Source organism: Lissotriton vulgaris, chromosome 9 (assembly GCF_964263255.1).
Source record: "Lissotriton vulgaris chromosome 9, aLisVul1.2, whole genome shotgun sequence".
Taxonomy (NCBI): Eukaryota; Metazoa; Chordata; class Amphibia; order Caudata; family Salamandridae; genus Lissotriton; species Lissotriton vulgaris.
In genome coordinates this window covers 1,140,532,817-1,140,979,974 of record NC_141697.1, presented here as the reverse complement: position 1 = coordinate 1,140,979,974, position 447,158 = coordinate 1,140,532,817, and the positions used below count along the sequence as shown (strand labels likewise).

At 44.2% G+C, this 447,158-nt stretch overlaps 1 protein-coding gene and 1 pseudogene across 5 annotated transcripts; both read right to left on the bottom strand.

The window, feature by feature from the left end:
- Positions 1–42,710: 42,710 nt before the first annotated feature.
- On the bottom strand, positions 42,711–333,666 carry PFKFB4 (6-phosphofructo-2-kinase/fructose-2,6-biphosphatase 4). Of its 5 annotated transcripts, none has more exons than XM_086939178.1 (14): positions 333,319–333,603; positions 149,866–149,982; positions 149,179–149,275; positions 138,955–139,021; positions 132,463–132,537; positions 129,588–129,644; positions 112,737–112,858; positions 104,026–104,233; positions 90,234–90,380; positions 72,176–72,280; positions 69,284–69,413; positions 60,632–60,694; positions 57,062–57,126; positions 42,711–44,934 (listed from the first exon to the last, which is right to left on the bottom strand). In XM_086939178.1, exons 1-14 carry the CDS (start codon positions 333,371–333,373, stop codon positions 44,875–44,877), a joined length of 1,368 nt encoding a protein of 455 aa, XP_086795304.1. In that variant the 5' UTR covers positions 333,374–333,603; the 3' UTR covers positions 42,711–44,874. The 5 variants fall into 5 exon arrangements, with proteins under 5 accessions (XP_086795304.1, XP_086795302.1, XP_086795306.1 ...); XM_086939176.1 differs by lacking the exon at positions 333,319–333,603 and adding an exon at positions 190,417–190,642 and having other exon boundaries at positions 43,142–44,934; XM_086939180.1 differs by lacking the exon at positions 333,319–333,603 and adding an exon at positions 222,207–222,288 and having other exon boundaries at positions 44,737–44,934.
- On the bottom strand, positions 80,754–81,249 carry LOC147692924 (TLE family member 5 pseudogene; annotated as a pseudogene).
- Positions 333,667–447,158: the final 113,492 nt, after the last annotated feature.

Here is a 447,158-nt window from a genome sequence, read left to right as displayed (position 1 = left end):
CGTTTTCCTCCGTACGCTGCAAAATAAACCAGCATGACCAAAGCTAGTAGGTCTGGCTTTAAAGTGCTGATGCTTTGAAAAGACAGGTCTGTTGAAATGCACAAAGGCTATTTGCGCTGTTTCATGCCACATGGAACTAGAATCGCGGGGAATGAAAAGCAGGATACAGGCATTGATGGCATAAAAAGAGTCAGGTTGCACAAAGTTGAGGTTCAAATATTCTGTGAAGTTGTGCAAACATGTTTACGTGCATTAGAGCAAAATGCCAATTCTCGACCCGGCACGTCCATAAGGATGCCTAACAATGTATGGGTTCCTGTTTGCAGGAATAGGTCTAGAAGTTTTGCCTGCACTGTTCCTATTGACTCCGAACCAAGGCTGATTTTCATATGGTTTGTCCTGGCTGTGCCAGTGCAGTGAGCAAATAAGATGGACTGGCATGCTCTCTGACTAAAGCCAGGGACAGAGATTCATTCAAGCATCTTACTCACGACTTTTTTCTTTTTCTCGCTGGTTATGGCTGTGGTTACTGTTGTTGTCCTTTCCTTCCTGAGCTGGGATGGTGCAGTGAGCTAAAAAACGGTGATGGATCAAGCCCTGATCTTTGGACTGGGTAAGAGTGGTCTGCTTAATTTAGACACTCTGTTCATCACCACCCCCTTTTCTGAATCATTTTTGTCCACCATAAGCGTGGAAGGGTATACTCAGATGTGAGTCCCTAGCTCATTGCACCATCAGGATTCAAGCAAGCCGGGCCGAAGACGGCTGAAATGCCAGAAACCGGTCCCCAGTAGCTTGTTTCCTTCCCAGTATAAGAATTGGCTTGGTAGTTTGGTCTGCCCTGTTCCCATGATGCACTGGGCCAGGGTCAGACTAATTTGCATATAGCCAAGTTCTGAGCTGGGATGGTGCAGTGAGCTAAAAAACGGTGATGGATCAAGCCCTGATCTTTGGACTGGGTAAGAGTGGTCTGCTTAATTCAGACACTCTGTTCATCACCACCCCCTTTTCTGAATCATCGTCCTTTCCTTCCTGGCAGCTGTCCATAGAGGCATTGTCCCTGCTGTGGTGGCAGGTGTTGCTGAGGCTGCTCCTGGTATTCTAACTGTGGTTAGAGTTGTAGCCATTTCTGTTGTCACTCCCTTGCCGCAGCTATTTTTGCTGTTTTGTTTGTCCCTGTCATGGAGTCACCTAGGGTGACTTCCATGGTCCACCTCAATGCTTCTCTTTCTTGAATGGATACATCTCATTCTGTAAGAAAGGATTGTATGGGTACTGCTTCTGAAACACTTGGCAAGACAAGCATCAGTTATCCTCGCCCTTTGTTATAGATTTCAAATGACATTGACATCCTTCCCTACAACCACAATCTTGAGTTAGCCATTTTGTCCAGCTGAGTTAATTGAGTTTTAGAATTTCTCAATTTATTTTTCGCAGATCCAGTCAATTTTATGTATCCAATGCATTTCTGTCTCTTGGCTACGCTTCTTCAGGTAAGCACTAAATACGCTTCTATACAAAGATGAGTGTTTCAGTTTCAGCACAAAATACTATCAGTCAATACAAACAACCAGACTTTACAGTTCATACATTATAAAGCGTGCTTAACCTGTCTGACTTGATCAGCCAGCCGAGCACCAGGCTATCCCCAACCAATATTACTACTTAGAATCCTCCATATTACCCTTTGGAGCCTGGGATTGTCCTGTGGAGTCTGGGTTGACCTCGAGCACCTCTGCTGGCCAAGCATTGGCACTCCCCAGCCAATCGCACCAGGACAAACACACCCTAATTAATGTCTGAAAAGATGTATTAAGCAAAACAAATCACACGTTCACTCGGCTTGGATGACCCCTAGCAAACACAAATTGAGAATGCGCTGTGAGCAAAGGTAAAATACACAATTTTATGATCTGTTAACAGTTCTGCAATGGGGAACACATGATGGATTCAGTCAAAGTCCGTGTACAAGTGTTTGAAAACTGAGACCATGAGAAAGGAAACAAGCATTTGCAATGCAATAGGTCTCGCATTAGGAAAGTTTGAGCTATTGGCATTGTAAATTACAATTTTTTTATTTATGTGTTGGTTATGAAAATAGATACATTAATAGCATTGCCATTTAGAATGTCAATAGCTTAAACTTTCGCAAATCAGTCGAGTCAGTGAGTGAGAATGAGTGGGCGAGTCAACCAGTGAGTGAGTGAGAGTGGGTGAGTTGGTCAGTGAGAGTCTGGAAAGTGAGTCAGTGAGTGAGTCAGTGAGTGGGAGAGTCAGTGAGTGGGAGAGTCAGTCAGTGAGAGTCTGTTAGTGACAGTGAGTGAGTGAGAGAGTGGGAGAGTCTGTCAGTGTGAGTGAGAGTCAGTGTGAGTGAGAGTCAGTGTGAGTGAGAGTCAGTGTGAGTGAGAGTCAGTGTGAGTGAGAGAGTCAGTGTGAGTGAGAGAGTCAGTGTGAGTGAGAGAGTCAGTGTGAGTGAGAGAGTCAGTGTGAGTGAGAGAGTCAGTGTGAGTGAGAGAGTCAGTGTGAGTAAGTGAGAGTTAGTGTGAGTGAGAGTGTCAGTGAGAGAGTCTGCCAGAGTGAGATAGTTAGTGCGAGTGAGTCAGCCATTAATGAAGGCATTTGCAGGTAGGGTGCAGGTAGGGTGAGTACTCTAAAGCTCAACTTTAAATTTATAAATCCGGATGGGAATTTAATTAAATATTTTACCATTTGTTTTTTGCTTGATTAATGCTTATTTCTTTATTTGTGCACGTTGTTTTGTGGTTGAAATCATCACAATTGAGACAGTCAGGGTCTCACGTTTTCTGTAAAGGCTCTGGATACTATTAAAGATTCAGTGGTGGTTCAGAACAGTCAAAAGGTTTAGAACCGCAGGTCCAGTTATGAAGTCATTGTTCGTGGTAGCTCAATTACAATTTTGTTTATTGTGGGTATGCAGTTGGGAGTATAAGCAATGTGGGCAATTTGTAGAAAGTAAAGAGAGAAGGATTGCCAGATGCTAATCCATGAGAGGTGTTGGTAAGCTGCACGTAGTGAAACTGCACCATAAAAAAACAAGCTGCCGTATTTTATAAATCCCCATCATTTTACCAACATTTGAAGGATGAACAACCCAGTGGGCATGCTTGTATATGAGCCTGTTCCTTGCACCTTACATGTTTAAATTAAAACTTCTGCTTGCAAGAGTAATTAAATCAAGAGGCACTTGCATATGTGCATTAAACAAATTAAAGCTGAAAAGAAGAGGCCGTAAAAAGCATAGCAGTGTCCAGTGAAATACGCATCAATTATAAAAACAAATCCATCTCTACTGTTACTTACAATTACAATATGCAATAATACCCTGTATATAGAGTCTTGAAGAGCTCCCAGAGAATAACCCCTTGGAACCATTGTTACTTATGGAGGAACACAAGGTAACGCATGTTTCCAGCTCATTAATATGCCACATGCCTGTCACGTTTGCTGTGCTCTGCTGTGCCTGGGAAGGGGCCTTGGGTCTCTCACGGACAAAGAGTGGGTGGAGGCGTGAGCCTTACCATGACACTTGGCAATCTTGACATGGTTCCGACTCACTCAGCTGAAATACATTCATAGAACATACCCACAAGACAAAATGTGCAAAAAGCAGGTAATTGCTTCCCTCACCTGCTTCCATGTACAACACAAGAGGGAGGATTACTGAACAGCGTACTGGGATGCATTAAGATAGAGCTGTACTGGAGACAGGTGCTTTCGTGCCTCGGGGCAGTTTTAGGGTGTAATGTGCCTCAGGATTCAAAGCCTGTTCTGTTGCACATCACTACAAACCTCAAAGAAAACCAGAGCACGATGATGTTACTTAGGCTGTACTTGACAGTGGCTAAGAGACATAGCTTGCAGATGGAGAGACATCGAACCTCCTCCGTTAAGGAATGGCATTGGGGTCTCGGCTGGTGTGTGAGCAGAGAGAACCAGTATATGAGGCAAGAGGCTGTCCCCCAAAATATGTAAAAATCTTGAAGCGATAAGCAGACTAACAGGGAATCACTATCACATCAGGAGAGTCACAAGCCAGAACACTAGAAATGGAAATCCGTATGCATAAGGGATGACTGCACCTGATCGGATTCAAATCGAATGAAAAGTTCACATCAAGCTTGTCTCCAATTATCGTTTGTAGAATAGATAACACAGCTCTTCCTGAAGGCTATATTAGCAAGCTCTCGACATTGCTGTAAATGCGTGGTGAAAACGAGGCCTGACACGCAAATAGGATTTCCGGCCGGGAGAAAGGAGAGGCGTGACACGCACGAACTGTCCGGAAGGGGCGGAGAAACAACGGAGCGGGCTGCGGAGTTTGATCGGCCGAAATAAGGACAATAGGCAAGAGATTATTGAGAGAGAGTTAGTTAGAAGTGAAAGGGAATGTCAGGTCCCAGCGGGTGGTGGAGAGTCCGGCACCTAGGGTTCGCCTTAAGACTAAAACGGGTTCCAATTACAACCTTTCAGTTGGTCTTTGGAGACAACTTGTAGCGCAATCCAGATGTACAGAGACATTTCCTGATTGTGCCACTGACTAGTTGCGTTTACGCTCTAGTCTTCCGTGGCGGCCATTTTGTGCGCTCGAGCCTTTCGCTCTGCGCACTTCAACGGTCTAATTCCTGTGATTAAGACGCTTCTGTGTTAGCGCGTCTTTTCGTAGTACTTTCAGTCAGCCTTTTAAAGCAAAAACTTCCTCGTACCTCAGCTGTCACTAGCGCTAGTCTACCCAGACTGTGTAGCGCATTTTCGTTCCTGTTCCTGACTCGTACCCTCAGCAGTTGCGCTGTATCTCGCCTCCGCTCCTGGTAGGACTTCTCCTCGTTCTGTCAAAGTCTACTAGAGTGCGGTAAGAGGTCGGCGCTTTTCACGTTTTGAAGCCTATTGTTCCTATGAACTTTCCTAGCGAGTGTTCCTTACACTTCACCTCAGCAGTTGAAGTCAATTCCGTTTTCACCAATAAGCTCTTGAATTCCAATGGCAAACTACCTGTGAAAGACTTTTGAACCACAGTAGAGAAAGACTTGTTATACCTGTGAGAAATTACATATTCCTAGTGAGCTAGAGATTCCTTGTGGAGAATTCCATCGGCTTAGACCTTCATCCTTCCTGCACCTTTGATGACAGCAAGTATAGTAGTGTATAGTCTGATATGCATATTGATATACAGTATTATACCAACTGAGAATAGCAGCAGTGGTTTTCTTCAAGATCTATAGAACTCAATTTCGGGACTGGATTAAAAGACTACTCATCTGAACTTCCTAGTCTCAGTCCAACATTAAAAATCTACATAGAGAGAAGCTAATGTCCACACTCATTCAGGTACTTGAAAGTAGAGAACTAAAGTGAGAGTAGGAGAAGGTGCCAGCATTAGTGGGGAACTGTAGTAATGTTTTGCTTACTTTTACAGGAGACGATCTTCCTGAACGAAGAGTAGGAGATATATGTGTGGCAGTCTCTCTGTTCGTTATCCACTTCCCCTTTCCCTTTCATTCCTGGGCTCAGAGTTCTCTGGGTGCAGGGGTGTAGGGGAGTTGGGAGTTAATCATCCATAGCAAGAACCTTCTGGTCATCTGCTTCCACGGAGTCAAAAGGAACTCAGGTACGCTCTCTGACAGATTGAAGTGCCTAGAACATTTCTCTCCGTCTGGGCAGCATGGCAGAAGGTTTAGATGTGAAGGCGTTGGCAACTATTCTAGAGGATTTGCAAAAGCAGCTTAGTGAAACCAGGGAAGAGGTTAGGAAGTCCAATCAGGAGGCTAGTTACCTCAGGCAGCGGGTAGAAGAACTTTCTGTGAGTCCCAGTCCAAATTTTGGAGGGCTTAAGGCTCCTACCTTTGCTCCTACCTCTTCATCATCATCTGCGTTAACTACGCAAGTTGTCCATGCTATGTCCCCTACCATTCCTTTGGCCCCACCTGAAAGATTTCAAGGGGATCCGCATAAGGCTCAAATTTTTTTGACCCAGTGTTCCCTGCATTTCCTCTGCAAGCCCATATTATTTAAAGAGGATCAGTCCAAAGTGGCGTTTGTGCTGTCCTATCTCACTGGAGATGCTGCAGCGTGGTCATTGCCTCTGGTCTCCTCTAATGATCCAGTGTTGTATAAATTTGAAGACTTCAAGGCCGAGTTTCTTCGAATCTTTGATCGTCGTACTATTTCTCAGACCACAGATAACGAGCTTTTGGATCTGAAACAAGGGAACAGAGAACTAGTTGCTTATTTGGCACAATACAATAAGCTAATTGTGGAAACGAATTGGCCAGCAGAAAAAAGAGCAGCAATTTTCTATAGAGGCCTTCGAGATGAGTTAAAGGATGGGTTGTCCCAAATTCCTAGAAGACCTACTGATGTCTCAGAGTTAATCGACTTGGTCCTCCAAATTGATCAAAGGCAAGCTGAACGTCGGAGTGAGAAACTAAGAGATGTCAAGCCCTTTCCACCACGTTTTGATCGAGTTCGTTCTGAGCCTGTTAAGAATAGTGAAGTTCATTCCAGTGAGGAACCCATGCAGATTGGAGCGGTTCGTGGCCCTTTGTCTCAGGAGGAGAGAGAAAAGCGGCGCTTAGGAAAATTATGCATGTATTGTGGTCAGCCAGGTCACTTTGTCAAAGAATGCCCGAAGAAACCAAAGACCAATTCATGGGTAAAAGACCAGCTCCACCAGTAGACGGAGTTGCACTGGTGGGAGCAGCCCCTGAGACAACTCCCAAGACTCAGACTCAGCTACTAGCAAATGAAGGTCAGGCTGTGGCTCCACATTTGCTCTTGTCTTGTACAGTATGGTTCAGTAAGGGTCGGAAGGAAGAGGTGTCCATAATGTTGGATTCCGGAGCCACAGGAAATTTTTGTGATCTTCAATTTGCCAAAATGGTGGGAATCCAGTTTGAGAAGAAACTTAAGCCAGAACCAGTGCGAGCAGTGGATGGAACTGAGTTATCATCAGGCCCAATAGTTTTTGACACTGAGGTTATTACCGTCATTGGTCCAGAGGAACATCGGAGTTTAGTTAGTTTTGACCTCATTGATGCCCCACAGTTTCAAATGATTTTGGGGCTTCCCTGGCTCTCGGAGCATAACCCAAGGATAGATTGGGCAAAACGTACAGTTGAAATGACCTCTGAATATTGTACCGAACATTGTTTTCATGCTTCGACAGAGGTCTCACCGACAACTATGTCTGCTCATCTGGCAAATCAAATGCCCATGGTTTGTGTGGTGGAAGCTCCAGAAATTCCTGAAGTCTATCTTGACCTGAAGGAGGTCTTCAACGAAAAAGAAGCCAAAAAATTACCGCCCCATCGGGAATATGATTGTTGTATCGAATTGGAACCTGGTGCCACGTTACCTTGTAGCCACATTTATGCACTTTCGGAACCAGAAAACCAGCATCTTAAAGAATATATTGAACAAAATTTGGAGAGTGGTTTCATTCGACCCTCTCAGTCGCCAGTTTCTTCCCCCCTCTTTTTTATTCCTAAGAAGGATGGAACCCTGAGAACCTGCATAGACTATCGTGCGTTAAACTTGGTCACCAAAAAGAACCGATATCCTCTGCCTCTCATTTCGGAACTCCTAGATCAAGTTAAGAGTGCGAGAATCTACACCAAACTGGATTTGAGAGGAGCGTATCATTTGGTGCGAATGGCAGAGGGGGAAGAATGGAAGACGGCCTTTCGCACACGATTGGGTCTGTTCGAGTATCAGGTCATGCCTTTTGGGTTATGCAACGCTCCAGCAGCCTTCCAGCATTTTGTAAATGACCTTTTAAGAGAGTTTTTGGATCGTTTTGCCGTTGTCTATATAGATGACATCCTCATTTTTTCAAACAACATGGAAGAACATGTTCAACACGTTCGTGTCATTTTAGAGCGCCTGCTTAAGAATCAGCTGTATGTGAAATTGGAGAAATGTGTGTTTCATTCGACCAAGGTGGAATTTTTAGGTTTTATACTTTCCCCCGAAGGTGTCAACATGGATCATTCAAAACTGGAAGCCATCAGGTCCTGGCCTGCCCCCCGCTCCATCAAGGAAATACAGAGTTTTTTGGGATTCGCCAATTTTTAACGGCGATTCATTCAGAACTTCTCTGAAAAAGTCAGACCAATTACTCGGCTCCTAAAGAAAGAAGAGCGTTTTGTCTGGGGAAAAGATCCTGAAGAGGCTTTTCAACAGTTAAAGGAAGCCATTGTATCTGCACCAATTTTGCAACACCCCGATTTGAAAGAACCTTTTTTTGTGGAAGCTGACTCTTCCAATTTTGCAATTGGAGGCATTCTATCTCAATGACAGAAAAAGACGGGACAATTACATCCTGTAGCCTATCATTCTAGGAAGCTTACAGCTGCTGAAATAAATTATCCCATTTCTGACAAAGAACTTTTGGCTGTCAAAGAAGCTTTTAAGGTTTGGAGGCATTATCTGCTCGGAGCTCAACATGTCATCACAGTGTTCACTGATCATCGCAATTTGCAGTTCTTAAAGTCTGTCAGAACACTCTCCCCTCGTCAGTTGAGATGGTCCCTTTTCTTCGCAGACTACGACTTTGTTTTGACCTACAAACCTGGATCGGCTAATGGAAAAGCTGACGCCCTTTCTCGGCTGAGTTTGGGAGATGTGACGGACAAGAAGGAAGAAGGCTACATCATTCCTCAGAATAAGATTGTAGCAGCCATAGTAGAGGATGAGTTAGAAAAGCGGGTTCGGGAAGCCTTCCAAGGAAAAGAATTCACTGATTGGGTTTCCGAAGGTCCAGAAAGAGAACTAAGAGATGGGAAGCCATACTTTCAAGGGAAACTATTTGTTCCCGTTGAAGAATTACAGTCGTTAATCATTCAGCAGTTTCATGATCATCCATTGGCTGGTCATAAAGGAGCAGTCAAGACTTTGGAACTGGTGAAGAGGATGTATTTTTGGCCAGGCATGGAAGCACAGGTTAGGCAGCACATCGCCACTTGTGAACAGTGTATAAAAGGGAAGAGTTCTAGACAGCCTCCCCAAGGGTTACTTAGGCCTTTGGCCGTAGCACCCTCTCCTTGGCATACCATTTCCATGGATTTTATTGTAGATCTACCCTCTAGTCAGGGCTATTCAGTAATTTGGGTGGTGGTTGACCAATTCACAAAGATGAGTCACTTTGTTCCTTTAAAGAGTCTTCCGACAGCTTCTCAATTAGCAGACCTGTTGATTCGACATATTGTGCGGCTGCACGGAATCCCTAAGATTGTGATCTCTGATCGAGAATCCCAGTTTGTCTCTCGATTTTGGAGATCTTTCTTGAGAGATTTGGGGGTGGATTCTCGTCTGTCCACCAGCTTCCATCCTGAGACGGATGGACAGACGGAGAGGGTGAACCAAGATTTGGAGCAGTACCTTCGCTTGTATTTGATGGATCAAGAGGGAGAATGGCCCTCTCTATTGAGTACTGCGGAGTTTGCTTACAATAATTCAGTCCATTCTGCCACGGGTTTCTCTCCATTTTTCCTTAATTCAGGTAGACATCCGAATTTGTTAGTGGGTAGAGTGGAAGTAGACGTCCCGGCAGCAGAAGAGGTAATCCAAGATTTACATAAGGCCTTTCAGTCAGCATCGGAAAATCTTGTTAAGGCAAAACAGAACTATAAGACGCAAGCAGACAAGAAGCGAAGGGAGAGTTCAGAATTTGAGGCAGGGGATTTGGTGTGGGTTTCTACTCGCTATATGCGGTTGAAGGGGAACAGAAAATTTCAGCCTAGGTATGTGGGTCCCTATCCAGTGGTGGACATGGTCAATCCTGTTAGTGTTAGGTTGGCTCTTCCCAAATCTATGAAAATTCATCCCACTTTCCATGTTGCCTTGATCAAACGTAATCCTCCAAACTTTCAACGTTCACATCCCCCTGCTCCAGTGCAAGTCCAATCTGCAGAGGAGTTTGAGGTTAAGAGAATTTTGGACTCCAAATTGAGAAGAAACACTTTGTTCTATCTAGTAGATTGGAAGGGTTTCGGTCCTGAAGATCGATCATGGGAACCAAGCAAGAATGTTCACGCCCCGCGACTGGTAGCTGAGTTTCACAAGACATATCCTCAAAAGCCTAGAGAGGGGGCTTTGGTGGGGGGTACTGTCAGGTCCCAGCGGGTGGTGGAGAGTCCGGCACCTAGGGTTCGCCTTAAGACTAAAACGGGTTCCAATTACAACCTTTCAGTTGGTCTTTGGAGACAACTTGTAGCGCAATCCAGATGTACAGAGACATTTCCTGATTGTGCCACTGACTAGTTGCGTTTACGCTCTAGTCTTCCGTGGCGGCCATTTTGTGCGCTCCGGCCTTTCGCTCTGCGCACTTCAACGGTCTAATTCCTGTGATTAAGACGCTTCTGTGTTAGCGCGTCTTTTCGTAGTACTTTCAGTCAGTCTTTTAAGGCAAAAACTTCCTCGTACCTCAGCAGTCACTAGCGCTAGTCTACCCAGACTGTGTAGCGCATTTTCGTTCCTGTTCCTGACTCGTACCCTCAGCAGTTGCGCTGTATCTCGCCTCCGCTCCTGGTAGGACTTCTCCTCGTTCTGTCAAAGTCTACTAGAGTGCGGTAAGAGGTCGGCGCTTTTCACGTTTTGAAGCCTATTGTTCCTATGAACTTTCCTAGCGAGTGTTCCTTACACTTCACCTCAGCAGTTGAAGTCAATTCCGTTTTCACCAATAAGCTCTTGAATTCCAATGGCAAACTACCTGTGAAAGACTTTTGAACCACAGTAGAGAAAGACTTGTTATACCTGTGAGAAATTACATATTCCTAGTGAGCTAGAGATTCCTTGTGGAGAATTCCATCGGCTTAGACCTTCATCCTTCCTGCACCTTTGATGACAGCAAGTATAGTAGTGTATAGTCTGATATGCATATTGATATACAGTATTATACCAACTGAGAATAGCAGCAGTGGTTTTCTTCAAGATCTATAGAACTCAATTTCGGGACTGGATTAAAAGACTACTCATCTGAACTTCCTAGTCTCAGTCCAACATTAAAAATCTACATAGAGAGAAGCTAATGTCCACACTCATTCAGGTACTTGAAAGTAGCGAACTAAAGTGAGAGTAGGAGAAGGTGCCAGCATTAGTGGGGAACTGTAGTAATGTTTTGCTTACTTTTACAGGAGACGATCTTCCTGAACGAAGAGTAGGAGATATATGTGTGGCAGTCTCTCTGTTCGTTATCCACTTCCCCTTTCCCTTTCATTCCTGGGCTCAGAGTTCTCTGGGTGCAGGTGTGTAGGGGAGTTGGGAGTTAATCATCCATAGCAAGAACCTTCTGGTCATCTGCTTCCACGGAGTCAAAAGGAACTCAGGTACGCTCTCTGACAGGGAAGCACAGTAACAACAGTGTACATATCTTACAAGTACTGTGTCCATTGGAAGCATACGGAGCAGTGGGCACTAACTGTATACGGAATGCATAATGCAACAAGAAGAGCACGGTGAGTGGGGGGGTGGAGCGCGTGTGTGGGTGTAAATGTGTGTGTGTGTGCGTGTGTGTGGCTGTGTGTCTGTTAGCCGTGGGTGTATGTATGTGTGTGTGCGCGCATGCGTGAGTGTGGCTGTGTGTGATTGAGAGAGGCTGTGAATGGGAGGCAGGGGATGTGCACGGCGCCGTGCGCGCCCTCGAGGACAAATCTGAGACAGCAGAGGCGCGTGGCTCAACGCTGTCTCAGATTCCCTCGAAAGCGAAGACAATAGGTCTTGCGCTGACGCTCGACCTAAAAAGCAACCTTAAAATAGAAACAAGAATGTACACGTTTCTGCTGAGCAAGCTAATCTACACCTTCAATTCTGAAAGAAAGAGGCTAAAAACGTCAGACAGCCACTTCCTTAGCATGTTCAGGACTACATGGATGAAGTAAGTTACAATCATTTAAAATTATTTCACACAAGTGTATTTTAGTTTCTTGTTTGTGCGTGGTTAAGTTATACATAAACACAGCTGAAGTCTCAGAATTGGTTTACTGGTTTCCTCTTGAATTATTTGGTGGTCGGGCTTTCCGTTTACTTGAGTTATGTTGCCACCATGCCCATCGCATAATTATCTTATTTAATAATGATGTTTTTTTATTTCTATTGACGATTTCTTTGAAAAATGAAGGTAAAGGGCCCCATGCATCAACCTAAAAACCGGTCGCAAATGCGCAGATTAGCAGAATCTGCCCCTGTGCGACGGGTATTTTTGCTTTTGGGATGCATCATCCAAAATGCAAAAATCGCAATTTATGGATTCGCAAAATTTGCAATTACTTAATTTGCGATTGCATTTAGGGAATCGCAAATTGCGATCCCTTAACTGCAAATGCAAATGTCAGCTATTTCACAAATATGAATCGCAAATTACCGTCAATCTAAAGTTGATGGTAATTTGTGATTGGGGCATGTGTGGGCGCAACATGTGGATAAAATTGTAATTTCAGGGGTGCAACAGGGTGTCCTTTTGGGTACTCACAAATTGCACATGCATTCCCATTCAGAGGCCCATAAGAAGGAATGGGAATCAGTTCCTTAATTGCGACTTGCGAAATGTGTCGGAATAGCACATTTGTGTGCTATTCCTACATGCATAGGCAATAGAAAATCTTTACTTGCGATTCCCTAAATGTGACAAATTGGACCCACATGGAAAACTTTGATATCATTTTCGAAAGGGATACACCTCACCTGACCTCAAAATGGCACCCGCCAGGGACATATCACCATAGAGAGAGGATGACCCTGCTTTTGGGTCCTGCCGTACCATCTGAAAAGAGCCATAACAGAGAATCAGTACTCACATTGGCAAATCCAGCTTCAGAGTCACCGGGATCTACAGATTCCTATAATCAGCGCATCCCTTTACCCCTTCTACAGTGAATGCCTTTCTCTACCACCCTGACTCCCGAAAATGGCCCCTTAAGTATGCCCTTATCCAAAGCACTCCTACTCCACTTGGGGATAGATCCAGCATTTTTGCCCTATAGTCTCGGAGACCCTTCTGAGAGAGTCCACAGTGACAAGAGAGTCGCACATAGTGAAGGACTGGGATTGAGCCCCTTACCACTGGGAACCATCTCCTACCCTGCCGGACGTCGGACACTGTGTTCACGCTGGGTTTCCTACTCCCTCCCCTACCTCTTCCCTTCTTCATTCTTCTGAGTGTGCCCATGACCAAAGCTCTCCTCTCCCCTTGTTGGGGAGGGATCCAGCATCTATGCCCTGGAGTCTCAGCAACCCCGCTTAGAGAGTCCACCGCGACAAGGGATTCACACTTAATGGAGGTCTTGGATTGATCCCTTTTACCAGGAGGAACCATTTCCCACCGAGCCGGACATCAGACAGTTACTTCCTCGTCTCCACACTTTCTCCTACCCCCTTCCCCACCTCTTCCTTCCTTCATTCGTTGCCTACCTCCCCTATTCCTTCCCTCTCTCCCCTGAATTTCCCTCCCCCTGCCTGCTTTGTTAATCTTTTTACCAATGCTCCCCTTAATCTCCCCCCCTTACCCATTTACATTACCCCCTTACCCTTTTTCGCGTCATGAACCAACTGATGTAACTTGAAATTGATGTACCTTCTGTAACAACATGTAACTTGTAACCTATATAACTCTCCTCATGTAAAGGGCTCTGATACCTCTGGGTCTAACCAACGCTATATAAAACTCAAGTAACTAAAGAATCACTATTGTCTATTTTGATGCATGTGCACCAAAATGACTTACCTTTAATGGCCGGCCGCCACCTCTCCTCCGTCTTCTTCACCTTCCTTCTTCCTGCAGACACGGCTGGCAGCTGGAAGCACCCGAGCACACAGGCTCTCCTGGGTGAATCCCAACACTGCAATGCAGCATTGTGGTTGGTCTGAGCACCGTGGTTCGGCGCTCAGATGGGGACAGAGAGGCTGTGCATGTTCCTTACCAGGCTGTGTAATGTAGCCTGGTGGGGAACAAGCAAAGTACGCATGAACTGTTTGGCCGGCCCAGGAGTTAGTTGCACTTAGGGAGTGCAAACCACTCCTCCCCTGCTCTGGCAACCCCTGCCTGCCACTGATTGCAATAGGAAAAGTAAACTGATAATAATGATACGTTATTACAATTTTATTTTTCCTTTTGATCAGTGAGGCAATGCTCCTCCGCCTTAGCGGAGGAGCCGCTACTGCACACTTCTAGGTCCAGTAGACATGGGGACTTCGCTATTCTAGCCACTGGTGAAATTTTACATTTCATAACGTTGTTAGGTAGTGCTTGTGATTATGTGGTAAGTAACCCCGCACACTGTGGGGTACATACGCGACTTGTATATTCCAACTGGGTCAAGCAAAGACTGTGCCATTGTTCCAGGAACCAGCTACCAAAGTTTCCGTTCTTCTGTAATATCCTCTCTCTATTGGCCCTTAGGCCAACCAACCAGATATTTACCAGCAGATGCTGCATCCAGTTGTAATGGCCTCCAGGCTCTCAGATGGCACTCCCCACTATGGTCAAACTTAACTTTAAAAATAGAAAAATCGCCCTTTGTGATTAGTGTAGATGTAGGTTGATTGTTCCACTTGACCTGTCTGCGGGCTATTACCAGCTGTGGGAGTGAATCCCTAGATCAGAGCTTCCTCACCTGTGGTTCGCAACACCTACACAGGCAGACACAACTGTTTAGAATATTAAATATTATATGCAAACAATGCATACATAAAAACACAAATTTCCAATGTTTGGATAATGGAAAAAGAAATGTAAGGCTAAAACTTAAGTTGATGTTCTTATCTTGATTTATGGGAGCAGCGCAAGTAGGACAAACAGAATCGAGTATGGACGAAGGGTAGTCTCAATTGAAGCATTGGTAGGCAGCAAAAAAAATAGCATACATTAGACGTAAAAAAGGCAACCAAGTAATATGTTAGAGTCTAGCATATCACGTCATCATATAGAAATTAAACTAAGGTTCATATTTACCAACATTTCATGCAATGCAGTGCAGCAAGGGAAGTTACTGTGTTGTGTGAAAGGGGGAGAACAGAACTGCACCTTGTTTTCAAATATCTGGTGCAGTCCTGCTCTCTCCTAGTGCTGGCTCACTTGTGGCTGCCAAGTGTCCACAAAGGCATCCTTTCGTCATGTTACAAGGGTGCCTGCATTGTGGTCAAGATAGTTTTTGTGCAAGAAGGGATACATTCCTGTGCAAAAACTGTCCATGCAGCACACGTACAAAGAGGAAAAAACGATGAGAAATAAAGCTATTTCTCCTTGTTAGGCCAGCTTCATGTAGGCGCATCATTGTGGCACAAACCCCTGTTTACAAGTTTTTGTAAATATGGGTTTCTTTACAGTACGTGGGTGAATGCACAGGAATGCACCATCATGTAAAGCCTACCTAACAAGGCAGTGCTATGAGGCGTTACTTTTTTTTTTTAACAAGAAAGCAATGTAAATCCGTATTTGCGTGGTTTTGTAAATCCCAAAGTAAATTTATTTTGCATCAGGACAGCATCAAAAAATGTACAAACCTGATGCAATGTCTTACTACATCTGGGCTTAAATTTTTAAAATCTTCAACCTTCCTATTAATGTTAGGGGTTTTTATAAAGCGCACTGTTACGCTGGGGGTCCTGGCGCTAGCTCCAAAAAACAGAACAGAGCCAAAAGGGCCTAGTAAATTAAGTTTTAAATTATTTGCATTTTTTGGTGAATTAAATGAAATATTTTGTACTTAGTGTAATTGTTTGATGTGTACGTGTTTTAGTTTTTTTGTTTAGGTCCCAATTGTAGGCATTGCTTAGGTTGAAGTGGGGTGTCCATGGCTTCCAGTAGTGTTTTATTTCAGGTCCTCAGAAGTCAAAAGAACAAGAACGATTGGCTGGGTCCCTCTGTATCTCAGACCTTGTTGTAATTATATATACGGACATTGAAATGGGTCCATATTGGGCCATATATTCATGTCCTTAACTTTTCGGGCAATACTATTGATCGATTCTCAGAGAAGAATGTAAAAACTGTTTAGGCAATCAATGACAGCGATTATAATTCACGTTTTACTTGGTCTTGAATTTCCGAATAGTGTTAGCTATTTCCAGGATGTGTGTTTCTTCTATTTATTTTCTCCATCTAGCTTATTACTCTTATAGAGTGCTTGTCAGCGGGCCAAACAAGGGGGCATATTACCAAGCAATAGTGATAATTATCGCTATTGCTTGGTTAGAGAAAAAAATTTACCGCTGAGCTGCGGCGATTTTTATCGCAGATAAACCTTGGTATTACCAAGGTTTATCGCAAATGCGATAAAATTTGGCCGCAATGCATGAATATCGCTGAAAAGTCCATGATATTCATGCATTACCGAGCTAATGCTCTTAGCCATGTTATCCACCTCCTTTTGGATAACATGGCTAAGAACTGCTCAGGGCAGGTGTTAGCTTTTGGAGATATTCGCGCTTAGTGCGAATATCTCCAAAAGTTGGTAATAGGAGATAGCGATGTTAGTGACTGTTTCCAGTCGCTAACATCTTGGCAGGCCCACTTTGCATGTCATTAGTGATAAATATCACTGACATGCAAAGTGGGGCCCAAGATGGTCGCTATCTCCTACTAGCTGTCGCTAACTGGTGTTAGCGACAGCTAGGTAATAGGGAGATGCTTTCTTGGCTTTTAAAGCCGAAAAAGCGGAGATAAACCCCCTTGATAATATGCCCCAAGGTGTTCAGAATACATGGTCATCAAAGCTATGTCCTCTCTGCAGAGCACACAGAACAATTAGGATTTTGTACAAATGTGTGTGAAGGTTGTACAGTTGTCAAAATACTGACGAGGCAAAAGAAAATGTGTTTGGGGGTGTGGTGAATTGAGGGAGATGTGAGGAGGTCGCTCCTGGTGCGGACTGATCCTACACCCAATCTTCTAAAAAGGCATCAGCTCAGATCCAGCTAATTACAGAATGATTGCCTTGCTAGATATCGAGGCTAAAACATTCACCAGCGCTATACTACAGGTCTTGGAAAGCTGGATCAGGAACAGGAATATTCTGCCATTCTTCCAGTTCGGTTTCAGAGAAGGAGCATCAACCATTGGCAACATTCAGGCATTGGCTTATCTGGTGGACGAGGCCTCTCAACCAGCAACCTTCGATCTTCGCATGCTTTCTTGACTACACTTCAGCATTTGAAGTGCTCCCACGTATCCGTCGGTCGCAGCACGCCCCTTTCCATAGCAAGTTAGGAATGAACCCTCTGATGAAGCATGCCACCAAGGCGTAATCCTGATGGGTGAGGGTTACTTAAAAGGAAAAACCTTTTCCTTCCAACGACAAGGTTAACATTCATTGCTATTCTCCTAGGAGTGATTCCTTCTGGTTATTAAAAAAAGTATATAGGAAGACCTCAAGCCAGCCATATCTGAACGGTGCTCTGAGGAAGGGAACACTAAAACACATTGTCTATGCAAGACTAATGGCTCTACCAAAAGAGCTCCATGCAAGCTGGAAGTTACACACAGCGCAGGTCCATGTAGTCTATACCATCTAAGCGAAGGAACCTTGGAACATCTAATATGCATCTTCCCAGCGCCTCTGAATGGACGTCACACTTTATTAAGACAAGTCATTTTAGCACATGGTTTGTGCATATGTATTGAAGCCAAAGAGGTGCCCTATTACTTGGGACTCCGGTAGATATGGCAACATTTTGGAAATATATTGGTTATGAAGGGATGTATGACGTTACAATGCAGGCTATTACAACGCCTGCCTTTACAACGCGGTTTTTACATCGCATAACTTTACAACGCATAGCGCTTAGAGGTGCTGGATAGTGAAAAGTTTAATTTTCTATTCCAACTCCAGTCCCCGTGGACACTAGGGAAGGTGTTGGATAGAAAATTAAACTTATTCCCTATCCTAGAGCGCCCCCAGCGCAATGCGTTGTAATGGTTTGCGTTGTAATGACCGCGTTGTAATGGTAGTGCGTTGTAAAAGTTTTGTTGTAAAGGTTGTTCACCGTTATGAAGCTACTGCTGAAAGGTCTTCCTGCAGTACCTGCAGTGGCACAGCCTTAATATCAACTGCACTACAGCAGCAAGTATCATTCCACACTATGCATCCTGCAGACGTCTGTACCCCCACTTCTCTGGTATCTGTAACACTGCTCCACCAGCCAGCACTTTCCTTCTGGGGCACGTCCCGCATGTAGCTCATGGGCATAAGAAACTTGCCCAGGGCTAGTTACTCTTTGGGCATGTGGCTTTTTGGGCAGAAGAATAAGCGTGCAAAGAGTCGCTTATTTACACAATAGGAATAATATGCTGCTAGTATTGAATGACTTATCTTTTTAAATTCAAGTCAAGTCAAGTCAAAAATTTGTAAAGCGCACTACATACCCAGAGGGTTTCAAGGCGCTAAGGAGGGGGGGGAGGATTACTTGTCAAATATCCACGTTTTAAGTTGTTTTCTGAATGCTAGGTGGTTCTGGGTAAGGCGAAGGTAAGCGGGGAGTGAGTTCCATGTTTTAGCAGCCAGGTATGAAAAGGATCTGCCTCCCATGGTGGTCTTGTTGATGCGAGGTACAGTGGCGAGGGCTTGGCTGGAAGAACGTAGTTGGCGTGAGGGGGTGTAGAAGGATAGTCGTGAGTTGAGGCAATCTGGTCCGATGTCGTAGAGTGATTTGTGTGCGTGGGTAAGCAGTCGGAAAGTGATCCTCTTATTGACGGGTAGCCAGTGGAGGTCTTTAAGGTGACCAGAGATGTGTTCGTTGCGTGGGATGTCTAATATGATCCTGGCTGAGGCGTTTTGGATTCGTTGGAGTTTCTTCTGGAGTTTTGCAGTAGTACCTGCGTAGAGGGTGTTTCCGTAGTCCAGTCGGCTCGTGACAAGAGCGTGGGTGACTGTTTTCCTTGTTTCGGCGGGGATCCAGCGAAATGTTTTTCTGAGCATGCGAAGAATGTTGAAGCAGGAAGAGGATACGGCGTTGACTTGTCTGTTCATTGAGAGTGAAGAGTCCAGGATGACGCCTAGGTTCCGTGCGTGGTCTGTCGGGATGGGTGCTTTTCCGAGGGCTTCCGGCCACCAGGAGTCGTCCCATGCAGAGGGGGAAGTACCTAAGATGAGGACTTCTGTTTTGTCTGAGTTCAGTTTCAGACGGCTTTGTTTCATCCATTCGGCACCTTCTTTCATTCCTTCGTGTAGGTTAGTTTTGGCGGTGTTGGGGTCATTGGTGAGAGAAAGGATCAGTTGAGTGTCGTCCGCGTAAGAGATGATGTTGAGGTTGTGTTGGCGTGCGATGGTCGCGAGGGGGCTCATGTATACGTTGAAGAGGGTGGGACTGAGTGAGGATCTTTGTGGTACGCCGCAGATGACTTCAGAGGCCTCGGACTTGAATGGTGGAAGGCGGACTCTCTGGGTTCTTCCGGTGAGGAACGAGGTGATCTATTCAAGTGCTTTTCCTTGGATTCCGATGTTGTTGAGGCGTTGTAAAAGGGTGTTGTGGCAGACTGTGTCGAATGCTGCAGAGAGGTCGAGGAGGATGAGGGCGACTGTGTCTCCATTGTCCAGTAGAGTTCGAATGTCGTCTGTTGCTGCGATGAGGGCGGTCTCCGTGCTGTGTTTTGCTCGGAAGCCTGATTGTGAGGGGTCGAGGGATTTGTTGGCTTCGAGGAAGGTAGCGAGCTGGTTGTTGACAGCTTTCTCGATGACTTTGGCCGGGAATGGAAGAAGCGAGATGGGGCAGTAATTTTTGAGTTCGGTGGGGTCCGCTGTTGGTTTTTTCAGAAGGGCGGTGAGTTCAGCGTGTTTCCAGTCTTCCGGGAAGGTGGCGGAGTTGAAGGAGCAGTTGATGACGTCTCGGAGGTGCGGTGCTATGACGGAGTCTGCTTTATTGAAGATGTGGTGAGGGCATGGGTCTGTGGGGGATCCTGAGTGGATGGAGTTCATCAGGCGGATGGTGTCCTCAGTGGAGATTGGGTTCCAGTCGTTAAGGGTGTTCACGGGGGGAAGATGATCAGCAGATGGTAGGGTGGGTTGGTTTCCGGGTTGGTTGTCGAAGCTGTTGTGGATGTCTGCAATCTTGTTGTGGAAAAATGAGGCTAGTGAGTCGCAGAGGGTTTGAGAGGGGGTGATGTCGTTGGAGTTGGCTGAGGGATTGGAAAATTCCTTGATGATGTTGAAAAGTTCCTTGCTGTTGTGGGCGTTGTTGTCAAGTCGATCCTTGAATGCTGTTTTCTTGGCTTTTCGGATCAGTTGGTGGTGTATGCGGGTGGCGTTTTTGAAGGCGTCCTTGGTGCTAGTGGTTGGGGCTTTTTTCCAGGCCTTTTCAAGGGAGCGGCAGAGTTTCTTGGACTTCTTGAGATCATCGTTGAACCATGATGCCTTCTTGCTGCCAGGTTTGCTTTGACGTTTTTTCAGTGGTGCTAAGGTGTCGGCGGTGTTTGATAACCATATGGTGAGGTTGGTGGCGGCTTCGTTAGCGTTAGAAGAGAGGGCTGGGGAGTTTCGGAGGAGCGATGCAGAGATTTGGTCCGTGGTGATTTTGTTCCAGTTTCTTTGCAGGGTAGGTTGGAGGTGGATGTTGGGTTTTGGTTTGTTGTAGGTGAAGTAAACGCAGCTGTGGTCAGTCCAGAGGAGGTCCGTGGTGTGGCTGAAGGAGACATGATTGCTGGATGTGAAGATGGGGTCGAGTGTGTGACCTGCGATGTGGGTGGGGGAAGTGACTAGTTGTTTAAGTCCGAGGTTGGCGAGGTTGTCCACGAGGGTGGCGGTGTACCTAAATGCTGATTAATTTGTCCGACGCCTCTGACAAAAGATTAAGCGTGCGGAGCATGACTTATTTGCACAATATGAATATGCTGCTAGTATTGAATGTTTTTTTCTTTTTTAAGTATTTTTAGCACTTGTACTGCTTAAATGCCGATTAATTTGTTAGACGCCTATGACAGGGGATTAAGCCCTCATCAAATGACTTGTTTGATCAATATGAATCTGCTGTTAGAACTGAATGGATTTTCTTTTTAAATTATTCTTCACACTTTTATGGCCTTATTGTTAATTATGGTGACTATGCCACCTTAAGCTCATTGTCTGTGTGTGAATAATTTGTAACACTTTTAATTAATTGAACAAACAAACTAATTACATACTTATATAGGAGGTGCATTTAGGAAAAAGCGAAAAGAAGGTGCTGAATAGGAAAGAAATAAAGTTTAAGATATGCAGATAGATGAAAAGTGGAGAAAAAAGGCCTTACATGTCTAAGATAGTGTAAACACAACAGGAGGGACTGAGAGATTCCGAAGACCACTTCTCCTTCCACAGTCCTCTATATTGTTTAAATTCACTAGTCTCACAATTTTAGAATTGAAATTTCAATATACAAAATCGTTGTTGTTAATCATTTATCTTAAACACCGAACAACCACTGACAAAGCCAATAGCCCTTGCTGGTTTCAGGTGAGTGTCAGTTGTGTTATATATCTGGAAGCAGTAACACAAAGCTCAGAGAGGAACCAAAATACTGGTCGGTGGCACACTATGGGAATCACAGAAATGTAGTTAGCGTGTTTAAGCCTCGTTCTTAATTACATAGGGCACGCCCCTTTTAGAGACCGCCTACTTTTAAAATCCCACTTAAATGTGTGTGTGAAGCGATGGGGGAATGTGTGGTCATGGCCATGATGGAGCACGTCCCCTTGTGCTCGACCCACTAGTTGGTTGGGTGCTCCAGATGTCTGCTGTATCCTAAACACGTTATTGCGCAGGAAATGGAAGAACACAGAACGCTCTCCAGTTGTGTGAAAGTATAGCTCTTATGTGACGATACCTCTGACGAAGGGAAGATGGCTTCCCGAAATGCATTGGGCCTTTTTTTTTTTTTATAAATAAAAACGTAACAAGTGGAATTATTTGGTGCCCTTGTCGTTTATTTGAAGAATATGGCATGGTTATGGAATGAATAAAATGATGAAGAGGACGTGGAATATAAGGAATATGGAGAAAAAGAATAAGGAGTAAAAATGAAGATAAAATGGATAATTTGATTGATTTTATTCATTCTGTTACTAAAAAATGGCTGTGCAGTTTGATTAGAACCTCATCCGGCTCCAAACGTGTTAGTTGATTCTGCAGCGCAGTTGGGCGGATTGCGGAGCAAACTTGCACGCCCCTATGGTACAGGATTAGGTAAACAGAAAAGCATGGAGTACATTGGTGTGCATTTTACCACCTCTAGTATCCTAAACAGGAGCACATACTGGTATACTCACAGTGCTGTCAGTCAGCCAAGGGTGTCCTCACACAAGCAACTGGATCAATTTATTAACATTTTCAACTACATGTGCTAAACCATTGCCTTAACATTGCCAGAGAGTCATCAAACACCTGAGTAACGCACACGTGTGTCACTGAACTCCCCACAGCTCACCAGAGCATAAGCGCTGGAAGTAGGTGTGCTGGGGCTGCTTCAGAACCCTCAAAACGAACATGGCTTTAAATATTGGTTTTATATTGTCACAATTGCTATTTATTCGAATACAGAAGTCAAATGTCAGTCTAATTCTTATGGCAAATTGCATGAGGAATGGTGTTTACTGTTCTTTTTCTCACTGCAAAGTTAGAGGATTTTATAAAGCAAACTATCCGACTATGTTGCAGGGACACAGGGAATGTGAAAGGAAAGGCTGTAGGATGTAAGTTTTTTTTCAATAACTTTTAACACACACCATTTAAATGGTCCGATGGGCCTACAAAATCTGTTAAATAAATTTGTTAGTGTTTTGTATAGACTTGGGTCTGGAACTCAACACGGCTAAACTAAGCTTATGGTCCTTGGCAAGAGTGCTACTAAAAGCTGCACTGTTAAGGCTGGAACAGACAGATTAGATAGGGTGTATAGCTTTGATTATTTGGGTGTGACCCTGTCTGATAAATTTAAGTGGGTGCCCCAAATAAATAAAGGATCGCTTTACTATCTCATAGATGAAAGGCTATACTTCGTTTTCAAAAGAAACATAGACACCAGGGCCGGCTCTAGGCTCATAGCGGCCCTGGGCAGGATGCGTAGGTAGGGGCCCCCAAAAGAGGGGGACCGGGTGGGGCGGAGCACGGAGGCCAGTGAAGTGGGCGGGGGGGCAGTGTGTTTGGAAGTTGAACAGAGCCGGAGGCCACCAAATCCCCACCAGGGGCCGCCACGCAAATATGTATCCATCCTCAGAGGATTATTATATTAAGGATATATATTGGCGTAGCGGCCCCTGGGGTTTGGCGGCCCTGTGCATGTGCACAGCTTGCACATGCCTAAGGCCGCCCCTGTATACACATTCCGTCTCTCGTTCCCTGGAAGCCTATTGTGCCAAGGCCGAAAGTGCTGCTTGTACGGTGCAGAAGTTTGGGGTTAAACTGATACCAACAAGCTTACTGTAGGCTAAAATAGTTTTATTGGAACATTGATCTCTGTACCAAGAAGCACCCTCTTCATTCCGCTTGATTTGATTTAGGTATGAAACTAGTATCTGACTTGGCTTAATTGAACCAGAAGTTCTTTTGGATTCGAATGTGGATGGCCCCTGAGTTATCAGAATGCAGAGACTCCTTGAGAGATATAAGGGATCTGGATCATGCCATGGAGGTTCCTTGGTTAAGATTTATTCATGGATGGTGCAAGACTCTGGGGTTGCTCAAGTTATGGAATTCACCTGAATTAATCTGTAAGGTAGACAAACTGGTCATAAAAATCGACCTAATAGGCTTGTGTGTGAAGAGCTAACGTCTAGAGGCACTGTGGGGCCATTGACCGAGCAGTTTTTGGCATTCAAACCAACTTCAGCCTTTGAAGATGATATGGATAGTATTACAACCCCCCCCCTCCTACCCCCCCCCTGGCTAGGAGTTTGCATAGAAGATTTCGATTAGGCTGTCTGTACTTAATCTCATTCAGCAACAATTGGAGCAAGACCATGCTTCAGTTATTTCTCAAGCTTGTGGTATGGACCCTGAGACCATAAAATATAATAGGACTTCTTTACAAGTATCTTGCGCTGCCAGTGCATCACTTTTAACATTGGGAAAAGTGATGTACCTGTGGCGCATGGGGCTTGTAAATAAGCCACATTATGGTTTGATTGCCCTGATTACCTTGGCACGTGCAGCAGATGGCTCCAACGGATCTATTTCACTATGGGCCAATTTATTGCATAGAAGAAAATTCTGATGACTGATATAACCGGTCCTCTTGTATTTTCTGTGAGATGGTTTCTGTTTAATGTCTGGATGAAGCGAGAAAAGATGTTGAAACAATTTTTATCTGTATCAGTATGATATAGAGTAAGCTTCTCCTACTGATATAATTAATTATATCATTTGTGCTGTTCCCTTCAATTAATGTCGAGGGTGAAGTATAAGCACTTAAGTCAATCAATCATTGGTTGAATGTGTTTACGATAGCACTTTGTATTATGTCAAACTGCTTGATATGATTTTAGCAGGGTCTTGTGAGATTAGAGGATTACGCACTAAATTGGTCACAAATGAATTGTTCATGTACTGTACATTTTGGGGGTTATTTACAAGTCCCTCGCACCGCCGGTGCCTCACTTTTAACCCCTTGTCTGCTGATGACGGATCCGCTCCGTCATCATCTGCGGTGGCGCTGTGCTGATGACGGAGCGGTTCCGTCATGGCCCGCTCGTAGCGCCTGCGCGGCGCGAATTCCGCGCCTGCGCTGAGCGTTCCATTGAGCGGGGCGGGCCATGACAGAACCGCTCCGTCATAAGCACAGCGCCACCGACGCTCGTGACGGAGCGGTTCTGTCACCAGCATGCGGCCGCCGCGTGGCCGCCCCGCCCCCTTAGCACTGCGGCGGAATAGCCGCCGCAGTGAAGGGGTTAATATGGGAAAAAGTGACATACCGCCGGCGTAAGTGCTTGTAAATACGCTCCTTAGTATTTGGGGATTATTTTTAGTGATAAAGACAACGGGGTGCAGCAGGAATCCTGTGTTTTATTATTTAACTACATTTGTTCTCATTGCACTGATAATTTTGGAGCACTGTGTTCATGCCCATGATTAGTGGGATTACTTGTATATTCAGTGACCTATATCAACTGAGAGATCTATTTTAACTAAGATGTTGGCAGTAAGGGAATTTTACTGTTTTTTTTAAATATATTTTATGTATGAAGTTTTATGTTTTTATTTGTTTTATGGAAATTGTATACATTTGATGGTCAAGAAACCAAGTATTCTTGAAACTGTACAAATATATCAAAAATCATCAGCAGTTAGGAAAGCACAAATCTTATTCTGTACATATTTCTGAAGTGTGATGTAATCAAACGTGTAATGAGATTAAAGCAAACCAAGACACTTTACTTGGTGGTACGTAAATGATAAATATGCGCTGAAACTCAGTTACCACACAATATTTTGTACACTATATAGTTTTAATGTAAAACTTCATATCATTGTGACTGCGCTACCACACCATGCTTTATAGTAATGTATTTGTGACATTATGTTCTAAAATGCCCAACAGGCTACATACCACACCCTTACCACTCACCCGCTGAAGAGGCGTGACTCATTTGCTATATTCGTTCTTTGCACGACGCTTGGGTTTTTCACAACCCCTATGACTTTGGTGACGTAACATTGATGCCAGCACCCCTGCCACAACTGTGCCAGCACCACTGCATCCAAGTGTCTTCAATTTACCAGTGTGTTCTGGAGTAAGATACAAATGTGGGTGGGCAAGTTGAGGGGGTCAGTTTTGGTCTGCAAGACCTATCGCCAGTGGAGTCCAATTCCTCTATTTTTATCGATCATGGGGCATATTTATGAAATAGTGGTGCTGCACAGGAAGTCACCTTGATGTGTTGCATCACTGGGAAAAGGCGGGAATGTGCTGTATTTAAGACATAGGACGCATTCCTGATTTCCCCCCTTGGATTGGCACACAATGGGTTGCCTAGCGCTGACACAGGCACCCTTTGCCTGCGTTGCAGGCAGGATTGTTTTTGTGCAGGCAGGAAAACCTTCCTGCAATAAAGAATCCTGAGGGGCTTATTCCTCTTTCTACGTGTGCTGCAGGGTGCTTTGTGTGGCTTCAAACACTTGACTTAAGGTTTGCGTTGCTCTAGAGCAGAGGTCTTCAAACGTTTGGATGCCGGGACCCCTGTCAACATTTTCAAGCGTAAGGACCCCCTCCTGACAAAAATTTCTAAACCTCTAGGTTATGAGGAAGATAAGGACCAAATTATGCAACAGGCTTGACTAATTTGTGTGAGTAGAAAATGTAAATAATGTTTTGTGATGCTGCCTATTTTGGGGTAGTATTGCTTTATTATTTAGAATTTTTTTAAACACAGTAATACTAAGGAAAGATTTCACCCCATCAGTACCAGTTTATAACCAAAGTACAGCAATTAACATCAGAAAGATGTCTAGTCCACCTCTGTGAAGGGCCTCCCAATCCGCAGGAATACGCGATGCCACATTAGAAGCTCACCTGGCCATGGCCGGGAGCAGCAAGGGTGCATTCAAACCGTGGCGGTCTTGTGCAGAGTTAAGCAGTTTACCCATGCCCCTTTCCTCTCACCCCCTTCCTTCCATCCCTCTCTTCTCTCCTCTCCCAACCATGGATCCCTTTCTCACATTGCAGGCAGATGGTTAATAGTCCCAGGACACCTTTTGGTAGCGCACTACAAATGTAAATAATAGGCAGAAGCAGGGGATCCACTAGACCCGAACTTCGGGGAGGGGGGGGTTAATACTCCCAGCCAGGGCTTGTCCAAGCACTGGTCGCACACGGTGCAACAGTCTTTCCACCTTCTCCATGAATTCCCTCACTACCACTCACCAACAATACACCTCATCTCTCTATAGCACCTGTCTGACAAACATTTCATATTTTTATAACGCTACTCATAGTTTACGCACACTCAGTTCTGTGATGTGCATGGTACGTCTTCTTTGTACCAGGCACTTTAACCTTCTGCACTGTGTGGGTGACAAGAGTGCCCATGTGACTGCACGGTGAGCAATGCAACAGTGTGAGAGTAGGGTTAAAGGAGCGACTGCAGGGTGAGTGAGGTGACCATATGAAGTTGGGTTCGGCTGTAAGTGCAGAGGTGGACGAATTAGTGCATGGTTAGTGATGGCCTTGTTTGAGTGAGCTACAGATTGAGCAGTAAGGGGGGGGGACAGGTGAGTGAAGTGTCACATGAGTGCAGGGTGAGGTACAGAGTGAACAATGCAAGTGAATTTTTAATGCAGAGTGATCACTGTGAGAGCAGGGTGAGCGGGTGAATGTTGTTAGTGCATGGTGATCAGTGGGAGTGCAGAGTGAGTGGGTGAATGTTGTGAGTGCATGGCGAAAAGTGTGAGTCCACTGTGATCAGTGTGAGTGGATTGTGATCACTGTGAGTGCAGGGTGAGCGGGTGAATGGTGTGAGTGCATGGTGATTGGTGTGAGTGCATGGTGATTGGTGTGAGTGCATGGTGATCAGTGTGAGTGCATGGTGATCAGTGTGAGTGCATGGTGATCAGTGTGAGTGCATGGTGATCAGTGTGAGTGCATGGTGATCAGTGTGATTGCATGGTGATCAGTGTGAGTGCATGGTGATCAGTGTGAGTGCAGGGTGATCGCTATGATTGCATGGTGATCAGTGTGAGTGCATGGTGATCAGTGTGAGTGCATTGTGCAAACTATTGCTATAATGGCATTAATCAGGGTTCGAGGGTGGAGGAAATAAATAATGTGCTGATCCTGCAACAAACTTCCATTCTTATGATTAGGGTTACCAGTTCATTATTTTGATGGCCCAGAAATAAGCAGTCACCTAAAGCTGTATTTTTAGCACTTATCTGGGAATATTTAGAACAGCATATATAAATAGAAAGCACTTTTAATTGTGTTCTAGGGCTGCCTCAATGATCCGTGACTAATAATTAAAGAGAATAAAGACAGAAAAGTCACATAACTAATTAATACATACTTTTTTTTATTTATAACTCAATTTAGTGTCAAGAGCAGGTCCCTGCAGGATCTTTAAACACATAGCAGGCATCTTTCTTTTGGCAACCCAACTTTATATTTCTTTTCATTAAATGCATTCTCACACTACAGCAGTAAGTGTAAAAATACAAATGTAAGGAATAGGCAGAGTGGGGGCCCAGGGGGTACTGCAACCATAAAAAAAAACTAAGCTTTGGTAATCAGTTAACAAAGGCATGTAAATATGCTAATGGTCTTTAAAGACCTGTGAAAAACTCGACCTGAGATAAGACTCCAGACACTGCCCAGCCGAGCCCCCAGGAGCACAAGATGCACTGCAGCAGCCTGGGCTGAGAGACAGGATGGGGGAGGAGGGGGCTGAAGCCCTGGAGGCCAGGGCAGAAGCGACACTGTGAAGGAGCGACCCACTTTGCATCGCTCCACGGCCCCCCTGGGGGTCGCGCCCTACAGTTTTAAGACCCCTGCTCTAGAGGGACGCAAACCAGGTCAAAAGTATGGCCACAACTATCTGGGCATTGGCAGATAACCCTAAGAAAGTTGTCATTGAATTGTCAGAAAATGTGGCGCGCCACACCCTCGGTGGATAAATTGAGAAAGGGAGACCTGGTGTGTTGAAAGAACTTTAGAATAACGAGTGCGCCCTCTAGCGGCATTTGGTCCGTCTTTTATAAAACAATGCTGAACTTCATGTCACATAAAAATCTTCAGATGCCCACGGGTATGAATTTAGAACACACAACTCAGATATCCTACATGAATACCCAACAACTTATAAAAGACACACATGATCATCGACGGTAATGAAACCATGCATTTCAAGACTAAAACACATACAAGACGTTTTGGGTAAAATACAAAAAGATGTGTTATGCCTAAACCCCGTCTTATCTTTGGCATGATTAGAAAATGTAATCTTGTCGCTGCCTTCTCATTACAAGTTATTTATTTCACTGATTTACCACAGATGAAGTGGCAATTATCGAAGAAGCTCTGACTGCAACAGATCATTTTACATAAGGAGAGGCGTGAGTGCACAAGGTACAGAAGCTGCAGCTTGGAGTAATTTACTCTTATTCACGTTCTCACCCAGCTCTTTCATAGCTCAGTCTGCAAATGCATTAATTTACTCCATTCAAATTGTGTTGAACCTCGTGGCCGCACGTTCCTATTCCGTGGGGCCAGTTAGCCCTTCATCTGTCATTGGTCGATAAAACTAGTACCTTTGAGTTGGGTAACAAAGATCCTATTCTGCGCCACGAAAAAATCGCCTCAATATTAATAACAGATTTTTTTTAAACCAGTGATGCTACCTTAGTTAACAGCATGAGCGGAGTGGCTTGCAATGCAGTTTCGGATGCCCTCTGGCAGAGTAACCAATACACAAGTTACTATCAAACGGTGAATGTTTAATGACAGATCAAATCCTACAGGTGCATTTTTGACCAATGCAGTCACTTGTGAATCACTAGTCTGTTTTTTCCTGTATTAAACCCCTGCGATCACCCAATAGTGTAGCAATCATGCCGTGGGCAGGGGCGTGGCTAATAAATGTATTATTTTGTAAAAATTTAGGTAAAGGAGCTTTCAGTTGGTCTGGTAGGGTGTCTTTCGGATTTCACCTTGGATTTTTTAAAAAACACACACTTACTCCTCTGTTTTTCAAGGTCTTAAAACACAGTATTTTGTAAAAGACCCATGTTTCAAGTGCCCCTCACAATACCACTGTTTTCCCTTTCCACTGGGCCTTAATCCCCGCTCATGAGCTGCTTCTCATATAATGATTAACATGATATGCCAGCGTTAGTGTCAGAAAATCCGAAGCTCACACCTTCTCAGTCTTACTGACCTCAAGCCACACCCCTGGCCGCGGGCGCCAAGGCAAGTTAGGATAGGAAAATGAGCCCTTCTCACTTTCAGTGATAAAAAATGTCTTAGTCCTGGTGCAGTGTGCCATCTCGAACTCCTGGGGCACGGTGCCACTGCGCCTGCTGCCCTATTAATATCTGGGCCCTGCAATCGCTATGATCAAGCTTCTGATGAGAGTCAACATGCCGAGCCTATCTCTAAGAGGCTCGGGTCCTGAAATGACCACAGCTATCCACCCCTACTTGAGGTGTTGAAGGTGTGTTGTTTTTAGTTATAGGTCAAGGGAGGTCAAAGGCACAACTTTTAGCCCCATAGTTGGCCGCAAAGTTCTTGTATTAACCAGTGAGTTGGGTCCTAAAAATGCTGGCAGTTGCATCTGAGTGCTTAGCTTAGTTTCGAACAAGATTTTCTTGATCATTTGCCCACTAATTACTCGGATTGTTTCTTTCCTTGGGCTCGGGTCCCATAGAAAGCAAGACTGGAATTGCCACGTCCCTCTGGATAAACAGACCGCTCTACGCTTGAGAACTATAAACCTGCTGCATTGCCTGAATAAAAGTACTGAGGGGCATATTACCAACAAGTAGCGATATTTATCGCTAAATAGGCTTAGCGAAGTTTTTTTTTTTTATCGCTGCCTATCGCTGGATATGTTAGCGGAGAAAACATGCTATTAGCAACGTTTTTCTCCATTGTGCTAAAATATCCAGCGATAGCGGCGAAATGCGTGAATATCGCTGAGAATATAGCGATATTTACACATTAGCGACGAAATGCTTTTAGCCATGTTATCCACCTCCCATTGGATAATATGACTAAGAACTGGTCTGGCCAGGTGTTAGTATTTGGAAATATTCGCGCTTAGCGCGAATATTTCCAATGCTACGCGTGCCTTGCATAGACGGTAGGGACGTTAGCGACTGCTTTGAGTCGCTAACTGGTTGGGTACGCCCACTTTGCATGTCATTAGCGATAAACATAGCTGACATGCAAAGCGGGCCCCAAACCGCTGGCTATCGCCTAAAAGCTGTTGCTAACATCAGTTAGCGACAGCTTGCTAATAGGGCGATAGAATTAACGCCGCTTGGCGACCCAAAACGGCAGCTAAATTTGGGAATATGCCCCTGAGTGCATTGTGTTTAAACCACTTTCCTAATACTTAAAACTTCATAACATCCTTGATTCCTGGTAACTTGGCTCTTATCCTAGGCTACAATCAAATCACTCTGGCTCTAGACTAAAACAGGATGATTTGTGACAAGTGTGACTGCCGTGCTTGTTTTGCTACATGTGCCTGCGGTCTTCGATGCGTTTGACCACACCAAAACATCTTGGACAGATCAGTATGAAAGGTTCCAGTTTAAATAATTTATTGCAGTTGATGACCATGAAAACAGCACAGAATAAGAAACACATTGGGGGATATTCAAAAGGAAGTGGCGGAGAGAAGCGATAGGCTTCTTGGCTTAACGCCTCTCTCCGCCACTTCAGAAAACCAAGGCTGCACCGTATTCACAAGGATATGGTGCAGCCTTGCTTTTCCCCCTGCAATGGCGCTAGGATTCACAATTTAGCGCCAACGCAAGCATGCTTGCACCAGAGTGCAAGGGTGTCTGCAAGCAGAGAGGTTTGTTTATGTACAGGAAGGTGTCCCTTCCTGCACATAAACACAAACGCCAATTAAGACCAGGGTTTTCCTGGTCTTAAGTTTGGCGTTCGCTCCTATTTATGCTGCCCTTGTGAACAGTGGTAGTGTAAATATCAATGGGTGTTGCAGTGGAACGTCCACCACAACACCCACTGCACGCCCCTTTCATGCTAAACACAGCGTAAAAGGGGAATTATCTACAAGGCAGGGTTAAGCCACATTGAAGCCTTTTCATAAATAGACTAGCCTATTTTTGCAGGTCTATTTTAGGAAAGTAGGCATATACTTTAATATCTTTCACATAATCTCTCCACCCCCTACCACTCACTTTCTCTGCACATCACACATAGCTTGACTCCATAACAACAAGTGCTCCTGCATATTCCGTAGGTCGTAGCACGCCTCGCCCCGTAGAGGGACAGGAAGACCCCCATGATGAAGTATGGGATTCATAGTGTGTGAGGGGTATTTTAAAAACATAGTGCTTTTTCCTTGTCAACCACAAGGATCAGCAATGTACACTGTATTTCTATCTCACTATATACCTAAAAATAAAAAATAAAAATTTATAGAATCCTATTGATTGAAAGATCATTGTGTGTCCCAGAAATTTTGGGGGGATTATAGTAGTGGTAAGATAACTCTGGTGGTTAATGTAGTTCTGGAAGAGTTCTGTGTTTTGTCCAATCAGTTTTGACTCAAAGTGGCATAAAGTGTTAATGTACCTGCTGCAGATTACAGATTAGTATGTTATGTAAATAGGTAATGAGCTACTACTGCTTTTGAAACTGAGAGCATTTTGTTGCTTTCAGTTCCTAAATTGCAATCCTACTAATATAGCACAGCGATCAGTTTGCCAGCATCCGGGAGCTGCATGCAAACTTTTTAAGTCATTGGTTCAGATCCTAATTGGTTTTTTTTCTCAGTGTTGTTAATTTAAGATTACTAAGGACTTCTCTGGGAATTATTAAAGTTTTGTTGATATAGACAACCCCAATCACAGCGTTATGTTTTACATCCTGACTTTGGGTTACTCCTGACTGTTCACTCCTAACATAGCAGGTCTACAAGTATGGATAACGTGATTACCACACCTTATAACCCTCATTTTCTTAAGTAACATTTCCTGTACATTGATGTACCCACTTGTATTATTTACTGTGTCTGTGTGTGATGTAAAGCACTCTAACAACCTACACTGGGATGAGTAGCACTATAAAAGTATTAAATAAACAAATGTGAGGTGCTATTTAAATCATTATTTGTGTAATTATTGACATACCTAGATACATTTTGCATTCTTACAATGCATGCACATCCCTTACATACTGGGGTTGAACAAAGTAAAAAACCTGCCTCCAAGTCATAGCTTCTCTACAGAACTTGTGAAGTGATAAGCTGTGTGCTTTTGCTTCCTTCCATTGCATTGGCATCTATGTGTTAGGCACAAGATAGCTCCCAGCATAGGGGATCAAAAGAAGACCCCATGGCTCTTTAAATCAGGCCTTTGTTTTTGCTCAGCTGGATGTTAAAATAAGAAAACCTCTCGCTGCCTGAAGGTTACTGAACCAAAAAGAATGCAGACAACATGCAGGTGCAGCTGAATTGTGTTCCGTGTGGCACAAGGACACATTCGGCATAATTCCCTTGGCCAGTTCCACCCCAAATCTAGCCCACAAATATTTGCCTGTAATTGATCCAGTACGCCCACATACTTTACAGAACGCCCACATACTTTACAGAACTGATGCTATATGAATGGTTATTATTACTGTATAAACACATAGATGGGTTTCTACTGGTGCATCGCCTCCGGTTCCTTGCTTGACTTGTGTCAGCCATTTTCATTTTGTTCCTCATTTAATTCTGTCAGTCTTATCTATGTGATTGCTTAGTGTGTTAAGTCAGTTGTTGCAGAGATCTTGTGTAATATGTAGGTTACAAGTCACAAAATAGCAACACAGCTGTATAGCGTTTGCACCGTCTGTAAAAAGCTGCACACAACTTAGGGTTTCATCATTCTAAGGGTGGTAAAGTTTATTGTCTTATGTGGAATCAACATTTTTTTATTAAGGACTATAATACCATCTGTTTGCAAAGTGATGCCATGGTTCAGCCAATTAAAAACATATTGTAGACTCTTTGTGATCTACAGGTCACAACTTACTCTGAGATGAAACCGGTGTTTCTGTTAACATGTAAAAAGTATAAAGGTGGCACTCCTACTTACAATGCTTAGAAACTCAAAAAGTGAGTGTGTTAATGTCCCCACTGAGGGGTTTGAAACCAATGTGAATAGTAAAGGCGTTGATAGAGACAGAAAGAGTTTTGTTGATCAGGGTCTCTCTAAGCCAACTGCTTTCAGAGTCTCAATTTCTGCTTTCATTTGTGCCAGCTCAGCCAAGAGTGCCTTCAGAGAGCAACGCTGTGGCAGTACTCATGTGCTGCTAGTTGGGAAGTATATGCTGCAGCACTAATCATTTGATTGGGAACCAGTAATCCTTATTTGAGGATTTCTGCAAAGTATGCCAGCTTGTCTATTAGGAGATGTTCAACAAACTGCTGCATGGATTCCCACAAGCCATGTGATACCTGCCTAAAAGGACGATTGCACTCACCATTTTAATCGTGGTTGCTGCTGTACTGCAAACCTTCTGAACCACGGAGTCTAACCTCTGAATCTCTTTATCAGGAGGAACTGTTCAAGTGGGAGTAGTGGCATGGTGTTTCTTTGCTGCTACTACAATGACAAAGTCTGGTGTTGGGTCAGTATGGAAAAAGGCAGGAATCTGCTCCAGAAGGTGGTATCTTTTTTTTTTTAAAGTCTGGGCAGAGTTGGCTTAACAGAGGCTGGTGTCAAGAAGAGGTCCATAGCGTGTTTTAAAGGTTCTGGCCATAGTGGCAGCAAAGGTCTTGATGTTGACCTATGTTGAAGGGTTTCTAAGATTATTGGTGTTGGAATTGGCATTGCAATATTTTGTTTTGAATCTCCCTCACCAGGACATTTTGGAAATTGGTGAAATCATCCACCGGTGAAATGCTTGGTGGTGGGGAGTCTGAATGAGTTGGAGAGTATCATCCTGTAGCAGTGGATGATGTCTCCGTAGTATGTCCCGTGTCTGCATTTGAGACAGTCATGAATGGTGTTGATGACCATAGCACTTGGATGATGGAGATGAGCGCCTTGAGCTGTGACTGAAGTGCCTAGAATGATGGCGAGATTTAGACCGAGATCAGGGCCTCGGTGTGGAGACTGGCACCGGGGGAGGAGGTGGAGATGACGCTGACAGAGGAGAACATGCAGCGTCCCTTGGAGAGTATGTTCTTTAATACTCCGAATCTGGAGAGGAATAAATACGTCTCCTCTTCCTTCTTGCCTCTTGTAGTCTTGAGGATGCAGAGGGTTCTCAATGTCAACCGGCCTGGACCTGCTTCTCGATGGTGATCGTAGTCTGCCTCTCAGCATTAGTATGGACCTCGATATCTATCTTCGGCAGCACCTTGACATCGATCGGGATCTCGACAGCAAGCGTCATGGTGGCCCCAGAGTTGGTCTCCTCAATGTCGAAAAAGGTCTATACGTCAATGGTATGGTTATGAACATCAACACCTGTAGTGCTAGAGGTACTTTTGTGGTCTGACACCACGTGATGACCTTTAACCACCATTATTTTTCTCGACATTGGTTTGATATTTTATCCTACCCTAAATGTACGACGTCCTGCATATGCCTTGTTTTACTTAAAGGTTTCCTTCTTGTAATCTTGCAGTCTTACAGCGTAGAACAGCCTTGCCAAGAACAGAATGTGTTGGATGTGCATTGGAAAGCATGAGAGAGAGGTATGGAGTGTACTTTTTGGTCTCAAAGTGCATTGTTATGAGCAGTGGTGTACAAATGTGTACTGTGTTGTACATTCAGAGGTGAAGTATGGGATGCTATAGGCAGTGGGATACAAATGTGCATTGTGTTGTACATTGGGAAGAATTATGAAGTTCTTACTATTGGCTTTGATATGGCTTCATGTCATCCTGAATTCTGACTCTGTCTTGCTTGAGCTTTTCTGTGCGCACGGGGAGAAGGCCCGCAAGGTGTTTGGGTTATCACGTTCAAGGATCGTTTTTGTGAGAGATTGTTTTATGTACCCTGGAAGGCTTTCGTGAGCTTCGTTAAGATAAAGGCTGGAACATGCGAGAATGTAGAGGGAACGTGGGAACTCCTTCCTGCCATGGAATGCTCGCCTGGAAGCTGGCCAGTTCAAAGTAAGTTTCCTAGGCAAAGAGGTTAAGACTCTTGAACCTTCTAGTGTGTGAGACTTGAGACTATAAAGCTCAGGGTTGTTGACAGCCAAGGTTGGGAGCTTACGTACGTAGTAGACGTACTGTTGTAAGACTAACGGAACCAGAGTCCCAGTCAAGAGTCCATGCCCAGCTGTGAACAAGGCCCCCAGCTTGAGTTGGCAAGGATGTCGAGTGAACGATTGGTTGAGGTGATTTGTTTTTGATTATTGCCTTTGTGATGTGTGGCCAGTGCTTTCTGATCATTTGAGGTGATTTATTTCGGACTAGTGCCATTGTGATGTGTGGTTTCAGTGGCTGTGGTCATTTGATTCGCTCACACATCACAAAGGAAACACCTCAGAGTACACATACAAAGTAACTATTTGATGGGTTCAGTGTATATATCTTTCTGATTATTCTGTTGAGGACGTCCAGTATATTTGCCTGTGTCTTATCTCATATTATTTGCTGTTTGTTTATTCATTAGTATTATTCATGAATTTAACTGTTGCATTTACCAGGTGAATTATTATTGCTTGCATATAAATACATCTCTATGTGTATTTCAATGTGATGCATTTGGCATCTGGGAAAGCCTTTCTGTTAGAGAGCATTGCATAAATAAACCCCACGCCTTATTCTAAAAAGAGACTCTGCATTTTGTAAAGTAAACCCCTTTTTTAGGTATTGTTGTGTTTTAAGTTTTGCTTCACCATGTTTAGGCCATTGTGTGGGAGATTCTGTATTATCTGAAAGGCGTAGCAATAGAACACTCCTTGACCTGACGCCGACCTGCGGTGCTTCCTCGACATCGACCCAAGGATAGACTGCGAACAGGACGGTGCTGTAAATCTCCTCAACATCGATCTTCTTGATGTCGACCAGGAGCGATGGTGTTTTTCTGCGGTTTTCTTCCTAGTACGCCCTCCATAGACAGAGGACAGTCCTGGTAGAGGTTTGGCCCTCTCCTCGCCCTGAGGCCCCACCTTCAGACTGCCAACAGAAAAATGCGAAGTCCAACTTGACCTAAATTGCTTTCTATATATGCCTAGCAAGTACTTAAGGTTTTGTCCCCAAACAGAATTATACTCAATGTGCAAATTCATTTATCAAACATAATTTATTCTTCCATCTTATTTTTTAATCATATTTGATATCACCATTGGACTCATCAACAATTGATTTCAGCTACTTTTGACAAGTTTGTTCCGGAAATTACTTTTGATGAAATCTATTACAACAAAAGTATTGGACACATTACCTGCATTAAAATCAAAGATACCCCCACACATCAATCCACTCACTCTTACACACATCCAGAATCACCACCTATCATGCTCTACATTCACATCCAGGCCCAGCCACTCTACACATACACAGCACAAAATACAACCGAAAGACGGCTTTGATTGTTTAGCCGCTGTAGTGTTGCGAGCTAGGATCACTCTTCAAAACGGTCAACGCTCACGTTTTGATGTGTGCAATGATTTCGTCCAATCACCTCCTTCAAGACCACACAACAACCCAGAAGCTTCAAAGGGTTGCCAAGGGGAGAATGCTGTATCAGTCAATATTTTGGCACAACCCCAACGCAAAATCTAATTTGTTAAATATTATAATGTGCTCAAATGTACTCATGATAGATCTGCTAAACATATGTGAGGTCTTAAGATCTGATGTCACTTCCTGCGAGGTGGTAGGTTGTGATGCCACTTCCTGCGATACCCCATGCGATGTCATATGCTGTGATGCCATACTCATTCCGCTTAACTTGGCGAGTCTTCTTCCCCACCCCCACATCTTTTTTTAGGACTTGAGCCCTGAGTGGCCTCAGGAAGCACTTTATGTTACCTCAGGTACATGTGAATGTGTCCTGAAGCATCACAAACACTAATATCGCTGGTCCTCTCGGTTTGTATAATGGACACAGGCAATAGTAGCAATAACTACCTAACAAAATGAATGTGTCAATCTAATGAAACTGGTGCTCCGATACCCAATGTCTTCAGGTCAAATTCGCGAAAATTAAAAAAAAAAAATAGTCAAGAAAGTCACGTGCTCAATGTATTACTTCATGTGCTATATTATCTCACATTCTGTGCCTTTGGACAAACTATGTGGACCGTACATTGCTGGTAAACACACAACTCACTACCAATAACCTGACATCCACCGATGTGAACTATACGTTTAGGGAAAGGTCTACTGACAGAAAACAGTCCGGCTCTGTAGGATCGATTGAACATCTTTGTTTTTTTTATTGACAAATGAGCCTCTTTATATCTGCTTAAGCTATAGACTACACCGTAATAACAGTTTACATCAGTGGCTTCTTTGAAAATTCCAATCTTCACATTTCACCATTCCTGGTTAAGAAAATTATTTAAAAATGTACTTAATAAAATATATATACACAAAGAAATGCAAATTATGCTTGCAGTATCTCATACATTTGGGTCATACTGACAATTCTGAAGGAAAGCAGACAAAATATACATAAAATGTGACATGCTAGGTCAGCATGATTCCTATAAATCTGACGTAGATTTGTTTCTTCATTTTCACGAGCATTCCATAATTCACGTGAATGCCGACTTTCTTTTTCATATTACATTATGTACATTGTTTTTTTAATTATGGGATCAACACTGCTACTGAAATGGCCAACAAATATGGACTGCAATAATCTCTATATGCACTTAATATCTAGCTACGGAATTCCCTGAAGAGCCAAGAATGCAGCCCGAAGAGTAAATTAATAAAGAACTAGAATAAATGAGAAATTAGATTTGCTGTGGTTCCTAAAATAGCAGACCTCTTTTGATAGGTTGATATGAAGTGCATGTAAATATTACTGCAGTTGCTATTAATGTCGTCGACATTTGCACAGTGGACATACTATATAAATTATGCCCTAGACAGACATTCTGAACCGGACTGACATTTGAGATTACCTTTGATTACGGAGAATACCTTTAAAAATATTTGCACTTATACAGTAAAATAGATCACTTAATTCTTCAAATAAATTGTACTTTCACTTTTGCAGATGAGTAATAAAAACACAAAAAACGTTTACAAAAATCGTTAGATACAGGAGTGTCAAAGCCAACAGATTGGTACCTATAAAAAATGTAGCAGAAAGCAAGCTGGTAGAATGACTCGCCACTAAAGCTTTTTAACTCAGTCCCCTTTTCAACATATCGGATAGACTGTGGGACAGACTGGGTGGCTTTTAGTCTCCAGTGGACTAGGTTGGAGTGCTTAGGAGTACAGAGAGCATAAATGCTCAACAAGCAGCATAGCAAGCGTGACCTTAAGTGACGATGAAAACCACAGATAAGCCTTTAAGGCCCCCATTCAGAAATATTGGAGTGCAACTAAATTTAAACTCGATGGACCAGGATTTGTGGGCATTCGCAGATGGAGTTCAGTATTGAGAAACCTGGAAGTACAGGAACCTTTTACATTACTTGGAGTGTTAGAAGTGGAAATGGAGGTGTGACAGGTAAGAGAGGAGAGTGTTGTAACCTTCATGGCATTCTTACAAATATGTAGATTTGGAAGTATTCATAAACATTTTACACGCCTTCTCTCACTCTAGAAACATATAAATAAAACTACTCATGCAAGAGAAGGAAGCAGCAACTTATCTAGAGGGGAAATTGAAGATCGCTCCTCCAAAGGTCATGGGGGTGTAGGGGAAAATAATTTTACCCTGTGAAAAGCAAGAAATAGTTGCTTGTGCTAACACACATATCTGCAAGACTCAATACTATGGACTATCAACCCTCCGGACAATTACATTTAGTGGATAAGGGTTATACATGGAAACCTAATTTCCAAACATACTCATGTTTTCTTGAGAATAACCGTAAAATGTTACTATAAGTATATAAGCAACTTAAAGGGGGGGGGGGGGGGGTGGAGGGAAGTCTACGAATATGAAATTCAGAGTTTACACAAAATGTTTTTGGATTAGGCTCTATAAACTTTTATAGGGAACAGTAGTTTTCAGAGATATGGTAGGGGTCTTTAAAAATAAGATACTTGCAATGCAGAGCCAATCACTCCTTTCATGCCCAACTTGCAATCCAACACTGTTGACGGATGCTACACAGTGTTCGGCCAGCCTGCCAAGAGGCCCCTCGATTCAAGGGCTTGGAGAAAGCATTGGCAAGTAAACAATATACTGTGCAACAGGCTGGCCATAGAACACAAAACAGCACTCCAAAGGAAGTGCTACAGGTATATTAGGCAGAATGACTGACATAACTACAGACTTGTCTGTGAGAAATCAACATGGTCTGTGGCCTGACTGATGTTCACCGGTCAAATAATGTGACATTGGTCACAACTTCACAAATTACATACTTTCATTAACAGACTAACAACTGCAAGACAGATGATGGGTTGCAAGTAACAGAACGTTATGGCTTTAATGAAACATGGAATGGTACCCACAGTTCTAAAAAAATCTAAAGAAAGACTAGTTTAAATCATGATAGCAGGAGTTTTTTTACAGATGTTTAGTGGGTCCTTATGCCCGATGGAGTTTTAATGGTGTCTTAATAAACCGTCTATATTGCACGTGGGAGAAAGCATTACAACAGTATGCATTTAATGCCATAAGAACAAAAATATAACTGAAATATAGTAGTACAAGTTTCCTGTGGTGGTCACAGAATGGAGTGTTTCAATTCGTAATGCCAACTAGGGTGCCTCGAAAGAAAAGGCATTAGCATAGCCAGATGCACATAGTTACTACTATCGATATTTGCATAAATATGCATACTAGAAATGTAAAAGGATTAGAATATATAAAGTGCTATTCAGTTTTTGTGGGACCTAGTAAGGTGGGCTAAGGTATTCTAGCTCCATCTGGCAGGAACGTATATAGTTGAATCTCTCAATCCACTTTCACAACCAGTCACAATTTGAATGATTTGCATCTTAGTGTGATGAAAAGTCATTGCCAGCAATAAAATGTAGCAGTCAACTGCTTGCTAATGCCCTGCCACTAGTAATCAATGCCGGATAATGTGGAGGCATGGAAACAAATAGAAGCTAAAAAAAAGACCACAAAAAAGGCCTTAACTCTACAATATGCATAATGTCCAAGGTGAAAAATGTACATTAGAAATGCAGTCACAATTGCTGCAACTTTTTTTGTCACTCATATTACTCTTGCCGTGGCCTCTGCGATGTGGAAACAGAATGGCGGTCAGAAAAATGGAAGCTGGCCAGCACCCTAGAAGCCGGATATTTAGTTCCACTGCACCTCTTTAAAGGGTCAACTAAGACACATTCAAGCTGTTGAAAAATACAACCTGTGATGTTCTTTTCAGCTGTGCTCTCCGTAGGCAAACTGAAAGAATAACAAGCAGCACAGACCCCATCAAGAAATCTAATAGTAATGCCAGAAGCGATAAACTGGTATTCCCACATTTTGTGCCAAAAAGGGCCATTTGCCAGAAATGCAGCAATCTTTGCTTGTCACCAGTAAGTATTGTGCAATAATAATAATAGACAGCTCCTATAGGAATTCAACTGCATAGAGGTATCCCAAGTTCAAGTTAATCCGATTTGACAAATATTGCATTCTAGGAACGATGAATTAAGTGTTAAAATCCACCTTCTAAAGCTATGAAGGATCAAAAGGAAAAGATGCAAGGCATCCCAGCCAAAGTTTAAATTCTCTTTTGACAATATGTTTTGGTTGGATTTTTAGCCAAATATACTTAAGAGGGAAAGTAAGTAACAAAGTGTAAACCTCTCAGTTCACAATTCAAAATGTTATTTGCGTTTATTGGTGCCCTTGGAAGCATACACTGATCCAGGCCCAACAGAACTGAAGAGCACCGAGACAGGAATCGGACTTAACATGTTGAAAGGCAAAGAAAGGCCTTGCATTTTTTATTAACGTTACAGCAGAGGCATCTGCATTTCACTTGGTAGAGACATGCTCGAACTGATTGAGATGCCAGGCCTGAGAAACATTACTCTACACCATACAGGTGAGTTAATAAATATTTAGGTGGTCAGCCAGGAGGTTTGCGATTTTGTATTAACCGTTCAATGATCACGATAAGCTGCCAACGAACATGTGGTGTGGACCACTGCCGCGTCAGAGCATAATTCTTTCTTCACAGAAAATGCCTGCTTCTACTGCAGTTTGTATAAAATGTTACAATCATTATGAGCCAGTCTCTAGAGTGACCACAACATGTGATCTACAATAGCACATACTGCAAACCTTAGAAAAAACCCTCTAGGTCTGTGGTGGGCTTCATCTAAAGATAGAGTAAATATCTCAGGCAGATGTACATTTTCTTCCTAATCCAACAATCAAGATGCACATTTTGATAAATAAGAAACAAGTAACACTGAGAATCCTTTACTTGATTAATTTAAGACTGTGCTAGGCTACCATCCACAGATATATCTTGCAATGACAACCAAAGTATCAAGTCAGGTTAAATTACAAAAAACTGATTTTAGAATGTGATGTTGCGAAACAGACCAAGTGAAGGAGTTGCAATAGTGGGCGGATTAACTTCCTTTTTGAGGGGGTGCCAGCAGACCTCTTCAAAAATATATTATAAGAAAAAATATATATATATATTAGATCTAGTATTTATCCGCCACCTATGTTAAAAGAGTACTGAAGGTGGCTAGGAGGAACCTATGGGCATTCTTTACTGCAGGGTTACACTCATATCTGAAGTAATGCGGATGAACATAACTCAAAGTTCAATGGCACATATAATGAGCGGACGGAATCTGCTGGAAACTATTAGCTAATAATTTGCGGTCATTCTTGGCCATGTAAAGAGAGAAACATGCCACCCCCAAAGCAAGCTCCCTAGATGCACCTGAAATGGAATGTCCTGCACAGAAATAAATGCTGCTTGGTGCTTCGGAGGGTGCAGATAGGAAAGAATGCCTCCTGAAACTCACGAAAGAGAAAGGGAAGAAAGTGAATGCCTGAGGAAGGGAGTATAAGATTTTAGTTATAACATCTTGATTATGCTAAACGTGTTCCACTACAAGAAAATGGGAGAAGGTTTTGACCAGAGCTAACTGGAATGCACTTGTGAGAATTAGATTTTAAATGGCTCTGGCTCAAAATAAAATATGTGTTCCCAAACAGATTTAGAGCAAAATGTTCTCTGAGACTGGGAGTGGATGTTCAGAATGAAGGAGGAGTGTATGTCCCCTCTCACAGATCAGGCAATACACTTGAGGGCTGGTAAAGAGACAGGCCAGATAGGCTTTAAGATCGAAAAATATTTTATGATGTTAGGAGCAACAGACCTGTTTTCCAAGAGTTCATTCTGAAGTTGATTCAGGGACTGGGACTTGTTTTCAAGATAAAAGAAGAGACAGGAGTACATTTTGTAAAGGTAAAGAGTTGTGGTAAGCAGAACTATCAGTAAAGCACAAAGAATAATATAATGGTGGAGGCCTATTGTCTTCATCAGAAGAATTGTAAATCTTTACACATCACGTAGGTATCACATTTGCCAGGGCTCAGAAATGGAAATAAAACCCTAAAAGTCTACTGAGCTCAAAGCACTTCTGTAACCAACTGTGCAATGAAGACATTATCGGATGCAGTAGATGTTTCAAAAGTCAACTTCATAACTCCAGGCAGTCGCTGAATGAGGTAACCCCAACCTTCTGAAATCTGACATTAGGCTACGAGTGCCCAATGTTTTACATGCTGCCGAGGTCACCGAGGTAAGATTTAGAAATGTTTCCTGTTGCGAGTCAGCGGACTTCTGGAATGGTAAACTATTCAGAAAACAATAGTTTGTCACTATAGTACAAGCAAGAATTCAAAGTTTTGCCAGTACAATGGCTTTCGTTGCCACATACAAATACAATGTCCAGGTGCATGTAGACATGTCTAAGTCCTTGAAAACCATCATCCGAGGACAAGTAGGCACCCTTCAGACACGGCTTGAATCATTTAAGTAATTCCATGTACAAAAAGGCCTTAATCACATGGCACTGATTGCTGAAAATGACTTGCAATTCACTGAAGCAGATTTAAAGGTACCACCTTCGGCATGTACAATGATAAAAAAAAAGTAAAGTTTAAAAAATGATTCCATGAAAATTGTTGGCAGACAAGGACTGTGACCATCCAGTAGGGAAAATCGCAATGATATCCATTCATTGTTACGACCTACAGATGGGTGTCTAGATGTGGTGCAAAACATCAAAAGCTTTGCAGGAAGCTCCCGCCAAGTTACATCTTTTACCAAGAGCAATCCCAACATGAATTATAAGAAAGGAGTGCAGAACACCTAAATAAATTAGATTCAATGAAGCAAGCAACCCTTTACAGAAAGGTGCATGGAAATCACAATGCCTACAATAAAAAGAATCCCACATCGCAAAACAGTCAATTTAAGTTTCATGGCATCACTTGACATTAGAAAGGGATGTACAGCCAGGGTTGTCTGACTGGGGTTTAAAAAAATAAATGAGTTTAAAAACTCCTTTAGATTGCTTGGAGGCAGTGTTTTTAAAAGTCATATTACGGCACCAAGTCCTAAAAGATAATTATACAATCGACATTTATCATTTATAGGGATCACTTAGGTGGTAGAAGCTACACTGAATATTAAGGCATAAATAAACAGACACAGGCAAGTTAGTTTGCCTGCGTATAGCTCTAACACCTCGTTTAACATTTGTTTCCATGGGTTTTTGTATCCGGCGGATTCAGCTTAGCAGCATTCCCTTTGATTCATAGGTACCAAGCAAAACATTCACAAACATGTGTCCTCCCCAGAACGGATAATGTACATTCGGAAACATTTCAGCAGATCCAAGGTTCATAAAAATATATATACTGTTAAAAATCAAACTTGCACATTCCACTATTACTGCCAGTCTCAGGCGATCCAGGATATCAAGTAATACAAATAATTTTTCTAAACTCCGTATCAGGAACGTTGAGTATTTGTGCATCGGAGTTTCTCGGCTGTTAACGCCACATCCCAGTTCGTGCACCTGAGCAATATATTCTGCAGTAGTACAGTCCAAGCAAATGAGTTTGCTGGTAAACCTTGTTTTCACAAATGATTTGGTACGGTCTGCAAAGCCTCTTCTGTGGAACGGTGAACGTCCACATTCTAAAGTAAAATGAAAAAAAATCAATTTGGTTAATAAAATCCAATCGCACGAAGAAGCCCTTTAAGAGGTAGGGGCATGAATAACAACCAACTTTAAGCATAAAAGTAAGCAGGTAACTTCAGCATAATCAACACCACGTTTAATCGAACAAGCATGTATGTAGAGGTAGCAGGAGAAAAGAATATGGAACATTAACCAAGATTAAGACACTCAGCTCGCCATACTTTGTTGGTCACAAACTTCAGTTCACGTATGAAGCAAGATTCCATCGAACCAATTTTATGCCCACCAAAGGTGATTGCCTGTATGACTTTCACCAATTAGAACGTTCTCTACACACAGTCATGCCTTCCTTTGAACTGTCACCTACAAGATTCTGTCTCCAACCTCCCATTTGTACTATCTTCCTCAGGATTATGTCAAGTCGCTTTGTTTCTTTCACAATAAATTGCAAAATGGAGATCTATTAATGACAGTGAAACCAAAAGTTTCCAGGGTAAACAGTATTGTGACCACATGGACAAGTGGCTTAGCATTTAGTGATGTTGACGTTTCTATCAAAAATACGAGCCAGGAACACCATTATATACATGCAACAGATGTGCTTTCATTTTCAGGGGACTAATGAAATGCTGATATTTTAAAACAACCACCACTCACCCAAAAGCAATCCAATGGCGCACAAGGTGGGGGGTGCCATCTTAGTCAGAAGGACGGAAGAGGGCAGTACTCAGTCACACTTCCCAACCATTACTGCAGCGTACTGCAGTGGGAAAGCCAAGAGGTCTGGCTTTACTGTGCTGAGCACGCAAATAGCATCCTGTATGCATTAACACATAAAAGTAGGATCTGCCGGCTTTGCCAATACTTGGTTACTTTACATTAGTTTGTGTGAATCCAACTAAGCATTATTGGATAGTACAAGTGCACTAAGCTTCCATTACATAAGAACCGATGATTTTTGCTTAAATCCCACCCAGGTTTAGTTATTAATGCCAACAGTGCAAAGTGTTGGGTGAAAGACCTGGTCTTTGGATATGTTCGGCAGGGGGAGGCCCCCAACAGTGTTGAATGCAAGACTGGTCAGAAGCCAGACCCTGCGGCTCACACCATTGAGGGCTGGCCACCCACAGAAAGTTTGGTGCCAGGTCTGGCTAGAAGCCAGGTGCGGAGGCCAACCTCCACTGAACACAGAAGAAGGATGGGCACAGTGGGGGATGCTCACCTGCGGTTACGTTAAGCACAGGGCCTGGCCAGAGGCCATGCTCTACAGCCACTGCGCATGGGCAAGGACAGGGCACACCAATACCTCGAATCAGACGGGCTTTTGGGAAACGCACCTGCGTGCTGAGCAGGCAAAGCCCTTGACGGATCTACAGCGGCTTTCTTCACCACCCCTGAACTTTATCTCTACTGATGAGGGATATAAATCCCGAAGCCCGGGCCATGTCTCGGGTCTAGAGATTACTGAAGCTTCAAGAACTGATTTGCACCATCCAAGGTGATACACTTTGAACTTTCCGGTTTCTTTGCTACTCGCACTACCACTCCCAGAATGCTGAGGGGCGATCCGGTGGAGAGGCTAGCGGTGTGCGCCCATCTTGCGTTCTAATATTTTATAGACTATTTCTGAAAAAGAAAAAAAGCCTAGCAATTTCTATAGTCTCTGCTTCGAGTTTCCTGTTCATACTATAGATCTTTACAGAATATCCTTGGGAGATTTATGATGCAGGTATTGATCTGACAAGCAGCAAAGATTGGGGCTTTTGGGTCACCCCAGCAGCAAATGAAATGTCAGATAATAGAACTGTATTGCACTTCACTGACAAAATGTCCATGTAACACTTATCTAAAGACAGGTGCTTTTTTTTTAATTTGAGCTCAAACATTTGAATCCTGCACAAATTCAACAAATACCATGGAAAGGGAAACAAAATGCCCTTTAGATAGACTGACTGGCAATAACTCCCCGACATACCCACCACAGAACATGCTCTGATGTTTAAAAAGTGTAAACTGTACTGCAATAAAGATTAGGAATAAATATTTAAACTGGTTTGCAATTCTTAGACTAGATTTGATTCAACAATTTTTGCTGTAAAGGTAATTTGTTTAAAATGGATTTATTTTTCCTTTCGTATGAAGAATTAATTTTAGAAATTAAGTTTTGGGATTGCAGCGTGTATTTTGGAGTGATTGGAATGATTGTTTTTAGCAATATCGTAAAATTGCACCTCGTGGTTCATGGCAGATGAGAAGACAGGAGTCACAGGTGATGAGGTACTGTCAGAAGGGCTTCTGCAGAAGGTCTGGATATGTCTACATTCTGTGTAACAAACAACAAGTTTCTTACCTGTTTACACGTTCAGATTACAAATAAAGCTCCCCACAGATGGCAATCACCTGAGCTGTTCTTTCAGTTTCCTGGACGTCAAATTCTTTTTTTCATTAAAAAAAAAAAGGCTAAGTGTACCATCTTCGCATAGACATGCTATCCCAAGCACAGCTACATAAATATATATATATATATATATATATATATATATATATATATATAAAAAAATATTGTTATTTGTGGGCATACTGCACACAAATCTGCACAGTTCAAACTATGTAAAGGTAATAAATTAAACTCCTAGTAAGAGAATATGAAACAAAGGTAAATAAGCTTAACTGAACACAAGCTAGAACACTGACATATTCACCTGGGATGTGACAATAAATCTTTAACCACATGGCTGCTGGGCGTTTTCCCCCCCCTGTGCTGGAAAATGCTAATTTAGTGGCACCATGACGAGCTCAGCTCGTCATCAGCACACGACACCCGTGGGTGATGACGAGCTGAGCTCGTCATCAGCATCGAAAGGGTTAAGAATGAGTGTCTTTCCATGATTTTCGTTGGGTACTCAATGTCGGTGGTAAACTCACTTTTAATGGTCAGCTAAACTTGGTACAAAAGTGTACGAGCGAGTGCCATTCCTCTAGAGGAGTATCACCTGGATGACTGATGACAAATTCATGAGATTTCATATAAAGGCTACTGTATCATAGTTCACTTTCCGACATCTGGGCGCATAAAGAATGTCTGAGAAGTGCCTCGGAATTAGGGATATATCTGGTATAAGTATCATGCAAGTTTGTGCATTTTCTTATCTTTGAGTAACTATGAGCTTAACCGAATGCAATACAGTTTTGATATCAGATTTCATATTTAACATGCCAGATACCATGAACCTGGATCCAACTTGTAAAGCCCTTCAAACATTTAATGTCACAAGAAGCCTTTACTTTCTAAAAGCTTATCTAAGCTGGGAATAGAAACCTAGGATCTGTCCACAGGAAACCGGAGCATAATCCACCCGAAAGTGGTTATGAGCTGGAAAACACAAATATATGGATACTGGGAGCACATAAAGACTATCCTGGTCCACTCAGTCTCTTCAAAAAATGTAGCGTATGCTCGTGTTCTTTCAAAACTACTCAAGAGTAATATATCAGACAATTCTCTGTAGCAGTGACTTCTAACCACAGCAATAGTGAAAAAGGTTAAAGGTAAGGCCCACCATTTTACTTCTTTTTATGCCCAGCCACCAAACCCCGGACAACTTACTGAGGGTCTCCGCAGCTTTATGGAAACAGCTCTATGATATTTCAAACAGGTCTACATAAGAAGAACGTAAAATGTTAATATGTGACCTTGCACTGCTGTTGGCTCTAGTAGTTCGCAGGAGTTCTAGGGATTACATGTGTAGAAAAAGTAGCATACATTTTCCTATAAAGACTGGGAGACCTTTACTCGCTAAAGTATTCTCTATGGTTTGCAGTGGAGGCAACACGTCACCTTTAACAGGAGTGTTCAAAGCGAACGGAAATAAAGGACTAGAAATAAAGGGACATTCATAAAGGAAGGATGGCTCTCAGTTTGTAGTCACTGATATATGGGTGAGTAAGGGTGCGAAAACAACATATCAGAGAAATATACATGAAGGATGCAAGTCTTCAGATGCATACCAAAAAATAAAATGTAAGTAAGATGGTTGGTGCAGGTTCCAAAGATATTCATAACCCCAACGGCTGTGTCGCACTAAAAACCTCGACTCAGTTATGACCTACAATTTACTCTAATGTTCATAAACAAAGGTATTCCAATTAATTCCTGTGCAGGTGAATATGAATATGGTACAAATTAGGCCACCTTAGCTTCAAAAATAAGTCCAAGGACCCTGAAAGGACACATTAGATGGTGCAGATCCGGAGTACAACAAGACAATAATTCAAATACAGAATGTAGGAAACATGCATTAAAATATAGTAAAAACATCTGTGCATTTGATCAACAAATTGGCTAAAATATATGAATGACACATGTGGTTCAACAATACATTTGTTCTGACCCCTTGAATTTGGTAACAAACTAACATCTAATCTTTAAATTTTAACATGAATGGTTTACTCCTGATATTTTAGATAACATATAGCAAGGAAGACTGCAAAAGTGTATACTGGCCCCTGTGCTCTTCGTTCTCTAGATAAAAGATCACACCAGGACCTCTAACTCACTGAATGCCTTCCAGCATTAACTTGCTGTTGCCAATCAGATCCTGCCCTCGCAGAGAACACCTCGATTATGGATAAAACTGGTGTGAAACTTTGGCTAGCTTTAAAATGTTAAAAGAGCTACCATTATAGGAGTTCTCTATACACAAATCCAAAACAAGTACTGATTCCCTCTAAAGCAAAGACAAGGGAAAAGTTCCTTACTGGGGAAAAATGTGATGTATATTAGGAATAGAATTGCCAAGACCATTGGTTTAATAAACACGTAAAATGGGTCGATCACTATAATGTGCTGAAGTTAAGGTAGTTGTAGTCTTTGTGGCACTAGAGAAAAATACCCTGAACAGAAGTGATGGAATTTTCAAAGATTGGTCAACGGATATGATGTCAAAGTGCCAGGCTAATAATGTATGCTTTATCCCACTAAAGAAATATAACAAAAGTATAGGTCCTTTAGCAGCATGATGACTAGATCTAACAAAGCCTTCTAGAAGGCTCAATTGAATAGCTAGGCTTTCCTGGCAGGTGCGACTGTCTGAAGCTGAAAAAATCTACATCTAGTGGACAACCAGCTGTGGTCTTTGGTAGCCAAATATGTTATATGTAATGAAAGAGATGGAGATAGAACATGCAGGAAGATTTGATATGGCGCACACCTACTTCTGTACATATATTATTGGCCACATGTTCATAATTTCACTCAAGGATTCCATGGCGGATGAATGCCATGAATGTGGGGGGGACTAGCTATACCACTGGTCCTCACAAAGGAGCACTAATGTTCCAAAATAGAATAACAACAATGCCTGCACACCAAATGGTAGTATTTGAAAAAGTCAACAGAAAGTTTAAATTCAATTAGTCCATTTGGGCATACTTCATTTTATTCAAAGCTGGAATTAAAAAAGAAGAACTGCATTGCAGGAAGTTCATACACTGGTGAGGCATATTGTCATATGAATGGGCAGGATTAATTTTGATATTTGTATGATTTTCCTAGCCTTTGTGAAGTCACATGGTTATCGCTTGACAGACTAAACGTGCATTTGCTTGGCTGGGGTTTCTCCTTGGCGGTGATTAAAAGTCATTAGATGGTCCTATAGTCGTTTAGCAGAGAGTTTGTAACAAAATTAGTCCAAGCTCTATTTTAGTCATGGTCAATATGTCTGTCTAGGTCAGTGGGAGAAAGATGTGACAGGAAAGTTGAGATAGAGGTTGATGCTATGACCACTCCATGTGAAGGTATTTCCTGTTATTGAGAGGACTATAATTGTATCAAGGGTTGGTCCCGAGACTAATTGACGGAGATGAAGAGTTTGAAGATTAGACATGAGCGATGAAGTATGAAGCAACTTCTGCTTGTTTTAACCAGGGGCTGAGGTCACTGAGCATTCCTATGTTTTGGGGGTCAATGATAATGTTTGAGATGAAATCTAAAAGGGCATCTGGAAAGGCATTGCTGTAAGGGGGTGGTCAGGAGATTAGCAGGATGAAGGCAGAGAAGGTTGAATCTGAAGAACCTGTGGGACACCCCCGCGCCGCACGGCCACCAGCTGCTGCGTGTGCCCCTTGCCTGCCCTCTGCCTCGCTGCCTGCCTCGTTTGCCGGCTGCCGGCTGCCTCCGCTGCTGTTGTTTTTGCCTTGTTTTTTTCTGTAATTTGTGCCTGTTTTTTATTTTTTCATTGTGCCTGTGTTTTGGTTGTCCTTCCTTGTTGTCCGCCTACTTCGCCGCCCTTCGCTCTCCCTTCCCGCCACCGCCGCTTTTCCCCGCCCCTTTTTCTATTCTGTACCCTCCCCGCTCCCGCCTCCCAGCTGCTCCGCCCACCCGCGCACTTGGCCTTAAATGGTGACCGTGCGACGCAGGTGAGTGTGACCCACCTGTGGGACACCCCCGCGCCGCACGGCCACCAGCTGCTGCGTGTGCCCCTTGCCTGCCCTCTGCCTCGCTGCCTGCCTCGTTTGCCGGCTGCCGGCTGCCTCCGCTGCTGTTGTTTTTGCCTTGTTTTTTTCTGTAATTTGTGCCTGTTTTTTATTTTTTCATTGTGCCTGTGTTTTGGTTTTCCTTCCTTGTTGTCCGCCTACCTCGCCGCCCTCCGCTCTCCCTTCCCGCCACCGCCGCTTTTCCCCGCCCCTTTTTCTATTCTGTACCCTCCCCGCTCCCGCCTCCCAGCTGCTCCGCCCACCCGCGCACTTGGCCTTAAATGGCGACCGTGCAACGCAGGCGAGTGTGACCCACCTGTGGGATACCCCCGCGCCGCACGGCCACCAGCTGCTGCGTGTGCCCCTTGCCTGCCCTCTGCCTCGCTGCCTGCCTCGTTTGCCGGCTGCCGGCTGCCTCCGCTGCTGTTGTTTTTGCCTTGTTTTTTTCTGTAATTTGTGCCTGTTTTTTATTTTTTCATTGTGCCTGTGTTTTGGTTTTCCTTCCTTGTTGTCCGCCTACCTCGCCGCCCTCCGCTCTCCCTTCCCGCCACCGCCGCTTTTCCCCGCCCCTTTTTCTATTCTGTACCCTCCCCGCTCCCGCCTCCCAGCTGCTCCGCCCACCCGCGCACTTCGCCTTAAATGGCGACCGTGCGAACGCGCAGCGGTCACGCGCAGCGGGTGCGCCGTTTGTGCGCCGAAGGCGCGCCAAGGGTAAGCCCGTCTACGCCCGTCCGCGCCTGGACCGCGCCCAGTGCCAGGACCCCTGGCCCACGAGGACCCCGACCGACCCGCCTGACGTACTCCGCCGCCACCCTCACCGCTCTCAACACCGGCCGACTCCCAGAATGCCATCAAGCCACTCCACGACGTACCCACGGACCTTTCAGCTGCCACGCCTGCAAGTTCACCTGCATCCGGACCAGCCTCGCACCAGCACCCGCCAAGTCGAACACCAGCAGCACCCCCACCTCAAGTGCATCCTGCTCAACACCCGCTCCGTCCACAGACACGCCATCGAACTCTGGAACCTTATAGACGCCACAGCCCCTGACGTTGCCTTCCTCACGGAGACCTGGATGAACGCCTCTTCAGCTCCCGACATCGCCATCGCTATCCCAGAGGGCTACAAGATCGTCCGGAGGGACCGAAACGCCAACCAGATGGGAGGAGGCATCGCCATCATCCACAGGAACACCATCCGTCTCACGACCAGCACCGACAACACCCTGACCAGCGCCGAACACCTGCATTTCCAGATCCACACCAACCCGAACACCACCCTCAGAGGCACCCTGATCTACCGACCCCCTGGACCACGCACACAATTCAGCGAGGACATCGCCGACTTCGTCAGCCCGCATGCCCTCCCCTCCGCTGACTACATCCTCCTGGGAGACCTCAACTTCCACCTGGAGAACAACAACGACCGCAACACCAGCACCCTGCTCGACAACCTCGCCAACCTTGGACTCAAGCAACTGGTGTCCACCCCCACCCACCTCGCCGGACACACACTCGACGCAGTCTTCTCTTCCAGCACAGGCATCGACTTCAGCCACGCCACAGAGCTTCAATGGACGGACCACAGCTGCGTCCACTTCACCTTCAAGAGAACGACGACCCACCAACACCAGCAGCAGGCCGCCCGCAGAAGCTGGAACAAGATCACAGCAGACCAGCTCGCCACCTCCCTGAGCCAGCACCCTCCTGCCAGCTCAGCGAACCCCAGCCAGGCCGCCGACAACCTCACAAAGTGGATCAGCAACTGCGCGGACGAACTCGCCCCACTGAGGACCCCGCCTAGCAGACCCGGCAGCAAGAAGGCCCCATGGTTCACCGACGAACTCAAGAGCTCCAAGAAGAACTGCCGAGCCCTCGAGAAAGTCTGGAGAAGGGAACCGACACCGGACAACAGGACCTCCTTCAAACTTGCCACCCGGAAACACCACCAGCCGATCCGCGCCGCCAAGAAAACAGCATTCAAGGACCGGTTGGACAACAACGCACACAACTGCAAGGAACTCTTCAACATCGTGAAAGAGCTTTCCAACCCCAGCGCAGGAAACAACGACATCACCCCATCACAAGACCTCTGCAACTCCCTCGCTTCATACTTCCACAACAAGATCGCGGACATACACAACAGCTTCAACAACCAACCAACGCACACCATGACCGAACAACCACCCCCACCACCACCCTCCACGCCTGGACCCCGATCAGCACCGAAGACACCATCCGCACGATGAACTCCATCCACTCCGGATCACCGACCGACCCCTGCCCTCACCACGTCTTCAACAAGGCCGACGCTGTCATCGCACCCCACCTGCGAGACATCATCAACACATCCTTCGACACCACCATCTTACCTGAGAGCTGGAAACACGCCGAACTCAGCGCTCTACTCAAGAAACCAACAGCGGACCCCACCGACCTCAAGAATTACCGCCCCATCTCGCTCCTCCCGTTTCCAGCCAAAGTCATCGAGAAGACCGTCAACAAGCAGATGGCCGCCTTCCCCGAGACGAACGGATCCCTCGACCCCTCACAGTCCGGCTTCCGAGCCAATCACAGCACCGAGACCGCCCTCATCGCCGCCACCGATGACATCCGAGCCCTGATGGACAATGGAGAAACAGCGGCCCTCATCCTCCTAGACCTCTCCGCGGCATTCGACACGGTCTGCCACCGCACCCTAGTACGGCGCCTCAGCAACATCGGAATCCAGGATAAGGCGCTGGAATGGATCATCTCCTTCCTCGACGGAAGAACACAGAGAGTCCGCCTACCACCGTACAAGTCAGAGGCCTCCGAAGTCATCTGCGGCGTCCCTCAAGGATCATCTCTGAGCCCCACCCTCTTCAACGTCTACATGAGCCCCCTCGCGGCCATCGTACGCAAACACAACCTCAGCATAATCTCCTACGCCGACGACACCCAGCTGATCCTCTCCCTGACCAACGACCCCGCCGCCGCCAGAGCCAACCTGCACGAAGGGATGAAAGAGGTAGCCGAGTGGATGACGACCAGCCGCCTGAAACTGAACTCGGACAAGACGGAGGTCCTCATCCTGGGCTCCTCACCCTCCGCCTGGGACGACTCCTGGTGGCCTCCCGCCCTGGGCACCGCACCCAAACCGACAGACCATGCACGCAACCTGGGCTTCATCCTGGACTCCTCCCTCTCCATGACCAGGCAAGTCAACAACGTCTCCTCGGCGTGCTTCAACATCCTACGCATGCTACGGAAGATCTTCTGGTGGATCCCCACCGAGACCAGGAAGACCGTCACCCAGGCCCTCGTCACCAGCCGACTGGACTACGGCAACGCCCTCTACGCCGGTACCACCGCCAAGCTCCAGAAGAGACTCCAGCGGATCCAGAACGCCTCAGCCAGACTCATCCTCGACATCCCACGAACCAGCCACATCTCCGGACATCTGAGAGACCTTCACTGGCTCCCCGTCAACAAAAGAATCACCTTCCGCCTCCTCACCCACGCACACAAAGCCCTACACGACCAAGGCCCGAGCTACCTCAACAGCCGAGTCAACTTCTACGCTCCCAAACGCCACCTCCGATCAGCCAACCACGCCCTCGCCGCTGTCCCCCACATCCGAAGAGCGACTACAGGAGGAAGGTCCTTCTCCTACCTGGCCGCCAAGACCTGGAACTCCCTCCCTCCCGACCTGCGCCTGACCCAAGACCACCTCTCCTTCAGGAAGAAGCTAAAGACCTGGCTGTTCGAGCAGTAGCGCCCCCCCCCCCCCCTCCCAGCGCCTTGAGACCCTACGGGTATGTAGCGCGCTTTATAAGTGTCACTGATTGAAGAACAATCCACCTGTAATGACTTCAGCGATTAAGAGGAGGACTGTTATTGGAGTCTAATAGTAGAGTGGATCACATATGGGAACTGTATTCTTGCTTGAGGATTCCCCTCCCTCATTAAAGTGCAGGAAAAGTGTTTCTGAGAGCAGTCTAATATTAATATTAACCAGTGAATATGACGGCGATAGCGAGCAGTCTATTCAGTGGACCTCTTGGGAATTTTGGTGAAAATATTATACAGGTCCTCCTTTTTGAAGTCTTGCCCGTACAAAGAGTATGCAGTCAGTTTTACCTGTGATTCATCTATTGAGTGTTCCGTCTAAGGTGGTGACTGATGGAGGGGGTGGGAGAATAGGGTAATTATTCTAAGGGGAACAACAGTTGAACTTGCGTAGTCAGGCCGATATTGAAGTGAGAGGTAGGGTGCTCGATCAAACAGACGACTGTAAACAGGACTTCACTGGCCAGAAAGGGGGTAGCAGGTGAAAGACTGGTAGTGTCTCTTCCCTGTGAGGTAGAAAAGATAAAGGAGGTTAATTTAGGCAAGAATTGGACAGTTATAATTAAAGGGTTGGTAGAAATATATTGCCCGTTTGAGCATTAAGATTTGTTCCCCCTGAGTAAGGCAACAATATCCACGGGCGGGGTGATGCCCTTGAACTGGTGGGTTGGTCAAAGAGGTGGGGATGAGTAAGTGAAGGTTGAGAAAATATAGAGAACATGGCGAACAATTATGTAGACGGTAGGATAAGAGAATATAGGATATTGTGTCTTCCTCCTAGGAGTTGGCTGCCTGCTTCACAAAAAAGCCACATGTCTCATTGCATCTAAAACAATGTGCAGAGTGCTTGAAAATCCAATTATAACAAAACCAAACAAAACTGTGTTCCATTGGCTAGATTTTTGAATTATGGCTTTAAAAAAATAGTGTGCTCTTTGTTTCTCTTATTTATTAGAGGTTTTCCATTGTGTGGTGAAATGGATGATTAAAGGTAAAAGTATAGGTGCTATGTAAAAAATAAAAAAAATGCTATAGAGACAATGAGCAAACCATTGTACCACAATGTGGGTAATATGCGGTATGTAACCAATCTACAAAGCTGTTAAAACCGTGACAATAGGATGACCTACTATAAACAATGCACAGAACAAGGTTGAATAATGACATTTTACAGTATGCAGACTTTCCAAGTTGAAATAATTTGCCCCCAAACAAGGAGCCTCAGGGTGCGTGGGGATGTTGAAATAGCAGATATTCCTTCAGAGTCTTTTACTTCTTGATGGACGCGATTCCAAGAAACAAATCAGTGTTTTCTAGTCTTTTATGCAGAATATACTGAGGCTGTTAGAACAGAGTGGATAAGCTCTGGCTTGTGTTATCGATTATGGATTATGGTGAGGAATTTTAACACTCATACATGGACACCTAAAGTGCATTTTACTCAAGGTTCAGTAGCTATTTGGGAGCCCTACTAAAGGAAAGAAACACCTTTTGAAAAACAAGGTTTCTGGCTTTGGACTGATTTAACCTATGATCACATTGTCAAGAAACGTTTTGGAGTAATAATGTGGATTGGAAAACGGTGTCTACCCCAGAAAGTTGTAAACAGACTGCATGTCTGCCTTTCAAGCACTCTTCACAATGACTTTTAGTGTCTGAGCTTACCCTCAGTGTAAAGGTGCAAATCAGGCTGCATGAAACAGGTTGCATGAGCTTTTCATAACATTTGAGGTTGCATGAGCTTTTCATAAAATTTCATGATTACCAAACATCAGGTCCCATATCTCTTATTTTTGTAAAGAAAAATTCATGACCTACCTCAGGCCTATTTCGGTGTGTGTTCACCGCTTCAATATTCAGATTGACGACATCCACTTTACAACCTAGAAACACAATTTCAGTTAACAATTGGTCAGTAACACAGAATAAGAACACACCTAAATGTAAACTTTAAGGATATGTGAAAAAAGTGTAAAAGGAGTGTGACCAGTGAGTCAAATGTAAAGGCACATTCTGAACGTATGCACAATTCAGCAGATTGTGGGAACAAAAAAGATGAGCAATGTGGTCACAAATGGCGACTAAGGCAACAATTACAAATTATTCACCTAATACCTATTAAATTTGTTTTGCAAAGAGTAGGGGATAGTGGTTTATGTAGATGGAATAACTACCTTTGTTTAGCATCGAAACTCTGAAAATGGAAATATAATCTGCAATTAAATCATCAAACAGGTATAGTTAGGCTGTCCTGTTTTCAGTTTCTATTTTTGGTAAATTCTGGTGGGGTTTTTTCAGTGTTTTCAATATCTTAAAAAACAGTTGTTATCAGTGGTTACACACTTTCACGCCACTAAAAACAACAGAAAAAGTGTTTTTCCGGTGTTTATAGAACGTTTTGCTTTTATCATTGCTTGCTTTCTGCACTGAAAAAACATGGTATATAGACAGTGTAGGTATAGTGTATATGACGTCCAAAGAGATTTTTGCAAATTAATCTTATTGCAGTACACCATACAATACTTCTTCAGTCAGTCTTTGGTCATGTGCGCTCGTGCGTTCCTTCCCATGTAAACTTCTGTGAAAAGGCCCTCTCAGCATTCATAGTCCCTTGGGCTGAGAACCGTTAGCTAAGGGACACAGTTGGGATGACTCTTTCTTTGAAGCCACATAAAGCACGAAATGATAAATATCTGTGTTTTAGTTCCTGGGCATAAGAAAACAGTGCACCAGAATGGACTAAAAAGTCAATAGCATCCCTCATTAACTCTGAAGATTGTAAAGATGCTTTCAGCATACCATCTAACAAGTGGCAAGGATCTCCTACAGGGAATCATTTCAGCTCGAGTATCAATTTTGACAGGTAATCACACGCATTTTTTATATACGTAGCTGAATCACTACAAATACAAACAATATCACTCCAATCTTTGTTGAACTTGGAAAGAACCTTTTTTTGCAGAGCATAACAAGTGACTCTGCGTTCCATGCTTTCCAAAAGTCTAGTGTCACGTGTTCACCACTATCCCAGATGCTTGGTAATATATATACTAGTCACTATACCTTGCCTTTAAAGCCTGAGGTGTTGGGAATTCACCTACTATCAATACTGACCCACTAGAAACTATGGTCTGATGTATTAAGGGTTTTTACCCATTCTCTGTGACACATATTAGGAATTTTTTTTATGAAACTAGCCATTTTACCTATTAGTGAAAGAATCAAATGCAGCCAAAGTATCAAATGTGAGTTTGATATGTCCAGATTCTCTACAGTTTATAAAATAATTAAACTGAACCTAAAACGTGAAACTAAACCCTGCATCTTTAGACCAAAGGTCATAAAACTGAAAAAAGTAAAAGGAAGAAGAAACAATATTTTAGTGGCATCCCTAAAGAACAAAACTCAAGCAGAATAATGTTAGCCAGTCTTTCTTACTGCCTACTGCTAGCTTGTAATACAAAGTTACATTTTATTGACCCCTTCAGTAAGAACAAAAGGACTCTTTCACTTTCTTTTTCCTTTCTTTGAATGGCATTTAGTTTGTGGTTGTGCAGGTGTTTTTTCAGTGTTTATATGTTTTCACCAGTGAGGGCTATTTTTCTTTCAGTGGGGTTTTATCAGTTATTATAGGTTTAAACCTAAAACCCCACAGCCTAGGTATAGTGTACAAACTAAATTCACAGGAAATGTTACTTCTGGCTGCTGTGGCACTTTATCACCACTGGGGTTGAATTACTGCAGTAGTGGTGCAAAGTATGTACAGTGAGCCCATGCAAGTGAGCCCATGTAAAGGGTGTGTATATGTACAGCTCATACCAGTGGGAGCCTGCATACTTATCCTACCCCCCTACCCCTCCCTCCCTCCCTCCAGGACATAGTTCGGCCTCATGTGATTGACTGTTCTGATTCAAAAGATCTAAGTTGGTGATTAAAATGACAAGGGAGGGGTGGTTACCTACAAGTGGTGTCAGCCGATTAAAGAAATGGGATGGACATAGTGCACTGAAAGTGAGGGTCAGGCTTTAGTACACATGGAAGAGGGAGACATCGGGAGCAGACTCTTATACCCACCTAATATATGCTGCCAAAGACAATGGAATAGCCAGCCACAGACCGGCAGTCTGGCATTACCTGTTCACAAGCCCCCAGAAGTAGTGTGAATATGTATCATGTACAGAGTTATTTTTGCATGCTCTGTGCATGCACTTATAAGTAACTCCCTCTGCCAGGTACACAGAACAGTTCAATAAAGTGGCGTGTTCCTCCATAAAGGAAGTCCCTCTGCTTCCCAACTACCATTGCCTTCCCAGAGTGCTTGCAAACAGCCAGTACACACATCACTTAGGCAAGGGTTTAGGGGGCTTGTAGGCAGGTGAACAAGACCAACATCCCCACTGCCATGTAATATACAATAAGGAAGCAGTGTTGATGCATGTAGGCTGCCTCGGTTGGCATCCTGATGCTCAAACATTTTCTTAGACGGATGGAAATTTCCAACTCTCTATCTAGGCTCTCTGGGTACGAGAAAGTCTATCAATAAGGCTCCAGTGCATGCATCGTCATTAAACAGCCTAACTGTAGCTTCGCTGTTCCTCTCCTTTAACCTACTTCTCCCGTTTGTTCAAGGTTAATCCGTGAACACTGGGATTCTTAGGAAATGTGGCCACAGTTGACTGGGCACAAATTCTATAATCCACTTTATTATACAGAGCAGCTATAAAGAGCATAATGAGAAAGATTCCAGCAGACAGAGGATTACACTAGAAATTTAACAATTCTCGCCATAGTGTTCAGCTGAAACTATGTGTATTTAGGTCCGATAGAGCCAGTATCATACCTGGAGCAACGACCCCTTAGAAGGGAAATCTAACGCCACTAAACCCAGAGTGTTCAATGGATGCAGTCTTAATGTGGTTTTCATCTAGCTTATTAGTTATCGTCCTCTCACAAACCAGGGGAATACGTAAAATGGTATTGCTAACCAAAATACTTGAAAAATGAGTAAATGAAGACCAAAAGTTTCTTGGGACTGCCTTAATGTCTCCTTTGACTAGCTCTTGTATCATTTCTACCAAAGGGAAAAGAGAAGTACGTTGCTCACCCGATTGCTATATCAGTCCCAGTAACTGATTGTAAATTCCATATCAGCCATAGTTGTGAGTGATTAAGAGGAGATCAATTACTTATAAGCAAAAACAGAAAATATGAACAAGCAGAAACCTTAAAATTGCACATTATTTTGCTTGGGTGGTAAAAGAAGGCATATACAGTAAGAGAGAAGTTGGGCTTGGCACTGTGTTCCATCTACGAGGTCATGTCTGCTAAAAACAATGCACAAATAAATGCAACATACACTGAATGCTTGGTTAAACACATCATACTCACCATAAGCCACAGGAGTGAGTTGTAGGACGGTGTGAAGTGGGCACTTCAGGTAAGGCAGCTCCTCTAGAAAATTGCAAAAGAAATGTACATTATTTCTGTACACAGGAGAATAGAACATTATTCTGATAGAAGGAATTCTATATCACCCTGTAACCCCATCCATTATTTGTGTTTCCCCCATTCCATCACCCTGACCTCTCACAATGTCTCCCCTGTCAGTGACTCCCTGACAATAGTTCAAGTGCATTTTTCAAAGACCCACATCCAAGGAAATGGTGGCTCGGAGGGGGAGTTGGCTAGGGAGGAGTTAAGGGTTTGCTGGGAGCTGAAGACTTGTGAATGGAGACAGTCTCTGGGACAGTGGGTATTTGGGTTATGATGGCAGACCACTAGGACAAGGACACGAGGTCACGGAGGCAAAGACCCTATGTGTGCTCTATAAAGTCATCAACCTAGTAACTTGCACACTAATCTGGTTGCCCCTGCTGGCTGCCCACAGCACCCCTAACAAATGCCGGCAGGAGCCGTCCTATTTCCTTAAAATAGGCTGTCACGATGGCAACAAAGAGCACCCACGACCTACTAATTCATTGGGGGTGCAGGGGGAGCCCCTATACCCTTGCTGCCTCAACCGGCTCCCCAGCAAGCACCTACTGTGGTACTGGCGGGAGCCGGCACTCTTTAACTTTGCTCCCACCTGGGAAAACGCAGCATTCTGCACACCCTCTTTCTGAAAATGTAAATACTGGCCACTGTGGAAGACTCCCCAGGGCTTTGCAAGGCTCGGGGCGGGTCGCACACCCCGCTCACCATAATCTATAAATCGGCCCTGGGGGATGTGGTCCCCCAAAGCATTTGCAAGGCTCTGGGAGGATTGGGCGCACACCATCCGCCCCAAACAAACAGCTGACTCCCCTGGGGGCTAATTTAAAAAAAGGGCGATTGGCCACCATTTAAAAAGGTTTTTCGCCCTGCCCGGGGCAGCGAAGCCAGTCCATATGGGACCAACCCACCAGGCCCTATAATGGGTTTTTATACTTTTTTCACATCAGATTACTAAAAGGGCTGCTGTGATATCTTTGTTGGTGCGAGGGCATCCAATCAGATCTTATCATAAGATCGGTCTGCTTTGCAGATCCTCCTGCAGTGTGAAATATTTATATTTACGGATTTATACCAAATAACAACAAGCATTTGCAATGCAATAGGTCTCGCATTATTTAAGTTTGAGCTATTGGTGTTGCATTATTTTTAGCAATGCCAATAGCTCAAACTTTAATAATGCGAGACCTATTGCATTGCAAATGCTTGTTAAATATATGAAATGACCGTAGCCAATTATAACGTAATTTTATCCTTTGGTGTTTTCAGTGACAAACATATGCAGTGCCAAAGCAAATGTTCACAAATATGCGAGCACAACATATACACGTAAAGATGTGCAATTAGATGTGTACAAATACATAGAAATAAATGCACACATATGTATAGGAGTAAATGTGTGCGTGTGTAAGTGAAGGTCCTAAAGCATTCTGAAGATTATGGATGCCGGGGCGACCAACTGCTGAAATTAGAAAACCTGAAAGCGGACATGCATTGACATTTACTGTAACGAGGTCAGCCAATTGCCAGGCCCACTATTGCATTACATAATTCAACAGCCTCGGGCTCCCTTCATCGAGCGACCCTGCACTGAACCCATCGCTGGGGTTACATGAGGCTGGCAGTCTGATCTGACTTCAAAGCGCCATATTTCGATCCTACACTGCTCCAGGAAGGACTTCTGAAGCAAAACGTTGCCAAAGAGTTGATTTCAGGGAGGAAACCTCTCAATAACACAGCAAACAGATCTTTGCCGAGGTTTTAATTTTGTCTGCAACATATATGATGCTTTTCCAGATTGGCAGGCCACATTGTCACAGAATGATAAGACTAATGAAACTTTAGGAAAGCTTCTCAAGCAATCCCATCCATAACAAATCACGTATAGTTAGTAAAAAGTTCTGAATTCGGACTTCTCCAAATGAAAAGCAGTACAATGAGTATCTCCAGAATAAGCGACTCCGAAACAATGGTACATTTACAGACGAGATGCCCCCTAGCGTGCCTGGGTCACAGGGCTCCTCACTAGCCCAAGAGCATGAGCTACTCAGCGGCGGGTTCCAAGGCACAGGCCCTTATATCTGTGCACGATGAAAGAGCAGAGGCGTGTCGAGAACTGAATGTTAGGGGGACTGGTGGGGCCACCCACAACCTGCAATCACGAAGATGGGGTGTATATGTGTAATATATACACAAAATAACTGATGTAAACATTTAAATAGACTGAATTTAACATTACTATGGTTCATCCCGCATCCCGCAAGAATGTGTCACTGATAGTCATTAAAATGTCACCCATAATTACATCGAAATGATGAAAATGTCACACATAGTGATTTGAAACCTTGGCAGCTATGTTTGTTGTATATATCGTGGCAACTACAGGGAGAGCAGGTTTGTGTCGCTGCGTTTTTGAACCTGTTTTCGAACCTGTTAACTGATTGCTCCCCCCGCTCCTGGTTACCTGCTGCCACTGGGCCTTGTTTTCGTTTCTCCTCTGGCGGGGGCCACCTCCATGTGGGCGTCATGTTGTGGTCTGCTGAATGAAGTCATGGGGACCGGAGGAGCCGTCCGAGGCCAGCAGGCCGGGTTTGGAGGTGGCGCAGGGCCCTTCAGATTTGCACCAAACGCCGAGTTGAATAAATACAACTACAAGTCAAAACGAAACCTAAGAGCCGCACGTGTGAGCTTCTACCGTAGACAGCTCACGTCGCGAGGCTCTTAGGTTTCGGTTTCCAAGGCGCATGGCAGTGAAGCGGGTGCTCAGAGACGGACGACAAAAAAAATAACCTGCCTGTTTATCAGCGCCGCGCGCTGGTATGCAGACTCCCCTGCATTCCACAGAGGCGCGCAACGCGATCCGATCCTTTCCTGCCATGCTGTGGACACAAGACCTGGCCGCGCGCACAACGTTATCCTGTGGGGAAACGCTGCGTGCGGCCAGGTCTGGTCTCCCTTCGCCGTCTCAGACTGCTGAGACGACGACTATAGTTCTCGCTTGCGAGAACGCGCTTTCAGCGCGTTCGTCGTAGGCGAGATCTAAAAAGCACGCCTTCTGGGCCAAGATCTAGCTTTCTGCCACATTTGATGCAATTCCGTTCAGCAGCTTTTGGGACCGCCCTTTTTCTCGGTCCCTGCCTAACGGAACACCCCAAAACTTTCCAGGAAGGAGCAGAGTTGGATGAGACTTGTTTTGGAAAGTATCATGAAAAAAAAGTGAGTGTGTGTGAGTGCCTTTGTGTGTTATCCAGTTGTATTTATTACCTCTCAAATTTGCCTGTACTTCTAACCTTTCTTTGTAAAGTGAAGGACCCAATGTTCCCTTAATATATTATGTACAAGCTTTAAGGTCATTGAGATCCTGCACTCTATAATAAATACAAATCTAAACAAGCATTAGCAAAGCCAATAGGTTTTGCCTATGCGAAATCTACTGCCATTGTCAATATTTTACATGTTGAACAGAAGTTGGTCTGTTGAACAGTAGTTGGTCTGTTGAGCTACATGGCTTAAAGTAAAAATAAAAAATGAAAATACAAAACAAAATTTAAAAAAAGCACTATGGGTGAGCGTCAAAGGCGAAGCCATCTTGGGTGGGCAAATAGCGTTCACACTCCTGAGGGGCTGCAGTCTGATCAGGTAGACAGGCTGGAGACAGGGATTGAGAGGGGAGACCAGTGCCCAAACCAGTTTTCCCTATGGGTGTGTAGCTCACAGGTAGCCACACCTCTAAGGTGGGCTACCTAGCGCCTAACATCCGAGGAGGGTCCAAACATCTTGAGAGTGGGCAGAATAGTGCAGGTCTGGGATTGCCAGATGCCACACATAGCCGGAAAGCAGTCACCACGAGGGAGGGGACCTGGTAGCCCATTGGCTAGTGACTGCATCAACCCCCTCGGGGAACTTTTTGGGAATAAATATGGCACCCTAACCCTCAGATCACGTCGGAACAAGGACCAAAGAAAGACTGCCCTGATGCCCCCTGGACTGCACAAAGAGAGAATGCACAGTCTGCTGGACTGCACCTGCTGCACCTTGGGATAGCAGAGGGAAGACTATGTCTGTGGCTTCGGGAAAAGTCGTTCCCCAGCCCCAAACCAGAGAAGTGGCTCCAAGGATCAGTCGGCTGACCTCGTGGATCCAGGGTCACTGAAGCTGGAGTAGCCCATTTCGTCAAGTTAGGAGAATCATCACTAACTGCTGCTGGGCGCCCAAAGAGACCCATCGTCGACGGCCAACAGTTGCACCCCAGTCAGCTGCACTCTGTGAGTGCCATTGGAGTCCAAATTGGCACCCAAGAAGGACACCAGCTCCCACCAAAGGATATCGCTGGGACCGCTGTGGACAAAGACTGGTAGTTGAGCTGCTGCTGGCCTTCTTTGGTCTCAAAGAGGCCTTCAAGGGACCCTGACCTTTGTGGCCAAAGTCACACCACCTTACCCGTGGACCGAGGAATAACCGCAAAGACACCCGTAAACAACAGCCCCCAGAGCATCCTTGAGCATCTTCAACTCCTGCATCTGCAGCATCAGGACCACTCCATTCAAGTCCACAACGGTTGTGCTGTAAAGTCTGAAACTGCACTGCAACACACTTGTGGCCAGGCAGCTGTCCACATCTACCTCATTGCCCCCAGACTTTCTCCCTGTCGGATTTGGTCGACTAAGCCAGGCCAGATTAGCTGAACCAACTTTCACAAACTTTTCTAAAGTTTACAAACGTTAATGTTACTTATGCTGGTTTGCGGTTGAATTAAACATTAAGCCTTCTTTAAAAGTCTTCATCTGTACATATTTTTTTACATGTAAACTAATGCTGCAGAGGCGAAGATGAAGAATTGTGTGGGAGTTGCAGTGATCTGCTAAGAATCTTAAATGGACTAGCTGGTAACTAAACACTGCATGGCCGTCAAACAATCTATACTCCAACACACAAATCGGGATCTAGATAGTGTTTCTCAACACAAAGTTGTTTTCCACCAGGATATATGCACGGACCTGGATAGTGCATGTTCAAGGAAGTCACCCTTTCCAGGGAGGCATACCTTTTCACCGTTTACAACTGTTCCTCGCTGTTTTAATATATGTCTGCAAAGGACAATGTTTTAAAATAAAAAAAAATAAAAAGCAATGGGACAAGCAACAGCGTGAAAGGGGAAGGTATGGGGCAACAGGTGGGAGAGGGTGGAAACCCCATAACTTTTTTCATCAATTAAAAAGTAATTAGAGATGAACACGTTATTGACCCAAACAGGAGGAGACACCCTGTTTCTGTGGTTAAGTCGGAATAGCAGCATTGTTATTTATCCGAAAACAGTACCTGCAGAAGCATGCAGCCAGTGGAAGGACACTAGCCCTTGGAAGCAGTAATTGGTCCAGGCTCCGCGGCACAACGACGGAGGCAAAGAGGAGGTGCTGACCAGTGAGGAAACTACAGTGACGTGGGAGCCAGACAATGGCAAGTAAAGGTAAATAATGGGTGGGTTCTAAGCCCAGTTTCAGATTTTTTCTTTTTTTAAATGCAAGAGATTTCGAAAGTGCTGTGCATGCAAAACCTAAAAAGGCAGAAAGTGCTCTCCTGAGGCTGGGGTCTGGACTGTACTTGCTAACAGACTGGAGGCATTGCAAAGCAGAGGTCCATCTGTGTCTAACCATCGATGCAAGGGGCTACTTCCCAAGGCGGGTCAGACAGGCAGCCATTGACATGGAAAAGATCCAAAAACGATGTCCAAAGTGCAAGGAGGACTGACATTGTGATTAATATACTATTTATGGTTGTCAGTCAACCAATCACTATGTATCTTCGGTCTCTCCTGTCATCCCCGAAGCTCAATGGTTCCCCGCCTCTGCATTACTGCTCAGACACAAAAAGGAACCTCGGTTTTAGACACACAAAAACACATCTCGTACTTTTTAAAATCTCCTGCCTAAAACAATGCTCTCGTCTGCTACCTTTTCAGAGAGATTATGGTGTACGGTCTGCATTGGAACATACTTGTTTTAACCCCACCACTATTCTTTCAAGAATGCGGGCATTCTATTAACCTAGGGTTCAGAATTGCACAAAAATGACCTAGGACGACGCCTTTTTTGGGTAAATTTCACTTTTGTGATATCAGAAACACAGAAAACAATTTTATTCTTGCAGTTAATGTAGTTGAGGGTTTCGTCAAAATAAACAAGGAGCGTTTGCTTAGTCCTAAAAATATTTGATAAATGTTATATTTTGAGTGAAAAATATATATATTTTTTCTCTGCTCTACATTAGTAATAAATGCAAAGCTTGCTCCATGGTACCCAGGTACAATCTGCTGCAGTACCAGTCATTTTCATAAAACCTATTGTCGCATGAAGTTGAGATCAGGTACTAACACCCGTGAAAAGTGACTAGTAATCAAAACAATACCCAATACTAGTAGATGTCGAGGTGACATGAAGTAAAAGACAGCCACTGATAAATGCTGGCTTGAATTTATTGCTTTACGTTTACATTTTCTAATACTTCCGCAGCTAATCTGCAGGTGGCGCCAAAGTACAAATAATTCTAGTGGCCGACAGCAGGGCAAGAGCTGAAAAGTTGGCAACCACATCCTAATTTTCAATGCATTCAAAGCATGAACAGCGGATATTGGTTTATAATGGAAATGTAGTTTATTGAAACATCAGCGTAAGTGAAATTTACGCGATGCAGAGGTTTTACAGTGAAGTTAGATATCGTAAAAGCGATGGCAAGCCAGGTAATTGGAACACAACAAGAGAGATAAGGGGCTCAGTGCCATTGGCTGCTATTGTGGACATCAGGTGCGCATCAACTTTCAGATTGCTTCTTCAACTCAGAATTCATCTCTCTGGATGAGGAGCAGTTTTGAAAGACACGTGAACCTTTGAAGCTCCAATGTGGGTGGGTTTAAATTTCAGATGAAACATTTATGTGGTACTTTTTAAATACCAAAGTAGATAGAATGATGTTTTTTGCTTCTTTTAATTATTGAGCAAGTGGAACAAGAATAAACAAGCACTGGCGTTGCCAATAGGTTTCGCATTTGGAAAGTTGGAGCTATTGGTTTTGTAAATGACATTTTATATTTATATATCGTTATTGGCATTGACAATAACAATATATAAATATAAAATGTCATTTGCAAAACCAATAGCTCCAACTTTCCAAATGCGAAACCTATTGGCAACGCCAGTGCTTGTTCATGGTTAAAGTGAATCGCATTGGCTTCGAAGCGCCTCTGTAGCCGTGGTGAACGGGTAGCATTTGCTACGAGTGGTTTTAGTTAGTCTTTTCTGGCACGTTATTGCGCTTTCTCGTCCATGTAAAGGCAAATGGCCTCGCAATGCTGGCAAATGGCCGGAGGGAAGCCGGATGGGGGCGGGAGAGCCTGCTGGGGGGGGGCGGGAATGCAAGCGAGGGGAGGAGAAGTGTGGCAGGCGGATTAGGGAGATGCGCGTGCTTGTGTGGTCACGTGACCCGCTTTTGTGGTCACGTGACTCACATGTACTGTGAAAAAACCGCAGTGGTTTGACGAGTCGATGGAGCACTTGAATTCTCGCCTATTACATTCGCAAGCGAATGATAATAGGCGAAACCTAAAAACAGCCTAGAATCATAACAGAGGGTGTAGGAACCGAAGAATAGAGATCAGAGCACGACTTATTTCATCAAAATACTGCACCAATGACGATGACAAATCCAGTTACATTGAGTGGGTCGCTGGGTCAGGATGGCCAGAGAGGAGAATTGGGAATCCTTCTCCTACACCCAGGCCTGGGTGAGGAAATGAAATGTTGCCCTTTAAAAACATACTCACAATGAGATCCTATTCTGGGGCCCAGGAATCATCACTCATCTAAACCCTCCAGGAAATAAAGGAGAGGACAGTGAGGTCACAAACTGGAGTCCAAAAACATGGGATTTGGACCAGAGTATCCACCCACATGGACTGAGGAGGGTAGATGTCTTAAGAGGTGGACTTCATAGGTACCGATGCCTATGTGCATTTCTTCTAATGTCTCATACAACAGGAGAACTGTGGATTGATCCTTGTGATCAGGAAACTACCTCCTAGAATGTTTTCACTACAGGCCCCAAGCAAATGACTTTTTTTTTCTTGGGATTTTTATATGGTGCAAACTCGACCCAAAGGTATCAGAGCATGTTTGCGACTGAAAAAAAAGGTAATGGTATGTACAAATACAATTTTGCGAGTCACTGACTCGCAAAATAGCATTTACAACCCGCTATTAGGAATGGGCGTCCCTTCCTAATAGCGAATCACAATGCATTGTGCAATTGTTTTGCGACCGCATTAGCAGCAGCAAAACTCAGTTTACCACCTACCCCAGCAGGCCACCATCCCTGGGAGTCCGAGCCATTCCAAATGGGGTCGCAAATTGTGCTTGCCTAATTAATATTCAAGAGGCATGCAACTTGCGACCCACGTTAGGAATCGCAAACAGTGTCTGAGACACTGTTATACATCCCAATTTACGAGTCAAACATGAGTACCACAGACATTACCCCCTGAAACATTCAGATACTTACCCGCCGGCTTGTCCAGAAAGTAGGCGAGCAGACATCGCATTACAGCCTGGTGGCAAATAACCAGCACGTTCTCCTGGCGCTCCAGCTCCATGATCACTGGCTCTAATCTCTGCACAAGATCTTCGTAGGACTGAAAGAAAGAACAAGGAGGAGTCAGAAGGCAACGAAAAGCGGCAAGTCCCTTTCTGGTTAGTCATACGGTGAACAAGTACTTTTTCATGCAGCCGGATCATGAATACGGACACTGATGATCTTATCGAAGTGTTTGAGCTCAATTTAATGGTTTATTTCACTTGTGAAAACATCACAACAGCTGTTCAGGCGATTTAAGTGAACTGAACTTCTACACGAATCAGTTAAATGACTGTATACATAGGATGGTTATCAAAAAATTATTGCTGCACGTCTACACAGCTGTAGACACTTTCGAAAGGTCACTTGCCCATCATAGTAACAGGAAAACAACAAGATGACCAAGACCAGGGCCCTTTCATAGGCTTCTACCCGTTAGTGGAGGCTGGTGTCAAATGGTATTTGTACAGAACCACACTACAAACTTGAACAGGCACCCCGAGATCAGGAGCTGCTCAGCACCCCATATGAATATTGTTAGAAGCTGTGAGGACACAAATGCAGACTAGGGTTTTAAAAGATTTGGTAAACCAATCGCTATGATAACAAGAAAGGAACAGACCATCAGGCCATCAGCTTTTTCAGTGCACTATACTCGTGCGTCCCAAAAGCCAGTCAGCCAATAGAGAAGGATCCTGTGCCTACACACACAGGGTGGGGCAGATGGTGTGAGACCTTCAATACAGTAAATCACTGTCCATTTGGAGCAGCAGGGTGACTGCCTAAGCCCCTGGGCCATCAGCCCCACCATATAGTTGTGCAGTCCCTAACAGAGAAGATCATAGTTTGGGGAAGGAAAGAGTTCAAAGTGGGAGGTGGAACTGGAGTGCCATGGCAGCAGACATAAGTTTGGGATCTGAGAGAAGAGGAAAAGAGCATTAAATAAAAAAATAAAAAGAGTGTGTGCTTGGTGGAAGCTGGAGACCATTTCTAATAGAAACCCCGGCATCTGATGGTCCTCCGTGCACAGAATACTAATTTCTAGTATGCTGGTGCCCATCCTAGGCACAATGGAAGATGTCCTTGATATGTTGTGGAAGACTGCATGTAAGAGCTACTGTTACTGAGTGCCTACACTCACCAGTGACTGAAGAGGCACTTTCACTTATAAGCCAGACCTATGGGTATTGCCAATGCTTCTTACAAGTGACCTAAACCCCAGATCTTCCAAAAAGACCGGTAATCACGGGGTGTATATGGTTAATTTGTAAAGCTACTCTGAAGGAAATATAATCAAAGCAATATTCCTTTAAACAAGAGAAAGAGCCCTGGTAATAAATACTAAACCCATATACCTAGATTATTTTCATATGTGCAAAACTCATGATCCTGCACCTATCGCAGGTAACGTTAATCCACATGAAACCATTAAGGCTATCGCACTCAGTTATAGTTGTAGAAAAGGGAAGCAGACAATCGGTTATCAGAAGGAGACCTTGAGATGGTCGGATAGCCAACTAGCAATAAAGACTTACATAGAAAAGTAGCATACGGACGGACTATGGAGGCGACACAATAGAAAGACAAGGCACCACTGGAACCACTAGGGGGTGTCATGGAACCCACCTGGGAAAATAGCACTTAAAGTTCTAAGGCCGGTGTGGGAGGCTACTGCATTGACTTGGCTGGTAGGGGCGTAATGCATTTCTGACAGCTGCTTTTGGGAAAGTAATACAAAACATTATAGATATGTTTAAGATTACGGATTGAAAGATGAAGCGAACTGCTAGCCCTAGAAAGGTGGGGAGTTTGGACATCTATTGATAGCTAGTGGTATGGGAGAGGGGGTGACCGCTATCCTTCCGGTGATAGATGTTATGGGTTTTATTTAACATAAAGATAAATGATAGAAAAAAGCCCAGAAGGCTCGGGAGTGGAGGGAACCACTTGTGTTGACAACTGCTTGGTGAAATAGTAAATAAAAGGCTAGACCTGATTTCCAGCTTACGCAAGTGGGGTGGAGCATGGTGAATGGGAAGCAAAAGAAAGTTACCTTACAATGCAATTTATGCTTGCCCTCCAATCCAAGTATTCCCAGTACTCAAGGGATACACAATGTGTTACATAGGCAGAAAGGTTATATAGATGTATACAATTAAAAAAAAAATCCTTCAAGGGAAGGGGACTCAATTACCCAAAAAGATACGGGTGCACTAATAAATGAAGAGGCGGAGGGAAAAAATTGTTATTATAGGAAACACGCTTATTAAAAACAACCTGCACACATATCTCAAATGTTACTTTTCTTGTACTCTAACAGAGGTGCAGGTGACGAATGTTAGACATTAAACAATCCCCTTTACGATTAAAGGCAAGCTTTCACATGAAGAGAAGGTGCATCTGCGGAGATGCGGCCTGATTTTGCCCGTCTAGATGAATTGAAGATCATGTGCAGATTTCAGATGCTATTCATGATTTTCAGTGCAGGCGCACCGGATATCTCTTAATAGAATGAACACCAGGACTGACGTAGATAAAGTCTTTTAAATAAAGCCATGTTATTAGGACTAACTAATCCAGTTATGGCAGATACATTGAGGTGTTTTCCCTCAATCAATTTAAAGCTCCTTAAGACCCCTCAACGGCTTTGGTGCTAGGCTTTTCAAACGAACACAATATTGGCAAAGAACTACAAATAATATTACTATATAAAAGATTTCTTGCTGCCTCCTGAAAGAACATAAACGTTGCATGCAATGAAGGCAACATTTTTGACACAATAGGAAAAAATATCAGAGGTACGCTGATAAAAACACTAACCTCTCCTTTTGGATACCGGTATCTGTATTTGTCTTGATCTCTCAATGCAAATTCCAGTGGAAAGTTTTCCTGAATCTCTTCATATCGCATTTCCTCACATACACCCTAAGGGGAGAAAAACATTCCAAAGAGATTTTTTATCAACTGCAGTGCATTCTCAGGTTTCAGGCCAGGAATTCCTCATTCTAAATTCGGTGCAAACCTCATGAAATCATTTGAAAAAAGAAGAACGTCATTATTTATTCACAATAACTTTACAAACTAATAACAACAAATCCTATACGTATTCTAGAGCGGTCGTATAATTAAATATCTGAATGATAAACGAATGGAATATGAAACAGATGAGCGAGGCTTAGACTGCAATGCTAGGCCTCGTCAGGAAACCAGATGGTCACTTTTTCTAAATGACTATTAGCTACTTCCAAACGATCACCAAATCAACATACTATTGCAAATACAAGAACTGATTTCCTGCAAGTCAATATAAACAAATTCTGGTTCAGGCAACACTTTCAGCTGAAGAGTCACGATATATTGCAGTGTCAGTCACTGGCAAGGGACACCCCTACAATTAGTAGAATTAAGAAAAAGATACAAGAGATGTACTGAATGCAGATTTTGTGGATTACAATGATCTAATTTAAGGCTACGGCCTGCAGACATTGCCAGTTACCTTTATTACCACTGACTTCTGAAAGCATCATAATAAATACGAACACGCCATTCTCATGAATAAACTAGCAAAGCTACCGTAACAATTCTTCAGAATACCTCACTCACGCACCCTCACAATACCACAACCACCTGAATGACTCCCTCTCAAAGTATTAAAGAAAGGCAGCTATGAACCCCTTCCTCAAGAAAACCATTGCTCCTCTATGGCGTTATTGAGAAGCTGGCCAATCACAAACCTAGGACCCCAAAGCGACTAGACTAGTTTGGAGGCTCATGAACACCATATCCAGCCAACGGTTGATCATTAGGCTTTAAAATGATGAAATCGCAGATGCAGCGCCTTCTGTCATCAGGAACATCCTCATCACTTTCGAACATGGCTAATGGGCATCAGGAGTCCTTGGCTCACTGGAGCCTACAACACTGAGGACTATGACAAATCAATACAATTAAAAGACAGGGCGAGCAAGCACCTTGGGCTTCTGATATTTTGCAGACGTCGACAATAATTAACTGATCCTTCAGTGATACTACGATGGTACCATATTTAAGAATCAATTTAGGGGACATATACGTTTGGTTCCGGCTGGATGTGTGCAAATTCTTCAGGACTCAATTTGTTTGAGACAGAATATTTATCTTTGAAAAATCTTCTTGCAGCTTATTGGTGGGGACGTAAGCTGGGTAGACTTTCACTACTCACACACGACAGTTATTTGAGTAACCATTTTGACTGCCTGAATCATTCACAGATCATACCATTAGGCTGCAACTCGTTTTTTTATGTTCATTGTAGTGAGAAAAACCATCCATTTGTTACAGTGTCATCAACGGAAAACAGTTGTCCAGTAATGACTGGACTACTGAAATTCCTTGTTCTTGGAATTTCCTCTTACTACAGTTCCAACACAATCAGAATGTACAGCTTGCCTAGCTTTAGGACTTAGCTACTACGGGAGGGACAGATACAGAGACACACACCACCCCAGCCCAAAAGATCTGAATGCAGAACGGGTGACCAAAATGGGACAAGAAATATCTAACGTTATATGAAGTTTTACAAGCATGAACACATACATTTGTTCATGAGGCTTCTTCTTTCTAGTCATTCGAAAAAATAAAGAAAAAACTATTTGAAAGAGAAAAAAGGACAGGAAAATGGTGTTAATCTTGCTTGAGTAGAAACACTTAGTAATCAAAGAACAACGTAGGCAAGCGTGATGACGAACTTGAAAAGAGCCCATATGGCGATGCTGGAAAAATGCCCTGTGGGGTGGAAGGGCGATTAAAAGTCGCCCAAACTGCAATGGGCTTTGCAATCCTTTCACTTTGTGTGCTTTTCTGGGGTGAATCTCGAGGCGCGCGGGGACAGGTCAAAGCAATGAAATGAGAACGGCATAAACAGACCGCAGCTTTCAACACATCCAATATTGGTGAAGTCCAGCAAGCAGTATTGAGAGTCAAAAATCTCTGGCATTGATAAGCAATTGCTTTTTATTCAGGGCGTGCCGCTGCTCAAGGGCACAAAAGCCCCCAGTAACACAGGAGCTCAAGAAAGAAGTCTAAAGGTGGAGCCACACACTCAACGCAAGGGTCATGCGTTTGATCATGCGGTTCAAGCTGTATCCATATTACACTGTATTTAGAAACTAGACTCGGATGGTGAGGAAATATCTTGCCTAACATTCTAGGACACGAACAAAGAGGAAGACACTGCGTAAGAGTGGAGCTCAAGCATAGGGCGTCTGTGTGCTAGCAGCATTACAGGCCTGCCCAGCAGTGCACAATAGAGGGAGCAGGAAAATGTAAAAAGAATGAAACTAGGTCAGGGGCAAGCCTGGCTGGAGCCCAGCAGCAGTCTCTGCTTCCTGCTGCACCAGCTTTGTAGCTCTTAAAGGCGCAGTAGACAATACAATACAAATAACAAGCATTGACATGGCCAATAGGTCTCACCTTTGGGTCCCTATAAGGGTTTAGCCATGATGCACATTACACTGGGTGCTGTGCCGCCAGGGATTGAAGGGCTATACAAATACTACGCACTGGGACATGAAGTGTGAATCAGAAATACATTCTTGCCTCAGGAAACATTTATGGACACATTTCAAGGCTTTTTACAGCACAGACAGATTGACAAGTGCCTCAATACAAGTCAACAGCACTATAACATGTGTTTCAACTGCAGCACTACAGTATTGAACAGCCTATGAAAACAAGCATTTACAATGCAATGGTTTCGCCTTTGGAAAAGTTAGAGCTATTGGCATTGCTCATGACATTTTTTTTTTTTTTTACTTATAAATAAATGGCATTGTTATTTACATTGCAATAGGTCTCACATTTGTTGGAGTTGGAGCTACTGGCATTGTAAATGGCAATGTTTTTTATTCATGCTTTTTTGTTTGCAGTGGAGTGATTTTTTTTTAAGTGCACACTATACCATATTATAAGCTTTTATAGCAACTACACAGTAAAGCTATAGCTATTTTAACGTAAAAGGGTGTAAATGGATGAATACAAATACAAAAAAAAGAATCTTAAACTGTATGGTGGAATGTATAGCAGGTGACAGAGACTACCGATCACAACATACGTACTTTAAGTGATTGTGGGTACCATATGTAACGAGATGCATCCATAAGATTTGAACACTTTTAAGAGGCACAGTCAAGTATTTTGGAAAAACGGCAAAGAGAAGAGCAGCAGTTAAAGCGATATAGAAATAAAGAAGAAAGAAGAAACTGTGTAGAAAATAAGAAAGAAATATCTTAATCTCGCATATATTAGCATCAGCCCTAATAAATCATCCAAGCTCCCTCTTCATTGATCTGGCCTGTTGAATTTGGGACTTTTAAGCTGCAGGGAGTGCCACTGTCCTGGGAAAAAGTGGCTTTGATACTTGATGTTAGGCTGGAACATATTGAACAGGAGAGCAACAATAAGAGAAACCACAGGAAAGCACATGCAGCAGGTATTATCCACGACCAATGCAATACAAAGAGGAATCAAATGCTTTCTTAAAAAGAACCCGGAGCTCACCCTTTACATGACGTCTACCTCGTGTGTATCGTTAAGAAGAGATGCTAACAATATGATGTTTGGATAGTCAAGTCCAAGGATAACTAGCCTCCACCAGGGCTTTATAATTTAGGCTCCATGTGATCGCCCTCCTCAAACTATTAATGGGTCTGCATCCTATGGAGAAGTGTCTTTGCAATTGCTTACTGTATACTGGTATCAGCAAGAGCAAGACACAAGCATACCCTTCATGCTCAAAGTCTGCCTTGGGGCCAGCAATGATGAAAACGATGCGTTTAATCCCATGGCACCTGGTCATCAGGAGGTTCGGGCTCTCTCTCTCAAGCAGCAGCACATTTTGTTAGTTCTTCTATTGTCCGGGCATCTGGTGTATATGTTGCACTTTATAAAATCACTAACATAAGAGAAATGATCATGAGTTCTTGAGTTCTATGTAAATGTTAGGGCCTTGTCATATTCCTACAATATGGCCTGCAGGATGACTGGGCAAATGTAAATGCCCAAGTCTTATGTTAAAGAGTTGAAAAGAAAAAACTTGACGCCTAAAGCTGTGTCATTTGGTAGACATGTGTGTATCTAGTAGACAGAAATGCTCATAGGCACATGTATAAATGTAAGCGGCATGCATCCAACATTCCTAAGAGCGATCGATTCAGTAGTCTCACATCAATAGTACTTTTCTAATCTTGCAGCGGAACAGATCCTCGCCTTTTGCAAAGCTGCTGCTCAAGGTAGAGAACGCATCTATTGCCTGGGTTGCAACGCTGCCAACTCGGAGTTAGAACTAGATCACTGCCCCTAACCAGGGCGCACGGAGGACAAATACAAGGTTATAACTATTGCCACGTGGTTAAAATCAATAAAACCGCCATCCTTTCACTGAGCGGCTGCTTTGGAACAAGAACAAACATTATGTTCTTGCTACTGAACACAAACAAAATGTAGCCGAGTAATTTCATGCAAGAGGCTTAAGAAATGTGCTTGTATGGAGCATAAGCCCGCAGTTTGGGTGGATCTGTAAACAATGCAGAGTGCCTTGAAGGCCTTTGGCCATTAGGAGTTAGAGAAGCGCTTGAAGGACTGGTGTGAATCATTCCAATGCACCAGGAGCTGGCCTGCATCCAAAGGCCAGATCCTTTGCAGTTGTCAGAGCTGGGAGGGGGTGCTGCTCCCTGGAGACCATTTGCATCGACACAACAAGGGTGATGGTGGGCTATAACTTGTCAGAAACTTAAGGAAGGGATAACCTATCAAACAATAGATGCCACTTAGAAAGACTTTTTTGGGGTTTTATTCACTTCAGAGATCAGGGAAAGACTGGAGTCCATAATTACTCCCAGATTTCGTACTTAAGTTCATACTGATGGCAGTGGGTCAAACCCCTGATGCCAGGTTATTTTTGGTTTGTAATTCTCCTGTTCTCTAGTGGTTGGGATGCACGTTTTGGAGGAGTTAAGTTGGTCTGAATCCACCGACTGACAGCTCGGAGGAAATGGTCAGGCCCCGAGAAGTCCATATCCACCCTATGTCACCATCTGAATTATGCATGCGTCCTTGCAGCAGGTACCGTTGAAGAACTCCGTGAGGTCCAGTCGGTTGTGAACTAGAGATTTGGGAGAACTGGTGATATGATTGAATCTTGAAATATGTCAGAGCTGAAAAGAGCCAAGGAAACAGGGGGACGACGGTGGCCCTGCTGAGCGGGCAGGAGGAGAACCAATAGCCACTGGTCTCAATAGTACGGTCTGGTGGTGCACTCTGCTAATGATGCTGGGCACGTGCACCAATAATGCAGCCACTCCATCTCTGCCCACTGACATTCAATCCCGACGGATTCAGTGCCTCAGAACATACCACACTGCTGTTCAATATTCTACTCAGAGCCACACAAACCAACCGTCAAATAACGCCCTCGAGCTACAACAAGGTACCCGAGGTAGAACAAAGGTACCCGAGCTAGAACAAAGTCACAGCTCTGTGATAAGACCACGCACTGCAACGCACACACCGGAGGGCGATGAGCCCTGAGCCAGGCACACCTGCCACAAGCCAGTGAGCTAAAACAATCACCACCCCGTGAAGGGTACTTATTGTCGAACAAACCTAATTGTGTGTGAGAAAAAGTCCCCGCCCCAAGCTGCAGGAATCACAGACGTCACGTAGAAGAAGGCAAAGTCGCGCAGACCTAGCCCTCAGCTGAACAAGCAGGCCCGGTGCGCGCTGCAGGGGCCAACGCACCGGGCACTCTAAATGGCTTTTCTCGCCCCATCTTCGATGGGCGTGCATAACAAGAGCCCGCCCCTGCTTCCACACATCCTTTTGTACCAGGGGAAACCCCGTTTGCCTCCACCCTCGCCCCTAGTGAAGTTACTCGGGCTGCTGGAGACTCCCCTCTCCAGGGCCAAACCTCAGTTCTCGAAGCCCCAGTCAGGTACACCTGGAGGGAGTTGGCAGCTCCCCACCCTCCCTACACGTATTCGTTCCATTGACTGCACCTCTTAATTTGCGAACGAGGTATGCAGTCGGCCATTCTGACCCAACCACCTATCGGGTCTTCCGCGTGCCCTCTGGCTCTTTTGTGATGACCGCTTCCCTCCCAATTCTACATTATAATAGAAGCCCCTCCCTCGCCCCCAGCACCGGGGCCTTCACGGGCAAACATCTGGATGGCTCTAAACAAAGAGGGGCGCAAGAGGTGGAGACATGGCCGGAAGTCATCAAATACCACAGCAGGGAACTCAAACACCACCCTGGCCATCAGAAGAGCACACACAAGCACACCACTCGTCACCCAGAGCTTCTGGCAACGCCCCAAATCTACTCAAGTACCGACGGTCACTCCAGTCCATGCACATAGTTAACTCCAGAGGGAGAGACGCACGTTCCCACCCCAGGTTCGTACCAAAGGTGCCATGGGCCTTAATGCAAGCAAGGGAAGTGGACCGTGTGTCCCAAGTTTGCATGCAAAAACAGCTATATCTGGGCCGAAATATATAGTTCGTGTATTGTGCGCCTTGGAGCAAGGAAAGAAATGGGCCCCTGGCTAGGGTGACCAGATTTTTAAAGCCAAAAACCGGGACATTTTCCAAAAATAGGTAGTTTACACTTTTACTTCAACCTGGGCACACAGTGACAGTGCCCCTTAGCAGAAAATTACAGAAGAGGCAGTAAGAACACACATAAAATGCAATTTGTAAAGCCAGTAGCAGGCCTGTTAATTAAATTACTTTTTTATAACAGCTGCTAACCATCCCTGCTTTGCAAAACAAAAATATACCTCCCACTTCAGCCGACCCTCTCTACAAACTGGGACTGAACTTAATTTCTTGAAATCTGCCAGGACAGCTGGCGAAAAAAACGGGACTGTCCGAGCAAATCCGGGACGCCTGGTGGTCAGCCTACCCATGGCTGCAGTCTGGGTTATAACATGGGAGCAGTAACCGGGGTTCAGTGGGTCTCTGGGACCCCTGGTAGGTACGGCACCCGTGGAAGGTACGCCCCCGTGTCTGGGCTGTAATGGGCCCTCTTGGCGTTCGCCGGTGCCACTGCACCTACTGTACTACCGATACATTCCTTCCAACTCTACAATAAGTGTGAGAGCGTTGAAAGGGGGCGGGGTGTAGTATTCTAAAAAGGCAATGATTTGGATTGGAACATTGAGAAACAGGACACAAACAACTTGTAGCACGCAGACTCCCGCGCCCTCCGAGAACGGGCGGTGCGGCCAGCAGATGCCCCATGGACAGGCAATGTTGAGGCAGAGAACAAAACAACTCACAGCCCAGGAAACACGCAGAGGTAATGCGTGACAGGCGGGAGCGCCACAACTAACCACCCCCCACGAACAGTACCTACACATAAGATGCCTTGCTCTCATAACCTGCCCCCTCGCACAGGTGGGTCTTACCCAAAGCTCTTCCCGGAACCAGGCTTATTTCCTTCTTCCAACACCTGCCCCAGTGTCTGTACTCGCACTGTCTCCTAAACGACGCAGACGTTTGCGGGGGATAGTGGGACCTAATTCCCGGTGATTCGCCTTGCCTGTACTTATCCCACATACCCAACGAGGCAGACTTTTCGTTCCACAAAACCTGTGCTTCCGGTTCTAGTGCTCACCCCCTCCACTACTTACCCCTATTTAGTGCATCATTCCGGGTTCAACCCATACCGCACCCCCCAAAAAAGTGCATACAACTCACCGTTCGCACAGCTGTGATTTGTTAAAAGCGCTTCCATCAGATCCCCTCGCGCTTCACTCTGACGGTGACTTATCTTTTTTTTTTGGGGGGAGGGTGTCCAGGACACGGGGGGGGGGGGAGGCGGGAGAGGACGAGGGGGCGGGAGGGAGGCGGGAAACGTGCACAGGACAGCGAGGGGAGGGGGGAGGGGGGACGGCGGGAGGAGGGAGTGACACGCAACTGGGTATTTGTATTCAGCAACCCCGGCACCCGACTGTGTCCCGCCCCCTTCACTTCTTTTTTTATTTATTTGACTCGAGCTTTGAACCCCAGCCTTGCAAGAAATCCACTTTTTCCCCAGCTAGATGGAAATCCTTCCCAGTTCAAAGCCTCATTCCTGCTTTCAGACCACTAACCCCTGCCTGCTGCGCTTCCTGCATTAGGGTCATTGGCGTAGTTGAAAATGGCAGCTGCAAGCCGCTGCGGATATGCCGTACCCACAATATCATGTGCCAGTCCAGAGAGACAGGATTGCTGATGCAACAACCAAACAGGTAAACATCAAGCAATAAGAGCGTCAGGTGTGTTCGAGAGCTACCCCTGCATCTCTTGTTGCAGCTGTGAGAATCGGTCATGTTCCCCGCCGGCCCATCAGCCCTTCCATACCCCGCCTGCACACTTCATTAGAGCAAAGGTGTTCCTATAGGCATCTCACGTACACGGATGATGGAGTTCAACTCGGGCGCAGTCACTTGCTTGGCTCGTTCAATGGCTCCCAAAACCTGCTGCTGGTGCTCTTGTGAAAGGTATGGCAACACCTGTGCGCAGATTCCATTTAATCGCTTAACGATTTCAGCCTGCTTGTGCATTTCAATGTTTAGCCCGTAGGACATCTCATAGTACATAACATAGTGACGCTGCATTTCGGACTTCTCGCTGGCCAGTTTATCACACTCCAACTTCAAGCTGTGATATTGTGCTTGGAGAAGTTGGAACTCATCTTTTATCCGGTCGCAGGAGTCGGAGGTGGTGAACTTCAGCTGCTGTGGCAGGTGAGACGAGCCCGAGTGCCGGCTTTGTGGAAACATCATGTCCGTCGGGCGGTGTCCGGGAGGGGGGTCGGCGTCTCCCCGCGGCTCCCCTGGCGCTCTCCCCGGCTGGCCTCGCTCGCTGTCCCCCGCCTCCACCTCTCACTGCGGCGCAGCAGCTCCCGTAATGGCGGCAAGGAGTATTACAAGTAGGCAACGGGTACCAGGGAGTACACCACAGTACTGTAAAAACCAAAGTGAATTCCAAAGAACGGAGGATTGTCTCAGTATTGCAGAGTACGAGAAAGTATCGCTAGAGTACCAGAGGTTCGGGCCGCGGAGTGTCTCGGCAGTATCACAGAGTGCACGCATGGCGAGTAATGCCGCCGTGCAAGCAGAGCGCCACTAAGGACCAGGAAGTAGCGCTGACTGGCACGAGGCACCATGCAGGAGCGCAGTTAGAACCGCGCCGATCTCATGCTCACTGAAGCCGAGGCAGAGAGCTTCGGCGCTCACTCATTCTGCGCGACGCCTTCCTTCTCCCCCCCACTCGATTCTTCCTGTACCTGGAGTACCAGAGGGAGGGACACAAGGCAGGACAGCGTGAGGACACGGGGGGGGCGGGAGAGGACACGGGGGCGGGCGGGAGAGGACGAGGGGGGCAGGAAAGGACACGGACGTCGGGAGGGAGGCGGGAAACGTGGGGACGGCGGGAGGAGGGACACAAGGCAGGACAGCAGCAAGCACGGCCCGGCCGGACCAGACTCGGGGGCGTTCCCGGCGTCGCGTGACGTCGCCAAAGCCAAAGAATCTCGGGAACGCCCCCGTGTCTGGTCCGGCATTGATGGACAGGCCCCTCGTCCAATGGCTAGGCTCCATTTATGGAGCTAGCCAATGGGACGGGGGGCGTGTTCCATAGTGCTTACTGTACTCAATAGATTTCTCTGGAGGAGGAGCCTAACGGCTCCGCCCCCCAGCGAAACCTAAAAAGCAGTTAAGTACGTTCCAATGGTGGAGACGTCACACCCCTCCTCCCCCAGGCCGCTATTCACCAGACACCATTCAAAACACTGCTCACATCATCCATTTACCAGCAAGCCCCCGGCCCCGCCCTCTGTCCCAGCCCCCTTGGTATAGGAGCACTGAACATAGCAACAACAACAAAACGTTCCCATTTGTCAGGTTGAGGGGAAAAAATTAAGAACTGGGATGGCGTAGGCATCACTTAATATCTACACACCTAAAAGCAAAAAACGAACCTGATTTTGTGTAATGTAACTGGCACTTTTGTAAATCGCTTCAATACCTTTGGGTCAGTCGAGGTCATGCTCTATAAAAATGCCCTAAAAAATGTATCCGTCCTTATGTAATGTAATAAGCGCTCATGTAAAGCGCTCCAATAGCTTCGGGTTGCTCAAGTTCACATTATATAATAAACACCTAGAGGGATCCAAAACCTTTTAAATGAATTTGATAAAGCCTGCAAAGAGAGGGGTTTAGAACTGAACTGCTCCACAACTAAAGATAGGACTTTTAATCCCTATAAATCCCATAAGGGTAAACTCATGCTGGGCACGCAAACCCTTGAGCAGGTCAAGTCTTTCGATTATCTGGGAGTACATATCAGCGATAGGTTGGTATGGACACCACAAATAGAAAAGAGCACACTGACCCTCCAACATGCAGACTGTGCAATAGTTCGAAGGGCCAGGGCATCTCCCTACCGGCCAATTTCGCCTGTTTTAGAACTGCACAGGGCAAAAGGTCTAGGAGCAGCCTTTTATGGGGCAGAGTTATGGGGGTTGGAAGATCTATTGGACTTAACTCTTGCCGAAAATAAATTTATTAGAGCTATCCTGACCTTGCCCGTGAACACTCCCCTCTTGCTGTTAAGACTTGATCTTGGTTTAAAACCTATAGACCACTTTGCTATCCTTGGGGCACTATTGTTCTGTATTAGGGTATGGACAACGATACACAGGTCCCGGTGAAGGAGGCACTGGGCGAGCTGATTGCTCTTCACAAACAAAGATGTCGCATTAAGTAGTTCAACAAGATCAAGGAGTGGTTTTTAAAACTAGGGTTGGGGTGTATCTGGGAGGAGCCAGGATCCATTACAAAATCAATGGTTCCCCTTCTTAAAAAAAGGTACTGGGAGTTTATAGACTCGCAAAGTTTAGAATGCCAATGGCACCTTAACCGCAAACTTTTTAAATTATGAAGGAGTGTTTGGTTATGAAATGTTTCTGGACGACATCGAACCCCCCCAGGCAAGGGCCCTGTATTTTCAATTTAGATATGGAGCTCTCCCCTTAAATACAAGAGGAAGTACCTGGGGAAACGTGTTTGTTACACCATGGTGCCTTATGTGTCACTGTTTTTCTGAGACCCTTGATCATTTCCTCTTTTGTTGTCACTCCTATGTTGACCATAGGAAAGCCTGGATAACTCCAGTCTGCCGCTTATTATCTTTTATTCGTCCCAGTGAAGCCATACGTATTTTTAGATAAGATACCACAATGTGCCTGTGTTTGCTATTTCGAGATTTCTGCTTTTTGCCTGGGGGAAGAGGTCAAAAATTATTAAAACTGCCTCTGAGAATTTGACCTGCTAACACATCCTAATCTGGCCTCAGTGTATGAACTTACGTATTTGACATTCATATTGGGAGATGTGAAAGTTGTTTTATCACATTATTACAAAAAAAATATATAAATATTGTATTGCAATTTTATGAACCTGTTTTAGCCAGGAGGTATAGACAAGTTGAATTAGCCTATCGAGGTACTGTCATTATGAAACATCGTATTGACGCCAAATGCTCTCAACATGTGCTGCCTTTCTGATAGAAAGTCTATTTTACACAGGAAGATTTTTAAAAACTGCTTGAATGCAGATTGTGCTGCCGAAAAAGGCGTACAAGCTCCCACTTCATTGTCTCTTAGTTCAACCAAAAAAAGTCTATCCGGTATAGTCTGAGAACAAAACACACGCTGTGCAATTATTAGTAAAACAAATGTTTCCAAATGTGCACGAAAATATGCACTATTAAGGCAGGCTCCATGAACTTATATCACTTCCCTGTGGCTCCGGGTTGCACATACGGTGCACATTTCCAACTACAATACCAGTCTCCGGGTAATCGCTGCTGCCCAGAGTGGGACTACATCTCCCATAATCCCCTCAGGCGGCTGTATGTGTCAAAGTTTCATCAGGAGCCCATACGAAACATTCAAATTGTCACAGCTTCGCAAACTGATGCGGTAATTACCGGAACATTGTCCCGAATAGGGCTCAAAGATGAAGATGCAATATATATATATATGTGTGTGTGTGTCACAGTCCCTGGGGAGCAGCGGTAATTGTGCTTTGAAAGCAGAGCTCTGAGAGGAAGAGGATGACAGGAAAAGGCAGGGGAATGGACATGCAGTAACATGGGAGGAGACGGGAGGGATGAATGGTGATCCCATTTAACAGGTATAGGGGAAATAATGAATAAACAGGGGCGGTGTTAGCATCATTTAATCTCAGCTCACCTAAAAACCAAAGAATGTGCCTGACCTTGTGTAATGTAACTGGCGCCTTTGTAAAGCGCTTTAATATCATTGGGTCAGTCGAGTTTGTGCTCTATAAAAATACCCCCAAAAATTCATCTGACATTGTGTAATGTGAATGCGCTCATTTAAAGCACTGCAACACCTTGGGGTCGCTCGAGTTCACAGAGAAAATACAACTGAAGTTGCCCAAGCCTCGTCCTAAACTGTGCTGCAAGTTTGGGCTGCTGAATGTCTGCTGACCGAGACTCGTTAAAGCAACTAGCAGTGAAGCTGGATGGGTTTGGGGGAAATACTCACTCTTTGTAGCCAGAGAAAATTAAAGAGGCAATTTTGAAAAAAGCATCTGACCATAAAAGGGATGGGGAGTTTAAGTGACAGACGCCGAAGCAGAACCACCTAGGACGGGCAAACAGTTATAGGAGCAGGAATCAAAGAAAAAAATTGTCCCCCAAACGAACATAAACACCAATGCTTATCAATGCGTAATGTTAACAGTAATTGGACGGTGCTCTGCAGGAGTAAACCAAACATAAAAAAGAGGGACAAAGAGGAAGGATTAACCACTAGCAAGCAAGCATTTTTGAATTGGAATCGAAGGGATGAATAAAAATGAAATGGAAGGGCTGTCAGCCCACAGAGTGAATACAGCATGTGTCGAAGAGAAAGCGCATGCCCTACAAAGGCTCGACCTAAAAAGAGAGATGACGTCCAGCATTTAAGCCTCTCCCAACTGGGGTAGTTTAGGGCAAAGGAGGAGGAGAAACGTCAACATATACTTTTAAGGAAACAATTTCAGGGCAACTAGTACATTTTGGTTATGGGAAAAAGCATTACAACAGGGCATGAAGCTTGTGTCTCAATAATAAACCAAAGATTACTGTAAAGACTGGATAATTCTTTCTCCCAAACCTGGGGTAAATAAACAATAGTAAAGCTAGAGTGGTTCGAGAAAATTATATATGGAAAAGAATAATACATTTGAAATCAAAAATACATGCAAATTAATAATACGGAAACGTCACAAATAAAGAAATCGGGAAAATAAAATCTTAAAAGGGGTCTTCAACACAAAAGTTATTACAAAAATATATTCTTTACTACAATAACAAAATATGGAAAGACAATTCAAAACCATGGTGCTCACATAAGAACACAAAAACATAATTCATAACAATTTACAGTGCAAGACAAAAAACAATGACAAAAACGAGACAATTTCGATGCAAAAATGCGTCCAATCAAATAACAGGAATAGAAAATAGCAGTCAATGTTTTCTTATAACTGTAAGCGAAGAGTGGGCGTTGAGGGCGTTTTGACCTATATTATTCTAAGGTCATCATCAGGACAAATACGTATTAAGGGAGCATCCAAAGAAAGGAATCTAAAATGAAGTAAAAATCTATTAACATGCGGGTACCACAACCACAAGCTGCAGCCTCAATGAATGGGAGTATAACACAATGCAAGAGGTATCATGCAAAAAAGTCCAAATAAAAAACAACCAGAGTGGTATATTACAGAATCAGCCATCATGAGATAAATCCAAAGTGAAGAGTTTAAATTCACTAAGGAGTATCTATTTTCAAACTTTTTGTACGTAGCACTTTTCGATCACTTGATAAAGAATGTTTGTTTGCGCACGTCATTGTCAAAGTTCCTTGTTGAGGGTAGAGTGCCTGCAAACTTCAGCTAGACTGCAGGTTTCAAGGCTTGGTCGTGGAATCTGAGAAATGTGAGCAGCTTACAGTTCATTTGGGGGATCTGTTGGTCCTGGTCCTTTCAATATGTCAGCTCTACAGCACCTTATTACTCTATCAATTAAAGCTTTTCTTAATAGCATGGCTCGTACTGACTGTAGTTACGAGCAGATCCACAAATATGAGGGCTTCTTTTTTACTGCCACAGAGCCTTTAGATATCCAGCTTGGTTGGTCCGCTACTGATGAAAACTTTCCAAAGCGGAGTGCCATCAACTGTGGAAGTTGAAAAACTTTTTTGTATGTGGTCGCTAACAGCTTATTCAGTAGATTCCCCTCTTTGCCGTGTAGAGTGATGCTTGCATATGATATTGTTGGTAGCATTTTTTACAATTATTGCTGAGAGCAATGGTTTATAGAAAGGGCCCTCGATTTTTTTTGCCGGGGATATAATAGCAAAGGTTAATACGCTGGTTTGCCGGAACATGTACTTTTTTGTTTTTGGTTGATTCTGCCTGTTATCAACGTAGAACCCAAGGTATTTATAACAGGTTACTTTCTCCAGGGGTTTCCCGTCTACCCAGATGTTAAATTTTGGGCTCGTACGATTACTGATGGTCATTGTTTTGGTTTTAGAGTGTTAAATTCTAATTTGTTAATGATTATCAATTCCAGCATTCCTGTAGGTGGCCTTCGGAGGCCTACCTTCGGTGAAGTTATTAGAACCAAATCCTCTGCCTAAGAAAGATGCAATAGAGGTAGCTCCCACAGCTTTGGTGGTTGTGAATTGATCGCGTTAAGCCTTTAGGACAAGTCAAACAAAGAAAATTGATAAGATGCAGGGCCAGAATGCATCCTTGATTCAGGCCCTTATTAGTGTTAACTTTTCTCGAGAATTTGGAACAGTCGCCTAGTTTCACTCTTAGCCAAGTTTCAGAGTAGAATAGCATTACGCCTCCTGATATTCTTTCAGGCATATTCCACAGTCTGAGTTTGTTCCATAAAATATGCCGATCCACACTGTCGAAGGCAGCATTTAAATCTATGAAACTAAGGGGCAGTTTTTGTTTTTTTGCTCATATTTGTATTTGGCTAATAAGCCCATAATTAGGGCAAAACCGATCCTGTGTTGCTTGTGTTCCGTTTCAGGGAGGACCTTGCTTGTCAGTTCGGGCTGGACTGTTCCCAAGAGGAACAGGGTCAAGACAGATATCCATGTGGCTGGGTCCAAAACGAGGTAGCATGGTGAGCAAAAAAGAGCAATGGGTTGGCGTGCTACTCCGAGCTATATAGTCAGTGGTTAGACTTAATGCAATCAGTCTCCCATAACCTTTTGAGTGTTTCATGTGATGGTACTGGAACCATACAGTGCAGCATGGCTATACATCTCTGTATAGATTTCCGTTAACATGACATAGCTATTAAAGAATCAGGATCCACAGGTTATCTACTGCTATTGTGAAATATGGGTCCGTAGATTATTTAATATACGGTTGATCCTTAGTTTCACAGCTCTTGCATTAGCGGGATTTAAAAACATCCCCTAACTGTACTGCAATACTTTTGTAACATTTGTAACAACCAACTTCTCTTCTGCACAGGACATCGTGTTTGAATGAGGAAACACAGCCTTCCGGTTCTTCTTCAAACTGTAGACCATAAACTGCAGCTCCTTTCGCGATCAGAATTATAAACTGCACTATCATCTAATGGTGACTGGTGTAACTGTATTGCTATATTGTGTCCTCTTCTTGAATATCCTGCTGTGTGTTCATTATAATGCAGAATAAAAATGTACATTTGTATCATTTTGTTATCGAGGTGTTTCATAATGCAGTCCTACCTTTATGTTTTCTCTTAAGGACTATGTATTCTCCCTTGGACATTTAATAGCCTCTGAATGTGGCAGCAATGACTTCTCAGGCTGGATGGGTTTCTACAGTTTGTCTTTCAATTTTGATGTAGATAACGATTGCACCCTTTTCAACCTTGATAATTTCTTAGATTATTTATGTTTTCAAAGTCAGTCTTTTTGACGGACTGGGATGCATTTGTCTTATGGCCGGACAGTCTTCCTTTTTACTTGTTTTTTTGCTGCATTTTCAAAAGTTCAATATTACAAGACTACGTCTCCATTAACTCTGAATCACCATGTTATTCTCCCTAAACCAATTTAGGTGTCGCAATATCATTATCTTCCGAAAAATCAATTTGGATAATGGATGGGTATTTCTTAATATTTATGAAGTCTCCTTTACCCTCCAGTTTCCATCTTAGCACAGCATGCCAGAAATATCTTTTCTCCATGTTTCAAAGGCAGATTTCTGTTGGCAATCCGTTCAAAATTTAAAGACCATACTCACTATTACAAAATAGAGTTCAACAGACTCCCTGCAAACTACCGCCCAACAAACTTCAACAGGGCTAAGGCACAATAAAAATCTGTTTTTCACAACGTTTTTTCGTCTTTCTTCGCGTAGCCTAATTTCTCCCGATTTCAATTGACATAAAGCCGTCTCCAATACTTTCTTTTTCTTCTGCAATGCACCAAAAAATCACTCCGAACCAACCAGCAGAAAAAAAGAATCTAAAATGAAAGGCACATAATGTGGCATTAAGGGGCCTTACAGTTGATGCCAGAGTGAAATGGCCTTAATCAAGGCCCAAAGTAAAATCTTTAGAGATACATTTTCGGGCCCAACTACAAGATGGCAGATTAATGCAGAGGGTGTGAATGCAGAAAAGGTTAATGCTGGAAAATTCCAGAAGCTTCCTTCATCCTCCCATGCCTAATCCTGAATAAACTATCTATGACAGATTTTCTGACCTAAACCTAGATTGAATGGAGAAAGAGCTGCAACATTCAAGATGAGACTTTGGCTGCCAACCATGCATTTTCTTATTACCATGCCTAGCATGTGAAGACCAGTAATGGGTTGAAGATGACAAAGACCCAAGGATCAAAATTGGTTTTAACAGGGGGCTTTCAATAAGATGAAATTATACTGTCCCAATAACAAACCATAGGCAATGAAGCATGCATTGACCATATGAAGACAAATTTCTTGGAGGAGAAAGGAACTAATGAAAATTGGCAGATTGGGAAGCTGTGCTTGAGAGACGGTTGAAGCAAACAATGCAAGCCCAGTTTTAAGGAGCCAACTTTAGAACAGATGAAGAAAAGAAAAAAATAGTGCCACAAGTGCAGAGGACAGGAAATTACTAGAATTTAGATTTATATCTTCAGTTGAAAACTGTTCATAAAAAGCAAATCGGTTTAAAGACACAAATGGAACCTGCAATTAAACTGGGATCGGGTCAATTTCTTAATGACGGATGGCAATTAAGGCTTTGTAGGGTTAACATAGGGCTCATGTTTAGGCAAATTGAAGTGTATGGTTGTCATTACTATTGTTGGCATAAATGTCGACCTTCAGATAATAAATTCTATCAACAAAGACTGTTAATATAGAGGACTTCACAAACTGAAATATTTGCTGAAGCTTTAATACCACATGCTATTATGACCTAACCTCGTTCTAGTTATTCTTCTGAAGTCCAAGTCTGCCTTAATATGAAAGTGACCTGCACATTGCACACGTCCAGTATGCGCTAATAAATTCTGTCTCACAACAATGGTATCAACAGATTGTAAGCACGTCCAGGTGTACACGGATATCTGTACAGCAACAGAGTATATAGCCTTTCGATACAAGCAGATTTTTCTTCCACTGGCCTAAAAGTATGTTTACAAATACAACTCATGCTGTCACTAATCACATCCCAGAAAATACTGATCATTAGTACTTTTGTTTTTAAGGTGAAAAGGTTATAGTTCAACTGATAATAATTCGGAAACATATCACATTGTATTGACATACCGCATCAATTTCATTTAAGACCTTCCACTGCTCATAAGGTACTCCCAACGCCTCTGCAGTCTGAATTGTCCTTTTCATCTGGCTGGTCCACACCTTCAGATCTTTGATGCTCTGCTCATTAATAAACTTGGCTAAACGTTTTCCAAACTAAAAAGAAAGAAAAGGCTGAACATTAGGGTCACTCTCCTGTGATGATGTACATATTAGTTTCCTCACACACTTTAAAGCTTGGTTAGCGATTTTCCGAAAGCTTTTCATTAGAATAAAAGTAAACTTCAGTACCAAGATTTATTTTTCTTTTACAAGCTTTTCAGCTTAATCCAATTCTGTTCACACCATGAACACAGACACTGCTTGCTTTCATGATCTACAGTCTTTTCTAACATCACATACACAAAAGCATTATTATGCTAAATGAAGGGCTGCATTGTCTGTATCAAGCAACAAGCATGTTAAAACTCAAGATAAAAATATGCCAGCCTTTCGGAAAGGCTGGACTGCATCCTTGGACTATATTTCGAATACTAGCCCAATAATATGATAGACAAGGCTGGGCCTCCTCAAGGAGGATCAGGTTAGCGGTCAGGAGCAAGGATGAATGATAGGCAGGGGTAAAAAAAAAATAGTTTTTTAAAAGAATACACGCTCCAGGAATAACAAGCATTTGCAATGCAATAGGTCTCGCATTAGGAAAGTTTGAGCTATTGGTCTTGTAAATGACAATTTTTTTTATTTCATGTGTTGATTTTGAAAATAGCTAAATTAATAGCTTTGTCATTTACAATGCCAATAGTTATAACTTTCACAAATGTGACACCTATAGCATTTGTAATGCAACATGTTTTGTATTTACGTGACTTAGCGGTATTAATATTACAAATTACAATGGCTTTTAATTTTTTTAAATAATTAATACTTAAATAAAAGATTTTAATTTATAATGGCAATAGCTTAAACTTTTGTAAATAACTTTTGTGAAGATTATGTTCAGTGTATTTTATTGTGACGAAAATCCAAGAACAGTAGTGAAATATTAACATCTTTTTTGTGACATTTGTAATAAAGATTGAAACATTGAGAGAACATATTTGAACCAGTTGTTGTTGAATGGTTGCACAGATTGATGCTGGGGTGGAAATGTACTATAAAAACACGCTCAGAGCATGCCATAATATAACACTTTGTGATGTGCTGTAGTGTAGGTGTGCTGCGTGTCTGCTTGCGGTTGCATGTGTGTGTTGCAGCATAGATAAACAGCAACCGTTGCTGTTTATCTATGGAATCATATGTCTGTATTTTGTGTTTTCTCGGTTTGTGTCTCCGTTTGTCTGTGCGTGAATGCTTTTGTGCACGTTATGTCAATTGTTACATGTATCTGTCTGTCTTTGCTTTATTTTTTTTATATCTGTACATGTCTGAATTAGCTCATATGTGCGTGAGTGCTTGTGCGGTCATATATGTAACAGTAATGAATGTAACTGCATGAACGTGTGGGTTTGTGCTTGTGTGTGTGCGTATTGGGGTAACTGTGCATGGTGTGAGTTGCATGTTAGCATCTGTATGACTGTATGTATTTATAATTGCCTTTGTGTGACAAGTCGTTGTGTGTGCATGCATTTTACTTGTCTGTGTGTGTCGGTGAATTTGTCGTGGGCGCTGTTTTTATTTCATTTTATAGTCTCAAGCAGTACTGGCTCGAGGGGACTGCTATTTGCTAGTCCCGTAAGCTGAGCAGAAAGGGTGCAGTTTAGGCATGCAGGGTCAATTAGTTCGATTGAAGGAAACCCAGCCTACAGCTCCCACAATGCAACTTGTTGTTACATGAAAATATTGCCCAGGAGCATTGCGTGTCGGTGATATGGAGTCTTCTAGGGTTCTTTCATGATGTAAGGGTTCAGCCTGTGAAAACTAGTTGCACTGTACCCTCATTGAAACTTTGCTTGCGCCTGCCTCAGAGTGACATGCCTGCCTTTCCTCCTTGTGACATTAGTGATGACTCCACAAGTAACCAAAGGCAGTGTTCTAGCATTGGGATTTTCTCTGGCAAATCATTTTTTCAGCGGAGTAAACGAAGTTACTACAAACTACAACTCCCAGAATCCATTAGTTTATCAAATGAAACCCGGGACTGGAACAGTGGCCCCCTTTGTGAGGCGGAGTCCTCTGGTAGGCTTACTTTCCGAAGGATTGTATCTCCATGTCGTCAGGAGGCCCCCCAAAAGCCTCGGAGATCCGCTATCTCGAAGCAAGAGGCCCCTGTGCCTCGTGAGTCTGTGAATATGGAAGAATTCACCATGGCGACCCCCACACCTCCCCGAGTATCCGGACAGGCACAGTTCATCACCAGGTTTTTTAGGAGCTCGAGCGCCCCGGGAAGACCTCAGACGGGCGCAACGAAGACGAACTCCCAAAATAAATGTTTTAGTTGTTTCCTAAAGAACAAAAGTGTGGGTGTCCCTGGTGGAATGGGACTGTGACCTCTAGGATGGGGAAGTGGTTCTCTCTGGAGTGACACTCCTTTCTTCAATCTGCACTGCCGCTGAAATCACTTTGTTTCATTGGTTTAGCAGAACCGAATTGTGATGCTGAACAAGGAAACGTAGAAAGTACAGAATGTATGAGGAAATGCACAACGTGAAATACAAGACTGACGCGAACAAACCGTTACAAAGGAGTTTGTCACGAGAACCCTTTGTGCCGGTCTGACTCCGGTCACAACACACTTGCGCCTTTCTTCCTCTGACCGTCGCGGTTGCGACGGCGCTTTTTATGGGATCTTAGTGGACAACGATCCAGCTGTTACAATTTGTAAGAATAATTGAGGGCCAACGTGGTTTATGGTCCCGTAACGCCTCCTCTGGTTTCTGGGGACTAGTATGAAATAACAGGCTGAGGGCGACTGCTTTCTGCACGAATTCTGAACCCCGTAAATCAATACAGGACTTTTAACATAACAAGAAAGCAGCCCGGGCTGGGCGGAAGTCAGGCAGCCCTCCTCGAGACAGAGGCGGGCCTGACCAAAAGCAGGAAGTCGAGCGCGACCGGAGCTTCCCAGGAGGCAGGCTGCAATGGCTGGCGCAAGGCTCCGGAGCAGAGAGAGGAGAGCCCTGCGGGCAGCCTGCTTCCACCCAGGAAGCCAAGGAGCGGAGTGCCAGTGTCCCTGTGCCCATTGACGCCGGAGTGAGCAGCCCCTGGAGCGGGACCTAGCTGGGCACGTTGTCTCCCCGGAAGAGTCCTGCGGTGGAGAAATCCTGGTGAGTGGGGCTCCGTGCTTGCGTTTCTGGGGGCAGGAGGTACTCGGGGCATGTTGAGGGCTGCAGGGGCCATGGTATTTGGAGTCCCCAGTGTGGGACTCCCAACGATAGTGCCGGCATCTCTCCAGAGCCCACGAGGCTGCCCAGGGGCACTGGCTCGAAAGTGAAACTGACGACGCACACGCAGCAAGTAGCTAGAAGCGCACTCCCGCGGTGAAATCTGGAAACGAAAAGTGCGTGGCACACTGCTGTCCACTTTCCTAAATACGGGTAACATTAGTTGTCGAGCTGACCGCATTCATGCTTTCGCATGAATGCCACGTCAGCTCTACCTAAAAACTAAAAACAGCTAACAATTCTAACTAAAGGCATTTACTTCTTGATTAAGGTAGTGGAAAAGCTTGCATTATGTATGGGTAATGTTTGGCCCTACTCTCCACTGTCACTGCACAGATGAGAATCAGAAGTAGATGAGCCTACTAATGGAAAAATCACCTTTGCTGCGTTTTAATTCAAATCTCAATACTATTTGTGAGATGGCACAACTAACCACTCAGTTTCAATCAGACTTCCCTGTTTTATGTACCAAAGCCTTAACCAATAGGTCGAAGTCTTTGACCCCTTGCATCCTGCCGCAATTCTGCGCCTGTGCGGCAAAATCACGAGTGGGCGGGTTTATGACGGTCCCCAGCCGTCATCAGCAAACGAGCGCCGTAGTGCAAGACAGATGGGGGCCGCCATCAGCATGCAAGGGGTTAAAGACACAGAAGAAATAGTGGGACAAATCCTTAACGGAACGATGGAGATTATGACTATTTTTAATTAAGTTAACTGATAAGTTATTCGAGTAATATCACTTCATACCTCCTCCTTGTCAGTTGGGATTGTAGGCGGATGTTCCAAAACAGCTTCGCCCATTAAGAAAAAAACATAACAGACACCAGGTAACCAACACACATGGACTGAGCCAGAGCCTTTTAATATTATGAACATACTATTCTTAACGCTGTGGGGCTTGAACGGCTCTTAAACACAAAACCTGTAATTAATAACAAAATAATTTATAAAATGTGCAGGACAGTGTCCTGAGCTTTTCCTATGTGGCGGCCCAGCGCATCAGTTGCAATTGACACTAAAAAGAGAACATTGGCTGATGAAGGCTCTCTTGCAAAGGTTTGAAAGGAATAGACTAAAAAGGTCCAAAAATCAAAAGGTCCCGTGACCTGACAGAAGGAGATAGAAGATCAATGCTTCCCATGAGACTTGTGAAAAGGAGTGTAATGCCCCATAGCCACCACATACACCCCTAGATGTCCAGGTAGCCACCAGCTGATGTTTTTAAGTAGATACTGCCAGTCCAAAGAAAAATCATGTCTCAAGACGCTCAAAGAGATCACCGATTTAGGACATCAAATCTTATCAGAATATGAAGGATCATTATTGTATCCATGACCTTTAATTATATTCCAACTTTGGAATACTAAAGCAACCTAACTTCAGACTATAACATAGGTAGAAGAGGACTTCTTGCAGCGAAAGTGATTTTAAACTGAACTTTTGAAAAGATTACCAAATTAAGGTTTTTCCAGGATATCTTTCAAAGGAAAACATAAAATCGGATATAGTGTTCAATATAAATATTACTTTAGGAACACAATATACCCATTTGAAGACAGAATATATCTTGCCTGCATCAGAGGAAATATCAGAAGTAGAAAACCCTGAAAGGGTGCCCTGAGAACTACTCAAGCTTCTCAAATTTGACGTGCTCAAAAATCAATAGCTTGATTTTAAAGATAGCAAAACTCTGAATTGCTTCTTGTGGTCACAGTGAAACAGTGAAAAGAGTTCACTACAAGCTACACATGTTCCAACTGCCCATCGGCACAGGCACAGATGTATGCAACAGTAATACCTCAGCCTCAACTCCAAAGAAACAGACTTAAGATTGACGGGGTGCATTTTTTATACTATTAATGTCCAGAGAAGTTTCTGATTTCTGTTCTTGATTTCTTGATTTACTTTTACTTGTGTGCCTACTTGTGTGCCTAACTTTATAACTATGCTGAATTTCTCTCAGCAAAATTCTCTATGGACAATGGCACTAAGCAAGCATTTATAATAAGCAGAACCATTTTATTGAATATAAATAGGTTTAACATATTCTGGAAAACCTAATGATTTTTATACACGTGGCAAAATTAAACTCCAAACTGTGTTGCAAAGCGTTACACAAAACCTTTGCAAAATCAGCAAAACAAAATAAAAAAAACATCGTAAAATCACATTGTGGCTGTCTCCAGAAAGTGAATATTCTTTAACGTTCCACCAACTATTTTCATAGCCATAAATCATACTTTGGAATGATGTACTATTTCAACTTAAGCATTACTTTAACCATCTAAAACTTAAAGAAATTTAGCAGTGCTGATAAATTCACTTATAAAAACAGGGGCGTTACAAAAGATATAAACATTTTACAAATAATATAACCAATAGTTTGAGTTCAATTTAGTAAATAAAAATATAAAAGTAATGTATATATTCTGCTCAATTCGAAAAGTTAAGTATCACAAGGGACTGGGGTCCAATTAGGTTTGGTGGAAGAGTGTGAATAGCTTTGTTAAACTAGAAGAAACAACTGCTGCTTGAAGCAGATAACGTGGGAAGCACGGCTTTGAGTGGCGCTTAATGTGTCCGCTACTTATTCATATTCGTCTTATCAGTTAAAAGCTACTGTGACAACTTTGATGGGTTCACTTTAGATGTACCTTCTTTTAACTATTTACCTCAAATCACCGAGCGTTACCAATACCTCATTAATGTGAAAAACCAAAAGAGAACACCAACTTGACGACCCACAACTGGTGATTCTCGAACTTCCACGACAATATGAAAACACTTATAGAGAAATAAACACAGATCAGATATCGAATCCCAGGACCAGAGTACAAAATGTAAAATCAAAATCAAAAATTCTTACAGTTTCCAAATTTGTATGAATAGTAAGAACAATTTATTTGACGAAAAAAACATGGGAAAGGAATTAACTATAAAATACATCAAGTGGCAGTGTGTTTTGCCTACTGTGACCCAGACAAAGAAGAGTGGTAGAAGTCATAACACACAAAAAGTCGACAAAAGAAAGTAAAGGCGGCCAAGTCCAGAAGTGAGGCGTGAAAAGAGGGGCAAGGGTTTATGAAAAAAAAAGAGAAAGTGGGAGGGGTGAGCCACAACTCTAGGAGCTGTAGTGATAGGAGCCACAGAAAGAAAGAAGCACTAAAAATGGTGGTGAGTGGGCAGAGCATTAACGGTGAAGTCAAAAAACGTAGGAGAGGTGAACAGAAACATAGGGGTGGGGAGGCAGGGGAGTGGGAAGAACAAAAACGTGTGGCCAAGTAGCTTTGACCAGGAATGGCTTTCATCAGGTAGGGTTTGTCAGCCTGGAAATTCAAATTCAAAGGCAAAGATTATGAGGAAATTGCTTACATGGAAAGGAGTTGTCAGAACCGGTTCCTCAGATGTATTTCCTGAAAATCACATAAAACCATGCTAACACCTCTGGGTTTGATATTCCACTTTAAGAGATCCAGAAATTGATGTAATCTTAGAAGATTGCACTTAATGAAGATATCACTTTTCAAAGTGATGGACCAAATCTTGTGATGACTTAACTTTTCTATTAGATGACAACCCTGGTTCTGGATTTCATAATTATTGCTGTTCTTGCATGAGGACAGAAGAGAGTACATCAAAGAAATACTTGGGGAAAATCAAATAAGGTTAAATATCAGTAGAGTCTCATCACAAGTATGTAAATATATTATTTTTTAAATGTCAAAATGCAACCAGGTTGCATCAATGTACTAATGTGCAACATAAACAGTCGCCCAATGCGTCTTAGCACCCGTCTGGAAGAGGAACTAAATAAAAGACTGTGCACTGATTTTTGAGCTTTCCATTTCCGTTCTACAAGACCGTTGAACCAAGAGTCATGAACGTTTTAATAAACAAATGAAAGTGCAATTATCACACGGCTGGCGTTAAGGGAATACATTGTGATATTTCCACAGAAAAGTTTGCATTCATTATACAAGTCATAATTGGAGAATCTGTCCTTTGGTGCAATGTCATACTCCACAATGCTGTTGACGGTCATGTTAGCCTTTAATTTTGAAACAAAACCAAAACACAGAATAGTTAGATGCATTTTATTTCTCTGTAGTGTGGTCTACATGCAATAACTATCAGAATTGGCACTGCATGTAACCAAAGTTGAATAAATTGAACCCACTCTATTTCCCCTTCCTGTAACCCAGGTAGGCAGCAACAAGCCAACTTCATTCTAGTCTGAACACACACAACTTTATTCATTCAATATGTAAGCTATTGAGTGCAAAGGGCAAGTGAACATCTGACACTTGTTACAACTCAGGTTTCAAATGATCCCTCTGATGAGAATTTACGACTGGCACGTTGCAGGATTGCACGCTTCCATTATCTTAATGACTTAATGATGAGATAAGCAGCATTCATAGCAGAGCTGAGCAGCCATTTCACGCCTAGTCGTGTAACTTGCCTTTCAAGGTGCATCAAGAATTTGGAGACTCCTGGACTCATTGGTTTTCCAATGTTTAAAGGTTAGGTCTTGGCCACTCACAGACTTCCTACTGGTACAGTATAACAAAATGGTGGGCATGCCCGCGTATTTTTATTTAATTGTCTTCATTGTAGGTGATTTCCGAAGTTACTTCCATTATTTCAAATTTATACTTCGGTTTCTAGATACCTACTTGTTGGCTGGCAAATTTCTGTGAAGGGCGTTTCTTTTTTAGTGAAGTAAGAAAATGATGGCTACCTGTCAACAAGAGAATCACTTTCAAGCTTCTCACGCACACCTACCAAGTCCTCCACAACACCAGACATGCATACCTCAACCACTGCCTCTACTTCTACACCCCCACCAAACATCTCCACTCCGCCCAACTGGTTCTGCCACCGTCCAACGGATCCACAAGACCGCGGCTGGAGGAAGATTCTTCTCCTACCTCTCTGCGAAGACCTGGAACTCCCTGCCTCCTGCACCTCAGACAATTACCACTGCAGCCAAAATTCAGGAAGGACCTCAAGACCTGGCTCTTTTACTGACCCACAGACCCTGAGCCTCCTACCTCTCCCCAGCACCATTAGACCATCACAGGTGAGTAGTCGCACTTTATAAGGTCTTGATTGATTGATTGAGGATTGAGACTGATCTGCATATGGCTGGGTCCCTACTGAGGTGGCATGGTTTGCTAAATAATAATGGATTAATATGTGGCACTAAGTGATAACCAGTAGCTGTGATGAACTCAAGCATTTCGTCAATCACTTTTTTGTATTCTACAGTATGTCACCCTAAGTGAGCCAGCTATACTCAGATGTGGGTCCTGTGCACATGATGCCACTGGAAACAAGCTATATGTTGCTGATGAGCCCTAATGAGGGCAAAACCGGTCCTGCGTTGCTTGTGTTCTGGTTCGGCTAGGACCTGGCCTGGCAGTTTCGGAAGGACTGCTTCAACTGGAGGAGGGTCACAACTGATTTGAACATGGCCGGTTGCAAACTCAGTTGGAATGGTTGTAATTATCATTTGGATGCAGCCCAAGTGATGACCAGTGGCGGAGATTAATTCAAGCATTTCATCCATAACTTTTTTGTGTACTACAGTGTTTTTGCAACACAAACTATTTAACTATCTGTTAACCCATTCTATCTTGCATTTGAAAATGGTTAGGGTTAAATCATTTTAAGCTATATACACAGACGAGCTAAATAATCTTATTGCGTGGCCTCCTGGCATCACACAGGTTCCTGCAACACTCCTGCTTCACCACACCATTAGAGGAAAGGAAAAAACTGGGTGAAAAACACCCCAAACACTACAGCCTTCTTTGACTAACTTCCACAATGCTTAAGCAGAACTGAAGGCAAATTGTTCCGGTTTTTAAAAAGCCTATGTTTTTAATATAAAATGCAGGTTTTTAAAAAGCCTATGTTTTTAATATAAAATGCAGTTTTTAATTAGCTACCTGTCCATACCTAATGTCCTGCTTGTATTGTGCACATTTCTTGTAGTACATAATGTTAGCACAAGTTTATTTTAAGAGCAGCCTTCACAAACTATAGTAACAGGATAATACGTTGTCCCAGGCAGAGCTTAATGTCACTATATGTTTTCCTTTTTTATGTACTTTCTACTAATCCTTCATAAAGTTGCACAGTCTTAATCATAGTCAGAAGATGAAAATGAAAGCAGTTACACAAATGACAATACACCATGTGACAGACCAGAAGCCAAGTCCACAATCATTAACCAAAACACAACAAAGCGGCACAGCAATGACCCTGTTTACATGTTCTTCATTTCTATATCTAAACTGCTGCCACTACGTTTTGGAAAAAGCCTCAAAACTTCGACAGCAGCTGTGCTTTTCTCAAAACAAATATTACCGTATTTTCCTGTTTGGCGAGCGATTACTTTGTTATGCTCGTGTGCTGACTACTTGATATTTTAAAACTCCCGTTTTTGTATTTTATTTAATATTTCATTTAGGAGCGTTTCACCTTGTTTTTAAATTCCCTGTGCTCACACTTGCATATTAAATTGGTCCCCTCACTGCTACTTTGGCGGCCCGGTCCCTCGCGCTTTCGATTTTCGGAGCGCCATCTTGGGTAGGTGCAGGAAATGCAGGGCACTCCCGCGCTCTAGCAGTCAGGAGGACTGGCTAGAGCTCTACTTAAACCGAGCGCGATGACGCGCAGCATGTGCGCGCAGCGTGATTGCCGCAGCCACGCCGGAGTCACGCCAGAGTCCAGCCCGTCTGCGCCCGTCCGCGCTGAGGCCGGGCTGGACGGCTGGACCTCTGGTCAGAATAAGGTAGGCGCCTATGCATTGAAATATTCTTTACAGGATGTACTGCGGCTTAAGCCCATACCTGCCCCATGCTTTCATCGGTACAGACCTGAAGACTTTTCTACACGTCTTGGCTGTGCTTGCTTTCAGAGAGATGCGGATGACCCTAAACTCTCTCTCCCTCCTGCTCCTCCGGAGTCCTGCCCTTCCTTGGCACTTAAAAGGCCGAGCGAAACCTGTCTTCTCCTTAATGCTCGCTCGCTCATTAAGAATAACATTGTTTTTAAGGAGCTTGTTTTAGACAAGAAACCATCCTGGGTTTTTATCACGGAGACCTGGGCGAAAGACTCTTCAGGCCCTGATCTTGTCGAAGCGGTCCCGGAGGGCTACTGCTTAACTCGACATGACAGAATAGGCCGTGTTGGTGGTGGCCTGGCTATTTTGTATCAGGACAGATTCCACTGCCATACTATACCTCTCTCTGACCCTAAGGATGTGTTTCAAGTTTTATATTTTCCCCTATCTGACTCTGCCAACCCTGCATTTAATGGGATCTTGGTCTATCGCCCCCCCGGCCCAAGAGCAGGTTTTGGGCTGAAACTAATGCAGGTTCTGGAACCCTACTTTGGCCGACAAAATATCACTATTCTAGGTGACTTCAATTTTCACCTAGAGTTACTGGAGGCTCATGACACTATTTCCTTGTTGGAAGTAATGTCAGCCTGTGGACTCACCCAACTGGTGAATGGTCCCACCCATCGAGCGGGGCACACGCTCGATGGAATCTTTTCTAATGATCAAAGGCTGACAGTTACCAACCCTTTCCATCTTTCGTGGTCGACCATCTGGCCGTTCCCTTCAATATGACCTATCTGACGCGGGACTCTGCTAGAAGGGTCTCGAGTACTATGGAAGTGCGAAGGAATTTTAAAAAGATCAGGGAAGATTCTTTCCATCCGTGGACATCTAGTCTGTCCATTACTCGGGAGATGGACGCTTTCACAGCGGTCTCTAAATATGAAAATACCATCTCGGAGGCCCTAGAGGAGCTGGCTCCAGCTAGGTCTTGTTACTCTGCTAGGAAAAAACCTTCAGCTCCCTGGTTCTCAGAACAACTAAGGCTTCGTAGACAGGAAGTAAGGAGGCAGGAACGCTTATGGCACTCTAGCTGGGTCCCTAAGGATAGAGAAGCTCATAAGGTCCTGCTTAAAAACTATAAATTGGAAGTGATTAAGACCAAGCAAGAATATTTTACGGCCCTCACTTCCTCACTTTCATCTCCTAGAGAACTTTTTAGGATTGTCGACTCCCTTACCTCCCTCCAGACCCCTGACCCTGTGGTTGCCTCACAGGAATTGTGTAACAAGATAGCTGCCTTCTTTCAGTCTAAGATCGCGGACATTTACACTGCCCTGGAGGCTCAAAGACCCTTTACCGCCGTGCCCTTGGTGCCTGCTCTTTTTGAGCCGGATGATGTTGAACCATCTCGACCTCAGGATCTGGAATCCTTTCCCCCTCTCTCTTGTCAGGATCTTGAGATCCTGCTCAACAAAACCAAATCTGGCTCTCCGCTAAAGATCCTCAAGCAGTGCAGAGAATCCATCCTTCCCCCACTGGTTGACATCATGAACAGGGTGATGAAGGAAGGCATTTTTCCCCAGCAGTGGAAGAATGCTGTAGTAAAACCTCTGCTCAAGAAGCCCTCTCTGGACCCTGGGGTATTAAAAAACTTTCGCCCCATTTCACTGCTCCCGGCTCCCGCGAAGATGTTAGAAGCCCATTTGAACAAACATCTGGCTGCATTCGTGGAGAGCTCAGGCTGTTTGGATCTTTCCCAGCATGGATTCAGGAGGGAACATAGCACCGAGTCTGCCCTCACCATAATGCTGGATAATATCCGCACCAGGGTTGATGAGGGACAGACCTCCCTCCTGATCCTTCTAGATCTCACAGCTGCCTTCGACACCCTACCCCCCTCGGTGTTAACATCTCGACTGAGGGAGATTGGGGTTCGCGGGTCAGCCCTGGGACTCCTTTCCTCTTTTCTCGATCATAGAGAGCAAAGGGTCACGCTGGGACCGTTTCTATCTCCATCCCTGTCTGTGCAATGTGGGGTCCCTCAAGGGTCAGCGCTTAGTCCTACCCTTTTTAATATCTATGTGACCCCCCTTGCCAGACTTATTAGATCTTTTGGGATGGAGGTAGTTTCCTATGCGGACGACACCCAGATCTTAGTCTCTCTCTCCCAATCAGTTACGTCGACTGCCACCAATTTTAGATCTTGTATGGAGGCAGTCGGCCAGTGGATGATTCACAATTCACTAAAACTGAATGGGGAGAAGACGGAGGTGATGGTATTCGGAGGAAAGGAAAAGATCTGGTCTGCTGAGTGGTGGCCAAACTCGCTGGGCGTATGTTCTGATCCTACCTCCTCAGCAAAAAATCTGGGGGTTATGATCGACCCCACCCTTAGTATGTGCCAACAGGTCAACAGGACTGTATCGACCTGTTGGGGGATTATCCACATTCTAAGGAAAATCAGGCACTATTTGTCACTCCAGGCAAGAAAGCAACTTGCCGTCGCACTTCTGGGCTCCCGGCTGGACTATTGCAATGCGCTGTATGCAGGACTGAATAAGAGTCAGCTACAGCGCTTGCAGGTGGTCCAGAATGCGGCAGCGAGATTTGTTCTTGAACTACCTCAACGTGCCTCTGCGACCGAAGCCCGGAAGCAGCTCCACTGGCTCCCCGTTGGGGACCGTATCCTTTTTAAATCCATGTGTATGGTGTACAAAGCCTTAGCTAAAACTAGCCCTACAGGCGTTGGATCGATCCTGTCTCAGTATAACCCTGGCAGGAATCTTCGTTCCACTCATAAACTTCTTCTTTCTGTGCCTCGTGTTAGGAAAACAAGATGGGGAGGCAAGGCCTTTTCTAACCTGGCCCCTCAATGGTGGAATGCTCTCCCTTTGGAAGTAAGGTCCCGCCCCACTCTACAAGCTTTTAGATCTGCTTTAAAGACCCACCTTTTTACACGTGCATACCTTTAGTGGTGCTCTGCAATCTTTTTGATCTGTTTTGATAGGCGCCTTGACACCTTCGGGTTTAGTTTGCGCGATACAAATTGCTTAATAAATAAATAAATACCGTATATACTTTAAACATTCTCATGAAAGATTACACTTTAGCAAGCAAATCATGTCTTTGGTCTCTAAGCCCAATAAGTCATTTCTTCTTTTCCAAGAGTGCTATCACAGGAGCTGTTAGAGTTTTAACTACCATGGCCACTTCTAGACATACATAATTACATGATCTAATTTAAAAAATTCAGACCAATTTACAGTCACCAAATTCTGTCGATTTTAGATCACTTTCAACATCTTGAAATTCTGAACCAATGCTCTCGAAAATTAGTGATATTAAATATATGCCAAAATTAACTATTGAAGTTTCAATCAATTTTTCATAATATAAAGCAGATTTGAAGACAGAAAATGAAATTGTTTAAAGTGAGAGTTAACATCGAAAGTCATGTTGGATGCAGAAATAATACTGTTTTAAGGAGTTGATATCCACAATATAAGGAGACCTGCTTTGAAGTATAAAAACATAATAATGGCCTTTACCACAGAAGCTCTCATACCTCTTTTCCTCGTTGCGACAAACCAGAATCCCCTCCTATTTTGCCTTTTATATTTAATTCACTTTCTCCATGGCGACAGAGGTAGATTGAACGTGGAGCTACGTGAATATTCATGAGGTAGTACACAATACGACTCTGAACATGGTCCATAACTCTGTTCACAAGGTAGCGTCTTCCAACATCCATGATCTTAATATAAGATAGAGACCTTTCACAATTGGAGAAAGCAAAATATTAGTTTTTGCCTCCTTGTTGCTTCAATTAAGTTCATGCCATTTATGAGGTACTTTCACAGCAATATCGGATTTAAAATATCCATTTAGGATAGTGTTTGAAATCAATTTTACATACATCATTTACAGTTTCATAAATCACCATATTAATCATAATAAGTGAAAATGTGGACTAACAATTTGAAAATGTGGACTAACAATTTGAAATTAACACAAATACTTGGCAATTAAGGTTAAGAACTAAACCACACAAACATCCCACATGCCGGTCCTTCCCACACAATTGACCACAGTTAATAAAGCACAACAGTTTTCAATGATTAGATTATGGGGACCTTGCTCTGGCACGGAGCAATTCTAGGATTTAAAAATATGTTTTTACGTGATGATTTATATGGACTTCAATAGCTCTTCCCTGTTACGGGGCAGAATACAGTAAATGTTATTTATATACACTAATCACCAGCAACACTTACTATGCGACTGGTTAATCTTCACCTCTTTAAAAGATATGCATGGATTCTGTGTTCACAATCCATTAACAGTACGATGAGATCTCAGCTCTTGGAGAATGCAAGATTGAAAGGACATACAGCTAAGGAGCATGATATACATGGATACCGAAAATAACTATTGCGGAGCATTGCATACTGCAACGTCTTGAGGTCTTGGTCATCGAAAAGTTGGCTGAGGAACTTGGAAAGCAGCAAAGCTTTAAGCCAGAATGATGTTTAAATGTGCACCACTTTATTAAGAACCAGAAATATGCACCCAAGGATGGTGCACAGTACTCATACGAAGTACCCACATGTATTGCAACTCCTGTGTGTAAAACAAGAAGAAGTAGAATATCCAGCATGTCCAAATAGGATGAACACTTAACTGTCTTCTTAATTATGGTCGTCAAACCTAGGTGGGGTCAAATGATATCCCCAGCCTGACCACTAATGGGGATGCTGGGAAATCTAGCTCGGTCATCTCCCTGTTTTTAATATCACAAAAGAGCAGCAATCACCTGGTGGAACAAATGGGAGTAGACCGCCAAAGGCACAGATGGTGACCAGTACAATGCATAAGAAAGTGACTAAAGACAGACAAGGCAAGGAATGCCAAGCAGAGTACAGGCTGTTATATTGAGTTTCCTGACAAAACAGGATTGGCCATCCAAAATGGCAGCTCAAAAAAGCCTTTGAAGAGAGTCCACATCTTTATATGGTGTTTTAATCACACTTATTTTGTTAAGTGCTCCAATGATAATAAAGGCTGATTGGTGGCGTCCTTACTGAGGTTAATTTATCTTCCTTAATTAGGTTAATTAATTATATGCCACTGAATTAGTAAGTTATAAAATAAGTATGGTTAAGTGGAGATTTGTCATTGTGTGAGGTTTTTATGATGGGAAGAAACGCGGAACCTATAATTGCTTGCGCCAATGAGACAGAGCAAAGTGTGGTGACAGTGGTTAAACACTTGCCTCAGTTCGCCAAGAGAATAAGTGAGAGGGAAGAGACTGCAGTCAGGAAGACTTCCCATAGTTGAACTTCTTTGCAAACTTTAACATTTTAGAAAAACTGCATCTAAGCCAAAGCTTTATAGCACAAGTGTTGCAGGAAAAATACTTCACATTGTTAAGAGGTGGGGGGCCTTTTGGTGATGGCTGGAGACAAGCACTGGCAAAGCCAATAGATCTTGCCTATGTGAGAGGTGTTGGAGATGTGTTTTAGCCATGTTGTATACCAGTGTGCCTGCTGTTCAGCATGGCTATAAGTCAGTGGCTTTGGGTGGAAAGGGGTAGATTTCAGGGCGGGGAAAAGGGAATGAATGGTGTACATGCGTTAGGGGTAGGGAATACAGTTTGGATTTGGAAGCTGAGGAGGGGCTGCAATGGGAGTCTGTTTTAGGGCTCAGGGCTGGGGAAGGGGCGGTTTTAGGGCTAAGGGCATGAGATGCCCAGTGTCGGTTTTAGGGCTAGAGAAGGGGAGGATAAGAGTGGATAGATGGGATGCTGTGTTTGATTGCTTAGGGCTAGAGAAGGGTTGGTTTAGGGAAGCGGGCTTGACAGGGGCTGCAGCAGGGGAGCAGTTTTAGGGCTCGGGCTAGAAGGAGAATAGGAGTGGAGTGGAGAAGTGATGGTTGGTGTGTTTGAGGGCTGTGGGTTGAAAGAGGGTTGGAATGAATATGTTTGGAGTTGGACTGGACGAAAACACACGGATTATAGATTGGGGTAGAGTGAGGCAGGCTGAACTGGAGTAGATTGAGGTAGTTTGGAGTGGAGTCAAATGGGGTAGATTGGAGTGGAGTGGGGTAGATTGGACTCGAGTAGGCTGATGTGGGGTAGATTGGTCTGGTAGATTGTGGTGGGGTAGAATAAATTGTGGTAAACTGGGGTGGAGTGGGGGTAGATTGGAGTAGGGTGGTAGACCAGGGTGGATTTGGGTACATTGGAGTGGGCTGTAGTGTATACTGGGGCAGTCTGAAGTGGAATGGGGTGGATTGGGGAAACGTGGAGTGGAGTGGTGCATATTGGAGCGGAGTGGGGTGCAGTGGATTCGAGAGGAGTGGGCTAAACTAGAGTGGAGTGAGGTAGATTGGAGTGGGGAAGAATGGGTGCATTAGAGTGAGGTATATTAGAACTGAGTGGGATAGACTGGATTGGGATAGATTGGAGCAGAGTAGTTTGGGGTGGAGTGGGTTAGGGGAGATTAGGATGAGGTGGGGTAGATTGGAGTGGGATAGATTGGGTAGAGTGGGTTAGACTGGAGTAGGGCAGACTAGCGATAGATTTGAGTGGGGTGTGGTAGACTTCAGTGAAGCAGGGTAGATTGGGGTAGCGTGGAGTGTGGTTGAATGGGATAGAATGGAATGGGGTAGATGGGATTGGAGAGGTGGAATGGGTGGATAGGGATAGATTGTGGCATATTGGAGTGGGGTAGATAGGAGAGCGGCAGATTGTGGTAGATTGGAATACAGTTAAGTGGAGTAGAATGGAGTATAGTTGAGATGGAGAGAGGGGTAGATTGGAGGAGGAGTGGGGTGGATTAGAGTGGGGTAGATTGGGATACATTGCAGTGGTGTAGACTGTAGTAGAGTAGATTAGGGTGTGGTAGAGTAGGGATAGTTGTAGTGGAATTGCGTTGAGTAGGGTAGATTGGGTGGATTGGAGAGGTGTAGATTGTGGTATACTAGAGTGGGGTATATTGCAGAGGGGTAGAGTAGACGGCAGTGGAGTAGGGTGCAGTTGGGTAGATTGGAGTGGGGAATTAGAATGGAGTGGGGCAGACTGAGGTAGATCCGAGTGGGGTAGATTGGAGGGAAGTGGGGTAGATTGGAGGGAAGTGGGGTTGAGTGGAGTGGGGTAGATTGGAGGGAAGTGGGGTGGATTGGAGGGAAATGGGGTGGAGTGAGGTAGAGTGGAGTGAGGTAGGGTAGAGTGGGGTTAGGGTAGAGTGGGGTTAGGGTAGAGTGAGGTAGGGCAGAGTGAGGTAGGGCAGAGTGAGGTAGGGCAGAGTGAGGTAGGGCAGAGTGAGGTAGGGCAGAGTGAGGTAGGGCAGAGTGAGGTAGGGCAGAGTGAGGTAGGGCAGAGTGAGGTAGGGCAGAGTGAGGTAGGGCAGAGTGAGGTAGGGCAGAGTGAGGTAGGGCAGAGTGAGGTAGGGCAGAGTGAGGTAGGGCAGAGTGAGGTAGGGCAGAGTGAGGTAGATTTGGGTGGGTCGGTTGGATTGGGGTAGATTCGAGCGGGGTGAATTGGAGTGGGATGGATTGGGTTGAATTGAGTGGGGTAGATTGGGGTGGGGTAGACTGGATCGGTGTGGACTGGGGTAGTTTGGAGTTGGTAGCATGGAGTAGATTGGGGTGGAGTGTGGTAGATTGGGTGGAGTGGATTGTGGTAGATTGGGTAAGGTGGAGTGGAGTGTGGTGGCGTAGATTAGAGTGAGGTGGAGCAGGGCTGGGGTAGATTTGAGTGGGGTGGATTAGGGTATATTGGGTTAGATTGGATTCAAATGGAGTGGGGTGGAGTGGAGTACATTGGAGTAGAGTAAGGTAGAGTGGAATGGGTAGATTGGAGTGGATTTGGTAGATGGAGTGGATTAGAATGGAGTGAGTGGGATAGATTAGGGCTGGCTGGAGTATGGTAGAATGGATTGGAGTAGACTCGGCTGAGTGGGGTAGAGTGAAGTGGGGTAAAGTGGGGCATATGGGAGTTGACTGGGGTAAGTGGTGTGGGTGTGAAGGGGAGTAGAGTGGGGGGGGTAGAGAGGCGGGTTGTATTATGGAATTAGTGCCGTAGGGTAGAATGGCTTGGCATGTCGTAGAGTGGAGGGGTGTAGAATGGAGTGGCATAGCATAGGGTGGGGTAGACTGGTGTAGAATTGAGTGGTGTAAAGTGGAGTGACGTAGTGTGAAGTGTGCATGGTGTGGTAATACACTGCCATTACGATTATATTTGCACCAACATGCAGTTTTACTGCCCACAAACGATAATGTGGGGAAATGTCATCAGCTAGTGTACTGATCTGTTTGATCGTATTCGAATATTTGTTTCCACCACACTTCAGAATTACAAAAAAATGATTTATTTGTACTTTCCCAATTCTGCTATATTCTGAAACATCACCACCGTTCATTTATGTTGTGTGCTAGAAAAGATACCATCCTACTCCCGCTCCTCCTACAGGGGTACACAGCAGGATTGCCACTTACATTCCCTCACTCTGAAGTCAGAGAAAGAAAAGTAAACACCGACCTTTCTCTGTGAATGTACAGCAAATGTGACAAGATGAGAATACGATTTAAATACCTATTTACAGAAAAGAGAAAGGGAGTACTCGGAAGGATACAGTTAACAAGGATGCTCACAGGAGGGATTAACTCAAGCTGAACAGTCAAAAGAAAGTAAAGCCAGCAAATAGAAAGCAAGGAACTGTGAGTTACAGACCACTAAGCTAATGGTAGGCAATGGGCAAAATGCATTCCAGGGGAAGCTTTCAGAATGCCCACAATAAGTCGCTAGCAAACAAGACAGCCGCACTGTCTGCTCGGCTTCAACCTCATAAAACAAGCATTGGCAATGACAATGGGTCTTGCCTATAAGAAATTTAATTATTGGCTTTGCCAATTTTTGTTAACCGGATCGCACAGCAGAGCAGCAGCTGTCCAACACAGCTGAATGTAAAGAGGAATGTTGGAGTCAACACTTGCCATGTCATAGTACTTTTATATTTTTTATTTAAGGGATTAGATTTTGTATTAGTCAGACCTATTGGCTTCGCCAGTGCTCGACACTTGAAATGCAGCGAGCTAAGCACCTACTCAGCAGCGTGTAGGTCTTATGGTTTACTCTGCCGTTCATCCTTCTGAGGCCAACATGAATACAATGAATTTGGGTGTGAATCTTGCAACTCATCTACAATGCAAGCATTCGAAAGATCAAAGGGCTGATCAAGCCTTTTTCACCTCTGAGGTCGAGTAAGCGAGTACACTTAGAATGGAGTCATATTGGCAGCATGTACTTATCAAGCATACCAATGGAAAGGCTGCTGCAATGCACGCTGTGAAACACATTATTTTCGTGCATTAAAACTTTAGATCTCGCGCCCACCATGCAGCTATCATCATGCTTGCTCTTGGATGAGGCTGGTGCTGTCGAGGTTTGAGGCCCAAGTGGAGTCTCTTTTTAGGCCCCTGTGCTTCATTGTTTTCTCTAATTGCTGCTCTGAGTTATAAAGAAAGCAGCGATTTGTTTTGTTAATCGATCAGTAAGTCTGGAGAGGTGCAAAGCTTCGGGAATGCCTGCATAATGACCGCTTTGGATAATCCATGGACTATCATGGGGAAATAATTAAAACCGATGTGAAAAGGAGGAGCCATGTTCCCACGCATACCTGCATAATGCAGGCAGTTTTAGCTGTCGCGATGCAGTATTTATCCCATTATTGCTGATAATACACTAAAAAGTAAACCAACTATTTACTGTGAAATGAAGTTGCAATGTTCTAGAGTCACTGCCAGTGCCTGGCACAGCTGTGATACTCCAACAGCTGATAGCGAAAGCACAACACATGCTTCAAAGATGTGGGAGGGGGAAGAAACCGTGCCTCAATCACGTCGGGAGCAGCAGACGGACACGGATATATTTGCATTTATCTGTGCTTGGTCCGTGCTCCACAGCAAGCATCGGAAGTGACGTTTTGAATGGACTACGCCAATTAGGGACCCTGCTAGAAGAGTGACGTTGCATCACACAAACGGTAAGCATTGGGCAGCCTCCAAGCCCGTTTTGTAAAGAATCGTCTCACAAGCGAGGCGGATGCGCTAGCGCATACTCGACCCTAAAAAGAATTTGGTTTTTGGTAAAAGTATAGCAAAATGGTGCATTGTTCACATTCTTCAGCCCCTCTTGCAAATGCTTCCAGGTCATGGGAAGCTTTGTTTCATACCTACTTTACTAATTTAAAGGTACAATAAAACAAAGCTTTATGAACCTCTGATGGCAGAAACCCAGCAACACACAGAGGCAGCTTGGCACGTAGGGTTGAAACGTGAACTTTGAACCGAAGTCTGCCTTGTTCATGAAAGGCCAGGGAACTGTAAACAAGGACAACATTAACAACTTCCAAAGTTAAACACATGGCGGGACTGTTGCTGACAGGGAGGCTGACCTTTGAAGCAGAAGGTTATAAACGCAAAGGCTTGGCCCTGCAGGCTCACTGGGATAGCATTACTGCCGCCAGATCGGTCACTGGCGAAACCCGAGCCCAGAAGCGTAGTGATGCTGCTGCCAAGGAAGCTATAGATCTGAGCATGGTGTGCGAAAGAGCAGGGTGTTATAAGCTGGTGGGGTGGGGGGGGGGGATGGGGGAGGGGTGGGGGGGGGGATGGGGGAGGCGGGGTGGACTGACATAATTACTGGACCATATGCTTGACATTAAGAAGTGTTGTACTATGCTGTCAAGATTGTGCTACAGTGTAAATCCACATTTTTTTTGCGTTTTCCATACATATGTGCACAGTCTCCCCAGGGTCTTTATCAAGCCCCCGAGATGGTGGATCCCCACAAGTGATTCAACAGTTTTACAAAGTGGATGTTAGAGTAGGGATGTAGCTATCAAAGTTGCAATGGCACTAGGGTTCTGTGGTTTAGGGTGCCAAGTGGACTGCAGTCATGGCAGTGTCTTACTTTCCAACTTGGATGTGCGTTACCAATTTTCCTAGGACAAATTGCTCTATAGCTACATAGCTAACATTTTCGGCAGTCAGTGCGCCTTGGTGTGTTGTATGTCTAGGGCTTAAAAAACCTGGACTTGGCCAGCCTCAGATATCAAATGCAACATGGAATGACTGAGCTTGGGAACCAAGGAGACATCACAGTAGCCCACATTTCCAAGAACATGTAATGCAAGTAAGCGAGATTTAAAAACATGACACCATTCAAGTCCTGGCCTCTCAAGATGGTAAACCCCCCCCCTCCCCCCCCCCCAGACTGTTACAGAAGCTGATTTTAAAATTCGTGGTTGGGCATGGCTCAATAAAAAGCATTAGCCAGGGAACAACAACGTTTGTGGCTAAGGTTTCCTATTAGAGTTCATTCTCCACACTCCTTTGACCAATTCAGATCCCAGAACACATGAAAAATATGCAACTATCTCCCCAAAGGAGTATTTTACAAGTACATGGATGCAATTCACACTACCAAAGTGCTGCAGAAACGCTTTCACTACAAAATGAATTGAAGTATTCTGTTCAAATGCTTTGTTTATTCTTGACCCCAATTAAAAGAATACGGTTAACAAATATGATAACCGTGTTACTAGTGGTGGAGGGCTCTATCATACTCTAAACATTTTTGGGGGACCCTAGCCCCACCAAATATTTGGCCACAACACTGATAGTGAACTGACCAGGATATTTTAACCTGTTTGCGTTTATCTGCGTATTCTTTCAGTATAAAATTATATTGAATGTCTCCTGAGAGACTAAGCCCCCACCCCACCTTGCCGTATGAAACAAGTACTTTTAGGACTTCTCTTTCACTTCTGTATAAAGAAGTAGGCATGGACTAAGGGGACATTTCTCTAAAGGGACACACAGGATATATACAGGTACACAGTATCAAATTATCTCCTGTACAACCTATATGGCTTGAGTCCAGAGGATTGCATCTTACATTACATTGGCCAGAAAGAAAAAAGCAGATTCGGCAAACAAAGAAATACTGGAAAAAACATCAGTGGCGGATAAGATGACTGCAGGACACAAACTGGGCAACATGGTTCATGAATACAGTGTGAGAAAGGCAAGAGTCCGTGTACACAGATTGAGGGGGAAAGTGTCATTTCAATTGCAAACAGGAGATCCACAGAAGAGAATGACAAATTATTTTCGGGTGGCAGACCCATTTCAGCCCATCAGTATCAAACCTCCCCCACCCAGATCATGGCTTGTCCTCATTCTAGCTGCCACCACTCTTCCTGCGACACTTACTTATCCAAGGTTTCACTGATGGTTTCATAAGAGTTCTTGTAGCATTCGATTCTTTTCATGAAGTCTTCTGAGGCTTCATCATTACTGCAATCAGCATAGTCTGGACTGCTTAGCTTCACTTGCTATAGGAAACGTAAATAAGGTTAGTGATCCACACGCTGCAGAATATGTGCGTAACTAAATGTGAAATGGCTGTGCATCTGATGAAAATCGGTGGGCACGCTTAGTGAGCAGCACACCTGCAATGCTGCAGACGCAGGCTGCCAAGAGCATCACAGGACTCGAGACAATTTCCTACAGCGGACGCCACCACGCAGAGGGTGAAACACACAATACAAATCCAAACCTATGGTAAATATCTCATGCTCCAACTGTTTAAATAAATACGTCTGATTGTGCGCATTCGTACCATACCAATTATATTATAATGCATGGAATTCATATGCAATTTGAGTCACCTGTCAGAACAAGCATTTGCAATGCAATAGGTCTCGCATTAGGAAAGTTTGAGCTATTGGTCTTGTAAATGACACATTTTTTATTTAGGTGTTGGTTTTGAAAATAGCGAAATTAATAGCTTTGCCATTTGCAATGCCAATACTTTTATCATTTGCAAATGTGACACCTATAGCATTTGTAATGCAACATGTTTTGTATTTATGTGACTTAGATGTATTGATATTACAAATACCAATGGCTTTTAATTTTTCTAAATAATTAATACTTAAATAAAAGTTATTGTAATTTATAATGGCAATAGCTTAAACTTTTGTAAATAACTTTTGTGAAGATTATGTTCAGTGTATTTTATTGTAACGAAAATCCAAGAACAGAAGTGAAATATTAACATCTTTTTATGACATTTGTAATTAAGCTTGAAACATTGAGAGAAAATATTTGAACCAGTTGTTGTTGAATGGTTGCACAGATTGATGCTGTGTTGGCGCTCAGGGATGTTGTAGTGGCGACGAGTGATGCCGTGGTGGCGCATAGTGATGTTGTGGTGCCCCTGAGTGATGTTGTGGTGCCCCTGAGTGATGTTGTGGTGCCCCTGAGTGATGCTGTGGTACCCCTAAGTGATGCAATGGTGATGCAATAGATAGAGTGAGTGTGATAGATAGCTAGAGGGAGGGGGAAAGATAGCTAGAGGGAGGGCGATAGATGTAATGTAATGTAATGTAAAAATCACTTATATAGCGCAAAAACTGTCACCCTACGGGTATCCTGGCGCTTTTAGAAATGGTGATGGTCAGCACGTTACCAGCCCGTAATAGGCAGTGAAAGAACTAGTTTTCCATCCTAGGAAACAACCAGGTTTTCAGATACTTTCTGAAACAGGTCCATGAACTGGCCTGTCTGATGGTCTGGGGCAGCTAGAGGGAGGGCGAAAGATAATTAGAGTGAGGGCGAAAGATAGATAGCGTGAGGGCGATAGGTAGATAGCGTGAGGGCGATAGATAGAGTGAGGGCGATAGATAGATGTGTGTGGTTGTGTGTGTGGTTGTGTGTGTGGTTGTGTGTGTGGTTGGCTGTGCGTGTGGCTGAGCGTGTGGCTGAGCGTGTGGCTGAGCGTGTGGCTGAGCGTGTGGCTGAGCGTGTGGCTGAGCGTGTGGCTGAGCGTGTGGCTGTGCGTGTGGCTGTGCGTGTGGCTGAGCGTGTGGCTGAGCGTGTGGCTGAGCGTGTGGCTGAGCGTGTGGCTGAGCGTGTGGTTGAGCGTGTGGTTGAGCGTGTGGTTGAGCGTGTGGTTGAGCGTGTGGTTTTGCGTGTAGTGATGTTTGTGTGTGGGGTGATGTTTGTGTGTGGGGTGATGTTTGTGTGTGGGGTGATGTTTGTGTGTGGGGTGATGTTTGTGTGGGGTGATGTTTGTGTGGTTGTGTATGTGTGGTTGTGTGTGTGTGGTTGTGTGTGTTTGCGTGGTTGTGTGTGCAGTTGTATGTGTGTGTGCGTGGTTGTATGTATGTGTGTGTGCGGTTACAGAAGGATGTATGTGGAAGAGAGCAGCAGATCAGCACAGCAGAAGAGAACAGGGAGTTAAAGAAGGAGGCGGGTGGAAGAGATTAGCAGATCGGTACAGGAGAAGAGAACAGAACAGGGAGCTAGCGAGGGAGGCGGTGGAAGAGAGCAGCAGATCAGTACGGAAGAATAGAAGAGAACGGGGAATTAGAGAAGGAGGTGGGTGGAAGAGAGCAGCAGATCAGCACAGCAAAAGAGAACAGGGAGTTAAAGAAGGAGGTGGGCTGGAAGAGAGCAGCAGATCAGCACGGTAAAAGAGAAGAGAACAGGGAGTTAGAGAAGGAGGCACGGTGGAAGAGAGGAACAGATCAGCACAGCAGAAGAGAACAGGGAGTTAAAGAAGGAGGTGGGGTGGAAGAGAGCAGCAGATCAGCACAGGAGAAGAGAAGAGAACAAGGAGTTAGAGAAGGAGGTGGGTGGAAGAGAGGAACAGATCAGCACAGCAGAAGAGAACTGGGAGTTAAAGAAGGAGGTGGGGTGGAAGAGAGCAGCAGATCAGCACAGGAGAAGAGAAGAGAACAGGGAGTAAGAGAAGGAGGCGGGTGGAAGAGAGTAGGAGATCAGCACAGGAGAAGAGAAGAGAACAGGGAGTTAAAGAAGGATGTGGGGTGGAAGAGAGCAGCAGATCGGCACAGGAGAAGAGAACAGGGAGTTAAAGAAGGAGGCAGGTGGAAGAGACAGAAGATTAGCACAGGAGAAAAGAACAGAGTTAAAGAAGGAGGCGGGGTGGAAGTGAACAGCAGATCAGCATGGGAGAAGAGAACAGGGAGTTAGAGAAGCAGGTGGTGGAAGGAAACACAGATCAGCACAGGAGAAAAGAACAGAGTTCAAGAAGGAGGCAGGGTGGAAGAGAGTAGCAGATCAGCACAGGTGAAGAGAACATGGATATAAAGAAGAAGGCGGGTGGAAGAGAGCAGCAGATCAGCTTGGGAGAAGAGAACAAGGAGTTGGAGAGGGAGGTGGGTGGAAGAGAGCAGCATAACAGCGCAGCAGAAGAGAACATAGAGTTAAAGAAGGAGGCGGGTGGAAGAGAGCAGCAGATCAGCACAGGTGAAGAGAACAGGGAGTTAAAGAAGGAGGCGGGTTGGAAGAGAGCAGCAGATCAGCACAGGAGGAGAAGAGAACAGGGAGTTAGAGAAGGAGGCAGGGTAGGAGAGCGCAGCAGATCAGCACAGGTGAAGAGAACATGGATATAAAGAAGGAGGTGGGGTGGAAGAGAGCAGCAGTTCAGCACAGGAGAAGAGAACAGGGAGTTAAGGAAGGAAGCGGGTGGAAGAGAACAACATTTTAGCACAGGAGAAGAGAACAGGGAGTTAGAGAAGGAGGCGGGGTGAAAGAGAACAGCAGATCAGCACAGGAGAAGAGAAGCGAACAGGGAGTTAAAGAAGGAGCTGGGGTGGACGAGAGAAGCAGATCAGCACAGGAGAAGATAACAGGGAGTTACAGAAGGAGGCGGGTAGAAGAGAACAGCAGATCAGCACAGGAGAAGAGACCAGGGAGTTAAAGAAGGAGGTGGGGTGGATGAGAGCAGCAGATCAGCACAGGAGAAGAGAACATGGAGTTAAAGAAGGAGGCGGCGTGGAAGAGAGCAGCAGATCAGCAAAAGAGAACAGAGAGTTAAAGAAGGAGGCGGTGGAAGAGAACAGCAGATCAGCAAAAGAGAACAGAGAGTTAAAGAAGGAGGCGGTGGAAGAGAACAGCAGATCAGCACAGGAGAAGAGAAGAGAACAGGGAGTTAGAGAAGGAGGTGGGTGGAAGAGAGGGAGGGCGATAGATAGATAGAGGGAGGGTGGGCGATAGAGTGAGGGCGATAGATAGAGGGAGGGCGATAGATAGAGGGAGGGCGATAGATAGGAGGGCGATAGATAGAGGGAGGGAGGGGGATAGATAGAGGGAGGGGGATAGATAGAAGGAGGGCTATCGATATAGAGGGAGGGCGATAGATAGAGTGAGGGAGGGCGATAGATAAGAGTGAGGGAGGGCGAGTAAAGAGATCACGGACAACGGGTGGGGGGCGGGAGTAAAGACAGCAGGGACAATGGGAGGGAGGCAGGAGTGAAGAGATCACGGACAACGGGTGGGGGGCGGGAGTAAAGACAGCAGGGACAATGGGAGGGAGGCAGGAGTAAAGAGATCACGGACAACGGGTGGGGGGCGGGAGTAAAGACAGCAGGGACAATGGGAGGGAGGCAAAAGTAAAGAGATCACGGACAACGGGTGGGGGGCGGGAGTAAAGACAGCAGGGACAAGGGGAGGAAGGCAGGAGTAAAGAGATCAGGGACATCGGGAGGGAGGCAGGAGTAAAGAGATCACGGACAACGGGTGGGGGCGGGAGTAAAGACAGCAGGGACAATGGGAGGGAATCAGGAGTAAAGAGATCATGGACAACGGGTGGGGGGCGGGGGTAAAGACAGCAGGGACAATGGGAGGGAGGCAGGAGTAAAGAGATCACGGACAACGGGTGGGGGGCGGGAGTAAAGACAGCAGGGACAATGGGAGGGAGGCAGGAGTAAAGAGATCACGGACAACGGGTGGGGGCCGGAGTAAAGACAGCAGGGACAATGGGAGGGAGGCAGGAGTAAAGAGATCACGGACAACGGATGGGGGCGGGAGTGAAGAGATCACGGACAACGGGTGGGGACGGGAGTAAAGACAGCAGGGACAATGGGAGGGAGGCAGGAGTAAAGAGATCTCGGACAACGGGTGGGGGGCGGGAGTAAAGACAGCAGGGACAATGTGAGGGAGGCAAAAGTAAAGAGATCACGGACAACGGGTGGGGGGCGGGAGTGAAGAGATCACGGACAACGGGTGGGGGGGCGGGAGTAAATAGGGCACGGACAACGGGTGGGGGTCAAGACTGATTTGCATAATGCTGGGTCTGAACTGAGGTGGCATGGGGAGCACAAGAACAATGGATTTAATCCAGATCTGTGACTGGGGGTCAATGTATGAATCATTCAGCATTCCATTCATCATTCAGGTTATAAATGGTCAGCAAAGTTAGTAAAGGTTCGTGCATGAGCAGCATGGAAGTAGAGATAAGTATGCTTCATACATGTTCAGAGCAGATGAATGTCAGCAGGTCATACATGGGCTGTTACTCCTGGTTCATACGTGGTCTGGCTTGGAAGCTCGTGGGTTACACATTGTATGGCATGGATGTCCATGGTTTATACATGGTACGACATACATAGCAATCATTTATACTTACTTATAAGCGGTGTCAATTATCCATACGCAGTCACTATGGCTGTTTATGTCTCATGTGGGACCAGCAGAGATGTCCTTGTGTGATACGCAATCAGCAGTGACGTACATTGTCTATACATGATAAGTGGGGATGATTGTCTGCAGATTATAAACCGCCATGAAGGTCACGCTGGGTTGATGCACACTGGGCGTGGACGTATATGATGTAGACATTGTAAATTTGGTTATCCATGGTTTAGGAACGCTTACATTGATGTATATGTATTGTTTATACTTAAGGAGCGTAGAGGTTTATGGTTTATTAATGGTCATACCCAGGTCCGGTAGCTCAGTGGACTAATGCGTCCCCTCCAGGAGTCTGTGTTTGGGCCAATGGCCAAAGGTCCACTCAACCTTTCATCCTTACAAGAATGATAAAATGAGTACCACTGAGTTGGATAACAAACGCACCTGTTATTTAGTGCCAAGATGTCCCAGGGGATGAATGCGTGATTGATAAATGTAGGATATGCTATGGTATGTTATGGCATGTTATGTCATGTAATGTTATGATATGTTATGTCATGTAATGTTATGATATGTTATGTCATGTAATGTTATGATATGTTATGATATGTTATGATATGTTATGATATGTTATGATATGTTATGATATGTTATGATATGTTATGATATGTTATGATATGTTATGATATGTTATGATATGTTATGTTCTCATGGAGGGAGGTGGTTTATATAGACTTTCAATTAATTTCAACACTTTATATACTTTATACAATGTCAGCCTGGACGCCTGTCACTTACCTTTGTTGGTCCCGCCCATTTCAGCTGGAGGCTCAGCTCACACTCTGTATTTCCTGTCTGTGCTAACATGCCATTCACATGACCTTCACATGAGCAAGGGTCCTTCCTGTCCTCTCCCTCCATCAGCACTGGCAGTGACAGTACCAGGTGCCACTGTTGTATTTGCAGCCCCGTCCCAGGGTCATGCTGCAGACCACGTGACGTGCACGGGCAACGGGCGGGAGTAAAGAGATCACGGACAACGGGTGGGGGGCGGGAGTAAATAGGGCACGGACAACGGGTGGGGGCGGGAGTAAATAGGGCACGGACAACGGGTGGGGGCGGTAGTAAAGACAGCAGGGACAATGGGAGGGAGGCGGGAGTAAAGAGATCACGGACAACGGGTGGGGGGCGGGAGTAAAGAGATCACGGACAACGGGCGGGGGAAGGAAGTAAAGAGATCACGGACAACGGGTGGGGGGCGGAAGTAAAGACAGCAGGGACAATGGGAGGGAGGCGGGAGTAAAGAGATCACGGACAACGGGAGGGGGGGAGGAAATAAAGAGATCACGGACAACGGGTGGGGGGCGGGAGTAAAGACAGCAGGGACAATGGGAGGGAGGCGGGAGTGAAGAGATCACGGACAACGGGCGGGAGTAAAGAGATAACGGACAAGGGGGGGGAGGGAGTAAAGAGATCACGGACAAGGGGGAGGGAGTAAAGAGATCACGGACAAGGGGGAGGGAGTAAAGAGATCACGGACAAGGGGGGGAGCGAGTAAATAGGGCACGGACAACGTCGCATGGAAAACAAACGGAAGAGAAAGCACGCCTGTTCCTCTGGGAAAGGTGTTGTTGCAGCAGGCCTAGGCAAACACACCGCTCATCCACCAAGGCCTGGAAGACATTGGGGCCGAGGTGACAAGAGAAGGGGTCAGAAAAAACACAGAGCTCCTACTGCTCCAGCAACATGAAGGAAACAACGGTAGCCGTGGGCTGTAACGGAGCCCCTAAAAACACAACTAACCACCCTAATACCCATCATCGCTCAGTGCCTGCCTTCCCAGTGCGGCCCTGCTGAAGGGAGGGAGCGAGCGAAGGATAATGTTGTGATCGTGCAAGCATGCGCCTCAGCTGTACGGGCGCACACTCAGTCACGCTGTGCGTGGTTCCGTGTACCGTGAGCGTGCACATTGGACGTCTAGGAAACTCGTCATCTGCGAAGCCAGCGGAAGATTTGCAGGTGCGTGATCATGGAGAACCCCGCCTGCTGCCAAGCCTGAGCCGCTGACACACACCTGAGGAGGAAAGACTGGCCTGGAGAGCAGCGGGGGAGTCCTGAGTCAGCCCGGTGAGTAGGGGGGACGTGTTTTTTGGTGCATCAGGCTAGCGAGACAGAGATGGGCACTTGGAGTGTATGGATGTGCGTGTGTGACTGTGTGTGTGTGAGCAGGTTGGGGGTTGCGCCTGTGTGTGTGAGAGTGTGTGTGCTTGCGTGTGTGTGGTTGTGCGCGCGCACGTGACTGAGAGAGGCATGGCTGGCAATCTGGAGATGTGCACAGCTCCAGGGGGCGGGGCATGCGCGTCAACGCTGTGAAATCGCCGCGCGTGCCCCTGTCTACGTCCCTTGAGAGCCGACTTAATAACAATAGGTCTCGAACGAGACCTAAAAAGTGCAGAAAACATGCAGGACAACGAAATCTACTTGTGTGTCAGAGTGATGATTTTCTTTCGAGATATGTGTTAGAAAATAAGTGCAACAGCTCATGCTAAAAAAACTACCAGAAGCAGAAGGCCTTCATATAAATGAACTGAATTTCCAATAAGGAACTATACTCTATTTAGCCAGTTCTATGAAATGTGTTTCGCTGGGGTTCATAGAGGCTGCACATTCATCTCTTAGCTTCTAGTAGCAGCAGCATTCAAACCAGGACGTCACTGGTCCCAGATAGAGCCTGGCAAAAGTAGAAGGCTCTAAATGGGAGTTGCTGGGCGAGTCACATAGTGCATGAATGCCCTCTGGAAAACTGGAGGTGGGGAAGGGGTAAACGCAGAAAGTAGTGGGCAATGCTTTGGGGGAAATTTAACTTGAGCGAACATCAGAAGGTTCAATTATAAGTGGAATTGACCATTAATGAAAAAAAAATCGAATTTTCCAGAGTATGCAGACTTTTACTTTGATTAATCATGAGCCTCATCTGACCAGATCTGAAGGTCTCCCATTACTAAAATTCTACTGGACTGGCTGTCCTGGAACACAGGATGATTTGCTGATTCATCTGTAAATTAGCCATCAGGATCCATTATTATTATTATTATTATTATTGAGTTTTGTATCGCGCCTGGTTACCCTTGGGCATCCCCGCGCTCTTCCAGAGAGAAACACCATAACAAAGGACAGAGGCATTAGGCAGGGAACAGGTGGGTCTTTAAAAGTTTGCGGAAACGTAAGGTACTTGTTTCAGAGCGCAGGAATAACGGAAGGGAGTTCCACAAAGTTGCAACGTTTATGGAAAATCTTCTGCCGCCAGTCCTGGCCCTCCTTACTCTCGCAACTTGCAGCAGATGTTGGTGATCCGAACGCATGGTACGAGGGGCCTTGTAGGGTTGAACCATCTCCCGTAGGATAGGTGGCCCTTCCCCTGCAGAATTTTGTGGGCCATGCAGAGTGCTTTAAAATTCACCCTCTCTCTGACAGGAAGCCAGTGAAGCGCCTTAAGCGCCGGGCGAGCAGATTGACGCCTGGGAAGATCCGTCAATAGCCTGACAGCAGCATTTTGTACTTGCTGCAGTTTGTTTAGGGTTGTTTCTGGGATCCAGAAGCTAGAAACAATACCCAGCAGCAGAGGTGTTAGGACCCCACTAACACATGAAAGTGTCACGTTCCAAACTACTCAACTATTCTACCTTTTCCATACCCAACAGGAAATCTGAGTCAGAAGGAGTACTCTTCCTCAAATATACTCATTGTTTGTAAAGGTGAAGATATATACCTTTTAAGTACATTCCACAAGCAGGCCTCTGTTGCCTTGGCGAAATAGGACTCTAACTGCCAAAACACTAGGATTGAGCTTGGATATCTTGAGGAATTAAGGTTATGGGAAAACATGTAATGTTGCTGAAATTTCCACCTCAACTGAAACGCATCCCCAAAAGCTCCCCTCAATGGTTACTGAAGGCACAGAGCATTTTCACAGAAGGCCAAATCAGGAGTTGCTCACCAGAAGAGGAAGATGTCTTACACGACCACTGGCAGGATTTGCCAGTTGTGAACAGCAAAATAACACTGACTCAGGTTATCTGCTCTAACATTCAGGGGAAAATTCACAACACAAGAGAGCAAGTTTGAATGCATGCTGAAGGCGCGTTAAAAAAGGCATCTGACATTACTGGAGTTATAAATAGGAAGCCATCGTCCAATACCAGCGGATTGATCGCTTTGAAGTTTCCGGATCCAATCTGACACACAGGATAATTCTACAAGTGTGGAATATGCAGGTAGCAGTATCCGGATCCAGTCTGACACACAGGATAATTCTGCAAGTGTGGAATATGCAGGTAGCAGTATCCATCAGAATACTCCTGTAGGTTGATTTAAGGTGCGATTGAAAATATCACAAAACAATGGCTAAGGGTTCCTGACCAACGAATTTATTGATTGATGGCGGGATAAACTTAAGCCATTTTCTGTGGTATAGTACATCATGTACGGGGCAAGCAGTATTACATACCAAACTAAAATGAACATCACACAACATGTTAGGCCTCTAGTCTTTATGATAGACCGTTGCAATCTATTAAAAAAATACAAACTTAGGCCACCCACTGCTCTCCCAAAATATTATCTCCTTCCAATCCTAGGTTCCTAGTCAAACTGTTGGGGACTCAGAATCCTTTACACTTTACAGATACAAAAGGCTATTTGCTTTCACTTTCAAACAGCATGTAACACAGTAGACTAGCCATTGCCTGGATATCGCTTTTGCACCAATCGCAGAGCAATCAATATGCAGGTCCATCGCCTGCAGATTATTCTGAAGCCACTCTACATTTGTGATGAAGCCGTTGGACCATCGGGTGTATAAAACTGTGCTAGACTGATTGCCGCCAGGGCTGGTAAGCAGTGCCATAAGCAACAACACTGCATGGGAGAAATGGGCTTCGGCATACTTTTGGAATTACTGCACTGAGCAGCTTTTAACATCAAACACAGGCCAATGCGAGCCACTACCATACACTCTAAGACACAATCATGCAGATATCACTTTGTCAAGCCACACTGTCCCCCACCTCGATTAGAGATTCAATATTCCTGGAAGGGCTGCACTCCTACGTGCTGCCCGTTGACCAGGCCATTGTGCTATAGCTTGTGAGCTCTTTCGTCAACCAAGTAACAAGGAAATAACGTGGAAATACTTGGATTTAGCTTTTCGCAGCTTTCAAGCAGAGGTTTTCACTGCTCTAACCACTAAATAAGATTTTGGTGGATTTATTCAGTATGACAAATATGGGGATTCCAGGAGGATATTCCTACTGAATAGTGAGAAATAAAAAATGTTTTTACTGTGAGATATATGTTACCTCACAGCACTTGAAACTGATTGTTTTTGCTGCAACATGAGTCTATAACAAATATGCTTTTTTACCTGTCTGCCAAATCAAATAAGATGCATTCACACTAAACGTTACTTTATTTTGAATTTATATATGCCCGGGTTTAATTTATAAAATTGTGATGACTGGTTTTCGCTCTTTGTAAAAGGTTTTGGGTTAAACCAAGCAGCCAGAAAAGTGAGAGGCTTGATAATTAAGTAACTGATGACCCCAAAACCATCACGATGAATTATACTTAAGCTCTAATCCTCTGTCAAATTCTGACGCCCATGATAGCCGTCTCTCCGGATTACATGCATACATGAGCATAGCATGGAATGCTGACCTAGTTTGCTTAAAAAGTCTACAAATCTGTTCCTTCAAACATTCTAAGACTAATGTGTAACTAACAACATACTAACTCACAAAAAAGTAAACAGAAAAAAATATTTAAGAAATTCTTCCCATGTAATTTTTTAATTTTATTAGAATGTCAGAAATTCTAGAGGGAGAGCCTTATGTTAAGAGGAAGCATTGCTCTTAAACACGTTTTAATTTCTTTTTTTTTTTTTATTGGTCATCTTCAAAAAGTGAATAGTTAGTCCCCAAACGAAAATGTATACTAAATGATGAACCTCAAATAATAAACTCCGTTTTTAGTAATGGCCACACAACAGTGGCTCCATGTTATTTCTAAAAAAATAAATAAGAAGTATATATTATATATATATATATATATATATATATATATATATATATATATATATATATATATATATATATATATATATATATTATTTATTAACCCATCACCCAGAGGAGGACATAATGAAAAAATACTACGCCGCAAGGAATCAAAACATATCCTTGGTTTCAGAACCATGACCCCATTAGGGTTAAATCAATCGGAGGAACTTTACATACACCTTTAAATGAACATAATTGACTTCCGTAATAACTTCCGCCTGCCATGAACTAAATAATTAACGTAGATTTGTCCCAATTTTATTTTTTCACTCCCCCACCAGTTTTCACCTTTGTTTGAAGCTCACTTGGGCAAGTACCTATAGACTAGCCATGAATAATGACATGCCAAAATGCCCACTGGAGGGCTATACTCAAATTGCTGATTAATTAACTAAAATGTTGAATCATGAATTATATGTACATGTGGAAATGCCCACTGGAGGGCTATACCTTGGTTGTTTAGTGATGTATCAACATGTCTAATGGTAAATCTCGCCCACTGGAGGGCAGTACTCCCCAAGCAAAAAGCGGTTACAGAACCAACAGTGGCTAATGGAGGATTAGTAACATCTAATTTACTCCAACACATGGCCAGTCACTGAGCACCCCAAATATATTACTAATCCCTCACATGTAATTACCCATATAAGTATTACACCACATCATAGGGCTAAACTACAAGTCCCAGAATCCCGAGCATGTGGGTCATGTAACATGTGACAAGGGGGCGGGTGTAATCATGTTGTTTGTTGGTTCTTTAAAACTGTTGAGCGATGCACAGTACACTGACCGTGAGCAAGACAGCGGACGCTGTCGAAACGCGTTGGTTTCTATATTGTTTTACAACCCCCGATGGATTAATGGATTAAATGAAAAATAACACTCCAGAACGCCTATAGCCTGTTTCTTTCTGCGACTCCATCTTCCCCTTGCTGGGGAAACCTGATATATATATATATATATATATATATACACCCTCGTAGGAGACCACACAAGAGGGGTTTGCAGCACATGTACCACCGGTAGCAGCCTTGCAGCCTGTTACATAAAATTCCCTTCTGCTGCCATACGCGTTTCAAGCGTCTCTGCGCCCTTGTTCACTGGCTGACAAACGGAGAAACAGTGGCTTGATTTCATGCACGTGTTTTATTGAAATGTTCAAGTCCCGCCCATGCAGGTTGTGACAAAGCATTCTGGTACTTGCTGTTTATATTGTCATCACTCGATCGTGCAAACCCAAGTGGAGGTCACTGCTGCTCCATTAAAATATTTCCTTAGTAGGTGGAAACAAATGTAAAGCACTACTCCGCTCCCAATATTTGCCGGTGGCTCAGGCCCCCCTCATTCTCATCACCGCTCGAAGTTCATGAACAGCTGAGATCCGCCAAAGTCCAGCGGCAGGGCACTCCAGTGGCCGGACTAGCCACAATACTTAAGAAAAAAAGGTTGCCCTCGTAGGAGACCACACAAGAGGGGTTTGCAGCACATGTACCACCGGTAGCAGCCTTGCACGATCGAGTGATGACAATATAAACAGCAAGTACCAGAATGCTTTGTCACAACCTGCATGGGCGGGACTTGAACATTTCAATAAAACACGTGCATGAAATCAAGCCACTGTTTCTCCGTTTGTCAGCCAGTGAACAAGGGCGCAGAGACGCTTGAAACGCGTATGGCAGCAGAAGGGAATTTTATGTAACAGGCTGCAAGGCTGCTACCGGTGGTACATGTGCTGCAAACCCCTCTTGTGTGGTCTCCTACGAGGGCAACCTTTTTTTCTTAAATATATATATATATATATATACACACACATACATATACACACACACACATATATATATATATATCACATTTTTGCGTATACATTGTTGCTCTTCTTTGAGAGTTCAGTCTTACACCAAAAGAAATATACATTTTATTCATTTGCATAGTACTAACACCAAACAAATCAACGAAAAATAATTTGAAGTAAACCATCAAGATTACATTTTGTGCTGACTTTACTGGTCTGGAATTAAATTAAGTGCATTTGCACTTTTAATCCTGGATTCATTAGATGTCATGTACTTAAACTGCAGAAGCTGGAGGATTGTCTGGATAACACCGGATAACCAAACCCACCAGTCTAAAGAGGCAGGTTATTAATTTAGGTCTTCCAAATATAAAAAGCTCTTGCCCTAATCCAATTTTTCTGTATTTCTTCCAGTATTTGAGGCCGAATACCATTTGCTTCCCAACTGGAAATACAGTTCGCTGGGTAAAAGTAGATTGATTATTCTTCTGCTGTGGTGGTAAAAAAACTCAGAACGCCCATGTAATGTTTGGCCCCTGGTCCTTCACTAGCACAGATAGTAGCACACTCTTGTTTCTTTTAGTTGTGCATAATGTCCTTAACCCATCAGCCACTGCAATAAAAACTAGTACAGCAATATGAAATATATATTTTGGAAGCAATACCACATAAACTAGCGTGCCGGATACTATTTTTTAGAATTTGTTTTATTGATTTTCACAGCGATTATCCAGTCATTGTAGAGCCATACATAAACACATTGGTACATGGCCTAGTTGCATATGTTGACATTCAGGTTAAAATAGTACATATTCACATTGCAATAGGTCAGTGAGATACCCTACTTGACATTGCATAAAGTCGTAAATCATTGAATGAGTCTCTCATATCAGTTCATTGCAGGTAATAAACATTTTTGCCTACATCAGAAGACCAGCATAACAGGTCATGAGTAATCAAATCTAACATGACCTATCACATCTATTCCATACAAAACAAAACTTACCCAACCCTCCCTCCCCCCACAAGCTCGGCAACAAGTGGCCATACGAGCATTTTCACATGTCTAAATCTGAAACAAGAGTGTATCTTGGTTCCACAGACTGTCCTAGGTGTACTGTGTATTCCTGCAACAATAGGTAATAGAACCCACTGACTCTGTAAGGAGCTTATGTGTCCTATTGTCATTGGTCCGTGACCTCAACAGATGGTGTCAAAACTCCCTAGTAGGATAATAAATCTATCGCTGCATATTCTTCCATGATTGCATTCCAGCTCAGCGATATTGGTGTTTTCCTTTGGCCTCTATACTCCTCTCTCTTTAGTTCAGCTCCCTCCGCCCTACCCCATCTCATCACCTCCGCATGCCAATCCTGCAGGGACGGAGCCCTAGCGGCTTTCCACCGTGTGGTTATTGCTCTTTTAGCTAGGAGGAGCGCAAGATTAGCGAATCGACAAATGGGATTACCCTTCGTCCCATGGGGCCATAGTCCCAATATACAGTATTCTAGTGTGTTGTTATGACGCACCGGGGCTATATCCGTCAGTATTTTGCATACTGTCTTCCAGTAGTGCCCCAGTCTAGGGCAGTCCCATGCCCTGCGTTGGGTGCGTAGCAGCGCGGACAGGCATCACTTGCTCCCGAAAACATAGCACACAATCTGCGTGGGGTTAAATAAGCTCTGTGAAGTAACATTAGTAGAATACATTTGAATTTAGGGTTACGAGATTTGGGGTGCCCTAGTACAGTATCCCATTCCTGATCTGTAAATGCATGGCCCACGTCCTCCTCCCAATTGTCGCGTAGTGGTCGCAATGAATTTGCCATTTCAGTCCGAATCACGCGAGTCAACCATTTTGTCAGGCGTTCCCCATTTCCCATCAGGTATTGCATGGTAAGAAGCGTGTTCGTGGTTGGTTCAGTACCCTCCGGTGACCATGTAGTGCATATTTATCTGGATATATGTGCATTTAATAGGAACAGTGTATCGGGTGCACCATGTAAGCGTACAAACGTGGCAGGTGTCATTAATACGAGCAAAAACAACAGGTGATGGACAGAATGCAGAACAATGTCATACATTCACACCAGTACAGGAATCTGGGCCTAAATCCATCGTTTTTTTGCTCACCATGCCTTTCCAGTTTGAACCCAGCCATATGCAAATCAGTCTTGACCCTGTGCCCCATGGGAACAGTCCAGCCCGAACTGCCAAGCCAGGTCCTCCCTGGACTGGAAACAAGCATCCAAGGACCGGTTTCGGGCTTTCAGCCCTCATCAGCCTGGATAGCTTGATTCCAGTGGCATGGAGAGCACGGGACTCACGTCTGAGCATACATGTGTCATTAATACACCTTCAGAAAAGAACTCTCCTACCGTGGCAATGCCTGCATCAGTCCATGCCTGGAAAGCACGGGTAGTGACCAGCCCCGTTAGTGTGGGGATACCTAGAAGCGGAATAGTGGGAGCATACGGTGGTGTCCGCCTAGTGTTCTTCACTACGCTCCTCCAGTAAGTAATGGCTATCTGTAGCAGGTGGGGTGTCAATGCCGGTAGGCAGGCCTGAGGCAGAAAGAGCTTGTGGATGACCCCTTTGTCCCTATCCAGCAGAGACATATCCAACTCGTGTAGATTACATCCTGCAAGCCAATATGCCAGCCATTGCAGTTGGCTGGCATAGCAATATGCACGCAAGTCTGGTACCTCCATCCCCCTTGCTTCGTGGGTAACTGTAATTTTGCCAGTCCAATACGTCTGCGCCCAGTGTTCCAGACTAGCCCCACCAGTATAGAGTTCAATACTTTAAAAATTCTCGAGGGTACAAGTATAGGTAGATTGGTAAAACAATAAAGCAGCCTTGGCAGCAACACCATTTCACTGATGGGTACTCGGCCTGCCACCGATGGGGGCAGCGAGACCCAGAAGTGGATCTGAGATTTGAGAGCAGTAATCGCAGGCGTTAAGTTGCCATCCAGGAGATCCGTGGCATCATGATAGATCTGTATTCCGAGGTATTTAAAGGTATCGGGCGCTACGTAGACGTTCCAGGGGCCGAATGTAAATGGACCACTCCTCTTAGAATTATCGAAGAAATAGGCATACGACTTGGCAGCATTAATAGCCAGGCCCGAAAGTTCTTGGAAGGACGTAAAGATCGAAGACATTGGATGTGGGTCCGCATCCATGTCTTTAACATAAAGAATGAGATCATCTGCGTATGCTGAAACAGTGCGAGTTGCACGACCTCGTGTTATCCCCTTACAACTTCCAAATGAACGAAGCCTGTGCAGAAGCGGTTCCAGTGCTAGTATAAACAACAGCGACAAGGGGCATCCCTGTCGGGTACCAGCGGGCTGGATACTAAATATGTGATTTCTCAAACATATAAGGAGTTATTTATTTTTATTATCATTATTTCTTACCAAGACAATTGGAATGCAAACATTTATCATCCATAACCGTTTGGAACAGAAATACTCTCACAGGTTGACGTTGAGCACTGCTATCTGAAAGTATAAACAATGCTAATTTACCTTTCCTCACAAAAAGACTAATTAAACTGTGATCTCCAGGGTAGCTTTAACACCTACTGGCAGGCCTAAAGCTTTTCTCCATTCCTCTGAACAAAAATTAAAGCAGGTATTTCAGTGTGAACAAAGCACGTTCATGAAAGAAGGAAAAAAATTGTAACAATCAGCAAAATTTTTACTCACCACAATATTTGCAGTAATGACTTCTGGGTCAACACATATAGACTCAACGAAGAACGTCTGCAATAAAAGAAAATGCACGTTGAGAAAATACAAGTCCACCAGATTGCCAGCAAGGAGCAAATACAGATTCCAACAAATAATCCCTGATTTCCGAATACCGTGCACTGCAGTCATTTTTAATAAGATTAGCAACTGACTGAACTTAATACGGTGTGTCAATCATGATGGGATTACTGCATTAAAATATACCCCTCTTATGCTTGGTGGAGAAGAGGTTTCCTTCATCCAAATCCTTGGTGGCGATGTGCAAGTGAGATGCAGCAATTATATCACATTGTAAGCAAATACAGCCGCAGGCGGTGGTCAGCCGCACCCTTAATACCATGCTAAGGCTCACGCTCTTCCAGACAGTTCAACATCACCTAATTCGTTGGTGGAATGTGGCGCAGGTTGGGTCATATAGGGCTTAACATAGAAATGGATGTGCAGAAAGCTGGTCTAATTCTACCACCCTAGTACCAACCCGCAAAAGATTTACCAACCTCGACAAAGTTTTAAAATCTCTCCCAACCCCACTCTTGCCAAAGCAGTGGTGTGGTGTGGGGCAAGACTGATGTAGAGCTACTGGAACACAACATAGCATGCAATTGTAAAGCACAAGTTAAACTCTTGAGTAATCTTGGCAGACATTGGTTATCCAACTTAATGGTATTCAGGAGAAAAGGCTGGGTCTGGAATTTCAACCTGTGACCATGAGCTCAAACACATTAGTGGAGTAAGTAGAGTAGAAGCATTAGTCCATCGAGCTAATAGGTTCAGCATAAATTCAGAAGCAGGGAGTATACGGTCACACTTTCAACAGCCTACAAAAATTCACCCTCCTGCACTGTGTAAATTCATCCAACAGCAGTGACCTGGCCAGCACACACAAATGTGACCACTACTCAAAAAAGTAAAATCAAGCAACTTGAAATAATTTAAATATGGTTTTGAAAAACATCTCAGCCTATACGTTGCAACTTCGTCTTCAGTAAAAAGCTGCTGAAATATTTATTTAAAAATGAAATAAAATTCAGTTGTTAAAGCACACTCAGAAAATCTGGACACTTGCACAAGACACCTGGACACTTGCACAAGACACCTTTTATGATTTAGAGAACCAACCAAAGCTCTCGATCTTAAACTCAACCTCACACAAACAGAATAACTAACTGCACCCCCACTAGCACCATCCCATTACAAGCCTACTCAAAAGAAAAACCTATTCTCAACACCTCTCCAATCATCGCAGACTCAGCAAATTCTCTAGGCTTGATGGTGGATGAACATCTCAACCTACAGTACCAAATCAATACCTTTCGAAAGGAGCTAAACTCGAACGCAATCTGCTCCCAGTATTCAGCTTATAGATTTAACATCAATTTTTGACCACAAGCAATGTATACCTTGTTCTAGAAACTGGCGAAAACTATTTCTTTTGTAGTCTTCCTCTAATCACTTTAATTTGCTTTTGGCACTCACCCATGCCACAGACCCACAGTCCATTTCAAAACAAACACTAAATAATCTCTAAATCCCACGCCGGAAGAAAGGGTAGAGGGGCAGAAGAGGTAAATTTGTGCAGCCTGCTATGAATGAGGTCATGTAATAATAACCTGTACTAAGAAACAGGCCAAGCCAATGATGACAAGTCGTGCTTGCAGTTGAATGAGTGTAGGTGGCAGGCACTTGTAGGCCTTGAGATCTTGTGCCCAACACCCAAGATCTCCTGCCGCATTACCAACGCCAAGAGGGAACTAGTAGGGAGGCAAAGCTGGTTGCATCTCTCAATTCTCTGCAGTCCCATCAATGTTGCATCCTGTCAGCAAGAGCAGAGTAGTAGAGGCCAACCAGAACAGCTCTAAACCCACCCTGGGCGGCCCGCCCTTCTCCAGCTGCCATGGACTGTCCCTTTATTTATAGAGGAGGTGCAACTTTTAACATTTAAAGTATATTTTGGATTATATCACTTTAGCATATTAGATTATATCACTAAACTGAGTGGCCTTTATTACAGTTAGTCAACCACACACCCCTTTCTGCCCTGACGATTTAAAAATTGACTCAAAAGGAAAATCAGTTTTCTGCCGCCAATATAAGCATTTATTATAGATCGATCAACATTACAGTCTATTAAACGATGTACAAGATAGTTTTGTACAGTGTGCACCTTAACTGAATTATTTCCAGGTGCTCTCATGTAATGATCATGGAAAAGATGGCACAGTGAAGAAAATAAATTGTCTAGGGTCACCCAGTTTGAACAAACTGGGAGGTAGGGACTGAAACTAGGTTTTCTAATCATACATCGTGCAATTCAGCCACTGGAATGTGCAAGTCAGCCACTGGATGGGTATCACATTCCCTTGATTCCCCAGTGACTATCTCATTGGAGACTTCAGAGTAGAGCCAGTTGTCTTCTGAATCCTACAAAAGGCCTGTTTTGATGTTATACATGGAATCCTGCAAAGATGTTTTTATACAGTGCTCATCCTAAACTGAAGTACTTCAAGGTGCGCTCAGGTGTTTTGATCATAGAAAGCGAGGCACAACGAAGAAAAGTAATTGCCCAGGGTCACACTGTTCCATGAAGCTGAAAAGCCAGGACTGAAACCAGGTTCATTCTAGGACAGAGTACCACAAAAGCCTCTGACTGGCCTGTCTATAATGGGAAAAGGAGTTTTAACATGACGGTTTCCTGCAATGCAGAGCTACTGGGAAAACTAACAACTCATTTATTGTATACAGGCTCAATAGAGAATTTTTTTCACTAAGGTAACTTTATTTAAAGTGAATGATCTATTTAGTTGGTCACTAATAATACATTACCGCTTACCTTAAATCCATGCTGGTCTGCAAATTTAAGAATAGTTTCTCTCCTTTCCCTGGTTGTGTTTGTTGCATCAAAAACCTGGATAACAATAACCAGCATAAATAAAAATCACCCATTTAAACACATCACGCAACAATTGACAGGTTTCAAAGTCAAAGAAAGTTTAAGATTAACTACTCATAAGATTGCACATGAAAACTAGCACAAAAAGAAAATACTCAAAAGATACTGCACTGTAATGGCAGAGACCAAAAAGAGACAACACCTCTTGGTCCCTGCAAAACTATTGTTATTTATACAGGTTATGTTTTGCTGCACTCACCAAAGGATGTTTTGCAGCATTATATAAAAACCAGGATTATATGAAGAACTTTTAACACTCAAAACAGACCACCACAACAGTCACATAATAGACAGACAAGGGTTATTATTAATACAGGGAAACGACCTGAACAACGATTTCTAAACAACGAGTGGTCTTAACAACGATTCATAAACAAAGACCTCGGACTGAACCACGACCTCCTTAACACATACTTCATTAAACAACGAGTGGCCTTAACAACGACTCCAAATTTAAAAACAAACATTTTTTCATTTTTTTAAATTACACTTCAAATGTAAACTATTTAAATAAACATATATTGATATTTTTTATAAAATGCAGACTAATTTGGTCAGTTTTAATTAATACAATCTCTAATGAGCTGTACGAAAATGAAGAAAGAAACATTACTTATTTGCAATCCTAATTCTCCATCGTGACAATATTTACTGAATTCATGATCTCTGAATGGCCCTTCTCATTAGCAAGATCTTAAAACACTTCATAAGAGACCTCATTTGTATTAACAAGTGTGCACATGCCTATCTAAAGGCACCCTAAAAAAACAGACAACCCGATTTTCCCCATGCCAAAGACTCTCTAGTACTATGATGTATCTTTGTTAGAAAGCAAGATAGAAAATTAATGGCCAGATCTGCACTCGCCTGTAAGTTCATAACATAGAATTTTGCCTTTGGATTCAGTTTAGATCCACTTATCCTAAAAGGCACATTTGTACAGCTCCACGCAGGTCATTTTAGAGAGGTAAAGGCCGCCCACAACTTAACTTTGTATTGGCCAACAAGCCACTCTGAGCTCAGAAAGCATTGCCAGGTCACGAATTTAGCAAATATTCCCATGATGGAAAATTAGGACTACAAGTGAACTGAATGTCAATCTCACCATGAGCCTTAAACTAGAGCTAAAAGTCACACTATGAGAGGAATGAGGACAAAACGGGCATCATCATTACTGCTTAGTTATGCCTAAAAGGTTGTGCAGCAGTGCTTGACCAACATGGGTATCTGTTCTGAAATCAAAATCCGGGGAAACATTGTTCTGCTAAACTACTGGCAAATTGGAGGGTGGTTCATGCGCACATCTTGGTGAATGTATTATTTCTGAGAAAGGGTTTGGAGAGTGGCCTTCCTGCAGGTGAAAAGCATCCTATGTCTACCCAAGTGAAGGAAGTTTGCTTTCTGATGAAAAAGTATTCCGGAGAAGCTCATTCAATAAGCTACTGACTGGATGCAACCATCCTGTATGGCTCCACCTTAAGAATTGATTACATTCGCACAGGTCCTTTGAATTTCTTTTGAAGAAAGTTTGATGCATTTTTAACACAACCACTATGAATGGCTCATTAGGGCAACATTCTCACTGGCCCTGTATCTAGAACTATAATCCCTATATTACCAGAGAGGCCCAGGCTTTCTCATGAAGAGGGAGCAGAGGAGCAGGTAAACTTTAAGACCTTCCTGATTGAACTTAATCACTAATGAAATGAAAACAAGACTAACAAGACTCTTCCAAAGGCTGTAATGGTCACTAGGTGAACCTAAACAAGAAGAAAAGGACGATTGGACTGAGCCAAGTGCAAGAGATAAGGTAATCTAGTCTTCTCCTTCACATCACTGGCCTATGAGCCAATACAATTTGGCTTTCATTTTCATAGATAATTTTCTAAACATTGTGTCTTCCTGTTCTTCATTCGTATCTAATCATGCGGTTGTCTGAATCATCATACAGGCATGTCAGTGCTGGTTTGTACTCTTTTCAGCCTGATGTGTCCAACTTCAAGCTCGTGCACAATTCTGCAGCACAATGTCCACACAAGAGATGTCAAGTTATTGTCACCCACTAACACTTCTTGGGTGAAAAGGTGCCCACATACATGACCACACCACTTTGGAAATAAACAACTGGGTAAATCGAACGCAGCCAATAAAATCCAGAATTGGTAGGAAACCTGTAGTCAACAGGCACCACGGAATTAACAACACTCACCATATGGCAAGCATACTGGGGAAAAAAAATCACAAAATTGTCATAGTCTTAAGTGGCCACATACCTAGTGGACCTAGAGACCATGGGTCACCCATATGGCATGGACATTGGTCATATGTGTAGAAAATATGCCATGGAACTTTAGCGAGTGACGCAGATAAAGTCTACAGGATATTTTGAGTGCAGATCATGTCACATACTACCAGTCTTGGAGTGTAATTGGCTGTACTGTGAAATCTTATGAAATTTGTTTTTTAACAAACTAGCACATGATGCTAGTGTGTGAACATACTGTTCTGTGCTGGTGCATCTATTAAAATACTGCCCCTAAATAACAATGGTAGGAAATCACATTCATCTCCAGAGGCTTTCATGCAACTGTTTTGCACTGTACTCTGCATCACAATCAACTTCCTTGTCGGGAGGTACAGTGGTAATAGCAGATACATAGCTGCCTCTGTTCGCTGCACGATGCACACAATACAAAGAAGCACATTTCATACACATACCAGAAATTATAATCTCTTCAACTTTTTTTTAACTTTGGAATCTTTCCTAACAGAATGGCAAAGTTGAACCAGCTCATCGAGTGAAGCAAACCTGTTCTGAAAAAGAGCATTGTGTCATATCATGGAGGAAGAAGGATGTCAATTTCAAATGGTCTACGCCCTTTTGTTCTCACTGGGATCCTGGCCAGGAGTGAAAACTTAAAGGTCATATCAGTTCTGTAACATGTACCTTTAACAGTGCTTTCTTTTTCAAGTTAAAGTATATGACAAAAGCACATGAATTTTACTGATCAAATAAACATTTCTGCTTTTTTGTGCTATCTGTAAGTATGCACTACCCCTATTGCTGCAAACGAAAAATCTCAACATGAAGGCACTAAACAAATACTTTTCTTAGTTTCTCTTCACTCATACATTGAAAGTAAATGTGGGTACGCCTAGTGCAATTTGAACAGAGTCTAGAATAAATATGAGTAATCAGTCTGTTCACCAGTGATGCCAGCTACCCTCGTAGTTCGAAAAGCAACTAATTTCAGGACGCGATTAGGTACATGCTCTGTTTTTGAAGCATAATAGCAGCATTTTATTACATAAATATTAAAGCAATTTAATTCATACAAGTACTTCTCCAAGGTATTTCAAACCATCAAATTATTATTTTTGGGATTGTAGAACCTGATGCAGACTGCTAAATTTAGGTCGGATGGCGGTAAACTACACTGTTTATCTGAAACATTTCACAAGAAGCCACTTCTTTCCAAACAAACTGAAGATTGAATGACTGGAATAATAATACAAACTAACGCACTGCAGAAAGATAGCGTCCTCGCCAACAGTGCAGTTGTGCAAAAAAGAAAAATCTGTCGTCCCCGTATCCAGAAGGAGTGAGAAGGCCAAAAAACGTCAAAACAAGGATTGAGACATAGCTGGTTTCATAGCACCTGGATGAGAGACCGACATCACTGATTAATAGCCGACCAATTTCATGATAGATGTTGAAACAATGTTGCATATGGTGGAAGGCTGAAGGAGGAAGTGGCTTGGTGTTCTTTTTCAATCTAAACTGCATGGAGTTATTTCTTTTAGTACGCATTTTTGTTACATTACGCTACACTATGTATCTTTCAATGGCAGATTGAATGAACACAAAGGGTCTGATGATAACTTTGGCGGTGTGGGAGCAGGTCCACCACACCGCTGCTGCACTGTTCACACACTGCCAAAGTCATATGACCACCGCCCACCACATTACGAGATTACTCGTGTCTAGCGGGTGTTTCTTTGGCGGGGCCTCTGAAGAGGGACACCGCAATGGGAGTGGCAAAGGCAGTTCCTGCATGGCATGGACTCTGCTGCAGTCCATGGCCTGCAGGAACTGGGGAGCATGCACACATGAGGGCACGATATGCACCTCCCCTGCATGCTCCCCCATGCACAGGGCAAAGAGTTTTCAAACCGCATGCAGTTCCATGGAGTAAGAACCTCCATGAGACCGCTGGCGGTGACTAAAGTGACACGCTTGGCAGTGCCGCAGGTCATACAAAGTATATTGAGAGCATCAGACCGTTGTGCCACAGCCATGGAGCTCTGATTCCTGGCGGTTGCAGCTGTGCCATGGTGGTCCGACCGCCCAAGTTGTAATCCGCCACACTGCCAACACAGTGAATTTGGTGGTCCTCAGACCGCCAAACTCGTAATTAGGCCCAAAGTGTTTACGGACTGCTGTTGCAATACATTATTTATACAAACACAAAAACTGGATTTTCTTTTACAGATTGGTGCTTTTATATTGATGATGTAGAGCTCTTATGTATGTTTTTGCACCATTATGATTTCTTAAATCTAGGGATTAGTAAACAAGGGCAAAATAGCCCTCATGCTACCGCCTGATACTACAGACAGGTCACTGGAATTATGTGAATTTACAGCTGTGGCATTTTCCGCACAATAGACAGATTAGCCACAATCCATCATCTGCTGCACAATCAGCAGATTTTAACAGAAAAATATTGGTTCTACCTCTGTTATAAAAAAAAAAGCTGCAACTGGTGCTGCTGTGCAGTAGGAGGCCGACCGCAAATTTGACCGCCCATCTTTTTGTCACTTATTTTCAATGTGGGTGTTAAATTGCCAATAATGAAGCTAAACCTTTGCCAAAGAAATTATACTATAACGAAATGTGCCACATTATTTGTCTTTTGTTTTCGAATTATTTAGTCAACTCTGATGCATAGTTTGTCCTTCACTGGTCACATAATTCCAGTGGCCTTGACAATAGGTAATGGAGGTTAAATGATTGCGATCTAACACATTTCAGTGGGCATTTTAACAAATAATTGTCCACCATTCAAGCTATACATCGGCAATGCCAACTACTAAAAGAGTGAATATCAATTACCTCAATTATGTGGATGTTATTCATTCTATTAAACATTCTCCATGGGAGTTGTAGAGACTTAGAAAACGCCTTTGGAATATTAGGTTTAGAAATGGTAACACCATGTTCAGATACCTAATGCACTTGCTATACAATTTCCGGTGACAGCCTGTGTGCAATGACCTCATAAGAGGTACCCAGAGATGAGCCAAGCTGCATTGGTCATGGGTGAATTGTGTAATCACATAAGACGCAGTTGTACAAAGCATGTCTTTGGTACTAGTTAGTCCCTTCAACATTCTATTGCATGTTCTAATAGTATTTAGACATTCGCCTACAAGCTGGGATTCCATTGTTGGTCATTGAACAAAATGAACCGTCTCAATATGGAAATGTAAAATCAACATGTACAGAAATAGTTAGTGATGATTCGATGCCACCATATGAAGTATTAGATGGCAAACCTTCATGCTAGTGCACGTGGAAACCCTCAGCTGGCAAGATATGTGGGGAAATGAAAACAAATCAGAAGGCTGGATTCTTGCATCACTGAAAGACCTGGTTCCCAGATTTATATCATCATAGAGCACAATAAGTAGAGCATATGTTGAACCACAATCAAACTCTCAATGCCAACATTACCATTGCAAAAAAAAAAAAAAAAGATTTACATTGACAGGAAACAATGCTTTCTCATATGACTGAATGTCAATAGAGAACAAGCAAGAAAGAAATTGGCAAATTCAATACGTCTGGCATTGGCCGACAGCCTTTTAGTATTTTCACTGCTTGTGTTATGGTTTTTGAAAAAAGCTATAGTTTGGGGAGCGGTTTAGCTAAAAGTATTTTTGGTTTGAAAAAGCATGTCGCTATAGTAGACTATGCCTCTGAAAAGAACTACTTTGTATGCGGCCCTGTGAAAGAGCAGAATGCCATCACTCACAGCGAGGCTAGCCAATGGCTAAGGTAGGCTTGACCCACTGACTATTGCTGCATGCCATAGTGGGTTGAAGAAAAATGTGAATGACCACAATAGATCAATGGATGAAGAGGGTTGACTGAAAGGCGCAATAAGAGTGCTATAGTATAATTTTAATACAATTGAATGATGTTGGCTAACGCCAGACCTAAAAGCTAATGAAGAACAATTTCACAATGGAGGTATGTGAATTTAACAAACAATTGTTTGGATATATACTCTTAAAAAGTTAAAAACAAGTGTTAAATCAAACTTTTAAAAACTACAGGTACATGAATAAACAAACAAAAAAACATACCGCCACTTGTCCACCTTCGTCACTGAGGTATCGTCTGACATCATCCAGAGCTTGTAAGGCACACTGTCTTCAGAGGGGAAAAAAACAACATGGCTAGCACATGAAATCTTGACAGTCATAGCAACAAACTTTTCTAAATACATTTGTGGGGTCTTGTTGGCAACACACACAAACCTCTAATGTACAGGAATGAATGTTTATTTAAACATTGAAATAATTGCTAGTGTGGGTGGTAGAGCACATTTAGATTGAAACATTTAGTCGAAACCCACTCTCCCTTTATTCACATTTGCTATATACAAGACTTTTGATAAAACAAAACCAGAATGAGTCCTGGTTGGCTGCTGGGGGCGGTTTGGGCACCATGCATCATTAAAAAAACAAGCACTAACACACACCTACAAAATGAGGCAGGCACTTTTTTCTTCTTATTTACCGATCCAGGTTGGATAGATAATTAGGTTTTCTTTATTTTAAGTTATCACAAAAGTAGCAATGTGAAATGCAGGAGCCCACAAGTGTGAGCACAACATGGGAGAGTGGTGAGGGGAAAAGCACATAGGACAAGGGCAAAAGAGTGTAACATGGAGACCGGGCAGGGGGTGGGAGGGAAGAGCAGTACATAAGGAACACTGTAGGAAAAAACATGCACTTTCGTGGGCAGCTTCAAAAACAAGCATCTGCAATGCAATAGGTCTTGCATTTGCGAGAGTTGGAGCTATTGGTGTTGTAAATGATAATGTCTTTTACCCATGTGCTTTTTCTTTTGAGTGTTGTGGATGTTTGTAGTGTGCAGTGGAATTATGACAGTTGGAGTAGAGTAGTTAGTTGTGGAATTGTGTGGGGTGGTATTGTGTGGTGTAATTGTGTATTGGAATTATGTGGCATGGTGAATAGATGGGGTTGAGAGCTGCGGAAAATAGATAGAAAGGAAGATAGAGAGGGATAGGTAGTTTGTGCACAAAGAGGTGAATGAACTCCAGGCAGAGGAGCAGAAAACGTGTGTGAGAAAGAAGTGGACAGCAAGCCATAGACGTATAAAAACTGAGCGTTTGTTTATGCAGAAGACACCTGAAGAAGGAGGAGGAGAGAGTGGGTTTGAGGGATGGAAGCTTTGAAAAGGTATTGTGCTCGAAGACCTGAAGTGAACAATATGAAAGAGGTGTGAAGAGTGCATGAGAGAGAGGGGTGAGATATGGTATGAGAGAGAGAGAGAGAGAGAGAGATATAGACAAGTGGGTGGGGCACCCAGGGGGTGGGGGTGTGTGAAAGCTAGAGGTGGATAATGTACAGTGTGAGGAGGGATAGGAAGTTAGCATGTGTGAGCAGATATTATAGATAGGAGATAAGGAGTGTGAGGGAGGGATGAGAGGGGCAGTGGGATTGAGGGATGAGAGGGGCAGTGAGATTGAGGGATGGGAGGGGTAGTGGGATGAGACAGGCAGTGGGATTGGGGGATGAGAGGTGGTAGTGGGAGTGTGAGGCAGGGAAGAGAATGGTAGTTGGTGTGTTGTGGATAGATGATAGGATTAGTGGAGGTGTGAGAGAGATGGATTAGATTGGATTTTCTTGTTGTTGAATTACGTGGCGTGCAATCGTGTGGAGTGGATGTCTAAGTAAATTTTTTATTTACGGCTCAATACATTTCCCATACGGCTATATATGAACCATTTAGCAAATGCAAAAAAGTTCCTGGTAGTATCAAATTGTTGCATGGATTTCTATTTAAATTAATAATTTATGGATGAAAACATTTGTTTATGTTCCAAACGAACCAAGATGGTACACTATTACAAATTGTCAACATGGTGCAGAATTGCATTAAAGACCAGGGTCATTGGAATTGTGCAGCATGGACAACAAAAAATTGGTGCAATGTTAAATAAATTATGCATACAAAAAAGGTGATTATTCACCTTCTATCGACAAATAATTACTTCAACACCGCTGCATTGTTTTGGTGTTCAAGTTGCATAATTACAATACCCTTGGCCTTTAATGCAAATTTGCACCATAAACAATAACCATATATTAGTACCACATTAAAACTCGTATGTAACAAACAACATAGCTTTCTCTTTTCAATTTAATTTAGTTCAGAAACAGTGTCATTTTTATTGAGAACGGAGCATCGAGGCACATTGTTTTTTAAATTAGTTTCACAGAGCCTGTTGGCACATTGTTTTAGTAAATTGTTTAAGTCTGCTACAATGTAATTACATTTAAGGTCATATTGTTGGTTAGAAATTATAGCTTTGTTCATTTTGGAAATGGGTTAATTAGGTGATTAAATGCGCAAAAAAAAAAGGAGATCTGATTTATAAGTATGTATTTGCGTTTTCAAAAGTGCGTTACTGGCATGTAAAACACGCATGGTTGAAAAACGATGAAACCATTAATTTAAATAAGGGCTGCCTTTCATCGAGCACTAAACCACACACATAACCTGATTTTAAGTAACAGCGCAAAATGGAAAGAAACAACTGAGACAATGTAGAGGCGAAAAGCTAATTCTCCAAGCAATATATCACACGCTGAATTTTGAACATAAATAATCATAATCACCCCAAAATAATTACATAAAGCACTTTATAGAACAAAAATAGCTCATTAGGAATAAGGCCTGTTGTAACTTTCATTAATGCCACAAAAACGTCAAATGTGGCTTGCTATCTGAAAGAAATAACTTGCCATCTTGGGAACTAGATTCCAGCCTCTGTGGGAAGCACCCCAGCCGGGGTGGTCACACAATGTTTATGTGCCAAGAAATCCCATATGGTAGGGTTAGCACTGATAACTATCTTAACAGTTATGGTAATGTGCTCCTTTATAGCATAGCCTTTTCCTTTCACACCAAAATGACAAAACTATTCAACTTTCTTCCAGCATTGAAAACTCGTGGTCGCACCCATACCGTTATATACAAGAATCTTGAGCCCCATTGCTCCATCAACGTCACTAGACTTGCCTCTCGTGTTAATGACAGATGATTTAACACGATAATGTGCACTGCCTCTGAACAAACGTTTTTAATAAGTTCAATAGATGTGTTGTGCATTTCAGAGCAATTTCTTACAGACAAACGCTAAGCCTGCAGTCCTGTCCTTTAGCCTGGGTACACAAAAACAATGTACAGGTGATAAGTGTGAGGAATGCAAAGGGTGGCGGAGCCCTTTTGTACCTGAAACAGGGAGAATCCTTCAAGCACTCCTCGAAATCACTAGTCCCCTTCATGCTGGGTGAGGGCAGGAATAACGAGGCAGCAGCAAGAATAGGGGAGCTAAGCACAGCAGTTGAAGTCGGTCACACTTCAGCCTTCTTTACCACTGTCCAGCTCTCAGCCCTCTGCATTTCGACCACTTCTGAATATGGTCTGAATATGGTCCCCGCTGGGAGACACTCCAGGCTCCCAGACACGCATATAGACAACAAACATCAATACTAGAGTCGGAGCGTCATAGACACAGAAGAAAGGAGTAGTTTGTCGTCCTCGGCAGGGTTCCACTCAACCTTACCTACTGCTACGGAGCCCAAAGCAACCTGAGCTGCTTAACGTAAATTACCTTTATGAATATGGGGTGGGGAAAAGTAATGTTTAGCGCTGAGTCGTATGATATAGTTATATTTTAACGAAACGCAAAGAACACTTTCAAATATGTAATTTGTCTGGCCTATTGTACCGTTTACATTGAAGAAACACGGCCACGTTTGAAAATGGCTGCCAAGGTAGTCCTGCAGAGTGGCAGAACATAAGCAATACGTTGAACGTAAGCAACTTAAGGTACCAAGTTAAAATGCTGGTTTTACAAGACCCTAAGCAATGATTAAGTAAAGCCAATTTTTGACTAAATTATGTGAAAAGAATGTTTGTCCTAATACTAAATATTAGTTTACACAATGGTATAATGCAAAAAGTATACATATGGACACTCCTTTTGTTATCATATCTCTTTTACTACATGACAGTTGTCATAAAAACAAAAATGTTAAATGGAAATACATGACGATCCTCACAGAAACAAAATGAGGAATACTCAACAATCCTTAGTTGATCGCAAGGTCACGAGTGGAGGGAAAGAAAACAAGCACAATGCCATCTACAGGGTAGCCCAAAACCAAACTAATATACTACCAAAGAAAAAGCCCAACTCACGGTAGACATCAAAAATTGCAAAATGCAAAAAAAAAATACAACTAAGGAGCCAGGAGGCATGCGCTGGAGGCAGCACTAACATAACTATGGCATTAAGAGGAGGTGGGAGGGAGAAATACGGTAGGTAAATCTAAGCAGCTATGGTGCCAAAGCTGAACCTATTTAGAAAAGGGGGTGGTGATGAACAGAGTGTCTGAGTTAAACAGACCACTCTTACCCAGTCCAAAGATCAGGGCTTGATCCATCACCGTTATTTATCTCACTGCCCCATCCCAGCTCAGAACCTGGCTATATGCAAATCAGTCTGTCCCTGGCCCACTGCATCATGGGAACAGGGCAGACTAAACTACCAAGCCAATTCTTCACCAGAAAGGAGACAAGCTACCGGGGACCGGTTTCTGGCATTTCAGCCTTCTTCGGCCCGGCTTGCTTGAATCCTGATGGAGCAGTGAGAAAGGGACTCATGTCTGAGTATACCCTGCCACACCTATAGTGGCCAAAAACGATTTAGAAAAGGGGGTGGTGATGAACAGAGTGTCTGAGTTAAACAGACCGCTCTTACCCAGTCCAAAGATCAGGGCTTGATCCATCACCGTTATTTATCTCACTGCCCCATCCCAGCTCAGAACCTGGCTATATGCAAATCAGTCTGTCCCTGGCCCAGTGCATCATGGGAACAGGGCAGACTAAACTACCAAGCCAATTCTTCACCAGAAAGGAGACAAGCTACCGGGGACCGGTTTCTGGCATTTCAGCCTTCTTCGGCCCGGCTTGCTTGAATCCTGATGGAGCAGTGAGAAAGGGACTCATGTCTGAGTATACCCTGCCACACCTATAGTGGCCAAAAACGATTTAGAAAAGGGGGTGGTGATGAACAGAGTGTCTGAGTTAAACAGACCGCTCTTACCCAGTACAAAGATCAGGGCTTGATCCATCACCGTTATTTATCTCACTGCCCCATCCCAGCTCAGAACCTGGCTATATGCAAATCAGTCTGTCCCTGGCCCAGTGCATCATGGGAACAGGGCAGACTAAACTACCAAGCCAATTCTTCACCAGAAAGGAGACAAGCTACCGGGGACCGGTTTCTGGCATTTCAGCCTTCTTCGGCCCGGCTTGCTTGAATCCTGATGGAGCAGTGAGAAAGGGACTCATGTCTGAGTATACCCTGCCACACCTATAGTGGCCAAAAACGATTTAGAAAAGGGGGTGGTGATGAACAGAGTGTCTGAGTTAAACAGACCACTCTTACCCAGTCCAAAGATCAGGGCTTGATCCATCACCGTTATTTATCTCACTGCCCCATCCCAGCTCAGAACCTGGCTATATGCAAATCAGTCTGTCCCTGGCCCAGTGCATCATGGGAACAGGGCAGACTAAACTACCAAGCCAATTCTTCACCAGAAAGGAGACAAGCTACCGGGGACCGGTTTCTGGCATTTCAGCCTTCTTCGGCCCGGCTTGCTTGAATCCTGATGGAGCAGTGAGAAAGGGACTCATGTCTGAGTATACCCTGCCACATCTGAAACTGGGATGGTGCAGTGAGCTAAAAAACGGTGTTGGTTCTAGCCCTGATCTTTTGACTGGGTGAGAGCTTTCTGCTTAATTCAGAGACTCTGTCCCTCACCACCCCTTTTTGTAAATAAAGCTGAACCTAGGCAAACAGTAAAAGAGCAGGAAACCAAGAAAAAAAAATCCAGAGAACTAATAAAGAACCATAGTGTAATGAGACAGTACTTAGTCCCGGCTGCTGTGAGGAAAAGAAGGGAACAATGAGGGACAAAGAGGCAGGACTTACCATTGACATAGACAAACGAAAAGCAAAGGCAAACAATGGGTGGAGTTGGAACTCCACAAATCAAATACAACAGGATGCTAAGGGACAGCGCAAGCGCTGTCTAGGCTCGACCTAAAAAGTAGTGCTTCAAAAGTGAGCAGTGGGTGGACACAAGTAATGCATCCATGCTCTAAGGCAGGGATACTCAAAGTACAGCCCAGGGGCGCATGCGGCCCGCCTGACCTTTAACTCCGGCCCCCTGGTGAACAGCAGCACTGGGCTGCTTGCTGTTCACTTGACAGAGCAGGGACATTCAGAAAACTGTGAAAGAAATGGGTTTCCTTTATTTACTCGTTAATTAAAGTAACGGAAAAGAAGGTGTCCTGGACAGCTGATCTTTAGGAACACCTTCAGTTTTAAAGACATCTTGCACTAAACATGTAAAACCATGATAAACTCTGCAAACTTCAAAAAAGTGTATTTTATTAGCATGCATGAGCGTTGCTTTAACTTTAATTCTCAGTGCATGCCAATAGAGGGTTGGTGGCAGACAGGTGTCCCGGGTAGGCTCAGTTTGTTGTCTACACCAGGCTTTGCTTTCGATTTCCCCCCTACGTCCACCTTTCCTCCCTCCGACCATTGCCCGCTGGCATCTGTGCAGCCCTTGGGCATGCCACAGACAGTACTTTGTGGCCCCCAGGGAAAGGCTTGTGAGTACCCATCCTCAACGGGATAGACAAACAAATAGAGGACGTAAAGCCCATACAAGCCAAAGAAGAAAATCAAAGAAATGAGAGCGACAATAAAGCCAGCCAACAGTAAGCAATGGGTAAGCTCTAAGCCCACTAAGTTAACAATAGGTCTTTTCGCCACAAGTCAGCTTGCCCTGGGAGGCAAGACGTAAAACCATAGAAATTAACTGGAAAAAACCTGTTAAAGATTAGTCTTGGCTCAGTAAATTCAAACCCGAAAAACTCCTGAAATTCACTATATCGTGTCTGGCCCTACGCTGTGCACAATGAGTTCTTTACCCACGTTTTTGTAAAAACAATGTTCCCCTATATTGTTAACAAAAAAGCAACTTCCATGAAAATCTCTATATTGCACACAAAATTGTGCCATTTTTGAAAACACAATCTGGTTTTGTTTCTCTTTCTTCCCTCGAATTTCTTTTGGTCAGCACTGTCGGTGCCAACACAAGGAGATGACATTTGGTTCAACCACCACAACAGGGAATTTTCATTTCTTAGATTGGACACTATATGTATTTTTCTAAGGCCCTCCTAGCAATAAGTTACGGTCAGTCAGATTTCATGGGAGAGCATTCCTATCGCTGTTGAGGCCCAGCGTGGCCCTCTTTTTGACTATTTATTCTTGATAGCAAGTGAGAGCAAACCAGGACAGGGGAAATAAACTTTAGACTGGAGCTCCTGTCCCTTTACAAATATCTGGATTACTTGAACAACCATTTATGTAGCAATGAACAGTAGACTGCCCAATTGATATAAAAAGAATAAAGAAGCCCACAGCGAATAATCTGACAAGAGATGGCAGTATATTTTCCTGTCTATAGTTAAAGGACCCCTTTTCGCCCTCAGAGTCAATTATTTGAGCGCTAAAATGTTCTTGAGTGGTTAAGGTTAAAACCTGTAGATGAGTGTAGTGCAACATCTGTGGTGACAAGCAATTCTGCGCTCCTTCTCTTGGGGGAGTCAGTGGACTGGTAGCACCAGTGACCCTTTGAGGCTGCTGGAAGGGGATAGACAAAATGAGACAGCGGCGCCCGTGGATGAACCAGGGTCCTGGTATGCCAGTGCTGCACTGAAAGCGGGAGGACTACATCAGGGAAACTAATCACTGGATCACAAGCAGTGCCCACAAGATAGTTTTGGGGGCTCAGCCAGAACTGTATCTTCATGCCTTACACACCCAGACTGATATCCAGCACGGCACCATAACTGCAAGCTGCATAAGCTGCATAAGACCCTACTACCCATGTTACACTTGAAAGTGGGGATAGTTTGGGCCCACAAGTCAGAGCCATTTATGCTAAACCGAAAATATAAACGCCTTTTTCAACCCAAACTTGCATTGAAAATTAGAGGCTTCAGAAGGCAGAAGAAAGATCAGAGACCGAGACAGAATTAATAAGTTCAAGCACACTGTTTTGATGTCTCTCAATACACTCCCTTGCCACTTTTGAGCAGAAACGGAATAAAACAGTGTCAGTGATAAGTGCTGAGTAGGGAAAGATGGAGGGCGTATCCAATAGTGTGGTGCATCTCGAACAAGCATGTCTTGCGAAGCTATAACAGCCATGTGAATTACTGAACAATGTGAAGACCGGATCCCAGTTGACAGCACTGCACTGCAGATTCCTGGGTTGGTACCTGGGGAGTCTTTGACTCACGTTGTCGGGGAGATTTTCAAAGGACTGTTGGAGGAAGACACACTCCAAGTAGTGTGCAAGGCCTACATCCCCCACCCCCCATTCCCCACCAAGAAATATAATGAAACCTCAAGAATAGGGGAACACCAATGGTAGTCCTGGAAAATCTTGAAAGTCACGAGGCCACATTAAAGACCGCGGTCTAAGACGATTAACAGCTGCATCTCTTTCCCGAGTCCCCATTTAGGAAATGAGAACCAGTCGAGATTCAAAAGCCACTGTTGTCCAGAGGATTAGAGTCATAAATGGATGTCCAACCTTACTGAAAGTGCTTTGCAAAGGAAATAGATATTTTTTGTAGTGGGACAATGATAGATTGTTTCTTTAGAGCCTAAACGGGGATGTAAGGTGAAAACAGGAAAATCTAGTTATGTAAGTTGAAAGTGTCTGGCGGTCCGACCTTGGGGTGGTGCTGGGGGGGAGTGGGAGGGGGAGAGGGATAGGAGGGGGAGAGGGATAGGTGGGGGAGAGGGATAGGGGGGGAGGGATAGGGGGAGGCGGAGGTCAACAGGGTCTAGTTTTTTTATATATCATTTTTGGGAGGGGATATGTTCTCAGTGGAAAGAAGATTCGGTAATTATTTATTAAAATTTTTTTTGTCTTTCTTTGTTCTCCTCGGTTTAACCATAGGCCCTCATCGGGCTCTTGATGATTGCAAAATCTGCTTGGAGCTCATATTAATGCTTTGAAGTGGTGGTAGTTTAATCTGATCTGGGGCAACTGGGGTTCAGCCCTTTCTATCATGATTTTGATACATTTTTGAAATAGAATTATTGAAACAACCTGTGGAAGGTTCTGCTTCAATTAAAGGACAAAATTATGGGAGCAGTTAGTGCAAATGATATTATCTTTTCAGGAAACAGTCTGATAAAAACATTATTTTTTCCCTTTTTAACTGGAAGAAGATAGCGGACCTAACAGAGACCCTCATTCTGTGGACCATGGATATGGTAGCCCTCATTTTGCATTTATTTTTAGCTACTGCCTCCAAAAACTTCTTAATTTAAACTATCTGCGCCTATTTACAATTAAGCCTTAAACAATAAACTGCACATGGCTCATCTCTAGGTAACATTTTGGATACACGTTAGCCAATGAAATTAAGAGTTTCACATTCTCCTTGCCCTATTAGGAGCATTGGTTTTAACTGTGGAAAATGTTCTCATTAGACAGGTCGATAACTGTATATAAAATTACACTGACCAAAACACTGGGTGTTCTATTGAAACAAAGCTGCATAGGACGAGCAGGTCATACTCCTTAGGGAGTGTGACTTCATGTTAGCTAGTCCTACCTCAACTTGCATAAGGTACCAGCAGGATGCATGGCTACACAAGGATACGGGTTAGGGCTTTTACATGTTATTCTAATGTATTACTCACAAAGACTGGCTACGACCCATCTGTCCCAAATCCCCACCCTGCCTCAAAGTATTCGGATATATGCTTTTAACATTATTAACACAGATATATATATATATATATATATATATATATATATATATATATATATATATATATATATATATATACACACATACACACACAAATAAATATACATACATACACACTACCACACACAGACAAATAAAATCAAGGTGCATTCCACACAGCTGGAATGTTTTAATGTAAAGATCTATTTGAAAACTACTGCACCCTAAGCTAAGTTAGACCTGCCAGTAAATAATACTGCATAAATATTGTATTGGTCATCTTTTAACATCAATTTCCTAAAAAACCATTACCCTATTCATCAATTTATTATATCCTATGATTCCATAATTTTACTATTCCGCAAATGCAAGACCCATATAAAACCCGAACTGCTAAAACACAATGCACTTACTTCCGGACTTTCAAGCCCTCTTCGTTATCGGGAAGGAAGAATTCAAAGGATTTGAACGTTTTGACAAACTCACGTCGATACTGGCCAACATTAAATGCTATGAAGAAAAAAGTACCAATTACTAGCAAACAAGTGAGCCCGTCTTTTTATATGAATATATCATCCATCTAATGCAATATATATATATATATATATATATATATATATATATATATATATATATATATATATATATACATACACAAATATATATATATATATATATTATTAAAAGGGAGAGACAATAATCCCTCAAATACACTGCAATACAAGGTCTGACATCAGCAGTGAAAGAATACATGCCACCCAATCAAAAAGTGTTGAGACCTAAATACTCCTGGGCAGGACAAACAAGAATAGGAAGCAAAGGCACTGAATCGCAGGGAAGTGAGGTAGACAATAAAACCATCCAATCTTGGATAAACAGCTGACCCAAAGCCCACTCTCAATGTTATTGTTCACAAGGGGTCTCTGACAATAGAAAGCTACATCAGTCTGTAAGGGACACGTAATAAATAGGAAAGGTTGTGGACGAGGATCCAGATAACATATTCTGCAATTTCACTGGCGGAGAGGTTGGTTCTGGGACAGAAGGAAATGGAAATACATAATTGAAACTGGTGCTGGGAAGAGTTGCAAAGTGCTTACCTTTGGTAGGTACTCCAATCCAATTTAGATAGCGTGTTAATTTTTTGGAGATGTAGGTTTTTCCTCTGGCAGGAAGACCTACCATGACAATTAGAGTAGGGCAATTGGTCATGCATACTGAAAAAGAAAAAAACATGGAATTAATACTTAAGCTGAACAACTGCTGTAGCAGCGAAACTTACAAATAACGAAAAAGGCATGACAACAAGCGAAGCTGTAAAAGAAATAAGTGCGACTGTTAAACCACTTCTTTATAATTGTACAAAAAATGAGCCAAGAACAAACAGTGGCCAAACTACGCCATTAAAATACATGGCAACCAACTAATAGCATTTATTTTTTATTTTGTCTTGCAAAATCAGCATGTCACTTTATGCAGATGTTTTGTGAAAGTCTGCATGCCGGCAATCTACACTGCTGAACAGAAAATTGGAATAAAAGCTGATAAATGGCTGTTGTAACTCAGTGGAATAGAGGTGTTATCCTCCATGCAGATATCATCTGCTGCTGCCCAGTGGCAGCATCGTCAGTAAAAATAATCAATTAGAACAACTATATTTTAAGAGTCGTTTAGAAATGCCAGAAGATTCGAATGTTCTGGACCCCTACCAGAGGACAGCAGTTGTGTTGGGCACTAAAGTCCCACAGTTCGGCCCTCATTAAATTTGTTCTCCGAGAAATCGTTAACGTTTCGGTTGGGATGTAACGGAGAAGATGATTCTACCACGAACGTATTGAGATGCTTTGCAGCAATCCCGTTAAATTCAGGTGCATGATGTAGCGTGTACTCAATTTGATAATTAAATCCACTTTGGTACAGTGAATGTCTTACAGAATGGTTTCATGTGAAAATCTATAAACAGACTGAGACTAGTCAAGGACGCAAAGCTTTGAAGACTTTGCAAACAGTTGGTGAACTTTTTTAGTAGGCTCATGGAAAAAGAATTTAGCTGTACCAATATCAGGCCTCTTCTCAATTCTACTCAGTGTGCAATTTGTAGAATCGGGAAGATGTTTTTCAACAAATGGATAGATGCTGCTCTGTTTCCTTCAGGACAACATGATTTCGAATCAAAAGTGGGTTTTGCTTCAAAAATTACTCACAGGTTCTTTTCTTCACTTTTCGGGAAAAGCAAACTAAGTCACTCGAGGCCATATTATGATTAGACACCTTGCACTGAAAACAATAGCTTGACCAAATTTATTACGATTTCTCCGAGTTAATGTATGAACTTTAAACAGAAGCCGGGAACAGACAGATGCGATTCCCTGCTCGCGGTTTCTAACCTGTTCGGCCTAAAATTCAAGGATTAACGCAGTAATTCCAAATTATTCGTTTGAACTTTAGATACCTGGCAAGGCACAAAACAAGACCATGATATGGCCTCATGCCTGTGGGCAAAAAGAATGAATAGTCTTCGGGGGAAGGGGGACTCGATATTACATCACAGATACCAAAGACCATGATCATAGACATGAGACAGCAGTGCATATTCTAGAGGACATAACATACTTCCAAAAGAACAACGCCTATAAAATCCAACACACATGATAAACAAGGAATGCAACAAGCAACTACAGAGCCTCCCCGTGATTTAAACATCCTTGAAGTAAAGCTTGTGACCTATAGCCTTCCCATGACAACCAAAAATGTATCCACATGATCCACCAAAATCCCAAATTTGAATCATGAACATGGTGTAACACATGCAAACCTTAGCCGCCCAATGTTTAAATACAACCAAGATGTGAAGCTACAACCCCAAGCCTGTCCACGATAGCCATCAATAAAGTGAGACGCATGTGACCACAAAATCTGTTCACAACGTAGAATTACATTGACATACACACTTAACAAAAAAATCCATGCTGCTTATAAGCTTGCACATAACTTAAGACTAAACTCCACCACTTGATGAAAAAGGATTGGCACAGCTAGTAGATCCTGCCTATGGTTGAGCTACTGACTTTGCTAATGAGGTGGGGAAGGAAAATGGGAGGGCAGGTGAGTGGAGGCAACAGAATCGCTATGAAATACCCATCGCTGGCCACTTTTTCTGGCATTGCAGGTGGGAGGAAAAATAAGTAGAGACACCGAGGGAGGGGCAGAGAATATGTGGTAGTTGGGAGTAAACAACACTGCTGGGGTTTAATAAGCAACATGGCCTGGGGGTGGGTTTGAGGGGAATAAACAACCCAGCCAGGCGATGGTAGGGTGCATAAGCAACGTGACCGGGGTTGGGGGAATAAGCAACACGGCCACGGGGGAGAGTACTGGATGGGTGGGAGGGGGAAAATAGAATCCCAGCCAGAAAGGGGTGGGAGGGGGGGGGTGGGAGGAGGAATAAGCAACACAGTTTTGGGAGGGGGAATAAGCTACACATCTAGGGGAATAAGCAACACTGCTGGTGGGGGCTGGTGAATATGGAGCTCTGCAGCGGTGGTGAGTCGGGGTATATGAGGGGGAATAAGCAACGTGGCCATGGGGGAATAAGCAAAATGGCTGAGGCGGGGTTGTAGAGGAATAAGCAATATGGTTGAGTGGCAGATAATAAACAACGTGGTCATGGGTGGAGTGGTAGGGAAATAAGCAACACCGCTGGGGAATAAGCAATGGTTTAGATGGGGATTAAGCAGCGTGGTGGGGGGTGGGGGGAGTTGGGACGAATTAACACTGCTGTGTGGGGATCAAAAAACAACACAGCCGAGATTGGGGCATGGTGTGGGGATGCAGGTTTTTGGGGTTTGGCAGGGGTTAGGAAAATCGAATAAACAACACAGCTATGGGAGGGGTAACACGCAGCCAGGTTTGGGAGGGGTAAAAAACAAAAAAAAGAAAGATCCTGCGAGGGGGGGTTTATAAAAAAACAAAATGGCATTGGGGTCGAACAACAAAGCCGGAGAGGGGCACTGAATAAACAACAGAGAGAATAATAAACAATATGCCTGAAGGGTGAGGTGGGACGGTGCAAGAGGAATAAACAAAATCATCAAGTGTCAATTTGTGTAGATTAAAGTTCTAGGAATCTATTCACTTCCAGCAGCATACTTTTTTGACATTAGTACGCACAGTCATCAATCCAATGCGTAACAACAGCTCAGTTACTTTAAAAGACATTTCTAAAATGGATGCTGTAGCTGCAATTCACAATCATTTCCAGATGTCCATGTACAAGGACATGCAGCAACATTTCTCAATTTCCCCAAAGAGACTTCATTTGATGCTAGTGGTACACAGTAAGTCGTTTAGGAATCCTGTTTTCACACAGAACATTCTGTGGGCAGGAGGGTAAGACATGTTGGCCAGACATACTAGCCAGCTGGGATCCAGCTGCAGATATTTGCAGTCACACATTTGAATCAACGTTGATAAAGTTGGCTGGATAATAGAGCACATTCTTAAAGTTATAAGACATGATTTAGTCTGGATGCGAGTTATGTCAATGGTCAGAATTATAATCACTCTACTACTACAAAAACATGTGGGTAGGTGAAAACAAAAAAAAAAAGGGACTGGTTAAATCACTTTATAAATAATTTCCAGGCCAGTCGTGGCTCTTAAAGTCACTTTTGAGCTGACAGTTATGTGGCAACCCTCAAGAAGATTCCTGGCAGCTCACCAAGTAAAAATCGACTTTTTTTCTTCTAATTACTCAAATGTTTATGTAATGAAAAGTTACATGTGTTTAACCTGCTCGCTGCTTCTGTAGGCCAACGGCCATCGCGAGCACTACCTCCGCAGTGCTGCGCTCGTCCGTTGGCCGACGCGGCCCTGCCCGCTTAATTGAACGCTCCGCACCGGCGAGGAATGTTCGAAGCAGCAAACTGGTTCATAATCAGTTATTTTACAACCTTTTGGAGATGCATTTGTACTGAAAGAGCAACAAAAGTTAATACCTTAATATAGCGATTCTCTTTTAAGATCACCTGAGTTCCAAAATATGGATATACTTTCATAAACTAACCTACAGTACATTATATAAATGTAGGGGTGCCGCCGTCTTAGATAAAACAGAGGACCCTGTCAAATTAAATTAGGTGAGGGATTGAGAACACAGATGGGATCTAACAAGCTGTTGTAACTCTACGCATGGTTAAGCCCCTATTAAAGTGAGTTTAATAACAAATGATCCTTTCTTCGCATACCATCAGCCCTACTGCAATGATCTTCAGCGTATAACCTGGGTGCACATATGGTCACAACCAGCCAACTTACATTCTTGAAGACATTTGAAACCCACCTTTTCTAGCAGCTCCTACATAACATAAGGCCCCCACCGCTTAATCATGCGCAAGACAGCCACGATGGAACCATCAACTTCGACTTTCTTCCACCCACTATAAACTGAATTCCACGGATTCAGGAGTTTTTCCAATGTGTTACCAAATAAGCAGCACAATAAAATGACATTTGTGATTTATAGAAACACATGGCAAAAATCAAGAACTGGCAAAGCCAATAGTTATGGCATTGACTGACAACCATTTGGCTTTCCCTTACGCTTTCCAATCCTTATTTTGTTTGTGAATGCTTTTTGTATGAAGGAACATATTGTAAGAAAAGTCCATAATATTTTTTTAAGTAAAGCCCGCTTTGCACCAGTACTCCCAGGCACTGATGGGACTACTTATTGTGCATTGAGCAAGAGCAGAATACAGTCAGATAAGCCAGTGGCTGAAATGGGCATGTGACTTGTGCTTTATGCTGTAGTTGGTGGATATACAATAAAAATTACACTTCAGCTGGTCGATGGATGAAAATAACTAGTTGAAAGGCTATGCAAGTATGCATAGTACATTTTTATTAAAACCAAGAGGGTTGGGTACAGCAGATCTAAAAAGGGTAAAATACTAAGTAAATGTGTACCTTTCTTTTTCAAGACACTTAAACAAAGCCAACCTTCCACAGCCCTGCTTTTCGTAAGACGGCCTGGTCTGGGTGTACTGACTACCTTCTCCACAGGCCACTTTTATCTCACTTCCCTCCTCAACATCCTTTCACTCAGGCACTCCACTGCGACATACATGTGGCACTGCAAATACCACTCCACGTGATTTTACGTAATGGTGAACCAGATCTCTTATGATTACATTTAGGTTAAAGTTAATGATATAAAGAAAGGTAGGAACGGATAGGAAGACTAAAAAATAAACTTGTGGCATGGTTTTTAGCAGATTCCATTTGTTAAAAACACATTTTAATATCTGTTGAAAGATCCAGGTTTGTCAAATCCGATGCAATGTGATGCAAATGATATAGCAACATTCCAAAAAGTGTGTTTAATGTTACCAAGCTAGGAGGCTGAATGTGCTGCCAGTCGTCGTGCACGTTCATGGAAATGGTGCACAACACGTCGTCGCCGTGAACATGCTGCAGTAAAAGCTCTAATTTGTACATCCATACATTTTACTGTAAAGTTCAAGTTCAGAAATGTATATAGCGCACTACTCACCCATAGGGTCTCAAGGCGCTTGTGGGAGGGGGTGCATTATTTATCGAATAGCCAGGTTTTAAGTTCCTTTCTGAAGGAGATGTGGTTTTGATTAAGGCGGAGGTGAGTGGGGAGTGAGTTCCAGGTCTTGGCAGCGAGGAAGGAGAAGGATCTGCCACCCATGGTGGATTTTCGGATGCGCGGGACTGCGGCGAGGGCTTGATTGGACGATCTTAGTTGGCGGGTGGGTTTGTAGAAGGACAGTCGTGTGTTGAGGCATTCGGGTCCTTGATTGTAGAGGGCCTTGTGTGCGTGGGTGAGAAGGCGGAATGTAATTCTTTTGTTGACGGGAAGCCAGTGGAGGTCTTTTAGGTGTCTGGTGATGTGATCTTGGCGAGGGATGTCTAATATGAGTCTCGCTGATGCGATTTGGATGCGTTGGAGTTTTTTCTGTAATTTTGCTGTGATTCCAGCGTAGAGTGTGTTACCATAATCCAGTCGACTCGTGACCAGTGCGTGGGCGACAGTCTTTCTTGTCTCGAGGGGGATCCAGCGGAAGATCTTTTTGAGAATGCGGAGTACGTTGAAGCAGGAGGATGAGACTGCGTTGACTTGTCTGGACATCGAGAGAGAGGAGTCTAGGATGAAGCCAAGGTTACGTGCATGGTCTGTGGGTGTGGGTGCTGTGCCCAGAGCGGAAGGCCACCAAGAGTCGCCCCAAGCAGCGGGGGAAGATCCTAGGATGAGCACCTCCGTTTTGTCTGAGTTGAGTTTTAGACGGCTATGTTTCATCCATTCGGCTACTTCTTGCATGCCTTCGTGAAGGTTGGTTTTGGCGGTGTTAGGGTCTTTGGTGAGGGAAAGGATCAGCTGGGTGTCGTCAGCGTAGGAGATGATGTTGAGGTTGTGTTGTCGCGCGATGGATGCGAGGGGACTTATGTAAACGTTGAAGAGGGTGGGACTGAGTGAGGATCCTTGTGGGACTCGCAGATGACTTCGGTGGCCTCTGATTTGAAAAGGGGGAGTCGGACTCTCTGGGTTCTCCCGGCGAGGAACGAGATGATCCAATCCAAGGCTTTTCCTTGTATTCCAACGTTGCTGAGGCGTTGTATGAGGGTGCTATGACAGACTGTGTCGAAGGCGGCTGAGAGGTCGAGTAGGATGAGGGCAGCTGTTTCTCCGTTGTCCAGTAGTGTTCGGATGTCATCTGTCACTGCAATGAGGGCGGTTTCGGTGCTGTGTTTGGCTCGAAAGCCGGACTGTGAGGGGTCGAGGGAGTTGTTGGATTCAAGGAAGGCGGCGATCTGGCTATTGACGGCTTTCTCAATGACTTTGGCTGGGAAAGGGAGGAGGCAATTGGGGCGGTAGTTCTTAAGTTCAGAGGGGTCAGCTGTAGGCTTCTTCAGGAGGGCAGTGATTACGGCGTGTTTCCAGCTTTCTGGGAAGGTAGCAGAGTTGAAGGAGCAGTTGAGGACATCACGGAGATGGGGTGCGATGATGGAGTCTGCTTTGTTGAAGATGTGGTGGGGACAGGGGTCGGTTGGCGAACCTGAATGGATGGAGTTCATTAGGCGGATGGTGTCTTCACAGTGGTGATTGGGTTCCAGGTGTTAAGGTTGTTAAAGAGCGGTTTGGTTTTGGAAGTGGGGGGGGGTGGGCTGTTCTTTCGAAATGTTCTTAAAGCTGTTATGTATGTCGGCAATTTTGTTGTAGAAGAAAGAGGATAATGAGTCGCAGAGGTCTTGGGAGGGAGTAATGTCGTTTGAGGCTGGGGTGGGGTTGGTAAATTCTTTGACGATGTTGAATAGTTCTTTGCTGTTATGGGCGTTGTTGTTTAGTCGATCCTTGAATGCTGATTTCTTGGTGGCTCGGATCAATTGGTGGTGTTAGCAGGTGGCTGCCTTGAAGGTGGTTAGGTTGTCAGTGGTTGGGTTTTTTCTCCATGTTTTTTTTAGAGTACGGCATAGTTTCTTGGAATTCTTAAGGTCATCGTTGAACCAGGGGGGCCTTTTTGCTGCCTTGTTTGATCTGGTGGTTTCTTAGGGGTGCTAATTTGTCAGCGCTGTGAGTGATCCATTGTTTGAGTTTGGTGGCAGCTTCGTTTGGGTCTGATGAGAGGGCTGGAGGGTTTTGGTTGAGCGATGCGATTAGTTGGTCGGTGGTGATTTTGTTCCAGTTTCTTCGAGGAATAGGTTGTGGGGGGTTGTGAGTTGTGGTAGTTTTGTAGCTGAAGTGAACACAGCTGTGGTCCGTCCAATGGAGAGCTGTGGTATGATTGAAGGAGATGTGTTTGCTGGAGGTGAAGATAGGGTCGAGCGTGTGTCCGGCTAAGTGGGTGGGGGTGTCAACAAGTTGTTTGAGTCCGAGATTGGCCAGATTATCCAGAAGGGTGGTGGTGTTGCAGTCGTTTTTCTTTTCCAGGTGGAAGTTGAAGTCTCCCAGTAGGATGTAGTTCTCGGAGGGGAGGGCATGTGGGCTGATGAAGTCAGTGATGTCTTCGCAGAATTGTTTACAGGTTCCTGGTGGTCTGTAGATGAGGGTGCCTCTAAGTGTGGTCCTGGGGTCGGTGTGGATCTGGAAGTGAAGGTGTTCGGCGGTTGCAAGGTAGTCGTGGAAGCTGGTCGTGATTCTGATGGTGTTCTTATGAACGATGGCGATGCCGCCTCCTGTTTGGGTGGTACGGTCTTTTCGGATGATCTTGTACGCGTCCGGGATAGCTATGGCGATGTCGGGTGCTGATGATGCGTTCATCCAGGTTTCTGTAAGGAAGGCGATGTCCGGTGACGCAGTGTCGAGTAGATCCCAGAGTTCTGTGGCGTGTTTGTGGATCGAGCAGGTGTTTAGCAGGATGCATTTCAGGTGGTTAGAATCGGAGCTGTGTTTGGAGGTCGTGGATGTGGTGTGTGTCTTGATGCAGGCGAACTTGCAGGAGTGGCAGGCGAAGGGACCGTGGGCACGTCCTGGGGTAGCTTCGTAGCATTGTGGTGTGCGTCCGGGGTGAAGGGCTAAGAGGGTGGCGGCGTCATACGTTATGCGGGAGGGGTGCGGTTTGCGGGGGACAGGGGGTCTGGCGCTGGGCGTGGTCCAGGCGCGGACGGGCCTAGACGGGCTTACCTTTGGCACACCTTCGGCGCGCATGGGGCGCGACCGCTGCGCGTGGACGCTGCGCGCAAAGGCATCTGTCATAAAAGGAGAGTGGAGGGGGCGGAGCGAGGGGGGGCGCTGGGAGGCGGGAGCGGGGGGGATGGGCTGGAGGCACAACACAAAATGGCAGCAGACAACAACAACAGGCAAATAGGACGAGATTGGGGCACGATGCGCAATGAGCGCTACAGCAGCTGAGAAGGGACAAATATAAGCAGGCAAATAAATTCTGAGTCAGTGCGAGCAAAGCGCAGGGACGATTTTGGCAGCAGTGCTAGCGCTACGATACCAAGAGGCACTAATTAAGCAGGCAAAATAATTCTGAAAGCGCTACGATATCAAGAGGCACAAATTAAGCAGGCAAATAAATTCTGAGTCAGTGCGAGCAAAGCACAGGGACGATTTTGTCCGCAGTACTAGCACTACGATACCAAGAGGCAGGGAGGCAGGGAGGCAGGGAGGAGCGACCGCGTCTGCAGGAGTCAGGCTGGTCACAGGGCTTCTCCAGACGGGACGTTCCTGGTAGCCAGTGGGTGGGATGGGCCGCTGGGAGGCGGGAGCGGGGAGGATGGGCTGGAGGCACAACACAAAATGGCAGCAGACAACATCAACAGGCAAATAGGACGAGATTGGGGCAAAATGCGCAATGAGCGCTACAGCAGCTGGGCAGGTACAAATATAAGCAGGCTATATGACATGGGTGGATTATAATTGGAGACTTTTAGTTTCAGCAGAAGTGCTGTTATGGGAGACAGGTGAGAACCCAATGGTTACCATATTTCTGTGACGCATGTACAACAACAAAAAATGAAACATTACATTTAATCGTTGCATATGCACACTGATCCTACACATACAAGGAGGACTGCACATTGCCTTCTGATGATTTACTTTTCTGTATACTCACCAAGTCATTTGCATCTTACAATACAATTGCAAACCAATGTTTTGAGGTTTCAGACCTTAGAAGGTCCTCTCTGCTTAAATGTTTTGGTTTAAATCTTTTTATTGATTTTCATTTTAACAACATTCCCAAGTAAATGGGAAGAGCAGTGGGTATGTTGCACATGAATACAGCAAGGTAGGTCGGCATTTGTCATATAATAAGAGGGATATACGAGCAGAGGTAACAAATAAGGCTTATATTGACATTTCTAGAAAATACATTACTCATTCATTGTACATTTGCCTGGTTACAGCTGACTATCAGTAAACAAAATCACAAAAATGTCTGCCCCTTCATGGTGTAAAAATGGCTCATGAAGAGTCCATATATTGGATAGAAGCAAACACTAAGCTCACTGCAGCCAAAAGTCGGACACCAAAAACAGTAGACATAGAGTTGATAACAACCAAACTAGTTTTTTATTTAAATAGTTGTAATTTTTATTCTTATTTTCTCATCTCTTTGTTTTCTCGAGTGATTCATCATAATTCATTTACCAATAAATATAATATTTCAGAACAAAATACCCTACTTTTCTGCTTCGCATTTAATCTTCAGGGGGCCCCCTTTTTTCTTGATTAGTATTACAGCTGACTATCAGCCGCAAAGCCAGGAATGGTGATTTCTTGCTATTTAATGGCGTTGCAGTGCATCAAAGTGTTAAGAAATCAAGCATTGGAAATGCAATAGGTCTCGCATTAGAAAAGTTGGAGCTATTGGTCTTGTAATGACAATTATTTTATTTATGTGTTGGTTTTTAAAATAGCTAAATTGATAGCTTTGTCATTTACAATGCCAATAGTTATAACTTTCGCGAATGTGACACCTATAGCATTTGTAATGCAACATGTTTTGTATTTACGTGACTTAGATGTATTGATATTACAAATAACAATGGCTTTTAATTTTTTCAAATAATTAATACTTAAATAAAAGTGATTGTAATTTATAATGGCAATAGCTTAAACTTTTGAAAATAACGTGTGTATTTTATTGTGATGAAAATTCAAGAACAGAAGTGAAATATTAACATTTTTTTGTGACATTTGTAATAAAGCTTGAAACATTGAGAGAACATATTTGAATGAGTGATGCCGTGGTGGTGCTGAATGATGCTGTATGCTATGCTAGGTTTTGTTTTGCTACCCTATGCTTTGATTTGTTATGCTATGCTGTGTTTTGTTAGGCTATGCTGTGTTTTGCTAGGCGATGGTTTGTTATGCGATACTATGTTTTGTTACGCTGTGCTATATTTAGTTGTGTTTTATTATGCTATGCTGTGCTTTGCTATGCTATGTTTTGTTGTGGTTTGCTATGTTTTGTTATGTTTTGCTATACTAGGTTTAGTTTTGCCATCCTATGCTTTGTTTTGTTATGCTATGCTATGTTTTGTTATGCTATGCTGGTGAGGGTGGGTGAGGGTGTGAGGGGGTGCGAGGGTGCGAGGGTGAGGGGGTGCGAGTGAGGGGGTGCGAGTGAGGGGGTGCGAGTGAGGGGGTGCGAGTGAGGGGGTGCGAGTGAGGGGGTGCGAGTGAGGGGTTGTGAGGGTGACAGCACAAATCTGCAGTATTTTTGTGGCGGGCACATTTTTTTGCCCACCTCAAAAATACAGTGTATTCAGAGGTTTTCGGCTGCAAATGTTGCTTTTTTGGGTCGTGGGATTTGCCACCCAAAGTCGCAAAATCCTGGGGGGGTCTGATTACATTAAACAGATGACAAAAATGCAATTAATTTAGATAGGTATATATATACATACACATACACACAAACACTGACATTCGGTTTTAGTCAGTTGCAAAATACACACAGCGCAAGTAACTTTGTATTTGAATATTCCACACGTTATATTTAGAAGATTATATTAGTATGGGAATGTATTTTATCAGCAATGTGCTCATTTACCTTAACTTTGCGCAACAATTATTTACTGATCAAGAACAGCCTTATCCAGTCACCTCTAGTTTAAGTCAGGGGTGTGAAGTAGTTCCCTTGGGGTTTCTCTCTGCAGATTGCCCAGCTCTCGTCACTGGCCCTAAGTGAATAATTAACGGAGTGCAAAATACGTTCATGGCAAGAATCACAAAGCGAACAAGATTTGGCTGGGAGCAAGAGTTGTTTAAGAAGGGCTAGGGAGAGGACTTCAAAACAGAATAAGGATTATTCTGAAGTACGTAAGGTGCATTCATTGGCCTTACCACCAGCAATATTCGGATTCGGTAGCCTGTTACAACTGAACAGGTGTTGCTTATTATCTCCCAGAAAATTCTTTTTTTTTAAACTCTTGAGAGTTGGGAACGTCATAGGCTAGATAACTCGGGTGGGTGGAATTACCAGTTTTAAAATATCCCTTTATTCCATAGCTGCTTGAATGGGTGGAGTAAGATACGTTGTGATCATTTTTTTTCTCGTTTACCCGTTGGGTAAAGTGACTGATTTATTCTCAGTACTACAGTCCCTACCCTAGGATCTTTTGAGATTTTTGCTTTTGTTTTTTAAAGTCTCATCCGCTCTACCGACCTCACACTCAATCGATCGTCGAGGGTGAGTGAGGGCCGTGGGGTGTAGTTACATTCCTACGCTTAACATGGAGTTGGAAAATGGAAATGTAATTAGTTTCATTGGCATGTACAGGCGTGAAAGGGAACCCAACTGCCGAAAAAAATGCGGCTGCACATTTCTGAGAGTCAGCCCTTTGGCGATTGAAGTGCAGACTGACAATTACTGGAGGCAAAAATGCCGTTCTGTTACCAAAATTCTGTTTCCACGAAAACATGTGTTGTGGCCCAACTGTACAACCACTAACAGCCACCTGCGAACGCTTCTCACTATATTCCACACCGCATTTTATATAAAAGGGGTTCACTGGCCCAAAAATAACAGTTCAACATAACAAACTGCAACGGGCGTCATTTTCCACGTGAACAGTCACAATCTAACTTCTTTTTCTACAGGCGACAGTCTCCAAACAACAGGTACGCTGTTCTAAAGGACAAATATCTTAGATGTTTTAAATGTGACCTTATTTTTAAAAAGCAGCCGCACAGGTGAAATAGGCGTTTACCCCAACGTATCCTCCACATAAACACAGCAGCATTGATCATTTTAGGAATTCAACGAACAAAGGACACGCACTGGGGGAGGGGACAGTGAAGTGAACTCCTCAACAGCTATCTGTGGGCGGGTACTTTGATTTAACACAATTACTGTTAGAAGGCAGGGCTGCTCACTTGTTATTCTAACTGCTCTGGGCACCAAATGTTGAAATGGAGGCCCGTGTAACCCAGGAGAGCTCCCTCCCTTCTCGTGCTAGTTTCACAAGCTAAAAGCATGACAAGGCCAGCTCCCTCGCCCTATCCACCCATCTGAAATGATGCACTACAAGCCTGGCAATGCAGGGACTGCACGGCCATGCGAGTCTTTCTTTCCTTTCTACAGGGCTGACGCCAGACATAAACACTTGACATGCTCTTCGGTCATAAACAAAGCACCTGCACTTTCAGGTCCAGACTTGCTAATATTCGGTGAACAAAAAACACAAAAGGTTGCATTATCAGAGATCAAACGCACAATTAGAGCCGTGAATGGTTTACAGGAAATACCACCACGTGACCTCAGGCCGGATGCTGCCGTCACAGTGAGTCACGTGGCACTGGATTCACCTTAGAGACGACGACTGCGTGGCTTGTGGCCAAGATGACATCATGGGAACTAAATGACAACATATACGAGTGACCTTTAATCTGTGGGACGGGCGTAACCGCACTAACAAACATATCAATTTAGTGTTGCAGGTCACTAAGTTTACAAGCAGCTGTGAGTCATGCACTTCAAGGTACTGTGTAGCTTACACGGGGTTCTTTGTAATTCCCTTCCATTTCAGAGAGCTGGATTTCACCGTGTAACAGGTTTGATCGGCAGCTTCACAAACTGTTCCAATAAAACTATAAAACGGTCGATTTGCCGGGAAAAAAATGCCCAGAACCCGTTTGTCTGGTACAACCATTATCACAAAAGAGCGGCATTAAGCAGCTCACGAGGAACAGTGCTTTAAGTGGGATGGAAAGGGTTGGGGGCCGGAGGGTGAGTTGGGAGACATTATGAAGAAATATGATGCCCAATAACAACCCTAAAGATTGTGTTTAATTCTGAACGTCTTGGCAGCTACGGGAAAGAGAGAAAACAGCAGTAGGACGTGTAGGGCTAAAAACAAATTCACGAGGGGGGACACGCAACAACGACAGTGAGCCCCCAGGATGTACACAAAAGGCCCGAGAGGCTAGGAATGTTTATGGCTTCAGTAGAGCAGGGGCGGCAGAAGGGGGAGGACAAAAGCGACACGGCGGGCAGGGGAGGGGGCGGAGCGGGGAGAGGAGAGGGTGTGAAAGCAGCAGGGGCCTGGAGTGCGGCTGAGGGAACAGACGGCGATTTGGTGATGTGCACGCGCATTTTAGGTCAATGCGCTTGCGCATAGACCTAAAAGCCACGGGCACAGCACCAAATCGCCCAGTTAGTTTAACTCTGGTTAAAGCCCTATATCCTCGCAAGCTCGATGCGTGCGCATCGAATAGCGAGACCTAAAAAGGACTCAAAGTATTGCGAAATAACAATACGATACCCAACTTTGCTCACCCCGGGTCTCCACCACCCTTCATCGGTCTCTGCGAGAATAGTGAAGTAAGACAATATCACTGTGCACAATTCCCATTAATGCCCTCTCTACCTTCATATCCTGCTATATGGACAAGCATTTGATGCAGCTACACACAATAAAATGTACATACCCCAAAAGAGAAGATTAAACAACCTTCTTGAGTGAGCCACTCCGCCCACCCTCTAAGCAGCATTCATTGAGTGGAGGGATTTAGGAGAAAGAATATCTTTTGGCATAAAGTAATTAGAGAGCTGTGTAAAGACTATATGCACACACCTAAGCACGAACATTTGAGAGGGACAACATTCTGGTAACCACTATGCATGCACAGTTCCTGTACAGACATGTCCAGATTCAAAAACTGGTCCCATCGATAGAAGTACGAGAAAAGGAGAGAGGTGGAACGGGAGGACCAGGACACAAGCACAACTCCTTGTTGCTTATTTCTGGCCTGGCCCTCCTTGCAGCAGAAGGGAGAAGGAGCACTCTAAACACCTCAATATCCATTGACTCCCATGAGCATTTGTGTTTAGTGACTGAAGCCTGGACAGATATTAATATGTACAGGCCTGATATGGCCGTCAAGCATGTGGATGCACTGAATTAAAGGTAAGAAGTGAACTTGCGTATCCATTGTTAAACCTGGCGGAGCACGCGGGACCTGTAATGGTGAAGGGGACATTTTTGTACCGGATCAGGTCTGTGCGTCATTTGTAAGGAAATGGAAAGGGGTGGTGCTGCAGGCGCACACCTGAACACATACCTTTCTGACTAAGGAATGCAGATAGATACGCACCTGACAACATACCGACCCTGCTGCCCTCGAACCTAAGCATACCTTTTGCATGCGAGGTATTTAAGGGGAGTAACTTTGCTACTACAGTGCATTTTAAGCATTAGCAGTTATTTTTCCCTTAATCAGTCAGAGTGTCCAAACCATATCTTTGTGTGATAACAAAAAAGTCCTTTTAAAGAGAGATATTAACAGTATATCAAAGACGCAGTGTACCATTCAGCGTGCAGATGCTAAAATTAGATGCACTGAGTATTGCAATACCTAAACGAACATTATAATGTCATGCTGAATAGGCAGAATCACCTGCAAAATTACCCGTGACAGTGGCAGAAAATGCAAAAGCCTGCTTTGTTCCCTTCTGAATGAACAAGGTGGAACATTAAATGAACGAAACCCAAGGCCAGCTAGCAAGGGCAATGCAGTGAAATCTGCGCATTTCTGAGCTTTCAGCAGACTCTCTGCTTCGGGCCATGAAACGTCATTACTGAGCAGCGCCATCTCAGTGACTTAAACAGGAGACAAACTGAGGTAGCTCAGGCGCGTGAAAGTGTACCCAGGCAAACCTTTAAAAACGACAATCAATTTGCTACAATACAACTTCTATGAATATACTAAAGATCTGACATACTACTTACTCACCGCTTCAAACCATATCTGAACAAGTTACTTCTCTATTCCTTTCACACGCTTACCCCACTCTTCTGTTCCCACCTTCCTGCCACTTTAGAAGATGATAAACTCTGTACCAATCAGTATACTATTATGACACCCTACCAAACTGTTTTTTCCCCCTCAATGTTGTACTGTAAGGAGATCTAGTTCTCTAAAGTCTACCACCTGTCTTTGGGTGCAGCACCACAATAGAAATACAAAAAGATGAATAAACATGAACAGACATGGCATGGCTGTAAACTAGTTGCAAAAATAAGACTGCAACCTAATCTGGTCTGCTCCATCTTTACCAGTCTATGAGACACTATACCACAAAGACTGTGGCCCATCTTCAAAATCTCTGAGCTAGAGGACCTTCGGTTTAATTGCGGCGCAGACTGCTCAGGCTCCACCGTGATCAAACCCCTCTAATGGCCCTACGGAGGAAGGCCATCGGAGGCAGACATCTAATTTCGCCAGTCTAATTTCGATGGGTGAAACTAGGTCAGTTATCACTTCCCATCACCACCAGAAAAACCCTGGCAGTAAGGGGCAGTGAAAATTGCTGGATGCTTACCAATACTCCCAACGGCGAGGGGACCATTTTCTTTTATATGTTCAAAAGAAAATCCCACTATGGGATTTTTTTATGAGAAAAAGAAAAGAAAACAACTTTGTGCACAGCTCCGCCATGTTAGAGCCATGCACCAAACTGTAAACAGCTTTGACAGGAACCACCGTGACGGCAGCTCCGCCAATGGTTTGGAAATGACAGCCACCTTGGCTGTCATTTCTAATTCGCCAAGTGGCACAAATAAATCCGGCCCATGGTCTCTAACCTCCTCTCAAGCACTACTGTTATTTCAGTATTTAGCCAGGTTTGATTATAAAAGCAGTTTGAGATAATTTACATCACTGCTCAAGGGAAGCTGTAACACACATTCATCATCATTTTCATGAAAGCAAGTTGGAATATTACTCCTGAGCCATCCCAATTCCAATCCAGTTCATGACGTTGAATTCTAGAAATACTTTGAGCAGAAATGCGGCTTCATATTCTGTATCAATCACTCAGTAATAATCAGTTGAAGAATAATTGATGTGCCCGATCTCTCAGCAATATTGACTACTCGGTCAACCAATGGGTGTATCGGGCAGTGGAAGCGGGGGGGGGGGGGGGATACACTGAAGCAGTACATCACCCACTGATCAAAGATTGACTTTAGAATGAACAGCCATTGACATGCCTCTCTTTCCAACATCCCAATTTTAGAAGTTGTCAGGCTCGTTATGATGTGTTACTGTGTGCTGTACCCCCAACTCTGTGTAAAGGTTGGTGTTCGAGGGTACTAACCTGTGAGTAGGTATGTTTGGACGGGAAGTCCATATGCAGCAGTCGGTGTCCATGGCTGCTTGTACATCAGCGTGCTTGGATGTCGCCTGGTGTTTAAGTCTAGATCTATTTTGGTCGGGGTGTGCACAGGTGCATGTGGCAGCCTGTGAGCATGAGCCTTTGTATATGACGGAGCAGGGTTTTGCGAAAATAAAAGCCTGCTCGGATTGAACCCTCCATAACATTCATTAACAGTGTGCTGTGAAACTTTTATAAATTAATGGTAAAATAAGGGGAAATGCTTTTGCGCATGTGTGAACTAATGCGTAAACGAATGCATGAAAACTAGGACGCCAGTGCTTTGATAAGAAAACTAATGCTGTTTTAGTGCACGATTAATAATATATTGCTAGACATAACAAGGATTGTGCATGGGTTAGCACAATGCTGGGATGAGGTGCAATGAAATTACATTACATGAAAATAATATTGTTGTGTGTTTGTTTTCTGTAGAAAAAGCAAGCATGGGCCTACTCTTCTGCATGCTGGTTTGGGGAGAACATTTGGTGGAAAAATAATCAAAATGACCAAAGAGGCTTTTGAAATGGGAAGAGAGAACGCAAAGCTTCTGAATAATAACCTTTATGGTGTGCTGTATGACTGCCAAGCTACGGAAAAGAAATGTTGATAAACAAATGGAAGTGCGTAACTTCCTCATGAGATGGCAGAGGCAAACAAAGGAAGCGCAGAAAAGAAATGTTGATAAACAAATGGAAGTGCGTAACTGCCTCATGAGATGGCAGAGGCAAACAAAGGAAGCGCAGAGATTTAAAACATGTAATGAACTGAAGGAAAAATGAACTAGGATTGTGTTCAAAATGGTTTCCTTGGGAGGATCTTTCATAACGCTGAAAGTTTAAGACAAAAGAACATTGAATAAAATAGTTATGCTGAGAGTGGTGTGACAGAACACTCCCATCCTTAGCCAATGAGAGATGGAGTTTATTCTCATATTGAAACAAATGTGGGTTGTACATTTGGGTTTTAGGGTATAATTGAGGTGCCCAGTGGGCATGGGGTGTTGGTGTAGGTGTTGGTCAGCTAGCGGGAGATCATCGCTTAGCTGTTTCCAGAGAGAGGCCTACTGTTTCCTGACTTCATCTTTGACACTCGTCTCTTCTTGAGGGGCCTTGCTGCCCTTTGGCCAGTGGATCGATTTCCCGGTTTCTGACTTGGGTTAGTATAGATAATATTCTGAATTTGCCAAATCATTTGCAAATGCATTTTGTGTCTGGAACTTTTCTCATCTCGCCCATCCACTCCATCAATGCATTGTTTATTTGAAATGGATTTGTTTCTGTGCATTGCTAATGTTTTCTCTCTGTGATATTCAATGGTTTGCATTTGTGTGACTGTACTTGATGAGCATTTTCATTTCACTATATTTACGTTAAACTAAAATAAAATACAGATTGAGTTTGTTATTATTTAGTAGTATTAATAAGTACATATTCTTGCTATCAACTTCAACACTAAACAGGTTATTCACCACAGTTATATACATATTGAATGGAGAATATGCAGGTTCTATTGTCTATTTGGAAAGTTGGATATTAACCCACATCACACTGACACCCAGCGTGAAGGGATTACTTGGGTGAAGTAAATGGGCCTTTGTTTGTGTAGGAATTATTGATCACTGGATCATATATGTGGTGCTTTGTCTGTGCGAACCTACGGTAAGGGTTTTGTCCTATGTGTAGATGGATGCTTTGTGTGTGTACATGCGCAAATCAACCTACTGGGTTTTTCAATGCATTTTTGTTTTTCAGATTTTATACATCCTTTCACCTCTTAAAATGAGCACAAATGGGGTAAACGGCAAAGAGAGATCTCTGCCAGCAACAGAAAAGAATAGGCAGTATAGCAACAGTATTGGGGAAACGAATGGAAATCATTCAGATGAACAGACTGCCACAGGAAAAATACATGGCCTCACAAGACGACAAATATCCAGCAAGAAAACATTTAACATTAATTGTAATGAACAGGTCGGACAGTCCTAGACTGGGAGCTCGTTTGTTAAAGTACTTTAGGAAGGAGCTAGCTGACAGAGCAGCAGGCGATGGCACTTGGATGTTCTGCTGTAAAGGACGTGACAACAGGGTTATCAGAGAAATCAGTACTGGATTTGTCGCTCTTTAGCTCCTTTAGGGGTAACATCAGACACTGCATACATGTGTAGCTAGTAAGATGAGCTCTCACCTATGTGTAGTGGCAACTCAAACGTGGCATTGGTTTTCCGTGAAATCAAAGCAATCATTAGCCCTGATGAGAGGAACTGCAGGGCACTAAATTGCAGGTGGATCCCTATGTCATTCAGGTGACACAGTAGCTAACCTTATGGTAATGTTCAATGCGTAAGGAAGGTATAGCAACGTGAAAGAGAGGAGGCTGTGTTACCATAGTACACACAACTAATGTGGTATTCAGTCCAGTTCTGCAGAGTACAGCTTAGGAATCATAGGCAGAGACAGAAGGCAGATACCCACAATGGTACATGTTCAAACCAACAACTACAACAAGGATAGCTCAAAATTTAAACACATACATGGTGGAATGTAGGAAAAGGACGATATGCTAATAAACACATTTAAATTGAGGTAAATCCAAGTTCTCAGTGACCGGTGCAAAACTTGAGTCTTCCTTTACTCGTTAAACAAAGCTTACTCCAAATCAGAAAGATTTTAATAGTCTCCCAGTTGATTTATTTTTAGAGGATTTTCAAGTTTAAGGTGGTTGTATTAGTCTCTACAGTTCGAAGATTTGCAATCGTGCATCAAACAAACTTTCTTAAAAGACCCTTTCTCGATCTTGAAAATAAACAACATACAAGTATCACTCGGTCTGTGTGCAAGGTTTATATCATGCTGTTCTTTTACTGTGTCAAAGTTACAAAACCGGGGTAAAACAGAACTAGATACAAAGGGATTAAACCAATGCAAGTAAGATAAAATATTAAATACGGGGTCTGTTATTTTCCTCAAGTGATCGCAACACACAATATGAGTCAGTCAGTCAAGAAGTACTCTGAAAATAACATGCAATTCGACCTTTACACTAGCAATAAAACTGCCAGGGAAGGGTTATAGTTTACCTGCTGCCTACAGAATATTTTACACAGTATGATGGTTCACATTATCACCATAAGAACAATCAAAGACAACAGCCTCTCAGAAACACACATTAGATTTACTTCGAAGAATTGCACTGACATTGCACTCAACAAACAGTGCGATGTAATTTGAGACGCTCTCTCTACATGGACCTCGTCCTCTGAGATAGGGTTCTTTTGTTTCCTTATTACTTCCAAGTGTAAATAAACAGCGTGCATATTTGCTATTTAATGTTAACTAGCTAATTTTTTTAAAGACTTCCATAGGAACTCTGTACTGTGAAAAACAGACTGTACATCCGAATATTCGCTGCAATTACGTAGAAAAAGTGGGGGATAAGTTATTTCCCACCGTTGCCAAGTCATAATGAATTCCAGGCTGAACTTACAGGGCTCTCGGATCCGGTCAATGAAGCTGTGGCTCAAGCAAGCATTGGGAGGAAGCGCATGAGGGAAAGTAAGCACAGAGGTTGGTGGATGTGAGGCACAAAAATAAAAAGCATTTTCGATGCAATAGGTCTCGCAATTGCGAGATTTTAAGTTATTGACATTGTAAATAATAAAGCCTTTTTATTTATGTGTTTTTCAAAGTAACACATACAAAAGGCATGATCATTTCTAATGCCAATAGCTTAAACTCTTGCAAATGAGAGACCACTTTAATGATGGCTGCGCCCCTTTCTTTAGCCGCTACACGCCATAATCAGGTTACAGTGAGCAGCGTCTAAAGAAAGGGGCACGGCCAACAATAAAGTGAAAGCAGGTATGGGGCGGTTTTACACAAAGTGTAAAACTAAATAAACGAAGAAAGCTTTTGTAAGGCAGCTGCTAAAGTAAAAGCGGCCAAGCTGTAAATAAATAAATAAGCAAGTACGACCAATGAAGTGAATGCGGGCCACTGGTAAATTAAATAATTAAATAAGTGCGGCCGCTACTGTTAAAGCGGACCGCAATGGAAATGAAAAAAAACATGACTAACAACAATATAAAAGGCGGGGCGTGCTGCAACGTCATGGTTGGAATAAAGTAGATCAAGAAAATAGTGCTCATAGATTAGATAAGGCAGACCATATAACAACACAAGTAAAAAGTCCAGTCGTTATGGGAGGTTACAAATTAATACAATGCGGTACGAAGGAAGAACTACCGAGCCTATTCGGGAATGAAAAGCAAAGATTTTGAAAGGACAGTAACAGGAGCCAATTGAAAAGGTGGGCGGGAAATGGGTGGAGCTTCTATTCCATACCTCAAAACAGCATGCCCCGCAGATCAGTGCATGCACTGCCCAAGCTCAACCTTAAAACATTTGGGAAAGGGATGAGAGGCTGCGATATGTAAAGCACCCCTATTACTCTTCTGTCGCTGTGTAGCAGCTGAAAGAGGAGGCAGATGATCTGGGTCCAAACACAGCAAAGTTATAGATGGGTAAAAACTAAATAACGAGGATGTCCCTGTCTGGCAAATTAATGTGCATAAATAGGACTTAAGCTTTTAAAAAGCAATCATGCTTTTTTCCTCTGTGAAGTAGTCATATAATCAATGTCTTCATAAAACTGAAAGACTTCCACCAAAACCATCACTTCTCATGTCTTACCACCAATTGCCAATGTCCAGTTGTACCACTCAACCCCACTACACCAGGGGCTTCACGATCTCCATTAACACTGACCTTCACCACACCTTCTCATTTAACAGACTCAAAAAATTGGTTCAACTTAGGAAATTGCATAAGGAATATGCTACTTACCAGTATGCATCTGTTCTTGGCATAGAGGGCTGCAGAGTGGTACATTATGAATAGATCGCCATCTGGTGTTGGGCTCGGATGATTGCACTTTGTTTTTCTCTTGGAGAGTCTTTTGTCTCTTGGTGACTCCTCCCTTGGTTGGTAGTGCGCATGGGCATCGGCTCCATCCTTAGATTGTTTTGCCATAGTAGGGTTAGATGGAGTAGTATAGTAGAATACAGATAAGAGTGCCCATGTAAGTGTATCTAAATAAGATAATGTTGGAACAGACACAGGTTTCCGGGGAGGCTGGGAGGGCATGTACCACTCTGCAGCCCTCTATGCCAAGAACAGATGCATACTGGTAAGTAGCATATTCCGTTCGAGGCATATGGGCTGCAGATGGTACATTATGAATAGACTATATAGCAGTTCTCTCCCTAGCGGTGGTCGCCCGTGTCTGTTGCAACTGTCTGAAACAATGTTTTTAATACTGCCTGTCCCACTCTAGCTTGTTGTGTTGTGTGCACATCTACACAATAGTGTTTTGTGAAGGTGTGCGGTGTAACCCAGGTAGCCGCTTTGCATATGTCATCTAGTGGAATGTTTCCCAGGAATGCCATAGATGCTCCTAGTTTACGTGTAGAGTGAGCTCTAGGAGGAACAGTTAATGTTCTCTTTGCCTTTAGGTAGCATATTTGAATGCATTTTACAATCCATCTGGCAATGCCCGCTTTGGAGATGGGATTGCCTTTATGTGTGGGAGAAAACGCAACAAATAGCTGTTTTGTCTTTCTGAAAGTTTGTGTTCTTTCTATATAATACAATATGGCCCTTCTAACATCCAGTGTATGTAAGGCTCTTTCAGCTACTGTTTGTGGTTTTGGAAAGAAAACCGGTAATTCCACTGACTGATTGATGTGGAATGCTGAAATAACCTTCGGTAAGAATTTTGGGTTTGTTCTAAGAACCACTTTATTTTGGTGTAGCTGCATAAATGGTTCTTGAATCGTAAAAGCCTGCAGTTCACTTACTCTTCTAAGTGACGTGATAGCTATGAGGAAGGCTACCTTCCATGTGAGGAATTGTATTTCACACCTATGCATAGGTTCAAATGGTGGCCCCATTAGTCTGGTAAGTACTATGTTGAGATTCCAGACTGGGGAAGGTGGCCTTCTTGGTGGAATGACTCTTTTGAGTCCTTCCATGAAAGCTTTAATTGCTGGTACTTTGAACAGTGACAGATGTTGTCTGTTTTGTAGGTATGCTGCTATGGCTGCTAGATGCACTCTGATAGAGGTATATGCTAGGTTACATTGCTGTAAGTGTAACAAATAGCAAATGATTTGTTTAGTGGATGCGTCCAGAGGGTTGATGTGCTTACTGTTACAGTGTATAGCAAACCTCTTCCATTTTGCTGCATATTATGCTCTGGTGGTAGGACGTCTTGCTTGTTTAATGATTTCCATGCATTCTGGTGGTAAATCTAAATACCCAAATTCTATGACCTCAGGAGCCAGATCGCTAGGTTCAGTTGTTTGGGATCTGGGTGCATTATTTCTCCATAGTTCTGTGTAAGATGCATGGGTAATAACCTTAGCTTTTGATGTGGTACTTGTGAGAGTTGTAGCAGCGTGGTGAACCACGGCTGTCTTGCCCACGTGGGTGCCACTAGTATCATTGTCATTGAATGTTGCTGCAGTTTCCGAACCAGTAATGGAATTAGTGGTAGAGGAGGGAACGCGTAAGCAAATCTGTTGGACCAATTTATCCACAGTGCATTGCCCTGGGACCTTTGGTGTGGGTACCTGGATGCGAATTCTTTGCATTTTGCGTTTTGATGATTTGCAAACAGATCTATCTCTGGTTGCCCCCATTTTTGGAAGAATGGCTGTAGTATTTGGTCGTGCAGCTCCCATTCGTGTACTTGTTCCGACTGTCTGCTTAGGATGTCTGCTATTTGGTTTTGAATTCCTGGTAGGTGTTCCGCTAACAGGTAGATCTTTTGAGGAATGGCCCATCTCCATATGTCCTGTGCTAGTCTGGACAGTTGGAGAGAGTGTGTCCCCCCCTGTTTTTGAATATAATACATTGCAGTCATGTTGTCTGTTCTGATCAGGACTGCTTTGGCTGTTATTTGCATTTGGAAAGCTTTTAGTGCTAGAAATATTGCTAATAGCTCTAGGTAGTTGATGTGCAGTTTCTTTTGCTGCACACTCCACTTCCCCTGTACTGTGTATTTGTCCATATGCGGTCCCCATCCGGAGAGCGATGCGTCCGCTGTTATTATTACTTGTGGAATTGGCTCTAGGAACGACCGTCCCTTGGAAATGTTTTCTGTGTTCCACCACTTCAGAGAGCGATACGTCCGGTCGTCTACCAACACCAGATCGGTAATCTGCCCTTGAGCCTGATTCCACTGTGTCGCTAGACACTCTTGTAGTGGGCGCATTTGTAGTCTGGCATGTGGTATTAGCAGTATGCAGGAGGACATCATGCCTAATAGTTGCATAAACACTCGTGCTGGTAGTGAGTGTTGTGGTTGAAATCTTTGTATTAACCCGATCATTGTCTGTACTCGGACTGGGTTGGGGTATGCTATTGCCTTTTCTGTGTCTACTGTAGCCCCCAAGTATTGCTGAATCTGGTTTGGTTGCAGGTGTGATTTTTTGTAGTTCACCGTGAACCCTAGGTGGTGCAGCAATTGAATTGTCTTCTGCGTGTTGTGAAGACATTCTTCCTTTGACTTGGCCTTTATTAGCCAATCGTCCAAGTATGGGAAGACATGTATTTGTTGTCTTCTTAGGTGTGCTGCCACCACAGCTAGGCATTTTGTGAAAACTCTCGGTGCTGTTGTGACACCGAATGGAAGGACTTTGAACTGATAGTGTTGTCCTTCTAACACAAACCTTAGGTATTTTCTGTGGGCTTTGTGAATTGGGATATGAAAGTAAGCGTCTTTTAGATCCAGTGTAGAAAGAAAGTCCCCTTTCTTCAGTAAAGGGAGTACCTGTTGGAGCGTGACCATGTGGAAGTGCTCCGAATTATTTATGTAAGCATTGAGAGGTCTGAGGTCTAATATTGGTCGTAGGGACCCGTCCTTTTTGGGGATTAGGAAGTATAGAGAGTATACTCCTGTGCCCTGTTGATCTTTTGGGACCTTCTCTATTGCATGCTTTTGTAGAAGTGCTAGCACTTCTTCTCTTAACAATGTCAGATGATCCTGACTCATTGGACGCTGTTTGGGGGGGATGTTTGGTGGGGTAGCTGTGAGTTCTAGGCAATAACCATGTTGGATAATTTGTCTCACCCACTTGTCTGACGTGATGTTTTCCCAGACAGGTAGGAACTGTGATAGACGTCCCCCGACCGGTGTTATGTGGTCTGGGGGGAGTTCTATGAAGTCACTGTTTTGGTGTTGAGGCGTTGCGGTTATTGTTATTTCCGCGGCCTCTTCCCTTATTGTTGTTACCTCTGTAATTGCCTCTTGAATTACCTCTGGGTGATGTTGGTGTGAAAGATGTGGATTGCTGATTCGTTCCTGTGTTCTTTGAGCCCCCTCTATAGGTGGATCTACGAAAGGAACCTCTGTGTGTTGGCTGTTGCAATGCTCCCATTGACTTAGCCGTTTCAGTATCTTTCTTCATTTTCTCTAATGTCTCGTCTGTGCTTGAACCAAACAATGTCTTTTGATCAAATGGTTTGTTCAGTAGGGCTGTTTGTACCTCCTGTTTGAATCCTGAGATTCTAAGCCATGCGTGCCTTCTTAGCATGACGCTAGTGTTAATCGATCTTGCTGCGGTGTCTGCCGCGTCTAATGCACATTTAATGGAAGTATTTGTTATTATTTTACCTTCCTGTATTAATTGATCTGCCCTTTTCTGATGTTCTTTTGGGAGATGTATGAGAAGTTTTTCTAACTCATCGTAATGTGCCCTGTCGTAACGTGCGAGTAGTGCTTGTGTATTGGCTATACGCCAGCTATTCGCTGCCTGTGATGCTACTCTTTTACCTGATGCATCTATTAACTTCGACTCTTTATCTGGTGGAGGAGCCTCTCCTGTAGATAGTGAATTTGCTCTTTTACGAGCGTTTGAGACCACTAGCGAGTCTAGCGGTACATGCCCTCTAATAAATATTGGGTCCTTTGGAGCCGCTTTGTATTTTTTATCAATTCTTGGGTTTAACACCCTGGCTCTCACTGGGTTTTCGAATATCTCATCTGTGTGAGTAAGAAGACCCTTCAACATAGGAAGAGTACCTGATGTTCTGTGTGCATTAGGTAGAGTCTCTAACAAGAAATCCTCTATTTGAGGTTCTGTATGTATATCTACCTTATGGTATTTTGCTGCCCTATTAATGAGTTGCACAAAACCTGTGTTATCATCAGGTGGTGAAGGCTTTGAGGGATATAGCTCTGGGTCGTTGTCCTCATCTGACCCTACATCATAATTTTCCCATGGATCCTCCTCATCTGGGATAGTTTCGTCATCCCCTTGAGGTTCTCCCTCCCCTATGTCACTGTCTACATCTGACTGAGGTGTAGCTGGTCTTGGTGTGTGTGGCCTATTGTGAGGAATAGGAGAAGAGGGTGTGGCTTTAGGACGAGGAGAAGCAGGAGGAGTTATATTCGTCCCCATTGTTCTCTTTTTTGAAGGAAGAGGTTTATCTTCTGGCTGTTCACTCTTTCTCTTCTTCGTGACCACTTTCCCCGTTTGTGGATCAATAAACAAGATCTTTTGTTTGGGATCTGTCTGTTGCTCCTGAATCGGTACCGAGGGTCCTGGTTCCGAGAGGTGCTTTTGTTTTCGATCGTCAGATCTTGTCGTTTTCGACACCGAATGTTTGCTCGATTCCGACTTTCTTGGTATCGAGTGTCTCTTGGGCGATAAGTCATATTTATGCTTCGACATGGAATGTTTCGATACCGAGCTCTCCTTTGTATGTAGCCTCGGTGCCGAAGTCGATGTCGCCCTTTTCTCGGATCCGACATGGTGGGAGTCCGAGTGTTTCGGTTTCAGTTTCGGTTTCGTTGCCGGGCCTGAAGGCGGGGCGTCGGAAACTCTTTTCAGTGGTTTGACCGGGCCCGAGGGCGGGGTCGTTACCGCACGGGGTCGGTTTTTTGGTAAGGGGACGTCGTCACTCACGGTTTGTTGCTCGATGAGTTCTTCCACCTCCGACTGGTCCCCTTCCGACCCAGACTGGTCCTCTTCTTCCTCGATTTGTTCGTCTCCGAACAACTCCGGGATCTCCTCCGCCTGCATTCTGTAAACCTCGTGTCTTCGAGCTCGACGATTTCTAATCGTTAGCTTGGAGGAGAATGCTGCGCAGGCTTCGCAGTCCCTGGATTCGTGTTCAGGCGATAGACAGAGGTTGCACACCTCGTGTAGGTCCTTGTGTGGGAACTTAGCACCACACGTTGGACATTTTTTGAATGGAGTCCTTTCCATGGACCCCGGGCTTGACTGCGTCGAGAAAGGCCTCCTGTTCTTCGACGTAGATTCAAGTTTTTCTCTTCTATTTTGAATTTGTAACGCGCCGGAATGGAAATGAACGCGTTCGAATAACAATACCGTCGAATTGGAAAGGGAATACGCGCCGAAAATCACTTTCTTGTGAAGTTGATCTGGAGCGTCTCGATCTTCATCCGAACCCGATGGCGGAAAAAAACAATCTAAGGATAGAGCCGATGCCCATGCGCACTACCAACCAAGGGAGGAGTCACCAAGAGACAAAAGACTCTCCAAGAGAAAAACAAAGTGCAATCATCCGAGCCCAACACCAGATGGCGATCTAATCATAATGTACCATCTGCAGCCCATATGCCTCGAACACTAGGTTACTGGCTCGAAACCCATCCATCAGTTTAGATCTATATCTACGGGGCATGTCCATTATTGATGTAAATATTTTATTTGTTCAATATGTGCAGTTTGAGAACTACACGAAGTGCACATCTTAGAATTATCAAAAAGACTGCTTTATGGCCAGGTGAGAAGTTAATTATGAGAATGTTTCAGGACTGGGCAAAGGGTGATGTGTGCAGAGAAATGGAAATTTTGAATTAAGTAGCACCTAGATTGTACATCATACGTGGGGGTATAATTAAATATGCTTTAAAAAAGGTAATGCTTATGTCTAGTTTGGACACCAAAGCATCTTCCAAAGAAGAAAGCTCATGTCAATGCGTGGCCTACTTCGAAGTCATGATTAAGTCTCAGTAGATGCATGCGGTACTCCTGCATTTGGGAAATTGTGACCCTTTATATATCTTGCTAATTATGTTCTATAGAGCTCTAAATGTCATGCTGTGATCACTTCAGAGCGCTAACTCATCAAGAGAAACATTGGGATGAATGGCAGTCTTCTTTAATTGTGGTTTCCTTACTGGTTATCTAGTCTCAGGTGTACTAGGTCTTGCATAAGTCTGTAAAAAAACACCGCCAAGCCCTATGAGAAACCATTCATTTTCTATTCTTAACATGCAGACCTGAGCTAAAGGTAGCAACTTCCACCCGACACCATCATGACTGCCCAGGTAGGAAAAATAATCAGAGCTGAACTGGGGGTTCGAACATACCCTAATAACTCCTCCACCCCCAACTCCTAGCACTCATCCCTACAACAACCACGAATCCACAGGGACTGTAGAGATGTTTGTGGGATAGGACAAGGGGCACTCTTAAAAGAGGGCACTTGCAGCACAGGTCTATAACTCAGGTTAACAGCCATTAACAACAGTTACAGCAGCAGACTTATATTACTATATTCTGGCTCTACAATGGGTGCTTCCCCAATCACCAGCTAACTGTTATAAATAAAAAAATAAAAAATAACAGAGTACGATGGTAATCTTTACAACTAAAGTATCTCTTTGCTTAACCCTTCAACCTCAATATCCTGCTACGCACTTTAATGTGCTTGGAGACCAGAGTATTTCAGTCTCTTGTGTTTTCAGAATGGTTTTATGAAGTGCTGCAAGGCTGGATTTCGCAACTATTTGTAACTGTTCAAAAACATTTATTATTCCGTTACATCGATTGCTTAAGAAGTATGAAGCTCTCCAGTTTGGGAAGCCGGGAAACTGATTGGTATTCAAGAAATGTTACACAGACAAGACGAACCTCATATTCGCTAGTCGGAAACAGTTGAAAATATGTTTTAAAGTAACAAACGTAATTTCCTGACAGTAGCTTCTTAGGGGGCACAGCTTGCAGCATGAATGCAATCAATGATTCGCTGAGACCGCCAATCACTTCACCAGCCAGGATCAATGGCCATGCGGCTGCAATGCTGACGTCTCGCGATAATTGGACAGCTTGATTGGACTTGAACTCTGAGTCAGCCCCCTTCCACAAGCCATATGCACATGTCGGAAAAGGCAACAAGGTTCCCAGCACAGCTGCTCAGCAGGCGAGAAGGTCGCGAAACCACACAAGCCAGAAGACAAACAAACCTTCAAAGCAGAGACTACATGAAATTACACCGATTCATTCCCGAGGCTTAAATGCATTACAGCGGTCTTTAAACCAGTCTGTCGCATTAAATCTGGGCACTGGGTGTGAAAAACCACCAAATAATTAAATTCAACTGCAACACTCATATTTTCATCTGCTTTCATTGTGTCTAATGCCACCTTTTGCAGCACCCTCCAGGCCAATTAATAGTTATGTAGGGTTGGGAACTGGACAGCTGCTTTTAAATGGGGTTATCCACATTTGTCTTAGAAACTATTTTCTTGTGAATAGGTTTTTTCGTACTTACTTCCGGTCATTAAACCGAATCTCAAATACATATAGAGATATACGCAACACAATCACTTGCTGAAGTTCAAAGAATTTAAAAGCATGTGATTAAAAATAAAAAAGGTAGCAAACCTAATATCTTCTCGTTTTATACAAAACTTGCTTCCTAAATTTAGGCACTTGATACCGAAGCTAAAATGAGTCCCTGTTATCCAAGTGAATAGGTCTCATTTTTGCTGTCTCCAAAAAGTTAAATGTGGAGTAGGCGCTGCTCGTGTAATCTGCGACTTGTAAGCTGCACACCCTAGAATACAATGCAGCTTACACGTGGTTTGCATATATACCAATGAAGCACCCAAAGGAGGACTAATGAGATGATTCAAGTTCTATAATAAACGGTGATATGTTTAACCAAGTGTTTCCAAAGGTTCTTACAGGATTGGATAAATATATTCAACGAAAAGCCTTGAGTTAGAGGCAATTTCAGTTATGCACTATGATCGGTTCTTAACAGTGTATCAAAAATCTATAATACTTATTAAAGAAGCACCAGTTGAATGAAAGGCGATTATAAATTAAAAGCTACATATCACTGCCAGTTGTGATGTGCAGTGTAAACATGCCTTCCCCATAGCATTTTGATGACCCATCAATGACATCAATCATAACATCATTATTATTATTTCTAAAGTGTTATATAGCATAAACTAGACCTGGAAGGGTATCAGGGTGCATTACAAATGTTCCATCAAATAGAGTGAGAGCTAGGAACATAAATATGAGTAGACAACAGGAGAACCTAAATGTTATCAGTACTCGTGTAGATCCAGAAGGTATTCAAGAGTGTGTTAGCCATTCATGCTTAGAGTTCAGTACAGATCCTGGTAGGTGAGCTGCATCTGGTTGGTACCCAACTCGCTCAAGAACTGGGATCAGGGTAGTATTTTGTTCATTAAAAGTAGTTTGACTTCTTTTTTTAAAGGAAGTGATTGAAGGGTTCATTCGGATTGCCGGGAGCAGGATGTTCCAGATCCTATAACCACTGGCTTCTTGAATACCCAAAAACCCTTTGCTACTAATTTACCAAAATAAAAACAGTTTTCTCAGATCAACTTTAATTTCCGCCATGGCAAAAATATCATCAGTGGGTTCTTGGGGATAGGTCCTTGAGGGTGGGGGCAGTCTGCCAAGCAAGAGGGCAGATTGATAGCTCGGGGGTAACTTGAAATCTGTTATCATTCAGATGGCATTGACGGGGTAGTTACCCCTACACCACGAGCAACGGCTGGATACCAGGGCAGCCAGTGGCACTATTAGTGAACGCTGCATGAGCCCGCTGCTGATTTGCGGCTTTCTGGTGGCCTTTTGGAACACCTTATGTGGACCCTGATTAGGTGTGGGCTGTAGAAGCACCAGGCGGAACCGTGCAGGTGCTCCAGCCTTCCCCCGCAGCTGCAACAAGGAAAAGGGCCGCCGGACTAAACTTGGGGCACATATGCCGGAGCTTATCCCTACAGGAGCGCGTATCCGATCGGGAAGGGGCTCACAGAAGAGAATCAGGACTGATGGGGGGAGAGGGCAAAAATGCCCTCCCTCTCTGTGAGCATTTGTGAATCAAGAGGCTAGTCATTTGTCAGGTGCACCTCTGTGGCGCCTCGGCTGTTATAAATGGAACAACATCATGGTTTATAAAATCAAAAGGCAAGAGAAGGTTTTGTACAGCAGCCATCCCGAACTTGTGTATTTGAAGGTGCTCTCATATGAGGTAATAAAGAAAAGGAAGGCAACGAGAAATAAAACAACTGCCTAGGATCGCACAATTTGGTCAAGTCCAGTGAGGAAGCCGAGACTGCTCCCAGGATTTCTGTTTTTACAATGTGCAATTCAGCCATTAGATGAGTATCTCAAGTTTTACATCAAAAGTTAAGGCTCCGTCTTTCATTCTTTGCGCATGATGTTATAGCGTAGGTAGCAGACAGAAGCCATGTGATCCGCTTTCCGCTACGCCCACCTTACACCACATATGACCCCCACAATGCGGCCCTCAGGCATGCAACAGACCATACCTTTTGGTCCTCAGGGAAATGTTTGTGGGTACCCATGGTCTAGTTTTGCACATTTCTGCTCCAATTGGATCGTTTTAATGTGTGAAACACTGACACTGAGCTATGTGGACAAGAGGGCCCCTATCTACTTCTTTCAGCTCAACCAAGTCAATGTTACCTGAAAGCACTAGATACCAGGCATTCGCATTTGACAAGGGGCAAAAAATTACCTAAAAGGTCACAACAAGGCAAATTGATAATTGCTCAAAATCATACTTCGAGGAGTTCAGTCAGTCAGTCAATCACTTTTATTCGATTTTTAAAAAATCATAAAAAGACACAGGATACATTTCAGAGGTTACACGTACAGAAAAGTTAAATAACACAGGGAGAATATTTACATAATATATACATAGTGATTCATAGTTCATAGCAGCTGAATGTAAAGTGACATGAGCGCAAGCAATGCCTATATACAGAAGAAAAGGATAAAAAGGTACATTTAAAATATATAAAACATCGCTAAATCTATTTTCTTGTGAGAGTTAAATTCTTAAAAACAGTTGCCTTCGAGGAGTTAAATAATTCACCTCAGAAGCAAAATGTAAAACCACAGTTCAATCCGTAGTCTGATTTTTGGTGGTCTATGAGAATACCCAGGATACACCTTACAGTCTACTTTGATCACACAACCTCTGTTCTTATCACAGTACAGTGGCTACCCACTAAAGCTATAACCTTATGCAAGTACACACACACACACACACACACACACACAACTTATGCAGCAACAACAAAATTGCCTATAGCCTTAACTTCCTTTTAAGGGTTTGACATTCTTGTACTGGAAAACTCTCTCATTAAAAAGAGAACACCCTCACAATCCTCCAGATGGAATGCTTTCAAAACCTGGAATTCTATACTCCCGAGGATACAGACCCCAACTGATGAAAAGCTTTTTTTAAAAAGATCAGTCACCTAATATTCCATCTTCAGTTCCAGCGCAATTTTTTTTTCTCTTAGCCAGAATTTAGCAGCATTGTCAACAATTGTTTGTAATTTTAAGAAACTGTGCAGATGTGTTTGGATTAATCTCAGTTTTACGTTTTTCCATATAACTAGTCATTCTTAATTGTGTTCTATTTTTGTACACTCTTATTACTTATGTCGTTCTACATTTTCTGTACTGTTCAATTTGCAAAACACCGACACTCGCAAGGGAGTGTTAGGTGCTTTAACCTCTTCGATGCTTATGACGGAACGGTTCCGTCATCAGCGTCGGTTGGGCTGTGCTGATGACGAAACCGTTCCGTCATAACCACACCCGTTTTTCAAATCTTCAGCACAGCGCGAAAAATTCGCGCCACGCTGAAGAGGATATGAAACTGTTAATAAATAAACTGCTAAAAAATAAATATTGGGTCAATACTCAGGCAAAGCTTTACAAGCAGATTGGGGGTAGAGTGAGCTAATTTGTACAAATGAAATCCCACCTGCTCACTGAAAAGAATAAAAATAACAAAAGAGTACATTTGAAACCAATCTTCAAAAGTGCAAACAGAAAAACAGCCAGGCAGCAGTACTAGTATCCAACTAACAGCTAAAACATTGCGCGGAGAACCACCATTACCAGAGGTTACTCGCTGCTCAGTTTCACTCGACACTGTGTCCCTTTTCTGTTATGCGACAGCAGAAGTATCAATGCACGGTTCTTGGAAACATTACCTGCGCGCCAGAATCTCATGACTCATCAGGATGTTTGCAAAACCAGCTCGGACTGCACAGGCGTGACAAGGGAAGCTGCTGCTCAGAACCACTATCCGTTTCAGCCTGCTTCACAAACACAAGAATTGGCACTAACTTGGATAGAATCATGAGAAATGTGTACATCCACTATCAGATGGGCACCAAAACATAAAATCGCATTTCTATCCTTATTTTACTGGTTTCACAAAGAGTGAAATAAGCCCTGATTAAGGCCTTCAAGAAATCACTGTGTTCTTTGGATCTGCAAAGAATACCAGAGGCAGTCGATGCGGAGATTTAAACAAAATATTAAGTGTAATGTCCTAGAAGCTATCTGCCCAGACAAAGGGCACCTCGCTCCTTCATTTCATGTGTTAAAACGCGAGGGAATATGCCATTTAAATCAAACAGACAAACACATGCATTTCAAAACGTGGAAGAACCACCAATAAGGCTGCAGTGTTGCCTCCAGAAACCACAAATGTGAAAATATACGGGCTCTTTTGAACCATACTATGCTAAACATTTGCATCCATTTCCACCCACAACGGCTGACTTCAGAAAAGGCCATCTGCACTGCGGGCTGATTTCAAAACCCTGTAGTACTGTGACCCTCATGAACATGACTAGACCTGATGCTGTGGAAGGACCCAGCTGCTGTGTCAACTAGGAAGAGGATGGTGTGATGGTGCCCTGAACACAAAAGACATGCTCTTGTGGAACAGATTTAAGTTCCAGCTTACCTTTTTTGCGGCTCAGCTAGAGCCTGAATGGCTGCACCAAGAACACCAAATTCAGGGGAGATTTTTTTTAAATACATATTGATGCCCTCAGTAAACCATCTTTAGGAGGTTAAATATTTAGGGGAGAGGATGTAGCCTAACGGCTAGGGCGGTCAATCTCTAATCTGGGGAACCGGATTAGAGTCTCTGCAATGACGCTCAACATCCTGTGATCATGGGCAAATCACTATCTCCCGGCGTCTACCAAAAATGAATGAGTCCTTTTGTAATGCAACTGGTACTCATGTAAAGCGCTCGGATACCGGTCAAGTTTGTGCTATATAAATTAAAGGGGAAAAAAATGCTACGTAAGTACCAAAGCACCCTTTACCCAACAAATGAAAACCCGGTTTACTCAATTCGCCAAAACCTTCTCCCACAGCGGAATGCTCACTCAGTCACCCTCAAATCTAGAAGCACTGACTGCAAATCGGATACCCATTGGTCACTGTTTACCACAAGTCCAACGAAGTCCAACACATGAAATCTTGGCGCTTCCCCGATGGAATTTGCCCACTACAAAATTGCAATAACTACAGACGAGTCCTGATGTTTACTGGGACCTCACAAGGGCAGTGATTTGCTTACCCTTTATCTAGATCAAGAGACCAAGATAATATTTATAAGTCACACACTGATCAAAGTCCTGCTTACTAAGGACATACAGGTGCGGCACCATACATCTTTAAAGTGAAAACCTACATCTTCATTCCTTGGTCTCAAAATGTTGATACGGGGCCCTCAATAATAAGAATAGAATCTGGGATCTTAGGAAACTTACTACACTCTGGAAAAAATGTATGAGGCAGCGATGAAGATAACTTATTCATGTGCTTGCTACCTTCATCTGTTGCTCTAAAACTTAAGTATGGTATATAATATTGACATGAAGAAACCTTTCAAAAGGAAAGGAATTTACATAAATAGTGCTGCCACAACCACCCTAGATTTGATTGTCTAGGATATTAAAATACACAAAGGGAACAAAAACAAAATCAGTGGCGCAAGCTTTTCACATTCTGATTGTAGTGAAAACTGAATCAAATTGCAAACTGCAAACATTGTGCCAAAATAGTTTTTTCTTTGAAAAAGGTTTCACAAACACTAGGTAAAAAACTGCACATTTATCTTTCAGAAGTTATTTATCCATGGTAACAGGGTTACATAAAGAAACATTCCAAAGTAAGCATAAGTATTATTTGTATTAGCATAAATAAAAACAGAATCTCACAGCCAAATAGAAGTTGATAATAAATCCTCCAGCGGATGAAATGCCGAAATAGAAAAGTTCGGCCCATGGGGGAATAGTTTTGTGGAATGAATTATCAGTAAATACTGCCTCTCTTCTGGTAAAGATACCACATCCTTATAGTAATTATGGAAATGAATACCTCTGCAGTACAAGTGCTCAGTTTGGTTCTCCCGTGGGTAATAATTTTTTTACTGCAAGCTTAAAAACAGCAGTTACAAAGTCATAGGATGCGATCAACTTCTCTTCTCATAGGGGCGTTTCCATAGCCGCACAGGTGGGCCTCAGTCACTCCGCTGATGATGGGTACACTGTGAACTTCATCTCATTGGGACAAATGGCCCGAAGAGGGTGGCCTCATGCCAAACTTATCTCCTTTATAAACTCACAATCTTAGCAGAGAAGCGCATGTACTTTTCGTTTACATTAGCAATTTATAGCTATTCTTCATACCACCAGGCTGAACCTTGAAGAGTAATGAGCTTCCAGCAACGTATTCGAAGGAAGGATTAAGAAATCTGTTCCGCCAACCTATTGCTACGGCAGAAATACATATTCAGTCCTCTTGACCACTGGCTGCAGACCAGGAAGGGGGAAATACATACATTTAGAAAATCAGGCTTTGTGGTGCATTTGGTTTATCATGGTCTCACCAAGCCTTTTTAATAATAACATTACCATGTAGTGTCCATCTTTTAAAGAGATGGAATATACATGAATATGTATAACTATTTGAAGACTTTGCCATGGTTTCCAATGCATGGATAGTGACAAGATGGAGACAAACTGGTAAAAGAGACAACAAGGATAACATATGTTTCTCTACAAACGACCACACAAATAAAATTTGTGTTTTTAACTTGTAGAGTAGGCACATGTCCTCCATTATTGATCGTTGCCATTGACCAACACACTTTTATGGAACCTGCTGTATCTGGTTAATAGAAAAAAAGCCAAAAAACACTCGAGTGAAGAGTCAGCGATTCTGATCGCTGCCACAAACAATAAAAGAACTGTGCCCTATAGTTTTGACTGCAATTGGTATATTACAATAGAAAAATAATCATCGAATAGGCAAGGCTAGGCTTTATCATTAAGTATCAGTAAATCATCCCCTATGAAAACAATGTGTGCAAGTATTTTTCACGTTTTATGAGGGAACTAAATCGGTATGAGGATATGAAAGGAAAATCTCTGGAGTGGCTGCATGAGGAAACGCTTTTCATATTCTGAATTTGTGAGTGGCTGGCAACAGCCAGGTCTGTGCCAAAAGATAAAGAAATACTGAGTTAACATAGGCCCTTTTCAAACATTATCCACAAATTTCAGTACCTTGTAATAAACCATTCAAAATGTAACTGGAAACTAAGAATGCTTAGCAGTCTCTGATCAGACACCTTTCCTTTAAAGCTATACTTCTGTGGGACTTGATTGTTAGTCCTTTGTGTTTTGGGTGTGGGGTATGCTCCCTTAACAAACGCTGGTCATAGATATATACTAATGAATATATATTCATACAATCATGATTTCCCTGTGCCCCTTGGTGATGCGCCATTCAGGTGGGATATGCAACTGTCCCCTTCACTGACTATTTACTTTCTCTAAGTTTACTTTCAATATCCCCTGGTGATAGGTTTCCACCCCTCCCACTCCATTTAAAATAAACTGCATTTCCCCTGCTCCTACAGCCATCTTGTCATCTCATCCATCACCTGGGAGTTGGGATTCCATTTGCATTCTAGATATTACATCCTGGCTTTGGGTAATTTGCTGATTTCGCAGCCACCAAATTAGGCCTCGAGAAAGCCATTCGCCCAAATGCTATGGCAAATCAGATTTTATCAGGGCGAGATATTTTTAGGGCTTATTGGCCCATTCTAGCGAGTTGACAAAGAGCAGGTGTTCTTTTCACTAAGAAAGAGAATGAGCAATAAAGATACCTTTAAATCTTGTTTTTATCTTGTCAGTTACTCTGGGTTCAGAGACAGAGGTCCAATGTCAGCGTATATCTTCTTACAATATGCTGTTACCCAGGAGGTTGGTGTTTACTTTTCTTTCTTTGACTTGCAAAGTTAGAGGATTTTGTACAGTGAACTGCCTGACAATCATACTGTACAAAGAATAAAAAGGAAGACTGGAGGAAGTCTGGGGGATGAACCTAAAAAAAGATTCCCGCCCCCACCCGGATGACAATGCTACCAATGACCTAAGAGGCAAGTCAGGGGTCATGTCTACCCTATTTGAGGGCTAGATTCTTATACTTGGAGCAAAAGTTTAGCCTATTAAATCAAACAACAGAGGTCTTTGTAGAGAATTGCTGAATTTGCATACTTGAAGGTGCACTCATATGTGATTATGAAGAAAAAGGCAGCTCTGTTAAACAAAATGTTTTCCTGGGATTACACAATTTGAAACCAGTTTTTGAATCAAGGACATTAGGTTGAGTAGATGATTCATGTCACTAGACCTACAGGTCTGGTAACATTTTTATGATTTTGAAAGGCCTGACTAAATACTCAAGCTCCTCGTGAAGCGACTGTCAAGAGGAGATAAAATCACAGCCTTCCTCCAGTTCATCACTGGCACTGCTTACCCATTTCGGACTTTCGTCTGATAATCCTTTCAGAGTTTTAGTCTTATTTTGTTTTTACCAAAGTAATTAGATAAACCATAAAAATGTATGACATGAAAAATGTGCACAGCAGACCGTGTAAATATTGCAGCTTCTATATACATATGGAGACTTATATAGAGGAACGTAATTAGTCAGGTAAAACTTTAACAAGAGATAGAGATATATATCTCCAAAGTTAGTCCACCAACCATACATTCAGGCAGGTAAAATAGACAAGGCAAACCCAGATAGATAGTGCAATTATTTATTTTGTTAAGCCCAACACCACCACCACGCGTTTCAGCCCACGTAGGGCCTTGATCACATGACATGTGTTTGGGGTCACCTCCCTTTTAAAGTGCCAGTGCGTTCAGTACTTCCCCTTTCCTTCCTATGCCTCATTCATAGACATGGAAACAATACTCCGATTTTATAACTGCATAAATGCTGTAGTTATCCAAAAGCTAATCAGTCTGTGCCAAATGGTAATTTCATATAGTTACAATTTGTGTTACATAAATTTCAACATAGATACATCTAATAAATATCTAAATTGATAAACATAAATATCTATCCAATTATTAAAATATATATATATATATATATATATATATAAATAAATATATTTCCACATTTATAAAAATATCTTAAAACATTCTATTTACACAAACTATACATCCATAGATATCATTTATCCATACACAATTTTTAAATGAAAATTTGCATAGAAAAATATATACACAAATCAGATTCCACTCTTTCTATTTATGATACCCATCATTATATTATATTGCACAGAACAGATACACAAAATGCACTACATTGCTATAGTTTTGAAAGGATCCAATTCTTGTATATATATTTACACATAAGTGAATACTTATTTTGGTCATTAGTATTTCTTACTTTTAATCAGATCCCTACACATTCTTCACTTACGTATTGTAAGAAAAAAATCCATTACTGAAACCAGCAAGTATCACTAAACGGGGACTACTTACAAAAAAATAAATGTGTAGATGAGTGTTTACCCTGTGTGAATTTGAATAATAAACAAGATTAGTAAAATTAAAATCATGAAATTCCTTCTATTTTGTAGAGAGGAGAGGAGGCAGCTGTATTAATACTGTTCTTAACTTGAAAACAACATTAGTGAAGATACGTGTAAAAATCCTCACTGGTGTTTAACCCATTAGGCATTTTACAGTCAAACAAAATTATGTGCCTAGTTTCCAATTTTCTCAATTCAGCTTCTCAGTTACCGCCTCTTCTCCGCGGTAGTACCGTGTCTATGACATAATATCTCAGGCCTGAGACATTACCATCATGTACTTCTCCAAAGTGTCTCGTTACAGGGTACGCCGCATTGCCGTTATTTATGGCCCTAATGTGCTAGAGCACCCACATGTGAACCTGCAACTTAGTGCTGCCCACATAGCGCAGGCCACTAGGGCACTCCAGCACATATACGGCGTACTCTGTTTTGCAGGTTAACTTGCTCTTTATAGTTACCGGATTAGTACGGAGAGGAATTGTATATTGAGTTCTACTCTCTCCAAATTTGCAGGCTTTGCAAGTTGAGCATTTTATAAAGCCTTTTCTGCTATTTAACCAATTTTTGTTTACTCTCACCTCCGGACTGCTAGTTACCAAATGATCAGCAAGAGACTTTGCTTTTCTATATGTAATGCTGGGTGAAGATGCCATTGTACCACCAAGTATAGGATCACTAGTAATGACACCCCAATATTTGCTAATTATTTTGCGAATACTTTTGTGTTGCCTGCAATACTTGACAATTAGACGGGTCACACTACTTTTAGTTTTCTTTTGATCAACCTGATCTTTTCTGATTGAAGATCTATTTGGATCACTGGCTTTTTAATAGCTTCTTCAACCATTTTTAATTGATAACCAAATCTCAGTAATCGCACCTTACATTGATCTTGTGCCTCTGCACAGTCTAGATCGCTGCTACAAATTCGTTATGTATATATATTGCATTTTACAATTATATTTAAAAAATATGCCCTTCCCAGCCCTTCTCCGTCTGACTAATCTCAATCCTCATAGTACTTTGAACTCCAAAACATCTTTCTCAATCTTTCACCCCTCCTTTAAACCACAAAACAACTTAGTACTTCCCCTTTTCAAATCCACTCCTTTCATTCTTTACCTATCCAAACTCTTCTAAACACAAAACATTAAAACCACAATCCTTAAACAATACACCAGTAACGCACAAGAAAAAACAACACAAAACATATACTAATCACTAATCTGGAGTTCTGGAGTAGCGTCCTACTCGCCGCAAAACAAGCGTTTCCATTCCTCGCAAGAGGTTGTAAGCGCTATCTGAACACGAATACAACCTTAAGACAACGGTATGTAGGTGTAAAGCTCGGGACTTGGAACAGCGTCCCTAAATACCTAGGGGAGGCGGGGGGGGGGGGGGCATGAGACCCTTAAAGTATTAAACTTCACATTCTCAAGTAAGGCAGATCCCAGCCACTCACCCTTCCTCTGCGATGTGTGCTTCCCGGGCAGCCCGTTGTTGTAAGGCATCCATATTTTCTTCAGCGGGTTCTGCGTGAGCTCCCGTGGTGACATCGCCATCCTCGCCTATGCAGTGAAGCTCCTACTGACACTCCTGGCTGCCACGCTCCCTTCTGTGCAGCTGCAGAGACTGTTTACTACCCGCAGCTCGGCGCCGTGTTAGCTCCTAGGCCAGCCCACTTCAGCGGCGCGGAGGCAGGCGGTCGACGCGGAGAGAGGGCTGGCTGAGCAAAGCAGCGTCAGTGGCGTAGACTCTCCTGGCTGACATGAAATAAGCGGCAATGCTTAATGAGTCGTCTTCAAATGAGAATTTCTCTCATCGTTCTGACGCATACGTACTAGATCAGGATTTATTTTATAGTGTACGGTTTCATTTTCAAAATAATAAATGGAGAAAAAACATGGTATTTTTTTACTAGGTTATCCAAAGAAGGACAGTGATCACTAATTTTGTTATTTCTACATTTCTGTCAACAAACCTTCGCACTGAACACAACACAAACGACTTTTAGACATGGCCGCGCCTTCGTAGACCTGAAACGTTCTGGTCCCTTAAGGGGCGTTACCAACAGTCGTCCCTTTTCTGTGTCTTTATCCGAACAGCGAGCGAGATATGAAGCGCTGCGAGAGGCGTTGCAGTTATTGCTTAACAAGCAAATACATTGTCCTTTTAGAACATTACTCGCTGGAGTACCGCGGACAGTTTGACAGTCATAGCGCTTTTTTTCCAAACCTTAAAAAGAACTTAGTAGGCAAGGTACCATTCATATGCATTGCTGCCTGAAAGGTCGGCGGTGGGTTTTACGCGCTATCCATTTAGATTAAATTAAAGGAATCTTCCTTAAAAGTAGTGCACCGCAAGAGTAGATTATCGATGTATTGTGTTTTCCAAAGTTCTGGACATAACTGTTATCATGAATCCCAGTGGACGTGTATTTCCTCTTATTAAAATACATTTGAAGAGTATATCCTACCGGCTCTGCCGCCAAAGGGACGGACTATTATACGACTTTTACAAATATTGAAGTAAAAGTACCGTTGAATGGAACAGAAACCTACAGGTCTGCCCGAAAATGGCTGATCCGTTTACAGAAAAGAGCCGCAGCATTATTATATAACGTTTATTGGTTAGTCTGTGGAGAAGGCGTTGAGCAACTTGGAAACGAGGAAACATTGACTAAAATCGACCCGCTCTCCGTGACCATGTGAACCGGAGCGACAATGAGCAGCATCACTGTTGCCGCATTAAAACACCCTGCTGTTCTTACAGACGTGGCTCAGTATATGCTCCTCCCATTACTGAACCAAGCACTAGGATATGCGCTGCTGAATCCAGTGTTGCAACCTTCAGCAAACAACGATTAGAGTAAGACAATGGGATAATTTCTTTAGTCATTCGCTAACCTGTTATCTAACTCTACAGACCCAACAAAATAATTAAAATTAATGCATTTACATAATTTGCTTCCCAGTCAAAGTCAAATGGTCTTTATTCTACCCAGTCAAATCTACGGAGGTTGATTTATTAGAGATTTAGGTCCCCGACGCATAGACTGAATGAGAATTACATTAGTTCATATTTATGTTGGGTCTATCGCATCCCCTTTTGTCGACAGCAAATAACAATGTATCTTGTTAGTTAATCAGCGCCACTCGTGCATTGTAACAGTACACCCTGCAACCAGGTGCACATAAACTGTGTTATCAACAGAGATACCTGTACTAGGTGTACAAAAAGTGTGAACAGAAGCGCAGGTTTAATTTGGTAACCTCAATTGCAGGATTTGGATACGGTTTTACAAGCAACAAAGTAATACTTTCCCTTATGCATAAGACTATAAAGACATTCACCATATTGTGAATAAAAGTCAAAATGTCTTTTAGCCGCATGCTTGTAATTTCCCAATGCTCTTAATAAGCAATGCTAGATTTATACACAACAGCAACCACCTAGAAGCAAAATATTTTACTATGCCAAAGTACAATGCCTTTGAGTCAGTTGTGATTTGTGATAGTTACTCTCCTGGTTTCTCTGATAAGAGAAGGTTATGTTTGATGTCGGCTCAGTCTGCGTGATTTGTGTTTCACAGCTGTAAACTCCTACCTAAAATAAATACAGGTGTTGCTGTCTTGCACATTTCATAAGCCTTTTGCGGATGAGTAGCAAGCTACCCATCTTCTTTGCATGGGAGCCCTTTAAGTGGCCTATATGGGTTGTGTTTCAATAATATGCAGGAACTGAGGTAAACAAGCATTTGCAATGCAATAGGTCTCGCATTAGGAAAGTTTGAGCTATTGGTATTGTAAATGACAATTTTTTTATTAATGTGTTGGTTTTGAAAATAGCAAAATTAATAGCTTTGTCATTTACAATGCCAATAGTTTTAACTTTCACAAATGTGACACCTATAGCATTTGTAATGCAATATATGTTGTATTTACGTGACTTAGATGTATTGATATTACAAATAACAATGGCTTATTTTTTTTATAATTAATGGACAGTGGGTACTCAGCAGGATATAGCACTCAGAAGAGGCTTTTGTGGTGTCCAGCATTTCCTCAGAATCATGTTCATACACGGTTTACTCTGCCGTTCCCACTCCAAAGTCAGTAGGTGGCGGTATTGTCCCTTGCACCTCTCCTCTTAAACATCTGGAGGAGTTCAATCTCCCCTTTGAGCCCCCACCTGATCCTACGCCCTTAATCAGTACACTTTACAGAGGACACTGGAGTGTAAACTTACTCCATTTACTGCGTTTTCATCAACCTCTATTTGGACTATGCTGCTTGCTAACATGCATTTTTTCTCTAAAAAATATTTAAGACAACAATTAAGACCCAGTGGTACGTGTTTCTTGCTGCACAAATGCAACCCTTTGCGTCCTGCTTTTGGTTAAATACAGGAGTTAAAACAAACGCACATGACAAATATACCATGGCACAAACCATATATGTAGATACACAGAGATTAATATGCTATTTATTATCATTTTTTATTGTGAGGCGGTGCATAAGGACTCACAGAATGTTTTCCTTCCCAGGAGTCATGGTCCTGGCCTACACTCAATGTTGTTAACAAATATATTATGCTCTGCACATTCGCTATTATCAATAATCACCCTCCTTCTTTATTTCCCTTGCACAGGCTTCCTATTCCCAGCCAGTAACACATATGGATCGCTCTGCAGAATACTAAATACAGAAAGCAGACTTCTTGATGAATGTAAATTTTCATCTTAACTATATTGGAAACTACACTAATGATGATATCTTTATTTTATGTTGCAAATTGTTCCTCCATTATGGCTGTGCAAAATGGATCAATTAAAAGTCTATGACTTTTCGGAAAGGTCATATACAGAAATAAAATTCACTGTTTTCCTTTAATCCAACTTTACTTGGCTTGAATAACATGGTCCGACGTTTCCCATCCACATTTTAACTTCACATCTGCATTGTGAGAATTTCAAAATCTGACCAGCAGATATGGGTGGAAGGTTGTCACTTTGTGTCATTTACAAAAAAAGTCTAAGGTGATGTCTTTGACTGAAGCTAGCTGTGAGAACTAGTGACGTTTGAAAGTGGTAGGGCGTAAAAGTTAGGAATTACTGTTATGTAGCGAGCACCGCATTTTCTTTAACTTTCACCTCGTCGTCATTTTAAAGACTGTGTACCCCAATGATGGGTGACCCATCATGCTCATTTTCACATAATCACAATTACAACTTGAATACCGGACCACTGCCCTGTGCCCTCTCTGTAAAGAGGCCAAGAATTGGATGGCCATGTATTTAAAACACGTTTTTGACTGAAGCACTGTGCGAGACTCAGTATAGTGTACCACTCACCTGCAGCCCTTGCTACCTGGACAGTGTTTCTCTCTTACGGGATGTCTCACTTCATACGTAGCCCCAGTCTAACAGCTGGTTCTAATGATCCTGTGTGTTCCAAGTCTAACAGAGCAGCAAGTTCCAGAGGGAGGGAAGGTGGAAGACTATCCGAATGCACCCCCAAAGGGAAATAGTGATGGTACTGTGAGCCACCTTAGCTTCCCCTGCTGTTGCGCCTCAACACACAACATCTGCACCTGGCTTGATTTTAGCCTATTGGTGTGCAGCTCAGCTCTAGGATATGTACATAACACGTCTTGTTCTATCTACCCAAGTACAAATGACTCTTGTATCCTTTCCACTGACGCTCCAAGCACTGTGCTCGCAAAGTGACAAGACTTCTATAGTCAGAGTTTTTATTTTTTCACACCCTGCAAAATCGATATATTCTATGGCTTCCCAGTTCTATAAAAGGACGAAACAAAGTGGACTCCCATCTAAAGTAATTAACCAAGGATCATACAATGTGTACATAGTAGACGCCAAATTAGTAACTCAACAACATCTTTTGTGAATTTTTCCAGTATCAAGAAAACTACATGAAGCGAATTCAAAGACACACAGCAGGTCTCGGGGCACCAACTTTATAAACCTGTACCTCTGTCAAATTTAGTTTTACTACCTTTTTGAAAAAAGTACTTTGTTTAAATTAAAAAAAAACAACAAAAACAAACACACACATACACGTGATAACAAAAACGACTTATCAAGGTTTAAAATGTGCAGGGAAAGACCCCAGAGACGCAGGACACCGTCCGATTGGTGTCTTCATAAAAGGCCGAGCTGCAGTACTCCCTTATCCCAGGAATCACGTGTGAGGACTCTATGCAGCTGGCTCCTTCCAGGCCTTGATTCAGAGTTTCTAGCGCTTATCTGCCTCGGAGTGCAGCGCACACTCTTGAAGTCCAATTGATTACTTTGGTTAGTGAGCTGTGTATACCTGTATTATGGACAGTGTGTTACAGACCCTTAAATTAAACATCAAATAAGTAATTAGAGTAAGAAACCTTCCCACCCCTGCATCAATGCGGTTAGCCCTACAGTAAGTCTTCACTCTTACCCAAAGGCTCCAATTGCCAAATTAGCATCTTTGTATCCGTGTCTCTATGTTTCGGATGATACCTGACCGCTGCTTGCTATTCGTGAGAACATACCTGTTTCCGACACTTAACATCTCGGAGCCCCCAGATGTAGCATTTAGCTAAACTAGGTTATTGTTGCTGGTTTCCATAGCACCAGAGCATTTTGGGTGCGAGGAGAGGGAACGGCAGTCCGTGATGAGAATTTTCAGTTCAGAAGATTCTCCAGAACCACCTTGGCATTTATCAGGAACAATCGATGTTCCCGGAAGCCACAGAGGCGAGTCGTGCCTGATTTACTTAAAAGAGCAAAAAGTGAACAAAACGAACTAATCCAGGAGCTGCTATCAATCGGTTTCCAGCATGAGAGAAGCCGCCGCGCTGCCCGCTGCGACCCGGAAGCTCTTGGCCGGCCGGCGAATCAGGTCGCGGCCGACCGGAAGTCCCGCCTCCCGAGGTCCGCGAGCCCGATTAAGAAGAGGAGACGAGCCGCGCCGCGCCGTGAGGAGCCCGCCGGAAGAGCGCAGTCGGTGAGTGGGGCCCAGGGCTGAAGTGAAGTGCGTGCGTGCCTGTGTGTATGCCTGGGAGGGGAGGGGGGGAGTGTGTGTGTGCGCGCGTGCGTGACTGTGTGTGATTGAGCCTGTATGTGTGTCGTATGCCTGCGTGTGCATGCGCGCGCCTGTGTGTGTGTGTGTGTGTGTGTGCGCACGCGCGCCTGTGTATGCGTGCATGCAGAGGGGTGGGGGCTGGCTGTGTGCGAGCAGGGGCTGTGACTTGATCTGCGCAAGCGCGGGTCAGACGCGCGCTCCCGCGGGGAAAACTGCTCGTAACAGATTGGTGTCCCGTTTTTAGGCATTCTCACTAACGGGCCACAATAGGTCTGAAGCAGACACCTCAATGCTCACGCATTGAGCGTAGGTCTGCTCGACCTAAAAACGTGATGAGAACAATAAAAGCATGTCACCCTAGTAAACGGATGGACAGAAAGTGTGCAAGTGCAATACGGCCAAGGTGAGAAGTGTTTTGTTGTTATTCGAGTGCATCAGACATCGCTCATGCTGTGTTACACCAGGTGTGTCACTGCACGTATGCATGGGTGTAAGAGAAACAAGTGTGGCAGCAGACGCTGGGATTTAGTAACGTACTAGTGGTCTCCGTTACACGGTTTACAACACATTGTATGTGGACAGCAATAAGGTACCCTATAGGAGGTTGAGGATTAAACATGAATGTTGTGGCTTCAAATAAAAGGCTTTGGGGTTTCTATAAAATATATAATGAGTTACAGCCATTCAGAAAGTGAGGATGTGGTCCGTCGGCTAGATTGCCGACTTTGGTGCTGGAAACCAGGGTTCCAGCCTCGGGGTTGCATCTGTAGAGAGCCACCCGGGCTTTACCCTACAATGTATCCACCTACACACATCCATACATCCCTTGGGGTGGGCTCGACTCAAGGGGATAAATAAACAGCTGGATACTGCTCGGGGTCTTCCGGGCCAAGAAAGTAAAAGTGGTGTGGCGTACCTTCTTTGAGAGCTACTGCCGCCTGTACTCCATGTGGCGCGCCACCCTACATTTGCGACGAGGCCGGTCGCGCCTCATGTGTACATTGCCTCCTGCTCGGCGATCAGCTGGGAGCTTGCGGATCCCACCTGCGTCGCTCCGCTCCTGCCCGCAGAGGAAGATCTGCCCTGTGCTTCTTGAGTCGCTGTCGGCGACTGTGGCCTGCGTCGCCCGCCCCTGCTGTGGCTGCCACTGCTACATACACAGGGAGCGGCTCCAGGCCCTCCGCAGCTGTGCCCTGCATCCGCCCACGCGTCTCCCAGTACACCGGGAGCACGTTCAGCTGGCGGCGCACCCAACTGCCGGAGTCATCAGCGGTGAGTTCCTGCCTCAAGAGAGTCTATTCCGCTGTGTTTACTCGCGATAGTGCAGGCGCTCCTCCTGCTCGTGACGTCCGCTGCATCAGCGCAGGACGTCTCGCTCCTGCCTTTGGCCCCCCCACCTCCATCTGCCAGCGCCTAAGCCTGCTGCACGGCCCCAACTCTCGCTGCTGCCCAGCCTGCCTGGAAGTCTGAGAAATAAAAGGGGGTGTGAGGAGGAGCTTCCTACGGACTCCTCCTCCGCTATAGGGATGGATAAATTATCCCCTTACCTGTTGCCTTATCCCCTTCTCTGTTTCCAGCCTTCCACCGGAACGAGCGGGATGCACTGGCCCTTTAATTACTCTTCATCCTTGGCTTCTGGATTGGATCACGTGTCCTCGTCAGCTGATTGCGTCTCCTTCAAAGAGCTGGATACGAGTGGCGGAGGTTGTTGGTCATTGGCCCCTGTCCTGGAGAGCAGAAAGAGGAGCGGAAACCTTCTTCGTTTCACCGGGACTCGAGGAACCAGGAACCTGCATCAGGACGGAGCTGGGAGCCCAGCGGGTGGAAGAGGCGCCATCCCCGACCGAGGAAAAGAGGGAGCTGGACCCCTTCCGGCAAAGTGCAAGAGCCAGCCACGACCCAGGAGGGTTGTGGCTTCTAAAGGCACGGGCCACCTGGGGGCCGTTTGGGATAAAGGGAAAGCGGGAGAGAGGGGCGGGCAGTCTGACTAGATACAAGCTCAGCCACACGTAATTCACTTTAAGAAAATAGCGTGTCTCTCACGATGACGGTCGGGTGCCCAGTCCTTCACTCCCTTTCCCTGGTGTATCTTAGTTAAGGAAACGCCCCCCTTACCAGGTCTTTCTTTTCTTTTGTTTATGGCCCTGCATTTTCAAAACGGAGCACGGAATCAGGGCCTGCTGTGCCCAGGAAGTGAAACTTCAGTGACTGACTCCCTACTCTCTGAAGGAAGAGAGTGAAGACCTCCCTAACGGACATTGTTTCTTTCTTTTGTTGGTTCTTATTATAAAAACTTTGGCCAATAAACCCCTTTATTTTTTTTACTTTCTTACGGTCTCCCTGTCTCCTTCTCCACCGCGATACAGGGGGAGAGATAGAAAAAAGAGCTCATCCACAAATAAAGGGGAGGCACACTGGGACCACATAAAGGCTCACCCGCACACACAAGGGTTTTGGCGCCTGGTCTGTCCCCTACAAGCACGCCACGAAGACGCCATCCACCCCAGTCCACACCAGGGAGCAAATCCGCCTCATCAAGGCCCCCAGAACAGTCAACCGCGTGTGGCCACACGCCGGCGTGCAAGCTCAACCACAGATTCCTAGCGCCAAAGGTATGCCTCCGCACCTGTGCTAGACGCGGTGACACCATGAGCAACCCAGCTCCAACTGGCGCTGCCAGCCAGCAGGCCGGCGGAAGCAATCCAGATTGGGGTGCTAATGCACCACCCCCAGGGCACAGCCACACGGCCGTCGCACCACTGCTGCCACCTTTCAGCGAAGCCTCAGACCCTGCCACGGTTGCGCCACGATGGAAAGCGTGGATCGGACGGCTCAACCATTACTTCAAAGACACCAGGGAGACCGATGGCACAGTGAAAAGGTTGCTACTCATCTACTATGGATGCTCAGAAATCTGTGACCTATTTGAAACGCTCCCCAACACAGGTAACGACGAGGACTACTATGCAGCGGTCGTGGCGCTCAACAGGCACTTTGACTCCCAACTTAATCCAGACTTCGAGAGGTTCAAGTTCAGACGGGCGTCGCAGTCAGACACAGAGTCTATCGGCATATTTTATGCGCGGCAGCGCCGGCTGGCAAGCATGTGCACCTTCCCAGAACACAGGGAAGAGATATGAGGCCAAATCATCCTAGGTTGCTGTTCCAAACTCCTGCAGAAGCTGATCCTTCGTCAACCTGGGATCTCGCTGGATGAGATCCTTGTCTTGTCCCGTTCACACAAGCTGTAGGATGTTCGGGCTGACGAAATGGAGGCCTCCCTACATATGCCTGTAGCCGCACCACATACGTCGAGGCACGTGCCCATCAAAGAAGAGAAGGTCAAGGCAATCCAACAACGACCCAACATAACTAGCCAGGTGCTGAGAATGCAGCCCAGAGGGCACTGTGGATACTGTCGTGAGGATCACTCAGCGATGGCCGTCTGCAGGGAGAACGGGAAGACATGCTCCTGCTACGGCAAGATCAATTACTTCACCAAGGTGGGCTGCAGCGGTCAGTTCAGGCAGACTCCTTCGAAGCCACGAGGCATGTCACAATGCCTTCGCCAGGACTCCTTCGACAACTCTCCATTGACAAGGTAGGTCCAGAAGCAGGAACACTGCCTTGCTTTTGAGGATGATGACGATGAAGTGTTTGTCGTGTCGTATATCAGCAGGACCGACCATCACCGAAGGCCACCACCAATGTGCTCCATCTCGGTGGAAGGGACGGCTGTTCAGGCCCTCATCGACACTGGTGTCTCTGTCAATGTGATGGAGCAATAGGACCGCCTGTTGCCACAACCCCCACTCGGGTCCCGGATTTATACGTACGGAGGGACAGATCAACTTCCTCTCCAAGGAGTCATCCATGCCAAAGTCGCCAACGGAAAGTATACCACGGAGACGAGGTTCCACATCACAGAAGGAAGGAAGGAAGGGGACACTCCTCAGCTGCCATACAGCTTAAGGCCTGGGGCTCGTCTTCTTTGCTAACCAGATTCCTGACTCCCACGCCAAAGCCATTCTGAAGGAGTTTCTAGCATTATTCACTGGACTAGGGAAACTCAAGGGGAAGAAGTTCAAACTCCATATCGACCCCACAGTGAGACCAGTCGCCCTGAGGTACCAGAGAGTGCCGTTCAATCTCCGCCCGCAGGTGGAGGAAGAGCTGAAGAAGCTTGAAGATCTCGACGTGATTGAAAAGGTCTCTGGCCTCACCTTTTGGGTGTCCCTGCTGCTCGTGGCTCCCAAACCCAAGCAGCCCGGAGCCATCTGGCTATGTGTGGACATGAGGCTACCAAACACAGCAGTCAAGAGAGAACGCCACATTTCTCCCACCATGGGCAACCATAGTGGCAGACCTGAACGGATCCAAATGGCTCTCAAAACTGGATTTAAACGCGGGATACCTCCAGCTGGAAGTTGAACCAAAGAGTAGGTATATCACCACATTCTCGATGCACCCTGGCCTCCGGAGATAAAAAAAGAGTCAGCTTTGGGGTGTCGTCGGCAGCCAAAGTCTTCCAAAATGCCATCAGGGAAGCACTGTCTGGTCTGCAGGGCGTGATTAACCTCAGTGATGACATTCTGGTGTTCTCAGACACCTTGGAAGACCACCACACTCACCTCCGAGCCACCCTGAAGAGACTGGAAGACTGCGGGCTAACCCTTTTACAAGTCAAAGTGCTCATTCCACCAGGAATTTGTCGATTTCTTCGGGTACACTTTCACCAGAGAGGGGCTCCTAGTGGACCCCAAGAAGGCCGCAGCCATCCGAGCAGCCCGCACCCCGAAGTGACCAGCTTTCTCGGCATGGCCACATACTGTGGAAGATTCATTCCGAACCTCGCTGCCCTGTCAGAACCGCTCCGTGCTCTCAAATGCAATGACCACAAGTGGGACTGGACTGTGGCCGTCAATACGGCATTCAATGACATCAAGGCAGTGCTGTTGGACAGATCAGTAATTGCTTACTTCCATCCGGGGCGGCGCACTGAACTGATCGTTGACGCCAGCCCAGTTGGCCTTGGAGCGGTCCTTCTTCAGGAGAACAGCCAGAAGCCTGGAGGCCGGTAGCCTGCGCCAGCAAGGCCCTCACAGAAACTGAAACAAGGTATGCCCAAATTGAGAGGGAGGCACAGGCGATAAAATGGGCATGTCAACATTTTCACTTATATCTGTGCGGCCAAGAGTTCCACGTTGTGACCGACCACAAACCCCTACTCCCGCTCTTTGCAGGATCGTCCAGGCTGGCACCCCGAGGATAGAGCGATGGGCGGTGCAGCTGCAGTTATATAATTTCAAGGTAATTTTTCGTCCTGGGGCCCACAACTCTGCCGACTACCGATCACACCACCCTGAGTCCATGTCACCTCCAGGATCCTCAGCGGACGCATGCCACTCAGAGGCATTTGTAAAGATGGTCTCGCAAGGAGCGTGCCCCACGACCATGCCACTCGAGGAGATCGGCCGGGCCACTTCCGAAGATGAGTCACTGTCCCGGGTGAAAACCCGGCTGGTGAACAATGGCTGGGCACATTTCATGGATGGAACCTGTACTCTCAGGACAGAAGTCAGCCACGCTCGGCAACAACTCTGGCAAGTGCTCCACAAACTCCATGTGGGTGAGCAGGGGGTCATCCTGAGAGAACATCTGATGGTAATTCCAGAAAAGCTGCAGAGACGGATACTCCTGCTGGCGCATGTTGGACACTAGGGGATGGCTGGCGCATGTTGGACACTAGGGGATGGCTAAGACGAAGGTCAGGCTGCGAAACAAAGTCTGGTTCCCGGCAATGGACTCCATGGTGGAGGAAATGGTAAGACAGTGCTATGCCTGCACAATCACAGGGGGAGATCCGGTGCCAGCGCCAGTGATCACCGAACTACCCAGTGAGACCCCCTGGGCCAAAGTCAGCCTTGACTTCGGGAGCTTTCCCGATGGACGCCACATGCTAGTAATGATCAACTCTTTCTCGAAGTTCCCAGTTGGTGGCATTGACGTTGTTCACACACGTAAAGAGGGTCTTGGACAAGACATTTGCACTGCATGAGGAAATCAGGTCAGACAATGGACCCCCGTTCCAGGGTCGGGAATTCAAGGAATACCTAGAAAATAAAGCGATTCATCCCCGGAAGATCACCCCATTGTGGCCTCAAGCCAACGGGGAGGTAGAACGTCTGATGTGAACACTCAACCGAGCACTGCGCATTGCTGTAGACCAAGGGGAAGATGCAGAGGAGGCACTGGACCAATTCCTTGGCTCCCATCGACAGACGCTCCACAGCACCAACAAGTGCGCTCCGTCCCACCTACTTTTAAAGGGGCCCCAGCGAGGCAGCATCCTGTCAGACCGGACGTGGGAGCCCCCGGAACGAGACAACGAAGCAGCTCAGGCAAGAACGGCAATGACTAACCACAAGGCCACTGAGGCACGCCGGGCACAAGAGCCACAACTAAGAGTGGGGGATCGTGTAGTGATCATGGACAGGCAACCTGGCTGGAAGTTCAGGACACCCTACGAGCCAGAGGAGTGGACCGTCATTGGCATTCAAGGGTTCATGGTCACTGCCCAGCGGGGACACCAGTCCGTCACAAGAAATGTGTCCAGCTTCAAGAACAACTCGGGCCACGAAGTGTCGGACTATCCAGAGACTACCCCGCGTCTCTACCCACCATTCTCGCCGGGAACGCTGAGTTAGTCGGCGATGGGCTTGTGAAGGGAGAGCAAAGAGTCTGTCTCCGTGGCTGGTTCAACCCGTCCCGACGAGGCAACCGGGTCACCCCCGAATACTCCATCCAGCGCAGTAGTCAGTTCCAGGACCCGGAGCCAGAAGTATGGTCTCCGGCCGAAACCTGCGCCAAGTCAAAGACTGAAAGACTTTGTATGCACCTCTCTGTGAAACTGAAGGACCTGATGGTCAGGTACTGAAAGAAAGGAGGGATGCAGAGAGCCACCCAGGCTCTTCCTTACAATGTATCCAACTACACACATCAATACACCCCTCGGGGTGGACTCGACCCGAGGGGATAAATAAACGGCTGGAGACCGCTCGGGGTCTTCCGGCCAAAAAAGCAAAAGTGGTGTGGCGTACCTTCTTTGAGCGCTACTGCGGCCTGTAATCCACGTGGCACCGCAGCGCTACAGCGTCCACATCCTGTGATTCTGGGCAAATCACTTAATCTCCCCATGCCGTGCCTGAATATGTAACGTAACGGGTGTTCATGTACAGCGCTCTATAAAATCTGCATAAAAAAACAAAACAATGTAAACACTAATGCCATGTGTGGGTCTCCAGGCTCACTGGTCCACTTCTCTGTCTCGTTGCTCTAGTTTTCCCAGCGATATTCGTCCCCAGTCTATGTGGCAGATTTCGAGTGCATTATAACTATATTTCAATGAAAAAATACATTTGGACAAAAGAGCCAAACACAGAAAACTGACAGAACCCTGAAAGAAGTCGTCGGATCACTGCTGTGCAGCAAAGTGGTTGTTCAACTCTAAAGCTGCCAAGCGACCTCCAGTGGTCGTTTATGGTTACGCAGTAGACATGCTACCACAAGGTTGAGAACGTTGACTAGGCTGCCTTGAAAACAAGCATGGGTAAAGCTAATAGGTCTGGCTTTTAGTGTGCTATGCGTGTGAACATAGGCATTCACAAATGCTGCTTACATGCATTGCAGGCACAAATACTTATTATCACATTAAAGCATGAAAGGGAATGATTTCTTTATAGCATGCATATAATAATAACGAGTTGAATGTCACAAGTTGATATTTGAGTGTATTAATCAGATGGAAAATAGTCCGTCATTCATTCTAACTGAAGCAGTTCCTGGGGGGCGGTATGGTACTGCAAATAGCCAATATCATCAGCTGACAAAGTAATACTTCTCTGGATGAAGCTAAAGGCCCTTCTATGTAGATTAGAAACAGTTGTTAGCAATCTTGAGGACAGATACGCGGTCAACCCTGACTGAAAAATAGTACCAATAGTAAGACTACGATGAACCCCGTTTCAAACGGTGTAGTTCATGGCTCAAGAAAGCTATTGAAATGGATAGGGGTTTGTCCCAGTTTACAAATCAGCGAATGCTTTCAACACACCTCTTTCTTGCACATTGCTGGTTTACGCCCTGTATCAAGTGTCTGCTTTATGTTCGAACACAGGCTTCAGTTTTCCAAAGATCGCCAAGTTCTACACAGATATGGCTTGAGATGGAACACTCTAGACCCACATACTTTATTCACCCCACATAAAGCTAGAAAACCATTGTCATTCTTATGTGTCCAGAAAAAGACGCAATAGTGACTGGCACCACAGAGAATTCTATGCCACTGGCACCCGTCATCCCCACCCTGGACATTAGGACATGAATTCTCCCGCCCTAGCAAGCAGGCTAAAACCCGGACTTGATGACAGTATGAAAATCTTAATGAATTCTGCAAATGTGCAACCAAACTAGCAGTAGGGTGAAACCCCAGTGCTCCGCCGGAAGCACACCAAAGCCACTCCGCTGGCTACATTTCAAACAAAGGACACAATTGAGAGCACTCACAACGTTTCACAAGTGATCTGTGGTTTCAGACAGGAATGAAATACATCTTATGAGGCCAACTGGATTCCTTTGCAATTTTGAAGGCACTTTCGTTTTTCACTAAGTCTTAAAAAAGTCACTTCCCATACTTTCTCACATGTAAGGATGCCACTGAATGTTCTATATCTCACTATGCATAGACGTAGAAAACTTACCTCAGATGCTCACTTTATAAGTACCACTTTCGATCAACTTCAATGTTATTTTAGTTGTCTGCCCGGGGGCCAATGAGTGGGCTGTGTATGATGCTACGGTTCTGTCATTCACCTAATTGGGGTGAGAATTGATTAAGTATACAATCAACAAACACGACTAGCTTCCTCGTGGGCCTGTCCAACCTCCGATTAATTCAGTATATGGAAGGCCCGAGCACACCGCCAGACATGTACCGGCTCCCATCTTCCCCAACATCACAATAGACAAACCCACATCACTCCAAATGGGCCGACCCCACCCTCATCAACCTCAGCATACTCATCCCATCCCAACTTAGAAACACCATCATCAAATACTCACTACAGGACTGAAACAAGATCTCAGAAGCATCCTTATTTTCTGAACTCCTACACCACTGCCCTCAATGGAATTCATCTCCACCTTCAACACTTGAATCACCGTCAGTGCAAATACCATGGGCTCCTATCAAGCCAACAAAGCCACGAGAATCAGACATCAAGCAAGCTTGAACAGAGAAGAGCTCAGGCTCACCAAACACTGCTGCAAGTAACTTGAATGCAAATGGAAACAAAGTTCGAACAATATTGACATGAGCATCTACAAATCAGCCGTCAAGCTCTACCATCAGCCGGTCGGAGCCACAAAAAGCTCAGCGCTCACTGACCGCATCAAAAAAAGCACCAACAGTGGCAAGCAAACCTTTGCTATAGTGAAAGATTTCACCTCTCCAGCAGCAAGCTCCAACAGTGTATTCCCCTCTCAAGACCTCTGCACCCAGCTGCCCTATTCTTCAGCAACAAGGTCATCAGCACCTACGAAAACCTCAAACCCTAACTTGATCCTTCAACGCTAGCAGCTCCCTTGCAATTAGGTACACACAGAGGTCCACAGTGACCACCTATCCCACCATCACCACCCAATAAACCGCAACAAGCATGCAGTCCATACACTCCGAGCACCCTCAGACCCCTGCCCTCACTCACAGATTGAGCCCATCACCGCAGCCCTCACCCCGATCCTGAATGACCCACTCATCACAGCCTACTGCCTGGACACCTGACAATACGCCTCAGCACTCCTTATCCAAAAAAAAACCCAGCAGACCGGGAAAAATGCTAACCAAATACCAGCCTATATAAATTGTATCCTACCTGGCAAGATTATGATAAACAATCTCCTAGCCACCCACCTCACTGACAGTCACCTCCTCGACACCAGTCAATCCAGATTCAGGCCCAACAACAGTACAGAGACCGCCTTAAAAGCTGCCACAGATGACATCTGGTTGATAACGGACAGGTGACCACCCAACCTTCATCCTATTGGATCTTTCCAAAGCCTTTTACACCATCTTCTACTCAATCCTTATCTGACTTCACAAAGCCGGCATCCAAGGTCCTGCACTCCTTCCTCATGCCACACCCAGTTGATCAGCCTGGCCTCTTTCAACTCAGACGCTGTTAACCACATCTGCGAAGTTCCATAAGCATCCTATCTCAGTTCCACTCTGTTCAACACCAACATGGTCCACCTGGCCTGCATCCTCCTTGACCAAAGAAAGAACATCATATACAATGCTAAAAGCACCCAGCTCATAATCCGCCTTTCGACAAGATACTAAACAACTGGATCAATTTCTCCACCTGAATTACTGAAGATGAAAACTAACAGCCTCAATCTCAACACAGGAGGCAAGATGGAAGTTGTAGCCTTCAGCAAAGCTCAAAGACATCTTGCTCAGGCACTCTACTTGGTTGCCTGCCATACTCAGACCCACATCCCAGCCATTCACCTCAAAATAGTAATCAGAAACCAACTCACCAAGAATGGCCAAGTGAATGCAGTCTCCGTCTCATTTTTCCACACACTCAAGATGCTCAAGCGGATCTTCAAATGACTCCCCACCAACACTCGCAGAATCGTTACTGAAGCCCGTTTCCAACAAACTGGACCATGGCAACACAGTCTATGCTGAAATCAACACTCAACTAACCAGGAGAATCAACACCATACAAAACTCAGCGGCCAGGCTCGCCCATAACCTCTTAGGTGCTGCGCCTATTCCAACGGCCGACGGCACCACTACCTCAGGAGTGCTGCCGTCGGCCGTTGGACGTTCGAACCTCACCTGCGCAATGGAACGTTAAGCACTGGAGCTGGACGTTCCATAGCTGCTAAGACGTTAACATCCCTTCCCACACTCAAGTTACCTCAAAAACCTCCACTGGCTCCCAATCAACAAACAAGCACTTTTCAACTTCCTAATACACACATTCAAAGCATTACACAAATTGTCCCCACGTAGCTTGAAAATTGCAATAAATTTTCACAGACCTACCAGACACCTCTACTCAGCTGGAATCCCACTTGCACATTGCCCCCCCCCCCCATACACAGGTCAAGATTCCAGATTTGGCTGTTGTGCTTTCTCCTTCCTCGCTCCTAAAGCCTGGACCAACCTGCCCCTGCACATCAGAGCCACCTCCTCAATTCCTAAATTCTGCAAGAACTGAAGATCTGGATATATATATATATATATATATATATATATATATATATATATATATATATATATATATCTATATATATATCTATATATATATCTATATATATATATATATATATATATATATATATATATATATATATATATATATATATATATATCCATATATATATATATATCCATATCCATATATATATATATATCCATATATATATATATCCCTAGTCATGGCTCGTTCCAAAAAGCTCCTTCATCTTTGCCAGGACACCATCCTGGGTGAGTTGTGCGCTAAACAAATAACATAACAAAGCGCTCAAACTGGGAGGAAACACTGGGAAACAAAAGTTATAACTAATGGTATCTTAGTTCTTACAAGGGAACTTTCCGAGGCACTTCATTACTGCAGTTTGAAAGCCGGTGTGTCAAGCAAATTACAGATTTTGTTTTGAAATGGAGCTTAGTATTAGGTATCAGAATTCAAGAAAACATCTTTTTAGTATTTGGCGTCAGAATTCACGAAAATATTCAGGGATGTGGAATTCCTATAGCACGACCCCCAGGACATATTGTTTGGAATCAAGGGCAACAAGTTTCCATGTGTTTTTTGTCCTTGGGACAAGTGGGCCCAGCCCCCTAAAGCACAAACCCTGTGCCAGTTTACAGTACCACATTATGGATCCGGGAAGAGCGTTGTCTGCAGTTAAGGTGATATTTGTGTTCATTCTGTTCAAACTTGTATTTATGCTTCATTAATGCAAAGCCTTTCTTATTAGAGTGAGCGCTCTAATTAAATGTTGTAAGTTCGGACTCCACTACTTACAATGGTTCCAGTGTTAAAATGTGTACACACATTTTCATAGTTTAGCAATATGAGGCTAAGTATAATGCTCCCAAATTTCTCTCTTATTAGATGAAAATATTTGTAGAAGCTTGAAAGTAAGATTGAAGATTCTTTGCTTTAAAATTATAATGTTCACCAAAAAAGACAGTAGAAAAAGAAACCTCACTAAGATACTGTAAAATTCTATGTACCATTTCTTTGCAGCATAGTTTAGTAAAATGTGTTGATGTATGCTAGCATTTGCCCAAAAATATTCAGAATGTAAAATCCGATCTGGGAAACAAAAATAAACAAGCAGTGGCAAAGCCGGTAGGTCTGAAATTGGTGATCAGCCTTTTGGTTTTGCCAATATGTGTCTTATTTTGGCATGGTTTTTGAAAAATCTTATTGGTGTGGGAGCTGCCAGGCCCTCACCATTATAAAAAAAACTTTGGCAAAAGCAAAAATAGTTTTTGTCTCAAAAAGCACACATAGCCACAGTAGTTCCTGGAAGTGAACAAAACAACTTTATGTGCCGATATGCTCCTAATGAAAGTGCAGAATACTGTCACTCACAATTAAGCCAACCAATAGACATAGAGGGAGAGAGAGGGACAGAATTTTAATAAACAAAAAAGGTAATGGTTAACGCCAGACCTAATTAGGGGCCCGATTATTAAAGAAAGTCTCAATCATTAAATAAATGCTCAAACGTGCATCCATGGTATTTGTCCTCGCATTGAGTGCAGATTTACAGCTTTCGTGAATTCACAAGAATTAGGCCAAGTAATAGTACTCTTAGAAACTATTTGTCACCTGCATTTAAGCATGAGCAAATACGCATGCGTAGATTTGCTCATGTGAAAATCTCGAGTGTTGCAAGTTCACTTTCACTTTCACTTTCCCTCCAACCATTTTTCCCCAGCCCTGGAAGAAGTTTTACGTCTACCATTGTTAGGAGTACATTTCCAACCATTCTCAGTATAGGAAAAGGTTAGAAAAGAGTTGGTGAAAACCCTTAAAAACATGCAAGTTAGTAGATTTGCATAGACCCAAAAGGGCATTCCAACCCTGGCACTATTGCTTATCACTAGCATCAGACCCAGTATATAGCTTTGCGGAAAAGTGGCAAAATAAGGGAATTTCTGGTATTCAAACCCTACTATGGTATGAGCCCTAGCAGATTCAGAGAGGCTATATCAGAGCTCTTCCATAATGTGATTGCTGCCTTAATGTGTTGCTGCATAACATGGCACAAAAGGGACAAGTGGAATTTGTTACAGGACAGGTAGATTTAAGAAGTAATCTGCCCCATGGACAAATAGATTTTTTTTTAAATTCCACACCCCTGAACATTTCTCCTTCAAGTGAACTCTAACATAGGAAATAAAGTAAATAGATACATATGTTGACCCGTGTGTGAGGCAAGCTTTCATTCAGCGCGAATGTCTAAGGGTTCCGCCATTCACCAAGGTTATTTCCTGCCTAACTGTGCGTCTTGTTCACCCCTTGATATGTATACCGACAGGAATGTGGATGGGATACCATGCAGTGTAGACCTTTTTTAATGGCCAACCCTAGCAATTCCTTGGGGGAAGTGGGCAGAACGTAAAAGGACAGCTTCAGGAAATTGTCCATGTCATTATGGCATCTATCTCTTGAGGAAGGCACTCAGGCTTCCTCTCCATGTCCTTAAGCGATAGAGAAACAGCACTTGTTTCTAAAATGTTCCCTGATCTCGAGAGTGATATGGTAGCACTTCTATGGGTATGAGATGAAAAATGTAATTGTGAAAAACAGTTCAGATGAACCATTTTTGTCAACCTGATTTCCATGAATTTTTTGCCATAAGAGGCATTTGACATTTTACTGAAGCCAAACTAATCTCCTTGTTGAAAATTCTTTACAAATATATTGATTTAATCTTTTTAATGTCCTCACCCAATCCATTTGCACTTCCACCTAGTTTCTACCATGAAGCCTTTACTCATTCCTCCTTCCGCTTCTCCAACTTCCCCACCCACCTTTTGTGCCTTTCAGTCTTATTATTGTTCACAGTCCCCCTCTGTATTCTCCATTATTGTACTTTATTTGTTCTTTTTTTAGGGTCTTCTAACCACCAAGCTGCTTTTCTCTGTGGCCACTGTAAGGTACATCTACTGAGTTCTTTTCATTGAGGGCTTGTGGTGCCCGAGGTTCCCATGGCACACTTTTCACTAACAACAGACTTCTTTAAGGTATGTCCTCCAGTAGACATCACTACTACCCCTTTAAACATAAAAAGCAGGCCTCATGGTGCACAAATGGCTTCATGTTACCTCAGATCTTCAGGACCTTCAGGGCTACAGTTTAGAACTTTTAGGAACCCCCTTCAACTCTCCCTTGACTCTCCAATCAGAAGATTGTAGACATCTTCTTCGAGGGTGTCATAGTCGAGTCTCTTATTTATGTGCTATCCAAGCTTTATGAGTACCATCTATCTCACTGAAAATAATGACAACATTAGCACTTTCAATAAAGGGCTCATATCTTCCCGTAACAAACTGGAAGGTATTCACCTCTCTTTTGCCTTATTGGATTATGACTTACTCACTAGGCTAGACCTCAAGGATGGGTACCTTAAGATACCTGTTTGGGCCCCTCACCATCACCGCCCCCCCAAAACAAGTTCACTGGTCAATCGATCCCCAATTGACCTGACCTTTAGCACCTCTGTAAGTCTATGTACCCTGTTACCTAGGGCATATATACTAAAGAGGGTCCCTAATAGCTGCAGCATATATTGCGCCACTCTAAGGGACTAAGCACCAAACACGTGTAGACTGCCACCTCAGGCTGCGTGACAAGGTGCTCTAAAAAGGGAAACCACGACATGGCACACACCCTGTGTGCCATGTCCCCTAACACCACATGTCATATTTGTACGTCACCCCTACAGCAGTCCTTACATCCCTAAGGCAGGGCACACTATATTACTTGTGAGGCCATATCTGCATGAGCAGATATGCCCCTGTGCCAACCAGTTCAATTACTGACTGTACAAGTGAACAGGGAAGCCATCCTAAAGTATGTACTGGGCACTGGTCAAAACAAGTTTCCCAGCTATATAATTGCTTAACTGAAACCTATGGTGCTTGGTATCAAACACCTCACTGATTCCATTGATGGATTTATTAATACATGCACCCAGAGGGTACCTTAGAGGTATCCCCTGAAATCCTACCAACCTCTAGTGTGTTGGCGGACTGTTCCTCTCTAGCCTGTCACCCCAGACTTGTTTCCAGTCCCCTGGAGGTGAGAGCCCACGCTCTCTGAGGAGGTAAACAAAGCCTGCTCTGGCAGGAGGTGTTGTCCCCTCCTCCAAGCACGATGACTAAGAATCTGCATATGAAGGAAGAAGGTTTCAAAGGCCTCCACTGCAAATATATAGACCTGCCACTCGACCACCCAGTAAATTGCTTTGGCCAATACTGGCTCTATTGGGATTTCCCTCAATAATATGAAATACAGCAATTTTACTTAAAGAGGATATATACTTAACTTGCTACTTAGAAAATAATTTCTATTTTATTTCTTTTATCTCTTTTTAGGTTTCGAACCTGGCGAGGGGCACGAAGTGCCCCTCCCAGTTTGAAAACTATTGTCTTCAGTATGGACGTCGGCCCCGCCTCTGCCTCTCATTGGCTAGCTCCATAAATGGAGGATAGCCATTGGGAGGCAGAGGCTGTCAATCGCGCTTTCTCCCGAAAACGCGATTCGGGGGCGTTTCTGGTGCTTTTTTTAAGCCCCGCCCCTTTGTCCCGGGCCGCGCTGCGATTGGCTGCCGGCCCGGGACACCCCCGTGACGTCATTCCCGGGCCGCGCTGTGATTGTGTGCCGGCCCGGGACCTGACTTGTTTGTATTTACAATTATAGGATAAAACACGTTTAAAAAATAGTGTAACATTGCAGCTCAAAACGATTATCTTTTCAGCCGAATCATGCCAGTACACTACAGAACCTAATGTAATAATTCTGTTGATTTTCGTATCGGACATTGCACCTCTGCAAGGGCGCGTTCAAATCCATTTGGAGGGCAGGTAGTTTCCTTATGCGTTTAACAATAAACAGGTCTTCATAAAAATTAAATAGAGATGTTTCTACGGCTATACCCGCTGAAAACTAAATTGTCTGCACCTGGGAAAACGAGGAGACAGAAAGCAAGACTGTTTTGGGTGAGCCCTAACCTTGCGTGCATTGTCCGCGCGGTGGCGCCTCCGCTCGGGCCGCTGATATTTATTTACAAACTGCGCGAGGCGGGCGAAGCTCACCCAGCACGCCTCGGAGCTCCGTGTGCGGGCTGACGCAGACCAAGGTCCCCGGAGCGTCGGAAACTGCCTGGCGGGCCCTGGTGGTTGAGGTGGAGGACTCGTATGCGAGTGACTCTGCCCCAACCCTACCACCCCCTCTGCCCAATCCTATAAATGTACCGCGTCTCACACACCCCCTCGCAGAGCCAGCGGAGGCCGGGGCAGTAGCTGAGCCGCTCTACCCCAGCGGGGAACACTTCAGAGATAAAGACGTTCGAAGCTTATGGAGTTTGTCCAACTACAACTTAATCATTTGATAACAGCAGAGTTGCCTTACTGTGTGATCCCGTTACAGTCAATGCGTCCAACTAAGACTTATCAGTAACGAACCTGTCCCCAGGTGTGACAGTTACGGGGGCCGAGTTAGGTTGCTGTCGCCCGTTTTGACAGCGGCAGTCATGCATTTCAAAAATAACAAAAATAAGCAGGGGACTTACTCTTGGCATAAAAAGTAGCTTTTTAGATCGCTACCCAAACCTCGCTTACTCCCAAGTTCCAATTTGCTTTGGTCCGTGTCTCCGTAACCCCAAAGTTGCCGTCTGTAATATATTGCTGCATTGAGGAAAGTGGTATTTTAGGAGTGTCGGTGACGTCAAACAAAGTACAATAAGATAAAAGTATAAAAAGAACGAGGCGCAAAGGCGCATTAATGTAAAAAAGTAAAATAGAACCATAAAATAAGACAAACATCTAAACGTTTGAAACATTTCTTAATACAAAGACAACCCTCTCTCGTAAAATGGGGTGCCTGAAACGCACCGTCACTCATTTCACTTCAATAGGATTGCTTTTTTTTGCTTAACTTGTACAAAAGCACTGTCGCCGCCCTTATGCTCTGTATGGAGATCGGGGGTCGGCTTTCCCCCTCCAGGGCCCAACCCACCGCTGGGTGTGTCACCGCAGCCAGCGTATGCAGTCTCGTATTTCCCTATGTTAAGAAACTGCACAGAGCGCTATCTGTCGGGCACTACAATCTAAAACAAATTTGGTATTTCACAAACTCCAGGATCACATCTCTCCTTCTCCAGTTATCTCTGTATTTTCATATCGAGATATAGACAATATTAAGGGCACGTTTTATACGGGAAAAATCGCGGTTCAGAGTTTTGTCGTTATTAAATTTTATTGTGCACATCTATTTTTACGTGGCAACACATTTCTGATCATAAATGACTTATTGCGATGTTCTTGTCGCTTTTCAGCATTAGAAGCGTTACACCCGGATCAGTGCAGTACATGTGGGGCAGTGGCCCTGCTCACTCACCGGTGGTCTGGTTTCTGCTCGGATTCTCCCCGGCCGCACCATGTCCAGTCACGTGCAGCCTTGTATGGACCAGGTGCCCTCTGTTGTCACTGCCCCAGGAGTGTGGGGCTCCCTGTGGGACTCGCTCCCCCTCAGCACTGCTGGACGTGCCGCACTCCCAGGGGAAGGGGCCCTGGCCAGGCTTGTGTGGTGCCCAGTGACTGCTCTGTACCATCCACTCCACGGACATCAGGCCCTTCCCTGGCAGAGGCGAGGCTGTCTGCATTCCGACACTTTCAAAGTACTCCACAAAACTATGAATCACTCCCCGAGCCGCCGCTGCTTGACTTGCTGCTTCCACACACTGGCTATTGTAACTTTCGCCAGTGCCTGGCCCTTAAATGGCAGAGCCCAGGAAATGATGCCTCGGACAATAGCCCGAGGAGCGTGCCCTTAATCTCGTTGTGTTCAGGTGATTGTCACATCCGACTAATCCCTGAATTCAGGCGTTAACAAGTGCCGGGGTCCCGATCCTGGCGCCAAGTTCATCTACGAGGCGCTCCGGGCGGGGTAATTGCATCTGGGCGCTTGTATCGCTGCGCAATGTACTTTAGAGGTCTAACCATTCATTGCCTCCATTCTTGTAAATGGATAATGGGGAAATTGTACAAGTTATCTGGCATTTTACGGGCTTCCTTGAGGCTGCATTCTTTTAAGTGATACACTAACACAATGGTACCTGGATCAAAGGCTGCACCGCTGGGGTGATGGTCTCCCATAATGTCCTGCGGGGCTCGTGTAGCCCACCTAATATGTCTGTCGCCGCAACCGCGCCATGGACAGACAGCCGACCAGACCAGCGGCTGTCACGGGCAAAGCCTCTTGGCCAATCAGCTGCATTCCCCTCTGGTTCATTCATGCATCCTTTTGCTGCAGAGAGGGATCGGTGCACTGATCTGCTGAACTATCACACCACAGCTGTAAATACCACGAGCAACGTTCATATACACATGTAAAATACATCTATCTATATCTATCCATACATCCATCCATTACTCCTTTCATCCATTCACCCATCCACCAATCCACCCATCCACCCATCCATCCATCTACCTATCTACCTACCTATCTATGTATGTCTGTCTACCTAGCTATAATCTACCCATCTCTGTCTGTCTGTCGCTGCTGTGTCTGTAAAGGAGTCCCCACAGTTACCCAATGGCGAACATTCATCGCAGTTGCAGGCATTTTTTAACTTCGAGTAATTGACACGGAATAAACCAGTGGAGCGGACATGCACACAGATGTCATATGTTGAAGATTGCGTCCATAATGCTGCCGGCACTGGGCCTGTTATCCTGTAGACGCAGAAAGACGTAAGTTCTTTCCATGCATGTCATTGTAACCCAAAGAGAGCAATCCGTGACAGACCACAGAAACGACACTTTGGTTTTTCAACACATGCCCATAATAGACCTCGCAAGGACACTGCCTTACAGACGTAAGGTCACCTTTCAATTTTGTGTTGAAAAATCATTATTTTTCTGACTGAATAAAGGTGGCCGGAAGCAGGAGTAAGTGGCGCTTTTTCTTTCCACAATGTCTGAGCGCTGCCGGAAAGGTTATATATTTTTTCAGGTCACACAAGGACACTGCGAAGAACGGGGATAGATTTAAAACATGGGCAGTGAGTCACATGCTCTACTGTACACCACAGCGAAACACAATTTCAGTTTCCGAGAGAAGTAGATGAACAAAAACGTATATTTTCAGTGACCCAGCTGTTTTTCTGAAAGTGAAACTGCAGATCAAGTGTGGCCTGGGTGAAGGGCCCAGAAAGAGCCAGGACCAGGGCCGCGCTCACCTCGAGTAGCTGCATGGAGATTTAAGATGTTACTGCAAGCTGATGCACGCGAATATTAAAGTGGAAACTATGACCAGTATCCCACGAACACCGATAACACGCAGAATACCAATATATTAAAAAAGATCAATACACAAATTGCCTTTAACTGGTGGTTCATATTGTGGTTTTGTTGTTGCACGAAGTGTCAAATAGGAGTTCCCACTACTCATCTGAATGCTGTTCTGTATCGACTTCGATAGGATGAATGGCTTAGTCGGCCCTGTAGGGAATTACAATCCTTAACCCGCATTATTATGGACACAGATTTCAGAGAGAAACACGTGTGCAAGTTTTGCTTGCAAGGAATTACATAATCCCATTTCTAACGGGAAATTAAAGGAAATACCATGTATATAAATATCTTGTTCAGCCAATCCTTCTCTGGCGCTGCGTCAAAAATCTGGGGTAGCGATCCGAAGCACTTAGAACAACAACCTCACATATTGCTGTCCACAAAGAAGGGGCAGAATTCCTTTTAAATAATTTATTTGATTAAATGATTAATAACTCGGAACTCCTGAATTCAATGTATATAATGTAATGCATTCCTTAGTTTGGACACAATTCTGTTAAGCGTTAGTCACAAACGGTGGTACAATCCCGGATGGATTGGACAGCATCGGTATTATTTACAGTCGATATATAAACAAGCATTTGGCAAAGCCAATAGGTCTGTTTTGCATTACCAGTTCAAAATAAAACATTTTAAAAGCCTCCTAAGGCAAAAGAAAACCAACATAAACGAGTTCTCTCTACATACAGTGCATTTATTTTGCACATTGATCATTTTGAGATGGAAATAGTCCCCTATGCATTCTACAGCAAGTACTTCATTTGAGGAGGGATGCTACACCAACACGCACTGGCGTTGCCAATAGGTCTCGCAGTAGGAAAGTTGGAGCTATTGGTTTTGTAAATTACATTTTATATTTATATATCGTTATTGGCATTGTCAATAACAATATATAAATATAAAATGTCATTTACAAAACCAATAGCTCCAACTTTCCAAATGCGAAACCTATTGGCAACGCCAGTGCTTGTTTTTATTTATTCTTGACATATCATTTCACAAATAGTGAGACAAACATTTTTTACCTTTTCAATTTCAAATAAAAAAATAGATAATACAATACATTTGTCAAAGTAACCAAACAGTGCATAAATATCCCCTTAACAGATCCACAATCGTACCAACGTCACATACAATCAAAGCATACCACACAAACTACATACACACATCACAATACATACGACAATTTCCAGCTGCAAAATGGCTTGCAAATCAGAACTCATGGTGGTTGAATCCTCTTGCAGCCTGCTGGAAACAACCAGGCCAATGCACGTTTCGGTGGTGAGCGGATTTAAACCACCTTCTTCTGGAAAGCTTACTCTTATACATTTAACTGCAGGGGAGGTAAGGTAGGGTATCCCTTGGGTTTAGTCCTGCTAGTTTTCAGTTGTACATATGGGAACTCAGATGTTCTTCTGTCTCTCTGATTTCCCCTGTGGCAAAGGCTGGCTTATGTCAGTTATCCTAGCTCTAAGGGCACTCTGTTATCCTCTGATTAAAGTATCCTTTCTTTAGCCGCTGAATTCTTTTTCATTTCTCATCTGACTCAGGCTGGCTTTAAACAATATGACGCAAATCAAAAAACAGACCTTTATGTTTTTCTCATATAGGTTATTTCTAAATTAATCAAGTGATATCTGGTATTGGCAGTTGTTTTGTTGTCTAGTAGTCTTGGGCTCAGCCTTACTGGTTAGGAGTCACGACCCTGTGTCGTCGTTTCAGGTTTAAACAATATGTGCCACTGCTGCACTAGTCGCTGTGGCTATTAAAGGCTCAGTAGTGAATTCTCTTCTTAATTATCACTTTTAAAAGTATGTCACACAAGTGCCAAATCCATAGTTGTAGAACCGCAATAGTTTCTATTTAGCACATAGTCTCTGCTCTGTAGCCACTGCCTGTGATATGCAACACTGACTTCCCCCAACAGGGAAAACGCCACCCCATGTGGTACTCTGTGGGCCCTGAAGTATTGCCGCAGGACTTGTCTGCTTCCGCTTTTTACTTTCTGCTTCGGGACTTTTTTTTCACCATGTTTTCAGTGGCTACGTGGGTGCCTTATTTTTGCTCTTAGATTCACCAGCACCGAAAGCATGATTTCAAAAAAAGACACGCAGCCTAAAAGAAGTGTGATAATGTGCCTATTAGTGTCAAAGTTTCCATGTTAAAGAACAGTAGATGTTGCAGCACCCTTGATAATGTACTGCACGGCTAAATACTTATAAGGCCCAAAGGCAAGACCAATTGCATTGCAAATGCTTGTTTTTAAGAGTACTTTTCCTGCCACATTGCACATTATCCTGCAGTCACCCTCATCACCTACAAGTGGTGCCTAAAGATACTGCAATGGGTTGGAACCCAAATGTAGGCATTAAATGTCCCATTCTTAGTCCAATGACAATCTGGATCTGTGCGCAAGCAAAGGTTCAGTGATTAAAAAGACAGATTCCATATTATGTCTTATATCGAAGACAAAACTCTATATCTGGGGCATTGGTACACCCAGTGATTACCACACCATGAGGTATTGGTAACGACTTGGTGTATTATTACCAGTTATTCCCACACAAGTTATAGTGAGCACCTTAGAAAGTCTAAATAGCTCTTACAGCCAGAGCCAATGTCTGTCTAAGGATATTGCAAGCCATTGATGGGTTTAATGAACATAGAGAGGAACAAGGCCAAAAGATGAGTTTCATTAAAAGGTGATCAGAACAAGTCTGCTCTCTGCTCCAAGTTTATGATAATATTTCATAGCTGGGAAGTGGTCAATTTCCAAGATCCTGCTCATGCATGCAGGCCTCCTAGAGAATCTGCAATGCAAACATGGAGTATATTCACTGAGTGGCAGGTGCAACCTTTTGTATACAGTCTGGTGTAAAGAAGGAATGGGGCAGGTCTTAAAATAGATACCTCCGCTGCTTTTAAAGGGCTTTCCCCAGTAACATAAGAATTCATTACATATTGTATGTTTGAATACTGCCTGCCTCCCACACCCTCACTCTCACAGTGCCATCCAAGTACTATAAAAAAAAAAGGAAAGACATCATTACTTTATAAGGGAAGGACGAGCAATGAGGGCTAAGGCACTTTCACATTCTCTGAGGTACGTAAAATGAGCACCACATCTGGAGGGCATAATTTATATAGCGCTTCATAGTCTTATGAGACCAAGGAAGCACACTGACTTTCATAAGGTTCCTGTGCGCCCTTTCAGTGCATGGCTGTAAGGATGTTGGCTGTGCTTAGACCTACATGGGAATAGTTGGGTATGGTGTAAGCAGTTTATAAATGTAGAGACACTCTATTGTGCCTAGTATATTATTTAATAGTGCAAAAGATAACACTTCTGGGTACACAAGCATGTTGAAATATTGGAATATGTCATTATCTAGTGGTTGTATTTCCTGGAAAACCTTTTTAGGCCATTTATTTGGGATAATAAGGTACTGTAAAACGCAATTTCCAGCTTTGTTAATTCGCTGCAATTTATTTATTCCAGGTTCATCATTATTTAATTCCAAGCAGTCCCCACAAGATGCATCATCTGTGGGTGGGATTGTCTTTCAATGGGTGTATACCATACCAGGGGTGGTACTGGAGAGACTTTGTGGGTAGAAGAATGAGAGGAGTCTGCGTTTGGACCAGAGACGCCATTACCAGAGTTGAGCTGCCCATGTTGTCCTTCTGACTGTCTATCTAACATTGTCATACAAAAAGAGCTTCAAGTTCATTGATTCCATCTACCAAGGCAAAATAAAGGTCATCTTCTAAGTAAAACACTCAACTCAAAGTTCTGTCATGGGTTTCAAGGAAGCGGAGACCCACATTACTAGAATGTGGTTGAGCATATTGTTATCTCACTGCGGAACAAAAATACTGTCCATCGAGCGTGACATCAGTGGGTCAGTTGACGTTAAATGTCTTCAAGTCCATTTACAGTTATTGCATAGGTCTTAGCTGACTTCAGCATTTTAGTAGTAACTGGATCAAAAACACAGAATGCACTTTATTCACGAAACTAGCCACCAAGTTCTGAACTGATAGGAAAATATGGGGAATTTTTTGTTCTCCTGAAACAAAACATGTGGCTCTTTCAAAAGCTCAAGTCCTATATTAGAAAACGGCCAGTTGGCTACCCCAAGATGGTCGACTTAAAGCCAATTCCTCAATGTTTAGCTGAGGTGCATGACCAGATATCCGCCCATCAGGGGACTTATTTTCCTGGGTTCAGGCTCCTTGCAGCAAATGTCGACCTGTCTACTACTAACACCACTGTTGTACTTCATAAGAGCCGGGGGCATTCTAAACTGGGCAGAGGTTGTATAATTAAAGAAGTTGCATAAGTTTTAGGGGTTCCTTTAATCAGAAGAACTATCCACATGGCTTTTTATGGACTTAAGAATGAAAAGAAGAGGGTTCACTAGTAACTTATTTGCAACTATGGCTATTTCACCTCTAAAAACGAGCAACGATGAGTTTTTCCTGTCTTTTTACAACAGGAATATTTAGGAACACAAATTGCAGATTTGTGACATTTTCTATTGATAAAAAGGGTTATCATTGACTGCAAATGTTAAGTCAGTGTCCAGTTTAGATGTTAATCTAGTATCTAAAATGTAGAAACTCAAACAAAATATAACCTCTGATAAATTACACAGTAATGTATGTGGAAGTGAGTTACAGCATACTATTGTAACATTATTAACAAGAAGCTGCGTGTTGAAATAAACGTCTTGTTTTCGAATGCAACCTCTTTCAAAACGTTTTAAAAAGTGAAGTTAGCAAATTCAGGAACATTCTGCGGTTCACAGAAAGCACACCACAAGAATTGTATTTCACAAAAGGATAGCGCTTTGTTCATAAAAGGATAGCACTTTGTGTATACAATTGTCGATATTCAAAGCTTTATTGTTTAATTAATAAAAACCATTACCATTGAATAAAATCAGCAAAAACTGTTAAAATATTCAAAGTGCAGTATGCAATGAGCCAATTACCATTTACAGGAGGCAGTGGGTGCTTTACTGAGGCAGCTACTTAAGTGTCGAACCAGCCACCAAGAACCAGGGTGTTGTGGTAGGACCCGTCCTCACTTGCTGGATGTCCACCAAACGGTATAAAAATCGCCATGTGCAAAAGACCAGTGTGCAGTTACTGTGGCCTGTCAGTCCTTTACTTAAAGGCAGTTAAAATATTCAATGTACAATGTGCAAAGGAACAGTGTGGAGTTGCAGTGGGTAGTCAGTGTTTTACTGAAGCAGTTGGGGGGTTGAGATGGCGAACAGTTCACCAGGAATCAGTCATACGATAGAACTGAACTGGATTTGCTGGAATTCGAACAGTTCATGAAAAGTTTATTGAGATCGATTGAACCCCAGAATTGGAGTCTCCCATTACTGCTTACCCTTCCCGACAAGGACTGCTTACTTTGTTATTGGGTTTTGCTCTTGGTTGTGGCACGGTGTGGTTGTGGTGGTTGGGGAAAGCTGTGTACACAACGTTTATTTCTTCAATTATTTTCTAGACCATCAACAGCTTCTGGTATTATTCTCGTCATATCAAGGGGGCTTCTGATACAGTCACAAGAGCAGCGAGCATTGGCAAAGCCAATAGACCTGGCATTGGCTACCAGGCTTTTGGCTTTGTCGATGCATATTTTGTTTTGTCATGGTTTTTGCAAAACGTTGTTGTTAGGGAAGCTGTGCGGCCCTCATCATTCTAAAACAAAAACATTGGCTTAAAATAAAAATATTTATTGCTCTCAAAAAGCACACATTGCCTTTGTTGTCTGTGGCACTGAAGGGAGCTACTCTGTGTGTAAATGTGCTCATTGTGAAAGTACAGAATGCTGTCACTCACAATGAAGTTAGCCAACAGCTGTAGTGGGCTCAACCTTCATAATGTTTGCAGTAGGCAAAAGAAAATGTGAATGATACAATAATGAAGAGGGCTGGCTGAATGCCCCTATAAGTATATCATACATATAACGTTATCAAAATCAAAAGGACCTGGCAAATTCCAGACCTAAAAAAGCTTCTGTCCCCCTGCAGCCATTAACTTGAGACGGTGTCAGTCACATCTTGGATTAGCCCACCCAGAGAAAAATTGTAGTTTCATGCACATGATATTAGCTTTTTGGTTGTATCTTTCCACCTCAGTACGTACGGTATATGCATTACACAACTCACAAGTACACTTAATCATCACACATATTGTCACATGCAATCCTTTACCTCACATATGCATTGTATACATAAGGCAGCACCTTTTTTCCTAGCTGTGGCAGACATCGTTTACATGTTTTTCTAGCAATAAAGTGTGAGCCTGACTTGAGGATGCCCTTCACAATGGAATGTCGCTCTGTAGGTCGGGATAGATTGACTTCAAGTACTCTACCCAGCATTCCTGCATCATTAGCAACAAAAGGCATGATCTTGGGAGACTTCAGGCATGTACCTTGGGGTCTGGCTATCTGCTATCCACCAGACTTACCTTGATGCGGTGTGTGAGGCATCTCCTCCTTATTCGACCCCAGACCACTGCTGCCTTTTAGTACTTTAAGTATGACGAGACAGCTTCTTTCTGTCCTTCCCACCCCGCCACTTGGCACCACTGCTGCTGTTCAGCATGCCCAGTGGCCAGGGCTTTTTAATTGGGATGAAAAACTGGGGGGCGTGGTGTCTCTCAAAGGGGCATGGCTGATGTAAATAAGGGCGTGGCTTAAAACATCTGTGCTTAGCATATGGTGCCACCCGACAGATATTTTGCTGCTTATGTCATCGCATCCAGATATAGAATTCCATAAGTAACATTGAAATGCTCCCTCTCTAAAGTATCCACCTGGCAACAAGCTCTGAGTCTTTAAATCCCTAAAATAAAAGCTCAGGTCTTTCAAGAGTCCAAAATAAATGAATACCATGCCATAGTGCATCATGAGATTGTACCTGAAATATAGCTTGGAGATGCGCCACGAAAAGGTACCTTCTGATGTAATATTATTTGCCTATATGCTTCTTTTTTTGAATCGTCATGAACATGGTGTATTTTATCGTACCTAAACTAAATGGATATTATCATTTTCTACTCCATCAATTCTATTCTTTCGTATTGGTGGTCACAAATATTCACATAGCGGTACGAAAGGGGGTGGTGATGGACGGAGCATCTGAACCAATCAAACACTCACACCCAGTCAACAGATATGGGTTTAATCCATCACCGTTCTTTAGCCCACCCTGCCACCCCGGGTCAGACAAGGCCATATGCAAATCAGTCTGACCCTGTGCCTCATGGGAACAGTCCAGTCCGAACTGCCAAGCCATGCCTTCCCTGGACCGGAAACAAGCTTCCGAGGACCGGTTTCTGGCATTTCAGCCGTCTTCAGCTTGGCTTGCTTGAATCCAGTGACAAAGTGAGCAAGGGACTCACGTCTGAGCATACCCTGCCAACTTATGGCGAACATAGCAGTACAAAAGGGGGTGGTGATGGACGGAGCATCTGAACCAATCAAACACTCACACCCAGTCAACAGATCTGGGTTTAATCCATCACCGTTCTTTAGCCCACTCTGCCACCCCAGTTCAGACATGGCCATATGCAAATCAGTCTGACCCTGTGCCGCATGGGAACAGTCCAGCCCAAACTGCCAAGCCATGCCTTCCCTGGACCGGAAACTGGAAGTCATAACAGTCAGCATTTAAATTCACTCAAAAAACAAATGAACTGCTGTTTTTTCCCATATTTAAAAAGAAACACAGACATGAAAATAGATAGTTTTCTGTCTGTATTTTTCTGAAACAAATTAGTAAAAACAGAAAACTGGGAGCCATGCTTATAATGCAAGCCTGATCTATTGACTCTTTCAATGCTTAATGACTGGTAGAAAGGACTAGAGGTTTTTGATGTTGTTGCATGTGCTTATAAAAGGTTCGTTCTGATAGTAAAAGACAATGAGCGATTAAAAGAGGTAGAGATTTGATTCATATGGCTAATTTAGTTGAAACAGCACTAGCACCTTCTTTCTAGGTAGCAGTGGGTTCCTGGTCAGAAATAACAATAACAAATACAGAGAAAGGGATGGGCTGTTTCTCCTTCGAAACTCATCATTAATAACGCATCAAGATGCTGAAATCAGGAAACACTTGAATAGCCTGCAATTAAATCCTCTAAGGAGTGGTCCTTTTAGGTCATGTTTTAGCAATTCATTTCACACGTACAGAAATTCTTATGCACGCCTGTTGTTTTACAGGAGGGCCCTGTTGACACCCACACACAAACATTGCCCGCTGATTATTACTTTGAACAATAGTTTTCTACAACTACAATTATTTCTGAATTCTACTGAATAAAATGAGGACCACAAACTCATCTCTCATAATTGCAGAAGAGCATTCTGACATTTATTTCTGTAATTTTTTTTTCCTGTATATACATTTTAAACCCAAATCCAAGGGTGATACGATAGGGGAGCTTTAAGACCCCTTTAACGTGTCAAAGTACTGGTAGAATGTATGCACCTGCAAACGCAAATACTACATTTTGCCAATCCTGAATCTGTGATTCAGCTATGGGAATTTATGTGTGAAAAGTGGATGTTTTGTACACCTGAGTTGCATAGATGCGCAATGTGCTTTGTGAATCAGGGCCTACATGGGGCTTTGAGTGTGTTATTGTGAACAAACAAGGAACAGAAGTTGCTGAGATGGCAAGCTAATATTATGCAGGGAGGGACATTTCATGCAAACAGAAACTCAGGAGCAGCGTACGAGGGAGAATTATTTATTTATTTAATGTTTACTGGACGTCTATTGAGTCCCCCCATCCCATCCCGCCCCACTGTTCTTACCTGCGTGAGCCGCTCCCGAGAAAATTGAAATAGCTGGTAACAAAGCAGTAGTCAAAATGTAACCTGGTGTCTGTACATGTATTAAAGTGTTTATGTAGGTACACAGTAATTGTAAATTGTAAAATTGTAAATTGATACTTGTATAGCGCACTACTCACCCGCAAGGGTCTCAAGGCGCTTGTACGAATACCGCTGTGGAACCCATCCTGGCTTTCCCTGTGAGGCGTCCACTCCTGGGCACCCCCAAGGTGGAGGCCAGGCATCCTTAGCGTTGTGGGGGCCGTTGTGGAGATTAAGCAAGCTATTGCCCAGAGTTGCAGAGTGGGACTCCATGATTAGAATAGGCACCGAGGCGAGAATTATCAGGTCCGTGGAATTTTGAGCCCAAGACCCGCCGAGGCGGGGAATTGAACCCTGGTCCCAGCCTAGACCTCTGCATCAGGGTCTGCCGCTCTAATCATTGAGCCACACTTTGGCACAAAATGCAGTGAAACATGCATTCGCTGACACCAGAAGCACAGGCACAGTTGCAATCTAATTAATGGAATTTCAAAAGTTCACCAATATCAGCTGTGTGCACAGGATCAAACATTGTGGATTAAAAGTATTGCACTAACCTACAAAGAGCATTCATTTCAATGAGGTTGAGGTGGAATAAAGCATTTCAAGTAAGTGTGGGATCTCCTTTAGGTACATGAGTCAATAAGATGTGAGAAAACGAGAATTGAAATCCCAAATCCATCACAAAAGAAACTTCCAAGAAGATCTGCTGGGGAGGAGCAGTTTCAAGGTGCAAAACAATGGAAGAAGCGTTCCCCTTAAGCACCTGAAAGGAAGGATGCCGATTTTGGACCGCCTCTTCATTGCAGACAGCCCTTGAATTTAAGGCAGCACTGGGGACTGTTAAGTTGATGTGAAAATCAGCTCCTGTGATGACTGGTACTAACACATCTGGAGAAGTGGAGAAGTGTGGCTCACTGGTTAGAGGAGGCAGACCTGGAAGCAGAGGTCAGCCCGGGACCAGGGTTCAATTCCCGGCTCGGCGGGGTCTTGAGTCCTAAAATGTCCATGGACTCGACAATTCTCGCTCCGGTGCCTACTCGATTCACGGGTTCACACTCTGCGACTCTGGGCAATAGCTTGCTTAATCTCCACAGCGGCCCCTCGCAGTGGGATGCCTGGCTTTCACCTTGCGGATACCCTGCCGGGCTTATCTCACAGGGGAATACCAGGACGGGTTCCCTAAGCAAGCGCTTAGAAACCGCTCGGTGATTTGCGCTATATAAATTCCTGTACATTTACATTTACATCTCATTGTGTGCCTGACATCTCCTAGGAGAGACTAGTGAAAAGGCTCTTTGAGTTAGTTGCATTTTCACTCCTTTCAGGGGGCGGGGAGAGGCGAGGGAGGAATGGGGTCTGGGGGGGATCTATATACCACATCTGTGGTGCACTTCCCTGAAAGGAAGAAGCTAGCACAATTGCTATAATATTACATTTGACCTTGAAGACATTAAACAAAGGGACATACAAAGTTTGGCCCTCATGATAGGCTTATGTATGCTTGTTAAAACATTGTTTATTGAAAGCTCAACAACAAGAACAGGGGCGGCCTTAGGCATGTGCAAGCTGTGCACCTGCACAGGGCCACCAAACCCCAGGGGCCACCACGCCAATATATATCCTTAATATAATAATCCTCTGAGGATGGATACATATTTGCCTGGCGGCCCCTGGCAGGGATTTGGCAGCCACCGGCTCTGCTCCACTTCCAAACACCCTGACCGCCCCCCCCCCTCTTCACTGGCCTCCACGCTACGCCCTGCCCGGAACCCCTTTTCCGGGGTCCCCTACCTACGCTCCCTGTCCAGGGCCACCATGAGCCTAGAGCCACCCCTGACAAGAATCAGAGCTGTAGCATATACAAACTGATAGTGTGTCACTAGCAACTAGACAACTTTCGGCCATTTGATGTAATCTGGTCCACGCTTGTGTTGGTACTGTAAGTCACCTGCTTACAGTTGTTTTAATATCCCACAGGCCCAATACTACTACAATCGTTTTGTTGAACTTGATCTTACTCATTCCACATTCTATTCTATACGGTTTTTGTGTGCCATACATCTTAGGGGTGCACACAAATTATTTTGGAAGGACCAAAATTAAATTCTTGATTTTAGAATTAAAAGAGCTTTGATTTTACCCTGTGATACAAAGACCGAGAAATTCCTCCAGCACAATGAAGTTTCTTACCTTGAAAAACATTATTCAATGTACTCGTAAATGCATTTTCAGGGCCAGAATTTAGAGGGAACTACCCCAAAGTTTAAATTTGTTTCTTCAAAAGGGTTTCTTCATTGTTAAAATTGTGTCCTCGAATTGAAACAAGAAAAATAAACGTTGGCAAGAGCAAAGGGAGTTTTAAATCACATTTCTACAGTACAATTGTTACAATTCCATATTCCAAAAGGGGTACAAATTTGAGCACGCCTGGAAATGTGCAACTGTTACAGACTGTATTTATTTTTATATAGTGAAGTGTGCAGCAGCCTGAGATCACAAGAGGGACGGGGGTACAAGAAAGTAGCACTGTTTTATTGACCCTCATTCTATTACCATAGATTTTTATTACAGATTAAAATTGTACATGACTCACTACCAGTTACAGGTACCAGTTTATCGATTTTTAAACTTTTTTTTTTGGCAGAGTTTTATATAGCGGGAACTTGACCCGAATCGGGTACCACATAGTACCAGTTGCATTACATGAGGACACCTTCATTTTTGTTAGGCACGGGGAGATATAAGTGATTTGCCCAGAATCCCAAGATTTCAGCATTATTGCCGAGACTCGAACCCAGTTCCCCAGATTCGAGGTCGACAGCCCTAGCCTTTAGGCCAACTCCTCTCCCCGATCAATAGTCCTCAAACTACAGGCTGGCCCACGTACTGGCAAAAAAAGTCTGAAAGAACAACATGTTTAAAGACCAGTCTATTCAACATGCTGCTTATAGGGTGTAACCATATTATTTTGGGTAGCAGGCCTGAGACGTCTCATTTTACAGTAAGTATTCGCGTAACATCGCAAACACTGTCACATGTATATTTCCAATAATAATATTCTTCATGGTGGAGCCAAAATAATTTTGGGGAAGGGTCTGCGTGATATATGAAAAACTGATTGCAATGGACAGAAAATAAACATCACAAAAATAATTTGAAACAATATACAGAAAGAAAAACCTGGAATTAAAACGAGTTAAGCCCTAATTCAAAGTGGAGTATACAATTTAAGAACAAACCGGACTGTGGACTTTTTCCTAAAAAATATATATTTTTTTTTACATAACCTGCAGACACGGTTCGTTGTTAAAAGAAGTAAAGTGCCTGAAATTGGAGGAAAAAGTGCAACTCGAAGTTCAATTCCAGTTAGATGTAAACACGTTAGGCGCTAATTGTGGCATTTGTCTTAGAATGACTCAGCCAAGCTGCAGATCTCCAAGGAACAGCTGGTTTTGTTTTTTTAAACGAGCACCAGCAGCCAAATTACATAAACTGCTCGGGTCACAGAGGTGCTAATTTGCAACTATGTCTTCGTTAGCACTTTGTTATACTGATCTGCTGTGCGGTCTTGCTCCACTTCTAATTGGGAAGGCCAATGATCTCTTGTTTGGTTAGGAGGGTTTTATCACTGATGATTTTAATAGTGAGCGGTAGAAACTGCATGGTCCACCAGGTGGCAGCCTTACCCCTTACACGGATATTCATACACAAAAATAGCTTTAAGGCACCTGCCTTAGTGACATGCACGCAGTTCTTCCCATCATTGTGCGGTCCAGAGATCCTCACTCTTGAATCTGTTGCCCGACAGGACCAAGAAGCTATTGTAATGAGGATTAGAACATTGGAATGTTGGGAGCTCCATTGAAAACAATGGAGTGCTCCGGGCTTATAATGGCTGGTATAAGCCTGGAGCTCCAACATTCCAATGTTTCTTTGTTCACTGCTCTGGCTGTGAACAAAGGCTTCAGGGAGGCTGAGGGGATTCCAATCCCCTCACGCTCCCAAAAGGCTTTGTTTTTTTTTGTTAGAACATTCTGTCCTCTAGTGACAGAATGTTCTAATAGCCTTATAGCCCTTCGTAGATGGGCTATACCGCTATAAAGTCCCTCTCTAATATCACTATACTGTTATTTGGCTGGTTATAATACAGATGGGGATCAGACCAGGGGCCTCCAACCTTTTCTATAACAAGAGCTACTCATGTTCAATAAGAATCTTGCCAAGCTACTAATATTATTAGAGTTGTATAGACAACATTATGTTAGTGGCCACCATATGGAAGACTGCCAGCGGTGATTACCTCAGTGCATCAGGCAGGGATGCCAGTAGTAATGCAAGAAATGTTTTATTAACTTGGAATGTAAATATATTTGTAATAATACTTTATTCGATATTTCCATATCATAAAAGTGCAGCATACATTAAACATAAAATCAATATACAAAAAGTATCACATGCATTAAACATTTTCATCTTAGAAAAAATTTAAAAACACTCTTTACAGTAAAAAATAATTACAGTAGGCTAAAATGCATTTTCAGTAAGAATCATCAATCTAAATGGGGTTAGGATTTCTATTTTGTGGCATCTAGCAGCCTAGTCCGTATGAACCAAGCGCTAGAGAGGTACTCTGCAATCCCACAGACAATGAACATGGAGGATGTATCAGTTAGAGATTTTAGGATTGCACTACGTATCCTTCTAACACCCATCTCTCTGCACACAGGTTTTAACCACCTAGCTCGAGGTAACTTATAAGCCCTACAAGCAAACAAAAAGTGAGGTAGAGACTCCTTCTTGCATGAACAGCCTGGACAAGTAACATCGTAGTCTCTCACTCCTTTCCACCCCGCTGTGAACTTTTTCAACAGGAGTGTGCTGTATCTCATTTTCAAAAAGAGTGATCTGTCTCTAGGAATTTGGATGTAGTCCAAGAGTGGCTCTAACTTCATGGTTGGTTTATGTTCCAGAAATTGATTGGTTAGTGATCCCCACTTTGTACTTTTTAGTTCCTCGGCCTCCACCCACTCCCAGTAAATTTTTTTGACAATTTGTTTATGAGGTGGTGATTGAGAAACCCAAAATTCTGTCATTCCTAGATTCATCACCAACTGTTTTAGTTTATTGAGCCATTTTATTTTATTGGAGACATTCAAATTAATCAATTTATCCAACATCAGAGCGTATTTACCCAGTTCTGGTGTCCTTCTTAGGTGCACCCAGAACAGCAAAGGGCGGAGGCGTACTATGTCTCCAATTGATCTCTTACCCAAGTCGATATAAAGGGGTCTTAGAGGGGTTGAATTGGGGAGTGAAACTAAGTCTCTCACAAACTTGTTCTCAGCTCTTACCAAATACATTGTAATCCATTCAGTGGTGATGGACGAGAGTTGGGCCTAGTTAAAGCTGCTCATTGAATTGCAGAGGTTGTGCCCTGATCAGAGTGGGCTTCTGGCCAGCAGACGGTGTCGCAAAAGACTTTGGGGAATACCAGGAGATGGGCGTAAGATAACTACTGCTCACACCACGGAGCACTATATCCCCAAAAAAGTGACACAAGATACTAGTGGTACAGGCGGGGTTACACAGCCCTACCAGTTGTGCGTGGGTGTTCGATATATTAGGTTCCAACTTTAGGCCCCATTGTATCAAAGGTACAGAAGCGGGGCTTTACTTGACTCAGCATTAAAATCTAATACCACTATACTGTTATTTGGCTGGTTATAGTACAGATGGGGATCAGACCAGGGGCCTCCAACCTTTTCTATAACAAGAGCTACTCATGTTCAATAAGAATCTTGGCAAGCTACTAATATTATTAGAGTTGTATAGACAACATTATGTTAGTGGCCACCATATGAAAGACTGCCAGCGGTGATTACCTCAGTGCATCAGGCAGGGTTGCCAGTAGTAATGCAAGAAATGTTTTATTAACTTGGAATGTAAATATATTTGAAAATGCAATCCGTTTTCTCCAAACATCATCTTACGAGCTCAGAAAATACACATATTTTCATCTTGAATACACACAGTGCAATTTTGGAATACATATGTTAATTTATCCAAGCAATAAACTCTAATTTAGTAGGCTGGGCTGCACATGGGAGAGCTACCACAAGTAGCTGGAGAGGTACCAGTAGCTCACGAGCCACTTGTTGGAGATGCCTGGATTAGACCATTTGATTAGGTATGATGAAATAGCAGAACTTCGCCCTTTTGTATACATTATTTGCGAAGTTGTTTCTAACCTTTACAATCACTCTCCCACATATATAGATAAAAAGTGCATAATAAATAATTGTATAAAATAAAATAAAAATACAAATGTTAGTGCTGATTTTGGGGTTTATGGTGGGGTTCCACAGTATCACTTACAGATACGGCTTTTGTTTGACTCGTAACGCTCCCAAATAAGAGCGTAACTCAGCGGAAGAATGAGAGACAAATACCAATTTTCCTTTTCTATAATAAAGTAGCAGTTTCCCTTTCTAGCATAGGAGATCTACTGCGTGTGACCTCAGTAATTCCGGGGCAGCACATTAATGGGCAATGAGGGCGTGGCCTGGGCATCAAAGATGGTGGACATAAATTAGGTAACCCCGGCACCCACCCCTTAATCATTCATCATCTGAACTGTAACTAAACCCTGACCATAGCCGTATGGCTATCTTGGACGCGCTCTGTCTCTCCCCAAGAAATGCCCTAGGAAATGGGGATTGATCTGGAGAGGCCTGGACTAGTCGAGTAGAGCGAGAGAGGTGCATTCGGTGAGAGAGGCCATGCCTTCCGACAGTGGCCATGGCAGAGAGAGGCCTGCTCCACCGTCGGCTCCTTTTTTCTCTCCTTGGGTGGCCTTGGACACCACCACCATCTGATGCTCACAGCAGGGCTGTGGAAACCTCCCGGGAGTGCTGTATCAGCCTCGTCGGACGTCCCAGAGATAAAGTGGAACCAGGCCTCACCCATAGTTAGCGTGAAAGGGACAAGACTGGGCACAGCCACCACTCCTCCCTCCCTGGAAGGCCCAAACTTCGGGGCCCATGCAACCTGAGCATTCCGGCACCAGATTCAGATCTGGTTTGATCCCGCTGTGGGGGTGGGGTTGGGGGATTCTGAGGAGGTTGTGAAGACTGAGCCAAGTGCTCCTGTGAAAGTTGTCCTGGATTGCCGGATTCTTGCCTAGGCCTTGAGCTGCACATGCCCTCCTGATAGGAGCACAGGTGTAGGGCAGGCTCTGGTTGGAACCTGGGAGCGCAGCATTACATGGGAACAACCCTGCACCTTGATAAAGAACCTAAGTGGCGAAATTGCTCCACACCCCCAGTGAACTTGCAGACCGCATCAAAGATGCTGAGGTCACTCCAGAAGAAATACTTTTTGGATTATGGGTGTGCCAGAAGGTACCGAGGGAACCCAGATAATACATTTCATCACAACATGGCTCCAATCCTGGATTCCAGCGGAGGTTGTGTCACCTTATTTATCATTGAATAAGCAAATCAATCACTGCAAGACCTTTAATTGTCTTCTCTCTCAGGTACAGAGACAATGATGGGGTCTTCCATGAAGCACGGAAAGGGACAGCTTCCACCTTTGGGTCCAGTAAAGTTAGGCTCTTCTCCGACTGTAACGTCAAGGTCTAGCATTAATGCTGATCCTTCCTGGAATTCAAACAAAAACTCTTGTTGATGACACTGAAATAAATGTTGCTATTCCCTGCACCCCTTACTCCACGCAGACAAAGCACACTTCTTTGAAAGTCCTGAGGATTTATGGGACTGGCTTGAAATCCATCTTAAAGGTGGTTGGCCTGGTGGGCTGGATGGTAGGCCTCCTCCACCCTCAGTGCCCGACAGCCACGGTGTGCCATCGGGGCTCAAGGCACAGATGACACACTGCTAGATGCAACAGACTGATGGACCAAGAACCTACCAATGAGATATTCCTCTTCCTACCCTGTAGGGCGGTGATTGCTAACTCAAAACCTATATATAAAGTACCGGAGGACTCAGACACCACAATTATCACCACTTTCCGAATGCACATTCACTAATCATTCACTTGCTTTCCTAATGGTTGACCTTGATACAATTGCAGTCCCAACCTCCTGTGTGAAGTGTTTGCTACAAGGAGCAGCAGGGAAAGCCTCAAAGATACTGCATAGTGTATACCCCCACTTCTTCTACCCCATCTGCCCTCTCCTCCTTGTTCCCTCCCTCTTTCTTTTAGACATTGACCGCTACACCATTGGATGATAAGTACTAGTTTTCCTTGTTTTTGCATTCTTAATTGTTAAACGGGGGCATAATGGGTGCCAGAAGTTTCTGGGGGGGAAGTGTAGGGTGGGGGGTCTTGGAAGGTATGGGAATCTGTTATTGTTTAGACATTTTCTGCCTGACTATTTCAGACTACATAGACTCCTACCACACCACTCTCAAAGACCTAAGACTTACATGGTCTATAATGGACCACATGAATTGTATTTGCGTAATCTCATTGAATGTTAATGGGTTAAACAAGATACAATGGGGAGATCACACAGCTGTAGGAAAGAGCCTCTTTTGACATGGTTAGCCCTCCCTTTTTGCCAGGCTCCACTTTGGTAGTGTGTTTTTAGGAGGCCCCCTTCTTCGTAGCGCTCCATCTAGCAACGATCTCACCACCCTGCCCCCGGCTGAAATCAGGGCGCTCCAGAGAACCCCCTGGTAGAATATCAGACCTGGACTTGCTACTTACCTAAATTCAGAAGGTGAACCTCATAGTCTAACTGTATGATTTTTTTCTATTTTCTCCCAATTACTTCAATGGTGCGTAATCGTGCACAAGAGTGATTTATTTTGCCGACTTGAAAAATTCATAACTTGAGAAGTCCTTAATGTAAAAATGGTCGTGGTCTGAAAAAATATTTAAAAATGGATGTTATTTTTGCAAATTGGTCTCCAATTTGTTTCTTGAATGAGTCTCTTTTATTGCCTCTGTGAATAAATGCTTAGCACTACCCTCTCGTAAGCCTAACTGCTTGCCTACACTACCACAAATAGAGCATTAATATGATCTACTTTTGCCTCTGTATGCCAATCTTGCTGGACATTTAGCACAGTGTTCTTTATTCTTGTTCACTATATAGAGAACCAGCTTCCTACAACAGCTGTTTGGAGTAAATGCTACCTATGTCCCTTTTGTCAAACCCTGACGTATGCACTTATGTTATGTCCTAAATACTCTAAAGCTTATTTATACAGACAAGGCGGCAGCCAGGTTTGCATCAAAGATCCTGTAGCGCTCAGGGGCATCCTGCTTAAGGAGCACCAAAGAAGCAGTGCAAACTTTGTTTATTTCAAGAACAAAATGTAAAGCTTAGATCTAATTTAACCTTGTCGCAGGTCTGTTCGCAGATTCCACTCTTTACCATAACTCAACCACATTTAGCTTCCAGGGTTCCCTAGTCTTGTGGGCTCATTTGATTATTTTGATTTGTGGATAAGAATTTAGCACTCACTTAATGGTTTTTGTTCAGCTGCTGCGCCATGTATCGCTACCAGGTACAAGTTTTTTAATAGTCATATTGAGATTCACCACCTTGCCTCAGCATGGAGTCCTGAATATGAGCCGGTCTGATTCTAGGACGCAATAAATTCACAACTTCAAAACTTTACACTGGCTACCAGAAGATGAAACAAATCATTGCAGAACCTAGACTCTGCTTTTCAAGAATTGTGCCAGTCTGGCTCCAGCCTTCACACACCATCCAAGGTCACTGCTCTTCTTTTAAACTACTGTATTGTTCTATATGTACTTCTTGTGCTTGGGTCCACACTTCACTTGGTTCTACTTTGCATGGTCATTTCTTTTCAGGAAGTGTGTAACTTTGAGGACCCCCTTGCGTCTAGGTGGTAGAGGTGCCACATACAATATTGTTCTATGGTGGGCGTCTGCGGACTCTGTCCTTCAAAAAGGCTTGAGCTGCTCCATAACTGAAGCTTAGACTTGAATATTCCCTAAATGGCACCTATCCTGGTTCCAGTGATAAAGACACTGACGTCAACTGCTGGGTGAGGTGCCAGGTGCGAGTCGTTTGATGCACATTTTTAATTATGAGAAAAACAAGGAAGGCTAGGAAGCCAGGGGCACTCATCAGACAAAGGGTAGACACCTTTCAAGTTAAGAACACTTCTGGGACTCCAAATCTGGAAGTCATAATTTCCAGCCAACAGCCCTAAGCATGGTGAAGCTTCTAGTTTCGCCTTTCCCTTTATGGCTGTGTGTATGAGTTCCTTCATGTTTAATGCTGATAAATGTCTAGACAAATAAAAAATGCAGACAAATCAGTAGGTGTAAAAAAAGCTCAAACATATTAGTGCTCCAACATAATTTAGAGTGTCAGTCTCACCTATGGAGAGGTACTAGTTAGACAAACTGTACATTGATTACATGCAATCACCACATGAAATACAAAAATAATACTTCAGAGGGAAAAAAACTATCTTTATATCTTCATAAAGTCATCAGATGTGCATAAAGCAAAACTCACACCTTCTAAATGCACTGCTTGTACCCTTTCACATTATATCACTTATACCATCTGAAATTATAGCGTTTACAAAAAACACTTACAACATCGCAAATCAAACCATTTGTGAGAACACAGTGCATGGTACAGTGGAGAGTTATAGTTAATGTAGTGTGGCTAATGAGTTCAATACACTTGTGTATGGAGGTGCACGAGTTATAAGAATTTCAATCTGTTGCATAAATCATGAATGTAACATATTTAGGTATACATTTTGAATTCCTAATGTTTGTGTGATTTATGTTTGGTTGTATGGAAATAATAAGTAAAGTTATAGTAATTTTAAAATGATACTTACATAATAAATGTATGGTATATCTATAATGTTTGAATTTCTATTGTTTGTGTACTTTGAGTTTGGTTTTATAGAAAGAATAAATAAAGCTTTCCTAACTTTGACTTGAGCCTAACCTTTGGATTTTTCTTGAATTTTAATGTCTAAAAAAAATTAAAATGTGTTTCAAATTGTAGAGTCCATGTCGCTGAGTGGCGTGTCATACCGTAGAGTGGAGGACAGTGTCGTTTAGTGGAGTAGAGTGAAATTGAGTGGTGTAGTGTACAGTGGAGTAAAGTGTCAAAGTGCAGTGGCATGTTATACAAGTGAGTGACGTGGAGTACAGTAGAGTGGAGAGGCAACTGTTATGAACTTGAAAGGTGTCTTGAACAGTACAGTGGAGTGTTGTGTCATAGAGTGTTGAAAAGTGTTGTGGAGTAGAATAGTGTGTTGTACAGTGCACTGAAATAGCACAGAGTGGAATAGAGAGTTTTACATAGCAGTGTAAGGGCATATAGCGGAGTACAGTGTAGTATAGTAGCACAGAGTGTAGTAGAGTCTTGTAGAGTGGAGTTGCATAGAATTGAGCAGAGCGTGATAGACTGGAGCACTGTAGAGTGGAGTGTCGTACAGTGGCATAGAGTGGGGTAAAGTGTTGTGGAGTGGAGTGGAGTGGTGTGGTGTAAATTGGAGTAGCATGTTGTAGAGCAGAGTGGCATCAAATGGAGTACAGTGGACTAAAGTGTTGTACAGAGGAGTGGTGTGCGTTACAGTCCAGTGCACTGCCTCAGCTAGATCCCTTTTTAGACTCTAATTACACCTTGCGCTGGGGCAGGTAGGTTCAGTACAATCCTGCAGTGGCATGTTAATCTGGCCCTCAGGCCTGGGCGTTTCAACTGTATACCAATTCAAGCCTTTTACTGGCTCCTGTCTTTCCTGTATGGCACAATGGTTTGTGGCTCTTAGGACTTCTTGAGTCACTTCATCTCAACCATTCTTGCTGCAATATGATTACCCAATGTTTTGAAAACCCATCTGTTTGCAAAAGCGTGTTAATCTACCCTGTAGCTCGCCACAGTAATCAGTCAAAGCGCTGCGAGGCCTCCGGGTAGTTACGCGCTATACAAATATAATTTTTCATTTTGACAGCAGACGTTTGCAGACAGAAGGATCTAAATGTGAACACTTTTGTCTTCATATATTATATTTTCAGTTTGAATGAAAAGTACATATTTTACTATTGTTGTAACTGAAGTTCAGCTGTATATAATTTTTACAGTTTTTGAGACCAGGCAGTGCAATGCTTTTTTTTTGATCGGAGCCCAACTTGAACCTGCACTGCATGATGTCATGGTTTGGCGAATGTATGACGTTACATCGCGGTCTTTACACCGCAATATATTTACAATGCAGTCATTGCAACGCAAGTCGTTACAACGACTTGCACTGGAGGGCACTGGACTTAGGAATAGTATGATTTACTATTCCAACTCCAGCCTACGTAACAGTAGGGAAGGTGTTGGAATAGTAAATCATACTATTCTTTAGTGTATAGCGCCATGCAGCGCAATTCGTTGTAACGACTTATGGTATAATGGCCACGTTGTAAACGTATCACAGTGTAAAGACCTCGTTGTAACGGATGACTCCCGGTGTGTAGATGCATGGATTCTCCCTGCTAAGCTTGAAGGAACTTATAGGTTCATATTCAAGGGGAGAAATATGAAACTAGACGTCTAAACGTGCTTGGGGCTGTTGGCTGGAAAGGATGACTTCCAGGTTTGGAGTCTCAGAATTCTTCATAACCTGAATGATGTCCAGTTTTTTTCTCCTCTGATGGCTGATGAGTCCCCCCAGGCTTCTCAGCCTTCCTTGTTTTTCTCATAATTAAAAAAAAGTGCATCTGTCGACTCCCACCTTGCACCTTACCCAGCAGTTGACATTCGTGTCTTTGTCTTGGAAAACTTTAATGGGTAACATTTCCCCCTGAATGTGATGTAAGCGTCCTGAAAAGTTGTGTGCTTATTTTGTATTTCTCTAAGGACCTCCATCCACTCGACCATCAAAAATATTTTTGCTTCATGAGCCACTTGTTACCTTTTAGGTAAAACAAAATATAAGGAAGGTATCAATCAAAAGGGAGATTCTCCTGATTCCAGCGCTACACCAACCACCCAACAAGGAGTCAAAAGTTTCCACTACACTTATATTCAACTTGCTGCATGTATTGAGGCTGACCCTGAGAAATGTATTGATGGTTTATTCTCATTGAAGTTATGAATCCAGCCAATCGGATTTATGAACCATAATGTGGCGAATGGGAGTGGAGAAGGCGATTAGGGAAAGACCAAAAGAAATACAACTGGGCATCCAGCAGTTGAAGAAAACTTTTGGGGGTCCAGATGTGGTAGTCAGAATTTAAACATAATACAATCTATTAGAGTTACCCTTGCGTGCTGCGCACGGCCCCTGGCCGTCACGGTGGGCGTCTGCGGAGGACGGCCGGGGGCCGTCCGAACCCCGCCCACTCTTCATTTCGCCCGCACAGCGCGCAAATTCGGCCAGCACGCAAGGAGTTAAATCTAGCGGCTCATGTCTCGCAAGATTATTTTCACTTTTTTGTGTACATATAACCACCCTGAATAGCTGAAGTGAAGCACTGTCCATGTTACAATGGGCACAGGATTGGGGCAGGACAATGTGGCTGAAGGACCTCTACGTTGCTGCCAGAGTCCTTCTGTCACATATGAGCATCTTCCCTGGTTTCAGGTAGGCCATCTCTAGATAAAGGATGCAGATAATAATAAAGGCAGAGACCTCCCTAGATAATAAGGCAGTAACCTGCAGATAGACACGGTTCCCTGTATTTCTTTAACATGGCAATCATATTTTGGTACACGTAGGTAAGTACCAATGGATGAAGATTACAGAAGATGGATCATACAAATATATGCACAATTATATTATAATTAAACAGGTGCGCTGCCTTTTATGAATGCGCGGTGGTCGCTGAACAAGTGCTTCAAAACAGCACTACCTAATAATTACTGCTTTTCAAAGCTACCTAAAAATAGCATCCTAGCACAAAATATCTTCTATTTTGAATTCCAAGAAGCTGAGCCAGGAAATGAGAAAACAGCACGTGTTGAGTGCTTCGGCAGGAAACTGACAGAAAAATGACTGTAAAATCTGCTCAAACCAGTTATCACCCAGCTCTGCTTTCCAAATGACCTTTTACCCAATTGTAGTTTGGCACAACGCGAAAGAAGCAATGCAGCTCGCCCTACCCGCAGAGAAACTGGGACAAGAGCCAGTGTAGTTAATCCATGTGCTCTTGTTTACAGCTTGCACTCTGCAAATAGGGTTTAAGTGTCCTCCGTGCTTAGCTTTCTTTACCAAAGCTGGCTGCTTTAGACTCACGGACTCATTCTATTCGGGTGGGTGACTCCCACAAGGGGCTGTACAAATACCTTGTTTAGCTTGGCCTGGGCCCTAACAGTGGAGCGCCCCGCCCACTCGAGTACCAGTCACCTAACTCGTCCAGGAAGTTATTGTGCGTTCAAATACCAAGCCACAAGTTAAAACACTTAAAAACAAAACATTTAAGAACGCTGCATGCGATGGAGACAGAGAGAAAGGTAAAACCTGTAAAACGACTGACAAATAAAGACACTTCTGGGAAACATAGGTGCTTTTGTAAACCCAAAGTTGTTTTCACAAAGGAAAGTACACAGCTCGCTATTTCAGGTATTTTTACAGCGCAATCATAGTCTGACTGGAAATCTAAGCACACTAGAATTCACGTTTATATGGTGGTGAACAGGGTTAAAGGCAACTGAGATGTTCAAGAAGGAGTGACTATTTTTCGTCAAACATATAGCAGGCGGTTATTCCATCAAACGTATAGCAGGTGGTTATTCCATCAAACATATAGCAGGTGGTTATTCCATCAAACGTATAGCAGGTGGTTATTCCATCAAACGTACAGCAGGTGTTTATTCCATCAAATGTATAGCAGGTGGTTATTACATCAAATGTATTGCAGGTGGTTAGTCCACCAAACGTATAGTAGGTGGTTATTCCATCAATCATACAGCAGGTGGTTATTCCATCAAACGTACAGCAGGTGTTTATTCCATCAAACTTATAGCAGGTGGTTATTCCATCAAACGTATAGCAGGCGGGTATTCCATCAAACGTACAGCTGGTGTTTATTCCATCAAACTTATAGCAGGTGGTTATTACATCAAACGTATAGCAGGTGGTTCTTACATCAAATATATAGCAAGTGGTTATTCCACCAAATGTATAGTAGGTGGTTATTCCATCAAACATACAGCAGGTGGTTATTCCACAGGGGTGTGGGATTTAATAAAAAATCTAAATGTCCATGGGACAGGATGCTTCATAAAACTACTTGTCCTGTAAAAAAAAATCCACTTATCCCCCTGGTGCCATGCTGTACGGCGACAAATTGTGGTGGCATTCTCATTACATAGGAGTTTTGACAATAGTCTCCGAATATGAAAGGGCTCATGCTATAGAGGGGTTTGAATACGAGTGAGTCCCTTATTTTGCCACCTTTCTGCAGATCTACATACTATGGCTGGAGGTAGCCGTAAGCAAGAGGGTTGAAATTCCCGTTTAAGCAGTGAAAACCTACTAACTTGCATGTTTTCGGGGGTTTTACCAGCTCTTGTCTCATCATTTTCCATACTGAGAAAGTTTGGAAATTTACTTCTGACAAGGGCAGAAGTAAAACCCCATCCAGCGTTGGGAAAAAAGTGGTTGGAGGGAAGGGGAACTTGGAGACGCTCTACAGATTTTTGCATGAGCAAATCTACACATGCATATTTGCTTGTGCTAAAATGGAGATCACAAATATTTTCTCGGAGTATCATTTCCTGGCCTACTTTTGTAAATTCTTGTTAGTTCATGAAACCTGTAAATATGCATTAATGCAAGATCATATATGGGTGCACTTTTGAGACTTTCATTTAGAACTGGGCACCTAATTAGGTCGGCATTAACCAAGACCTTTTATTTTTTACAAAAATTCTCTCCCTCGGCTGGCTTCACTGTGAGCTACAGCATTCTGCTCTTTCACAAGGAACATATAAAGGCACACAAAGTAGTTTTGTTCAGTGTAATGGACTACTGTGGCAATGTCTGCTGCTTTTTGAGACCAAAAGGTATTTTTGCCAATGTTTGTTATAATGGGAGGCCCGACAGCTACCACAGCAATAACGTTTTATAAAAACCATGTAAAAACATGACACACATCGACAAACCAAAATGATGTACACAGTGCAAGGGATGATGGAAGGGTCAGGATTAAGGATGAGATGTCCGAGATGAAGGGCGAAGGTTGAAGAATAAGCAACGAGGGGTTCAAAAGTGAGGGATGATAATTGGATAGCGAGGAGTGAGGGGTAAGAGGAGCTACAACTGGAGTGTGAGGGATGAGGGTTGAAAAATGAGTGCTGATGAAATAGGGTTGAGGAGTGTTGGTGAGTTAAGGTTGCAGAGCGAGGGATGAAGAATGAGAGCTGACGCGTGATGGATGAGGAACCGCAAGCCTTAGCACCGAAAATGATCGGTCTGTTCAAGTGTAGCAGCTCGAAGAGCAACCAAGGTGGATAGAATCTTGTTACTATAGGTCCTGGGGCAAGGAGAAAGTGGCGGCTAGCATCTACTAGGAGAGGGAGGCTGCTGCGTGCGAGCAAGCACAAATAAAAAATGAATAATAATAAAAAATAAACAATTACCGAGATGGAGACGCACCGGACCTCTTCCTTCCTCTTCTTTCTTCCTCGGCAGCCCTGTCACCTGAAAACTCCCTTGACCAATCATGGTGCTGCTCTCATTCCATGAGAGCAGTGCTAGGATTGGTGGAAGCTTCCTCACTCGGCACTTCACAGCGCTCTGGAGGCTTTGGCTTGCTCCAACCCAGTTGTCTTAAGACATCTGGGTTAGAGCTGTTTAAAGTGTGCATGTGTGGAAGGCCATAGCAAGACGGCTGACCTAAAAGACATGCGCACTTTAAACAGTGCTTTGTCAGCCCACCCTCCTCCCTGCTAAGTGACATGCTGCTGTCACTCATCAGCGGCCCCGCCCCACCCTGCTGCTCTGTTCTGGACCGGGAAGAAGAAGAAAACGGGCCATCTCGGGGCTTTGGAAATCATTTAATGGGGGGCACCACTCCCTAGCTGCAAAGAAGTAGCCGCCCCTGCCAAGAGATGGAAGAAGACCGTCCCTTCAGTCTACTTACAGCAAGTGCACTTGATGAATTCCCAAAATGTCCAGTAGTTCCAAATCACTCTTCTTGGACCATATTAGCCCCTTTCCGCATTGTATGTATATCATTAATTTGAATGTATTACTTCTCAATTGCTTTACTTCTTTTGAACTTCTCGTGTTTTTATACACAATTTTATTTTGCTTTTATATACCGACATATGTTAGCATTTGTGGGCGAGAGAGTAGTAACCGTCCAATGCATTCAAGCATTGTGGTGTATCCTTCATTTATTGAGTTTCACAACTGTACAAAGTTCATGGGCAAGTTTTTTCTCTCGTACATTCAGCGTAGCTCTTTCCTTTTGATTCTGCCTAATTCTCTGCATCAACCTGGGGCACCACGTGGAGAAGCGGATCCCTCCTATCCAAGCTTAGCTTATCTGTCATTTTCTATCACTTCGAGTTTTTCCTTGCATCCTCCTCTCCTTCCTTCAGCCTTTGTTTCGTTATTCATTTTCTCCCTGACCCTATTAGCCACTTGTGCCCGCCAGCTTTTTGTTACTTTGCTTTCCGGTTTCCTTTTTCAAAGAGGAACCCCAAGCTATTTTAATCTACCGGTTCTTCCCTTCTTTTTTCTTGTTAATTTGCTTTCCTCATTCCCTTCTTCCCATTTTTCCTGCTTTGAATTTTGAAAATGTCAACATTATTTTTAAGGAGTTTTATAGAAAAAGAGAGTGGTCCAGAAATCCTGGGTCTGGATATAAGTCCCTAGAGTTGTGCAGGGGATATGCTCGAGGCTCTGGACCTAACCAGCCTCAAAAAAGGTAACGTGGAAAGGGTTTTTCAACGGAAAATTTTCAAATGAGTGAAATGGAAAGAATTATTAAAAATATTTAACGGAAAAACTTCAAATGAGTGAAATGGAAAGAATAAAGTGCAAAAAATAAAAATAAAAAGAACTTTCTTTACTACAACGAACCTGTACTGTGCTGCTTTCAAAATAACAAAACTGAAGATTGACCCACTTATGTGGGAGAATAAATTTCTGAAAAGGAGGAACCTTTGCTCAAAAACCTTCCCACATTATTTTTAAGGAGTATCGCCTTCGGAGTATTGCATTGAGAAGTGATACATTTGAAGTGTTGGGGTAATACTCAGTGGTCTTTAAAATCACAATGAATGTCCATACTTAAAACGTAGCAAGCCCTGGCAAAGTGCAAAAGGTATATGGCTTTAAATTAATGTTGCATACAGTAAAAGTTATAACCTTAGCTGTAGTTGGCACAAGAGAAGACTACTGTAGTATTTTTTTATTGTGCGATACAGTATATTGGTGCTGTAAAAGACATATGCACTTGCACTATATCCAGAAAGATTCAAAGTAGAGATGAGAAATACGAAAGTGTTTATAAAAGGCAAATAAAGTTGTCACTTTTATTTAAAGAAAGTATAACCGAAGCATTAACACAGTATAACAAATAATACAGTATGTGCACTATGAAAGCATAATAATATGCACTTTGGAGAAGCTCCTTCATTCCTACCAGGGCTATCATGAGAACATATACATTCAAACAAAAATAAGTAAGTTCCTTGACCATTTCTAAATTACAGAAGAGAAGGGTCAATACATAACTTGTAAGCTTCCCTGCTGGAGGGAGGCCAAGCGAAGTTTATTCAAACAGGAGGCACCCTTTCAAGCACTTCTTGTAAAAAAGCAATTTTTGTGTTAGAGTATTGACCATACAACATGAACAACTCCATGTTTCAGACTGTGTGCCCTCCACCCTGGAACAAGGTGCTAAGTACCATAGGTAAAGAGAAGACCCCCTCATGCACCAATAGCCAAACAGCTTTCTGCTGCTAGAGGCTCTCAATACATCTTACAAAAAGGTCCATGTTTCAGTTTTGTGACTCACCTGCTTTCCAAAGCAGGGAGACCTAAAACTAGGGGTGCGCCGTGTCTCGCTGAATTTGACTCTGCGGAATTCCGAATAGTTACATAAAAACTCAGCGACATTCCGCGGAATTCCGCCAGGGGTCAGAAACAGGCACATCCCTCTGCTCACGCTGTCATTTAGTATTACATACTGAAAATCCTGCAGGAATGGCACAACATGGCACACCAGAGGGCACAGACACTCAAGCTGATCTAGCTGCAAATGGTTGCGACCGCCCTCGTTGGAAAAATCTCACAGAATGTCCTCCTACCAGTGGTGGCTCCTCCGCTAACACGGAGGAGCGTCGCCCCACTGCTGACTGAGTAAGCAATTAAAAATGGAAAAATAAAATTATAATAACTTAATGTTATTATCATTTTATTTAAAAGTACTGGCTCCGTTGTTTGGGCGCGGGGCAGGGTTGGGCTGTTTGGAGGCCGAGAGGCTTGGGCAGGAGTGGTAGACACTTCTTAGTACAAGTGACATTTTGGTCGGCCATCTCGGGCAGCCAAAATGTCATGCGCACTTTGCATGTTCTCCACCCAGGCTGCATTACAACCTGGGTAGAGAACATGCCCAGGGTCCCATTCCCAGTCTGAGCACTGAACCACGGCACTCAGACCAATCACAACGCTGCATTGAAGCATTGTGATTGGCTCAGGGGAGCCTGGGTGCTGCCTGCTTCCACAGAAGCCAGGAAAGGGACGGAGAGGATGGAGGAAAGGCGGCAGCCTCATCCAGGTAATTGGGATTTTTTTAAATGTATTTTTAATTCCCTCCCCCGTTCACCCATCCGCCCACACCCATTAGGTAGCAGCTGCTACTACCTCCTAGTGATTGAAAATCACGCTAGGGAACGCCAAATCTCTTGTGTGCTCCCCTACATACCGTTTTGGCATGTGTGCAAGAAAAAATTGCAATACACAGCAATTGGTGGAATTTGTCCAGAACTCCATTACAAGAATAACACAAATGCAAATTCTGACAGCGGAACAGCATATTTTACCCAGTACTACCTGGCACCACACACAAAAAGCAAACACACTTTCAAGTAAAGGAGTAGGCTGAATGTTCCTCACACAACATCAAAAAGTCCATGTCTTTCCCGTCGGTTGTAATTTTCTGTTTCAAAATGTACCCTTTTGAAATTGCAGAAGGTGTTATTGCATGCCTATGTGCAACAATTCAGACACTGGTAAAAGATTTGACGAAAAACATGAGCAGGAACAACTCTCTGGACTATTGAAGCATACTACCTCAAGCAGTTTCTCCCCTGGGGCAGATCCACAATTCACAAGACCATCCTTGTTTGTGGAGGAGGTCAGCGTCTGGACTTCTCCATCGTGGAAAACTGAGCCCCCTCGCTGATCCAGACAACAAGCCTGTTCCGAGATATGATACTTCTGGGAGACAGCCTCATACTGACAAGACTATCAGGTGGACTTGACATATTGCCCACCATCCTGTGTTCTATGCTTGTGAGATAAGGAATAGACTAGAACCACACTGACAATGTCATCAACTGATTACAAGGACTGCTATGGATCAGATGACTTCTCGCTAACTCAAGCAGAAGATGAAAAAATAGACCTCATTGTATCATGTTTCTTATGAAAGAACTTTTGGCGCTCGGGCAATACATATTTTGATGCCCCCTGTTTAGAATGCCTTTGAATTTTCTACTAATTTACTGGTTAGGACTCTCTTTTCCTGTGCAAAATTAACTTTAGCTAGAGCCTTTCTTTCTCCCAAGCCCCCTAACATCGGAAACTGGTGGTCGTTAGTAAATGAAATCCATTCCATGGAATTTGCTTTGGCTAAACTCAGAGGGGTTCGGTCAATATGAAAATTTAGAAACATTTGGGGTAACTTTATTCAATGATTTTTCTCTCTGTAATGGGTCATCAATTAATAACAAGACTCGCAACATTTCCGTTGGTCTGTTGTGCTTTAAATTTGCTTTAAATCTGAATAACCTTTTTCTTTACTTGTGTACTAAGTGGAATATGAAAAAAAAGTATGTTATGGAAATCATTGACTTTTATTTTGCAAAATGTTGGCTTTTTGTATTGTATGGTATGTTCTCCTCATCAAATTGTTAATAAGAAATAAAAAAATAAAAAATAAAGAATTTTCTACTAATTCAAGGGTGCAAGACACCAAACATTGAATTATACTTACATTAGGGAAAAGAGGGTTACACAAAACTAGCCGAAATAGGTTTATGCTGGGGCTCCAAAATCTAAGGCTGTTGCAGGGTAGCCAGAATTTGCATCCGTGGTAGAAGTAGGCAGACAGAGGAGAAGAGGTGGAGATAAAATAAATAGGTGTGGGGGGGGGGGGGGGGGGGGGGGGGGCAGAGGGTAAAGAAAGAAAAATCAGTTTTCCGGGAGCAGGCAGGATGGCTGGGGTGTCGCCGGTTTGGAACATGGTTGGCCTCATGGCCTGGGTAATTGCCTGTGTTGCCCCTGATTTACGACGTTGCTGATCTGATTGCTTCCTGTCCACTTATACAGCAATTGACAATCAAAATGCAGCACACTGGTGAAGGAGAAATTCTCCTCTGAATTCATACCAAATGTGACCGACATTCCCCTGAGGCAATACCGGAAGGGGCTAACCTAAATAAAGCAATTGCTTAACCTCTTCCGTGCTCATGACCAGCCCAGCTCGTCATGAGTCACAGTGGAGCTGTGCTCACGATGAGCTGGACTTGTCATAATGGTCGCGGCCCGCCCACGCGCAATTGATTCCCCGCCTGAGGGGGCAAATTAATCAGTGGGCAGAGTCGTGATGAGCCCAGCTCGTCATGAGCACAGCTCCACTGTGACTCATGACGAGCTGGGCTCATCACGAGCACCGCTGTGCCGCGGCCCCCCCGCACCATGGGGAATTACCCCCGCGGTGAAGGGGTTAACACCTTGGCTGCTTGAGATGATCTTCTGCTGTGCTGGGCCATAATGTAAATGGGTGTGGTCATGACGAGCTGAGCTCGTCATAAGCACGGAAGGGAATAAGAGGCCGACCCAAAGCCCCTTTGTAGCTCCGAAGATGAGTTAGGAGTTAAAATGCACGCAACTCCTGGTGACAAAATTTCCATCTCTGGGCAGAATATCTGTGCAGATGTATTACCATTAAGAGTTAAACTGCACAAAATGGAGGAGAACTGCAGATATATCAGGTTTTTCTGCAGAAATGCTGCAGACTTCCTAATTCCATGTGGTTTTACATACACATTTGTCACCTGCACAGAGCAGGTGGTATATGTGCATGAAGGGACTGGTGCAGGGCAGGAGCTGGGAGAAGCATGGTAGAGGAATGGGCAGGAGTTTGCCTGGCAGTGTTCCCTGAGAAGGGGTCTTATGGAGAACCAGAGAACAGATGTGCTGGCCTGCAGTCCATTCGCAGTACAAGTTTACTGGCTGGGTTTATTGTTCAGTAAAATTGGTTCTAGTTTTCCTGGAACCGGGTAATATACGTTGTGGATAATTATCCAGAACAGAATTCCATGCAGGAATTCTGCTCTGGGTAATTTGCAAAAGAGGACTATGTGTTTTTTCTGGTTTGCTACCTAATGCGGACTGTAGCCAGACATAAAAACAAGCCTTAGAAATGCAACAGGTCTCACATTTTTTTAAATTAGAGCTATTGGCATAGCTCAACAGCTACCGGACAGAAATTGCCACTTTGCAGGTGCCGACCAGATCATTGCTCTTGAAATTATCTGAAAGCGTAAAACGATATTGATAGCCTACACAATAAAAAGGCAGATCAGGATGACCAGGAGGAACAGGGGACGTATAGGGAAGTTCAATGCTAGCAAACAATGAGTGAAATCGCCTGGGCGTGACCCAAGCACGCAAAGGCAGGAGAACCAGATCCAATGCACAAATAAAAACCCTGTATTTCTAAATGGCACAACAACAAACAAATGGCAATTCATGGGCATGCCAAAAGCTGATAGAGGACATAACAACAGGTCTTGCAGACAGCACATGCACGCTGCCTAGGCTCGACCTAAAAAGGTCAGATGTCAATAGGAGCTGCTTGCGCACATCTCAGACTAAAAGCATACAGACACACGCATGCATTCATAATATTACCATTAAGAGTAGGACAATCAATATAGCAACACGAAGACACCTGAAGGACTGCTGAAAGATGTGATGTTGCTGACACCTCTTCCTGTTATGCTTGCTTTTGCCAGATCTTTGAGAGAATGGCCTTTTTTCTATGCTGTGACCATCAATATGGCCACCTAGTGTTTGAGCAGAGGACGCTAGCGAGTGAAAGATTTCTGCACCCTTGATCTGTGAAATAAAATTGGGGCAGCAGTTTTTGTATTTGTATGAATTTATTAGTTAAGTACTTGAAACATAAGTGCTGTGAATAAATGACATCAAATGGCACACTGCAGCACACTTCGAAAAAGCCAACAGAAAATGGTATCTCGGAGCCAGTGGGGCTAGAGGATAACAAACGATTAAGGATGTTGAATGGTGCATACATTAGAATCCAAAAAGTGATGATGACATTCAGTGCACATAAGACATCGCTAAATAAGGGTCGCATCGAAGGGGGACTTTTTAGTTTAAGAAAACAGCATATGAGGTTATTTTGGAAGTACTCATGGGCGACAGCTGACACATGGAAGCAGAAGGGCGATTCAGCATTGCGGGGCTATAACCGAATATTGAGGCAGGACCTCCATGTTTAGAGCTAGTGGTGAAATGTTGGCTTTGTGTTTAAGGGGGTAAGCCAGTGATGCAAAGAGATGACCTGTAAAAGATTGGGGAGAGGGGAGAGAGGCCATACATAGGCTGAGGCAAACAGTGGAAATGGAAATGAGCTGTTCGGATGTCAGTCTGAATAGGAACATGGCATTAAGAAGGTTGGCAGAGCGTGGTTTGCAAAGATGTGTCCCATATTTCAAGACTTTGAAAGAAGAAAAGCTGGAGGAGAACGTTTGGAGGGCGATTTAAGGCGGTTGCAGCAACCCAGATGGCGACGGACTGGTGCACTGATTGGAGCCTTGGCAGAGTGGACGATAACAAGGGCGCGTATATTGTGATCAGTAACCAAGTGACAATTGGCACAGGTGCCATTAAAGTTCACAAAGGAGTGGGGCATATCGTGTAGTCACAATGACCAAACAATTTGGACGAAGCCTACAGCAAGGAGGGAAAAAGATAGGAGTCAACTAGTTCAGTTCAATTTATGAGAACCCCCCCCCACCCCGCCCCCCCCCCTTGGGACAGGGAATACAGTGTGGAAAACCGCACCGCTCTTTGTCTACACAGCTATTCCCCATTCGGAGGGGCCTATCTCCTACCTGCATTGTACAGACCCTGTGTTACCACACAATAATAGTAATTATGTGTGCAGAGGTTGCACCGCACCAGCACCGTGCAATGCATTTATGTACCAGTGTGTTTGGGGAAGGGGGGGTGGGGGGTAAGGGGGAGGGGTGTTCTGGGGGCAGTAAGGGAGATATAATAAAAAAAGAAAAAACGTACTTGTCCTGCCGCCATCTTGGTGCTCCTCTGTACTCCTTATGTTGTCCCAGTAGTCTCTAGGACACCAGCACAGGCTCCACGCCCAATCCAGACGCTGCTTTCATAGCATGAGAGCAACAGAACTATGATTGGTCTGAGCAGCCTCGTTTGCCACTCTCACAGTGCCTTAGTGCTTGTGGCGTTTCTCCAACCCGGCTGTGCATCGCAGCTGGTTTGGAGAAACCGCAGTGCACATGTCGGGTTGGCGGACCTAAGACGGCCGACCAAACCGACATGTGCACCTTACAGTGCACACTACTCCCTCCCCCCTGCCATGCCCAGCCCAGCCCTGCCTCTGCAATTACCGAGGAGCCGCCCTTGGACCACCGTAGTATTGGTGACTCAGTAGAACCAATAACCTCTCAAAGGTTAAAAGAGCAAATAACCAGAAATAAGAGAAAGCCAGGCCTCAAAGAAACATTGAGTGAAAGAGAACAGATATTTAGTTTTGTAGATGTAGTGCCAGTATACAGAAAACTCTGCTTTGTACTGCTGAGGACACCTTGATGAGTATACATCTAAAGTGCAGGCACTCCATTAAGGTTGTTTAAGATTCCAGCATAAAGGGTCACAAGCTGAATCCATGAAAACATCCCAAATAACTCCAGCTGCGAAATGTACATCCTCCTTATGGTAGGGATCATAAGACCTGTGGTTGTGTTGTCTGTTTGCTTCATGTGTCTTCAATTTCTAAGGACTGTGATGAGAATAATGGGAAAACGACTAATGGCTGTTCCTAGTAAACTACCAATTCAGGCTTCCCTCATTACGGTTTATGGCAGGGTTCTCCAAAGTCAGTCCTGGAGGGTCGGTCCATACCATATTTTAACATATTCACATTTAGATAAATGTAGTTATCTTAAAAATCTGGCATAGATCCCGCCCTCCAGGAACGACTTTGGAGAACCTTGTTCTATGCGTTCACGACACCCTAATCTCTGGTGTTATGCCATGACCACCTGTTTGACGTGGTAGAGGACTTGCCAATGAGCCTGTGCCAGATTTAAAGGAAGGGAGTCGTCCTAAAAAAATATGATTATTTTAGTTTAGAGAAGAACGCGCTTATGGTACGGGCCATGAGTTCCTGTCTGCAATGTACGACTTCACCTCAGTTTGCAATGACAGCCACTTGGAAGACCGGGACTTGAATTACATACAAATAGTGGTAAGTAATACGGCTATTGTCATTTATTTAATTGCTGTCAAACACCTACAGCTTTATTGGCAGAAATGGTGAATGACAACCCACCCAATGAACTTATATGGTATAAAGTAAACCTGTACATGATCATTTACCCTTTCTTCATAATATCAATGACATGTTTAATCTGAACTATGTATTGCTTTGATACTTTTCTTTAAGCTGCAACAGCTCCCTCTTTTAATGTTATGTCGGTTTAAAAGAACATCTACTTGGTAGTGTATAAACTCTGGTAGAATTACTTTCCAGGAAATTGGACTTGCACAGAAGTAAGGTCAGCAGTACATTTAGGATTGCACCATAAGCCTTGTCAACGTCCATGCAGGAAGTGAAGGATTGTAAGGTGTATGAGTGCATTTGCTGAAGTACATCCTGTGCACAAATATGACATGCAATCGAGTTTGGAAATAGCCTTCAAACAATATTGGAACCTATAGTGTTTCTTGTTTCTGACTGCATCACTGGACTTTGTCCAATCTAGTAGGTACACTAAATGCCCTTTTCATTTCTTGACCAAAGATGTGCCTTTACCGGCTTCCTTGCTGCTTAATGGAGAGTAAAATGATAACTCTTGATTAGTACTATAAAATCCAATCTGGTTACTTCCTGTAGGACTGGAGTCGTCATTGTCAGGGCCCGTCTACGCGCCTGCATTACTGTGTCAAGAGGATGACATAACAGTAATTGAAAATCGGGCGCCGAACAAACTACATTACCCAGAAGTCTCGGTGGAGGCTACTTTAGTTCCTGTGACACGCTTCCTGTTGCGTGTTATTCCGTTTCCAAATGCAGAGAGGAGGAAGGAGGTTTGTTTCGTGTGTCCCTCTTCACCGAGAAGGAAGCTGCCGAGGCGAAGGGTTCCTCCTTCAGGTAGGAGCGGTTCCCCGCCCTTCCGAGACCGCCATTGAGCGGAGCGCGGTGGGGGCTCCCACGCGTTGCCGTGTCTGTAGCGCTCAGTGAAGGAACTGCGGCGCCTGGTAATCTGATTTCAAGACTGCAGCGGAGCGCAGCGGTTTTTCGCTACTCGCTGCCGTTTGATAAGCTGATCGCACTTTTGTTTATTTAGCGTGTTGTTGGTTTGGACTTAAGAGCGGAGCGTAGTGGTGGAAGGAGCCACGCGCTGCCGTCTTTTCTGGCAATTACATTTTGGTTCTTACTACCTTGGGTAGGTGGTGCACGGTTGCAGCAGCTGCTCCGTGTATTCAGTACAAGCGCTTGTAAGTGTGGAACTATTGTTTACTGTAACGCTTGCGGAGCACGGTGGTGGTCGCAACTGCGTGTTGCCGAACAAGCAAATATTCATGTCTTGAGAAGGTTGTGCTCTTACAGTGTCAGACGTTCTTTTACTGTTCAACAACATGCTATGATTGTGGAATTCTTATTTCTCGTGCCTGTGATTTCTTCAGAGACTTCGTGTGAAACTACCAAGCAGAGCGGAGTGCTGTGGTTTTTGCTTCCCACGCATCACCGTATCTGTTGGTCAACACTACAGTTACTAAACATTATTTCACCTGTGTGCAGTTATTCTTTTGAACAAGCTTCCTCCAGAACTCCTTATTTCGGATAGCTTAAGTTCTTACTAAGGTATAGGAAGGGACATTCTGGTTCATTTGTGTGGGCTTCATGTATGAGATCGATTCTTAACCTATGCATATTCCCTATAGGGCTCAAGCGTATATCATCAGAGGGGGAATCAGAGTACACCATTTTACCAAGTTCTGCTTTATCTCACAGGTACATAGTTTCAGGGGGTAATAGCTGGATATTGGTTGTGTTGGTTGTATGGTGTTCTTACCTCTGTATGTTCTGTCGTTTCAGGTACTTCCCTTTCCCAGCAGACCCCTTTCTTCCCTTCCCTGTTTATTATTTTGCATTTACCTCTCGCCTAATGGCTCAAATCCTCTGTTGATATTAATCAGAGTGTTTGTGACGTTTGGAGGTGGGCTTTATATTCATCATCCGGATCCTGTGGAGCGTATCTGACAGTCATATAGACTGTCTCCGGTGTCTGCAATCATCTTGGCAGGTGCGTATGATCTGGAACCCACCCCATTAAATCACATTCACGCTAAGCCTTCTCACATGCAAGGCTTTCCAGATGCATATGTCCACCTCATTCCAGTTCACCTAGTGCCACAGGAGTTGAGAAAGGCATCACACCTCATAAATTGTGTGCTGCTTTTGGTGTGCTCCATTGGAGGTTCATGGTAGGCTTGTCTGGCCTGGCTCAGCAGGTCATATGTAAGTATATGTCCCAACCCATTTGAAGACACTTTTGAACAGATACAGTTTCTTGAAATGGTAATAGTTAATGGGTTACAAAAATCCATCTTCAAGATGGTCATTCATGCCACATTTTTTACAATGTGTTAGACTGAAATGGGGATGCAGCCTTCAATTTGAGGATTTAATCTGTCCCTTCTGGACCATGTGTCCTTTTAGGTCTCACCTGAAACAGTACATGACCCATCACTTGTGAGATATTCCAAGAAGGACTCATGGCCTTCCCGTTACTTACCATTGGTTGCCTTTATCGTCACTCATTTCTTTGCTTCTCATTAACCAGCGCATGCCGGTTTTACTTTCAATTTGTGCCTTTGATGGAGCATGGGCCATGGGCTGATTAATTGCTTTATTAGTGTCTTTCCACTGCTCATGCTTCGATTCAGGATTTTGTTTTCTTTTTACTTTCCCTGTCATCTGTGCTCTCTCACTGTTGCTTGCACCCATCAATGTTGTTTGACCCCCTCCCGTCATTGTTGTTGCCGATTCTTATAGGCGGCTTCCTCGTATCTGCAGTTGTTGATCCTACCCCATGCAGTTATTGCCTTAAGCACCTAATGTTCTCAAACATTCTTGCTATTTTAGTCTACAACCAAGTCCTGGGCACACAAAGTAATTTCACAGTGAAAATATATCAACACAGTTCAAGTAAGGTCGTAAGCAAAAGTCAATTGTTCTGGTAGGTAGAACATTTCTTTGTCTTTATTCCATTTTCCATTAAGCAAAAAAAAAAACAGCCAACAAGTGTTTTGTCGCAAATGGAAATTAATTCTGCGACTTACTCAGGGCTGGGAAGGATCAATCCCTTTATTAAATGGTAAACTCCTCGAAAGAGTTTCCTCCTTCGTTTATCTCGGCATCACCATTACAGAAACCATGGATTGGGGGGCACACATCATAAAATCATTTTTAAAACTAGCTCAATTATCAGGTGGCATCATGAAGGTTTTCTGTAAATCTAGTCAGAAATCTGTCAGTCCAGCCATTGAAATATATAAGGCTCAAGCTCGGGGTGGGGCGCTATATATGGCGCTGAACTATGGGGTCATTCTAATCTGGAGAGTTTATCGCAGGTAGAGAACAATTACCTCAGACAGTTGCTAAAACACCCACAGAGCAACCCGTTAATCCCGCTCCGATTAGACCTGGGGCTAAAGGCGATCGCAGAAGTATCAACCCTCAAACCCCTAATGTACTGGCGTCGCCTGTGGACCACCCCTGCACTTTTACCATACAGGGAGGACCTATCAGAAGTAATGAACCTGCGGGGGCTGTTAAATTGCCTTGGCTAGCACACATTAACCCCTTCTGTGCTGATGACGAGCCCAGGCTCGTCATGCAGCACGGTGCTCGTGTGCTGGTGACGAGCCTGGGCTCGTCATGAGCCGTGGAACGCTCACACGCGGGGCTAATTTCTCCGCTGTGCTGAGCGTTCCATTGCGCAGGCGTGGTCATGACGAGCCCAGGCTCGTCACCAGCACACAAGCACCGTGCTGCATGACGAGCCTGGGCTCGTCATGAGCACAGCGGCGCCGTGCGCGGCCCCCCTCCGCCCCCCGCGCCGTGGGGAAATTAGCCCCGCAGCGAAGGGGTTAAACACATGCTAACCAGTATGGGACTGGGGGAACTCTGGGTTGATCCTGAGTCTGCCTGTTCATCAATACCTAGGAAACAGATGAAGGGCCATTATGAGGAGTATAGAATGGCACAGCTTCATAACTACCCTCGAATTGGCAAACTAACCTCAGCTTTTTTATAAATTAAAGATAGGTTTTGCTTTGAGCCGGCCATAGATGATATTAAACCAGCAGCCGCTAGAAAGCTATACCTCCAGTTCAGGCATGGGGTTCTCCCGCTCCGCTGTTTTACACACAAATGGAGGGGGTTGCAAGCTTTGAACTGCCCGGCATGCGACTGCCCCGAAGAGACAGCACTCCACGTGTTTTTTAGCTGCCCTGGCTACTATAATAAACAACAAAAGAGGGTGCCAGTACTGATAAACATAACTTAAAGGTATGAATAATCCTCCACAAACAGAAAATCAGATTCCAGAAAGTGGGTGCTTCTTAGTCGCAATTTTATTCTATTTAGAAAATTAACAATGTTTTATAAAATTCATTTGTACATTTGCAGAAGAAACATTAGGAGGTAATCAAAAGTAAGAACGGACACATAAGAATACAATCAATTAGAACGAACCACCATTCGGAACTGCAATCATATCACATTCACCATACATTCGACACTTACACACTTTGCTTGAACATACCATATATACATTATCTACAACAGGAAAAGTATATCACTGGAACTGCCTTAGTAAAGCAAACCATTCGGATTTTTGGTTGATAAATAGTATAACATCTAAAGATATTCAAATTTCAACCAGTCAGTTATAAACAAATAAAGTGAGTCAATGGATGGATGTAACTCTTGAACCCAGTGGCAGACCAGTGAGGAGATGGGCCTACGCGTTTCGAATCCCCTTTAATTTTCTGGAGATTCTCATCAGGGCCTCAGGCGACTGGACAAAAGGAAAAGAAAAGAAAACAGATATTTTCCTTAGTGGAAGACAATTGAAAATGAAACAAGAGCAAAAGGCTAAACACATTAATACCATACGTTAGCTGGAGCATCTACTACAGGAAGATGGACTCATATCAGAACCTCTTATAACTCAGTGACTAACCGGTGTGCAAGGACCTATTCAGGTTGATGACTATTTAGGGGGATTAGCGGGGAGCCATGGGTCTCAGAAAGCCACCTCTAAGTAAGCATTTCCACTGCACTATATGGCATCTTAGCGGCAAGAAAAAATGGGCTTACCACCTGAGTTGTTGCAGAGGAAGCTAGTGGTGGTCCGGGGCGTGGGGTAGGAAGGGAGGAGAATAAATCTGTGGATAAAATGAGTGAAAGGGAATTTAAATTGTCCTACCAAAGACATATGGGCTGCAGGGTTGTCTTACCGTTCACACAGGAACACTGTGCCCAAATGGCGGGAAGGAGGTTCCACAGAAGGAATGTGGGATTAGTTTTGCCACAAACGAGGGGAACCTTGTGACCGGAGGTATGTCAAAGACTTTTTTCGTATCTGGCTCAGGGCGCTGTTAAAAAGCCAATATCAAAAGGTTAGGAGGCGGCTAAGAAAGACTAGAAGAACTTAGGCTACAACCGGTTTTGCAGGCGGTTACCTGTTCAGCGCATTATCCGTTGAGAAGCCTCTCTCAATCGGGGCGGCTCCGGCGAGGGAGGCAGCGTCAGCACAAGCAGGCGCAGGTCGCGTGTGCTGTGTGAAATAGAAGTAAACAGCAATTCAAAGCGGGGTCGGCCGGGTGCTTAGACAACGTACTCTCTGTGCCTCGGCCAAGTGGCAAGGTTGCCCTCCTAACATCCAGCTTTTGCTTACCTGAAAGAGGGTTTCTTCTTCTTCGCAGGGATCCTACCGGTCGGCGTCGCGTGGTGCACCGATCACTCGCGCATGCGCGTTACCATATTTCAGGGGACTTCCCTTTTTAAACTGGATGCGCGCCACGTCATCGGGGGTTGAGCAGTTTGCTCCGCCTCAAGGGGCAGCGACAGCACAGTGCAATGAAACATCGCACCTCAGTGGAGCGTGATACATAAAGGGATTGGCAGCAAATGGTTTAAATGAAGCGTGGGACATGTGGGATTAACACAAAGCAAAATGGGAACAAGGGATCAACACGGGGTTCACAACTTGAAGATTTCCGAGAGTTCATTAAGACCTGACACTGCTGTGTCAAATTTGACGATTAACATAGCTTCCCTTTTGGATAGTAGGAGGCTCATATCCCCTCCCAGTGGGTTCTTCTCTATCCTAGATATGACTGTCCACTTAAAGTCGTTAAGTCCATGTTGCATTCTGCTCCAATGGTTTACCAATGGAGCATTTTCAACATGTCTCTTCAGTCTGGATTTGTGTTGGGTTATGCGTTGACGCACTTCCTGCTCTGTTTTACCAATATACCAGCGGTCGCATGGGCATTTGATGCCATAGACTACATATTTAGACTTGCAGTTGCTAAATGCCTCATGCTTCCAGAATATGCCCCTGTGTTTGAAAACCGAACCCTGTAAGGTTGTTTCACAGCAGGTGCACGTCCCGCATTTGTGATGGCCTTGTACGGGTGCTAGACCCATCATTTGGCGAAGAGTGGGTTGGTTTTGTGTGGGCATGGAGGCTCTTACCACATGGTTGGCAACACTATTCTCGCGTTTGAATGCAAACAATGGAGGATTATTTAGGCTTTCATCTAGGTTTTGCACCAGGTGCCAATTTTGACCTATAATACGTTTCAGGCGATTGGCATTTGGGCAGAAGGTGGTCACACAGACCTGGAGTTTCTGTTCGGATTTCTTCTTACGTTCCAGCAGTGTTTCGCGGGGGGGCCACCTAGCTCGTTTCATGCAGTCCTTCACCAATTTCTTGGGGTACCCCCTATCGCAAAGCTTTCAGACGAGTTTTTCAGCATGATGAGAGAAGTCCTCGTCGTATGTGCAGTTTCTGCGAACGCGCAAAAACTGCCCATAGGGCAGATTATCCCTCAGGCTTCTCGGGTGGTTGCTTTTATACAGTAAGGCTTTGTTACGGTCTGTGGGTTTGGAAAACAAGGTCGTGGCCAACTTGCCCGCCCTTGGGAATACTTCCACATCTAGGAAAGCGATCTTGGTTCCGGAGTGGGAGAGACTGAATTGGATGTCAGGTGTTCTATTATTGAGCCATTGATGGAACTGGGTCAGATTCTCAATTCCTCCCGTCCAGACCATGAAGACATCATCAATAAAACGATACCATTTACTGATGTGTACTCCATATGGGTTGTTATTATGTATGTACGTGTCTTCGTACATCGACATAAACAACACGGCCAACTCGGGGGCAAAAGGGCACCCCATTGCCACCCCCTTTATTTGGTAGAAGAACTCTTTGTTAAAACAAAAGTAGTTTCTCTTTAGGGCAAAAGAAGCCAAGTCCACCAAAAATTTCGTCGGGACTTGCATCGGTCTGGGACGAGAATCTAAAAAGAAGGACAGGACTGCCACTGCCTCATCCTGAGGGACTTGCGTATATAATGATGTCACATCAAGGGTGACAAGCAAATCCGTCCCTTCCTGGAATGTTACATTTTCCAACTTATTTATGAAATCAGTCGTGTCCTGCAGGTATGACACGACTTGAGTCATAAATTGTTTTAGAAAACAGTCCACATACTTTGCGATGGGTTCCAGGAGAGAACCACATCCTGCCACGATGGGTCTCCCTGGGGGTTTGTTCTGGTTCTTATGTACTTTCGGCAGTACATAGAACAAGGGTACCTTTGGGTGTTTGATTTGTAGGTACTCGCATTCCTTTTTACCAACAAAGCCTTGGTCATAACCTTCCTGAATGATCTTAAAGAGTTGGTTTTGTAACTCGGTGGTGGGGTCTTTATCGATTTTGCGGTAGCAAATGGGATCAGCAAGTTGCCTTTTGATCTCGTTGGTGTATTCGACAGTATCCCATACTACTATCGATCCACCTTTATCGGCTTGCTTTATTACAATAGTTGGGTCATTTTTGAGGGCTGTTAAAGCTGACATTTCTTCTCTCGTGGTGTTGTACTTTACAAACTTTCTCTCATTTTCCATATTCGAGATCGCAGAGAGGACACTCTTTTCAAAGATTATAAGTTCTTTGGGAACCGTGTTACCCGAAGGGCAGAATGTGGATTTATTACGTAAGCCCGTGACCTCCCTAGCGTGTGGTATCGGGTTTTCAAGAAAAAACATTGTGAGTCTAAGCTTTCTACAAAATTCTATAAATTCTGTTTTCATGCGCACAAAGTCTGTTCTTTTTGATGGGACAAAAGAAAGTCCCTTAGACAGAATACCCTCTTCAGCTTTTGATAATGTTCTTTGCGAAAGGTTAAAGATGGGAGATACTTTCAGTTCTTGTAGTGCTGTCGACGGGTCTTCATTTCCCATGGTGTCGTATATCTCACTCTGGCTCTGGGTCTCGTTTGGCCTCTGCCTAAAAAAGAATTCTGGCCCTGATTTCGATTTTGTTGATTGGGGTTCCAGTTTCTATTTCTATTTGGTTGATTGGTATTACTGCTAGTGTCACTGTCGTTCCCTGATGACGAAGAAGTCTCACCAAAGGAGATAAATTGTTTTCTCGGTCTACCCTGATTCTCTGATAGATATCTTCTAGATTCCTGTTTGGTATAAAAGTCAGGCTGCAGATAGGGGTATATATTGTCCAATGAGAAATTCTTCTTGTCCTTCTCGAATTGGTTGGTTTTTTGCGTAACTGTGTGATCTTTAAACTCTTGGATTTCCTTTTCCACTCTTTCCAAGAGTGATTTAGCATCCGCTATAGTAGGATTGGAGCTAATCTCTGCTTCTAGTTTGGCTATTTCTTCCAATTCAATTTTAGAGAGTCTAACAGCTGTTTCAATAGTAAGGACCATAAGGTCCCTACTACATTTTGTTTCAATAAAGGAAAAGCCTTTTTTGAAAATTGGATCCTCTGTGAAGATTACAGGGATATTTTTTATTTGTAGGCCACTAGGAATAGTTCCTTCTCTCAGGTGTTGAAGGAGAAAGTGGCCGTGCAAGTCAGTCCTAATCTGCTTTTTTTTGAGGCGCAAAAGTCTTTCAGATTCGTTCTGCGAAGTAGCAGAAACACTTAAGGAGACTGAAGAGAACACTGGGGGGTCACTGAGGAGATTCTTGATGTGATCTTCACTATATGCGAATGTGTCCTTCTCTGCCATTCCCAGAAAGGAGTGCACAAATGAGGAAATTGGTGAGTTAACAAACCGAGGACAAAGATCAGTCAAGTAAGTACATTGAACTGCAAAGTATAAAGGAAATAAACAAACAAAACATGTAGATCAGCTTGAGATCTAGAAAAGAGAGGAAGTAGACAATTGTGGTATTTAATACACACTATATCCCAAATGAATGGAATCGCAAGAATTACCTCGCGGACAGCCGTCCGCTATCTAGAAGTAGAACAACAAAAGGGTTGGCTCTAATCAGCAAGGCTGAGCCTGTATCATAAATAACAAAAGAGGGTGCCAGTACTGATAAACATAACTTAAAGGTATGAATAATCCTCCACAAACAGAAAATCAGATTCCAGAAAGTGGGTGCTTCTTAGTCGCAATTTTATTCTATTTAGAAAATTAACAATGTTTTATAAAATTCATTTGTACATTTGCAGAAGAAACATTAGGAGGTAATCAAAAGTAAGAACGGACACATAAGAATACAATCAATTAGAATGAACCACCATTCGGAACTGCAATCATATCACATTCACCATACATTCGACACTTACACACTTTGCTTGAACATACCATATATACATTATCTACAACAGGAAAAGTATATCACTGGAACTGCCTTAGTAAAGCAAACCATTCGGATTTTTGGTTGATAAATAGTATAACATCTAAAGATATTCAAATTTCAACCAGTCAGTTATAAACAAATAAAGTGAGTCAATGGATGGATGTAACTCTTGAACCCAGTGGCAGACCAGTGAGGAGATGGGCCTACGCGTTTCGAATCCCCTTTAATTTTCTGGAGATTCTCATCAGGGCCTCAGGCGACTGGACAAAAGGAAAAGAAAAGAAAACAGATATTTTCCTTAGTGGAAGACAATTGAAAATGAAACAAGAGCAAAAGGCTAAACACATTAATACCATATGTTAGCTGGAGCATCTACTACAGGAAGATGGACTCATATCAGAACCTCTTATAACTCAGTGACTAACCGGTGTGCAAGGACCTATTCAGGTTGATGACTATTTAGGGGGATTAGCGGGGAGCCATGGGTCTCAGAAAGCCACCTCTAAGTAAGCATTTCCACTGCACTATATGGCATCTTAGCGGCAAGATGGGAAGAAAAAATGGGCTTACCACCTGAGTTGTTGCAGAGGAAGCTAGTGGTGGTCCGGGGCGTGGGGTAGGAAGGGAGGAGAATAAATCTGTGGATCAAATGACAACGTAAAATGAGTGAAAGGGAATTTAAATTGTCCTACCAAAGACATATGGGCTGCAGGGTTGTCTTACCGTTCACACAAGAACACTGTGCCCAAATGGCGGGAAGGAGGTTCCACAGAAGGAATGTGGGATTAGTTTTGCCACAAACGAGGGGAACCTTGTGACCGGAGGTATGTCAAAGACTTTTTTTGTATCTGGCTCAGGGCGCTGTTAAAAAGCCAATATCAAAAGGTTAGGAGGCGGCTAAGAAAGACTAGAAGAACTTAGGCTACAACCGGTTTTGCAGGCGGTTACCTGTTCAGCGCATTATCCGTTGAGAAGCCTCTCTCAATCGGGGCGGCTCCGGCGAGGGAGGCAGCGTCAGCACAAGCAGGCGCAGGTCGCGTGTGCTGTGTGAAATAGAAGTAAACAGCAATTCAAAGCGGGGTCGGCCGGGTGCTTAGACAACGTACTCTCTGTGCCTCGGCCAAGTGGCAAGGTTGCCCTCCTAACATCCAGCTTTTGCTTACCTGAAAGAGGGTTTCTTCTTCTTCGCAGGGATCCTACCGGTCGGCGTCGCGTGGTGCACCGATCACTCGCGCATGCGCGTTACCATATTTCAGGGGACTTCCCTTTTTAAACTGGATGCGCGCCACGTCATCGGGGGTTGAGCAGTTTGCTCCGCCTCAAGGGGCAGCGACAGCACAGTGCAATGAAACATCGCACCTCAGTGGAGCGTGATACATAAAGGGATTGGCAGCAAATGGTTTAAATGAAGCGTGGGACATGTGGGATTAACACAAAGCAAAATGGGAACAAGGGATCAACACGGGGTTCACAACTTGAAGATTTCCGAGAGTTCATTAAGACCTGACACTGCTGTGTCAAATTTGACGATTAACATAGCTTCCCTTTTGGATAGTAGGAGGCTCATATCCCCTCCCAGTGGGTTCTTCTCTATCCTAGATATGAATGTCCACTTAAAGTCGTTAAGTCCATGTTGCATTCTGCTCCAATGGTTTACCAATGGAGCATTTTCAACATGTCTCTTCAGTCTGGATTTGTGTTGGGTTATGCGTTGACGCACTTCCTGCTCTGTTTTACCAATATACCAGCGGTCGCATGGGCATTTGATGCCATAGACTACATATTTAGATTTGCAGTTGCTAAATGCCTCATGCTTCCAGAATATGCCCCTGTGTTTGAAAACCGAACCCTGTAAGGTTGTTTCACAGCAGGTGCACGTCCCGCATTTGTGGTGGCCTTGTACGGGTGCTAGACCCATCATTTGGCGAAGAGTGGGTTGGTTTTGTGTGGGCATGGAGTAGGGACCTTATGGTCCTTACTATTGAAACAGCTGTTAGACTCTCTAAAATTGAATTGGAAGAAATAGCCAAACTAGAAGCAGAGATTAGCTCCAATCCTACTATAGCGGACGCTAAATCACTCTTGGAAAGAGTGGAAAAGGAAATCCAAGAGTTTAAAGATCACACAGTTACGCAAAAAACCAACCAATTCGAGAAGGACAAGAAGAATTTCTCATTGGACAATATATACCCCTATCTGCAGCCTGACTTTTATACCAAACAGGAATCTAGAAGATATCTATCAGAGAATCAGGGTAGATCGAGAAAACAATTTATCTCCTTTGGTGAGACTTCTTCGTCATCAGGGAACGACAGTGACACTAGCAGTAATACCAATCAACCAAATAGAAATAGAAACTGGAACCCCAATCAACAAAATCGAAATCAGGGCCAGAATTCTTTTTTAGGCAGAGGCCAAACGAGACCCAGAGCCAGAGTGAGATCTACGACACCATGGGAAATGAAGACCCGTCGACAGCACTACAAGAACTGAAAGTATCTCCCATCTTTAACCTTTCGCAAAGAACATTATCAAAAGCTGAAGAGGGTATTCTGTCTAAGGGACTTTCTTTTGTCCCATCAAAAAGAACAGACTTTGTGCGCATGAAAACAGAATTTATAGAATTTTGTAGAAAGCTTAGACTCACAATGTTTTTTCTTGAAAACCCGATACCACACGCTAGGGAGGTCACGGGCTTACGTAATAAATCCACATTCTGCCCTTCGGGTAACACGGTTCCCAAAGAACTTATAATCTTTGAAAAGAGTGTCCTCTCTGCGATCTCGAATATGGAAAATGAGAGAAAGTTTGTAAAGTACAACACCACGAGAGAAGAAATGTCAGCTTTAACAGCCCTCAAAAATGACCCAACTATTGTAATAAAGCAAGCCGATAAAGGTGGATCGATAGTAGTATGGGATACTGTCGAATACACCAACGAGATCAAAAGGCAACTTGCTGATCCCATTTGCTACCGCAAAATCGATAAAGACCCCACCACCGAGTTACAAAACCAACTCTTTAAGATCATTCAGGAAGGTTATGACCAAGGCTTTGTTGGTAAAAAGGAATGCGAGTACCTACAAATCAAACACCCAAAGGTACCCTTGTTCTATGTACTGCCGAAAGTACATAAGAACCAGAACAAACCCCCAGGGAGACCCATCGTGGCAGGATGTGGTTCTCTCCTGGAACCCATCGCAAAGTATGTGGACTGTTTTCTAAAACAATTTATGACTCAAGTCGTGTCATACCTGCAGGACACGACTGATTTCATAAATAAGTTGGAAAATGTAACATTCCAGGAAGGGACGGATTTGCTTGTCACCCTTGATGTGACATCATTATATACGCAAATCCCTCAGGATGAGGCAGTGGCAGTCCTGTCCTTCTTTTTAGATTCTCGTCCCAGACCGATGCAAGTCCCGACAAAATTTTTGGTGGACTTGGCTTCTTTTGCCCTGAAGAGAAACTACTTTTGTTTTAACAAAGAGTTCTTCTACCAAATAAAGGGGGTGGCAATGGGGTGCCCTTTTGCCCCCGAGTTGGCCGTGTTGTTTATGTCGATGTACGAAGACACGTACATACATAATAACAACCCATATGGAGTACACATCAGTAAATGGTATCGTTTTATTGATGATGTCTTCATGGTCTGGACGGGAGGAATTGAGAATCTGACCCAGTTCCATCAATGGCTCAATAATAGAACACCTGACATCCAATTCAGTCTCTCCCACTCCGGAACCAAGATCGCTTTCCTAGATGTGGAAGTATTCCCAAGGGCGGGCAAGTTGGCCACGACCTTGTTTTCCAAACCCACAGACCGTAACAAAGCGTTACTGTATAAAAGCAACCACCCGAGAAGCCTGAGGGATAATCTGCCCTATGGGCAGTTTTTGCGCGTTCGCAGAAACTGCACATACGACGAGGACTTCTCTGATCATGCTGAAAAACTCGTCTCCAAGCTTTGCGATAGGGGGTACCCCAAGAAATTGGTGAAGGACTGCATGAAACGAGCTAGGTGGACCCCCCGCGAAACACTGCTGGAACGTAAGAAGAAATCCGAACAGAAACGCCAGGTCTGTGTGACCACCTTCTGCCCAAATGCCAATCGCCTGAAACGTATTATAGGTCAAAATTGGCACCTGGTGCAAAACCTAGATGAAAGCCTAAATAATCCTCCATTGTTTGCATTCAAATGCGAGAATAGTGTTGCCAACCATGTGGTAAGAGCCTCCATGCCCACACAAAACCAACCCACTCTTCGCCAAATGATGGGTCTAGCACCCGTACAAGGCCACCACAAATGCGGGACGTGCACCTGCTGTGAAACAACCTTACAGGGTTCGGTTTTCAAACACAGGGGCATATTCTGGAAGCATGAGGCATTTAGCAACTGCAAATCTAAATATGTAGTCTATGGCATCAAATGCCCATGCGACCGCTGGTATATTGGTAAAACAGAGCAGGAAGTGCGTCAACGCATAACCCAACAGAAATCCAGACTGAAGAGACATGTTGAAAATGCTCCATTGGTAAACCATTGGAGCAGAATGCAACATGGACTTAACGACTTTAAGTGGGCAGTCATATCTAGGATAGAGAAGAACCCACTGGGAGGGGATATGAGCCTCCTACTATCCAAAAGGGAAGCTATGTTAATCGTCAAATTTGACACAGCAGTGTCAGGTCTTAATGAACTCTCGGAAATCTTCAAGTTGTGAACCCCGTGTTGATCCCTTGTTCCCATTTTGCTTTGTGTTAATCCCACATGTCCCACGCTTCATTTAAACCATTTGCTGCCAATCCCTTTATGTATCACGCTCCACTGAGGTGCGATGTTTCATTGCACTGTGCTGTCGCTGCCCCTTGAGGCGGAGCAAACTGCTCAACCCCCGATGACGTGGCGCGCATCCAGTTTAAAAAGGGAAGTCCCCTGAAATATGGTAACGCGCATGCGCGAGTGATCGGTGCACCACGTGACGCCGACCGGTAGGATCCCTGCGAAGAAGAAGAAACCCTCTTTCAGGTAAGCAAAAGCTGGATGTTAGGAGGGCAACCTTGCCACTTGGCCGAGGCACAGAGAGTACATTGTCTAAGCACCCAGCCGACCCCGCTTTGAATTGCTGTTTACTTCTATTTCACACAGCACACGCGACCTGCGCCTGCTTGTGCTGACGCTGCCTCCCTCGCCGGAGCCGCCCCGATTGAGAGAGGCTTCTCAACGGATAATGCGCTGAACAGGTAACCGCCTGCAAAACCGGTTGTAGCCTAAGTTCTTCTAGTCTTTTTTAGCCGCCTCCTAACCTTTTGATATTGGCTTTTTAACAGCGCCCTGAGCCAGATACGAAAAAAGTCTTTGACATACCTCCGGTCACAAGGTTCCCCTCGTTTGTGGCAAAACTAATCCCACATTCCTTCTGTGGAACCTCCTTCCCGCCATTTGGGCACAGTGTTCTTGTGTGAACGGTAAGACAACCCTGCAGCCCATATGTCTTTGGTAGGACAATTTAAATTCCCTTTCACTCATTTTACGTTGTCATTTGATCCACAGATTTATTCTCCTCCCCTCCTACCCCATGCCCCGGACCACCACTAGCTTCCTCTGCAACAACTCAGGTGGTAAGCCCATTTTTTCTTCCCATCTTGCCGCTAAGATGCCATATAGTGCAGTGGAAATGCTTACTTAGAGGTGGCTTTCTGAGACCCATGGCTCCCCGCTAATCCCCCTAAATAGTCATCAACCTGAATAGGTCCTTGCACACCGGTTAGTCACTGAGTTATAAGAGGTTCTGATATGAGTCCATCTTCCTGTAGTAGATGCTCCAGCTAACATATGGTATTAATGTGTTTAGCCTTTTGCTCTTGTTTCATTTTCAATTGTCTTCCACTAAGGAAAATATCTGTTTTCTTTTCTTTTCCTTTTGTCCAGTCGCCTGAGGCCCTGATGAGAATCTCCAGAAAATTAAAGGGGATTCGAAACGCGTAGGCCCATCTCCTCACTGGTCTGCCACTGGGTTCAAGAGTTACATCCATCCATTGACTCACTTTATTTGTTTATAACTGACTGGTTGAAATTTGAATATCTTTAGATGTTATACTATTTATCAACCAAAAATCCGAATGGTTTGCTTTACTAAGGCAGTTCCAGTGATATACTTTTCCTGTTGTAGATAATGTATATATGGTATGTTCAAGCAAAGTGTGTAAGTGTCGAATGTATGGTGAATGTGATATGATTGCAGTTCCGAATGGTGGTTCGTTCTAATTGATTGTATTCTTATGTGTCCGTTCTTACTTTTGATTACCTCCTAATGTTTCTTCTGCAAATGTACAAATGAATTTTATAAAACATTGTTAATTTTCTAAATAGAATAAAATTGCGACTAAGAAGCACCCACTTTCTGGAATCTGATTTTCTGTTTGTGGAGGATTATTCATACCTTTAAGTTATGTTTATCAGTACTGGCACCCTCTTTTCTTATTTATGATACAGGCTCAGCCTTGCTGATTAGAGCCAACCCTTTTGTTGTTCTACTACTGGCTACTATAAAGCAAGAAAACGTTGGCTGGTGCAGATTTGTAGGAACCTTGGAACTAGACGCTGCTCTGAGGCGTTCAGGATACTGAAGCATGATACCAGTACCCCCATCGTTTACTCAGTAGCAGGTTTCCTATTTTCCATGTGGTGTACCCGTAGGATTCTTACAAAAACATCCTAAGAAGTGTAGGATCTTCTTACGGTGAAAAAGCATCACATTTATTTTAAATAGTCGGGATTAATATCCTTCTGGGACTGCCTCTGATGGTATCAAATTTGGTCTTGCCATTTTGTTTGGACCAAAGAGAGTCTTTTCACCGGTGCCTGTAGGGAAATTGCAATTTGTTAGTTTATCACTATTTTTTTTAAAAAATTTTGTTTAGGAGTAACCTGTAGTTTTGGGGAACTCCAGTGCCAGGACTAAATCATTTGTTATATGGGAAGTATCTTGGTCATCCCTTTTATGAATCTTTTTTAGCTAATTTATTTATTTGCACTATGCACGTTCCAAAGGTGAACCCTTGTCTCCAGCCTAGAATAACCATCTGTGATTATTGTTTCCTTTGTCACCTGAGGTGTCCCAATTTAGGGTTGTAGGCCATGCCAAATTGTGTGTGGAATCCCCTTATCTTTTATGTGAGCCAACAATGTATGTATTGATTCCTCCCTCTTTAATAAACTTATGTAGTTGTCTTTTGATGTAATTTCTTTTTAAACTGTATTTGCATGTATCGCGATTGTACTTTTGAGGTCATATTGACCGAGATAAAGTTTACTTAACAGATACAAAGGGAATTAACAACTGTTGGTATGTGTCCACTGAATTGTGGGGAAAACATGTGAAGCATTCAGTAACTTTACACCTTAAAAGTGGAAACCCAAATGAACGGTACGAAAAAACGAGAAACAGATGAATTGTGAACAAAGTGCCTATTCTTCATAAAAAAAACTCCAGTGAATGGTTTGGTGCTGTTTAAACACTAAAAAACATTGTGTCCATCATTCAAAATTTCATAACATTCTGCATTAGAACAAAAGCCTTCAAAATATATTCCACTGGCATAAGAAGGTAGGGCACAGCAAGAAGGAAGGAACTATATCAGTAGAATACATATATCAGTAAAAAAACGAACGCTACCTGAATACTCGAGAAAGTAATGTTGGTAGTCTGTGAAAGTAAAGAATAAAGAAAAGAGAAAAAGATACCATAAGTCAAAGTGTTTAGCAGGTGAGGGATAAAATGGTAAAATGGTAACACTGAATGAGGAAAAAAATTTGGAGCGCTCACCGCTCAACCGGTGATAATTCCGACCAGGCTGGTCAAGATACAGTCCCAAAATAATGGACTGCTTGAAAAATACAGAGGCACCTATATCGAAATAAAGACACAGAAGGTAATTACCATCTCTGGAAACCGCTGTATCAGAGAACTGTTACGCTAAACTAAGAAAATCAAGGTGGAGCAGGATATTTTCCTCAGTGATGGTGATCAAGATATTAGATTTGCAGTGAGACTTCCGAACGCGATGGGTAGTTCGTGACCGTAATGTGGATCTAAAATGCAGATCCCACGTTAAGTATCCAAGTGTTTGGATCTTCAAAGGTAAAGAAAGGGCTATGTGGTAAGGTTGTGGGGCATGTTTCTTACCATTTGGTATTTTAGCCAATATTTTTGTCTTTCCCCCAATATAGCCATTTTGTCCCCTCTGTACAATTGTCTCAAGTGAACACTGCTGCCTTTCTTGTATGTTCATGATTGGTAGTATGCTAGGAAAACTGTCACTTTTGCTGAGCATACACCCTGTTCCACCTTGGTCTTTGTAAGTACACTAAACCTTCACCTAGGCCTGAAAGCAGCAGCACTAAGCTCATGTTCTGTGAAAGGGGAACATGTGACGCCTTTCGCGCTCAGTATATCCAGGACTGTACCTGGATTCCAGTCGAGTTGCCTAGGTATGCTCAAATAGAAGGGGGTTCCCCGGGGGGGACTTAATGATACTGGCAGGAAATGAGGGGAAGTAACAGCTGAATAGAAAAAACGAACCCTGCCAGAGCAGATTGGTTGGTCCCTAGGCGGGATCCTTTCAATTAGGTTGCGAGTGACTAAGAACACCTGTCTGAGTGAACAATGAATAAACTGATAATTCAGCCGTTATTGAAAAATGTACAAAATTTTTTTATTTACAATACATAAAAGAATTTATTCTGTATAAATACATAATCCAAAAAATATATCGAAGAAAGAAGATAAGCACATAAGTCATAATCATAAGTCCCACATTTTCCCTCAGTCACTCAGAAACATTCATTCTCTTTCAGCGCTTCAAGCATTCAATTCATACATACTTCAATCTAACGTACACTCATGATATTCAGTAAAGATACAGTTTTAAACTAAGGCTACAACACACTGTGATATAAAGCAATTGAGGAGGCAACAAGCAGTAAATGGTTTTTTGAGTTGATACTGCACATGTGCCATCCAGGAGGAAATGCGCCGACGCGCGTTTCGATGCTTGGCCTAGTGGGGCTGCATCTTCATCAGGGCGAGGGAGACCAAAGGGAACATGTGTATAGCAAAGATGAGCCCACTGTTGATAAAAAGGGATAAATTTAAAAATATAGAATAGGAGGCTGTAGTAATTCATCAAGGAACATTTGCTAGACACATAATTGTAAGGCCTGTATAATCGCTAGACACATAATTGTAAGGCCTGTATAATCTCATTCTCTGATTTGAACTGAAACAGAGAAAGGCCTGGTACTTGATAGCCAGAAAAATATACCTAGATATCTTGTGAAGATAATTCATTTTTCATAGGTAATTCGTCATACATTGATGTAAAACACAAGGGGCGTGTCTAGCTACTCAGACAAATGGGTGTCACTCGGGAAAAGATTATTTAAAAGCATTTAAGAACGGATGAGTTCACCAGTTAGCTAACAATTCAAACATTCAAATCACACGCTAGAGGTCAAGAATAGAGAAGCTGGAGTAGTTCATACAGGTTAGGTCGACTGAAAAGAGGGGGGGGGGGGTTTGATAAGGGGGTACAGGGAAACAGATTCAGGTACCTGCAGTAGGGCTGGGGCTGGGGAGTAGTAGTAAGTAGGGCTTCTCTCCGCTACGCAATCTCAAAGAGAAGAGGGGTGAACAAAGTGTCGTCCTGCGGGGTCCTGCAGGTGGGAGGAAGTCAGTGGTTACTGGGGGCACAAGATGCAAGCCCAAAATAAACCAGAAGTGGTAAACAGGGGGGAGGGTATTACCTTGGGTAGGAACATGGGACGTCAACCGGCAGGGGGAATACCGTGTGTGGTCCACTAGTTCAGGAGAATCCTGGGGAATCAAACCGTTCACAGGTAAGTCAAAGATGCAACAGACAAAAGAGGCTAATGAATTAGCCATATAGTCGGGTCTAATTTTCATTACCTGGAGGGTAGGGCAACAATCAGGGTCGCAAAGTGAAGTGATATGAGAATCAAAAGTGATTAGATCGGGTTTCAGGAACTGATTAACAGCGGAGACCTAAAAATACAGGAAAGTCTCATGAGTAAGGTAAACCACGTTAGGCGAAAATAAGCTGGCAAGTTCTATTCTAAGGCTTTTTAGTCTAAAGTTTTATAGTGTTTACCTGTACACGACTGGTTAATAGATTCCAGGACTATCTGGTAGAAAAGGGTTGCGGGTGAGTTCTTAAAATGAGTTAAGGTCAATCCATTAATAAGGACCTAAAAGTGCGAAAGAGGTCTCATGAGTGAGGTAGACCAAGATGCGGGAAAATAAGCTAACAGGTTCAGCTCTAAGGCATTTAAGTCCAAAGCATTTTTAGCGTTTTACCTGTCAAAATCTAGTTAGACATCTTAAGGTCCAGTTAGTTGAGACGGGTGGCTGAATGGAGGGATCCAAGGTAGTGTTGCCTAAAGGAGAATAAGGGCAGTCAATTAAAGAGGTCCAGGAGAGGAGTTAAGGGGGGGCGCTCTCATGAGGCACAACAGCGTCGCTTACCTAGTTAGACAACTCCAAGTCCAGTTTAGTTGGGTGGGGAAGTTGAGTGGAGGGATCCAGGGTGGGTTCCTAATGGGGGGTAAGGGCAGTCAATTTAAATAGGTCCAGGGGGAAGGTTCAGGGCGAGCGCTCTCATGAGGCACAGCAGCGTCGCTTACCTCAAAAGGGAGCGGGCATCGTGAACCGCGAAGCCGCGTCTTCAGGGATTCCCGGGGGGTCACTGACCACGGCTTCACACACCGGCGTTTAAATAAGGAGTTAGCCGGGACAATGAATAACAGGTGAGTAGGTGGAAATAAACGATGTCGGGAGCGCCGGACAAACACGGCGGCCATATTGGAATGGTGAATGTCATTCCGAAGTTAAGTTCCACACGCAGGCTGGACAGGGGAAAGGAGAGGTGAAGAAGGTGGATGCGGGGAAGAAAGGGAGAATCGGTCTCATAAGGGATATGTCTTCAAGGCCGGGATATAAAAGTAAGATAATTAAAGTGCAGGGTGAGCCCGCCGACGTCCAAGAGGTCAGGTGGGAGCGGCGGCCATATTGGAACAGGAATGCTAGTCCCTAGAAACCAGGAATAACAAGGGAAGGACGGATAAATTAAAAGGCTAGCGGGACTATTCTCAGAGTGGGAGGAATGGAACGGGGAAGGAACATGATGGAACGGGGGAGGGATATAAAAGGGGAGTGGGACAGGTACAGCATGGGTCGAACTCAGGCTAAAGGGTAATAGGCGGGTCTCATATGATGGCATTTTGCCAAAGGCATTCCTCGTTGTGGCCTTTGGATACAGAGTTAAACATGAACATCCAGAATACTTCTCTTTTTTTCCGAAGGTTCACTGGGTCAATGCCTGCCTGGGCCTCAATTTTCTCCAGGATAAACCACCGGAGATCTTGTTCCGTGTGGTTCTGATTTAGCCAATGAGTCACCAGGGGGGCAGATGTTTTTTCATTTCTGATGTTGGATTTATGTTCCCCAATTCTCAGGCGGCATTCACGTCCGGTTTCTCCAACGTAGGGGAGATTGCATGGGCATAAGATGATATATACCACATTCGCCGTCCTGCAGTTCGTCATTCTTTTATTGCGGGCTACCGATATGGTCCGTTCGGTAGTGGTAACTGAATGTCCAATTATAGCATGAGGGCATGCTTGGCATGAACCACACTTATGGTTACCATAAATGGGAGCCCGGGTGGTGATGGCTTTTTGGATGCTGCTGGGATTATCCGGTATTTTTCCTCTGACAAGGTGGTTTCTCAAATTCCTGTTCCTTTTGAACGCGAATATGGGTCGTTTAAAGGGAGGTTTGTCCTTCTCCAGATTCAGAATATGCCAGCTCGAGTTGATAATTTGTCGAATTTTGTGGTTCATGTTGGTGTGGCGAGTCACATATACTAGCTGATCCAGGGAGTCAGATTCCTTCTCGGTGAACATAGCATCTCGGTTAGCATACCTAGCCCTTTTGAAGGCTTCTTTTATCAATTTCCTAGGGTAAGCCCGGTATGCTAGTTTTTCTTTGAGGATGTCAGCTTGATGAAGATAATCGCTGACATTCGTGCAGTTTCTTCTAATGCGTAAGAATTGGCTGTATGGTATGCTGTCTCGTTGGTTCCTTGGATGAAAGCTAGAATATTGCAATAAGGTGTTTCTGGCAGTGGGTTTGGTGTATAGGGACACCTTAAGGTGGTTCTCCTGATGTTCTACCCACAGATCTAAGAACTCAATTCTCTCGGCGCTGAAGTGGCTGGTGAATCGTATGTTGGAATCCGCCGCATTTAGCCAGGCAATGAATTCCTCTAGGGAGGTGTGATTCCCTTCCCAAATTAGAAAGATGTCGTCTATGAAACGACGCCATCCCCGGACGTTCTCGTAAAACGGGGCCATTTCATTAAATATATTGATGCGCTCGAATTCTCCCATGTAGAGACAAGCTATGCTGGGAGCACAGCTTGCCCCCATGCTTACTCCAGTGGTCTGTTTGAATAAAGATTTATTAAATTCAAAATAGTTCTCATACAGAACAAGTTCCAGGCATTGTAGGATGAATTCGGAGTTCGTAATGTCAGGTTTGGAATTCAGAATATTTTCAATGGTAGTATACGCTCCTCTTTGCGGGATGTTAGAATAAAGCGATTCTACATCGAGGGTGACCAGCAGCTCACGGTTGGCTGAAAATTCTGTTCCTTCCACAAGTTTGATGAAATGTCCTGTATCCTTCACATAGGATTTGAGCTCCATAACCATGGGTTGAAGAAATTTGTCTATGTACTTAGACAAAGGTTCAGTAGCTGATCCGATGGTGGATACTATGGGTCGTAGTGGGGGATCCTCACAGTTTTTATGGGTTTTGGGAACCCCATAAATTATGGGTATCCTGGTGTTCGTAGGTGTGAGGAATTCAGCTTCAGCTTCACAAATCCAGTTGTGGTTCACCGCCTGAGTTACTCTGCTAAGGATCTTTCGCTTCAGGGTTGGTTCAGGGTTTTTGATGATCTTCTGGTAATGCCCGGATGAATTCAAAAGTTCATTCATTTTTTCAATGTAGTTGGTTGTCTCAAACAAAACAATGCCGCCGCCTTTGTCACAAGGCTTGATGGTGATAGTGTTGTCATCTTTAAGTTCTCTAAGTGTGGCTTCCTCGTCGTGGTGCAGATTCGACTCTGGCATGGGAACATATTTAATCATTTTTTCCACCTTGGACATCACCGTTTTTTCAAAGATGTCAACCTCAGGGCCCAACATATCTATGGAGGGGGTAAAAGTGGATGGAGGTTTCAAACCAGATCTGTTCTCTGTGATGATGTTATTGGGTCTCTCTAGAAAGAATTTCTTTAAACGGATCTTTCTGAAAAACAGGTGTATGTCTTTGGTGAATTCAAATTTGTCGAAGTTGGTTGCTGGTACAAATGAAAGACCACGGGCAAGTAGATCAATGGCCATCGGGTTCACCTCCTTTTTGGTGAGGTTGAATACCGGGATCCCTTTTATGTTTTCCAATATTGATGGCTGCGTGTTTGGACATACATTTGGGGTTGTCCTCGTCCCGTGCGGTGATTCCTGGGGTAATGTCCCCCCGACGGAGGGCGTTGATTGCCCCGGCGGTTCCCTAAAAAATGATTCTGGGGGTTGCCGCGTTCATGGCCTCCATTCCTGTTGGTTCGATTGGTGTTATATCCTTGATCGTAGTTCGGATTGTACTGGTCTTGGTTTTCCCCTTCTGAGTCCGTGGTGTCTGAGAAGGTGGTGACCCTTTTATGTCCCCACCCGGAGGCTGGGGTTCGAGAATTTCCTTCCTCCTGGGCGGTGTAATAGCCCGCGGATAGATAGGGGTAAGCACGTTCTTGGGAGTACATTCGAATGTCCTTACGTAGCTTGTCGGTTTTTCTCTTCAATAAATACTCCGTGAAGGAGTCAAGCTCCTGATGTATTTCCTCAAGTTTGCTTTTGCCTAGATCAACTGCATTTGCGTCCTTAAGCTTACTTTCTAGTTCTAGTATTTCCTTCTCGAGGGCTGCCAGTACTTCCCTGGCTGTTTCCACAATAAGCATCATGTAGTCCCTGGAGCAGCGGTTCGATATAAGTGCCCACCGCTCCAGGAACTGTTTAATTTCCACAAATAGGCCTGGTATGTTGCGTACTCTCAAGCCTATTGGGATGGTGCCAGCTCTAAGATAATCTAGCATGAATTGAGCATGCAATTCAGTTCTTTTGCTTTTTTTCTTTAGGTTAAGTAACTTGGTCCATTCTACATCTAATCCTTTGGGTATAGGGAATTGAGGATTGGTGTTAGTTGAGGTGCCAATCATCCTGGCGAAGTCATCATCGGAGAATCCGAAGGTTTTAATGGATTCCATTTTTAAGACGGGGGGGAAAAAACGGGAGGGGCAGCCTGGGTGCGGGGAATGGGACAGGATAGACAGGGAGACGGGGGTGACAGTGTACGAACTTTCAGTCAGACGATCAGGCACACTGGTGAACTCAAACGGGAGCTGCAAAGCAGTCAGGGCCCAAACCTAAACCCCCACAGCTCAGGGCTGTGAAGAAAGCTCAAATAGAAGGGGGTTCCCCGGGGGGGACTTAATGATACTGGCAGGAAATGAGGGGAAGTAACAGCTGAATAGAAAAAACGAACCCTGCCAGAGCAGATTGGTTGGTCCCTAGGCGGGATCCTTTCAATTAGGTTGCGAGTGACTAAGAACACCTGTCTGAGTGAACAATGAATAAACTGATAATTCAGCCGTTATTGAAAAATGTACAAAATTTTTTTATTTACAATACATAAAAGAATTTATTCTGTATAAATACATAATCCAAAAAATATATCGAAGAAAGAAGATAAGCACATAAGTCATAATCATAAGTCCCACATTTTCCCTCAGTCACTCAGAAACATTCATTCTCTTTCAGCGCTTCAAGCATTCAATTCATACATACTTCAATCTAACGTACACTCATGATATTCAGTAAAGATACAGTTTTAAACTAAGGCTACAACACACTGTGATATAAAGCAATTGAGGAGGCAACAAGCAGTAAATGGTTTTTTGAGTTGATACTGCACATGTGCCATCCAGGAGGAAATGCGCCGACGCGCGTTTCGATGCTTGGCCTAGTGGGGCTGCATCTTCATCAGGGCGAGGGAGACCAAAGGGAACATGTGTATAGCAAAGATGAGCCCACTGTTGATAAAAAGGGATAAATTTAAAAATATAGAATAGGAGGCTGTAGTAATTCATCAAGGAACATTTGCTAGACACATAATTGTAAGGCCTGTATAATCGCTAGACACACATTGTAAGGCCTGTATAATCTCATTCTCTGATTTGAACTGAAACAGAGAAAGGCCTGGTACTTGATAGCCAGAAAAATATACCTAGATATCTTGTGAAGATAATTCATTTTTCATAGGTAATTCGTCATACATTGATGTAAAACACAAGGGGCGTGTCTAGCTACTCAGACAAATGGGTGTCACTCGGGAAAAGATTATTTAAAAGCATTTAAGAACGGATGAGTTCACCAGTTAGCTAACAATTCAAACATTCAAATCACACGCTAGAGGTCAAGAATAGAGAAGCTGGAGTAGTTCATACAGGTTAGGTCGACTGAAAAGAGGGGGGGGGGGTTTGATAAGGGGGTACAGGGAAACAGATTCAGGTACCTGCAGTAGGGCTGGGGCTGGGGAGTAGTAGTAAGTAGGGCTTCTCTCCGCTACGCAATCTCAAAGAGAAGAGGGGTGAACAAAGTGTCGTCCTGCGGGGTCCTGCAGGTGGGAGGAAGTCAGTGGTTACTGGGGGCACAAGATGCAAGCCCAAAATAAACCAGAAGTGGTAAACAGGGGGGAGGGTATTACCTTGGGTAGGAACATGGGACGTCAACCGGCAGGGGGAATACCGTGTGTGGTCCACTAGTTCAGGAGAATCCTGGGGAATCAAACCGTTCACAGGTAAGTCAAAGATGCAACAGACAAAAGAGGCTAATGAATTAGCCATATAGTCGGGTCTAATTTTCATTACCTGGAGGGTAGGGCAACAATCAGGGTCGCAAAGTGAAGTGATATGAGAATCAAAAGTGATTAGATCGGGTTTCAGGAACTGATTAACAGCGGAGACCTAAAAATACAGGAAAGTCTCATGAGTAAGGTAAACCACGTTAGGCGAAAATAAGCTGGCAAGTTCTATTCTAAGGCTTTTTAGTCTAAGGTTTTATAGTGTTTACCTGTACACGACTGGTTAATAGATTCCAGGACTATCTGGTAGAAAAGGGTTGCGGGTGAGTTCTTAAAATGAGTTAAGGTCAATCCATTAATAAGGACCTAAAAGTGCGAAAGAGGTCTCATGAGTGAGGTAGACCAAGATGCGGGAAAATAAGCTAACAGGTTCAGCTCTAAGGCATTTAAGTCCAAAGCATTTTTAGCGTTTTACCTGTCAAAATCTAGTTAGACATCTTAAGGTCCAGTTAGTTGAGACGGGTGGCTGAATGGAGGGATCCAAGGTAGTGTTGCCTAAAGGAGAATAAGGGCAGTCAATTAAAGAGGTCCAGGAGAGGAGTTAAGGGGGGGCGCTCTCATGAGGCACAACAGCGTCGCTTACCTAGTTAGACAACTCCAAGTCCAGTTTAGTTGGGTGGGGAAGTTGAGTGGAGGGATCCAGGGTGGGTTCCTAATGGGGGGTAAGGGCAGTCAATTTAAATAGGTCCAGGGGGAAGGTTCAGGGCGAGCGCTCTCATGAGGCACAGCAGCCTAGGTATGGTCTTCCCCGGTGTTTGTTTTTCAATACTCTTTCACTGGCTCGGGCCCTTTAAAGTAGTGTACTTGCCAGTCTCGGCTGCAGATTTCCCAGACTGTGGCGTGTGCAATACGGGAGCCCATATTTTCCAGAGACGGACTGTTAGAAATGGGGCTTCTTAAGCCAGGCAGAACTCACCGCTCTAGTCACGGTAAGGTAGCTACACACCTAAGATATCCTGTGCTCACCCTCTGGTAGCTTGGCACGGAACAGGCAGGCTTATCATAAGGGGAAATGTGTAAAGTATTTGTGCAACACACACAATCACACACACACAATCAATAAACCACAAAAAGACTACACACAGGTCTAAAAAAAATAGGAAATATTAATCTGAATAAAAGATGACCAAAGTGACAAAAATCCAATCTGTAAGTCACAAGATATACATTTCACAAGAATACGTGTAAAGCAGTGCTCAAAACTCATCAATTATTTAGGTCAGGTTATTGTCACTGCTGCAGTGAATGCACAGGCATGACGAGTATTGTTGCAGAGTATAATTGCCACGATCGCAGCCAAAACAAATTAAGGTTGGTTCCTTGTGTGAAAAGATTGGGTCATTAAACTGAGTCAATTGTAAGTCAGGCGGTGTGGGCCTGTAGCTAACCCCTTGTGGGTCCACACTATCCCCAGTACCTTTAGGATTCAGAGGCCAGTGCCACTCACGGCTCTGGGACACAGAGGCGGGCTCCAGTTGTACTAGCAGGGCCAGCGTCATCAAGTTTGCAGTCACAAGGGGGAGAGGTGGAATCAAGCACAGCGTTGTGCTCAGTCTCCCTGGGTCCGGATAGTCGATTGGTGCTGGCTTCACTTACATCATCCTGGCAACCATGTTGTTGAAAGGGGCCGTGCTGAGGGGGTTTCTCTTGGTGTGGCAGAAATTAAAATGAACCAACAGGTGGTGTCTTCACTCAGCATGTCGGATGCTAGTGACAGTGGTCACAATTCCCCTTCTGGGGAAGAGGGAGTCATGCTGGAGAGGAATTTCCCTTGGCGGACAAAGGCTTTTCCCGCAGAAATACAGAGACCCCGATCGGCATGCAGATTGGGGGTGCTCATCACTTTGTCTCAGGGAGACAGGCGTCACAAGTCAGGACAGTTGCCAAGCGTAAGTTTCGAATAGTTACACACTGCTTGCATGCTGAGCTCAACGTGATAGTTCATCACATGAGGCTCTTGGCTCTGCCAGAGCGGAGTACTAGTTTCTGTAGGAAAGCTCCTGTAGGGGTGAAGTAGTTGAAAAGCACGTAGAGAGGTTGTTGATATCCCGGAGACCTCCGGGAGAACAGGGGGCAAACCATCAAGCCCTTGGAGTCACACTGGGGCTTAGTCCTTGGTCCTCTAGCAGAACGGAGGTCAGCAGACCGAAGGGCAGTTCAACAAAGCAGGGAAGAAGCTCCTTAGAACAGTGAGGCACAGCAGAGTGACAATCATGCAGCGCAGCAGCCTTTACTCCAGCAGAGTTTCTTCCAGATCTAGTAGGGTACAGATATGATAGGTCCAGAGCCTTAATACGTATCCTCCAAAGTTCCTGTGATGTAGGGGGTGACTTGAAAAGAGCCTTCTGAAGTGCACAAGGATCCCTTTCAGCCCAGCCCTGGCTCCAGACTACCAATAGGTGGTAAATCAGCCCTTTGTGTGAGGGCAGGACACAACTTATTCAGATGTAAGTGTGAACCACCTCTCCCTCTCCCTGCCCAGGAAGACTATCAGTATGCAGAAGAATGCAGATGTATCCCCTGTTACACCCAGCCCTTCCTGTGTTGTGGCTGTCTAGAGAGTATGTGTAAAGTGTACCTGTCACCCAGACCAGATGCGCATTGGTGTATTGGAGGTAGGCTGCAAGCACACAGAGCTAAGTTAAGAACACAGAAATGTTCACTTTTTAAAAGTCACTGCAAATTGGATTAAAAGTGGCATTTCTTGAATTGTAATATCAAATCCATCTTTACCACTAAAGAGGATATATCATCACCATTCCAAAGATATTAAAAATGAAGTATCTACTCCTTTCCAATAAGGAATGTATTTTAAGGAATCCCCAATGCTAGCCAATTAGGCCTCACTGCAGTGAGAAACAAATGTATTTGTTTGTCACTGCCAGGGAATGATAAACATTAAAGTACATGTCCTGCCTTTCAGTTACATAGTACTCTGACCTTAGGGTCACTTAGAGCCTGCCTTAGGAGTGACTTATGTGTAAGAAAAAGAGGAGCTTTAGGGCTTGGCAAGATTTTAAATGCCAAGTCTAAGTGGCATTACACTGCGCAAACAGGCCCTGCAATGGCAGGTCTGAGACAGGTTTGAAAAGATACTCCTGTGGGTTTCACTAGTGCTGCAGGCCCACTAGAAGCATTTAGTGTACAGGCTCTAGGTACACAGGGTACCACTTTACAAGGGACCTGCAGGAAAACTAAATATGCTAATCAGGTATACACTAATGTCACCATGTTTAGGGGAGAAGAACGTGCACTTTAGCTCGGGTTAGCAGTGGTAAAGTGCTCAGAGTCCTAAGGCCAACAACAAGATACACCAAAATGTGGGAGGCAAAAGGCAAAAAGTGGGCGGAAGAACACCCTAACAGGGACTTTCAGCTGGGCCAGGAATAGTGGAGTTTAAGTGTGAGCAGACAGTGAGTTTCAGAAATATGATCGGGCAAATATCAGTGTTTGGTCTGGATCGGCTTATAGTAGGCTATTATCTGAATTGCTTGCTGGCGAACTGGTCCAAGGCAGATGTATAGGCTACTCTATTGCTATGGGTAACACAAAGTTCTTGGGATCATTTCACACCATAGGTTGCCCAAGTGAGTTCTTTAGTTTGATTGTGTTCTTCCTATTTTATTCAAATAAGCAGAATAACTAGTTTTTATTTATATTGCGCTTCCTTCGCACTCTGTGGCCATGCACTGTTCATAGCAACTCTTGTTTGCACTTCATGAGAACTGATACAGAGGATGGAAATGGATTTTCCGTTAAGTTATGCTCAGGTCTCATACTTGTTATCAATTATGAGATACATGTCTGATAAGCACAGACGGTAACTGAGGGCAAGGAGCTATTTTATTCTTCACTTGACTGAATGCTTTCCGCAACATCACACGGAGGGTTGCGCTTGAATTAAAATGAAAAGATTTTCGGATATATAGTTACAGATTTATATATTTTATGTTCCCAGTATCAACATCAACACCTTTTGTAATACGTGGTTTCTAATGGATACAAACATAATTATGGGACAGTTTACATCAATGAAGAAACCATGAGTGTTCTGTCCCTTTACTGCTGTGTTGACCTAAAAAACACCCTGACACCTTCAGCAGCTGCACGAAGGTAAAACAACAACAAGCACTGGCGAAACCATTAGACCTCGCATAGCTGCTGTTCGGCATGACTGAATGCCTAATTTTTTTTATTAAAAACGCTATGGCTGCATCATAGTGCTTTTTGGAAAATAAAATCTTTCATTTGTGCTGCTGTTTAGCATGGCTAAAAACATTGACAAAACCAATATCTCACATATCCGAGATCTATTGGATTTACCATGCTTGTTACCTGTGCTCTTTCTTGCTATGGTTTTATCTGATGATCGTTCTCTCAACACTGTTCTCCAGATCATCCAGGTTCTGTTCACTCATTTGTTAGGTAACTGGCTCAGCAACATCTTAAAGTTATGGTCATTGATAAAGCTGAAAATATCTCTCCAAGGGAGCAAACAGATCCTGCTTTGCATTCTTAGTCTCCTCCTTTCCAGGGTTCTGGCATCAAAATCAGTACTGGTTCCTTGCTGAACGGTATACATCTGGCTAGGTCTTCAACAAGGACTTCATCTCTGGTCCTAGCCCGACACTTTCTTTCATGAGTTTTTCTATTTTGGAAATTGTCTCAGCTGAGTTTTATTATTTCACCTCCCACAGATCTTTGTTAACTCTTCTGGGCTTCACTGGAAAATGGAAAGTCCCATGGGCTATTGAGGGGATACACAGACTTTCTAGTCATGTTTCTTCTGTACAATCCTTGAAGCTCAGATGTTTTGTTTTATCCCTGGTGATGTCCTTTTATGTGCCGCATGTTGCATCCGCATAATGTATGCAAAGAATGACAGACATTCCCCCCCTTTCCAGCAAAAACTAATATTCTGTTATGTGCTTATAGTTCACCCAGGTATGGTATAGGAGCTGTTCAACTGTGTTTATTTCAGTGTTTAAGAGGTTAATTGTTTTCTCATAGATCTGGGGAACTTCCAAATGCCCGACACTGGAACCACACCTGTCCCAATTACATTTCCTAGATTGCATTACAGTGGAAAATACATTTTCAGACACACCCAATGAACTGAGCAGTCACACCTTCACAATGAGGAAATAAAATGAGGGGTGCATGTCCTGAACACAAAAGGGGTGATGTCAGGGGACGGCAAATGACAGATACACAAGGAAACTAGATCAGGGGAACGTTGTATTGCATAGATAGACAAACAGCACATTACGTACATTTTAATTTCTGGAAAATAAAATGGTGCTTGCTGGAATTTCAAGTGAAGTGGTACTTCGCCTTGTGTACGGATTACTGAAATGAAACGAGCAAGAGTTTTTGTCCGTCAATGTGTCCCTGCCACAATACCCGAGCCAGAGTTGTCACAAAGAACGGAGCTTCAGAAAATATATATTTTTAAGTGTCGAAACTCCAGAACTTTACCAACTCTCTGTTAATTACTTTTTACCTTGCAGGGTCTAGCGGGTACTTAAAAAACCCTGTATGAGTGCAACATCAGTACTTCTGTGCGACAAAATGTTTGATGAACGCAAGAGAATGAAAATCACCTGTAAATCACATTTTACAACTCTCTTGATTTTATAAACATGCGCCTTTGGAAATCCGGAGGATGGGTGAAAAAATGCCAACTTACAATACCCGTTAAGAGCAATAAAGTGTTGGCAGTTCTTTTCTACCACCATGTTAGAACGATGTGTCATTATTTAAATGTGAATACATGATAATTGTGTGCAACATAGGATTGTTCTCAAATCTAGTAGTAGGCACATTTTGGTCACCCGCCTATATTATAATGTTTTGGGTAAAAAAAACCCATTAAGAACAGATCGAATTTTTTTATACAGGTCTGTGGACCACGCTTTCAGGTCAGAGATCACAAGAAAATGAAAGAAATACAAAGGAATAGAGAAGGCACCGGAACTGAGATTCTCTATACCGGGCATGAACTAGGTGTCATCTGAGTGTGGGTAGTTGGTTTATCGAATGCCCAAAGATTTTGCCCTAGGCTCAGTTGCCCATGGACATAGCCGCAGGCCATGCCCTTTAGGTACTGCAGGGTGAGGGGGTGTAAACCCATCCATGTCTGAAGTCCATGCTCTCTATCCAGAGACTGGCTGTCTAGTTGTGAAAGTGTAAGCACTAGGCATAGGGAAGGGACCAGGCAATGCCCTGTGCATACTATGAATTAATACAAAAGAGCAATCTGTCCTGCTGCCTGTACACGGTCAGAAGTTTCATCAACGCTGACGTATAAGGAAATGTAGGATTAAACTACACAAACTTCACAAAAGAGAACTTCACTTCGAGTTCATGGCAATGGCCATTACCACTTCGCCTTATACCCAACTCACCCATGCCCCTAAATAAGCGTTCATTGTGAAAACTTGAATTGGACTTTTGTAAATACCTCACTTGTTAACTTGGATGGTCTTCAAAACCCCAAAAATTGCTTTTATCCAGATCATGGCCCATCGTCAACAAACTCGCCCCAAATAGCTACAGTATTGCCACACATAGCCTACAGAAACTGGTGAGAGTGCCTGGATACATTCTCGGGTGATTAGCCACTCTATACTAATCCCGATTGATTGATTGAGGCTTGCCCACTTTTACAAATCCTCACTGAAAGACAGACCCCGTTTTCTCCTGCTACCCCTTCAATTGTATACCACATGTCATACCCTACCTCATTGATTGCACCAGTCCCCAGTTATAACAATAAAGGACTTCTTCAAGCTTATTTTTCTCAAGCTGTATCTCACACCATGATAGGACCTACGGGGGCATTGTAATTCCTTCTTTCACAGCCAGCACTTACCCCCGTGCTTACCTCTCATGCTTATCTGTCAGCACACTGACATAACTCATAACTTACTAACAATCCACACAGTCTCCACATCTAGCCTCAACTTTTAACCTCTTCTCTCTCTCTCAACTGGACAGAATTCTTTGCCCTACCATTGCACATTACACCCTCAAAACCCCATCATATTGTTCGAATGAAACACAAAATGCTCAACTAGGAACACCAGATGCTTCAAGAATATTCTGATTGACACAATCCAACAGAGTTTCAACTCCCTAGACCCAGACATTGGTTGACTTTGACACTCTCTTAACCATGCACACCTCTACTCTTCAAGCCCCCACTGCACACATGAAGCAAACGCATCTAATTAGCAAAGCCAAATCAGATTTCTACATAAAATAATCTTTTAGTCGAAAGTGAAAGTAACGCCTCATTCAAAGCATTGAAACACTACACTACTTCAACAAAGTACACATCAGTGGCAATACGCACTTGATCTACTATCATAGCACCCATTGCGATCCTCCTGGACTACGAAATCCTTGTAGCCATGTCCCTGTTCAGTATTATTCTGCCCTACCATGTATTTATTCAGTCACTGAAATCAACAATCTTCAGGTTTGACTGGAGATGCTCCATGATTTTGGTGAATTTTAGTCATCCCCCAAGCTATAGTTAAAGGTGCATCAGGGAGCTTAACTAGAATGTATATAAACACAGCTGATCAGATGTGTGTCACCATGGCCTCAGGTGAAGCAACCACCCTTTCCACCTATGTAATTGGAAACTGGCTCTGGATAAGCGTGTCACATTTGTATTAGGAAAGGTACGCATTAGGAGTGATGTCACTTCCAAGATATACCCTATAACTGACTCAAGTGCAGCACCACTGTTCGAGCCGAGGCTTGCGAAGTGCATGCAAGGTGTAAGATTATCAGCCTTTTAAAGTCTGTGTGCTCACCATCACATTCCACATTTATCTGCACAAAGTCAAGATCACTTCCTACCAGTTGTGAGCCTTCGTAATATAGTGAAGTCTACTGCGTGTTGTTCCTTTTGAATGTAAGGGGAGCGTAGATCGGCACTGTGTTTGGGGATGCATCTCTGGGTATAGATTAAACTAGACTGGACTTGTGCAGTGTTAGTCTCCTCCATTTCACTTGATCGTTTATTACCAGACTCTTTTTGTCTATTTCTTGGGGGTTCACAAGCTTGTTCTTCAGTAGAGTTTGGTATTTTTGAAATGGCACAAGTTGGGTACTGCAATGCCTTCAGAACTTACTTACTTTTGTTTTAGGTTATGATCAGATCGGGGTTGGATGTGTGATCTTCTGGGTGCCACTGACTTCATTTATTGGTGATCCAAACTACTGGTCCACTCATGGGAAATCTTCTATCCATTTCAACATCCTATTGATACAATTCAGATTCCTTTTCAGGCATGCCTTTACTTATGAAGTGAAGCCATGGAAGTGTTTGATATGTTTGAAGGTTACATAATTCCTTCTTTTGTCCTTTCAAATCAAGGATAACTCACAAGTACTGGATATTCTCCAATGTGAACTGTGGTAGGAGTCATAAATGGAATGTGCTGGATTTGAGCCATGTCGGCTGACTTCTGCAAGCATGCAGTATGATGTTTACAAAAATCCTCCAGTTTTGGTCAGTGAGTTCAAGGGTGGAATGCAAATTTAGAACATTGTCATTCAATTTGGCGATAAATTGCAAAAATAGATTTAGGATCTAGAAAATCTACATCACCACCTCATGTTCTTTGTGAGGCAATTTTTCAAAGGTCTGTTCTCCTCCTTTGCTTCTATTAACTCATTAAGAAAAGGCATAGGTTGGCACAAAAGAGGTACCCATAAGCATCCCTGTGAGTGGATAGTAACTCAGAGGACTGTACAAAAGTTATCTATTAATCACATAGAACAAAAGCATGCCTAGAACTGAAAGAAGGCAAGCTGTGCAACTGGAAGGCTTTGCCCTCAGAATATATGTCCATGCATGAAGACATGAATATAAGGAAATGGTATCAATTGTTGGTAACTTGTACATTTTCTAAAATTTCAAGCTGAACTGGAAGCTCTTTGGAACGGTCGGGCAGGGTTCTGAGGCCCACAAAGCTTGAAGTGTACAGTGTAAGAAGGCGGGTCATCTGAATTGCCCTGGTTGGGCTCAGTTAAGGAAGATTCTTTCCCTGCGGTGCACGACTCGCTATTTGGAAGGGCCGGGCAGGATTCTAAGGTCCACATATCCCTAAAGTGTGCGGCATAAGAAGGCAGGGCACAGGATTTGTGCTGGTCAAGAACACTTAAGGAGAATTCTTGTGCTGGTCAAGAACACTTAAGGAGAATTCTTTCCCCGTGACGCAGGAAACGCTATTTGGAAGGGTCGGGCAGGACTCCAAGGGTCACAAAGTGCTCCAGTATGAAGCATGAGAAGACAGGGAACCTGATTTGCACCGGGCAAACGCACTTAAGCAGGATTCTTTTCTTCTTTTCCCGGCTACTTCTATAGGACCAATCCTGCTATGCCCTACAATCCTACTTCGTCTATATATTCTCTAACCATCTCTAACCACAAACTATTGCAACTATTGCAACACACAACCGATTTTCATCTTTAGCGCAGGGCAACTGACAACGGTGCAATAAGGCACCAAATGGACCATGCAACATGACATTGCAGGAACAGGTACACAGGCAAAGGTTAAGAGAGAACAGAAAGGCTTCAGTGGGTACAGCTTCTAAATCCTCAACAGTCTGTCCAAACCCAAAGTGTGGCATGATGGCAAGAGACATTAATTAGTCCTTACAAGCACCACAAAATAACATTGATACTACTGACTGAGTCATGAAACTGTCTAAAAACTTAATCTCAACTGCCTTAGAACCTCCTTCTGAATCAGAAAATGTTGGAGCAACGCCAAGCTTTAAAATGTGCCTCATGTCATCTGTGTCAGATTTAATCTGCTCTGGAACGTGGCCGGCATTGCTAGCAAGTCGAATAATGATAGTTGGATTAGCATGATTACAGATTATCAAATTGTATGCCTTCCGGGGACATGGTCTTGAACAGCGTACATATCAATGGGTTGTATTCTCGACGGCCGCCCCCTCAAGATCAGGACACTATAGCGGTGGCCTGTTAACCTTAATTTCTGTTTCTTTTGTGGGCAAAATAATCAAAACTTTTTTAAATTCACCTTATTTTCAGATAGTTGTTTGTCTCTTTCCGTAACTCAGTTTATTGTTTTGATTAATATTTTTATCATAAAGCTTTAACTGTAAATACACTTTAATAGTGGAATCACTTGATGTAGCACTAAGCTGACATTGTGGATTATCTGCATTTCAAACATAGTCTATGTGGTGATGTTCCGAATAGAATTGTGTTCAGATAGGATCTAGTACTTACAATGGACATAGTCTAGGCTGCAGATACAAATCAAGTTACTTTTACTTTGATGGGCACTGGCAGCCTTATTGATTTTTTTGCCATTTCAAAATAGTGGGGCAAAAAGTTTTCCAATTTTACAATACCCCGGAGTGGCCTGAGTGATCATAAACCTCTGGTCTTGACTGTTCATCGGTCCCCTCCTACATCCACAACACGTTCTTGTTGCTCCTTCAATAGTGGCTACTGAGAAGAGGCATAAATGGTCAGGTGATCTATTGTCTGCTCTGTTAGACAGAAACTGGGAACACTCAATGACAAGTCTGGGACAAGATGAAAACCAGCTAAGTATTTTGGGGGCTTATCATGAGATCTGTAAGTCCTTAGTAGAATTACTAGTCCCAACACAATCCCGTGGAGCCCAAGAAAAGGACATGGTTCAACAGGTCTTGCTCTCAAGACCAAAGGTGTCTAAATAGGGTCCTAAAACAGCCACAGAAGGAAGTGTAGGCAGTAATGCTGTGCAGATTACGCTATAAGGAAACAATCCAGGAGAGGAAAGAAACTATAAGACAGGAGGCATGGGAGCACTTGCGCATGGCAAGGGATTTTAGTAATATGTCTCTTTTTTGGAAAATTGTAAACTCTGCTTTTTTTTAAAAACACCCATAACACTATCCTTGATGTGACTATACTATCATATCTATGGGTGACGCACTTCACAAAGGTTTATGAATCTAATGCATTGATATACACAGCTAGGAATACAGGGACGAGTACTCCATGTCGGAAATGCCAGCTTTCTGCGAATTACTCTTAAACAGGTCATTTCGGCGGTAGAATGGAGCCGGAGTAATAAAACACTTGGCCCAAATGGAGTGCCCATCGACCTTTCAATAAATAATTTAGATCTTTGTGCCAAACTTAATATGCTGCGTAGCTCAATTTTTGACGGTCCACCAAAGTCCTGGTCAAATGAAATTATCGACCCGATTTTCAAGGTGACCGATCCGACCCATGCTATTATCGTCCTATCTTTCTTATTCACTCCTCGTCAAAAGTGTTGGGTAAAAATTCGTTCGATCGGTTTGAGTCCTGTGCCGCTGAAAAAGGTATCTTTTCAGATGTGCAGCATGGGTGTAGGTAGGACCTAGGTACCGTAGATCAGTGCCTGAACCTTTACCTCCTGATTAGCAAGTACTTCAAAGCAAAGTGAGTATGCCGACATCTATTATTCACGTACATTAGTTTGATAATACTGACAGAGGGAGGCTATGGGGGAAGATGTTGGAGATGGGAGCGAACCCCAGATTGTGCATTTATTTATTGAACTTCATGAGAATGTAAGGAGATGGCAGCCTAGATGTTGGGGATTCTGCGGCCTTGATTCTGTTGGATTTAAGTGCCGCTTTTGACACGGTTTCCCATGACATCCTTTTATGTAGCAACAGGATAACGGGGTCAGGGGGCTGACCCTGGTCTGGTTCTGTTCCTTTTTGGAAGGTAGAACTTTCCAAGTTGCTGTACCACCGTACCACTCGCAGGTGTATGCCATTAAGTATTGGGTTCCACAGGGTTCAATATTGAGCCCTGCATTGTTCAACATCTATGTTCAACCCCTAGAAATGGTAGCAAAAAGTAGAGGGATGTCAATGGTACCCTATGCCGATGACACCCAGCTAGTCATTGCCTTTTCAAATAAGCTTAAAAACAACCTCTTTAAATTTAAAGAGGACCTGTTAGCAATTGCAGACTGGATGACAGTCAATTGCTTGCAGCTTGTGTTGGGGAGAGATAGTGCTCTTTGGTCAGAGCAGTGGTGGCCGGATAAACTCAAACCAGCGCCACCGCCCAAAGAGGCGGTTAAGAATCTAGGCTTCTGGATAGATAGGGATCTTTCTTTTGATACCCAATCTAAAGTTATTGCAGGGGTCTGTTTTGGACTCCTGAGTGGGTTGAAACCTTTGCTTGGATATTTTGAACCAAAAATCCGCCAAACCATTCTCCAGGCTACAATCTTAGCCAGTTTGGATTATGGCAACTCCCTTTATCTAGGAGCCAACAAATCTCACACCTCCAAGGAATTCAGAATCCCGCGGCACGTGCTTTGCTGGCTGTGCCCAAGTTTTGCTCGGTATCTAACCTTTTACCTAAGCTTCATTGGCTGTCTATAGCCAAAAGAATCCAGTTTAAGTCCCTGTGTGTAGCCCAAAAAATTCTGTCACAACAAGGCCCTCCGATCTTAGTGGACCTGCTAGTTCAGTACATTCCGAATCGTCCCCTTCGATCTGCCAACTCGGGATTGGTGTGTACCCCCGATTTCAAAGAGCCAGAGCTGGTGGTCGATCTTTTAAGGTCTAGGCGGCCCACCTTTGGAACTCCCTTCTGATCTCTCTCAGAGGACTCCAGAATCATTTGACTTTTCGAAAGGCTTTAAAGACCTGGCTCTTTCCGGCATGACGGTCTGTGTTTGTTGGAGTGGTCTATTGGCACTTGTTCTTTGGGTAGTGATGGGATGCCCCGTTGCTGGGCAGCTATGCGCTGTATAAATCTGCAAATAAATAAAATAAATAAATAAATAAATAAATATAAATAAGATATGGACCAAATGGTGAATGCACTCCTATAACGGAGATCAGGTGGGGCATCACACAAGGTTGAAGCTTGGCCCCCCTTCCCATTTTGCCTCTATATTAATGATCTTGAATCATCTTTGTTCGGGATAGAGGCAGACGTGTACCAAGGGTGGGAACCAAGCATTTTCTGGTACTTATATATGCAGATGATTGTGCTATACTAGTTAGAACTGGGGTAGGCCTGCAAAAGCTATTTTAAAATAATTTTGTATTTTTCATGGATGGACTGGGCCTGACTACTAACAAATCTAAATCCTTCACCATAGTCTGTGGCCAACCGCTGAGCAAGCTGAGGACGTATCATGTTAGTAACTCCAAGCTGCTATGCGTGCCAACTTTTACAGATCTGGGGGTCCCCTTTGAAAACAAAGGCACCTGGAGTAGTTTGGTAGAAGTGAGGTGGTCTCAACTGGAACAGTTGATTGCTGCAATATTTAATTTTGCAGCAAAATTGGGCTCATCATTTGATTTGATTAAAATAATGTAAGGAATCACCATGATCATTAAAACCACGTGCTGCTGAATTTGAAAGATGACAGCAATGTGCGTTAAAATCACCCAGCAACAACATATTTGGAGTATGTTTTAAAGTGCGGAGACAATTATTAATATCTTCCTCCAGCTGGTCTGTAACCTTTTTCATATCCCCTGAGAAGCTGCTATTATAAGAACTAGCTAAGAGAATTATGTCTTCATCTGGACCTTTTAAAAGCAATAAATGATAATAAGGAGAGACATTACAATGTGACACAACTTCCAGTCGTAATGTATTTCTAAGTAAAGTTAAAATCCCTCCCCTGGGTCTTCCTGATTTTGATGGGAGGGCAGCAGTTTGAAAAGAGCAGTAACCATCTTAATTAATCAGCTCGATTTTCCATGCTTCCTGGAAACAAATCAAGTCATACATAACGACAATATTTATCCAATCTGGATTTGACAATTTACTGCTCAGGCCAGCAATAGTCCATGACATAAGTGTGATGGGTTTGGCCGGATTGCATAATTACCCATTCGAGGTGTCACCTCTCGTAAATCATAGCACATCCATCAACAAATATAATAACTGGCATATTACACTCTGCCCACAGTGGCGGCTCCTCCATTAAGGGGGAGGAGCCTCGCCCCACTGCTTGTCAGCAGTGAAAAAAGAAAAAAAAATGATAATAACATAGGTTATTATAATTTTATTTTTCCTCTTTCACTTCCTGCATCCAAGCTGTGGGTGGACAGTCCATTCTGACATGACACAGCTGCAGGAAAGAGTAGTAGTAGTGGCACTACTTCAAGTGACAGTTCGGCCGGCCATCTAAGGCAGGTCAAACAGCGATGCGCGCTTCGCTCTCTCCACCCGAGCTGTGCTGTTTAGCTGGGTGGAGAGCAAACACAGGGTTGTAGTCCCTTACTGAGAGCCTAACTAGGTCACTCAAACCAATCATGGTGCTCCTCTCATTATGGGTAATACCCACATGAGAGCAGCGTCTAGATTGGCATAGGGGAGCCTGTGGCATGCCGGGAGTCGAGAAGCAGAGACCAGAAGAGCACAGACACTGCAGATGGCAGGTAAGCATTTTAAAATTATTTTCCCTGTGCTGCCTCACCCACGCTGCCTCACCACTTTAATACCTCAGCAGCCGCCACAGTCTGCCCATCTATACTACCCATACGTTACATACAAAAACTCATCTACATTCGCACAAGTCGTGAAAAAGTCTGACAGTGCTGCCTACCTGCCTCATCCTCTGTTCCATGTTTCTCTCTGGATCCAGAAACATTTTATTTTAGAGTTGTTAAATAACTTACATGTGACTTTGTGTTTCACTGGAGGGTGTCATCTCAGGGACGGATGACCTGTCATGTGGACTTCATTCATTTTTACCTCACTTACTATGCAGTCCCTTTGTAAATATTGTGTCTATCATACACCTTTATTCACAATCCAAAGCAATGTAAGCATACAGCAACCCAAACCCTCAAACAAAACAGTTGCCTTTGGAGCATAAGATTAATTTGGTGACATGCAGAATTATCCACGGAGAACTATCAATTACAGAATAGTTTTCCAACCAGGGATCCAAGTGACACCAGGCAGACAACAAGTAGCCTATATTGTCACTGAGGAACCGGACCATGAGGTGGAAAACCCCATGTTATTTAAAACTACCCAAGTACAATATTATGTTGTATATGACCTGCCCCAAAATCCTATTACCCTGCTCATCTGATCCCGCAGACCAGCCGCAGAACGGCAGGGGTGTAATGTGGAACCCATGCACAACATAGCCTTACCACCCTCACGGCCTCTCACCTAACTCTACTCTAAAAATGATACATGCTAGGTGTCCTGCTAGACCCAACCCCACTACCTGGCCATTTCTCGCCTGACAAAATCACTCTGACTCAGGTGGCAAAACATCTACAGCGAACCTTACATTCATCCTCCTCTGCAAATACCATTCTTAGCATTTACCACCCCTTCTGATCACTCCATTTACCCCTCTCAGCTCTTGCCAATAAAATACCCATCGAAAAGAGTAACATTATTCTTAACATGATTACAGACTATCTGTACAAAATAAAAGACACCAGATTCACCTCTCATAGAGCACATACCAAATATATTTATATATAATAGCACATTTTTTTTCAATTTGAACTACCCCAAAAATCTTTAAAATCCAAAACTTCTTGCCCACTGCAATGGATTATTCCATCTATCCATGCACTCAAACTACAGAAGCACTTCCATTTGGGCAGGTGGAGAAAACATGCCCTCTGCTTAGCCAAACTGTGCCTATTACATCAGCTTAATAACCTCTTAAACGTCACTTGACAGACTATATCACGTAATTAATTCCTCAGGGGAGAGGAGAAATTGCTCTGATTTTTTTGTATCTAATCTTATTGCTAGTGATGTCTCATCGGAGTTATTCTGGACTACCTTTCCACTGGCCTCCTATCTCAAAATTCCTACCACATTTTCCTCTCAATTCATCTTCTTTCCCCTACCTCATCTGAAGATCCGATCTCCATACTTGCATCGGCCAACCCATTGTGCTATGGATCTGGTCATTTGATCCCACAACTAATTAAACGAATTACACACCCCTTTGTCTCCAGTCTTGCCTGGCCATCTTCTTCAATTACTCCTAACTTTCTGGTAAGAATGCTTTAAATATGTGGTTGCCCTGCCTCATAACTGATAATTCCCCCTTCCCTATCAATTATTAGTTTGTACCTCAATGTCCTTTTTCAAAGCTCTAACACTAGTACTATTACTACTGCAATTCATCTAACTGACCTCTTACCTCTGCACTGTAAGCGGTCTTCCACAGATATCATTCTACTCAACTACTCTCACACATACAAACGCTATCCCTTCTTAGCCCAATATTCTTCTGGTAGGACTTTGTCAAATGGTACGTCATCAGAATCTATTAGCTGAAAAATGTGGTCTCCCAATTTATTCTGTATTTCCTCTGGAACAAACAAAGTGAGTTTGCGCTTCACAAAAGTCACTTCTTCAGGAAACTCTAATTACGTCAAACCATTTCTACCTATCTGAAGGAGGCATGGCATTTTGTTTGTGGATGAGAAGCAACATGAATTAAAGCAAGGTACAAATGTAAAATCAGATAGACGAAGTGAGTCTTTGATATTCTTCTTTTATTTTCCGATGTATTGTGGTATGCACGAGATAGAACCAGCCAACGCGTTTCGCCCAGTAAATGGGCTTCTTCAGGGCAAAAGATTTTTGAGAAAGCAAATATCTCATCAAGGTTTGTTCCAGAGATACGTGGTTGAAAGGTGGTCTAATTAAGCAGAAAAAACTCCAGTGTTGGAGAAAAATCCTTTTACTTGGCAGAAAAGACCTGCGAGTAAGTAAGCTGGGTCTTAACGAAAAGCTGTGTCCGGATACTGTCACTTCTTCAGCAAACTCTAATTCCGTCAAACCATTGCTGCCCATCTGAAGGAGGCAGGCGACTGCAGATTTCAGTCCACTTGAAGTGAAGATCATGAAAATCGCAATAGAGGAATTGGCAAAGAAAATATCTTACATCTACAAATCCCATGTTCTCATCTCCTGGCTCATTTTTTCTCTATGAGTGGCATGGGATGGCCACATGAGCGAGCTGTCTGAAGACGTATGGAAAGACACCTTCACGTCCCCATGCAAGTTCACAATATCTACCAGGTTCCAACTCATTCCATTCAAGTGTCTGTCCAGATTCTACTGCAAAAAATCCTGTCTGTATAAAATGGGATGGAAACGTGTTTTAAGTGTCACTACAAATAGCTACCTTTTCCCACAATGTTTGGGAATGCAGAGTCATCTAGACTGCCTGTGGAAAGGCCACGGGTACTCTAAAGCGAGTCTTAGGCTGGGTAATCCCACTCACCTTTACGTCCATTCTCCCCCATATCTTTGAGGATTCCAACACAAATCGCTAATAGCACCCAGCACCCCTGTGCTCCTCTGCATGCCCGGTGCTTCAAGATTCCTAGTTCCACTATGGTTGGATGGGTTCCCTGACCACAGGGGCGGGGATATCCTCTCCATCACTGCTTTAAAATGACAGCTGACAGCTCACTGTATCAAGCTTGGCCACTTGACCGCTGCTCCAAAATGTCATCTCTTCTCCCAAAGGCTGTTCTTGCTTCAGGGTGTAATTCCATAATCCTGTAAATATTAGTTATTTCTTTTCCACATGAACACATTTCTTGTGGTTGTTTACTCATTCATCAGTCTCGCATTTAATCAAAGTTCTCATTCTGTGAGCAGCCTCCTACTTTACATATTTTGTTACATGCAACTTGTTACTTTGTACATCAATCGAAGTAGAGGAACTTAGATCTCAAAAAATACAAAATATGCGGCTCAGTTTTGACCTTTAGCAGCAGCCCCAGTACCTGCACGAGCTCATTATTTGTTCTGGAGCCTGACAGTCGAGACCATAAATCACACACAGATGAGCTGCAAAACAAAGTACTGACAAAGAAGGAGTGTTTTTACCAGAAACATCCCCGGGGCAATTTCCTGCTGATAAACTCGTATGTTGTTACCAACACAGAAATCGAGTATCGCAGGCACAAACACACACTTTAGTAGTCCCCAGGAACTTTCTCTTTTAAGTAAAAGTTTAAAAAACGCGCCCAAATGAGAAAAGATTGCACAGTTAAGTACTCGCGCCTCGTGGATGGTTGGCACACACAGCAGCTTGTGGATGCGGTCTGAATTGCATCGGGCAGACAACTGTAACAGATAAAAAGGTATTTTATCTTAATCTATTTAAAGCTGAAAGGCCTGCTCCACGACACGACAATGAAGATAAGCAAGTGCGGTGAAAAGGGAAGTCTGTGTGTGCAACATACGGGCTCTTTCAAAAGGGAAGTGAACCTCCCACTAACTTCAGAAGGTTTAAGCAACCAAGACATCTGTGCTTGCAACATTTTACGGAAAAAGGTGTGTGCAATCGACACTCCAGAAGAAGGCGCTTTTCTCTCTCTCTCTCTCCGGTTTCCAAACGTGCAGCCCTACTTTTAACCGTCCGACTTGCCAAGTTTGGGTGCATTTTCCTTAATTGTTCCTGGCAGCGATTTACATCTAACATTTTGTAATAAGGAACTGGACCCACCATTCTTTGTGACATAATATCTTATTGATCATAAATAGCCTTGATTTCTAAGCACTATAAAACAGGGGCTTCTGTTACCCAGTTTCTCAACTGAGCGGGCAGTGGTGGGAGTCGAACACGTGATCTGCACGTAAACGCATGTTTAGAAGTAAGTCTTCTACTCACTAAGCTATTTTGCTAGTTTTTTTTTTGTCCAGCTTTTAAACTTTTTGAGGGGAGGTGTGTGACAGAAGATCCTGTGAACACTTCTGTAGCTAGAGCTTTTATAATTCTATACTGGGCAATGTTATTCAAATCATTATATATCACTTACAAAAAAATGAAACAATATCTAGAATGGTTCTCTTTTGTTGGTTACTATTACAAGTACTTATACATTACACTTTTTTGTTCACACCGTAGAAGCCGACTTGTTGCTCTTACCTGGATTTCATCTTCCTTTTCCAAATATTTTGAGGGATAATTGATTATATACTCCAAAAAGTTGGGGCGGGGGGAACGAAAAGCAGAGATTCATTCACCTTCCGAATTTAGCCATCTCATGATCAAAGGGGAATTAATCACTTGTGTCTATATTCCAGAATCTCAAGAGAATTGTATGAGAGTCCCTCAACCACACATTCACAGTATGCGGTATATATTCATTCTCCGCTCGTGTGGTTTGGTGGATAGTATCATGATTAGAATAGCACTTGACTGTTCTGTTCTCCAACTGATCTACTGTCCTCCACCAGGAGGTAGACTGTCTGGGTAGCAACAGTTGTGAAGAAAGTTACAAATTTCTACTTTCCTGTATATAATGATCTATTAACATGTAAAGGGATAAGTTTAAAAGAAATGGTGGTGTTGGAGAGGAATCTATGTCGAAATCCCGCAGCCTTTTTCCCCGCAGGGAAGCACAACGCGGTCGTTACAACGACCGCGATGTGATTCCGCATACCATTAGGGGGGGTGAGGGGGTGGGGGGGGGGTGGGAAATAGTATAATTTACTATTCCAACTCCAGTCTGTGCGGACACTAGGGAAGGTTGGATTTCAAATCGAACACCTCCCCCCCTCCGCAAGTCATTGTTCCGACTTGCGGAGTAATGGTATGCGGAATCACAACGCGTTGTGATTCCATGTGGAGAAGAAATTTCGGGGTAAACGTTGTTTACCGTTGGAGAGCAAGAGTTATTGATTCACAACACCTCAAGGTAGGTCAACATGTTTCGACCAGGAAATGCCCCTATGGGTCAGGTGGCCTTCATCAGGACCAATATGGAAGAGGCCTAGTATTAGAACACTATGCGTAGTGAAGGTATGTTGACTCACCACTTTTTGTCAGTGAGTCCATTTGCTCGGATTTGACATATTTTACAGGCACAGACTTTTACCCATAACTATTGGAAAAACAGAGAGACAATTCTAAGTTGTGCATTTAAAAAAAATTAGCAACTGAAAAAATTTCAATTCTCTACCCCTGTATAGTACTGAGGTAATACTAGAGGTGTCACTGAGTCAATATCCCTGTATTTGTAGTCATATGTTCCCACTGAACAGAAGAAATGCACAACTTAGAATTGTCTCTCTCTGTAGATAACTTGATCATTGTGGTGGCATATATTATCCATGAGAGTATTGTGAATGCAAAAAAAATGCATTTGCCAACCCACTCACCTTTAGGTTTATTCTTGTTTTTTACACTTACAGGTACTTTTTAACCTCTGTCTAATCAAGTGAACTGATATCGTACTCATCTAGGCTGTGACAACTCGCAACCTATACTTTTCTAGGTCCTGAAGAAGGCTGAAACATGTTGACCACTTACATGGACATACAAGTGCATTAGACTAACACGTCTTCCCACGCACATCACTGTTTTTATCTGTCCCCGTTGCGAACTGAATAAAGGTACAGTTGAGGTAACGCTAGGTCCTTTTTTAACTCATCTCATCCTAGCACTTTCACTTTTTCATCACTGATCACTACTGCACTAACCAGTGGTTTTCCTCCTGGTGGAGGAAACATACATAGACACACAACGATGATGCGGTCATATTTTTAACAAGACGTAGAACCAAGATATACCGCTTCACAGCCTGTGTGCGAGAATGAGGGTTTTATTGAAAGACGGCAAGAACATAGAACCCTGGTTACTCAGGTACAAGTGATCCATTCCCCATTGATACTTCATACCAACTCGCCACTCATCAACATTCCATTACATCACACTCAAACTGGTTGAGCAGTAGGGAATTGGGAAGTATGGAGAGAATGCATTGCAACAACACAACAGGTTACAACACATTTCCTCCCCTTAGAGAAACAACTGGAGACACCAACAGATGTAAGAGGGAAATAAACAATACACCAGACCCCTAAATATTTGACCTAATAAATCATCAATTACAAAAGGACAAACGATGGAAGTAAATGATGAATCAGTCCTATAAACCTCCGACTCATATATAACCACCAGGAGCACCATCCTTGCTACTCAGCCCACACTCATCAACACCCTAGGTTTTTTGTATCATGGTTCAGAGAATATCTGGCTTGGTAGGTCAGGCTGTACTTTTCCCACTGGAGCAGGGCCACAAAACAATGTTGTTTTACAAAGTGGGTCACGGTTCTAAAAAGTTTGGGATTCACTGGTCTATAAGTATCTGAAACATCACATTTTCTTGAGATGACTTAGACCAGGTTCTCAGAACACGCAACACTGAGGAGTTTATCTTCTTTTTCTCAGAACCATGCAAACTGTAGGCATTTTGTGACCTCCCTACTTTTAATGTAACTAAAGCATTGTGTGGTGGTGCATTGTCATTTACAGAAAGCCCATTTCCACTGAAATGGCCACTAAATGTGCCCGGTTATACAGTTTAACTGATAAAACTATATAGCGCACAAATGATAAACTATGGAAATCATATATTTCAAGAGTCCTTCTGGATCGCTGAAGTTTCTTTAATGTTTATGTTGAATTAACGTTGTGATATTTATCTGTAGATTATGGTGTTCAGTTGTTTTCTGGAAAAATTAGGTTTATTTTCAGACTTCAGGAAATATGTCTGTAATACATTTTTTCATAAATATTGATTTGATAAATTCGCAAAATACACTGGGTTAATGTGCATGTTGCGCTTTTCGAAGTATTAATCTATGGCCAAGTGGGGTCTTGTAATGTAATGTATATTGTTCTATTCATGACATCATCTTTTTTTTTTTATTCTTTTTATTTGCAAATTAACATTAACAGGGTACGATCAGTACTTTTCATGTAATAGAGTCATCTTAACCACACATCTTGGACATTACAGCACACAGTAAAATACAACAAAGGCAGCAATACGGCTGTCAGTGCTCCATCTGATTCTGAAAACTGCAATTATTAGCTGCTTTTAAAACATTTGAATTTCACAAATGTTTATGCAGAGTCAAAATACCAACTACAAAGACGTTACTATATACATAAGGATATATTTTACAATCTCTCCTTATCCCCACCTGAGGACGTTATGGTACTTCCTTCCATGTCTCCAGAAAATGGAAGATAAATATTTACAGGTACCCATTCCAAAGGAGACAATAAATAGATTGGCACCAGGCTCTTTACGCAAATAACCATGAACAATAGAATATCAGGTTCAGTCAAACACAGTAATCTTATCTCTTTCAAAAAGGATTATGTGGAGCCAAAGATCTCATGCAAACCATTTTGCTGAGTAACACTTACTTGAAGCTCTGAAGCACAGAAATGGGCGTATGCTTCAGTAATAAACAACGACCTAAATTGAACAACATATCTGGAATTGTTCTCATAGAGAAAATTGTCCTGGACACTGGGCTACAGATTTGGCTCTCATTAGAACAGAGGTTGGGTCGCTCAATAACACGAACTACTAAAGTGACATTGCGGGTGGTAGATACAAGATTATTCCTCAAGTGCTAGGCATCCTGGTGTGCTTTCTGCTCTACCGATACCCTACAGCACTGTTCTTTGTGGTCAATGAATGTTCAGTTTCTGGGACTTCGACATTGGTAGTCAAACTAAAAAAGAACTGGACTTTGCCACATTTCACCTTCATTGTCACAGAATATATGAAATACTCAGATCACACTACCAAATGTATTACAGGACCCAGAATAATTCCCAGTCATCCCATTTTAAGTAAACAAGTACTCATAATCTGAAACAGGTGAGTTGTTCGGGGGCTCCAGATACATAATCTGACATATACCCATGGATAGTTATAGTCTTGCAGAAAGAACCCTTTATGCATGTATTATTGTTCACTGTGCAAATTAGGACTCATTTGACGGCACATGCTCTCTCCAAACATACACAGAAAATGCACAATATTTGGAGGTTCATTATTTGTGCAGCAAAAGTGGTGATGATCTGTCCGAGCAAGTACGTGTATGTCATGGTATTATGCGTAGCTTTAAAGACCAAATGCAGGAGTACATACATGCTATGAAAAACAAAGATGAAAAATATCTTTCGATTGTGAAAAGCAACACATGTACAGGACCATATATATTATGTGTTCTCCTTAAAAGTTGGAGGTAACAGCACTCTACAACTGTGCATAGGAGAAAGCTGTAGAATTATTAGATTGAAGGCTATATTAAGAACAATGAAATGCATGTCATTTTTAGCTGATTTTTTCACATATTTAAGAAATGTACCACTTTCAAAAATCGCAGCTACTTTATTCCAACAGGTATTTTTTTGTGAGCATCAATGGTACACGAAGGTCTAAAAAAATAGGTGATACTCAAGCTACAAGCTAATATCACCATTCATTCTACCAATGGACGATGAATAATACCAGACCATAATAATCTATTGAAACTAGTTTTTGCATGAACCGGGCCTCATTTCATTCGCCAGTAGGGAATATGTTAGGGCCCTATAGGGATGCCATTACTTATTTGGTTTTGGGATTTGCAAATACATTAAAACATTCTGAGGGTCACAGAGGGTCCTGTTCTATTAACCCCTTGTATGCTCATGACGGAGCCGCTCCGTCATGAGCCGCGGTTGCGCTGTGCTCATGACGGAGCGGTTCCGTCATGTCCCTGCCGCCGCGCCTGCGCGGCGCTGATTTCGCGCCTGCGCTGCGCGTTCTATTGAGCGGGCGGGGCCATGACGGAACCACTCCGTCATGAGCACAGCGCAACCGCGGCTCGTGACGGAGCGGCTCCGTCACGAGCGCCGCTCGGGTCCCCCCCCCTAGTGCTGCAGCGGAATTGCCGCCGCAGCGAAGGGGTTAATAAGATAGCAAAACTAGGTACAAAGTGCAGTTTATATACTTGTTGACTCCTTCAGGATGATAGCTTTTCAAGTCAGTGCTTCTGCACAAGATTCAAATAACTGCATTTACATTGCATAAAAATGAGCCGGGGTGGTTCCTGCGTGAGGGCGTAGGGGGCATAGCCCAACCAGTCTTGAAGGAAGGAGAAAGAGATTAAAAGACTGCTCTGTGGCAGCACTGTCAGGTCCGGAAGTAACAGTGCAGCCCAGCTGTGTAGTACAAACACATGCTGCGCATGTGAGGTGGACGTCTTCGAAATCGCCCAAATCCCGCATGTGCAGTGTGGGCCTGTGAGGCAGAGGTGAGGGCAAACGGGAGCTGTGACGTAGAAGAATATCCTTCTAGGATCCCGCCTCATCCTCTGATTGGCTGACCCTTGATTGACATTTATGTATACAGTGTGGTTGCACTTATGAGCCAACACGCTCTGTATTTTTTGTTATAATTTGGGTCCTATTGACCAGTATCATTTCACTACTCTGTTCCCCAACCCACACCATTCCTTGCTCCACCCCTCCCTTCTCCCACGGGGCATTTTCTGTTTGTTGGTCAAATTTAAAATATTGAACCTGTTCAGAACCTACATTAAAATGTAAATCATATATTGTGTCTTGATTCTATGTGATTGATTAACACTGAATCCCAACTTTTCCTCTAAAACTTGTGTTCTCAAATCCTAATATTTTCTTCTCACATCCTTCTATGGTTCCACACTGGGACCATCTGTAAATGTACCACTCATCTGAGTTAGGCTTCACACCTGGAAGATCCTAATGGAACCACCTTAGGACTCATACATCTGCTGTCACAAATGAAGACCTTCAAGCAGAGTTGTTGGCTCTCTCAATGGTTGAAGAGAATGCCTTTGATCGAATAGAGGGGGGGTTACCTTCTACACACCCTACAAAGGACTAACCTTGGGCAAGATTTAATTTCCAAAGTCTGCTGGTTTTATGATTCACGTAAATTGACCATCAATTATGGCATTTTCGTCCCCTCCAATAATGGTTTTATGAGGCCATCGAACCCTTGTAACTCATGATCTATCACTAATAAGAATTGTCTGGTATACCTTTGGCAGCTGGCCTCATTGAAGCATTTTCGTACACTTCGGATATCCTACTTCCACACACTTCTCCATAAAGTTCTCTACCTGTGGTGAGCTCCCTACTACAGGAATTCTTACAATTCTCGGGCAATAAAATCAACTGGGGGAAATGTAAGGCACCCACCATGTCCTGCATCGCCACTAAGAGATGTCTCCACAAATCTGATACGAGATGGATACACAAGAGGCTGAAAAATGTAGGTATCCATTTTAAAGGGAGGCCTGGAAAGGATGGTGAAAACAATCAAGCACCCCGATTGCCTGCACGAAAACCCACTTTTCTCATTGAACCCTCTTGAATCTATCAATGTGGGGTAGAATTAAGACCATCAATAAGACTGTGGGTTACAGATTCATCTATGTCATGGGGATGTTCCCAATACCCATACACAGAGACACTCCGAAACATATCCGACTGTGCACAACCTCTGCCAAATAGCTTACCTACTTTGCAGCTCAGCTCCAACCTGGCAGAATGCATACCACATATAGATGGTGAGCACTCATCATAGAGGGTTTGTAGTAGTAAAATTATTTCTTTCCTGGATCACTTAATTCACTTCAGGATACCCAAAGCATCCAAGCCTTTTGCACCAATCCCGCTCTGGATTGCCACCACCTCTGGCAGTAGAGATGGCTATTGCACTGCTTGAGAAGTTGATTGGAGCTATTCCCAACGTGCCCCAATCACCAACCAAATCACTGATTTTAAGCTACCTAAAGAGATGGGACATTCACAGAGGTATGGTCTTGCAACATATGCAGGTACTCATTAATTAACTATTTTTCAAACCCACTGAAAACTCTACTGGAATAAAATGGCAGATTGCCCAAGATAGGGAATATTCAGCGGATGAATGGTTATCCCAATTAGTAACACACTATACATTTGCAAGAGAAGGAAGCATTACATGTCAAACTATTTAATTGCTGGTATTGGACTCTACTGAGATTACACACAGCTGGCCTTCTGAAAAATCTGAGGTCCTTTAAGTGTGATCAGAACGGTTGCAATCTACTACAGATATTCTGTTTTGTCAAACAACCATAGTGGATGTCCACATGGACAAAGATGTCCCGCTCAGAGGATTCTCACATCCTACCGTTGGTCCATCCAGCCATTCTCTACAATATAATAACATCACTTACTCAACCACACAAACAGACGGATCGACATATCTCTGTAAACTGCCAGAATATGCATCCTCCCTCCCTGGAGACAATGCTAGCGTCCCACTGAAGATAATTGCCTGCTGGAGCTATCTAAGATACCCCAATGTGAGGGCCTTATTTACAAAAAACTCCCAACAAAGTGGAAGTTTTCGAGCAAATATGGGGTCCATTACAACCCACTCATAACTATCATGCCTGTCACCTAAATTCCATAACATATCCCATAGAATCGCAACACGAATCTATGTCCATGTTCTACAGCTCTCTCTTTTTATTTCACTACATCACAGGTCAGCAGTGGCCATTGAGCATTTTCGTTATCTCCCCTGTTGATAGTGACAGAACTTACTCACTGTTGGTTATAGCCCTCAGCCAACCATACATACAATACTGCCATCTTTGGTCACACTCTGACTAACCTACAAGAATAACACAGAATTTGTCTCAGCAGGTATTCAAGTCAAGCGGCACTACATACTGAGCATTGCACAACTGTCTTGCATCGACCTGCTCTCCCACTCTACTATTACACTGATAGACAACTCTTTTCCCCCCAAACATTTTATAGCGTAAACCTGGCCTCAGGGCATTGGAGCACTTTACAACAAAACCAGACTGCACTACACATTCTTTGTATTTGTTGATTTGGCACAGGAAGATTAAGGCCCAGAACATTCCAGGATTCTGAGTTGAGGCCAGGATTCAAGCCTGGTTCCCCATGTTCCATAGTCAACAGCTCTAGCCACTAGACCACATCTTCTCTTCCCCATTTCCCATAAACTAACTAGGAGGATAACAGAATCCACAGGCGAGTGATGAACGTTGGTACATTATTATGTTTTTATATTATATACAATGCAGTTCTTAATGTTTCAATGCCCTTTTGTACCTCCATACTATTATCACGTTGCAGTATATCTTTACTTAAAATTGTTGCAACATAAAACAACGACTGGCTAAGCCAGTATGTATAGTGCTGCCTACCTGACTTTTGGCATTGTCAATGCTTGTTTCATTGGATCATGTTTTTTGCAAAAGGTTATTATTGGGAAACTGCTGCCCCTGGCCAATCAAAAGAAAAGACACTAGCTAAAAGCAAAAACATGTCTGGTCTCTAAAAGTACACATTGCCATAGTAGTTTTGTGCACTGAAGAGAACTACTTTGTATAAGTATGTGTATGTGCACCCTGTGAAAAGGACAGAATGCTGCCACTCACAGTAAAGTTAGCCAAAGGCTAAAGTGGCTGACCAACTGCTTCATACAATGGGTGGTAGAAAAATGTGAATATACACAATAGCAGTCCAATGGATGAACAGGGCGCTCTAAAAGCCTCTAAAAGTAAGTATATTATGCATATCATTTTAGTATAATCAAAAGGCCTTGGCTAAAGCCAAACCTTAAAAATAAGAAACATGAGCAGACGTGCAGTAGATTAGCACTGAAACTTAAAACTACTTTTCCTCCAAACAAAAGCCTCACTCTACAGAGCTTTCTACTGGCATTCTGTGGTTTCTGGTGAGGATATAAAAAATATCTGCATCTACTACTGCATCATTCACAGGTATGCCTAAAGTGCAAAGAAATTTGCTCCTAGTTTTGACTTTTCAGTATATAGTGCATCCAATTTTCTCCTAGCGCTACTGGCGGGAACTACATGAACCAAACTGTGCAGTAGCTACAATACCATGGGCTAAGAATCAGAAAATAACATTATTCTCCAGTAAATACCACAAGCAGCAATCAGTCACACAAACAGACCTGATATTTGTGCAAACCTTACTTGTATCAAAGTGCTACTGGGCTGTTGATGCGGTGCAGCTTAGAATAAGGCCACGTGGCTCCAGCAGTCTGATGTGAGGGACTGACACTGACACTTAATGCTTTATTCATTAACATAAAATATGACTACTTGCAGAAGACCCAGATCACTTTGCTGCTAGTGCAACCAGTTTATCACTGAAGCACTTCTAAGGGAGGTAAGTATGGAATACTTTCTTTCTCAGTATCACCCTGAACACCTGTATTCTTGTCACTCAGTGTATATATTACGGACAGTTGTCAGGAAACAAGGTAAGTTTGAAATAAGTTGCAGAGTTCATAATGTGCCCCACCCTACCTCAGTTTTGTATTTTGATACCAGGTCTGATCCTTGCTTAAAATGGAGAAATCTTGACAAAGCACACTCCTCAGGCCAGAAAACTCACCAGGTCAACTTCACCAAAGCATTTGTCAAAGCAGGTATGCTAAACTGTTTCTAAGCTTCAAACAAAGCAACGTATATTATCTGGACCTGTTGAGACTTGCCCGCAGGCAGCGTACCGATGGAGCTACCACATCCTTTGCCAGAATCTAGTTTATTATATGCCCCACACTTAAGGAAAGCATAATACTTGGGACTATGTTGTCAATAAAAACCTCATGCATGTTTTTAAGAAATAAACCTGTGTATTTGAGGTTGAACAATAGATTTATTGTTGAGGGTGGAAAACAAGAGACAGGCAATTTCCCCAAACAACCTCGAGGCTGTGTGCTGCAATTAATGTAATTGCGTACAGTCAAGCAGAGCGCCATCTAGATGAGACTACAACACTACATAGACACGCCTTCTTTAAAAAAAGATTCTTTGAAAATGAAAAACAAAATTTCTATGTTTGGCTTGATTTTAAGGTCAAGAACCTTTACCCACCCAAAGGTGGCATGCTTCATCATTGGGTGCCCTCCTCACACCAGGTCCGAAGGTGCTTGGTGCGGGCTACATCTCTCCAAAGAAGAGGAGCTGAGGGGTTTTCTTTTTAGATGAGCGCCAGGTATGGGTGAGGGGCAGAGAGCTATATGTTAAATTTTGTTGAGTTAAAACTATCTCCTGGTAGGCCAAATACCAGTTTTATTCTGGTGCCCCCAGTGGAAAGAGATAAAAACAGAGAGGGGGTGTTTGGAAATAATATTTCCCTTATTCCGTCGACATGTTTCTGCCCTTTAAGTAACCCACTACAGGGTTCAGGGCCATTCTTCAGGACCAGCCTTTATAGTCACTCTGTGATTTATTTATTTATTTATTTTTATTTTATATGTGATAGAAAACAAACACATAAAAACCTAGTGTTGGCTTAGTGGTAGTAAGCCTAATGATACAGAAGGCAGCCCATAAGCACCTTTTTGTGAAGGCCCACCATCATAGTACCTTATAAGAAAACAAAGGACAACATTAAAACATTCAAAAACATACAAAGAATGATATCAAGTCTAATTCCAAACAAATGTGAGCAGCCCTGACCCAATGATGAAGATGCCACCTTCTGGTTGGTTGAGGGTTCTTTTACTTAAAAAAAAAATGCATGTTATTCACATACATACACACTCTTCTATCATCTCTAGGACTAGGCGTATTTTTTGTGTGATTTATACTGGTAGGGAGTAGTACTTATCTGATCGGGTTATAAACTCCCATTAGACCCCTTTTGTGTTTTGGCTTGACCCTATCCCACAACTGACCTAATAATAACTGAATGGGAAGTTAAAACCAGGGGTGCCCAACGCACGTCCAGTATTGCTTTACCAAACTCTCAGATAATCACTGATTGTTTAAATTAGTTCCGTTAAACTCATAGTATGTCATTTCTGCTTGTTGGGATGGGAATGCACCCGTCCCCGAGTGCCCAACTGTATGTGAAACTTATATCCCGGCCTATTTTGACCCTAGCATCACCTTAAGCTAGCATGCTTGCAGAGGCCTGTCCTTGGTAATGCGAGGTTCAAAACCTGTTCTGGAGTGCGAAACATGCCTTAATATTGGCTAAAATAATGACTGTCCATGACCTGGGTGAATCGCGTAAAGCGGTGTGGTGAGACCTTTTTTTCAGAATGAGGGAGAGAAACGTCTACTGATTCTCTTATGTAAAGTTTTTTTGTTATGTGAACAGCTGAACCTTGCATTATGTGCATATTGAGTACATGTATGGGTGCAAGTGTGTAGCATGTGTGTTACACACTCTGTATGTATCATGAGTCCAGGGCCGGCCTTAGGCATGTGCAAGCTGTGCACCTGCACAGGGCCCCCAAATCCCAGGGGCCACCACATCAATATATATCCTTAATATAATAATCCCCTGAGGATGGATACATATTTGTGTGGGGGCCCCTGGCAGGGATTTGGTGGCCTCTGGCTCTATACAACTTCCAAACACCATGACCCCCCCTCTTCACTGGCCTCCGCGCTCCCCCCCCACCCGGACCCCCTCTTCCGGGGCCCCCTACCTACTCTCCCTGCCCAGGGCCACCATGAACCTAGAGCCGCCCCTGATGAGTCTAAGTACTGAGGCCAATGGGATCGATTTTTTATGGCTCCTGGTTTAGCAAGGCCCACGATGGAAGGTGATACAGATTACCCAAACAGTGAAAGTGCACTTAATGCACTTTTGTTGCAGAAGGGTGACGATCAAGACACTAAAGCGAGGATAGCAAATACAGGGCTGCCTTTACAATTTCAGGGAGGACCTTATAAGCAAAAGCTTGCTGTTTAGTTCTTCCTTAGTACTGCCATTAGGTAAATGGTCGAGTTAAGGGAAGGGACTGTGGTTTCTGCTCTACAAGGTGACGTCGTTATTGGGTAGGGTCTCCCCTTTTGTCTCACCTCCATTACTTTTTCAGTAGGGCTAATGACAGCCAGTGCAGTGATCTCACAATTCTGTGAGCCCTTGTTTTGTATAAGCGTTCTTGGAGCCAGTTCCACTGCTACCTGCAGTCAGAGCCATCACCTTGCACAAAGGTTGTGTCTGAGGAACAGCTAGAAAAATGACAGCAGAAAGAGCACCATCCCAAACAGCTTCAGAAAGCTTAGACATTGGACCCACATCCCCTGTCTGGAAAAGGTCTATAAAAGAGGAATCCAAACCACCCCACTTTGATCCAGTTTCAAGTTCATCATGACCAAGGAATAGAGTCCTCGGCAGAGAACTCGAAGAGCTGGTGTGCAAGCAGTGCTGGTGTGTGCATGACAGCCAGTCTCCCAGGGGAGTGAGGACACCACCTTAAGACTGCATAATTTGTTTGAGAAGCTGAGTGTCTGACCAGCATCCTGGAAGTCAGTCTGCCTGCTTAGAAAGAGAGGAGTGTGCCTATTTCTGCATGAGGAGAAACTGTCCTGGAGTAATCATCTATGTACCCAGTTTTAAAAACACCCAGAAGTTGCTGACTGAACTTGGAAGCGAAGACATAGTGACCTATTTTGTGAGGGCCTTCCTGGTTCCCCATCATGGCCCATGCAGTGGATGGCCTACATAAATCAAGCCCAGAAGTAACCACATGCGGTTGGGCACACCTGTGGAGAAGTCACTGCCACAGCCAAAATGGAAGTCTTATCCCAGCCCAGAGAATGCTCCTGCCAGATGGCCGAGTAGGTTATCCAGGCCAGGAGGCTGCAACTGCCCATAATAGCAACCATCGGAACCCGAGTGAAGCTACCACTCCAGTCCTGTCTAAGTTTAGTCACGACTGAAAGGAAAGGCCTTGAGAATGCCCACCAATGCACCATGGCCAAAGCAATCTGAGTGAATAACAGGGCCTCACATGTGAAAGGCTGAGTTAGACAAGCAGACCGTGTTCTGTAGCAAGAACATGGATTGTTATCTAAGCTACCCCATTTTGAGTATTTGCTGTTGAACTAATCTACGAAATACTCTGCACGAGTAGAAACCTAGTGAACTGCACCTCTACCTTATCTATGCCCATCTCAAAGCTTTAGTAGAAGTCCCATATACACCAGAGAAGTTCCTGGAATGGGAAGAGAGTTTAATCCCTTTTCTACGAATCGTAGCCAGCATCAAAACCCTACACCTCTGACTGACTGGATTGTGCAGTATTAAGTTTTGCTATGTTATTAAAGTACTTTATTTGTATTAAGATAGACACTGGGTTGGACAGAGTGCATTATTGTGCTTGCTGTTAGACACTAGCGTTCGGAGATCCCGGACCCCCCACACTACCTCCCTGTGAAGACTCCGACTGCTTGCTCGGGCTACCTTGAGAGCCAAGTGTGGTAAAGGTGTACTTGGCCCTGTTTGTAGAGCCATAGTAGAACTGACCCCTGGACACCAGTGGCAAACAAAATCCACCACTAGGATTGGGGCCCAGTAGCCTCCCAAACAGGTCTAACACTGCTTATCTGACTATACTACTCTATTTGTTTTGGAAAATGCAGGCTTGTGACAGAAGTCAGTCATTTTGCTACCCTGCAACCTTAGCTGACTCCAGAACCCCAGGATCTTTAGTGGATGCCTATAATTCAAACCATTGTTTATTTGTGATTTTTAACCATTTTTCAAGTTAATGTTGAATTGAAGTATATGGTGCAAGCAGGATGGTAACAGCCTGTAACAATTGATCTCAGCACGCCCTTTGGTGTAATGCTTGGACTAAAAAAAATGACTGTCTTCTACATGCACAAGCATCAATTCAAATACTTCCCCGGATTCGGATTAGTTCTAAAATATGCATTATAGTCAAGTACAACAGCTGGACAGAAAAGGACGTAATGTATATTAAGATATGAGCATCTAATTGTACAGAAAAGCTGTGTCTTCTCAACAATAACCTTTCTTATAGAACACCCCGATTGTGGATGATTCTCAAAGTGGTACCTGCAAGCTACAACGGGTCTAAACACAACGAACAAACTGAAATCATGCTGTCACAGCTAGACCCCCAAAGCTAACACTGGGACTATTTATGTATCTACAATGCATATATAAGTGCACACAAATTAACAAAGTAGCATATGTACTTTATCTGGCGCAGGGTGTATGGGTCGCCAGTACTTCAAATGTTGTATTTCATGTACCCATTTGTTTTTTGGGCACTTGTTTTGTAGTGTTTTATTTTTTTAAAGTATTATTTATTTTTCATCAACAACTGTAATTGCGAACTTTTTTACACCATCACTTGAAAAGCATGGACCATTATAACTTATTTATGAGTACCAGCATTGTTTCTTAACTCTAATCTCTCAGATACAGCACTGATATCCCCCACCGTTTTTCTCAGTCCCCACCATCAATGTATGAAGCATTGTGGACAAAGTGTCCAAGTCATTCTGCTAGTTTATCATCTGTCCTGACCATTTTCATCCCGAGTTCTTCTGCCATCGCCCATTCCAGAAGGTCTTCCTCCCAGGATGCCGTGGTTGGGCTGCCTGGTTTCAGGCAGTGTACAGTGATCCACCGTTTTACCAACACCAAGCCCAAAAATGCACATTTGTATGTATTCAGAGATTTCTTGGGTTTAGGAATACGATTAAGTAAACAGTGCTCAATAGACAACTCTACAGACAAACCCTTAATGTCACATAACCTATTAGCTATAGATTGCCAATATATTCGCGATTGGTCTCAATTCAAGGTAATATGTTATGTTATGTTACAATGTTTTTGTATAGCGCAAAACACCACTGGTCTCTAAGCGCTTTCACAGAAAAAGTACATAACCTGCTGTAACCCAAGACGCCATTCCGCCATCAGACCCCGTTAGGGTGTTGATGTTATCTTTTTAAACAAGTATGTCTTTAAATTCTTTCTAAAAGAAAGTAATGTTGAGTCTCCCTGCAAAGTTGCAGGTAGCTCGTTCCAGATTTGCGGAAGGAGTACCGATAGAGCTCTGCCACCTTTAGATTTCAGCTTGAATCTAGGTTGAATTAATTTGCAGGCTTTGCCAGAGCGCAGAGCTCTACGGGGATGTACTTCCTCAAGCGCTGTGTAAGAAATCAGCTCTACATCTAAAGCATGCATACATCATATCAAAGTATATTCTAGACAATTTCAAAGGAGTCAAACAGCTGCGATGAAGTAACTAAAATGTGTCAACTTGAATCTGGCATTTCTAAAGGTATATTGGACATATCTGGGCCCATTCCGCATCTGCTATCTGTGTGTCCAGTTCCCCCTCTTCTATCTGTTCCATTGGTGGTACTGTCTTGTGTTTGCCAGCTCCTAATTCTTTGTAATGTCGGGACACCGCATGGGCAGAATTGCCCATCTCCCACAGCATCATCAGGACCACGGAGTTGAGGGAATCGCAAAGGAAATTCTCCTAAACTTCCCTTGTTGTCCTAGGTAGCCGGGCGTACGGTAGGAACTGCCATGGCCCCACTCCAAACTGGAGTTGTGGCTCCTCAAAAGTCAGAAAATTGTCCCCAGGGTAAATGCCACCTAGTATGGTGCATCTGTTCACAATTCACCATACCAAAGGCATATCATGAGCCATCTTCCTGAAAGGCTGATGCGTCTCGCACTGCAGTAGTTTGACAAACCGCATGGGCATAGTGATACAGCACACCTCGTCCCATACATCAACAATACATGGAGCAGCTCTCCTTCATAACACTCAGTAGTCCCTACTCCCAATTTTCTTGCACATCGCACCACCGCACGGCATGCTGAAGCTGTGCAGTGATACAGTTTATTTCCAGATCAAGAAGGCAAAGGCCGGGAGGCCCTCCTCCCTATTCTGTCTAGTTTGAGGGTGAATAATTTTTCCCTACTACTTTTACCAGCTCAAACTAAAGAATTCAGTATAGGGAATCTATTTCTTTGAAAATTGGAGCGCGGGATCTCACATAATGTGTTTTGTTAGTGGTATGGACAGCGCGGTAAGAACAGAAACTTAGCAAGTCTAACACAACCAATACTACGAAGGGGTAGGATATTTCAGAAAGTAATTGATTTCCGCAAGCCCTGGTGAATTCTATGTTATTCTCGCAGTGTAGTGTGTGTGTAAGTGCTACTTGCACACCCAGGTATCGAAACTGTTTAAATCCCCATCTCATATTAATATTCTGTAGAGCACCCAGTGCATTACTGCACTAAGTCTAACTGCTAAGGGCTCTAAGGCGATAGCAAATAATAGGGACAATAATAAGGACCCATGACGATGCTATGCTCAATAGTCCATCCGTCCAACACTATATCACCCAAACCCACCTGAGCGGCGGGTTCTGTATAGAGGAGTTTTGGCATCTTTGTAGGACTGGCCAAACCCCCATTTTTCTATAACATCTTGAACCTTGTTCCCATCTTGTGTTGTGGTGGCTACATGGTATATATGCGCAACATAATTGAAACAAGTTCTGTAAATTCCTATTCATCTTTCCTCTTTGCCAACTGTCGTTGACTAGCAACAGTTTTTGATATTCCAAGTGTTGACCTAAAACATGCCTGTTGCACTGTACAACTGCACGTGTATCTGTATAAAATATAAAGTAGTTTTTGACACGAGATAAAATACCACAGTACTCCAACATATATTTATTCAGGGTAAAACAACTTTAAAACTATACCAGGTGTCCTATATAGCAGCCAATCCAGAATAGTGTAAAACACAGCAAACAAATGTTACAACTGCCAATGCTTTTTGCAAAGAATCTCCTTCTTAATTATCCACCTTTTGAGAAGTGTCTTCAACTCATGAAATAAAAAGTCTCATCGGAGGCGAATAGGAAGCGCAGTGTGCATAGCCACTACAAAGTTACAAGTAGAAGGCTGTGTTTCTGTGGTAGTGCACAGTCACCCTCTGGTATAAAGACCAGTTTTAGCTGTACAAAGTAGCTCACAAAAATGAAGATAGTCCTAAAAGCATGCCTACAAAGACCTATATATTAGTTGCATTGAATAATTGTTTAATGTGGTGGAAAGTAAAATCATTGTAATGCGGACTACTCATTTGATTTTGGAGAACAATGCATATGCTCTTTAAAATATTTGAGGAGAGGTCAGATCTAGCCTGGCCAAGTGGTCGGACATGTAAATGACCTCTGTTGCAGATCCCAAATTCTGGGCAAGCAGCCATGTCATGGGAGCGAAACCTCCGCAATCAGGAAGCCTGAGATTATGGAGCCCGTGAGGAGCGGGACGGTCCAGTCCTGAAGCATTTCTGATCACAGCCAAACCTAAATTATAGCATGCTTTGAACCCTCCAACTCCTATGCCTGAGTACCCAATACTTAATCACTGATAGCGAAAGTGACTGAAGGAGTGGCTAACAACATGACTTCAGCCCTAAGAGCGTCAGAAGAGACAACCACAAACGCCAGAGAGCAGTGGCGAAAGCCCATTGCCCCGGACAAGCAATTGCTGCCGCATATCACACAGATACCAGCTGGATCTCGAACTGGGAGGTAAAAGAACCCTACTCCAACCAATATGCAACTCAAAGGGTCACTTTGAAATACTAAAGAGGCAATATCCTGCAGTTACTCCACACTCCACCACCCTAGCGGAACTCACCTCTTTGTATATTGAATCTGCTGAATTCCTCAAGCCAAGGCTACTCTGGTTACCTGTGCGTGGCAGGCTGTAGCAAGTCAAGTCCTGAACTAAAATAATGTTTTCAGCAATGGGGGCATAGACACCTCCTTGTACACCATTTCCAGTTACCCTCTTGTGTAGCACTACCTGAAACAGCACGTATAAACATGTCTGTAAAGAAATCAAATCTCAGATGCTTTGGGTGGGGCAACCACAGGTTACAGATGAAGTGCAGAGATTAACACCACAAGTTGAATGGGAGTGGCTGACATATGCACTGAATAGAAAGAACATGCAATGCCATGTAGCCTTCTCATCTACTTCTACTTTCTCTAATCAGAATAATTTCAGTATCAGCTCTTGGAGCATAGGTGGACTAACAACCAAAATACATGGCAACAACCTAACTAGTTACTGGGAAAAGAATCATATAGTAATCCTAAAAGAAACTTAGTCAATATCTTTACTTCCACTGGCAAGATAGATAGAATGATTTAGCCCTGCAGTTACGTCATTGAAGTATGGACGTTCAAAGGCTAGGTTAGCAATCTTTATCTCGTCCGCTCTGAAGTAGGTAGTGAAATCCAGACCCAAGGAATTCTTTGTGTCTCTATTACGAACCTGTTCCCAAGAAATCCTAAACAAAATGTACTGGACAATGTGTACATACACCCGAATTTAGGAAAAAACAAAGAGCTTACAGATGAGTTCATTTCAATGGTCATGGACGCTAGAAAGAATTTGCAAATGCCAGAAAATTTAATTGCAAGGGATTTCAATAAGAGCTTGATCTTCTCCCTAGACCTCGATAATATGCCTGTATCTTAGATCCAACAGTGGGGCTGAAATAGAACAGCTTGGCCTCGGAGTATTAAATGGCACATTTCAGGGCGATTCCCCACCCATTTCACTCTAATGCATCAAACTTCAACCCCATGTTCTATTCTTGACTGTCCCATAGCCAGCTTTCTATTATTCATATATGCCACATTAGTACAAATAGAGGAAAGGTTGGACAGTGATCAGTTTCCCCAAAGAACTGAAATGGTTGTTGACACACCATTTCACCCTCCAGCGAATAGTCTACCTGGCACTCTATATTTTGTAAATTTGAGAAAACTATAATGGATAGAAGAATCAATCAGTGCAATAGAGGCCACAGCAGTACAAGTACTCAAATCCTGAGAAGACAGGATCTCAATGCCCTCGAAAACTGTACACTTTTCACGGCACAGCTCCTAGATAAGTACACCAGAAATACACTGCTTGGGGCTGGCAATGTTTCTCCAGGAGGAACGGGGATGAAACCCAAAGTTTAGAAGCTGTCAGCAGCTTCTTAAGTAGGAAAACTCAAAAGAATACTGATCTATCCGTCAACTGGGGTTCCGCAGCAGCAGAACAGGTCTCGAGAGAGCCCTGATCAACCAAGTCAGTCAGAATCGCTGCTGGAAACATCCATAGGTTCATTCGCTACAAAACGCAAGCTTATGCTTGGAAAGGGAATCCCCCTCCCACACGTATGGCACCTTAGCGCGTGCAACACATTTTAGATCACACACTCCCTGTGTAGATCTCACCTTCACATATTTTACGGTCCTGAGGAAAGCCAGAATTACAGAAAGGCCTGGCTGAAACATGTAGACAACCCACCGGATGCAAGAGTCCATAACTAATACTCCACCTACCTCCATTGCCTTGCTTTTATTGCTATCAGAGGCCCAGACATTAAAGACAACCCCCTGGGTACTGGGACCACTGAATAGTTTTTAAACCTATCACTTTCACATCACTTTTCACTGCACACTTAGTAACATACCTGCTCCACTGTAATACAGGCGTTGAAGCGCACCCGGGACACATTCGGTGTCACTGGGTGGGCCCGATGATGAAGCATGCCACCAACTAGGTTGTTGGGTGAGGGCTTCATAAGGAAACCAAACGGTTGTGTTCGAAGTCTTTACTATTTTGTTTAATTTCAGGCCTCTTTGCAGCTTTTGCCCATCATCAAACAAACCAGCTCTCTGATTGGCTCAATGGAGTTTAGTTGCAGAGGGGGAGACAAAAGCAGGTGACATCATTGCCGAAAGTCTGACTCCAACATGTGCAGTATTAGACTATCCAACGGGAATCGTGCCGTCTGCCTTCTGCAGCCATGCACCACGATTCCATCTTCCACAACTTGTGTGGCCAGTGGGCCGAAGCAGCAGCCTTGACACTGCAGCCTTATTATAAGGCCTGGGTTTTCTGGTTTCGATACTGTGCGGGTGGTGCGGCACACAGGGTAAGAACGGAATTAGAGAAAAAGGCCCAGGGCAGCAATAATTTCCAACTTGAGAGGTGCGCAGTCAGAAAAATGTAAGGAACTTTTGATTTAAAAAATGCAAAATAGAATTCAATTAATCATGGTTGCCTGGCCGAGTTGAAAGCACACTTACATTGCATTGAAGAGGCTGACTTGACTGTCTCGATTCAGCTTTTTTTTTCACACGCTGGTAATTCGATAAGTGGTTCCTGGTGTGTGTTAATTCTTGCCCTATGAAAGGAGAGAGAGGGGGGAGTTTGCAACATGTTTGTAATTCACTGGAAGCTGATGAGATGACATTTTTTTTTATTGAAATGCCCATATGAAACTTAGTTTTTCTCCACTGTGCATGTTGAAGAGTGAGCTCCTTGTTCAACTTCAGAGCTTATTTATTATTATTATATAATTCACAGTTGTCTTGACATCGCCTTGAAAGGGCTGAGCTTTCTTTCTTGATTCAGCTTCCTTCTAAGCTGGAAGTATATGCTGAATCAAGAGAGAAATGTCAGACCGTTCAATGCAATGCTGATGCAACTGAAATTAACCAGGGAGTTCACTCTTTAATAAGCACAGCAGAGAAGAACTGAGTTTTATGTGGGCATTCCAATAAATCCGTTTCTATCTAATCAGCTTCCATTGAGTTCAAAACATCACAACTATTATTGCAAACTCATTCTTCTCTCTCTATACTATACGGTATGGTGACAACACAAATCCAAGTCAGTGTTTCTAGGGCACACTATGTATTTTGGTCAAGCCACTGTAAGATCTCTGTAAATATGAGGGTTAATGTCAGTAAGGCTGGAGGTGGGAGGTCTCTGAGAAGAATGTGCAAGTTGCTTGGGCTTCAGTAGCTCACAATGATTTTCACTGATCCGATGTAGCTCTCACTACAGAACAGTTTGGAGATCCCTGACTTAAACCAAGGGGCACATGCTGGAGCTCAAAGATAGTTATCCTAAATGCACGAACGTGGAGCTGCTGAAGATCTTTGGTGCTCACCACCACTAGGAAATGGCAAACTACAGTTTAGCGAGCGGAAGTCGTGCACAGGGGGCTCCTACTGAACTTTGAAGAAAGACTCAGTCTAGGAAGATCTGCCAGCAGTAAGGAGACCACACTGAGTCTTGCTGTGAGACGCTACGTGCTAATGACTATAAATACAAAAGTACACACATAGCTATGGCTATGGAGGCTGTACATCCGAGTTAAACTTTTTCTGACCTGCCCTGTATTTTCCCACGAGTGAACTCAACAAACCGACACCACTGGAGGTGCTTCGTGTTTCACAAAGGGGTTCGAGAGCACAGCACAAGGCTCTGCTGCACAGAAGGAGCCCTTAATGTGTACTGACACCCTTACTCAAGAGTAGCTACTGCGTCCTCATGCCGAGCCATGAGGTGAATGCCATTTGGTGGCTGCTATTTCTAGGTTCAAGGACACAGATATTTTTAACTAAAGCACTAGAGGGCAGAGAGCATACCAGTCCTCCACCCTGTAAAACATGTGAAGTTTTGCATAACTATAGTCCCAAATTTCCCCTTCGCTTGGTGATGCGTTGTGTGCTGTGCGTGGTATGTTTCATGGTCACTGTGCACTCTTAAAGTAGACTGTGCACAGGGTGAATGATGCCCCAAGGAGGATTGGGTAAAAACCTGCACAAAGAGGCTTGGACCAAGGCACTTTACTCATATGTATGTGACAATCAACATTTAAATTGTGTGGTGAGACAGACCCAAAACTCTGTAATTTTTGGGGGGATAAGAAACATATGCTTCCCTCATGGCCAATTCTGACTGCCACTTTTAATTTATCTCCCCTCCCCTTTCCCTGTGTTACGCTGGGTATCATATAGCGAAGTAATAATGTGGCTAACAGTATCTAGTAGTGGTTTGTGGCTAATCTTAATACCGTGTCCGCTGTCTCAATCTGCTATACCCATGCCATCAGGATGCACCCTGTCCCGATTGGCAATGGTCATATTTTAAACAATGAATGTGGATTGGTTTTGAATTTCTGCAACTGCTGCAATGAGAAGGAAAAAGAGCCTTTTCAGCAAGTAGATATATTATATTAGGATTTCAAGGAGTCTCTGTGTCGCAGTATAAAAATACATTTGCCAGGTACAGGACCCACACAGCTGCTGTTTCCTTCTAGGCCTAGACCTAGATGGCTCATGCCCTGGAAGAAGAGGAACCTGGAAAGCACAGTATAAGGAGTAGAGGAGGCCTTTGATCAGAAGGACAAAGAGCAAATCTTACTGATTGAAGTCAGCTTGAAAATCGACTTAGAGGAGTGAGCCACGTAGGTGCCAAGAAGGTCTTCCAGCCCAGCTGTTCAGAACTTATACAACAACCATCTACACAATTGCTGCCCGCTGCAAGGACTTTCCTCTTTGTTTTAGGTCTTGGGATAAAATAATTTTGGATCTGGCTTCTTATTCTGCATACGGGCCCTGTCGACTTTAATTTTGATCACTTATCCCTCTAGATAGATCGTTTTTTGCAATTGGACCCTAGTTCTAAAACCAGGTTCCTAACTCCTGGTTGGATAGCTTGAAGGTCCAGTGAGTGCCTCTATTCTTGAGGGTTCACCGGCAACCTGGCAATCTTAACCCAATTTGAGATACAGCTGGTGAAGTTTGATACCCACGTGGATGGGAGTAACACATCTCAGCATAAAATATTTCTGCATCAACTTTGGACCAACTGATTCCCCAACTAGTCTCCTTGAGCTGTACGGTGGCCAGGATATCAACCACTGGGTCAACAACAGACAGTAACTGGGAACGACTTGCGATCTGTCCCACTGACATACTGAAACACAGCCTTGGACATAGAAGGAACCCCTTTTCTTGTAAGGTAGTGAGTAAATAGGGCAGAGCGTAGTCTCATCATAGCCCTGTACTTGTTTTGGTAGTGAGGAACTAAGCAGAGAACCAACTCAGAATATGTTTCCATACTGTCTGGCACCTTTAGTCCATTGACTAGATGCTTGTATACTAAGTCAATAGTATTCAGGGAGAATACCTTGCTCATAGGCTCACATTTTCAAACTCCTCTCACTTTGCAGTCATAGAAAGAAAGTTAAAGTTAATTGTGTGACAATCTTGCTGGGGTACAGGGAGTGTGAAAGGAAAGGCTGTAGGGTGTCATTTTTGTAAAAATACAATAAAATGTAAATACCTGCAAATGAAAGGTATATTTTCTGCAGTTTAAAAAAGCTACAATGAAACACATTTATAATCCTGAAGTGTGATGGAAACAAAGATTTTAATAGGATCAAACAAAAAGCAAGACACTTTGCTTGATGATACACAAATGATATTCACTGAAACCCGATTTCCTCAAATTATCATCCTTGTACAATATAGTTGTATCAGGAAAAGTGTATGTCTGTGCAAATTTCGTGGCCATTTCAATGAAAAATGTGCTGTCTGTAATATGGGAGTCCATTACCACACAATGCTTTAGTTACATAAAAAAACACCTATCTCATGTCCATTAATTCTAAGTGGGTCACAAACGTTTGTTGTTCTGAAAATTGGGCCGTGAATCTAAAACGTTTTGGAAGCACTGTGCTAGGATCTAACTATTTTGCACTGACAATTATTTTACTTCTCCTGTCTTCTCAACATGTAACTTAAGAGAGATCATACACATTTGAGGCAGAAATGTAAATTATGTGTCATGCAACGCCTGGTTACAAACCTTTTCCACCTTCAGGAGCAAGCCGTGACTGCTAAAGCATCTACTTTTGTCAGTCAAGTGTTTTAACCCCTTCGATGCTCATGACGGAACGGTTCCGTCATGACCACACCCATTTTCATTATGGGTCAGCACCGGGCGGTAAATCGTACCGCACCGATGAGGTTAAGAGAGTAGTGTGGATATCTGATTTCAGTCAATAGCACATGAAGCCCAGGACACGAGTAGGAAACAGGACATTTCTTGGGTTCCGTGTTAGGCACTATTAGCACTATAATGAAGTCCCAACAGCAAGCAGCATGGTGCGCTACATATGGCAAAATGGGGCCGCTATCGTCATTCAGCATATGGCACTCTACTTGCCCTAATGGGCCAGTTTGGCGTCCTGCTCACAATATGGGATAGATTCCACAGCTCAGTTTGAGTTGCTCTGCTGACATCAAGAAGCAGCTTCCGAAGCTCAGAACAAAGTAGTCTAGCTTCACTAAAAAGCATCTGTCACAACTCATAGTGGGGCACTCTACTTCCTGTAAGGTGCAGCTATTGTGAGGCGGTGGACCAGAACAAGGAGCCTGTAGGGCTAACTGTAAGGCCATCTACCAAGGACTGATTGTGATGCACTCTAGCAGCACTTAGGAGACTCAGTCAGGTTGTCGAGAATGATACACTACCAACAAAGGAGCAGGATTCTTTATGTGTGCAGTCTATCCAGTTTGCCAACTCTATCCAACAGTGCCCTCACAAACTATACATGATCTCTTCATGTGCAATATCCTCTCCTTAAGGCTTGTCATCTGCACAATGTCTCAGCCTCTTCAATATGTTCACAGCTGGACCCATCTGGCATCTTAAAAACAGTCTATGGCAGGAAAAGCCCCTGTGCTCGGCTTCCTGAGGTCCTACACTTGTATCTATTTCAACTCACACTTTTACAGAAAACAGCAAATCAGCAACTTAAAGAAAAGTCAAAGTCAGGTCAAACAATGACTCACTGAGATAAGCTTCCAATTTGGATGAATCATCTTGCTACTGCTGAACTCACAGTATGGCCCGGCCCACTCTTTCCAAACAAGGTCTGTAAGACCAAGCAATATTTTCTGATTTCAAAGCAATGAGGTTCCCTGGCCTCAGGATAGTGTCTCTGGAGAAGTTACTGCCGCTAAATTGACATGGCACAAAGATTGTTCACAAATCTATGTATGTATGTATGTATATGGTATTTCTATAGCACGAACCTAGCCCCAAGGCAGCGGAGCGCTGTACATGGTCAGATCCCATCAGAACAGAAGCAAAAGAGCTGAGGTTACAAGCAGTGCAGCTGAATGATCAGTAAATTGTAAAACCACAGCAAAAGGATGTAATCAGTACAGTAATAGACACTCGCAATGCACATATGCTGATAAAGTGCAGTCATGCGCACTGCTGTATGCAAAAACTTGGACAGTTTTAAAATTGTGAAAGTTATGTAGGGGTGAATTCAGAAAAATCAGGCTTGGAGAAGGAGGAACTACATTCTGCAGCACACAAACTACACTGATACAGTCCGACATAACTACATGACTGATTGCTGTAGAATCAGTATGATGTGAGTTATATCCTCATATTGTTTAAGTATGTTACCCAGCCTAGCTTTCTCCTAGCTGCTCAGCCAGAGTGAGAGATGGTATCGGAATGTCGGTGGGACTGTAACGAATGGAATGCCGGGGTGCCTGTGTGGATGAGCGTTGACAGTTGGAGATGGGCTGAGCAGCAGGGCGGATGCTCCTGGTGGGGCTGGAGTAAGGGCTGGCAAATGGAATATGGACTGATGAACTTAATTACATGGAACCAATAAAGATGCCAACAAAACTCTACATGGCTACCTGTGTCAACCTGTCATAGGGTACAACAATGTGCTTCCTTTCCATGAAAAACTAACTACGCATTTACAAATCTTCTGTGAAGTTCTGAAATTATAGACAATAAATGTTTTATCTTTTACTGTGACTCAATTTTATCTGAAGGAAATTCTATAGTTCGATACCGTAGTGTGCTCTAAAATGGATGTCAACACATGAACTTACTGAAGGTAAATGCATTTTTACTCTATGTACGAGTTACTCTTTTAAACAAGTCAAATCAACTCCAGATAAGCTCAGGGAATAGAGCCCCAAGAGGCTATTTTTTTCTTTTTATTTAAGCACTCCACAAGACTGCATGTGTTTTCCAGCTGCCTTCCTAGTGTCCTTCTATCCCTCTTGTAGCGCTGCTCTTTCACAGGCATGAAGTTATACCCCAAACCATTCACCATGATGCAATCACCCTTGTGTGCTTCTGCCACCCAAGTTGTTTTCTCCAGTTGTGCTTCTCTCTCTTTCCAAGCTCCGCCCTGCTGGCTCTCTAGCATCCGATTGCTACTCTTGACCTGCCCTTCGTGTTGCTCTACCTCTCACACTTTTGCTACCCTTTGTGCCCTCTGTGTGGCTCCCGCCCAACCGCACCCTCAGTGTTGCTTCAGGCCCCACTTGCCACAGTATTGCCCCTGTTCCCCCTCCCAGTGCTGCTTTCCCCCACTCACTTTACTCAGTGCTGCTTCTAGGCCACCCCTGCTAATGTTGCTTCCCCTTTGACCTTTACTTTTGGACCCTTGTGTTTCCGGAAAAGATCATCTTTGCAAATGGTTCCAGTCCTAAACCCAAATTCTCAATTTCTAGCTGGTGAGCTACAGGGTCCAGTGGACTGGTGGCCCCGTGTGACTGGTAATTTCAAACAACTGGCCCCAGTAACAGGTGGCTGTTTGGCCATCTTTGACCTTCTGCAGAGCATTCAATTTTCAGGCAACCAACCGGTGCCAGATGTGCAAGAGCAGACACTGCAATTGGAAGAGAAAGTGGGCTCAGACAGAGGGCAGGAAGGACCCATTTTCATCCCAAGGTAGACAAAACTGAGTAAATCCCAGATTTGTGCTATACGCTGGTGCCACGACTGGCCATTAAATGCATTGTGAGATATGTCGGAGAGGCAGTGTGCACTTCTTAAGCACCATGGCCTAGATGTATCAAGCATTTTGCGATTCGTTAAGGCCGAAATTCGCAGAATTTCGGCCTTAACGAATCGCAAACTGACTTTGCATCTTTTGGGATGTATGTGAAATTAGCAAAATAAGGAATCGCAAAAAATTGCAATTCCTTATTTTGCATAAGCATTTAAGGAATCGCAATTTTGCGATTCCTTAAATGCCATGTATGAAGCTTTTTTAGTTTGCGAAATCAGGTTAAGGAATCGCAAATTAACACGAACTTGAGGTTCGTGTTAATTTGCGAAATCCTTTCAAAAACCAAAATGTGGCAATTTTGAGGGTGGCATGTGACACACATACATGCCCATAGGGCATGTATGTGCGCCATATGCACACACATGTAAGTTTCAGGGGTGACGCAGGGTGTCCATGAGACACCCCTGCACCCTTGCAATAATTCTCAAATTGCGATTAGCAAATAGCGAATTCGCAATTTGAGAATTATTTCGCAATCATTCCTATGGGCCTCCTGGCCCATAGGAATGAATGGGAAATTATTCCTAATTTGCGAATTCGCAACGTGCGAATTCGCAAATTAGGAATGATAAGGAATCGCAAAAAAATAGCGATTTAAAACATACATCCCATTTTGCGATTTCTTAATAGCGATTCGGTAAAAATCGCTATTAAGAAATCGCAAATGAGAACGATGATACATCTAGGCCCAAGTTTGCAAAGATAGCACTAATAGTTACAACAGTTAGTGCCAACAGTTACAACAATGTGAAGTTGGTGTAATTGATAGGGCTGTTGCAAATATGGCACCGGAGGGGAGGGTCGGGTGGTATGCTTTGTAAGTCATGGTGCGCTGACTGAAGGTTTGGGAGAATATTTGTATTTTAGTAGATTCTATAGGTCATTTTGTTGTTAAAAGCTCAGAGCTGGAAGGTTTTACGGAAGCCGGAGTGGACTCTAAATGGCCCTAAATGTGGTTCAAGTGAGGTCAGGGTTTTAAGTGAGTCGGGTTTTCCCAGGTCTCAGACCCCACAGTACTTAAAACTATAGGGCCCTATATTCATGTTCTCACATTTACCAGCGCAAAGAACGATTCCTCAACTATGACTGAAGACCCTTAAGACAAATCCATGTCAGCAATGCAGTCCTTGTTTACATTTCCTATGCTTTATTTACTTTATCTTGCATGACCTAAGATTGTTTACTTTACCAGATGTCGTTCGGGACAATCCTTCAACAACTGGGAAGATTCGGGGAAATCTGCATTATCTGTTCAACCTACAATAACAGAAAGTTCAGCGAGGCACCCAAATACTGATCAGATGGCACGTTGAGTGCAGCACAGGATTTTGGCTTACATTTTTAACCCAACCCCTTAATTATGTAGGCCATTCCTCATTCCTAGGTATGCTTCCTTGGCCATGCTCTCCCCTCTTCATCCCTCTTAAAGCACTGGGTGAGATGTGTTTAGAACTACAGAGGAATGTGGTGGTTCTGGTGTTTTTTCAGTGTTAAAGATTTTCCGGGTGACCACATCATATCTAGAATTGATCGTGGAACAATGTAATTTACAGACCACTCATGATCCTCAGGAGAAAGTGATTAAATAGGCTACAAAATTTGGGTTAGTGTCAGTGTGCATGTTTCTTAAATCCTGAAAGTGAAAGACAATACTACTTGTATATTCGCTTTCTGATGCTTAATAAACGTCAAATTGCCAAGAAGACTATTCCTTTACTAATCTGCATTGCTTGTGAACTGCATTTGCTAGGAATTCTCGCTCCGCATTACAACGCTTCTTCAATCCTTCAGTTCTGTGCTTATGCCGCAAATGCCTACAAACCTGATAATGTGTAAAAGTCGATCCTTGCTTTTAACATTTGTGAACTGTGCCAATTCCAAAGCTTCTTCCTACTTCCTTCTTCCTAAGTGAACTTTGTTCATCTCGAAGCTTCTGCACCTAGTCCACGAATTCATGATTTTGTACGATCAGCGTGGATCAGATAGAAATCCCATTTGCACTACTGGCTGAATGAGGTTGTCCACTCTCAAGGGAATCCCAGGATACGCTTTCACTTAAAGGGATTCTGATGGGAGAGGTAAAAAAGGATTATGAACTGAAATCTAGTCTAGGACAGAACATTAGAGGAAAAGAGCAGCAATTAAGGCGACCACCACCACAAGACAAACAGGCGAAGGCAACTTGTGCTGGTGGTACTGGAAAGGGGAAGGGGCTTGAGTCTTGTAGCTGGGGAGGTGGGAATGTGATGGAAGGGATGACAGGTTGATCCTAGGCTGAAGGATAAAGGCCCAAAAGGGAGGCTGGTTTATCTCTCTAGATGAACTTGTTGACAAAGTTGGAAAGTTAATTATTGAGGATGATCCCTGGGGATTGTTGAGAGCAGACCTTTTGGCTGTCAGAAAATACCTTCCGGGTAGAATGTGGCAGCGACAGCACTAGCTGCAAAGGAAGAGACACGCCACAGAGAGGCACTCCTCCCCTGCACCCAACCCGAAGAAGTGCACAACTGCACTCTACCAGGTACAATGTTACCGTGGATTGCCTAAAACAGGTTATTTATTTACTTATATCTTTTCGCCTCACCTTATCACCTCACATTGGTCCTGAAGAAAGCCTACCGACCTACACAGGCACCCAGGCTGAAACATGTCGACCATTTTTTAAGACTCACATATTAGTGTGCTTAAATTCCTTAATATTCCAGAGCAACACGTCTCATTAATATCCACCAGTACCCGAATCCAGACCTAATACAATTCCTATCGCTGGCTGTACGGGTATTTTTAATTCCCCTTCACGTCACCTATTCACGATCACTACTGTTTTAACCATGGGTAAATCCTCCGGGTGGAGGTTGCATAAAAACTGACCCAAGGATTATGCACACACGTGCTTCAAAGCGGGGAGACAACATATACCGCTACGAATTCCTACCAAAAAACACGTGTATGAGGGTCTTTTAACTTTGTGAGACACAACGAACCTACCTGCATACCCTGGTTATGCAGGACTAGTGATCCTTCCCCATTGATATTTTGACCATACCTAGGAGACTGAACGGATCAGTACTCTACCTCCCCTTCCTTGATTTTTTGTGTCAGAAAATACACTCTACAATGTTTTACATTTTTGTGCCATTGGACTTTTGCTGTGGGAGGTGGGGTTGCCAAAACCGTGGTGGAAAGTCTTCGGGACAGAAATAGGCAATCCAGAACCCGGCTCCAGCAGTCTGGATATCAATGACTATCTTTTCGCTTTCTGCTCTGACTGGATCTCCCTGAGCTTTTGCCCTCAGTCCATCTCCTCTTTTTTCCATTATCTTTAATGATTCCTTTTGACGCTCTTGCCCTTTTCTGATTATCTTCTGCTTTTACTATGTTTTAACTCCTTTCCTTGTGTTGGTCTTTGGTAAACTACTTCTCAAGCATCTGCAGCCTGAGAAAAATGTCACCCTACATTAGAGCAAAGTCTGTTCCGATCTACATACTCCATTATTTGAAGCCGCTATCCTTGGACATGGCACGCTGACATACAACAGCAGCATGCTGACTCTGGAAATGTCCTGGAGGAAAATATTTGGCAGAACAAGGCACTGAATAGGAAAACAGCTTCTAAATTCAAATTGTTTGTGTGCAGGGACTTTAATTGCTACTAAAAGTCCAGCTTACCCTAAAAGCTCATGAATATTACAGTGCACCATTTACAAGTTGCAGGATTGCAGCAAAGACTTTAGCACAGTATATGTGCCTTGTTTTGTTTATGACTTAAAGGACCTTGTCTCTCACAAATAATATGTCCATTGCCATATTTTGTATGATGCTAGTATTGATGATGGGCTTCTGCGGGTCGCCTGCAGTAAGAGCAAAGTAACCTGAATTCAATTAAGAAAGAATGTCAAGTGCATTACTGGGAGACTTATTGGCATAGAATTGATATGATATACAAATTAGATAAATTATATAGCGGCCAGTTAAAGGTACAATTAATATACTATAATATAGCGCATTTGCCAAACTATTTTATTTGCCAACAAAATAAAAGATCTGATTTTCTTTAATCAGATAGTTGATAGCCTTCCTGGATAACACCATATTGGGACTGGAATAGTTCTAAGTCTCCTCAATGCAGCCCCCTTGTTGCTGCGCCTCCAGACGGTGGAAGCCCGGTCTGCTTCTGGTACAAAGAGCACGGTTTTGCAGGTTTAAGGGATTTCAACCATATAAATTCCTGATTTGGGATGTACTTTCAGCAGGGGAGAGGACCATATCCTCAGTACATAGGTCAGAAGGAGAATCCAAGCAGAGCATGGTGATCATACCTGGCACGCCAGGAGCGGGTGTATGAGATCATGTGGTCTACAAGAACGAAATAGCTGCGGCTGTGGGGATAGTCATCCCTTTAACCTGATGAGACAGAGAGGAAAGTGCTGGAAAAGAAAGACAATAGTTGGCCCACTCTCCAGAGCCATGGGATTGCCGATTCAAGAATATGTTTTTATCATTTTAATTATCGTTTTTATGAAGTGCTGACTTAGGCTGGTGCCTGCTTCACATTACTCTTTATTGCTGGGATAAAGGAGGGCGGCTGAAGATCTAGTGCTGCGATCACTACAAGTGTGGGGAATATGACATTTAATCGGTATCCAGTAGACAACCTGTGAAACCAAGTGATTTACTCGACTTTACTGTTTAACTAAATCTCTGAAAATCTGCTTGGAGGCAAAATGGCAGAGATGCCTTGTACACATATAGTTCTGCCTCAGACAGACTTACATCCATCCTGGTGCAGGCAAATAGGCCTGGGCGGTAAACTCTGCTCCACTTTCGGAGTACGCGGAGTTTTTCACGCACTGCGATCCGTGTAGAGCGTGAAGTTCTGAAAACCTCCGTGGAGTGCAGTTTTCCTCTCTTGCGGCTCGTCAACATTAAGTTGGTGAGGGAGGAAAATCCAACACTAGACCACCTCCCATGAAGATTTCTCAACGTGGGGTTCGCAGCAGGTCGCTATCGCTCGTGTTGAGAAACCTGCGCTCGCATTGAGGAAGCTGTCGCTCGAGTGGAACATCTACTCAAGCAGCAGAAAAATGCTGTGCCCTCTTGCGCTGCGCGTGGTGATATTCGGACTGATTTTATAGCATGGGACAAATGCCCGGCACTAAAAATCAGCATAAGCAGGTGACTTACCTCACTACACCACTTGCAGAACTCTGTGGAGCACAGCAGTATTTTTGTCACTTTGCGGAGCTCCGCGCGGAAATCTGTGAACTCTGCCCAGGGGTAAATTCAAATTTTGAAGAGAAAGTCAGGCACTTATCTATGAAAGGAAATATGCACGAGGTATCAAGTTTGATTTGTTGTGTCAGAAATGGTGGAATGCCAATAGAGGGAGAGCGTAATTAGGATAGAAACAATGTGTGCTCTGGGCAAAACATAGAAAGGGCCACATGGTTTTGTGTTCTTTGCCATTTGAACATAGTCTGGGCATGAAGGCCTCCATCTCCTACATAGCAATAAATGATCCTGGGTGTTGCACGGACAGAACAAAGGATAACACTTTGGGGGGAGAAGAGGCAGTATTCAGCAAAGAATGTACAGGTATTCATATGCATTTCTAATGATATTCCTCTGCAGAATGCAATTAGAGTGGCTTCCAGGCTGCAGAATTTTGGAAGAGAACATGGAAGAGGATACATGGAAGGTGGCCAGTCAAAAGGAAGAGAGGCATGGTCATCTGTGTGGGGCAGCTGGGCCTCTGATCAGGATGCATTAAGGCAGCTGGTTATTAACCGAGTTTTGGATATGTGTTAGTCTTATTATCGATCCTCAGATTCTTTGGATAATCTGATGTGAATTTGTTGGGTTTGCCTATATATGGCAGTCCATGTTGAAACTGTAAATAATTGAGGTTGTGAATAAAAGAGGCAACAAAGAGCTTCAGTGACAATACATATTCTTGTGGAACGCTGTAGATGGTGATGTTGAATAAGCTGGATGCACATATCAATATCATCGTTTGAAGTTGACCGACGAGGCCAAATGACAAGAGTGTAGGGATTCTCCATGTGAGAAAGTCTATAGGTTCCTTAGGCTGGAACTTATACATTTGGTAAGGAGGATCCTGAAGTATTCCTGCCACCTACATCGTTCCTGCACATCTATTAGTCTGGTGGGTTACAGCTTTAGGAATCATCAGATCGGTTATCCCTTATCCGCCTGCAGATCCTTCCCATGCCAGGGTAAGGTGTAGCAACTGGCAACCAAGTAGGAACAGGGCTTCTAGGCACTGGGACAACTCTCACGACAGCACCCGGGCCAGAAAGACCTAGGTATAAAGTAAAGAGAGGGATCCTGCTTGTAGAGGACCCAGCACGAGTCGGGAAAACAGCTTTGTCCCAGGCAAGCCAAGGAAGAAGGCACTATACACCACCAAATCTGTGTTTCCACTCTGGTTAGGAAATGGAACCTCCGACACCTCCTTCGGGCCGCACCATAAACACATGTGAGCTCTTGTTGTATCATATGGAGAAAAATTCCCAGCTGCCTACAGCGAGGCCAACTAGCTGGGTTATCCCAAAAATTAAGGGCCAGGTACGGGAGCAGCTGGGATCATATAAGGCCTCATCCTTTCATACATGGAAATGCAAAGTGGAGAGCACTTGATTCAACCTCCTTGCAGTGTGACACCCTGACATCAGTATGGACTCTACAGGGGTATGGGCACTCAATAAGGTCAGCTTGAAGCTAATTGGTCCGAGTTGCCTTCTTCTTCAGTAAATGACTGCAACCACGAAATGACATTCTGTGGGTAGGAGGGGATGGAAGAGAACTTGAACAAAGACGTGTGTACTTGTGAGAGAATATTTATAATTACAGTGCAAATACCAAATTCCTTAATATATCTAACGCACAGCAAAACTGACATGAGAAAGAAAATGCTGCTTACAACTTACAATGACTTGACAGACGAAAACAACTCCACTAATAGTTGAGGCTTGTTCAGTGTGATTTTATCTCAGTCCATAGTTGTAATCCCTTGTATCCTGGTTATGTACCTTTGATTATAACTAGTACATATTACAAAGCAGCATGCCATAAACCATATATGCAGCTCTACCTTGAGTAATAGGCTATTTATTTAACATTGTTGAGAGACATCCTGCCTTTTCAAGACTTCACTGCTCACGAGTCCTGGCCCTCTCCTCACACCCAACACTCATAAAGTGCATATTACACTCTGGGTAGTCTGTATAGGCATATACTTATCACCACATTAAAAAAGGGAACTCTGTACAATACATTGCAGGCCTATTTTACATTGTACCAAACCAAACCCGGGTCACTAACCATTCGCTAGGACGGTCACCCTCAGTCAGGATGGCAAGCAGGTAACTTGTTTTTGCCCACGTTCAGTCAGATAGCACAAACCATTCACTACATCTGATCTCATTTCTAAAGCATTTCATCATCATAGCTACAGTACAGGGCATCCCCAAAGTATGGAGTTGTTTTTTTTCTTTACAAATGTTGTTTCAAAATAGATGTGATACTAAAACCAAACTATGGGGTCTTCTAAGCGAATCCTTGGTCAATTAAGTAAACCTTAACAAAAAACCTAAGAAAAACATGTGAAGATGTAAAGCAGAAAGGTAATTAAAGGATGTGGTGGTATCTTACGGGGCACAACAATCAAAGTAGGAGCAACTTCAATGCGATAAACTGCCATGGATACATTGATTATCGCTCCATCGATGTGCAAGGCAGTTTCTACTAATTACGTTACCCAATCAGAATACAGTGAAACATATATGGATAAACTATTGTTGCAGAAATGAGTTTTATTCAAAAAATTAAACTGCTTGTTAACACCCAACTTTATGAAGAATATACTCAAGAACGACCCGTTGGCCAGTGGACACTACATTAAACCCATTTCTGTCACCCAATCACTTAATTCCAAAGACAAACATTTCAGATTTTTTTTACAAAGTTCTTCACTAAGTTTGGGTTGATGTTAAAATGGTTTCTCGTCTGTTTTGAGTGGCTCTTCAATCTTTTGAATCATCCGCAATAGGCAGATAAAGGACAGAGGCATAGACTAGTCGGTGAAACTCAGAGGTATGAGTTTGAGATTTCCCACGTACCTCCTCAGTATACCCTACAGTGAAAGAATGTTAGTTGAGTAGGGGGCTGCGTTGTGAATGACCAGCATTGGGATGGTAGAGGTTTTGATTGTTAACCCTTCCCATGCTGGTGACATAACCGTTCCGTCAAGAGCCTCAGGTGGGCTGTGCTGGTGACGGAACGGTTCCGTCACAACCCGCTCGCCGCGCCTGTGCGACGCGAGTTCCGCGCCGATGTTCTGAAGAGCGGGCGGGGCTGTGACGGAACCGTTCCGTCACAAGCACAGCTCACCCGCGGGCCGTGACGGAGCGGTTCCGTCACGAGCACGGGACTGCCGGGCGGCCCACATCCCCTTAGCGCTGCGGAATAGGGGTTAAAGGAGTTGAAGGGATTTAAAATAAAAAAAAAATAAAAAATCAACATTTTTGAAGCACTTCAAATCTATCTGTTTATTTTGTGTTGTATAGGAAAAGCGTGCTAACACCTAGCAGAAGACTGGTAAGTTGGGTATAGTCTATTAGAAACCTTGCGCTGAAGGAAACTGTCGCCTGAACTTTACACATTCCTATTGGACAGAAGATGTCTGATTCAGTGATCTCTGGATAAACTTGTTGAGGTAGTAAGACCACTTTGTTTCCAAATACACTTGCTGCACAAACAAATGTGTGATATGTATGTGTTCATGCATGCATTTGTGGGTAACCTGAGGCCTATTATGTTTTGTATGCATTTGAACCTAACTTCAAGGGACTGCAGTCAGCTTTGTACAGCACATTTTTATTTCAGCCAGAGCGTGCTTTAAATGGGCCAGTACAGTCCAGTACTGAGTACCAGCACTTTTTTTTTTTGAGAGGGAGAGTACCTGCACTTCAAGAAAAACGTAATACTTTTAATTGGCGAGTGGTGGCACTTCTCAGAAGCAAGAAGGTACTCTGTTACAGAGTACCTCCACTTCTATTTTTCCATTTAAAGCACTGATTTCAAGCTTGAGGTGCCATCCACAAACCAGACTATTCTGCACATGGAGGCCAAAAACAATACATGATGAGGAGCTGGAGAATAGAAACATCACAAAAGCATGTTGGTAATTTGCCTTGCGCATGCTCTAGCACTCAACTCTCCAATAAGGACAAAAGGTGTCTTCCAATTGTTGACAAAAGCATTTTCACTAAGAATAACGTGAATTATACGCAGATTTGCAGCTGGAGGCCTGAAGTCAGGACTGCCATCCTGGAAAGAGAGCTGGAAAGGATAAAGAGATAGAAGTGAAGCATCTACGCTTTGCTAAATGTACTACTTCCTGGATTACACCAGAAAATGACAAGGGGAAATGTTGAGTAATTTTGTCCTACTCATTCTAACCACTGTCCCATCCTCCCTAAACCACAAAACATCTTGAAAAGAGAACAACTGATATCTACCCTGTTCCCTGCTTATCCGTCATGACAAAGATATGTTGATATTGTCATAAAAAAGGGAAAACTTTGTATGTTTAGGTAGGAAGCAGCTTTATACATTGAAAGGATGCTCTGTGTCAGATCATGTGAGAGGTGTCAGACCTCAACACAGCTGAATAAGTGCCTTTGTTCAACTCTGACATGTGGTGTGTGGGACAGAGTGTGGGGTTGCTCTCAACTAGTGTTTTATTGGTTCAAAGGGACATGGCCTCTGCTCTGATGAGCCCAAGGGAACTATATCACAGATGCTGGTAAACCTAACTCCAAGTCCTTGGACAAACTTTCAATTAGACAGCGCGTTCATTAGGGGTGTGCAACACCAAACACCCACCCCTCCTCCAAAGAAAAGAAATGGGGTGATGGGCAAATACGTGTTTTCGAAAAAACAGCTGGGAATGAAACAAATAAGTGAGCAGCGAATACAGGACATGACAAACGAGCCTGCAAATGTTATGGGCATGAAGAATACGTCATTGAGGTTTTTGAGATAAATCACTGTATTCTTATAGCTAATTTCCATTCGTAAAGTGGAAAGCCTGACATTTGCACGGACTCCAGGGTTCGCAGACCATTTACAAAATTCCTACAGTATCTTTTAGGAAAAACTTACGCATGTATTCATGATGGTATTTTTTAATAGTAAACATGTGTACAGCCCAAAAATTCTTCCATATACGGAATTCACACAAAAATTCCTAGCAGGTGTAAATGGGTTTACTACTGCGGATTTCTCCGCGGTCAGTGGACAGAAACCTGCAGTTTTAAATCCCCCTGAAGAGTTTGGAAGTTTGTGTTCCAAGGAGGGTCTGCCTTGGACATTTGATTAAAGCAACACACGTATGTTTATGGGGATTCCCAATCTTCAATCAAACCCGTAACCACCATGAGAATAGTGAGAAATATACTCCACTTCCTGGATAGAAAGAGGAATGAATCAACCCCCAGACTTTCTACAAAGCAAACAAATGTGCATCACAAGGAGGCTTCACCCCACGGGGGAAGGGGGGGGGGGGATTCTATCACATGTAAAATTATGCATAAGAAGAAAGGAACCACGAGTAGGAATGTTCTAAATCTGCACCCGTAGATAGTACTTCTGTAGATTTACAACTTTTTTGTGAATAGGGCCCTTAATATCATGCTACAAAGGGTCTGATAACGACTGGTCTGGTAAGTTCTGACCCATGTGTAAACACTGTTAACGCAAGGGTCGGAATCACGAGCTTGGCTGTATTCAATGCATATGATACTTATCGGATGCATGAAATACCTCAGCTGTCCTTAAATTTCGTCTTGTTAAACCTGCTGAAGTTTAACCCGGAAACGGTATGGTATTTACCATACCATGCGGAATTCGGGGAGTTAAATAAACACAAAACTCCACAAGTTATTCCCCAAACTCTCGTAATAGGTGTACCCCGTGGTACCTTTATTTACCATGTGTGATAAATAACATTAAACTCGTCATCAGGGCCAGAGAGGCAGAAGGCCTTTCATTGCGTGCGATGACAGCGCAGCTCCATGCAAAACAAAAGGCACAGGCGTACAGCAGGTTTAAAAATAGAAAAAAACATTTCTATGATTCACTCAGTGCTATGATAGCGGTGCACATTCACAAAGAAAGAAAGGGCTGCATCTGAAAACAACAGCCGAAAAAACAAGGGGCAAAACGCTACAAAGAACAACACTTTAAAGTGTTTTTTTTTTATTTCAGAAAGTGCCTGGTATGTGATACGTCCTGTCTCTGTGCTCGTGCGTTCAAAAGAGCAGTAAGACATTGAAGGGACGCCTGCTCGGTAGCAGAGGCTGAGCGAGAGCAACACATGGCTGTTGTTTGTGTTGGGTGACAGCGCGCCCTCCCTCCCGCTCCGAGAGGCGAGGCTAGCCGACAGAGGCGGCTGCGGAGCTGCACGTCCACACCGAGGCAGCCCCGGCGCCGCTCCTCCGTCACATAGTGACAATGTCCACAGGAATGCCTGACCCGGTCAAGGACGAGCAGAGACCCCGCTCCCTGTGCCCTCGAAGGGGGCGTGAAGGCCAGGCAGCAGCCCTCTCCACTGAGGACGTGACCAAAGCGTGTTTACTTCATCCTGTCTCATCTCCTCTGCCCGCACGCTCAACAACTGTCCACCCCCTTCAAGTCACCCCCCGCCGCAGTCCATGGCTGCCCCGTGCCCTACCTGTGTTAGGCACAGCCTCCTGCCTGCTGCTGGGGCCACTGCTGGAGTCCTTCATCTTGCACCGGTGCCAGCCGGGACCCTGGAAAGGATGGCAGCGGAGCGCTCAGGCGGAGCTCAGCAGACGGATGGATAGGGAAGCCCCACTGGCATTGCTGGTTGCAACAGGCTCCGCTCAGGGCATAAACCAGTCCTTAACGCCCTGCTGGGAGCTGCTGTCTCCGACCTGCGGTGTCATGTAGCCACATTCTGTGGCCGCAGCGCCGAGGATACGCCTACAACCGCCCCTACCACGCCAGGACTCCGCTCACAGGAACGTAGTTTGTTTGGTTTCTTTTTCTCCTAACCCCAGTCTCGGTAAGTAACACAAGGGGGCGGTGCCAGGGGGGGGGTGGCCTTCCTCTCACAGGGGGAGGGGCCTGCGGAGGCGTGCCGCCTCTGCGCCACAATGAGAAGAAATAAACAAACAGTCCCTGCCCCCTGGACTGAGCGCTGCATGCTGCAGGAATAAACACTACCTCAGAAGGTGCCACGCTTTGGGAGTGAGAGTCAGCTGCAGGCTTCGATCCACAACACTTCAAGGGCAGCTTAGGCGACTGCTGGCCTACCTGCAATACTTAAGCAACACAAGCACAATAGATGTCCATTCACTTGTGTGAGTGCAGCATCAGCCAATTGTCTAAGTCTAAATTGTGCAGACGTGCTTTCAAACGTCTTGACCTATTTTTGTCAAACACTTGATAAAATGCACCCGTTTCTGATATGGTTAACCCGGTGACCCGCTTTCATGTAGGTTGTGATGTTTCCTACTAAGGAAATAAAATAATAGATAATAACAAAGCTAAGTGGGTTGGGTTTTGCTTACCTATAAACTGACAGCACCCATTCGCTTGTAGGCCTTGCGCTACTTTTGCGTTATTTTTAACATGGGAAAAGTGACTTACGAGTGGCGCAAGGCGAGGCGCTTGTAAATTAGCCCCATAGTGTCCAAGCAGACGTGCACATATCGACTCAGATGAAGACTGCCAGGGACCCACAATAATCAGTGCTTTAAATGGAAAAAAAGAAGTGCAGGTGCTAGCTCACCCCACTGAACTCTGGACTAGCAGTGGAGTCAGCAGTAGGTTTTTGGAGGGGGGGGGGGGGGATGGTGAGGCAACAAGTATTCAATCTTCTCTTCTAATGGTTTTATAATGAGGTACATTATGTATGTCCACACTCCTTATGCCTTACCTCCTAGCCACTCCTTTATCTCACAGGTATTTATGTTTCCTTTCCATTTTTTCCCTCCACTTATTCATATTCTCTCAACTCTCTAACCACTATTTTCGTTCCCTTTTTCCACTCTTTGCTTCTTTCTTCTTGAAATTTCTCAGGTATTTTGTCCTTGGTTCTTTTCTTTTTCCTATTCCCCATCTTTCTTAACCCAGTAACTTTTCCCCTACTAACCTTGCTCTAGTCCTCTTCTACCCATGTCCCCTCTGTTGTTCTTCTTTAAATCTGTCTTTCTCCAACTTCTCGTTTCCCTTTATTTTCTTTCTGTTGACAGCTTTCTTCTTCTCTACTTTTCTCTATCTTTTGTTGTAATAACCCTAAAACTGTTATTCCCTTTTGCCGTTCCTCTCCTTCCTTCTTTCCCTTCACAATATATGGCGTTTACCTTTTGACCTATCCCGACTACGTTTAATCTCTCATTGGATGGGTGGCCTACACACTTCATGGGATGACCTGTTGGTTCAAAAGACAATGAGGGTGGGAAAGGGTCAGTCTTATTATGCCTTACAGAAGATTTAAGAGTTTCTGTCCCTGGTCCAACAGACGTTTCCTCGGCTTGGCTCGTTGGGGGGTTCTGTCATTGTTTCTGTCCTGGAGTTTGGCTAATGAGAGATTAGGGGGACTGAGTGTTGTGAATAAGTATTTTTAGTTACAGTTTAGTGCGCGGGGCACTTTCTGTTCACCTGTCTTCTCAATGGACATACAAAGCCAGACACTGATTGGCTGTGCTAAATTCACTCAGGGGTCTAATGGGAAAAAGAAACCCAATCAGACACATACTACTCCCTAATCAATCATGCACACACAGTATGTCTGGTACACAAGGGGGAGGAGGGAAGTTAATGTTGTATGTGGAAAAATTATTTTTTTAGGGCAAGAACCCTCACCCACCCGAGGGTGGTATGCTTCATCATTGGGTTCCCTCCTCACACCTGCACCAGTTGGTGCCTGGTGTGGACTACAACTCTCCAATGGAGAGTAGCTGAGGAGTTTTTAGTTACAGATGAGCAGTAAGTATGGGTGAGAGGTAGAGTGCTATATATTAAAAATGTGCCTGCTGGCCGTCGCAAGTAGGTAGTCATAATTAGAACCTAGTTTCCATTGAAAAGTCTTTTTTTGACTTGGCTATAACTTTGGCGTTGTTTGATCAATCTGCATGAAATTTCCCCCCAAAAGTGTCAAGGTGGGTTCTATTGTTATTGAAAGTTTGGGGGTTATCCGTGCCGTGGGGACCGATAATTTGGGGTGCGAAATAAGGTTGCGTTTGCAATGTTAATTCGCCTAGGAACCTTCATCCATACCTACAGCCCGAACCGCTGAACTGACTTACACCAAATTTGACAGGGAGGTAGATGTCAGATCAAGGAAATGCCTTCTGATTATTTGTGTAAATCTGTTCAGTAGTTGTTGAGAAATGTAAGTTAAAAAGTCTAGTGATATATCTGGCCGTGGATATTTCACGAAGGTTTCGCGATGAATAATGAATGCATGCGCCAATGGGAATGCTCTTATTGGCTGGACACAATCTGAATAGAAAGTTGTGGCTAACATTTTATTTATCTGTGGCTGAAAAGTTGTGTGCAAGCCCAAATAAGGGGTCAAGGTGGAGCTACTCTAACCCCATGATTGACAAATGGAGGTGTTAGTGACACAAGTTATGAGTCCAAATGGATTTTTTTAATCACAAGCGATATGCACGATAATGCCGCAACCACCAGCGCGGCATCCGTGTACAATCTCTGAGACATCGCGACTATCAACGTTGTTGCGAATATTGGTGAAAATAAAAAAATATATCAGTGAATCATTAATATGCATTGTAATGGAGATATCTACTGTGATGGTTAGAATTACTTATATAGTTATAATTTTTTAATGTGGTGGTGGCAATTGAATTCCTGCTTTTGCATTCAGCTTTTGCGACATAACCGCCGGGATCACGATTATCGACGTCATCGGATCTCCAGCCTCACCGCAAAAATGGAAAATAGGTTTTAGGAATGGTTGTTCTAGAAATACACTGTAAAAACATGAGTTTGAAGTGTACAGAAATAAACCTCTAGTGTGTGAAATACTGTATTATGGGTGCATATATGTGTTTTCAGTTTATGGAAAAAGCGTGATTATCGCTGTTAACGACGTCGCCGTGACGCCCTGAATACCTGCAAAAATGGAAAATAAGTCTGAAAGATGATTTTTAAAGAAACTTAGTAGAAAAATAAAAGGTAAACATGATTTGAAAGAAGTATGTATATAGTAATATGTGTAGGGCAATGTTCAGAATGGATTTTTTGACATATTATTTATGGATTTATTGCTGGCCATTGAATGTCTGCTTTGGTTTTCGTGATGTGTTATGTTATGTTATGTTAGGAAGTATTTATAGAGAGCATCTTTCACTGCGAGGAGCATCATGGCACTATAATCGATTAAGTTGCAGGCATAACGTAACAGCAATTGAGAAACAGGATTAAAAGAGTTAGATCAGAGCTCTGCATAGTGCATCCGAGGCAGTGAAAAAACATGTTTTTAAGGACTTCCTAAAGAGTATTTCGGATTAAATGAGACAGAGGTTAAAAGGGAGTTGGTTCCGCACCTTTGTGCCTAAAACTGCAATGGACTGACCTCCTTGGAAGATACATCTGAAGGCTGGAGGTTTTAATATATTTTTGTTGGAAGATCTAAGCGTACGGCAAGGAACATAATGGGTAAACCTAGATTGAAGAAACTGGGGACCAGAGGAATGAAAGCTTCTGAAAGTAATTATTAAAAGTTTGAACTGTATTCTTTTGTGGACAGGTAGCCAGTGCAGTGTTTTAAGGGCAGCTGATGCAGAGAATTTCCTGGGCCATTAAAGTACTAGTCTTGCTTCCACATTTTGAACCATCTAAAGTTTATGAAGGACTGATTTATTAGTTTCTTCATAAAGGCTGTTGTAATAGTCGATACTAGAAGTAATCAGAGCTGTTGCAACCGTCCGCCTTGCCGTAATGGGAAGTAGGTCAAACTTTTTTTTAGTGATTTGATTAAGTGAAAGCAGGTGCCTGCTACAGATAGAGCTTGCCGATGAAAAGACAGAGCAGAATCAAATCTGACCCCCAGGTTTCTGGTGGCAGTTACGGTGTTAGGAGGAGGAGGGGTATCAGCCAGCCACCATCGGCGGGGCAGAAATTATTCCCCTTCCCTAACGGCATGATTTCAGTTTTTTCAGAGTTGCATCTCAGGTGGTTGGTCTTTATCCAGTAAAAGACAGCTGTGGGGCATTGGCAGAGGTTTTCCTCATCCAGTGTAGTATTTTTTGTTTAGGACCAATACCAACTGTGTGTCGTCCGCATATGAGATGGTCTCAATGTTGAAAGACAAAATTAACCTGATTAGTGGGGCCACATATGCATTAAAAAGTACTGTGATGAGGATGGAACCTTGTGGGATCCCGGAGAGCAGAGGTTTTTCTGCTGACTGATATTGCCAGAGAGTAATGACTTGCCTTCGGTTTTGAAGAAAAGATTTTAACCAGGACAGAGCAAGATGGGAAATGCCATAAGCTTTGAGACGGTCTAGGAGAATGTCATGCAAGAGACTGTGTTGAAAGCGGCTGATAAGTCCAAACAACCCAACACAGCGCTTTTTCCCTGGTCAAGGACAGCTTTTAGGGATTCAGCCGTAAACAAAAGGGCTGATTCCGTAGAATGCTGCGACCTGAAACCTGATTGGTTTGGGTGTAGAATATTTGCTCCTTCCAGGTGGGTCATAAGTTGTAAATTGACCAGTTTTTCCATGATCTTACTTAGGCAGGAAGGAGGGAAATGGGGTGGGGGGAGATTAGAGAAGGTGGTTGGATCGTCAAGCTGTATCTTTTGCAGGGGTCTAACTGCCGCAAGTTTCCACTCATTAGGAACCTCCCCAGTAGACAATGAAGTGTTTATTATATTGTGGATAATTGGGTTGACCGTGTCTATCAGTGCGTGTAGGATCATAGGGGGGCAGGTATCAAAAGGAGACCCAGATTTGACAGCCAAAATTGCTTGACGTGTTGGATCTAGACTGAGGTTTTGAAACACTTGGAGGGAGAGTTGGTTACTCTCAGAAGCAATCTTGGAGTCAGCCAAAGGGGGAGGGGGGAAGTCTTTTTTCAGCAGCTGGACTTTTTCATCAGAAAAATCTGCAATGCGGTCACAGAGAGCCTGTGAAGGGGGAATCTCTTGTTTGAGTGACGTGGGGTTTAAAAAGGAGCTCACGATTTTAAAAATAGTTTTATGGTTAGAATTAACCTGTTCAAGCATTTCAGTGAAGTACGATTTCTTGGCGATTTTTATATTTTGATGATAATTTTTAAGGGCGACCTTGAAATTGGTCCGCTGTCTGATAATATTTAAGTCGCCATCTGCGGTCCAGTTTTCTGCAGTGGCTATGCATTTCTTTGAACTCTTTGGCATACCAAGGGGCTGAGGGCTTCTTTAGCAAACCATGTTTTTAAGGACCGGCTGCCAAAAAGTGATCCTTCAAGTTGGTTAGTCATGATGTGAAACGTTTGTTGTCTTCCGTTGGGTCTCCTGTTAGTATAGGCTAACCTACTGAGGCTACCAGATTGAAATCAGAATGGGCAGCCGTTCCTTTACATCTAGGCCTTGGAGTTAGGTTTGTATATTCGTGACCTGTGTGTTTTGCCATTGGTTCATGCATGATTTCCAAGTGTAAAGCTTGTGATCAGACCGGGTGAGGCTGGCTGGCTCTTTAATAGTAAGAGTTGTAAGGTTTGAGCAGATGTCATCCAAAATGTGACATGCGTCATGGGTAGGGGTCAATAAGTGCTGCTTTAGACCAAGCATGGCCATGGTTTCTTGGAACTTAATTGTCCCAGGGTCACTTTGGACATATAGATGGATGTTGAAGTCTCCTAGAAGGGTGAAATTTGCAAATCTAAGGGTGGGTGCACTCACAATGTCACCTATTCTTTCTAAAAATATATTATTAGAGCCTGGTGGGCGAAAGACCAAGGCTCCTGAGAAGGCAAAGGAGTCCTCTAATTGGCAACAAAAAACAAATCTCTATGTTCCTTTGAGGTCAGATATTTCAAATACTGAGCATCTCAGTGAACTGCCGTAGATAATAGCCAGACCTCCACCCCTCAGTTTAGGTCTGTCCAGCCTATGAATAAGGTAGGCAGAAGGGAGGGCGCAAACAATGGGGCACATTATGATGGTGGACGGACCTGAGTCCGTCCGCCACCATAGAGTAGGAGGGAACCTCCGCATGGGCTGCGGAGTTCCCTCCTGTGCAATTAGGATGTGACCGCCACCCTGGTGGTCACATCCTCTATTTTTAACATTGCGGCGAGTGCGGCTTCAAGCTGCACCGGCAGCAATGTTAAAAATGCACGCATTACATTTGTATGTAGAAAGTGGCAGGCTTTGCGCGGGGCGTGCTGCTTTCTGCATACAAATGCAGGGGGGTACCATAGGTACCCCCCATGTGCACCCCCCACCCCCCCTTTACCTAGGGGGCCCGCAATGGGCTCCCGCAGTGAAGTTACACATGCTTTTCCACAGCGGAAAAGCCGCTGCGGAAAAGCATGTTTCAGAGCCCATCCTAATCTGGCTGACGGTGTCTGAGAGACACCGTCACCATATTAGTGCTTTTCCGCCGCGGTTGTAAGCCAACCGCGGTGGAAAAGCTGCGGACGGAAACCAGGACCCACCAGCCATCCTAATGTGGCGGTGGGTCTTTGGTGGGTCCGCAGAGGATTTTCCGCATCCTCCGGGCCGGCGGTGGCTACCGCCGGCCCGGAGGATGCGGAAAATCCTCCATCCTCCATCCTAATGAGGCCCAATGTCTGGATTACACCAGGATTTTAGCCATGTTTCTGTTATGAAGAGACAGTCTAGGTTGTTAATCAAGAATAAGATCATTAATGTGTTGAACATGTTTACATAGTCATAGTGATCGGGCCTTAATCAGCCCTCCTCGCAGATAGGCTGGTTTGGAATTGTTTCTTAATGGTGTAGTTTGAGTAGTTTCAAGAATTGTACAGCAGATTCTACAGCTGATGGGACCACTCCATTTGGCCACATCGATGGAGTCTTTGCAGTTGTGAGGGCTATTGTAAAGTTTCAAGAGGGTTTCTCGCGTAAAGCGTGTCCCTTCTTTGCTATTGCTCTTTGCGTAAATTGGGCTGCATTTATGGTGCTGGATGCGTTCCGGACACGGAAAGGCGCAGTCGGGCGCAGACGGGCTTGCCTTTGGTGCGCCTTAAGTGCGCCAGTGGTTTAAATACCGGAAGGGAGGTGCTCAGGGAGGAGATTAGTTCGTCTCCTTCCCAAAATGACAGCCACTGAATGGCCAGCTGGAAGTGAGGAGACCGAGAAACCAATACTTCCCTTCACTCAAACAGCACAGGAAACTGCGGTGGACCGGGGAAGATTGTGTGTGTTTCAACTGTTTACGGCGAATTTTGAGGTCAGCACAATAAGTGTCTGCAGCTTTCGGCGTACTTAGAGGTCAGCGTGTTTAAAAGTTCACTTCATTACACTTCATCAACAGTATAAAGGAGTCAGTGCAAAATCAGATTTCAATTAATTTAAAATACTATTTAAAAAAAAAATAAGCTGGATCCCAAAGCGGTACCTGCCTACAACTATCGGTGTCTGCTGAGATCATGATTACCAACGTCATCTCAGTCTCCGTAGTGACTGCAAAAAGATAAAATAGGTTTTAGGGATTTTCTTTTATAGAAACTCTTTACAAAAACATGACTTTAGAGAATACTGTTAGAAACCCCTAGTGGGTAAAATACTGTAGTATGTGTGAATATATGTGTTTTAGACTTTATGTAAAAGGTGCAATTGTAGTGTTAACAACCTCATTGCATAGTCACAAATCACCAGAAAATAGTTCTCAAAGATGGATTTTAAAGAAACTTAGTACAAAAACATTTGTTTAAACATGTTTCTAAAGAAGTATGTATATATGAGTAGGGCAATGTTCAGAATGGATTTTTTTACATATAATTTTTGGGTGTGTTGGTTGTCGTTGAATGTCCGCTTTTTCTTCCTGTTTTCGCGACGTGTATGCGGGGATTGCAACTTCGCCATGAAGATCCCCAAAAACTAAAGAAAAGAAACCTTTAGAAAAAAACTCCGCAATATTTCGGGAACTAGGGTGGCTCTGACAAGAGCCATTAACACAATGGCTCTTGTGTGTTTATGGTTGCTAGACATAAGACCGGATGCAAAGTTTCAGGTTACTTAAAAACACCCTGTTGACGTTGTCGCAAATATAAAAAAGGTAAAAAAAACTAGCGCTTATAAATCCAATGAAAAAAATAATGCTTATTAATCCGCTGAAGAAAATAAAAGCTTTCTAAAAATACCCCTTATAGAGACATTTAGATAGAAAATGCAAGTCAAAAACCTTTAAAATTTGATAAAAAAATCATAGGTTACATGGGCGTTATAATTGGGAAATAGAAAAACCTTTGAAATTCTCTGAAAAAAACAAAGGTTACAGGGATGTTTTACAGAAGATTTAGCATTTAAAAAACCTCAGAAAGTCACTGAAAAAAACAAAGGTTACAGGGGAGTTATAGTTAGGAAAAAGAATTACAAAAACCTTAGAAATTCAGTGAAAAAAACCCAAGGTTACAGGGGCGTTATAGTAAGGCTGACATTTCACTTATACAAAACCAGAGCAATTCAGCACTTATAGTTAGCTGAGCTAACTATAACTCGCGCCCCGCAATCCACTGCTTATGACCTCAAATATTACATCACTATTGACATGGTCAGTGACATCACTCATGACATCACTCATGACATCTCAAATGACATCACTGATGGCACCATCCACAGTATCTCTGACGCACTTACTCACACCCCCACCCCATATAACGTTTCATACATCCACTTCAACTTCCACACTAGCATTCTCATTCTCAATAAAGTAGTGTGGCTCACTGGTTAGAGGCGGCAGACCCGAGAGCAGAGGACGGCCCAGGACCAGGGTTCGATTCCCGGCGCGGCAGGTTTCTGGACCAGGGTCAGCGGACTCGATAATTCTCTCGCCTCGGTGCCCACTCTGATCAGCGATCACACTCTGCAACTCTGGGCATTAGCTTGCCTCATCTTCACTAACGGCCCCACCAGACCGCCGGGGATGCCTGGTCTCACCCTGGAGATACCCATTAAGGGACCATCTCTCAGGGAAGCCAGGAAGGGTTTCGCAGCGGTCGAAGCGCCTTGGGACCCTACGGGTAAGTAGTGCGCTATATAAATGCCTATACATTTACCATTGACACACCTGTAACTGTACTTACACATGCACTCACTGATTTATAGGACTACCCACACATCTACTCAGTCACCCATCCAGCCACACATACACCAACTCACTAATACAGCCACTGATATATCTAATCCTACACCCATACAGCCACTCACAAACAGTTACGCATAGAGCTACTCACACACCTACTCACTCACCTATAGAGTCAGCACACAGGTATTTACTCACCTATACAGTTATACACACACACCCTCATTATTCATACAGATACTAACACATTACTTACCTATACAGTCACTGATATAAGCACACACTCACCCATACAGCCCCTATTGCAATCACCTAGTCACACATACACTCACTCATATACTCAAACACTCACCTGTACTGCCTTTCACATATACAGGTACTTACCCAAATACCACTGACACATCCATTCACTCACCGACACAGCCATACACATACTCAGTCACCCACACAGCCCCTCATAGATATACTCACTAACCAATAGAGCCACTGACTCACCCATTCACACATCCATGCTGGCAGTCACACACACCCTCACCTACCAAAACAGATACTTATACACCCATACAGGTACTCAACCAACCAATCACCCGTACAGCCACTTACACACCCACTCACGGACCCATACAGCTACTTAGACACCAACTGACAGACTGATGCAGATATTCACACTACCTAGTCACTCACCCGTACATTCACTGGTACACCTAATCACTCACTCATACAGTCAGTCACGCAGCCACTGAATTATCCATACAGGCACTCATACACCCACTGATTCACTAATACATCTTGGTATATATATTTTGCCAGTGGTGATCTTGTGTTAATCAAGCTCATCATTTAGGCAGCGGGTTTTGACTCTGTTTTGAAATGTTGGCGTAGAAGGTAATCATAATGCAAGGGACTCAGATAACAGCATGAAATAGAACTGAGACTGTGTTGGAAATTACCATCTTTTGCGTGGTAATCCCCAAATTTTTGCCTTTTTTGCAAAACCCATTTTTGTCGCTCACAGGACTCTGCACCTGGGATAAAGTGCTTGTTCCTCCCCCAAAACATGTTAAAATCGATAAACAGCTGATTGGCACATTTAAGTAATTTGTAGGTCCTAGTATATGGTACTACGTGTACCAATTGACTTTAAATTAAAAACTACTAGTTAGCTTTATCACTCATTGTGCCACATACTAAAGTAGTACTATAAACATAATCCCAGGCCTGCCCCTGTAGCTTTGGTATTCAGTTTAAAGTGCCATTTTGACTTTGCAAAATAAACCTTTTGCAAGCCCTGGGCCTCTCTTTTTAATAGTTATAAGTCACCCCTAAGGTAGGCCCTAAATTCCCTTAGGGCATGGTGCTGGTATTTAAAAAGTAGGGCATGTATATATAATTTTTTACATTTCCTTGTAGTGAAAATCCTTCAAGGTCATTTTTCACTATGGCAAAGCTGGCTGGCAGGGAAACACTGAGTTACAACCTATAGTGCTTAACTTCAGTCTGAGAGCTGCTAGAAAAATGGTTCAAGGACCCATTTTAATTGTAATTTAAAATCCAACGTATTGGTCAAGTGGATTGTTAGACCTGTCATCCTTAGAGTAATTTCCTCCAAGCGTTTTACCTGTTTGCCTCCTTTTTTTCTGGTTCTTATTGCTGATTCTTTTTGGCCATGTGACTCTGAAGCATTTTGCTACTGCTGGCCAGTGCTAAAGTCCTTGCACTTCTTCCCTAAACATGGTAACATTGGTTTATACACAGGGCATATAAATTAAATGCTACTAATGGGCCTGCAGCACTGATTGTGCCACCCACACAAGTAACCCTTTAAACATGTCTCAGGCCTGCCACTTCAGAGCCTGCGTATGCAGTTTTACTGCCATTTCGACTTGCCATTTACAACCCTTTTGCCAAGTCTGAAATTCCCCTTTTATTACATGTATATCACCCCTAAGGTAGGCCTAAGATAGCCCATAAGGCAGGGTACTGTGTAACTATAAGGTAGGACATGTGCTCTTAAGTTTTGCATGTCCTGGGAGTGAAAAATGCCTAAATACGTTTTTCACTACTAAGAGGCCTTTTTCTCTCATAGGTTAACATTGGGAATTCCTTAATGCACTTTTAAGCTGTAATTCCTAATTAAAAAGGAGAGGTGTGTCATGTTTTATATCTTTGGAATGATAATGACAAATCCTCTTTACTGGTAAAGTTGGATGTGACTATTTTAGAGATGTCACTTTTAGAAAGTCGACATTTCTCTGCACGTACAGCTCTGTGTGCCTGAAGCCTGTCTCCAATACATGTCTGAAGTGGGAAACAGCTACACTTTGTGCAATACCTCTATACAGCCACAGAAACAGGAGGGCTAGGTGTGTCAGAGTACTCATCTCAATTCTGATGGCTCTTCTTGGGCAGGAAGGGAGAAAGGAGCTTACACTTACACCTGAATAGGAAGGGTCCTGTCCCCACACAAAGGACTGATTACCCTCCACAGCTAGTCTGGAGCCAGGGCTGGAAAGAAAGATCCTCTGTGTACTTCAAAGACCAGAAACTGAACTGTGTCAGAATAACTAATGTGCATCATCAATGGCTTACACTCTGCTGGACTGCTCCGCTGGAATACCTGTTTTTCTGTTGTGCTGCCCTGCTGCTTGCTGTTCTCTGACCCACCTGAGGGAGTCAAGTCAAGTCAAGTCAAAGAATTTATATAGCGCACTACATACCCAGAGGGTCTCAAGGCGCTTAAGAAGGGGTGGGGAGTTACTTGTCAAATATCCACGTTTTAAGTTGCTTTCTGAATGCTAGGTGGTTCTGGGTAAGGCGAAGGTAAGTGGGAAGAGAGTTCCAGGTTTTAGCTGCCAGGTAGGAGAAGGATCTACCTCCCATGGTGGTCTTGTTGATGCGAGGTACAGTGGCAAGGGCTTGGGTGGAAGATCGAAGTTGGCGGGAGGGGGTGTAGAAGGACAGTCGTGAGTTGAGGCATTCTGGTCCGATTTCGTAGAGTGCTTTGTGTGCGTGGGTTAGGAGCCGGAAAGTGATCCTCTTATTGACGGGAAGCCAGTGGAGGTTTTTCAGGTGGCCAGAGATATGTTCTTTGCGCGGGATGTCTAATATGAGCCTGGCAGAGGCGTTTTGGATTCGTTGGAGTTTTTTCTGGAGTTTAGCGGTAGTCCCGGCGTATAGGGTGTTTCCGTAGTCCAGGCGGCTCGTGACCAGTGCGTGGGTGACCGTTTTTCTAGTTTCGGTGGGGATCCAACGAAATGTTTTTTTGAGCATGCGAAGAATGTTGAAGCAGGATGAGGAGACGGCGTTGACTTGTCTGTTCATTGAAAGTGAGGAATCCAGGATGACGCCCAGGTTCCGTGCGTGGTCTGTTGGGATGGGTGCTTTTCCAAGGGCTTCTGGCCACCAGGAGTCGTCCCAAGCAGAGGGGGAGGAACCTAAGATGAGGACTTCTGTTTTATCAGAGTTCAGTTTCAGACGGCTGTGTTTCATCCATTCGGCTACTTCTTTCATTCCTTCATGTAGGTTGGCTTTGGCGGTGCTAGGGTCATTGGTGAGTGATAGGATCAGTTGAGTGTCATCCGCGTAGGAGATGATGTTTAGGTTGTGTTGGCGGGCGATGGCCGCGAGGGGGCTCATGTATACGTTGAAAAGGGTGGGGCTGAGTGAAGATCCTTGTGGTACGCCGCAGATGACTTCAGTGGCCTCTGACTTGAATGGTGGGAGGCGGACTTTCTGGGTTCTTCCGGTGAGGAACGAGGTGATCCATTCCAGTGCTTTTCCTTGGATTCCGATGTTTCTGAGTCGCTGTAGAAGGGTGCTATGGCAGACTGTGTCAAAGGCTGCGGAGAGGTCGAGGAGGATGCGGGCGACTGTGTCTCCATTGTCCAATAGGGTTCGAATGTCGTCTGTTGCTGCGATGAGGGCGGTCTCAGTGCTGTGTTTTGCTCGGAAGCCGGACTTTGAGGGGTCGAGGGATTTGTTGGCTTCGAGGAAGGCGGCGAGCTGGTTGTTGACAGCTTTCTCGATGACTTTGGCCGGGAATGGAAGGAGCGAGATAGGGCGGTAGTTTTTGAGTTCGGTGGGGTCAGCTGTGGGTTTCTTCAGGAGGGCGCAGAGTTCAGCGTGTTTCCAGCTTTCCGGGAAGGTGGCGGATTTGAAGGAGCAGTTGATGACGTCTCGGAGGTGCGGTGCTATGATGGAGTCTGCTTTGTTGAAGATGTGGTGAGGGCATGGGTCTGTGGGGGAACCTGAGTGGATGGAGTTCATCAGGCGGATGGTATCCTCAATGGAGATTGTGTTCCAGTCATTGAGGATGTTTGAGGGGGGTGAAGGTCCAGCAGATGGTTGGGTGGGTTGGTCACCGGGTTGGTTGTCGAAGCTGTTGTGGATGTCTGCAATTTTGTTGTGGAAGAATGAAGCTAGGGAGTCGCAGAGGGCTTGAGAGGGGGTGATGTCGTTAGAGTTGGCCGAGGGATTGGTAAATTCCTTGACGATGTTGAAAAGTTCCTTGCTGTTGTGGGCGTTGTTATCTAGTCGTTCCTTGAAGGCGGTTTTCTTGGCCTTTCAGATCAGTTGATGGTGTATGCGGGTGGCGTTTTTGAAGTCGTCCTTGGTGCTGGTGGTTGGGTCTTTTTTCCAGGCCTTCTCAAGGGAGCGGCAGAGTTTCTTGGATTTCTTAAGATCATCGTTGAACCATGAGGCCTTCTTGCTGCCAAGTTTGCTTTGTCGTTTTTTCAGTGGTGCTAGGATGTCGGCGCTGTTGGATAGTCAAAGGGTGAGGTTGGTGGCGGCTTGGTCGGGGTTGGATGAATGGGCTGGGGGGTTTAGCAGAAGCGATGAGGAGATCTGGTCGATGGTGATTTTGTTCCAGTTTCTTTGCAGAGTTGGTTGGGGGTGGTTGTTGGGTTTGGGCTTGTTGTAGGTGAAGTGAACGCAGCTGTGGTCAGTCCAAAGGAGCTTCGTGGTGTGGCTGAAGGAGACATGATTGCTGGAGGTGAAGATAGGGTCGAGGGTGTGACCTGTGATGTGGGTGGGGGAAGTGACCAGTTGTTTAAGTCCGAGGTTGGCGAGGTTGTCCAGCAGGGTGGTGGAGTTGCGGTCGTTGTTCTTTTCAAGGTGAAAGTTGAGGTCTCCTAGAAGGATGTAATCTTTGGAGGGGAGCGCGTGTGGAGTGATGAAGTCCGTGATGTCCTCACTAAATTGTGCGCGGGGTCCTGGGGGCCTGTAGAGGAGGGTGCCTCTGAGTGTGGTCTTGCGGTCAATGTGGATCTGGAAGTGAAGGTGTTCAGAGTTGGCGAGGTTGACGTCTGAGCTGGTTGAGATGTGGATGGATTTCTTATGGACGATAGCGATTCCTCCTCCTGTGTGGCCGGTACGGTCCTTGCGTATGATTTTATAATCTTCTGGGATGGCAATGGTGATGTCTGGGGCTGAGGAGGCGTTCATCCATGTTTCTGTAACGAAGGCGACGTCCGGAGAGATGGTGTCTAGTAGATTCCATAGGTCAATGGCGTGCCTATGGACCGAGCGGGTGTTGAGCAAGATGCATTGTAGGTGGTTGGTGTCGGGAATCTGAGGTGTGATCGTAGCGGAGTGGTTGACGTTGCAGAGGAATTTGCAGGAGTAGCATGAGAAAGGTCCATGGGTGTGTCCAGGAGCGGCTTGGACGCAGGTCGGGGGACGGCCGGGGTTAAGGGCTAGGAGGGTGGTGGCATCGTAGGTAATGCGGGAGGGCTGGGCAAAGCGAGGGCCAGGGGGTCTGGCGCTGGGCGCGGTCCAGGCGCGGACGGGCGTAGACGGGCTTACCTTTGGCGCACCTTCGGCGCGGATTGGGCGCGAACGCTGCGCGTGGACGCTGCGCGCGGGAGTAACTGTCATATATGGATGGTGGAGGGGGAGGGGCGAGGGCGGCTCAGCTGGGAGGCGGGGCGGGCACACGAGGACGACAACAACAATCAAAATGGAGGCGGAGGGGGGAGCACAGCGGAGCGCTAGAGGCAGACGCGCGACCAAAGTGAATACAGCAGTATTAAATAACCAAAGTGCAAATCAAGCAAAGCGCCAATCAGGCAGACAGCAGGCAATATGAATTGGCAGTATTTGAAGCAATGCAGCGCTACGATACCAAATGTCAGCAAGGGACACTGGGAGCGACCACTCAGCTCGAAGAGAGGAGCGAGTCACGGCGCCCTCAGGTAGGGGAGCGCTATTTCTGGTCAGTGGGAGGGCGGCTCAGCTGGGAGGCGGGGCGGGCACATGAGGACGACAACAACAATCAAAATGGAGGCGGAGGGGGGAGCACAGCGGAGCGCTAGAGGCAGACGCGCGACCAAAGTGAATACAGCAGTATTAAATAACCAAAGTGCAAATCAAGCAAAGCGCCAATCAGGCAGACAGCAGGCAATATGAATTGGCAGTATTTGAAGCAATGCAGCGCTACGATACCAAATGTCAGCAAGGGACACTGGGAGCGACCACTCAGCTCGAAGAGAGGAGCGAGTCACGGCGCCCTCAGGTAGGGGAGCGCTATTTCTGGTCAGTGGGAGGGTGGCTCAGCTGGGAGGCGGGGCGGGCACACGAGGACGACAACAACAATCAAAATGGAGGCGGAGGGGGGAGCACAGCGGAGCGCTAGAGGCAGACGCGTGACCAAAGTGAATACAGCAGTATTAAATAACCAAAGTGCAAATCAAGCAAAGCGCCAATCAGGCAGACAGCAGGCAATATGAATTGGCAGTATTTGAAGCAATGCAGCGCTACGATACCAAATGTCAGCAAGGGACACTGGGAGCGACCACTCAGCTCGAAGAGAGGAGCGAGTCACGGCGCCCTCAGGTAGGGGAGCGCTATTTCTGGTCAGTGGGAGGGCGGCTCAGCTGGGAGGCGGGGCGGGCACACGAGGACGACAACAACAATCAAAATGGAGGCGGAGGAGGGAGCACAGCGGAGTGCTAGAGGCAGACACGCGACCAAAGTGAATACAGCAGTATTAAATAACCAAAGTGCAAATCAAGCAAAGCGCCAATCAGGCAGACAGCAGGCAATATGAATTGGCAGTATTTGAAGCAATGCAGCGCTACGATACCAAATGTCAGCAAGGGACACTGGGAGCGACCACTCAGCTCGAAGAGAGGAGCGGACCTGGACTCTGCTTTGCAACCAAAGTGATCTCCAAGGGCTTGTTGGCACACCTCCGGTTTGTTGAGACTCAGGGCTGTCAAAGTCTTTACTCCTGCTCCTGTGCCTGGTCCATTGGAAGTTGACCCAGATACTTGCTCCAGAGATATCAATACACCTTTAGTCTGTGTGTAACAGAACTGGTGCATCAACCCTGTTGCTGGAGTAGAATCTGCGCATCACTCTCAGAATCAACGCATCGCTTTCAGAGCCCAACACATTGAAACCGCGCATCACCACCATAGCAGTGTGGAGAGCTAGTCGCAACCCCTCAATTGCGTGGAGAAACCCAGCGCATCACCTCAACTGCGGACTCGACATCAACAGATTGCTCGCCTGCACCCTGCATCTCGCTGTTGTGACCAGGATCAAGGCACTCTGTTCACCGTGCCTCCGGAACCAACAAATCTTGGCTTGGCACTTTGTTTACAGAAACGACGCATTGCCACCACTGTATGGAGAATAGGGACTCATGACTTCAACTACGGGCTCGACGCATAGCTCGCCTGCAATCTGCATCTCGCTGTTGTGACTAGGATCAAGGTACTCTGTTCACCAGGCCTTTCGTGGCTTCTGCTCCTAGCCTGCACTCCATCACGGTCAGCCTGAACTGTTGACGTTGCCCTGATTCAGCACTACCAGATAACCCCTATGGGTGCTTATTGCTTCTAAGCACTAGAGCTCCTTTTAGTCTTTAAAAATTCATATCTCAACTTCTGCTTATTGGATTTTTGTTGCTTTGGTCTTGATTTATCTACAACAATATTTTCTATTTTTCTAAACCAGTGTGTAGTCTTTTTGTTGTGTTTTCATTGTATTATTGTGTGTCTGTGTTGCACAAATACTTTAAATACAGTATATGCTTACAACTCTTTAGAATAGCCTGACTGCTCTGTGCCAAAATACCAGAGGATGAGCACAGGTAATATTTTAGTGTTTATCTGGCTTACCCTGACTAGGATCGTGGTTCCTGCATGGACAGCTTTGCCAACCAGAAAACCCAATTTCTATCATGGATTTTATATTACTGTTTTAGAAATTAGACTATTAGAAAATTTTATTTTTCCTGCCTAAGCCAAATGGGCCCTTCTATTGGTGTCAAGTATCACCTGACTGTAGAATGACTCCCCTGTGGTGAGGTGCGGTTTGCTATTAGCAGTGGACAAAGGGATTGGGCGTGGGAAGTATTTTTCCACCTGGAGCAGCATGGCCTGCGCGGCTTTGCTCAGCCGTTTCCTGGGCTTCAGTGGATGCCCACTCTATCATTGGCAGATGTAGCTCACACCTTGCCCTGCCCACCTTTCTCTTCCTAGTCAGCTTGGTTTTAAACCCAGAGGAAGGGGGAGCTGCCCGAGAACTATTTTGGAGTGACCACCAGGCAGGGTATGCTCAATATCATAGCCACACCTCTGGGTGGGTACAGGGAGCTCTGACCAGGGGATGACAGGTCTGCCATGTTGGCTGTAAGCATAGAGGGGCACTGTGGGATCGCTTACCGTACACAGAAAGTGCTGCAAAAGTAGGTAGGGTCACCCTTGTGTACTTTTACCCTTAGTTAAAGAGTGGTCAGGAGTTTCCCACACCTACAGGCTGGCACTCAACATAACTGTGGCAGCCCCTTTACCCACTGCAAAACACTCATTCACCTGAGAAGTCTAAGAAACAGTACTGCCCTTCTTTCTGAAGAACCTGAAGGAAGACTGGGCATGCTTATCTTGAACCCAGGACCCCAGAAATGCCTCCAAGGGTCAGTTGGCCTACATACTGTTTGAGCTACAGGGACACTCAAGCTTTCAGAGGCTTCTTTCTCTGCAACTGCTCACCTGATGATTTCCAACTTGTCCTGCCCTGGACCCTGATGCTGGTCTCTGTTGAAGTGAACCCTAACCCCAAATTGTTGCCTCCCAGGTCCTGGGCCCATAGGTGGTGTTACACTGTGTAGCTCTTGACTAAACTGCAAAAGTTAGGACTTAGAAACTTTCTGCCAAGTTCTCCTGCAGTGAAATGGTGAATACTGTAGCCGGCTTTGGGCTGAAGCCATCAACATTGAATTGCTGTCACACATGATCATATTTTAACAGGTAGGTCCTGCACATTGTTTGGTGAGCCCGTTCTGGTTGCACAACCTGTTTCTAATAACTGATAGGCGCATTAGCACGACGGTTACATATACATTGTATAATTTCGAGAATTGATTGCTACTTAAAACTCACACTGAGCCCACAAGGATGTCATATTGTATTATCGTACTGCTGCACGACAACTGTGACTCCCATAATCAGTCACTTGACAATCTACTGTATATCATGTTCACCTCAAGTATCAATATTATCTGTATGAGTGTTGCCATTTTATTCAGTGATGACGGTGTGGCTCTGGATCACTCTCTGTGTTAACATATTTTTATTTTTATTTTTTCTTTGACCACTGATATGTTCCGACATGATTGTATTGCATTAATGTTTGTACATTTGCTTTTCTCTCCTTATTTTCTGATTGCTTAATAAAAAAGATTTGAACACAAAAAACATTGAATTGCTGTTCAGATTAAACTTGCTGAATTGCATCACTGAAGGAAATCTGACTTCCAGAAAGATTTCTAAGTCCGAACGTAGAGGAATTCATCGGGACCAACGCTGAGCAGGAATCCATTGACATCTAGGGTCTTCCTGCACACAGAAATCGTACATTGTCCGTTCTGAACTTTCCCATCTTCATTGATGAGCACATTGGGAACCCAATCTTCAGCATCTCACCATCATTGAACCCTGCTTTAGATTTTATGAAGTTAATTTATATTAATATATAACATGATAATATTTTTATTAAGTTATTACAAAGCTTCATAAACTCTAGATTTTCTCTATACTTTATAATAAGGATATCTCCACTTCAACTGTAAAAAACATGTATTTAATTTAAAAAAAGATAATATACTTTTATGTGAACTATTAATGTAAATTAATTTTCTACAGGTATTTTGAAGAAATAAAAAAAGCTTCAAACCTATTCACGTGATTATTACTCCAAACATTAATGACTATAAATATATTAAATTGAAAAAAATCCTGAAGTTTAAATAACATTTCTTTATTATGCATTAATAATTATTATAAGGGATGTATAGAAATAAAAGTAGTTTAATTCCATTTTAATATAAATTAATGGTGCATTAATTTATACATTCAAAAAAGTTGTAAACATATTTAATAATTAAATAATAAATATGTTTATTTTTGGATATTTCTTAACAATAAATCATTTTTATTTTTACTTAATCTATTTGAACAATATTTCCCATGGGGTTTTATTTTTAGACCCTACTTCCATTCTTTTCTATGGGAGAGTGTTGCAGGCCCAGTGGTTGGGTATGTGTGGTGCTGGACTTACATTAGCTCTGAGATGGAGTAATTTACTACTATCTTGGGTCCCCATTTTCCTGTTGTAGTTGTAGAAGTGCAGTTTCTGAATAGCAATGGATTTACACTTTTGTGGTTGGGTGCATGTTCCTCCCTAAACGCCTCCTTAACCATCTTAAAACCCTTCTTTCTCCTCCTTGGATCCCTCCAATTTAGTGGTAAGTACCTCTCTTTGTACAGCCACTTCCCCGGTCCCTCCTACTTTTACTAGTAGTTAGTGTGAGGATCTTCCCATAAAAAAGATGAAAGGTGGAAACGTATACTTGTAGGTTTGTGGTCCTTTAGAGGTACTATTGTACTCTAGTACTAAAGTACTACACAATGCAGATTGTGAATAGGCCCCAGTGTGCCTCTAAAGTAACGGTGTTACAGTGACAGCCCCAGTGGTGTAACAAAAGTCCCCGCAGCCCCTGTCTTGCGGGGGCCCTACCACACTAGCAGGTCCCTTGCCTGAGAGCTCCAGACTGGATTCGGAACATGAGGGGCCCTCTGCATGCATGTACTTTGCGGGGGGGGGGCATCAGGTTTTAATACCCACTGGACAGCCCCTGAACTCTAGTGTAATACAAGCAATGATGTCCAAAAAGTCCAGGCTATAAGTCCTGCAGTGAGGTGGGGGCAGAATTGAAGTTTTCCGTCAATCTTGTAGCATATGTCAGGTTCTGCAGGTGGAATGACATATTGGTCACCAACAGGTGGGCAACTAGAGCCAAATTTCGGGGGGTCATAAAAAGGTTTGGGGGGTTAATTCTTCCAGCCATAGGCAGAGTGGCTCTAAGAAGGGGTGAAGGGGGCATGGTTACGGCGCCGACCAAGATGGCCGCACCGTGAGGGAGCTTCGCCGCACCGGGACTCTGCCGCGGCTTTAGGGACGCATGTTTCTGCTCTCGACGTTGTTGTGGGGCGGTTCCCTGCATCGGAGCTCAGGAAGGCCATGAAGAGCTATTTTCCCGGAGAAGCGGAGCTTGTATGAGGCGCATTTTCATCACTGCGTCTTTCCTGTCATTACTGCCGCCATTTCGCGAAGGTCCCGCGGCAGACTAACGAGCTGCGGTCTTCACGTACCATTGTTGCCGGCTGCTGCATTTCCGACTTCTGCCACCATGCGAAGCTGTTTTTAGGTACTTTATCAATGACTCTGTACCTTACCTTTACAGCTCCTTCACATTTTTGCCTGCATTATGTGCTTTTCTCCACATGCTAACACTGCCGTTTTTTAGTCAGCAGTGCCCGCTATTGTCTTTCTTTTGATGTCACTTCAGCCAGTCTTGGTGCACTCTGCATTTGTGGAATGGGCTTGAACATTATAACTGCCTAATTCATTCTACACGTTTTTTATTGAACATTTTCGCAGTATGGTTGCTTCTACCTTCCTAGGATATACTCCTGTTTTCTCAAGCCTCTGCGTTATGTAACGCCAGCTGTATGGTTTAACCTATTTTAATGTCTCCGCTTTGTTGGACCCCTTTTTCTTTTTCTTGCCATGCTTCTGCTACATATGCTGCATTCACTGAATAAGCTGTACTTCATGTTTTGTTAGTTCTTCCAGAACCTCAAGTACTTTTCAACGGTTCTTGTCAGCAGCCAACTAGCGATTGCCTTTATACCAGAGGAATCCATGTGAATAAGTCTATGTTTTTTACGTCTGAACTGCATTTCATTGTCTCATGACTATGCTGATGATCTTATGACACTCTGAAATATGTATTCAGTTTCCTGTTTTTCCTAGGAGCACGTACTTATTTATCCATCTTTGTAATTTCAAGTCCTTATTATTCATTGGTTTCCACTTACCTAAGTTGTGTAGCCCTATGGTTCTAATTTTACTACGATAACTACGTTCATTTTATTTATTTATTTATTTTCTCGTATGGGCAGGCTACGCAAACCAAAATTTGTTTTTGTCCCTTCTACCTCTCCTCAAGTTCCATCTTCTTCAGAAAGCTCCAACGTTACCACAATTGCGGACCCAATGGCGGGGCAGGCTCCACATCGTTCCTCCTCAACGCCTTTGTCGTCAAACAAATCCTCTCCTCCCAATGTTTCTTCCAAACAATTGAAGCAAGATCCCCCATTCCCAGACAAGTCGTCTTCTTCAATTTCTTCGGAGTTACTCTTGGAGGAGATTCGCGCTTTGCTTCCTTTTGTTGAGGAAACTAGCAAAGACATGCAACTTTTAAAGGACAAATGGTCAACTATGGATGCTAGAATCTCTTCTGTGGAGCAGCAGGTTTCAGAGGTCAAATCCCACTCTCAACGCATTTCTTCCTTGGAAAAATGAGTTTGCGACCTACGCCAATATACTGAGGATTTGGAAAACAGGAACAGACGGAATAATCTACGCGTTTATGGTCTGCCAGAGTCTTTGGAAGGGGATGATCCTGTATCATTTTTCACCTCTATTATTCCCAAACTGCTGGATATGCCTCCTACCACTTCTCTCAGCATTCAGAGGGCCCATAGACTTGGCCCACGTTCATCTGACTCTCCCAAACCAAGAGGTGTCATTATTCTCTTTTTAAAATTTACAGATCTCTTGTCAGTCCTCTCTGCAGCCAGGTCCAAACGTCAAATTTCCTGGATGGGTCAGAGAGTGTTTCTTTCACAAGATGTCTCCAATGCTACCACCTCCAGGTGGAAGGATTTTCTGAATCTTCGTGCACCTCTACGCTCAATGGGTGCTCGATATGGCCTGTTTCATCCCTGTACCTTTAAGGTCACTCATCAAAATAAGACTTGGTCTTTTCAGGATCCTGGCAAACTAAGGAATTTCATTCATCTCCAGTCTGGTGGTGCCATGGATACGCCCACCCCTTCATGTGGCTGATCAGCTTGTCCTCTGTACTTATAACTGTTTGATTGTCTTCCCATGGTTTTTTCCTGATGTTGTTTTCTGCTCTCCCCTTTGTTTCTAAAAGTTCTTTGGTCTCATTTCTCACTCCTTTCACAATTTCTATCAATTTACACATGCCTGTTTAATTATTTTCTAATGTGTTTATTGTAATTTTATCTCGTTGTTGGATCAGTATTTGTTCTTTGTATATATATATATATAACTAGCAGGCCGCCCCGACATTGTCCGGTGCAGAACTGTGTGCAAAGGGTTTTAAGGGGGAAGCACCGCTGCAGGAGACGCGCAGCAGAGCGGCCAGCCCCGGGAGCAGCAGAGCCGGGGAAGGAGCGGACTGAAGGTATGGAGGAGGTAGCGCGGCTGAGAGCCGGGGGAGCGGCACGTACCTGGGGCTGGTGCTGCTCTGTGCTTCTTCGGCACGTACCTTGGGCTGGTGCTGCTCTGGGCTTCCATGTCCCCCAAGGTGACTGAGGAGTCAGGGGCCCCTGTGGCTGTAGCGCACATTGCGCTCCGGTTTACTTTACCAAAATGGCCGACCCCGTCACTGTTATGTGATGTCAGCACGCCTACTGCATTCAACATCGTTAACGCAAACGCCCACCTCAGACATGGCGCTTCTTCCAAGGGACTACTTTGGCAAAGAACGTACTTTGCCCTTGCAACGTATATTTTTTGATGCTATATAGCCTATATCCATCTGCTTACCCTGACATTTCCAACGCTGTATTGGGTGTTTTGATTGGCACTGTGGTTCCTGAGTTTATCCGCCTCAAAGGGTCACAGTTCTCTCTTTATAATAGTAGTATAAATATAGATATACGTTCTTCGGTCATTTTTTCTTCTTGTCACTCATTATTTTATCTCCTTCGTAGATTCGTGGAGTCCTTCTCTTTGTTTCGTGTGACCCTTCCCCTGCAACATTGATCCCTGACATTTTTCCTTCAGTCTGCGTGAGCCAACTTGTCAACTTCCCACCTTGTTCTGCCCTGGTGCGGTCAGTTCAATTCCCTCCCTTGCAAGAGCTGTCTTGCGGAGTGTCGCCACTCCCCCGTTTCCTCATGTCTTATTTTTTCAGGTACGTTTTCTCAGTCATCCTTTGGATGTGTACTGTCTCTTCTTTACTTTCCTCTTTTCCTCCTCTCCTTCCTTTCCTTTACCTTTCCCGCTCATTTTGTTCTTGTTCTTTCATCTCTCTCACTTCTAGCTCCTCTCTTTTTTTTCAGCTTTAAGATGTTTTCATACTTTTTTACAAATTCTAATGTTATAATGTTTACGTTAATTGCAAATTTAAAGTTATCTCGAGGATTGTAAAAGGTTTTAATAACCCTATTAAGCGGCAGAGAGTACTTTCCCATTTATCTTCCTATACCCCTGATATTGTACTTTTTACAGGAAAATCATCTTAATGATGTTGAGTCTCTTAAACTAAAAAGGATCTGGGTTGGTACAGTTTTATTTTCTCCTACCTCTAATAAAAAAAAATGGTGTCGCTATTTTAGTTCACAAAAAATTGAAATGTACTGTGTTATTAGAGGAAAAGGACTCGGAAGAGAGATGTCTTCTAGTTAAATTGTTGATTAACTCAATATCTTTAACTATCTTTAACATTTACGGTCCTACTCAACCTGATTATGCATTTTGGCCTTTAATTACTAGCAAATGTATTCAATACAAAGATGACTTTTTCCTTTTAGGAGGTGATTGTAATCAATTTGTTGATCCGTTCCTAGATCGCAAATCTACTGTCCGTTTTCTCCCTCACAAATCCCACAAGCAATTCCTAAATACTATACTTCAATCCCATCTCTCAGATTCCTGGAGACTCATGCACCCAGATACATTAGATTATTCCTTTTTCTCACACCCTCACGCTTCATCCTCTAGACTGGATTGTATCTTCCTTTCTTCATCTCTCACTCAAAATTTACTGTCCTCTTCTATTGAACCTATTGTTATTTCAGATCATGCCCCCATCATAACAGATATTGATTTACTTCCTCCTCTGCCCAAGCCTTCTCGCTGGCGCTTTAATTCTGCACTCCTTACTGACCCTACTTTCTCTTCCTCATTTTGATCTTTTACTAATGATTTCTTTCAAACTAACTCTACTCCCAATACTCCTCCTTATATTCTTTGGGACTCCTTTAAAGCCACCGCTAGAGGGTTTATTATCGATTTTGTATCCAAGAAAAAGAAACAATTTCTTCAAAAATGTAAGTCCTCTCTTGCACATATTAAACATTTAATTCTATACTTTGTCAGACACTTATATGTCTCCTGAACTTTTACGTGCTAAGATCTCCTTTAACAATTTTACTACAGACAACACATCCTCTATTCTCCTACGCAGTTCTGCACGTTATTATGGTGTCCGTAATAAATCTGGGAAGGTCTTAGCTAATTACCTTAAATCCCGTAAGGAGCGTACTTTCATTGAATCTATCTTTTCTCCCGACAATGTTCTCCTCCATACAGATGAAGACATTCTTAAACAATTTCAACTTTTTTTATCAATAGTTATACACCCCGGAGTCCCCCCTACCTCTGCTATGCTTCAATCTTATTTTGAAAAATTACCTATGCTTTCTAAGCCCCATCTTAACTTTTCGACTCTTAATCTTGATATTTCCCCACATGAACTTTCTACAGCCTTATCTTCTCTTACTAAAGGTAAGACTCCTGGTCCTGATGGCTTCCCGGTGGAGTTTTATTTGCACTTTTCTGATCTCTTACTGCCTAAACTTTTGTTGCTTTTTCAATCTTTTTATTCCTCTGGTGAGGCTGCTGGTACTTTTCAGGATGCCACTATATGTCTCTGTAGCAGGGAGGTGGGAAGGGATACAGACACTACCCCATTGACAGACTGGTGGTCCACTGATATACTCCCCACCTCTCTCTCGCCTTCTCAGGACCCCTGGGAAACAGAGTCCGATACATGGTGGAATCAACCAGCTGAGAGAGGTGAGGAGTGTTACCTTTACGGGGCCGGCTGTACGGAAGAAGACCCGTCCCCTTATGACCCGCTACCATGTCAATTGGACAGCCTCGAGGAAACAGTCACTCCCCCCTATGACACGCGGCCAAGAGGATTGGCCAAAAGGCAGGAAGAGGAAAGAACGGTGTGTCCCGGCACCTCGGAGGAGAAGAGAGGAGAGCGAGTTACGAGTGAGGAAGACGGAGCAAGGCGGAGTACGGAGGTCGTGGAGATGCGGAAGACGGGAGAACCTGTGCCAGGAGGCCAACAATACCGCGCAGCGCCCAGCCACACTCACGGAGGAGTGTGGCTCAACCAGGTGCGTCACCATGTGTCAGGCTGGTTGGGGAGGCGGGGCGATGACGTGTAAAAAGTGTATATAGAGTTCTCAGTCCACCTTCCCGTCTTTTCCCTACCCCTTACCTCCTTTCCTCACTACATACCCTTCACCTGTAGTGCACGCACAGTCCGTCTTGTACAGTATCACTTGGTAGAAGTGTAAACGTACACCGGTGTCCTCACTCCTCCTGGTTTCCCACCGCATGTGGCGCTGGAGCACATCCAGAGAAGAAGGCCGGGTCGCCACAGAGAAAGAACAGGGACGGACGAGCCCCCGAAGGTCCCGGAACCTAGCTGACATCTTGGATCCTGCCGCCCTAGCCAGGGAGAGACTAACACAGAGAAAGAAACAGACATTTATCAGAATAAAACCACAGTTACCACGCTCTGGTCTCAGTGTCCCTCCTTCTGAACTGCCACAGTCTCATTCCGAAGGAGGGTCGGGATCCTAAATTCTGTAAAAATTACTGCCCTATATCATTAGTGAATGTCGACTAAAAGCATTTTGCTAAGTTACTTGCCTTGCGTTTGGACTCCTTCATGCCTCATCTGATCGGAAAAGAACAATGTGGTTTCATCGAGGGTAGGCTCACTTCTGATAACTCTTGTCTCTTTTTAAATGTTTTAAATAAGGCCCTCTCTCTTTCTATTCCTTTGGCTGCTATCTCTGTAGACGCCGAAAAAGCTTTGAACAGGGTGGATTGGTCTTTTTTATTTGCTTCACTCAAATGGCATGGCTTTGGTTCTAAGTTTATTTCTCTGGTCTCTTTATTATATTCTTCACCCAAAGCTTCTGTACTTGTGAATGGACGTCTCTCTTCTTCTTTTATCCTTCAACAAGGAGTACGTTAAGGTTGCCCGCTTTCTCCTCTCCTTTTTGTCTTAGCCCTTGAAACCCTTCTTATCCTCCATTCATCAGAATGCTTCTTTTTCTGGTTTTCCTTATGGAGACCATCACTTAAAGCTTTCTGCATACGCCAATGACATTCTTTTATTTATTTCTGACCCGGAATCATCCATCTCTCCTTTGCTAGCCGAATTTGAAGCATTCTCTAGTGTTTCTGGATATAGGATCAATTCGGATAAGACCGAAATTCATCCCCTTACTAAATTTTGTCTCCCTCACCTCTTTTCTTCTACCGGTTTTGCTTGGAATAATTCTAAAATTAAATATCTTGGCGTCTGGTTTTCCAAATCTATATCTTCTTCTGTTAAACTCAATATGTCCGCGGTTCTTTCTCGAATTGATCAGTTGTTTTCTTCCTGGAACACTCTTTTTCTCTCCTGGTGGGGTCGGCTTGACTCCATTAAGATGATGATCGCACCTATTCTTATTTATGTTTTTTCTATGTTACCAGGTCACATTCCTGCCCTATATTTTAAAAGTATTGATTCTTCTATGTTGAGTTTTCTTTGAAAGAAGAAAACCTCTAGAATTTCTCTACTCTCCCTTCGCCGACCTAAATCGAATGGAGGTGTTAATTTTCCAGATTTTCGCCTTTATCACAAATCCTTCTCCTTACGTCAGGCTTCGCGCTGGCTTTCTTCGGACTCCTTCCCTCTCTCTCCCCTTTGGCTCGATATTGAACGTTCCTCCTTATCTCCTTTTTCTTTTGGAGAGGTTATTCGCTTCTCCTCTAAATCCCCCTATGACTTGCTCCCCCTATTTAAATTCACTTCCTCTATTCTTAAGCCCTTGTTTTCCTCATCGCTTATTTCGCGGGAAGCCTTCCTCCTTTTACCCATCTGGTATAACTCAATTATTCTCTTATATAGTAGACCTATTTCTTGGTCCTCTTGGAGGCTTAAAGGTATCATCTTGGTTCGTCAACTTTTTGATGGTGTTTCTCCTTGTAACTTTCCCCACTTTCAACTTCAATTCCACTGTCCCTGTTCTTTTCTACAGAAGTACACTCTTCTTATGGAGGTTATACTTGATAGTTATTATTCCCTTCCTTCCTCTATGCCTCTTGCTACTCCTCCTCCTCCTCTTCTTGCTCTTCACACTACTGTCCCTAAAGCGTCTCTCATCCATAAATTCTTCTCTTTTCCTAATCCAGATAGAATCAAGTCCAAATTGGAGTTATCCTGGGAGAGGGACCTGGGATGTACTTGGCCTATTTCCCTTTGGGATAAACTTTGGTCCAAAATTCTGAAGGTATCACGTTCAGCTTCCCTTACTCAATCACTGTTTTTCCTTTATCACAGACTCTATCTCTCCCCCTTTCTCTCTCTCTTCTCTTCCTCCTCTACCTCTCACTGCTGGACCTGTAATGCACCAGATGCTAACCTTTTGCACATGTTCTTTTTCTGTGCCACAATTTCCATTTTTTGGGCACGCGTTTGGTCTTATATCTCCAAGGTTTTCTCACTTACCATCCCACACTCACCTCCTCTCCTCTTTCTTGGTACTATCTCAGATTCTCTAACTCTCTCCTCACACTCAAAAGGTCTATTTGATTTGATGATTGCACTTGCATTTCAACATATTGCCTCCAATTGGAAATCCCTCACTAATGTTTCAATACGTCATTGGTGGAACTCTTTATGTCATTTTCATAGATTAGATGTCTCCTTTGCTTCCTCCTGTAAACCCCCTCGTAATGTTGAATTGTATTGGTTACCTCTTACATCATATCTAGATTGCTTGGCTCAAAGGCCACCTACTCCCATCAATTCCGAAAACTTTAGGCCGCCTTGAGGAATGTGCTCTCTCCTCCTTGTGTACTTCATTACTGTATTATAGATTTGCTTATTGCTATGTTCTGCATGCTTTTGAATACCTTTTTACTGTTGATTGTACTATTCTCCTTCTGCCGCTACTTTTCTTTTATACAATTGCCTTGTTGTAATATAATTGTTACCATTCCTTCCCCTCTTCCCTCCCTTCTTCCTTTAAAATCAAAATAAAAAAAATGCTTTTATTCCTTAATTTGACATTAGCATTGTTATAGCTTTCTCCTTGCCTTGTTTGCCTTCTATTTTCTCTGCTGATGTCATGTGTTATAATTAATATGCTAAATAAAGCTTTTCAAACAAAAAAAAAGAAGGGGTGAAAACACAACAAAAGCCTCATTAACAAGGAAATGGTCTTTTAAAGACCTGCGAAGTACTTCGGTGCAGCTGCAATTAGAAGGTCGCCAGCCCCCAAAGCTGTCTCAGCCCGGGCTGACACCCATGATGGGGGGGATGAAGCCCGGTGAGCCCAATGGGTGTTGCGCGCCTGGTCACCAAAAGGAGCATATGTTGAGAGATACAAAGAGGTTGAGAAAGTAAGTGAAAGAGTGTCTGTATGTGTGGGGGTATTGTGCATGTTTGTGTGTGCAAGTGTGTGCTCTCCCATCCTTTCAGCAGCCATACAAGATGGGAGGTGGATTCTATTGTACAACATTTGGAATAAGGCCATCACCATACTGACTAACCCATGAAGAGTTGGAACTGGGAAAAAATGCAAGGTGAAAGAGGGTTATATGTGAGCACACAGTATTAGTGAGTCAGGTTCCAGTTGCCAGACAGGAAAAAGTTTTAGGCCCTCATCCTGAGGGCTTGAGCTCTACCTGGTAGTAAAATTCTTCCTTAGGACATCTGTTACAGCACTTTGGCGAGTATCCCATTACCAATATCTTGTAAATGCAAGATTTGTCTCCAGAATGGGAACTAATCACACAGATGCTGGAATATTGGGTCTTTTTTCAGCATTTTTTCAGATTTTAGGTAAAAATCCACTGATATGTTCTGCCTCCTAAGGGCAGGTGGAAAATATTAGCAGCTAGGCTAATGAGGATTGTGAGGCTGTGGAGGGCTGGTTAGGAAAATCAGCCCCCGTCAGGGGAGGGTTTAGGGTCGGGGAAACATATTTTTTATTCCATGGGTGCTCCACAGGGTTTGGTGGGGGCCGGCTCGGCTTCACCCACAGCGTTTATCCGTTTCCCCGCAGTGATTTCACCAAGTGGGCATCCGTATTCAGTAACAAGCTAAGGTTTGCCAATCAGAGATCTGTCGGCTTTGTCAATGTGTTTTTTACATGTTGCACAGCAGTGTGAGCTGCTGTGCTGCATAGCTTTAAGTAAAAACATTGATATTAACTGGCCAGACCACATCATATTGCTTTCTTTACTTTAAGCTATGCAGGTAAAAACAACTTTAAATTGTTCTTTTCCCTATACGTAATGTGCAGGTTATGTTCTTGAACAAATGCCCATTGCAGTTACTAGCATGTTAAAGTGTAGCTAGCTTGAACACTGAGCATAGAAAGGCTGCGATGTCATGGCCAAAGCTGCGGACTTTGGAGCTGGGGAACCAGGTTTGAATCTCGGCGCAGGCTCAACATCCTGTGATTTTGGGCAAGTCACTTAATCTCCCAGTGCCATTAAAACTGAATGCATCTTAATGTAATGTAACTAGTGCTCAAGTGAAGTGCTCCAAGTCCTTCCAGTCAACTTTGTGCTATATAAAATAAGCCATGATAAGCGACGGGTGGGAATGGAGCATTCAGTGACAGGTGCGAGGTGGTGGTAGTGAGGGGCAACCAACGAACAGAGGGGCATATTATCAAGGGATTTATCTCCGCTTTTTTGGCTTTAAAAGCCAAGAAAGCAGAGATAAAATGATCTCCCTATCAGCAACTGGGTGCTAACACGCAAATTCGCATGTTAGCACCCTTTTTCTCTACGCTTCCCCTTGCATCTCTAATGAGATGCAAAGGGGGCGTTCCAGAGAAAAATAATAGGAGAAATATTGTTAAGCGACATTTCTCCTATTATCAAGGATTTCGCTAACCCTGTAAGTGATAAAAAAAAGCAGCGCTAACCGCGGTTAGCACTGCCTTTTTTACACCTGGGGGCATATTATCAAGGGGGTTTATCTCCGCTTTTTTGGCTTTAAAAGCCAAGAAAGCGGAGATACAATTATCTCCCTATTACCTAGCTGTCGCTAACACAAGTTAGCGACAGCTAGTAGGAGATAGTGACCATCTTGGGCCCCACTTTGCATGTCAGTGATAATTATCACTAATGACATGCAAAGTGGGCATGCCAAGATGTTAGCGACTGGAACCAGTCGCTAACATCGCTATCTCCTATTACCAACTTTTGGAGATATTCGCGCTAAGCGCGAATATCTCCAAAAGCGAGCAGTTCTTAGCCATGTTATCCAATGGGAGGTGTATAACATGGCTAAGAGCATTAGCTCGGTAATGCATGAATATCGTGGACTTTTCAGCGATATTCATGCATTGCGGCCGATTTTTATCGCATTTGCGATAAACCTTGGTAATGACAAGGTTTATCTGCGATAAAAATCGCCGCAGCTCAGCGGTAAATTTTTGTCTCTAACCAAGCAATAGCGATAATTATCGCTATTGATTGGTAATATGCCCCCTGGTATTTTCCTGACTTAGCCATGATATCCTATGGAAGGTGGATATCATGGCTAAGTTTGTGAGCCCCTATCATCAAGCTAACGCTAAACTTCGAGAGATTACCGTTGGTTTTCCAGCGATAATCTCTCAATTGGCAGTTAGCGTGAGGATTTTGATCACTTCTGAGACAAACCTTACTAATAGCAAGTTATCTCTGCGATAATTTCCGGCGATGCTTAGCGTTAAAAAATTTGATGCTAAGCATCGTTAGCGATAAATATCGCTAAACGTTGGTAATATGCCCCCTAATGCTGAAACAGGAAAGTAAAAAAAGAAAAAATATGTTGCAGTGCGCAGCCAGTGGAAGAACACTGGCCGCCAAAAGCAGTACTTGGTCCAAACTCCAAAGAAAGAATAAAGTTTAAGTCCCTCTGCGTGGCCTATAGGGCCATCAATAAACAAGCATTTGCAATGCAATAGGTCTCGCATTATTTAAGTTTGAGCTATTAGCATTGTAAATGGCAATTGTTTTTTGCTTTGTGCTATAGTTTTTTTTGACATAAAAAGCTACATATAAAATATGTTTTATTAAACTTATTTATGCAGTATCTAAATTTTGTTTGCATAAAAGAGTACAATAATATCTTAGTAAAAAAGTCAAATATTTTAATGGTAATTCACCAAATGTTCATTTATGTGTTGGTTTTGAAAATAGCTAAATTAATAGCTTTGTCATTTACAATGCCAATAGTTATAACTTTCGCAAATGTGACACCTATAGCATTTGTAATGCAACATTTGTATTTACGTGACTTAGATGTATTGATATTACAAATAACAATGGCTTTTAATTTTTTTTAATACTTAATAAAAGTGATTGTAATTTATAATGGCAATAGCTTAAACTTTTGTAAATAACTTTTGTGAAGATTATGTTCAGTGTATTTTATTGTAACAAAATCCAAGAACAGAAGTGAAATATTAACATCTTTTTGTGACATTTGTAATAAAGCTTGAAACATTGAGAGAACATATTTGTGCTTTGGTGGTGCTGAGTGATGCTGTGGTGGTGCTGAATGGGGCTGTGGTGATGCCGAGTGATGCTGTGGTGGTGCTGAGTGGTGCTATGGTGGTGCTGTGGTGGTGCTGTGGTGGTGCTGAGTGATGCTGAGTGATGCTGTGGTGGTGCTGAGTGGTGCTGTGGTGGTTCTGAGTGATGCTGTGGTGGTTCTGAGTGATAATGTGGTGGTGCTGAGTGACTGTACTCACTGTCACTCTGCACTCACTGTCACTCTGCACTCACTGTCACTCTGCACTCACTGTCACTCTGCACTCACTGTCACTCTGCACGCACTCTGCACTCACTGTCACTCTGCACTCACTGTCACTCTGCACTCACTGTCACTCTGCACTCACTGTCACTCTGCACTCACTGTCACTCTGCACTCACTCTGCACTCACTGTCACTCTGCACTCACTGTCACTCTGCACTCACTGTCACTCTGCACTCACTCTGCACTCACTGTCACTCTGCACTCACTGTCACTCTGCACGCACTCTGCACTCACTGTCACTCTGCACTCACTGTCACTCTGCACTCACTGTCACTCCACACTCACTGTCACTCCGCAGTCACTCTGCACTCACTGTCACTCTGCACTCACTGTCACTGCACTCACTGTCACTCTGCACTCACTCTGCACGCACTCTGCACTCACTGTCACTCTGCACGCACTCTGCACTCACTGTCACTCTGCACGCACTCTGCACTCACTGTTTCTGCACGCACTCTGCACTCACTGTCACTCTGCACTCACTGTCACTCTGCACTCACTGTCACTCTGCACTCACTGTCACTCTGCACTCACTCTGCACTCACTGTCACTCTGCACGCACTCTGCACTCACTGTCACTCTGCACTCTGCATTTGTCTGCTGCAAGGAGTCACCATACTTCTTTTCAAAGATTAGAGTGCGATACAATCAGCAACAAAAAAACCCTCGAGCAGGCGGACATCTGCTGTCTGGCTGGCGCTAGAAAAGAGAAAGCGAGTGAGACGGGGCACTGATAAAAGAGGGACGAAAGATGAGCCAAATACACCAACGGGAATTTCTAGTTTTGTAACTAATACCTTCAACGAGGTGAAAGGAAAAGTAAAACGTGCCCCTGGCGTTTTCAGGAACTAAGGCGGAGAACGTTCAAGTTCATCATCCAATGAATCGTAACAGCGCTGGAGGTCCGCACTGGAAAGTCTTAAAAAGGCTGATACACAGAACACTAATTAAATATAATGAAATGAGAACAAACTCCAAGTTGTCGTCCTCCTGCTGGGCTCTCACCTCCCTATACCACGCAAACACCAAACTGCCCATCCCCCTGCTCAAGCCGCCGGCCTCTCCTTGGAACAAGCATGGCGCGTGCTGCAGTCCGCCGCCGGCCTGCGACCAGGAAGTCAGGCAGGCCGGGCGGGACAACCGGAAACAGGAAGTAGGAGGGCGGGAGCCTACCCCGCCTCCCACGGAAGAGCCGCAATTGTTTTGAGCACCGGAGCAGGCAGGAGCCTACCCTGCGCCCGGTGCCTGCCGGTGAGAGCCGAGGACGCCCGCGATTGTTTTGAGCACCGGAGCAGGCAGGAGCCTACCCTGCGCCCCAGTGCCGAAGAAGGAAGGAAGAGTCCTGCTGCCGGTGAGAGCCGAGGAAGCCGGTGAGTGGGGCTTCGCCTTGTTTGGGGGGGGCATGTGTGTGCGCGCGCGCGCGTGTGGCGGCAGGCTGTGTATATGTGTGAGCGTGCGTGCGTGCGTGTGTGTGTCTGTGTCTTGGAGTCTGTGTGTATGCGTGTGTGTGTGTGACTGTGGGGGGTTGCCTGTCTGGGTGCCTGCGTGTGCATGCATGCGCGTTAGCCTGACTTGCTGGGAGGGAAGTGCAGGGCGCGGCGCAGGACGGAACGTGCGCGTTCGCGCAGCCAAATCCGCCTGCTAAAGCTCGTGATAGTTTTTTGTCCCTCATTCCCCGGCATCGGACAGCTATAAGTCTCCGCCCTGGACGCATCCTTCGGATGCGATTTCCAGGCGAGACCTAAAAAGGCCCACTAAAGCTTAGACAATTGATGTCCAGGTACACCCCGACTAAACACTTAAGATCTTCCCCACAACAGCTCCTCAGGACAACCAGAGCCAAAAGAGCTAGGTTGGGAGGCAGATCATTCGCCCATCCGATGCCAAGGATGTGGAATGCCCTCCCATTTGACGTCAGAACCCTACCTAACGAAACCTCCTTCAGAAAACATCTTAAAACGCTGCTGTTTCCCTTGTAGGTACCGGTTGGACGGAGCTCTACAAACAGTACTCTTTTAGCGCTGGGAAGTCTTCGGGCAGCCATGCGCTCTACATATTCCAAACATAAATATAGACACATAATCATGGAGGAAGACTTGAAGCCGAGCAGGAAGTTGGAGGCAGAAGGAGGGGCTGGCCAACAGGAAGAAAGGAAACAATAGTGACATGGGAGCCAACCATGATCAGCAATGGCCGTACTCTAAGCCCATTTTATGTTTTTATTTTTTGTTACAAGAGATTTTGCAATCATGGGACATACGCCGTATAGGCAAAGCGTGAACAGTCTTACAATGCAATGTTAGTGACCAATTTTGCACGAGTAGTATTCTTCAGAATTTCGATGCATTTCTTCCAAAGAAGTTGGTACATCATAGATGAAACTATGGACTCAGAGTAGTCATAATTTGATAGAATCCAAGGCATAATTCCTATGTTTCCAGAACTGACATATAATTTACAACGAGGGAGCCTGGGATGTTTCCTGCTACAATGCTCCTCTTCCATAAAAACCTAACTCTGAAAGGCAGTATTATAAGCAACCCAGTGCAATGTGTTCTCTCACAAAGATTCTCTATCGTCCAAATCATGTAAGAAAATCATAAAAAAAAGGGTGGGTCTTACCACCATGGGATAAAACTTTACATCTTTGAAACAGCATAAAAACAAGATAAAAAGATAATACATTAAAGTAACGCAAAGCATTAGCAAATTGCTCGAATGTGCAGTTACTGTGTAAAGTTGAGAAACACAGATGGAACTGGGCACGGGGATAACTGTCTCATTGCAGCTGCCAGTGAACGAATAGATATTCTAAACGGGGGTACAATGCTTGGGGGTTAAGTGTGACTTGATGGGAGTAACACATTGTTAACTCAGAATGAAGTTTTTTTGTTTAGTTTTATTTTTTTTTATGCCGGAAAAGTGGAATGAAGGGTATCCATTAAGAGATTGAGGGAGAGTCTGGGCCCAGCCCTGGGCGGGCCAATTGGCACGGGTCGTCTTTAATTGTTTCCTTGTTTTCCAGCTCTTGGGCAGCGTGGGCCAAGAATTTTATAGTTTTGCAGGAAAGTTGTATCCAAGACCCGCTAAGGCATTTTATTACAGCCGCCCTACAGGTTCTTACTTGTGCTTCTCTTAGGAGTGGTAACAAGAGCGTCTTCCTTAGATTTTGGAGTGCCGGGCATATGCATAATAAATGCAATAATGACTCTACGCCCTTGCCACAAAGGCGACAGTTTGAAGTTGGCCAGGTACGCAGCCAATTGGGGGTGAGATCTTTGCTCGAGAACCAACCCAGCCTCAGAAGACTTAATTTCCTCTTGTAGTGATCCCTAAAACAATCTTGCAAGTATGGCTGATGTTTCAGATGGTTATATGTTGGTAACACAATCCAGGCGTGGCTTTTGCCAGCCACTGCGCCTTTGTCCATTATCAGCGATGCTTGTTTGATAGCTTTGTTGGTGATCTGTTTAAAAATGTTATAAGACACGGGTGAAAGCCAGGCTTCTTCCAGCTTTAAAGACTGAAGCGCTTGCCTAAGGGACTTATATGCTGAATTCGAGAACCCAGCCTGTTTTTCGAACTCTAGCCAACAGAGGTGGGCAAGTGAGTTGTCTTCGGCGTCCCTCATACGCCAGTAATATTTGGCCAATGCTCCTTGTCTTGCCGGAGTCTGGTTTGTTAATCCATATTCCAGACGTATTTGGGCCTGTGAAATGTGTTGCGGGATCGAAAAAAGGTGTTTAAAAAGTTTGGATTGAGCAAGATTCAGCGCTATAGAGTCCCTGGATGCCATCAATTCCGAGCCATATGTAAGCGATGGCAAGAATTTAGCAGCTACGATCTTTAACATGTGGCCGGTTGAACTTCCACTTAAATGTTTTTGTATGGTTTTAAAAGCGAAATGCAGTTGTTTGGCTTTTGATTTCCCCTGTTCTAAATGATGTTTGTACTTTAGTTGGTAATCAAGTATGATGCCCAAGTATTTGTATTTATCAACCTGTGTTAATATAGAAGAATTTAACCTCCAGACATATTTAAGTTGTTTCTTTCGGGAACTGGAGAAGCATAGGATGTTTGATTTTTTGAGGTTTATTGTTAGTTGTGCTTTGGAGATGTATAACGCAAGTTTGGAAATCAAGCGTTGTAAGCCAAGCGGTGTTTGTGAGAGGAGCACAATGTCGTCTGCGTATTGTAGACTCACAATAGGTGTTTGTCCCAATTTCGGTGGGTCCCCCTGAATTGTGCGTAGGTCACTTTCTAGGTCTGCGGTGTAGATGTTGAAAAGGCTGGGAGCCAACACGCAGCCTTGCTTTAGTCCGTTAGAAGTTTGATATTTCTTTGTTAGGCATCGTCCATCTCCTTTTTTTATTTGTACCCAGGTGTGTGAGTATAGTTCTATGATTGCTCCCAATAGCTTTGGTGGCGCACCCCAGGCTTTCATTTTGGCCCAAAGTTTTGATCTAGGCACTTTATCGAAGGCCGCTTTTAGGTCCAAAAAACAAGTGTATAGCGTGGAGGAGTTATTGATAGCCTTTTTAGCGAGAAGGGTTAACGCGGATACATTTGTTAGAGTACCCATTCCGGCCCTAAAGCCTGTTTGTGTCAGTGGGATTAGCCCTTTGCTGTTGACCCAAGACTCCAGTTCTACCAATAGGTTTGATGCATAGATCTTGGCCTCCACGTCTATTAGTGCTATTAGCCTATAATTGTTGGGATCTGATCGGGACCCTGATTTGAATATGGGGTGTAGAATGCTGCCCCTCCATGAATCAGGAATATTCCCGGTCCTTAAGCTGTGACAGAACAAAGGGGATAGTTGAATTGCCCAAAACATTGGGTCTTGCCTGAATAGGGCGTTGGGAAGGCCGTTTGGTCCGGGGGCCCCGTCTGGTCTCAAATGTTTTATGGTCTTTGAAACCTGCGTTGGTGTTATCTGATCAATTTCTCCAGTTAAGTCCTGTGGCGGTTGACTGCAGGTGTCTTTGGATTGAGAGGACTTTGCTTCTACCATTGATCTCAGGCTTGGTGTTGGGCAGGGCTCGCAGGCGGTTGCGAATGTGTTGTCTGTAGATGTATCATACGTGAAATTGTAAAGTAAATTAATGTGAGTGCCCCAAAGCTGATCGGTCAACTCCGAATTGAACTGTCGGTGTTTGCCGTTGAGCATAAAATTTATTTTTGCCCAGAAATCTTTGGAATTTCGTAGTTTACTAGCATGGAGTATAATGCATTGTAATTTTTCCTTATACTCTTGCTTGGCCAATTTGGTCTCACGTTTTAGCTCTTTTTTTAAGAATTCAATTTTTTTCAGGGTTAGTTGTGATAGTTGGGGGTCCTTTTTACGTTGAGCCCTGAGATATGAGTTTAGTTGCTTTTTTAGTAAGCGCAGTTTTGGAGTGTACCATTTCCCTCCTCCGTTTCTTGTTGTTTTGTGTCCTCTGTGGTTGGTTTGGTATTTTTTATTTATGTTCACTACGAAGGACTCCCAGGTCTTTACTATATCTTTGGATAAGGCTGGTGGTGAGAGCAATAAGTGGCATGTCTCCATTAAGTTGGAAATGTTGTCTTCTTTCCAATTTAATCTTTGCAGGTTAAAAAGTTGAGTGTTCAATGTTAAAGGCTGCGCTTGCTCGGATTTATTTAATAGGATTGATACAGTGAAAGTCTGAGGGTAATGGTCGCTTTCACCCCGTTCCACGATGTGGAAGTCTTTGATATGGGGGAATAGGTCGGGGTCGGCCAAGGTATAGTCTATTGTTGATCCTGAGTTCCTAGTGACCCTCGTTAAAGCGGCTGGTCTGTCAAGGTGACCCCTTCCGTTTAGTGTGTACAAGTGGAGGTCTTCCAGTTCTGCAGCACATTTCCTCCCCATTGCGCTTTGTCTACTTTGGTTACCGTGTCGAGGTTCAATGTGGGTAGGAAGAGTACCCTCCTGGCCTTGCATTAAGTTCATGTTGAAATCTCCTGTGATTAGCATGTTATCACTTGGGTAGGTGGATTTCAATGTGTTAATTGCGGAGGTTAATTGTTTTATCCTCTTCCCTTTATGTTTTCCGCCGGGATGTATGTATAGATTTAAGATCAGTAGGCCGATGATGGGCGAAATTTCAATTTTGATGCATTGCATCCATGTGGAGTCCAATTCGATGGGGCTGGCTGACCAGAGGATGTCGGTAGATATGTATGTTGAAAGGCCTCCCTTAGCCCTACCTGGACGTGCCTCCTTGAGAGCCGGGGTAAAAAATTCTTTGTATCCCACAAGAGGCGAATTTTTCGTCTGCCATGTTTCTTGAAACAAAAGTATTTTGTATTGGGTGATGAACTCTATAAAGTCGTCTTCCTCCAACTTTGTATTTAGGCCATTGACATTCCACGAACAGATCTTACAGTCCTGCTCTTTTCCTACAGTTGTTAATCTTCCGTTGGTTCATTCTACCTTCCTTTTAGTTGGTACCCGGGGAGCTTGTTGATGACTATCAAGTGTGTCTGCCTCCAGGTGGGCGAGTGTAATAGTAATTTGCCTGAATGGATAATCTTCTTTTTCGATGTTGCTTTTTTGATCCGGGCCTTTGGCACCTTTTAGAAGGCTTCGTTTTGGGCTTTGTTTCTGCAACGGGCTGGGATATCGTACAGGCTCGACCTTTTTTAGCTCAATGCCCCATAACGCGAATTCTTCCCTGTGTGTCAGGATTAATTCTGTGAAGATATGTTCGGTCCACGTTGTAATCGTGGAGTCGGGGCCTGTTTGGTAAGGGTTTGGTTTGAACTCAATTGACACCAAGTCACTGGTTTTTAAGTGTCTCAAGCCTGGTAGTTCTTCTAGAAGTTTTAAAATGGACCCTCTGTTCAGGATGTCATGAGACCCTCTTGAGCTATATAGCGGGATTAGCTCGAGTTTGTTACTTGGGGTGTGCCACTTTTGGTTTTTCAATCGTCTTCTCTCTTCAGTGTTTGAGAGAACTGTTCCTACTTGGTCTGCTTCTGGATCGGGTATGACCGAGTTAGATGTGTGTACGATGCTTGTTTCCACGTGACCGTTGGGAACTGTAACTGATGGTGCTTGTGAGTCTCCACTCAACGGTTCCCTTATCTTTTTTACCTTAATCTTTAAGGGTTTATCTGCGTCTGCTTGTCTATTGTTTGGTGGTGCTTGCGTGGAAAAAGGGCTAGAATTAGATTGAGTTTGTAGTTCAGTATCTGTGTTGTTTGTTGGCTCTGAGCTTAGTAATTTGCGTTCAACTTTCCCTCCTGGGAAGTTAAATATGCTGTACACTTTCCTTGCAATCTGGGTTGAACTGGTGCATTCTGTTGGGCCATTCGAGGTAATGGCTGCCTTAGTTGGAGAGTTAACTTTTGGAATTGGCCCACGCTCTAACGTTGTTGTGGTTTGGGGTGGGACGTCCTCTATCTGCTCTTTCTTTTCTTTATCGTTGGAGTCGGTGTTGGTTTCTTGAGGCTGAGTTATTAGCACCCTTCGAGTGTGTGATTTAGTTTTTCTTGCTTTTCTCAGGCGCTTCCTTTCTCTCTTAGTAAGTACGGCTACCTGTTCAATGTGTTTGCTGCTGATAGGATCGTTTGATGATGATGCCTGAGTTTGCGGGGCTTCCTCTCGGATGTCAACTGGAGTTTGTTCGTCCGCGATCGCTGACGTAGTGGTGTCGTTTGGAGAGGTAGAGTGCGTTTTTATTTGCGTTTCGGGGCTCACTTCGCCACTACAGACGTTGGTTGACCTGCCAAATCCCTCATTGGCTTCTTGATGGTCGTTTGCTTGGCTGGTAGTTGTCTTCTTTGTCTCCGTTGATGATTCCGTGACGGCTCCCAGTATTTGTGTCATCAAACTGGGGACTGTAGCCAGTTTGTCTATTATTTGGGAGCAGTGACAGGTGTAAAAGGCGGTGTCCTTGTTAAGTTGCACCTTCGTTATCATACTATTTAGGTCCTGTAAATTTGATTCTATCCCCTGGACATGGGAGGCCAGGATATTCAGCAGGTCGACTTGCGTGTCTCGTTTGTCTGCGTGGTATGACATTGCTACGCCTATGGTTTCCATTGATTTTAATAGTTGTGGCCATATGGTGGCCATTAGAATGCTGTCCGATGTTTCGCCCTGGGTTTGACTAAGTATAGCTGGAGAGTCGAGGTGCTCGAAGAGCTCTGTTTGGGTATGGTGCTCACGCCAGTGATCGCTCCTTTGCGATGACCTTTTTAAAATACTCTCTTCCTTGCCAGGACTTTCTTCCTTACCAGGGCATAGATCTTTAGAGACTGAGAACTGGCATGTGCTTAATTTGAGAACTACTGTGTCGTTTGCAGTTGCATTTACTTCTTGTAACTTCGGAATTTTACTTTGTTCGATTTCTTCAGTTACTGGTCCTGCAAAGAGAAAGCTATAGTTTTCATCCATTTTGTCTAGTTCCGGTGTGGATTGACCACTCGTTAGACTAGGGAAATGCACCAGTGACGATGGACTCGGTTTTTGAGTGCAATTTTGAATATGCGGAGAGCCTTCCTCTGTTGTTTTAGAGATCTTTTTCTGGACTAGCCATGGGCTTTGCTCCAAAAAGACCGAGTCGTTACTTGCGTCTGGAGCCTGATGGACTAGGGCACAGACCGTTGGACGGTGAAATGCTTGTTGAGCCTTGGGAGATGGTTGCTCCGAGGGTCGGTCCAAGCCTTTGACTTGTTGTGGGCTGGACGAATCGTCCGGCCCAGGAGGACCCGATCCCCCGCCCCCAGGACTCCTTCTTGTTTTTGTTTTGGAGGCATTACAGGGCTCGCTTTGACACCTTGAATTGATTAGTGACGATGTTAATTTGGCGCTCTTGTTCATGGGCTCCGTGGGGGAGTTATGTTGATTACTATTTGAATTAGGACTAACATTGTGTTGTGAAAGATCCACTCCATTCCCAGTGGAGAGTCTTTGACAAACTTTGAGAAAGTCGGTGATTAATGCTCGTTTGCTTGCTTTGAGTTGCGAGGCTTGGGCATTATGGGCAGGAGAGGGCATTGCATCATTGTCAGGTTGGCCCTTTTTATTTTCTGGTTGTTTGCAGTCTGTGCTGTCCCGGTGGGACCTCTTTGGAGCTGCGGCTAAGCGCTGCGATCCGAGTTTTGTCATGTCTTGGAAGGGTTCTGAAAACTCTGTTGAGTTGATGTGTGGCTCTTTCAAAGTTAACTTTTTGGGGCTCTTACCCCTGCCCGCAGGTGACCCTTCTTCTGCCTCTTTGGTTGTACTCGGGGGATCCCCTTTACCCTTTTTTGTCTTCCCCTGTGGTTTTTCTGGTGGTTTATCTTCGCCACGCGGCTTACCTGATCTCATGGTTGAAATGCTTAGGATTGACCTTTGTCGGGCTGTAGGGAAGTTCCTTTTAATTGGGAAGTATCTTAGGCAGCGGCTTTCGGCGGTGGAGCAGGCTGGCCTTCTTCTCAAATATGTTGAAGTGTTTTTAAATAATGTATCCAACCAAATGACTTGTGTGGCTTGTGGCTTTGATGGAGTTGGCAAGTAGTTGGCAAGTAGTTGGCAAGCAGTTGGCAGGCTGTGGTTTGTAGGGCACCTGCTGATGGTGTGACTGCGGATAGGGTGATTTGCTGACCACAGCGCTAGACCACTGTTTCGGGACGGTGATAGAAAAGGCGAGGGGGGCGCTAGTAATCAGCTTTTGGGCGAGTTTGAAACAGTTTTTTTAAACAGTATTTTTCCCAAACTGAGGCGGGGAGCAAGCGGAGCGCGCAGGGGGACCGCAGGCTGGGAGACCTAGTCAAGCAGCCCCCTCGGTCTGCACCCCGGGCTCTTACTTCGCAGCCGCCTCTAACAGCAGCCGCGCTCGCGTCCCTTCCTCTTTTCCTCGCCTCCGCCTCTTGCCTCGCAAGCAGATGCAGAAACCCGAATGTCGGAACCCCCGGACCACTTCTTCCTTTGTAATGGGTGCCGGATGCGCAGGGGAGGCACAGGGGAGACCTGGGCTGCCGGGGGTCTGCTAAGGGCAAGTTGTGGGTGAGGAAGTTTGAGAGGTAGCCTCCTCACCTCACCCCACTGCTATCCTTCCTTTGCTCCTTTGCCTTGTATTTGCTTGTCCTTTGCTTTGCTTGTATTTCCTTTGCTTGTTTACCCCTTTGTCCCTTTTCAGAGTATGTGCACCATCCTTCACCTCCCCTCTGCGTTCACCTCGTCACCACTCACCGCTCTGCAATCGACGCTTCAACTCTTCAACTCCCAGCCTGTCTGTCTGCTCAGCTCTCAGCTCTCAGGGGGCTCCCAGAGCACAGGGAGAGCTAAACCCGCCAGACACCACCAGCCACCGCCAGCCACCAACCACAGCACAGGTGGTGCAACGTTCTGGTGAAGCAGCGATCGAGGGGAGGCAGCCGTCAGTGCTTCAGGGGAGGCAGGGGAGGCAGCAAAGCGTGTCCGGGAAAGCAGCAAGGCGCAACAACGTAGCGGCGGGTCCGGGGGTCCGGTCCGTGGGTCCAGGGGCCCAGGGGTCCGTTAACCGATGACCCGACTATCCGAAGGCAGGCTGGACTCAGGCTTCAGCGCGGCTTTCCAGCGCGGTTCTGCTCACGGCTCACCGCGGCTCCTGCGGTACGTAGCTCCTCCCACAGGGCTCAATCAACCAGCTGACTCAGCAAGTAGAAGGAGGAAACTCCAGGGTGCCAGGATTCAAATCTGCAACTCGCAGGTCATAGTAGAGATCAGCAGTGAGTGAATAACTCGCTGAGCTATCTCACAAACTCCAAATCATCATCCCTGTCCTTTCATTCCCTGTCAAAATAGAAATTGTACCTGCAGTGTGACAGCTATATATTGTATACGTTACAAAACACATTCTCTCAAAAAATTCACAGGCTCTCTTCAAAATTGAAGTCACAGTATTGTCCCATCGGGGTCTTCCATTCAATTAATAAACACTTATATTAAAACCCACTAAGATATGACAATGTAACTCCTGTACTACTCAGGAATGCTATCTATATTGTCTCAGAAAAAACTTGCGAAATTCTTTTCGGGCGCAAACGATAAAGCGTTGGCCTTGAAAACTGCCTGGAAAGTTTCCTGTCCTTCACAAATAGCAGTTGCTGTGCCCTGATCTGTCCTTGGGGGGGCCTGAAAGGCACTGTGGGACAGCGCTGTCAGATTGCAGTGATCACAGCTTGTCACAGAATGTTCGGTGTACATTCAAATGACGTCGAAGTGGTTCGAATTGTCGCCTCTGGCTTTCTGTGATATCTGTGTCTATGGACAATCCGTCTCAAAATAGAATGAGAAAATGCCCCGCGGTCTGTGAGTTAGAATAAACTGTTTCTCGTCCTGGAACTTGCCACAAGGAACAACACAGATTTATATAATTAGTTGATCTGTTGTGGCTGGAAGAGCAACAGGGCACACTCTGGGCATGCCAGATAACCCTAGCAGCAGCAGCTCGTATTTGAAATGTTAATGCTGCATTAAGAGGGGAGAGGATGTGGCCTAACAACCAAAGCTGACGACTTTGAAACTGGGGATTTGAAACTGGGGAACCGAGTCTCGGCATCTGCTCACCTGTGATTCTGGGCAAATCGCTTAATCTCCCCGTGCCTACAAAAAAATGAATGTGTCTTCATGTAATATAACTGGTTCTCATGTAAAGCACTCCAATATCTTCGGGTCGAGTTCGCACCATATAAAACAAGTGCAAAAAGTAAATAGGAATGCTCTTTATAAAGCTTTCTTCACTTGGGGCCTTATTAATGGAATTTGGGCATAGGGCATCGCAGCACCTTGCACCCTGCCCTACACCAAAGTGAAAGGGCAGGAATGCACCGTATTTGAGCAATGCAGTGCATTCATGTCCTTTCCGCCTGTGCTGGCTCCATTACATTAGCCTAGCTCCAATGTAGGCACCTGTGCAACAAGGTGCAAGGGTGACTCAGTTGCAGGCAGGATTATTTTTTTGCAGAAAGAGGCACCTTGTAGAATGCACCACCAATTGAAAGGAAGGGCACCTTGCAGAATGTAGCATACATAGAATGAGTAAAAAATGAGGAGAAATTAACATATTTGACGCTTGCCTAGGTTTACAAAGCTTTGTTAATCTGGGTGAGCGTCAAATTTCATGCGTGTTGCGTGGGAAAATTCATCGTAATGCCCATGTAATGCCTCCTGGGCACAGAGTGAGGCAACGCAGCAATTTTCACTGCATCGCTTTACTCATGATTTCGAGGCCACTCAAGGTCACGCAGGGTGGCTTTGTGTGGCATCATAAATCTTTATGTACCACTTTACTTGGTGGAAAAGTAACATAGGGCTCTCATAAATAAACTTCCTGGAGTGTACATGAATTAAGTAGCTATCTATGAAGGGTGCACATAAGTCTGAATCTGGTGTGCGGGACGCGTAATTGGAGTGATACAAGACCGCACACAGGACCATTCTTGAATATATCATATTCTTTTAATGAGCATTTATAACCTGCTACCTATGGAGGAACAGGACAGTACGGCAAGGACAAGGAAGTGTGAGGAGGGCTAGTGTACCAAGCACTGGCAAAGCCAGAAAGTGGACCCTGAAAAGGGCATATTTTAAAATGCACCTGCTCTGAAAGCTGCAGGGGCAAGCAAATACCACACCGGAGGGGAAGTGGGAAGGAGGGGTAATTAACAGCAAAGAGAGAAGGACAGGGTAAGCAATAATAGTGTGGGAAGGATGAGGTGGGACGGACAAGGAAGCAACAACAAGCGGGAACGGGTGGGTATTACCAGGGAGGGCTTGCAATAACATGCACTCTTACTGAGTGTTACTTGTAAAAATTAACTAAATGTACCCCTGCAAGAGGGTGGCTAGAGGAAGGACACTGTCCACCAAAAGTAGTACTTGCTCCACGACAGGCAGGAGGAGGTGCTGACCAATAGTAAGCAAGTAAACAAGAGTGACGTGGGAGCCAGCCAATGGGAAGTAAAGTGACTTGGGAGCCAGCCAATTGTATGTAATGGACGGGCTCTAAGCCCCTTTTATGATTTAAAAAAAAAGACAACTCATTTTGCAAGCACAGTCAAGAGCTATGCAGGCAAAACCTAAAAATGGACCAGTGTCTCCAGGCCCAGAACTATTGAGTCCACATTGACGTGGCCCATTAAAATGGCCCGTGCATAGGTGCTGGAAGTAGGGGCGCGGGGGTGCTGCTGCACCACCAGAAATAACTATGCTGAAGTTCAGAAAATGGCTGAGCAATAAAGATGCATTTAGATTTTGTTTATATCTTGTGACACTCGCTGCCCATCAAGACAAAGGTCAACTGTCAAGTTATATCTTCCTATGTGACAATCGTGGCAGAGTACAGGAAATGAAAGAAATTGCTGTAGGGTGCCAGATTTTTTTCCCAACAAAAAACAGCGTTTAGTTTCCACATATTATAGTTTGTGCACTGTATAGTTTTACCAGTAAAACTGCATGCCTACTTATATTTAGTGCCCATTTCAATGGAAAATGTGCTGTCTATAAATGAGTGTACTACCTCACCATTGATCCAAAGTCCACCACCGGCTACATACCCCACCCCTATCACTCTTCTGCTGAATGGGCGTGGCACATTTGCCACAAGTTTTTTGCGTGACGGTTGTTTTTTTCACAGGTCCTATGACTTCAGTGATATAGCACTAATGACAGAACCCCCACAGAAAATTATTTCAGCGCCACTGGCCCCGTGTGGCATTTCCCTCTCATAATGAGAACTATTTTATCTCCTTATTTTGATTTTCACAAGTTGTACTGTGTGGAATAACACATGGTTGTGGTTTTACCAAACATTATAATCACACATTTTTACCATTACCAACTTGTAAAAGTTCAAATGGGGAAGAAACTTGGTGCAACAATCCTGTATGCTATACCCAGAGGAATTCTTTTATGAAGTGATATTGCGGATACAACCACAATTTGTGTGTGACGTGGAATCAAACATTGTGTCCAATTTTTAAGACTCAGGAGAGAGGCTTACATGTTATGGGCATGTAGGCGCAAACATTTAATCATAAAGATACAGCTAAGACATTTCTTCTCCCCAAAATTCATCTGCCTTTGTTTTATTGTATGTGAAAAGTTATTCACTGAACGTTATGTGGTGATAACATTTTAATCAGGGGCGGCTCTAAGCTCATGGCGGCCCTGGGCATGGAGCGTAGGTAGGGGGACCTGGAAGAGGGGGTCCGGGCGGGGCAGCGCGCAGAGGCTAATGAAGAGGGGGGGGGGGGGTTGTCAGGGTGTTTGGAAGTGGAACACCAAATCCCTGCCAGGGGCCACCACACAAATATGTATCCATGCTCAGAGGATTATTATATTAAGGATATATATTGGCGTGGAGGACCCTGGGGTCTGGTGGCCCTGTGCAGGTGCACAGCTTGCACATGCCAAGGCCGCCCCTGTTCTAATTAACGGAGAAGGGGACCAGAATGTAAATTAAAAGAACAGATTTGGTAAAGGACAATTCCTTTAAGTTATGTAAGTGAGCCCGTGCCAAATCAGCTAACGCGTCGAGAAGCCAACTAGGCTGAAGGACAGACCTCCTTTTTTACAATGTACCTTTTTTACTAATACATTTATATATTATTCATGTGTGGTGTTCTTTTCATTTTTTCTCCTTTATGTTTTCTTTTCTCTTTTTTCTTTTTTGTTGATCTGTTTCCGACTGCTGTATAATTATGAGTGTCATTTAGTATGCATACATTCATGTGATGATTTTCTTGCGCCATAAAACATAAAACGTATGACAATGTACTCAATCACCTGTGCAATAAGTATGTGCTGTAATCAAATGCAGGGTTATGATGAAAAATATTTTTGAAAATGCTCGATAAAAATTGTTTAAAAAAAAAAAAATGTGTGCTGTCCTGCATTAACACAGTAATGGTCTACCATCTTGCAATGAAAAATAACTCGCTGAAAAGCTTTTTTTTTTTTAAAATAACACAATAGAACATTGGTCAACTGTATGAGCCTAAGGTCTGTGTCATGTCACCTATTTGCAGAAATTAATATAATATCCTTATCTGACCCTACAAATATGAAGGGAAAGTTTGGGGTATTTTGAGGATAGACCAAAGGTCTTCTTTGGTTACACACATCAATGGGCTGATTTTGCAGGGATCCTTTATCAGTGGTCAGTTTCATTGTTATCAAGACCTCATGTGTTTACTGGCAATCTGGTGCAAAAGGTCCACCTTGCTCCTGTTTACCACACATCACTGTGATGCAGGGGACAGTGACTTGCGAACACAATTTAAGGGGTCCGGTGTAGGTGGAGAACTCTTTGCTATTCTGGCACCACAACTGAAAAACGTTCCCTGCCTCTTGGTCTTCGATCAAGTAAAAACAAACTAAGATGCAGAAAAATGTTTAATACCCCCACCCCATTCCCATTCAACATGCCCGCCTGAGCTGTTCATGTCACTAGATGCTACTTGCTTTTACATGTTTTTCTTTGCAGCGCCTAGAAGTTTCCAGGTATTGGTCCTACTATTCATTTTGCGTTATTATAAAGCACAATAAAGCACACTGTACCAGAGGGTATCATTGTGCTGTATATTTCACAACTGGGTGGAAGCCAGCATCCTTCCCATGTTTAGGATGCAATATAAACATTAATTTATTTTGAATTTAAGAAAAATGAATTCAGAAAGAAGAGAGTTTTGGAAAACCACATTGAAAGGACTAACAAAAAAGAGTGCGTCAAGAAAGAGAGGCTAGTAGCTCTGTAAGGAAGAAGTCAAGATGAGTGGATCAAGAATGAAACGAGAGGAGACAGTAACAGAGGAATCGAGCAATAATCAAACCTCCAATGGAACGAAAGGGACAAGGAAAGGCGACGTCTGAAGTAAAAGCATCACCTACTTCCCACATAAACTAATTTCATAGGGCCACCCAAAACGGCAAACACTTTTTCACATTTATTTCCAAAAATGTTAAATTCTGCAAGTAACCTGAATGCTTTTAGTGGATTTTGAGACTATAGATTTAAAAATAAAATAAAAGCAAAACGGATATGCAGTAGTGCTCTGAATTTAGCGCACTAAATGAATGCACTGTGAAGCAAACTGAGCAAGCCAAACTCTTCAATCGGAGTCGAATAATCCAAAAGCAATAATCTGTGTTACTTTTTTCTTATAACACCTCCAATACATACATGGATTAAAAATATATTGTAATCAATGGAACCAAAATGAGGAAGGAAGTTTTACAAAAAATATTATTCTTTTTATCTTTTATTTTTTCCATTATCATACCTTGGGGCTATTTGCCCATGCCATTTTTAGGTCTCACCTACGCAGCGCACATGCGCTGCTTAGGAAAGAGACCTTAAGGCATCGGCACAGCTTTCCCTGCAAAAACGTGCACGCGTTGCATTGCTTCCAATGGCAACGCGTGCACGTCTGGCGATTCCCTTGCGGGAGCGAGCAGCTGGTGCCATATGGCAGCAATTATCGCGCCTTGCCGCTCGCTCCTGCGAGGGAATCACACAGGCCCTCTCCCCTCCCCCTGCTGCCGCTCGAGGTGCGCGGCTTGTGCTTGTTGTAATCGCTGGCTGTCCGGATACTTGTTTAATGGTTCAGTTCCTTTGAGGGCACTTGAATGAGTATTTACTCCGTCTGACACTAAGTGAATGTAAGGCACAGCAGCGTGGATAATGCAAGCAGCTTGCTAATACACTCCGCTATCCGCACAGGCTTGCAGCAAGTCAAGGTTGTCCGTAAAAGCCCTGATGTGTGTGTCTCAAAGAACTGAAGATACATTTCCTGTGCGGCGTGTGCGGTGCGTCTTGTCCTGTGTTACCCTTCCTCTGGCACAATATATATATATATTTATATATATTTACACGCATATTTATTTAACTTTCCGAAAAGTTTGATAGGATTGGGATCGGCGGGTGTCCGGGGAGCCCCCAGGAGTCATCGAGGTGCTGAGGGACCTGCTAATTTCGGGCTGATCTTGCCGGTGTGAGGAGAGCAGAGGGAGAGGGAACTCCGGCTGGGACAGCAGCACCTCCAAGGTTTGTTGCTTCTTTTTCCTATCTAAACAGCGGCTGGGCACAGGGGTGGGCGCGGGCGGCCTTGGGCGCTGCTCCCGGGTCTGAGTGGAGGGTGCCCACGGGTGGCGGGAAGGGTGGGTTGCAGTGGTGTGCGTGCACGCCGGGGCTGCCGGAGCAGCAGGAGCCCTGCCGGTTCTCCGATGCAAATGACTGCTTTGCTTGTAACAAAAGCCTTGATGCTCGATCCGGAAGAATGATCTGACAGTGCGAGAGTCCGAGGCCACTTTTGCCATGTTTTTGTTTATTCATGATCGCATGGCGGTGAATGTGGCACTGGGGTGCTCTGATTTTGCTGGATTTCGGGGCTGAGCGTGGGGACAGGGTGACATTTGTTGTTTTAGGAGTTAGCACCCAAACGTGTTCAAGTATGTTTACCCGGAGCCGAGCCGCTGCAGATGTACACTTTACTGAACGTTAGCACTGGCTTCGTTACTAAGGAACAGCTGCTTACTAAGCTCTGTGTGTCATTTTTGTATGTTATTCTTTGATGATTGCAAACTAATTTTTGTGTAAGCATGGCAGAAGAGACTGTGCTGTAGGGAAGGGGGGCTATTTCAAAGCCTAGCTCCTGTGTAGAGTTTCAATATTATAGCTACGGGGGTGGGGGATGGTTAGGAAGAGTGAGGGCTTATGTGTTACCACCAGCTGTCAATCTACAGTTATTGCTTCTCATTAAAAGAAATATATTTGTTATTGTTGGAAGTGAAACGTCAGTGTAGCTGTTCGAGGCGCTGTGGGAACATAGAAAGAAGCAGGGTCATTAACGGCAGCAACAGGAATAAATGCAATTAGTGCTGTCAAGAAGATGCCCTTTCAGCTTGGCGTGGACACTGTGCGTGGGGGTGAGAGCGGGGGTTGTGAAGGTGGGCAGAGCTGCACCTTGACAATGCCCCCTGCGTGACGCGGACAACTGCTTAGGAATGAGATGCACGGAAGAGCCTACTGACAACAACCTGTTTTCCGCAGCTCTCGCTGACACTACGTATTCACACATATTATCTTTCAATCTGGAGGAGGCGACGGGCGGGCGGGACCGCAGGCTGGACCCCGAGGCAGAGGGCGTGCCGCCAGTGGCACGTTTTGTTTCTGTCATGTGCACGCCCCGCGTATCCAACATGGCTTATAGCCTGTCTCCAGGCATGTCATAAACTATGCCAGCTCCCAATATGACGGAAGATAATGTCCGCCCCCTGCCAGTCCCTTCGCTTTTTCCTCTCGTCGCTTGCTTTCTAGCATTACCTATAGTACCTTATTCGTGAGGCATCCCGTTCAGCCACATATTTTTGGTGCTGGCTCGCTGTATTTTATTGACCTTACGATCACAGTTCATAAACGTATTTCAATGTTGCATTAAGTACTACAAATTTAAGAATATCAAATTTAAGGAAGGAAAGCAGGTTATTTTTTAAAGTGTTTTGGAAAATGTAGTCAGTTTTTAAATTAGGTGATGCCTCTCAAAGTTAATTCTTCTCAAAACAATAACAATTCATTTTTTTGCATTATTAAATATCAAGTAATTTTAATGTATTTATTTATTTTAAAAGTTTTATATAGCGCTAGCTTGAGCCGTAGGTATCAGAGCGCTTTACATACACACTGTAAAAAACAGAAGGAAATTGCATTACATAGTAGGCAGGCAGTGTCACGAAGCCGAGCTCCCTGACCTGGATGAGCTCCCTGACTCGGACGGACGGGGTGTACCTGCTAACGTTTCTTCCTTTCCACCCCGTCCGCAGGATCCTTTGGACGTTTCCTGGGTTTCCCCGGCTCTGCCTCCAGTACATCCGTCTCTGTATCCAGCTTCTGTGACGCTGGGGGCGTGTTCTCCGGCATCTCCAGCAGTCGACCAATCAGGTGACCGGACGTCATCTGACACTGTCCAATCGGGAAACCCCGTCTTGGATTGTCGGCGCGGAACCTTTGGGACGCCAGCCGAAGCACGAGGAAGACGCCAAGCACGAGGAGGACGCCACGGAGGAAGAAGGAGGAACTATCGTGGAACCGCTTCTGGGACCCCTGGAGCAGAGACTCGACAAGCCAGGAGGGTACGAGGGCGTTTTCAGGGATTGTTTAAATCACGGGGTGGGACGGGGTAGCCTGAGGGTGGTCACTATCGCCGTACCTTGCCGTCCGCCTACACTCATATAGATGGTGGTAACACCCTGGTGATCCCTCACTACCCTACCCTCCTCTCACCTGTTGTACATATCGACCCCAGCCCCTAACGTGGCTGCTTTTCTTTTCCTTTTCCCGAGCGTATCTCCGGACCAGCGGCCATCTCTGGTTGAGTCAAGACAGGAACCGAAGACCCCAGAAGTTCCCCAACGGAGAGTTTCCAAGCTTGTGTTGTGTACCCTACTGGATATTGTGTTCTTGAACCCCCTTTTGAGACTACCCCGATATTGTCAAACTGAATAAAAACGGTTAAAGATAGATTCCAACTCGTGGCGACTCTCATTCTCCCGACCCCGCTCCCCACAAGTGGTGCCGTGACTCGGATCAACCAGTGAACCACGCCATCCGATACAGAATGGAAAATATACTAACCCAAATGGAAGCAGACAGGACTGCGTTCTCCCAAGCCATTCAGACCCAGTCAGATAACATACTAAAATTGGGGGAGGGACAAACACAACTAATGACTGTGTTAGGACAAGGAAGGGCTACAGCCCCACCTCCAGGCACTGTTGTACCGCTACAGAAATTTAGTCCAGGAGAGGACCCCCTTGCTTTCTTTTTGAACTTTGAGAGAGCTGCAAGAGCCAGTTCCTGGCCTGGGGATAGGTGGCCTTTCTATTTGGCGCCTTTGTTAGTTGGTGAGGCCCAGGCAGCGTATCAGACAGTGAACCGGGATGGAACCACTGCTTATGCGATTGTGAAACAGTATATCCTCGATAGGTTGGGGTAGACGAGGAAACACATCGGCTTTGGTTTCGTCAAGAAAAAGGGTCTCCCGGGGATTTACCCAAAACCTTGTTTTTCAAGATAAAGGAATCTGCGGACATATGGCTAAAGCCCCATGAAGGAAACATCGATGCCATTATGAACAAAGTGTATCTTGAACAGTTCATCGAGGCCCTTCCCTATAGCACGCAGAGGTGGCTTAAACAACATGCGGGGTTAACATTGGAGCATGCTATAGAAATGGCGACTTGTTACGCCCGGGCTCAGGGTAAGCCTTACATGAGGGAACCTGAGAAACCCACTAAAGTCTTGCCACCTGTCAAAACCGACAAAAAGTTCCAAAAACCAATTTCAGAACCACCAAAGGTGCGGTTCCAACGACCTGAACTTCCAAACTCAGGACCTCAATGTTATGACTGCGGAGAGTGGGGTCATATTGCTCGGTTCTGTAGGAAAAAGAAAGAAGGAGAAGACGAACCCATGGACGTGAGCTATGCTCCGAGGTCCATCCTGTATGCTCAAGAAACCGGAACCACTTTCTATGTACGGGTCTCTTTGAACGGTACTAGTATAAGAGCATTGTTGGATTCCGGCTGCAAACATTCAGTTATAAGAGAAGAGCTGGTAGACCACAGCTCTCTCATTGCGGGAGGCGGGTCAGTATCCGTTGTGTCCATGGGGACATTAAGGAATATCCTGTAGCCAAAGTCACGTTGTACACAGCCTCAGGGAAAAGAATGGAAGTTGTCGTAGGGGTTATGGCTGGTCTACCCGAACCCATAATCATAGGGACAGATAACCCTTCCTTTAGCACTTTGTTGTTAGATACACTTCATCACTTGTCCCTTCCCCGTGATACCTTGTTAGCCGCAGAACCCTGGGCCAGGGACACCCATTTCAGGACTGCTCAATTGAACGATGCAAGTCTCACAAACACATGGCAGGTTGCACGAAACGGACAAGATCCGTCCACCAGAAGTTATCCCACTTTCATTGAAAAGAATGGCCTACTTTATAGACTCGCCAAAGCTGGCGCTGAACCTCAACTGCTGGTCCCGAATGATTTCCTTGATCAGATATTGTTTTTTGGTCATGCTCATCTGTTAGCTGGCCACTCTGGGGTGGCAAAAACGGGTCAGTCCATATTGCGACATTTCTTTTGGCCAGGTATTTACGCCCAAGTCCAAAAATATTGTCAGGAGTGTAGAATATGCCAGAAACGGAACCCCTATACTCCTCCTCCTGTCCCTTTGGTACCCATGCCTATTATAGGGGTCCCATTTGATCGCATAGGAATGGACTTAATCGGCCCTTTGCCGAAATCCTCACGAGGACACCAGTATGCCCTGGTCTTGGTTGATTACGCCACAAGATATCCCGAGGCTTTTCCTCTTAAAGCAGCCACTTCAGCAGCGATAGCCCAGAGGTTAGTTGAAGTATTCTCTCGTATGGGTTTTCCTAGGGAGATTGTTACCGATCAGGGCACCCCTTTTGTTTCTCGTTTGATGCAACAGGTATGCGTACAATTAAACATCAAACACATTAAGACATCTGTGTATCACCCCCAGACAGACGGCTTGGTTGAGCGATACAACGGCTCCCTTAAGCTAACGTTAAAGAAATTGTTGTCTGGTGATGGGAAGAACTGGGATCAGTTATTGCCTCTGGCCCTCTTTGTGCTCCGTAGTCAGAAACAGTCTAGTCTAGGGACCTCTCCATTTGAATTGTTGTTTGGGAGACCCCCTAGAACGCTTCTTGAAATCACTAAAGATAGTTGGGAAACTGAGGGAGCACAGGAAGCTGAAGCCCTATTGGATTACACCAGGCAACTACAGAGCAGGCTACACAAACTTAGGACACTTGCTCACGAGCATTTAGCAGTGGCTCAAACCAAACAGAAAACCCTTTATGATCGTGGTACGAAGTGGAGGGTATTGGATGTAGGCGATTGGGTTTTGATTCTATTACCCTCCTCTACACATAAAATGAGGAAGGAGTGGCAGGGACCCTTCAAAATTTTGAGGAAAATAGGACGCACTACCTACTTGGTACAGTTAGGAAGAGGCAAAACCCAAATGTATCATGTCAACATACTTACAAAATGGTTGGGAAAACCCCCCCAGACAGTCAATGTGGCGTCTCCTGTACTCGATACAAACCATACAGTCAGTGCTGCTCCTATCAATCCTGATCTGTCTGCTACCCAGCAACAAGAAGTTAAAGACCTACTTTTGTCTCATACAGAAGTCTTCTCGGATCAACCGGGCCGTACCCACTTGGCGGAACACAGTATTCCTACTCTCCCCAATACAGTGGTAAAACAAAAGCCCTACCGAATCCCAGAGGCAAGATGCTTAGCATTCCAGGCTGAGGTAGACAGTATGCTGAAATCCGGGATCATAGTTCCTTCCCACAGTAACTGGTGCTCACCGGTGGTCTTGGTACCGAAGCCGGACGGTAGTATCCGCTTTTGTATCGACTTCAGGGCCGTTAACCGGGTGTCTAAACAAGACGCATACCCCTTACCTAGGGTCGATGAACTACTGGAACGCCTTGGGGAGGCTCGGTACATCACCACCATAGACCTCACCAAGGGATATTGGCAGATACCCCTTGCTCCTAAAGACATGGAAAAGATGGCCTTCTCAACCCCTTCTGGTCATTACCACTTCACGGTACTTCCCTTTGGGTTGCATGGGGCGCCAGCAACGTTTCAGAGGGTCATGGATACACTACTGGCACCGCACTTACGCTATGCGTCGGCCTATCTAGACGACATTGTAGTGTTTAGCAAGACATGGGATGACCATTTGAAACACCTTGGGAATATATTGACAAGTCTAAAGGATGCCAATCTCCACATTAATGCAAAAAAATCCTGATTTGCTTTCCAGCAGGTCAAGTATCTCGGGTACCTTTTAGGGGACGGGCAGATTAAACCCCAGACTGAGAAACTAGAAGCGATCAAAGCATTACCCTACCCCTCTACAAAAAAAGAACTCAGGGCCTTCTTGGGGTTGGTGGGTTACTACCGCCGATTCATTGCTCAGTTTGCTAGTCTGGCCGGTCCTCTCACTGACCTCCTCGGGAAGAACATTAAGTCTGCCGCACTCCCCACTCCTTCTGTTGTGCAGACTTCGGCCTTCCAGGCTTTAAAGGACGCTTTGACTTCTTCCTCTGTTCTCATTTCTCCTGACTTCCTCAAACCGTTCATCCTCCAGACGGACGCTTCTGGGGTTGGTATTGGAGCGGTTCTTTCCCAGGAGGATGAGAATGGGGCTGAAAGACCTGGGCTCTTTATCAGTCACAAGCTGTTTCCTAGGGAGCAGGCGTATTCTACGATTGAAAAGGAATGCCTGGCTGTCCGTTGGGGAGTGGAAAAATTGAGATACTATCTCGAAGGGAGGCCGTTTGTGTTGTATACGGATCATGCTCCCTTGACCTGGCTCCAACGTAACAGAGGGAACAATGATTGCATCCTGCGTTGGTTCTTGGCCCTGCAGCCTTTCCAGATTGAGGTCCGTCACCGAAAGGGTTCTTTGCAGGGGAATGTTGACTTTCTGTCCCGTTATCCGATTCCCCCCGATCGGGTCAATCCTGGGGGTGGGATGTGTCACGAAGCCGAGCTCCCTGACCTGGATGAGCTCCCTGACTCGGACGGACGGGGTGTACATGCTAACGTTTCTTCCTTTCCACCCCGTCCGCAGGATCCTTTGGACGTTTCCTGGGTTTCCCCGGCTCTGCCTCCAGTACATCCGTCTCTGTATCCAGCTTCTGTGACGCTGGGGGCGTGTTCTCCGGCATCTCCAGCAGTTGACCAATCAGGTGACCGGACGTCATCTGACACTGTCCAATCGGACGAGCTGGGGGCGTTTAAGGAAACCCCGTCTTGGATTGTCGGCGCGGAACCTTTGGGATGCCAGCCGAAGCACGAGGAAGACGCCAAGCACGAGGAGGACGCCACGGAGGAAGAAGGAGGAACTATCGTGGAACCGCTTCTGGGACCCCTGGAGCAGAGACTCGACAAGCCAGGAGGCCAACGTTACCACGAGCCGCCCGCCACACTTCCAGGGGAGAAGTGTGGCTCCACAAGGTACGAGGGCGTTTTCAGGGATTGTTTAAATCATGGGGTGGGACGGGGTAGCCTGAGGGTGGTCACTATCGCCGTACCTTGCCGTCCGCCTACACTCATAGACTGCTATAGATGGTGGTAACACCCTGGTGATCCCTCACTACCCTACCCTCCTCTCACCTGTTGTACATATCGACCCCAGCCCCTAACGTGGCTGCTTTTCTTTTCCTTGTCCAGAGCGTATCTCCGGACCAGCGGCCATCTCTGGCTGAGTCAAGACAGGAACCGAAGACCCCGGAAGTTCCCCAACGGAGAGTTTCCAAGCTTGTGTTGTGTACCCTACTGGACATTGTGTTCTTGAACCCCCTTTTGAGACTACCCCGATATTGTCAAACCGAATAAAAACGGTTAAAGATAGATTCCAACTCGTGGCGACTCTCATTCTTCCGACCCCGCTCCCCACAGGCAGTAAGGAAGCAAACCAAAAATAAAGCATGAAAAATAAGTAAACAGTGCATCGGAGGGGGAGAGAACAATTAAACAAGCATTGGCATAGCCAATAGGTCTTGCTTTTGGGACCTTATAAGTGTTTAGCCATGCAACAGTTGATTTTGTTGCACCAAGGATATTGCGCTGCATAACTAAATACTTACAAGGTCCCAAAAGCGAGACCTATTGGCTATGCCAATGCTTCTTATCACTTTCAACTAGTTCTGACATTTTAGCCAATGAAGTTGTTCAAGCTGTTCTTTTACTGACCATACATGCTAAACACAAAACTACAAATCCCTTAATGTAGTGTGATGTAGGCTAAAAACTAAAACTGCGTACAGTCACCTACAGACACGCATTTTAGGAGCCCTTGATAGAACCGCCCCTATTCGTCTTGGGAGCAACTCCAAAAACACGAGGAAAACTACTTCGTGGTATACGCCTGAACTTCAAACGCTCAAATCTGCCTGTAAAAAGCTGGAACGTGAATGGCGCGTTAATTTTTGCCCAGTGATCAAGGAACAATATAAAAAAATGCAAAGGGAGTATTATAGAGAAATTCGCAACTCCAAAGCCGCTCACTACAAAAATCGGATTGATGAAGCAGAGAACTCTTCTAAGGAGCTCTTTAAAATCTTTAAGGAGATCTCTGTACTCTCGAATGATAATAGGTCCTCCAGCGACTCAGTGGAAATTTGCAATAGTATTGCGAAATATTTTTCTGGAAAGATCTCGGACATCTATGCAAATTTCTCTGGAAACCTGACCGTCAGTTATGATCTCAGGGTAGACATAGAGGTCAGTCCCACGGGGTCAGGTTTACACTGCTTCGTGGTTCCGCCTCCTGAGGTACTGGTAAATGTATGCAAAAGTGTCAAATCAGGCTCCCCTCGAGATCCGGCCCCTCCTAAAGTTCTGACTGCTAGTTTAGAAATACTGGACCCCTATTTTCGACACATCATCCAACTGTCGTTTTCCTCGGCCTCTCTTCCGGGTGACTGGAAGCAGGCTATAGTGCTGCCAATAAAAAAGAAACCTAATGTAAGCCAGGACCTTTTAGAGAACCTAAGGCCGATTTCCCTCCTACCTTTTCTTGCTAAAGTGACCGAAAAAATAGTCAACACTCAGCTTATGGATCACTTAGAAGCTAATAAGGCATTGCATAGCTCCCAATCTGGCTTTCGGAAGAACTACTCGACCGAGACGGCCCTCTTGCGAGCGACCGAAACTCTGCGGATTGGAGCGGATGAAGGTCACACAATGGCTCTCATTATGCTGGACCTCAGCGCTGCGTTCGACACTGTGGCTCATTCCATCTTGCTACAGTGTCTGAGCAGTGCTGGGGTCACCAAGGCGGCATTGGGCTGGCTTAAAGCCTTCCTATCTGACCGCAGTTTTCAGGTGCAGAGAGGCTTGTTTCTTTCAGACAGCATAGCCTTAGAACAGGGGGTGCCTCAGGGCTCTGCCCTGAGCCCCACCCTGTTCAACCTGTACATGGCTCCTCTGGCAGATGTGGTTCAATCATACGGCATAGAATTAGTATCCTATGCCGATGATACTCAGCTGCTCATCTCCCTATCACAGACACCCACTTTAGCAGCGGCCAATTTTAAAGCATGTATGCAGGAGCTTGCAGGCTGGATGAACCAACACTGCCTGAAGCTCAACGGCTCGAAAACTGAGGTTTTAGTGATAGGGGGAAAGGATACCAGTTGGACTCAGGACTGGTGGCCTCTGTGCCTTGGCCCTACACCCATCCCTGGAAGGGAAGCAAAAAATCTGGGGGTTTGGGTGGATCCCAAACTCTCTTTTGAGAACCACGTCAACAAAGTAGCAGGGAAATGCTTTGGGATAATGAAGACCTTAAACCGCACGCTGGACCTTCTGCCCCTGGAGGCTAGGCGTACTATGACCCAAGCGTTAGTCACCTCCCGCATAGATTATGCGAACGTATTGCTACTAGGAACAACTGAGAAAAACATAAGGCGTCTCCAGGTGTTACAAAACACGGCAGCACGATTAGTTCTCAGACTTCCCAAAAGAACGGCATCCAAACCCACTCTACTGGCCCTTCACTGGCTTCCTATAAAGAAAAGAATCCAATTTAAAGCTCTTCTTATTTGCTATAGGATAACCACTCAGAAAGCCCCTGATTATCTGAAGGACCTAGCCATCCCTTATTTGCCCAATAGAGTACTTCGCTCCTTGGGCATGGGTCTTTTGAAAGTACCTCGTATAAAGTGGGCCAGAATGGGAGGACGCTCCTTCCGAGTGTTAGCAGCCAATCAATGGAATGCCCTTCCCACGGCAATTAGACTGGCCAGGACCGAAACTATATTCAGGAAGCTGTTAAAAACACATTTGTTCACTCTGTAGATCTGTCTCTGCCTCTCTCTGCCTCTCTCTCCTCAGCGCGGGGACACGCCGGGATGGCGTCACCAAGCGCTTTATAAGCCCCTTTATTATTATTATTTTTATTATTAAAATACCAAGAGTAGCTGAAGACATGGGCAACTTGGCAACTTTGAACACATTTAAACCTTTAAATATTGTAGTCATCTTCAGTTAACCATTTTAAAGGCTCATTTCAATAGATGATTGCCAACCTGCCAATAGCAGGCATTTCACCATAGAAATGTGTGCTTGTGCTCCGTTGGGTTAGTCTGGATGCTCACTTTGACATCTACTCACAATCAGGTCATGCCTGAGACAACATTACTGATTGCCCAGGAGAGATTTACCAACAGCTGCCCTGTTTGTCTTTGACCATTTGGAGGCACTATTTTAGAGGGTGATGTTTGTCTGTATTCTTCAGGGTTGTGGTAAGTGCTCCTATTTGTTGCCCTGTTTGACATCATATTGTTGACGTGAACAAACTTTGTACTAGTTTCTTGAACATTTATCTGAACTCTTAAGAATGGGGTTGTATATGCTAGTAAGCAGTTACCTGATAAAGAAACGGAACAGATTCTTTGAGTGGAGTATGTTGCGTATGTATATATGAATGCCATGTACAAAGTTTTCATAAATAAAGTAGAAATATTTTTGCTCATCTTCCACAAGAGAGCTTACAATGACAAAGCTTGAGTTTCCAAGAATTACTAGTTTTATATCTAAGTACAGAGAATTGGGTACACAGCAATATTGCTAAAGTATATCTCTTCACAATTACCGTTATTATTAGCACTTCTAATTACAAGTTACTTCAGCCATCTCTTTTTCTTGTAGAGATCCATTACATCATGCAGACTTCCTTGACCAACAGAAGTGACAAGGCAGAGTGGTTAAGTCCTGTGTCTCTGTTTTCTCTTTTATCTCAATCCCCTGGTCCTGTTTTACCACTGACCCTCAGTATGTGGTCATTGACCTCCAATTTATGTGGCCATTAGTAGGAGTGGTGAAAGATGGAAGAGGATTGGTTCTGTTGGATCCTGTACACTAGATTAGTTCAACCTGATAGTGACTTCGAGTGGGCTTTGTTCCTGCCTCTTGTTCCTGATTCAATAACTTTCCTGACTTTTTCAGGTCACTGCTCCTGATTCAATGGCTTTTCTTCCACTTCCTGTGTCTGTCTCACCCACAGAGCATTTTGGTCTCACTGTGTTTTGATTGGGTACGTTGTATCCTTCCACTACTGATGCCAGAACCTTATTTCGTTGTGAATGAAGGACTATTAATCCTCCATCTATTTTTAGAAATTATTAGCCCTCAAAATACCCGCTTGTTCACCAGCCCACTCAAGTACCCATTTCCATCAGACTCTGTATCAGCATCCATAAATGGATTGAAAATCATTCCAAGATGGCCTATAATGTGAGTCCATATGTGTTGGCCATCTTGGAATGGTTGTTCTTGTTGTTTATAGAAAGATCATTCCAATATGGCTTCTTGGGGTGGGCATGTATGGCTAATGGCCATCTTCGAATTATATTTCTTTAAAACAAACAAATACCCATTCCAAGTTGGCCACAACACCTACTTGCACCCACAAGTCAGCCATCTGGGAAGACATAATAAGCATTGGCAAAGACAATAAGTGTAATGTTCTAGCCCTATCAGCTTTGCCTTTGCTTTTTTACATAGTGCTTAATACAATAATATTGTCGAGTCATCAGATGTACGATTCTAAAAGAGACCTAAACAACATCATGCATAGGGAAATTGGAAAGCAAGGCAGTGGAAACTACATACAAGCAGGACAAATACGTCCATGGCATTATAGTTCAGTATACTACACCAGTCACTATGGAGCCAGCCATGGCACAGATCCGTTGCAGATCAATTTAGGCATAGTTGTATAAAGACCTTCCAAGACCAGTGGTTGTTACAACTTCTTGATTTGATTTTTCTATTTGTATAGTGCGCGATTGCCCGAGGGCGTCTTGGCGCTGGGAAATCTCACTGGCTCATTAAAGATGTATGATTAGAGCTGTTTAGCGAAAAGCCATGTTTTAACTTCCTTTCTGAAGGATTTCAGGGATGGACTGGTTTTTATGTTTAGCGGTAGTTCGTTCCATATTCTTGCCGTCTGTACCAGAAAGCTTCTTCCGCCCCAATTGGTTCTTCTGAATCTGGGTACTTTTATGAGTTTCATTTGACTGGATCTGAGAATTCTGTTTGGCTCATATAGTTGCAGATGTGTTCTTAGGAATTTTGATCCAGTTCCGTTTATTGCTTTGTATGCCAAGCATAGTGATTTAAATTGTATCCTGCTTGCGATTGGGAGCCAGTGCAGGCTCTTTAGTTTATGGCTTATTTTTTCGAACTTTGGTATTTCTAGTATCAGCCTAGCTGCTGCGTTCTGCAGGCGTTGTAGTTTAAGAAGGATTTTCTTCCTTGCTCCGGCATATAGGCCGTTTCCGTAGTCCAGTCTGGACAAGGCCAGTGCTGTCACCACTGTCTTGCGTGAATCATACGGTATGTAAGGTAAAATCTTTTTAATCATTTTTAAGATGTACCAGAGTGATGAAGCTAGTTTGCTTGCTTGAGCGTCGAAAGAGAGGTTAATGTCTAACATAATCCCTAGGTTTTTCACCTTTTCTGACGACTCTGGACATCTTCCCATATCTGTAGGCCACCATAGGGGGGACCATATGTTTGTGTCTCCTCCTAGTATCATGACTTCACTCTTGTCGCCGTTTAATTTTAAGCAGTTCATTTTCATCCAGTGGCTGATTTATGCCATGCAGCATTGGAATTTTTCTGCTGTGTCTTGTACCTCCTTACTTATTGACACCACAATTTGGGTGTCGTCGGCGTAGGATATAGGGGTGAAGCCGTTTTTCCTTATTATTTGTGCCAGTGGAGCTACATATAAATTAAAAAGAGTGGGGCTCATTGATGAGCCCTGCGGGACTCCGCATGGTAGGCTGAACAGATTGGATTTTGCTTCTCCTGACTCCACTGAGAAGGTTCTGTTCTCTAGGTAGGAGGCTGTAAGTGCGCAAGCTGAGTCATGTATGTTTGCCGTTTTTAGCCGCGTTATAAGGATTTCGTGGCTGACCGTATCGAAGGCCGCTGATAGGTCGAGTAGTATCAGCGCGGCCTTCGATCCGTTGTCCATTATTTGCCTGAGTTCCTCCACTGCTGTGATCAGGGCTGTCTCCGTCCCATGTTCTGCCCGGAAACCGAACTGAGAATGGTCGAGCCAATCTCCGTCCATCAGATGTTGAGATAGCTGTCTGTTTAACAGCTTCTCGAGAATTTTTGCGGCAAAAGGGATCCTGGCTATGGGTCTATAGTTGTTGGGATTTTCGCAGTCTAGATTGGCTTTCTTTAGCAGTGGCCTGATAGATATCATTTTCCAGTCATCTGGGAAGGTGTTAGTATTAATAATTTTGGAGAATAATTTTTCCAGTACTAGGCTTAGTTCTATGGAACAGACCTGCATGATTCTAGGTGGACAAGGGTCCGTTGGGCTACCTGAGTTGGTAGTGTGGATTTCTCTCTGGATCTGCTCAGCTGTAGGGGGTGTAAATCTAAAAGCTGGTGTTTGATCTGATTGATTGATTTTGATTTTAAAACTTATATAGCGCTTACTGTCACCCCACGGGTATCCTGGCGCTTTCGACTAAAAACTGAGTCACGATTAAATAGGTTACATCAGCCCTTACCTGTATAGAGGATTCCTGCTAGGCTTTGGGGAAAAGCCAGGTTTTCAGGTTCCTGCGAAATTCTAGCAGGGCGCTAATCTGTCTAAGGCTCTGGGGAAGTCCATTCCACAGCCGAGCGCCAACTACGCTAAATGCTCTACCTCCTAACCTGGCCCGTTTGAACCTGGGCACCGTGAGTAGTGAGGCACTTGATGATCGCAGCTGCCTGGAAGGTTGATACCTAGAGAACCTTTCCTGCAAAGGGACTGCCCTAACTCATGTATCGCTTTAAAAACCAGACACAGGGACTTGAAGCGAATACGTTCCGTCACCGGTAGCCAGTGCAGCTCCCTCAGTGCCATTGTTGTCGAGGAGCGGCGTTGCCAACCAAGAGCAAGTTTAGCTGCCGCCGACTGGATTCTTTGGAGCCCTTGTAGAATATATAACGGGGCCCCTAGATACAACGAATTGCAGTAATCCAGTCTGCTACCCACTATGCTACTAACTACCAGTGGGCGAGTCTCTTTAGGCAGCAAGGGTAGAATTTTACGCAGCATGCGTAGCAACGCAAAACAGACATTGGCGGTCTTATTGGCCTGTGATTCCAACTGGAGGTCCTTGTCAATCAGCACCCCCAGGTTACGTACTTTGCTCACCGGGATCAGTGGTTCCTCCTCTGGGGTCAGCCTAAATTCAGATGGAAATTGTCTAGGTGGCCCACCCGAGGAGCAGTAAACCACCTCGGTCTTTCCTGCGTTAAACTGTAGGGAATTCCTACTAAGCCAATTGGCTGTCTTCCGCATGCATTCCTGGAACCGATCAAGGGATACAGCGTTGTCACCCTCCAAGGAGAATGCCAATTGAGTGATCTTGTTGGGTTACTGGATTTATTGAGTGTAATGAGTCCTTTTCCATTGTTTCGGTACTCTGATTTTTGAAGGAGTTATATACTGATGAGACTTTATTAACGAAGAAGTCCCCTAGTATATTGCAGAAGTTTGATGACAATGCTTCTGGGTTATTGTTTTCGAACTTTGAAAGTTTTTGACAATGTCAAAAAGGGTTTGCTGGAGTTTTTTGATTCGTTAATCTTATTAGTGAAATATTTACTTTTTTCTTCTATTATTAGTTTTTTATAACTGTTTAAGGTATCTTTATATTCTTGTCTGAGGTGGGCATCGTATTTAGTTCTCCACTTTTTCTCTGCTCTTCTACATGTTTGTTTTTGTATTTTTAGAGCTTCTGAGAACCATGGTTGTGATGGGGTTTTTCTTTTCAAGGTTGCCTTTTTTTGAGGGACTGTCGAGTTGACTGTCTTGTCTATCCAATCATTGAATTGTTTGCAGGCTATGTTACTATTGTCGTTAAAAGTGGGATGGGATGTTTGGAGTTTTTCTATGAATGCCTGGTTGTCAATTTTAGACCAGTCACAATAGGTTACTTGCTTAGTAATTTCCGCTGGTCTTCCAGTGTCCTCTTTCACTTCCAGCGTAAATCTTACTAGTTTGTGGTCTGACCATGGGATTGGGAGGGTGTCTATTTTATTGAGGTTCTGACAAGATGTGAAAATACCGTCTAGTGTATGTCCAGCGTTATGGGTTTCTAAATTTACTTTCTGTTTCAAGTCGAAGCTTGCCATTGCATCAATAAATGCTGCTATCTTGGGGTCTGATTTTTTCTCTAGATGTAGATTGAAATCACCTAGGATGGTGTAATCGGGACATGTCACACTAGATTCAAGAAAAGGGCTTAGCAGGTCGATTAAGGGGGTTTTTGCACTAGGTGGTCTGTATATTAGTATTCCATTAAAAGTGTAATTGTTTGTGATCTTTATTTGGAAGGTTAATGTTTCGCAGTCTGAGGTGTTACCTTTATCTGAGATTTTAATTCTAAGATCTTCTTTTGCTATGATCGCTAAACCTCCTCGTTTTATCTTTCTGTCGACTCTGGAGAAAGAGTATTCATCCGGAATAGCTAAGGCTAGGTCAGCATCTGATGCCTCGTCTGCCCATGTTTCGGTCACGAATAATATATCAATTTTTTGTTCATCTATTAGTTCGGATGTCTGTATATTATGTTTGACCAATGATCTGGCGTTGATCAAACCGATTTTCAGAATATGGTTTCTGTATTTCGGTATCCTGGATTTATCCACGTTTTTAACGGGACTAAAGTCGAATGTAAGTGGGCATGACAAACATTTCTTACCTTCTTTGTGTGGCTCTATCTGAGAACATGTGAAGTTTCAATCAATCAATCAATCAAAGACATTTATAGAGCGCACTACTTACCCGTAGGGTCTCAAGGCGCTGGGGGGAGGGGGGGTGCCGTTACTGCTCGAACAGCCAGGTCTTCAGCTTCTTCCTGAAGGAGAGGTGGTCTTGGGTCAGGCGCAGGTCGGTCGGTCGGGAGTTCCAGGTCTTGGCGGCCAGGTAGGAGAAGGACCTTCCTCCTGTTGTCGCTCTTCGGATGCGGGGGACGGCGGCGAGGGCGTGGTTGGCTGATCGGAGGTGGCGTTTGGGAGCGTAGAAGTTGATTCGGTTGTTGAGGTAGCTCGGGCCTTGGTCGTGTAGGGCTTTGTGTGCGTGGGTGAGGAGGCGGAAGGTGATTCTTTTGTTGACGGGGAGCCAGTGCAGGTCTCTCAGATGTCCGGAGATGTGGCTGTTTCGTGGGATGTCGAGGATGAGTCTGGCTGAGGCGTTCTGGATCCGCTGGAGTCTCTTCTGAAGCTTGGCGGTGGTGCCGGCGTAGAGGGCGTTGCCGTAGTCCAGTCGACTGGTGACGAGGGCCTGGGTGACGGTCTTCCTGGTCTCGGTGGGGATCCACCAGAAGATCTTCCGTAGCATGCGTAGGATGTTGAAGCACGCCGAGGAGATGGCGTTGACTTGCCTGGTCATGGAGAGGGAGGAGTCCAGGATGAAGCCCAGGTTGAGTGCGTGGTCTGTTGGTTTGGGTGCGGTGCCCAGGGCGGGAGGCCACCAGGAGTCGTCCCAGGCGGAGGGCGAGGAGCCTAGGATGAGGACCTCCGTCTTGTCTGAGTTCAGTTTCAGGCGGCTGGTCGTCATCCACTCGGCTACCTCTTTCATCCCTTCGTGCAGATTGGCTCTGGTGGCGGCGGGGTCGTTGGTCAGGGAGCGGATCAACTGGGTGTCGTCGGCGTAGGAGATTATGTCTCAATCCTCTTAGTTCTTGGCTGGAGTATTTCCATAGCCTTTTATCGGGGTCATTTTGGCCAGGGGATATGGCCCTGGGCCCGGTCTCGGCGCGGACGGGCGCAGACGGGCTTGCCCTAGGCGCGCCTTCGGCGCGCAAATGGCGCTCCCGCTGCGCTCGTCCGCTGCGCTTGCGTGGGAAGCACATTTATGGAGAGAGGGGGTGGGCGTGGCCTGACGGTGGGCGTGGCCTCGCGTTAGCAGCGATGGCGGCCCTGGGATGTTTTCCCTTTGAACAGCGCTAAGATCCGCTGTTTGTAGGGTGCCTGCTTGGCGGGATTTTTTAGCAAATAGCTCTGGGTAGGTGCAGTAGTTTAAAAACACTGTTAAACACAATTCACACAATTTTTTAAAAAACGAGCGAGAACACCTCCGGCTTCCGCCTCAGAGGTCTGGCATTTCCATGTGACGCGCTATCAATCAGCGCTTACATAGGCTTGGGGGTGGGCGTGGCCTGACGGTGGGCGTGGCCTTGCGTTAGCAGCGATGGCGGCCCTGGGATGTTTTCCCTTTGAACAGCGCTAAAATCCGCTGTTTGTAGGGTGCCTGCTTGGCGGGATTATTTAGCAAATAGCTCTGGGTAGGTGCAGTAGTTTAAAAACACTGTTAAACACAATTCACACAATTTTTTAAAAAACGAGCGAGAACACCTCCGGCTTCCGCCTCAGAGGTCTGACATTTCCATGTGACGCGCTATCAATCAGCGCTTACATAGGCTTGGGGGTGGGCGTGGCCTCGCGTTAGCAGCGATGGCGGCCCTGGGATGTTTTCCCTTTGAACAGCGCTAAGATCCGCTGTTTGTAGGGTGCCTGCTTGGCGGGATTATTTAGCAAATAGCTCTGGGTAGGTGCAGTAGTTTAAAAACACTGTTAAACACAATTCACACAATTTTTTAAAAAACGAGCGAGAACACCTCCGGCTTCCGCCTCAGAGGTCTGACATTTCCATGTGACGCGCTATCAATCAGCGCTTACATAGGCTTGGGGGTGGGCGTGGCCTCGCGTTAGCAGCGATGGCGGCCCTGGGATGTTTTCCCTTTGAACAGCGCTAAGATCCGCTGTTTGTAGGGTGCCTGCTTGGCGGGATTATTTAGCAAATAGCTCTGGGTAGGTGCAGTAGTTTAAAAACACTGTTAAACACAATTCACACAATTTTTTAAAAAACGAGCGAGAACACCTCCGGCTTCCGCCTCAGAGGTCTGACATTTCCATGTGACGCGCTATCAATCAGCGCTTACTTCGCTGCAGTTCAAACCATGTCTTTTGTCCCTATATCTTTGCCGTTTTTATGTCCCCTTGGTTCCCTCGATCGCTCTCTCTTTGGACTATGACATTTAGTTGCATTGTTGCAGCTTGGCTTTTTACTTGTAGTCTTCTTTCTACCAGTGCTGCACACACCGCCAATTCTCATTTACTTCTTGGCAAAGATTCTATGCACCAGGTACATCTAGTTCCTGTTTGATTTGTTCATTGTGTATCTGTATTGCATATTTACTACTTAAGATGTGGGGTACCTTTTTGTTAGGGAAGTTGCAGATGCCATGATCCTGTTCAGTTGCTGTGCCCTCAATATTGTTCCTGCTACTCCATTCCAGGTATTCCATCTGCCTAACTGCTGGAATGAGTGTTTTCCTCTCTCTTTCTCTCCAAATCCACTTTTTTTCCTTATACACAGGTTCCCTTCACTATCCTGATGTCTCACAGAGGAGTTGGGTAGACCCACATGAGGAGAAGGAGGGGCGTATCTCGATATAGTGCACTTGATAGCAGGGGTGGGTGTACTATCCTCTTAGAGGCCCCACAAACCACATTTCGCCCAAGATATGGAGGACCAAGGGGCCCCTCTTCACAATCTGCAGGAAGGCTCCATCATTTTGCGTTATGACACTGCTTGAGAGTATACTGATCATAACAATTTTAAAGCCTCCATTCATTAATGCATGCATCCAATGAACAATCTCCTGGATCGACTCAGCGGTACACAGAGTGTAATAAACTTAGAGGGGCAAGTAGGCGATTTTTGTGAATTAAATAATAAGGTGGCGCAAAATATGTAAATAGTCTCTTGTGTTGAACACCTTGAGATGGCAATGATGGGAAACAGCAGAGGTATCCCTCAGTCATGAGCAGCCTTATTCAGTGGTGGCGGCTCCCGGGCAGTAGTGGTGGGGCAAGACAGGGTGAAAAAGAAAAGATCACTTACCTGCCAGCTAGGCGACTGGCTGGCCGCAGCCGCTCCTCCTTCCTGTCCTTCGTCCTCTCCTTCTGTGACCTGGAAGCACACAGGCTTCCAGACTCCCTTAGCCAATCACAAAGCTGTTGTCACCAGCATGACAGCAGAGTTGTGATTGGTCTGAGCGCCGTGGTTCAGCGCTTAGATGGGTACTGAGAGTCTGTGCACTCTCCACCCAGGCTGTGACAGCCAGTGGAGAACATGCTAAGTGTGCATGATGTCGAATGACGGCTGGGCAAAAAATCATGCGCACCTAAGTACGCTCACCACTCCTCCCCTTGCTGGCTGTGATGACAGACAAGCCCCTCCCGCCCCGAAACTGGCTTCAACACGGAAAAATAAAATATAACATTGTGTTATAATCATTTTATATTTCCCTTTTTTGCACTGCTATACAGCAGTGGGGCATTGCTTCTCCACCTTAGCGGAGGAGCCTCCACTGGCCCTACCCCTAGCAGCATTACCAGTTCATGGGTGATTTGTTTGCTCGCTGAACTTATTTACTGCTCTTCATATCATTTGAATGCACTAAATATATACGTTTTCACTTTTCTTAATAGATTAATCCTCAGTGTCAACTTTGCTACTGGTGAGTTCTAATAAACATCCTTATGCCTTGGGCAGAATGCTGGGGCCTGACAAAGATGAAAGAGGTGCAAAATCTAATGCTTTTGCATAATAATTGTGAGTGCACAAGATTTAAACACACGCACATCCTGTTGATTCTCCAGCTTGATATGTTTGTAATGCTTGATTTCCTTCTCATTGCGGTTTCATAGCTGCATCACTTTGGTGTAGTCTACTGCTGAGCATTGCAGAAGCCTTTCTGCTTAATCTGTTATAGAGACAGATGCAACACACTGGACAATTTAAACCTCTTACTTTCATGTTATGTAATGTTGGTTGAAACCTTCATCCCATTATGTTCATGCAGGATGTTCTTGTATGAATCACTCAGAGCAGCAAAACTACAGCGGTGAACAGTAACAAGCTTAAAATAATGCATGCAGACCATAAACCGCTAATGTCCTGGTTGCAATGAGCGAGGCTTGTTTGCAGATGCCAATGCAACATCATTTATTAAAATTAGTTTTTGCAAAAGCAAAACTATATTGACGTAGAAAGTGGAATGTTTTCCTTCATTCCTCATTTCTTCAACCAAATTACATTTGTGTTATATTTGCTTCATGTGATGGGGAAGCAGGATACAGTACATCACTCTATAACAAGCATTAGAAAAGACAACAGGTCTAGTTTTTCTACAGAGCATGCAAATTCTTGAAAAGCAGGTAACTTGAAAGAACTCTACGACATAACAAGGAAACTCTCCGGCAGCTACAGAAAGCCCAAAAAACCAGTTAAAGTCAAAGCTGGAAAGCCTATCATGGTTAAGAAATGCCAACAATAAAAATGGATGCAGCACTTTGAAGAACTGCTGAACCAGCCTGTACCGCGGTCTCCATAGACATGCAGCTAGCTGAAAATGACTTGCCAATCAACTGCAGCCGGCCAACCAAGGAATAAGTACGGCAAACCAGCAAACATCTGAGAAATGAGCGGGCAGCACGACCTGCCAACATTCCTACAGAGGCACTGAAGGCAGACATTAAAACATCAGTAGACATGCTTTACCCCATGTTCAGAAGGATCTGGGAAGAGGAAAATGTGCTATCCGACTGGAAGGAGGGGTATCTCAAAGATCTCCAAGAAAGGGGACCTCAGTAACTGGCAAACTACAAAGGGATAAGTCTTCTATCAACCCCAGGCAAAGTGTTCCACAGAGTCTTCCTGAACAGAATGACGGAACAAGTCGACGCTCAGTTACAAGACCAGCAAGCTGGCTTCTGCAAAGATAGCTCCTGCACAGACCAGATTGCAACACTGCACACCATTATTGAGCAGTTGATGGAATGGAACTCCTCCCTCTAACTTGCGTCCAAATGGTGGGTTCTAGCATATCCAGTACAAACAAGGTGGCCCAGGTGTTGAGGCTGGTGGGAAGTGGTAGGGGGTACAACCATTGGCGGTTACCCTGAAAGGAAAGCTGCTGAAGGGGTCACTGTCATGCAAGACCCGGTGCTGGGAGTCCGTGGAACCAGGTTTCCATCCAACTAATGTGGTATGTATGTATGTATGTGCGTTCTTATATAGCGCTCGACTTACCCTTGGGCATCTCGGCGTTTGCCTTGGGAACCCGTCCTGGCTTTTCCCTGTGAGATAACCCGTACTGGGCATCCCCAAGGTGAAAGCCAGGCATCCCGCCGCGGGGGGCCGTTGTGGAGATTAAGCAAGCTTATTGCCCAGAGCTGCATAGTGTGAACTCGTGCTTAGAGTGGGCACCGAAGCGAGAATTATCAAGTCCGTGGACAATTGGGCTCAGGACCCTGCCGCATCGGGAATCGAACCCTGGTCCCGGGTCTGACCTCTGCTTCAGGATATGCCTCCTCTAACCAGTGAGCCACACTTCTCCACTGTTATGTGTTCATGACCTGTGTACCATGTAAAAGCCATTGTTAAAAACGTTCTGAAGCAATCAAAGAGAGCACACAAAATGGAGCAACCCATTGAAAGTGTTTTATCCTCATAGCAACCGTTCTCAAATTGTATTCCTATGAATGAAAGTCCGCAGGGTATACCAGCAACAAACAGAAAGCTGACATGATGTTGCTCTTAGTCATAAGTGCCCATGTCCCACTCTTTTCCCTAAGGCTAAGGCCACATCCACTGTGGGGTATGTCACAGAAACCTGTTCCTCTGGTATGAAATAGTTTACAGGCTGGCCCACTGGCCACGAGAGATGCTGAATCAACCTAAACCGCTCCTGTTCCTTTTTTTGGGTACTGCTCTCATCGGAGACACTATTAGTTGTTCAATAGGCCAACCATGAATCAGGCCCACCATCCTACCTTCCTGAATCTCATTGAGCAATTTGTCTCACCACCTGTCTGTGCTACGATAGCTGATTTTAAGGTAGCCATTGAGCGGCGCACTCTCTGGTCTCGGTTCCCCGTCAGCCAGTCGAATCCCCACACAAATCCGTGTAAAGGTAGCTTGATATTGTCCTTCCTGTCCTAATGTGAAGGCCAAAATTCCAACACCTACTTGCCTTACTTGGCATATGAGCCCTTCCCCCCAGGTCCTTGTCTGCCCTGTAGCCGGTTGCTGGCCCTTGCTGCTAAGCTCCTGTTGTGCCCTGATGCCTGTGGCCTGCTGATTAACTCGCCTGCCCCCCCAGAAACAATTGACCTATGGATGTCTGCCTGCGCATTTGGAATCTTTATGATGGAGCTTACAATATTCCCTTGCGCAGAGTCCCTTATTGAAGTTCCAGCAAGCTCCAAGTTGACTAAACTCTCCTTTCCTTGATACTCCCTCCCTCCCCGGGTGGAGCACCCCTGAAAGGGCTGGTTTACAATCAGGGAAAAAAAATGTTTTTCAAGCTTAGCTGGACCCATAGTATGCTTTGCTAGGTCAGTGTTGATTTCACCCATCGTGCTCCTGGATCCAAGGCCATACTGGCCTGGAATTCGTCATTGTATTCTGCCTAAACATAAACTCTGTAATGCATCTGGGATTTTCCGATGGTGTACATGTTTTTACATAGTGATAACGACCTGTCTGGGTACTTATCACAATACACACTAGCATATATAAGAAATGCTGCTGTCCAGTTCTCTACGGTCACCGGCACCCTCGGCTGTTTGGACAACTTGCCTTCCTTGGCCTGAGCTCCCAATGCAGAAGTTTAAGCATCTGCATCTACTTCCCCTTTTCATGTCTTCTCTTTAGTAGCCACCATGAGGTGAGCTCTCCAATGGCTTGGATGTCCCCATATAAGGCACCTTATTGATATTTAACTCCTTATCCTGCAGTTTGTCTGTCTTCCCTGACTTCACTACCATTTCTCCACGTGCCTCCCCCCAAACCTTGAGCCCACACCCATCTGTGACTTTAATAGAGGACCCAGGTTGCTCCTTACTCGTATCCGTCGTCTCTGTGACCCAAGTATTTCCTGCTTTGTGTCCCCATGCCCAAGAGTGTGCTCTTCTGTATAGCCACCAGTGTCTCTCATATATATACCTTCTTTTAGACGCGCCTCCTCGCTCTCCTTAGGCTCCTTTGTTCCATCCCAATAGGTAGCATTTTAGCAGTTTCTCTGCCATAGCAAATTTTGCTTCAGAGGGCCTCCCCGTTCATAAACACCATTTTGGCGCTGTCTCTCCCACAGAGACTGGTCCTTTGGCAGGCCTACCCACTCTCCTGAGGCTACTTTGCCTAGACCCAAAGGATACCATATTTGCGGTGTACGCCCCACTGTATAGAGACCCTTCTATAGGCTGGTCTACCAGATACCATATTGGTGGCATTTGCCTAATTCCGTGGCACCTTACCTGGCACCACGGTCGGTGCCCGCATCCCCATCCTTTTCTGCTGCCATGTTCTGCCCATCCGCTTTTATGTTGCAGGGCACCTGCATTATATAAAATACTTGGGGCAGATTGGTTGGAGGTGCCCCTGCTTTGATCCTTACTGCCACCAACTCTCTTTTGCAACCTGAATCTTCCTCTCCCCATACCAACATTCCTCTTCTTACAAGCTTTCTTCTTGACAATCGAGTTTTGACAACTCCAGAGCATGTTTTCCAAGCACCTGCTGTGCGACCTCCTTCGCCCAACCTTAATCCCAGCAACGTGTTACCCAATAGCGAAACACAAACTTTGCACAAAAAAACCCCAAATAAAATAAATTGATGGCTGTAAATGGTAAGATCTTAAACGGTTCTGACAAACTTCCCATTGAATCAGTAGCTTTCTTGTGTGTGCCATTACATAGTAAACAAACCCATGGCTTCATCCTAAAAGGTTCAAAAAAAGCCAAGCCCGAACAGCTGGGTCACATCCTTGGATGGGAATATAACGATGGGATGTGGCCTGGCACTTCAGAATAGACTGAGCATTTTAGGCGAGGGCAAGACAGATTTACAAGTATTTGGGCCCCCTCGTTAATGGTACAGATAAGCAAAAATACAATGGAATGGAATGCTGCGAGAGAACTTCTCTGTGGCCATGATAAAGTCTAGCATTTAAAAATCAGCACTTTTCAAATGCCCAAATATAAAATAACATTCAAATAAACCTTATGAAAAAAGGATAACAAAATCATGGCATATTCAAAGACAATGCTCCTTTCAATCTCAAAATATTTAGGCAGATCCCACCAAACCAGGCTGCACAAGGGGGCTTACAGGTAAGTCCAGGGGACCCCAAATGAGGATTAGGGTCACAAGCGCCTCAGGAGGACCACAGTAGCATAGCTGGTTTGTTGGTCCCCAGTCTGGGAGGAGTGGGTGCAGAGCGGATAGGTCAGCCGGGCTCTGTGCGTCAAGATGGTCTTCACGGTCAGGGGCAGGCAGGTTGACAGGACGATTTAGGGACAGCTGGGACACTCTTGAAGTGGGTCTCAGGGACCTCAATGTCCCTCGATGGGTGCTTGCTTCCTGGGCAGTGGGAGTCCGGATTGTACTCCTTGTCTTGGTGCCGGTTGCAGGTGGTCTGGTACCTCGGGTATTGCTAAGGCTCAGCTTTGGTAGGTCCTGGTATCCTCTCACTTGGCGGGGGAGCAGATCTGACCGTCCAGAGCTTGTGTACTTCTTCTTGCTTGAGTGCTGCCTCGGAGTCGCTGGGATGCAGCAAGTCGGTAAACGGGACCCTGCGGTTTTGGTGCCTGCAGGGGAATAGTTCCTCTACTCCAAGGGAGTTCTCTGGCAATTGGCAAATGCTTATTGGTCTTCTTTACCTTCTGTGTGCTTTGCCTTAATTAATTTGGTGTTTGCCTGAGTTTTATGTATTAATAAGGGTTAGTGAGCTGATGCGTGCTCCCAGTTTTGCCAGTTATTAAATATAATGTAAGATAGGATGAAATAATTTACCCAGGATCACACAGTTCTACAGTTGCGAAAGCCATGTTTAGAATCCAAGTTACACCTCAGTCTACATCTTTTCCATGCGCGTTGTGCCACATGGGAAAGTTGGACTGTCACACCACCTCTTTTTAGAGACTAGCATCTCTACAAAAAGATGTGGTTCAAAGTTTAAAGCTGTGACCACCTGAACATCTCACACGGGACCGCTTCAAAGCTCCAATAATGTGAATGTTTGATTGGGTTTTATACAGAGGCCACACATAGAATTATTTGCAAAGAATTATTTTATGTGGCACAGCTGGATTTGTGTGTCATGGGAGAGGATTTGCATGTTCCAGGAAGGACCGTCTGAAACAGCTGCACGATGAAAAATTCATTCAGTAAACCAAACAGGAAGTGAACCCGGGGTAGGCACATGGGAACATATTAATGCAATGATAAGCAGTCTTTCTGCGTAACACAGAACACGTTTAAACTAGTTTATTGAAAAAAAATTTAAATGTGCTATTTACAACCTTTTGTTTGATGGGTTTATTTTTGCATTTCTTTATTTTCCTCTTTTATTGTATTGCCTTATCCTCCGACAGCGGCAGTATCTCATTCCCCTAATGCCCCCCTGTACCTGAACATTGATCCACCCGGATAAGCTGCTGGCGAACGCATTTTGATAATTACCCCAAATGTCACAGAAGTCTGAAAAATGCTCCAACATGTAAGCTTGAGGATGCGAAATGGGCGATGTTGGTGCAGTGTGCACATGTGGAGATGAGTTCATGCTTCAGATGGCATGTGCTTTTGTAAATATTGACTTGTGTTTCACAAACTTGAATTGGTGTTTTAAACAGTGTGTGAGCAGATAAACGTGACTTAATTTTAAATACCCAGAACTGGTTTGGGGTGGCTTCCTTTTCCAAAGTGACACTCTGGATTTGTGCAGACTGACACTCCTCATATCAGGGTTGTCTCCCTCTGGAGTGCCCACAACAGAGGCACAAAGAGGTGTGAACTATCTGCACCAGTCTACAGGACAGTGATCACGAAAAAGAGACAAAAGGCAGGCCTCACCTAAAGTACCCTTCTAATTCTGAACAGAGATTGCAGCCCTACCTTTCACCGCCACCATCTACCAAGGTGTCAGTGCTACAGGAAGAATGATTATAGGAGCCATGGCCCACATGCATCATTGTGTCATTTTTCATTTCTTAATTTGCGAAAAATAAGGAATCGCAAATTAAGAAGTGCAAAATGCTATGCATCATTTTTTCGGTATTTCTTTGTGATTCGGTAAAAATCGCAATTTTTACCGAATCCCAAAGAAATACCGAATTCTTAAGTAAATTTTCGCAATTCCCATTGATTCCTATGGGCCAAAAGGCCCATAGGAGTCAATGCAAATTGCGAGTGGCACTTAGAAAATTTCATAGGTGCAGGGGGGGGTTCAAAGGACCCCCCCACGCACCCCTGAAATGTATTTTTCGCATCATGTTGCACACACACATGTCCTAAGGACATGTGTGTCCGTAACATGAATGTTGAAAAAAAAGCATTTTCAACATTTTAAACACTTTTACCAAATTTACCGAGTGGTTTAACCACTCGGTAAATTTGGCACCCTATTTGCGAATTTTCACTTTTTAAAATAATGATGCATTGCTTTTAAGAAATCGCACATCTGCGACTTCTTAAAAGCACCCGCAATTTTAGAATTCGCAAACATGTTACGAATTCTAAAATTGCTTCATGCATCCCAAAAAGCACTTTTGCATTCGCAAACGGCCGATTTTAAGGAATCGCACCGTTTGCGAATGAAAAAGTGCTTGATGCATGTGGGCCCATGTCTCCTTTGGCCCCACTGTAGTATCTAGCCCCCACATGCATCATCCCGGGTGTTTGCGATTTCTAAATTGCGAAAAATAGCGATTCGCAATTTAGAATTCGCAAAACGGGATGCATGAATATTTTCGGTAAATTTATGCGATTCGGTAAAAATCGCAATTTTTACCGAATCGCATAAATTACCGAAATACAATTTGCGAATTCGCTACTCCCATTGGTTCCTATGGGCCAAAAGGCCCATAGGAAGCAATGGGAAGGCATTAGCAAATTGCGATTTTCACTTTGAAAATCGCAATTTGTTAATGCATTTCATGGGTGCAGGGGGGGTCCAAAGGACCCCCCCTAGCACCCCTGAAATGTATTTTTCGCATCATGTTTCACACACACATGTCCTAAGGACATGTGTGTCCGTAACATGAATGTTGAAAATAATGCATTTTCAGCATTTTAAACACTTTTTGCAAATTTACCGAGTGGTTCAACCACTCGGTAAATTTGACCCCCTAATTGCGATTTCGCAATTTTAAAAGAAATCATGCATTGCTTTTAAGAAATCGCAAATTTGCGATTTCTTAAAAGCAATCGCATTTTTAGAAATCACAAAAATGTTGCGATTTCTACAAATGCTTGATGCATTTCAAAAAGCATTTTTGGAATCGCAAACGGCCGATTTTAAGGAATCGCACCGTTTGCGACTCAAAAAATGCTTGATGCATGTGGGGGTAGGTGTTTGCTTTCCTGCTTCAGGAATGTCAGAAATACACACACTGTCTGGGAAAATCACATCATACCCATCTTGTGCATAGGTACAGGCTGAGGGTGTGGGGGCATCCAAAAAATGGAGCCACCATTCCTCCATTTCTGTGCTTTTATACAAACAATGCATACCTCACACTGGCCACAAACAAACACAACATACACTTAGTGTATGTATTGCTTTTACGATATTTTTTATGTATCGAAATAAAGCATATATTAACCATATCAACCGTTAGTGCTGGGCATCTTTTGTATCAGTGGTTGCTCTGTTGTGCCATAGAAACACCTAGAATTGGATTCAGTAACAAAAAGAGATATAAATCTGACTGCGCTTTGGTGAGAGCCCCTCAGCCAGTGTCAAACAACTCTTTTTTTATCGAGTGAAACTTTCTTTTAATACAGAATCATTTGAGAAGATCATTAAATTTGACTTTCCAAAGAAGGCATCTCCCTAAAGAAGGCATTTGCACCACCTCCCCTGGGCAGTGCACAGACCTTGCACCAAGCTTGGGGTACATCCTGTGTTTTAAAGAGATGCCCTAGGCTGGTCACACAGCAGGCTCGAGCACTTAATGTTTAAATGCTCTGTACACTTGGGCTTGCATATAAAAGCTGCCTGCCCCAGACATGGAGCACTATATAGTGTGGTTTCCTTGTACAGCCTATATCTTCAGATTGCTGGCTATCTCAGAAAGCCTCCCACAGTAACCCTAAAACGGTGCATAAAAAATGAACCTCGATTTCCTTCTGCTCGATTCCTCTCCTTTTTTTCAGAAATGCCCTCTTCATACCTTCCACCCTCTGCATGCCTTCTGTTTCTAGGTGTAGCCTCCTCTCAGTCTCATGTCTGTCTGTCCTAAGCTCATAGTATTTCTGCAATTAGCTGACACACCATTTCATAGATCACAACCTCTCCTGTCGTCAATACTCTACTCCTGAAACCTTCCACTATCTAATCTCCGCCAGCCTATCTATCCCACATACCATTCACATGAAAGCACCTGGCCCTCACTAATGACAACACCCAAGTGGTATTAGTATAATCTATCACAAATTAAGTGGAGTACATGTAGGTCATTTTTTTGTTGAGTACTCATGGCTAATCCTAATAATTAACAATAAGCACTGGATGAAACCCCTAACCATAGTTTGTGGAGGAGCGTGCTTTAACACCCTGTCAAGGGTAGTAAGCGCTATATAATTACAATAACAAATTTACATTGCGCTGTCTGCACACTTAGGGAAACACAAATCCATGGCTGTTCATGTAAGCCCATTTCCATAAACGGGTGCCTGGTTTGGAAAGTGCACTCTACCCAGGCTTGTGGTTCGGTGATTCCGAAATGGGTTCGATAGTGCTGAAACCCGATTTATAAAAATCGTCGGAAATGGACGATTTTGGTCTCTACAGACCGCAAATGACGAGTGTAGCGTGTCTGAGTGTTCTCGTATGAATCGATATAGGAGAACACTCTGTATTTGAGGATTTAGTTTGAACCCTCGGGTTCCATTTTGTAATGTGGCAGCCATCTTGTATGGTTGCCCTAACATAGGCCCTATGATCGTGGCCGAGCGAGTCCTTGACACGTACGCCTTAGCTGACTCTTGGTTGACCTGGCCGAACTGACTTTTCCCCTGGGGCGAATCCTGCTGAGCCAGTTCCTTGGTTAGCAGCTGCACTGATAGAGATCAATGGGCAGGACGTGGTCCGACTTTATGGCCCACCGTTCCCACTCCCCTATCTCCTTTCCATCTGTTTCTGCCTTTCCTTTACAACATGTTCATCGATCTGAGTTGAAGGTTTTATGATGGGTTTGTCCGGCCTGATCGAACAGGAAACTAGCATATGTGCGATCGTTTTTGGTGGGCTGGACAACGGAAAGTGGGATTAGCTTTGTCTGTTGTGATTTGTTACTTTTTGAAATGCTACTTGTTCATTGGTTCATTTTGTATGCACCAAATGTAAATTGTGATGTTGCCAGAAGCGTAATTTTCGGCATAAAAGACCGAGTTTTGTTCATTGAGGTGGTGCAGTCTCTTTCGAACTACCCATGTGTACTTCGTAGACCTCTGTCCCTGGTTGCAACCATTAAACTTTGGTCTTTGACGTCATCGAGAAGTATCCCGTGTCTCTGTTTGCCACGACAGGGGAATCCGGGGTCTTTGGGTGTTGCCCTGACACCGCTGGGTTATTGTAATAGTATTGGTTCCAAGAAAAACCCAGTACCTCATTTGGCGCCCAACGTGGGGCGACTTCAGCGGTACCGGTCCAAGCCAGAGGTTCGTGAGGAGCGTCGTGTGAAAATTCGGAGGTTGGCCAGCCACTTCAGCGACCCCTGCATGTTGACGTGGTTCCGAAGGTCTTTGCTGCGAGGCTTCCCGCGTCCTGACGGCTACGAAGGACTGCTGCCCTGACTGTCGCCCTGTTTTGGAGCCTTAGACGTTTGTAGAGCGAGACGATTAACGGGTCTTCTGGTGACGCCATCGACAATTCAGTTAAGTATAAAGGGAGCGTCTCCTAGTTCTTAGTTCTTAGTTTGGTTTTGTATCCTTTAGTGGATAGCTTTGATTTGGTACCTGCAGGCCCCAAAGCCAAGGGATTCGTGTATTCACGAGTTTATCGATTTTAGATTACCCTTGTTGTTTGAAGCTAGACTAGTGAGCAAGATGCCTGGTTTTAGCAGTCTTAGGAATTTGTTTAGTTGTGGAACTATGAGGGATTCCCGGTTAGAGGATTCGTGTCCGGTTCCTCCGATCGGAACTCCTACATACGAGTTATACGTGAAGCATGGAGTAGGTCCTATTAGCTATAATGAGATTTGGATAAAATACACGAAGAGCGACGGTGTCCTACAGTGCGCCCGTTATGGTAGTTTTGAGACAGAAGTCTTGGATAATCTCGAAGTGAAGTTGTTCAAGAAGAAAGCCCGGCCGGCGATGTTTGACTCTTTCCGCATATGGCGTAAGGAAGCCAAACAGAAAGAAATTAAGTTAGCGAAGAAGAATAGAAAGGGTATGCCAATGGTGCAAGCCGCCGTTGCATATAGGAACGATGAGGACGAGAAAGATAGTGAGCAGATGCTTAGAGTGAGGAAGTTAGCGTTAGACAGATGCTACCCAGTTCTACCAGCTAAAGAGCAGAAAGACGAAAAGGATCTTGTGAAAGACCCTTTGATGTCGCATTTGTTAAATTCGCCACCACCTTATATGCAGAATGCTACGGCACCACCACAGCCTATTGTGGCCGTGCAAGCTCCTAATGTTTTGCCTCCTGTTATTCCTCCACAGCCTACATCTCCGTTGGTTGTTGCTCCTAATGCGCAGCCTTCTCAAGGGTTGCCCACTTTGCCTTCTTCTACTACTACTGTTCCTATGTCTGTTCCGACTATGGATCCTACTACTACAGCTTCGTCTTCTCTTGTCCTTCCGACTGTTCCTTCTCCTAGACAGCGGATGACTGCTGTCTTTTCAAATTTCCTGACTCCTATTTTAGGACAAATGGGTATGTCTCCTGTGAATCAGCGTAGACAATTGCGTAGTCAATTGCCCGCTACAGATGAGCGAGTGATTCTAGACCATATGACACGTAGATGGGTGACGTATAAGTCCCAGTATGATCTGGAAGGTATTATGGATGTTTTCCGACAATGGGAAGCACCAAAGCAGCGGTATGTTTTCGAACTTATGTGTGCATTCCTCCATGATCAATGGATGGATGAAGTGGGTAGAGTTCCTGTAGAATTGTCCCGATTGCGTTCGGAGTTTGCCAAAGGAACGATTGTGAGTCTACCCGATGTTGAGAAAGCGGTTTCAACGTTACTGTTGCTGCGAAGCGACGTTCCGATTGAGCAGCTGTTTGAGCCAGATTCGTCAGTTAGGAGAAAAGCGCGCCAATATCCAATGCGAGAGGTTCCTCCAGTATGGAGACCTGCTGATCCGGCTGCTGTTCCATCGACTTTAGCGCATTTCCAACGTGTGTGGGTACATGTACCATGGAAACGTGCAGAAGTTCTAGCGCTTAAGCAGACCTTACCAGATCCAAGAAAGAACTCAGCAGGGTATTATAAAGAACTTGCGCAAACTGTGAGTTCGTGCGTCATGAATTTAGCGGACATAGATATGCTTTTTGGGAATGTTGTTCCACAGCCCATTTGGAATGTCATTCGACATACAGATCATGATAATGAATTGGGCGATTCGTGGGTGAATCTCGCCGCAGCAAATGATAGACAAGTTGGAGGTGCTAAGCCTGAAGATGTTATTACTGAACTTCCTGGTAGGATTATTACTCTCATGAAGACTTTAATGCCTGAAGTCCGTGTTAATTGGGAAAAACTGTCAGCCTGTAAGCAGAAGAAAGAAGAATCTGTTTCAGACTTTTTTCTCGCGTTTCGAGGAAACGTTTGTAGATCATAGTGGTCAGGATATGGCTACAGAAGGTGGCCAGAGATTGTTTGTTGATAAATTTGTGCACAATGTTCTTCCTGAATTGTGTACTAAGTTGAAAGATTCTGAGAGTTCTTGGCCCGTTTCTACTTCGGCGCAGATTCTTGCTACGGCTCAGTACTACGAGAATAGGCGTAAGGATGAGTTAGAGAAAGCGGATAAGAAGACTAAGGAATTGAAGACTAAAGTTCTTCTACAACAATCTTATCCACCTCGAGTTAATAATCAGCGTGACTATCAGCAGCCTCAACAGTATTCGAGGAACTCGCAAAGAGACGAGACTCCTCAACAACAGCGTATTCTGTATGGTCCTAATCAGTGTGCATACTGCAGAGAAGAGGGTCATTACAAGAATAGTTGTCCTGTTCTGCTGCAACGTGCAAATAGTGCACCTGGTGTTAGAGGTAGAGGTGCTCAACAAGCGCCTAGAGGTAGAGGTCGCGGACAGAACGCGCGCCCTGTGCCTCCCCAAAATTCAATGAATAGTTTTGATCAGCAACAGAGTTCTTCCGGTAGATCTACACAGTACTACGTAGATGATTACTATGTTGAGGGCGATGGAGAGCAAGGTAATGATTATTAGGACAGCCATGGACAAAGAGAGGAAGTTGTTTCAGTTCCGGTAGATCAGAGTGGACCTTACGTGGAAGTGATTGCATCAGGTGTGTCAGAGCCTTTTCTGCTAGACACTGGTGCTACGAAGAGTTCTATTATGCATTCGAAACTCCCTGGCGCACCTTTGTCTGGCTTAAATAATGTTTCTATAGGTTTTTCTGGCGCCCCCGTTATGAATCCGATTTCCGTTCCATTGCCTATTTCTGTTGGTCCTCGAAGACTTGAAGCACCCCTTCTTTTGACAACGGGTTGTAATGAGAACTTACTAGGCCTTGATTTGTTGAAAAGATTGTATGCGACTTTGTACTGTTCTCCGTCAGGAGTACATCTTACGTTGGGTGAGAATGTGATTTCTCCGATCTATGTTTCAAAAGATTGTCTTCCATCTGAATTGTTTTCTTTACCAGATTCGTTGTGGGCTACGGGTCTAAATGATGCGGGTCTGTTAGACATTCCTCCATATGTTGTGACGTTGAAGGCGAATGCTCAGTTGCCTCGTATTCCGCAATATCGTATTTCAAGTGATGGTGAACGAGCGCTTTTAGCGATCATTTATGATTTGATTGACAAAGATGGTATTGAAGAGACTCGAGGTAATGTGTGCAATAGTCCGGTTTTGCCTGTTCTAAAGAGAACTGATTCTTCACAGCCTCCTGTATATAGGTTTGTTATTGATCTTCGTGAAGTGAACAAAATAGTTGTTCCGCAATTCCCTGTTGTACTCGACATTACTGCGTTACTGACATTGATTCCAGCTTCGGCTACTTGGTTTTTGGTGATCGACTTGAAGAATGCTTTCTTCAGCATCCCGATTGCCATAGAGAGTAGAGATATCTTTGGATTCTCTTTAGGAGGACGAAGTTTCCGCTTTAAGCGCCCTCCTCAAGGTTATTGCGAGAGTCCATCAATTTACAGTCAAGCTCTGAAGACACAACTTGACTTGTTGGCCTTACCGGAAGGTGCGGCCCTTCTCCAGTATGTTGACGATTTGTTAGTCGCTGCCGATACTGAAGAGATATGTAAGGATGCCACTGTGTCCTTGTTGTCTCATTTGTCTGATTGCCATCACAAAGTTTCTCTTTCCAAACTACAATTTTGTCACCAAGAAGTTACCTACTTAGGTCACCTCTTATCGAAGGAGGGAAGGAAACTGACCCCAGAAAGAATCCAGACCATTGCGAAAATGAGTGTCCCTACGACACAGAGAGAAGTACGTGCGTTCTTGGGTATTACGTCGTACTGTAGACAGTGGATCCCAAATTCTTCCATTTTAGCGAAACCTTTGATAGCTCTTACGGTTAAGGACACTAAAAATCCTATTCCTTGGACTGAGGAATGCCAAAAGAGTTTTTCTGAACTACGAAATGCGTTGTGTTCGGCTCCTGTGTTGGGTACTCCCGACTACGGCAAGCCTTTCACATTGTATGTCCATGAAAGGGAAGGATGTGCATTGTCGGTTTTGACTCAACAATTTGACGGGAAGCAACGCCCATGTGCGTACTTTTCATCAACTTTAGATCCAGTGGCTAGATCGTTGCCGAGTTGCTTGAGAGCAACTGCAGCAGCGGCTGTTTCGATTCGACAATCTGCTGGTTTGGTTATGGATAATACGCTAGTGGTTATGGTTCCACATGCAGTGGATACCTTGTTGAATCGGACAAAGACACAGCACTTGACTAGTGCTCGGTTGTCAGGGTATGAGCTTACGTTGTTAGCGAGCCATGTGCACATCAAGAGGTGCAATACCCTAAATCCGGCTACATTGTTGCCGATTTCGCTTGAGACAGACGATGATAGCGAAGAGCAACACGATTGTTTCTTGAGAACTGAAGAAGAGACGAAAGGGAGGATAGATCTGAAGGATACTCCTCTCCCTGATTGTAATGATGCCTTGTGGGTTGACGGCTCATGTTTTAAATTACCGAATGGCGATGCCACTGCAGCATATGCTGTGACGACTTTACATACAGTTGTCGAAGCTGCTCGAATTCCATACAATTCTGCACAAGCGGCAGAATTAATAGCACTTACAAGGGCATGTGTGTTAGCGAAAGGGAAAAGAATGAATGTATATACTGATAACCAGTATGCGTTTGGAGTGGCACACAGTTTTGGACGATTGTGGCGTGAACGTGGATTCTTGACATCGCATGGGACGAAAATCCAACCTGGGCAACTGGTGAATGAACTTCTTGAATCTCTTACGTTGCCTTTGCAGATAGCGATTGTGAAGTGTAGTGCCCATAAAAAGGTCATAGATTATGTTGGTCGTGGTAATACGTTTGCGGATGAGATTGCGAAAGAAACTGCAAGGAATGTGACGAGTCGAATGTATGTTGTGGGTCCAGCTAGATGGGTTCCGGAGAAAGGCATGTGTGAAGACACTATCGAGAGTGTGAAAATTATTCAGAGTGAGGCCACCGAGAAAGAGTTGGATGAATGGAGAGAGAGGAAGGGTAGGTTGGATTCGAATGGTTGTTGGACTGATTTGTCCGAACATCAAAGATGGTTGCTGCCGAATGCGTATGTGCTGCCAGTTGTTACAATGGCACATGGGCAGGCACACATTAGTGTGAAAGGGATTTGTAAGCTGTTGGCTCCGGTTTGGCAGAATGTGGGAATACCTAAATGTGCAGAGAATTTGGTCAAGAATTGCATGGTGTGTTTGATGCATAATCCTGGCAAGGGAACTCCAACACCAGCTGGTCATTTTGCTCCTCCTACGTATCCGTTCGAGGCTTTGCAGCTAGATTTTATCCATATGGAAAGATGCAACAACTTGAAGTATGAGTTAGTGGTTGTTTGTTCTTTCTCTAGATGGGTAGAAGCATACCCCCTTAAGGACAACACTGCTTTGTCCACTGCCAAAGTTTTGATAAAATAATTTTTCCCTAGGTTTGGATTGCCAAGAATCATTTGGAGTGATAATGGAAGTGAGTTTGTGGGACAAGTGATGAAGAGAGTGTGTGAAGGTCTTGGGATTAGGCAGAAGTTCCACGCTACAAATCATCCCCAATCAGCTGGTTTAGTCGAGTGCTATAATGGCACTCTAAAGTTAAAGTTGGCCAAAATTCAAGAGAGCACTGGTTTACAATGGCCAGATGCATTGCCATTAGCACTTTTATCCACCCGTATGACTGTGCACTCGCGAATGGGTTTGAGTCCGTATGAGGTTGTGTTTGGTCGCCCGGCGAATATTTGGGGCGTACCAAGACCAACGAAGTTTAGCGATCTTGAGTACCCTGTTTTGCTTGATTACTTGCGTGAAATGACAACTAAAATGAGTGTTTTACGCCAACAGGTTCATGATTCTCTTCCACAAGCTGTCGAAGATCCAGGTCACATCATTGAACCTGGGTCTTGGATCTTCGTAAGAAATTTTAAACGCACCAAGAACGAACAGCCCCGCTGGACCGGACCTTACCAAGTCCTCTTGTCAACGAGATCTGCGGTGCGAGTTCGTGGAAAGAAACACTGGATACACGGGTGCCACACGAAGAAGGCACCCTTACCTCTACCATACGATAAGTGGGTTCAAGATGGTCTTGCAGATTCAGAAACTGAGACTGTCCCGAAGTTTGCCACATTCAGTGATGCTCGTTTGATTGGTACTAATTCAGAATTGGAGAGCGATAGTCTTTTGCAAGCTTCAAAACCTCCTGCAAAACGGTTGGACACTTCTGAGCCACATCTGTTGTTCACTGATCAAGAAGTACCTGGAAGAGACAGATATAATTTGAGATCGAGAACTAAGGACAAATACATTTCAATAAAGTTGTTTTTTTTTACTGTTTGCAGGTTAACTCTCCACCAAGGATCTACGTATTTTTGTTTTTCTGAACTGCCATCCGGTTCCTGCTGCTAGGGTCACGGTTGCTACCAGTCTTGGGAGTGCAAGCCTGAGACACTAGGTCTTGGGTTCCGTTGGTCCGAGGCCGTCTTCCTGGGTTCAGCGGAGGCCCTCTCAAGCAGAATCAACCAACCAACGCGGGCAGCAACTTTAGTTTAGGATGGATTTCTTTGAGTCGGAGAGACCTGTGCAGACATGGACTTTTAGAGAACGCATTTACAAAATAATGTTGAAGAAATGTTTTTTATTCCGTGCATACTTTTACTACTGAGTTTTGCAATTTTTATAATTGGTTATGTAGCATTTGTTTCTAAAGTAACGTTTAATTCCACTGTGCAATCTACACCTTCACCTACTATTTCCTCACATTTTTTCCACCCTTTGCCTGAACATGAGGTAGTCCGACGTAAGGAATTCGTTAACAATTCCTTCATACAGCTTTTGCACCAGCATCAGTTAGTGATTAATACAACAAACTGCTGGATTTGTGGTTTGATGCCTCATACAGCCGATAAGGGAATTCCATATTTAGTTCTGCCTTTCAGTTTAAATGGTTCGATTCGAGCTTACAGAACTATGTTCATATATGCCCATAGTGTTGATCCTTTACGTTCACCGAGAGATAACCCGAAGAATAGTCCTATAGCTAGAGGCATAGTCGATATGATCCAAGGGACTAATGCAGTAGAGACTATTCCGAAAGACGAAAGGCAACCATATAGTGGTTGGAGCGTAAATGGATATGGAGTAAGTCTGAGTATTAACCAGCGTGCGAAAAGTCCCCCACCGATCTGGATAGTGCCCCATAAGGGTTACTATTGTCTACAGGGCAACGGTAAGAATCCGAGAGCTCAGTTAGGGAAGAGTGTTTGCGCTGAGACTTATGTGTTTCCGTCTCAGTCTTCCCCAGCGTTTTTAGCAGCCAAGGGTACTTATTTTGTTTGCTACGACAAAGCATACACATGGTTGCCCCATGACTTTTCAGGCACATGTTTGTTTCCTTTCTGTTACCCTCCACTTTTACAGCTGCGGCTGATTATCACAAGATAAGAATTGCTAGAGGTGTCTTTAGCCAAGAAGACACTGCAGGACAAGAATGGGGTGATTTCTTCAAGGGTTTTCTGCCGTTTTGGGGACCTATGGCTAACAGTAGGAATATTCGTCAGCTTACGAGAGTGGTTGAGTCCACCATAGTTGAGACTGCCGGTGCCCTTGGTAATCTGACTGCTGAGCTCCAGTCGGATAGACTTATGACACTTCAGAATAGAGTTGCCCTAGACGTTATTCTAGCAGATCGAGGGGGAGTTTGTAGATTGATTCAATCGAGCTGCTGCGTTTTTATTCTGGATAACGCTCCGTCAGTCTTCCAAGCCATTTCCAAATTGCATAAGATCTCCGATTCTGTCCATCTGGACAAAGGGGATTGGTCTTTGATGGGATGGTTATGGGGATTGATATCTACTTGGGGTTGGAAGATTTTGATGGTTATTGGTATAGTCTTAGCGATTCTGTTCATGTTCTGTCTCTGTGTACAGTGCGCTCCGGCTATTTGTGGCTTTGTGCTACTTTATGCGAACGGAAGCCTGTCCAGAGGGAGATTCATAGTAATAAGATGATGCTACAGCAGCATATCGATGACCTGATGAATATAGATCCGGATTCAGATTAAATTGAGTCTGGGTTTATTGCCTATGATAGGGCAAAAGGAGGGTCTGTGGTTCCGTGATTCCGAAATGGGTTCGATAGTGCTGAAACCCGATTTATAAAGATCGTCGGAAATGGACGATTTTGGTCTCTACAGACCGCAAATGACGAGTGTAGTGTGTCTGAGTGTTCTCCTATGAATCGATATAGGAGAACACTCTGTATTTGAGGATTTAGTTTGAACCCTCGGGTTCCATTTTGTAATGTGGCAGCCATCTTGTATGGTTGCCCTAACATAGGCCCTATGATCGTGGCCGAGCGAGTCCTTGACACGTACGCCTTAGCTGACTCTTGGTTGACCTGGCCGAACTGACTTTTCCCCTGGGGCGAATCCTGCTGAGCCAGTTCCTTGGTTAGCAGCTGCACTGATAGGGATCAAAGGGCAGAACGTGGTCCGACTTTATGGCCCACCGTTACCACTCCCCTATCTCCTTTCCATCTGTTTCTGCCTTTCCTTTACAACATGTTCATCGATCTGAGTTGAAGGTTTTATGATGGGTTTGTCCGGCCTGATCGAACAGGAAACTAGCATATGTGCGATCGTTTTTGGTGGGCTGCACAACGGAAAGTGGGATTAGCTTTGACTGTTGTAATTCGTTACTTTTTGAAATGCTACTTGTTCATTGGTTCATTTTGTATGCACCAAATGTAAATTGTGATGTTGCCAGAAGCGTAATTTTCGGCATAAAAGACCAAGTTTTGTTCATTGAGGTGGTGCAGTCTCTTTCGAACTACCCGTGTGTACTTCGTAGACCTCTGTCCCTGGTTGCAACCATTAAACTTTGGTCTTTGACGTCATCGAGAAGTATCCCGTGTCTCTGTTTGCCAAGACGGGGGAATCCGGGGTCTTTGGGTGTTGCCCCGACACCGCTGGGTTATTGTAATAGTATTGGTTCTGAAAAAAACCCAGTACCTCAGGCTTTACATGTGCAGGGTCCTCTTATCCCATTACAAAGATCTAAAATAATTCAACAAGTTAGTGGTTGTGATAGCTCAGATTTACTTAAATGCTGAAAGTGCAGACTTTTATTGGATTCTGACTGAGAGTCCTCTACAAGCATTTTTAGGTTTCGCCTACACAGCGACAAAATCTTTTGTTTTAATATAAACTTAAAAGGGACTTAAATCCTGCCTCCACTCTTTCCTGGCTTCTCATTGGTTAATGTGTGTGCCACTTACCTTTCCTCCATTTCTATTGGCTGTAGCATATTTTCCTGCATTTACCATTGCTTGTTCCTTGCCTGCTTCTCTTATCAGTTTCTCACCACGGAAATACTGTTAAAATCTGCTTTGATGGAACTATATTTTTATAAAAGGTTGCCTTTTACAGAGACTCAAACGGGATGCCCAGCTCTCGAGTCAGCAGCTCTGGCTACTGCACCACATCCTCCCCACTCCAGTGTTATCTGTTAGGGAGCCCTTTCCTTCTCCCCGGACAATGAAGGAATAAAACAGCCCTTTATTAAATTTCAGCAGAGCTATATAACCCCAATAGCAGCAAGACAAAAAACATTTTTTGCGAACAAAAATGACGATATTGTTAGGAAAACACCTTTATTAGGTTAACATTCACTTTTGGTAATTAGCTTTTAGTGCCACATAAGGCTCTAGGGAAAGGTGGTGTGATAATACATTATTCTAGTGATAGTACCCTTCTTGGTATATATCAAGCTGGTTTGTAAACAACCACCAATACCATCAGGAGACTGACATTCATCAAGAGTTTCTCTAAGTGAATTGCGAAAACTGGTAAACCATACTATTTATTGAACGCCTTCATATTAATTTCAACGGTGCTTTTTCACTAGAAGTTCGATGAGAGGACTTTAGTGACCAGTTTCGCTGTAAATTAAGCTGGCTCTGCCAATTCCTCTTCTCACCACATGGGGAGTTGTTACGCGCCTCCCCTCCCATTATCTTTACTTTCCCAGTCATCCCCTCACTACCTTCCCCATCGTTGCTTGCCATGCAGAGCAGGAGCAGAGTAAGTTGCATGCAAAGCTTTGCTCGACGTGCTGCTGACGTTGCCCCAGCTCTCTTGGCCTGTTTGGGAAACTATCCTTTGGGGTAGATGTCCATAGAGTTAATGCCTTTACAGCCTGCTGGTCAGGTTTTAAAATTCCGGCAGGGCCATCCAACATGGCTAAAAGACATTGACAAGGCCATTAGCTCTTTCATGGATGAGACCTATTGGCTTTGCCAATGCTTGTTTTATATCTGGCTAGATACAGCTTTAGCTGTGTGCCTGAGCTCATGTTATCAAAAATACCAGAAAAAAAATAAGACAGCCTTTGAGTCAGTCTTCATCAGCCATTGGTCTTTGTAGGCCTCCTCCCTTCAGTCACTGATCAGTACAAGTATCAGCTGTAATGGTATTGCATTTCCTTTTTTTCTGGTATACAGCTGTTTCATTAGCCATGCATTTCCAGTTATGACTGTAGAGAAACACATGCACCACACTGCTAAGGAGTCTGGTTCGGGACCACCACAACCCACCCCAGCATCAATGACTTACATGGAACTGGCTCCCCCAGCACCTACTCTTCCAACCACAACATTAATGAACATGCTTTCCTTACAAGCTTTGTATGTCCAGCACTTTGAATGGGAAGGGGAAAATAGTGTGACCCACCCAAGACACAGGCCTCATTATCCTGTCGTGGCCATGGACCCATTTATAAGATGACCTGGTGCTAGGCGCGGCATATGTACCTAGTGAGTCTCCACCAATAAAAAGTGGAGCCCTGGGGACAAAGACGCATTGCTGCCCTGTTCATGGTTTCCGATCCACATCAGAGTCACACAGTGAATACAAAAAGGCATCCATCCCCACCTGATTTACCCTCTTGAAGGGTCTCTCTGGATGTACTTCTTCAACACCCCATCGGGGGTAACAAGCGCTATATAAATACAAACCTTTTTTTCCACTTCTATCCTTCTGAATCCACAAAACTGACTAACCTATCCACCACTTAAAATGTACTTGCATGTTTCACTATACTAATTCAACACTAATCCTCTGTGGGTCACGGAGTAGCGCGCTACTTGCCAAAATAGCGATTTGACGCCTCATCAGGGGTAGCGAGCGCTATACAAATGCAATTCCAATACAATACATTTGGGTAGAACATGTTCACCATTATTTGTCTGGAGTTCTTCCACAGGGAACCAGTTTGTGAAGAACTGAAGAATCTCAAATGAGCAACGGCTTATTGAAGCATGATAAATGCAGAGGTTGTTCGGGGATACGGACAGGAAGATTATTAACTGGCCAGTGCTCCAATTTGTTGGACAGAGCAATGTTATTTATTAAAACCACACTGTAGCTAGTGTAGTGTACTTATCACCTGAGTCTGATCTCTTTGTGACAGGCAAAAGTACCTTATACTCAACATTAGACTTGCAGGGCTGAGCCAATCGCTTTGAAATTAAACATCCTGGAATTATTTCTGCCACACAATACTGCTTTCACATATCATATAATGAGAATTGGGGGCATGCCTCCACTCCCTGGTCATGGTTGTAAAGGCTTCTTGAATCATTGGACCTTGCTGTTTAGGTTTCGCCTGTCGAAAGCTGCGCAAGCAGCCTTTCGCGCAGGCGAAACCTTATGTCTTACACTGTGTGGCTTTGTTCCGCCTCTCTGTTCCATTGGCTAGCTCCATAAATGGAGGCTAGCCATTGGAACAGACATCTGTCCATCATTGCCGGAGCAGATTCGTGTGCGTTCCCGTGATTTTTACTCATCCCGCCCCTTTGCGATCATCATGCGGCGGTGGTTTATTTTATTTTTTTTAAAGCTTTGTTTTTGCCATTTTGGAAGTGTCGTTTTCAGGGGTGGGTTGCGCGATGTCCCGCTGTCCGTTTCCGTCACCCTCCCACTGTCCGTGTGCCCGTTTCTGGACCCTCCTCCCGCTGTCCGTGTGCCCGTTCCCGCCCCCCTCCCGCTGTCCGTGTGCCCGTAGGTGCTTGTTTTCTTGGCCTCCTCTGCTAACTAGGTCTGTCGAGGATTGCTGTAATCGGCTGTGCGTGGGGGGGGGTTTGGGGTGTGTGTGTGTGTGGAGAATTCCAATTTCTTTCATGTTTGGCGAGTCAGGAGAGGTATTCTTGCCGGTGCGCTTTCAGCCCGCACACCTCTTTTGCTTGGCCCCCATGCAAGCCGGGCCTGTCTAGTTGTGATGCTGTGGCGGTTACTTGGACGCCCCGTGCCCGAATGGGTTGATGCGGTGCTCCGGTGCGGCGCTCCAGTGCTTTTGGCTCGAGTTCGCGCTATATAAATATGCAACATTTTTAAGAGTTTGGTCATCTGCGATTCCTGCTTCACGCCGGGGATGCCCCTTTTGAGCTTGCATGACGTGCACTTCTCACTTTGACCCTAAGCTTCAGGCGACCGTTTCTGTGGGTTTTGGACGGGGATATCCGCACTGTATTGGTGGGAGTTAACGCGGAGGTGATTTTTCTGAGCAAGGCACCAAGACTCTTTCCCCATGCCTATGGATACCTGTTAGCTAGTCAGGTCCTGGATATTGGCGGGGGGGGGGACGCCTTTAAAGACTTTCACTCCAATGGAGACATGGTAACGTATGCTGGGCATCTCTTCTGTGCCTTCTCCATCTTCAAACCTCCCATTGTACAGTTCGGATGAAACCGCACTGTTCTTTGTCTCTGTTTTGTTATTACCCATTTCCTGGCGCTCTTATCAACTAGTGGTTTCAGCGGTTTACAAAAACGGCTAACACATAGATAAAAGTAAATCAGACAGACAAGCCTAGGAGCAGCGATCGGTGTTGGGTAGTTTCAAAATGACACTTAGTAATCACTTAAGCAAATTCTGTCAAGGGCACAGTTTGCGTCTATTACTATAATGATGGGTTGTCTCTTTGCAGCAAAGGCACATTTTATTTGTTTTACTGTACCAAAGCTCCCTCTGTGTGTGTGCTGCTTAACTTCGTGGTGATGACGATTACCATTGGATATATTTTTAGCACAAGTACAGAAGAAATGGGTTCATCCAAGGTAAATTTTACCTTGGCCTACGGTCAACTCCAACTTATTTGGGGGTTTGTTTAGTCTGCACGCTATTGCATGCATTATCTAACAGTTGTTTTGTGATCACTGTGGACGCGAGGATCCTTATTTGCTCTGTACATTTGCTTCTCCAGTTTCTATTTCCATCACCTCTTTTCAACTGTACTTCAGTGAAGAAGCAGGGTGACGTCCACCACATTGTTTTGTATGTCAAACTGTTTTTATTCTGCTGTCGACCAGGGACTCTGTAGTTTTTAATGCAAACGAAACAGTATAGATTTAATGGAGGTGTGGGGCGGGGGGCGGATTAAAAGGTGCAAGGCCCTCCAACTTGATTTTGGTTCAGGAGTCTCCTCGTGCGCTCTGCTGGGCTGCTGTGCAGAAATTCCATATATTTAAAATTAAAGTGCAAGTAATTTCTTTGCAAAATGGTTCCAGTATGAATACTGGTGACTTAAATTTTTCAGACGAATTGCCTGCACTTTAAGGTAAATGCTTTGCAATTCATTGTGATTAATTCTTGGAAATGTGTGCTTGGACCAGGCATGGTAATGACCTGCCAGTGGTCAGGATCAGGTGGTGCAGTCAGGGACTGAGGGGAAAGACCAGAGCGCAGCAGGCACATTGCCTCTAGGCAGTTGCAAGGCAATGAGAGAACCTCCGGAGAAGAGTCTAAGTCAGCAGTCTTCATGCAAGTTGAAATATTCACCCAGCAGCTGGACTGTGGTTCATTGGGGAGGGGAGGGGGAGATCCTGGATGCCCAAGAAATCTGGGGGTCTCTTGGTCAGTAGAGCTGAGGCGGTGTCGTGGGTAAGTGATGGGCAACTAATGAATTTGGAGCACCAGGAAAATGTGCCTGGTGTTTTCCTGCCCACGGGGGCACAGGGATGGAGAAGAGTGTTGCACAGAGGCTGTGGCCCGTACGGTAGGGGTTGATTATTTCAATGTGATTTTCCAGTGGTATGGTGTTCGGAATATTGTTGTCGGGGTGTGGCAGTCATGCGGGTGTTGGCCATGGTTGTGGGGGAAGGTGGGTAGTGTCTGAGGTGGGGGCACACTGCATTAGCCATGTACTACACCAGCAAAGTCTGCGGCACACCAATGGGGTGAGAAACAATGGCGGGCATAGCTTTGCGGAGCTGCTCATGTGACGTTGGTGCCATAGTGTAAACAGGCGCTGTGTCTAGGGGATGTCACTGCTCTATCTCCGATATGAGGACACATAGTCTACCTGTTTTAGTTTGCTCCATATGTCTGACCCCATTTTTTCTGTTGGTTATAGGTTTTTGGCCACTTTACCACTACTGATCAGTGCTAATAGTGCATCTGCCCTGTGTGAATCATGACAATATTTGGTTTACCATGAATAGCATATGGGATTTGTTGTTTTGCCCCAGATTTTTCTGACCCTATTTCTGTTGGTTATAGGTTTTTTGGCCACTTACCTCAATTGATCAGTGCTAATAGGGCATATGTCCTCTGTATGAATTGCGACACTGTTTGGTTTACCAGGAGTAACACGTCTGCAGGAGTAGTCCGACGAGGAATCCCTGTGGCTCTGGGTGTGTGGGTGTGTGTGTGGCTCTGGGTGTATGAGTGTGTGTGTGTGTGGCTCGGGGGGGGTGTGGGGGTGGCTCTGGGGGGGTGTGTGGCTCGGGGGGGTGTGTGTGGCTCTGGGGGTGGGTGGGTGTGTGTGTGTGTGGCTCTGGGTGGGTGTGTGTGGCTGGCTCTGGGTGTGTGTGGTAGTAATTGCTGTCTGCTGAGCTCGTCCGTAGGGTACAATAGGTCTCACATTTGCGAGAGATTAAGCTAATGGCAATGTAAATGACAATCAATTTACAAGATTGAGCAGTTGCACTCCTTCCTTTAAACCTTTACTCTTATATTGCAGCTTATCTGATGAGATACGTGCGAACAGAAGCCGTGTCAAACCTCATCACGGCTAAGTTAGAAACAAGTCTTATGGGACACTTCACTCCTGCGCTCGTCTGTCGCACTGCGATTGGGAAAAACATTCCTGTGCAATGTTCACTTTTTTGTTGCCTGATTATTGTTTTTAATCCAAAATCTTGACTCGTATATCTTCCTTAGTTACATCACTGAGGAGATGAGGTAATATGAATTTTTATGCTCAATTATGTCCCCTACTACATACCCCAACGGCTCCATGTACGTGCTTAAAGTGCATGTAAGTTCCCTCCACAACCCGCTATGAAGACGCAAATACATTTGCGTCCAACGTTAACATGTCCTCTTTCAGATCCGCCATGAATGAATCAATAATTCAGTTCCTAAGTATGCCGTGCCACCGTCTTTACATGGTGCACTTTCATGTTTTCATGGCTCTGGCGAAGGCCCTGATTTCTGCCATCGAGCCTTTTCCTGACTTCTGCCTCTGAAAGCTGCAGCCTGGACCTGCATCTGCATCCCTGAACTTTGACTTACTCCCTGCGCGGCAAGTGGTGCCCGGCTCTGCCTGCCTGCCTGCCAAAACTGTATTCAGTCTTCAAGTTATCTGCTCCGCTCCTCGAAAATACATTCTTGTCCAGTAGTTTAGGTAAACATCCCCCCAGCTGCAGAGTAAAGGGCCCGGCCTTTCTGTCTCCATGTAAGTAATTCATAGCTCCTGTTACCATGGTAGGCCCATGGCCCCTCGCATTACACGTAGACACATATGCACGCATTAGCAGTCAGTATAGAATAGCCTCTGCCCGAGAGACCTTTCCTTCTAGATAATACAGTTCTCCAAACACAAAATACCAGATATGACTTAGGAACAAGTCGATATGACCCACCAGACTTCTGTCTCTAATCCTAGCGCTAAATGTCAAGTCCCCTTCACCCTCCAGTCACACGTCATGCTGCTGCACGCGCATCTCTGCCACATATTTCTGCTGACACTGCAGGATTCTTCTAGGGATCCACCCACTTGCGTCACTTCTATGACTGAAATGTTTTTTCTTCTATGTGACGTTTCTGGCACCCACCTCCGTGTACACCCTTGTGCACGCCTTCTGATTACATATTGTTACGCACATGTTTCTTATCTTGTTTCTTTCAGCTGTTACGCCTTCTGAACCCATCACCACTGTAATGATACTATATATACTGTGTACTGTTAATAAATCATTGTACATGTCCATGATTCCCTTCCTGAACCCTCGTGGTGATGGATCATACTACCTGGTTCGGACCAATTCCATTTTATGGAATAAAACCCCTTAAAACTCAGATGCCACGGACTCTGTGTCTCTTATTTTGATTGAGCTATTTTATTGAACTTTACCGCATAGAAATTAAGTACCAGGTAATTTTATTTACCACAGAGACATCATGTTTGTAAAATTCTTCATCAGGGGTTTAACTGAAAATAAAGTAGAGAAACAGTTCAGCTGGCTACTCTGCATTATTCTTAACTCAAACTGATAACTTTAACTCCAACCTCAACCATACTCAAACCTTCGAGTGTATACACTTCCCATGACTCTCCCTCCGTGCTCAAACCCTCCCCTCTCCCGAGTTGTCAATTGGCATTTAGTTCAATGTGTACAGTACGTGTCGGCTCACTCCCTACTATGTTATTCCCACTAGACTCTGATCCTCCCTACTCGCAAATTTACCTGTTTAAGCGCCGCAACTGGCAGCATAACCTCACTTCACTCCCTCGTGGCAGAAATTTCTTAGAATATTACCCACACGCTCACGTCATTTTTAAAGAGAAAAGACACACACCTGTGAGCGATCTAGCTACAAGCCTCCACCCCTACTTGTAGTTTGAACGTGCCGTATAAAGATAGACTTCATCTCCCATAATGCCCTACATCAATCGGGGAAAGTGTGCTCACATCAAATAAAGCCGTCCCATGAAAACAAGCGAAAACCTAACAAACATGTTAATAAAATGTGTTAACATCACCGTTCCCCACTAGGACAGTGTCCCTCCTTGAGAAAACATTGAAAAAGAAACATTAAATTGTTCGAGTAGCAGAGTTCAACTGTCCCCTCATTCATATATCAATTTTTGTTCATAATTGCATTTGAGTCATTTCACTTTGTGATTTTCTTCTGTCTCCGCGATGACGTCTCCTTTCAAATAATTTAAACTTAAATCCTTGGGGTGCAGGCTCTGAGGCGATAATGTTGCGAAGCAATTTACAAGATTGGGCAGTTGCTCTCCTTCCCTTAAACCTTTACTCTTATATTCCAGCTTATCCGATGAGATGCGTGCAAACAGAAGCCGTGTCAAACCTCATCACGGTTAAGTTAGAAACAAGTCTGATGGGACACTTCACTCCTGCGCCCGTCTGTCGCACTGCGATTGGGAAAAACATTCCTGTAAAACTCTTCCTTAATGGTCACTTTTTTGTTGCCTGATTATTGTTTTTAATCCCAAATCTTGACTCTTATATCTTCCTTAATTACATCACTGCGAAGACATCATGTTTGTGCATTGGATTTATTTATTCATCATTTTCAAATACCGAACGTTGCCATTCTAGGCTTTTACGAGGGCATGTGAGGACAAACATGTTTCAACAATGTTTAAATGACATCAAGGTGTTCCCAATGCATTTCGAATTGTAAAATTCTTCGTCAGGGGTTTAACTGAAAATAAAGTAGAGAAACAGTTTAGCTGGCTACTCGGCATTATTCTTAACTCGAACTGATAACTTTAACTCCACCCTCAACCATACTCAAACCCTCAAGTGTATACACTTCCTGTGACTCTCCCTCCGTGCTCAAACCCTCCCCTCTGTAAATGACAATGCCATTTATTTATCGGTTTTTAAAACCAACACAAATACAAATTTTGTCATTTACAATGCCAATAGCTCTAACCTTTCCAAAGGCGAAACCATTGCATTGTAAATGCTTGTTTTTATTGTGTTCTAACATCCCTTGTTCGAGCAGCACAGTTACCGCCCACAAGCCACATGAAAGGTACTGCTTCTGGCAGAGAGGCTCTCCGACCAATCGGAGCAGCTGTGTCTTCATCCACTCATTAGTGATAATTTACACCCCGCCTACTTGCTTTTCTAAGAAGAGGAATTCATTTACTTTTCCAGGCAGGACACAGAATTGTTCCATGTCCAATACCAGGCATATATTTCACAGCTAATAAAAACCTCAAGGACTTGTAAACACACTTGAATGTATAATTAGGTATTATCTGATCGCACTAAAAACACAGTGTACAGCCACTTCCAGCAAACAAGAATGAATTCAGGTTAACTTCAGAGGTTTCAGTTCAATTCTCAAAACGATATCTTGATGTGAAGGGATAGTCCCATTAAGGGGGACTTTGTATACACATATTTGCGTTTATGTATACCTATATGTATATTTTTGTTTATTTGTGTGTGTATGTATATATCTCTCTCCAAAACGTAGAGAAATTTGGCTACCTGCACACAGACCGGGGCTCGTGGAGTACGTACCCCGGTAGCCCACAACCATACCAAAAACATAGTTCGATCCTTTAAAGACCACACAAGCATTACTTGAATGGCCTGTAAAGAATAGCTTTATTTTCTTAATTCTTCGTGTATGTCGGATTTAACTAAAGATATTCCCACTGACTATTTGTGTGTAAGGCTACCGTGGTCCTTTGTGGGCACAAACTGTGTTCGATAAATATATACACAAGGCTCACATATATGCAACACAGTTCACCTCCCCCCACCCAGAAACCTCGTATGTTATATTTTAATTTTTTTGGGGGGGAAGGAAGAAAGCCCCCAAAACCTATCCTTTTAAATACAATTTAAAAAAAAATGTAAGTGGTAAAGGGAGGTTTCCTCCCCTAAACACCAAAATTATCCTTACCTCCCTTAAAACTACACTTGCCTCCACTTACCTCTACCCATCCCTAAAGTCAAAAATGATCTTAACCTCCCTGTACTTCTACCCACCCCAAACGTTAAAAAGACCCTTAACTCTTCCACCCTATGGCCCTAATATTATGTTTACCACACTTTACCTCTACACCCTCTAAACTAAAAAAATGCACTTACCTCATTTTACCTCTACACACCACTAAACCCTAAAATTACCTTTAACTCTATGCACTTAAAAACCCTAATATTACCCTTGCCTCCACTTAAGGCACATAGGCTGGCTGCAGGTGCGGATTTCAACATCCCCACAGCAAAACGCATATCTACACTTCTCCCTTGGACACCAGCACGCTCACACAACAGTAAGCGTCTCCTTTTAACACAAACACCAACATACACCCAAAATACTACACAGACAGTTCTCACACGTTCGAGAAGCTTTCCTGCCTGCACAAGGTCGCATGTCCGAGTTTGTACTCGTGCTCAGCCTGCCCGACCTACGTCCACGTCCATATTCTAGTTCCTCTTATTCAAAAGGCCAGGTCAGAGGTCAATATGTTTGTATCAAAGAGTATAAAGTAGCCCAATTACAAAACCCGGGGTCTATCCCTAATAGATTAAATGACCACAACACACATTACTTGTCAGCTACACAGGTTCACTTGCAAAGCCTTTGCTCAGCAGGATTCATTTCAGCTGTGAAGACTGAAAAGAAGTACGGCAGCTACTGCTAAGTACTTTGTTTAATACTTCCCGTCAGGGCAGCTCCCAGGCAGCAACTGCCACAACAGTACAGTCTGTGTTCCACACAGGGAACCGGGCAACAAGGAACATCCCAACTTTCCAATGCAGATCCCCAACACCCCCCATTCCTTTGCAATATAACAAAGAGATAAAAAGATTATATATATATATATATATATATATATATATATATATATATATATATATATAATCTAAAACAATTGTAACCAACAGGGCAACACAACATAATATAATCAATATATAACATAACCATGAAACTTAACAGGGGCAACTCTTACCCTGGAAGGAAAACTCCTGGAAGTGATGCAATCTAGAAAAACACCCTTTCTGGAATGAATTTCATTAGCAGAAGAGTAACCAGAATGAACAGGAGTTGCATCAGCAGTTGAGGAACCTGAATGAGCAGGAGTAGCATTGGTAGAGGCATGATCAATATGAACCTTCAACTTCCCTCCAATGTACACAATCTTGGATTGGGGAATGACGGAAATATTACATTTATTAGATATTTTCCCATTTGCTAACACCACTACACAGTCCTTCACCTCTCACTTTTGTCGGAGCTGAAAACCGAGAAGTCCAGTTGCAAACAAAACCGGACTTCTTGATTCTCACCCAATCACCAACATAAACAGGAGAAACTTTCCTAGAAGCAGTAGCATACTTTGATTGTACAGTTGCTCTCACATCCGCTACTTCACCAAGTTTGAGCTGATCAACCTCTTTCCTAGACAGCCAATCTTTGTTTAACTCGGAACCCGCAACCCTCCCCCTGAGAAGAGGGAAGGGAGAAATTCCGGTACCGATATGAGGGGTAGTCCTGACTGCCCACAGCATGTCAGCAATGGCCATTCTCAAGTGCAAACCGTTTACCAAGTCAATCACAATTGGTCTTGGACAACACAATTCATGTGCTCAACAGGACCATTGCTGCGGGGTGATAAAGAGAAGTTAAAATGTGTTTGATGCCATGTTCCCTAAGAAGATTTTGCATTTCCACAGAAAGCAACTGGGTGCCATTATCAGTCACCAGCTCCTCTGGAAACCTTTCACGGAGGAACACTTCTTTGAAAAAATTAATGATGGACGAGGAATGCACCCACTTCACAAACTTCACCTCAGGCCACTTGGTGTAGTCCACCAAGACTAGTTCATGCAAGGGAGCACTCCCAGTGATACCAAAAGGACCTGCAATGTCAAAAGCTAGTTTGCACCAAGGTGAATCCTTCACAACAATGGGATCAATAGGAGAGGGATGAGTTACCTGTGACTTGTCACTCAAAACACACGTGCAAAAGTCCCTGCCATAATGCTCAATGGATCTGTCCAACCCGGGCCACCAAAAATCCTCTCTGACTCTGTGTTTCATGGCACGAATACCAACATGACCTTTGTGGCCCAGGTCTAGAATTGTCTTGCGCATGCATACCGGAACCACCACAAGACCCACCCCCCCCTACGTACTATTCCATCCACCAAGGACAACTCTTCGCAAACTCTTTTAAAAGGAATACGTTCAGAGGACAAATTCTTGTTCATGGGCCAACCATGAACCAGATAGTAAACAACCATCTTAATTTTGTTGTCCTCAGGTAGAGCCTGTAACCACTCACACTCTCAAAGTGCACCCTTCACAGTATCTACGACAGCACCAACAGCACACACAATGTCGAGATCTTCCTCAGAAAATTTGCTGACATTTTCAACAAGGGGTAACCAGGATAAACAGTCAGCTATGTTGTTTTTAGCACCTGCCACATACATCAAACGATAATTAAATTCCTGTTATCTGTATTGCCATTTAGCTATCTGTTATGTGGCATGGCTGCCATCCCTGGTGGTAAAGAGGTCAACTAGGGGCTTGTGATCGGTCCTAAAAACAAATTCATTCCCCCACAGAAAATTTCAAATTTACTTAACACCCCACCATAAAGCGAACGCCTCTTTCTCAATGGTAGAGTAAGTGCTCGCGGCACCTCAAGGAGTCCTGGAGGCAAATGCAATGGTCTCCTAGCAACCATCACTTCTCTTTTGCATAAGGACAGCGCCCAACCCCACATTGCTGGCATCGGTAGTCAATGCACAGATCGTTAATGTTAAATAATTTCAGGGGGCATGTTGGGGATCTGCATTGGAATGTTGGACTGTTCCTTGTCACTGGGTTCCCTGCGTGTAACACAGAATGTACTGTTGCAGCAGTTGCTTCCTGGGAGCTGCCTTAACAGGAAGCATTAAACAAAGTAATTACCAGTGGCTGCCATACTTCTTTTCATTGGTGACGAGTTGGCCAGTCTTTGGCCTTTCCATCCTTTCGTAGATCTTGGTTGCCTGCTGGCCGGCTTCCCAGATGTCCGGCCCTGCAGTTTCCACTTTGCTGTCGTTCCTCTGTGATTCGGCCATCTGAGGGAGATCTCCATTGTGTGCTTGCCATTCTGCCACTGCTCAGATAGACTGAGTTGGTCTTCCTTGCATTGAGGTACTTTTGTGACTTTTTGGGGACACACATGAGACTGAGGCAGTCCTCCCAGTTGCTGCTTATGCCCTCCCTACTGGTGATGTGGTCTCCGCTCGAGACGTGCTGTGTAAAGGAGACTCTCAGACAAACTGATTCCTTGCTGTTATGTAGTCAGCAGTCTAGTAGTTGGGTGGGCGGAGCTAGCTGGGGTGGAAGGGAAGAGGAGGAGTGTAGACAGGACGGGGTTGGTTAGAGTAGGGACAGGGACACTGAAGGAGGTATACAATAAAGCTCCTCTAGAAATATATATACACTTGTCTGTCGTTATTCCATAGACACGACAACTGGCGACGAGGATGGGATTGGCATGCCCATCACCCACAGAACCCTGCAGGAGCGTCCTGTCCCGAGCAGCGTCCAGAAAGGAGAACGCTCTGTGCAAATCGAAGTTGCCGCCTGAGGTGAGGCCAGCGGCAGGTGACCCTAGCCCTCAGTCCGACGACTGTGAGGGAGCCAAGAGGGGCCGAAGTAGCGAGCGCTGAAACGCTCGAGCAAAGGAAACCCATTCGCGCCCAAACCGCGCCTCACGCCTAATGCGTGCAAGTTGGCATGTATTGAAAAAGCAGAAGTCGGGAGCCCACTCCGACTCTGCCTGTCACCCAAAGCCATCCGGAATCGTCCTGACAGCAAGCATCGCCCACAGAAGGCCTGCGGATCCGTGCCAGCGAGCGTGGTGCAAATGGAGCTCGTGTGGCGCGCGACCTCGCGATCTCACTCCCGATGCGTGAGGTTCGGCAAGGTGGCGCCGAGTGAGCGCGAGGCGCCAAGAAGCAAGGTGGGAGCCCACCCCAACCTTACCTGAACGTGGCAGCAGTGGCATAGGGTGTGGAGACCAGGAGAAGTGTTGCCCTTCCTGGAACCAGCGGCCGGTGAGTCTCGACTGGAACAACCTTGGTCTGAATGAACAGAGAGAAAGTCTCGTGTGCAGTAAGAAGTCAGCAACGGTGGCCATTTTGAGGTCAGGCAGCCTCAAGGACAGAATCCTTGTGCAGTGCGGGGCGGCCATCTTAAGGTCAGGCATGGTGATTGGCCAGTGAGAAATGACACGCACAGGCTATAAAGAAGCATAGCAAGCGTGAATTAACTCGAGTAACCAAGGCTGAACAAGCACGAGCAGCTGTAGCAATATGAACAAGCACGAGCAAAGTTAAATAACATTGACTGAAGACGACTGTAATTAACCAACCAAAGCACCTGTGAACGAGAAGCGACAGGCCAATCAGAGTCAGAGAAAGGGGTGAGAAGCACGTGATACCACGATGGTGACCCCAGATACATCCCCACAGCGAAATGAAGTCAAGCCCATCATTGCAGGAGTGTCGCATCTGGGGGCCCCAGAACCTTTAACACTGACCACAGGAGGGAGCATGGGCCCAGAGTGGCTTGAAGATTTCGAAGACTACATCGAGGGATCCAAAGTAACAGTTGATAAAGAAAAATTGATTGCCCTCCGCAACCTAGCAGGTCGAGAAATAAGCAAGATAATCAAAGACCTTCCCCCTGCAGATGCTGGAACCTATGACAAGGTGCGTGAGGCATTGAACATAAAATTCCTCCATAAAAGAAATGCGGACTATGAACGTCATGAGTTTCATCAAGCACACCAAGGAAAGGATGAGGCGATGAGCGCGTTCATCACCCGACTGCGACTACTTTCGAGACACTGTGAATTTGACACCTTCTCAACAGATGCCGCCATAAAGTCACAAATCATAGATGGATGCCACTCGGAAACCCTCAGGAGGCGGCTGCTGAGAAAACCCCACGAACTAGACGACATTGAAGAAATGACTCGCGTCTATGATCAGGCCGAGGAACATGCCACCAACATTGAAACGGGGCGCCATGTAAGTCATGAACAAGCACATCGTGTCCAAGTCAAAGGCAGCAGCCGAAGGAACTCGAAAGAAAAGCAATGGAGACCCAGACCGTAATCTCGTCAAAGATATCCCGAGCACAGGAGGCGAGACCCTGGGCGGAGAGAAAGGAGACCGGAAAGGACGAAAAGATGTTACAGGTGTGGATATGACTATCCTCATGCAGATACCTGCCCTGCCATGGGTCAGCGATGTAGGAAATGTGGGCGGACGAACCACTTCGAAGCGATATGTGGGGACTATCACAAGGAGAGGCGAAGCGAAACGGCGAGGTCATCTCGCTCTGACACCAAAAAACATCACATAAGGGCTGTCCAAGGAAAGTCTACATTGTCTTCAGGCTCGTCACACTCCAGCTGAGAGTCGCGCAGATCTCGATGGGAGCGTAGATCACCATCCCGGGACTCCAGATTATCGTCCAGAGATTCTGAATATACAGTAGAACATGTGAATATGATCGCGGATCCCGACCAACTCAAGAAATATCCACACTTGGATATAAAAGTAGGGAACCATGACACTAAATTCATACTGGACAGCGGGGCTTCGCTGAACTACATCCCGGTCACAGAATATGAGAGAATGAATCCTAAGCCCCCACTAACCTATGCACCGGTCCGAGTTTTCACTTGGATGTCCAAGAAGCCACTCCTTTGCTTGGGAAAATTCCCAACAACACTCGAACACGACACCATCACCATACCAGCGGTTATACATGTCATCAAAGTCCCGGAGGCCGACTGCTTACTCAGCCTACCAACTGCAGAGCGTCTCCGCCTCGTTGAAATCCTATTTAAGGTCAATGATGACCAGGACATCGTCAGCAAGTTTCCCAGGCTGTTTCAAGGACTAGGGAAAATGAATGGAGCCCAAATACATCTACACATCAATGAACAGATCAGGCCTGTAGCACAGCACCCTCGACGTGTACCATTCCATCTCCAAAAAGCTGTTGGGGATGAACTTCAAGACCTTCTGGCAGCAGACATCATCGAACGGACGGATGGTCCAACCCCGTGGGTATCGCCAGTGGTCATCGTACCAAAGAAGGGCCCCACTAGCAAGGTGAGATTGTGTGTTGACATGCGACTACCTAACACAGCAATAGAAAGAGAGCGTCACCCTGGGCCGCTTCTAAGCGACATGATTTCTGCGTTGAACGGGGCGAGGGTGTTCTCGAAGCTGGATTTAAACAAAGGCTATCACCAGCTGGAGTTGGACGTCAAGTCCCGTTACATTACGACGTTTGCAACTCACTTAGGACTCTTCAGATACAAGAGACTGAGTTTTGGTGTCTCATCAGCCGCGGAAATTTTTCAAGAGGCAATCCGGCAAATCATTCAACACATCCTCAACACTCTAAACTACAGTGATGATATTCTTGTGTATGGCTCCGATGTTCGTGAACACGACATAGCACTGGATCGTGTCTGTCACGCCCTGCTGGATGCGAACCTGACATTAAACAAAGATAAGTGCGAGTTCCACCAGTCCACTTTAAAATTCTTTGGCCACATTTTCTCGGGTGCAGGGATGAAACCTGATCCGGACAAGATAGCGACTCTGAACAACACCAAGAGCCCACAGGATGTCAGTGAACTGAGAGGATTCCTGGGGATGGCCAGCTACTGTGCCCGTTACATCAGAGACTATGCGACCATCAGCCATCCCCTTCGCACCCTCACCAAACAAGACCAACCGTTTGACTGGACGCCCCAGTGTGAACAAGCGTTCAGAGAGATCAAGCGTGCGGTAGAGTCTGCGGACAACCTCTCGTACTTCAATCCTCGACGAAAAACTGAAATCACTGTGGATGCCAGCCCTGTGAGGTTGGGGGCAATTTTGGCACAATATGACAATGACTGACCAGAGACGCATCGTTGCCTATGCCAGTCGCAGTCTGTCTGATCCTGAAAGGGCATATTCACAACCTGAAAAGGAGAGTCTTGCGGTGGTTTGGGCATGTGAACATTTTCATGTCTTTATTTACGGCAAGCACTTTACTCTGATCACCGATCATCAGGCGCTGGTCACCATCTGCGGCAACCCCAGATCCAAAATGCCTCCGAGGATTGAGAGATGGAGCCTGAGACTTCAGGAATATACTTTTACCATTGTCCACAGACCCGGGAAGGCGGAGAACCCGGCTGACTACATGTCACGACACCCTCATGCATTGTCGGACTCCAACCCATCTATTGCCGAGCAGTACATCCACTTCGTGGTCGACCAGGCACTGCCACCTGCCATTCCCATGGAAGTCATCCGAGAGGTCACTGCTCAAGACGTCGTCTTGCAGAAAGTACTCCGTCTGATTCAGACCAACCGGTGGAGACATGATTCTCAAGAAGAAGACAATGATCCGGCTGTCAAGCAGGAAATGCAAGCATTCCGACACGTCTGTGATGAACTGTCTTACCACAGATGGAGTAATACTGCGAGGTCAACGGATCGTGGTTCCTGGCCAACTACGGCAAGGCGTCATCAACCTTGCCCATGAAGGCCACAGAGGAGTAGTATCAACAAAGCGAGCTCTCCGAGAACCCGTGTGGTTTCCCCTCCTCGACCAGATGGTAGAGTCTACTCTGAAGGATTGCCATCTGTGCCAGCTGACCAACAAAGGTGATCCACCGGCTCCAGTACAAATGACCACCCTGCCCAGTGGAGTATGGCAAGAACTTGCCATGGATTTCTACGGACCACTCCAATCCGGAAAATACGTGGTAGCCATAATTGATGAATACTCACGATTTCCCATCGCACAATTTGTGTCGTCCACAAGTGCCTCTAGCACTCTCAAAGTGCTAGATGAAGTGTTTGCAACATGGGGTGTCCCCAGAGAGGTGAAAACGGACAATGGACCTCCGTTCAATGGGCACGAGTTCAGTGCGTTTGCAAAGCACCTGGATTTCAATCACAGGAAAATTACACCTCTCTGGCCACAAGCGAACAGCACCATCGAAAGATTCATGGCCATGCTCAAAAAGACATTCCAGCAAGCCACTGCTGAAAAGAAGGACCTGCAAGTGGCCCTCAATGAGGTCCTCAGAGCATATAGGACAACCCCTCATTCAACCACCGGAAAGTGCCCTGCAACACTGATGCTGGGGCGCCCCATGAGAAATCACATCCCGACCTGGGAAGGGGCCTTGCGGGCAGTGTCGCCACTCCGCAGCCATCAAGAGATGATGGCGACTGATAGATGCAACAAAGACAAAATGAAATCATATGCTAATGCCAAAAGGAGAGAGAGATCACCATCCTTGCATGAAGGAGATTATGTTATTGTCAAACAAGACCAACAAAAAAAGACTGACTGTCGGTTCCGTGATGAACCTTTGCTGGTTACCCAACAGAAGTGCACCATGCTAACTGCGGAATCTGATCAACGACGAGTCAACAGGAATGTATCGCATTTTAAGAAATGTCCTCGGGACATGAAAGGACCTTCGATGAAAGTGACTGAAATGCTTACTCCTGAAGAGTCTGACCAAGTTGACCAAGAGAGTAGAGGTCAGCTAAGTGAACCCCTGATCGATGATTCTACTGGAGCCATGTCTATGCGACCCCGCCAAGATATCCAGAGACCAAAGAGACTCATTGAAGAAATATGAGTTAGCACACTGTTCTGCTATTTTGTTAAGAAAGGGGGAGATGTTATGTAGTCAGCAGTCTAGTAGTTGGGTGGGCAAAGCTAGCTGAGGTGGAAGGGAAGAGGAGGAGTGTAGACAGGACGGGGTTGGTTAGAGTAGGGACAGGGACACTGAAGGAGGTATACAATAAAGCTCCTCTATAAATATATATATACTTGTCTGTCGTTATTCCATAGACACGACACTTGCCTGGCGCCGTGCTTTTGCAACGTAGTCACAATGCGTGCAGGCATTTGGAATAGCCGCATTATGCTGCAAGCATTGTTTGTGCACGGTCACCATAGCAACATGAGTGTTGCATGTGTCACTGATGTGCACAGCTGTTTCCGCATTGTTCTTCTCATGCTTATGCGCACAGCTCATGTGGTATCACTGATGTGCACAACCTGGTAAACTTTCATCTGCTTCACTGGGTGTCTTTTACTTCCAAGCTGACACGCACAACCCATTATTTTGTTATAAATCACACAGGTTTCTAGATGCCTTTCTTCTGTCATGCGCTCACAATGCGCATCATAAGAAACTGATTCTCCATTTCCAAGTTTATCATCTGTTTCAGTTCTTTATGTTCACAGTGCATTATTTCCTTTACATTAATTACACTGTAATTTTATTTTCTATCACATTTGTTACAATTGTGTGAGCAGAAACTCATTATGGATCGTGTTTTAGCCTTTTGCAATCTCCTGGTACTCCTCCGATTCTGTGGCAACAGTGGAAGGATACATTTGAAAGTTATCTTGAAGCCCTCAACAGTGATACTTTCACTGCAGAGAAAAAGAAAGCACTCCTCATTTACAATTTTGGGGCTAAAGGTAAAAGCATTTTGAAGACTTTACCTCTTGAACTTGTTAGCACCCATGTAAGTGGTGGTGATAATGGCGTATTCTTAATCATCGATGACTACACATCTGTGATAAAAACTTTGGATAAAAGCCTCAACCCCAAGAAAAATGTTGTGCTAGAGCATCAAAAGTTTTTGCAACGTGCTCACGTTTCCGGTGAATCCGTCGATGATTTTGTAGCTGCATTCAGAACTATTGCTATCACTTGTAATTCTATATAATTTAGAGATGAAATCATTCGTGATCAGCTCATTGTACCACTTGTAACAAGAAAACTCAAGAGAAACTCTGATCATCAGACAGCCCAATCCTGAAACAGCTCTCACTCTTGCCAGAAGCATTGAACATTCTCAATTTTGCTAGTAGGAAATGCGCCTTTCTGTGCAACCTGCTGAGGTCAAATTGTTATCTGCAAAATACAATTTCAAGCCTAACAGTCTCCAATGAAAAATTGACACCAAATTCTTCATCCTTACCTACACCCAAGATAAAGTCTGAGAAGATGCAACTCTCTTGTTTTTCGATGTGGGAGCAAATCTTATTTTGAAAATGCTAAGTTTTGTTTTGCCTTAAACCAAACATGTTTTAAATGTGGCAAAAAAGGACATCTTGAATGTGTCTGTAAAGCCATTGGGTCGAACAAAGGAATCACACAGACAGTCAGGTCTAACAAAGAAGACTTTGTTGACTCAAGGAATGATAATGATAATGTTTTATTAATGTTGTCTTCTTCATCCTCGCAATCCAAGGGTGTGGTTGAGATTGCATCTATGGCTGGGTCACGCATAAGGAAATCTCCTGCTTGTATTATCTTTGTGAATGGAAATATCTGAATTTCCTGGCTGATTCTGTTTCTCCATTTACTCTTATCAATGCCAAGGATTTTGGTGGGTTAGAAGAGATTCAATTACACCAGTCTAACATTAGATTTTTTGCGTATGGGGGCAAAAGAGTGAAAGTTCTTGGCAAATTTGAGGCAAATTTGGAATTTTGTGAGGATTTGAACCCGTGAGGGTGTACATTGTTGAGGATGGTACACATTTGTTAGGGTGGGAGGAGCAGGGAGAGCTTGGCATCATTCTCGATCCCAACCAACCGAACTTTGTTTTGTCAAGACATGAGGCACATAAATTTTACAAACCATCCTCATCTTCCAACCCTTCTGGCACAGTGATATTGGGGCACTTATCTGGTGAAGAATGGATGCCGAAGTATCTAGATGTTTTCAGCGATAGTCTAGGCAAGCTGAAGGGTTTTCAGAAATGCATTATCCTTAAGAATGGTGCGAAGGCGGTTGTACACAAGGTACCCTTGAGTCTGCATGCTGAACTTAAGTATAAACTGGAACATGTGTGTCATGCACTTAATTGAGCCCATTGAGGGTTGCGAATGGTTAGCCCCTATAGTTTTAGCACACAAGGCTGACAAATCTCTAAGGATGTGTGTGGACTTGCGCGATCTCAATGCCAACATTTGCGTTGATCGTCAACCATTGCCCAACATAAATTAAATGCTGGCAACATTAGATGGAGCCAGGTGTTTTTCTTTATTTGACATTTCCTCAGCTCATCACCAAGTTGTGCTGAACAAAGACTCCAGACACCTTACCTCCTTCATGACACCGGAAGGAGCTTTCGGTTACAAATGCATGCTCTTTGGTTTGGCGACGGCTTCTGCAGTGTTTCAGCGCCTCATGGGCAAATTATTCAAAAACACTCTGGGAGTCGCTTTTTTTTAAAGATGGTATCCTCATCTATGCACAGACTGAGTTGGAGCATGACTGCAGAGTCAAACACATTCTGAATACTGTGAAGTTGCATGGCCTGGCTTTAAGGAGGGACAAATATAAGTTTTTCAGGAGGGTGTGGATTATCTGGGTCACCATATTTTCTTTAATGGAGTGGAAGCCAAAGTGAAAATTGTAGATGCCATTCAAAATGCACCTGCAAAAAAACTATTGCTGGACAGAATGCAGAACAATGTCATGCATTCACCCCAGTACAGAGATCTGGGCTTAAATCAATAGTCGTTTTGCTCACCATACCATTCCCATTTGGATCCAGCCATATGCAAATCAGTCTTGACCCTGCCGTCAATTGGAACAGTCCAGCCCGAACTGCCATGCCAGGTCCTACCTGGACTGGAAACAAGCATCCTAGGACCGGTTTCGGGCATTGACGGTATTGGTATTGCGAGATGAGAGTGAATGATGAGATTGTGAGAGATGAAAGGGGACGTGGGTATGTGGGGGAGAGATGACAGTGTCTACTTGGGACATACAGACGTGGAGCACTAACAAAAACTGCCTAGTGAGCAGGAATAAGTTTCCTTACTCTAACTGTTGTCACATTGAAAGGTTGCTGAATTGACAGGCAAGCCTCCACAAACAAACATTAGGGTTTTAAAATCAGGACCTCCTATTTAACATGAGTTCCATGAATACCATTTGGCATTACAAGTGGCATTAGAAGTGGCAAAACATCCTCTTAAAAACTTAGGCGGCATTTGCAACTTTTCAAACAGGAAATGCCTGTGCTGGTGATATATGGTGGTGGTTACAGCCCCTCCCCCTCGCAGCACCCACTCTAGTTCAGCGGATAAAGCAATGGCTTTACCAGGTGAAATGGATCCCTCCCCAGATGAGCCTGGCACTAGTGAGCTCTCACTGCCTCCTCCTACTGCAGCCAGACACCGAGACCCATTGTGTCCCATGTGCTTGGGCTCATATCCTCAGCTGGCTGTTATTGAACGCTTTAGCCTACCACACATCTCAATCGCAGCCCCAGAATATGGAAGAGGAGCAGAAAGCCAGCTGTAGAAAGAAAACCTTAATATGGACAATATCAGCACAGCTTGTCGGTGCATGAGAATTCTTATATTGAAACTTAAAGTTGGCTGTTTACAGCCAATTCAGAAATAAAGCAGGCTGTTTTTAACGTTTCGCAATGGCAGGGCACAGCAAGGCAGTCTACTACTCATAGTTTGGGGCCAGAATGCAGTGCCTAGGTCCTGGACCAAGGCCTAGGGTGGTTTTGTGAAAAAATGTTAGAGCAAAGCCTGAGAAGACAAATTTATTATAGATGGGATATATCCCACTCTGTTGTATTGCTGGCACTCTTAAGCACTTGTCTTTTCTTCAACTGCCGTCTTCCTTTTATAATAGCTTGGTGCAGCCTTACGTTAAACTGAAGAAAGTCAGTGCTGTGTGGCATAACTGAAGATGGGCATAGAGGGGACGTCAAAATGAAAGAGGGCCCCTAAGTCAATAGAATTAACAGAAATGAATAATTGACTCTCGTCCATCATAGCTTTCCTTCTACTTAGTGCCTTAAGTTTTATCAATAGAATGTTGTCGCAGCAGCGCCCCCTCTCCCCGCCACCACAATCAGCTAGTGAGGTCGCATACAGCCACCGCACACGTAGCCGAGTGTATCGCGTGCATTAGGCGGGTGGGCTGTGCACCTGCATGCAGACAGATCCTACTGCACTCTACACAAAGCACTGGGCACATCGCACGTGCACCGATCTCAGGGGAACGAAAGGCTATGTAGAATGTCGTCGTAGCTGCGAGACCCCCTCCCGCCCCACCACAAGCACCTAGTGATGTCGCGTTGGGCCACCGCACACATAGCTGAGTATATAGCGTGCATTAGGCGGGTGGGCTATGCGCCCGCATGCAGACACGGATCCTACTGCACTCTACACAAAGCACTGGGCACAACGCATGCGCACCAATCTCAGGGGAACGAAAGGCTGTGTGCTTGCGTTCATAGTTTGTATGCTTTTGCACTGTGAACTAAATACCTGTAAAAGTATGAATTATATCACTTGTTTGATTACCTGATAAAAGGAGACAAGGAGAGAGAATTGTTCCTACATTTTCCAGAGAGCTTTGAACACAAGATGAAGGCTCTCCATTTTGGCCCCTCAACAGCTACTAAATTAAACATCCAAAACAAACCAGTGGTGCACGAGCACCACAAAGGAGCCGACGCCGGATTCAAAACCAGTGGTGCGCGCGCCCCACAGAGGAGCGGGGGCCAGGGAGCCTGTCATCTGTGCCGCGCTAATGCGCGCCCTAGACATGGACAGTTATGGCCAGAGCAAAGGCAGGACATGCGCCCTCCTTTGCTCAATTGCGTGCCTTTTTTTTTTTTTTAATAAAGCACAATACAGCCAATGCCAGCCTGCGAAAGCAAAACCACACGCACAAGTGTGTGGTTAGCTTTCTGAAGCCCATACAAGAGGTCTTGCGCTGCGCACTGCAACTCTAGGCGTGAGACCTAAAAAGGTGAACATTAAAAATACAAGAGGAACATTAGTAATAATCTAAAACAATATCAAAATGAAGTTAAAGTTTAATACACAATGTAATCAAGTAGCTTTCCAGGCAAATTCACAAGTCATCTACCAGATTGTTGTTTAATAATCCCTCTATCATCAATTTCCATTTGTGTACCAGATGTTTAACCATCTTCTGTGCTTTTTAAAACGCCATTAGTAGTATTGCTGTTATAATCGTTGACGTCATTGTCCATGGAACTGTCACCTATATCTCTTTGTAGATCAGATGGACCCTCTACATTACAATCGCAATCCCTGACATGGTTTACAGTTGAGCTCTTCCTCGTAGATCACATGTAATCTCGCCATTAGAATCATGGGCGCTGGGATCCCCATTATCTGACGCAGAATCAGTGAGAGTTTACCTTGTTTATAACATCAACCATTACCACGAGCATCATTCACGCATTTCCCTCCATTGAAAATGCTTTTCTGATTTGGTTTTAGCTATACAATAGACCCTTTATTCCACCAAGCTGGCCCTTCCAATAGCACACCACTTTTGTTTACATGCAACGCTTCATCAGGTTCAGTGCACACAAAATGTCATTTTATCAATGATGACGCTATCTTTTTAATCTAATAAAATAGTAGATAAAGCGTTTACGCAGGGGCGTGTCAGCCTCAGCAGTAGGTGACGCAATGGGCCCCTAAGCAGCACTCCAACCTGGACAAAATCCATAACGTTTCATGGAATTAAGCCCTCTAGAGTCTGCAGCACATTGTAAACCATGAAAGTTT

Excerpts from the sequence above, each read along its gene's own strand:
- PFKFB4 (XM_086939176.1), bottom strand. The coding sequence starts at position 190,516 with ATGGCGATGTCACCACGGGAGCTCACGCAGAACCCGCTGAAGAAAATA. Across the intron at positions 132,538-138,954 it reads ACGAAGGTGGACAAGTGGCG|GTTTTTGATGCAACAAACAC; the intron begins GTATGTTTTTTT and ends ATTGTTATCCAG. Across the intron at positions 69,414-72,175 it reads ACCGGTATCCAAAAGGAGAG|TCCTACGAAGATCTTGTGCA; the intron begins GTTAGTGTTTTT and ends TCTTTCTTTCAG.